General features: G+C 43.6%; 8 protein-coding genes, 1 long non-coding RNA gene and 4 other non-coding genes across 27 annotated transcripts; 7 read left to right on the top strand and 6 right to left on the bottom strand.

Annotated features, from left to right (window-relative positions):
• Window positions 1–5,537: 5,537 nt before the first annotated feature.
• NARF (nuclear prelamin A recognition factor) lies at window positions 5,538–23,321 on the top strand. Of its 2 annotated transcripts, XM_053994386.1 has the most exons (12): window positions 5,538–5,554; window positions 5,730–5,818; window positions 6,295–6,375; window positions 7,233–7,376; window positions 8,995–9,127; window positions 10,633–10,767; window positions 15,024–15,142; window positions 15,976–16,105; window positions 16,818–16,890; window positions 19,774–19,911; window positions 20,495–20,652; window positions 21,217–23,321. In XM_053994386.1, exons 2-12 carry the CDS (start codon window positions 5,792–5,794, stop codon window positions 21,456–21,458), a joined length of 1,380 nt encoding a protein of 459 aa, XP_053850361.1. In that variant the 5' UTR covers window positions 5,538–5,554; window positions 5,730–5,791; the 3' UTR covers window positions 21,459–23,321. The 2 variants fall into 2 exon arrangements, with proteins under 2 accessions (XP_053850361.1, XP_053850360.1); XM_053994385.1 differs by lacking the exons at window positions 5,538–5,554; window positions 19,774–19,911.
• Window positions 23,322–25,503: 2,182 nt separating this feature from the next.
• On the bottom strand, window positions 25,504–25,575 carry TRNAQ-UUG (transfer RNA glutamine (anticodon UUG)). Its single transcript has one exon. It is a non-coding gene; the product is annotated as a tRNA-Gln (tRNA).
• An 882-nt stretch (window positions 25,576–26,457) lies between these two features.
• Window positions 26,458–26,529, bottom strand: TRNAQ-CUG (transfer RNA glutamine (anticodon CUG)). The gene has a single exon. It is a non-coding gene; the product is annotated as a tRNA-Gln (tRNA).
• A 1,015-nt stretch (window positions 26,530–27,544) lies between these two features.
• TRNAM-CAU (transfer RNA methionine (anticodon CAU)) lies at window positions 27,545–27,616 on the bottom strand. The gene has a single exon. It is a non-coding gene; the product is annotated as a tRNA-Met (tRNA).
• An 829-nt stretch (window positions 27,617–28,445) lies between these two features.
• LOC128817053 (U6 spliceosomal RNA) lies at window positions 28,446–28,552 on the top strand. Its single transcript, XR_008440089.1, has one exon. It is a non-coding gene; the product is annotated as a U6 spliceosomal RNA (small nuclear RNA).
• A 5,527-nt stretch (window positions 28,553–34,079) lies between these two features.
• On the top strand, window positions 34,080–39,845 carry LOC128816654 (uncharacterized). Of its 2 annotated transcripts, XR_008439981.1 has the most exons (5): window positions 34,080–34,749; window positions 35,104–35,308; window positions 35,397–35,520; window positions 35,810–36,918; window positions 39,683–39,845. It is a non-coding gene; the product is annotated as an uncharacterized LOC128816654 (long non-coding RNA). The 2 variants fall into 2 exon arrangements; XR_008439982.1 differs by lacking the exons at window positions 34,080–34,749; window positions 35,104–35,308 and adding an exon at window positions 34,764–35,043.
• Window positions 39,846–54,917: 15,072 nt separating this feature from the next.
• Window positions 54,918–99,546, top strand: FOXK2 (forkhead box K2). Its single transcript, XM_053994441.1, has 9 exons — window positions 54,918–55,411; window positions 86,593–86,787; window positions 89,448–89,595; window positions 90,046–90,192; window positions 92,946–93,139; window positions 93,923–94,098; window positions 95,012–95,308; window positions 95,705–95,914; window positions 97,833–99,546. The coding sequence occupies exons 1-9, from the start codon at window positions 54,918–54,920 to the stop codon at window positions 98,027–98,029; spliced, it is 2,058 nt and encodes a 685-aa protein (XP_053850416.1). The 3' UTR covers window positions 98,030–99,546.
• A 2,522-nt stretch (window positions 99,547–102,068) lies between these two features.
• WDR45B (WD repeat domain 45B) lies at window positions 102,069–116,456 on the bottom strand. Of its 2 annotated transcripts, none has more exons than XM_053994484.1 (10): window positions 116,256–116,456; window positions 111,819–111,893; window positions 110,002–110,103; window positions 109,308–109,395; window positions 108,692–108,786; window positions 107,171–107,361; window positions 105,263–105,348; window positions 104,450–104,551; window positions 103,827–103,948; window positions 102,069–103,543 (listed from the first exon to the last, which is right to left on the bottom strand). In XM_053994484.1, exons 1-10 carry the CDS (start codon window positions 116,320–116,322, stop codon window positions 103,437–103,439), a joined length of 1,035 nt encoding a protein of 344 aa, XP_053850459.1. In that variant the 5' UTR covers window positions 116,323–116,456; the 3' UTR covers window positions 102,069–103,436. The 2 variants fall into 2 exon arrangements, with proteins under 2 accessions (XP_053850459.1, XP_053850460.1); XM_053994485.1 differs by lacking the exon at window positions 116,256–116,456 and adding an exon at window positions 115,654–115,826.
• Window positions 116,457–116,614: 158 nt separating this feature from the next.
• FN3K (fructosamine 3 kinase) lies at window positions 116,615–129,245 on the top strand. 4 transcript variants are annotated; one of them, XM_053994488.1, is made up of 8 exons: window positions 116,615–116,882; window positions 117,450–118,266; window positions 121,503–121,682; window positions 122,638–122,789; window positions 124,100–124,191; window positions 125,046–125,128; window positions 126,360–126,482; window positions 127,236–129,245. In XM_053994488.1, the coding sequence occupies exons 3-8, from the start codon at window positions 121,536–121,538 to the stop codon at window positions 127,572–127,574; spliced, it is 936 nt and encodes a 311-aa protein (XP_053850463.1). In that variant the 5' UTR covers window positions 116,615–116,882; window positions 117,450–118,266; window positions 121,503–121,535; the 3' UTR covers window positions 127,575–129,245. The 4 variants fall into 4 exon arrangements, with proteins under 4 accessions (XP_053850463.1, XP_053850461.1, XP_053850462.1 ...); XM_053994486.1 differs by having other exon boundaries at window positions 116,615–118,266; XM_053994487.1 differs by lacking the exons at window positions 116,615–116,882; window positions 117,450–118,266 and adding an exon at window positions 120,839–120,909.
• A 1,345-nt stretch (window positions 129,246–130,590) lies between these two features.
• On the top strand, window positions 130,591–249,727 carry TBCD (tubulin folding cofactor D). Of its 2 annotated transcripts, XM_053994388.1 has the most exons (40): window positions 130,616–130,689; window positions 130,827–131,020; window positions 133,717–133,767; window positions 133,958–134,055; window positions 134,747–134,848; window positions 135,784–135,930; window positions 136,766–136,821; window positions 138,929–139,061; window positions 146,285–146,330; window positions 149,010–149,142; window positions 150,270–150,421; window positions 151,333–151,393; window positions 151,918–151,992; window positions 155,018–155,112; window positions 177,819–177,975; window positions 187,783–187,840; window positions 192,113–192,142; window positions 195,433–195,518; window positions 199,383–199,463; window positions 200,186–200,259; window positions 201,094–201,211; window positions 202,028–202,088; window positions 203,464–203,486; window positions 211,269–211,300; window positions 213,349–213,411; window positions 213,839–213,915; window positions 216,111–216,192; window positions 219,872–219,990; window positions 220,758–220,849; window positions 221,738–221,878; window positions 226,544–226,627; window positions 228,242–228,400; window positions 229,589–229,727; window positions 236,341–236,462; window positions 237,324–237,401; window positions 242,985–243,074; window positions 243,452–243,539; window positions 245,466–245,575; window positions 247,939–248,023; window positions 249,376–249,727. In XM_053994388.1, exons 2-40 carry the CDS (start codon window positions 130,843–130,845, stop codon window positions 249,385–249,387), a joined length of 3,588 nt encoding a protein of 1,195 aa, XP_053850363.1. In that variant the 5' UTR covers window positions 130,616–130,689; window positions 130,827–130,842; the 3' UTR covers window positions 249,388–249,727. The 2 variants fall into 2 exon arrangements, with proteins under 2 accessions (XP_053850364.1, XP_053850363.1); XM_053994389.1 differs by lacking the exons at window positions 245,466–245,575; window positions 247,939–248,023; window positions 249,376–249,727 and adding an exon at window positions 244,763–244,891 and having other exon boundaries at window positions 130,591–130,689.
• On the bottom strand, window positions 157,386–165,606 carry ZNF750 (zinc finger protein 750). Its single transcript, XM_053994390.1, has 3 exons — window positions 165,558–165,606; window positions 159,476–161,105; window positions 157,386–159,058 (listed from the first exon to the last, which is right to left on the bottom strand). Exons 2-3 carry the CDS (start codon window positions 160,894–160,896, stop codon window positions 158,353–158,355), a joined length of 2,127 nt encoding a protein of 708 aa, XP_053850365.1. The 5' UTR covers window positions 160,897–161,105; window positions 165,558–165,606; the 3' UTR covers window positions 157,386–158,352.
• On the bottom strand, window positions 246,446–352,243 carry B3GNTL1 (UDP-GlcNAc:betaGal beta-1,3-N-acetylglucosaminyltransferase like 1). 8 transcript variants are annotated; one of them, XM_053994391.1, is made up of 14 exons: window positions 352,061–352,243; window positions 349,412–349,485; window positions 348,780–348,896; window positions 348,568–348,667; window positions 343,540–343,604; window positions 335,171–335,236; window positions 322,460–322,555; window positions 278,403–278,498; window positions 269,827–269,951; window positions 261,885–262,020; window positions 254,400–254,468; window positions 253,147–253,221; window positions 250,680–250,766; window positions 246,446–248,309 (listed from the first exon to the last, which is right to left on the bottom strand). In XM_053994391.1, the coding sequence occupies exons 2-13, from the start codon at window positions 349,481–349,483 to the stop codon at window positions 250,686–250,688; spliced, it is 1,098 nt and encodes a 365-aa protein (XP_053850366.1). In that variant the 5' UTR covers window positions 349,484–349,485; window positions 352,061–352,243; the 3' UTR covers window positions 246,446–248,309; window positions 250,680–250,685. The 8 variants fall into 8 exon arrangements, with proteins under 8 accessions (XP_053850366.1, XP_053850367.1, XP_053850368.1 ...); XM_053994392.1 differs by having other exon boundaries at window positions 246,446–248,217; XM_053994393.1 differs by having other exon boundaries at window positions 246,446–246,850.
• A 17,411-nt stretch (window positions 352,244–369,654) lies between these two features.
• METRNL (meteorin like, glial cell differentiation regulator) lies at window positions 369,655–394,205 on the top strand. The gene is made up of 4 exons (XM_053994676.1): window positions 369,655–369,947; window positions 375,586–375,974; window positions 392,535–392,594; window positions 393,259–394,205. Exons 1-4 carry the CDS (start codon window positions 369,835–369,837, stop codon window positions 393,573–393,575), a joined length of 879 nt encoding a protein of 292 aa, XP_053850651.1. The 5' UTR covers window positions 369,655–369,834; the 3' UTR covers window positions 393,576–394,205.
• Window positions 394,206–517,525: the final 123,320 nt, after the last annotated feature.

The raw sequence follows: 517,525 nt of genomic DNA, 5'->3' as shown, positions 1-517,525 counted from the left end.
GAGAGACACAGTGGACCCAGTCGGAGCGACCCGCGATGGGTGAGGTGGACATGGCCCCTTGCATGAGGGGGCCGGGGAGGGCAGGGGAGCCCCTCGCTGGAACAGGGCTCCCCTGGGGGCTGTCCCCAGGCTCGGGCAGCTCCTGCGGAGGCCAGGAAACCTCTGGGTTCTCGATGGCAGCACTTGGGGCACCTCTGCCACAAAAGCGCTGGTGCTGTGCCTCGGCTCTGGCAGATACAGAAGGGTTGGGGTTGGAAAGGACCCTCAGTCCGACCCCTGCTGACACACCTCGAGCAGCTGACACAGAAACGCGTCCAGGTGGGTTTGGGATGTCTGCAGGGAGGTGTTACCGATTTTTGGAGCTCTCTAAACACAGCCACTGAGTTTAGTTTAGGAAGGAGATATTGGTTATTCTGCACAGGATGCAAGGTGGAGGTTTCCACAGATCAAGCACACCAAAGCTTTTAACTACTTACACATTTTAGCAAACAAAGACATTAATGTCTACTGGCTACAAGTTACATAGTTCTCTTAATAATTAGTATTCTGCCTTCTATTGGTTAATGATTCACTTGTCATGCTAATAAGTCTGCATGCGCAGTCTTTCCTTCTTGTAGGCGTGTTTCTTGTGTCAGTGGTTGCAGATTCCACCTGCCAGAATTACCTTTTACCCAGCTGGAGCTGATTGCAGCACAGTTGCTGAGTTGGCCTCATTTGTTTCTTCCTTATATTGGGAGTTCTTGCCAGATGGCCCTCAAATTCTGAATTCTTTGTGGCCGCTGCCAGCGGGCATCCTTTTTTCTCAGACTTTGTTAACCTCTGCTAGGTCTGAGATCATTAAAGCATTATCAAGCCCTAGACTTTAACAAGGCGATTTCACCAACAAATAACTTGTTTTTTCTAAAACCTAGACATCACTTGCATTTGCAAAGCAGAAATATCAGCGATAATCTTACAGGTCCAACACTGATGTCATGAGTTTTCTGAATAGTACATCAGCTGAAGGCTTGGGTTTGAAAATCTGTTATTTGGGGAGGAGAAGTTTCTAATTCACTTGAAATACGGAGTAATTTTCCTGTTGTGGACAAATAGGCTGCATTTGGAAAATCTTTCATGTTTCAGACAAACATCATTCACATGAGAAAGCTGTTCCTGTTCAATCCATTAGAGCAACTGCTTATGTCAGGCAGGATGAGTCAAGTGCAGACATCTGTAGTTTAGCTTAACTTCTTAAATTATTCTAAGTCAGTGTGTAACTTCATCTACAAATAATATTTGGTCCTCTCTCAGTTGCACAGGAATGTCCTTCCTGGATAAAATCCTCAATTTTTGGCTTTTTTCCGAACATGAATGTATTCTGGAGTGTTTGCTCAGGCCGTGACATGATAGAAGTTTGTTTAGCTGTTCTCAACACTTCTCTAGCAAACTGAGATTTTAATCAGTGGTTTTCATAACATTCCAGAGTGAAGATAGGGAAAAAACACCCCAGAGTCCGTGGTACAGACATTTAAGTGTAAGTATTGGAAAATACCAGCTGATGTGCAGTTTCTGTGTGTGTTAATGGGAAAAGGCAGTGAGGAACTGCAAGAATGATTTGGCCTGCTTGTGAGTCACAAGGTACCAGCTGCTGGATTTGGATGAAAAATAGGAAGTAATAAGTATCACGTGTGCTCAACCCAAACAAGCAGCTGACTGAGTCTTCTGGGAAGAAATTTATGTCTAATTAGCTGTCAATCAGTTTTTATAAGCAACTGGTTTCTCTGGGAACCAAATGTTAAACCGTTTTGATTGATACAAGACAAAAGGTTTCTTGAGTCTAGAGCAGAGTGAAATAAGCAAGAAATTCATCTGTCCCCTCCACTCAGCATAAACCACACAGCATATGTTTTATTATTATGTTTGTAACTGCAAAAATACCAGCAACTCTCTACTTCTGCAGTTCTTCAAAGGTCACACTAGGATAACCTGATATGACTTAATTTAATTATGAAGTTATAGAGATGTTTTTGCAGCCATGGGAAATATCACATACATACACAATCAAAATAAATATGGCAAGGATCCTTGTAAGCTTCTGCATCCATTAATGATTCTTACAGCATTTTTTCTAAAATCTGGGAATTTTACACGAGTTCTTTGAAGTAGGTGAGTGTTGTTCTGCCTACCAATGGAAAAAGGAAGAAGGAACATTTAGAAAGCCTGTTCCTGGACTTAAAGAACAGCATGAATTCCAAACCACTGCTGCAGAAACAAAAACTATTTTCCAAAATAAACAATTCAGGAATATGTGATAGACTGTTTGTAGACTTCTTCCTCAACAATATAAAAATAGATTCTGTGGAAGTGTTTATGTTCTATTTGTGTAGCAAACACACTTGTAACTTTTCAGTCATTGACCTAAACCCAAGAACATGCAGATAGAACCAAACTGGCCTTTATTTTGAATTAGCTTGACATGTCTGTAATTTTGGTGCTTTTTCCTATTTCAGGCCATTTCCCTAAATATTCTTTTCTAACTCCTTATATTTTTTTTTCCACCCTAAGGTCTTAAACTTAGGAATTCAGCTATGCAATAAGCATGTGATGTTACTGACATGCCAGAATAAATTCCCAGAGTGCTTGCTTGGAAGCAGCCACCAAATGCTTTGGCTGGACAGAATTGGCTGCGAGTCCCGTTAGAAATGAGCTCATCCCACAGAAGGAGCTCTCTGTGCTGCCCCTGACCTCGTTGGGAACAGTGTGTGTGCAGCCTGCAGAGCACAGATTTCATGTTCACCAGCTGTAGCCAAGAGTTATTGCCCAATTCTGACAGCTGGGGATTGGCATGTGCTGCTGTCACTGTGGCAAGGAGGCATTTACAGCTGGCACTGCCCTGCAGGACTGATGCAAAACCTCAAACACTTTGCAGTTGTTTGCAGCACACTGTTTTCACAGGGAAATTCTTATTTCTCCATTTCATTCAGGGTGTAAATGCTTCAGGTGCAGGGGTAAATGTCACATGGAGCCACAGAGGCCAAAGACATCAACAGTGGCCATAAAAGAAGCGATGCCTTTAAGTGCTACCTACTGCTGGCATAGGAAAGCTTTTAAAGAGTGAGGCTTTTGGGAAGCAGCCCTACAAAGGTGGTGTTACCATCCCCAGATTAAAGCAGGGTGGTGCTTTCTTGTCTCAGGTTGTCAAAGATCCACTGTTCTGGGGGAAAATGGCATCCATAGTTAATGGAAAGCAGAGAGTGCTCATGGCAATAAAATAAATGAGACATCTAATTATCTTATGATTTCACAAATATAACCTTATACTGTGCACTGAAACAGTATATGCTTCCATTTCTATGCAGTTCTCTGTTTTTTATTGCAAATAAAAAAAAAATATGGGGGTAAATTCAGTCTTCTGCCCTTTGATGATGTGCAGAAGAATGTGTTTAATGCAGTCCTGTAACAGATGACTAACTTAGTTCACCAGAGATTCCCATCCCTGGAAACATTCAAGGCCAGGCTGGACAGGGCTTGGAGCAACCTGGTCTAGTGGAAGGGGGGTTTGGACTAGATGACCTTCAAAGGTCCATTCCAACCTAAACTACTCTGTGATTATGTGAAATAAAAAAATATTTTAAATATGATCTGTGCAATTGCAGAAATATCTAAAACTGACATGTCTTTTGAAGAATCACCATATCAGTTTTGGATAATAAATGTAAGTATAATCAGAGTGCGAAACAGGAAGATTTTAGCTGTGCCTTTAAGTGCAAATCTCAACGCATTTCTAATTTAGAACTTTTCATCTATCCTATCACCTTATTGGTCAGTGCAACTATAGCTGTTGTATCCTGGTGGAATAAGGTAGGAGGTTGGCACAGCTTTTTTTGTATGAAAATACTCATCCACAGGAACAAGAAAGATGTCAGATAATGCTACATTCCAGCAAGTCTGTAGGAAATGCAAATTCTTAGGTCACATAGGAATTGCTCAGGAGTGCTTGTGGTGCTCGTAAAAGCTTGGGCTGATATGAAATGTGAGAGCATTTTGAATGAAGAGAGCAGAGGCACAGAAAATTATTACCAAAGCTATTACAATTTTTACCTCAAGCCAGGATTAGTGATATTTTTCCAGGGTATATGTAAAGCAGCATCAGTTTATTTTCCTTTAAGTGGTAAGTATTGTTATGAATAAGAAACTGCTCACGTCTTTGATCGGGCTTGAATCACAAGCCCGCATCAAGTATGAAAACGTTTCTGGTTTTTTTTCATCACGGTTGAGCTAAGGTATTCTTGATTTCTCTGACCTCAGTGATAACTCATCTGTAGTCTGCAAATAAAAAAAAAAAAAGCACTGTATTCTTCTCTGGGGTTATCTTTAGTGTCCTTAAAATGGAAAAAGTGTTTAAAGTTGTGGTTTTGGGTAACAAACTTCTCCGTGCCTGTTTCCAGCCCTTGTGCTCAAAACCCATCTGTGGCTTAGAGGTCACTGTAACAGGAGGGGATTCACCCAGTCTTATAGAAAAGTTGCAGTTTAGGCAGGAAATTGCATGGGTTTTGGAAGTTCTGTGGTTTAATTTATGAAATGTCATTTTACACTTGAAAAACTTCTCTATGTAGCTGTAGGCGTTTTCTTGTATGTGTGTTCCTGTGGCCGGGGGTTAAAAAAGGAGCAAAATGTTTATTGAACCTTTCTGTCTAAATCCTACAACCTGAGGTTCAGAAAAACAAGAAATCATAAACATCTTGATTAATACTCCGGGGCCTTTGAGACTGTGGAAGGCTGATGTCTGTTTAATAATCCTGTTCATGAGGATTTGTGATTCCTGCCTGGGAACAGCATTGCTGGTACTTGTGTTTTGTTACAGGAATGGGAAATCGCAGCATATTGCTTAAATAAAATGGTGATGATGCTGTATTTAGTAACTCGCAGAGTGCCATTTCACTTTAAAGCCATTGGGAAAAAACAAAAATCGTGGGGGGGGGGGGGGGGAACCCTTTGTACGATATAACAGAGGAGCGCGTTGTAAAAAATAGGCAGGGACGCTCCAGAGAAGAGGCGAAGCCGGGCGCGGAGGGCAGGCGTGGCGGATCACTGGGGTCCCGGTCGGAATGGGGATGGGAATCGGGATCGGGATGGGGATGGGGGCGTCCCTCCGCGTACGTGCGGCGGCGCAGGTCCGCAATGAGCCCGGCGGGCGCGGCCGGGGGAGGCGGCGGAGGAGGCGGTGCCGCCCCGCCCGCTCTGCGGCCACAGGCACAGCCCCGGCGGCAGGTACGGGACCGGCGCTGCGCCCCGCTACCCCCGACAGGCTGCGCTGGGGCTTTCGGTTGTCGTTTTTTTTTCCCTGCGGAGCCGATGAGCTGCGGCTCGTGCCCGCCCGTTCTCCCGTCACCTCGGTGCGGGGGGCTCTGAAGAGCCGGGGGTGCGGCGGCGGGGGCTCCGCTCCCCGTGCGGGGCCGGGGCCGTGCTGCGGGGGCACCTTCCCCGCGGGGCTCGGCCAGCGCCGTCCGCCCCGCGTCTCCTCCGAGGCCGCTCGGTGCCGCCCGCAGCGCCGGGGGCCGGCGGCGTTTGCGGGGTAATTCCGGGCCAGGGAATTGCGGGACACGTGAGCGCGGCGGGGCCGCCCCCGCCCCGGGACCGCCCGGCGGGGCGGGCGCGGAACAAAGGGCGGCGGGGACGGGAGGGAGGGCACCGGGCTGGCGCTGCTCGTGCGGCTCTCACCTCCCGCCCCGCTCTCTCCTGTCCCGCAGCCCCGGCGGCCAGGACCGCGCGGCAGCCGCGCCAGGGCCGGGCTGCGCCGGCCGCGCCGCAAATGAAGTGCGAGAACTGCACCAAAAAGGTGAGTGCGGCGGCCGCGTCCTGCGCGCCCCTCGGCTTGCGGGGCACACCGCCTCGGCGGTGGGGGGATGCCGCCGGCGGGGACGGCCTCCTCCGGCGGCCCGGGAGCCCCGGCAGGGCGAGCGGCGCTGGCCGCCGGCCCCAAGGTCACCGAGCTCCGCGTCCTCACCGCGGCCCGGCCGTGGCAGCTCCCGGCGGAGCCCCGAGCGCGTTGTCGCCGGCGGGTGGCCGTGCCCCTGCGCGGGGCAGCCCCTCGCGTTTACAAACCGCCCAGAACTCTCAAACCGATGAGGCAGGGGAATTCCGGGGAAATGATTTCCATCGTCGCAATTGCACTTTGAACACGGGGTCTTGCATGTTTTCCAAAACCCTGTAAATAACTGTCACTGGTTAATGATACGATCAGTTCTGCAGAAGTGTTCTTACAGAATGGTGAACAGGCTTTGCATAATCTACGCATTTTATGTTTTGTTTCAGGAATGCAGTAAAAAACAGAAAAATGACGATACGCAAAGTACATCTGTTGATGCATTGAGTTCAAATAATGGCTCTGAAGAGGTAATGTTCCTTTTAAAATTTGTATTAGACTCAATATTATTTTGTTTTGTGGACCCCAAAAGAGGGTATTAGGAGACAACTTTCCACTACTAAGTATAACAATAAATAACAAGCAGTTGAAAACAATTGTAGACATCCCTTAATATGCGAATCAAAAATCTTGTAAAAAGGTGCAATAAAAGCCCTTACTATGCAAACACAAAACAGAAATTCTAAGTTCTAAAAATTTGGAGTGCCTAAACTCTTATATCAAGTCTTCAGAACAGAGACAGAGCTTATAAGAAGAAGAGTTTTGATACTACAAGTGGACAAAATATCTACTTGTTCTTTATATCCAAGTATTCATTCTTCTCAAGTGAGCTGCAGATAGTGTGAAACTTCTTGATGTCACAGAATATGTTCAGAGCAATTGTAGGACTGTTCTCTTTGTTTTACCTCGTGCGACAAAGCCTAAGCCACCTTGCTGTTAGAGGAACATCTCGTTAAAGAGCTTTAATAGTTCAAGGGAAAGTTTTTTCAGTTGCTCGGTGAGTTGATGGGGACTGTCAGCTCTGAAGCACAGTGCAAATTAAGTTACTAGCATATGGACTAGGGACTAAATTTAGATTTTTGTTTGCACTTAAACATTTTGCAGTTTCACAGTAATAGGAGGAGCAGAGCTATGATTGGAACATATTATTGGAACATATTATTTTGTTTACCTGCAAATAATCTTGGGCGTTATGCAAGTGTCATGGATTGCCCTGCTTTAAACCAAATAGGAATACTGTATTTGCTTTTCATCTGGCTCATTGCAGAAATCTTGAAAACCACTTGATCATTATTCAATACTTGTTTACTTCTTTTTTTGCCACCAGAAAAATGAGTTTGATACATTGGCTAATGCTAAAATACTCCTTAGCGACTGCCTAGCTTGTGACAGTTGCATGACAGTGGAAGAAGGAGCCAGAGTTTTCCAACAGAATCAGAAGGAGTTCTTTCGTATTCTCAACCTTAATAAGGTAAAGTGACCCAAACAATACCCCACTGTTTTCTGTGAGGAGGAGGCAGTTACAGAATGACTAAGCAGCTTGGTTTCCCAAGGCAGATAATGTGAGGATTTGTCAGGTTATGCTTTTTCCAAAGAGGAATTCAGGCAACTCAAATGTTAAAAGTAATTTTGTACTGGAGGTGCAAGGTCACAGCACTTAACATAAACACCAGAGGAAAGTTACTGCACCTGCAGAAGGAAAATTTATTAGCAATGTATTGATTTCATTACTGCACTAACAAATTATTCTGTAATTCAGTGTTTATAAATATTCATACCTTCACTGCTAGGACTGTTCTGGGTGGTTTTGGTGCCAATATACCCTCATTATACAAACCTATAAAGATGTGTTTTTGAAATTAACATTCTTTTTAATATACATTCAACCTGATTACATTTTGCCCATATTCTTAGCAAACCTTGTAAGTGTTCTATTGCTGTTATATTTTCTGCTGAGTTCTGTTTTTTTCTAGAAGTTAGTTGCTGTGTGTAGTGCTCAGATCATTAGAACCTGATATTAAATTAATTATTTTAGTTCTGCTCCAGACTTCTGTGCAAGAGCTACTAGAACTGAAACTTCTTCTTGATCTGTACACGTGTGTCCTAAATATGGATTAATTACACAGTACTTACATTTTCTTAGAAGGAGTTGAACTGTCCATACAGAATGATGTTGTCATACATGAGAAAATTAGAAGATAAGGGAGGGGGAAATAATCTTTTGGGTCACATGGGTCCTGTTAAAAGGGCCTGGATCCTACAACAGCAAGGCAGTCAGGTACCTTCATCACAGCTCCAGGGGTCTAAACACAAGCAAAGGGCAGTGAGGAGCTCTCCTTGCAGGGTCGTTGTCCAGCATGGGGATCAGTAGAGATTGTGAGCTCTGACCTTTGCAGGGTGACACTTGTCTGGAGCACAGTCCTGCTTTGTCTTCCAAGGGTCCCACTGGTGTGGAAAATGTCCCAGCTAAAACACAAGATTAATCTTCAGCTAAATGCCACAGTCATTAGAGCTGCACAGTTCCACACCATACACTGGGTACTTTCACAGGGTTCCTCAGTGCCTACAAATGCTGATTTGTTGAGAGTTCCATCTTGCCACTTTCCCTCAACAACTGCAATGATAAATACACAGGAGCCTTAACAAAAAATCGTATGTGTAATTTGCTGGGTTGTATTTATAGCTTAAAACGTCCCTGCTTCTGTAAACATTCATTATAAATGTTTAAACATACAGCTCTTTTCATATTTGCTAGAATATTTCATCCTATTAGAACATCAGAGGTGCTGAATGTCCCTTAACTTCACTTACACCACATGGAAACAAACCACAGAATTGTCCTAGGAGAGGTGGATTTCCCCTGAGTTCTATAAAGGAAACATCTACAGATGATTGGAGATGAACACTCTGAGGATCAGAGAACATCCTGTTCTGCTGCAGCTTGAGGGTTGTTTCACAGGGTTTTTAATGATGTGGCCCACTGAAGCATGAGACTCCAAGGAATAACTCCAGGAATGGGAGAGGAAGGGAAAGCAAGGAGTCTTACCCTGTTGTAATGACATTTTTTTTTCCTTTGTTTCATATACCAGAAATGTGATACCTCAAAACACAAAATATTGGCAGTGTCTCTATGCCCTCAGTCATTGCCTTATTTTGCTGCTAAATTCAATCTCTCTGTGAATGAAGCAGCCAAGAGACTCTGTGGTTTCCTCAAAAGTCTTGGTAAGTTTGCATTTGTTGTGGTGGTGAAGCAGAAAGGGAGGGATCATTTTGGTTGGTTTTGCTTTCTCAGCAGCCTTCCAGTACCTGAAGGGACTGCAGGGGAGCTGGAGAGGGTTTTTGACAAGGGCATGGAGTGAAACAGGGCAGGGTTAGATTAGATAATAGGAAGAAATGAGGGTGGGCAGGCCCTGGCACAGGTCCCAGAGAAGCTGTGGCTGCTCCTGGATCCCTGGCAGTGTCCAAGGCAAGGTTGGACAGGGCTTGGAGCAGCCTGGGGCAGTGGAAGGTGGCCCTGCTCAGGGCAGGGGGTGGCACTGGATGGGCTTTAAGGTTCCTCCCAAGCAAAACCAATGGTGGGATTCCATTCCAAGCATCCTAAAGTGCCCTTGCAGAAGCTCATTCAGGGTTTGAACTCCACGCTCTGTGAAGTTGCAGCCAGGCACCAGTGCCACATGCAGCACTGGGGACATTCCCTGCTCACAGGAAAGGTCACAGAACAGAAGGACATTGTAGAGCTGCCTCCAAAACCTTGGCTACTAAGAAACCAGGGAGAGCTTAGTCACAAGCTTCCCATTATTTTATAACTTGAGGGAGAAGGTAATTCTAATTCTAAGTTCCTTTCAGTCCTTTTGACACATTGTATCTCTAGAAGATTCTTAGTTCTGTTTTTTTCTGTAATTTGAAATTAAAAGAACTGTTGTATCTGCCTTATATTAAAACTGTATTTCCTTTGGTCATTATATACGAAGTTTTTATTTAAAAAGCAATAGCCACTTTCCTTGTAAGTTTGGGATTTTTTTAAATTTACTTGAAGAAAGAAAAAGAACTGTAATAAACCTATAAACTGTTTCCTCCCACCTGTATCTCTATATATTATTTTTTTATGTTTTTTCTGATGCATCTCTGTGCCCAGTGTATATTCATCTCAAAGCATTCCTGAGTTCTGGTGGGCCCCAGTTTTCCTAGAATGCATTCATTATCTGCCCTCACTTCTGTGGGGATGTGCTCAGTGTTACATAGGTCTATAGGGAGTGTGTTGCCAAATGAGCAGCCAGAAGGTCTCTGCTGTGTTGGTGATATGCTCCTGTAGCTCTGCAAACAACCTGAGCAATGGCAGATATGCCTCTTAGTTGGATATGATTTTTTGTGACTTCAGCATGTCTTGAAAAGAACATTGCTTTGTAAGAGTCACTGCATGTCACCCAGGAGTCATGACATCCTGTTCAACTGAGCTAAAAGTGATAGATGCTCAGAAAAAAGCAGAAAATGTCTGCAGTGCTGCTTGCAGCATTAGCCTCTTGGTGGTCCTTTTAAACTCAGGGTGTAAAAGATGTTTTTCCAGTGTATGGCTTTTATTTATGGCTCTGCTGTTGGTGAAAATGTGCAGAGGGGAAGGAATATGGAAGGACCTGTTGATCCTTCGAGATTTGTCATAGGCCTGGAACTTTGAAAAGAGGTTTGTGAGGTTGAAAGCATTCTAGTGATGTTTCTGCTTGCTTCCCTAGGGGTGCATTATGTATTTGACACCACTATAGCTGCAGATTTCAGTATCCTGGAGAGCCAGAGGGAATTTGTGCAGCGGTACCAACGGAGGAACCAGGAGGAACATGCCTTACCAATGTTTGCCTCTGCTTGCCCTGGTGAGAACTGATTTATCCATCCTTCCTGCCCTTCATACTGGTCTCATTGGAACCACCAATGAGAGGAAAGGGTGGCTTCCTTTGGGAGCCTTACATAACTTAGAACATTTTTAATTTGCTTTTGAGGGACACTAGGCACACACAGTATTTGTTCCCAGTATCACTGGTCATCCTGAGTGCATGTCAGTGCTTGGAATTGAGAATCAGAACTGGAATGGAGGAGTTTAGTGGGTGCTTCTTGTGTGTTCAGACCTCAAAGTTTAAAAGGGAATTTCCTCATTGAAAAGAATCTTAAAGGAACTTGGATGGAAATAAACCACAACCTCTGTTAACTTAAGCAAAGTTTAGAACTTGGCACTTAAGCCTAGGGGAAAGTAGCAAGTGACGTTCCTTGTGATGACTGAGATGGATTATGTCTGACACTTGGAAAGTAATTCTCACATGAAATGTCACAGACTTGACTCACTGAGTGTCTCACTTCTGAGAATGTGTTCTGTTATGAGCAGAACCTGCACTTGTACCAGCTGAAAAGATGCAGAACATGCAGTCACTGCTTACTTTTTCCATTGTTAGCACAGCACCATTTCAATTCAAATAAAAAGTCACATTCCTAAAAAAGAAGTGTCAAAAAGGAGGTAGAAGTAACTCCTTTGCCTAACACCCTCATCAACTCCACCCTAAAGTTCATAGTGTTGCTTTTCAAAAGGCTGATAAAAATACCAAAAATACTTCTTGTTAGCTTTGAAATAACTCAAGTGGATTGCATTTATTAAAGAAATTTTAGAGTGATAATGAGTTGAGTGAGTGATCCCCAGAATCTGCTTTTGTCATTGATTTGAAGTTCAAATACTGCTGTTTGAATTATACTTGTATTTTTGTTTGTTCTGTGTATTTTGTAGTGGAAATACCCGGGTTATGCTTTAACTACTACATATATGTATTAAAAACATGTCTCTTTTTTTCTGTTACTGTTATGTTAGTGTAACCTCTTCTCCTCAGGAGCAGACATATCATATATTGCTTTTTTTCATGTAAAACCTGTGCAGCTGAAACACCCCTGTTACTTAGTTTTGTTGTCTTGTATGTGTTTTAGGTAAAATTCAAGACCTGAGGATTTCTTTTAGAATTTCTGAGATAATTTTCATTTGCTTCAACTGGAAACAGAGCTCAGACTATCTGCTGCTCTCAGTGGAAATACTTTAAAATAGTTAATGGAGCACTTTCCTTGTCCTTGTGTGGTCTGCACAAGATTTTTGGTTTCAGTGCTGGTTTTGTTTTCAGCTCTCTATTGTAATAGAGATGGTTACAGAAGCATGGGTGCTTTCCATTTCTGGGAAACTAACCCAGAATATCACTGTAAATCCGTTTTGAAAACATGGTATGTTTCTTTGTCAGCAATTAGAGAAAGCAAAAATCCTGATTAGTCATCTTACAAGTGAGGTTGTTCACTGTGTTTCCTGTCCTTATTTGTCTGTGTGCATTTTCTGTTCATTTTTCTCCTTCCTCTTTCTACCCCCAGATTACAGAAATTTGTCCCAGAGATGTTGTTTGTGGGGTGTTTAGCACAAAATGGTTTTTATATAGCTCTGTAGATGCAAGGTCAATGTGAACTCAAGTATAAATGCTTTCCTCTTTTTTATCTGGGTGTGTGGCTTTGCAGAGACCTATCACCCTCTGCAGCAGGCTGGGTGTGACATCTGCCATGAGCAAAGAGCAGAGCCTGCATAGTCCAGAACCTGAGAAAAGCTCTTCTCTTGTCCATGTCTTAATTGTTCACCTCCTGCTGCTCTCTGGGGAGAAAATGAACTCGTTTTTGGGTTTTCCTGTTGAAAGAACAGTGGTGTTACTACTGATAGTATGTGTAATATCTCAAAAGAATCAATTCCCTTCCTTAATGTACTAAGCTGGTGAGCAACATGAAGCACTTGCTCTGGAAAATCTGATGTTTTTAAGGCACTGCCAACCTCTGTGTCCTCCCAGAAAAGCCAATGGGGCAGACTTGCAGCAGGAAGATCATAAGTACTGAGGATTCTAATGCTTTTGTCCCAGTCCATCAATTTCCTTTTCCAGGAATGGGGTTTTATAAAAGCTTGCTTAGTTTTTTTGCACTTCCTACAGATGCGTACATGCATCTTCACGATCTCACAAGAAACCACCAAAAATGACATGTTCTGAGCTACAACTGCAGGGATTTATATGGTCATTTGTAATGCTTTCTTGCTCTCTGATGACAACACAAGCCAGCAAATGGCCAAGAATCCAAATGAATTTATGAAGGGTGTAGGTGTGGATGAGTGCTGGTGTTCCCTGACATAAGAAAGGGTATCTGAGGTTTTCCCTAACTGTGGCTCTGCAGTCCAGCCCTGTGCTGAGAGGGCACAAACAGCAGTGTGTGTGTGGAGTGCAGCTAAATGCTCACTCACTCACCCAGGCTGCCTGTACAATTAACCAGTGACTAATGAGCCTAATGATCTTTGGGAGCTGCAGCTATGAGACACTCATTCCATCCACTGCAAGGACAGAAACAATCTAAGGAATTGCTTCAGACAATACCTGTCAGAAATCTCCTGGGATTTAGTGAAATTCCCTTATAGGTCATGACTACAATATCAAAAACATTCCAATTATAAGAACCAGCCTCATAGCAGGAGTGCTGGGGTGATTAATGGTGAGTACAAGTATTTTTAAAACTCTCCTTGTTTTGTTTGAAGCAGGTTTTGTTGTATTTGGACAGCTCTTGAGACTAAAGCCATTTAAGCAATAGGATGTACCTATCATGCAGAATATGCTAATACAGCTTTTTACCAAGCATCAATAAATTCACTGCTTTGTTGTAGGTAATGTCTTGGACTTAAAGTCCCAGTTGAAAGTGGACATTAGGCAAACTTCCAGTTCAGTCTTGCAGTTCAGTACAGTCCTAATAGAGAAATCCATGGTCCTCAGCTATTCCTACAGAATATGAATGAATTGTTCATTCAGGAATGAATGCTTGTTGAAGGTGATGTGTGCCTTTGAGGTTTTTTATGGAAACCAGCTTGAAGTCTGTGCATAACAAGAATTGGGAATATTTAAACAGTTGTTGGGTTTTCCTAATACTTAGCACCTTCTCATTTTCATCTGTAAAATTGTATTACACTGGGAAAACTATTTCTCTGCTACAGAGAGACATCATCTGAACACACTTGCATCCCAGTTTTGTGCTGCTGTTGGCATTTGTGGTATTTTTCTGACTTAAACAGTACCAGGTGTTTTTACATAAGTGGTAATTGCAAGCTTAAAAGTTAATCTCCAGGTTTTCCCCTTCCTGGGCAGTGTGTACTGCACAGCAGTTTCTCTCTTTTATGTAATCACTAATTTGCATGAAGACAAAATGTAATTTTTTTTTTCATCATTTCTTAGCACCAAAAGCAACACACCTGCCTTGAAGGCTGGGCCTAACTCTGCTGCACAATGTAGGTGTCATGTAGATGAAAAAAGCTCCAAACCCTTGCTGTGAAGGATTCTGGGCTTTTCAGTAAGAGCTACAGAGCCCAAGAAAGAATAGCACACCCTAAATACCTTTATTTGTTCATTTACTGGGGGAATAATACAACAGCTCTGGATGTTGGGGTGCTGTGGGTATCCACAGCTGGAATGCTGAATGGATCTGGTGAGAGAGAGGATTCCTGAGAAACTAAGGACAGAGTGTTGTATACAGAGAGATTTCAGGTGGTTCCTGTGAGTGTGGGAGTGTTTCTGAAGGTGTGGCTACTCTAACAATAGTAAAAGAAACCATTTCTTCCTAGGCTTAATCCATGTGCATTTGTAATAATGCTTTCATGTGACTCTTCTGTTCTAGGGGAGGCAGGCTGGGTGCAGGGATATTAAACCTCAGGAAACACCAGGTTCCAGTTAAGCAGCCAAACAGTGCATTTGTTGCACTATGTGGTGATCCAAGGGCTGAGGCCTAGAAGGTCAAATTTGTTAGCTGGGCTCTTGTTCCTTCTGCTTTGTCTGTACATGAGGAAGGGGTAGCAGGTCAGGAAGTTCATAGTGGACCTTGGTCTAGAATTCATGGCACAGTGAATCATTGACTAAAGCATTATTAACAGAGCCCTGAGGTTTCCTGTGGTTCCCAAGGTGGGGCTTCCAGCCTACACAGAAATGTTCTCCCTGTTGGGAAGGTGCCATCATTTTCAGGATGTGTTGTGTGACTGCTGCCACTTGCTGTGCTAATGGGTCACTTCTCTGTGCCTGTCATTTTCGTGTGGTGCCAGGTTGGATCCGATATGCTGAAAGGGTACTCACCAACCTGGTGACCTCCCACATTTGCACTGCAAAGTCTCCACAGCAGATCATGGGCTCCCTAGTGAAGGGCTACTTTGCCAAGCAGCAGGTAAGTAATTCTGATTTATTTTTACCATTATAGTCTATTAAATGGGCTTTAATACTGAGATACAGATCTTGGTGTATTACATTTGTCCTTGACTTGAAGAAGAAATGGTGCTCTGTGCTGTAAAGTGCCCATGATGAGAAGAATCTACAAAGAACCTCATTTCATACAGTGCACTGTGAGCTGGCAGCAGTCCTTGCACCCCCAGTGCAACGTGGATTTAAATATTTACGGGTCAAGTTAAATCCATAGCAGTTAAAGGGGTTTTGTTTTGTGAAATGCTGCCTGTGTAGTTCTACGGCACAGCCAAAACAGGAGTGGAGGAGAGTAATGTGGAAATTGCCCTGTTATAGGAGTTTAATAAAAGCATTGCATCCTTGGAGCTAACCTTTTTATATCCTCAATTTTTATATGTTGAAAAAAATTGCTGTTCTTTACATATCATACCTAAAAGGAACTTACAGGTATGTTCTGTAGGGAAGGATTGCTGTCTGCACATGGACAGACAAATTCTGAAGGGCTTGCTCTGGGTGAAAGTGAGTGAGTGACAGCCAGAAGCCAGAACTCTGAACTCCTGACTTGAAATCACTTTCTAAGGCAGTCAAAAAGCTGCAGAAAACATGGTCTGAGGGAATTTGGTCCATCCAGAGACTGACTTTGGAAGTCTGCTGATGCTTTCTGACTTCTGGCAAATCATTATCAGTGTGAACATTCTTTAAATTTAGTGGGTAGGGACTTATTCCTGAGGTTTATGTCACTATTTTTGTCCCTGTCATCCTTCAAGCTGTCTTTTGCTCTTCATGGACTTCACATGTGCTCCCTTCTCTATTCCACAGAACTTGTCTCCTGATAAAATTTTCCATATAGTTGTGGCACCTTGTTATGACAAAAAGCTGGAAGCATTGAGGGAAGATTTCTACACTGCCTTGTATAATTCAGCAGAAGTTGATTGTGTCCTGACATCAGGTTAACTTTTTTAAACTTAACATCTATGAATATATAAGTGAATCACCATTTTTAGAATAGCCTTTATGCCAGAGTTTGCTTTTTTCAAGTCTGCTTTAGTCATAAGGTTAGCTTTTTTCTGCCAAATGTACTATGGCAGAAAGTACATTTTCTGCCAAAAAAAATTAAAAGTTTTTAAATTTTTTAATTAAAATTAGTACATATTTTTGTGCTCCTGGTAGTGCACAGGGAAGGCAGAGTGACAAGTCCTTTCCTTCTAAGTTGCTATACATCTAAAAATGAGGTATTTTGACAGCCTGTTAAAGAAGGTAAAAGTTATGCAAATCCATATTTAAAATTATTGTCTGGCTTGTCTATGGTCATTATTTTATTAGGAATTTTTCCTAATTCATGGCACCAGTTGCCTTTTGGTGAGGATCTTGTCTTTAGCCTTAGTGTCCAAGCATCCTGCAGTGTAGTTTGGATATTTCCAAACTTGGCCTAACAGAAAGGCTGAGGATCTAAGCAGAGTTTGGGCAAGCTGAAGGCCCCTTTTCTTTGGGGCAGGAGTTGTCAGGCTTCTCAGTCACTGGAGGGAGGTGACTGTGGGAAGAGCTGGAGAATGTGACACAAAGCACATGCAGGTGTTGGGATGTTGATCTCTGAAACAGAGGCACAGTGTGTGTGTGTTGTGCTTTGTGTTGAAAGTAAAATGTCACATGTTTTCCTACAGGTGAAATTGTCCAAATAATGGAACAGAAAGATGTGTCGATGAAAGATGTGACTGAAGTAGCTGTAGATAGTTTGTAAGTAGTTTTGTTGTGGATTGCTTCCTTATTTTAATGACACATGACATGTTGGAGCATATTCAGCATTGTTGGATAAAGCTATTTTTTGACTTAGAGATGGGGTAAGATGTTTTAAAAACTTTTATTCCATTTTCAGTCTCATTTGAAGGGTGAGACAATACAAGTGTTATAATTCATGCTATCAGAATCAGAAGCCAACTATTTCCTAATTACAATACACTATAAGGGTTTCTTGGTTTATCAATTTTAGCTACACTATGTTGTAAATGTCTTAAAGTCAATCATCTAAAATTACTCCTTATGGGTCCTACTACAATGCATTTTTTATAGTTTTATTTCTCTAAAGTATCTAGTCTTATTTGTAAGGTCATCTTTTGAAACTTGTTTTTAGTTCAGTTTCTCTCTTAACAATGTCTGGTTTATTCTGTGGTATTAAGTCAGTATTTCTTATTTTAAGGTTTGCATACAGATGTGCACTATGTGAGTTTTCCGTCAACCTTTGAGAATTTTCTGTAAATCCATTTCCCACACAACATAAATGTAAAACTGCTCAGAAGAATGTTTTTTCTTTTTAGAGAAAAAAAAACCTGCATCAAAGCCTGAGTATACCACAGCTTCACCCTTATATAGTGGCCAAACCCACAAAAATACTCTCTTAGATTCTTGCTACATATAACAGTAACATGAAACAGAAAATATAAACCTGCATGTACTGTCTAAATACAAAGCAGATAACTTGAGGTAATGACCCTTATAATGTAACTTTTCTAAAATTTCTGACTTGTTGTGTAGCTCCTGACTGATATTTAAGGATTTTTTTTTTTTTTAATTGGTAAATATTGATTATTTGCAGTAATAATAGATGTGACTGTATGAAGTTCAAGCCTTGCTAGTAAGTGTGGCTGTCTGGGGGTGCTGGCCCTGTTCAGAGCTCTCCTGTGCTCCTTGTGCAGAGCCCAACAGCCTGATCTGCCCTGTCCAGCTGCCTCCCACAAAGCTGCTGGCACACATCCTGGGGCTGACCATCTGCTCTGGGCTCCCCTCTCTGTCACAGCAGCATCCTGGCAGTGAATTTCCACTCCCCAATATGTTCATGTCGATTGCTAGAAGCAGCACCCTTTCAGGAAATGGTAATTAGTTGGTTTTTATACTGAGGACAGCAGTCAGTTTTTCAAGATTAGATCAAACTGAACTGTGCTTTAGATGAGAAGTGCACAAAGCATTGGAGAGGTTTTGTTTCCATGCCTTATGCTTGGCTCAGGGAGCAGTGTGTGTGTGGTGTTTAATTCTCAGACTTAGTTCCAGAGGCTGCTCTCCCTCATCTTTGTTCAGCTGTGACACATGTTCCTTGGTATCTTTCCAAGGGGCTGCTAGTGGAGCAATAAACGTGCTGTCTTGCACAAAACAGAAAGCTCTGGAAGTTTTGAAAACCCCTTTCAGTTCCAGCTAGAATCTTGCTTGGACCTAGAGGGGAGAAATTTGAGTGGGTCAGTGGGAACGTGTTCAGAGCTGTGTTTGTAGTGCAGCTCTTTGACTGCTCCTGCCTGAGATTGTCACACAGAATGAGAATGAATAAAGTTCTTGCAGGAATAGTCATGTACGTGACTTGCAGGGACAGTCATGTAATTCTGTGTCAGAATCACATTGAGACAGGCTTTTAATTCTGTATCAGCCTGACAATGAAAGGACAAGCTGTTATTCAGAATGTGCTGGTTCATTGGCTCAGTTTATAGAATCACAGAACATCCTGAGCTGGAAGGACCCACAGGGGTCACCCAGTGCAGCCCCTGGCCCTGCACAGACCCCCCAACAGCCCCACCTGGGCATCCCTGGCAGCCTCGGGGCCGTGCCCATTTTCTGGGGAGCCTGGGCAGTGCCAGCACCCTCTGGGGGAAGAACCTTTCCCTAAATCCAGCCCAAACCTCCCCTGGCCCAGCTCCAGCCGTTCCCTGGGTTCTGTCACTGCCACAGAGCAGAGATCAGAGCTGTCCCTCAGGAGCAGCTGCAGATCCTCGTGATGTCTGACCTCAGTCTCCTCCAGACTGAACAAGCCAAGTGCCCTCAATTTATGTTGGAAAATAATGTTAATTTTTAAAAGGGCTAATCTTATTATACTGGTTCAGCTGTGAGACCTAATGATGTAAATATTTGCTCTTCTGGGGTTTTAAAAGTAGATCTTGCAGAGAAATTTAAACAACTTGAAGTCATCCTCTTAAAACAAGCCCCAGCACAGCAGCAATTTGTGATAAAGTGCTGGGTATTAAAATAGTTGTATGAATGTGGGCTCTTCAGAGCTGCTTTTCACTGGGGGAGAGGTGAACTTCCAGGAGATGCCCTTGGGATACGATAGCCCATTTTCTCTCCTGAACCATAGTTAGCACTTATTTTCAGTGTATACTGTTCTAACCTGGGTGCAGCTCTACTAATTTGGTGTGAGTGTTACAGACTGTGACAAACAGTTCCTAAAGCAGGAGAACTGTCAGCAAAGACTTGTAACTTCTGAAGTAGTTTTGTATTCTCACAGGCAAAAAATGACAATTTATTTAAATAATTTTTCCCCAAAATGGCTCTTGAGCAGTAAAAGGTTGTTAACAAAATCTTCAGATTGTGGTGAAGGTGCATTCTTATAAATTACTGTTGCTTGATATTTCTCAACATGGAAGGCCCTGCATCTTTTTTATTAATTGCTTTTTTTCATCATCTCACTGCTGTCCTGAATAATTTACATTTTTTAAGCTGTAATAAATAAAAGTGTAACGTGTTCTCAATGCCACAAAACAATTTTTGGTGTGGGGAAACAGGAGAGGAGAAACACACTATTTTATGGAAGTGAAAGAATGAAATTTTTGGAGTTGATCTTCCACTTTGTTGTTCCCTAAGGTTTGATGACTTAAAGGAGGGAGATGTAGTAAGGCATGATGGGAAGAGATCTGATGGTTATCTGGAGCACATTTTTAAACATGCTGCAAAGGAGCTTTTCGGCGTGGATGTCAAGGAGATAACCTACAAAGCATTAAAGTAAGTTAGAGTTTTGTATCCTTGTTACATAGAATGGATGAGCTAGAACAGAAGAAGTATTTCCAGTTGGAAGGGACCCACAGCAGTCAAACTGCCTGAGCACTTTGGGCTGACCAAAAATTAAAGCATGTTATTGAGGGCTGTGTCCAAATGCCCCTTAGACACTGAGAGCCTTGGGGCATTGGCCACCCTCTGGGCAAGGAACTGGTTCCTGCAGCCCAGGAGCTTCCCCTGCTGTGGATGGTGCTGCAGTGAAAGCAGTTACTGCTAACCTGGTCTTTGGCTGGTAGGCAGGTACAGGCTATAAACCTGCTCTGAACCTGCAAGTCTCTCTCTGTAAAGCAGCTCCTGCTGGTACTCATTTCATTAAAACCTTACCTGCACTTAAAAATTAAGTAGAATTCTGTTACAAAGATTCCACCCCAACTTCTGCTTAACTCACTTTAGAAAGTGGAAGAGTTCACCTTGATCTCACTGTTATACTTGTTCTGTTCCCTTTGGAGCATCTGAATACAAACTGGCACAGTTGGGTTGTTCCTCTGGGAATGCAGGGGGTTAAAATGTTCTCTCTGTGTCTTGACAGGAACAAGGACTTTCAAGAAGTTACCCTTGAAAAGGATGGGGAGACAGTGCTGCGTTTTGCAGCAGCATATGGCTTCAGAAATATCCAAAACATGGTCCTGAAGTTGAAAAAAGGAAAGTTTTCCTACCATTTTGTAGAAGTCCTTGCCTGCCCAGGAGGTAAAAATAATTGTGGATCTGCAGTTGTTCTTCACATGTATCTTGAATCTCCAAGGAAAGCTGCCTTACAGGCAGGCACTTCATTTCATTCCCTCTTAATTCTCTTCTTAATAATCTAAAATCTCACTGTTTATTGAAGGGTCCAAAACACCAATTACAGGTGCAGGGTTGGCTCAAAAAATGATTGAGTTTTCTAAAATTAGTCACGATGTTATTTGTTCTCTTCTGACCTATAAATAAGTGCCAGCACTGCACTGCCAAACCTCAGAGGATGCTCTGAAATGGTGGTTGTCAAGGGCAAGAAAAGACAAGGAACATAATTAGGATCATAAAACCGTGGAGAATGCAGAGAAAGATTTGTGATATGGAAACCTCATTTCCATTAAGATGAAGTTGATATTGGAGTCACTTTAGGTAAATACAAATTGTAACAGTGTGGGAGGAAGTTTAAAAAAAAGACTTCCTTTAGAGAAGTGTGAAAAAAGAATTCTGAGTTAACAGAGACTTTCTTTTCATATCAAATCTCCATCACCTTCCATCTTTTTAATTTATTTTTTTCCTAAGGGTGCCTCAATGGAAAGGGCCAGGCCCAAACTGAGGATGGCAAACCAGACAAAGCCCTGCTTGCCCAGATGGAAGAGGTGTACACTGCAATTCCTGTCAGGCTGCCAGAAACCAACGTGCACGTGCAGAGGATGTACCAGGACTGGCTGGAGGGCATGGACTCCAAGAAGGTCCAGGACACTTTGCACACCACGTACAGTGCAGTAAATCAAAGCACGAGCAGCTTGGACATCAAATGGTAACTGCAGAGCAGCGCTGGAACCCTCTGTGCACTCGTGGATGGTTTTGGGAAGAACCATTGCTTTGCAAAACCAGACAAGTCTCCAAAAGCCCTGGTTCCTGCCTGTCATTTAACTTTTACTGTTTGTCATTTCCTGCGTACAATGGATTTCTTCATTCTAAAGCCTCATCTTGCAAGGTACATAAACCCTTCCTGCCAGGGACAGGGAGTGTAATTCCTGATCAAGTTACTCCCTGAAGGGTTCACTGCACAAAATGGGCTCCTCCAGGGGGGTGAGATGATTTTACTTCTAGGTCTGCAGTCCCTATCATCACAGGAAAACAGTCAACAGGAATTTCAGTATTGATGCAGTTGGTGTGACATAACTTGGGATTTACTTACCTTGATAAGGAAAAGGCCCTTTTAAAGGACAAGTGAGTATATGGAGAGATGTAATGAATTTCTACGAACCTTGTATCTGTAATTCAGCAAAAAATACTCAGTTCCAAACTAGCCACCATTTCTTACTGATGTAGTGTCACAGAATGCTTCACAGAAACTCAATCTAGGAAGCTAATGCTAAATGGTTCATTTAAAGTAGTTCCAAATAGGTTGGTTGGTACAAAAAGAGAACTTCCTTCCCATATAAGTTTTCTGCCAAGCTTGCAGCCAGGAGTAGTGGTGCTGCTTGCTTTGGCTTCTCTCTGAGAGTGGAACATACCCAGATTGTTCTTTCATTTATCTCCATGTTGAAAGACTTCTGCAAAAAATAACTTCCTGGGGTGCCTCTGAGAAAAAATACTGAGCAATGCTTGTGAGCTCATCAGAGTTACGATACGTTGGCATCATGATTTTTGATGCACTTATTTTTATAAATATGCTATAGAAGTTCACTTAACAGACATTGTGAAGTGGTACTGCTGTGCAGCTTGTCTGCAATTTCCCCAGCTGTCAGAGAGTTATTCAAGAATGTGATGGACAAAAGAAATTAAGACTCCTGCCAGACTTCTTCAGGTTTTCCTGATAGCATCAGATCTGTTCACAATTAATGGCTGTTTGAAGCTAGCAAAGTTCTAGCTTCCCTTATGCAGCCTGAGTGTGGATGGGCTTTTTTAACCATTTCATGCAGTTTCAATCAATCTTCTTGCAAATTTCTTCAACATTACAACTGCTTGTATGAGTAAGAAATCCTGCAAAAAACCTGTGAGTGTTTAAAATGCACATTTAACCTGGTCACAGTGGAATGGGATGAAGCATCAGGGGAGGCAGGGCAAGACCTGGCACTGGCTAGACCAGGGAGGCTGAAAAGGAGAAAGACAGTGAAGTGTCACCCTGCTGACAAGAAACAGCTCTCTTAATGTGAAGCTGTTAAAAAATTGCAGCTTCCCATTGGACCTCCACCTAAATAACAAACCATTGCACTTGGAGGGAGGTTTTCTTTCAAGTGCAAATTAATTTATTTACTGCACTGCCTGAATGCCCACAATGAGATTATGCCCATGAATTATATAAATTAGCCTTTGCAAGTTGTTCCTTGTGGTGAGACCCATACTTAACGTGGTGCAATATCAGAACACCAACAGAAATCTACCTCTGTAAAGGGAGTCCAGGAGTCGTGGGAAGAGCTGTGTGTAGCTGGAACTGTAATAGCTGTGTGCTGGAGAAAGGTGGGGGTGTTGTGTGGCATTTCAAAAGAGATTACTTTCAGAAGCAACATCCACCTCCTTCTGTCTGATTTTCTTTATCTGCCGTGATTTCCTCCAAAAGCTCCACCAGAATTGTAATGTAATAAAGTGGTCCTGTTCTGTTTGTATAGGCCTGTGTCTCTGTATATATGGTTTCTAGGTGGATGCATGTTTAAATTATATCTCTGCTGCTCCTTGTACAGTGTGCTTATTTTTTTATGTGCGTGTACTGGGTGAAATGGTACAAAACCAGTTTGCTTTTCTGAGGAAATCTTCAGTAAACTACACAAGGGCTGCCTTGCTGTTCTGAAAGCAGAGCCCTGAACTGGTGGTACGACGTGCTGGATCCTCCCAAGGCTGGGTGGCACTTTGGCCAGTGCTTGCCTGCTGCACTCCCTGTGCTGCTGGGGGAGCCCAGGAATGGGCTGGGCAGTGGGTGAAATCGATCTGCTCTGCTCCCACTGCAAGGGAAATCAGTGGTTCAGTGTTCAAAATAACCTCTTTCAGCTGGAGCCACCATTTCTTCCATCTGCTCAAGGGTTTTAACCTATCGAGGTAGTCACAGTGCAGAGCTGTTGATGATTTGTCTGCTGCAGAATTCTTTTTTAAAGACAAGGCATCTAACTGAGCTTGTAGTGGTGTTATGGTTTTGCATAACAAACCTTTCCATCACTTCCCTAAATGCAAAACCATGACAAGTGGCTACACAGAATGTATTGTCATTAGTGACCTAAGTAACTGAGACTTGTCTTTTTGTTGATTTTTTTTTTTTTTAGTCAGCTTTTGTTTTAGAAGACAATTTTCTGGAGTAAAATGTTTTAGGTTTTTAAAGGCCTTTTCTTTAAAGTGCCAGTTTTACAGGATAGAACTTTTCTTTCCTTTTAATCTTTCCCCTTCACCTGCTTTCATTGAAATTTTAACATAGATCAGAAAACCTTGTTGCAGCTTCATATATAGTGAAATACTTGCATGAGGTTTGATTCTGGCTTTTGAATCTGCAGTTGGAAAGTCCATTAATGTTGACAATACATGTTTGTAGCCACACTTTTGAAATTACAGCACTATTTAATTCCCTGATTCCCTAATAATTTCTATTGCTACTGCCTCTTCAGCAACAGGAAAAGCTCCTGACGTGGCCACAGCCATAGTGCTTTAACTCACCCTTGAATTTTGTGCTAAGAGGACATTTAGAAAATTTTGGTGCTTTGTTTTCCAGTGCAGCATGACCATGAATTGTGAATAAATCTCAGTACTCAATTCTGCACTGGTTCTGTCTCGTTCCCTGTAAAAGTTTAACTCTTTAAGTACACCTGGTTTCACCCAGGGGGTTTGTCTGGGCACATCTGTGGCACCAGTACTGTATCAGCTCTTTATGGGACTGTTGGATTACAGCTGCACCTCAAACTCTGCAAAATGGAAGGAGGAAGTTGCTAAATTGCTGTCGGAAATGGCAATTTGCTCTCTAGAATTGTCAGTTAATATATTGATTCCATGCAAGGCAGACAAGCCCTGTGGCTTTAAAGCTCCTGTGCTGGGGAAAATGATGATGGTGTGTGAAGCCAGCATGTGAGAGTGGCTGGCTGTGCTGAGGTTACTGGATAGAGAAACTTCAAACACTGGTGCACAGGAAAAGATCTTTTTTTGTGCGTGACCTGATCCAACAGTTGAGGAAAGGACGAAAATCAGCCCTGACACAGGCAAGGGATTTTTTTCATCACTAAGCTGTGTGAAAATTTAATGAATTGAGCAAACATTTACGTATGTTTTCCTGAGCAGCTGGGTCCTGGATTTCTACTAAATAATAATTGGATTTGAAGGTGTTCTGTGTTTTTTTCAAGGGCCAGCAAGGCAGGGTTACCTGGCCAGAGGAGGAGGAGCTGTTGAACAGAGCAGGCTTGCTCCTGTTGCTGTGTAAACAAGTGACTGTAGGACAGGTTTGGAGGAGGGGAGCCAAGGTGCAAAATGTCCTTAGCTGCTCTGGAAATGAAAGATAACTACAGCGGGTTTGTGTCAGCGAAGCAGAGAGAATATCTATTTAAATTATGCAGTTTATCCCAAAACACTGCATTTCTGCCTTTATTTTCCAAGTGAATAGTTGGGTGCAAAAATAATGTCCGAATTCTGCACATGTGCCTGATGAAATTTTCCACAGTATAAATGCCTCCCCCCAGAAGTACTTAATGTAGAATAGCAGCAAAATAAAACGAAACACCTAATTAAAAAGTAGCAAGAATTATATAAAGTCTTTTGTCAATTTCATTGCATTGAAGAAAGTCGGGGGGAGGGTGACAGCTGAGGTCGAGGACAGCCTGTGGCGCTGGGCTGGAGCTTCAGCGCGGTGCGGTCTGTCCCAGCACAGGCACAAAAACACAGACCTGGAGCAGGTTCTACCGAGATTTGAACTCGGATCGCTGGATTCAAAGTCCAGAGTGCTGACCATTACACCATAGAACCGGGCGGTGCCTCACCCCTCCGCCAGCCCCCACAATTAATCCACGGCAAACAAATCCCGGTGGGAAATTGTTCGTTCTGCCCTTGTACCAGGGAGAGCCGACGGGAATTTAACACGACCTAAATATTCGTGTTTGTTTCTGCGATATTCGTTGCCTTCACAGAATCGTGGAGTGGTTTGGGTTGGAAGGGACCCTAAAGATCATCCAGTCGCAGCCCCATGGGCAGGGCCACCTTCCACTGTCCCAGCTTGCTCCAAGCCCCGGCCAGCCTGGCCTTGAATGTGGAGCATCGAGTTTCTCTGGGCACCCTGTGCCAGAATTCCTTCCCAATTTCCCATCTAATCCTCCCTATGGCAGAGTGAAGCAATCCTCCTTGTCCTGTCACTCCATCCCTTGTCCCAAGTCCCTCTCCAGCTCTCCTGAAGCCCCTTTATGCACCGGAAGGGAACAATAAGGTCACCCCTGGTGTAACGAGGGCAGAAAGCAAACATGAACGCTGGAGAACATCTGCTGTCAGAGACACCCCAAAACCTCACCCCACAGAGCTCAGCACCTGCCACCAGCTTTGCTGATGCAGAATTTAGAACTGTGTTTCCACACAGGCGATTCAAAGCACAGAAAGAAAAGGAAACAATATGCTGTGACGTGTCTGAGATTCTTCAGATAATTTCAGATAAGTCAGAAAGTACTAACCTGGCTGCAATAAATAGATATTGGGGCGGGGGGAACAAGAAAACTCTGTGATTGGTTACTCTTCTGCTTTAGATATGTATCCCATGAGGCATGGGATGTTTGTGGCATTCTAACAGTCCATGAAAAACGCCTTGAAGTCACTTTCCACGGTTCTGAGCAGGAAATAAATGTGTTTATGGCAAAAGAACTCAGGTTCCACCGAGATTTGAACTCGGATCGCTGGATTCAGAGTCCAGAGTGCTAACCATTACACCATGGAACCGCACAGTGTGGGCTCCCGAGCCGCGCCTACTGAGCCAAAGGCAGGGAAAGCCGATTCCATAATGTTCACGGCTCTGTGAACAAAACCCCTGCCTCGCTTTTCTTCCCTGTACTCCGCACGTATTCATTCCATGTAAGAATTCTACTGTTTATTTTTCACATTCTACAGCCCTGAAAACAACGCCCACTGAGCAGCACTGTGCCATTAAGTTCACAGAGCCTTTTTCCTCAGATCATGTAATCCAGAGGCCAAATACAGACTTTCAATACCATGTGCATTGACTTTGATGTTTTCACACTTGTGGTTTTATTTTGCTTTCCTGCATTTTGTGCTGAAAGTCTGGTTGCTTCGTTTGGCAATGTTTGTATGTTTGGTGGCTATGTTTTATTTTATCCGGCAGGATAGGGAAAAACTACAAATGTGTGCCACGAGCTTTTGATGCCTGATTAAAGACATGGATCTCCTGGAGCGGGTCCAGATGAAGGCATGAAGATGCCTAGAGGAGCACTTCTTCTGTGAGGAAAGGCTGACAGAGCTGGGGCTGTTCAGCCTGGAGCAGAGAAGGCTCCTGGGGGGCCTTGTGACCTTTTAGTTTAAAAGGGAGCTTTCTTATAAAGAAGAAACTTTGCACCACAAGGGTGCTGAGACACTGGCACAGGGTGCCCAGAGAGGTGGCACATGCACCATCTTTGGAAACATTCAAAGCCACGCTGGACAGAGCTCTGAGCAGTTTGTGTATCCCTAATGATGGCAGGGGTTGGGACTAAATGGCCTTTTAGGGTCCCTTCCAACCCAAACCATCCTGTGACTCCACGAGACCGTCAAAGGCACTAAAAAAAGGCTGTAGGCACCGCAGCGCTCTGTCCGTCCTTCACTCGCATCAGCTATACTGCATGTCGCCAAGACTTTAGCAAAAACATCTGTCCTCGCACCAGCCGCACCCCCGTACCCAAAAATAACCAGCGGGGAGGAGAGGACGGGCGCCGTGCCGTGAGAAAAATGAAAATATTAATGCTAGCAGAGGATGGTTTCGATCCATCGACCTCTGGGTTATGGGCCCAGCACGCTTCCGCTGCGCCACTCTGCTGCTCGTACTCAGTACTATTCCTGCCACAGCTTAGAACGAGTAGTGCCACGCAATCTTTGATTTTCCCTATTCATACATGGTCCCTGCCCGTCCCTGCAGCCATGCGGTCCCGCTACAGCTGCCCGCTCCGGAGATACCCTCCAAGTATATCAGGAGTAATGGTCGTAAACTTAAACACAAGGAGTTTCGCCTCAGCAGGAGGAAGGAGCTCTTCACACTGAGGGTGGCAGAGGAGCGGAACGGCTGCCCAGGGAGCGGTGCAGTGTCCCTCTCTGCAGACTTTCACACCCACCTGGATGCCCTCCTGTGTCACCTGCTCCGGGTGACCCTGCCTTGGCAGGGGCTTTGATCTCCACACGGGCCTTCCAACTCGAACGATTCTGTGATTCTGCGAAACGACAACGGCTTCAGCCACCCGCTCTCGCCACACGTCAGCAATATTAACTAATTTAGGTCCAAAGCACCCATGTCTCACCGCAGAAAAGTGTCACATTCCCAGCTCGCACAGCCGAACGCGACGCCGACACCCTCCGGGGGGTTGTTGATACAGAACGGCCCCGTGAGGGGCCCCGGTACCGCCCCGCCCCAGCGTGCTTTGCGCGTATCTGCATACAGCAGAGCTATTTGCATAACCCCGTTTAGGCCGGATTTGGGGTCTGTTCCCCCCTCTCCGCCGTCTCCTGCCCGCCAGACCCTCGGTACAGCCGGGGTGCTGTGCACGGCCGCTGCTGCTCCCACCGGCACCGCGGTTTGTCTCAGCAGGGTCACCCTGACCTTGCGGAGCGCGAATGCTGGGAGTACAAATAGCGGCGGGTAAGTTCCCACATTCGTGCTCGCTTCGGCAGCACATATACTAAAATTGGAACGATACAGAGAAGATTAGCATGGCCCCTGCGCAAGGATGACACGCAAATTCGTGAAGCGTTCCATATTTTTTTCTCCCTCTTATCCAGCCCTCCACGCCCGGAAGAGGAAGCTTAGGGGTGACCACGCTCTCCCTGACAGGTGAGGGTCAAGGGAGAGGAGGCGGCCTGGAGCGGCACCAGGGAGGCTTAGGTTGCACATCAGGAAGATTTTCTTCATGAAAAGGAGACAATCTAAGCCTAATTAAACATCAGAATGGGCTGCCCAGGGTAGAGTCACCATCCCTGGAGATATTCAAGAAACAGGTGGACACTGCACTGGGTGCAGTGGTTGACCAAGGTGGCGCTTGGTCACAAGTTGGACGCCGTGATCTCAGAGGTTTTTCCAGTTGATTCTGTGAGCCCCCTCTGGCGCCCCAGCAGCTCCCAGGACCCCCAGAGACAGAGCCAGGGTAACAGTGGGTCCCTTACTCCTTCCTGGTGCTCCTGTGCCAAGGTCCCGCTGGCCCTGAAGGCACAAGGACGGGCACTGAGGTGCCAGTGCCTTGGGGGGGTGTCTGACCTGGCTCAGCTCCTCACTGCAGCGCACAGAACATGTTCTCCCCAAGAGATCCAGAGGCTCAGGGTGTACCCCAGCTGGGCCCAGAAGTTTTCCTTAGTCCATGCACTGACTGCAGTACAAATTCACCAAGGATGCTGCAGAGAATTGACTCACAAATGAGAGCGTTTGCCCTGTGAGGACTTGCCTCCAGACTCAGACTGTGCTGCTGCCACAGGTTAGAGCCTTTTGAATTTCATCTTCTCCTCACTATCCTTTGCTTCTCTGCACGCAGCACAGTGCAGGTTCTGGCACGGCCAGGCTCTCCTGACCACTCATGGCACACATGTCAAAGATGGGCATTCTCTAGTTCTCACTATTTCCTTCTGAGGATTGTCTCCCCAAAATGGTTTTATTTTCATGCAGGGTGTCCTAAGCAAAGCAGTGGGACTCTGCTGCACAGAACAGCAAATCCCCCAGGCATTGCTGAGGTGCTTCCGTGATGGAAGGAGAAGCTCTTGCTCAAGAACTGCACATTCTGTAATTCACCTTCTTTCTCCATGCTACAGGATCTCTCTCGTGGGATTCAGTGCTGGCTACTGTTAGGAAAATTAATCCACAAACATCAGAGCTTTATGTCCAAAAAGGAGACAGAGGAGTCCTTTTTCTTTATTCCAATAAAGGGAGAGGCCATGGGGCATTCCCCTGGGCTCTCCCCAATTTTTGGAGGACGCAGCCTCCTTTTTATCCCAATTTCCCGGCCGCATTTCCCTTCTCTCTTTCCCCATTGCCTGAGGTACTTGAGAGGTTCAGACTTCCAATACGCCTGATACCAGAGATTTCCCTCTAATGTATAACCCTCCCTTTTCATTTTGAATTCCTATAGAATTTAGGGGTTTTCCCCATTGCTTCTTTCATCTTTCAATGTCCAATTTCATTTATCAGCAAACTTAAAGCTTATTTGTAAAAGGAAATATCTTTTTCCATTCATCAATCAGTGGAATTCTTCCCATTGTTTCTTTATCTCTCAGCACTGGTTTTATCTACCAGCAGACCCACAGCTTGTTTGTAAACACAAATCCCTCATTCCTCTCACTACCAAAAGAACAGGCAAAAATTTGGCAAAAAGAGCAGCACTGAAGGTACAGGTACAAGCCAGAGTTACCAGGGGCCAAAAACCTCGAGTTCCTTTGCCTAGAGAGTGTGCAGCAAAGCACTGAATTGAGATGGACTGCTTCTCCTAAAGATCTACAGCTCCTGTAAAAAAATGGGGAGTTATTTTTGGAATAACTCTTTTATGGAATAGGTCTTTTATGAAGAGGTAATGCTTTTTTGGCTTTGGCATTGGGAATTTTGTTTTAATTCAGCCTGAATCCTGTGATGGGGTGAGTGAAGCTAAATGAGGTGGATGCTTTTTGAAAGAAAAAAGCAGAACAGAGGCAGATGGTGAGGGGGAGAAAGTAAAAATAGGAAACATGAAACAAATATATTGTTTGAGATGCCATTTTTCTGTAGTAAAAATGTTTCAGCTTCTTGGTTTGATTGGCTGTTTCTTTCTTTTTTTTTTTTACTTCATGTTTTCTGCATGTTTTATTGCATGTTAGGTACCACACAGAATAATTCAGGTTCTTTTCTCAGATAAAAATTACTAATTCTCTTCAGATATGATGATAACAGATAAAAGAAGGAAGTTAGGAAGCTCATGAGGAAGAATTTAAATGTGATGAATCATCCAACTTCAGTAATGAACAATAAATCTGAGGAATTCTACTTTGGTGTTACTTGGATTAGGCTGCTAATCCAGAGTGCAGTCAGAGTGCAGGTCAGAGTGCAGATCCTGGCTCCACTTTCCTTAAAATTTCTTAGACCAGGAGCTCAGCTTGGAAATGAATGTGCTCCCCTTTAACTGAATGTCAGTTTATCTTTTATATTCTGTTCTTAACAAATTGAGGTGTTCTGAAAGCACTAAGGACCCAACACAAGCAAAGTCTCCTGCTGGAATGAATCATGTGGTGATAAACCCTGTGGTTTTCAGTTTTCAGCTTTATTCTTATTTCCATTTATTAAATAGTTGCTTTGATTTTTTTTTTTTTTTTCTTTTGGGGGGGTGGTTAGAAACAGACTGGTTACAAGATGAGAGATAGTCTTTGGGGGGCTGATTGATGTCACTGCTGTGCTGTGCCTTTTAATGAGGTGTCACTATTGCACTGGAACATGGAAATAAATGGCTTTGTGCCTTGTGTCATAACTCCCTTTCTATCTAGAAATAACAATTATGTAACAAATGCAAAAAGCAAAGTAAAGCCTCCCTAAAGCAGGACATTATGAAGTACAAAATATTAAGAGGGGTCCAAAAAAGATTCTGTTCCTGAGGTGTAGGTCATCCCACAGCTGCTTAATGAAATGGTTTGGAATCACCCTCATCTTCCAAGTCCTTAAATCGTGGATAATTGGAATCTGGGAGAACATCCAGTGAAAAGGCTGAGCTTCCCATGCCTTCTGCAAACAGGATACTTGGCTGGATGAACTTGGTCTCTGCAGGGGTTGTATCCTGTTGCACAGATACATTAATTACTGTATGAAGAAGTTTGCATTGGCATTTCCAGGGAGCAGTTTCTCAATCCTGTCTCACAAATCCTCATAAAACACGTGATAAATGGGTACTTAGACATGTTCCTGATGGCTCTTGTGGCAACACAGGGCAGTTTGAAATTAAAATTTCACTTGAGGAGGCAGAAGGCTTCTGGGGTTCGTAAGGTGCATTATTGCCATGCTTACAGCTGGGAGCTAAGCAAGATGTTTGCTCTGGAAACTACTGAAGCACAGTGAAATATTCATCAGCAGAAAGGTGATAGTACAGCTAGGATTTTCAACTGATGCAAGAGCAGAGAGTGAGCTGATGTAGCTGTGAGACTGCCATACAAACCTCTATATATAAATATAGAGTTTTGTGTGTGTGTGTGTGTCTTTATGTAGTTATTTGTTTAATAATATAAATATATGTTATTTTAATATATAAATAGATAAAAAATCTATAAATCTATTAACCTCTGAAATTCCTTCCTGCGTGGCCGCAGTTTGGGGCTGGGAGGAGGCAGCTGCTGCACCTGCTGCCCTCGGTTGCACATCTGTGCATTGCTGCAGAGAACAAACCCCAGCCTTGGGGCCTGGCGAATTGGCTCTGCAATTTCATTCCTGAGTAGCAGCTGCTGCTTTGTAAGGCACAATTCCATGTACCAGGAATGCTGCTCCTACTGGGATCTGCTCAGGGGCAAAATATTCACCCTGCTGACAGGGATGTCCAGGTGGTAAAACCAACATTAACACAAATATTGATGGGGTTGAAAGCATTCCTGTACTGTGTTTGTCACACAGACAGGATCAGCTCAAGCAGCTGAAACAAACACTGGCCTGAAACAAACACTGGCCGGCAGATCCTAATGAGAGGAAAAGAAAAAAAAGCCTCACAAAAATGGCAAATATACATTAACGGCTTTGAAATTTTTCCTTATGTAGTAATTAATTTTTGAGGACACTGACACAGCCCTCTGTTTTTACATGCTATTTTTAACTTTATTAGCATGCATAACAGCAGTAGCTTGCTTAACTTAGTAGGCATAAAAGGTGAGTTGCTGCATAACTGCTTTTGTTTCCAAATTACTAGTTAGAACTAAATAAATGTTGTTTGTACCCTTTTGCTTCTCCCGGCAGCTTTGTGATTTCAAAATAAACAGGAACCTCAAGCACACAACAGGTTTTGGTGTAAACGCAATTCAGTTCTTTGGAATGTGGATCTTGTTATACAAACAATAATTGTATTTGTGAAGGCATTAAGAAGAACTAAATATGAAAAGCCTCTAGAACAGTCTTATGTACTTGGAAACAGTATCACCAACTAGATATGTTACAGAAATAATGGTGAATTATGAGAAATTATATCTCAATTAAATGGGTAAAGTGCAAGGGATTATCTTTATATACATGTATCACTGAGAATTTGGGCTATTTTGAGGAAAACTATAATTAAGCCACAATAATTCCTTTAAATTTCAGTTCTCTGTTAATTCACATAGTAAAATGTACTATGAAAATCTGCTCACAGGCTGAAGATGTAAATGATAAAAGACAAAGGCAGATTTCAGGAAGTGATGGCTCTTTTCTCCAGTTCTTTATTTTCAAGTTATGTAAATGCTGGACAACAAACAAAAAAAATTGTTTTGGTTATTCAGCTGATTCAGAAAATGCAAATAACTATTTTTATAAGCCTTCAGTCACCTACTAGTTCTTGAGCCAACTCGAGTTGTTACTGTGACTCTACCAAAGCTGACAGCAGAAATGATAAAAAATGAATTGGTGGGTATGATTGTCCCTCTCTTGTTTAGATAAAATTATCCAAGTATTGCTGGCTAACTTGGTCTGAGTTTTATTTATTTTAAAACACAGGCTGTGTTTTCAGTTTTCAGGAGTGTGTGGAGGTGCCAAGGACCTGGTGGAATGCAGGTTTCGTACATGTCACTCTTCGAACACACTGTGACAACAGGAATTGCAAATTCTCACTGCATGTTCTTTCCCTCGGTGTCACTGATGCAGCATTTTCACAGGTAGGTCGCATTTAAAACATTTTTTGCTCTTCAGAGCAAAATTCTATTTTTGTCTTTGAATGTGGCCTTTCAGAAGGTAAGATAACCACACAGTATTTTGGATATTCATCCTGCGAATTGCTGCTTGGGAAAACGGTAGATTTTTTTTTTTATTTTGCATATGTAATTGAAGTTTGTCATCAAACAAATATTAAAAAAAAACATGCTGGGTTATTTCTTCCTCTGGGCTTCAGTGACGGGCTCAGAACAGTTTTTACCTGAGCGCCACTGGCTGTTCCCTCAGGACAGGTTTCGAGCCATTGCCCTGGTTTAACACTTAAAATCTTTTTTTTTCACTTTTCCCTTAAAACCGGGGCGGGTCCCTCCCCGCCCTCACGTCATCCCCGCGCCATCAGCGCGCGCCGCCGCTCACGCGTGCCTTGTTTACCCCGGTCGCTGCCGATGGCGGCGGTGAGGGACCGACACACCGACCCCGACCGACGGACCGACCACCCCGCCGGGGCGGCGGGAGATTGGCGTGGGGGAGAAGGGAGGGGCGGCGGGGAAAGGGTGTACACCGCAGGGGCGCTGTGAGGGCTTGTCCCCTTTCGGGCGGTGTGAGGTGCGCTTGTCCTCCCTGCGGAGCGGAGAGAGGGGCTGGTGTCCCCTCAGGGGTAGCATGAGGCGGGAATGTCTGTGTGTAGCTGTCCCACGAGCGGTGTAAGGCGGTAATAAACCCTCCCTTTAGGAGCAGTGTGAGGCGGGAACGGCCGTCTGCTCCCGGCAGGAGCGGTGTGAGGCGGGAATGGCTCCTCCCCTCAGGGGCGGTGAGAGGCGGGAATGGCCCCTCTCCTCCCCTCCCCTCCCCTCCCCTCAGGGGCGGTGAGAGGCGGGAATGGCTCCTCCCCTCCCCTCAGGGGCGGTGAGAGGCGGGAATGGCTCCTCCCTTCAGGAGCGGTGTGAGGCGGGAATGGCTCCTCTCCTCCCCTCAGGGGCGGTGAGAGGCGGGAATGGCTCCTCCCCTCCCCTCAGGGGCGGTGAGAGGCGGGAATGGCTCCTCTCCTCCTCTCAGGGGCGGTGTGAGGCGGGAATGGCTCCTCCCTTCAGGAGCGGGGTGAGGCGGGAATGGCCCCTCTCCTCCCCTCAGGATAGGTGAGAGGCGGGAATGGCTCTTCCCCTACCTTCCGGGGCGTGTGAGGCCGGAATGGCCGTCTGCTCCCGTCCGGAGCGGTGTGAGGGACTGTCCCGCAGTCTTTTGCCGTGTTCCGACTGGAAGCGGCCCGGTTCTCAGCCGTTGTTGCCGCGGAGAGACACCGAGGGGAGAAGAACGGAGCGGGTGGGCGCGGGTCGGGAGCCGTCGGTGCGGAGCTGGAGCGGGTGCTGGACTCGCGAGGAGCCAGAGGTGTTCGGCCGTCAGTCCTCGCTGTGCTGGCTCGGGACGCTGAGGTACCACCTGATGTTCGGAGCTGCCTCTCAATAAAGCCTCTCCTTTATTTTTATGCTCAGCGTGTCCCTGCCAGCAAAGAGGTGTGGAAGGCCCCCAGTGTTGTCTTTTCTGGAAAAGAAAAAGAGAAATCAAAGTCTTGATAGAAGAAGGGGGTAAACAAGGATTTATGTTTGGGAAGGGAAATCACATTGACCGGTGGCTGACACTTAAGGAAAAGTTGGATTTCAGAAACGATGCAGAAGTTGCAGGGTTTTTACTGAATATGTGAGTAGATTGTCACGATACTCCTCTGTTTGCTAATAGCAAGTAAATAATTCTGAGTGTTGATACCAGTTGTGTCTTTTTGTTCTAGGTATGACAGCTATGATCTGCTGTCAAAAGCTCTGCTCTATCCCCTCTCTGAGGGTGTGAGAAGGATCACTGGGAAGGAAGAAAGCATTGTCAGCCAGCACTCCTTTAATAGCAGCAGATGAAACGTTAGTACTGTCCTCTCCTTGCTTGGGAAGGGTGGATAAAATATTTTTCTTGGAACGACTTGAAGGACTGTAGCTGACATTTAAAAATAATGAGATAAAAGTTATATATAAAAAGGAAGGTATGCAGCTAATTTTAGTTAAATTGAAGATTCTGAATATCTTTTGTAGAAGATTTTCTGTCTTTGTTTTCTTGTTTGTATAGTTGAGCACATGACACTACTGCAGATGAAACAGACACAGAACCTTTTTACAGAAGTGTTTCAGTTAACAGCCTGGGTTGTCTTTGCAGGTATGACGATGACCAGCTGCCTAAAGAATCTGCTCGTTCTGGATTCAGAGATGTGAGAATTGTAACTGTGAAAGAGGAGCAAGAGATGCTGGGGCCCTGCATATTGACAAGGACAGATGACACATTAGTGATACTGTGGGTTTTTTTGCATGTTTCTCATTTGAAAGTATTTTGAATTGATTTTATTATCACACTTAATTTTGTTTATTAGAAACTGATATCATTCATGCTCTGCTTCATTATCTAAAAGCATCTTGGTACATAATTGATGGGCCAGTCCTTCTGAGGCAAGAATCTGAAAGAGATATTGGAAAAGTTGTAAAATACCTGAGTGCAAGCAGCAAACCAGTGACTGCCTTCCTTAATTGTGTACAGGGTTCATGAGTGAGCAAGGGAGTACCCAGTACTTTACATGTGTCCCCATCAGCAGTTGGGCTTTTACAGCAGTGCAGTCTCCAGGCAAGTGCAACTGCAGATGCTTTAACCTTCCTCAAAAGAAAGATGTTTCATTGTTGACCAAGTGATGTTGCACACCAAAGGATGTGTTAAACAATCTAAAAATAGTGCTGTGCTCAGCGAGGCCACCCCACCATGCGCTGCTGGTGTCTGTTCCTGCAGTGTCTTCAGTAGCTGGGGCATTCCCAATTGAGATCAGAGGAGCCTCCAATAGCTTGTCCATTACTTTTTCTTTAGGTTTTGATCATCCACAACAGTCTTACTGAATAATTCTCCATGTCTTAGATTTCTGACCTTTAAAAAACTGTATCTTTTAATGTGTACAAGGAGACACAGAGGCCACAGGACATTGCTTTGGCATTGCATGATGTGTCCAAACCCATGTTTGTCTGATTCTCATCATCCACTGTGGCTTTCCTTGTGACTTCCTAATTGTTCTAACTTTTGGTTTTAGTAGGTGAACGAGTTGGGGCTCAGAAAGCAATTCTATGGCAAAGAAGAATTCTTGGAAGCTAGGTCAGGAGCAAATAAATACCAGTGCTGATGAAGCTGAAAAATTCAAGTACATTCTTCAAAATAATATTTTTCTCTGGCACTATAATTTTAGTTTGGAGTGCAGCAGTAACTGAATCCCTGGGACTGATTTGATACAGGTGAGACAGAGGGTTTGTGTTTAACTGATTGCTTACTTCAGCCTTCTGAGATGCGAGAAATATTGTGAAAAATTGTTTGGTGTGAAAACAACTTTGTTGTCCTAAAAGGTAAGGCAGTGAGGCTTTGGAACAGTCCCATGATATCAGTGTGAAGGTTCCAAATCCCATCAAGTACATAAAATGATCAGGCATGTGCACAGTGGTACTTGTACAAGGTAAGAAGCAACAGCTGCCTAAGAATGAGGAGAGTCAAAAATAAGAGGAGTTTAATGAGACAGGCATCCTAGGGCATGCTGTGTGATTCCAGGGAATATTTACCTACCAGGAGTAGTTGTATAACCTCACTATGTGGAAAATAGTTTGTGTTTCAGTGTCTGAACACCATATCAGTAGTGACACTGCTGGGTTTGGTTTTGGCTCACAGGAGAGCAGTGAGGTAGTGCTGATGTCACTGAGGTTCTTACTGGCTGTGGGATGTCCATACAGGGGTCAAATCAGCTGCCCAAAGTCCTGTTGGTAGCTGAACTTGCATATTAAAAGTAAGACCAAACTCAGTTGCTAACTCAGTGGTTTTAGAAATCTGGGCAGATAGAAAACAGTGAGTTTTCTTCAGAAGGGAGCAGTGCTTATGTTAATGTGTACTTCTTTCTCGTTTTCAGAGGTGTGGTACTGCACTTCCTATTGAAGGGAGGTGATGCAGGCGGGTATTTCCTGCTTTCCAGGCACTTGGCTGTCATGCTTTCCTGTTGTTGTTTTGGGCTTTACCAAATATGTCTCTTCATTCTGTGGTTTTGAGGATCAAGAAAAGAGCATGGTCTTATTGTAGGTGGTTTATTAGAACATTCAGAATTAATAATCATAAAGCAGCTGTTGTATTCTAGGCTTTCTACTCTTGAGTCTAATTTTAGGTTGGCTAAACACTGGCTGTTGAGGAACTGCACACATCAAAGAGGAAGAACACTTAAATTCAGCTTCATTGGTGGCTTAATGTTTGGTTTCTGGCTTGGTTTTGGAGCCTGATGACATTGGCTTTCAGCAGTTGTAGAGAATTAAGTTGATGGAGAAGCAGTGGGGGAGGCAAGTAGATTCTTGCCAGGTGAAATGGAATGGCTTTTGAGTTGTGGCTATTATGAGGAGTTGGCAGGTTGATATAACAGGAAGGAAAGAATGTACAGAAATTCTGATTTAAAGGGGCATTAGCAGGGCAAAGCCAAATGGAAGGGTTACCAACCCACATCCAGTAAAGTTTCTGAAGACAATCAGTCCTTCTCCAATGCTTCTTCCATTATTAGCTTCTAACTTTAACATTTGGAATTTAACCAAGCTAATTTAAAGTTCTTTTTCTGGTGTACACGTAACAAATACAAAGCTGTCAAAGCAGATAATAAACAATATTTTTTAAAAAATGTTATATATGTTATTTGCTCTAACATTGAAAAGTAATGCGTCAAAGTAGTTGAACAGGATTTTTTGAGGAAGCTTTGGGGAATTTGAGATTCTTTTACTGTTGTAGTAGTTGAATGATATGGATTCAAAAATTCCTTTACTGTGTTATAAGACGAATTCTCATGCTAGAACTGCCCATGCCAACGGGTTTGAACAAGATGATCTTTAAGGCCCTTCCAACTCAAACCATTCTGTGATTCTATGAACTGACTTTCTTGGGATTTGATTATGGATTGTATCTTTTTTTTCCCCCTCAATTCAGTAAAAATGAAGCAGAATACAAATACAAAATGGATACTCACAGCAGTTCAGAGAGGATGGCTGAAGTGTGCAGTGGGATGAGTTGGTGTCAGTCAGTAACAAATGTTGAGTTGGGAAGCCTCATCTTTGTGGGAGGCTTCAGCCTGTCCCTGTCTCTCCTAATTTGGCACTAGCAGCACCTTTTGTAATGAGTTTTGCTACACAGCTTTCCTCATAGCTGTGGGACTTTGCAAGACTCTGTATTGCAGAACTTCTCTTCATCTTGAGTAATGTGTTCTCTGGAAAGCCAATTACTGTCCAGACAAGGCAGTTGTAAAGTGCAATTCCCTTGGAAAGCAAATAAACAATCTCCAGGGAATGTCTAGCAAGCTGTTAATGCTATAGGCTTATCATGACAAAGGTGAACAGCTGAGGAGTTTCTTAGCAAGCAGGGAAGTATAAGTTAAATTTAAAAGAAAAAAGGAAAGGGGGGAAAAAAAAAGACTGATAAATATAACCTGCTTGGTAGGACAGCTTCCTGTTCTCTCCAAACAAATAAATTTTCAGTGCCTTATTTTGACTAGGTGCAATTTTTAATAGGCCTAAAAGATTTTGTATGCACTGCTTTTGATCTCTAATGTTCATAGTTTGTTTTTAATTAAAGAAAGAAAAAAGAAAGAAAAAAACCAAAAACAGCCACCCCCACCCCTGTCAAACCACAGTCTGTGGTTGTTTCACTAATGTGACTTCAAAGGGACTGTAACACAGCTTTTCCTTACAGACAATTGAGTGGTTAGTCTCAGACAAATAATTTATTGTAATGCTGAATGCTGGTCTGTATTTCACTATAGTGAAACCTCTGTTTATATACCATAAAACATAAGATGTTGGTCTCTTTATGTGTATTGCACATAGAAATGCACAAATGCACTTATTGATATATTTCCTCTGATTTCCAAGTTAGAAGATTGTATTAAGGGAGTGCACTGCCCTAGATATAGTGAAGCAATATAAACTTATTTCATGTTTAGGTATTTGAATGTCATATTGTAACTGTTATTACTGTGTTGCTTTTCAGGGTGAGCAGCAAGAAGAAAATCAAGCTCTTGCATAACAATACAGGGGCAGTTTTTACTCCTTTTTCATTTTGTTATGAGGTTATTGTGAACTGTAAAGAATTACTGTAAGTTGTGTGAAATTCCATGTTGTGTTGAACAGCACATTAAACTTAATTACCTAAAGTTTTATTGTGTTATGTTCATGTTTAAGTGTGTGGAGTAGACTATTTCCCTGGAAGAGTCTGTACAGAGTTTTCTGAGGGGCAACAAAAGAGCACAAACCAAAGTGCTCATGGTATTGCTAAACTTAGTCAGAATTTAATAACTTTTTGTAGGTTATCTTAATGACTGAGTTCCTTACATTTTATTTAAAACTCAGAAGGGTTAAGATAGAAACAATTTTCTAGTGTCAGTTGCAGCATCAAGTGTGTTTCCATCTGAATGTGTTCCTTGGAATACTTCTCTTTAGGGAACAAATGTAACACATCCCATATATTGGAAGGCATTTGTGCAGTTGATTGATGCCCTGGAAAATGATGGGTAAAAATGCTGGACTGTAGATTGCATTGTGTTGGTGCCTTCAAAAAAATGACTAATTGAGATCAGCTACTCTGGTGCTTATCTAAAATCTTCTGTGATTGAATCATTTGATATCTTGCTTTGGCTTTTGATAGTACAAAAGCTGATACATGAGCTGATACGTGATGCATCTTAACTATTTTCTTCTGTAACAGATGAAATAAGTGTACTTTCAGTAACTGAAGTTCTACAGAACGGTGTTGGCGGTTCTGAATGTTTTGTAGTTACCAAGTGTGAGTAATCCTGGAAAGGTTTTGAACCAAGAAGCTGAGGTTGGTACAGCATTCAGGGTATTCAGTGTATGGTTGTGAGAAGCACAAAAACTTCCAGTGTTCTGATTATAAATTTTTTTCTTTAACCACACACTTGCATAAGCTTTCAGGTCTTGATCTTACAGTATTCAAGCCAGCTGGGCTTTCCCACCAGCTTACACTAGAACAGCCTCTCTGTGGGGAGAAATTCCCCTAATTAGATCATTACACTCTGCATTCAGTTTTTTAAATTAGCTACTTCACTGGCTGTAAGATACTGCTGTTGCTCTTAAGTATTATCTTGGTGCTTTTGAAGTATCTGAATTCAATGTGGCTTTATGAACAATACATTTTACTCTAAATGTTGCACAGATTTAAAAAATAAAAAAATAGAGAAGGCAGTTTTTTGAGGCTTTCTCAAAATGAAAATGCCACTTCCTCTGTATTTGTGTTCTCTCTTTGCTCTGTACCTTTCTTTGACCAAACAATGACTCATGTAAATAACTCAGTTTGGCTCATGGAAGAAGTGTGACTGGTGACACTTAGGCTCAGTGAAGTGTCTTCCAGTGCTCTCAGATTTTTGATTGTTGGTGTTATTACAGTGAGAAGGGAAGAGGACTCAGCCTTCTGTTACATTTTCCTCCAAAGTCTTCAAGATCAGAAGAATCCACAACTCTTCCATATTCTCAGCCAATTCAGCCTCGTTCTTGTGCCTTTTTAGATGCACACTGCAAATATAAATATTATTTAACAACTTACTGTTAATGCAAGTAGAATAATACTGCCAGTACCTGATTTATTGAGTTGCACTCCATGTGTAAATTACTGATAGAATGATTATTCTTGTTCATAGCACTGGAATATAGTACAATTCATCCTTTACTAAGGCTTCCTCCAAACCTCCCATGACTCTGGCACTTTATGCTGAAGCAAAATCAAGAAAAAATAGACTTCTAAACATTTCCTTTTGTAATGTTATAGTGTGACAGATTATATATTCAGGTTGTTATATGAGCATATGCTTTTGAATATCTGTATGTTCTGTAGAGCAGAACATTATCATTGTTATTTTCCAGTAAAGTTAGTAGAATGGTGAATGGAAATGATTCTGAAACAAGATTCTTTCTTCTGATGGATATGATGAGCACTGGCTCTGCTTTAGTCAAAATGGCCAAGTAAGGCTTTCTGCTCCTGTGGGTCTATAAAAATTGAGGAATTTGACTGTGTTCACATGTCAGAACTAAACACATATGAATGACTTACCCTCTTATTCCAATAATACATTAAAAAGGTACTTCAGGAGAATTACTTAAGCACAATCATAAGTTGTGATGTTGGCAATACTGAATACTTATGGCATAAACCTATAATGTTAAATGTGAAAATTTTCTGTAGAGATTTATAGTGGAAGTAGCTATAAAACCATCAGATTTTGGTTTTGTTTTGTGTTTGTGAAGTGGACTTACTGTGCCAGTTCGTTTTCTTAGAACTGTGGATCTATCAAATCTCCTGGAATGTGAGTACTTACATGCATAAACTGGGAAACTTCATCTAAATAAGGGCTCTTCTGTGTTGAACTTAAATTGCAAACCATTAGTTAAAGATTTGGAGTTACAATGCACTGGTTTTCATTCTACTAACTTAATCTTCCATTACTTTGCCTTCACAAGAAGCCATTTTCTAAAATCACAATAACTACAATTGTGCTCTTAGCTCACATAATGTAGTATCACCTGAAAACTTTGTGTCTTGCTGGGGAAAGGTAGTCTGGCCTATATTGTGATTTACTTCTGTAGTAAAAAACCCTACAAAACTGGAGGAAAAATTGTTTCAAATAGCTCTTGCAGATTTCTTGTTAAAATCAGGAGTTTTGCAGATCATCACAGACCTGCTGGAGAGGGCACTAGAACTGAGGTGAGATACTGGAATAGAGTACTTAAAAAACCACAGTGTTTCAGTGCCCTGTTTTCTTACCAGTTCAAATTGCTGTTTGATTCTCTGGCTCTTGTCGTACTCTAAATGCTTGTAAGTCTGTAAAGCTTGATCAGACAGTCAAGAGGAATGCTGCATTGAGACACATTATTTAGGAGCATAAAAGGGAGGCAGGAACCTGTTTTTATTCTGAATTCTTCAGGCTTAGTAGATTATCATGGGTTTTATCTTGTGGTAAAATTGAAATATGAAATAGGACTTTTATAAGCCATGATCATTGGTCTGATTTAATAGTATGAAATACTATCATCTGTACTTTTGCAAGAGGCTTGCATGTCCTGTGCCCTGTTTTGGGCTTCTAAATCAAGATGCCCCAAACAAGTTTCAGCTGTGTGTTGTGTTAAGCATGTTCTCATGAGTCACTGCTGAAAATACTGATCAGTGGATAGCAGGAAGGAGAATGCATCAAAGGAGGAATTCCAGAGGTTGGAGAAGTGGAGTTTCAGTTTGAGATGTGTTTGAAATGAAATGTGGCTCAGAGAGGAATGGTGAACCTGAGCACTGTTTGTGGTTTGAGTCTCCTGTGCCAGGACAAGCCTGCTTCCTCTCTTTTCCCTGTCTCAGCAGAAGCAATTAATTTCATTTATAATTCCAGAGATTCCTCACCACTACAGCACTCAGGCAGTGAGGATTGTGGTTTCACAATTCTGTGGATTCAACAGATAAACTGGACACTTCTGAGATCAGGTAGAGCTGATAAGTGAGAAGTTACATGTTCACCACCTCACTTAGGTCATAGAGCAATACTTCTTTCTGTAGTCTTGTGCATAAATGTAAAGCTGACTTGTATTTAAAATGCCCAAATCAGTCTGCTCCACTCATTGCTGTGTGTAATCATACTCTGTATGCAGTGTTCAGTGGAGCTGTATCCAGAGACTGCCCAGGGTATCTAGAAATAAAGAGGGCAAGTGTTTTTTTGTGTGTGTACACACACAGCTCCACTCTCCAGTTTATTGTATGAAAGTTTAAACTAACATGGATTGAAAGGGACCTCTGAAGGTCATATCATCCACCCTGCTCCAAGCAGGGCTGACTTCAGGTTTGGATCAGGTTACTCAGAGCCTTGGCCTTCTGAGAACCTGGGTATTTCATAGAATTTTGAAATGTTGTTTCATAAAACAGAGGATCCAGACTGGTTTCATCTTGCATTGCTGTTTTCCATTTTTCATTTTTACTCTTACTGTAGTAGTCAAAGTCCTGATCCATGGCTTTTAAGATATGTGACCTGACGGTATGGGAACCCTTAAAATACATTCACGGGGGCAACTTAATACAGACAATTTCTGATTTGAATAGCTTTGTCTGTGCTAGGTAACAGTGTGTGCATATGGAGATGTTTTAATATGTGTCACAATGACATTTTTTCTGGCTTTAAGAGAGGATATGGTCTGAAATGAGATGACTGCAGGCACTGTGTGAAGTAATCTTTTTTATGTGTTATTATTGTGTGTTTGTAAACATCTCCTGTCTATAGTAGCAAAAATACTTTGGTAAGTGTGTATGCAGTAAGTAGAGACAGTGAAAAATCAGTCTCTTGTATGGACATGTGTTGCTATTGAACTTAGTTACACTGGTTCTTTGGCTTCAGTCAGGTTAAGTGACAAACTGCATATGCTTTCCTAAAAAAAATATTGGGCTTAGATATTTAAAATCTAACTAAAGAAGTAATTGTTTTTCAAGATAGGCTGTTCTTTTCTGAAATTAGTGTGTATTCCTGTTCTTGATCTCCACGTCCTTGGAATACCTGTTAAATCTCATCCGTGCTCTTCCTGGTTCTCTGCACAAATTTCTTTCCCCTCCTATATGCTCCTTCTTGGTTGGTCAGCCTTGGTGCAGACATCAGAAGACATTTCAGCAGAAGAATTTCATCACTGTTTGTAAGCTTTGTTTAAATAATAATTTCAAAGCAGTTTTTGGCATGACCTATTTTTCAAATGAACACATTAACACTAAGACAAGACAGTGCTATCTTCAGTGGCAAAAAATAAAATCCTGTTGTAGTAGGATTTTTTGGAATTTAAAAATTCCATCATAGGCTAAACTCGACCTGGCTTTGAGTATGGTACAATAGTGTTTAGCTTGTGATTCAGCTGTTGGTCTGGGATGACTTAAAGTGAGTCTCTACAGAGCAGCTCTGATAATTCTTGTGCTTAAATCCCAATTTGGATAAAAGTTTAAATCCCAATTTGGTTTAAATCCCAATTTGGATAAAAGTACTTGGGGATAATAGAGTGCAACATATTTAATATATTCCAGCGACTTTTCTTTCCTTTTTCAGAAGGGCAGATGAAAGTACAGGTTGTAGTAGATAATTCTCATAGGTGAAAATTATTCTTGTCTGTAACATCCTGATTCAGTGTGTTGTGTGGGCTTGCAGATATGAGTTTAAGATTTGAGCAAAAATGCCTCACCAGGTTGTGCTTTGGTTGTGAACTTTGCTATAAATTAAGACAGCTGCAGGTGTGTTTTGTGAACATGTAGAAAAAATAACTCTTCCTGTAATTCATACAGCTGTTGTCTATAGCTGTCCCTATATCTAAAATAATCATTTAATATCTAAATTAGCAATTTTTTAAAAGTCTGATCATACGATAAAGATTTCATACCTTTATTTAAAGACTGGTGAATTATAAATAAATATAGGAAATGCAGGAATAAGGTACTTTTTATTCTTTTTTTAGGATAACTTCCAAAAACCGTAGCCAGAAGAGGATCTCTGATGGAAGTCTAGAAATGCTGTAGTGAATGAGCACAGTGTTCCTGTCAGACCCCATTCCAGGGCTGTGCAGGGCTGCCAGGTGTCCAGGGTAACAGTGACTCTGGGGTGGGTTCATGTTCCAGCTCCCACAGCTGCTGCTGCTCTTCCCTTTTCCAGTCTCCCCACAGCCTCTGACACACTTTGAGTCCATGTGATAACCTGGAGACAGGAACTTACCTAAATACACCCTCAGAAGGGTGGTGTCTTTGACTGGGGTTTTAATTCCTGTCATCTCTTTCATGTGGTTTGTTCTCAGTCACACCAGGGAGGTGCTGTGAGGCTGGGAACCAGCAGCAAGCCCAGGAAATGACACTACCACTGCAAGCTTGGGATTGAACTGTGGGCTAAACATTGATCTGTGACGTGAAACACCTTTTCACCTTGTAGTCATGCAGAAAAGCACTGAGGAAAAAGCTGATCCAGCTATTCAGATTATTATGTCAAGTTATTCTGGGATCTTAGGCAAATAATACCTATTTTTGGTGACAAATTTAAAGCCTGTTGAGCATTAGAAATAGGATATTAAGGGTTTAACTTAAAATTATGAGCTTCCAGAACGCTGATTTTAAGAACTTTTTTCTTCATTTGCCTGTTCTGCCTCATGCCTTCCTAATTAAAAAAAAAAAAAAAACCAAACAACCAGGTATTAAGAGGAAAAAAAAAGAGTTTGTGATGATACTTGATACTTAGTAGATGATTTTAATTCACTTGTTTCAAATTTTGATTACTCTTTGATATCAGGTCTTTGTGGTGTAAAATAGCAAAGGTGAGTTCCAAACTGCAGGGCAGTATTGATGTATTTAATGGTGAGATGACACCAGGTGTTCTCAAAGAGGGTGAGGTTTGTGTTTAAAATTCTGTATTGAGAATTGGAAGAAAAAATATTATTAGATACAAAAATGTCTCTTTTGGATGTCCAGTGATCCTCTCTCCTGCTTCCATCCATCCTAATTTTGGTTTATTCAGTTACAGCTGTGAGTGATTTTTGTCTTCCCCTCTTGTGTACTAAAACCCTGCCTCTGCAATTACTGCAACTGTTTTATTGGGGAAAAATAGCCTTTCAGTCTTTTCTTACAAAGGAAGAAAATTAATGGAATGAGATTTTCATCTGCATTTACATGTCTGAATTTGTGTAAAGACTGAACAGAATTACACGTGTCTGATTTTCAAAAAAAGTTGATAAACTGAGGAAAAATATTATCTGTGGAAGAAATTGAAGACTGTTACTTGTTAATTATAAGAAGCATGTTTTTACCTGTATTTGCTTTTTTCTTTAATCAAAATGGAATGCATAAATCATGTGACATTACAGAAACACATTTTGGTGTACAAAGGCTATTAGAATAAGAGACTTGAAAAGCTTCTGAGGTAGTGGGCTACCAGTTGCTGTACTTGGGGTGTTGTCATACTGACACAAACTCAATTCATAATGCTGCCTTCAGAGCTTGGCCAACCTGAGAGGGGACCAAAGCCCCCTGCTCTGAAATCAAGAAAGATACCTTTTTATTGAGCAACATTTCTCTTAAAAGCTGCAGAAAGTAAAACACAAACAAAAGGGTCAGGCAGGAAGACCATCACTGGCCCCAGACTTGCAAATAAAATCATTTCTGCAGAGCTCTGTACCAGTATATGACAAAAATTGCATTGAATGATGTGTCACAGGTCAGTTTGCAGAACTGTGCTTAGATCAATAATCAATTTGATTCCTGCAAATAACTTCTAAGTGTTTTCTGGGAAGGAAAACAGCCTTATTAAGTAAAATAAAGGCAATTTGAATGAAAGGTGCCATTAGGGATGTGATGAGAGAAAATACAAATAGTCCCTTGAAACTGATTAGTAGAAAGTTAAAAATTCATTAGAATTCTGGGGCCTGCCAACACACTAATTAAGTTGTTGAGTTGCTGAGCCTCTCAAGTCATCCCCAGCACTGACCAGCCCCAGGGCAGTGACAGCAGTCTGCTTGTGTAGCTGCTCTATTTACAGACAGGTTCTAAATTTAATAGTGTTTTACAAATATATTTGGGGTTAGAAACTTTAATGGTGATCTGTGAAAGTTGACTGATTTTATGTTTGTGTCCTTGCAAGAAAGGGCAATTGTGTTTGTGAGTTGCAACCTACTAATATTTCAACTCTATTTTAAACTCTCAGTTTCTGGTTGTATTTAGATCTAAGAATCCTGTTAGAAAGTGGCTGGATTTTATCTGCAAAGCTTTTGCACTCGGCAAGTTTCAGGTGACATAAACAGCTTGTGATAAGTCAAAAAAGTCCTGCAGTCCTGTAGCTGATGCTGTGGAATGTGCTCTGCTGTGTACTTGATGCATGTTGCTGTTTTTCTCTAATGCTGCAGTCCATCCTCAGAAAAAGCTTTGAGTGCATTCTATATGTATTACACATACAGAAATGCTTCTCTTCATGTTAGCTTTCCATGATTTCTACTGAGCAAACTTTGCTCTTCTGTTGTTTTGAGTGTGTTTTTTTTTTTCCTGAACCACGTGTTCAGGGGAGGACACTGGGAAAACATTCTTCCCACAGAGGTTGGGAGTCTGTCGGGCACTGCCCAGGCTCCCCAGGGAATGGGCACGGCCCCAGGGCTGCCAGAGCACCAGGAGAGCTGGGACAACGCTCTCAGGGTGGGATTGTTGGGTGTCCTGGGCAGGACCAGAAGTTGGGCTGTGATGATCTCTGTGGGTCTCTTCCAGCTCAGGATATTCTGTGATTCCTTGTCCCAGGTCTGCACCTCATTCAGTGATTTAATAACAGGCAATGAAAACCTGCGTGTTGCTGACTGCAGTAACTGTAACAATTACAAGCCAATTGTTCCACATTCCTCATGTGTTCAGTTCTGTCACTATCCAAACAGGCAGTTCCCCTGGCAGCAGGGATGCCCCACAGAATGCACTGGAATAGAGGGCACTTGGAAACACTGGTGAGAAACTCTGGGTCCTCATCACGAGGTGGGTTGTTTATTTGGTGGCTGGAATACAGTCTGTTGCATCATTCCTTTTCTGAGATTGAAATGAAAATAGAGTATCAAATTAACCACAGGCTAATTCAATTAGCAAAATAAATTGAGGTGGAGGAGATGGGCTTTGAAGAACCCAAGTCCTCAGCAGAGAGATTTATTCCTCTGTTGAACATCTGCCAGTAATTACTGTCTCTGAGCATCAGTAGCTTCTGGTCACAGACTCTCTGCTGGCTGTTCCTAACACAACCCTGTGGTGGCCTTTGACTGATGAGACTCAGCTTCATTTTTCTGCTCCTGATTGAGGTATTGTAGTGCCTGTGTGTTGGTGTTCTGAATATCTGCTGAAGGGAACTATTTTCCTCATGTGTGGTTCTGTTTTCCCCAAGGGTCTCACCTTTACAGTGTTTATAATGCATCACCCAGGTGAACATGTAGAAGTGAGTGACATCTTTCTGCCTCAATATTCTATATTTGCAGTAGATATAAATTGGTTTTCATTGATTTTTTTTTTCTTCTCTCCCTGTGTCAAAAAGACTTCGGTATTGATATTTGGGCAATATTTTTTTTTTAAAGGTAATCTCAGACCTGTCTGTGCTGTCCATTTTGTATTGCAAAGCATGTTAACATGAGTCTGAATCTTGAAAAGATTCCTGTCCCTCCTGTCAGAAATGTTTGCATTCTCCCCTTGCCCTTCTGGATGTTCTGGAGTCACCTTGTGACTTGCACAGGACTCAAACAGAATCTGTGCACCACAACATTTGTTTGGGTTTTTTTCCTAAATCATTCTAAACAGCTATTTGTTGTTCAAGTGTTCCCCTCCCAGAAAGAAGTCAACAGTATAACTTTCTCTCTCTCTTTTATCAAAACTTTAAATGCTTTATGTTTTAAAGATTAGGTGTAAACTTAAGGAAGTTACATAGAAAAAGCAAATATGACAACCATTCTGAATATTAGGAAAATGAGAAAATCTCTGGGGCCAAACCTGAGACTGAATGAACTTCAGTATCTTGTTTTGTCTTCAGGAAGGACATTCTAAAGCAGCTCCATCTTATGTCAGTGTTACAGATGCAGTTGTGCAAGACTGGTTCTTGGTAGATTTTGGTATAAACAGAGAACAGAGGTTGGTTCTTGTGTTGGAGGATTCCTAACAGAGATGGAAAATGTCCTATTTTAAGTTGCTCAGGCTTTGGCCACGTATTAAAAATACCAATGCTAAATACTTTATATGGATGTGAAAAGCAGTGCTGCTGTCATCATATTCCTTATAGGATCTTTCTTTGTGTGCTTTGAATTCAACCAGTTTCTTTATAGGCATTTTACAATATCTGTTTATGGAACATGAGGTTGTTCTCACAGTGCTTTTGCCTTGTTACATGATTTCAATAACATTTGTCTCTAGTGAAAACAACTGCAATTTCTTAACCTTTGTGTAATAGCTTTTCATACCTCAGTATCTCAGTAACTCTCTTCTGAAGTTTGCTTTGTTCTGCAGTTATCCTGTTGGACACAGTAAGAAATGTTTCAAAGGCAGACATAAAGAAAAATATGTCTTTACTTTTCACTGTTACTTTCTTTTTGGCTTTCTGTTGGCTGAGGAAAAGGCATTGATTTTCAAACAAATAAACCCAAACCAAACTGATTCTGATAAAAAGCTTCATTTCTCTCACCCTGAAATGACAAATTTCAATTAGAAGGCTCTGTCATGAAAAGAATATTTTAAAGCCTCTTTTTCTTATTGATTCTTGTTAGTTTACACTTTGTACAGGTTTTGATTTACCTTTGGTTATGTTTCATGTAGTTAATTCACATTTTAGTTCAAACAGAGTTGCTGTACATCTCTTGATTCAGCACAGAGATAGGTTGAACATTCCATTGCAGAAAAGGCAAAAGACCTTGGAGGAAATTCTTGCAGTAGAATTGTGGCTCATAACTGATAGCAGTTACTAATGATCAACATTCAATCCAATGAGTGCTGTACTGATGAGACCTGGTCCTGATTATGCTTCAGGACTTCATTGCGTGGAACTCTTGGCTAGAAGTGGGTAACAAAACTTCAATGCTTTTGAATCATCAGGTCCAATTTTAAACATAAAATAGAAGCCTGAAGAATAATTAACTATTTCTTTGGCAAAGGTCTGGGTCATGCAAGGCTGGATTGCAAAGCAAGGGGAGTTTGCATTTCCAGTTAACAGTCACTGCTGCTGCAGCTTCCAAAAATCGTTTTGTGGTGTTCAGTGTAGAGTGCCTTTCTGAGTGATTACCTGGGAGAGTGGAACGGATGCTCTCTGTTCAAGGCATTTGAGTTTTCATTGTCTCACAACACATGGAGGATTTGGGGCTGTGGCTTTATCCTTTTGGTCACTAGGAAGTTACTCCATTCCAGCATGGCTGAGTCAACTGCTCCCCTCCTCGAACTGCTTGAGGTCAGTTATGTAATTGCTCTTTGCAGATAAGAATTAATTAGCCTGATTATTTTTCATAGCATTTGGATGGCTTCCCCACCTGGAGAGGAGCAATTCCTCTGTGTCAGTGAGTGATTGCTGAGCCAGAGTCTTTCTGCCTTGCACTTGTAAGAAGTGCTGACTGTTTCTCTGGGTTGTGTTAGGAAGCAGGCAGCCTGTGGTTAGAATGCAAAGGATAAGAAAGCAGTTCTACCAACGAGCTGGCCAGCCCAGCGAGCTGCTGGGCGGCTTTGGCTTGTGCAGTGCTCATTTCCCTTCTCTCCCAGGTCAACAGCACGTTAACAAGTGGCAGGTTAGGTAGCTGTGTTTGCCCTCCTCTCTGTTCTTCCTACAAAAAAATGTGTTCTGGATGCCTTAGGTTTTTAAAGAGTATTGCACTTTACAGCTTTATTACTTAAAGAGGTGTGAAAGTCATCCATAAAGGAAAAAATGCTAACATTTGAGGTATAGCGGTTTATTTTCTTCTGTTATTATTAGTCATTTCAGAACTGGCTGGGTGTATCTGGAAAGCTTCCCACCATCCCAGCCATTTGCTGTTTTCAATATTTTGCAGCAATTAACACAGTGCTTTTTTAACACTTTCCCCTTGACCGAAATTCATTTGTGAGAAAATGACTAAATCACAGCACGAGTCCTGCTAAGTTTTACACACGTTGTTAAATTTAAGCATGTGAAGAGCTCCAGGATAGTTATTGGGATTACTCAAAAATGTGGCTGTGGGTTTGAGGCTCTGCTGGAGGAAGCTGTTACTGCTTACAAGGGGCTTCTCACCTTGGGAAAGGAAAAAATGTGCTTGTCAGGTGCAGGGATATTAATATGGGAAATCTTTCTTCATTCAGTTGTGCAGGGTCTGGCATTTGGAGGGCTCATTTTGTTATATCACACGTGAATGTTACTGAAGTGGTTCTGACACTTAACTTTGTAGGATTTTGTTTACTAAAAATCAAATCTCACTGGAAGCCCGGGACACTTGCTGTAATAAAAAGATTATGGGTAGCTCCTAATAGCTTTTAAAAGCTGTTTAATTGCTGGTTGTGTCAAAGTAAGCAATTAAGGTCACTTGATTATTCGTCGTATTTCTCTAGTAGTACTCTGTGCTTGGGATCTGTGAAAATGTGCATCTTGAGAAGCTGCTGCACTCATTCATAGCCCTCATACAGGGCACACGTAATAAGAAAGAAAACTTCATTCTATGGCAGTGCTAGCCCCAGCACAAGCAGCTGTAAATGAATGCCCTTGTGTTGCTACAGCAGGAGCTTCAAGGAAAAATGAAAAATCTAAAAATGTGTAGTCATTTAAAAGCAGGTTGGTCACATAAAACAGTATTAATGGATTAGCTCTTAGATGGTACTTACACATTTCTATTAACCTCAGGCCAGATTGTTTTAAGATTAGATGATAATAGGTGCTTAATTTCTGTGATGCAGTCACATGCTGCTGCATAATATGATGGGGGCTGGATAACATTGGGTGATTTGGCATGAAGTCGAAAAATGGAAGAAGTGCTTTGAGAGCTTGTTTAGTGCCAGTGGCCATTGCAGGAGTTTGTTGGGATGATTAAATTTTGGTCAGTAGCTTCATTCTGTCCTGAATAGTTAAGGTGGATGTAAGGCAGACAGAGAAAAAGGCTTTTTGCTTTCAGTCAGCTGGCAGGGGAAAAAAAAAAAAGTGTGAAAGAGGATGTATCTGCAGTGCAGCTCTGACATCAGGGCCAGGTTTTGTTCCACGAGTGGATTTTTGGGGAACCCAGAACAGAGAGAATGTTCCATCAGTGTGAGCTGTTCACCACACGTACCTGCTCCGATTCCTGCTCTGTGCAGCACGGAGCAGACCTGCACACGGGCAGGTCGGGGTGACCTGTACCTGTGCTGTTGTGATCACAAAGAAAGTGACTAAATCTGCTCCAGTTTAGAAAAACATGGACAGAAGGATCTCAGCCGTCCTCTTGAAACGAACGGAGCTCCTGACAATGGGGTCTGGTGTTTGCTCTGCAGTGCTGTCATGCAAAAAGCAAACAGCCCTACTGGTGTTCAGTTCCTTTCCACAGAGCAGCTTAGTGGTGGTGGGACCTTGAAAAGATATTTCAGTGCAGACAGATTGCAAAACTTCGGCATTCCGTGTCAGTGGCTGTGTTCTCTGTGTTGTTCTGTATGAACAGGACAGGATTTATATCAGCTTAGTGAATTCAGTACTGCTTGTTATTAATGAATTAATACAAATTAAGAAAGCTGTGATTCACATAATGGAAAATGGTGAAGTAGCAGCAGTGCCTTGAAGTTCTGCAAACTGAGCAACCATCAGGGTGCTGAAAAATGCTGCTGGCCTGATGGAAATTCACCTGGCTGCTCTCCCATTCTGCTGGTTTTCTCCCTCTGCAGGCGTGGGGTGTGTTAGGAGATGGCAATCCACGGGTAATTCCAGCCAGCAGGGCCCTCAGGATCCCAAACCGATTGTTAGCAAAGCAGGCACAACATTTCTGTTGCCAGCTAGAGCCAAGGGATAAAAACAAGCTGAGAATCAGGGAGTCATAACTGCCTCTCTGATGCTCCACATTTTCTGTGCCAAACATATGTTGGTATAGAAGAAAGTCTGATTCTAAATACCAAAGTGTGGGCAAGATTTAACTAAAGTTTTCTGTAAAAGAAACCAAAGCTCTAAACTGTTGCTATATTTTACTGCATCTGCTGTGCATGAGAGATTGTGTAAATGGACTGAACTGATATGGAATTACGTTGTAGCTGCCTATAAGAAGTGCTGATACAATCCTAAGGGTAAAACTAAGGTTTGCCATCACTTTACAGGTAGCAGGTACCATATTCTGTTCCTAAGCATTCACAAAATAACTCTACAGTTGAAGATGTTGACTCAAATGTGCAAACCCAAAAGTTTCAATTTCAACTTTGCTGCTGGATGTTTGTTAGCAGGCTGACTGGTTTTTGGCTGAAGTGTAAAAATGTTTAATGTCTTCTGAATTCACAGAATGGTTTGGATTGGAAGGGACCTAAAGTGCATCCCCCAGCCATGGGCAGGAACACCTTCCACCAGACCAGGCTGCTCCAAACCTCGCCCAACCTGGCCTTGAACACAGCTGGGGATTGCGCAGCCACAGCTTCTCTGGGCAGTTATTTTTATTAATAAATAATTGTGAGCTTCAGTACTGTAAAAACCCCAAACAGCACAACCCTTTTCTCAACAAACCACGGTGAGGTTATGGAGCTGTTACGGTGACGTGTTTGTAGTGCATATGTTGGTAAATAAGCATGAATACATTTTAGCACCCTCTTCACAGTTTATAGCCAAAAGCGTTTAACTGTTTACTTTTCAGTTTTGACAGTGCCTGGTCCCTGTAACAATGAGTATTTGGATCAGGTAAAATATTTTCATTGCAGATGCTGTAATTTGATGAACTCTGTAACATGAATGCCATCTTTTTTGGTAGCCTGTACCATTTTCAAGTCAAACCCATACGGATTCTCCCCCAGTGTTGCCATGCCGTTCCCCGTGCCGTGCCCTCGGAGCAGTGACGCTCAGCGCTCGGTGTCCGGCTGTTGGTGTCAGGTCACTCCTTGTGCCCCAGTTCCTCTGAGAAAACCGGGGCTGAGCCGAGGTGTGCGCACAGACACGGCCTGGCTTACCTGGAACTTGTCCATTAGAAGCACTCTGCTGATTTTCCATGGATGTTACAAGCGGGGTTACCTTTGGGTTTAACGTGACCCTCAAAAGGCTGTCAGATCAAGCTTTTAGTTTTATTTTTACTATTTGTTAATAATACGGTAATCTGAGGCTAAATTTGAGCAGCTGCCCACCCGTCTCCTAGCGGTTCTTGCTCACCCTCTAGCACTATTTGTCTACTTGTATTTATTTCGTTCTCGATTCTTCCCCCTCACCGCCGCGCCCGGTGCCGCTCCTGAGGGCGCTGCTGGCGGACGGCAGGTGCGGGGCCCGCGTCCCCGCCGGAGGCTGCAGGTGGCCGAGAGAGAGGGAGGGAAGGGGGCGCGGGGCCCGCTGGCCGGCGGGGGCCGATGGCCGGCAGGGGCGGCCGTCCCAGAGCCGGCTCCGTCCCTCCCCTCCCGCCCGTTCTCCTCCCCTCGCAGCCGGCGGGCGGGAGGTGCTGCCCGGGCAGCTCCGCCCCGCTCCCCGCGCGCGGCTCCGCTCCGCGTTTTCCGGGCCGCGCCCCTGCGCTCGCGCGCCGGCACTGGGACGTGCGGGGCCGGCGCCGCTCGCCATTGGCCGCGCCGCCGTAGCCCCATGGGCGTGCGGGCCGCGCATTGGCCCCGCGCGCTGTCAATCAGCGCGTGGCTGCGTCAGGGCCGGGTGCGCGGCCCCGTTCCCTGCTGTGTGCGGGGCCGGCGCGGGGCCGGTGCGGGCGGGGCCGCGCCTCGCTCGTCCCTCGCTAAGATGGCGGCGGCGGCGGCGGCGGCGGCCGTGGCGCGGCTCGAGGGCCGGGAGTTCGAGTACCTCATGAAGAAGCGCTCGGTGACCATCGGCCGCAACTCGTCGCAGGGCTCGGTGGACGTGAGCATGGGCCACTCCAGCTTCATCTCCCGCCGCCACCTCGAGATCTTCACCGCCGCGCCCCCGCCGCCGCCGGCCGGCGCGGACGGGCCGCCGCCCCCGCCGCAGGGGGACCCGGCGGGCGGAGCGGGGGGCGACTTCTACCTGCGCTGCCTCGGCAAGAACGGCGTGTTCGTGGACGGCGTGTTCCAGCGGCGCGGGGCGCCGCCGCTGCAGCTGCCGCGAGTGTGAGTACGCGGGGCCGGCGCTCCGGGGCCCGCCGGAGGCCGCGGGTGCACATGGCGTGTGACAGGCGAGAGCGGCCCCGTCCTGCCCGCGCCTCCGCCGGCACCGCCCGGCACGGCCGCCGTGCCCTCCGCCGTGTCCTTCCCCCGCACGCCCGCCCCGCCGCAGCCCCGCACGGAGCGCCCGGCGCGGGCTGGAGCGGCCCCGGCGCTGGCGAACAGAACCGGGTACACCCCAGTGCTGTTCGCGGGCGTCAGAGCAAACCTGCCGGGCGGCTCTGGGCTGGCTGGGCTGAGGATCCGCGCTGGGGGACTCCTGTAGCCCCCTCGGTGCTTTGGCAGAACCGGGGGGTTGTTCTGTTTTTTGGTGATAGTTTCTGCTGCTTTGCCTAATTTTAACGTTTATTCTTATGGGTAAACTGAGTAATCCACGTGAAATGCTTCTGCTGGCCTTAGCGTTTTAAAATGTTTTCGTTACGTGACAACAAATGTATTAAGAGGTTTTAAACGGTAATACATTCCTTTGCCATTACCAAACATTAACTGTCCGTGCGAAATGATTTTCTAGGGCAATACGTGAGGCCTGCCCCCGACATTTAAGGCTGTGTTGAACTGTAAATAAGTGATCTGTGCTCTGAGGAGTCACATGTAGGAAAAGTGAAAGTGTTTTGGTTTAGTGTATTTTAGCTGCCTTGACTAAGAAATACCTCAAACGTTACGAGTGCTGTACCTTTATAAAGCACGTGCCATCAGTGACACAGCCTTAATGCCCTGTGAGCCTTTAAACTGTGTTCAGGACGCTGATGGTGTGTATTTTCTGCTGTGTCGGCCTGATGTTACTTTTCTTACCTGGTTTCTCTGTGAAAATCAAATCGTCTTACCTTGCTGCTTTCTAGGAAATGCTCATTCTGAAGGACTTTAACAGTGCCAGTGTGTAATCCTGAATATAGTTGGAGGACTTGTTTGACCTTTAACTGTCAGTTCTATTTTTGAGTTCTGCTTTTAATATTAATAATTGTTTGGCATGTGGTTAATCTGTTTTTTAATCTAACACATTTATGAAATGTAGGTCAAATACTTTTTTCTTTGTAAGCACTGCGGTATAATATACTATTTGTAAGCACAACTGTGCATGATCTGTGTTGATTTCAAACAGTCTAGAGTTAGTTGGAGTAATTAAGTCAGTAACATTCTTTTAAATGCTTAGGACCTGAGGAAAAAAGTAGTACTACTTCTTCATGCTGTCCACTGATTTGTAATTTATTCTAGTTCTTTCCATCAGTGTCACTTTCCAAGTGGAAAGAAGATTCAGAAGGATTTTTTGTCTCACTTTTTTATTGAACAATGATGAAAAGTTGTGTGTAGTTAAAATTTCTTCACCGGTCAGCGTGGGTGGTGGTGCAGGACCTGGCATTTGCTGTGTTCAGAGGTGACACCGTTCCTTAGGCTGTGCACACACGGCCCTCAGTTCCCAGAGCTGGTGGAAGTGCTAAATCCTGGTTACAAATTGGAGGTGTTGGCCAGTAAATAAAAGGTGCCCCTGGCCTGGAGCTGGAGCCATGCAGGGGGGCGAGGATCACCTTGGAGGGCAGGAGGAGTCCGCAGCCCCAGAATTACGCTGGTGATTAAGAGCAACTGCTACTTTGTTGCTTTATTAAAAATAAACCTGTTTCTAAAACACAAGTCTTACTGGGGTTGAATGGGGAAATAGGAGTTTCATTATTTGCAAAGCTTTTTTTTATTTTTTGAACAGTAGTCTTCAGGCAAATTCAAGGTACTGACTCCTTTTGGGAAGTCCTTACTGTGGCTTGCTGATGGCTAATATTGTTTGTGGTCCTGTTCTTGAGTTTTGTTGTAGATTTAACTGGTCACACTGAAGGTGGTCTCCCGGATTTTGAGTCAAACTTACTTCAGTATAATGTAAACATTAATTAATGGTTGAAGTGTGATGGGAAAGAAAGTAGTTTTGGTGTGAGCTCAAGGTAGATGAATGCCAGCCTCCAGCTCAAGTAATCACCAGATCTATTTTTGTTGTTCTTTAATCCTACTCTGTTGCCAGTAATAAATATGCTTTGCCTATGACTACACAATCATTGGAAATTGTAATGGCAGGTGAAGTTTAAAAAACTCAGGGGTGGGCCTGTTCCTTCTGTTTGTTTGTAAGTGATCCTGGAAACCAAGAATGGGGGGTCCATCTCTGTTCTGTCTGATTGATAGTGGCTTACAAAGGTGCCAAGTACAATACTCTTACAGACTTGAAATGTCTTATTTGCTTGTCACTAATAATTGTATGTAGTTCCAGTGTCCTTGGCCTTTTTTTTTTGTTTCAGCACAATGTTTAAATTTGACTGCATTAATAATGTTACTGAACTCCCTGTTTTTGGAAGGAAAAAACAGAAATACACCTTGGTAGTCTCCTGCAAAACACACATTTTAAACATCTGGGGAAATTAAATTATTAATGTTAGAGTATACACTTACCTGTAATAAAGGCATCTTTTTTTCTGCAGATAGAAATGTCATGAAACATGGAATTACTGTGCCTTAAGCTAAGTGTTCTGGTTGCTATTTTTAATGCCTCCCTGGAAGCCTCACTGGCAATTCAAATGTTGAAGTTATCAAGCAGGAGGTAATAGCAGTGGGAAGTGTGTTTTTGTTTTTGCAGTTCTTGACAGACTCCCATCCCTACTTGTGTATGTACAAACCAGCTGTCGTCTTGTGAGCTGAGTCAAGTGGGGGTGGGGAGAAAAGACCCATTTTTGAGTGTGTCCAGCAAGGAGCTCTCCTGTCAATGTCATGGCACACATGGGATGAAAGAGGTTGCAGAGACTCCTGCTCAAGACACCCAGGTGAAAGCAGTGCAGTTATTTTTCTACAGCTACCTTTGAGATGCACAGACTGTCCCTCTCTGGTTCATAAAGTTCATAGTTTTTAATTGCTTTCATTTGCTGCCTGTGGAATTTCCCCTGCCTTCAGTGAAAGCATTGATTGGATATATTGCTAGGTAAATCATAACATCAATATTTGCTTTTGAGGTACTTGGCTGGAAAAATACCTTTTGTGCTGGGCAGAGCAGCGGTTGTTGTCGGAGCTGTTGTGTACAGCTTTTGGAGAGGCAGGATTCCAGACAGATGTAACTGATACAGCTGGAAAAACAGACAGACTTCTGGGTACAACTGCTCTGAAGGAGTGCTTTTGTTTTGTTTTGATTTTTGGGTTTCTCGGATGTGATTTGTGTATTGGCCTTTGAATTCACAGAACTCTGGACATCTTGGACTTAACTGTTCTGAGGCGGTCTTACTCATTTTGATCAACCCATAGATTTTGTATTTTAGTCATTGGTTTTGGTTTTGCTTTTGTGGAAGTAATTTATGATTCATAAACAAGATACCATGAACATAGGAACAGCATTTTTAAGTCAGATCACAGATGCATTTAGTCTGTGACCTGCCTTCAGGAGTGGTCAGTAGCAGATGCCCAGGAAAGAGCATAAACATTCATTAATGGAAATGGTTGTGTTTCCCCTGGTTTTTCTTTTGGATCCAAAGTCAGAATTCAATTATTTTTGAGTTAAAATAATTTACTGTTTGCAATTCTTCTCTCTCTTTTTTTAGTAGTTGAGTTTGGGTAAACCTCTTCTATCCACAGTATCTTTGGGTATTGAATTCTGCAAAATAATTGGAGCCTGAGTTTTTGGAAGTTGATGCCTGGTAATTTCATTTGATCCAACTGAGGCTCTTTTATAGTAAGAGACAGTAAATAACTCTCCCATTCTGTCATTCATTCTGCAGACTTCTTTACGTTACTAAGTGTGGGTGCTCTTACAGTAAATGACATCAAATACATTTTACTTTAGCTTAACATTTACTGACTAATCCTAAATTACACCTATGTAGCTGAAAACTAAAATTTAATTTGTTTGTATTCTTCTGCTTTTCCTCCTGGTAATACAGAGGGCTTAATCAATAGTTCTAGCTTGGTCTTGTAGTCTGGAGCTACAAACTGGACTTATTGCTGCCTTTAAGCAGTAGAAATTCTCCTGCTGATGAAAGCTGGTCGATTCTGAGCAAGGATCAAGTATATCTATTCCCTGCATCAATTCTTTGGAGAAGTTTATTTTGCTCAGTGTTACCTGCCCAGGAAACAGATTGTAAAGAGCTTCAAATATATCAGTGCACTTTCTTCTGTCATCTAATTGCAGTTAGTTAAATTATGTGCAAAGTTGTGATGTCTGTGTGGTTGGAGCTGTGACTGTACTTGTGCTCCATGGAAATTTCTCACTGGAAACATCTGCAGTTTGGCTTAACAGTGGAGGTGAAAGGATCATAATGTGTCCTTGGGTAGTGTTCCACAGTAGCTTAGGAAGAACATGCATTGCTTGGGTTTAGGTTATGTTTTATGTTCTAAAGGTTTTCTTATGAATAGAACTGTTAGATACTTTGAGCAATCAAACAAAACACATGCTTCAAGGAATTGGTGTTCATATATTCTTGCAGTCTGTCCTGGCAGTGTGCTGTGAGTCCTTCAGGCCCTGTGGGCACCTGCTCTCTCCCTTCCTTGACACCACCTCTGACAGACACCGTGGCTCCTCAGGGCGACAGCTGCCTGAAGGCTGGGGCACCTTGTATTGGTTTGTGTTCAGAGGTGTGTTTGGAGCTCCATACCAGCTGAATTAAAACTATCAATTACAAATTTCCTCAGAGCATGAAACGAAGGAACGCTGGACTTGGCTGTGACTTGACAGACTCCAGAAACTTTTACTGACTGGTCCTGTGCCATAGTGACTAATAAGGTCAACGGGGCTGTGTTTATAGGTGGGTTTTTGGCTACTTTAAAGTAAGATTTGCAAATGTCAAGCTCAGTAGAAGCAGTGTTCTCACTTTAGCAGATCTGATTGAAAAGGAGCGTAGGTGGAAGGTAGAGCACATATGATTTGAAATGAAAATAGAGATGAGCGGGAAGTTTCTATAGTAATAATTTGTGTTACAGTTGTTTCTGTCATCTCTTTTTTTTCATATTTGCCTCTCAATTACACATATCTTCTGGGTGATTTTTTTTTTTTTTTTTTAATAAAGCAGTGTTGCAAATTGTCAGACACCAATCAGGTAATTGAGGTAAAGCTTAAACAGTTTATATTTGGATTAATTTGCACTCGATATGCTTTTTCTGTTGGTATGATTGATATGTATATGAAACATCCTTACCCAATTCTACTGATCCTACAAATGTTCTTACGTCTGTAGTTAGCTACAGGAGGAAGTAGATTCTTTGTGTAGTTCTATGAAATACTACAAACTGGAAAATCATCTTTATAGTCTGTGAATTTCCTGTAAATTTCTATGACAGAAGCAAGATTAGTGTCTTTTTGGTTTAAAGGTGCAAAGTCAGTGTTAAAACTGTCTGTTCCAAGAATCTGCAGTTGAAAGAGAGTTTTGAGATTCTTATTTCAGTTATAATAATGAGGTAGGAGATATGCAAATTAAATAATTCTTTGCATTGATTAAATCAAAATACCAAGGTGCTGTGTTTGAGTAGGATGATACACTTAATCAATAGCAAAAGTAGTAAGTTAAGTGAGCTGAGAAAGAAAATAAGCTAATCTTTTACCCTGTCTTTTCAAAATAAATGTATATTATTAATTTGCTTGTAATTAGGTAAGGACACTTACAAATATTATTCCTTCTTGAAGGGGGTGTGTTTTAGAGAATAATTCTGCCGTGGAGGAGTTTTGTTGCTGTTGGGTTTTTCTTTTTATTTTTTTCAGCATGTACAATTGTCATGGACAAAGCAAAAGGTTTTTTTACAGTCATGCCTGAGCTATTCAAAATAAGATTATGCTCCTCATTTGCTGTATTTTTCAGTAAATGCAACAACTCTTCAAGACATCTCAAGTCCTATTAACTTATATAAAATTATGTAAAATACAGGCAAAAATATAATTTCAAAGAAAACCATGTATTTGTCATGTGGTGTGAGGCCATGGCTTTTGCAGTTATAAGGAGTTTTCACAAGAGTTCACTAATAAGCTGCTGTCTGTGCTGGAACCCTGGGAAGGTGCTGGGTTTATCTGCTGCCTTGCTTGTTTTCATGATAAAAAGTTGATGTGTAGTGACATTTGTTTCCTGTGACTTCCTGCCTTTAAGGAGTTTTTTGACCTAGATAAAGCAGTCAGAGGGGAGGAACCATATTTATTCTGCAGCTATTCCATGTTGGATAGTATAGGAAATAAATGTTCCATTCTCCAGTTAAGATTCCCACACTGCTGTGTGATCACTGAAGGGAGCTGAGGCTGCAGTGAGTTACTCAGTGAGTACTTGCAGAGCTGGTGCAAATTTTTTGACACGTCATTTTTTGTAGGGCATGAGAAGGTCCGTGCATGGTTGGAGTCTGGTTCTTCACAGTTGTGTTTGTGATTCTGCTGCAGCCCCTGCACGTGCTGCTCTGTCCTCTCAGGTATTGCCAAGCAGGAGCTTGGACAAAGCATGGTCTGTGTGTGCTGGAGTACTGCTGGGAGGAACATTTTCAGTATTTGAAACTGCAGTGTCTTAATAAATATTAATATGAACACACCACCTCTGTGTTTGTCCATGTGCACCAAATGAAATGAAAACCATGAGGAGATTGGCAAACAGTTCTGTTCATGCTGATCCAAACATTTCTGTTGACCTCAGCAAGGAAGCTCCTGTGGACAAGGACGTGCATGGAATTGAGAGTTTGGAGAGCCAGAGCAGTAAAGTAAAAATGCCAGAGTCCTGTCATTATCAGGGTGTTATGAAGTGGAACAAAATTAGTATAAGGTTGTCTGGAATTAATTTTAATTCAGTGCTGGTTTAAGGCTTAACTTTAAGAATTACAGAAGGAAGCTCCAGCCAAAGCCTTGCTGAAAGCAGAAGTGACTTCAGTGTTGGATCAGACTGCTCAGCACCTTGTCCATGTGGGTTCTCTGGGGATGGGGATAGTTGTAACTATATAAAGTGCTTCATGTACCTACAATCCCATATTGAAAAAAATGTCTGTATTCCCAACAGCAGAACTTATGGAGTGCATGGGCTGGTTAGAATAATGTGCAGCTTAGTGCTAAATCATGATTAGAAATGCCTGATCACTGCTGGATTTTTTGTGGTGATCTAGAGTGAATGCAATTACTGATAAATATTTACAGTGTTGTAAACGTTGTCCTCACAAATAATGAGGACAAAAAAAGTAGAATGAATCATTTTTAAAAACCCCAAAACGATGTCATCTGGAAAAGTACGCAGGGCAGAGCTATAGGGTGGAAAACTGTTCTGGAAAGTAGCAGTAGAGTGAAAGCCATGAGAGCAGAGGGATCATGAGATGCCTGAGATGATGTGTCAAGGCACTGATGTGATGACTGTGGAAACTGGGGAGTGGCAGCTGGTGCTGGAGCTTCACATCATTCTGGAATCAAATCTGTGTTAAAGGATCTTGCAAAACGGCAAGGATTTGAGTAGAGGATTGCTAAAAAGAATTGAAGGCTGGAAGAAGTCCCAAAGAGTGGGGGACATGAGGGGTTCAGTGTTTGCTTTATTCCAAAGGAGTGTGAGGTGGCTGGGTTGGTGTAGGTGGTTTTTATGGGGCTGAATGAGAGTACTAAAGGCTCTCTAATGGATCACACACAGGTGTGAAAGCAGAGGCTGTAAACTAAATTGTCAAGCTTCTTTGAATGAAGCTGTGTTACTTTCGAGAGTGGTGGGATATCTATCTCACCATCTTCCTCTGATAAACAAAAAAATAACCCTTGCTGCAGTCAGCCCTGGTGCAGAGCAGGTATGGCCGGGTGACAGGTCATGGCTTAGGGTTAGCAGAGGTAAAGCTGAAGCTTCTTTACTTCCTCTGCAAGTCGTTTTTAATAAACTGTCATGGGGTTATAGCAAGAGACCATTTTATTATGTGTTTTAACAAAGAGTCAATATTTGTCCTGGTTTGAAATTAAAATTGCTTCTAAAGCATCAGGCATCCAGTGGATATTTGTTTATTTACAACTGCCAGTAGTGTTCTCACACTGATGTTGTTGCTTTTGTTCACTATGTCATACTCTTTATATTGGAGGAGACTGTACAGTTTCAGAGATAATTTTTGTGTAATATAAAGTGATTCTGTGAAAGTTTTTGTTCTTTAAGTAAGTCTTAGATACAACTCATGAGGTATAAACCACTTAATTCTTGTGTTGATAAGAAATCAGGCTAGTGTATAATGGAAAAGGTCTTTATGTCTTGTAGTGAACTTAAGTTCAGGTTTTTCAATTACTTAAATGAAGATTAAATGTATGGTTCTGCTTCAGAAATGGTGTGGATGATCTAATGTATTGATAGAAGTTACTTTTAAATTCTGATTTTCACTGATGTGTTCCAGTATGGGAGCAGCTGTTTTGCCTACCCTTTTCCTTCTTTCCTTCTTGGCTTCCTTTTTTCCCTGTCACAGCTGGGAAAAAGTAGATGCTTCCTTTGAAGCATCAGTTTCCTCAAAAAGCTGTAGCTGAAATGTTGTTGTCTTAGCACAGTGTAAAATACATGTTTTACTACCTATAAGGTAAAAGTCTGATTGCTTATGGAGATATAAATACAGTTAGCTAGCTTTTGTTTGTTTGTTTTGATGTTTTCTTTGTTGTTTTTTAAGACTGAGAATACAGAAAAAAATTCATTTATCACTTTGTATTGTCCTCTGGACATATTTGGGTGTTCTAGGCAGAATATATGTTGAGCAGACAAGGCCTAGACACGTAGTTTATACACTTCTGTAGTATTAGACAGATATATATTATATATTGTATATATAATTTATATACACACAATACAATTATATATATATACAGAACAGTTATATATAATGGTATATTATACATATTATTATCTATATTTCTGTTGCTTACAATCACTGCAGTAAACAAACAAGGGAACTAATTGGGAAGGATAAATGATGGAAGCTGGCTCTTACAGAAAAGAATTTCCCTCCTTGGGTGATTCTGCAATCTCCTGACCTTTCTAGGCAGGTGAAGAAGGCCTGCAGGGCAATGAGGGAGACAGAGAAATAAGATTTTAAAATGAGTAAGGCTTAGAGAAGAGAAGGGTGAATTTATTCACGTGAAATTCTCTGTGGGGATAAGTTTAAATTTGAATCAGAGCAAACTGATTCTTTAAGTAAGTAAGAATCATGGTAAAGAGGATAAATGCTCTCAGGCACACGATGGGATTGTTGGGGTTGCCACGTGCAGGGCCAGGAGCTGGACTCTGATCTGTGTGGGTCCCTTCCAACTCGGGATATTCTGTGATTGATTTTAGCATCATACTCCACAGAGACTGGAAAAATGGAAGAGGGGAATTCAGTTAATACATGGGAAAGATGAGGACACAGCCCAAGTGTTTTGCTTTAGAACATGGGCAGGATATTCTGGGGTTTGTAATTGTGTGAAGAGATGTGAAAGGGTGTGCTGGGAGGCTTGAGGAAAGATGGAAGATTGAGATCATCTCAAGTTTAAAGGCTGAGAAGCAATACAATTGTTAACCTTATAGAGTGTGAGGAATTTAATTGGGGAAATGCCATTCAGAAGGATCTGGGGTCTCACATTTTGGGAAGATGAGCTGTGCTTTGGTGAACATCTGAGCTAATGCAAGGTTTCACTGCTGCTGCAGTGGAGCACAGGAGGGAAGGTCCTGTGTTTTGCAGTGCTCCTGATGCAGGTTGGGCTGGCCTTGGAGCTCATCAGATGTTCATATGCTGCTGCTCTCTGCTTTTTTTGCTATTTTTGAGTGCTTTGCTGTTGCATTGAAGTGGCTCACAGAGAGGTCTGGCAGGCAGTGGAGTACATGGTGGGCCTGCACAGACTTTGGGCAGCAGTCAGCTGGCTGGAACTTGTGGAATTGTACATTATGGAGTTGCAGTTATAGGAGCTGTTTATGCTCTATGAAGTAAAAATGGAAAGAAAAAGAAAGATTTGAGAGTGAAAGACCAAAACTAATTTTGGTGTACTAAAAAAGCACTTGCAATGTAATGTAAAAATCTTCCAATCCTAGAGGTTCTTGTGACAGCATACCTTTTGGTAAAGGGGTATTGTTAAATTTAAAAAATTGTTTAAAAAGGTTGACCTTAAGTAGACAGGATGCTGACATAAGTTGATGGTATCATACCTTTGGTTAATCTGTGCTTTCTGGCTCTCTTTTTTTGTCTCTCTGTAAATGTGAACACACAGAGGAAAACACAAGAGAAAAAGGGGTATGGGTTCCTTGGCTGTGGATCATCTTGTAGCAGAGGACAGAGTTAATGTATGGTCTGCATTCCATATACTGAATCAGCCTGGCTCCTGCCTAAATCCAGGCTATGCTCCACGGGTCACTAGTCCAACTGGTGGTGTATTGCCAGTAGTGGAGTTACAAGCTCTAGGGAAAATTGAACATTAAGGCTATAGTGCAGATAAATGGTATTTTAAAAAATTTTATACGTGGTTTTTGTTCGTAGTGTGTGTGGGTCCCAAAAAAAGCCTTCTTATCTCAGAAAGACTTCTCTATCTGTAAGGCAGGCAGGTGAGTGATTAGAGTTTGTGCAGCATTCTGTATGGCCTGCCTGAAAGGAAAGCATTATTTTGAAGATAATTGTAAAAACTTCACTGACTTTTCTTTCATTGCAGGGGCTGCATATACGGACAGTGCTTTTTCAGGAAGCACATAAATGTGCTGAAGTTGACAATGCAGGTAGCTCACATGTGATTTGGATTTCCTGTGGTATCTTTTGAGGGCCTCAGCTTGATAGGTTGTAGAAACATCTCAAACAAAGGTGTGATTTGGAGAGAGCTTTTGCTTCTTTATGCAGGACAGCAAATCCAGAGTGCCATCAAAGGGAAACGTGCTCGTAGTAATTCAGTCAGTGGAGTTGACCCAGCCTTCCAAAAGGACTTGGGTAGCAGGCTGGGAAGTAGCTGTGCATGAGCTTCCTGCTCTGATGGAGCTGACTGCTCACCTTCACTCTGAGCCTTCTTCCAGGGGTGATGAGGTGCAGCATTTCAGGAAAACCATCCCTTGCAAGGGAGAGCAGATAATAAATACCACCCTTCATTTCTGTGCAGTGTTTGGTGGTTTTGGATGCTGACAGAGGTTAGGAGGAGTGAGTTACTTAAATGATCATCAATCAAAACCCTGTTTATCACTTCCACAGATGAAAGCAGTAAATAATGCATTAAGCAAAGAGGCGTTCAAGGAAGTGAGTTGTTTTCTTTCCTTGGGTGTGTGGATGTCCTGGGTGTGGCTGGGTTAGGCTCACATAAGGGTCTAGAGGTGTTTCTGTCTGATCTGCCTGACATGGTCATCACTCCATACACTTATTTTGGAGAAACCAGCCGAAGCACTTGTGTGGTCTGACCCCCTCAGGTAGAGGGGGTTGGTGCTTTAGTCCTCTCTGCCCTTTCATGTTACTGAGCATTTTTGCCTTTAGTAGCATTAGGGGCTGCAAGGCAAACACTGACTTTGTGTTCAAATGCTATGAAAATCCTGCTTTGAAGAGTGTGCAATATATTCTGAAGTTACTTTATTAAAATTACTAGATGGGGTGGTGAGATTCTCCTAGAATGATGAAATGCAGCCCTCCTCTCAGTCATACCATCAAGATCCTGGCAGCACTTCTGCAGCTGCATTGGGGTGGAAGAGCAAATGCAGGAGTTTGAGGTGGTTCCCCTGCTGGGAATGCAGGTTCTGAAATGAATGCAGGGCTGAAGTCTCAGCGTAGGGTGGGCTCTACAGTTTGTGGTTGGGTACAGTATTATTCAGCTTTCTAGATATTGATAATTGGCACAGACATTTGGACCTGGAAACCACAGTGTTTCAGTTAAAATGTTCACGTGACAGGCGCGTGTGGCAGCACCGGAAAGAGATGCAATAGGTAAAAACCACAGAAGTTCAGTTGTTTGTTTATCCTCTTAAATTGAAATTCAAGCCTTTGTTTTTAAAACTTTTTTTCTGGTATTGGTCTGCCCATCTAAGAAATGCAAGTAGTCTATGAATATTCACCCTTTCTGTAACAAAATGTCATTTGAACTGAGATCCTGCCAGAATTCTGTAAGAACTTTAAAAAAGATTCCTTTTTCTTTATTTCTTCCTTTGTTTTCTTTTTTGAGATTTTTTGGTGGGCTAAGATGCTGTTTTCTCATATAGTAATTTTTCCTTAACTGCATCATAGGATATAGGGAATATTACCTCAGACAGAAAAAATTCCCACCGAGTGTTAAACCTTCACAAGATTAAATTAAAAACCTCATTCACAGTTGGGAGGAGAGCTCAGATCCTTCCACCTTTTTCTGTTTAAACATACAAGGTAAATTCAAAGCAACTCCTGATGAAGATTTTAAATTTCCTTCATGAATTTTGGCCTGTTGTGAATGGCTTTTGCTGTCTCCTGCGTTGCAGGCAGCCAGAGCACTCATCTGCCAGCACACCCTCGTACACAGATGTTGACTTTCCTGTCAGTGGTGAAATAGCCCTGCTTGTTTTATGGAGTGGTTATTCTGAGGTTGGAAGATTGTTGAGCCTGGAAGAGATCACTAACCCCAGCTTGCTACTTAGCTATAAATAAGTTTGGTCTGCTGTGGACTAGTAAGTACTCAAGATTCTTACGTGAGGTTATTCACTCTTATCTAGGGCTATCAGCAAACTGGGTGGTTTGAAACTTCTAAAGAAAAGAAGCATGCAAGCCTTGCAAAAGAGTCAAAGAAGCATCTGAATGTAAATAATTCAACCCTTAGCCAGAAGGATAAAATAAGAATCTGTAAAAGTTTTAAGTTTGGGGGTAGTGTTTTAAAGTTATTTTGGTTTAATAATAGCTGAAGGAAAGATTATTTGTATTTGTCTATGTGCATTCTTTGAGTTAGCTGCAGTGTTGCTGAAAAGTGTGCCATAAAATAATTGAGCTTCAGCTGAAGAGCTGGAAAGCATGGTTACATAGAATACAAAATAACCATAGTGTGGGAGAGTGTGATTTTGACTACAGGGAGAAGAAAACTGAGTAAGGTGGTTTAATCAGAAATGTTGGTTGTAAAAATCAGGCTTTTCCACAGCTTTTGAAATGAGAAAAGAAAAATCTTGATGTTGTGGAAGTGAACCTGGGAGATGGCAGTGTAGGAATGTGTGATCCAGGTCTCTTTGTTCGGGAGGCAGGGTGTGTTTTTGGTAATTCTCATAATACTCAGACTCTGATTCCATTCTTTTACTGAAAGGTGTTGGTTGGTGTGCCTCATCCCCAGGGAAACTCTTATTTCTGCAACTTGTTCTTTTTGCAACAACATTTGATATTACAGCGTTTGGTGTTTTTTTTTTTTTTTTTGTTCTCCCAGTAAAATTCCTTATCTGGAAGGTCTAAGTAGTTTAGGGTTAATTACTCAGGTGAATGTAGGTAAGGCCCAGGAGGGTTGGGAGCCTGTTGCAGTGATGTTACACTTCAGCTGGGACATCCCTGGGCTCTGCTTAGGGAAACAAGCATTGGTTTCTGGGTGTGTTTCACCAGCACAGTTTTGTCCTTCTTGTGACTGTTTTGTTTTTATGGGAGCTGCTTGTTCCAGCTTTCCCCAGGAAATGTAAAGAAGGGAATATAGACAACTGCCCTGTGTTTTCCTAGGGATGTTTTGTGGTAAATATAAATCGCTGACTGAGAACATGCTGACAGTGTCTGACACAGAGCAGTGAGCTGGACTTAGCAAGTTCTTCACTGAATGAGGGAGACTTTTATTTTTAAATCCGAAAGGTCCTTAGATACTTGTGATGGTTCACACCATCTTTAAGTCATTAGAATAACCCTCTTAAAGATGTTCTAAAAGGAGACAGGATTTGACTTGTGCAGGTAATGATTTAATACAAAAATACAAAGGAAAGAGCAATCACTCTGGGGTATTTAAAAGGAAAATACTACATGATAGGTATTAAAAGGAAATTAATGGATCTAATATTGGGTGCAGAAGGGGCTGATTTGGGCAGCAGAGGGGGTGGGATCTGTGTGGCAGCAGCAGAAGCAGCATTCTTGTACAGCTTTGACAGGAGTGGGGAGGCAGAGCTGGCTGCTGCAGGCAGCAGGTGTTTGAAGTCACATATTTGAACTCCATCTGAATCAGGTTTTTACCCCCTCCGTGTTTTAGAGTCTTAAAACATCACCATTGCATTTCGCTGTCACCTGGGCCACGGGTGGTGTGTTGTGTATTGCTGTGTTTGAGGTGCTGAGTGCACAGAGGAGCTGTGCACAGCTTCAGAGGTGCTGAGCAGTTTAAATGTGTGCCTGGATCCAGCACAGAGTGGCCTCGAGGAGCCACAGACACCACAGTAGTCATTTTATGTAATCTTAGATAAACTGAGCCTGCTGCTTTTAAAGGTTGCTTCACGCTACCACTGGTTATATTTAATATAAGCTCTTGAAGTGAGTTAGTGCCAAGGAAAGCATTGTTTGGAGTATGGAGAAATAACCTGTGAGCCAAAATTAGCCTGTGTTCGTGTGGAGTGGTGTGTGTTTCGTCAGGGCTGCCCAGATCATGTCGTCCCTGAAGGCAGCACATTTCAGCTCTAAATGTTTCAGCTATTACAACATGGAACATGCTGGTGAGTGGTGCCAGTAACATACGCTGAACATATGACCAGCACATGCCCCACTTCAGCCTAGGCCATGAATTATTTACTTTTTGTTACAAGCTGTTTATTTTTGAGAGGTTTTCTCCCCTCTGTCAGTATCAAGCACCGAGCCTTTTGTTTCCTTTTTAGTTTGTTGTTGTTGATTTTTATTTCAATCTTCTTTTCTACTCTTGCTGTTGATTCTGTATTTCTGAAATTCTTTGCTGTGTTTACCACCACCCCACCCCTATTTTGTTTGTGCTCATTCTCTTAGGATGCCATCCCAGGTAACTCCTGTGGTAAGGCCATTGAAACTGTGGAGACCAGTCTGATTATTTTCAACTTGTAATTGAGAGATAAAATGACCTTACACTTAATCTTTTGGGACTTGGTCTATGTTCATTAGTTAGCTGTGATACCTCTTCTCTGTGTCAATTTTTCACTGTTATGTTTCACATCTGTGAAATGGCAGGGTTTTTCCCTCATCCCTTGTCATCTTTGGTTAGATAAATGATGTGAAGCAGACACTCCATAGGCCTTTTCTGATTTTAAACTGATTTTTGATGACAGCTCGAGTTCCCAGACTGCTTGTGACTCTTCATTTGTAGCAGCTCTGTGCCGTGGATTCTGGTACAAGATGAGTGAGCACCAACCCCAACTGATGGGCTGGGAGCTCTGGAGAGCAACAGTAGATAAAACTTTAATGTACATACAAATATACTGCATCTTTGCTGTGTGTTTCATAACATTTTAGGGAGTGTTACCTCTTGGATGGGATCAGGCTTGACACAAAATTAATTGGACTTGGTGAGCTTTTCAGAATGAATCATCTCGTAGTTATTTGTGTGCACTGTAGGTAACAGGCTTAGCATTGCATACTTCTTTATATAGATTATTCTTTTAAATTCAGTTTTCTCCTGGAAGTGCATTGAGTTGAAGGATACACTGTTACACAAGACTTTTGCTTCTCATTTTCAGTGTGCTGGTAAACTTGATTTTTCAAGCATTTGCAGTAATTAAAAGTATTCTTCTCATGGCTCCTGTTTTTAGAAGCCTTTTTTTAACATTCACATTAGATCAGTACAGTAGCACAGGTTCATTAAAACTGCACTTTCTCCTTGTTTTAACCATACCTTTCAATAAAATTCAGCCCCTGCAGATAGACTGTAACTAACCCTTTGGTTTCTAGGTTAGTTAAAACAAACTCCTTGGGAGATAGTGCTGAGAGAACCGTCCTGTCCTGTCCTGTCCTGCCCTGTGTGAGAGCTCTGGTGTTCACGTTGTGTGCTCAAGCCAGATTAGTTTACTGGTGGGCCTGAAAAACAATCCTTGGGAAGAGACAGGGAGAGGCTTGGGATTGGTTTTCTGTCAAGTCAGGAGTGCAACTTTTTCCATTACTAATGGGGAGATACTAATATAAGGTTGATAACGTGGTTTTATTAGCATTTCGTAGAATTTTTTAGCTGGAAATGATCTTCAAGGTCATTGAGTCCAACCACTGACCCAGCACTGCCAAGGTCACCACTAACCCATGTCCCCAAGTGCCACAACCACACGTCATTTAAATCCCTCCAGGGATGGTGACTCCACCACTGCCCTCAGCAGCCTGTGCTGGGGACTGACCACCCTTTCTGTGAAGAATTTTTTCCTCATATCCAACTTAAACGTCCCATGACACAGCTTGAGGCCATTTCTTCTTGTCCTGTCCCTCCTTCCCTGGGGGCAGAGCCTGACCCCACCTGGCTGCAGGTCCCCCTGAGCCTCCCCAGCTGCCTCAGCTGCTTTTGGTGCTCCAGCCCCTTCCACAGCTCCACTCCTGTTCTGGACATGCAGCAGCCCCACAATGTCTTTCTTGGGGCGAGGGGCCCAAAACCGGTCACAAGATTTGAGGTGTGCCCAGCACAGGGGACAGGCACTGCCCTGGTCCTGTGGCCACACCGTGGCTGGTACAGGCCACGTGCCATTGGCCTTCTTGGCTGCTTGGGCTGATGTTCTGCTGCTGTTGGCCAGTGCCCCCAGGCCTTTTGCAGCCACTCTGCCCCAGCCTGGATCGCTGCAGGGGCTGTTGTGACCCAAGGGCAGGACCTGGCACTTGGCCTGGTTAAACCTCACAATCACTGCTCTCAGCCCATGGATCCAGCCTGTGCAGATCCCTCTGGCAGAGCAGCATTCCCACCCAGCTTGGCATCATCTGCAGAATGACTGAGGGTGCCTCAGTGCCCTCGACCAGATCATGGATAAAGATGTCAAACATGGGTCAGTGTGAAAGTTGTCTCCTCTTGGAAGGTCTTGCTCTGATTCCTGATCCTGTTTGCAGGGTCTCCCACTGCCCTGAGCAGCCTGTGCCGGGGACTGACCACCCTTTCTGTGAAGATATTTTTCCTCATATCCAGCCTAAACCTCCTTGGCACAACTTGTGGCCATTTCCTCTTGTCCAGTCCCTCGTTCCCTGGGAGCAGAGCCTGACCCCACCTGGCTGCACCCTTGTGTCAGAAGGTCCCCCCTGAGCCTCCTTTTCTCCAGGGTGAGCCTGGAGCACTCCTTATGTGGCTCTGGCACCACTAGATCCCTTATGGGCAGGTTCTCACGCTAACCCCAAAGGATATTTTCTTACAAAACCTTGTTTTGCTGGGTCACTTGGTGCTGGTTTGCTTGCTATCACTGAGGGCTTTAACAAGCAGAGGTGTTCCTGGCCACCTCCTCCCCAGGCAGGAGAGATCCTTAGTGCTTCTGCTCGTGGCTTCACAGTCACAGACGTGAGCCACAAACCCTGCAGGAGGAAAAACAAAGGAGACCACTGTGGACAATGAGGCTGGACTGGAAAAACAACAAAGCTGTGCTGGTGCTATATTTAGGAGGTCCAAACTACTCGTGTGGTTGATGCTTCTCATTTTGCTCTTCACCACAGATGTATCTTCAAACACAGATATTTGATAAGCAGTTTCTGTAGTCTCTGTAAAACTTTGTGTTTTGTTTTCTGAGGAAGATGAAGAATTCAAGGTTTCTTCTTGTCTTTCAAGCTCTCTATGAGGTGAAGGTGTCGTGTCTTGTTACCTTTGCAGTTCTTGGGGGAAAGCTGCTAATTCTCCTGGCACTTTCATATAAACTGAGTGGTGTTTTCTCAGGAGAGTGAGCAAAACTGAATGAAAGACATAATTAATAAATGAACTAATTAGTGCTCATAAGGTCTTCCTGATGTGATTCCTGGTGATGATTAAAGGAGTGGTAGTTTAAAAATAACTAATCTTTTTGACTCTAAAAAAACATAACAAATGAACTTGTGCATTAAAGTTAATATTTAATGAGCTACTTGTAAAAAAAATCCTGATGATTTCTTATTTTGAGAAAGGATGTTGAAAAAATGCAGGTTTATACAGACTGGTTTTAATCATCTAAGTTGTCTGTTATTTTAGTTTTTAGCTTTTCTGACTTAAAGCCTGCATGTTGTTGTGCGCTGGGAAGGTGTACATATTATTAAAATGCTGGGTAAGGCCATGGTCATGCTCTCCAGAATTGTTAAAATGTCTCTTGGATTCATATTTTAATTATTATCTCCAATTTTGCTCTGCTTTGCCGTAGTAGGATTTAGAATATTAATCTTTTACTTTTCCAGATGGATATTTCTAAGTGTCTTGGCCACCCTAGGACACTAAGATTATAAAATAATTAGATATATGAGTTAAAAACAAGGGAAATTTACTCCACATCTGTAGTACTATTTGCTGCTATTTACCTCAGTATTTATGGTAAGTTTAATTTTGGAAGCACCTTGGTTATTACAGGAAATGCCACTTTTTTTGTGGTGCTTCTTATACTGACATAGGGATTAAAAAATACAATTATTCTCAGGATAAAAGCTTTTTTGTAATTATTGACAGAAGTGTACTATAATGCTGTACACATACAGAAAAATAGGAAACACTTTCTCTAATTAAGGATTAACATTTCATTTCACCACTGCACATCCTTCTGAAAATCGAAATCTTTCCAATATCAGTTGGTTCTTAAGTGTAAATGGAAGCATGTTAATTTAAGTGCTGTGAAAATTAGTGTTTGCAGTTCTCTTTGTGCAGCAGCATATGCATTGAACTCATTTGCATCTCTTCAGCTTTGCCTGACAAGGAGATTGTGAAGGGGAATTTTGAAGTAATCCTATGACTGCTGAAATTGTTAAATATGCAATCCTTGGTTGGGATTTCACTACAAAAAATTATTAATTTGTAGCATTGAATATTTGTGTATGACAGAAACGTCATTTTAACAGCCAATGGTATTGTGCTAGAGGGAAGAGCCAGCTTACAGGTGTGTGGGGAGTTGATAACTGATAATTTGGAGGATTTTTTAAATGTGATTATTTTGACAGTTCCATTGAGGGAAGATGCTCAGTTGATAAACTGGGGAAGCCTGATTTGGACAAATGTCACTTGCTTTTCCAGGGAGGGTGAAAGTAAGACACCTTGCTTTATCTATATCTCTGTGTAGGAAAGCTGTGCAAGTTTCTGCTCATCCAGCAAAGTTTAATTGTTTGAGCAGTTTGGCAGGATCTTCCTGTGCCTAAGAACCTTCCTGGAGCTTATTGCACCTTGCTTTTTCAGAATTTCAATCATTTTATAAACTTAACTTCAATCATTTTATAAACTTAACTACATCAGTTTGTGTGCTGCAAGGAAGAGTCAGCTCAATATTAATTTTTATTCTGGAAATCTTTAACTGATACTGTGTTAGTTACTGCCTACAAAGTTGTTTTGGCTCTGGCATGTCTGGCAGAATGACCAGAGCTTAAAGCAGAGTGAAAGAGTGTATTATGTACCTGGACCATTTTTTTCTTTTAGATACTCTGTTTTTAGAAAATTCAAAGGTCAGGAGGAGCCAAATCACAAAAAAATAACAACAAAAACGGTTGGAATTTGAAGCTAAATGAAAAGAAGCTGCTCTCAAGACATGGTTGGTTTATTCTCAGAAAAGTCAGGTTGGGTTTGGTTCACACAACCTAAGGAGATGCTTTTGTCATCACTCTCCATCATTTTCTTTGTTGTGTGGGATGGATCTGGTCATTGTGGATTCCAACCCTTCAGGAATGCAGTTAGAATCAACCCAGGATGAAGAGTGTACAGCAGTGTCCTTGATTTACACAGGACAAGAAATAAAAAATGAAAATAGTGCTTTTATCACTAAAAGAGTTTGATTATTTAAAAAAAAAAGTGTCTGTTTCTAGCCAGTGGAAGATTATTCAATTTCATTCTGTTGGTAAAAGGCAGGGTAGGAGTATGGTTAATTAAAAACAGTAGATAAAACACAAATAAACAAAATGAAAGTGAGTCCTTCAGTGTCACCGGGGTGGGATGTGCCCTTGTTGTTGAACACCTCCAGGCATGCATTGCAGGGATGTTTTTGGGTGGTTCTGCACAGGAGGAGTTACAGGAGTGAGTAACACTTGTAGTAACCTGGCAGCTGTTTGTCACCTGGAATGAGGAATTCCTTGGTACTAAAGGAAAGCAAATGAAGAATCCTTTCCCTCCACATACTGTTCAGTATTAAGATAGAAATTTTAGTTCTTTATTTTTTTTCTTTATTTTTGTTCTTTATTTTTTTAATTAGTTGAAATACTGCTTTAATTTTCTTCTGTTCAGCAAGAGGGGAAAAAAGTCTTGCTTCTCACAGACACCTAGGAAATGAAGTTTGTGTTGTTTAGCATCCTCAAACCCTTCAGTATTTAACTGTATCGATTTTAATTAGAATGTATGCATTTAATAAGCAGTTTTCATGGTGTAATAGTAAAGTACTGATGAAATGGAAGTTCCTTTAGCTCTCTTTGGGAGAATGTGATATATGGCTCTAAGATCTATGTGTGTGTGTGTCAGTTTTTGCCATGTAGGCTTCACAGCCACTACTTCTGTGCTCCTTAAAGAGCTTCTCTTGTACAACAAACTCTGATTGAGGCACTTCTGTCTTATTTAATGAACTAATCTCCCTTTTCCTGAAGACATGTCTCTCACCTGATGCTTTGCCTCTTAAAGTGGTTGTAGAAAAAGGAAGAATTGGGGGATGATCCAATGGTTTAAGCAAAGATTGGGTGTTGGGAAAAATATGTTCTGTTCCCAACTCTGTTGCACACTTTGCCAAAACGACTTGGCCAAGTCACAAATCTGTTTAATCTGTTTTTGGAAATGGGAATAATGCTTCATGGGCAGGCAGATGATGAAATTTCAGTGCTCTTTTCCAGCAGTTTTTATCAGGGAAGAGCTTTGCCTTGTCTTTTAAAACCAATCCCTTGGGTTGGAAGGGGATTACTTGTTGTGCAGGGTGAACTCTCTAACTCCCTCCCTGCTCCCTCTTTTTGAAGTCTGTTGGTGCTGATTTTCCTTGTCCTTCAGGCTTTCTTACATACACTGTTCTCATGTGAATGCTGCTGTACCTAAACTTTGGTGTGCCTCAGAGTTCAAATCCCACTGGATCTACTGAGCTGACCTGTGTGCAGTATGTCAGTGTTTCCTAATGAAAGGGGCAGCAGTGGCTTGGTTAGAGTTAAGACCTTGAAAGTAGCACAGAAATTAGTTTTGGAAGCTTATCTTTCTATATTAGTTCAAATCTCAAGCTTTCAAAGAGAATGGTTAGAACAGTTGCATATTGGGAGTGTTGTCTTGTGTAATATAATACAGCAGAGCTTTTAAATTCAGGTCTCCTGGTGTCTTTTTGTGTCAAGATTACACTTTGAGATGGCTTAAACTTACTGAAGCATCACCAGACTTCTACATTTCAGCTTGAGTGGTTTTCTGCTGAATCAGTGTATGTCACTGGAGGTACCAGTGGCTCCTGGAAGCAGGGAACTGCAGTTCTGGTGGCTGGGAGCAGAGCTGGTGCAGGAGGCCAGGGAGAGCCTGCCCTGTTTGGAGCACAGAGCTGTCACATCCCTGTGTCCCATGAAACATCCCCCAGGTCAGGCTTTTATTGCAGAGAGCCTGGGAGGAGCCTGGGCTTGAGGAATCTTAGTTTGTGCTGTTCATTACTTCAGTAGATGTTGTTTGGAGTGGGTTTCATTTTGTTTAATGTTGAAGAGGTGTGAGTAGGAGTGTATGTGTGTGTGTGCACCTAAACTTCCTTTAAACCAGTGCAACACAGCCATCCCTAGCCCTGACTCAAACCACTTCAGGCTTTTCCTTGCTGTGTCAAAGGCATCATGAAGTGTCTGCCCATTTTCACTCACCCTAGAGACAGGTGAGAAACATGGGTCCAAGTTTAGCTCATGTGGCCATGCTGGCCTTTCCTCCTCTGTGCTGCTGCTCCTTCAGTACATGACAAAGATTGGCCTGTGTTCTCATGAAACCTTTTATTGAGTCTACTTTTCTTATTCCTGGACTGATTTCTAGTTGTGTGACTCTCTGGCTGGTTAAATCATGTCTGTTGTTTTTATTTGCTTTTATCCTTCTTGCTTTTCCTGCTGCCCCTTACACAGGCCACAGTTTGAGAACTTGGCATGGTCTCAGAACAGCTCAGGAGGAGGAGTGCTTCTTGAAGGATATTTTCCAATAACAATGTGCTTGTTGTAGATTAGTTTCTTTACTTTGTGGCTTTTCAGACTTTTTGGCGTCTTGATTGGTTCTTGAGTGTCCACACAAGTGACAAAAGAACCTAGATTTATGTCACACTGTGAAACAGTCAGTGCATAGAACATTTCTAGAGGGTCTGCACATTCAGGAGAAAAGTTTTAAGAATTTGCAAATAGAAGGAAAATCGGAAAGTTGTTAGAACAAACATTCTGGAGAGCATGCTTGGTTTATTAAAAAAGTCTCAGAATATAATACAAAAATCTTGATTTCTGTTAAGATTCCCAGCCCAGCAGTATCACCACAGTGAAGCAAATATGGAATGGCTCTTGATCATGAGACATCTTTAGGTAAGCAACTGTGAAATTTAATTAATGCCCATAGCTGTGTGAGAGGAGGCTGAAAAAAGCCTGTTCTTTGACCAGATTTAGGGGAGAAATGAAACACTGCTGTCTACTCAAAGTTCAAGTTGGTAGGAAGCGGTTTTTGTCATTCTTCAATGGCCTGAGTTAGTCATGGATTTCTGTGTCAAATAAAGGGTTGAGCTGCTCTTGGAAGCAGAGTTCTGCCTTGAAGAGCCCATCTAAAATAAACTTTGCTTCCTTGAATGGGGAATAATCGTTGTGCAGCCCTGCCTCAGTGGGTAGCTGCTCTCTTGGTAACGATTAGGAAGTTTGGGCATAATTTTGCAATGGAATGCAGGTCTCTGATGAGGTAATAAATGAAGGCTTTTGTTACTAAAGTAACATATGAGTCACAAGGGCTTTTTTTATGATTATGCTTGCGTCAAAACACATCATGACAGCACTTGTTCACTGTACTCCTCCTACTGCTTTAATTGTAAGGAATGTGAGATGCCAGGAACTGTCTGTTTGGCTCCCAGCAGTTTGCTTTGCTTTGCTGATAGCTTTTATTTAACACTGATTGATATTATTAGAACCTCAGTGTTTCCATATGAACTTCTGCACCCCCACTAGTACCCTGAGACTGAGGTGCCAGGCACATCTAAGCAGCCAACTTGGTGGTAAAAGATGGGGAGAGTTTGGTTTATCAGCTTTGGTTCAGCTGTGGCTGGAAATCCTGTGCTTTATGGGAAGTTTTGGAATGGCATTTACTGTCACGGAGAAAGTTGGAGCCTGCATATTTATGGTTAAATGCAGATATCTGGAAGGAAGAAAAAATTATAATTGATTTCTGTTTTCCTAGTGCAAGTGTTTTGTTTGTGTTTTTTAAGCAGGAAGCTGTTGTGTTGTAGAGTGATGTATGTAGGCTTTGTTGGGACTGTTTGCAATTTGGCAAAGGTGGAGGCACTCCAGCTTTTGGACAAATTTTAAATTGTTTTTATAGTTTAGTAGGAAATGTAGAGATTGAGACCACACAACCCGGCTCTGCATACAGCTTTGTGTACAGAGATGCTAAACACCCGAAAATGCAGTGTTTCCATAGGCGGAGTTTCTTTTGTATTCACAGGCTGGGGAGCCTCAAATTCCAGAGGCATTACATGAGCAGTTTTAATGAATTAGTGTCTGGTTTTCCTGCAGCAGATGTGACAAGCAGCTTTATAAGCTGCTTCCCATCGATCGCTGTTTTCCAGCTCTTTTGTGTCTTTCTTTTGCTCAGAGAAAAGCAGGGAAGAGCTCGGTTTCTACAGTAACTGCTGCCTACACTCCTGCCTGCAGGCCAAGTGCTTTCTCAGTCCTGCAGCCTGTGCAGGGCTACTGCATTGAAATTCTGTACGTTTTGGTTGGGTTTCTGTTTTTTTTTCTTCTTGCTGGTTTCAATATTTTGCCCTTTAAGAAAAGAGGAGAATGCAGTGGAAATTTGTGATTTTGAGATAGGTACTTTTAATTAACCACAGCACATTGCCAGGATTGTACGATAAATATTTTTGCTGCTGATCGGTACTGGTGTTGTGTGGTTGGTATGGAAAGAAAAGAGATCCTGGCTGCTGAAAGAAGAACCTTTGAAAATCTGTGATATACTGTGAACACCCTTTCTGTGGCATAATAATGCAGGGGAGGAGTGAGATCAGCTTCAAGTTGTTAATAGAATCCTTTACGTTTGCAGCAAAATTTGCTGTACTGGAACAACTTCAGCACACTCTTTTCAGTCTAAACTCTCAAATAGCCTTAGAGAACCTGCTGTGAATACAGGGTTAAAAATGCCCAGTTTCTCATGATGTCAGCTCTGTGAGTGGGAACGAGCTGAGCACCATTTCAGAGGGTGTCATGTGTTTATTACCCGGTTTGTGTTTGCTGCTGGTGGTTCAGGAATGTTCCTGTTGTCGTCATCAATATTCTGCTGTCATAGGATCATTTTTTGACGCAGGCAGGTTTGTTCCAGACCCTTCTGAGGCAGGTCAGCACCGCTCCTGTAAGGAATATCAACCAACAGCTTTACATACTTCTTATGCACTTGCTAAAACATGAGCAGGGAAATCTGTAACTGAGGTTTCCCATGAGGGAGCCAGTAATTTATAGCTGGATTGTATTTCCAGCCTTTGCTTACAATTTGCTACAAGTGTTTTATTGGCCGACTTGAATTAACATGAGGCTACAGCAATATTTCATCACTTCTGATGCTGCATAGATCTTTGCTTTTGAATCTTAAGAGATCAGAGATAGATGGATCAGTGATCTTGCTCTTTAGAGTGTTTTCCATCCTGTTAAGGTGGCACTGTGTAGACAGCAATGGCACACCTGAAAAAAATACCCAAATCCTTGTGAAGAGAATGCCCAGTGCTCAGAATAAAAATTCTAATTGCTGGTTTAAAAATCTGCCTGTGTGTTGTTCCTTATGGCATTAGAGGTCGAGCGTGCCTCGAGCCCTCCCAGTCTCTGTGTGCAGGACGTGCTGTGCAAAGATTGATCTTTGGGCCACAGAAATCAATTGCAAAGGATACAGGGAATTAAGGGGAACACGTGGGAGGTCGGGATTCAGTCCCCAGAGGAAAAACTGCCACTCTTTAAAGGGCAGTTGCTTTTTGGGTAACCTCTAGAAGTGCCTTGACTAGTAATGGCTAAGCATAATTGAATGTAAATTTATGGTAAATTAGCCACATCAGGACTTGGTTTCAAAGCGAGGAGGAGGAGGAGGAATCCATCCCACCACAATGGATGTGGACATGGCCCTGTAGGAAGTGATGCCATGTTCTGGCTGGGGTGGTTTCTCCCAGGCTGTGGTCAGTTGCCAGCAGGAGGGCATCAAAAATGTCCCTTCTAAAAATCTGCTAGAGGAGCTGGGCTTTGTGTTCCATTAATATAGATAATTTTTTTCATCACCACTCCCCCATCAATAGAAAAAACCAGATACTCCTATTGCCAACAATGGAGAAAGGTTTAAAAATGCCACATTAAAGCTAAAATCTCTGACAGGAGCACAAGGTGGCCCCTCATGTAAGGTGAACAAGCACCTACATGAACAAATTACCCATTGAGAAAGTTATCCCTGTTTAGGATTATAAGAAAATAATTATAATCTAGTTTTATACTGGATCACTCTTTTTCAGGGTATCCGTGATAACTTTTCCTCTACTCTTAGTGATGGCAAAGTGTTACAACAACACTTTTTAAAAGTAATCCTAGAAAAGACTTTGTAAAACAGATATCTGAACAATTATTTCTGTTTAAAGAGTCAAGACAATGCCTACTGTAAAAAATTGTGTGGTATTTTCCTAATAACCTGTACTTTATTAGTAATCATTTAGTGCTGGGAATTTTCAGGTGGCTACTCAATATATGACAATTTGGATGGATTTATAGATCACCTTTGTTATTAGATTGGAAGCCCAGACTTTAAACTGTTGGGTACTTTTCGATTATCTTGAAATAAAAACAGCAATTCAGTTCAATTTGTCTTCTTAATAAGTTTTGGGTTTGCTGATTCTTTTAGCTCTAAAGGTGATGACTCTATTCCAGAAATGGAGTGTGGTATTGACTTCTAGTTCAATTACACACAGCCCAAAGTCTTAAAAATAAATTCTGGATGTGAATAATTCAGTATGCCTGCTCTTGGTGTTGAGCAGTCAGAAACCTTTTGGTAGAAAATTCAGACACTGAAATATGTAATCATACTTCAACTTGTTGAGCTTTTTTCACTTCCATGGTAATTTTGGTTGTACTTGTTAAGACTCATCTTTTAAGTCTTGTTTATTTAAAAACCAGTTAAAAACCACAGCCACATATTGTTTAATCTATAATTAATATCCTATTAATCCATTGTGATGGAATCGATAATAAATGAAGCAGCAAATGGAGAAAAGATGAAATTGGGGTCCTTGTGCTTTCAAATTGAAATTTACCCATTAGCAGGAAGTCAATCAAATTGTAATTTCCAAGCACCCACGTTCCAGTAGGCACTTGCTTGAATGGACTCACTGCTGGAATGCTCAGGGCAGAGGGAAAGGCTAAAGGACCTCAATTTAATTTAATTTTTTTCTCCAGAGGCTCACACTTTGGGCACAAGCAGCTGTAGAAGTTGCAGCGAAGAGTTTGTGTCTGTACAAATGAGAAAACTCTTCACTGCTTTAGAGTGTATTTAGGAGAAATGAGTTTCCTTACCTATGTTTGGATGGCTTCAAAATTTTGACAGACAAGGCTCTAAGCAACCTGGTCTAACTTGGAAGTTACCCTGCTTTGAGCAGGAGATTGGGCTGGACACTTTCAGAGGTCCCTTCCAAACTTGATTTCTCTTGAATTGTGTCTGAAAGATGTAAAAGCTCATTTTTTGCTTGACTTGTGAAAAAGAATTATTTCAAAAGCGGGCCTGTTAGTGTACACTGTAGGTGATTAAGTGTCAGTGTGCACATCTTCTGCCAGAAGTATAAATAAATGAATTGGCTGTGAGAGTCATTTTTACTGGAATCAGGGGAAAGTTTGGGAAGTGAATCACAAGTAGGTAGGTAAGAGGAATTAGAAAATGGATCAGTTTCAAATCTCCCTTCCATGGAAAGGAGACCATAGCTAGAAGTATAGTGATTTCCATGTTTTTTGGTTACTTCACTGATCAAAATAGCAGAAGGAAGTACAGATAGTATCATCTTAGGCTGCTGTACTGTCAGAGAAAACTGGAAAAGCTGTGTTTGGTGGTGCAGATGTTGATAATGACCCCTGCTTCTCTCTGTGGGGAGTTAACACTGCCCGTGTTCACCTTGAAAGTATTTGAAGTCAAAAATCGACACAAGCAATCTCCCAGATGCTGACTGGGTTCTTTTTTGAGTCTTGGCTTTTTAATGTGAAAAGCTGAAGCTGTCCTTGGCTCTCAGTAAATCAACAAGAGTTCAAAACCAGGCATCTTGTTATTCTTTCAGATCTGTTTAAATCTCAGGGGATCTTTAAGTTAACAGGGGTTCAGTATCACAGTCAGTGTGAAGGAATTGAGCTGTGCACTTGTAACTACCCTGACTTCAGGGGTTATCACTGCTCAACCCTTATAATCTATTTGAATGTAAAATCTGGAGGTGCTGATAAAAGAACCTGCTGATCAAAGTGGCATGGCAGCTTCTGTCTGATTTTGGTCCTGGTTCTTAGAAGGCAATTAAACTGGAATAATTCAAAGGATGCTGAAGCACTTGGTGTCACAGCAGGGTTTATGTACAGGGAAGAAATTGAATTCTTCTGCTGTGTTTTGGTTTCCCAGGTAAAGACAGGATGAAATTCCTCCTTCCCAGCCAGATGGTATTTTCACACAGGCAGAACTACAAGTGTATCATCAGCTTTTCCCTGCAGTATGGACAGAACTGCTGAGGGGAAATGAGAAAATACTGGAAATACAGATGTGACAAAACTAGACTTTGTACATTTTACCCTGAGACACTTCTCTGGCACCCTGCAAAGTTCCTAAACTCTGTAGAGGTCCTGCCTGGATCAGCATCGCTGTGTTTGGCTGGGAACTGCAGATATAAAGGAGTTATCTGTGGAATAGTTTGAAATGATGTGATGCTTGCTGTCTGTTTTCCAGTAATCAACCCACAATGAGCTTTTTTTTTTTTAATTTAAAGAATTAGTGATGTAATGAGCTATGTTTTAGCTGTGACATCTCCTCTGTGGTTCCTTGGGTCATGCAGTGGCTCCATTGTGATGCTCACCTGGACTTGTCACCAATAAATATACAAAACAGATTTATTTCTTTGGGATTTTTTTTTTGTAACTGGGTTGTCTAGATGAGTTTTTACTCCAGCAAGCCATCCTGTGGTAGTGTATTGTGAAACTATTGTAAGCTTTTGAACAGTGAGTAAAACCCAATTCAGCTTATGAAGGACTAAATGTTTGATGAGGTCTCTCCCTGTGGGTGTTTCTGTGGTTTTTGTTTAGTTCATTGTATAACTAAAGAATATGCCAAAACCAACTTGATTCTGATCAAATTAGAACATGTTCTGTACTTTGATTTTGGATGTAAACATCAGACATTTGCATAACTGCAATTTATTCAGGAATTCTCTTGGTTAGTATACACTCTTTATTCTGCTTTTTGGCTGAATTCCAGCTATAAAAATATCCTTCCATTAAAAAAAAAAAACTGTTTGCAAATATGAATCAATTGACAGATGTGGTCTTTTGATAATATTCAGGTGTTCATTGCTCTAACCAGACAGGGATTTGTAAGTACATTGTATCTTCCTTACTTACACTGGCCTTTCAGGCATGGGAAATGTAAACTGCACTGGGGATGCCTCTGGGTTTTCATGTCTGTCAGTTAAAGGTTTTTTGGCATGTGTAGAACCTCTGGAGTCTCCTGGCTGGTCAAAGCTCCTGTGTTTGGGGCTGCTTTTTGTGGGTGGATTTTTCCAACCTTGAACATTTGAGAGCCCCATGTCTGTGCTGCTGCCTTGTTTGCCAGAGGTGCCCACAGGGAGATGATGCATTCAGGGCTGCAGTAGGGTAAAAGGGAGATCTTTTAATATGTGTGTGCCTACATGGAATACCAAAGGAGCTGCTGAGTATTCCTTTTCTGCCTCTCCATGTTCCTGAAGTTGTGGAGATCCACCTCTTCCCCATCCTCACCTGGTGTGGCACGGGAGGACTCCAGTTCCTCAGTGCTGTGCACTGGGGTGGTTTTTTACCAGGCAATAAGGACTCTAATCAGAGAATTAGCACCTAAAGCCATGTCCAATTCTTCCCATGTTTTTCTTGAGTTGAAATAAATGTGGTCTTACAAGCATTTAAGGTAAATTTGCAGGTATGGAATAGCCTCATGAAATGCATAGGGAAGGTGACTAAATCTGTGTTTGTGTCAAGCAGATGTTGTTCACTTTCTCACAGGGATTTTTACTTAATCTTTGGCTGTCTTTGCATACACTTGAGTGTTGTTTTTTGTTGCTGCTTAAAAGAAATGCTTGGAAAATATTTTTATTAGCAAAACAACCAAGACCCCTTTCCATTGTCACTAAAACGATACAAGCACAAAATACTTTCTACTGGAAAAATCGGAGAAATGAGTTGTTACTGAATGTATTAAAAAAACCCAACCCAGAAATTGGTCCACTTAACTTCCTTGCTGAACTGCTTGTGCAGTTTTTTGGCATAGATTCTGTTCCTAATTTAGTACATTGAGCATGTTTCAGAAATAGGTCGTCTGTTAAATGCGGACACGGTCCGTACTCAGAAGTAAGACAGAGAGAAAAGGAAGGTCACTGTCAATTCTTTTTCTTTTTCCTGATCCTTGAATGTGGATTGTAGGGAAAAAGAACCACTGTGGTGCATGTGGCAAGGGACATAGTGAAAATCAAATGCTGCCTTTGTTCTATAAACATCCTTAGATTCATTTTAAGATATGAAAGCCAAAACACATGAGAGTTCATTTCTAAGGCTACTCCGCAGCTGAGTGTTCCTGCCAATTCTTACATCACTTTTATGTTTAATATATTTTTCCAGAGGAATGATCACTTTTATTTACAGTCTGTATTTTGCATTCATAGCTCATTTCTTACCCCTTGTTCCAGCATGTGCTTGTTTCCTTTTTGTATAAAACTAGATCTGCCTAGAAGCTCTTAAAAGCAAAACAAACCCAAACCCCAACATTTTGTAAGGTTTCTTTCTGGGTATAGTGTCGCTGGAAAGTCCTTTTCATCATGTGGGAGGTGTGTAAATGTCATCGTGGGTTTAGTGCTCAGTGTAGTCTAACAACTTAAGGATGAGGAGGTAGTAAAGTTATTTGAACTGTATTTTTATAGATGCTTTTGTTGAGACAAAATTAAGTTTCTTCTTTGCTCAAGATTGAGCAAATTTATTTACTGAGAAGTCAGAAACAAGCCTGTCCTGTTTAATTGGGTTCAATTCTAAATGCTGTGCACAGGGATGTAGAAGGAGGATTATCCTAAGGTACATTCATTGCATTTTATTTTTCAAATTTGTAAACAGTTGCACATTGTTAATTTATTGCTTGTCATTAAATTTAGGTGTGTAATCCTTGGTAATACATGAAAATAGGCAGTTTCCTGAAATTGGGTCTTAAATTCAGCTCTGAAAAAAGGTATTTGAATGTAGTACTAAAGCAGCAGTATACCCTGTAAATGAGCAGAATTGGAATTGATATATATTTAATTTAATAGGTATTTTAAGAGAAAAGAACCCAAATCTCTTAGACCAGTCTATGAAACTGGTTAGACCTCAAATTGGCCAACGTTCATGCTTCTGATTAATTCTGCTATCATGGACCAACTTGTTCATTTGCTGAAGCCTTTCCTTGGCATCATAAAATAATGAGGTTTTGTTTTTAAAATAGCTCTGCTTTGGGGCTACTGCAAGCTCAGGATGAACCTCATGAAATTTAGACACAATGCACAAACTGCCCTTGTTAGAAAAAATAGGATTTCCTTTTTATTCCCTAGCAAATGTCAGTTGCTTACCTGGGGATCTTTTCTGGTCATATTGATCTCCCTGTATGATCTTAAAATGAAGATGGTCATGGGTAATTATAAATATATATATAAAATTATAAATTCTAAATGAGCTTAGGTGATAACGTGCAAGTTATTCAGAAAGTCTTACATTCTGTAAACAAGTGGCTCATATATTTGGTTTTTTTTTTTTTTTTTATTTTTATTTTTCAGCTGTACTTTCAGGTTTCCCAGCACAAACATCAAGATAACATTCACAGCTCTGTCCAATGAAAAGAGAGAAAAACAGGAGGCCCCGGAGTCCCCAGTGAAGCCTGTGCAACCCCAGATCTCTCCCTTAACAATAAACATTCCAGACAACATGGCTCACCTGATCAGCCCCCTCCCTTCTCCCACAGGAACTATCAGGTATTTAAACCCTGCAGGTGGGATCAGGGCCACGTGCAGTCAGCCTCAGCACAACTTTCTCATTCAAGATTCTGCTTTTGATGTCAAAATTCAGCTGAAGCTCAGCCTTACCTGCCTCCAGAAACCCCCTTTCTGCTGACATAGCTGCATGAACATTAACATGTTCAATGTATAACATTCTGCTCAAGAACCTGGGATTTTTCTTGCATTTCAACAATTTAAATTGCTTTTTGCTCTTGCATGCTTATTGCAGTGCTTCAAATTAGACAATTTTAAATGACACCATTTTAAAACGTCCTGATTTGTCACTGTCCTGAAGTTCATCATCAGCAAAAATGGTGGTTTGGGTTATTATTGGTGTGGAAAATGGACTGATCTGTTACTTCAGAAGATTTGTTATGGGTTAGTCACTGCTGGAAGGGAGCAGACCTTTTACTGAAAGCACAGGCTGAGGTGCAGAGCTCAGTGTCAGGGTGGCTGATCCAGGATTTTCCCTGCTCTGCTGCTGCTTTGGTAATTGCAGCCCTTGTCCCACCTGTTACTTGGGACCAAACTCAATTAAACACAAGCAACCTGTCCTCACAAATTACTTCAGATGGGATTTTTCAAAGTCTTGGAAAGATCAGGAGCAAAACTTCAGTATCAAGGCCCTGAAAGTTGTTTCAGTCATTTACATGGTTTTGGAAGCTTTTTTTGTCCCCTCTCCCTTCCTGTGTCTTCACTTGAGTGAAGAACGGTCCATGCTCACTTTTTAAAAAGGTACAACTTGTTAATGAGATTTGAATGGAAGGATAATTGGCTTCTTGCATGTTTGCCAAGCTCTTGCTCTCTCTCTGGGAGTGTTTAATGACACTTGCTTAAATGATGGAAGCAGAGAGAAAAGATACCTAGACTTGGCTGTGTTACAGGTTTGCTTTCTTATAAGAATTCAGGGAAAACACATCTTGCCAACGACAGAGCAGCTCACAAATATTTCAGATAATATCCCATCTATCACCACTGGCTTTGCCTTGCTATGAATTTTGTAATTCTCTTCAGGGCTTTCATGCACCTGTTGAGTAGTTTATTACAGAAAAAAAAAAAGATGACAGTTTGGAGTCTATTTTGAGAGCAAAGCCTGACAGTTTCTCTGCAAATCATCCTGTTTTGTAGAAGGCTTGTAAACTTGCTTTGATTATACCATATGTGTCTCTTTGTCAATATATGCTGAAGTGAGCAGAGCAGAGGGATGTTGTCAGCTGATACGTGCAAACACAGAGCAGGAGTGACCTATATCTAAAAAAATAAATTAACTACACATTTGGGCTTTAACCAAGGATTCTTCTATACAACACTTAAAAATTGCCATCTCTCTCTTATAGTAAGTATATCACTAGTAACAAATCATGGGTGGATTTCTTGGGAAGTGAAGCTTTGAAACTCTCAGTGTAAGTATATATTGCCCAGTCTGTAGTGTTTGTCTCCTTCTGTACATAAGAAAGGAGGTAGCAAAAAACTTGAGGGGCCAGCCAGGCAGACAAACAAACCTTGACAGATGTAAATTGTTAAAGCTTTGGTGTACAGATGTAAAGAACGTTGTCTAGATTTATTTGTTCTTGATGTTTTGAACCACAGATTCAAAGATTAAAGATTATCTTTGGAGATAAGGCTGGTTCTGGGGGCGCAGCCAGGTGCAGCTATTGAGATTTCTAGTTTTTTGGAATTTCTGAGGGCTGCCTGGAAATCAGCTGCAGTATGAATTGCAGAGAGTGTGTCCTTGCAAGAGAGCTGCCAGAATTATTCTGGGGAAGGGGATGGACCTCACCTGCTGACTTTCTCTTTCCTCTTGGATGAAAGGAAATCATAGGAGAAAATTGGCATCGTGCAGCTGCAGTTCCTGTGGATTCTGCAAGGCAGGGGACCACTGCTAGAAAGATGTTCCAGTGGAATTATATCCAGTTTTACCTGGTTTTCTGTGATGGATGGCAAAATGTGAAGTGTTAGGAGATACTTTTGTAGCGTTTGGCACCATCTCTTGCTTTCTAACAGTGTATCTGCTCTGTTGGCCCAATACTGCATTAAATCAGCTGAGTCAGTGCTGATGCATCCCATTTATAGATAAATTTATGATTTTTATACACATATGTATGTGTAAGTATGTGCACACACCTGTAAACACTTAAAATAATGCTGGTTTCAATTTAAAAGAGAATCAAACCTTTTTTTACCTCACTGCTTGCTATATTTTCTCAAATGTGCAAAAACACTACACAGGAGAGATGATTTTTTTGGGGGCAGACTGAACACAAGCATATGGCAGAAATTCCATGCAAGATGTGTGTCTTGTTTCCAACGATTGTCTGAAAATTTGTGGTTGCTGATGCAGTTAAGGTGGACTTAAGGTGGCAAATCTTACACAAATACAGTACAGCCTGCTCAATCAGCTGATCCTTGTCTGGAGGAGGAAAGCCTGAGTGAGGTTTCTTCCTGCAGTGGTTCTGATTCCATGGCTGGCTTAGCAAGGCATGGAAGGTGGTTTGGAATGGAAGCCCTGCCAGCCCTTTAGCTGCAGCCTCACATCTCTGGTAGTGGCTTTGCTGCAGTAAGAGCTTTTTGATGAGACATAATGTGGTGATATACTGTATAACAAAATAGTAGGATCTTCTTTTTATGCTCTACAGTGCTGCGAATTCCTGCCCATCGAGCCCCCGCGGCGCAGGCTCTTCAGGGTACAAAATGAGTCGTGGAATAGCATCTGACCTACATTTGATGGCTGACAATTCACAGTCAGAAAACGACAAGGAAGCTTCAGGGGGAGACAGCCCAAAGGTAAACACAGCTTGAAACCAATGCCAGAAATTACACCTGAACTGAATGGAAGACTTGGGATGTTTTGTTTGCTAAGGTGTATGCACTGAGTGGTAATTTAACATGCCAGGCTTTAAAAACTGTGTGTAGGGTTTTGTGATCAGATGTGAGATTGATTGATTGATTGATTGATTAACCCCTGTCCCCTTTGGGGGAGGGTTCGTGTGCAGTTATAGATCTGTTTGGAGGCTATAGAAAATTCTTTGCTGTTATACATATCTGCAAAATGTATGTAATCCTAAAATTGCTAATCAGAAGAATGAAGCTTTCTTAGTTTCTTTTCTGCCTCAAGATTTTGGTTGTCCAAAAGTGCCCTAAGTCAAGTTAATGATGTTTTATGACTTTTGATCTGGTGAGAAGTGTGTATCTCTTCAAAGTTTGTTGATGCAGACTTTTCTTGTTTCTGTCCAGGATGACTCTAAGCCACCCTACTCCTATGCACAGTTAATAGTCCAAGCAATTACAATGGCCCCGGATAAGCAGCTTACACTAAATGGAATTTATACGCACATAACTAAAAATTATCCCTACTACAGGACAGCAGACAAGGGCTGGCAGGTAATTTTGATTTCTGGAATATTTTTGTTTTACATGTGAGCAATACTGGCAGCTGTAAATGGTCATGAGCAGGCAGTTGGTAAGCCTCATAACCCTTCAGATACAGAATTTTTCAAATGAGCACGTTGTCTTTCCTCTGATTGTAAGTTTTCCAGCAAAGTGGGCAATTTACATTAGTCTGTATTTTAAATGCTGCTTTATTGATGGAATGGTGTTCTCTAAACCTCTAGTAGGGATGCAGACAGACTTTGGGGAAAACAAAGTGCCTTTGGCACTGGATTTGAATCCTCTATGCTATCTAGGAAAGGTGTCATGTTCTGTAACTTACAGTTGTGTAAACATCCATGTTGCTATCTCGAGATAAAATGGAGATATCAAATGCTCCAAGTTTAGCTCTGTTTGAAAACAGTGATCTTGCCCATGCAGCAGGTGAAGGAACAAGTGTGTTATCTGTCATTATCTCACCCTGGTTCATGCACTGTTTGATTTGTGAACTTGCCCATTCCTGTACCAAACCTTTCAACTCTGCAGAATTAATTTCTGCTTTCTCTTCATTTTCACAAGACCAGCCTCAGCTTTTGCCAGGATGACTAACCAGTACAGATCAGTCTGGCAGAGCCTTCCCAGGCACACGTGAAGGCTCCGTGCCTTTGGTGCTGTTTTGGGTGTCTCAGATGCCAAGGAGCCCAGTTTGCAGGGCCTGGAACACCTGGAGCACATGGTCCATGCTGGGCTATCTGCTCCCTCTGTAGTTATTGCAGGGAGGTAAAATTTGGGGAGATTGGGTAAGGGGAAAAGTGAGGAAGTGTTAATGTTGGCTGCACAAGTGGAAGACTGAAGAATATAAGCCTTCCCTGCAGAGGAAGAGATTTTTCAATATTAATCACATACTTTGTCATACAGCCTAAATGAAAGCTGGGTCACTCTCCCAAGGTTAGCAGGGAATGTAGCTGTTCCTGGCTGTTTGCTAAGGGTTTGGTTAGTCAAGGACTTGGCTGTTGTGGCTGGGAGGTCTCTTTTGTTTCCCTTTCCCACATAACAGTGCAGTATCCTGGCTGCAGTCGTGTTGTTTTAGCAACAAGACTCTGTTTATAAAATGTTGATGCGTGTTTTGCTTCCTATTTTGCAGTACCTTGAGTATCTGTGTAGATGGTGTTGCTTTGTGAGCATCATGAACCCAACACACACACACAGAGTTATGCTGAGGTAAAGAGCTCTGCCACAGAGCAGGCTGTGGATTTGGGGCTGTAATGCTTCCTAAAGCCAAGGTGGTAGGCACAGCAGACAGTGTGTTCTGGAGTCATTAATCAGCAGCTATTCATAGAAACAATTGGAAAAGCTGAAAATCAGATGCTGTTCAGTCACTGCTCTGCCAGCTCCTCCACATTAGGAGTTGGATTGCAGCTCAGGTGACTTAGGATAGATGTTTTAAATCAAATTGGAGGCTATGTATGCACATATCATTGAAAACATAGAGTACAAACACATGTACAGTGGCCCAGCCCCACACCTTAAGGCACAGGTATTTATATCCTTTAGCATACAATGGTCTCATTTTGATGAGCATTTGAAGGCTCCTCTCTGTGAATTTATTTTAGCAGGTATTTTTGGATCTACTCCTTTATTCTAGCATATGGAGAAATAAATACAATTTATAAATATGTTCTTGGCATCTTTCTAGTTCTGTTTCCATTTTTGGCAGGGAAAAAAACATCTCTGGTTTCATCAGTTTGCATTCAAGAAATCATATGTGGTTATCATCACTGCTTTAAGCTTTCCAGACTTACCGCCAGGGTCATGAACTCAGATATTTGAGCAAGTTTTACACTGGCTTTGCAAATTTTTGAGAGCTTTTGTTAACATAAAGTTTTTTCCCATTTACCTCTGTTCCCCCACAAGTGTTTCAGGGTGAATCCTTAGCATCAGTCTCTTCCTGTTCAGTGATAGTATTGAGAGAGATTTTGGGGTTTATCTATGTTAAAAAAATGGAAAAATAAAATAAAATTAAATTCTATGTGCAAAGTTAGCACACATAGAACTACTTGAGGGTGTCAGCAGTTCTGTGCATTGCTCTGATGGAGGAGTGGGGGGATGTTGCAGCAAACTGAGGATGTGGGAAGGTGCAAAGGGACCGTGGTGACAAAGATCTGGAAGAGCTGGTTCAGGACCTGCTGCCACTTGGTGTTTTAATTGACACATTAAATTCTTGGCTCTGTTACTGAGACAAACTGGACTGTGGGTGAATTCACAGCAATCCAGCTGCCTGTGGAACTTGTGTAATTTATTTAGCCTTTTCTTTCTGAACTGTACAACAGCAACAGAACTACCATGTAGGATCAGAATCAGTCTATGCTGTGTTCTGCTGGCCCTCCTGGAGGGAGCTGGGACACCTGGGGAAGGGTGGTGTACAAGCACTGGTCATTTTTATTTTTGTTTTTAACACTGCATTCTGCACAAGTATTTGTAGTGTTCTAAACATTGGTTTCAATCACCATGTTTCTCATGAGAGAATGAAATAAATGGGATTCCTGTTATTTCAATTAGAATACTGGGTTTTTAATTGTTGGGAAAGATTTTACAAATGCAAGAGTCCTTTCAGGTTTATGGCACTGCTTGGTAGTGCTCTGAGTTCTGTTAAATTAAGGCATTAAAGAGCTGAACCCCGAGTCTCCTATAGTACAAACTGCTGCAGTAGGCCACATTCTGACTTGGAAAAGTTATATGAATTCTACATATTTTTTTATGTTCCATAGAATTCAATACGTCACAATCTCTCTCTGAATCGTTATTTCATCAAAGTACCACGTTCCCAGGAAGAACCAGGCAAAGGCTCATTCTGGAGGATAGACCCTGCCTCTGAAAGCAAATTAATAGAGCAGGCTTTTAGGAAAAGGCGGCCTAGGGGAGTACCTTGCTTTAGAACCCCTCTGGGACCACTCTCTTCTAGGTAAGGAAAACCAGATGAACAAAAAGACTATGGCTGTTGTTTAATCTTCAGGCTGCTACAGACTTGATAGCTTTGGATACAGTCACAAGTTTAGTAATTTAATTTCATCCAGACTCAGTGTTTGAATTCTGTGTGTTTCATTAGGAGGCTGCCCCATACATCAGGCTTGTGTTTATTGCTTGTTTTTAAAGAACACAGTTTGCATAACTATCAGATTGTTAATGTATGCAAGCCTTGCTGTACCTTTGATGGGTTTTTCAGAATTATAATTTTAATTTCTAACTGCCATCTACTGGATTTTAAAACTGTTTACAAAGAAAATTCTCAGATACCAGCTACCATTTTATTGACCTTAGAGATGACAATTGTGTATTCAGTTTGCTAATGTTCGAGCAGAATTTGTGATGGGGAAATACCTGGGTTTAAATTATTCCCTCTGTAAAGTTATGGCCTTTCTGCTGGTGCAGATCTTTTTCTACTTGCCCTGTAGCCTCAGATTTGCTCATTGTTCTTCTCCACCAGAAGAAATGTTCATGTTTCACAGATTTAGAGTCTCCCCAAGAAGGCATCCAGCCGCTTCTTCTCCGTTAACTGTACCTGGAGTTTGCTTTTAAATTCTGTCCCTGTTTAACAGAAGCTTTTTAAAAGATCCTGAGCTCTGGGTTGTAGCTGTGCCCTCCCCTGCTGCGGGCAGTGTGTCACGCTCTCATTAGAGGAAGGCCGTGGGCTTTCACAGTTCAGAAGTTAAAACACATCAGCTGCTGCTTTCATTTCTAACTGCAGAAGTGCCCCAGCTTCTCCTAATCACTCTGGAGTGTTGTCTGCACACTCCAGTGGCGTCCAGACCCCCGAGAGCCTGTCCAGGGAAGGATCTCCTGTCCCCATGGAGCCCGAGCCCAGCGCCATCCAGCCAAAACTCGCCGTCATCCAAGAAGCGCGATTTGCACAGAGTGCCCCAGGTGAGCGGCCCTGAGCTCAGCACTGGGGCTGGGGGGCAGAGGGGGACCCCAAAATACTGCCAAGACTTAATGTGTACACCAAAAATCAGTATATATGTCACCTGTTCAGAACAGATCTGTGAGAAAGTCGGGAACAGCCAGGGAGGGTCTGTTTGAACGCATGGGGCCGTTGTTACCTGGGGCTGCTCCAGAACCTTGGGTCGCTGTTGCTGAGGAGAGGCTGTGCCTCTGTCCTGTAGGACTGTGCTGTCTTGTAACAGTTCTCTTGAAAAAAAACCCAAAAGGTAAGGTTGTGTGTGTTAGAGAAATAAGGAAAGGCCTTTCACACCTCTGTGCTCATGTCATCCTTCCAGAGTAGGGGGGATAAAAGAATTGAAAGGATAAAGAGAGATAAGAAATTTCCTATTTAAAACAAAAAGAACATTAGACACGATGGGATAAGGATGTGTTTGTTTCATTACCTTCTTTGATATACATTTGCCATCCAGTTTCTTGGCAATGGAAATGTGGCACTGCAGAGGGCAGAGATGGTTCTGAGCATTCCTCAGGATTGCCAGTGCAGCACACAGAGAGCATTCCCAGTGCTGGCATGCTGCACAAACACCTGCAGCACACACGTGTTCCTCTCTGGAAAGGGCTTTACTTAAATAAGTACTGAGCACAGCTTTGTTTGGGGGCAGAGCTGGGGTGTGTGGGTCTTGCTGAGCCAGTACAGCCCTTACCTTGAGCCTGGAGCTGGGAATAACCACTTGTCCTAACCTTCGTTGTCCTGTATTACCTTTTGGCTCATTCAGGCATTAGTAGCGAAGGAGCTTGTTAATTCTCTGAGGTTTAAATGTGAAGTTTAAAAGAACGACTGGCTTAGAAGAAATAATGAAAATTGGCAGTCTAATTTTGACCTCTTTCTTGGTAGGATCACCTCTCTCTAGCCAGCCAGTTTTAATTACTGTACAACGGCAGCTACCACAAGCTATCAAACCCGTCACCTACACTGTTGCAACTCCCGTGACAACATCGACCTCCCAGCAGCCTGTAGTTCAGACAGTTCACGTTGTGCACCAGATCCCAGCTGTGTCAGTCACCAACGTGACTGGATTAGCACCAGCAAACACTTACACTGTCGCGGGACAGGCGGTGGTCACACAAGCTGCTATGGTCACCCAGCCCAAGGTAGAACCTCAAGAGAATGGAGACCACAAGGAAGTCAAAGGTAAGAAGAACCTGTGGGGTTGTTTTGGCACCTCTTTATACAGAGGGATCGGTATTTGAAATTTAGAATTGTAGAACCATAGAAGAGTTTGGTTTGGAAGGGCCTTAAAGCCCATCTTGTTCCAGCCCCTGGTGTGGGCAGAGATGCCTTCCACTGTCCCAGGTTGCTGCAGGCCTCATTCAGGGAGGGGCAGGGATGGGGCGTCAGTACTTGCAGGGCAATGCTTGAAGTGTTTGGCTAAAACTGAAGATTTCAAATTGTAATTTCTCAGATATGTTGGAGCGAGTAATAAAACAACAGCAGCCTTGTTGTTTTCCACTGAGGCCTGATTGAGTGAAACCAAGTGGTTCCTGAGCACTTTGTTAATTTTAACCAAATTTTCTCTCCTGTTTGCAGTGAAAGTGGAGCCTCTCCCTGCTATTAGCCATGCTGCAATAGGAGCTGCTGGTCGCATCATCCAGACATCGCAGCCCACCCCCCTACAGACAGTCACCATCGTGCAACAGGCGCCGCTGGGGCAGCACCAGCTGCCCATCAAAGCTGTCACACAGAACGGAACGCACATCGTGCCCCTGAGCGCCGCCGTGGCGGGGCAGGGCAGCGCGGGTATGTCCTCCTCTCCTCTCCTCTCCTCTCCTCTCCTCTCCTCTCCTCTCCTCTCCTCTCCTCTCCTCTCCTCTCCTCTCCTCTCCTCTCCTCTCCTCTCCTCTCCTCTCCTCTCCTCTCCTCTCCTCTCCTCTCCTCTCCTCTCCTCTCCTCTCCTCTCCTCTCCTCTCCTCTCCTCTCCTCTCCTCTCCTCTCCTCTCCTCTCCTCTCCTCTCCTCTCCTCTCCTCTCCTCTCCTCTCCTCTCCTCTCCTCTCCTCTCCTCTCCTCTCCTCTCCTCTCCTCTCCTCTCCTCTCCTCTCCTCTCCTCTCCTCTCCTCTCCTCTCCTCTCCTCTCCTCTCCTCTCCTCTCCTCTCCTCTCCTCTCCTCTCCTCTCCTCTCCTCTCCTCTCCTCTCCTCTCCTCTCCTCTCCTCTCCTCTCCTCTCCTCTCCTCTCCTCTCCTCTCCTCTCCTCTCCTCTCCTCTCCTCTCCTCTCCTCTCCTCTCCTCTCCTCTCCTCTCCTCTCCTCTCCTCTCCTCTCCTCTCCTCATTCTCTCCTCATTCTCTCCTCTCCTCTCCTCATTCTCTCCTCTCCTCTCTCCTCATTCTCTCCTCTCCTCTCTGTGGTTGTTATAGGGATGTACTTAGTGGTGACAACCCATCCTCTCTCCTTGTTAAACCAGCATAGAAACAAGTTTTAAAAGGAGCTCCTGTAAATCAGAGCTGCTAAAATGGTGCCTGCTCCCAGGTGGTTTGTTGGAAGCCACCAACAGGAAAACCAGAGCTTGCTTGTGGGTTGGCTCTTTGAACTGTTACTTTTTATTATGATTTTATTGAACCTGTACTGAAAAGACCAATATTCTGTAAGGTTTTGAGGTGGTTCATGTTTGAATCCATCATTCCCCTCTGGGCCTGAGTGGGCAGCAGTGCTTTGTCATCATTCCACACATTCCCTCTCACTCCCAGCACGGGCAGGCTTGCTCTGCTGCAGGTCCTCACAGCTTGTTCTAACAGTTTTGGTTTAGGTATTATCTGATACTGAAGGAGAGGTTTTTTGTCATATGTTTACAGAAATACTTTTGGGGCTGTCTTACATCAATTCATTACCTGTCTTTCTAATGGAATGAATTATCTTCTTCATTTCCTTTTTACTCCTTTGCCATCACTGACATTTATAGGTCAGTGTTCTGGCTGCTGCCACTTCACTACCAGCTTAAGAGCAGCAAAAGCATCACAGTCAGACTTGAGGTGCACTTTCTGTGTCAGAAGGGATGTGTGAATAGAGCTGAGAGCCATGTGAAATATACTGAAAAGCTATTTTTAAAAGTAAGGAATAATTATTTTTCTCTTTTTCCTGGATTCTGAAAACTCAGCTGATTTCCACACGTTCCCTGACCCGGCAGCCGAGGGCTGCAGGGTGTGCAGGGAGTGTGGCTGCACACAGGAGTAGACTTGTGATGCTTCCCACTGTTGTCTCAGTGTGTGTTGGCTGTGGAGTGAGGTGTGCTCCAGGTCCTGGTTTCTTGTTACAGTAACTCCTAAAGCAGCAAGAAACCAGGTAATTCTCAGGCAAAGCATCTAAAGTGGGAGCTGAGCCCATAGAAACAGATTTGTGTTTGTCTGTGTGACACACACGGCTGTGTTCACACACACATCTGTGTGTTTGTCTTTGGTGAAAGAAGGTTTGTGCCATCTGAGAAGAAAGAAGTGCAGAGCAAATCCTGTTCCATTTTCCATGTGCAGTAAAGCAGCTGCTTTCAGATCCTGCTCTCAGCAGAACAGCTTGGCAGCATTGCTTGGTCCCTGTGAGTCAGCTGAGAGCTCTGGGGTCCACAAGAAACTCACGTTTCTTATCGTACAGTAAAATTGCACATCTCAGTATTGTGTATGTGATTTGACAAGGGTCAGGGTGCTGAGGTTTGTGCTCTCCTTTCTGCAGCTGCTGCAAGTCCTTTGCATATGTTAGCAACCCACGCGTCCGCATCGGCATCGCTCCCCACCAAGCGCCAGAACGGAGACCAGTCGGAACAGCAGGAACTCAAACGTATCAAAACAGAGGATGGAGAGAGCATAGTCATAGCTGTGAACGTGGACACCCCACCCGTGGCAGTGAGTGACAAAGGCAGCCAGAACTAGAAACTTTAGGGGAGTTTTCCTTTTTTTTTTTTTTTTTTTTTTTTAAAAAAAAAAAAAAAACAACAAAAAGAAAAAAAAAACCACAAAAAACCAACAAAAACAAACTCCGTGGTGCCAAAAGGAGACACTTAAATCTAACACCTAAAATGTTGGAACATGTTCTCACGCAGTGGGGAAAGGGGCCCTGTGAATCAGACTTCAACTTTCAGCACTGAAACAAAACCCAACACAGGTGGCCTTAAAACTTGGTAATTTCAAGTCAAACTGCAGAACCATGTTGTTGTAGAGGCTGTGCCCCCGCCCCTCCTGCCCCACGGACTGTGTGTGCTGGGAGGGCTGCAGCTTTAACAGGATCTGTCAGATTTTTCCCAGGACTGAGGATCTCAGTGTAACGGCAGCATGATAGCGCTTAGTGTGACTGGTTTAACCGATTGTAAATTCCTAAAGGGAACAGAGGCAGGAGCCATTCCGACACCGTGGCAGCTAAGCCTTTCCGAACCACCCACCCATGCAGTTGTTGATAGATATGCAGTATTTTGTTGTTCACATGTGGAATTAGAAATTTTTGAGGTGTATTTTCATTTCTTTGCAAAACAATGGGGTCTTTGACATTTCAAATCACTCCATTTCTACTCCGGAAACTTTGGAATCACACAACTACTTTTCATGTGAAATTTTGTTTGGTAAAAAACTGAATGTAGGGTTTTTTTAACCAACGGAATGATTTACTTTTGTCTGTCCTGTTCAAGTTCAGATACAGCTACTTTATTACATCTGCAAATTTTCATATTTTAGCAGTTGCCTGATAAATTTAATCAAATTTTATTACCATGTGTAGTGATCAAACGCTTCTTTGGGCTTGCATGTAACTGATTAGAAACTCTGATGTAAATGAGCCGTTAACTGACATAAAGAACTGCTATGGATTTGACCAGAGCTGCACTTACCTGTTTCTCTCTCTGCTACCTTTTGCTGTTTGTTACTTTGTGTTGACTTTGACTGTCCCTGGCATATTTTTCCAGTCTAAAGTAAAACAAGAGTCTCGCTTAATATTGTGTATGTTTAAGATAACAGACTGTTCTTCATTTAGAAAGATAAAATTCTTTATCACGAGTCCTTTTAAAAAGAGTAAAATTATCTTGTCAGAGGTATATTCGATATTTTTAAGCTTAAGCACCCTTCAGTAGAAATTAATCTGCCCCGTTTCTCTGTAACACTTTGATGTCAGACACTGACCTCGGGGTCTCCATGACCAGTAGCTGTTGTGGTTTTCTAACAGTGGCTACCAGATTATGGTAATAATTTTTTTTTTTTTTTTTTAAGTGTGTGTTCTGCAGTTGAACATTTTAAAATGTATCGGTAATTTCTCACTTTAATGTGGTAATAGATTCCACTTTACATTTCAAAATTCAATTGAAACAAGGCTGCTGTTCAGTCTTCAACTCACACAACGTCTTAGTTCCTCCTGCAGCCAGGTGAGTGGGAGCCAGAGCGGGCTCCATCGGAATCTGGTTTTTGTCCTGCTGGTTTTTGTCCTGTTCTGTAATAAAGATGCATTATTTATATTTCCTTTCCTGCTACGAAAGGAAAAACTGTATTTTCATGACGGACTGAACAGTTTGGAGTGGTTATTTTAGGCAGCTTTTGGAAACTATTTACCTAAAGACCAAATATGAGAAATGTGTACAAGTTTTGTGTTCATCCACACAATGGAACTGTTACAATGTCTCTGCAGATAATACATTAAAAAACTATGAAAAAAAAACTCTACACAAGCTGGATTTATAACAGGCATTTAAAAAAAAAAAAGCATAACCTGAAAAGAAGCATTTCTGTACAATTGCAACGTTTTCTTTAGAGGTTTTAAAAATAAAAAAAAAGTAAAGTTTTAACATACTTTTTTTAAGAAAAAAAAATCCAGTACTAGTAATTTAATTTGGTGTTGAATGAATTGACTAGAATGTGGTTTATTTTCAGAAGTGAGAATCTGTTCACAACTAGGGCTAGGTGAATAATAGTGTATAAGATTTTTTTAAATAAAATTAAATTTTATTCAGCAAATTAACTAAGTTGAAATTACTCAACAAGTGTGTTTGGAATATCGATGTATATTTGGGGTTAATGCAGCTTCTGTGGCAGCCCCACCAGACCAAGGTGCCCCTTCCAGCCACGCCTTGTCCCAGGAGCCACGGGCATGGAGGGGCCTGGGGCTGCACCCTGCCAGGGCTTGGCACTGTTTGGGACACAGGAGGGCACAGGAATGTGTCTGCCTTAGATGGGTCATTATTTCTATAAGTGAGTTTTAGGAGATGTCACTTTGTGGAGTCACTGTCACGAATGTGGGTTTGGTGTCTCATCCCCTTTTCCTGCACTGGTTACAGTCTCTGTTTCTCAGCAGTTGGGGAAATGCTTTGAAGGAGCAGGAAAGAAGCTGGGTCAGGTTTTCATGGCAATGCTTTGAAGAGCTGGGGAGAAACCCAACTCCACAAGCCTTGGATGGCTGTGGAACTGCTGGGCAGGGCTGTGGTGTTTGGAGCTGAAGGGGCAGAGCCTGTTCCTTGAACAGAAAGCACGGTCTGAATGGTCTGAACAAACACAGTCCTTGGGGAAGAAGCAGAAAATAGCTTACCAAGGAGGCAGTGAAGTGGTGCAATTGTTACTGTGCCCCAGGGGCAGGCAGAGCGGTGTGACCCAGCCCCAGCCTGGTGGCATTCTGTGGCTGCTGTGTCTGACACGGCCCTTCTGCCCCGCGTCTGTAAGAACTGGTCATGTCTCACATCTCCAGCTGCACTGATTAACCTTCTATTTTCTCCTTTATTGTGACTACCTAAAGGTTCTGAAAGCAATCCTTGCATTCCACAGTTTCTGCGGGCAGACACCTGAATTACTGTGGAATTTAGTGCACCGACTCATTAGTTTTCCTGTCAGGATTCTGAACTGTGACACAGGTACTGTGGAGAGAGGTGGCAAAATGGGGAGAGAAGGCGTTGAGTTACTTTTTAATACAAAAGGAACTGCTAAGCCCTGTACTTTAAGAGCAGATGCTGGTGCCAATAGGTTGTGTTCCAGGAGCAGTCGTGGTTTTACACTTGCTGTGGGAGCTCTCTGCTTCCCTGGGGGCTGGGGGTGGTCCTGTGGCCATCAGTGCCAGGTACAGGGCCCACAGCCCTCAAAGCACCATTCCTTTTCCCAACGAGTGACTGACTGAGCGATGTTCCGTTTGATTGTAGAGCTGTGCAAACGCTGGCTAGATTCATCCACAGGAGTGCTGCAGCGAGCAAAGCGGTGAAGCACTGCCAGAGCAGCCTGGAGGCAGCACCAGCTGGGAAGACTCAGTCCTGTGCTGGATTTGGTTCCTGTGAAACAGCTGTACCTAATCACATCCATTTGCAGGTAGCACAAGAAATGTGAGGTGTGTTAGGGCATTCCAGGGTTACTGCAGCACTGCTGGCTGCCTGCACAGGTGTCTTATTTTCATTCCTGCTGCCACATTGGAGCAGAGGTTTAGGGAAAACTTTTACACGTTTAGAAAAGTTTAAATGTTGCCCAGAAATGTGTTTGTAGTCTTGTCAGCTCTAGGATAACGGAACAGGAGGGCAGGGGGTTGGTGCAGCAGCAGCTGAGGCCCAGCAGAGCTGTTGGAGCAGAGGCAGGGGCTGGTGGGGGAGTTCAGGCGTTTCCAGGTGCTGGGACCATGAGCAGCTCCCAGCGGCACAGCGAGAGGGGATTTCCATCGCCCTGGAGGAGCAGTGTGCAGCGCTTCCCCACCTCCAGGAGATGACAGTTCCAGGTCCTGCTGCTGGTCCAGCCCAGGACGGGGGGAATGGTGAGGTAAGTGCTGAACAAGAACTGGTTTGCACTGGAAGTTGGACTTGTTTTGGGACACACAACAAGGTGCACGTCCCAGGCAGTGGCTCACGTGCTCCTGTCCCCTCCTCATGCAGCAGATTCAGCTCCTGTCCTTCACCAGCCACCACTATTGACTCACATGTTTATTCCCCCAGTCTGGAGCAATGGAAACCATGGCTGTGACCATCAGTGAATACAGCAAAGTTAGTCACTTTTATTTAAAAGAAATAACATATTACAAATAAGTGTGCAAAACAATTCCTGTGGTTAAATACGCATAAAAGCAACATGCAACCTTGACATCAACATGGTAAGTTAGTCCTTAGTAGGTTACATGACACTAAAAGGGACTTGTCAGAGTTAGAGTTTGCAACTGAAGTCACAGAGTGTCAGGGCTGAAGCATCTGTGAAATTAGCTTCCAGAAGAGCAAGACCTCCCTGCCCCAGTGTTTAGTGCCACAGATGCCGAACTTGGGGCTATCTCAGGTTCTGGGTTAGGAGCTTGTGCCTTAGGTCAGCAGGAAATAGGGTAACAGTTTTTGGGGAAGAGTGTGCAAGTCTAACCTACCTGTCCCTGGGCCAGCAGCAATAGTATGCGACAGCTCAAAGGGAAAAAAAAAAGACAAGTTTGCAAGTTTAAAGCCATTGCAGACATGGAACTTCCTGCCACCTTGTTCAGTTCTTGTGCTGGACATGGCCATGGCCTCTCCAGCCTCCCAGCTGCAGCAGTTTGGCAGTAGTTTGGCAGCAGTTTCACAGCTGTCACACCAGTACCGACTGTTGGATTATGGAAGGAATCAGCTCTACAACTACAGGAGCCCTGGGTGCTTGCTGTGCCCACACAGGAGAGGGGACTTGGGTCAGCACTTGCCCAAAGGTGCCTCCAGATGCTTCACAGAGTTTGGGACCTTGGACAAGTAATGCTGATCCCTCACCTGAAGCAGCACTGGCAGAGGCCACACGACCACCACCACCCAGCCCTGGGCACCAGGTCAGAGGACAAGCAGGACTTCATCTACAGGTGTCCCTTGCTTCATACTTGTCACCGTCTCTGTTCCCTCAGCCGTGCCAGGGGAGGGAGGAGGCAGGACTCCTGGTGGAGAGAGCATAACCCAGAGTGTTCCCCTGCTCCCAGCCATGCAGTGGAAGTAAAGCAATGCCTAAAATCTTCTGGTTTCAGATCCCTTTTCCTAAAGCCAGCCAAAGGTGTGGACAGCCCCTGCAGAGCTTTCCCTGTGGCAGGCACTCTTGTTGGAGCTACAGTCATGTCACAGTTTAGACTAAAGAGAAACCCAATAGGCACAAGCTTGTTGAAAGCCACATCTTGAAAACTTGAGTTGGTGACAGTAACCCAAAGAGATTTTAATGATGAATACTTGCAGAAATGAGAACAAACATATATAGTCCACTACTTCAGAGCTGCTTGTGATCGTGTTGAGCCAGGCTTCTCCATGAGCTCTGCTGAACTTCTGGATCAGTGCTGGGCACTCAGATTCTGTCCCTCAAAGGCGCGGGTGGCCGAGGCAGTGCTTTGAGCCGTGCACTCCCCTCCCCTCAGTCAGAGCTTGTCGTCCGTCATTTCTAGGAACTGAGCGTACACATCCCTTGAGCATTCCCCTTTTTGGTTGAATAAGAACTTGTAGTAGCTGCCATCTGCACATATTGCTGCAACACAAACAAGCAGGGTCAGGGGGCTGTGCCAGAGGTGTTTTCCTTTGCTCCAGCATAAGCTGTCCTTCAGACTCACAGAGGTGCTCTGGAGGGACCCCTGAGCCACCAGCCCCGTCAGCCCTGTGCTGTGCCAGCCGCGTGGGCAGTGGGAGCAGCCAGAGCTCTTGGATGACAGGGACACTCAGCCCTGTCTCAGCAGAGCATTCCCTCCCTCCAAGCCAGCACAGTTCAAAGCCTGGTTCTCCAGCCAGAACCTGGGGACGCCTCCAACACTCACCTATGACAGCATTTGGCTCTGTTCCAAAGGCACAAATGCACGGAGAGCCTGAGGGAACCTGGAATTTGGAAAAACTCCATTTGGAACTGAAGTATTTGGGGAGAAAGGTGGCAGAGGCCAAACTGAAAGAGAAAACAAAAAAGATGTTAACAGGTTGGTGTTGACTAGGGTGGATTCAGAGCTGCTGGAGTGATTGAACAAAGTGCAGGTTTCACTTGATTTTTTACTGGCTTTTTATTTGAGTAAGAATCAGATAACCTGAGTAATTTCCCCTTGCAGGAAGGGGAGACACTACAACTGCCTTGCTGGCTTTAAGTGACTGCAAAAACTGCCAGAAGGATTAATATTTAGTAGAGGAAGGTGTCCACAACATATGTTCATCCAAGGTCCACTAAAACCTACACTGACCCTCTACGGAAATGCTACAGCCCCTCACAGGACAGCAGGAACTTGGCAATTACCAGAGGTTTCTAAATCTGCAGCTTCAGGCCAGCCCAACTGATAAAATTTTCCACTTTCAGCAGTGTGAAGATTTTGCTGCTGAGTGACATGGCCAGTGTTCTAAATGCAATTCAAAGCTCAAGGACCACCCCCCCAGGGCTTCAGAACGGCTCCATCCCTACCTTGACTGCTTATTTCTTTTGGGGTCTTCTGCAGCAAAAATGTGGACTGTGCCGTGGTCACTGGAGACGCAGATGAGGGAAGCATCCTGGTTGAAGTTAATACTGCAGAGAACACAGACAGCTGCAGGATTTCTCCTGGGACAGACCCACAGCCCTGGCACAGACAGTTCTGCTGCTGCAGTTGTGCCAGCCTGGCAGGCAGGGTGGTAACAGCTGCTCAGGAGGAGCTGGGGCTGCTTTGGGATGAACAGGCAGCTCTCAGAACAGGGCCTGCAGTGGCAGCAGCAGCCCTGACATGGACACCACTGGTGTGGGTCACTGTGCCACTGCTCTGCTCTGAGGAGTGGGCAGAATGTGCAACTGCTACCCCACAGCAGGGCTTGGCAGAGGAATGGGAGTTTTCACAGGGAATGGGCAGAGGGTTTCCCTGCTCCTGGGACAGTCACACCTCTGCCCTGGGTGCTCCCCTGCATAAGGATGTGGGCATAAAGCTCCCCTTGCCCCCGAGCTCGCCCCAGTCCCCCTGAGCTGTGTTCATGTGCCTCAGGGCACTGCCTGGGTGTCAGTGGGAAGTTCAGTATTCCCCAGTTCCCACCTGGGTTGAGGAGAGTCACGGCCTGGCAACAGCCACAGCTCTGTCCCTGGTCCTGTAGCCTGTGCCAGGCCTCACAGAGCTCCCAGCTCCTGCCTTCTCCTCCCAGCAGTGAGCCCAGAGGGAGATGCAGAGGCAGCCAGGGTACCACAGCCCTCCTGTGCTGGCCGAGGGGCTCAGCACAGCCACACCACAGATGGCACAGAAGCAGATGAACGTACCAGTATATATTGGCTGCTTGTGATCCTCGACGTAGCTCCTGGATTAAATGCCCTGATGAAGTATCAAATATTCTTATGAGGGTCCCCTTGGAAAGGAATCAAGCATTGTATTAGGAAAGGCAGAAGACTGTCTTTACATCTGTGAATGCATCCTAAAATTTTGTCTGACCAGCATGCCCCTGCACCCACTGCTGAGGTTTTCTTCTTGGTAGATTTGCAAACCTCTCTTAATTTTGGGGAAGAACACTAGTTTCCCCCCATAACATCACCACAATGTTATAATGCTTTAGGGTACAATCTTGTCACTTTCAGTGCAGTTCCTAGACACTGCTGCAGCCCTGGCCCTGATTTGCAGACACTGCCTGGTGTAGAGTGTGCCCAGGATCTGTGGGTCACTTCTGCCATGCTCCCCTCAGTACTACTGCATTTTTCATTGCTGCTGTGCAATTCTTTCCCATTAAGTATAATCAAGCTGTGGCTGGTCTTGTCTTAAAACTGATTCAGTTGACATAACTCAGAAGAATCAGTTACCACAAACTCCTGATCTGTATTGATCTGAATCTGAGGCACTGCCCAGTCAGGTGACAGAACACTGCAGTGGGAACTGTCCTTCAGCTGGAGCCACCCAGCCTGACAGCAGAGCTGCAGAACGAGCCAGGGTGTCTCAAATAAAGTGATCAACAAATCAGTGCTGCTTTCCTCTGATGAAGACTGGGTGTACACTGGGCTGTGCATCACCACCTGCAGCTCCTGGGACACACCTGGTTAACAGAGGCAGCTCTCCAGTCACACACCAGGAAATAACTACCCAGCAGAGAAAGACTTGGTAAACATAGTTTAGTTTTGATTTAAGAGACAGGCTTGAGATGTTTGCTGACTGTGCTCAGACTCCTAGTTCAGTTGGAAAATAAAAGCTGCTTGAACTTCTTCTCTATGCAAAACAAGGAATGTTTAATACAAACGCAGCAGATAATGGCTCTATTTAGCAATGGAGTTGGCAGCTTTTAGAACTCTGTTTAGAAGACATGAAATCATTAAGCTTAAGAGAGACTTGGGATACATTTTCTTTTTTTTAAGTGTTTGAGTGGCAGGCTGGGCAGTAGAAACTATGTGAAACAGAGACTTGTTGGATTAATTTGGCTTGTCCTTAAGAAACTGATTTCAGCTGAGTGGAAGAAGGCAGCAAGAGCTGTGCTTGCCTCAGGGAGCCGGGTCCATGTGCCTGATGTTCCCTGGGGAGACGAATGCCCTGGCAGCTCCCTCTGTGGCTCCCAGGGAGAAGGCAGCTCTGTGTCGTTTGCCTCCCTGCCTCAGCCCAGCACAGGGCATCTGCACTGCACCCTAAGGTCACGTTCTTGTCAGTGTCCTGTCTCTTCAGCCCCGTGGAAGACGTGGCCACACGCTCCCTTTCTGTGTGAGGGGGCAGCCCACCCTGTCCTGCTCTGTAACAGGAGCTAAGCCAGAGCAGAACAGAGCCTGCCAGTACAACTGAACTATTTACAAGTATTTCTTTAGCCAGTGGGTTTGGAGTGAATTTAAGCAGAAAATAATAAAGGTAAAGAATGCAAATAAGCTTCCCCCCACCCAATGCTTTTTTAAAAAAAACTAACAGTATCTCTTGAAGAACACATCAAAGACGTGAACTACTTGGGCCAAGTTGTGTTGAAATGTCACTGAAGAATCACTGCTCCAGCCAGCTAAAACAACGACCTCAGGCACAGCCCTTGGCTGTCGGCTGTTTGGGCATCCCAGAGGAGCAGGGAAGATAAAGACTGAGAGTGCACACTTCAGTGGCAGATTTTCCCACTAGGTATTTCTCTGTCTTTCCTCCAAAGGATGTGACTTGCTGTTTTATCTCACTAGACTAGAACACACAGTAAGTCAGAGGCAGGGGGACATAATTCTTACTTTTTCTGATGCTGTTGCAATTCTTGTTCCCTGCAGGTTTAAAGCGATGCAGCTCAAGACTCCTTCGTGAGCTGGGATGTCCACAGGAGGCTTCTCTGTGTTAGCCAGATCCACAATCTGCACGTGCCCAGTGTGTGTTCCAGGAAATGCAAGAAGAGAATTATTACTATTTGGACAAAGGACACAGAGACCTGAAAGACAAAAAAAAAAAAAAAAAAACAAGAACAATTGGATCATTTCCATAACCTGATCAACTTTTCAAATGTAAGTTTCTAAAATATTGATAATTTCAGGATAAACAAACACCCATGGAGTAAATCTGAATCTCATTTTAATGGTTAGTGCCATTACATTAATTGCTAGTCCCAAAACATCATATGCTCATGTGTGCAGAGCACAGTTAAGCAAAGGAGTAGCATAATTTTAACTTGCTATCCTCACTTTATTTCAATGTAATCCAATTGTGGGTATCCAGAATCTGGGTGATTTTGCAGATCAGCCCAGTCAGTCCATTACATTAAAGTTATTTTAAGTTAAAAGGTCTCCTTAGCAGCTCAAAAAGGGTAAGAGTTTATCAGAGGTGACATCTGAGCTTCTGCTCCATCAGTGAAACTATTATTAATTTGTGTTTCAACCTGGTTCTTACAGCACTGGCACTTTTTTCTTTGTAATGTTTTGTGGCCCATTTAAGGTAAATCACACCAGTCCCAGGTGTTCTGCGGATGCCAAGTGAATTCCTGAAACCTCAGCACAAGAAAAAACCTCCTCCTGCTGCATCCCCTGCCTGTCAGTCAGGCAGGCTGCTGGAGCTGCATGCAGGCTGGGATTCCATAACAGCAATTCCTGTTTGCTCCAGGCAGGCATGAAAACCCTCAGAGATGGGGATTCCAATCCTCTATGATGTGGTGGAGAAAACACCCTCCTGACATTTGAGCTGGTCCTCTCCACCAATCAAGCACTGCCTGCACCCCTTGTTCCACGTGCAGCACTATCAGGAAGTGTTTGCTCCACCCTTGCTGACACTCCTCCAAGCCACTGCCAGCCCTGCAGAGAGCCCTTCACCAGCTCCTGCTGCCATCACTGAATGAGCCCCTCCCCTTGGTTCAACAACAGCCACGGCCAGGCCTTGCTGTTTAAAAAGAACAGTATCCGTTTGCTCGCTATAACAGGAGAGTTTGCTCAACACCTCCAGCTCTATTAGGAGAGAGAAATGATGCACTTTACTGGAATTTGTGTTTATAATTAACCTTCCAGTGAAAATACAGGTTCTTTGCAGAAGAAAGTGTACAGCTCTGCAGAAATCTCATCTATGACATGAGCACAGGAAACAGCTTTTCTGGGCCAAGTATTTATAAATTCTAATAACCATTCTATAAACACAACAGCATCTCCAAAGGACATGACTGCAGTGCAGTAAGTGTTTAATGACTTCTAAAGAACTGACTAAGGCAGCTGAAGATAAATGGCATGTCAAGAACACATTAACTTGCTTCCATTCCCCAGCCCACACGTACAACTAACCTTTAGGGTTGTAGCAGGTTTCAAAGACGTGCAGCTGGTGGGGATTGTGTGTGAAGGTGAAAACTTTAATCATCGAGTCCAAGACAACCACAATTCTGAAACAGACCAGAAGTTCCTGTGACTCGGGTGGATAAAACAGGGACACAAACATTCATTCAGACCTGCAAAGTCTTTCAACTGATTTAACAGCCACATTCTTCCTGCCCTCCCCCACAAGAGACTCCCAGCCTTGCAGCAGCCACGCAATGATAAGCCTGCAAAGCACTTTTATCCAGCCCCTCCACCCACGCATACACAGACTCCAGCTGTTCACAGCTGCTCTTGCTCCAGGGATCTGCTGGAATTTTCTTCACTCCCCTCCATACCTAGAAAACCAGCAGGAGCCACAGGAGAATATTTCCCTACATTAGGGGACCAGGAAGTCTTGTAGGCTTTTCACCAAGGTTTCACATAGCAGTATACTTAAACTGTGTCCTGTTTACACCTGATACTCTGTCCCCAAAAGCCTGTTTCAATTGCTGCTGTTACAGCAGGATGTTTTTCTTTTTACAAGCAGCTGGAAGTGAGTAGGAGCACAGAGCCAAGCTGGGTGTCTGGACCCCTCTGCTGTACCCACCTGTCTCTTCGCAGCTTCACTGCTTTGACTTCTGTGGAAAACTCTATCTCAATGACAGTCTTCTTCTTCAAGTCATCCCAGATCATGACTAGAACAGTGCAGAGATTGCATTAGACCATCAAGGCATATTCAAAGATCCACAGCTCCCTTATAACAACTTGCAGCTCCCCAGCAGTCTGATCAAGAGGTCCACCCAATGGTTAAGCAGCTGCAGACAGGCATCCTGCTAACCAGAAGGCATCAAGCCACTACGTATCAACCCCCTCACTCACACTGTAACTTGTGCAGGCAGGAGCTGGTCAACTCCAACCACAAAAACTGACAATAAAGATATATTATTCTAAAGAAAAGCAGCTGTTTTTCGTTTGCTCTGAGGGTTGTGGAAGAACTAATGCAGCAGTTGAAAAGAGTAGTACATTTTCCTACAAAGCTTGCCAGGCAGGGAGCTTCCTGCTCCTTGCAGAGCTCGCTGTGAGAAGGTCAGCAGGCCTTGGAGAGCAGTCCCTGCAGGTAGCAGCCTGTCAGCACTGCACCAGCAGTGATGCAACTCACTGCACCACGGTGACTTAACCTGCAGCAGCATCCCCTTCACCTGACCTTCAGGACATCAGCTCAGGGCCTGCTGTGGGGGCTCTCTGGGCACTGTCACACAGGGCCAAGGCAGGCCTTTGCAGGATCCATCCCTCAAGCTCACCTTTGTTGGGTGGGTACTTCGGCTTTTTTCCTCCACCTACTAGTGCTAAATAGTTGCAACGAAACAACATTTCCACATGGCCGACACCACCTTCTAGAAACTCTGCAAGATAAATATTTTATTTGAAAGTGTCAGAACTGGTTAAATTGCCATCTAATTTTTACCACTGTTACAAGAAAAGCTTGTCTTATCCAGGACATTTCTCAGGCACCTGAGAAGAAGAGTATCTTCCTACCCTGGCTGCCCTTAAAAACCAGAGAATGTGGATTCCTTGAAAGTTCTTCATCCTGGAGCAGTAAAGCCTGGATTTCATACAAGCCCTTGTGGTTTCTTCAACAGCACTTCTGAGTGCTGTGTTTCCTTCCTGAACAGTTGTACTTGAACACTACCCCTTTCTGCACCAGATCCTCCTCTTGACTCCATTAAAGCAGGACAGCACATTCTGCTATCAAGAGGTGTTATCACTGTGACAAAAACATCTACAGTATTAACAAGGGATGACCTGAAACAATTTAAGAATGTGTAATGTGCTCTGAATCCGTGTTAGAGCACTGAATCGTTGCTTGAATGGGAATTTCTTGGAACTCCTGGATGTAAGACAGACAAACAGCATTTGCAACAAGATTTGGTTTCATACTGGGTTACAGAGAAAATCAGAGGGACAAGCTCCAGCTGGGAGTGTCTTGGGCAGGTTTAAACCTACATGAACAATGAACAGGATCTCGGTGTGCCTACGCAGGCAGTTCAGTGAGAGCTCCCAGAATCCACAGGGAAAAGGCAATCTGACTCATAAGAAACTTTTCACCACAGGAGTCCTGGAAGTATCTCCATCGAGAGCTGCAGGCAGGGAGAGGTTTGACAAGCAACTCTACAGGACTTCAGGCCGAATCCTGACTCTTTGAGCACAATGTCACAAGTGATAGTCCCAAGGCATGTTGCTTATGGAAGAATTTACTGTTAAGAGCAGAAAATAGTTTGTCAGCTTTGGCCATGTGAACAGTGACTAAAATCCTTACAGCAATAGCAAGTGAAAGTGTGCCTGATTTTGCAGGAATTGTTAGTTTAAGTACATTTTTCCTCTTATTAAATCCTTTTCTCACCACAGGCTGAAAGTGCTGAGAAACCTGTTTAGCAGCTCACTTCCTATATTTAGGGTTAGAATGACATGGCTCAGTTTCACTTTCCCATATTTTGACTCAGTTTTGTTTGCTTTCTGATAAAAAGCTCCACTGTTAACACAGCTCATCTACTGACTTCTGTTAAGACACAGGAGTACCTTTACCACATTAAGATCCTCCCAAATTTTTAAAGCATACACAGAAGGTAAGATTTAGAGCATTAGAGGTCTGACCTCTCAGTGCTCTTGCAGACAATACTCTTGAGTATGAGAAATGTTACACTGAGATCTCCAGGAAAAAGCCTGGAGTCTTACAGCCACACTGGATCATCCAGATCAGCACACGAGAGCAGAACAACTTCTGATGGCTGCAGGGAGCAACTCCTCCTGCTCGTAAATACCCAGGAAATGCCTCTCCTACTCAGGCTACAAACATTAGCAACAGCAAACACAACTCTGCCAGAAGCTGAGACAAATTCCTCATCAGCCAACTGTGCAAATTAACAGCACTGAGACTTTTGACTGGGCAATGGCACAAGTGAGAGTCCCTGTGGGACCAGCAGGAGCTGCCTTTCCTGAGGCTTTATTCAAAGCCTTCCAGGCATGGAAAAGTGAAAGCTGAGCAAGAATCAGTCAGGAAAAAATGAGAAGGCTGAGCTTCCAACACAGAGCAGCATGGTGTAATAAGTAAGTGTTTTACCTTGTTTCTCTTTTTCTTTGAGTGGATCTGCATTATAAACTCGGAATCCATTTTCCATTCCACATGCAAAGCATCCTGTGATAAAAAGCACATATATACACATATATATAGTAACTGCCAGATACACTCAAGAAGGAAGCAAGAGCCAGAGGGTTAGGAAAGCATTGCTCAATGACTGCATGGTTACACTCAAGCTGAAGAGCACTCACAGGCTCTGTTAGTGAAAATCTTCCAGAGAAGTTGTCCTCTATGCTGGCCTGGTGGAAATGTCTTGGTATTGGTTTTAGGCAGGTAAGAAAACAACAGAAGGGAAGGAAACCAATTCCCAACCCACCTGGATCCTGTGCCATGCACTAGAGTGCAGGAAACCAGCATTATAATGTTTATGGTCCAACAGTTAGGAAGTGAGCTCCCTCCTTTCTTAATAGATCCAAATTCACCTCATGATTACGACTTCACTGTGGATGTTTCCAGAGCACAGTGCTCATCAAACAGCTTCTCCAACTGTGCTAACAAGAGCTGACTGCTGTACCATGCCAATAATTATATGCCAATAGCTGAAGTCTAACCCAGGACATAAGCAGAAGCCAGATTAAAACTCTCTGGAAATTAATTGTAGTTACTTTTTCATATAGAAGTATGTGCTTCTTTAGTGGAATCCATTACGCTGCCAGTCCCTTGCCCTGCTCACAGGTGAACACAGGCACTGGTACAAAGAAATGCCACTGTGAAGTCAGAGCAGTGACAAGCCACCAAGAAGCTGCTGTCACTGGCAGCACCCTGAGGGCAGGTTGGCTGCTCACAATTTGTGTGTACTGTACCAAAAGTCCAGTTAAAGATCTCTGAGGTACTGGAATGTAAATTCCAGTTACTCTGGTTCTGTTCTTAGGTACTGCAATGATTTGAACCCCTCAAATAAAAGCTGAGGAGCTCTGTCTAAACACAACCCTTCCCCAAACTCGATACTCCAACAATCACAGGGCATGTGGGGGAAGAAGACAAAACACAAAAACCTATGCCCTTAACCCAAAAGACTCCCAGGTACAACTTCACCCTGTCCAAGATACTGTAATAAATTAAGTGCACAAAGTTCTTGTTTACATAGATAAACACACACACAAAGTAGATCATGTGAATGTAATAATTGTAGGAGGATTAGCAACCATATTGCCATAGGCTTTGATATGAACCCTGCTGACTTTCTCTCCTCCCCCCTCAGCATTGATTTGCTCTGTAAGTGTGAGCTGCTGTGATCTCCCAGCACTGGGACAGCCAGGGAGCAAACTGCAGTGGAAACCTTCCCCTCCACATGAAGCACTGCTGTACAGGATGAGAACTGATCTGCTCCTCACAGCTGATCCATATAATTATTTTCCAGCAATGGTTTTCTACTCCCATATTGTATTTCCAGGAAAGTCAAAGGGAAGAGATGCTGAAGGTGTTCTGCAGTAAGAAAGTGCTGTTAGGTTTGAGTTGTGCTGATCCCAGAAGGTCCTAACAACCCAAATGCAGCATTCCTGATGCAATCAAACACACACTTTACACTTCCTGCAGCACCACTACAGCTTTCTGCAGGGCCAACCTCATGAGTAAGACGTGGGCTGCTTTAATGCCTTGGGAATATCCACATTTTTAACTGAAGACAACACAGCAGAACGTGGGGATGTGAGTAACAGTGAAATTCCCCATGTGGTCGATCACTACCCACAGAGATAGGAAGCTCTCATGCACGGCAACCCCTGAGTCAAACAAGAGAAGAAAACCCTACAGGAAGATTCCTGTCCCTGCTTCATTTCCAGGTTACAGGAGCAGCTTTGAAGCTTGGTGATTCCCATCTGACTGATTTCTGTTCCACTGGAATCACAAATTTGATGGCTACAGCTTGTAAGCCCTTCCATGTGAGAGCTGGGAACACTCTGTCACTTCCATGTCAGAGGAGGGAACACTTCCTTAGGTTCACTTCCTTCCACAAGAAGTGCATGTCTCTTTTTTGAAGAAGGGATAGATGAGCTGAAAAGCCACTGACAAAAGATAACTCAGATACTTTTTTTAAAACACATAATGATTACAGAGTTATCGCCCTGACCCACAGTCATGACCCACTTGTTCCTACAGTAAAAGTGCTTCTTGCTAACAGTGCCAGGGAGACCAGAGTGAGCTTTGTTCCTCCAAGTCTGCAGAAAAAGGAAGGGTTAAATTAATGACCAGCCTAGAAGATGCCACAAGCTGAAGGGGACACGCTGGCACAGAGAAACCTGCAGGCTCTGGGGCCTGAGGCCCCACAGTGGCAGCAGTGGAGCACAGGGAAGCGACGATGTCCAGCAGTTTCTGCCATGGTGGTTTTCCTTGGCACCATAAATCCTGTGTAAAGCCAAGAGCACAGGAGCCTACCAACATTCCAGCACCCTGGAGAAGAGTAAATACATAAGTCAAGTGTTTCCACACCAAAACAAACCTACACCTCAGTTTTCAAAGCAGCTTTAGGCTGCAAGAGTGACAATCAGCAATTGACAGGTATGGCCATTTATTACGATGTTTTGTCTCTTTATTTCTGAAAAGCACTTTAGTGTCCTTCTCAAAAAATTAGGAAAGGATCTGAAATCAGGAACTCACAGTCTCCAAATTAAGAAGATAAAATCAGAATATTCTGACTTCAAACAACTGACAACTACCATTTCCTTGTGTTACATTGTTTCTTTGCTTTTTAATTTAAGGTCTAAAAGTAGCAAAGGCACCTGATATAAAACCAGCATCACTCAAGTCAGAGCGAGGGAGGCCCACGGCACAACAACCACAGCTGCTTTATCACTTGCCAGTCAGGGAGATTCAGCCCCAGAGAGACTTCTTGGATGGTTCCTCCTGTTCTCCCATCCTTGTGGGATCGGCCAGTCTTAAATTACTAAGAAATTAGGTTATTGTGGCACTACGTGCAGACACCCACACTTGTGAGCTTCAGCACTCCAGTGACTCACGTTCTGTTCCCAGCAGAAGCAAGAAGGAAGCAGGGAGCTTTCCCTCCTCTCTGCTGCCCTTCAGCACTTTACAAGAGCCCTAAACTCATAAAAGGTCACTGAGTTACCTGCAGTGCAGCGTCATCGTTCCTACCAGGAGCAGCTCCAGGAGCTGCCAAACAGAAGCCAATTGTGTTATCTTCTTAATGTTTTTTGTCACCACTCAATTGCCTGGCCAGCTGAGGTGGTTTGGGACATGAATACTGCCAGCTCACAGATTCACAAGACAAATGCCTTAAGGTGCTTTGGATGTGATATATTTTCAAAAAGGGGGATGTCTTGCATTTATTGCTACAGAATTAAGGGAGCCTTTGTAACAAACAAATTTTACACTAAAATGATGATCTAAAGGTATTTTGCAATAAAAGAGAAACTTTTCTTCTTGCACAGCTCTACAGACCAAGCACCAAATATCACTGCTCCATTACAGACCCTGCAGATCTGAAATGAAGCTCATCCTCAAAAATCTTTTTCCCTCTCCATTGGAGAGGCAAGATGAAAACAAGTGCAGAGCTGCTAAGAAACAAACAATTCCATCCTTTTCATGTCTATGGGATAGCAGGAAGAGAGCTGCCAAGATGCTCTCACCTCATTACCTGCTTCATGTGCTATTGCCAAGATGTCATCAGAGACGTTTGGCTAAAATCAACAGAATAATTCATGTTTACACACGACTTCAACAGCGTCAGCAACAGGTACATGAGCTGCAGTCTACAACGACAGAGGCTGCAAGAGCGTCTTAAGCAAGAATATTATTTGTTAAGGCAAAAGGATGTTACAAAATGATGAGCTTCTACTCCTTATTCCACAAAAATGACACTTACTCATAAGACCGGTGCTATTTTTGTCTTGCCAAAGCAGGATGAGGAACATGCACCCCGTTTCTGGAGCAGACCTTCTTCCCCTCTAACAAAGGGAAAAGATAAGCCAAGGATGCACCGGAGCTGTTGCACCAGTGCTTGCCTGCCAGTGTGATTAGTAGTGTGAACCAGTTTTTAAAACACAAACCAGGTGAAAAGAAAGAAAAAAGCAGTTACACCACTCACTTTGAACGTGGAGTACTTACACGGAGAAAGGGCTGAACTGTGAGCAGTTCGCAAAGAAGCCCCTGAGGCACAGGCTTTGAGGAGCCTGACGGAGCCACCCACGGTGAGCGGCCGAGCGCAGCAAGCCCAGCCAGCCTGGTCCTGGTGCTGCTCCCCTCACCCACGCCCCCATTCAGCTCTCGAAGCGCTGGGCGCACACAAACCGCACGAGAACCACTGAACCCTCCCGCCGCCAGCGGCCTTCCCGGCTCCTTCCAGCAGCCGCAGCCCCGGGACGCAAGCGGGACCCCGCAGCGAGGGGTCGGGAGCCGCGGCAGCCCCTGGCCCCGCACCGCCGCCCCTCCGCGGCACCACCCGGCTCCCCGGGCCCGCAGCCTCACCGTGGTCCTGGTTGAAGCCGGCGTAGAGCAGCCCGTTGCCGTGCGGGTTGGCCGGGAGCAGGTTCATGGCTCCGGCTCGGCCCCTCCGCCCCCGCCCCTCACACCATGGCGGCGCCCGCCCGCCTCAGCCCCGCCGCGGGAGCCCGAACCGAGCCGGGCCGAGGTGAGCCCGCCCGAGTCGGGTCCAGTCCAGCGAGCCCGCCGGAGCCGAGCCGGACCGAGCCCGGCCGGGCCGAGCGGAGCCGAACCCGCCCGAGCCGGGCTGAGCGGAGCCGAACCCGCCCGAGTCCCGCCGGGCCGAGGCGGACAGGCCGGCGGCTGCTTCCGGCCCTGCCAGGCACCGCTGCCGAGCGCAGAGCCCATCCAGCCGCCGGCGGGAGGAGCGCCGAGTAGTCGAGCGCCGCGGGAATGCCGGCGGGAGTGACCGGGAATGATCGGGAATGACCGCCGGGACTGACCGGGAATGATCGGGAATGACCGCCGGGACTGACCGGGAGTGACTGCGGCTGACCGCAGAGAGTGACCGAGACTGACCGCCCGGACCGACCGGGACGAACCAGGACTGACGGCCGGGCCGGAGGGGAGGATGGGTGGCCTGGGCCCCTCCCAGCTCCAAAGGACTGTTTGGTAAAAGTTGTCATATCAAACTAGTAAAAACACAGGAGTTGCTGTTGGAACGCGCTAAAATAGGGATTCCCCGACTTGACAAAACCCCAAACAAAACCACAGATACGTCTTGAAAATGTGGAAGTGATGTAGTGCTTGGGACCCAAGGCCCTGAGCACCCTGGCTGGACTTAAATATTATTTTACTTCAAGTAAGATGATGGAGCCGCCAGCCTGGTGAGGCCCCTTCCAAGCCGGATTATTCCATGAGTGATGAGCTGGAGCCCAGGCCGTGTGCTCACACCACCAGCAGCTATTTCCCGTCCCTCCTGTGTGTTCTCCTCCTTTCCGTGCTCGCTCTGTGCCTTCCGCTGATGCCGCGTCTCGCATTTGCGACCAGCTCTGTTGGGAGGTGCACAAGAGCTGAGTGCAGCCCCGGAGCTCTGCACAGACCAGCTGCTAGAGTATTGGGTACTCATATATGCATATGAAATAGAATAATCACATTGCATCTTGATGAGATTTTGTTTCCTCAGGCAGCCAAGAGACTGGATAATATGAAATAACAAACCCTTTGCTTTTTTTAAAGCTTCTCCTGCCCAACTAGAGCCCCAGGCTTTCCTTAATCCGTGTGGGATTGCTGCAGGCGTTATCAGGAGCGAGGAGTGCTGCTCCAGCCTGTCCTTACCTCGTGTTTATCCTGGCTGGCAGGAGGAACAGAGACTCTGGCCTTGGGGACTGACACACATCCGTGGAAATGCTCCCTCCAGCCAGGCATTCCTCCTGCATATCACAGAAAGGACCAGGCTGCGGATGGAGGAGGCCAAGGGTATAATCTGGAAGAAATGAACGCATGAACAGCCGCGTGCAGGGCACAGAACTGCTCATGCTGTGCCCGGACACCGGCCGGGCATGTGCTGAAGTCTGGGTGTCTCGGATCCAGGCTTAACCCCGCGGAGCTGCAGGCAGCCCTGCCCGTGTGCGCGCTGGAGATGCAATTTCAACATCCCCACAGCTCCGTCCCAGCGCTTCCCGGAGCTCCCCCGGCACTCAGCCCGGCGGGGGGAGCCCGCTCCTACCCGGGAGCAGGAATTCCACAGGAATTCCTTCCACCGCACGGGGGTTTGCGGGTTTCCCTGTGAGCAGACTCGTTCTGCTGGCACTTTTCTTTAAACTGATGCACTGATTGCTCCAGGTCCGGCACTACTCTGGCACTTTGCTGGCCGGAATTTTTACACTCACAGTGCTGATCCAGGAGGAACATCACAGACTCTTGGCGGTATCTCACAGCAGTGGGGTCGCTGATAGGAAACTGGGATGAAGCTGCACCAGTTACTGAGGAGGAGGAGTCACACAATCCCTTCACACATGAAGGACTTGGCTTGAGATATTCTTCCACCGTTCAGGTAACCTTTTTGTGGGCGGATGTTGTATCAGAAGCCTTATATGATACTTAAAGGCTGAATTCACATTCCTGGTATGTAATTCAGGTATATTGTTCTTCAAATTCTTCTAAAGGAAGATAAAGCCAACCCTCTCCAGTTAAAGAAACCATTTCTAAAGAATCTGCAGAAAGGATTTATTTTTCAGAAACATTCAATTTATTTAGTTTTGAAATAGTGTCTTCAAGTCCTGTTTATTTTACCACAGTGTCTGTGGCATTTTTCTCCTAGAACTTTCTCAGAGAGTAGTATGAAATGAAATTTATTCTTACAGGAAAGTATTTAACCTACAAATTAATTCCCCAAAGTATTAAAAATCATGCAAAACCATTTATCAAATTAATTACATACACTAAACCTTGCTGTGCATGTGCATAATAATTATAGATCCATTTTTAGCTTAGTGAAGTTTGTCCTTAAAAGTTACTGAAGGAACTTCACAAGGAATCCAAATGCACAATTGTAGCACTACAGAATTTGTCACATTATTGGTAGAATTTAACAATGATAAATACATAGTTAAGTATATTTAATACATTTTATTGTATTGAACACATTTTAATTGTGTTTAATATATATTCAGTGTGTTTAATGCATTTTAAGTTCCTCTGCCTGAATTTCAGACCCATAACTCATTTTTATATTTTTAATCATTGTAAAAAAATACAGGATTTTCTTTTATTTTTATTAGTAATTCACAGGTTTCATGGAATTAAGAATTTAATCTAATGGTATTTATCCCCTGTATAAAAACACACAACATAGTGAAACCAATGACGTTATGCATATCAGAAAGTAAAAGGCAGAAAATCCAGCAGCAGAATGTCACGTCCTTTCGGTGGCATTGGATGTGTCATTCATCCCAAAGCAGCATTTCTGTGGTGAGCAAACTCTAAAATAAGACTTCACGTTCTAATTTTTGTCGGTGTGGTACGTACATGGAGCATGCGCTGCCATTAAACAGGAATCCGTGTGTTCCGAGTCTGGAGGGCCACGGGGCGCTTGTGCGGAGAGCGGAACAGTGTCAGACTCCTGTCACACCGGGAACTGGCCCCTCACACCGGGAACAGCCCCTCATAGCACCGGGAACAGCCCCTCCTAACAGCGGGAACAGCATCCCCTCACACCGGGAACAGCCCCTCATAACACCGGGAACAGCCCCTCATAGCACCGGGAACAGCCCCTCATAACACCGGGAACAGCCCCTCCTAACACCGGGAACAGCATCCCCTCACACCGGGAACAGCATCCCCTCATAACAGCGGGAACAGCCCCTCATAACAGCGGGAACAGCATCCCCTCACACCGGGAACAGCCCCTCATAGCACCGGGAACAGCCCCTCATAGCACCGGGAAAAGCATCCCCTCATAGCACCGGGAACAGCCCCTCCTAACACCGGGAACAGCATCCCCTCACACCGGGAACAGCCCCTCATAACAGCGGGAACAGCATCCCCTCACACCGGGAACAGCCCCTCATAACACCGGGAACAGCCCCTCATAGCACCGGGAACAGCCCCTCATAACACCGGGAACAGCCCCTCCTAACACCGGGAACAGCATCCCCTCACACCGGGAACAGCATCCCCTCACACCGGGAACGGCCCCTCATAGCACCGGGAACAGCCCCTCATAGCACCGGGAACAGCATCCCCTCATAGCACCGGGAACAGCCCCTCCTAACACCGGGAACAGCATCCCCTCACACCGGGAACAGCATCCCCTCATAACAGCGGGAACAGCATCCCCTCACACCGGGAACAGCCCCTCATAGCACCGGGAACAGCCCCTCATAGCACCGGGAACAGCATCCCCTCATAGCACCGGGAACAGCCCCTCATAACAGCGGGAACAGCATCCCCTCACACCGGGAACAGCCCCTCATAACACCGGGAACAGCCCCTCATAACACCGGGAACAGCCCCTCATAGCACCGGGAACAGCTTCCCGTCCCGGCGGGAACAGCATCTCCTCACACCGGGAACAGCCCCTCATAACACCGGGAACTGGCCCCTCACACCGGGAACAGCCCCTCATTACACCGGGAACAGCCCCTCATAGCACCGGGAACAGCATCCCCTCATAGCACCGGGAACAGCATCCCCTCACACCGGGAACAGCCCCTCATAACAGCGGGAACAGCCCCTCATAACACCGGGAACAGCCCCTCATAGCACCGGGAACAGCTTCCCGTCCCGGCGGGAACAGCATCCCCTCACAACCGGAACAGCCGCCCCTCACACCGGGAGCAGCCCCTCTTCACGCCGGGAGCAGCTCCCCGTCACTGCTGTGCCAGCTCCCCCTCGCACCGGGAGCAGGCTCCGTAACACCGGGAGCTCCTGTTCCCATATGTCATGGTTGGACACCATAACAGCGGGAACAGCCCCCGTTCCACCGGGAGCGGCCGCCCCTCACTGCAGGAGCAGCCTCCCCTCACACCGGGAGCAGCTCTCCATCACTGCAGGAACAAGCTCCCCTCACACCGGGAACAGCCTCCCATCACACCGGGAACACCTCGAACACTGCAGGAACCGTTCCCTCACACCGGGACCAGCCGCCCCTCACACCGGGACCCGGGGGTGCCGCTCACCCGCGCTGTGCCCGCAGGTCCCGTCCCGCAGCCCGGCCGGGATCTCCCCGTCCCCACGGCACGGTCCCGCACGGGCAGGAATTTCCGCAGGGAATCATGGGCTCCAGCCGGGCTCCCCGCCTGGCTCATCCTCCTCCCCGCACCCCACCCGGCCGATTAACGGATTTAATCCCATCCTTTTGGGCCGAAGTTTTGGATTTCACACCAAATGCCCCCGATACAGCGTTTGTGGCCATTCCTGGGGCTGCCTTCAGCTTCCCTCTAGTGGATCGGCCTAAAACCGCTCCTCCGCAGGCGATCCCGGAGCTCTAGAGCGGCTCCAAACTACAAATACCAGCAGCTCCAGCACCGCTGAGAGGCCCCAGGACCCACCTCTCCTAGAATTAATCTCTGCAGTTTATTGTAGCAAATATTTATAAAGAATTTTATTTTTCACGTATATCTGTAAAAGCCCACGGCAAGCAAAGCATTTTGAAACACTCTCTCTGGCTGAGCTATTTTTTTTTAGCTGTGTTCTTTAAATTTTTTTCTGTGGTGGGTGGCCCTTCCTACCTCATCGCAGAGTGACAGTGGCAGAAGGACCCAGACCTTTAATCCTGTTTCGCAGCAGGTTTAGCAGAGGAGCGGCTGCAGCAGCCTGGAAATGACCATGGAGAAGATCCTGAAGGCAGAGCTGAACACCAACCTTCTGAAGGCACTGGGGAGCTCTGGGGGAGGATGCATCAGCCAAGGCCAAACGTATGAGACAGACAGAGGACGGGTGTTTGTGAAAATCAACCACAAACCTCAGGTCAATGCCAGCAGATCTTATGATTGCATAGAGATAGCTTTTTATTTTAAAAGCAGCTGCTCGTTAATAATACATAATTATTTCAGTTCTGAGTTTACTTTTTATAGCTGTGTCTATTTTATATCCAGAATTAATGTAGCAGGTTTGGTTAGTGTGAAATGCAGTGTAATGCAATGTGATAACTCTCAACAACAGGAATGAACTGTAATTCCTATAAAAAGGAGGCCAAGCACAAAGCTGTTACTGTGGTACTTGGAGTTTGGAAAAGCCCAGAGCTGACTTTGCATTCACTGCATTCCTTTTCATGTTCCTGTTGGGAGGATTGATAATGGGAGGGCACAAACAGGGGCCAGTGCTAAAACTCACGTATTATCATTAAAGCTACAGAAATTTCAAACATCCTCGTTGCTTTTGGCATTTCTAAAAGTAAAACTCTTGCAGCTTCTCAAGCCAAACTCTTGACTTTTCTATTACTAAATGAATACTCAATTGCTTTTTCTAACACCACAGTGCATCAGAAATTTGCTTTATCAATATCAAAATCATCCTAAACAGCAGCTTTGCTTCAAAAATGCAGAGCACACGCTGAGTATTATTTGTGCTGTCATCTCCATCCTGTGGCCTGTGGGGAAAGAAGAACCAATTTAAGGGCTCAGTGTTACCTCATTTAGCAGTGGCCACATTATCCTCAGAGGTGCTGTTTCATCCAGGTAGTTTGGGGTCTTCATAAGCAGCTGGAAATCATAGTGAAATGTGACATATCCTACAACCCTGGAATGAATTTAGGGAAAAAAAAAGCATTTAGGGTTAAGGCCCTTAAGTCTTCCTGTGTGGACTGAAGCTTTGCTGGAGCTCTCTCCTTTTATCAAGAGGAATTAACTCCTTGCCACTTTGTCAGAAGTACTCATTGTAGACATCCATAGTTTAGCCCAAGAATATTCTTATTCCTTGACAGGCTAGAAAAATGTTTGAAGGGGAAATGGCAAGTTTGGAAGCGATTCAGAAAACCAATATTGTGAGAGTGCCTCAGCCCATCAAAGTGATTGACCTGCCTGGAGGAGGAGCCATGTTTGCCATGGAGTACCTAAAGATGAAGCACCTCAACAAGTATGTCCATGCATCTCTTTTTACTATGTTTTGGGATACATTTTTTTTAATATCTTACAGTCAGCCAGGAAACTTCATGAGCAGAGTTGCTTTATTCTCTCAGAGACAAAGCATCTCTCTGTTGAGATCTGTGTTTCTCTGTGCACATAGTAAAATATATATATGTGTGTGTGTATGTGTATATGTGTGTACACACTCCTTGCCCATATTTTGCTTTTCCTGCACTAGAAATGGCTGTCACTGCTCATTTGTGTGCTGCTCCACGTGTGCTGAGATGCTGCTGCACTGAATTTAATCACAGCTGAGTTTGGCTCATCGTTCTCTCTTGAGATTTTTCACTGGAATTTCTTTTCCCAGCCCAACAGGTTTCTTTAACCTTACAGGCTGCTTATGTCTTCGAAACCCCTGCTTCTCTCTGTAGAATCTTCCAGTATGATTCAAACCATGATTAAGATGATATGAATCTGCATTTCATCTGTCAGCCAACCTGAACATGGCATTCAGGAGTCATGTGGTGCTGGAAACAGATTTTCAGGAGCACTGCTGTGTTCCAGGCCTCCATATGGAAACAGTGGCATTCCTATGGCTCTTCTGGCAGCTGCTTGTCCAACCCATCTATTTTATTTGGGACAATAATGGCAATTCCACAGCCTCCACAAACAGGTTATTCTAATCCATCCCACTGTTCCTAGAAAGGATTTTCCAATGCCTAACCTTAGTCCTTCTGGTTGCAATTTTAAATCCATCATTTTCCCCCCATTCTGGGAATGGAGAAGAAATTAGTTTCCATCCCTGAAACTCCTGTTAAGATACCTGTGGAATATTTAACTGGTTTTTAGTTGTCTGCCTTCAGCATTAGGCAGCCTCAACTCAATCCCTGCCTATGGCTTCTTTTCAGACTTACCCTTTCAACTGCTGCTCAGCTGATTTGGAAGGGTAAAGCCCAACCCTGTTCTGTTGATACCATGTTCTGTTCTCTGCTGATAGTGGGGCTGATAAGGAGGAGCACACCATCCTCCTGCCCTTTCTGCTCCTGTTTATACAACCTTGTGTTCTCTTTGCCTTTCTTGCAAGAGCATTTAGTATGTTTGTTGTGTTACCTGTGTCTTCAGAGCTGTTATTAAGTCATTTTCTCCCTGTTAGGTGCCTGTGAAATTGATTAAGGTGCTATGTTTGCTAAAAAATAGCCTTGATCATATTTAGTTGAGGGGTTTTTTGTTTGTTTGTTTGTTTTTTTTTGTTTTTTTTTTTTTTTGGTATAATATTTGTTGACTTGTTTCAGTTTCATTTTGTTTCATTTGATCCTACAGATACTCTTCAAAGCTGGGAGAGCAGATAGCAGAACTTCATCTTTATAACCAGAAACTTGGAGAGAAGCTGAGGACTGAAGGAAGCACAATTGGTAAAGCATTGATGTAATGTACTAACCAAAAAGGAAGCAATTCCTTTGGCTGTGGTGCAGCATTGCTTTCAACTTTCCTAAGTCAAACTGGCAATTTGGACTCTTCTTCAGTGTCAGTGAAACCTTTCAGCCTCATGCACTCTCTTAAAATGTTCTTGAGCTTACAGAAATCCCGTTTTTTGCTTGCTGTTGGTTTAGATAATTTACTGATTACAGAATGTTGTCCCTTAGTAAATGCAGAATTAAGCTCCCCTTTAAAGATGTTGGGGATGACATTTTTGAACTCAAATAAATAGCAAAATATTAAAAAATTGCTGCTCCTCAAAGTGAATTAAAGAATAAATTTAAATAAATACCACAGCTATATAAATAATTATTTTTTTGAGTTGTTACTATTAAAATCTCAAGTGCCAGCCTGTATCTGTACTGTTCCCATGACTTCAGAGTGGACTGGGTCTGACTCTTAGTGGTGGACAAATTATAATCCATTATTTTTGAGTGAAGGCCAAATTACTGGCAGGTCCCAAATAATGTATGACTCAAACCTAAGCCACATTTAATGGCAACACGTCCAGAAGTGCCAGAAGAGCAGATTGTGACTCTGTATTTGGGCTCCTTTCCTGAATGTCCAACTCCTTCATCCAAAGCAAACTCACTGACCATGGCTCACTATGCCTCCATTTCCATCCAGCATCTTCAAGTCCAAAAGATTTCTTTTCAGCTTTAAAAAGGGTTGTGACCATGTAATAAGTGTAACTTTAAGCAATAAGTTATTTTTCCTGCCTTAAGTTCTGTGTTTGCAACCTTTACCATGTAAAGATCTCAAATCCCCTAATATTTATTTTGTTCTGTAGGAAAAGGAGCTGGTCACTCCGAGGCCCAGTTTGTGGATAAATTTGGATTCCACACAGCCACTTGCTGTGGTTATATCCCACAGGTATGGTCTGTTCCACAGCTGTGAAAGCCAACAGGCACTTGTAGAGGTCTGTAAACTCCTCATACCTGAGCTTGCTCCATTTGTCTGCAGCTTTCTGACCACAGCTTTGCTTTCCCTGTTCCAGCCCTGTTCCCTGGTACTGTGCATGTGGCCAGCAGGCAGGGTGGATTGGGTGAGAATTTGGAGTGATGTGGTGGTTCTTTAGCTTGGTGATATTTAAAGAAATCAGTGTCCCTTCACATGCCATACCTTGGTTTTATTAACCCCTACTGTATGGATCTCTGCACTGCTTTTGGAGAGCTTCATCATGTGAGACATTGGGAAGTGCTCTTGGAGAGGAAAGGGCTCTTGGAGACAATTCCACCATTTTCTGGCTCTGCACGTGTCAAGATTTCATTCTACAACAACTGAATGAACCTCCAGCATCTTAAACTCCTTGCTGTACAGCTTTTCACCAAATTAGAAATGTGTTACCTGTGGCATCCGCATTCTCTAGACAGAGAGACATAATTCTGTCTCTCAGGATTTCTTAGAGAAACACAAAGAGAAGAAGAGAAAACAATCTTTATCTCTGCTTCTTTGTTTTCCTCATGTAGAATGTGGTATAGAGATTGTTTACTTGAAGTAGTTGCTTAATTAGATTCTAGTGAAAGTTGTTTAAGTTTAATGACTAATTAGATCTAGCTTTGTATTGGACTCTCAGCAGAGAGTCACGAGTTTGAGTTAGGTAAGTAAGAAGCAAGTATGCAAAATAGTAGAACATCTCTTTAAATAGTATATTAATGTAATATAGTATAGTTTTACTAAAGCTATCCTTCAGCCTCTGATCTGGAGCCAGACATCAGCATTTCTTCCCTGAGCTGGGGTTCACCACATTTTTACTATATTACCCAGTAAAAATGTGTGAATACTTCTGCATTTCCAGAAAGATTTGAAAGATAGCACTGAACAACTGAAATGATCTTACCAGAAACTCTCCCTCAAAAATACATTTCAAAAATGAGAATGAATGAAAACAGCCAGAACCTTAACTTATATTAAAGAGAGCCCCACCAAAGTGTGGTGGGGAGCAGCACTCCCAAAACAAAACATCTGATGTCGCTGTGCATTGGTCACTGACATTGTCCAGGCCATTGTGTCAGCACTGAATGTTTTAGCTGGATCTCTCTTATTAACGCTGAATGAATGTGTGTTAAAATTGTGTGTGACAAACTTGTGCTGTATTTTCCAGGTGAATGAGTGGCAGAGTGACTGGCCATCCTTCTTCATCCGTCACCGACTCCAGGCTCAGCTGGATTTGATTGAAAAAGATTATGGAGACAGAGAAGCCCGAGAACTCTGGTCACAGCTGAAAGTATGAACCATGTTTTCAATCTATTTTCTAGAATTTCAGAAAATGTGTATCAGTGGGATTGTAAAGGTGTTTTATAAGGGATTTGCCCAGCTTGGAATGAAGAGCAGGGTCTGGATATGCTTCACAGTGGGTCCAGCAACACTGTCAGCTGAACAGAATTCTTGTTACTCTTTCAATTTTTATAGATAGTGGAAAAAGCCCCGTGTAATTCAGCATCAACATCTATTTCTGAGAATACAGCTAGTAATAATAATAATATGGTTAAGCCTAAGAGCTTGGTGTTATGAAGTGTGTGAAATTCTGCTGCCTGGACACATTTGTATTTTACCTGGCCCAGGCTGAGGCTGGTTCAGGCCATGTTCCATGCAGCACTCTGGGAACACCAGGGATGTTCCCCCTCTCTTCTGTTCATTGGTCCAGATGCTTACTGCAATCCTTTTTGCCATTGAAACTTTTTAGTTTAAATGAAATTATTTTATATGTCTCATGACAGCCAACGATATCCATGCCTAGGAGCAATACATCAGTACCAGGTGTTGATACTAGACTGTGAATTAAATGCTTTGCTGAGCTTGGTCAAGAACAATCCAGAACATTTATTCTTGTTCTTGTTGCCATCAATGTCCAAAGCACTCCATGAGGGCTGAACACAGGCAGCATTTGGCCAGCTTAGGCTCTAACATGCTACAGTACTTTATTTGTTATTTTCTTCAAAACTCTTTAATTGTTACATGTCTGTTTATGCTTTTTCAGCCAAAGATTCCTGAAATGTTCTGTGATGTAGAAATTGTTCCTGCTCTCCTGCACGGGGACCTGTGGGCAGGGAATGTGGCTGAGGATGACTCCGGGCCAATTATATTTGACCCTGCCTGCTTCTATGGCCATTCAGAATTTGAGCTGGCCATTGCTGGAATGTTTGGGGGGTTCAGCAGCTCTTTTTTCTCTGCCTATCACAGTAAAATACCCAAAGCTCCAGGATTTGAGAAACGGAACAAGTTGTATCAGCTCTTTAATTACATCAACCACTGGAACCATTTTGGGACTGGGTACAGGGGCTCTACCCTAAACATGATGAAGAAACTTCTGAAGTAACCAGGTACATTTGAGAAATTCTGACACAGTCTCCTAGGAATGAGCAGCCCCTGCTCATCCCAAGTAGCACAAACTCGGAATTGATGGTAAAACACCTGATATGGGGAAGGTTTAATGCAGTTTGAGCCTCACTAACTAAAAGCAATTTTGTAATCTTTAACTTGGGCACTAGTTTCCCTGCACACATTCCTCCCTGCTGAAGGAAAGGGCTGCACTGTTTGTCAAGGCTCCACTAGCCTGGAAAGCAGCAGGACACTCAGCCTGACCCTGCTCTCTCACCTCATAGCTGCTGTGCTCCCACAGTTGTTCCACAGCAGCATCTTCCCAGTTTGCTATGGAGAGCTGCAGCTGTGGGACAGCGGTGCTGGAAGCGAGTTCTTGTGTCTGCCCTTGTTTGCTCTGGTTTAGCTTTCTGTCTGTTCCCAGCCCTTTCCCCATTAAAATTTCCATGGTCTTCTGTTTCCCTTTCCTTTCCTTTTGCCCGTCGAATATCCTAATCCAAAATTTCAGTCAGATTCTGTGAATCTGAAAACATTCTCTTTTTAATTTAATGAGTAGACAAGGCCCTTTAGCTGCATTTGGCAAACATATGTAATTAATAATATTCCTAATATTTATTTTAATTTAATGTAATTTACTCACATTCATTTTTCCTTGCTAGAAGAACTGAAATTCCAGTGGTATTTTCTGGAAGGATGTCTAGCTCCTTGGTAATTAACTGTACAGTTAGAAGTAAGTTGTTACCATTCAAAGTTGATAATAGCATTTCATTGTTTTAGTGTGATATTTCAGTGTGTTGTACAACAGTACATAAATAATTTTGTAAAAAGACAGCAAAATGTGGGAGGAAGGCTCCGTGGTTGGGTGAGAAGAAGCACCTGTGGCTGCTGGGTTGGTTGGTGCTTGACATATTTTCAATTTTAGAAAATGAGTGCAGTGGGCAAAGCTGGTCTGTTGTGCCACCACTGGGTTATGGAAGGAACAGTGTCAAATCTGATGGATTTGTAAGGGGTTTCATTGTTCCTTACTGCTTTATTTTTACAGAAAACACAGGCAGTGGGAATTTGGGGAGAAAAGTGTTCAGCAAAGCTACTGGTGCACAATCTGAGCTAGGGTACATTAGTGACTCTGGGGGTTTTAATGGAAGTGGCAAGGAGAGTAAAAGTAAGTGCAGTCCAACAATTATGAATTAAAAGGTTTTGGGTAAGAATGACCTGAGTATTGAGACTTCAGATGGTTGGCATGACTCATACTAAAATATTATATTAAAAATTGCTCAGATATATTTAGACTTTTCTCAACTTTAAATGGTTGTGCTATAAAGATTTAACTAAGTTTAATTTTTGATAATGTAATTGGTTTAAAACAATTCACTTTGCTCTCTGTAAATATGATACAAATAGTGAAAAATTTTTGCTTCCTTTGAATTAGGGGAATGTGTCACTGTTGGTTAGAAAACAGAACTAGAAGAGTGGAAATGTGGAACAGTAGGGCTAGAACACAGTTGGGATTGTAGCTGATGGCTGGAACATCTAGGTCTGAGCAAAGTGCATGTGCACTGGTGTTTATGGATGTGAACAAACCCACCTGTATCACACTGGGAAATACTTGTGAACTCAAACTTCTTCTCAAATAAAACACTTGCCTTGCAGAAACCCAGCATTCGGTGTACATGTGTTTTGTGCCTGTGGTTTGATGGAATGAATTTGAGCCTGAAGATAAAATATTTGGGTGTGGATGGAGCTGCTGGATAGCAGGAAAGAGCAACTTACCTGTTGTGACATCCTGGCTGGGCTGCAGTGCCTCCTTGAATTTCCTGTGGAATCAGTGGAGCTGTAGTTGCAGCTTTCAGGGTTCGAATGTTGTTTCCAGAGCCGTGTGAGGTTTGGATGATGTGTTGTGGTATTAACCATGCAGGGCAGTGTTTTGGTGCAGGTTGGGTAAGGAATGGAGGTCATGGATAACGGCATCATCCTTGTCTCCCCCACACCTTGTGTGGTTGTCCCCATCCTTGTCCTTTTCCCCTGGGGTCCCCGTGCCCAGGTCCTCATCCCTGTTCCCTTACCTGAGGCTCCCGATCTCCATCCTCCCCCAGTGCTTGGGTGCCCGTGCCTGTGCCCCCATCCATGTCCCATCCCCAGGGCCCCATAGTTGGCTGTCCCCAGGCTGGATGTCCCCATCTCCAGCCTAGATGTTCCCATCCCTGATGGGTGTCCCTGGGGTTGTGTCCCCATCCCCCCTGGATGTCCCTGGTGAGTGTCCCCATCCCCAGTAGGTCTTCTTATTTCCACTGGATGTCCCTGGGCTGGACATCCCCATCCCCAGTAAGTGTTCCTGTCCCCAGGGTGGGTGTCCCCAGGGTGGATGTCACTGTCCCTGGTGGATGTCCCCAGGGTGGATGTCACTGTCCCTGGTGGATGTCCCCAGGATGGGTGTCCCCAGGATGGGTGTCACTGTCCCCGGTGGGTGTCCCCAGGTTGGGTGTCCCCATCCCCAGTGGGTGTCCCCAGGATGGGTGTCCCTAGGATGGGTGTCACTGTCCCCAGTGGGTGTCCCCAGGATGGGTGTCCCTAGGATGGGTGTCACTGTCCCAGGTGGGTGTCCCCAGGTTGGGTGTCCCCATCCCTGGTGGGTGTCCCCAGGGTGGCTGTCACTGTCCCAGGGTGGGTGTCCCCAGGGTGGATGTCACCGTCCCCGGTGGGTGTCCCCAGGATGGGTGTCCCCACCCCCGGTGGGTGTCCCCAGGGTGGATGTCCCCAGGGTGGATGTCACCGTCCCCGGTGGGTGTCCCCAGGTTGGGTGTCCCCATCCCCGCTGTGGGTCCCCAGGGCGTGTCCGCCCTCATCTCCCTCCCACCCCGCGGAGGGGCCGGGCCCGCGCTCGGAGGCGGCGCCGCCTCCTTTGGTCCCTCCTGGCGGCCCGTAGCTGGGCGGCAGCGGCGGCGGCGCGGGGCGGGCCCGGGGCGGCAGCGGGCGCTTGTCCCGCGTGCTCGCTCGTCCCCGCTTATCGCTCGTCCCCGCTTATCGCTCGTCCCGGGTGGGCGCACCGCGCCGGGCCGGAGGGGCGAGGGCGGCGGCTCCGGGAGCCCCGCGGCGCGGGCCGGCGGCGGAGGCCGGTAGGGCCGGGCGGGGCCGCGGGAGGGGCCGCGGGAGGGGCGCGGTGCCGCATGGCGGGGCCGTGCGGGGCGGCGGGACCGGCCCTGCCCGCGGCCTGAGGGGCGGCGGAACTGACCCTTCCCGCTGTCACTGCCAGCGCCGGGCCCGCCGGCATGGACGGAGCGCGGCGGGAGCCCGAGGAGGGCGAGGAGCGGGAGCCGGGTGCCCTCAGCGACAGGAACATCCTGGACAGCTTCACCGAGAGCCGGGAGGTCGCGGAGCTCATCGGGAACCTGCGGGAGGTCTTCGGGGAGCTGGTGACCAGGGAAATGGCCGTGGAACGGTTCATAGGTAAGCACGGCAGCCAAAGGGAGTGGTCCTGCTGCTGCGTGACACGAACATTTCATGATGTACTGTTGGTTTTATTATTGCTGATTACCAAAAAGGGACCGAACCGCTAATTTTTGGGTCGCTGATAATGCTGGGACTTTATCAACAGGTAATTCAGATGTGGTTTTTTTGCTCATTTTGTTTTCCGTATAGATGCTCTTTTATTACCTGGTGTTTAACTGCTGTAAATGAAAAACATAGATCTTAGGTTCCAGAAATCTGAATTCTGACCCATGCTGGGCCTTCAGTTTCCTGTTCAAATTCAGGCCATAATTTAGTTAAAAGTTTGTATATCTGTCAAATGAAATAACTCTGTTACTCATCAAAACACACCCATTTTGTGCTTTGAAGCATCAATTTCCTATTTACCTTTTCATTTCATGGGAAACGGGAAGAGTGGCTGGATCCATACACATCATGTGTGTTTTTCCAAGTGGAAGTAACTTGGTTTGACTTTTGTGCCACCTAAGGAGAGCTGTCCTGCCCCTGGGCCTCAGCTGAATGTGGAAGGGCCATAGTGAGGTCATGTAGCAGTGTCCTGGGTGACCAGCCTCTTTCAAGGCACATCTGTGTGTTGGGTCAATATTCTGATGAGGAGATCTGCAGAAGTTCATTCAGTGCTTCGTGTATTTGCAAACTGAATTTAGGAGACCTGCATTTTGCAAGTATTTTTGTGAAGGATGGCGAAATTGCAAAACTCACGGTCTAAATATTGACCCAGCAGCTTTGTTTTTGACAACACTGAGGTGGGCAAACAATAAAGCAGAACCCCCCCCCAGATTTGGAGATCTGACCCTGCAGAAATTTCTCAGTAGCATTATTGTGCTTGGCTGAACTGACTGATCCATCTAAATGATGGACATGTAACTGCTCAGACAAAAATCCCAGCATCACAGTGGTAATGTCAGATTCAGTGGGACAGGAAAAGCCATTGCTGGAAAAATCACCTTGCTGTGCCTCTCTGTCACATCATATGGAGTGTTTCTTTGCACTTAAATGGTATTTATGAGCTTTCTGCCTGTGTATCATTGCCCAGTAAATACAGGCTCAATATACTTAAAAAAGGTGTTATGTTTGTGGTTCAGTATTGGGTTATATTTAGTGTGCTCATTTGATCCTTCTTGGACAAAATGTCCCAAATCTGCCAGGAGGTTCAGTGTGTGGGTTAGAACACTGACACTTAGGGAATGCCTTTAGTCTGGGAGCAGGGAATGCAGTGATCACTGGTCCAGGGGATTTTAATGAAAGTTTCCAAAGCGTTCGGAAAAACTCATGATGCTCATTTTGTGATGAACCATTAGAAACAGAAGTTCGAGAAACAGTTTGATCTGCAGCTACAATTTTGTAGGAAAATATAGGAAGATCTCTTTTGAAATAATAGTTTTAGAGCATCTGGTTTAGGTTCATTCTCCTCAGCTTTTATATTTGGGGTTTTATTTTATCTTTGCCAGGCTGTGACCTGGGAAAAGAATTTGCTCCTCAATTCCACTTGTGCTGGAAAGCTGTTGCTGTGCTGTTGGAATGAGCGTTCCCTGGTTCTGCTGTTTGTATGCAGCTTAAGGCATCGTTCATTCAGTCAGGGATGATGAGGAGCTCAGGTTTCCCTCTGGGTGGTGTTCTGGTGTCCCAGTGGAAGTGCACAGGGATGCTGTTGGATGGCCTGGTGTGTGAAAGTGGTTGTGCAGTGTCATCCACTGGTCAGCTGCAGCACTGTTGGCTTTGAGTCGTGTCTTCAGTGTAGGTGTTGATGTGTGAAGCAGGGGAAAAGGACAGAGAGCAAAGCTGTTTGTGAGAGAAACAAATACAGAAAAGGGGAGGTTAAGGAGGTTTTGGTTTTCTAATTCAAAAGCTGTTTTCTGACCAAATAGCTAAAGTGAGCCTGGCAATCTCTAGTGCCATGCTGGATCAGTTAATGAGCTTCTTGGGAATGCAGCTTTCAGTTCTGTAGCTGCTTTTTGTTGATTCTGGGCTTAAATTGAAAAGCTCTGAAAGCTCTGGAAAGCTGTTATTATTTTTTTTTCCAATACTCAATTTCAATTTCTCCCTTCTTGAGTCACTATCCAAAAGGAAGAGACTCTGTTACTGGCAGCAAAATAGAGTAAGGGATGTGAACAGTTTTGAGGAGCACAGTGGTAAGAGCTGCAGTTTGCTTGTTGAGGTTAAAATTTGTTAAAGATTCTTTGCTCTTTGCTGAATAATTCCCTGTATTCTATTTTAAAATAAGAAACTAGCTCTGAGGATTGTGAGGAACACCCTCATTGCAAAGTGTTGCTTGTGGGAGGTTTGTCCCAGGAAACTGGAGGGACTCCTGGCAGAGGGTCGATGGCTCAGTGTAGGTAAATGAGTGCAGTGTGAGGGGGACAGACTGTGCTTGTACTGTTACTTGCAGTTATAAACTGCTCTGTGTTGGAAGGGACCTTAAAGATCATCTCATGCCACCCTCCCTGCCATGAGCAGAGACACCTTCCACTATCCCAGGTTGCTCCAAGCTCCTTCCACTCTATGATTTTCTAACTTTGTGACCTTGCTTACAGGTGGTGGCGGCTCAGGGATGCAGAAATCTTAAGCTAAAACTGTTCAGAATCAGAGGGTATCTCACAGTTAAGGCTCTGGAAGAACCTTGGAGTAGTTTATTACAGATATCTTTTCATTTTCAGGTATAATGGACAAGTACCAGGAGCAGCCTCACCTTTTGGATCACCACTTAGGTAGGAATGTCAGCCTTAAATAATTTTTGTATCTATACTTAAAAATCTGTTACTCTGGAAGATCTGGGTTTGCATTGCAAGACTGCTGTGGCTGACAGTACTTCCATTTTATAATTGTTGACTCCCTCTGTTCTATCAGAAGTACTGTGACCTGCATGTAGTCTCACTGGTTTTTCTCTCCTTTCTCTAGAGGGGATGATGAATTCCTTGTTGGAGATAGTATGGGACAGTGGATCTCCTCCCTCACTAGTTCACCTGGCTTTTAAATTTCTCTACATCATTACAAAGGTAAAAAAAAAATCCTAAATTTAATATTATTTAATTGAAATTTGTAAGTTATGAATATTTTCTTTGTTCTTTTCAAAAATATTAAAATAAATGTCTCATATGATTAAATATTTTAAAGTGTACTTTGAAAGATTAGTTCTCTTGTTTCCCATTTTCATGATAGTTTATCTTATTTAATAATCCAGATTAGTAAAAATCCAGATCTGAATGCAAAAGAAATTGCAGACGTGGAGATGCTGAGTGATAAAACATGAGTTATAACGTTGAAAAGTGTGATGAACAGTTAGATGGATGTGGAATTTACATTTGAGCACAGGAAAATATTTTTGGGCTGTAAGGGCTGAGCCCTGGGATAGGTGGCTCAGAGAGGAGGGGGGGTCTCCATCCTTGGGATTCTGGACACCCCATGCACGTGGTGCTGGGCACCCTGCTGGGGTGACCCTGCTTCACCAGGAGGGTGGGACTAGACAATCTCCAGATGTCCCTTGTTTTAAAGTTCATTATCATGTCATAAATCCTTAATAACTTTGTAAAAACACAAACATCACAAGGAATTTAAGACTTTTACTGCCTACTTACTCTCCTTATGACATGAGGATCCTAATCAAGAAATTCCTCCAAGGGTCTTTCCTTTCCCCTCAGTACGTGCTGGTGCTGGGTGGGTTCTGAATTCTGAAACTTTCTGCCTTAGGTGAGAGGGTACAAACGTTTCCTGCCACGCTTCCCTCACGAAGTCCGGGACCTGCAGCCTGTTCTGGATTTGCTTGCAAAGCAGAACCCAAGAGACCCCGAGGTGAGCACTTGTTCAACTTTCATGTCTCCAGTGGAAAAAGCTGAAGGAAAAAATCTGGGGAAAAGTATATAAAGCAGTGACAGACCCTGTCTGGTGTTAACCCCTGGATTTGGTGTGAAAACCATCATCTTGTCACAGGAGAAATACCCCAAGGAGAGGTCTTGGTTTTCTTTCATGGGATTTGTTCCAAGGATTTAGAAGCAGTGGCAGTAGAGGTGCAAGTAGAATCTTTGAGCACTCGTGTAAGGAACACATTGATTGTAACAAGAGTAAGAAGGGCGGTGAAAGGCACTGAACCTCTAAAAGGAGTAACTGAAAAATACTCCAATCTGACTCCAGGAAAATGTAGTTTATATTCTTATATTTTTAAATAAGAAAAAAAAAAGAACTCCAGAGAGCTGCTTAAGATAGATGAATTTTAAGAGAGATCATTATCAGTTGTAAGTAACAAAAATCATGGATTTGAATACAATAATTGTATTGCTGCTCTAAATTAAAGCTTTTTTAAAATAAGCATCAATTCTGACACTTTGCTGCTTTAAATCTTGAAAAACTTCCTTCTTTCTTCAGAAGTTTTTTCAATAAACCCATGAAAGCAGCACATAAGAAATTAAGGAGAAAAACATACTTCTGTTATATTTGTGAGTGGAGGCACAGATAGGCTGAGGGAAGGGAAAAACAGGAAAATGGGAAGGTGCATTTTTCCTTTGGGAAGGAAACAAGGTTGCCTAGATTTCTGATTGGGGGGAGGGTCCATTAATTTTGTTACAGTTTTGCTGTTTGGGGTGCTTGTAGTTCTGGAGTTTCAGGGCACTCACATTGGGAATTTTGTTTTGCTCATCTTTGAAAGTTCCTTGGAGCCAGGGGGGTAGTTTGTGCTCTTTATATTGCAGAGAATGAAATAAAAAATCCTTTGTTTTACCATTCCATTCCAGACTTGGGAAACTCGCTACATGCTCTTGTTGTGGCTGTCCATGATCTGCCTGATCCCTTTTGATCTGGCCCGTTTTGATGGAAACCTCATTGCCCTGGAAGGGCAGGCTCGGCAGCCAACCATGGATCGCATCCTGGACATAGCAAAGGTGAGGAAAACACACCCTGTAATGCTTTCAGACCTGGGACATTTGGCTCAGTCATTCAGTATGTGATAAATAGTCATATATTCTGTATATTCCTCAATGATGTTCTTTTCTGCATATTATTTAAGCCTATATTTTTGTGTCTGATCTGTAAAGAATTTTTTCGTACTTCTGGATCTTCATACTGTTGTTTGCTCCTTTAAAGTCAGGTGAGACTGGAACTTGTTTCCCCTCATCTAATAAACTGTTTTATCTGAGGTGAACCCCTGCCTTTGAATATGTTAGAGGCTTTCAGCACATGGCAGTGCCAGAGAGCTTCTCTGAAAACCAAGTCTGAGGATTTCTAGAGAAAATCAGTGTTTGATGAGAGTGGAAGCTGTGACTGTGTGAAGATTTTTAAACAAATACATGAAGTCCCAGTGGGTGTCAGCCCAGGTGGCTGACTTGTCATGCCTTTGAGATAAAAATAAACCAACCCCCCCTTCCCCACAAGCCCAACAGCTCAGGCTTTTGACACTTGCAGCACTAAGGGGCTTGCTGCTTATAGGACAATGTGTCTGTGTGTTAAGGCTTCAGCAAATGAACCTTCAGTAATAAACCTGCTTTGAAAGGCACAGGAAGGGAGACTTTGCCTCAGATACAGTTTGTTAAATGGAAAAATGAACTTTCTACTACGTTTAAGCTCAGTTTGTAACTATAATAATGACGTGATGTGTGTAATCATCATAATATTTGTCATGTAAGTATTCAGTAGTGTGTTAAGTACAGAGTTGTTACACAGTTGGTTTTCTGTCTCCATGTATGAATTCTTTTGCAGTCAGTTTTCTTTTCCCTTTAGTGTTACCTGGTTGTCAGTGACAAGGCTCGGGATGCAGCTGCTGTGCTGGTGTCCAAGTAAGTCTCTTTTGTGCATCTTATCAAAAAGCTCCCAGTCCTCCTGCTGTTTTTTAATCCTTATTTAAGCATGACAGTGTTGGGAGGGCTGGAAGTTGCCAGCTGTGTGTGGGATATTACTGTTGCTTGAATTGGATGCAGCAGTGTTTGTTGGGAATGCTGCTTCCTTTGCACATGAAAATAAATTACAAAGACCATAAGCAGGGATAGTACACACATGTCTCTTGTTTCAGTATCTATTCCAGTCCACATTCCTGGATATTCTAGTGGAAGTCAGCTCAGGTTGTGATTGATTTGGGGTTTTTTTCCCTTTTTAAAGCAGTAGAAGCCCTGGCTCTGCTCTGCAGCCTGTGCTCAGCAGGTGGCGCTGATTAATTTTAATTAGGAATGTATGTTCAGAACAAATTTGGGGATAGAATACCTGAAGCTGGTTCTAGTGCAAGGCTGTAATGGTGCTGTATAGTGGACTTAGAGTTATTTAGTTTATTATGAAAGCACCATTTTCAAAACAGCCTGGTGATCAAAACACTTCAGCAGAAATTAGAAGGCTGGCTCCAAGGCCTTTCCCTGTTCTCACATCCCCAAAGCCAGTTCTGAGCATAATCATTCTGACATGAGGTTTCTGTGCCATCTCCCTGGAGCTGGACTGTTACTTGGGTGGGCAGGAGCACAACGGTGCTGGCACAGATGGAGAGATAAGATACAGGAGTCTGACTCTGTAGCACACTCTGGGAAAGTCCCTGGGGAGCAGGAGAAAGTCTGGGCCCTGCTTCGTGCTCCAAGGAGCTGATAAATTTCAAGTGAAGTTTAGAAACATCAGGATTTCAGACCTCCTGTTTTCCAAAATGTGCTGCTTCTCACAGGGCAAAGGAGCTGGAGTATATTTCATGAATTCTCCTTTCTGCCTGCTCAGTGAGTGGTTGCAGTAGGAGGAGACGGGGCTGATCCTTATCCTAGTCTTAGTCTGGAGGTTAGGACACTCCTTTGGGAAAGAAAGATTTAAACTCCTTGGGGCTGAGGAAGGGTCTAGGAACCAGCTCAGCCACTTCACAGGTCACTTCTCTCACGTGTGCCCTTGGGCCAAAGGCAGCTTCATCCTCCAACCCAAAACAAGCCTCCTGCAGCTCACCCCAATTCCTCATTGTTCTGCTGCTGAGCACCAGAGGGACTGGCTGGGAAACCCATCCATCCCAGCAGCTCACTGCTGAGGTGTTCTCTGTATTTAATTTTTAATATATATATATATATAATATATATATAATTTAATACCCCATCAGTCAGCTCTTGGGGCTGTTCCTCAGTTCTCTGTAGGTGTAGGATGGATCCAGGTCCTGGCTCTGGGGCACATCCTCTTTGAATTCCTTGAGTTGTGCTGGGTGAGCTTCCCCCTGTGCCTTGTTTCCACTGGGTGAGTTGAGAACAAGTGTAATCTGAATTGCTGCTGCAGCAGGACCTGGTTTGTAGGAGCCAGGACACTGAAGTGATGCCCTGACTGCAGCTTGGCTGCTCAGGGGAGGGCTGAGAGTAGGTTTATGATAGTTTAGCCATGAAAAGCATCCTTTCCCTTTTCTAAGAGGGCTGAAAATACATCTCTTAACCCATCTTATGTGTTAAATAACAGGTGCTTGACCTTTTCAAATATCTGAAACCCCAAATTGCTTGTTCTGGGCCTGACTGCTGACAGACAGTGCAAAAGGGACCCAGTGCTGATTTCCACTCATTTTCAGATTTGCAGAATGGCTGTTTTTGGTGAGAGAGGTGAAGAATCCACCTATTTGTGTCAGATTTTCACTAATTCTAATAGAAATAATTTCTTAAAAGCTTTGGAAATTTTGTTGCTTTCTAATTAAGCTAAGAAATGTCTAGAACCCAAGTTTTTAGCTGGGTTTAAAGTGAAAACAAAATTCCAGGTCAGAGCCTTGCTCAGAAACAGATGGACTAAATATAGGATGGTTTGGAGTGTTCCCACCCTCAGTGATTTGGGGAAACACACATTGAAGAATTGTTTCCAGGAGCTACAACCAGTTTGGATAGGAGGAAAAATCATTTTTCATAGTGTGTCATGAAGTCAATGGCTGCAATGTTTTCTTTTCTTTTTCTGTGACAGGTTTATTGTCCGCCCTGATGTCAGGCAAAGCAGGATGGCAGATTTCCTGGACTGGGTGCTCTCCATGTTATCCAAATCCTCCTCCCAGACCATGGAGGGCACTGTCATTATGAATGGCATGCTCCAGGCTCTGGTAAATACTGGTTTTCCCTTAAAAGATAGACAGTTGGGTTTATGGCCATCCTATACTGCTACAGGAGGCCCTTGACAGCAAATGCACAGAGGGGTTCCTGGCAATGAAAAAAAGAGAATTTCCTCCACAGCAGTTTAGACAATATAACTTCCCATGCATGTGTATTTTCTTTTTTTGTCATCCCCGAATGAAAGTGAAGTTGCCAGTATAGATATTCATAAATAGCTCTCAAAGTAGCAGTCATGTCAGTAAGTTTGGGTTTGTTTGCTAATCTGAATGAATTTTTTGTTGAGTGCCCTTTCCTTGTGAATTGATAATGGTGTGTGACTCAAAAGAGCTGAATTCTTAGTTTGGGTTTTAAAATTGACACACATGGTGAAAAAATCTGAACTGCTGTTCCAGGGCACTGCTCCTCTTGTACATCCTAAGAAGGGCTATTGATAAAAGCTCTGTTGTAGTTTTACACCCTTAAAAGTGATGGGGTCTGTTTTGAAATCCTGGGGTAACACTTCTGGTGTCTGTGCTGGTTTTGATGTCTGACTGTATTTGGGCAGAATGGGTTTGTGTGGGGGCAGGAATTGTTGTTCCTTCTTGGTTTGCTTGTTACCAAGGCAGTGCAGGTGAAGACAGATCACGAGCCCTTGTGCAGTATTTGCAGTTGCACAGGTTTGAGGATTTGCTGGTGTTTGTACAAGTTTTCATAATTTGCATTAATTTGCTACTCTTCTTAACCAGTCACTAAGAGGACTTGTGTGCAGTGTGGTACTAAACATCAAAGTAAAGATCTGGAGCAAGTGTGTGGGGTGTGGGTGTTTTTTTTCTTAGTTGTTTCTTTTTCCTCCTGAGCTCTTCCAAATCAGAAGGGAGAAGAAATGATCTATATTTAGAATAACTGAGGACCTGCTACTTAAGCAGGAGGAAGCGTTATTTGTGTGCATTGCAGCGTTTCAAAAGACAGAATGATGTTTCATCATTTTATTGTCAGATCTGGAAAGGGAGACTGACTGTTTGCCATTCCCGGGGCATGATGAGACCTGCAGGATGTATAATGCATTAGTGTTTTGTCATAATTCCTTTGAGTTTGGCTTTGGCTCCATCCACCTGTTCATTAGTGCGCACTAAGCGAAACAGGTGAATACTCAACAAGTAGAATCGAAACCAGAATGTGATACAATAGACCTGGGAGCAGAGCCTGCTGCTTTGCTTTTCTGGGATTTTTTTTTTTTTCCCCTCTCCACAGCTCATAACTCCAGTTGGTAGATATGAGCAGATTTATAAAGCCTTTTCTTGCATTTAGTCTTCAATTTCTCCTTTCAGTCACTACAATGAATTGTATCAAAGGTTTTCAGAATGATATGTGTATGCATGTAGGTGCTCAAGGAGAGCAGGAAATATTTCTTTCAAGGGTTAAATGTTATAAATATCATATTTATATATAATAATATATTAATTATATATATAATATATATATTAATATATATATTAAGAACTTTGTCTCACACTTGTAGCAGCACTATGTTGTCAAAAATACTAGCTGAAAATAAGTGTTCAAAATAAGTAAACACTTATCTTTAACATGCAAGATTGTAACTTAATATAGTATATAATTTATTCTATTTATTCTATAAATAAATACAATATATTTTGACAGAACAAGTAATCACTAAATTTGTAAAGCAGAGCACATCTCTGTGAGGGGCAACTAAAAGTTGTGGCAACAAGCTTTAGAATTCTTTGCCCTTGGACTCCTCCAGCACTTTGTTACTTTAAGAGTCAAGCTGCAGCTGCTTGGCCGTGTCTCTGAACAAGCAGAACAAAAAAGACCATTTTTCAGTTTGAGGTCAGTACAGCAAGGTGGGTTTTGGGATTGTGCAGGTTTTGGGAATGATGTAACCCACCAGAGTGGGGATAAAATGTCTCTCCACATCAGAGCAGAGTGGGGCTGCCCTGAACAGGGTGGGTTTTGGTTGGGTTAGGATTTTGTGCCACTTGCAGTCTGCATTTACTGAGCAGCATGGAAAAATCGCTCAGAAAAGAGACGAAACTCCTGCATTTCAATGAACTGAAACTGCAAGTCAGGGACGCAGTGAGTAGTTGGCCGTGGCTGACTTTGATCTGCCTCTTCGTGGCCGTGAGCCTGGCTGATCAGGTGTGTGCTGCTGTTTCATCTCACTCAGCGTTCTGTGCAGAACGAGTCCGGCTGTTCCGCGGCTCCTGTCGGAACACGCACCCCGCGTTGCATATTGTAATTGCACTGGGGCCTTTGGCTCTCTGCTCCCCTCCACCTGTCCTCAGTAATTCACCATTTCCCAACGGGGGGCACCAGCAGGCACCTCTGCTGCCACTATTTCCAATTCAGTGTTTCATGCTGCCCTCCTTTGTTGAAACCTCTGTTGCGCTACGGCGTTTAATTCGCTTCCGTGCTCCTGTTCTTTGGCGTTTGAAGGACTGAAAATGTTGGATTATTAAGCAATTGCTACTTTTTTATAACATTTGTTTACTTGAAGGAAACTTCTAGCCTGTTTCAAGAATCTGCATTTTAAATTCTCTTGGTCTGGAGGTTTGCTTTTAAACCTGCCATTATATCAGACAGCTTTTTAGTTATCGCTGCAGGGCGCAGCACTCCCAGTTCTTGCGTGACAGAGATGTCATCACGTTGAGGTAGCCTTGGGCATTGAAACTTATTAAACCTTATTTGTTTTATAAGTGATTCAGTATACAAGTGTGAGTAATAATTAAAAAAAATAAAACGCCCTACACAGTGATCTGATGAAACTCGAGAGTCTTAAGAACGAGGCATTTCCCTGAGCTGTCTCTAATGCAAAGGTTATTTAGCAATAGCTACATGCTTATGTAAATTTGGCTCCAGGGAAGAAAGAACTCTCTAACTCTATTCTTTCAGACCCAGAGGCACAAAAATAGAATATTTCCAAATAGAATGTTTCCCAAGTCTCTGTATTTTTGGCATTCTCAAAGAATTGGCTGTATTAAGATTGTCTATTGGCGTTATTTTTTTTAAAAAAAGGGGTTGTTGCTTAGTGGTTTGGTGATAGAAAAAGCAGTGTTGGTGAGAGGTACAGATGTTCTTATGTCTGCAGGTACCAAGGGCACTGACTCCTTTCTGCTCACGCCATTTCTCTCCTGTCACGGAGTATTTCTTCTAATGTGCCCTTGTCTGATACTGCTGGGTTTTTCTGCACCAGAACTTTTGTGGTTCATTCAAGGTTCAAAAGTTCTGTTATCATAAAACTGGTTCTTGTTCGAGTATAATACTATCTCAAGCTGCTATTTTTTTTTTTTCCCTTCTAAAATCTGTGGATTTTAAATCAAGATGGAAAAGGAGGTACTCTGACAGCTCTCCATGTGTTAGTATAAACATGTCAGATGTTCAGCTGATAAATAACTGGTATCACATGAAAGCTGCCATCACTGTGTTGGTGTCTGTCAGTGTTGGTGTCATGTTGATGCTCAACACCCAAACACGTGCAGCCCACAGCAGGAATGCTGCTTGTGTGGAGGCACAGTAAGAGCAAGGCCTTTAACTAACCCATTTTACCATCAGCTGCAAGTAGAATGCATTAAATATTCCCTCCTTCCAAGTGAACTTCAGTTCTGCCAGCATGTTCTCCCTCCCTGCTCCTGGCCTGGAGGCAGGGATGGCTGGTGGCATTCCCGGGGTGTTGTGTGGCTACCAGGGGGTGCTCCAGAGCAGTGCAAGGGATCATTTCCTGCTCTTCCCAGCGAGGCTGGAATTATCCTCCCAGTCCTCCTCTTGGTTACAACCAGAGGGTAGATGCAGACTTGTGTCTCCTGCTCGGCAGGAAGATCCACTCGCTCCCCACCAGCCAGGCCACCCCTCATGGTGATTTGTGTAGCTTGGGGAACAAGTCCTGGAGATGATCCCGACTGATAGATCTCCTGCAGGTCGGGCCCAAAGTGGGTTATGCAGACAATTGGCAGGTGTGGTGTCTCTGCTGGGATTATTAAGAAACTGGGCTTTGTTTGCCTTGCCCTGCGCTGTTTCTAAAGCAGAACCAGACTTGACAGTCGTCATCGCTTGCACACCGCTGATTTTCTCTAATTTGTAGGTGGCTTAATTATTTATAAGAGAGGGAGTCACATACTTCTCAACAGTTGAGCAGGTTGGGTAGGTTGGTGTGTGCTCTGTGTCCTCGTTGGGCAGGAGCCCGTGGCGTGGCTGCGACTGCGGGATGCTCCGACAGGCAGGCTCCTCGTGCTCAGCACTGCTGACACCAAAATGCCTGTGCAGGTGGCAAACCAAGCTTATTAATTGCTTTGTTTGTATCAGATTTTTGGAAATGGTGTACCTTGGATATTTTTCTTCCTTCAAGGCAGGAAGTTTAAGCCTGGGTACTGCAATGCTGATTTGCTCTTTTTGCTGCTTTTTTTTTTCCCCCTCCTGATTTTCATTTATGCATCGTGACCATTTCTTTTTTAGTATGACCCCTGTAAGCTCCAGGTTTACAGTATTTTTCTGAAGGAGTAACTTTGCTGTACTTGCCTGACTGTAGCATGTGCTGGAAGAAAATATTTTTTCTGCTTTCCCAAAAGCCAGCATTGGTTAAAGTGCTCTTTTATTTCCTTTGAGAAAAATACATCTATTACACTCAAAAGTTTTAGAGGTTTGGACTTGGGGATGCTTTTGCATGCTTTGATTCATAAATAAATAATGAACAATTCTCTTCTTGTCTTTTCTACACTCAGAAAAATAACCCAGATACTGGGTTTCCTGCTGTGTTGAATATCTGAAGAGTAGTTCTCCACAGTTGGGCTGCTACCTATTTACTTGTGTAAAATTTATTTTTGAAACAGCTGTTAAACTTCTCTGACACAGAGAAATACCTGATGTATCAGTGGTAGAAACTCCAGGGACCTGCTCCAGTTGTGTCTGACCCCCAGTGCACCTCAGTGGGTGCAGAAAGAACTTTCTTCCTATTCAGACATTTGGCATTTTCAGCTCTGTTTATTCCTAAAGCATTGGGAGCAGATTTTATTGATCAAAAGTCATTTAAATATTATGGCCCTTTAAAAAAAGTTTAGTTCTTAATTCAAATTAATAATTATTGATTAATTAGCTATTCTGTCCTTTGGGCAATTTTTACTTCTTAAAACTCGTATTGATAAAATAAAACATCTTAATGCACATCTCCATTCATTTATAGCTGTTGCCACAATGATTTTTATTACAAAATGTATAAGTCCCCATAGTAGGAGTAGATGTTCTGTGTTGAAAATAGTTGTTATTTACTTTTAGTGAAACTGCTGTAGGGAGACAGTGTGTGTTTCACTTTTTTGTTCAGAAAATAATAGAAATGATTATGAAATGGAATCTGCCAAGGTTGCTGTTTTAAACTGATTCATAGATGTGTGAGGAAAAGCATTAAAAAAATAATGTACAATATTTGAATTTTTCTTATTTCCTGCTTGTCTGTTGGTTGATTCCTTCCATCTCTCTCAGAGGTGGTACCTTCTTTGTTGTGTTCTTCCTGAGGAGTCAGGACTTAATTCAGACTTGGACTCAAGGGTGTGAAAACATGTGGAGAAGCTTGGAGAAAGGTGCCAGAATTTGGGAACTGCAGACTGAAAATGGGCTGGTTTGAGGATTCTGTTCCACCTCCCCAGCAGTGTGCTGAGAGCACACACCCAAAGGTGTTTGTCCAGGAGCATTCCCAAGGATCTGTTCAAAAGCTGTTTCTCTACACTATCACTGCTTGAGGATTTATAGTGTGCTTTGTTTGAATATGCTTGAATATTATAATAATAATAATAATAATTTGGAGGCAGCCTGTCTGTGCCTTAAAAACAATGTTTGCTTTTAATTTAGGCAGGAAGGAGAAGGAACTGTGAGGATGCAGGGAAGGAACTGTGAGGATGCAGGGAAGGAATTTTGAGGATGCAGAGAAGGAATTTTGAGGATGCAGAGAAGGAATTTTGAGGATGCAGAGAAGGAATTTTGAGGATGCAGGGATGCTGCTGTGTCTCCAGCATCCACAGCAAAGTGTGTGGAGAAGCCAGTGACAGGGTTTTAAAGCAGAACACAGAACCAAGTGATGAAATGAGTTTCTGCATGTTTCAACAAGGAAAAGTTTTAGAGGAGCTCTAGATTTGTTGTACCAAAGATCTGCAGGTCCTCTCTCATATTTTTTAGGCTTTTTAGTACAAGCAGAGTTTTCTTGTATGTCAGTGAGAAATTTTTGTATTGTTTTTAACACTTCATATATTGCTAAAAGCTTTGCCAATTTATACATTTAAAGTGATATTTATTTTTGTTGTCTGGGCCTGAAGTCATTCTATTGCATTGCTGCTTTATAAAAGTCATTTTTAAGGAAGCTCTCACACTTGCCTTCATTAACATCTCAAGTATTTTGATATATAATATCAAATTCCCATATATAGCTTGTAGTAGTGCTGATTTCTGATCCTGAAATGCAATTTAGTAACAAACCAAAAGGGGCTGGGGACACAGCCCCAAGGTGTTTTTCTTGCCTCTGTTGCTCGCAGCCACGCCTGCAGCGCCGGAGGCGTGTGTGTGTTTGGTATGTGTGAGAAAGTACCTCTTTTTAGGGGAAGCCTGTTCTTGTTTAACTTCCAGGCATATTTATTGAGGAAGATTTTGCTTCTGGTGAGTGCCAGAGCAAGGACAAACAAGTGCCTGGCCAGGGTTTTGATACATGGGGAGCTGAGGAAGCTTTTAATGAGTAGCGTGTTCTGTCAGGTGTTAATAGTCCCTTGTCTGGCTGCAGTGCTGGGGTTTAATCTCACTGGGATATTTAGCTGCAGATAAAGTTCCCTGGGCACAGGAATTGCAGCTGGCCTGCTGGAGGTGTATTTGCAGCTGTCTGTAGGTGGTTTAGTCTCTCACAAGCAGTGGTTGCACCACACTGAGCTCCTGTGACCCAGCACTGAGCCTGATGGGTCAGGGACCTGAGCTAGCCCAGAACTGGTGGCCTTTTTCTTTTCTCATTTTTTATTCTTTTTTTTTTTTTTTTTAATTTTCTCTTGAGTGTTCTTTTGCCACCTCAGTGCCCTGAGCAGTTGCCAAGAAGAACTGCACCCTGAGACTCTTCCTTTTACGCTGTTTAAATCAGCGAACACTACACATTATTGTGAGAACATTAAAAATAGTTTAGAACTAAATGCTTGATATATTGTGTTACAGAATCTCTGCATTCTCATATCTGTGTTCCCTATTTTAATTGTAGGCACAGCTGTTTAAACATGGCAAGAGAGAAGACTGTTTACCATATGGTAAGTTTGTAGTAGCCTGGGTTCAGTTTTTCAAGCCATTGCAGTAGAAAAGGGAAAGGAAGATTAACCTGGTGACAAGTGGCACTGTAAGGAGTAAAATCCACAGTGATGAAGCAGGGAAAATGAGGGCAGCAAAAGCAGAAATGACTGTGAGGGAGGAGCAGATGCCACCAGGGAATGTTGTGTTGGAACAGCACATCAGAGGATTTGGCAGGTGATCACACTGGCCATTGCTGTAATACAGGAGCTGAACACAGAACATAAAAACTGTTAGATGTGGAAAATATTTGTTTGAAATTCAGGTGAGCATAAACTGGTTTTGTACTTATTACTGCTGGAAGTTTTGCAGGGACTCTTAAAGTTTTAATACAAACACAGGATTTCAGAAAACACAGGTTTTAAGAACCAACTATGTACTGGACACAGCTGGAATTATATTGGAATAATTCCGGAATAAGAGAAGTTTTTTAGTGAAAAGAGATTATACTGGGTGCAATTAGGGACAGACAGGAAGCCAAAAAAAGGAAAAGAGAGTATGGAGGTTTCTGAACAGTGTAGCTGCATTTTGGAATTATGTTTGTCTTGGGGTGAATCTTAAAATATGATCAGAACTGACTGCAGTGTGATCTTGGGCCTTATTGATAGCAATAAGGGGAGGCAGAGAAAAATGGTGGTTAGTTCCAAAACACTGCAAAAGGTCTGGTCAGTTTTGTGGAGCTTATCCAAATACCAGAAATGGGGTTTGTGCCATTCACAGGAGCCAAGCAGGGATGTAGACTCACTTTAGAGTGTTTATGATTTCACTCATGAAATTATTTTGGCCCTGAAAAGAAGCTTTTTAGTTCTGGTGCTGGAAAGTGTCATTCTCCCAGTTCCTAAGGATGAGATTCAGACACTTCCTTAGAAAATGCCTGAGAGATGGGTAATGATGGAGATAAGATAGTGAAGACAAACAGCATGGAATGACACAGGTGCAAATACTGGGAATGCCATTGCACAGGAATAGCAGAAGTCACTTGGGAGGCTGCCAGAGAAGCAGAAAAATAAACAGGCTGGGAAAATTACAGTGCAACAGAAAACGACAGAATTTAGAAAATACCACAGTACAACACAGTATGGAAGGAGCATATTGAGCTCACAGCATTAACCCTGCTGGTAAAATCAGAAGCTTTGGCTCATGGCATAGAAAGAATAGTGAGTAGTTATGAGTCTGGTAATAATAGAAAAATCAGGGACATGTCAATGAGTGAATTTACCCTAGAAAATCTAGAATGCTCACAGCTGGGAAGCAGATATTCAGATGGGAACTGTTCAGGATAAGAAAATGAGCGAGACAAAAAATATCTAAGATTTTTAATTATAACAGATCTGAGGATGAAACAGAAAAAAAAATAGGCAAATGTCAAAGCAAGATCCTGTTTGAAGTCACTTGTGACATAGAAGTTGAATTAAAAACAAACACTAGCCCTGGAGTAATTTACATGGGTCTGTAGATATTTTAGTGATTCAAGAGCTGGCAGGACTTGGAAGAGGCCTTTATTTATATATTCTTAATTTATTTTCTGTCTGTGAATGATGATGTTTCTGCAGCCTCTTCCTCCTAAACTATCAGTCTCTTGGGCTTTTATAACTGCAAAAAGTCCAGGTTGCTGGAAGGTATTGAAGTAATAATAATTATCACTGGCTTGTTGTCTGCATGGATTGTTTCATTCGTCATTTCAGTACATCAAGATGCATCACCACTCTTTTTAAAGACTTGAGCACATTTGTAAGTCATGTCTTACAGTGTCTCAGACTTTGAAATAATTGCATTTTCTTTGATCTCTTTGTATTTGAAACCCCTGATATGAGGCTGGGGAGGGAGGCTGCAGAGGATTTGGCTGCTGTGGCTCCACCTGAGCAGTGCAGTTGGAAGCCCAGTGGCTCTTTCAGAGCCTGACTCATTAGTCTCTATTAGCTAATGGTCAACTTCTGAAGAATTATTTTCAGCCTAATGAAACTGCAAAAGGGCTTTTTTTTTATTTGTAACAGCCATGGCTTCCTTGTGAAAATTTTAAATCCTGGAACTTTATCCTCATTAACCTAAGATTCTCCTTTCTCTGTGTTTTTTTTTACTTGCTGGACAAATAACTTTGTTACCTTTGATGTGCCCAAATGAGAGGTTTTGTGGCTGATTGTTTACACATCCACAGTGTTTCTCATGTCTAAATGTTTCTGGACATCCATCATCATAAAAATTTCTGTGTCAGGACTTGGTACTGCCTGAGAATGCTAAATGAGGAAAGGGAAAGCTTCCTCAGTGTGCAAAAATTTTTCTGTGTGACAGAATTACATTTTCTAGCTTCTGCTTCTGTTAGATCACTGAAAATTCTTAGACCCTGAAAGACACTTAGATGTGTTGCTTCCAGTGAGAATCAGGGGCATAAACACTCAGGGAATGTAGATTATAATTTTCATAATCAAAACTAATCCTTAAAGCCACCTCTCCTGTTTGGGCAGTGAAGGATGTTGCAGCTATTTGACCAGTGTCATCTACCACAAAGTAGGTAACGGGGCATTTGTATTTCAGTAGTGCCTTTAAAAATAGAAATCTCCTAAAAAGCAGGCAAAACTTTCACATGTTCATACCAAGGTGTTTCTAAAAGTACTTTTTCTGGTGTGTTTGTTTTTTTTTTACAGCTGCTACTGTTCTGGAGTGTCTTGATAACTGCAAGCTGTCAGAAAGCAACCAGATGGTTCTGCGCAAGCTGGGCATGAAACTGGTCCAGCGACTTGGGCTGACATTTGTGAAACCAAAGGTAGCAAAGTGGAGGTCAGTTTAAAGCTGAAAAGTTAAAAAAAAAAGGGAAATCCAAAAGCACAAAACCCACTACAAATACATAAATCCATACATTTTCCTTCTGCTCCTCTTAACCTTCCCTTAAAGACAAAGAAATCCCTGTGGGAATGAACATTATTCTTTATTTGCATTATTTGGAAAAAGGAGGATTCTTCCACTGTATTTAGTTTCCTGTATTTTTTTCAATTTTGGTACATAAATGAGTGCTGGGACAAGCCAAATCTGACTTTGCACATTGCACAAGCAGAAGCCTGTTCCATTATAATGCATAACTCACTAAATATGGGAAGATGGAGACCTTTGTTCCTGCAGCTGATTTAGTACAATTTTGTAAGAGTGAACATAACTTTTTCCATTACCTGGTCCTACCCTGATTCAATAGAAAGTTCACAGGGGAAAAGTGGTTTGCAATCCTGCTCTGGTTTTGCATATTAGTCAGGTTTTGGTGTCTGGTTTTACCTACTGCCAGAGGGCAAACTCTTTTTTAGATTTCTCGCACTGATATTTTAAAATTGCAGGCTCCCTTGGTGACTATTTTTATTGTATTTATTTTACTGGCTTTTGAGAACATCCTTAGGCATAGAAAATTCTTTTTAGGTGGAGAATGTACCTTGCCCCATAGCAAAAGTCAGTTTAGCATGTAAAGTCTATCTTTTGTAAGAATGCATCTACACCACGGGCTAAATATTCGAGTACAGCTTGGTCAGAAAGTACTAAGCTGGCTTTGAGATTTAAAAAGCAATTTTTAATAAGCTGATTCTATTAATTTTTTTTTTTTTTTTAGTTTTTGGAGAGACTTTTGGGGCATGGGAATTTTGTCTCACTTTGTTGTTAGCAGTGGAAAATAGGTTATAGTGAAACAGGAAAGGAGGGATAATGAAAAGAAACTATTTGAATAGTCTGGCTCTTCTCACCTTGGAAAACAGACAACTGGGTCAGGAGCAAGAATGGGATATTTCTCCCTTTCCTTTAAAGCAGCCACTAAATAACTGGAGAGCTGTGTCCTGGGAGGTGTAGGACAGACAGACTTTGTGGCAGTGTGTCCCTGCTGCAGCTGGAAGTTAAACCAGAAATCACTGAGGTGTGTGTTTGCTCTGCAGGTACCAGCGTGGCTCTCGGTCTCTGGCTGCCAACCTGCAGGCTCAGGGTGCTGCTGTGCAGAACCAAAAGAGGGAAGTTGCTGCTGCTGCTGCTGAAGCTGATGATGATGATGAGGAATATGACATTCCAGGAGAGATTGAAAATGTTGTAGGTGTGTTAAAGCTGCAGAGAAATCGTTGCAGTGCTGCTGTCAGATTATGCCCTTGTCTTTTAAATTTAAAATTATATACAAATACAAAATTTATATACAAATACATACTACATAAACCTTCTGTTAAACTTCAAAAATTCTCTACAAACCCATTTCTTACATGCTGCAAATTAAACATTGGAAAACGATCTGCTTGGGGCTAAAAAAGTGATGTGGGTATCTGTGGAAAGACTCTAAAACTTCAGTCTGTGCAGCTGATTAAAATAGATGGTATTTTTGCAAATGGTTTGGATTTCAGCATCTCAGTCAGAAACTCAGTACTGGAGCATTTGTTGGGGAGTTGGCCATGGAGGTATAAAGATACGTTTTCTATGTTTTACCAATTTTATCCAGTTCTACAAAAGAGATGCCCTGAGCCTTTCACAAATGGAAGGGTGAATTAAAATTTATAATGAAATACACAACAAAAAAATATGTCACATGAAAGCTGAAGAATTATGGTTTAATTTTTAGACTGTGGTAGTATCAAAGGAACAGCATTTGTTTCTTAATATGCAGTTGTACAGCATGTCCTCTGCCAGCTGGCTGGTGGATATTCTGTAAATAAATAGGCAAAAATTCCATCAGAAGACTTTCATAACTGAATAATCTAATGAACCTCTGCTAAAAGCATCAGGACCTCCATTTTGAATCTTTTACAGCACTTAAAATTTCAATGTCTTTCTATAAACAATTTTGACATGTTCCTTGGTTTTTAATTTCAAGTCGTACTTGTGTGACAAATAGAATAAATCTAGATACAAAGATTTTTATACAAAGGAGCAAATGAAGTTTGAAAATATTTAGAAATTTTTCTGTTGTTAAATAAGAATAATCTGTTGGTTTTTTTTTTTTAATAAAATTATTTGCAGAACAATTGTTGGTTGGCCTGAAAGACAAGGACACCATCGTCAGGTGGTCTGCAGCCAAAGGGTAGGTTTGTTATGGTGTCTGCAAACAATGCATATAAACAATATATAACATGTAAACAGTATATTCCTATATTATTTATTTATTTATCTTCCATTTTTACTGCTAAGCTGTAAACAATATAGAAATGTAGTGTAATCCATGGTTAATAATTTGGGTGTATTGCCAATATTTGCTGTTACTGCAAATGGCTTCAGCACAGCCTGTGGTGGGTTGGGTGCACAGACACATTTGTCTCTTTTGCTGATGAAAACTCAGGTCAGTTTTTAGGGAATTTCAGGTGGGTTTGGAAATAGATGTTCTGGGTAGGGCAAGATTTGAAGGGTGCAAAGAAGCATTTCTTCAAAATGCTTTTTTTCTCTTTCTCTTTTAAAATGTATTTCTGTGGGAGGTTCACTGCTGTGTAGTTTTTTTAAAGTGGCATCTTGTCAGGAGGATTCCAGTAGCTAATTTTTTTCTTATAATTTACCAATTAACTGTAGTACTAATGATCCATTGTGTGCTTCTTTCTTTTTATTCTTCTGTAGAATTGGTAGAATAACTGGAAGACTTCCAAAAGAATTAGCAGATGATGTGATTGGGTCTCTGTTGGACTGTTTTAGGTAAAAATCTTATTTCACACTTTACACATGTCTAAAACATGTCTGCTTGTGGAACAGGGGGACAGCAGTTAGGAAGAAAGGTCTAAAAATCTGTAAATTTTCTTGCTGTCCTTCTCTCAGATTTCAAAATCTTTGAAGGCACAGATGGGCTAAGGGTATTCAATAAAGAGATTATTTCTGATCCATCCTTGTGACCCCATCCTAAGGTAATGTGCAGGGACTGAAGTTAATCTTAGGAAAAATTAAATAAATACTCATTAAGTTGCTACTTTAGAGATTCCTAGTGAGCTCAGGCTCATGCCTTGAGTTTACTGTCCATCCTTAGAAACCCAGTAGAACTGGAAATGATGTTCTGAGGTTCACCAGAGGTGAGAAAAAATCTCTGTATGAGGGGAGGCTGAAACATGTAGGGAGAGTGAGGAATAAATAGGGTACAATAGAGATTTATGCACTTGGAAATGGTGTGGATGTGGTTGCCCTCTAGGTTTTGTGTTACTGAAAGCAAACTCAAGCATCAGGGGGCAGATTTAGAATAAAGACAGAGTGGTGTTACTCACACAGTTAAACTGTAAAAACTTCTTGCCATGGGTCCTTGTGGATAGTGAGAATATTTACCTGAACAAAAAGTGTGCTTCTTGTCTGCAAGCTTCTCCATGATCTGCCAGAGTTTAGAAGTGTTTTGGAGAGTGGATGTGCTGGTTCTTAGGCTCTGGCTAAGGGATCTGCTGTTGGCTGTGTCAGAGAGGAATTGGGGCCAGTGGAAACTCTGGCTGGGGCACACAGAGCTGTGGGATGTTCTTTTGGTGCACTTTGGTGTTGGATGTCATGGCTTTGTGTTCCTGTAGAGCATGTAAAGTCATTAAACAAAAAATTAAACAAGTATCATGGGCTTTTGTTTAATACCAAATTGCTCATCACAGCTGCATGGAGTACCTGAAATCTAAACCAGTGGTTTAGGGCAAGCCAGTAACAAAGAGAGTTTCTTTATTGGCAAGAAATGCTGGTCATGAGCAGTTTGTCACTCAGATGTCCCCAGTTTTAAAAAGTATTTTCACTTTGGTTGTGAGCACAAATAAAGGATGCCAGCTCAAAGGATAACACATTAGAAAAAAAGAAGGTATAAAGTCTGAAAGACCTGCAAGGAAAGTATCCACTTAGATGATCCCTCACTGTGTTACTGTGATTAATTTAAGAGGTGCTGCTGATCTCAATTATCCCTGGAGCTTCAAAGACCTGTATTCACTGTGTTTTCTTTCCTTGTTTTTCCAGTCATAGGGATGAGTAATTCAACTAGTAATTGAGTGACCTGCTTTCTTCAGAAACACCTGGGAACAAATGTAGGCAAGGACAGAGAGAACCTCTGTTGGATTCTTTGCACTAAATATCTAGTGACCAAAATAGGAATAAATCAGTTGTTCATCAGAGGCACTCTGTTACACCTCTTGGGATAAGAAGAAAGGATTTGTTCTATGTAGACATATCAAAGGCAAGAGCCAGGGAAGAAATAAGTGATGATTTTTCACAGTGTAGTGAGATTGTCAGCACAGTTCCACTGGGGTATGAGCCTTGTGTTGTTTAACATACACATAAAGAAACCTGGAAAGAAGGGGAATGAGGGGCTGAGGAAACCAGCTGATATTCCAAGTTGATTTAATGTAGTGAGAGCTAAAAGTGACAGGAAGGAAAGTGTTACAGAAGCCCAGGTGAAGTACTATGACAGTAAATGTCATGTAAAATATAATGTCTAATGCATGCACACTGATGTACTTGGGGCAAAATGCTGCTCACTGTCAAACCCCTGGAAGCCACTGATCTGTCAGATGCATCAGGGGAGCGCTCAGCAGCTGCCAGGGCAAACAAGACAGATGTAATGTTGGAAATGATTAGGAAAGGAAGAGAGAAAACGAAATCACTGAGAAGTGGTTTAACTGATGGAGCTTTTTACAGGTGGGAAGGAGAAGTGGAGGGGGGTGATTTGCTGTATCTCCACTGTAAATAGGCCAGCAGGAGGGAGAGCGAGCGGCTGGTTACGATTCACTCTCTCCTTGGTGCCAGAGCAGGGAAGCAGCAGGAAGTGCATTTCCACACAATTATAATTAACCAGTGGAAGTCATTGCCACGGGATGTTATGGGAGCCAAAAGTGTAAAGGGAGTTCAAAAAGGGATTATACAAATTAATGGCAGAGAGTCCCTTCAGAGGTTATTAAATAATGAATCCGGCTCCAGCCTCTGGTTGAGCTGTCTCTGTGCTGCCAATTGCCAAAGCCAGGGGGGCAAGAAGGGGATGGGGATCCTGCTTGTTTTTGGCTGAGCACCTGCTCTCAGAGGTGGTGTTGGGAGAGATGAAGTTTGGATATGACCTAGCCTGGCTCTCCAGCGTTTTCTTCTCCGATTCCTGCTCCCAGTGTAATAGAAAATGAACTCTGTTCAGTTTTAATCCTGCAGCATGCCAGCTTTCCTCTTCTCACTCCATTATCTGCCAGCCCACTAAAAATTGTTTGCCATTTGGGTTTTTTTTTGCTGAGTTCACTGCAAGTTTCTCTGGTTTATGTTTTCTAAAGGTGGATAAAAACCACTATTTCCTTACTTCATAAACTCTTGTAATGGGTTTGCTGGGAATTGCCATTTGCACCTCTTTTGCAAGTTAAGGGCTGCATTTGGCACTAAACCCATTAGTTATTTTGGGTATGTTCTGTAAATCTTTTGCCCATGTACTAGGAAGTTGTTTTCCTTTTTTCTATGAGTTTCTGGTATTGAATCTTCTGTATTGAGTTACATTTATAGTTATAAATAAGTTTTTTGCTTATTTAATCATAATTTATAGCACTGTTTATGTTGCATTAATGGGAAGGAAAACATGTTCAACTTGTCATTCTTCTGTTTTACAAGTCCACTGGTATCAACAACACAATAAGAACATGCTGGGTTGGATTAGGGCTCTTTTGAAATGTTAGGAATTCACCATAAAAAATGAAATCCTGAGAGGGAGGGCCAGTTTTAACAAAATCTTTTGTTCTGACATCAGTTTCCAGGAAACAGACAACGCGTGGCACGGGGGGTGCCTGGCCCTGGCTGAGCTGGGCAGGAGAGGATTGCTGCTCCCATCCAGAATCTCAGATGGTGAGTTGGACTTGCTGACTGTAAGTTCATGAAATAACAATTTATATTATTAGGCACCAAATGTGTGGCAACAGACTGGGATTTGCTCCTGTGTGTGTGCTGGGTGGTGACTGAAGTACTGAGTTCTACAGTAAAACATTTGCCCATGGGGATATTTAAGTCTAAAGCATTGGCTTGGGTGTGCCTTTTTTTATACTTAATAAATATTTCTTTCCAAAATGGAATTAATTTCTTGAGGTTTTCTTCTTTCTTCTTCTCTCCCGTGTTTCTTTGTACACTTGTATAAAACAATTCTGCATGTCTCCATATTGTGTCAGTGTCATTATTTAAGCAGAGTATATTAAATAATTGATGACTAACTTGCACTTTAAAGCCAGTAGCTTCTGCTGTTTGTTTATGGTTAAATTTCAAAGGCCAGTTTCATGTAATTTATACTTGAATTGTTTATGTTTTAAATGGGTTTTTGAAATAGCAGGATGGAAAGAAAAAGAACAGGGCAGAGGAATTGTTTCTTTGTGTGTTCTATAGTTATCAACATACATTGAATTAGAGAGATATTAATCTAATTTTGGTCAATGCCATACACAGTGGGAATGACAAAAGCACAATGTAGCAGTTGACATCCACCCTTGGGTGCTTTTACAGCAGTGGCCTGTTCTAGATGGTTCTTTGGATCCCATCTGGTGCTCCTGTGTTGAACAGAGAAGTTGAACACTAAATTTAAAAAATATTTCAAAGCTGGTGTTTCATACTAGTTAGGCAGGGTGCTAAATCTTTCCTAGTTTGAAGATGTGCTGTAAAATGTGGCATTCAATGCAGTTTATTACTCTGTCTCCATGGAAGGAGTTAATGTTCATTATATGCATGTGCTGCATGTGAGAAAGTTTGTGCAGTGAGCCTTCAGTTGGTTTCTCTTTTTTCATTACTTTTGCCCTTGCATGATAAAGGTGAAGCAGTTAAAAACCTTCCAGCTTACAGCTGGGGAGTCATGAAAGGGAAATCCTCCAAAGGTAAATCTGTACTTCATTTCTCACAAAACCAAAATTGTATACTTCTGTCAGGGAATCTGGATAACCTCATGACACAGATTTTTATTTAATTTGAAGAAGGCAGATCAGATCACCACTGGAGCTGGCTTTTATAAATAATATTTGTATGGAGATGAGGGAGAATAAATCCTTGAATTCTGTGGAAGAATTCAAGTTTTTCTTCATTCACTTTAAAGAAATTCAAATTACCAAGTGAAGAGATACATAATATTTTTTTTTTTTTAATTGTGGATAATAACTGAAGCTTTCTGCTTTCAGAAGTGAGTGAGGCCCATAGTGTGAAGAGTGGCAATGGTGACACATGACTCTGTAATTTCATGTTTGGAAATTAGGGATTTAGCAGCATCTGACCCTAAGATTGAAGCTTTAATCTTGGACTGGAAAGCAGCTCCTTCACTTTGTTCTGTCACGTGCTGATGTACAGCTCAATACCTCACACTGAGGTACTGAATGCCAACTGCTATTGGCATTTCAGCTAATTTGGCTTCTTATGCTACTGCATTGCCTTTTTTCAAACTCACAATGATATTTTTGCCTTTTGATAATGTGAGAGAAGCTTCTCTCTATGAAGGATTAAATTAAAGACCAGCATATCTTTTTTTGTTCCTTACTTCAGGAACTGAAGTTCTGTCCTTTACTATTTAATTACTAAACTTGTCACAATGCTCTGTCTGAGTTGTTGGCTCAAAGCAGCACAGCACAAAACATGAGTTAAAAAAAATCTGGGAATTCTGCATTGTGCTGAATGCAGCTCCACTTCCTTGAAAAGGTTTACACCTATTAGTGATGTTCAGGCAGGTGAGGGTGCCCCTCACCTGAGTAATGATCAATGAGAAATGTATACTTGTGGGTTTATGGGAATAATTCTTGTTCTGGGTTTGTTCTCCTTACACTGTGCAAATTTACACAGGGATAGCCTTGTTTTAGTTGAACTTTTGCAGCAGTTTGGACAAGCTGGGCAGCAGCTTTAAGGCAGGGGGAATTCTGAGCTTCATTATTTGGAATTAAAATATGGATGAATTAATCTGCGTAATAAATTTCCACCACTGAGGAAAGCTCCTTTTCTTTGGAATTGTTTGGAATTTATTTTGTCCCAAAATTCTGCTTGCCAATTGAAAATTTAACTAGCAACTTCTTGCTAATTGTTCTTCAATATAGATAGTGTAGTAAATGTATTTGTGTTCATTAATGACTTTCCATATATTGTAAGTACAGATCACAAGATTTATTTGAAAAATTGCCAGTTTATATACACAGATATAGAAGTAGGAAATAGTTTTATGGCTGTATGTAGAAGGACACAGAAACTGATACTGAGTGATACACATGTACTGAACCAAGACCTTCCCCAGGAGAGTTTGCCTCAGGTGAAATAAATTATATAAATAACTTTTTAGGCCTGGAGTTTGAAGGTTGCCCAGTGTCTGTCTCACCTCAGCAAAGCAGGCACCTGGATTGCTTAGTTCTTCATATTTTCAGTGTTGTTTTCATAGCCATTTACTTAAAGTTGAACATAAACTGCATTTATTAAAGCTGTGCAGGCTTTCTTTGGTTTGACTTGAATCTTGGTCTCAGTCAGTGCGAGAAGAGGTCGCTTACACAGGGTTTGGGGCAGTTTATTTAAAGTGGCCTCTGCCTCTGAGTAACTAAATTTGGTCTGTTCTTCTCTCTTAGGGCAGAATGGCAAAGTGCATCCATAGACAGAGCAGTTTTTACAGTATATTCTAAAAAGCCAGTTTTAATCTTAAGCTTGTTTAAACTACTGCACAGTGACATTAAAAGGTTTTCCAAGGAAAAAGAAAAAGACCAAAAAAACCCCCCTATTAGACGAAGTTAAGGCTGGAAAAAGAGACTATGACAGTATGTTATTGAGCCATATTGTTTCTAGAGCTTAAACGTCTTTTAAGAAAAGAAATTGTAAAAGTTATTTTACATCATACAATTGCAAAAACCCCTTGAAGATTCATCTAATTTACTTTGGCTTTAGTAACGAATGCAAAAGTTCACTCATCAAAACCTGAGCTTGTACAAGGCAAAGTTCAATTACTTAAAAATATTAATATAAAATTATGAACATTATTTACAATGGAGAGACTGAATGTATCTTGTCACGGGCCAAGCCCAATGAGTGAGGGTTTGTAGAAATTTCACGATGATGCTGGTGACCAGAAACTCACTGGAAGGAGGAGAATTAGGACACTCTTGTTCTCTTCCTTAAAGTGAAGACTCTGCTGCAGTCATTGGGCCTGACCCTCTTAGCACCTTGCTGGGATTTCGTGGATTCTTTTTGGTTTGTCCTTTTTTGTCCTTTCCCCTTTGGGTTGCACGGAGCATCCTGAGTATGGGAAGCGGGCTCTGCGGGCGCGGCGTGCCCGTCCTGCGCGCCGTGCCCGTCGCCCTCCAGCCGGGCCGTGCCGGGGCTGTAGGCGGCCAGCTGGCACAGAGCCACGGCCGCCGTCTGCTTCTGCTCATCACAGCTCTCCATGAGCCCCAAGTCTGCAGCCTCACCACGCTGGGCTGCGAAGGGTTTGTCACAGGCACTGCTGCTGGGGTTCTTGGGGACGCACGGCTCCGCTCCGGAGCTCTCCTTCTCGGCGTTCGGAGCAGCGGCGGTGTTATCGTGGGACGGGCTGTGGAAGGACGTTTTCAGGCTGGCTGTGTTACAGGAATCCTTCACCGAGAGGTTCAGGGGCATGTCCTGCATTTCCAGGAAGCTCTGCCTGTCTGTTTTGGATGGGGTTTTGTACATGTGCTCATGAGTAGGTCCTGTGCTTGTGTCGGGCTTTTTTGAAAGATTGAGGGGACCTATCCCTGTGTCTTCTTCCGTGTTGGACAGTGAGCCCGCGTTGTTCTGACCATCAGTCTGTGTGTGTGAGTCTTCATCAGTGACATTGATGCTGAAAGAAAGGAGGAGAAAAGAGAATTTACTATCCATTGCTCTTTTCAACTGGGGCTGAGGAGGTGGGCAGGAAGAGGAAAAATTCTAGACTTCTAGGCTAGAAGTCCGACAATTCTGTTGTTTCTCCTTTAAATCCCCAAATCCCTTTCACCGTACTCATCACTGAAATTGAAGTAATTCCCTGAAGTACTCAAGCACCTTGGAAGTTCACAAACACGGTGGAAATTCCTGGTACATTTCAGGAGAATGAATGAATGCTCACTGTAGCACCTTTGTGCTTTGCACAGTTAGTACAGAACATGTTAACTCACTGCTGTAAATCTAAATATATCTAACAAGCATCGTATGAAATGTGCCCATCTGTCTTTGCGTGCCCCTGGTAAACCTGACAAGAATTTGCAAAGTGTTATTTTACCTGTTAGGCGAATCCCCTCTCTCCTGCTGTGCCTGCACGCCTTGAAGCGAAGGCGGTTGGTCCGTGCTTTTTCTCACAGGTCTGAAGGCTGTGAAGTTTTCTTCTGACTGGTCATACTTGCCCAGGGATGTGGACGATGACTTGTTGGAGAGGTCAAACAAACCCTCGCACGTGTGGCTTGTCTGGGTGAAGTTGGTGGGGCTGGGTCTGCCGGGGGAGCCTGTTGCCGCGCTTCCCGCGAGAGGGCTCATTTTGGCATTCTCTCTTTCGTTTTGGTCATCCTTAGCGTTACCTTTGGCGTGCAATAACGTCATTTCTTTTTCATAATCTGCTTGTTTTTTATGTGAACTTAGAGGGTATTGTTGGGAAGGGCTTAAAGATGCTGGGTACAGCAAGGTGGTTTCTTCCATCAGATGAGAGTTTTGATCCCTGTTAATACCAGCTACGTGTGAAAATCTGTAAAATGGAGGATCTGTTGGCCTACAAAATCCATATGGTATTGGTGGAGTGGAGTGGTACTGTTGGAACAATCGATAGTGTTCATATGCTGATGGATTTAGGGGTTTTGGAAGTGGCCCAGGGTGGGGAAGAAAGTGTCTCTGATCTTGTGTTCCATAGACAGAGAGAGCAGAGCTTTCACACTCTGCGTTACCTGGGAGCAGGTAAGGTGTGTAGATAGCAAGCCGGTGCTCATAGAAATGGGGTGAGTACTCGGGAATCATTGGTTGCATGTAAGGTGAAATGGAGCCAAAGCCTTTCGTGGGAGCAACTTTGTGTGGAAATTCTGGGAGGAAAGAACCTGCCTTCCACGGGTGAGCTGGTGCGTGAAACGCAGACTTGGTGTGAAAAGAACTTTTGTTAGAGAGGGAGAGGATTTCAGATGCCTCAGTGATTTCCGGGCCTTTGCTGTCTCGGTGTTCTCCGACGGGAACGAAGGCCGAGGGCCTGACCATGCCCTCCATCAGGGGCTGCACGCCGATGGCGCCTTCTGCTGCGGAGCTGGCAGGGCTTAATTCCTTCGGAATCGCAGGTTTCTGTCCTTGAATTGCGGCGTTTGTTGCCTGGTTTTGTAACTCAACGTTTTCCTTGGCATCTTCTTTTGTGAAAGGATATTGAGGCTTTGAATCGAGGCTTGACAGTCCGTTTGTGACAGATTTAGAAGAAGTTGGTTTGACGGTAGACTCCAGCTGGTTGACCTGTTTGGGCTCCAGGGAACTGCCCTTTGGACACTTGATGACGCGATCCTGCTCCGACACCAACGTGATGGAGTTTTTGCAGAGGCCATACTTCATGTGGTTAAAGAGATGGGATTTCTCATTGCAAGTGAAGGGGCACTGGAAGCACTTGTACTTGAACGGCTTTCCCGGTGGTCTTGGGATGTAATGAGGCTTCTTGGGTTTACGTTCTTTGAGGAGACTCATTTTTTTTTCTGCTTTAAACAATTAAGTGTAATGGCTCTTTATAAAAACTTTCTTGTGGTTGGCTTCCCTCAGTTTTAGCCTCGTGATGTTTCCGGTTTTTCAGGTTTCTAGAATCCTTCTTCCCAGGTGAGGAGAAGCAGCCAGCTCCTGTGGTGTCTCAGGGAAGAGGGTGCCGGAAAACTAGGCTTTTGCCACTGGTAGTGCAGGAACTGAAACACAAAGTTTAAAATGAGCTGCAGTGGAACATTGGAGCTAAACACAAAGAAGTGCCTTCTCTTAAGAGCATTCCCCCTCATACTGCATCTGTTCTGCTATTTGGGTATTTAAAAACGGAATAAAAAAGCTGGATGTCAGGAGTTAGATGGGCATTGACCTTTGGCATCCTCCCGCACCCAAACACAGTCACACAAGTGGCCTAATTTCCAGCAGCAGCACTTGCCACCTGCCTGTGCTGCCGGCTCAGGGGAGTTCTCTTTGAAAGCAGGAGGAACATTCATTGAGAAGATGAAAGTAGAAATCCAGGCGGAGCTGTTGAGAGAGGAGTGGAGTGGGTGGGATGGGAAGAGGCAGGTCCCAGCAGGGGCTGGATGTGGGGCGAGCCTGTCGGGCCGGTCCGGGAGAGCGAGGAGGGAATTTCCTGCTGTGGTGACACAAGGGTGGGGTGGATGGGTCGCTCTTGGGCGGCTGACAGGGCTCTTTCTGAGACTGACCAACCCCTCTCTTCACTGGTGTGGCGTTTCCCAACAGCCCGATCTCAATGGATACCTCAAAAGTGCCCAATCTCTCGAAGGATAAAACCACACCGATTTTCTTCCTCTTCCTAATTCAATTAAGAGAAATGAGCGCTGCAGTGTCTGACTAATGGAATCCTCTGCCTGATAAACACATCTCCCATCCTGCTGCGTCGCTCCTCACAGTTTGCACACAGTTAACACGGGCACCCGAGTGTATTAACTCGGGGGGAAAAGTGTCTGGCAGTAATTGATTTGTAGGGGAAGGATCTATCTCTGCCTTTCTTTGGAAAAACGAAGGTTGTGGATACTTTATCCAGCCCAGTGATTCGCTGGGTAGATAAGTCGGGAGGGCTTGTACCGGCTTGTTCCATTATGTTCACTGATTCTGAAGGCGTGAGAAACTCTCGGAGTCAAGTTCTCATGATTTTATAGGATGTGTTATGGCAGAGATCTAAAAACTGATGATTTCATCATGAACTACAAGCATCATTATCAAAATGATGACTGTTGCAAAACCACGTACTGTATCTATTGTGTTACCCGAAACTACAGGAATACTAATTGGAAGAGTGACGAGATAGCTCCATTTTTTAAAAAAAAAAAAGCTTTTTACATAGAAGTTTGAATTAGTAGTATTAAAATACTAAGTTTATGAAAAGAATTGCTGGTAATTATGTGCTGTGAGATTTTAGTTCAAGTAGAGATGTTTTGCATTTCTTAAATCAGAGATTATTTAACAGAAAATGACAGGCAACACATGATGAAAACTGAAGGGAAAGCTACAGAATTGCTGCTTGGCTCATCAGGTATAGTAATTCTAGCAAATTGTATTAAATGTTGTTTCTGATGCAATAGAAGTATTAATTTTGTTAAAATAGTCATTGTGAAGGCACCCTTAAAAATGCAAAGCTGCTCTGCAAGTAGAAAAAAATGATCAAGCTTTTTCCTAAAATTAACAATTGATTAAATGTGCTTCAGATTAATGAAAAAGGAATTTCTAGAGAAGTAGCTTTTTGTTTTTCAGGTTTTAATAAGATTGTTTGAGTTGGATACTGATACTATAAGAGCAACGAGGAAAAATACATTAGCATGTTAAAGTCTCATCATTGGAGTATGGCTGAAATGGTAGTACAATAAATTTTTAAAAATAATATATTGTATTTTAAAATATTTTAAATAACAATAGCATGAAGTCCTTTGAAATAGTAAAAAGAATATTTTTACATGAAAAAATCAGTAAATGAAATATTGAGACAGGAGGAGAGGTTGAGATAGGGAACTGGGCTTTTTCTTCTGCCTTAAGTGAGCTTGTTGCACTTATTTTTAACTAATGATGTGTAACTAGCATGGAAAGTTTGTCATGGACTTGTTCAAGTCAGTTTGTACCTGTTGCTCTTTATATTTTCTTGGAAGTGCTTGTGCTAATTATTCTTGAAAAAAGATATTGTTGTCAAAACTCCATTGCTTTCTTAGGTGAAGCATTTATGATAACGTCCGAATCTGCATTCAGGTGCAGCATTTATAATAAAGGGATGGTAATTAGATTTCCTTGTTCTTCCAGCTTTCCTTTGCTTCATAATGAAAATTCCTGTGTGTCCTGTCCTCCCCCCTCTGACTTTGTACTTGGTATTTAGCTTTGATTCAAGTTATTCCTGTTGGACAGAGTATTAACTACCATTTCTTAACAAGATAAAATGCGTTGTTGCAGTTTTAATGTTAGAAATTTCAAGCCTTGGAGCTCCTCTGCCCTGGGTCCAGCAGGAGAGCATTCCAACAGCTTTTTATTTCTTTCTATTTAATTTGTTTTGATGGCTCCAGAACTTGCTGCTCTGACTTGGGAGGTGCAGAGAGCAGCTCATTTTAAAGGGTGTTTACCTTTCCTAAACTTAGGTCAGTGCCAGCCAGGTGAATGCTTTCTTTCTCTCTTTTACTATTTAATCCCTTTTTTCTCATGGTTTAAAAATGCCAGTAATAAAATATTTCTAAAGTTAGGCAAGTAGGATAATTCTTCCTCTGGTCCCTAAGACACAGGAGTGTCTGGCAGAGAGACATATTTTATTATTAAAAAGCATTAAAACTATTTGATCACACAGTCAAAAAGGACAATGGTTTAAAATAAGTGTAACCAACTAAGACTATCCCTATATAAATAATGTTACTTACAGCTGTACAATGTATGTTTTGTGCTGCCAAAGTTAGAATTTAGTACTGGAAAGAAAGTATCAAAATAAGTAGTTGCTTTTTCCTTTAACTTCAATGCCACCACTTGTGATATCTTTTAAAAAGGGGGGAAAAATCTCCAACAGCAGGATAATTTTTACATAACTTTGTTTTTTTAGATGGAGAATTTATTTCCTGTAGACCTGCTTGTAGAAATGCAGATGGTTATGTATTATTATAATTCTCTAGTTCTGAAATGCAGTAGTGTTATTTATTTATATTTTTATTGAGAACAAGTTATTCAGATAATCTTGATTAAACTTGAGGTTATCTCAGTTGTTTGTTTTTGTCACTCGTAACCTCCTCATGGCTTTCGAACCTGTCGCCCTTTCCAGCCTGAGACTGACTGCTCCAAGTTTGCTTCCTTCTATTTTTAAAAGCAGCTTGTTGCTCCCTCCTTGTGTTTAACCTGTTGGCAGGTTCAGAAAACAGGAATGTAGTTGAACATTGTGTGTAAATATATAAACAAAAAATGTCCGTGGGGATAAGTGTGTACACACATATGCACATGTGGATTCATACACACACACAGATATGTGCATATAGATCTGTGCAGCTTGTTTTTTTAGGGTTTTAAGTAGTTTAAATTGTTTAAGATGCCCAGTTGATCAAAGAGGAAATTTCAAAATGTCTTTTATTACAAGCAGGGACAGTAATTACATTTCTTTTTAGGACACTGCTTCAGCAAAGTACGTAACAGCTGCTCATGCCCACCCCATTATTATTGCAGGCTCCTTCTGGTGATGTGGATCTCTCTGACCAGGAGGACTCACTGGGGTGGAACATTTTGAAGGACATACTATAATTAAAATATTGTGATGTGGCATTATTGCATAACCCAAGGACATGCCATTGTCACCTACCCAGGGTGTTGCAAGAACAAGATTTGTGAGTTTTATTCTAGCTGAGATTTTTCCAGAGATTAACCACCCCTCCCTTCTAAACTTCCAGGTCCTTGAAACTGAAAGATAAATTTTAACACAACTGATTGTTAATTAGGAGGAAACAGAGGTGAGAGGGGTGGGCAGGGAGGGCAATGTGTGTGTGAGGTGCAGACCCACGGGAACTGCTCTGTGTGTGTGTGTGTGTGTGTGTGTGTGTCCGTGTGCGAGAGAAGCTCCGAAACACAGATTAAACAACTCGCTAAGGCAGCATGGATAGGAAATAAAAATCTCTCTACATACCAAGCTAATAATCAGTTAATCAAATAATCAATGTCTTAATACACTCTAATTGACTAGAAAATAGAAAACAATCTGATTTTCTGCTAAATTCCCAGAAGGTGGAAAAATTAATAAATCAAAGCTGGAGCACATTATTCTCATACAAGCTTTTCAGATGAACCTGACGTGTCTCTAGGAAGCAGAGCTGGCACAGCAAACACAGCAATTTTAAGCAATACAGCTTTTTGTCATACTTCAGTATATTAACTCCCCAAATTAAAAAAAAAAAAATCAAAGGTGTTGAAAACCCTTTGCACCAACAAGAGTTAATTATTGTAAAAACTTTTAAGAGTTAGGTTTTCTCTCAGACTGAAATATTCCCCTCTCCTATTGAAACTTTCTGCTGAAATCCGAGACCGGTGCCGTGAGTGCACCTGCTGGAGTAACCCTGGCTGCTGGGACAGCTGGGAACTGAGCACCTCAGATTTCCTCCTTACTCTGAGCAGGTTTTATGGAAAGAAATGCTCTAAAGCAATGTACTCACCGGGCACTGGGGTGTCCGAGAGCCGCCGGGCGGGCGCTGCGCTGGAGCTGTCACTGCTGGGAGAGCAGTACCTGTTCTCTGCTGAGCCCTGAGTGAAACTGCAGGAGGCTGTTCCAGGGGAGGGACCTGAGCGTGTAGGAGTTGAGCCCTCGGGGTGTAGAGATGCACCTGATATTACTCCAGCCTGCAGCTACGATTCATTTGTTTGCGTCCACCGCTCTCATTGAGCATTACCTCAGCATCTCCTATCGAAGGCAGCTCCCGTCGCTCCGTGCCCTCCAACAACCAAGTTTTGCTCTCAGCTCTGGTGGCTGTTCCCTTTACAGTGTGGGGTCAGAAGTGGCTTAGTTAACGCCGAGGATATTTAAGTTTTGTACAAGTGACTCGTGGGCAGCAGAACTGACTGTACGCAGGGGGTAGCAAAGCTTAGAAAATAATTTTGGTCATTTATTAGAGACTGACTTTTTTATTGAATGCCTTTGTAGCTTTAATATTCTTGCTCTTTTTTTTTTTCCTCCCCCCTCTTCATTTTTATTTAAATTTTTGTCCTTCATGAGTCTCCTTTCTGAAGGCGGGACTGAACTAACTCCAAGCTTGCTTGCCACAGGAACCTGCCAAAGCTTGTCTATAATCGACAGCCAAATGTACAGGTCCTGGAAAGGGAAAGGAGTCACTGCAGGGAGGATTGATTGCCATGGCTCTGTGTTTGCTCAGGACCTGTGAAATCCAGCAGTGAAATGGGAAAGTCAACTGCTCTCCCACTGCTAAGTGTTGGGGCTGGCTTTTACTTGTGCTTTTTGTTAGAGTTTGTAAATGACAAATTTCTGGGTGCGTGTGCCAGTCACTGGTGGCTGAGCTGCTCAGTGAAACGATTTCCTCTCACACATGGGCTGGCACAAGATTCATATTTTGATACCTGTAGCTCTGTCTAAAAACCACTCATGTTAATGCATAAACAAAGGGGCTTTTGGCTACTAATTCCAGTGTTCCAGAGATATTAAAACCTCTGTTCAAAACTGAACATGAGAACCCTCTTGTTTCACCCACTGCTGTGTAGATAAGACAGCTGCAGATTACTGAAACTTTAAATGTACGATGGATTTTATGGTTAGCAAAAGTAAGATTTTTTGGAATGAACGTTATTAAGGAAATTGTCAGGACAAAACCTGTTTAGAAAGTGGACTAAAGTTGTTTGAAAATCAGTCTTTAAAGTCTTGAAAATCAGTCTTTTAAGACACTTTAAAGCAGTGTCTTAAAAATAATTTTAAAGGTGTTGCCTTTGGTTTGGTGGAATTATTTACAGACATCTACTTCCCTATGTGGGTATACTGGTCACCATGCTTCCTCTTGCTGGGCTGGTGTAACTTGTGGAAAAAAAAATTCAAATTATAAGCAATCACTAATTTTAAGGTAGAAGAATGGCTCTTGTGGTATGTTTTATTTTTTCCCTTAGTTATTTTTTTATTTTTATGTTTCTATAATGCAGCGTAGCAGTGTAAAAGTGATATATATATATAACACCATGCTTCCTCTTGCTGGGCTGGTGTAACTTTTTGAAAATAAAATTCAAACTACAAGCAATCAGTAATTTTAAGGTAGAATAGTGGCTCCTGTGGTATGTTTTATTTTTTCTCTTAGTTATTTTTTTATTATTATGTTTCTGTAATGCAGCATAGCAATGTAAAAGTGATATATATATCACCACACTTCCTCTGCTGGGGTGGTGTAACTTTTTGAAAAAAAATTCAAATTATAAGCAATCACTGATTTAAGGTAGAAGAGTGGCTTTTCTGGTATATTTTATTTTTTTCCTTAGTTATTTATTATTATTATGTTTCTGTAATGCATAGCAGTATAAAATGTGTAATATTACTGTCACTTTATCCTCCAGTTGTTTGTAAATCCTTTGGATTAAGATGGGATAAATTCTTCCATTTAATTGTAAAATATTTTGAATAAAAATTTGTGTATTAGAAATTTCTAAGGGAAAAAGGGAGAAAGACTGTATTCAGAAACATCTCTGGAAGAAAAATTCAATTTGTGGCATCTAGAGGAAGCTGTTGGACTCCCTCAATAGAGCTGAGTGGACTGGCATAAGAGACAGAACTGATTTTATTTTATTTTTTTTAACTTCTCCCCATTGCCTGACCTTGGATTTGGAGGGGAGATGTGATTTCTAGTTGCTGCACTGACCCACAGAAAATGTTTTAAAGCCAGCTGCTTCCTGCAGGTGCTGTTATCCATCAGGTCAGTGAAATCAGCTGCAAGCCAAGTAGACCTGGAAGAAAAAGAACAGCCATGTAAATTCTCCTTTGCTTGGGGCTTGGGTGATGTTAAAAACCCAGACCTGGGGAGGAGATTCATTGTGGAGCCCAGAACAGGACCATGAGAGCTCCTGTTTGTGCAGACCTGGAGAAATACTAAATCATTATTGCAGAGATGTTGTTTCCACACTTGTTTTTAACTCACTCAGTCACATCCTCTCCTGTCAGTGACCCCAGTCCCCTCTTGGTAACACCTTTTTCATTTACCTGAGCACAGGTCAGATTAATTAAGAGCACCAGGACTGACATAATAAAATTTGGATTTATTGATATGTTTCTGCCAAGTTGCCTTTTTTTTTAATGTGGTGATTTTTCTGTCTCTGTGGGGCTGAAGCTTTGGGTTTTTTATCTTTGGTGTAGAATATACTTCTTTATTCTAGGGTTTTTTTTTTTTTAATTCAGTATTAAGTAAGTGTTGTTTAGCTGTAGCTGAATTTCATGGGTTTAATTACTGTAGCATAATTCTGTCATTCTCTACATGTTACAAACTTCCTTGAATGTGCTTTTATATGATTTTTTTTTGCTCAACTTTAGCACTAAACAGAAAACAAACTTGTTTTCTGTTGGTGCTAAAGTTTTCTGTTTAGTGCTGTTTAGTGTAATCTGTCAGTTGCAGAAACTCTGCATCCAGATGGGGTAAATTTAACCTAATCTAGGTACACCTCTCATTTCTGCTTTCCCCTTCAGAATTCCATTCCCTGGATGTATCAGTGTGTGCCAGGTGTTGCTCCAGTCAGTTATCACCTCCAGATCAGAGAGTTCTTGCCCTTCTGCTCTGATGCCAGGACTGGCCCTGCTGGGTGCCCTCAGGACTCCAGTGCTGCTCCCAGGGGGTGGCCACTGCTTTTCCATCACCAGTAATTTTTCCAGGTCTTTGCAGAGGTGCCTTGCCAATCTGTGAGCTCATTAGTTATTCCAGGAGAGCAGATGATCCCAGGTAAATGTGGGTGCTGGTGCACATGGTGAAGCTTAGCTTCCCACATACAGGAAATGCCTTGGAACTGGAATGTTCACCTGTGTCACCTTAGTTGTGTCTGGATTTGTGGCTTTGAACTAAGAAAGTCCTTTTTTTCTCTCTGGGATCACTGGAAACAGTTATCGAAGGATTTGTAAGTCTTTTGGATTAAGATGGGATCAATTCTTCCATTTGGTTGTAAAATATTTTGAATTAAAATTTGTGCATTAGAAATTCCTAAGGGAAAAAGGGCTCTCAGCATGTTTGGGCTGGGCTGTTCCACACCATTCCCAGAAGGGGGCAAATGGATGTGAATGTAATTGCTGGAACTCACACCGTGCCCCGAAACATGACGTGATTCTCCTACAATATTCTCATAATTATTTTTTTCTATCCCATATGAATAGTTATTAGTCTTAATGCTTTTTGAATAACACCTTTGAAATGTGCCTTTGTTTTTCCTAACAATCCAGTCCCTGACTCCAGAGATAGGTCTGGGCAGATTACCGTGCTGGTGCTTGGGAGCCACTTGTTCAGGATTACTGGAGCAAATTACTTGTATGGGAAAAGAATAAAAGCTCAGCAGTTAATAGCAACTGCAGATCCCATTTTTAGATATTTATTGTGGCCTGTGCTGTTTGGTCTGGAGCTAGGATGATCTTGCTTTGGGTTCCCACCCTCGCCCTTGGGCAGTGAAACATCTTGGGGGAAGTGGGAAACAGCAGGAATTGGGAGTGTAGGCAAAGGGATGAACTGTTTATAAGGGAGGGTTTTTAATGGTGACTCTTCTCCCTGTCAGTCATTCTCACAGGGATGCAAAATGCACCTTCAGCTTCTGCTTCATGCTCTGGTTACAATTCTCTTTCCAAATGTATTCTTGTAAAAGTGATTTTCGTGCTGAATATTTTTTGCCTTTTCTGCTTTAATTTCAAAGCTTACACCAGAGATTCTGAGCCAGTTTCTTGCCTCCATGATAGTTTTTCTGATAGAATCCAGCAGCAGGATCTGAGTTGTGCCATGTGCAGTTCCAGGGTATATAAAATCACTTCTCTTTGATCCATACCTGGCATGGGGCTGCTGTGATGCTGCTCTCACCAGAGAGCAGGGAGGTATAGAACAAATACTCTCAGACTCAACATATTTTTAGCTTTCAGTTATTTTCTGAAACATGCCAAATTTTATAAATATTTATATGATTAATATCTATTGTTTTCCATTTCAATACATTTTTAAAGTGGAGAATATAAACCAGCAAATACAACCTGATGTTTTATTTTATTTCATTGAAAAATCCTGATGCTGCAGTTCATGAGCTGCAGCTTGGCTGTTATGGTTTTGCATTCAAAGTTACATGTCACTATTCAGCTGTAAAATTTCAGTTGTTATGAGAAGGGATCATACAGCTTAATTTGCATGTGGGAGAAACCTTTTTAACAAAATAGCCTGAAGTTAACTAAAATCTCATGATCTGATGATGGATTTGTGTGCCATTCTACATTTGGAATTGCAGCACCCCAAAATTAAGTAATTAAATATTCCTTACTCTATAGTGTATGCTAGAACCAAAAACTTACATTTCAGTGTGGTTTCAGTATGATTTCACAGCTTTTGTTTTGTGCTGTATTTGTGGTTTTGTAGGCTTCAGACTATTATTTATAGGTTTTTTTTTTTTTTATTTAAGTGGGTGGGAATAAATACTAAACAAACAAGAGAATCCTAGTTTACTTGAATTTCTGGTTTGCTTGTGAAAGGACGTTATTAAAATTTCTCTTGATGACAGCAGAGTATAAACTTTCTAGCTAATAAGGTGTGTCATGTAGAGGAACATGAACCTTCCTGGGCGTCCTTAACGTCTTGGTGGTGAGCTGAAGAATGTTCTGGTGTCACTCTCAAGGACTTGCTGAGCTCTGAGCTGTCTGTGCTGAAAGCCAGGGACAATCTCTCAAATGTGATCTGCATTAGTGTTTCACCAGGAAATAATGCTCACTGTGCATATTGTGATCCTGTTTCTGCTCTAAAATCACATATGTGTAAAGTGAAGGTTGAAAACATTTGCATCACTGAGGAGTAAGAAAAGGAAACCAGGGAAAGCAGATTGGAAGAGCCCTGTGGTTACACTTTCAGTGAATTTGTGCTTGTTTTGGGAGGATTCCAGCAAGGAAGACGTTACTTTTAATCTTCCTGCTTTCTTAAATACCCTTATCCATTCACGAGGAATAGACTGGGATAGTCCAACAGTCCCTTGCTCCTTTTTAAACTGTGGCAACAATAAAATCAGCATTTGAATAGAAGGAAATAATGCTGGTGGGATCCGGGGATAATGGAACATTCAGGAGTCTGGTGGGTCAGTACAATTGATCTGAATCTGGAATTTGATTTTTTTTTTTTTTAGTGCCAGAATAAATGAAAAGTAGTAATAAAGAGTGAAAAGTGTGCAGAACCATGCTAAACTTCTTCAGTTCATAAGTTACCTTCAGAATAAAAGGAGCATGAAGAAACTGTAAGAAGGAAATAGGGGCACATTTGAGAGGGACTTGGCAGGTTATGGTATCATGGGATTCCATGACAAAATCATGATGCTTTTTACATTTGCAGAGAGGTCACACACAACTCTACCAGTATCCAAAAAGAGCTGGGCTTAGGGACATATTTGTGAGCTTTTTCTGCTGAATGATAAGCTCTTGGTTTAAATAGGAAAATGTTTGCTCTCTGTTTTGAAGATATCCCATTGTCAGGTGTATTTTTTGTATTTTTGGTGAAAAGTTGTTTTTTGGTTTTGTTTTGTTTTGTTTTTGTGTTTGTTTTTTTTTTTTTAAGTGGTTTTTTTTTTTTTTTTTTTGCTCGAAATGAGGTCTCTGGTTCTGTCAGAGGGTTTCAAATGAACCCAGCCAGTCTCAGCAGCAGGTGCTACAGCTTTGAAGTACATCTGTGTACATGTGACTGCTGTATCTGTGACTTTAAAATTCCCTCAGCTTTTGGTGCCTTGTTGATTTTCTACCTTTTCAACCTTGTTGATTTTCTATTTTTAATTGTTTCTTGTTAATTTGGTTAGAATGGATATGTGCTCTGGGGCAGTACCCAGTTGTCTGTTCCTGGTACAGAGAAAGTTTGATAAGGTGCTGTTAGGGAGAAAAGATTGGATTCCTGTGTATTTTGTCTTTTTATCTGAGAGTAGAGGGAATGGTGCTTACTGATAATTATATTTAACTAGATATAGTTTAAAAAACACCCAAAGTCTCCTTTGTTTAGAAAAACTCTACACACAGTGGACAAAAGAGGCATTTTTGCTTGTCCAATCTCATGGGCCATTCATGAAAAAAAACCAAAAAACAAACCAAAAGTGAACCCAGTACTACTTTCCAGTGCATTTTAGGAGGAGGTTTAACTGAGACCAGGATTTGAATAGTCTTATGGAAATGCATTATGTAGCTTCTTAAACTTGTTTACATTCACTATTTTTAAGGATTACCTTCTGTGTTTCATATTCCAGAGTAATAAGTTGTTTGTTACGGATTTGCAGCAGCCAGGGGTTTGAGGAGAGTGAGGATGCATCAAAAAGTCAGACTTCTGCACTGGCTGTTGGTTTGTTCTGTAGTGGTGGTTAATTGTGAGGCTTTTGGCAAAATTCCAGGTGCTTTTCATCAGAGATACAGGAAGACATGGGAAAAAAAAAAAAAAAAAAGATCTACCTGTCTTAGGTGGACTCTTCAGAACACCCAAACCTGAAAGGCTGGTTGTGGAGGAATTCCTTCTCTCTAACACCCAGGTGAACTTTAAAAGTGATGCATGGTCTTGAAAAGAGCCTTTTAAAAATTTATAATGCCTATGTCACCGTAATAGTTTTCAAATTAGCAAGGAAGCATTATAAATAGTGCAGATTTATTTTTTTTTTTTTCAGTAGCCAGCAGGTATGAGCAGGAAGAAATGCTGTGTCTGGAGCTGCAGCAGGAAAGGTTCCTCCCCCAGCACCACTGGGAGATGGGGTAAACACTGAGCAGGGAATAAATGACAATGAATTGCTTCTGGCTTTTTCACCATGGGGTTTATCTCAGTATTGCACAACTTTAGCCTTAAGGCTGGGCTTTCTTGGGCGATATTTCTTTTCTGACACACAGTTTGAGTTTATGACAAACAGTTATGAGTTTACAGAATTTTTATACTCCCTTTAGAGTAAGTAATTCATTTGCTCAGTAGGAATTCTCCACAAGCCTGTTCCTTCATGTCTTTAACAGCAGCTTGCTGTTGGTTCAGTCAAGGCAGAGCTCTGTCAGCTGTACCCCTGTGAGAAGAAGGTCTCTGGTCTGGCCTTGGCTGTCAGTGGGCACTCCAAAACACGGAGTGCTCTGTGTTTCAGAGCTGTCCTGGGTCAGCTGCTGCTCTGGGTGCAAGCCAGGCAGGGGGCTTTGAGCTTTGAGGGCTGTGTTACGTAAGGATGCTGGGATGGACTGGCTGGAATCCAGATCTGTCTGCTTCCTGCTTGGCCACACTGCAGAGCCCACACTCCTGTCAGCACCAGGGCGCTGGTGCAAGGCTGCCTTTAGCCCACGGCACAGGGGCCTGGCAGCCAGAGCCAGTGTCCAGCTCCTCAGCACTGCATTTAAAAACCATGACTGGTGTCAAACAGTCTGTGAGGCAACATCCACTCCCTTCTCTCAGTCTGACAGGCAGCCTTTGCATTCCATGCTTTCCACCCTGAGCAGCCAGGCAGACAACAACCTCCTGTGCTGCCCTGCCCTGATTCATCCCTGGAGCAGGTCTGTCCTGTGGGCTGAGATAGCTCCATGGAAAAACCACCACGTGACCGTATAATTAAAGACTCCCTTAATTCATTCCATAGGGAGAGGCTGCAGGGAGGCTGCAGGCAGACAGAGCAGCCCTTCACAGTCACAGGGCACGTGGTGCTGGGTCTGTGCAGGTGCCTCTGCCCAGCCGTGGCTGGGCTCAGTGCTGGGGCCACCAGGAGCTTCAGAGACTTCAGCTGCTCGTTCCTCACATCCCTCCTGGGCCCGCAGCACCTCTGCTCTCTTCCTCCTTCCCTGGCAAACTCCTAATGAGGTCAGCCCCCGGGGGCAGGAATGGCAGAGGAGAGGTCACCTGTGGGTGGATTTTAGGCACTTGCCCTTGGGGATGGGATGTCAGAGCATCATCTCACAGGAACACAGAGAACTTTGCACAGCCAAAACAGCACACACATTTTCTGATCCCCACTGGAGGCTTCATACTCTCCACGAAAGAGGATTCTGGACATTCTGGAGTCAACAACTTCAAGAGTAAATTCTGGAGTCAGCAACTTATATAGAAAATGAGAACAATTCAGAGATGATTCACAGAATTTTTAAACAAGTATTTATTCCTGGGAATGGGCCTAACCTGAACTTTCTGGTGTTGGCATGCAGTGAATTGATCCAGTAAATATTAGTACGAGAGCCCTAACGAAGTTCCAATTAGGAGCTGCCTCTTTCCAGAGGTGCCATGTAGGAATGAATGGTCTCAAACCTGATCTTCTGTACATGGGGGAGCCAGAGTTGTGGTTTTAGAAAATGAGAACAATTCAGAGACGATTTGCAGAATTTTTAAACAAGTATTTATTCCTGGGAACGGGCCTAACCTGAACTTTCTGGTGTTTGCATCCATTAAATTGATCCAGTAGTTATTAGTACGAGAGCCCTAACGAAGTTCCAATTAGGAGCTGCCTCTTTCCACAGGTGCCATGTAGGAGTGAGTGGTCTCAAACCTGATTTTCTGTACATGGGGGAGCCAGAGTTGTGTTTTTAGGAACCAACACACTGCAGATGTCTGCACCAGTTGTTTTCACAGAATTCACAGAATCACTGGGTTGGAAGAGACCTTCAAGATCATCGAGTCCAACCCAGCCCCAGCACCTCAACTAAACCACCTCAACTTTTAAGCATGAGGCTGACAAAGAGGCTGAAGCTTCACTTCTGCACTGAGTTGGTTTTCATTGAAGGAAAAATGAAGAACAAAATTGCTATTCTTTGTGTTGAGTATGTAACTAAGTTTCAGCTTCATCATTCATTAATTGTAGTGTCTGTAGCTGCTCCTGCTGTGACATTGTGCACAATGCACCCTTCAGGAATAGCAAATGTCCACTTTGTAGTATTTTTTCTTATATAATTCTAAAATAGAAGGATTTGCAATGTATTTTTTATGGATTGAAACAGCTTCTCTGCCTTAACAGTGCCTATAAAAACAAAATGCTTGTCTAAGATAACATTGACTTAATCTGTTTTAAGTTGCATATTTTAGTTTGAAACAAAATGTAGACAATTCTTATTGAACCCCAGATCCAATGAAAATTTGTTTTAAATTAAATAAGGTCGACTTGATATTTTGCAATTTTCTTGTGGGGACAAGGCCTAGGGCTGAGGAACAGGTTCTTGTTTGTTTGACCGCTGTATTTGTATATTTTATATGATAAACATTCCACTAAATAAAAAAAATCAATTTACTGTGTGGAGTTAAACTGACAAAGAGCTGTGGATGGCACGGGTTATAGTTGAGGTTGTTGTAAAGTATGTGTTTTAAAAAGTAATGTAAAGAATCTTTCATTTAAATACATTAAACCTTTCAGTATCCAATGTCTTCCACAAGCTCCTTCACCAGACTTTGTCTCTCACTTACACTGAGCATCCCACTGTGTAAAATCCATGTTGAAAAGCAGAATATCTCTGCGACCTGTCTCCAGCATGAGGAAAAAAACCAACCCAAGCCTGTTGTTTGTAATGCCAGAAGTTGTTTCTTTATTTTCCAAGGCTTGAGCACAGGGCTGTGCTGCAACTGCAGCGACGCTCTTGGGCATGGCAGGGTGGGGTGGAGCAGGTGCTTATTGATACCTTCAGGCTACAGGTAAAGGTGCCTGTGTTTTCTTCAGCATTCACAGACCTGCACAGGTGCATTTTGTTTTAATAACCAGCTGGGGAGTGGGCACTGTTTATCCTCTGGTTTTCATGGCACACTTTAAAAAAAAAAAAAAAAAGTGAAAGGGGGACTTGTAAAATGAAAGCTAAAATTTTAAAGCTGAACCTGTAAAGTTAAAGAACAGTTCAGATCTTCTCCTTGCTGCATCTTCCAGCTTCCTGGTTTTCAATAAAAAAGGCAGGTTCAGAATTTCAAAAATCAAATCATTTTGTCTTGACCCTACCAAACTTAATTTTCTTCTGGAAGATTTTTTTTTTTCCCCCTCAAAGTTTTTTGATTTTTAAATCTGTGATTTTTTGGGTAAAGTGATTTTAGGTTAAGGTTTGACATGGTTTTTGAGGAACTCTAGAGCAAGAAATTAAGTTAAACCTGGAATTTTGGGTAGTGTTTCTTTTTGGGTTTTTATAACTCTTAAAAGCCAAAAAGAAATGTAATGCTGGACCAGCTTTTTTGAACATGCACACACTTGAGTCAGGAGCAGTTTTTATTCAGCATTTCAGCCAGCATAGCACAAAACTTGACCAGATGCCCCCTAGATCAGTATTTCTTTGATGTGTTTGTATTTCTAATTACCAGTGCTGCACACTTCACCTTGTTTCCCCTGTTAGTCCCACCTCCCCAGTGCCCACTGTTGTTTCCTTCCTTTTCTGTGTCTCCAGACTTTGCAGTCTCACAGAGCAGTGCTGTGAGTCCCAGATGGAGGAAAAGGAACCAGAGAGGTGTGAGAGCTCGAGGTGCCCTGGCCAGCAGACCCTGGAGGGTCTGTCCCTGTCCCTGACAAACCACTTGGGGCTGTGCCCAGCATTTGGGACATTAAACTGCAAAAATATATTTTTTCTTCCACAGACACAATCCAAATGTGAGGAGCTGCTGGAGGGGTCTCCTTCCCCCTTTTCCTTCCCTGCCCAGGGGTGGGAGTGTGCTTGCAGCTGTCAGAAGGAGCTGGAGTGGTCTCTTGCACTGAGGGAAACGTGCTGCAGCTTCGCAAAATTGCCTTTGGCGCCTGCTTGAGTGTTCCTGTAGAACCAGCAAATTCCATTTTTCTCATCAGTTGATGCAGCAATTTTCAAAACAAGCTAGGCAGCATTTTTAAATACTTTCATTGCAGTTTCTTTAGGAACTGGGAAATGTCCAGCAATCCATCCATCCATCTCTGCTGTATCCTTGTTCCAGAATGGGAATTGCACTGTCTCCTTTGTAGTGTTTATGCTCCTGCTAGCCAAATCTCACCCATCTCTATATCTGCTACGTAATTTTCTTTAGCAGCTTAAAGTGAATTTAAACAGCCTTTTAACACTTCACTGCTCCAGTCATGGCATCTGTCTTTTTGTTTAAAGTAGAAGTACAGAGTGATGAACAGCACATGGAAGTTTTAATTATTTTGTGATTATATCCACTCAAGGATATCCAGGCACAGATTGCTAATTAAATACAGCTCAGTGATCCCATTTCTTGTTAATGGGATCACCTTTTGTGACAAGTATTTTCTAAGGAAAAATGATGCATTTGGTAAATTTGATACAAGAAAGAAAACTGAAAGTGAAGTTGTTTCTTTTTTTTTTTAGAAGTTGTTGTTTCTGCAGACATTAGTCATTTGATAAAGTTGTGCCATCTAGAGAGAGATGTATTCAGATTTGCTATCAGGGTGTGCAGATACCAAATAAAAGCCCTCTGGGGAGCCCTGCATTCATATTTCTTGAACTGTGACAATGTGTTTCTAAAATGGTGCAAAAGAATTATCCTTACAGGTTTTGGAAGCTCTTCTATCTGCGGGAAAATGTCATTGACTCCTGCATGTAGAGACTGGACATGGGGAGATGGATTTAAACTAAAAGAGAGTAGGTTTAGGTCAGATATCAGGAAGAAATTCTTCCCTGTGAGGGTGGTGAGACCTCTGGATCCCTGGAAGTGTCCAAGGCCAGGTTGGACAGGGCTTGGAGCCACCTGGGACAGAGGAAGGTGTCCCTGCCCATGGTGGGGCCGGAACAAGATGGTCTTGAAGCTCCTAACTTGCTTTTTGTGGACTTTTTTGTGCTCTAACAGTGGTCCCTGTGATGCTGAGGGCGCTGACATACGATGAGAAGAGGGGGGCGTGCAGCGTGGGCTCCAACGTCCGGGACGCGGCGTGCTACGTGTGCTGGGCCTTCGCGCGCGCCTACGAGCCCGCCGAGCTCCTCCCCTTCATCAGCCACATCTCCAGGTGAGCTCTGGCACCAGCATGCTGGATTATGCTTTTTTCTGATTCAGAGGTGGGGTAACTGAGGGGTGTTGTAAAAACTTTCATTCCATTTTCAGTCTCATGTGAAGGGTGAGACAATGCAGGTGTTATAATTCACGCCATCACAATCAGAATCCAACTATTTCTTAATTACAACACACTATAAGTGTTTCTTAACCTATCAACTTTTACCACACTTCATGGGTCCTGATACAGTGCATCTTTCATAGTTCTATTTCTCCATATATACCTGTGTACATATCTATAATTATTTCTTAATTAAAATACACTTCAAGTGTTTCTTAACCTATCAACTTTTACCACACCATCTTATAATACCTTAATGCCAATCATCTAAAATTACTCTTCATGGGTCCTAATTCAGTGTATCTTTCATAGTTCTAGTTCTCTCTATATATCTGTGTATATATCATATTTCTTAATTACAGTACACTATAAGTGTTGCTTAACCTATCAACTTTTACCACACCATCCTATAAATACCTTAAAGCCAATCATCAAAAATTGCTCTTCATGGGTCCTAATACAGTGCATCTTTCATAGTTCTATTTCTCCATATATATCTGTGTATATATCTATATCATATTTCTTAATTACAATACACTCTAAGTGTTTCTTGGCCTGTCAGCTTTTGCCACACCATGCTGCAAATGCCTTAAAGCCAATCATCTAAAATTACCCCTTGTGGGTCCTACTACAGTGCATCTCTCATAGTTCTATTTCTCCATATATATCTATATATCTATATCATATATATCATATATATATAGTCTTTTTTGCAAGGCCATCCTTGGCAACTTGTTTCTAGCTCCATTTCTCTCTCAACAATGTCTGTCCTATTCCATGGCATTTCCAAGTCAGCATTTCTTATCTCAAGGTTTGCATACAGATGCAGACACTGTGAGCCTTCTGTCAGGTTTTGAGGATTCTCTACAAATCCATTTCCCACACTTCCCCCTCTCTCTTGAACTGAGCTAGGAAACTGATACAGGTCATTTTTAAAGTCTATTAAAACTTAAGGTGTCTGCTAACACATATGTTGAATGGCTTAAAAGTAAAGAATTGTGTATGGGTGGGATGGTGGTGATATAATTATATCTATTTCCTTGTCATGTGGTGACTTCAATTCCCTCTGTTCACCTGTTTTTCAAAGGAAAATCCAAAGAAACTCACTGTAAGGTGGATAAGAGAAATCAGTGGAGGCTTTGCCAGGGTGTCATCTTTTGTCTGCTTGATCCACCTTCTGTGTGGGGAGCTCAGTGACACCAGCTCAGGGAGTTGAAGAAGAGCAGTTTAAGAGAGAGAAGATTTGGAGCCTTAGTTCAGTAGAGGCAGAAATAACAAACCATTCTAAAATGGATGAGTTGCTTTATCGAGTCATAAAGGGCTGGAAATATTAGGAGAAAACTTAAGGAAGAGGTTATTTCTTACTTTTTCAGCTGTGTCTTGTTCCTAACAATCCAAGATTTGTGGGACTTCGTCCCATGAGTGTCGTGCAGAGAATAAAACATATTTTTATTGACCAGCTTACAGCTTGCAAGGTGAGCAGGTTAAGTCTAAAAGAATGAAGTGCACCTCAGCTCTACTTGTATACAAATTATAATTTTCCTTTTGAAGTGTTCCAATTCAAAGATTATTTTGAATAGAGGATAAAACCACTTCCAGCTTCTGAAAGGGGTAAGAACCTTATGGGGCAATACTGAATTCTTAGTAACACAGCTCTTTTGAATAGTGGGGGGTTTATTATTACTAAGAAGATGTTGGAGTTAAAGTTAACAGATACATGAGAGAATTTTTCCTCTTTTGATGCCTTGTGGTTTTATAGAGCAGAGCAGAGTCCAGGATTTCACGTAGCAGTGAATGGAAGTGCCTGGTGTAGTTCTCTTTCAATCTGTGGTTTCTGTTTCAAAAGACTTTCAAAAGTAAAATCTTTAAGAGATTTCCAAATCTGTGCTACTGGTGGACTAGAACTTGCTGCAACTTTTCATGGAATACTGTTGCTATTTTTGCAGATACAAAGTGGTTTTACCTTTTTTCTTCTGTCTCGTGTTCTCCCTCCTCCTTGTCTGTGGGATTCTCTCTTTGTTGTTTGGTCTTTTTGTTGGCCACACAACTGGCTGACATTTTGAGGTTTCTTAATGGGTGACCTGCACTGCAAACACACAGGTGGCTTCTTACAGTTTCTTGGCACACTTTTAGTACAGCCACTGACAGCAGCTTTGTCTCCATCAGAAGGGTTTTGATCAGTGATCATTTAGTATTTTCTTTTTAAAAAAAAAAAAAAAAAAAATAGAAGTTTGGACTATCTGTGGTCCTGGATATCTGATTTAATTTTCAAGGACTTCCTTGCTTCTAGATTGCTGACAAAACTATTTCAATCTCATCCAAAAAACCTACTTTGCCCACACAGGGCCTAGTGAGCTCTGCAGGTCCCCAAAGAGTATGTGACTGTTTCTTTCTTCTTTAAAAACAGTTTTTAAAGTTCTTTGAGACAGTCTGTAAATGAATCCATTTTTATTCCTGGACACAGTGTCCTGGCTGGTCTCTGCTGTTTTTCACCCCTGTAGCTTCACTTTTCAGTGCTGGTCCTTCAATGCAGGCTCACCCAGCAGGTCTCTGTCCTGTGGTACTTGCTCCTGGTGTTTTTTGAAACCTCAATAAAACCTAAGGTCTAAAAACCTCCTGTCCATCTTCTTAAGGCCAAGCACCATTTTTCTTCTATTTTCTATTCTATTTTCTTTTTTTTTTTTCCTATTTCTATTCTATTTTCTTCCATTTTCTTACATAGAGAGCAGACAAGAAATGCTGAGACCTTTTAGCCTTGTTTCTCTCATAAAGTGTTTCAGGGTGTTTTGATGATGTTTCATCTACACTGGCATAGATTGTAAAGGAGAGGAGCCTGGTAACTCTAAGCTGTGCTAGGATGTGATGCCATCCCCTGTTTTGGGATAACTTTTGGAAAGAGAAGGTGAAACTCCAGGATAGCCCTGCTTCACTTTGGCACGCTAGCAACAGTGACATTTGCCACAGTAAGTTATTAATGAGATATTTTATTTTGAAGGGTCATATTTAATTCACTTCTGGCTGAGTTCAAGGTAAACTATCTGTAGTATGAAATTCTTAACTGAGAGTACCTGAAGATTTGCACAGTGAAATAATCCCATGATATTCTATTACTGTAAATATTGTATTTTGATTGCTATTGTAAATACAATCTTGTGTTCCTATTTTTAATCCAACCAGCACTAATGGTAGCAGTGAAGGCACACTGTCACCTGTGACCAGAGTGGTAACAAAGGTTCTAGCAGGGTGGCAACAGCTCCACAGAGTCACATTTATGTTTCCACTGCCTGCAAATCTTTAGTCTTGGTATGGCCAGACTTGTCCTGAGGTCTGGTTCAAATCTGGTAATTTTTCTAGATTTGGTCAGCAGCTTGATGAAAATAAAAGCTCTGCTTCCATCCTCTGAGTTGAAAAACTAAAGGTTTCTTTTAAGGTCGGGCAACCTTGTTGCTTGTAGAAACTTAAGGAAGCCCAATTGTTAGTGTTCAAGCCTTCCCTTTATCAGAATCCTGATCTGTTCTGTTTATCAGAACTTTTCTTCTGCTCATGATGCTTTGAGCAATAGATTTCATATTTAATTTACTCATTTCTCCCTGCCTTGCTGCAGTGTTGGTCTCCATAGGCTTGATGCAGGTTTACCCTTGTGATTTTTCAGGGTTTGTGGTATTTAGCTTTATGGTCACAAAGCTGTTGGTGGGACCTCTGGAGCAGATGTTTGTACCAGGAGGTTGTGTTTCTGAAGAAGCTCGTGCCCTTCAGCTTCCAGCCTCTTCTGGAAACAAATTATTTTCTCTTCAGGAGAAAATATTTGAGATCCCTCTGCCTGTGGTAGTAAAACCAATGAGCTGTGCCACCTATGACAATTTCAGTTTTTGGGAATAAATTGGTGGGATGGAGAGAAATGCAAAGTGGAAGCTGAAAATTGCTAATGAACAGCTGTAAGGTGTTGTGGTTTGTAATATCTTAGTTTTCCAACAAAGCTGCAAGGTATTTTAGCAAGTATTAATGCTACACTGGGCTTTACTTAAAAATCTTTGTAGTTATAGTGGCCATTCCATTTCTAAATCAAGTCTTGAAGGTAGAATTGCCACTGCAAAGAGAAATGGTGAAAACAAAAATTCAAATAAAGTATGACACACAGTTTCACCTATTGTGTCAGCAAGCTGATAATTACATACGGCTTTTTTTTAAATCTAGCCTTAGGTGTGTCACTGTTTTACTTAAAGAAGAGTCATACTTCTAGCCACAAGCAAATTGTTGCTACCCTTCAAAAATGCAACACTCAGCATCTTGAAACAAAATGCATAATATCCATTGTGAGCTGAATTACACAGCAAAAACGTCTGCCTGGATAAGAATACACACTGATAGAGAAAAATAGTAAACACCTTCCAAAACTGTGATGAGGGATTGCAGTCCTGAACTGCTGGCTTTGCTTAGTGCTGGGAATTGCACAAGGTTTATCCTGCACTGTGTTCAGCTGCTGGGAGCACATGGGACCCACTTAGGTACCAAAACACATGAACTGGGTCCTGCCCTACATGCCCTTAACAGCAGTTATTGATTAAAGCAGAAGGTGATTTGCAGGGGATTCTTTCTTTCCTTTTCTTGTATAATTTTGTAATTGAAAGACACAGTTTTTTCAGCAGTAAAGGAACATAAATATTTCACTTTGGACCAGTGAAAAATCACTTTAAACTGCATGAAGTCAGATTGTTTTTTTAGTAAAATTTCAGACAGCTCTTTAAAATAAATCCTCTCCATATTCACTGTCAGCTGATTCTTCTCTGTTTCTTTGTGAATGTTCTCTTCAGTGATGAAATTGGCAGAATATTGAAGTTGTAAACTCAGATTGCTGTAGATCATAGATCAGCCCTTCTCCTTCCTGACCTTGCCACTCTTTTAAGAAAAAAACAAAAAGAAAAAAAAATATAGAGAACACTTATTGGAAATACATGCCTGAGAGTATTTCTAATAGTACTTGTGTTTTTCCATGTCATCTTTTTTTCCCAATCCATATTTCAACAATATACACTTGCTCATCTGCTTAATGGTTTGTTAAAGTCTAGTTAAACTGGTTTCTAAAACCTTGCCTCATCTATTCAAGTGACAGGACCACAGAAAGACAATTTTTGGCAGTGTAGATGAAACTTCACTTCTTTTGCAGGACCGTGTTGCTCTTTTTTTGAGATGCACACACTAAAGTTGCTGTTCAAGCATATCATTATAAAAGCACTACTTGACTGAGCTTTGTTTCTCTCCCAGTTTCTACATGCAGACTCTCTTTTTAAGCTTACCTGTGAGGAAAGTGAAACAGAATTTAATGACTTGGAAATGTTGGTAATTTGATTCCTGCCCCCTTGGGTGTGGAAGTTGCTGTCTGTAAAGTGGCAGGTGCACAGCAAGGAGCTGAACTGTTTTGTTTAAAACCTAAACAAAAAATAAAAAGGAAAACATACTTGCACTCTGTGATACAATTAGAGTGATTAAATGGTTGCTGGCTCTGTGAACTGTGTGGAGCTGTGCAGGGTGCAGGTTCCTTTGCCTGTCGTGGCTGCTGTGGGGTGGCAGGAGCTGGGATCTGTTGGGATCTGGGATCTGTTGAGAACTTGTGAGAAATGGATTTGTAAAGAATTCTCAAAACCTGATAGAAAGCTCACACAGCCTTGTACATCTGTGTGCAAAACACTGAGATAAAGTGTGCTGATTTAAGAAGGCCATGGAATAGAATAGACATTGTTGAGAGAGAGATTGAACCAGAAACAAGTTTCAACAAGTTTCAAAATATGACCTTGCAAAAAGACCAGATATTTTAGAGAATTAGGCTGGTGGAGGGGGGTCAGGAGCTGGGATCTGTTGGGGCTGGGATCTTTTGGGAGCTGGGATCTGTCTCCATGCAGCAGAGGAGGCTGTGGGTGCAGGGCACCAGGGCAGGCAGCCTTGGCTTCCCCAGGGTGCTGCTGGCTTTGGGAGGGGGGAGCAGGCAGGTGTGGCTCAGGATGGATGATGGAGCTTGCTCCAGGGCAGGATTGTCCTGCAGAGCTGGGGAAATCTGAAGCATTGCTTTGAGCTATGTCTTGTACTGTGATGAAATATGGGGAATGGCTTTCTGCTGTTACGTTCCTGCAGAGGAGAGCTGGGTGCTGAAGGCACTTGGGGAAAGGGACCTCTGTATCACAGACCCTCTCCTTTCCCCTTTCTTGTCCCCTGTCCTCTTTCTTCTTCTTTTCACAGGATTTGTAACTCCTGTTCTAAACATTTTTCTTGTTGCTCTTTTCCACATGTGTATTTCTTACACTTTGACCATTTTACTTCAAATTTTTGGCTTGGAATAACTCACTGAACAGCATAGGAGGGTGGGTGGTGAACAGGATGTGTGAGAGCTCTGTGTGAGCTGGGTTAGAGGGACTGCAAAAGTAGCAGTGTGGAAATGGGAATGGTCACAGCATTTCTCCTTCTCCTAGATAAACAGGAGGAATTAAATCTGAGTCATGTGCAGTGTGGCTGGAGCAGGCCCTTGTGCTTGCTCCTTCCCCTGTGTGGCTCCTGCAGTGGTGTAACACAGCTCCATGGGGTGAAGGGAGCAGGGGAACTGCTCTGGTCTCAAACATTAAAAAAACCCTGAGTCTAAACGTGTTTCATCACCCAGCTCCCTGTGCAGCTCTCCCAGGTGGGCACTGGCATGACTGCAGAGGTGCAAAGGGGCTGTTTGCAGCAGCAGTGCTCAACAGACCCAAGTCTCACCTCCTTTTCTTGCTTGGATTGTTCAAACCCACTTTGCTTGTGGTGGCTCTTGTGCCTTTCCCTTTCCTAGTGTACAGCAGGGAGGAGAGTTTGCTGTCCTGTTACCACTTCACCCTTTTTAAAGCTCAGGAAGGAAATTTTGGTTTTGCACCAAATAGGCAAGAGGTTTGAGAGTTTATTTTTCTCCTCCCACAGCTTCAGGGTGGCACACTGGGATTGATGGTAGCAGATTCCCAGGGGATAGCAGTAGGATCAGCTTCTTGTGGCTAGTGGAGACTGGAAGTGTCTGCTGCAGGTGGTAAAGGGAATTCAGGTTTATTGCCTGGTACACCTGGTGCTTGTGCTTGTTTCTGTGTTCTGATGTCTCTGTGTTCTGATGTCTCTCACCTGGCCCACCTCTGCTCCCTGGTTCTTCCCACCTTGTCAGGGAAGGGAACAAGGTCCACATGGGCTGGGGAGTGCCCACTGACATACTTGGAGTGCTTCTAACTTTCCCTGAAGCCAGTTAGGTGAGTCTTTGGGAGGAGGGGATAATGAGGAAAGGAGGAATTATTAGTTGACTGATAAAATTGCAACTTATTAAAGTCTGTGTTTATTGTACACTTAATTGCTGTCGTGCATGCAGGCTCCATATCCCTCAAGGAGCCAGGAAAGGTGTTCCATGGGGACTGGAGAGTTTAAAGGAGCCAGGAAAGGTGTTCCATGGGGACTGGAGGCTGTTAAGGAGTCAGGAAAGGTGTTCCATGGGGACTGGAGGGTGTACAGGAGCCAGGAAAGGTGTTCCATAGGACTGGGGGCTGTAAAGGAGTCAGGAAAGGTGTTCCATGGGGACTGGAGGGTGCAAAGCCATCCTCTGCTCCTCCTGGCAGCAGGCAGGTGTGGTGCACTTGGGGCAAGTCAAGACATGATCCTTTGAGTAGCTTAAAAAAATATCCCACTTGGTTTGACATCAACAGTTTCTTTCTGTTAGGAAATCCTGGTGCAGTATCACATAAACTCCCACGACAAAGCAGACAGGTGAAGACACCTTAGAGGGGTTCCACCCTCTGCTAAGCCTGGCTTTGTGGAGGATGTGCCTGCACTTCCAAGTGGGAATTAGCCTGAAAAGAGCATTTGTGGAGTTTGATAAGTTAGAATGCTTCATTAAAAGGATTAACATGGAACAGTGACTGCAGTATGATTTGGGAATGTAACGGGGCACTGATACAGTTCCTGGGGTTTTTATTTTGCTGCACACAGTGTTGTTTGCAGCACTGAGTGAGCACAGACAATATGTTGCTTTGCTGGCTTCACCTACACAGCTTTGTTTTAAGGTAACAGAAGAGTAAGAAAAAATGGAAAAGTACAATGTGATTGTAAGATGAACTTTTATTTGATGCAGTGAGGGCAGCACTCAGGATTCTGAGCTTCTTTGTGTGATGAGGCTGGGTTTTTTGTGGTTGGGGTTTTTTCCCCCTCTTCAGAAAAGACCAATATTGAAATACTACATAACTGACAAATTACTGTTCTAGTCTGTATAACCAGAAATGTCAGGCAGAAATTTGCTTCTTTTTGGTTTCAATGATCATTTTCCTCCAGTTCCTTTAGTCTTGAAAGTTCTCTAATCAAAACATTTATGGGAGCTAGTCATATCATTAAAACTATGTACTTAAGTGTCCTTTTAAAATAATTTTTAAGTCTCTCTGTGCCAGAGCATTAGCAAGCATGATATGAAGAGTGTGTACCTGACCCAGCAGTTTTTCAGCAGTGAGCCATGTGTGCTGCTTCCTGATGGAATGCTTCCTGAACATTTGCTCTCCCAGGCTCTGTTGTTTGGATGATCTCCTCTTTCCTCTTGTCTTTGTGGCAGAGAGGGGTATTGCTCCTGCAGGTAGCACTAAGAAAGCATTAACTGTCTTTAGAACGCTTTATTGGGGTTTGTTTTCATTTCATTCTGACTTTCTGGCTCCTGTTTTCCCTAATGGAGATAAACTGAAATTACAGAGGCCAAGCTGACTGTGCATTTCAGAGAATTGGAACAACACAGTATTCATCACTGTAGGGAACTGATAGCCACTGCCCAGGGAAGTTTGATATTATCAGTGTAATTAATATCCTTATGCTGAAGCAAAGCTATCTTGAATTTACTTTTCAGCCAGTATTTATTTCCGGTTTTGCCTGGAGTCAATAAATCATGTAATGAAGAGTTTCAGGGTTTGAAAGGAATAATTTTCTGCTTAAATGATTCTCCTGAAGTGATGTTTATTTGTTGCTGGAGTTAATTGAATGCTGGAGGTGGATTTCTAAAGCTGCAGACTGTGTGTCCTGGGATATTCTCCCTCCTGTGTTGTGTAGCACATCTTTGAACAGCAGTTCTTTTGAGGCACAAGAATTACCCTGTGCAGGGTCACTGCACTTCATGCATGAAGAAATTGTTTCGTATAATCATCCTTCTGTCTCTGCAGGTCACCCTAAAAAACTGCTTTGCAGTTCATCTTGCAGGTTACTTTTTATCAGGATTTGCATGTTGTTTGATTTTTGTGCCTTGCAGGATGTGACTGTTCTCCTGGAGATAACTGCAGCCTTCCATTGCTTCCCTTTGTGTTGTGTTTACTCCTTACACAAGACTTGCTGTACATTTGGCTGTTGAGAAACTGTAGTTCCAAGTTTTCATTTAAAATAGCACTGAGTCTCACATTTGAGGTGATTATGTCCAGGTTTTAAACCCCTGCTTATTTTTTCCATAAATTCTTTGATACAGTGGGGTGGCCGTGGTGCTGTGGGAAGTCCACAGCAAAGCAGAGAAACAAGAAAGCACAAGGTTACTTCAACTCAGATTTTAGTTCAGCCTTGTATTTCTAAATAATAAGCTCCTTAGAGGACGTGCTGCCTGTTCTGCTTAGAAGGCTAAATGTTGAAATGATGGATTGCACATTTCTTTTCATCTATTTGCTGCTAATGCTCAATGTTTTGTTTCCTCAGTGCATTGGTTATTGCTGCAGTATTTGATCGTGATGTTAATTGCAGAAGAGCTGCTTCTGTAAGTTACCACATCCAGTTTCCATCGCTCTGTTGTTTTTTATTTGTTTTCATTTAATAATTTGTAGACTTAACTACATAGAACTACAGTAGTGAAGCAAAATATGTTGGGAGCAAAAAAATTGTTTTTTTTAAATCCTTAGAAGTATCATGTGAACTTAGATGTTAAATTATATAATCCACATCTTGATTTATGGCCACAGTTAACAGTCTGCTGTATAGTTGTCATGATGATTAAGATAAAGTATCTATGAAAGGATTATTTAGTATTTTTTAGTCACAAGATAACAGACAAAAGGGTCCTACATAGTACACAGATCTTGGCTCTTTTGCACATTTCCAAGCTGGGGAGTTTTGTGAGGTTACACTTTCCTAATTGTACATCAGCTGTTGCTCTTTAATCATGGTAAATTGAAAATTTCTAGGATAATCTCTCTCCTTCAAACATACTTTTAGTTGTTATATAAAACTCTCTCTGTAGGACTGGGAATTTTTAAAAGAGTGGCAAATCCATTAGTCAGATACAGTTAGGCAGTGAATGGAACTGACACCAAAGTATAATCTGTGGAAACTTTCTGTAGAAAATATTTATGCTGTTGAGAGGAGTGTTCTTAAGAGAAGAGAAATGATGGAGAATTACAGATTTCTATAGGTACAGAATCTGAGAAGGAACAATAGACATCTTATCTATGAGAATTTAAGTCTGTGTGTTGCAGACTTGAACTTGCTTTTTTTTTTAAAAAAAGTGTGAATTGTATCTTTTAACAGAAAAAACCAAATTATCTTAGGCAAATGTAAAAAACTCCACTCTCTAAGTGTATGAACTCAAACCAGAGAGTGTCTGCCAAAGAACCAGGTGTCTGTTCCTGACTATAAATGTCACTATGAATGTGTTTAAAAAAAAAAAAAAGACAATCTTTACAATATGCACATTACCAGGTGTGTCTGACTCTTTGACTGAAATTTTGAAAAGTGATGTGTTTAGAACATCAGGAGGGTTTCTCAGGGATACCTGGCTAGCATCCTTACTTTGTGTAGCCACACCTGTGCTGGTGTTGAGGCTGCTGAATGAAGCTGCAGCGTAATTGCTGGGGAAGTGAGTCAGTGCTTGAGCAACCCCAGCTCAGCTCCTGGCTCTGCAGGTGCTCAGACCAGAGCAAGCCAAGGTGCTGCAGATTGCTGAGCACTGCTAGAGCCCTTCCCTTGCTGTACAGCTAACAAATACCAGCAATGCTACTTCCCCCAGACTTCAACTCCTACATTTTAGAAACCAGAATTTGCCATTCTTGGCGAATTTAAGTCCCTTTATTCAAATCAATTCCTTAAAAGAATTTCTTTTCCTGAGAGCTGCATGAAACATTAGGGAGCATAGGTGGTGAAAAGTGAATTATTTGTGTGATCCCTAGGAACTGTCCTTGGAATCAGGGTTTATACAGACACCAAGGAGAAATCTTTATAACACAATTGCCACTACAAATGTGCTGCTTACCTTTGGTGACTTGATTTAATTGTCCTGTGTGATCATCAGTGTGTTTGTACATTTAAACTGGTACTTTGACCATGAGCTGTGTGCTAAACCAGCCAGACTCAAGCTGAGAGCTTAGTGCAGCCTGAGTATCTCTATTTCTACTTACAAAACCCAGCACATTTTTCCTCACTTTCCTCTTCTGCAGTAGCCCAGGCTCCTGAGCTTCTGCAAGTCAGATACCTCCACTCTCATTCATTTTTTCACTAGTACTTTCTGAATCAGAGCTGGTCAAAATTTGGAATAGCTGTTTGACAGACATTTATAAAATTACTAAAGCCTTTTCTCTTATTTTAGAGAGGCAAATATTTTGTGTTTACCAGCCATTATTACAGTTTTGAAGGAAAATACCTGGGAGTGCTAAATATTTCCAATCATTACTACAGTTAAACACATATTTAAATAAACAGCAGGTTTTACTAGATTTTCCATCTCTTGCAATATGCAATATATTATAATGCAGAGCACCAATAAAATAAAATGGTGAATAGAGACATTTTGAACCCTGAGGTTAGAGAGAATAGAACTAGACTCTGCTTTTGAAGCTCCACAAGCATTCTGGGCTGGCTTGTGCAACTCTTTCATGAATAATCAGTATGAGGAATAATCAGATGAATAAGTGATGTTGAATTGGACTCTATTCAGCTCTGACATCTCAAAGAGAGGTTTTTTTTCTCTCTCCTGTTTGACTGATAGTATTTAAAATACCTAGTTTTAAACTAAATATTTTTAGAGAACATTGTGATATTTTTTTTTCAGTTTTTTGTGGGAAAGAAGAGTGTTCAGGTTGGTCACCTTGGTTCTGATCTCATGGAATCTTGAAATTAGTATCTTTATATCCAGTTTTTCCATCTCCAGAAGGGGATTGTATAAAAACCAAAAATTACTCTTACAAAACACTTGAAGAATCTGGCATCTCTTAGGAATTTGGAATCTTTTAGGAATTTCAGGGCTTTACAGATTTTGTATCGTTTAGGCACTTGTCTGAGCAGCACATTTTTTAAATGACACTGTAATGCAGTGGTTGAACTGTGAAATCCCTTGGATATGATAGAGGATGTCATCCTCACTGAAACATGCCTGTGCTGAGTAAAAAAGAGTTTCAGTAGCATAAAATATAGAATCATCTCAGTGGGAAAAGAGCTTTTAGATCATCAAGTCCAGCTGTTAACCCAGCACTGCCCAGTCTACCCCTAACCTGGATACACCAGAGTTACCAGAAAACACGTTCTGCATCCCAAATACACCTTTTTTTTATGGAATGGGCTAAATGATCACCTAACTGCTTTCTTTCCACCAAGGGGGAGCTCAGAGCTGCACAAATAACTGGCTACAGCTTAATGAGATCTGCTTGATCTCCAGAGGGTGCACAGCACAAAACACAGCCTATGCCCACAGTAATACATGGAGGGTAGCATAAACCAGGACCTAAAGCTGGAAGCAGAAGGAAATGAATGCTGCAGAGTGACAGGCACCCTGTCCTGGAGTGAGGAGAGGAGGGGAAAAGGCCTGTGGCAGCAGCTGGGCTGCAGCATCAGCAGGGAGCAGCCCTGGGGCACCGCTGCAGCCCCAGCTCCTGCCCCATCCCGGCTGGATGTGCTGCCCAGGGGCACTGCTGGCAGCAGTGCTGTGCTCCATGCCCTGAGCTGCCAGCAGCACCTGGAGCTGCCCGGGCAGGTGTGCAGGGGCTGCAGGCAGCAGCTGAACCTGAGCAGGCAGCAGCACCTCGGGAGGCTCCGGCTCCGTCCCGGCTGGCGTCAGCCCTTGCTCCACCGGCAGAGTGTGATCCTCCTGGGGAGCCAGCTGAGCCTGTTGTTGTCACAGGTGGATTACCACAGGGCTGCTGGAGCTGTGGAGGAAATACAGAAGCTCTGGTTGTCCAAATTCTTGTGGTGTTTCAGCAAACATTGGAACTTCTCCCCTGTCCATTAAATACCAGTTAACGAGCGTTATCCATCACTGGAAAGCTGTGTGTGCAGAGAGAGGCAGTTCATGGAGAAGTGTCCAGATAACAATGATCTCCCCTCTCTTAAGAGTTAAAATTTACAGCAGCTTTTATTAGTGCTTAGGATTTTATGGCCTTTGAAGGGATAAAAATAATGGGCTTTTTTGTGAGAGAGAGAAAATTCAAGTAGGAATTAAGCAGCTTTTCTTCTGTATGCCATACAAGTAGGCATTAACTTCCTGGTTGTTTTCATTGCATTTTTGCAAGATTTGGAGTTTATTTAGTGCAAAATACAAGAGATACACATGAATTTTGTCTTCAAATTTTACAAGCCCATTGTTTCAGTGTGCTTTCAGACACAAACCGTGCAGATCAATATTGCAGTCTCGATGGTTTTTGCCCAAAGTTTTCATTGACAAAGAATTAAACTTTGCCCACTCGTAGCAATGATGTTGAAGTTGGACAAGAGTGAGTTGCCTCTGTTGCTGTTGTCTACAGGCACTGACTTTCCATCCTAGGGCCAAGCCTGGTGTCACTACTCCCAAGCACTTGTGTGGGTGTGACAAGTTTAATAAACCTGAATTCTCAAACTGCTGCTGGGCAACGTAGGGCTCCAGGAGCAGAGAACATGGAGATGCAGAAACAGAAAAGCCCCACGGGCTTGTTCTACTGACAGAGTTTAGTTTATTTAAAACAGAAAAGCCATGGGTCATTTATATTGTTGTGTGTTTTGAATTCATGATCTGGTGTTTATCAAAAAGCAAACCTGACTCGTTTTGGTGTGTTTGTTCTCTGTTCCTCAGGCTGCCTTCCAGGAGAATGTTGGGAGACAGGTATGGTGACTTCCCTGCATCTTCATTCATTTGTGCCTCTGAGGTTACTGTAAGCATGGAGTACCTAAAATCAAAATTAGACACCGTGGCTTTGGAAAAATGGAGTGAAAGAATGTCACAAAATAATTGTTTTCATTATGAGCAGCAAGTTCTTGTGGAATGTTTTTCTGAGGTGTGATTTTTATTTTAGTATTCCAGTTTGGGAAGAAAATGAGCTTAGTGGTAATTTTCAGTTTTGCTTCAGAAAAGCAAAACCAGCATTTGAGCTGCTCATTGTACACCCTGGAAACTACAGTGCTTTTAAAGCAGGAAAAGTGCAGGTTTTTTGGGGTTTTTTTTGGGTTTTTGTTTTGTTTTGTTTTTTTTTTTTTCATTGATTTTCTAGTTTTCAGTAGAATCAGACCAGCTGAAGTGGGCTGTGCAATCATTGCTGTAGTTGGTGGTTGCACATTAAACAAAGCTTCAGAGTCTTCAACTCAGTTTTTGGGCTTGTCTCTTGTACCATCTAGATATTTTGAGAAATCTGGTACTTTTGGAGGTATCCAAGTCCTATTGTGGTAGGTTCCTATGTAACTTAGCAACATTTAAGTAGTTAAAATCCTCAAGACAACTTTAATTTTCAGACTTGGAGGAGAAGCAAATAGGGTAAAGCCTTGGATTTACTGGTTCCTCAGCAGGAATTAATAAAGCTGAATATACAACTAAGAGAGAGAGAAAGTGTGGGGAGGAGTGGTTCAGTCAGTGTGTTCCTGTGAACAGAGCAGGGTATGTGAGCATGGTTAAAGCAATTTTGTTATCAATAAGCTGCTCATTCAGGGATCATAGTTAAAAAGCTGACAGCATTCCTGAAAATCTCTGTGTTCTGAGCCAGAATTGTATTCCTTTAGAACTCTGGCTGTTAAACCATCTGTTCATGTTCAGTGTGTATTTGTGGACAGAAGTAAGTTAATAGCAGAGAAAGGGTGCAAGAAGACTGGGAAGAAGAGAGGAGGGATTTTTGGTGACCTGACCCAGCTGGGTCTGTGATAAATAGAAGCCAGGGTGACTCCTCCTGGGTCTGCAGTTCCTGCCCTGGAGAGGTTGGGCATCACACAGCAGCCCAGCCTGACTGCACTGTGTGAGCTGCTGAACAAAGTAAATAACACCTTAGCTCCAGGGGAGAGAGGGCTTCTGCCTGCTGCAGGTTTAGAAGTGCTTCCATGTAGCAAAAATTCCGTGTTTTTTTTAATTTCTGAATCAGAGGAGTACACTCCATGTTAGTTTACAGGCAGAAAGGTTCCTTACAGACTCTGCTTTGGCCCACAACTCAAATGTGTCATCACATGATGATGATTTCAGCCTCTGTGTTGGCACATCAGCAGTGAAGCAGTGAGTTTTCATGGCATGGAGGACCTGTCAGGCTCCAGCTGGTTCCTGCAGAAGGTCAGAAGTTTTACTTGCTGAGCCATTCCTTGGTGCCTAGGAAAATGGTTACTTAATGAGTAGATCCACCCTCTGGAGTCCACAGGGTGTTGAAAGAGACACCCTTTCTCTGAATTGGAAGGAACTGAAACATATTCTCCACCTGAGGTAATAATGCTGATACTAAATAGGTGCAGAAAAAGGTTGCCCTCACTTGTTCCCTGGTTCCTGCCTCCTTCAGCTTTCTAATTCCACGTGTCCCAAATCCAGAGCTTGCTGATGGCCACAGAAGAAGCCACTGTAAGAATGCCACTTACACTGTGTGTCAATGGAAACTTTGAAAAACCTGAAGAATTTTTTTGAGCATAAGTCATGAGAAATGCACATACCTCTAATAACACCAACTTCTATATTGGAGAAGTTTGAAGTGTTCTGAGAGAACAGAAGCTGTTGGGTGTTCCTGTGAAGCCTGACTGGCTGTGACCTCTGTGTTCCTGAAGTCAGGGATGATGCTGTCTCACTGACAGGCTTGGTGGCACCGTGCCCTGTGTGAGATGGCATCCAGCTGGCACACTCACAGCTGGGGAACAAACAGCAAGGTCCAGCTGGCAGCTAGAGCTCAAATTGTTGGCTGAGATTTTCCTTATGGAGTGTGCCTCTTTATCATTATGTGTCTTGCTCTTTGGCCTTATATCAGACTGAGGTGTTTCTCATGTACATTTTTGCCCCTAATCAGGGTTTCATGAGGCTTTTGGACAGAGCATTCATTTTACCTTTGAGTTACCAAGACTTGCAGGCTTGGACAAGCCATAAATACTCTGTCCTTGGTCCAGTCAGATTTCAGGCCTTGTTTTTTGGGAGCACTGGAATTCTGCTTCCCAGAGCAAGACCTTGGCAGCAGCTGGCAGCTCCCACTGCTTCCAGGATTAACTGCTTCAGTGATTCTCTCTGATGGAGAGATACTTCCCACTAGTTTTGCATGGCTGGATCCTAATGTGGAAGGGATGAGTGAGCTGTAAACAAACCTGCATCACATCCCAAACCTGTACTTCCAGGGAGCCTCATTGTTTTAATACCCTCTGAGTGTCCCTTTTGGAAGTGAGTGGAGCCAGTGTCAGCTGGCTCTTTTCCATTTGTTTTTCATCGTGGCTCATGGGTGCTGTGCTGCCTCTGCTGATGCTCTGTTAAACCAGCCAGAGCCAATCAAATTCTGAATATCAGAATTGGATTGCTTGCATACAGAAATGCAGATTTCTAAGTGGAAATCTCAGAAAGATAATTTATCTTCTAGAAACAGACTGGTTTGAGAAGCGATGGGAGAAGTGGGATCCTTCAGTAGGATTCAGTGTTTCAGGCTTTGCTGGGAACCAGTGTTCATTTTAAAAACAAACCATCCCCATTTTTTCAATCATTAATGAGTCATAAAATAGAAGTGTAAGTAGAAACTCCCACGTACTCTACACGTGATGCACCCCTTGGTGCCTAAATCTCTAATTCTATATTTCATTAAACTCACCTTGTGCCTTCACATAAACTGGAAACATGTTTATGTTTATCTAAATCCTTCTAGAGGAATCATCTTTTGGGTATATACATAGTCATGCATTAGCCAAATATATATTTTGGTATGACTGGGAGGTGTGAAGGGAGCTGTTGCATAGGTTACTGCCTGCTGCCATTTGCTTGGGCTGTTTATCATTGACTCACAAGCAGAGTGAGGTATTTTGCTGTTTATATATTCAATATCCTTTATGTCTCTAGTACAAGTGATTTTACTATAAATTAAATCGTATTTTTTCAGTGCTTGGGAGAGTAGCAGGAGATTTGTTTTCAATCACGTTGCCTATTTAGAATGTATTATACATTTTAAAGCAATATTTTGTTTGTAGGGCACTTTCCCCCATGGCATTGACATTCTGACTGCAGCTGATTATTTTGCTGTTGGTAACAGAGTTAACTGTTACTTGACTATAAGGTAAGTTCCCAATTATTAATTTTCCTAAATATGAGGGACCTCTTGTACCTAATGAAATTCTTATCTGATTACCTCACCTTACTGAATATTGTTTAATACTGATGGTTTTAAGTAAATCAAAATTGTGGTTTTGTTTTTTTTTGATGCCTGATTATCATGTGTGAGGCAGAGTGAAAACGTGGCCATGATTTCCTCGGCTACGAGGAGGAAGCAGCCAAGAGATGTCACAAAATTGTCTAAGCTGCTCAAGGCTGGACAAGATGAGGAGGTTTGGGGAGTTGTAATCGAAGGCGAGGCTGTTATGATGGCAGACAGACTCTGATGTGGGGGGAAAAATCAGGTTATACACACTTTAAAAAAACAATTTGCCCAAGTTGTTGAATTTGTGGTCTGTGCACAGACCTTTAGCTCGAGTGCTTTTTTTGTATTAGTACAAAAACCCAGAGTTTCAGAAATCCCATGGATGCCATCCACAGTGGAAAAGCTGCCAAGCTGGCCACAGTGTGGAAAGCTGGCCACAGCGTGCAGTAATGTTTGAAAAACCCAACTGATCTCTGCAGTACAGTCTGCAAGGAGCAGGTGGGAAGTACCCAAACTGGGGTGGTGTGGTTATAAACCTGGAATACAGAGTCAGCTCTGGAAACACACATGCTGACATCAGGGGAGCTGGGAGCCAAACTGGATGGCCAGAAGGAGCAGAATATTGCATTTCCTCACGAGGAAATGACAAAGAGCAAGGGCTGGTTCTGGCTTGAGCTGTCTGAGACAGAGGCTGTGTCCAGAGCCAGGGTGGGTGCCCAGCAGCACCCACGGAGGGTGAGTCAGCCCTGTTGGAGACAGGGCAGGACATTGCCCTTGGGGCTGCCCAGGAGCCCAGCAGGGCAGGAAGGTTTGGCCAGATGATGTCCTTGGGGAGCAGAAACAGCAGACAGGAACAGGATGGTTCATGCTCCACTGCCAACTTTGTGACTTCCACTTGTCGTAGTTGAGATGGAGACAATCCAAAGCAGCACACTCCATTTTCAGAAGGCTTCAAACTGTTTTTATTCTAGCTTGCATGCTTTTTATACATTCTTACAAAACTCATAAATTTACACTTTACTCATTGGTCAGGAAAGCAAAACAAAGTGCTCATTGCAATAGACAGTTGCAGGTTTCCCTTATTTATCCTTCTTTCTTTCTTGGTTTCTACGTCAATGACTTTGGTAGAAATTCTTTCAGGGGTAAACATGGATCCTATTCTCAAACTTCTTTCTGGCTCACAGAAGTCGCTGTAAAACCTCTCCCACGTCCACTGAGAGATTTTTAAAATAATTCATACTGGAACCCTCTGTCTTCACCTTGACTGTTTTTTTATTGATCTGTCCACATCTGTGTTGTCCCTTTTGTGCAGAATCATTTCAGTCTGTTCATACCTTCACCTTTAGCCCACTGTCAGCCCTTCTGGGGTCCCCACCCTCCTCCCACAGCCTTCCCCAGAGCGGCCGCCTACGGGGGATGGGGAAATGCAGGAGCTTGGTGTTTCCATGCTGCTCGAGATGCCTGTGGATGGCATCCATGGCACTGCTGAAACTCTGGGTTTTTGCACTAATACAAATTTGAAACCATTCAGAAGGGACAAAGCAGGTTTTATTTTCTCTCTTCTGTAATTCTGGCTTGCAGACTGATTATGTTCTTCTGACTTTTCAAGAGCTGAATTGGTAATTTTTTTTTTTTTTACTTCTTTCACTGTGATTTCCAGAGTTTTTGTACGAGTGCCACTTACCTAAGTGAAAATATTTTTACTGTTGATTTCTTTCTTTAAACTGTTCAGCAAGAGGAATACATTTGTAAATCTTTTTATAAATAGCCTTATGCACTTAGAAACTTGATTCTCTGAAGCCATCTTCAGTGCCATTAACCAAACTATTCTTTTGTAAAATATTTGCCATCTCATTCACTCTATTATTTCCAAAAAAACTACGCTGCTCTTCAAGCAGGCTGTCATTATTCAGGTCAAGACTTAAGTTACTTGGCAATTTCCTTATTTTTTCCTGACTAACATTAAAGGAAAAGGCACCCAAGTATATATTTGGCTACTCAGAAAACATGTACCACGATAATGTTGAGCAATAAAAGGTTATTAAAAAAAGTGTCAATTTCTACTGAATTTGGTTCATAAATGATGATGATGTTCCAGTAAAGGGGCAGCATCATGTATGTTTACAATATTTATGTGTGTGTATAAATAGTTGTTCAGAGCCTTTCAAATCTGATTATTTTAATGCAGGTTTTTCACACTGGCTGCCTTTTTGCTGATGGTATTTGGAGGATTCAGCTCAAATATCATAATACATTTCTGAGGATGGAAGGTCGAGGAAATTTATTTTATATGAACTGGCAGTAAAGAGATGATTCCAGGAGTTCTGAGCCTGGTACAAGCAGAATTAATGAAAAAGCTGCTTAACCTGAGTGAGGTACAAAAATCTAAGCAGCACCATCATCAGGAAATGCAGATTTGTATGCAAGGCTTCTTGCATTAAATTCTCAGTAGGGCACAGAAGATGAGGACTGTAGTTAAAGATATAAACTAAAACTAAAAGTGGAATTTAGCTACACCTGTGACCCTAGATGGATTGATTTTTAGCTGGGCAAGGAACTTAAAATGGTCAGCAAGAGTGGTGGGTGCTAAAACTGGGACTCAAAAAAGCAACTGCAAACGAGAGAGGAGAGCTCAGACATGTCAGGGGAAATGTGTCTGTTATTGTGGGTTCCTGCAGAGCAGAGAAAGGACCTAGAGATATGAATTTTATATTTCTTTATATTATTTTTTATATTTTATACATCTTTATATATCTCTGCTGGCATCAACAACAATTTGAACCAAGTGTCAGATCCTTCTCTAGGGCTCAGTAGAGGCTGCTTCTGTGTCCAGTGTTGGTTCAAGTAACTGAGGTCTGGCTGTGGATTTAAGGATTCCCTCTCTGATGAATTCCATAGATAACAGGATGGGAACATGTGGCAGTATTTGGTTTTTCTCTTTGTTTGCTTCTGATTGCACAGAGGTGTATCAGTGGAACACCATTATAGCTGCAAAGTTAATCACTCAAAAGATCTGAAAAGGTGAAATTAAGGTAATCCATGAGTGCCTTGGTGCCCTTCTGACACAAACAGGCCTGCTGATTGTTGGGCTTCCCAAGGTGATTTAACACTCATCAGATGTACTGAAAAAACATTTCACTTCACTCGTGTTGACCTTGGCTTTCCATAGCTGATGCTGCTGAAGATTGGAAGTGTGGCTGTGAGTTAGGTAATGCAGGCTCCCTGATCAGTGCTGCTGTTCCTTCCACCTCACACCTGAACTCTGCAGCTTCCACAGCTTTTGTCACAATTCACTTTCTGCATAGGTTTGATTTTTAGAAAGGACAAATGGAAAACCCCTTTTCCATTTTGGACCAATTTATTTATGAAGATGTAACACGTTTCTGTAACTTATTTCTCCTCTGTCATGTAGTTGATATCAGTGATGTGTTTCTCCAATCTGAAATAATTATTCAAGTTGATCTACACATCTGGATTTTCTGGAATGCAACAATGAGATTGAATGTCAAGCTTGTTATATGTAGAGCAAGTTTTAGAAACAATCTGAAAGTTTTACAGAAGTGATGTTAAGTTTGTTCAATAATTCAGATTATTTCCTATCCTGTCATTCAGCTGCATCTCATTTAGGAGAAGGCACATTTAAGTAAATTTTTGGTTGGCTTAAAACCAGAGGATTTAAACCTTTGGAACAGACTGTGCTAAAATGCACACAGATATTGGTTCTGTACTTTCTGTCTCTGGACTATATTTCTAATCTATATCTGGATTTTTTTTCTTTTTCAGTGTATATATTGCTGGCTTTCCTGAGTATACAGAGCCAATGATTGATCATTTAGTTAATATGAAGATTAACCACTGGGATAGGTAAGTTTATAAAATCTAATTATTAATATCCAGGAATTGACTGTTCTGCATAGATTTTCCTGCTTTTGTAGATTATTTGTGTACATTTTACTCACACCTGGCTTTGCAGCAGCATTTGACTGAAGGGAACTGGGCAAGTAGTAGGTGATATCATCTGTACCTCCCAAGCAGAATGTCACTTAAGCAGGTTTATGAATTTTGTCTTTTGGCCATGACCTCAATCTGTTAATAGATTAATAAAACCCATTAATATGGTATATAGTGTATGTGAGGGGTAAACACTGTCACCATACAATTATCCTAATTAAAGCAGATTTCATGCATAGAGATGGTGCTTACTCACATTCAGTGTTCATGGAGATTGGGATGTGTGCATATCACACAAGTGAGATTCTATCAGTGCTGATCATCGTTTGCATCATGAGAAATAATCACAGTTTACTGCACTGTCCCTGCCAGTGCCCAGAACAAGCCCTGAGGTTCCACCAGCCCCACTGGTGTTTTTCCTTGTCCCTTTGGGCTCTTTCCACTTCACTGAAAGCTGGCTGCATGGCTGCTCGCTGGTTTTATTGGCTTTTTTTACAGGGGGAAGCATAGGATGGACAGAGAGTACTGTAATTTTGAATATTTGTTTTGGTTGGGGGCAGAAGTCCCTTCCTCACATTATTTTTTAGCACATTGCTTCTGCTGACTTGCTGACCCTCAGAAATGCTTTCTTACAGTGTTATTCGAGAACTTTCCACCAAAGCTCTGCATAACATCACCCCCCGGGCCCCTGAGTACATGGCAAACGTGGGTAGGTACCAGCTGAGCTCTGCCCAGCCAGGCTGAGCTTAGGCAGGACAAACCTACAAAGAACTAATAAGTCTACTTAATAAAAATTAAGATTTCCCCTGCCACTTAATACAGTGACCCTAATGGCTTTACTGGTTTTTAGGTTTTATACAAAAATTATAAATTACTGTCAGGTTGGTTTTTTTCTGGGGCTTTTGATAGCTGGCTGCACTGGACTCTGCTGGTTCTGAGGTGAATAAAGGGGTGCAGTTGTGTGGGAACAGCTCCAGCAGCTACCCCTCAAATTCCCAGCTCTTGCTTTGATGTTGTAAAGGGTGGGGGATCTGTTTTGTCTTGTCCAACCTGACACCTGCAGAAGAATTCCTTTCTGACCAGATATTTCTTAGCATGAGCCCAGGGTCCTTTGCTGAGCCCATTGCAGATCCTGAGGTCTGGGAAATCCTGGCAGATTTTTCACGTGGCTGAAGGAGTGCCCGAGCCCAGAGAACCTGCAGTGCAGACCTTGCCTGGGCTCCTGTCGTGGTCCAGGAAGGTGCCACTTAACATGGAAATAAAATCCCATGGCAGTCCAAGCCCCACTTCCCTGACAGCTCAGCCAGCTATGTTGTTTTATTTGCTCCAGCCAGGGAGGTGGTTGGGAGTATAAAACAGCTCAGTGTGGTTTGTCAGAATTTAATTCATTAAAACTCGTTTTTCACAAATTCGCCAGGATACTTGCCTTTACAGAACTGCTTTTCCAGTGTTCTTTCTAGGCAGGCAAAATTACATTTAGAGCTGTGATCTGTCACTGTGCTTTGTTTAAGAAAGAATAAATTAATTATTTAATCTCTTTCAGTTTTGCCAAGACTCCTGCCTTTATCAGTGGGCTCAGATCTGCACACACGCCATGGGGCAATCCTTGCCTGTGCTGAGATCACCCATGCTCTGTGTAAACTGGCACAAGAGAATAATAGGTATTAATGCAACATTATCTAGACTATAAATTTTCCTTTCATGTCTGGTCTATTAAAAGCTTCCTGAGTATAATTATGGAAGTCTTCATCTCACTGAACTGGGTTTCCACTGAGTTTTTGTCTGGTTTTATGAGTGATGCTGACCTTTCACGTTTTATTCAGTGATTTAAGACTTCAGTCTTAAATTCATCATGAGGAAAGAGAGATCATTTGCTGCCTTACTTGGAGAATTGAACGTGATCAGTTAAATGCAGATTAATTCCTCTTCCCCTGTAAATGTTCTCTCTTCCTGGGTAGGGAGAGTCTTTGTCTTCAGGGTTGGAGAAAAACCTCCTCAAGCAGCTCATTGAGTTACACTGATTATGAATGCTGGTCCAGGTATATATAAAAGTATATCTATATATTTGCACACACATTTGCCAGCAGTGTCCATCAAAAGAATTTGTGTTCAAGTTCAAGAAAAACAGACAGATCATTTTTAGTAGTTGGAAGTACTTGAAATAGATGGAAATATCACAGAAGTGTTGGAGTCTAAAAATACAGCTGAGCTGAGAAGGGTTATCAGTGTATTGGCCATGATAATGTTATTAGGAAGTGACTCTGATTTTTTATAAGCCCTTTGGAATAGTTTTCTGTATGATAAGGAAAGAATTTCTGTTGTTATGTTTGCTGAACTATTTAAAAATAAATATTGCATATTTCTGTGGAGCATAATTTGAAAATCAAATTACTGGTTTTTAGTTTGAAAGTGATGTTATGGAAAAAAATACAGCATGATGAGGAAATCTGTATTAAAATTTTTGTATACTTTTACAGATCTGTCACATACTATTTCACTGAAAAATCATTGGAGGGGCTCAAGCAAATTCACCAAGAGGTTTGTAGCCAGCATAAATCTATTTTTAACCTGGAATGCTGCATTATTTTTAACATAGATTTACAATTAATGCAGCTGGTCCTCCACCTTCCTCAACCCTGTGCCAAGAGTGAACCTTGTCCTGGTTTGGACACCCCCAGACTCTGGGACAGCTGTTTGTCCTGGACCCTGTGTCTCACACACTGACACTGGGGGCTCTTCTGCCTCTTGCTGAGCCCCCAGCTCTGATGCTGGAAATTACATTTCTGAAATGCCTCAGGGGGTTGTTTGGTTCCTTTTCCTTCTGTCTTTGCTCCCCCTTTATCCTCCTGACTGGCCCTGGGGTAATGTGCTCAAGGGACATCTAGTGAACCCATTCCTTGTCCCTGCATCCATAATTAATCCATCATAACATCCATAATGTTTATAGCCCTCAAAAGTCACATTCTGCATTTCAATTGCTGCATTGTCTCTATCTCTGCCTATGCTAAATGAAACCTTGTCCTGCTCAGAGCACTTCCAAATACTTCTGTGGAGATAATTTTGATTAATTTGTCCCTTTCATTTTCAGTCATCCCATGTTGTTGGGTTTTTCATCCCAGCATGGAACAGACAATACTCCAGACAATAATATTCAGGCTCCTGCTGTTCCTGCAGGATCTGTAGGACCTTTAGTGCCAGCTCTGATGTGCTGGGAGACTTCACCCTTCACCCACCAAAGTCCTGTTTAATTCTGGGCCCAGCTCAGAGCTGCTGCCACAGGTTGAAAAATCACCTTTGTCCTCCTTTAACTTTCTCATGTTGAAATGCCTGAAAGCTTGGTCAGCACATCTCTGCACTTACAGTGGCCTTAAGTTGTTATGATGCAGATAAACTCTCAGTTATAAATAATCTGTGTTTTTTTGGCTTTTACTACATAGAAATGTGATAATCTCTGATTTTTTACAGTGGCTTGCTGTAACATTAAGAATGAAGTAAGATTTTCCAGTCACATTTAAGCCTTTGGTGAAGTTTTTTTTATTCAATCTGTAACTTCCAAAGTTATTTTCAGTGGTCAGACAATGCAGTCTGTCCTCATTCTAAAAGGACCAGTGGTGGAAAGCAAATCTATTTTAAAAAGCCAAACTGGCTTCCAGGGTATTTGCAGGAGCAGCTTGAGTTTGGAATTCAGGAAATGAGTGCTTTACAAACGTGTTATGTTGTTTTTGTTTTGAAAACAAAGTTCAAATGGATGTAGAGAAGTTGTTTTAAAGAGGTTTTCCCTTCGAATATTATTTTTTAAATTCACTGAAGTTTTGCACAGCTCACAGAATATGGCATTGCATGTGAGGGAAAAATGAAAACACTTGGATCAAACAAACTCAATTAAAATATGTGTTACTTTTTTTTCCCCCAGCTTTGCAGTCGTCAGTTGTACAGGTAAGAAAAAGATGCAAACCCATCATTTTTCATCTTGGAAAATGTCAGTTAAAAGGAATGAAGCCAGGCTCTGGGAAGGGGGGGGTTGTTTTGTACAATTAGTGACACCCACCCCAGTCCCTCAGGTGCTTTGTCTGCAGAGGCAGAGAGTTCACAGGGGGCTGCAGAACTGGCCTTGAGCTAATGAGCCCCAAATCCCATCTTTTCCTTTTTCCTTTTTCCTTTTTCCTTTTTCCTTTTTCCTTTTTCCTTTTTCCTTTTTCCTTTTTCCTTTTTCCTTTTTCCTTTTTCCTTTTTCCTTTTTCCTTTTTCCTCCTTTTCCCTTTTCCCTTTTCCCCTTTCCCCTTTCCCCTTTCCCCTTTCACTTTTCCCCTTTCCCTTTTCCTTTCCTCCCTTTTTTCCTTATTTTCCCCCTTTTTTTCTCCATTTTCCCCCTTTTTTTCCCCCCTTCCCTTCCTGCCAGCTTCTCTCTGAGTTCCAGAATTCCTTTCTCCATCCTGTGTGACAAGCAGGACAGGAGCGTTGCAAAAGGTTCAGGGCAATTTTTCAACTCTTGCGACAAAGAAAATGTAAATGAGTTTTCACTAAGGTGTTTTTCATTTCCTATTTGTTGAAGCTTCCAGGAAATTAAGGGATATTGCTTAAGGAACTGTTAAGTAAATGTGAATTAAAACTTGTGTGTGACTTCAGAGTTTGCTAATGAATTTAAGGAAATCAAATCATAATTGTATTCCCTAATAACTGTATATGCAAGTGAGGGTTTTTCCTCTTTTAACTGACATTTTTTGGTCATTTTTAGTTCACTTCTTCACAAGTGCCTTACCTGAAACCAGTAAACCCGAGCTAGTTTTTTATGTAATTATTAATTACAGGTTAAAGATTTTTATGCAAGCTTTTTTAATTATGAAGCTTTCTGAAAAAATGATAAAATTTACTTCTTGAGGGGTCATTTAGAGCAATGTGACACTTCCAGCCCCGAGTGAGCTTGGGCTGGAATAGGCTTAGTGCTGATACTGTATATTCATGTCTTTGTGGGTGGCTCTCTTGGCTTCCATAAATTCTTTAATGTCAGGGTGGAGCTTGGGTGTAATTTGTTTTTGTCATAATGTGCACTTCTTGCACTTAATGGTATTTATAAGATGCCTACAGAAATGTTTTTGTTCTAGATAAGAGTTCCAATTCAACTCCAAGCAGCATTGATTCACTGCTGTTTGCTCTCATACTTAGCTGAGACAGAGATGTCTGCCCTTATCCATATTGTAAAATAGCAGTGTGCATAAAATATTTTCAAATGGGACAAGAAAAAATAAACTAGGTTATAAAAACAAACCAACAATTTGAGTGTTGCTGGGCAAGCATTTAGTGGAACAAGCCAAACTTGTTTCATGATGAGTAATTATTGCACATAGTATTCCAAAGATTTCCATTTGAGAAATTGCTACTGGGAATTTTCAGTGTTAACAACATCTTGGAGGAATGTTGAAAACCTGTGTTTTTTATTTGTATTTCAAGTTTTTAAAGTGTATTAACAAATAGCATCTGGCCACATGTCTCAGCTGTTTATTAGACATTTTGCTTTTACTTCTGGCCACTAAACAGCCTTGTCAGGGACTGCAGGGATTTTAATGCTGTGATCAAGCTGTTCTAGGGAATTTTTTGCCCTCTGAGAAAGGGAAAAGGAAGTAAAGTGTAGAAATGCTGGATTTTGGGGGTTTTAAAATATTTTTTTACAAAGTTGCAATTCATAAATTTTTAGCTGGAAAATGGGTCATGAGTTTCTTGGTTGTCTGATTCTGTTGAATCCATAAGGAACTCAAGTCAAACAAGAGAAAACCAAAGTTCTGTAATGGAGACATTCACAGAGCTGCTCTACATCTTCCTTTGTTTAGCAATTCTTGCACCATCTTTACCCTGATTTTGAAAAATGACCATGAATTATCCTTTACACAGTCCTGTTTTGAGTTCTGCTGCAGCCAGTCTCAGTTTTGAATATACTCGAAGCATTCAGATTTATTTATGCTAATTGTAGAAAACCCCATCTTCTCCCACATTGCCAGTTTTTTTTTGGTTTTTTTTTTTTTTAATCCAAGTATTTTTCTGTCCTCCTGCAGAAGTCCTTGCTGGGTTTACCATAGTACAAAGGAGCCTGCAAGTCCAGGCACATCAGAGTGTACTTCCTGCCATTAGCCTTGATCCTGACACATCTGATGCACTGGTTTGTCTGGAGGAGCTGGTTGCTTTGAGCATTTGCATGTGCACTTCCAGCTGTGGGTTGTGCAGGAGTTTCTGGGTTTCTGTGTGGGGGTTACACCAAGGCATATGCAAACCATGCCTTGTAGAGCATCTGCCTCCTGTGCCTGTTTAGGGCTCTGCAGGTTATAAAGTTACAAAAATTGTGCTGTGTTTTATTTGTTTTAAATAGTGTTTTTATGTATAAAAACCTGAGAGGAAGACTTGTGGCAGCTGTTGCCTTCAGCTTTTACCTGGGTTAGGAAATCACTCCGCTGGTTTAAACACAGTCAGTAGTCAGCCTGATTTCCATTCTGCTTCCACTGAACCAGCATGGTTAGTAGCTGGTTTTTTTTTGGTTTTTTTTTTTTTTTTTTTTGTAGCAGATCTATTGCTGTTGTGCATCTGAGACGTTGGACTCATTTTCAAAACTCCTTCTCTCAAGTAACAAATGATAGGAAAGAGGAAATGGCCTTAAGCTGCACCAGGGAAGGTTCAAATTGATGTTGGAAAAAAAATACTTCACTCAGAGGTTTGTGCAACCCTTGCACAGGTAACCAGGGCAGTGGTGCAGTCACCATCCCTGGTTTTTACCATCTGTGAAAACCTAGATTTAAAAGACATGTTACAAAAGGGTTTACTTTAAAAGGTTTTAACACATTTAAAAGATGTGGAAAAAGGATTTGGTTTAAAAGGTTTTAACATAAATAAAAGAGGTCTTAAAAGGGTTTAAGTTTAAAAGGTTTTAAAAGGTTTAAAAGACATGTTGAAAGGGTTAGGTTGGTCTTGGCAGTGGTTGGAGTCAATGATCTTATAAAGGTCTTTTCCAACCTAAATAATTCTGTGATTCAATAATACGAAAAGTCTTCAAGAAAACAGTATTTTAATAGTAGATAAGATTCTCTGAAACTGCCTCATCTGGTCTGAGGTTCTTGAGTGACTCTTCAGCTGAACAGATGTTCAGTATTATTGGTGCCACTAGAGATGAAGGGATGGGACTATTTTCAGGCTAAGAACAATTTATTGCTCAGATAAACATCAATCACAGAGGCTGTGAGATTTTAGAGGAGCGAGCATTTGTCCATAGCTCATGAATAATCACAAATTCTTTGTTACAAGGCAATACAGAACTTCCTAAACCAATAGACAGTTGCCACAGAATTTATTTGCTTTTCTAACCTATCACCTTTACTTAATTTTACTGCACTGTGGATACTTTTGCCCAATGGGCTTCTGTCTCACATGCACACATATGCTTCTGTTATAACTTCTAAACTCTTAGTTTATTCCATACAACCATATCTCTACATTATAAACCCTTCACCATCTTACCCATACAATTTCTGACTTATTTAAGGCATATTCTTACTTACAACTACAGAAATGTAAGTTTATGATTTTTCTGCTTAATGCCTATGTATTGTATTTTTACATCAATCTAAGCTTCTCCTAAGGCTCCAGACCAAACTCTTCAGTGCCTGTAGAAGTTTCTTCTTTCCCCATTCCCACAGTTTGGAATATTTTTTAGCTTCCTTGTGGCCAGTTCTGAGTGTGATACCAGAGGCCCGAGTGGCCAGAAGATGAGGAGTGGCTGTGGCAGTGCAGGGCTGCCTGCAGGTGGTTGCAGTGCTCTTTGTGTCTCAGCAGATGCTGCGTTCCTTGGCCCCCAGGCTCCCATCCCAGCTGGACGTGTCGGGGTGTTGGATGTTCGTCAGCGCCTCCCACGCCGGGCAGCGCGGTGCCTGCGACGTGCTGCACACCCAGCCTTGCTCTGAGCTCATCCCTGCAGCCTCTGCAGAGGCTGCCTGGGTGTGGAGCACGTCAGCTGTGGCAGCCCAGCAGATTTAGGAGCCTGGAGTGGCAGGCAGTGGCAGTTGAAGCGGCACCTTCCGAGTTTCGGCGTTTCCAGCAGAGTAAGGGAGCCCGCAGGTGTTGACAGGTGCTGGGCAAAAGAGAAACTCATCTCATTTCAAAGACCTTGAAGGTTGTAACTGATCTTGATGGTTTCAGGGCAAATGTGTTTCTTGGCATGCATCTGCCTAAAAGAGGGTTTTTTTAGGCATATGAGCTTAATCAGCAAAGAATTCCAGCTTTGCAACAAAGCTCGTCTTAACAGTTCCTCCAAGTTCAGAGGGTTTTGTGCATCCAGGGCCTGGATGGCTCTGTGAGATTGTGCTGCACTGTCCTCTGAAGACTTACAAGGTGAAGTTCCTCTGCTACAAACTGAAGTCACTGGGAAAGCTTTTGCTTCCATAGAGCCAGGATTTTACCTGTAGCATTCTGATGTTAGAATACAACGTGGGATACCAATTTACACTCACCTAAAACTTGGTGTTTCTCGTGTCAGTGTGGTTTATTCTGTGCATCTTGAAGGGCTGGCCATGAAAGCTTTGTTAACCTATTCAGCTGTGCTCAGGGGTTTCCCTTTCCCCCTGGTGTACCCTCTGATGAAGCCATTCTGTACCTCCAAAACCCAGGGAATGTGCAACCTGGATCTTTAAAGATACCTCGGTTCTATTTGGGACAAAGAGTTCCCAAAGAAAATGCTTGGTTGCTGTTCATGTGGAGGTGAAATACATCTCCTCAGCTTTCCCAAAACACAGTATTTACAACTGAATCTCTTCAGCTATTCCAGTACTTCTAACTTCAGATTTGAATATCTGGGAAAACATAGATACTTTTCAATTTCAAACAGCTTCAGTTACTGCTATTTTTATTATCTTAAAGAGGAATTCTGGCTTTCACAAAAAAAAAAAGCAGCAGGCTTAAATTAATTAAAAAAAATAAATCCACAAAAGTACTTTGAACTTCTTTATGCCCTGAGAACAGCACTGTCACTGGTTGTGATTCAAGGCAATGTAATTATAAAATAGATCCTGTCATTCTTAGGTTAGTAATGTTAATTTGTCAGTTCTGCAAGGGATTATATATTTTATTTTCCACACTTACATTGTGACTCATCCCAGGATGTTTCTAGGTGAGAAGCATTGCTGTGGAGCTGCACACAGGAAGGAATGCTCAGGAGCCTGTGGAGCCTGGGCACTGCATCACTCAATTTGCAAATTGAATTAATAATTAAAGCTTGAAACGGGTACATCTAATAATGTGATGCAACTTGTGGATGTGTCTTTGGAATAAAAAAGAAGGAATCCTGACTGTACAGCAAAATTCAGAATCTCTGAATTAGGTAGATCCGTATCTTTTTAATTTAGTGAAATACTGTGCAGTGAGATAAAGTTAATAGAAAGATGTGCATCATGTTTGACAAACTAAGCACTGGCTGAGGAAAGATCTTGGATTGTGATAGAATTCTTGGTTCTTAAAAGTGAAATATGCATGAGCTGTGGAAAGGGAGAACAAAGCCAGCTCTATTGGTGGGCATACAGAGTGTCTGGGAGCTTTGCAGAGGAGCACACACAGGTCATGGTGCCACCAAGAGGGACTGCACTGGAGTCTGTGCCACGTGGAAGAGTTGCTATGCAAATCCCTGTCACCTTTCTGCATTCTTGCATGGGGACAGCAATCCTCAGGGAGGCTCTGAACTGAAATGGAGTTGGTGAAACGCCAGAGGAAGGGATAGCACTCAAATTATTGCCATCAGCACAGCTTGAAGTGGCCTGACTTCCTTCTTGGCAGTACAAGGAAATGGAGAGGAGCAGCCTTTGTGAGTCAGTTCTTGCTTTGTAGTTGGAACAGAGCAGTCCATATCTGAATCCCTGCATCAGCAGACTCTGCTGCACACCAAACACATTTGCAAGGTGATTATTTTCTACTCATTTGCAGTAAGCAACAGACAAAAGGCAAGGAATGGGTGAAGGCAAAATAAAGGGGAGAAGAAGTGTGGAAGAGGAAGCGAGGCTTGCCACATCAGTCACCTGGTTTTGCTGCTGTCTCGCCTCCTTGCATCACTTTTTTTGTTTTCTAATTTAAATTTTTTAGAAGCTGGAGAGCAGACAGCATGGCAGGAAGGTGGGGTAGACAAGACACAGACCTTATCAGCATGAGGATGTAGAATCTGGGCTTGCTTCCTACAATGATAAACTGAGCTGGGGATTATTAAATTAAGCCTAATATATATTGAACATGGAAAGCAAAAGTTTCTCAATTAAAGGAAATGCTGACTTATGGCAAATAAGAATATTGTGGAGTTGGCTTCTCTGGTGCTTCAATGTGTGTTACCTGAACATCAATGGTGTTACCTGAAACACCAATGAAATTGTTGAGCAGTCAGAAACCCAGAGCATATTACAGAAGGGACCTCCTCGTGTGGAATGGAAAAACCTGTTTCAAATGTTCAGGCTTTTGAAGCTCATACCAAGGGATATATTGGAGAACAAAGTTGTAAGAGCTGTTAGGATTGCTAACCTGGCTTTCTGAGCACAGCTACTAATTTTATTGTGGGCAGGGATGAGGAGAGGAGGGAAGAAAATGTTTAAAATAAACAAAAAACAACAAGCAAATAAACAAGTCTTTGTTGTTGCTCCCCTTGCTGGGAGTTTCTGCCAGAGCACGGACATGCAAACAGGTGATTAAGGGTTTGGCACACCTCAGGGAGGAAATATTCCAGCAGAAGTGAAGGGAGACAATAAGGAGTCAAGGGAGGAAATATCCAAAGGAAGGGGAGGTCAAAGGTTCACAAAATGGAGCAGTGAAGCCACAGAGGGTGACACTGAGTGAAACACCTGAGGCATTGCCGTGGGGGTGGGTATCCAGACAAGCAGCACACCCTGCTCAGTGGGGTCAGGAGGAGCCAAAGAATGCAAACAGGCCCTGCCATTTCCAGGGTGCTTTTCCCTCTCCCCGCTTTCTGCCCAGTTCAGATTTTCTCCTCCCAGTGCTGTTACTGGCCAGGCTCATGTTCAGACAGAGGACCTGGGCTGAGGTCTGAGCTGCTGAAACCATCCTTGAGGAACACACCTTTACCTCAGGAGGATCTGAAGTAGCTTGAGCCATTTGTTTGTCTCCCTTTTCTGATGTGTTTCTTGTGGTGATAAACACAAAATCACCTGGGAGGGGGCTTGAGCAGGAAAGGAGAAGGGTGATAAATCTCACCAGGAGAGGAAACCAGTTAACATATGTGAAAATGGGAACTGGGAAGGGAATTTTCTACTTCGTTTTACAGAGATGATGATTTTATTAAAAAATTGCATCTAGCTCCTTTTCATTTGTGGAAATCAGAAGCTGGTAGAGACTGTATGACTGGAAAGTCCTTTGGCCAGTCTCATGGGTTTGGAATGTTCCTGAAGCAAGTGAAAAGAAAAGCAAAATGAGCTTGACAGTCTTTTTATTATTCACATTAAAAATTAGGAAGACTGGGAGTGCATTTTTGCAAGAAGAAATCTTAATATTCAGGAGAGGTTTGTATTAATCACACTGAAGTCAAGAAAAGTTGTTTTAGAAGGAAGCAGAGTTGATCAAACACAAAACTGTGGGTATTTTGTGCTCTGCTTTCATTCTGAAATGGTTTTGAGGTGCTTTTTGCCTGACTGTGGGCAGTGTACACTCAGTTTGCCTGTGGTGGGCTGTTCTCTGAAGGCTGTTTCTGCTTTGCAGGGGTTTAGGTGGAGAACTGATGAGACCAGCTGGTAAGTACCACAGCTGGGGTGGGACAGCACGAGAGCTGCCCTGAGGAATTTGGCTGTTGATGTGTTTCCAGTTCATTTTGCATATGTTGTGTTGAATGTATAAGTAAAGTCAGCACAGTAATTAAAAAAAGATGAACTTGGGAGGCCAATCAGCAGATGGGTGCAGCAGGACATGGGGTGACAATACACTGAGAATAACCAATACACCTGGAGTAACTCTGTAAGAGCTGGAGATGGTTCTGGGCTCTGTGTCACGCTGTGCCCTCCTGTTGTTGCACACAGTGAAGTTTTTTCAGGGTTGAACTCTTCCTTCAGTGATTTACTCAAATTCCTCTCCACAAGAGATATAATCTGCACTTTTAGACAGAAGCCATGGTGGAAATAATGATTTTATCGTAACACGTGTGTGCACAGAAGTGAAGCACAAAGACCATACAAACAACAGTCTGTGGGGAGTGTGGCACCACAGAAAAGATGGATTTGGAAGATTGTTGTATGCTGTAAAAAGGAAGGGTGTTGCAGGAAGAGCTGGGCTGGGTGGATGAGGAAATGATGCCAACTTGGTTTCCTGCTGGTGAGCTGAATGAAGGAAATGCTGCAGAGCAGATTCCAGCTTGGAAGATCTGAAGCCATCCAGACCTTGTGGGTAAAAGAGCTTCTGCACTGAGGTGGAAGAGAAGGGGGATTTGAGTGACATTGCATCTGTATGACACGAAAATGCAAGCTGAAGGAAGAGGTTTTTTGTGATATGTTTTAGCTTTTAAGCCGGTGAACATTTTGTGGTTTTGGAGAAATACAAATGGCAGTATTTTGGCATGATACAACTGTGTAGGTGGAATAAGAGAAGAATTGAAAATCTTCCACAAATTGCCTGCATGTCTAATGAAGATGATGGTCTCAACCACAATAGAGCACAAAGAAGTGCAGAGAACTAAGGAGGAACCCCAAGAGACTTGGCTTTAGTCACATTGCACTCAGCCTTGTCTGTGAATAAATATTAGCACAGAGAAGCTGACACACAGTATTGAGAGGATTTTGTGTGACACTGCCATAGTAAGGAGTGAGTTCAAGAGTAGATTTGGAGCCCAGAAAGTTGATTATAAATGGAGGTGATGAGTTGTGTACAGAGCCCAGAGGAAGAGTCAAAAATCAATTTGTGGGAGGAGAGAAAAACAAAACAATGGAATTACTTTATATTGCACTTTCTTCTGTCCTTTCCCTGCTCTCCACCAACTCTAAAGCAGCCAGGCAGTGAGATCTGTACCAATCTCATTTATTTGAACTGAATCCCCAGAGGTGAAAGACATTGGTATTCCCCAAGTGCTGAGTTTTCATTTGAGCAATACAGTCAATCTGTTGCACAGAAAATTTGAAGTGTTTACTGTGTTAATCTCCATTCCCCAAAAAAGCCTCAAAACATTTTTTAAAAAATACAGTTCTCAAAGTGGGTTTGTAAGCATTAGAACTCTAATAAATTCATAGATTAAAAATAATAAGGATGTTGTTATGAAAAGGATGTGCTCATGTATTCCAAGTATCAAAGGAAATAAAGTTGCATCCAGTTTCATAGCTCCCAGCTCTGTGCAGTGAACAAATGCCACTCCTTGGAGGTTCAAAAACAATATGAATAAGAAGTAGGAAAACCTGTCATAAATTTGAATAGTGGCTGTAGTATCATCCTTGTCTCAGTTGGTTTGCCATCACTGATGCTACACTGCCATTTCCAGGCTGTATAGCAAAGAAAAGTGGCTGATATGTATGTGCACACCTTGAATGGCAGAGGGGGAAAACATCCCACCAAACAAGGGATTTGTGTGAATGATGGCACTAACTCGTGCCAGAGGACAGTTACTGCATCCTAGTGATTTTTGTACAAATGTAATTTCCTTCCAGTTTTTAATTTCCCGTATTTTGAATATCTGTTTGCAAATATTCTTCAATTTAAAATTAATGCTAATGTAACTTCCTGTGGTTGTCTTTTCAAAATTGCTACAATTTCTGTTTTCTGGGGGGGTATTTATCTTGTTATCAAACTTACTTTCTTACAGTCTGCACTTTAATTGAGAAGTTGTCACTATCAAAAATGCCATTTAGAGGAGATCCAATAATCAGTAAGTCCTGTTTTAAATAACCTTCCATGACTGTAGCAACTATTAATTAAACTAAAATATTAACAAATTCTGCTTTTCAAAGAAGCAAAATTAATGGGGTTGGGTGGCCTAACACATTAAAAAAATACCAAAAAGACAAACACTTCAGCAGATGCTGATGCAATTTGAAGATTTGGTTTTTAGCTATTAATTTTACAATAAATAGAATGTGCAGTATTCAGCATCACCAGGCATGGGGTGTTCACTGTGGACATGGTAAACCAGTCTGCAGTAGCTCTGCTGGGAGTCACAGCCTTGTTTAGTTTAGAAAAAACCAAGGACACAGGTTGATCTGTGTAATTGCTGGTCTGTGGAAAAATTAAATGGAGAGTCTTGAAGTGCAGAAAGTAAGAAAAGTTAAAGCTGTTTATGTTCTTTGCTGTTCCAGGTGGTTGGCAGTGGTTAATAAATGACAGTCTAAGACATCTCACTCTTGTTTCCAGTGCTGCACGACAGCATATAAAGGTACAATAATTTCTCCTCCTTCACGTGGTCACATTAAATACAAAATTAGAAATACTTTTGCTTTCCTTTGGTGGATTATCCATGGGATCTTACTGGTTCTTGAATGCATGTTTCATAGAAGTGTGAGAAGGGCTATTTAAAAAAGTATCATTTGAATTCCTCAGGATTGCAGTGGACCTTTCTGATTAATACTTGAGCAGTTATCCCAAAGGTTGCTCCTCTCTGTACCTCTGGTCAGGGTGAGGAGTTGCTGATGGTGCTGGAAGCTGCTCCCTGGTTACATTTTTGCTTCTGTTTTGGTGTACATGTAATATGTGTGGTTTCAGAGAACTCTTGTGACCATTAAAAATGCTCTGGATGATGCCCACGGGTACTGAGGGTGTTTGGTAGCTCTGTGAGCTTTGCTGTGAGTTACCAGAGTTATTCAGGACAAGGAGCTTAAATTTCCCATTAAACTCTGCTGCAAATCCTTTTTCTGTGTTCTCAGACTGCTCTGCTTCTGAATATTAAATCCATTGATGGATATGTCTCATGCTGTTTTATTTACATCATCTTAACACCTCCAGTTACTCACCTTAATTTTCCCCAGAATTCCCATGGCAGTTTGATCTCATGCTCTTAAAGGCATTGCTGAATTATAAAGGCAATTTCTGTCTGCCCTGCAAGAGCTTACAGACAATCTGAATTTAACACACTGTTTTCATTGTGCTAGGTTTTAGTAATAAGATAAAAAGACATTTCAGGTATCTCACACCTCATCTTTTAAAGCTGTCCTTGGGAGACAGAGGAGACTGGAGTGTATCCAAATCACTGAAGGAAATTAAAAAAAGAAATTTGAATTCTTAGGATATTCTTTTGGCATTAACAATTTATTCAAAGTGCTGGTATGTCTTATAACTGGAACTTCTAAAACAAAAGCTTAGAAGAATTAATTATAGGCTGTAGAGAATTTTAACTTGCTTGGTGAACATCAGTTAAAGCCAAGCAAAGTGTATTTAGTAAATGACAATTTTCACTTATTTCTGCTTCTGTTTTAGAGAGAAATAATTGTAAGGACAACACTTAAGATTTTGAAAAGTAATCTTTTTTTTCAGACATGCAGTATTCTCTTCCAGTTGAACTTCATACATTTAAGGTGAAAAACATTTCATTTAGAAAGTGAAATGTCTGAGCAATCTGGTCTGGACCCAGGCATCCCTGGCCATGGCAGAGGTTGGATAATTTGGCCTTTAAAGGCCCCTGATCTACAGCAGTTAGATAATTCTGCATATTTTTGCTACTATAATGCCTGTGGTAGTTAGAATATTGTTTAGGTGAGTGCTGGTTTTCTTTCAAGTCCTTGATTTTGCATAGGGAACTTGTCTGAGGTGTCTTTGAGGGCAGAATGAAATCAGCTGGGCAGGATTTCTGTGTTACAGCTGAGATTTCTTGTACCTGGAGAACATGAGTGTTAATAAGTATTGTTGCTGTCAACATGAAGTGAACAATGCAAAGCTCTTGTGTGCTTTCAAATGTATTATAATTTTGGGTAACATTATATTATCAGCTGAAAAGTATAATTCAGCCATAAATTCTATTCTGTTATGTATTCTTTTAAATTCTGTTCTGTTACATATTCTATCATGTGCTTTCTGAAATAGCAGCTGAGTTATTTTGTGTTCTGTATCAGTAACTGAAACCACTCTAAAAATGAGGAGGCTCAGGTATAACACACAACCATTGATCCTTTTCTAAACCAGTTAAGATTAGGACACAAGGCCTGTGATGTTTGGGCTTTTTTGTTTATTACCTTCAGTCCATGTTCTTTTCTGTGTTTCCTTTCTGTAGCTCCCTGGGGAAATAGGGTTTGTTTCTTGTCAATCTGGCAACAGTATATGGATATATATGAAAGATGAAATAATGACTGGTGTGTTTTGTATTGCTGTGGCATCCTAGAGGTCTTTCATCTGAACTGAAAATATATTTCATACATTACTGTTACTGTCTTAAATGTTAATTTAGCTTGCTGTTCATATTGAAGGAATAGGATTAAAATCTGGTTTTTCCTTACTAAACCACTATTGAGAAGAAATAATAAGAAAGTATCTGAAAGGAGTTTTTTTTGCTTGCCTTTTTTTTTTTTAAATCCACTTTCTTTTTCCTTAAAATTTTTAAGATATGAGGTGAGTAAATGCATTTCTGTGCCTTTGTTGCAGGAGTCTGCAGTGTCTGCACTGGCTGCTCTGTGCAATGAATTTTACATCGATGAGAGGGGAGAAGCTGATCCAGCTCTGCAGGGTAATGATTCATGTTTAACACAGAGGCACAGAATGCTGGGCTGGACCAAACTTGCACTTTGGAGGGATTGCACAGAGTGGGGAGGGGCAGCGCTGGTTTTAACACAACTTAAAATTCTTCAGGAAAAAAGAACTGACAGCTGAAAGTTGTCTGAAAAATGACAAGTGGAAGTGTAGGAAATGTCTCATTTCCTACAGAAATGCTGGCTTTAGACTGGAGGTGAGTAGAAGGTACCACTATAATGAATACAAAGCAAATTTATGTTGCTTTTCTGTTCCATACTGTAAAACAAAGAACCAAAGATTGTGCGTTTCTAAAGTGCTGACTTTTAACAAAGTGAATCTTTTTCACATCCTGTTTCAATAAACTCTGCCAGAGATCATGGCTGGTTTATAGAAGAATTGCTAAGGGATAAGAAAAGGATAGGAAAGGACACCCAGAGTTCTGGTAAATGTGCGTGTGAGAGCTCATGTGTTTGTGTTTGGATCAGCAGTACAGGAAGAAGCTTAGACTTCTCTCGGGGGTGTATGAATCAGCATCTTTTTTTATACTGCTTTTCTTGTACCTGTCTTCCTTTCAAGGATCAGATTGTATCATGTCCATCAGAGACAAATTGCTGGATTGTACAGATAAATACTTTAAGAATAACAACATTTATATTCTTATTTTTCTAAATATGACAGTGAGACATATACTTAACATAATATTGTTTTCTTTTTCTATTTTTTGCCATTATTAAATCAGGTGACAAAATGCCTTATTATTTATTTGTCGTAGAGTTGTTCCCAAAATGATGTTGATATTTATCACATTTGTATTTACATGCAGTCTGTGCCCCAAAGACATTAAGGTTGAACTATAAAAGCAGCCTATCCTGATTTTAAAATACTTTATATAGTGCTGAATCTTTACCTTTTTTTTTTTTGTTTAAAAAAAAAAAAAAAAGCCAAAAACAAAAAACAAACAAACCCAAACCACCAAATAGCCCTTTCCCTGCTGGAGTTTGGCCCTGCCTGCCAGATTCTTTGTGGGCAGCACGGGAAGATGTGATATGGTCCCAAGGCAGATAAAATCCCCACAGCCTCAGGAAAGGGTCATGTGTAAAACCAGAACGTGCAGGGCAGGAGGAGGCAATGCTGAGTCAAAGCAAACAAGCTAAAAATGAGCTGAGAAGTTGATAGGTCAAGTTTAATGTAAGGATGAAGTTTCAAGTTTCTGGAAAAGTGGACTGGAAAAGGTGCCCAGGTCAGGAGGGAGAAGGGATCTGCTGGAAGTACAGGCTGCACAGGTTGTTGCTTTACTCATTTAGACCCCTCTGAAAGTCTGCATGACCTTTAGATGACCTAGGTTCTTGGTTTTTTCCTGGATTTGAGGTTGACTTTTCATCTGCCTTGTGCTTGAAGGGACCAAGGCAATGTGGCTGTGATGGTCTAGGGGCACAATTAGGTCAAATTTGTAGATACAGAAAAAATTTCTCATGGGACTTTCTGAAGTAGAATTGTGAAATGACAATTTTTCTGTTCTAGAAAACTCTTTTTTTTTGGCCTTGATTGCAGAGGACCCTGCTCCACACATGATAACAGAAGTGCCATTACACACGCAAGCATCTTTTAAAAAAACAAACAAAAAAGAGGTGTATTTTACCTCTGTGCTGATAAAAATGTCATGTCTGTTTGTTGTGGGATTGAAATCCAGTATTAAAAGTCCTCCCAGAGCGTGTGATGGCTGTGGGTATGTGAGACATTCAGCACAGTGCAGGTGCCTTAGATAAGTCAGTTAAAGCAGGTCTGGACATGATTAAGGAGGAAAAAAAAAAAGCTTTTGGTAAAATTTAACCAGTGTTTCACTGTTGCTTGATGATTAAAATGAAAACACCAATCAAGGGTGCTTTAGCAGTTTGACATTCTGAATTTGTCCTTATTAGGCTGCATTTTTATTGAATCACTACTTTTGCCTTTGTTTGTTTTGACCTTCTCTTAGTGTTTTCTTTGTCTGTCTTACTGTGTTCTGGTTTGGTTTTGCTGACTTTCTCTTTTAATATTCTTTCAGGATGGGTTGTGTGGAATTAATACTGTAGACACTTCATAGGCCCTGTTGGTTTATGAAGCTGAAGGCTCTTAGAAGAATATTAACATTTGCATTACACTTTCCACCATAATTACTGAGTGGTTATAAGTAAAGAGCTTTTGTTTGTTTGTTTGTTGCTGAAATGTCAATCTTAAATTTACATCACTCAAAGTGGAGACTGCCACAGCTCACTGTTCAAGATCTTGCTGTCACAGCAAACACTGCATCTTCCTGTGACCTCAGGACTCTTGACAGCCTGGTGGTTTGGAAAGTTTGAAATAAATGTGCTTATCTGAAGGTGTTGCTCACCTCTGGCCAGGGAGCTGGGCTGCTGATGGGAGGGACGAGCTGGGGCCTGTCCATTGCATTGGGGTTTAAAAGAAGCAGTCATGAATTGTGATGAATGGGGAGTTTCTTATGGCAACTCTTCTTTCTTCCTCTAGCAAATATTGCTCAACCATGTAAACCTTAGATTACAGTAGGCAGTGGCACAATTATGTAATCTTCACAGGATCTCTGCTTCTTTTTCTTTGAGGATTAAAAAGTGTCTCTGCAGTAACGGGGTTGATAAGACCACCTTGCTCCTGTCTGAATCAGAGCTGTGTTTATTGCAGCTGGCTGGGAGAAGCTTTTCTGGAGTACTTTGTTTTTCTCTGCATTTTACAGAAGAGTTTAATGTGAAAAGTTGGGTAAAGGAAGTATTGGCTGTAAGTCTGAGATAAAGACTGCAGCAGAAATGTGAACCTGTTCCGGACTTTTCCTCCTTTTATGCTCCATTTTCTGCTTGATATCACTTTACATGTTTGCTGAGGCTCCTTTTTCCATGCCCAGTCGGGTTTATTCTGTGTTTATTCTGTGTTTTTTGACTCAGCTGCTGTTTGTAGGGTCACTGTCCCCGCTGTGTCCTGTGCCAGCACACAGAACCAAAGGGGGCATTTCTTCCTGAGCTTTCTCCTCCAAAGCACCCAGCTTCATTTATGTCTATGAAAAATGATCTGAAATTATCTCACTGTTTAGGTGTGATCTGTGTGTGTGCTTAAACAGGACTCCAGTCAGGAGTTTTCTGAGGGAAAACTGTTAAAATAACTGATATTCACAAACCTGGGCATCTCCTGCCTAACACAGAACATTTATCCAATGATAGAAAATGGTGATCTATAAATATAAAAAGAACTTGCTCCCCTGTGCTTAGACAGACATTTGTGCTTATACTTATTATTTGGATGTCTAAAACGTAATAACCCTCTAAAATTGCGAATTTTGTCTTTTCTCTCTCTCAAGTAACAGGCTTAGTATAAATACAAAGTCAATTTTTTAGACAGAAAATACAAATTCATTCATGTAAAAGCAAACATCTTAAATTTTTTATCCTTTTCCTGTAGAAAATTAAGGTATTTCAGTTTAGTTTGAACTAAACTAAATTTTTAGTTAGGGTTTGTTTTTTTTTTTTTAGTTCTAAATGTCAGAACATTTTAGTTCAACAAATTACAAAATTTTCCAGCTGCTTTGTTTAGGGGATCTTTTCCTTTTTTTTTTTTTTTTTTCCTTAGCCAAATATGAAATTCTAATGATGTGGTGGTTGCTTTTCACTCTGCAATTGTATTTTTTCCAGATGAGCTGGTGACACAGTACGTTTCAGAACTACAAAACGCAGAGGAAATGATTCGTTGTGGCTTTTCACGAGCTCTTGGGGCCCTTCCAAGATTTCTGCTGAAGGGCAGGCTCCAGCAGGTGAGAAAACAGGATCATTGTAATGAGAATTTTGAGTGAAACCTGTGACAGTAATCAAATAAATAGTAATGATCATAATTAAAGGTCTTTGTCAAAGGGGTTTGAATGCTAATGGACAGAAATTAATCATGAGTTGAGCTTGCCATAGTTTCTGATAATTAAGGTTTAGTCCAGCTTTAGTAGTGTTAATGGAAAGCCAGAGGTTGGATTAACCCTTTGGACATTGGTCCAAGGGAACAGAGGAGAGAGGGGGGAAGGGTCCAGGGGAAGAGAGATTTGCTACAGGGATTGAACTGAAACCCCTGGAGAAACCGAGATATAGGAAGCCACAAAGTGAAATAGAAATACAGATTTAGAATATGGATTTTAGCTTTTAGTAGAAACTTATTCCTAAGTGCCTTGAGTATCTAAAAAGCTGCAGCAGAGAGCAGAGGCCTTTTTACCCTTAGGCACAATTCTGCCATAGAAGTGGTATTTCTATAACGTTACCCTGCCCCAGACAAAATGTAAACTTAGCCTGTTGTTCACATTTTTTAGCTGTATTATTCCCATAAACAAGAAGAACTGCTAGAAATACATGTATAGTTCTGAATAATACTCTGGTGATGTTGTGTAAAATCTTACAGGCCTCTCCTGGTGAGAATCCAAACTCTGCTGCCTGCTTGGTTCCTTCATACAGGATTGAACTCACTTTACTATGATACCTAAATTTAACATAGTAAAAAAGGGTTAGGATTTATATATCTCAATCTTTGTATTTTTTTCAGGTTTTGGAAGGTCTAAAAAAAGTTACAATAATTTCCCCTGAGGACGTGAGCTTTGCTGAAGCCAGGAGAGATGCCTTAATAGCAATTGCAAAGTATGTTTCTCACCCCTGCTTGTGTCTAATTTTAAATCTTTCTGTAGAAGCTTTCTCCTGTTAATTCTGCTGGGAGCTGGGAGCATGAGTCCTGAAATCAGTTACAGTCACACACACACATCTTGACTGCATATCCATTACTCAGTTTATTGTTGATTCAGAGAATTACCACACATGTGACAGTGGACTTCAGCTCTGATAGTGCTGGCAGGTTTTTATCAGTTACCTGACTACCTAGAGTGCATTTTAATGTTTGCCTTTCTCATGGGCTGCAATTTAATGAGCTTTACTGAGAAGGAAGAATATATGTTTTTTTCACAATCTTAAAAAATATTCAATTGATTTAAAGGAATTGTGCCTTTTATTTAAAGGAATATTTTCTGTGTTGAATGTCACAGTGCAGTTAATAGTATACATTAATACTTTATGCTCTTAAACTGCTACACTGCTAAAAACCCCCTGTCTTCAAGGTAAAGAAGTTTAATATCAGGTTCAATGCACATTGTGTTGGCCCTTTGCTCTTCTTCCTGACTTCACTTTAAGGAGACTTCAGAGTCTGACAGATACAGAAGCATGTTCCTTTTTGGAGTGTTATAGGTGTGAAAGCTTTTCTGGAGTGCTTTGATTTTCTCTGCATTTTACAGGAGAGTTTAATGTGAAAAATCAGGTAAAGGAAGTAAAGCAACCTACTTCCCTGCTGAGATCTTAGCTTTGCCAGTGCTCCTTTGAACCCAAACACTGCTCAGAAATCCTCAGGTCAAATTCAGCACAGAAATGTTCCTCATCCCATCTGTAGTGGACATTACGGATGTTGTGAATTTTATTAAGCAATATAACAAAGCTTGATCTTCATTGCCTCCCATCCCTTCTTTTCCTCTTTTTTTGAAGGGTTTGCCAGACAGTGGGTGTGAAGGGAGATGGATCCCAGCAGGAATATGTGTGCAGGGATAACGTTGATCAGATTTATGCCACGCTGCTCACCGGTGTCACCGACTACACCACCGACAGCCGGGGTGATGTTGGAGGATGGTAAGGTGGGGTGAAATCCAGGGCCAGCTTTGGTGTCCACTGAAAAGCTGATGTGTTTTCAAAACCTCTTAGAAACAAGAGCTCCAAGCCTTTGGAGATTTGAGCCTAGGTGGGAATTAGGAATGCACAGCAGGAAGAGAAGTAGAAAGTGAAAGGCGAGGCTGACAAGTTTTGGTCGTCCTTGCTCACAAGTTGGGAATATGAGGACTGAGATGTTCAAAACCAAAGTTAAGCCTTTTTCTGGTTCTGTGGGTGACATTAGTTCCTTTTAGTGAATACCAGGAATGTATTCAATTGCAAAACAGGGATTTAAAGCATTATTTCTCTTTATTTGAAACAACACATTGGGTCCTGCCTGATCTCTCCTGCTGCACATTGCTGTTGTGGGGATTTTTTGCCAGGAGAGGGAGCAGCTGCATAACCTGTTGAGAGGGATAAAACTCTCAATTGTGCTGCAGCATCACCAAATCTTTTGTAAGTTTAAGATTTCAATGATTTCAGATATGATGCTGCAAGAATAAATCATAAGTCTATAGGAATACGTCTGCTGATGGGAAATCTGTAGCATAGGTAGATTAATACATTTAGTAACTTAATAAGATTAATAAGATCTTGGTAATGTTAAGTCTATAGCAGGCTTGTTTTCATGGCATTCCTCAATGTCTTCAAGGTCCCCCTAATATACAAAGAAGATTCAGTGTCTAGCACTCTGAATGCTCTGTATTCCTTCAGTAACAGTGATCTGCAAAGGCAGTTTCCAAATTCCTGACTGTAAAGGCTCGTGTCCTTCTTTGGGTTTGTGTTTTATTTCCAAAGCAGCTCTAACTGGGGGTGTGTCAGCACTTACTGATTGGAAGTTCCTGCCAGCTTTGAATGGGAGAGATCATGAAGAGCTCATGGTATTCATGGCATCCTGTAGAATTACACAGCATGGGGATATGGATCTTACAAACCAAACACACTCCTGTCAGGGTGATTTTCTGCACGTATTTGTGAGCTAAATATGCCCAGCCTGAAGTAGTACTTGTTAATAAAAAGCATTAAATTATCCTAATTCAGGAACAAGTCCAGTATCTGCAGATTTAAAATACTTTTGGTGCTTTGTGGAAGCCTCAGAGCAGTAACACTCAGTATAGAAAAGCCATGAACTCTGTAAATGAATGTGATAGAGTAATTTTAGCTGTCTTTTATTTATTAGCAGTTGATTTTGAGTAAAATGCAGGTTTTGAAAAGGCCTCTTAATTTTATTGCCTGAATCCATAATTTGAATTTGAAATGTGCAGATATATGTTGCTTTTAGAGATGAAGGATCAGCCTTGTTTAACCTGTGGGTGATACTGTTTGTGTGGTATGGTAATGAAGTGGTAAAATACATGTATTTGACCTGTCTGGCAGCTGCATGAAGTAGCTCAGGGTACAGAGATGTGTGTTCTGGATTTTAATTAACAACCTGTTGATAATTCAGATCTAGTACTTGGCTCTGCTTTTGCTACATGCCAGGCAGGAAGGGGTAAGTGCCTGAAAAGTTCTGGTAAGAAATAATTCTGCTGGTTGAAAACATTTTGTTATTTTCCCAGTTTGTTGAAGAAGTTCTTGTCCAGCAGTGCTGAGTCACGTGGAGTGTTTGAGTGGATTGTGTCAGTCATATCTGTGCAGAGTGTTTGTGTGAAAGAAATGCTTTAAACAGTCACTACCTCCTTCCTTGTAGGGTGTTTTCAGCAGTGCTGGATGAACAGGAGAGTGGCTGTGCCCATCCCTGGCCAAGCCCAGCCTGGTGACACATGCTGCCCAACTGGCAACTTCTGGCTCAGATTTGTTCTGTCCTGTTCAGAGCTCTGTCCTACTCAGTCTTAACTTCAGTGTCATTATTTCATTTGGTAGCCCTAGGTTTGTTTTAAAACAGGAAAAAATAAGTAAATTACAGTGCCATTCTCCTTTCCAGGATTCCTCATTAGGCTTGAACAGGGCAGGTGCTGTGAGGTACATTTGTAATAACCATGTGGGATGGGAGCTGTGTACACAGCCTGGAACCACCTCTTGTCTTGTGGAGGAAAAAAAACTTGTGATTGTGCTGTTTTTTTCAATATGCCCCATGCTGGATTGTTCCTTGCCAGTGATCATGGGCAAGGAACAGTCAAAGAGCACAGTCAGAACTTGCAGGTTGTGCTCTGCAAGGCACTGGCAGTGTTAGATCTCACCAGTATCAGTAATGCAATAATTATAGGCTGTAATATTTATAAATAGGCTGCAATAATTACAAACAATAGTAAATATTAAATAATATTATATATTATGTATACTATATAATATGGTATATAATATTTTTATATAATAGATATATTAAATAATTATAAATAGCTATTCTGTTTTGCACAGGAAGGGAAGTGTCAGTTCTGCAGCAGAAGAAAGGTACTTTGTGCCACGTTATCATTGGGCACTTGTGTAACTGGCCAGCCTTGTCCCTTTAGCACTTCACTGCAATATTTACAAACATGTTGGAAAAGTTCATGGCACAAATAACCCAGACTGCTCTCAGCTTTAGTTGAGGTTTGTGTGTTTGGATTTTCCCTGTTTTCTGTCGTGTTTCCCTGTTTTCTGTAGTGCAATATTTACAAACATGTTGGAAAAGTTCATGGCACAAATAACCCAGACTGCTCTCAGCTTTAGTTGAGGTTTGTGTGTTTGGATTTTCCCTGTTTTCTGTCGTGTTTCCCTGTTTTCTGTAGTGGTATCCAGCTTCTCAGCTGGGTGAATTGTCATACCACAGGGAAATAATAACACAGGGCACGAAATCAGAGATCAGGAGGTGTCTGACATCTCCTTAGAAGAGGAAACAAGGGTGCAAACCAGTGAGGATCAGGTGCAGGTCATTCCAGCTTGCACAAGGAAGGAGCTTGGCTTTCCCTGCTGTCAGAGGAGCAGGAGGGAGGTGAATGTGTCTCTAACACAAGGCAGGGCTGGGTGCAGCTGACAGAAAATGCAAGAGCAATAATACAGGGTGGGGAGGCAGAGAAAAGGAAGAGTCATTGAGCTTTGTGTTTTCAAAGCCAGGTGAGGTACTGGAGAAGTGTAAGTAGGTATTCAACTGAGCTTCCACATCTGAGAGCACCCAATGCAGTTCTCCACAACTATTGTTTATCCTTCTCTGTGTCTTCATTTCAAAACAGAACAAAACAGAGTGGAACTTTCAAAGAAATCCTGAGGAAATTAAATTCCCAACAGCCATTAAAATTCAAAAGTGCTTTGAGCACCAGATGCTTTTTTTTTCTTTTTTGAGCTTCTTTGGGCAATTCCAGCCACAATCAAGTCAAGAAACATGTAAATCAGAAGGGGAAGGGGGATCCTTTCTCATGGCAAACTCTTGGCTGCTGCAGGCTTTTGTGGCCTCTCAAATATCAGTGCTTTCTCATTCTGTTTCTTCCAAACCAGTGAATAAGATGGAAAGATATGGAGAGACTTTGTCCTTTTTGTGTAATTTTTGTCTTTCTTTAATAGAGTCGTGGGAAAGTTTCACCAACTTTTCTCTGCATATGCAAACTTCACCTTTCTTTTGACAGATTGTTTGCTGGGACATGCCTGGTCTGTCTACAGGTGGTAGACATGAATATCTAAGTCAGATATGATACAAAAAACTAGTAAAACATAACCTTGATGAAAGACTGCCAGACTTGTTTTCAACTGCTTTGGAAAAAATGATGTAACTTACCTTTTTTACCATTATAACAAATGTCCCACCCAGTTTCAGATTGCATCTGCAACTCTTTTCAAGTTGTTTTGGAAATCAGCAAGAGGGGTATTTATTCTCATAGAAGGCTGCTGGGCCTTTTCAAATATTTTTTCCCCTTTTTTAAAAAATTATTACTGAGAAAGGATGACATTATTCTGAGTTGCTGATGTAGTGAACATGCTGGGCCTGCTCTTGTGCAGGGTCACGTAACCCACTGAGGTATTGCTCTTGTCTTAAGAAAAGAACCACTTTTAAAAACTCATGGATTGACAAGACATGGTTTAAAACAAGCATACTGATGATTTTTTAATTGAAATTACACTTTTTTTAAAAATTGTATTTAAACATTTTGAAGGGAGCAGATCATTATCTAGATAGGACTCGCTTCAAGCACAACTTAGTGTTACTTTGGTCAAACTTTTTGTGAAATTAATTATTGTTTAGCATAGAGATTTAAGCCACTCTGAGTCACAACTTGTTTTTAATGTTGGAAATATTAAGCTTGAACATTTACAGGAATGTGACAGTCTTAACAGTGTTCAACATCTGACTGTCAAAATGTGGGTTGACCTTATCAGAAAATAATTTGAAGCAGACAGAGCATTTAAGTTTAAATACGTCTACTTGCACATGAAATATTACTAATCATTATCAGTTTTAACCTTCTTAAAATAAAGAATAAGCCTGCTGACATCTGGCTGGAATGAAAACCAGGCTGGTGAGGCAGGGGTGACTGTTGGACCCTCAGTGCAATGTGAGCTTTGTTTCACAGAATGGGACTGGAAGGGGGACACTCCTTGTCCTCCCAAAATGTGGGAGCTGCTCTCAGAGGTCCTTGCTTTGGTTATTGTGAATTTGTGCTGGTGTTTTCACCCAGCTGATGTGTTTATTGAAATAAGTGCTGCTGTAGCTCCTCTGCTCTGTCTGTGTCTCCACAGGGTGCGTGAAGCTGCCATGACCAGCCTGATGGAGGTGACCCTGCTGCTGGTGCAGAACGAGGCAGAGCTGATTCATGCCAGCATGTATGCAATGTTCTGTCCTGTGTCAGCTCCTGGAGCTCCATCCTCCATTCCCTGCACGAGTGCAGTGCTTGCACACTCTGTGCTCCTCCTTTATTGAGTGTGACAGAACTTTGACCAAGTGTGTCAAGCCCACACAGATGGGGAGGGTGTTTCATCTGATTTTTAGAGGGAAAACCTTGTTGGGGGCACGTGGGTGGCAATCCCACCTTGGAAATGCAGCACAGTGTGGGATTTGGGCTAAACCTGCCACCTCTGTGGTGCTTCCCAGTAGTGCTCACTGAAGCAGAAAGCAAACCTGCCTGCTTATCCAGAGTGTCACATCATTAATTCATAATGTGATCAAATGTGAGCATGAGTTTGGATTCATTTCTTTGCAGAATTATTAGTAAGGAAATAAAGAAAACTAGTTTACACTGAGCTCCTGATTTTTAATTTCATTATATGGTACTCTTAATAATAAAAGAACTAGTACCAAGTATATTTTTAAACAGAAAGCAAACCTGCCTGCTTATCCAGAGTGTCACGTCATTAATTCATAATGTGAGCATGAGTTTGGATTAATTTCTTTTCAGAATTATTAGTAAGGAAATAAAGAAAAATAATTTACACTGAGCTCCTGATTTTTAATTTCATTATATGGTACTCCTAATAGTAAAAGAACTAGTAATAAGTATATTTTTAAAACATAGTTTGAGCTGCAGTAAAACTTTCCTAAGAATAAAAGAATGAATAAAAAGTACCATTTTTAAAACATAGTTTGAGCTGCAATAAAACTTTCTTAATCGTGGTATTGGTTTGTAGACAGAGTGTGCCAGTGGTTAGGTGAACATATGATGGTTTGGGATTTAATTAAAAAAAACCCCAAATGTTGAAGGACACCTAGAAGGAAAGTACTGGATTCTCTAAGAACACAGTGCTCACTAGTGCCCATTTTCAGGGGCTTCCTCCTGTTCATCTGTTTATACCCAGACTGTCCACGTGGAACTGAGAAAAGCATTCCTGCCAGCTGGATCCCATTTTGTAAATATTTTGGGCCTTGGTGTAACTAAAGGAATTTTAGCTGGTTTTACTATCATTAGTGGCCCTTTCTGAAGGGTTAAGAGCCTTGTGGGACACAGTATTGTAGCTGTGAGTTTAGTTGTGAGCATTAATAAAATAGGATATTGTTAAAAACTAGCCAGAATTGAAGTGATTTACTTGGGATATATGAGATGTAGGAGAGACCTTGTCCTCTGCAACGTGTGCAGTTTTCTACTTCAAAATGTGCTTTTCTCCAAGTTCTGCTCTATTTCCATCTGAAATGTTGCAGTTCAGCCAAGCCATAAATCACTTTGTTATCTTTTTGGATGAAGGGTGGGGCAATATGTGTAAAAGGTGGATAAAATACTCTGTAACATTAATGTCATTCTGGTTTTTGATTGATTGATCTGTTGGAAGATAAAGCCTCAAGATTCTATCACCATGTGGGTGCTTTAAATCACTTGTGTGTTCATTCTGAAGGGTTAAATCAGAATACTTTCCTAGCAGGATCATTCTTATTCATTTAATTGAAACAATTTAAATCTGAATACACATTCTACAGCTTCAATTTTCTGATTGTTTTCTTCTTTATAGCTGCAAGCAGATTATGTGCTGGCTGGCTCAACAGTCAGCTGAAAAAATAGATAAATTCCGAGCTCATGCAGGATCTGTGTTCCTTAGTCTTTTGCACTTTGACCATCCTCCAGTTCCACACATCCCTCATCGAGAAGAGCTAGAGAGGATATTTCCAAGGTAAGGTAGTGAAAAATGTCCTAAAACAATGAAAGTAAAAGATAAATGCACACAGTTTCACCTAAACCAAGCAACCTGGTGTAATTTTTATGCCCAAAATGTGTATAGAGGAATATTTGGTGTTGTCAGGGTTTTATTGAATTGTCCTATGAATGTGCATGAACATATTTTTTTTTTCTCAGCTGGAAAACACTGATTATAAGGATAGTTTTTAATGAATTCTGTTGTTTTAACCAAGCTCTAGTTGCAGTAGTTTTCCAAGATGGACTTTCTAGTTAAAGCAAGAGTGAGAGCAACTCATTCCTGAGTGGTGATTATGACACCTGATGGGAGTGAGGAGCATCCAGCTCTGTGCTTGGGGGATCCTCAGCCTGCTGTGATCCTCTGCTCTGTCTGTGAGGCTGCTGATCATCAGCATCATCAGTGCTGGGAGGGTGTGTTGGCCTTTCCTGGGATAGATCTGTCCTTGGGTCAGCTGCTGGTGGGAGAGAACACAGAATGAAACTGCAGAAAGGAACTTGTTTTCTGAATGTAGGCAAAAGTGCCTGGGCAAAGGAAAGTGCAGTTCACATCTTCCCTGGGTCAGAACAAGGATTTGGAGATTCCTCCACTTTACTGGCAGTGGCTGAAGCTTTGGTTTGTATTTACCCCATATGCTCAAAGACCAGTGTTTGATTTGATGCTTAGGTAATTCAGAGACCTTCTTCACTGGTGTGGAGGAGCAATGTGGGGAGGAGAAAAGCAGTGCACCCACACAAGATGATTCTTTCCCTTCTGTGGCAGGCACATTCTTCTCTCTCTCAAGATTTTTTCATAGAGGAGCACAGAGAGAAGAAAGAGAAAACAATTTCTATTTCTGCTCCTTGTTTTTTCCCGTGTGGAATTTTTTTGGAGAATTGTTTACCTGGGGTGATTGCTTGGTTGGATTCTGGTGAGGATTGTTTGGGCCTGATGGCCAATCCAATCCACCTGTGGCTGGACTCTCAGAGAGGGTCACGAGTTGTGAGTGAGTTAGATATGGGAGTTAGAAAAGTAGGTTTGTAGTTTTAGTATCTCCTTTAAATAGTATATTAATGTATTATAGTATAGCTATAATAAAGAAACCATTCAGCCTTCTGAACTGGAGTCAGACATCAGCATTTCTTCCCACGGGGTTCACCTGCATTTACAATACCCTTCCCCTTTCAGGTGGGAGAAGGAGGTGCTGAACTGGAACGCGGCGTCGGAAGCTTTCCCGCGGATCACGCGGCTCCTGGGCCTGCCAGCCTACCAGTACCACGTGCTGCTGGGGCTCTCCGTGTCCGTGGGGGGACTGACAGAGACCACGGTGAGAGCAGCACTGCTTTCAAACCTGATGGCCTTCTTGGCTTTCCTTTCAAGGGTGCCATTGTCTTGACTTGCTGAGTGCTGGTTTTCGGCTTCTTTTTTCTGCATCTGTCAAGGTCAGGACTGAAGATGATAGTTAACATTCAGGCTTAGATGTTTTTTACAGTCTCACAGCAGTGAGTTCTGCAGTCTTTCACTAACAAGGCACAAAACTGGCTATCTCTTGTTGCAAGGTCTTTTAAGGCTAAACTATCCAATTAAGAAATGACACCTCAATTATTTTCACTTTTAAGTCAATAACTAATCACTCAAAGTCCGCAATGCAGACTTTTCTGTCCAGTTACAAAATACACCCAAACCCATGGAGAAGAAGGTGAAGAAGAACAAGAAAGCCTTCTCCAAGGCCTCAGGTCAGACGCAGTGCTCTCCTGGGAGTCAGACTGTCAGCACAGAAGCTCTGAAGTTCTCAGTATCCAGAGCACCAACAGCTGAGCGTGCAGGGAACAAGGAGTGAGGGTGCTTTGTTTCTCCTCTCCTGACCTGAGAGTTCCAGCCCCACAAATCCCAGCCCTGTGCTGACTCTCCCAGCTGGGATCAGAAGCAGAGCCCCTGAGCCTGGTGCAAGGTGATTGCTCCTCTCCAATGAGGTGAAAGCCAGTTCATTTGTCACCTGATGCAAGGTGTTAACTGGTAGTTGTCAGTAGGTGTTAGCAGTGTGCACAGGTTTCTTTTATTAATTATTTTTGATACATTTGCTACTAAAACACCAGTGAGATGTCAGAAGTTCCATTACAAAGAAATAGCATTCAGATGTCTGTCTAAATCCTCTGAGCTTTGCAATCCTTATTTCATTCTTCTGGCATGAAGAATCTATCACTGGCTTTGGCAGTCTGCTATGCTGCCAAATTTTTCCCTGCTTTATTGTAATTTTAGTGTATCCTTCTGTATACACTGGTAATGTATTATGCATTGGTAATTTCAGAAGTCTTTTTTTCACATATTTGGCTTGTAATGTTTTCTGATTTGTTGTAGCCAAAGATGTAAAATATAAGAAGATGATTTCGGGGGTAAGGACATGGTTCAGTATGACACCACAGAGGAATATCAGAGCAGTAACAATATTTTGGACTGTCAGTTAAGTCTTTAAATCCCAGTGGTCCTGTAACAGGAGGAGGCTGTGACTCAGCACCCCAACAGTGGTTAAGAGTGTTTCTAATTAAGATTTCCATCTCAAATTAAGAAAACCAGTAGAAAAGTGCTGGGAAACAAGAGTTTTTGTGGAGGGGGAACAGCTCCTGCTGGATCACAGCAAGAAGGAGTTAAAATCACCTGCAGCTTGTCTCCCATGCCTTGTCCTTGTCAGTCACAACTTGCCCAAGTGATTTTTTTTTGCCTGGTGCTGTGGGTTCTGCCCTTGGGATCAAGAGATGTCTGTGAGCCTTTGGGCTGGTGGAGCAGAGAATTCGGAGTCTGTGCAGTCTCTCGTATTTAAGCCAATTTTGAGCATTTAAATGTTTCTAAAATGGCAACTAATTATATGGCAAGGGCTATTTTAAAACTTTGAAAACATGTGCGTGTTGGTTTGTGACAGTAATTATCAGATAGACAATGTAACTCTTAACAGATTTCTTTAATAGCAAACATGCACATGAAATTCAGCTTTCAGTCAAGCACAGTTAATTATAGGAGGCTCCACCAAAACCAAAGTTATTTGTCTAAGTAAAAAAAGGAGGAAAGTATTGGAGAAACAGACATTTTGGCTGCTAGCTGGGGTCAGAGGAAAATTCCTGTTCAATATTTTAATTTTTTTTTTTTTTTTTTACTCCTGGTTGCATTTAGTTATGAAAAGTTGGAACAGTTCAGTTCCATGCAGCTCCCTTCCCTTGTTAGCATCTGACAGCGTGTTAAGGGAAACCTTCTGCAGTGTTCTCAAAATGTGATTGTGAAATGTTAACTTCTCTGTGACCCTCCAGTTTTCTTTAACACTAAAGTCTTGTTCTGGCTGGAATATTCTCGAGGGCTTTAGAAAGAAGATGAGCTAATTCTCTCTTGAGTCAGCTAGAAAGGCAAGGGAGGGCACTTACACTTGGGAGTGTATGTGTGTGGTGAATTACTTTAATATCTAAAATGTGATATAGAAATTAGAATTGATGTGTTTTACAATGACTGGTATTCAAACTACTCTGTCAAAGCCAGTAGCATCTTTGCTCAATATCCAGAGATTGATTTAAAGCATTTATAGAAAATTTTAAGAACAATCATATTAAATCCATATGAGAGAAGCAGCTTTTTAAAATTGTGGATGGGGGAAAAAGATTATTGGAATATGTGTTCTTGCAGTAATGTGTACGTTCTTGTGACTCTCTTCCCTCTCTCACTTCAAAAATATCTGTGCACATACACACATGGACATGGAAGTTAGAAAGAAGATTCTTGTATATACTGCAAGATAATCTGAGTTCAAATGTCAGTTTGTCTTTTAGTCATCTCAGGGAATTCACAGGAGAAAGGCTCTGTTGCAATTGCGTGGTCAGTGGCAGTTTGGCTGCAGCTAAAATTGCTCTGCAGTATATTTAGCAAGAGCAGTTCTTTGTTTGGCTTTTTAAAGAGATTTTCTGGAATGAGCCGTGTGGGGTCTCTGAAGTGTTTTGGTGGCAGTGGGGCTGCTGGCAGAATCGTAGCTCAAGCATTGGAAGTAATCTGGAAAAACAGAAGATGTCATTCCCTGTGGGATTTGGCACTCTGCTCCATCACCATGGTTCAAAGGGCACTTTCTCTGTGTAAAAGAATCTTCTAATTATACATCTGGCCCACAGTGATGCATATTTCTTATGGCTGCATAAAACCCCTCAGTCTGTGGAGATCAGATGTACAATGCTGGTCTTTCTCCAGTGCACAAACCCTGCAGTTGCAGGGGTCAGGGTATAATTTTGATATAATTTCATTATTGTTGAACTACATTACATTCAAAATTCTGGTGAAGCACAGAATGTCCCGTGATTCCCCTTCCCCCTAAAGAGTGAAAATTGCATTTTAAAATGGTGTAGATAGTGTAAGTAAAACCTTTAAAAAAAAAAAAAAAGGAACAACATATTCTGAACTCCCAGGCAGTACCAGAGCTGTGTTACTGTGCTAGATCTCACAAACAAAAATATTGGAATGTTAGTAGATGATACTCTGAAACATCTGGTTACTGGGACAAATTGTATGCAAATCAATGCATATTTGGTGGAAGAAAGAGGCCCAAAGTCCTCTTTCCTTGGTTGAGAGTTCTTGAGCAAAATACACTTGAGAATAATTCCAGGCATTCTTTTCCTAGAGAGAAAAATAGTGTGAATTACGATATTCCTACTTCATGTAAGGTATCACTGCTGCAAAGTACAAACCAGAGCCCGTGGATGTGGATCAGGTGTCTCAATCACTGATGGGTAGCTGAGATTTTGGGTGTAACAGATGCTCTCTTACAAACTGGACGCTTCAGCTAATTATTTTTGAACATATCAGTCCTCAAAACTGGTTTTAGAAGTGCTGTAGCTCTCTTTTGCAAAGCTGACTGGGAGCAGTTCTGTGAGGGTTTGTGTAGAAACCACTCCAGGCACCTGCCCAGAGCTGCACTTGCTCCTCCTCGTGCCCTGGTTCTGGAGGTGAAACCTTCAGGACTTGAGTTCTCTTGATGCCTTGTGCAGGCTGACCCAGAGCAGAGGCTGGACAGAGCTAAAGAATAAAGCAGGGATTTGTGAAAAGGATCTCCTCCATGGATCCACCTTGGGCAACACCAGAGCCCAGCCAGGGCTGCACCCAAGATGAACCAAAATGGTCCCAAAATGGACACGAGGTCTCTCACTGTGATCAGCTCTGCTCCATTTGCACCTTGCAGTTCATTGTCCAATTCCAGCTTCAGCCCATGCAGTCCCATCCTGCTTGTTTTTCTCTCTTCAGCCCACATTGTGCTCTTGGGCCTGAGATTTGGATCATTTGTCCTTGGTCCCCAGCTGGAGAAGGAATTGTTTTGTCTCCCTGCTCTGTGCAGAGAGCTCACCATCCCCTCATATGAGGCTCAGACACTCACCTAAAGCAGCACAGAATGTGAAAAATACAAAAGCTAAACTCTGAGGCATCACTGCCATCAGGTGCAGGGTGCCTTTGAGCTCTGTTCTCTGCACTGTGCACCTCCTGTCCCTGCAGGATCTGCTCTTGCCTTCAGTGTTGGGGCAGTCACGCCTTGGCAAACCCTGGTTTTGCTGTTTCATAGGAACAAGGTCATTCTCAGGCCTCCTCTTAAATCTGTATCCAAAGCTGTCCCAGTTCCAGCCCATTAACCTCCTAATTTCCTTTCCCAGTCCTTGTGGAACCCCAGGGAAATGTAAATGTCACACGTTTGATGTAGTGTGAATTTGTGTTCTGCATAGATGAGGAAGACATTTGGAAATATTCTTCTCTGCAAATACTCAGGAGCAGTTAAGATTACAGCTCAGACACTGAGGCTGGAACAAAGGAGCTCACCTGAGGAGGAAATAAGGGTTTAACCTGTTCATGTCATGTTGTTATGCTGCAGTTTCTGCCAGTATTGGGAAAATGCCCCATTTTTCAATCTCCCAAGCAGTTACAGGATGGTTTATCCACACCTGTACTTTTGTATTGTTTAATTACTCGTGCTGTCCTCATTCTCCTGTGTTTCTGATGTCCTGCTGCTCTGCCTTGGTTTGGCACAGCTCTGGAGCATCCCACCTAGAGCTGTGCTTCTTGCCCTTTACTTTCATGCACTTTCTTGCCTTTTCAAGTCATTTGGATCTGCAGGGAAAGCACTGAGTCATTCAACTTCCTTAAAAAAAAATGCTGCGAGATCTCTGAGGTAGTTTAAGAGACAAAAGAAATAGGAGAGAAAATGACACCACCTAAATTTTTTTTTTCTGAGATGGGATTTCCTCTGCCTGTTGTTGATCTCTGCTCTTGGAAGGTGTAATGACAAAATATTTCTTATTTATTTATAATAGTCTTAATTGCACAGATTGTTTTAAAGGATATTATATAATAATTAAGCAGGTTTTGAATTTTCAGGAAATCTCTCTTACAATTGTATATCCTGTGAAGATCTTTCAGTCAGGATCCAGTTTATACTGGGCACACTGGGACACACACCAGTGCTGCTTTTGGAGTGTGAAAGAACCACACTGGGTTCAGTTCAGTGTAGCTGCCTTGTACAGATTTTACTGAATAACTGAATAATTTCTCCAAATTCCTTGACCTTTTTAAAGAAAGATTTCTGCTCCTGCATTGCCCAGGATGTTTCAGTACAGAACAAAGTGTTAAGGTTGCAGACTCTGCTGCTTCCAGGATTGCTGGGCTGTGCTGTTTGCAGGCTAAAGCTTTGGGAAAAGAGCTCAGAGTTTTGAGCCAAGGCTAAATTGTTTCTTGTTTGGGTACTGATGCACCCATAAATGTTACTGATAGGAGCTTTGTTAGGTAAAATGTTTAAATAGAGATTCCTCTCATTTGCTTTTGGGAAGACACTTGTGATGTTTCTCATCCTCATCCGATATTTTATTTTCTTTCCTTGATGAAATGGTCAGGCCTCTGAGGAAAAGGGGATTCCCACAGAGGCTGTGCCTGCTGCCCTCCCACAGCAGGTCTGGCAGGGAGCAGCTGGCCTGGAAAGCACCGTGGCTCCTGGAGATCACGGAATCAGGGAGTGGTTTGGGCTGGAAGGGACCTCAAAACTCATCCTGTTCCACCCCCTTCCACTGTCCCAGGCTGCTCCAAGCCCTGTCCAACCTGGCCTTGGACACTCCAGGGATCCAGGGGCAGCCACAACTTCTACCTACCTGTGCCAGGGCCTCCCTACCCTCACAGGGAAGAATTTCTTCCCAGTATCCCATCCAGACTGTGGGGAGCTGGTGAGTGATGCTGCAGCCTGTGATGGTTCGTGGCCAGTGTGAGCCCAGGGGCTGTGTCCAGCTGAGCCTTGAGCAGCAGCACTGACCCCTCCTCTGCCATCTTGCTAAGCTGGCTGAGGAGCTTAATGCAGTTAAACCAGCAGTCAGTATTTCTTTCTGAGCTCTGTGTGATTTTTAACCTGATTTTGCTGGTGGTTTGGTGGTTTGTCTGCATGGTCCAGTTCCATCAGCTGTTTAATAAATACTGCTTGGTGAAGTCCTGGTGTGCTCCTTCACCTTCAGAGTCATAACAGTTATTATCTAAGTGAGGCAGGATAGTCATAGTGGTTGAAGGATGTTTTATTTTGAGAGAAAGAAAACAATGAGCCTTTAATGTGGTCTTTTGTGAAAGAGTGGCCAACTTAAGTTTGTCAAGGAAAAGTTCGCCAGCTTAAAAAGGAAAAAAACCCTAAAAGTTTGCCAGCTTAAAAAGGAAAAAAACCCCAAAGTTTGCCAGATTAAAAAGGAAAAAAAACCCCAGCTTTCCTTGAAAATGGGTTAGTGCAGGTAAAGCAGCCGTGGTCCTGTTGGGTGCTGGTGCTGATGTGTGCCCGTGGCTGCTGCTGGAGGGGTGTTCCCAGTGCAGCTGTGCTCAGCTGGGAGGGCAGGGCAGTCCTGTAGCCCCTGTTTGTGTGCCAGTGGCTTTTCCCTGTCCTTCACTGGAGCTTCCTTCTGTTGCAGCTCAGATACTCTGCCCAGAGCCTGTTTGACTACATGAAGAAGATCCAGAGTGACCCCAGTGCTTTGGGGAGTTTTTGTGAGACGCTGCTGAAGGTCTTTGAGGACAACCTGCGGAATGACCGGTAATTGGCTTTTTTCCCTTTAACCCTTTTTCCCTTTCCTTCCCTTTTTTCCCTTCCCTTTTGGAAGTCAGATGTGTGGCACATCCAGTGAATGCCCAAAGCTCATGCATTTGCTTTAATAGAGCTGTTTGGTGCAGCAGGACCTGTGGTAAAATATGTAACCAAGGAGTGATGGCAAAATATTTTGCATGTTCAAGGTTTTAAATTATAGAATGGTTTGTGTTGCAGGAGACTCAAAACTCATCCCCTTCCAGTCCCCTGTCAAGGGCAGGGACGCCTTCCACTATCCCAGGTTGCTCCAAGCCCCATCCAATGTGGCCTTGGCCACATCCAGGGGCAGCCACAGCTTCTCTGGGCACCCTGTGCCAGGGCCTCCCCATCCTCACAGGGAAGAATTTCTTCCCAATATCCCATCCAAACCTGCTCTTTTTCAGCTTTTCCCCCTTGTTCTGTCACTGTTGTATTTTTATTTTGTTTCTTGTCTCACGTGTTGAAAACATGGCCAAGGTTATTCCAGCTGACACGTGTTGGTTCATTTGGTGCTGTAACTTCTGATACAGTCTGTGGAATGCATTGTTCATATTCTAGAAAACAGATTAATGCTTTCTAATACTGTCAATTGTGTTTTCAGGACCCTGCAAATGTAAAGAAGGGGTGTTGTTAATTAGGTTTTTTTCCTTTTGGCTGGGAGGGAATGTCCCCATTCAGCCAACACACACAAGGTACTGAGCAGCCCTCCTCTGTGTAATTTACCTGTGTGTAGGTATGTAGGAAGTGTCCTTCTTTGCTTCTGATTAAAAATAGTATATATCTGTATGCCAGGAAGTGTATTTACCTTGTTGAATCATTTTCTTTCCTCAGGGTGTCTGTGCCTCTGCTGACAATGCTGGACCAGATGCTGGCAAATGGCTGTTTTGATATGTTCACTGAGCAGGAGAAGTGAGTTGCTGGAAGTCTCTTTGGTTTATTTCCCACTGTGCAAACAGGGCTCTTCAATCTTGCCCTGGCTGCTGCTCTGGGGGGTGCACAGGGCTCCAAGTGTGAGTCTATATTGCAATGCTTTAACTTTCCTCAAGTGGGACAAACAGCCTTGAAAGGCTGAATTGACAGAATTTCAAAAATTTGAAAAAAAATCTGGCTGAATTGACAAAATTCTTGACTCTCTTGTCTGTGTAGAAGTTTGTTACTTATTCCTTGTTTGACAGCCAGGACATTAATCAAATGCAATTTGCATGTTTCACCTGGCATTCTTGGACCAGTATCAGACCCATTCTTTCCTTTTCCAGCTTCCTAAATCCCTTCTGCTTGGAGCACATTCCTTGCTGTGCTGGGAGCCTTGAGCACTGGCAGTGTCCCTGTGTGGTGCTGCAGAACCCTCTGTGCCTTTGAGCTATGGCTCCCCCAGTCCCACTGCTTTGATTAATGTGAATATTTCCAAAGGTGTTAATTAACATTCTAATAATAATAAAAAAGGCACGTCCCAGCTCTTGCACCCTGAGCTCAGTCTTGTGGAAAGTGTTCAGTTTAAGAACAGATGAACGTGAGTGAAATATTGCAATGTGAAATCATGGGGTTTTGTAGATGTTTCAGGAAAGAATGATTTGAATTTCAGTAATATTAAAATGTGTTCCACAAGCTCTCCCAGGCAGCATCTTGGCACATCTGCAGGTATTTACAGAATTGTGCAACGTAGATCCTGCAAGCACAGATACTGGATTGGGAACTTGTTGATTCAAGAACAGCTCACAGCAGATAAATCTGAAAAGCCTTCATCATTCTGAAAGTTTTGATTGAGCCCACTTTTGTCTTGAAGTGTGGTTTTAGATAATATTTCTGAAATTGCACTTGGCAGTCCCTGTTTGAATGAGAATTTAAAGTGAGTCAAAGACAGATGGAGTGAATATTACTTGTTCAGTTTGATAATCGTGCCAGTGATCTGAGGCTTCCACACAGGCTCCAGTCATCCCTGCTGGGGAAGGTGAGAGATTATGGGTGGAAATTCCAGTCAAAGTCTTGTCTCCCAGGTCACTGAACAGAAACCAAGTGGTAGCAGCAATGCCTTTGCTGTGTGAGTGACTCAGACTCAACCCTGTGGTGCCATTGTGGTGCTTTCTGTAAAAGACCTGAAATAAAATCCAGGGCTATTATGGGGGGAAAGATTTTGAAGCTGATCCAGATGTATTTGCCTCCAGTTTGATGATGAAACCAAAAAAGAAAATGAATAATGAAGCAGCCAAGTGAATCATGCTGATGTCAAGGGAGTGAAATGCTGGCCTGGAGTGCAGAACTTGTTACCATACAGAGCCCAGGAAGGGCAGAGCAGTGGGGAGGTGGAAGGCAGGTAAAAGATGGAGAGTTTAGTTCCTGCTTGTGTCAGATTTGGGAATGTAGGTGCCTCCTGGTGCAGAGCTGGCCATGGGTGAGTTACTGTGGTACTTCACAGGGAGCCAAGTGAATCCCAGGGCTCTGCCATGCTCTGTGTGTGGATCAACACATGATGGATGAGCCCAAAATTCCCTCTCATGCCATGTTTGCATTTTGTTACTCTGCTAAGTCCTTTGGGTGGATTAGGGATGGATCCACTGATCCTGCTCCAAGGCCTGCCTGCCCCTGCTGTTGGATGTCACCTGCTCCTTTTTGAACAGAACAGTCTGACTTTGGGTCTGGTCTCTGGAATGAAACCATTTCCATTTCCAGAGCAGCCCCCATAAAAATGTGTAAGAACATCACAGGGTGGGTGGGAAAATGGAGACACTGTTTGGTGGCATGGAAAGGCCACATGTGCCTGCAGTGTCAGGTGGTTTTATGTAGAGTGTTCCTGAAATACAAGTTGAGATACATGAGATACATGCTTGTATTTTCCTTGGGATGTTCAGCTCCCATTTCATTTCCTTCCCTCGTTATTTTTTTTACCACGTTGGGCTGAATGGAGTTTTAGCAAGGGAATTGGCATGCAGGATGTCTGGCATCACAGTTATACCCAAACAGGCAACTGTTGCATTGTAAAAAAGTGTTTGCAAATGCATTTTGAAGTTTGAAATGGAAACTGTGTGCTCTCCCACACATTTGTTTTCTAATAAAACATCCACAGTCCAGAATGAGTAATATCCAACAGTGCTTCATTTTACCAGGATTAGGAGCAGGATCAGTTGGACCCTCGTGAGTGCTCCAGTTAAAACCAGTTGCCACAGGGTGTCACTCCTGCCTTGCACAGGTGGAACCCACCAGGCATTTTCCTGCCTTTTCACACCCTGCAGCTTGTACAGCTTAGAATATAAAGCTCAACAATTCTGCTGTGGTTCTGCAGCTGAATCTCAGTGTTGGGGAAGCTCTGTGTGGTTGGTGTGTGATCCCTGTGCAAAAGGACAAGTGAGCCCTGGTGTTCCTGCTCCTCTCTCGTGGTTTGGGTGCTCGTGCTCAAGGGAGGTGGATTTACCTTGTGTGGAAGTGGCCAGCAGGGATGGGGAGTGTGGGGTCAATGCCTGTCCTGTGGGGCTGGAAATGAATCAGCTTCAGTGTCACCAGGGTCATCAAAAGGCTTCCAGAACTGCCTCCTCTCTTGTGCTTGGCTTAGGGGAAAGAGCAGCTGTTAGGCATATTCCAGGCTGTTATTTCCTACCTGTCCTGAGGTGACATAAACCTGCTTGTCCAGCAGCAGAGGCTCCCCTCCCTCGTGCTGACAGGAGTGGTTTGTGTCAGTACACGATGAGTGGCACTGGAGAGCTGCTCTGGGTGAAAAGGGCCCTTCTCCCACTCAGCTTGAGGGGTTCCCTCAGCCCCACAGGTTGTGCCAAAATAGGGAGGGAAGGGAGGGAAGTGGCTTTCTCCTGGCAGCAGGGCAGGTGGGTGCTGGGCTGAAGTGTTGGGGATGCTGCAGCATCACTGACTGCTGCTCCCACCAAGCAGGGCAGCAGAGCCCTCAGCTCGTGCTCACCCAGCCCAAACCCTGCTGATTCCAGCCCAGAGCAGTTTGTGGAGCTGCTCCTGTGGCAGTGCAGGGAGTCTGTGGGCTGGGGGCTGCTGGAGGCAGCGGGCACACCTCGGAGCAGAGCTCTCAGACATGCACACTGGGCTGCTGGGACCTCACCAGGGGCTGCCCTGAAAGCACAGGGCAGCCTGGCTGGTGGGGGTACCCTGGAGGACAGGGAGGACACAGGAGAGTGACCCGAGGCCACTGGCACAGCTGGCATTGGAGTGTCCTGGTCACAGCTCCTGTGGCTGCAGTGGCTGAGGGATCCCCAGTGCTGCTGGGCTGCCCAGAGCCCTGGGGATTGCTGGCTCCTCAGAAGTGTGGTAAGATGGGAATAATACTCAGGGCCACGAAAACAGAACAGCCTTGGGATGTTGTGCTCTCTGGGGTAGTCAGTGGCATTTCTCTCTCTTACATGTATGTAGTTTACACATTCAACAGAAGCACCCTTGTGTTCTCTCTGGTTTTTTCTGGTGATCTTGCAGTGCTTTAAGGCAGTCTGTGTCCCCATTGATCTCCAGCTGATAATTTCCATGTATCCATGCTCCCGTGGATTGTTTTTTAAGCAGTTTTACTGCTCTTGCATGAACAGCTGTGCAGCAGAGCTGGCAGGGGCTGGTGGCAGTTCCACCCTGGCAGTGGCACTGCTGAGACCCAGCTCACCTGGAGGAGGGACACCAGCACCTCTGGCAGTGCCACGTGTCCCCAGGTCACAGAATGCAGGGAGAGTTTTCTTTCCCCAGTGCTGATGCTGTTCCTGCTGGCACAGTGCCCACACAGGAGAAGGAATTTTCTCAATTTCCTTTACAGAGGCCAAGCTATTTGAGTCACTTGAGATCACACACAGGTTAAGTTTGGTTATTGCAAATGTAGAATTGGCAACCAACAGAAAGGAAAGTGCATCTGTTTTAAACACAAAATGCTGCTCGTGAGGTTCCATGTTTTAAATTTGTTCCAGATGCTCTTGTTCCAATTGGTCTCTTTGTTGCTCCCCTTCTCAGGGATGTCCCTGTTGTTCAACCAGTTTAAATCTCACCTAATTCACTGTATTCTGTGCTGAGAGCCAGGCCTGCACTGCAGGCATTGTAATTAGCTGTCTACACAGGGTCTTTGTGTAATTGGGGTGGGAGGAGGAGAAATTCCACCAAGGTAAGACAAAATACACCTCAGCATTCAGAGAGCTTTTCCCTCACCAACCCAGACAAATCCATGCCTGTAGACACACACAGACTCATTCATGCAGATGTCTGTTGTTCCCACCATGTGTAGAATTCTTTACCTCAGTTTACCATGGTTGGTTGTTCAGGTTTTTTTAAACAGGTCACTATTTGCCAGTACGTGCCAGGATTTTGTGACAAATTTTTTAAAAGTCATTAAAAACCACTAACTCTTGTCTGGAAAACTCTGCAGAACAAGGCACATTACCTTAACAAAACATCTTGGCATTGCTATAAACATCTTTATTTTAAATGTTCCACCCTTCAACAGATGACAGTACCCAGCTTTCTTCAGCAGTTTTTATCCACAGCTCTGAATTGTGGTAGCAGAAAATGAATGTTACTATTTTTGCTTTCTGCTTTCCATACACGTTGAAGTGAGGTTTCCAAAATACACAGCCTAGAAGTTACTGTGCTCACTAGGCAAATATGAAATAGTTTCTTTTGCATCTATGGCACTTCAGCCTTGAGTGTGGCAAGTAAAAGATTAAATAATTTGAACTGAAATAAAAGCATTAGTCCCTCTTTCCTTCTCTTTAATAGATCCTTGGAATAACTAACAGTACTTGTGTTTGTACGAGGGTCTGGGAAAGAGCTGTGAGAATCACGTTTCCCAGACTGTGTGGAAAAAGAAAAGAATTTGCTAAATATATTTAAAGATGGCTTCATGGCCTGTACACGTAATAGAACTGTGAGCCCTGTGTTTAATTACGTTGTCTGGAATCTCTGAAGGAGTTTGGGCTGTGAAATGGTGGAGTAGTTAAGAACAACACTCATCCCCTTGTATGTAAGGTTTGGTTGGAGACCTTAGGGAATGACCATGATGATACACAGACTGTTATTTGGTTATATATAATAATGTTATTTGGTTATATATTTGGATAATATAATTTAATAGGATACATTATATTATAGGATATATAAATTATAGGATAATATAATTTATAATATAATAGCCAACTGTTATTTGGCTATAGGATGATGTAATTCCTGACATAGTATTTCTGATCATTCCACACTGCTTAAACACAAGCCATGGCAAGCCAGTTATCCTGCATGGACTGAACCTGTTTGGCTAATAGGAGTTCACTCCTCAGCACACAGATCATAGCAATGTAAATAATTAACAATAATTTCTTCCCTCTCTTGTTAAAAAGCAAAAGGCCCAGGAACGTGGTGGCCAAACTCCTCTGAGCTGCTGGGGGGGAGCACAAACCACCCTGCAGTGTGTCTTGCCTTGCTTGGGGATGTTAGTTTGGCATCCTGACAATAATGAAATGCCTTTGAAACTCTGCTGAAACCTACTGCTCATCTCTTTTTCTTGCCCATTTTCAGCCATCCCTTCCCAGTGAAGCTGTTCACCCTCTGTAAAGAAGAGATCAAAAGGTCCAAGGACATCCGGAAGCTTCGCTCCAGCATAGGAGTGTGAGTTAATGAAATCAGTCTTTTCTCCCAGAAAGTGAAGAGTGTTTAACCTGCCACATGTAACAGTTAGGTCTGCTTCTTGTGGAATTTAAATGGAAAGGTGATTGAAGGTTGTGAGAGTCTCATAGGTCTGAATGGTTGAGGTGAAACATATGATGTGATAAAGATGAAAACAAGGTTTAAAATTTTTATAGTCCTAAAAATGCTTGCAGGGAATAATTTGCTTTTTCTTTGTAGAGAAAGAAAAAAAAAAGGGAATTATTTGCTTTTTCTTTTTCCCCTCCCTGCCTTTTTCCCAATATCCATCTTCATCCTAGTTCCCAAAACTTACTTGTGCAGTTATAACACAAGATCTGTTTTTTTCTGATATTTTCTAGATTTTGTGGCCTGATTCAATTTCAAGGAGACATGAGAGAGAAAGTTTTCTTCCAGTTGTTTCTCCTCCTTTGCCATCCCTTCCCTATAGTAAGTACTGAAGACTTTGCACATTATCGGCCCTATTCTTTACAATCCTTTACAAATGAAAACTAATTTGAAGTGTATGAAGGCAGCATTGTCTTTAGCAGGTATTCATGTGTAGAGCAGGCTTTATTTCTCAGGGATCTGCTCTCTGCAGTGCTGCCTCTGACACAGCTGCTGGCTGTGCCATGTACCTGGCTGTGCCACACGTGCTGCCCTTCCACCTCCTGGCCTTACTGGTTAAACTGGGAGCAATGCAGGTGCCTCAGCCATTTGTTTCTGGGAATTTAGGGCTGAAAGCTCCAACCAGAGAAATTCCTCTCAGTTCTGTGACATTTCTGAGAGTAGCAACACCGGAGTAGGGCTGCTCAAGTAAAATAAACATTTTTTGTCAGGCATGGCAAAAGCTGGTGCAGTGCAGGAAGGTTTAGCAGACTTTTTACCTTTTTCCTGTAACTAACAGGACACAAAAATCTGAGTATGTACACGACATAATATGTGATACTATTTTAGTCCTTTAAAATTTGTGTTGACTTGGAAGGCTTGGGGTTAGGATTTTTTCCTTGCCCAAACCTGGGAGCCCTGACTCTGCAAAGTTTGGTACTTCAGGTTTCTATTCCATTTCCATGTTGTATGTACTTGCTCCATGAGGAATCTTTGCAGGAGGGACACAGGGTAAGAGATGGAGAGAGATCATTTCAGTTCTGTGGTTTATTGGTTTTTTACATCACAAATGTAATTCGTTTTTCCAGATGGATCAATTTGATTTGGGTCCAGAAATAACCTTGTAATTCCTTTGCCTTCCTTTGGCAGAGTTGGGCCAGTCTGACATGTTTGAATTCCTTCCCTGTGAGGGACAGAGGTGTGACCTTCCAAATGGGAAATACTGCACTGAGGGTGGGAGCAGGAATTCCATGTGCTGCTGAAATTCCCTGAGGTGCAGACATGAGGTCCCTTCCTGCAGAAAATCCCTGTCAGAGGCAGGAGTGGACTCGTGCCCACCGTGACATGAACAGCAGCCAGTGTGAGGGACCAGCACCAGCACCAGCACTGGGCTCTTCCCTGTGGATCAGAGCATCCAGAGGAGGCCATGAGGATGGGAAGGGCCTTGAGGGGACCTGTGTGAGGAGCAGCTGAGGGCACTTGGTGTGTTCAGCTGGAGGAGACTGAGTGGGGTTGTTCAGCCTGGAGAAAAGGAGACTCAGGGGTGACCTCATCACTCTCTACAGCTCCTGAAAGGTGGCTGTGCTCAGCTGGGGTTGGGCTCTTTCTCCAGGAACTGACAGAACCAGAGGTCACAGTCTCAAGCTGCACCAAGGGAAATATAGGTTGGATATCAGGAGAAAGTTTTTCACAGAAAGGTGATAAAGTTCTGGAATGGCTGCCTGGGGAGGTGGTGCAGTCACCATCCCTGGGTGTGTTTAACACAGACTGGATGTGGCACTGGGTGCCAGGGTTTAGTTGAGGTGCTGGGGCTGGGCTGGACTCGATGATCTTGAAGGTCTCTTCCAACCCAGAGACTCTGTGAAAGTCTGTGAGACCTCACTGCAGCTGCAACTTCCTCATGAGAGGAAGAGGAGCAGCAGAGGAGGGGCAGACACTGATCTCTGCTCTGTGCTGACCAGTGACAGGACTTGGGGAATGGCCTGAAGTTGAGTCAGGGAAAGTTTAGGTTGGATTCAGGAAAAGGTTCCTCCCCTAGAGGGTGGTGGGGCTCACCAGGGAATGGGCAAGCTTTGGACAGCGCTGTCAGGGATGCACAGGGATGGTGTGACTCCTGGTCCTGTGCAGGGCCAGGGGCTGGCCTGGGTGGTCCCAGGGGCTGGCCTGGGTGGTCCCAGGAGCTGGCCTGGGTGGTCCCCGTGGGTCCCTTGCCCCTCAGCAGCCCGTGTGTTTCTGGCCTGGCTGCTCGCTGCCGCTGCCCTCCCGCAGATCCGGAAGACAACGGCCAGCCAGGTGTACGAGATGCTGCTCACCTACAGCGACGTGCTGGACCCTGCCATCATGGACCAGGCCATGGCCATCCTCAGTGACACCAACTGGTGCGTGCAGTGCTGCCCCAAAACAACCCTGGAGTGACCAAAATTCAGTGTCTCTGGAAGCTGGGAGGGGGGAAGCCGTAAGAAGTGATAGCTTAGGTTCAGCTCTTTATTGCTTCCACTGCTGCAAGGAATTCCTCTGGTCTAAAGAGCTCTCCAGGATACTGGCCCACTGGAAGGGGGTGTATAAAATCACCATTAGATAAAGTAAAATAGCCATATTTTTCTAACAACATAAAAAGGGAGGAAATCTTGGAAGTTTTCCATGAAGCAGAGACTGGGCTGTGCAAACAGTCAAACTTCAACTGCACAGACAGTTTCTTGGCATTTATGAGCACTGGCAGGATTTGGGGAAAGGAAGGATCTCTGCAAGCTGGAAAACAACAGAATTAGCAGAACAGCTCAAATCTCCCATGAAATGTAATTACTCAACATGTTACAAGCCTTGTATTCAAGCAAAGATTTGGAATTGGAGCAGTTTAGATGTTTCCCAGGCACAGGATGGCATGAATTAAACCACCACTTCATACAATATAATTTTTTTTTTTTTTAACCTACTTTTACCTTCTGGCAGGGGCAAGGGAAGAGGGTCCTGCTCTTCATGAGCATGATCCAGTGACTTTTAGAGCAAAGGAATCATTCCATGAGCACCTTTGCAGTGGCAGGAGCAGGGAACCAGCATTTTGGCACTGGATTTTCCCCTTTCTACAAATTCTAGCATTGGGCATTATTACCTGGGCAGGTTTGAGAAAATACAGAATTTTAAGATAATAATTAGTTTCTTAGTTTTGCTGCCTTGTTAACATTTTTCCTTGTCACAGACCTGGGCCACAGGGCTGCTGCCCCAAACAGCAGTCACAGAGAACAGACAAATATAGAAAAATATATAATTTATTTAGTTATTATATTAAATGGCTTTTTGTCTTCATTGACATTTCACAGAAATAAATTTATCCCAGACAAACTCAAAGAACTAATACACCTTAAGGCTGACAGAGTTGCAGATTGCATGTTACATTGTTTGACTTTTATGTAGTTTCCAGTTTATTCTGTGCTTGAGCTTAAAGAACTTTATATTTGTGAAAAGAAAGCTGAGTTTATCATTAGGAGGGCTGGCTGCTGCTCTTTTTCTGAATTTTTCAGTGCAAAACTGGAAGAAGAGTCTCAGGTTTGAAGGAGTGGTTGCCAGCAGTTCTGCCTGTGGTTCCAATTCCTTGTTGAACTGCACGTGGAAGTTCAGGATTGTGTTGGGTGTGACTCAGAGCTCCATTAGGAAACCTGCAGTTAAGAGCAGGCTCGCTCAGGAATTGCACAAGGGGTTTGATAGCTGACACTGCAGGATGAGCTGAGTGCTGTCACCAAGGCATGGTGACAGGGCCAACACTCACAGTGGTACAGGAAAAGCAGTGGCAGTTCAGCTCTGCTCATAAACAACTGGGTTCCTAAATCAAAGCAAAACACTTCCCCAGGAAAACACTCCAGAAAAATGAATATTCTGTTTTCACCCTGTCATTTTTAGGGTGTGCCTGGCTTATTCTGGCTTGGAGCAAGCCCTGAGTGCCCTGCTGCACTCTGGCCATTGCTCTGAGATGAAAGACTAAGAGCTCATTTACTCAAAACTTAATTGTTTTACCTTGGTAGAGTTGAGCTGTTTACAGAAAAAGAGATTTGAATTTGTTGCTGAGTGTCACAGTGAGCTGCTTGTTTTCCTCAAGCTCTCCCAGTGCTAAAATAATCAGTGTAAATTCTGAATTACCCTAAGTATTAGCAGCAGGAAGCCAAATGAGAATTTGAAGGAATATGGTAATGACTGGGTTGCACATATTTTCCTTGTTGGGACTCCAGACAGTTTATCAAATAATTGTGTCATGCAGAGTTTAAACAAATTACTCTATAAATAATACACTTTGTTTAGGCACAGGAAAGTTTCCAGTAGTAAATAAGACAAATTGTCCAAGGTGTGAAAAAAAAAAAGGTTCGAGTCATTTCTGACTCACCCTTTCTTGCTTTTTCTTTATAGAGGGGATGGGAGAGTCTTCTCCAAATCTGCTGACTTTAGAGAATAAATTAAATGGACTTCTAATCAAAAGAGTTGTACAAATAAGTGGGTTTTTTAATATAAAACTCTATAAAAGACTAGTCTTGGACATTTTATTAGCCACTGGTTGCCTGTGGCAGATCTGACGTGTATTTGTGGTTTATCTGACTTAGGGTCCATTAATCTTCAAATGTGACACAGCAAAAAAACTCCTGCCATTTGAAACGTGCATGGAAGGACACATCCATTGATGCAGGGGTGATGGGGATCACTGAGGGAGTTTTATGGGTGTGTGTGAATTAACTGGAAACAACCTCTGCTCTCCCAGGGAAGCAGAGCTGCCCGTGGTGAGGGAGAGACGAAACTGCCTCTGCGACCTGATGAAAGTGCCCAGACCCCAGCTGGTGCCCAAGGTGAGGTGGGAATGTGCTCCAGGGGCTGCTTTGTTCATGGAGGTGTCCCTGAGGATGTTCCCAGCCAGCTGCAGAACACGTGGGATGGCTGGAGCTGCTGCCTGAGGCCCTTCCAGCCCCATTCCAGAGAGCATTCCAGGCTGGCAGCGCCACATTCCAGACACAGATGTGCAGCCACTGCTCCTCTGCCCTTCCTGGGGAAGGGGAAAAGACAGGAACTTCTCAATTTCAACAGCAAGATGATGACATGGGGTGGTGTGCAGCCCACAGCATTGCAGCACTGCCTCTGTGGATGAACAGCATACAAAACCATGTATATGTATAAATATATATAATGTATATTTTTAGATAGTTAGGACATGGCCACCCAACTCAGTATTTCAGAAGCAGAGAACTTTCTGCTTTGGTAGGGGTTCTAGAAGAGGTTTTTAGTGTTTTAAAGAATATGTGTCACTGTGTATGTATAAATATTTATCTTTCTTTAAAGGCTCATACTTAAGACACTATGAATACCCTTCAAAGACCTCCTGCTGCCTCATAGCAGTGTCTTCACTTATTTTCCAGTTTTTACCATCTGCTTTTAGTACAATTTTAAGAAACCTCAGCTCACATTTTTATAATTCTGAAAGACAAGAGTCTGAACCTCCTGCCCAGACAAGGAATTGTTCTTAGAACAAAAACTGAGTGTTGCTTTTAAAAGTTTTCTAATCAAGTAATAGAAAGGTTATGCTCAAAATAAGAGATCTTACAAGAAAAACTCTCTGTTCTCAAAAAACTCTTTTCTTTTAATCCTTAATTATTGAAGGCTGAGAGAAGGCTGATACTTTAGGAGAGAACTGTCTCGAGGAAAAACAAAATAATAAGAAATATCCAAATACACATCCAGGTGTCTCCGATGGAGCTGGTACAGGTGGGATCTGGATGTTTTGTGCTCAGTTTGGAACTTTACCCCTTGCTCCCCTGAACATAAGCAAACAGTCAGTGTAACTCTCAGCACAGAGCTGAGCCTGCAGCTCAGGGTGCCACTGAGGAGGAGGGGCTGTCCCAGCTGTCCCCAGTGCTGCTCCCAGCAGTGGGAGAAGCCAGAGAGGAGGCCAAGCATGGCAGGATAAAAAGGAGAATGAAGTTGGCTTCAGCTGAAATCAATACTTCTTTAAATTTTGTACAAATAAAACTTTGCTGGAGGGTGGTTCAAAAGTTCGTGGTGTTAAAAGGACTAAATATTACAGCTTTGTATTTTCTTTTCCGTTCAGGTTAGTTAATTACAGGGCTGGGACAGTGCCAGGACAGCAGTGCCACAGGACAGTGCTGCCTGCTGCATGTGACCTGTCCTTTTCCTTTCTCCCTGGCAGAGTTCAGCATGAGGAGGAGCAGGCCCTGGCTGCTGGGCTGTCCTGGAGCTCGTGGTGCCTGAGCTGCCAGGATGGGAGGAGGCTGAGCTGTGGCATCCTGACACGCTGGATCTCAGCAGAGCTGAGCACTGCACTGCTGGACAGGAGAGGCAGAGCCTGTCTGAAAGCACACGTGTGCCACAGGAAGACAAGCAAAATTCCTTGTTTTCAGTTTTTAATGTTGCTGTCTGGCAGGTTCTTGTCATGCTCTGTCACACTGACCTGTCTGGTTTGGTGTCAGTGGTTTGTATTTCCCTGACTGAACGGAGCCTGTGCTTGTACACACACCAAGAATTAAACCTGACCTGCTGCACTGGTCTCTTCAGGATTTATTTTTCAGAGGTGAGAAAGGCAACAGTCACTGATATTGAAATCATCCCCAAGCATCAAGTGTCAGTCCTAAAAATGACACTTGAAAAATCTGTCATTCCTGTGTCATAGTCAAACAAAAACATCCAGGTTTCACTTCAGCTGATGGCAAAGCCTCTCCTAACAGCTCTTTATGTAACTAATTCAGACAAATTGTTTTAGTGGCAAACTCAGTTTTGACAAAGGTGAGTCAGTTCTTCAAGCAGCTGCCAGGAATCCAGCTCATTTCTTACCCCCTACAAAATGAAATACTCTGAAATTGATCTTTAGTGAGATCAATGTGATGGGGAGGTCAAATGCACAGGCCACATCACATTGTAATTACACTGTTATTTTATGGCTGTAATTAAATCCCACTGTCCCAACACTTGAACAGTGGCTGTGTGTGTATATAGACACATCTCTAGGAAGGAAAGGAAGGAAAAATTCAGGCAGAGAAGCTAAAACCAAACCAGCTTCTCTGTGAAGTAAATGCTGCAAACTGCAGGTGTTCACTTCCACCCTGGCTGGCTCAGACTCTGTTTGGTTTTGAAGAAAGTAACTATAAATGAGATTATTCAATACTTCTTAAGGATTCCTGCAAGCTGGACTGGCAGCTGGAAGTAGTGGAGCTCAGGTTCTTCACAATTTACCAGTTGATCACAATTTACCAGTCAAACTGAGCGATGTGCAGCAGTAAAACTAATAAACAGTAAAAAAACTAGTAATAACTAGTGAAATGTAATGCACACAGCATTACCCTGGTGTAACTATGACCTCCTTTACAAAGGGGTTACTCAGCCCAAAGATTAAGTTAACAATGCACAGATGACTAAAAAGTTCTAAACCCCTGAAGGGTTTGGTTTTCCTGCTCCCAGACACTCAGAGAGCAGCACCCTTCAGGAGCACTGCCTCACCTTGGTTTAGTTAAAGTGGTAATAATCCATCCCTTCCTTCAGGTTCAGCATGCCCAGGTTTGTTTCAAAGGCTCCACCTGTCAAGTCCTGCGAGGGAAGAAGAAGAAAATGAGATCAAACTCATTTCAGGTTTGGGTTACTGATTCTTTAGGCCACAGAAGTCAGTCCCATTTGCAGAACTAAACAAATAAACCAAGGCTCAGGAAAGTTTCTATTCAAAAATTCAGGGTCTGTTGAAAAGTTAAAGTTCAAATCAGTGTTTGGGGGGGGATATCAGACAACTCCTCACTCTGCTGTGCTGCTCTGGAGCACACAAGGGCTGCTCTGGTGTTTGCCAACTCAGACATTGGCAGAAAATGGACCAAGGCAGGGAGTTGGACAAAACAAGTGGTTTGGGTGGATTCTGAGCACTGATTAGGTTGTCTGATAATGAAGTACTCTGCAGAGTTAAAGGTGTTTCCTTTTGAGCCCCAGTGAAGTTATCAGGACAGGAACTGGCCACATTTGGTCCTTGAGCAGCCTCAGTGATGTCATTAAAAAACAGGGCAACTTCAGCATTCCCGAGCCCTTCCTGGAATCCTTAATTACTGATCTTAAGAAATGTCACCAAAAAAAAAAAAACACCCAAAAATTAATGTTTGTATGATTGGCCCAGAACAGCCATGTTTTAACTGTGAATGTTTAGGATAGAAAGTTACAGAAATGGAATCCCACTGAAACTGGAATTGAAGGAGTTGGAAAAAAATTACCTGCTTTATAGAGGGGTTAAAAAATACATAAGAGACCAGATGCTAATTTAAGTGGGAGAGTTAAAGACAAATCTTTCATTCCCAGAGCACAGGAAAAACCAAGCAGGGCTGTACAATAAGAGATTTAACCACCAATTTTCTGAAAACTTTATACAATCAAACTACTTTAATTGCTGTGACAGAAAAATAAAAATCCCTTTCATTTCCAGCCGTTGGAATCCAAGCCAAGCCAGGGCACAAAGCAGCATTTCTAAGCATTTTGCTTTTACCTCCAAGCAAGAGCAAACACAGAGCACAAACCCTTGGGTGAAGTGGCCCTGACCAGCTAAAGCCACACTTTCATTCTCTTCAGCAAAAACTCACACACACAGAGCAGAATTCCACCTCCAGCTGTCTCTGAGGCCACTACAAAATGCAAACTGAGCAAAGATCAGAGGATGCCTGCTTCTTCCAGAAGGATTTGCTCTGCTACCAAAGCCATGCCAGTGCTCACAAGGGAGGAACTGCCTGAAAAAACAAATGAGCCAACGCTGCTCCAAGTACATGGCCAAGAGAGTCACTTCTTGTAAACAACCCACTTAATAAACACATCTAATCTCCAAAATCGCCCTCTTAGAGCTGCAAAGGAACATGCAGGTTTTGTCTGTATCGAAAGGAAAAATAGTCCCCTACCATGAACAGCAAAATAAAAGCCAATAAAGCCCCCTTAAAGCACACTTCCTTCTTCAGAAAATGGTGATGAACTTAGGTTGGTAAAGAATAAGAAAGCAGAAAATGCTCAGTGGCCATGAAGGGAAAAACAGACTGAAATCCCAACTGAAGTCAGAGACCAGAGTTTGCAGACAAGATGTTGTATAATAGTCTCATTGTAAGGGCTTCACAGATTAAATGTGCTTCAGAACAGGTTGCACAGATGTTTTGTCTGGGGACTTCCACCCACTGTTATATGCAGTATGAAAAATTAAATTAGTTGTAATAGTACTTGCTGATCCAAGAGTTTATCAACCAACAGTACATGATAATGCCCCAAGGCACTCTCAGTCTGGCTTTACAACCCAGGGTCATGAGCCCAGAGTTGATCATGAGGCTGGGAGTGCCAAGTTAAAAGCAGCTGATCCATCCCTGAAGAGATCCAGCACAGCCTCAGAATGTCAGTGTTGTGTGGAGCTGCAGGTTTTAGTTGCTGCCTGAGGGTTTTTATTGTTTTTTACCACTGCAATGTATTTGCTATTTTAAAGCTTCTGTGTTTTAACAGCAGAAGAACTGCTGGTTATCATCTTCTAATTGTATTATCAGGGCAATTAAACCAGTTGAAATAAGTTACCACAGTCAGATAGAGAAGATGCTTCAGACCTGGCAGGGCCAAACAAAATGGCTTTTAAGGTCTGATTTAAAAACAAAGCCTTTGCCATACATGGGGCTGCAAAATACCTGGCCCAAAGGAGGCTGAGTGCACGTGCTCATTGGGGTATATTTGGTAATGGGCAAAGAAGTACAACAGATCCAGCTCCTTCACAGAAGCTGTCCCTTTTCTTATTCCTAATTTTATCCAATGTTGCTGATTTAAATCCCAAAACACCCTGCACAATCAATTTGATAAAAAAGCCATTCAACTGTAGAGCAAAAGCTTCTGGGAAAAGCCACTTAGAGTAAATAGAAACTCATTTTCCTGAGGAGCAAATGCTGCTCCTGCAGGGGAAGCCAAAGGTGGAACTCACCAGCTTCACGCAGATCACGAAGGGCGGAGTCGCGTCCCTGAAGTGACACACAGGAATTTTTGGTTTTGGTCTCTCCTGCAGGAGGAAGGGGTACAGAAACACTCAGGTTACTTGCTAACTTGGTTTTAGGAGCACTAAACTCTAAAAGGGGAAAAAAATATGTTGAGCTGTGATGCTGAAAAGACCTTGCTCATTCTCTGTGTTTCAGTGCCCATCACATTTCAGTGCAGTGAAATTACACCAAATCTGAATTTGGAGCTTTCTGCTGCTGAGAGGAGCAGGTCTCACTGCTCCACTGCTTCCTCCTCACCTCCAAGTTCTACTTCCAGCCCTTTCCCAAACAATTCCCTCTTTGATCTGATGGCAAGGTATGCAGCTTCAATAGCCTGTCCCATAACAAACTATGTTCTTCTTTTTTTTTGGTTAATTTTTTGCCATTTTAGTGAACTGTGCCCTCAGACAGCATCAGAACAGGCACCAGAGCAGAGACAGAGGAGGATCTTTCCCTCAGGGCTAAAGCTCAACTGGGACTTCAGCACAGATCCAAGCAGCAGGATTTTCTAAGGATTCACATTTGCAGTACGATCTGCTTTACAGCTGATCTGAGAAAATGGGTTTGTTTTAGGAAGACCCATGCCCAGGATCTGTGTCAGTCATACTGACAGTATTACTGAACTGCTGGGCAGTGAGTCCTCAGTATTCCAGGCTGCAGTGCTGATCCCAATTGCTTTCATGCAGCTCAAAGCACTCGGTGCTTTCCCAGTATGGAATTGCACAGCTGCTCCAGGCTAAGCTCAAGCTGTACCTGAGGAGGGGCCCTCCTGTCCCTCCTTCCCTCAGTCCCACTCCCACCAGGTACAAGGATCTGGCAAACTCAGGGTAATTTGATTCATAAGATAACTTATTGGAAAACTTACAATTTGGAGGGTTCCTTCCCATTATCCACCATAAACCAAATTCTACTCCCATTTAGAAAACACACCTGTCAGTGAAGACTGTTTTACCCCATCATCAGGATCCTTTCAGAATAAGTATTTTTGTCTTTCTAAACTGACTTCACTGAGTGTGAAGCTGACAGTCCTGGCTCCAGTTTGCATTCCAGTGTCCATCCCCAGCCCTCCAATCTTCTGTCACGGCCTCTTTACCAAAATGAGCTGCTGCACAACATACAAGATCAGTGACAAATTCCTTCATCACATTCCCCAGGACACTTCTAGATCTCAATAAAGAATGCAAGACTGCTTATAACTCACCTCAGATTCCTCATAAGTGTAGAATCCTTTTGTTATTTTCTTTTCATCGACATCACAAAATGCAGTTACCTGGAAAACAGAAGCAGAATGTTTCAATAACAGCATTTCACCTGTAATGTATCTGTGAGCAGAGCTGGAGGTGTGGGGATGGACACAGGAGTAGGGCAAAGCACCCTGGGCCTCCTTTGGAGCTTAAACCCTGATTAAGTCCTTTCTGGGTTTATCTCAAGGAGTGGAGAAAATTCTGCAGTTGTCTATGAGCTCATTTTGATCTAAGTCACTGACTGCATAAGGGAACACCTCCAACCCCTTCCTCAGGGAGTAAACTCAACCCAGAGACCAGTTTCCTCATTTTGGCACTTCCACTAAACCCCAAGATGAGATGTAATAAAAACCTCTCTCTTCCTGTCCACCCCAAGCATGGGATGTACCCCCAGACACCTCGGGACCGTGGTGCTGCTTTGGGTGCTCTGCAATACCAGCCTCAATTCCAGGGCACAGCACAGCACATTTGGGAATTCCTATGGTTATGGGCTCGAATTTCAACTGAAAAGTTCAGCAGATCTGATGTTTAAACACAAATAATTACTGCTTCATTTTGCTTATTCTTACTGGAGTTATGAAAGCATTATTTGCAGCCCTAGGTGCCAGATATTTCAGATGGGTTTTTATTTGCATTCCTCATAAATATGCAGGCAGAATAAATGCCTGCCATCTAAAATACACAGTGGCCTTATTTTTGAGACACTAGGTTGCCAGGAAGATTTTGGAAGACTTTTTAAAATAAACATGGCTATGTTTTCCTCTGACTTCCGTTGGATCTATTCATATTATCTACATGGAGCTCTTATGCTGAAGCAGAACAGTTGAGATAGTTAAGGTCATACAGAAATCAATTATTCTGGTGAAAGCTGGATAGCAGCTTTCATATCTTTTTAATTGCTGCATTAAAAATTGATTAACAACACTTACTGCTGAGAAAATCTGAAAAGCCAAACAGCTGTTTATTAATTTATTAAGTTAGAGAAGGCTGAAAGGGCTGGCTGGCTTTCCGTGTCTAAAATCTCTCTCACACATTTTCTTCCTGTGATTAAGATGGTTTTCTTTTACCTAAAGTGACCTCATTCTGTTTGTGTAGAGGGTTTTTCTAATACCATAATATCACTTCCTTCATTAAACATCAATGGCAAGAGAATGCAAACAAAAGTCTCAAGGGACTGCAAATAAGGCTGCAAAGCAGCAGTGTCCAAAGCAATGAGGGAAATGAGGGGATAAACTGGAGGGGGTGAGCAGGGACAGTCCTTGGAACCCCTTAGAGGGACACAGTGAGACCTGGAGAAGAGGTTGCTTCCAAAACAGGCACCAAAGGAAGAACAGGACGTTAAGGAAACACAGAATTTCCACTGTGGGGCTGTGTGAGTGAGGAATCACATCAGGGGCACACACAGAATTTGCTCCGATGCAGGGATTGCACGAAGGACATGAACCCTGTGTCAGCATTGGAAGGGAAACAGAAAGGAAGGAGGGAATTCAGGAGGGTCCTGGAGATTGCACAAGGTGTGTGTGGCTGGTGCAGCTGGGTTAGAGCCACACACACAAGCAGCTCCTTCACAGATTAATCCACTTTACATCCCTGGCCCTATTTCCATGCCCACTGCAATGCTTTGGGGTAGCTGGAAAATCAGATGGTGTGGATGTGTACATACACACAGATATATAAATATGTGTGTACATGAAGGGAACCAGTAGAAGTCACTGTGGGAAGAGAAGTTCCCTGGCTGTATTCTCTTCATTCTGTGCTAACCACCTTTAAAATTCTCCAATATTTAGCAAATCTCAGTTCTACTTGTGTTTCACTGTGCTGGAAGCTGTGATCATAATAAAAAATATTTAGCAAGATATGCCTTCAATGTCAACCCTTTGTTCTAGGAACAAAGTCCAATATATTTACTTACTGTCCAATAAATGAAGCTATTTTTGGAGCTGATTATGCTCTTATAGATAATAAAAACCAAAATAAACCACCAAAACTTATGACACAAAGTGAAGTGAAATTCTATTTACACTTCTCTGTCAGTACCTGAGACTTGAGCTGCAAGATCTGTGCTGGAAAGTCTCACTGTTCACCCTCAGTGTGTTATAACCCAGTTATCAGAAACCCCTGACTGGTGCCAGGACTTCTCAGCATGAATTTCTTCCTAATATCCAGTCTCAATCTCAATTCCTCCTTGTCCTGTCACTACATCCCCTTGTAAACAGCCTTTCTCTAAAGACACTTTTGTATCACTAAATTGCCATTAATTCCAACCTTCCCTCTCACCCTGGGCCATCACTCCATTTTCTGGGTGCAGAAAACTCTGCCCTTTTCCACAGTGATTCCCCAGCCCCCAGAACACCCCCACACAAACCCCTCTGTGAGAAAAAAAAACACAGGTGAGTCTGTGACAAATTTCCCCTGGAAGATGGAAAAAGCTCAAACCCTTTTTGTTATCACTGAGGTATTTCCCTGTACAATTCTCAATGGGCTCAGGCAGCTCAGACCTGGTATTTACAGTAGTACAAAACAGGTCAGACTTGAATGGGTGATTTTGCTGCAGCCTGCACACCATGTGGGTGGCCAAAATGTAAGGCAACTATTTTTCTGACACACACTATTTATTTTCCAATTAAAGCAAAGCTATGTTTGGAGTCTAAATACAGGACTTAGGCAGAGTTGTTTATCCTATAAGGAGAAGTCAGGGCATCAGGCTTATGGGAGTTATTTACTTTATACACTATCAGGACAAACCCAGAGACACCTATTTATTTTCCTGCATTAATGGGCCTCTTTCTTGTAGCTTTTATGAAGAACATCTATCCACACATGAACTCCTGTCTCCCTGTGAGAAACCTTGAATTATAAAGCCATAAAGGAGTCTCAATTTGCCTTTTTCCCCCTCTCCTTTTAGCAAAATTACTCTTTGGCATTAGCTCTGACAGCATGATGCCACTGAGTCCTCAGATCACATTTCAGTATTACTAAAATATATGAATTATTACATGTTTGTGTTCTGAACATGTATAAAAAACTGCCCAATTACAAAAATTCCAAAGGAAAGAACACTGCTAGTTCTCTGAGCACAAAACTGGAGGAGACAGCTGGGTACCTGCTAGAGGCAAGCTAAGGAACTGCTGTAAGTCATTTTTAGAAATATGGATTGCAACTTCCATTAACAGTGGTGTAAGGGGAAAAGGAGAAATCGCCTTCTCCCTTCTAAAAGAAAGTTTACATAGCTCGAAAGATAAGATATTAACTCAGAAACAACCTCTGCTAGGGGAAGACACGTTTGAGGAAGATAAAAGCCTTTCTCTGGCTGGCTCTTCCTAACAAACACCGGGGCTCTGCAGGGCCAGGCTGGGGCCATCAGACCTCCCTGGGGAAAAGGAGATTAATGGGCAGCAGATCCTCCTCCAGTGCACAACAGGGAAGTCACTGAAGGACCAGCAATGACAGAAGGGTGCCTTGGGGGGCAGCTGGGACTACCTGCCTGTTTGAGCTCTGCTGTGATTGCACAACTATTTCATTGCTTGTTTCCTGTGTGACTGGTTGGCTACTGCAGAGAGTGTTTCCTCACACTTCCCATTCCACTCAGATTTCATAATGGAAAAACTGAAAGATTTCATCAGCTTAATGGTGTCCTTTTATGGTGAATGATCTCCACAGGATTTCATTCCCCCATCCTGTTTTCACCTGTGGTTTGTATCAGCCATTTACAGAAAACAACAACCTGAAATCAGCATATTCTCAGGTCATGAAGGACATGAGAGGCAAGTTCCACATGGGAGAGTGAATAACTGAGTAGCACCTGACAGAAAACTGGAAAACCCTTTCAAAAAATGGTCACCTGCACACTGTGACTTCTCCTAACATCAGCTGGTCTCCTCAGAGTCACCTCCAAAGAGACAACCTGCAAACCCTGCAAAGTCCTACTGAGCAGATCTCCCCTGCTGCATTCCCTCCCCATCTCATGCAATCCCCCATCTGTTTTAAACTTCTAGTGACCCCTGTTAATTCTTCTATTTATAATTCTTTCACTGAAGCTTGTAGAAAGCCTCGGGAGCATGTTAATATACATCTCTGCAAAAGCAAAATCAATTTTGGCCATTCATGTCAAAACAAAGTAACTGAAAGCATCACAGTGCAAGTTCAAATAGATGCAGCTAATGAAAAAACAGGACAAGAGACACACAGAGGCATGAACAGCTTCTGTTGTGCCATGAAACCAGCAAGCTCCTGTCACAATCTGAGTGATTTTCTGTGCCAGGAGCTGCCTTTATTTCACCTCTTTAGCACTACAGCCAGCACAGAAGCTGTGGATATCCTTAAATCCCAAGAATCATGATTCCATTTAGACACCATTCCACTGAAGACAGCAGCAGCTTCCCCCTTTTGCACACATCCACAACAGAGTCACTGGAGGATTTTAACACCAGAATCCAACATGCAAAATCACTGGACATAAAACATTTCCCTTGTTATGTACAACATACACCTGCCTTCATAGGTGTGGGACCTCACTGCCAGGGACTCATCCCTGCAGAGGAAATCTGGGTGATGCCAGGCACGTTTTGGGCGTGCACAGCTCTGTGCTGACAAAACAGAGCTTGGAAAAAGCACTTCCTCCCACATGGAGGGAGCAGGGAGTTTTCCTGGCCAAGAAGCATTCACTACAGTCCAAACTGAAGCCTCGATTTACCCCATGTCATTTTAGAGTGTTTTATACCTGGATTTAACTAAAACTTTCAAAATTCATCTCTCTCCTTGTTCTGGAGCTTTTAACTCACTTTCACATTGCCCTTCTGCTGTCGAGGTGGGTGTAGCATTCTCCCCTTTATTCATATTTCTTTGCTTTCCAGGCTCTGATAGTGCCACTCACACACTTCCAGAATGGTTAAAATGCTACAAAACTTGAACATTTCTTGTGTGTGGGATGAGCTGAAGGACCAGAGCTGCAACACGAGGTTTGGTGATGCTGCTCTTGGAAAAAAAGGCGAAGGGAAACCAATGGATGATTTTAAATGGTCGATGAGCCAGGGAGAAGGGCCTTCAAAAGACTTTTTCTGTTTGCCACCAGCAGACAGGGTTGTCACAGAGGAATGGCCTGGCTGTGTACAAGCACTGTTTCCAGCCCACTAATGAGCTGATGCTTATTTGGTCCTTTCCCCTGCTTTTCCATGAGCCACTGGAACGCTATTTTCAGCCATCGGAAATTACACAAAACGTTAATGCTTAAGTTCTCCTTTTAGCTGAAGTTCGATGGAGAATAAAAGAGCAGACAAGACAGCTCAGAAACCCTCCAGGCACATGGAGCATCCCAAAAAACATTTGGTTTCCATCTTCGGCTGCAAATTATAGACACAACGGATGTGTTTTAAACAAAAAAAGGTCTGTTTGACTTCATTCTTGCAGAAACGCTAATACTGAACCACTGTCAGCAGTGTGAATCAAGAAGGGGACAGCCAGGAAGCAGAATTTCCCTAAGAATACTGAGATTGTGGTAATTAATTCATTAAAAAAAAAATACTAGTGGGATAATTTTTTTTCGTGTGTTGCTGTTTAGCAAAAATACTGAGCCTTGGATTTTTGCCTGACTCCTTTGGAGACAAAACATCATTTTAATATTCAGCATACAGATGGCTGAGGGAAAAAGGAGAATTGCTGAGGTGTCCTTTTCTCTTTTAACATAACCACAGCTCACATTCACACTGTTTTCCAAACAAACTAAAGTAATAATTTGTTAGTGAGTATGAACATAGACAGACTGCTGCTTCCTGGAATTGCCTGAATTTTGTTTTCTAAGAAACAATGCTCTTTGGCACAGGGCAGAGCTGGGCTTTTCAACATCCCACAAAGACCCTGTCAGCAGAAGAAATGCAATTGCTTTGTTTACCAGGTTCTAAAAATACTAGAAACATTTTTTCTTTTCTAAAAAAAGATGTTTTCTTACACACCCTGACAGTTCAAATTATTTCATTCTCTTCCTAAGGATTTAGTAGAGTCCAGGTTTGTCTCAAAATTACAAAATAATACAAGCTGTATGTAGTAGGGTTTTTTGAGGGGGGGTTATTATTTATCCTAGGAATATGTGTCCCAAATTTTCTGCAGGTACCTGGTGCCAATTGAGAAAACAACCCTGCAGTGACTCCACAGTCCAGCCAAAGTCAGTCAGGACATCTGATGAAATTCTGCATCTCAATAAAAGTATGCAGACAAACAAAGCATAGGTGAAATCTCAGGAGCCTAAACTGACTTAAAGTATAAAACCAACTAAAATTAAGTTCAGTTGGCTTTATACTTTTATAGATTTTTATATATGCAAATAAAATATAATTGTCATTATGATTATTATTTATAATAATGAAATAATATCTAGAATATAACTGTCATAATAAATCAATAAACAAAAAAATCATATTTCATGCACAGGCCTGTCCTCTCCAAATGAAGCAACTGATTCATTTAATATCTTTTCATCCAGCTCACCCACTGCCACGTGATGGCAATGACTGAGGGATGGCACTGCAATGGCACTGGAATATCAAGCAGGAAATTCAGTTCAGTTTTTGCTTTGTACATTTACTATCTGAGTCTCCCATGCCTATTCAGTAATTCTAACTGTGTGTATACAAATGTCTTCTATTTTTTATATGTGTGTGGTCTGAGGGCCACAACATTAATCAGGTTTTTATATGTATTTGTCATTTTGTCTTCCCATCCATATTCTTAAGAAAAGAAAAACACATGCAGCAATAAAATGAATGTTCTGTGGGTCTTTATAAGAAACAGCCATTTGACATTAGCCCTAAAGCCTTTATCTAACACAAAGTTATTATGTTATAAAAATAAGGTATTTAGACTCTTGGACAAATATATCCTGAGAACTATCTGCCACTGCCAAATATAAGCATTTTCAGAGGACTGTGAATGGGACAGTCACGTCCAGCAGTTTCTGCTCACCCTTTCAGCCCACCCCAAACCCTTTTTTTTGGCAATCAAATCCTTTTTGGCAATCAGTCCCTTTCCAAAGGGAGCCACAATGACCAGGGATGTGTCCAGTATCCACTTTGGAACTGGGCAAATACTACACAGGTATGGGTGACTCTGGATAAAGCAGTTCAGCACCATCCAACCCAAATACAGAGTTGCTCTACTCACCCTGAGTACCTGCCTACTACAGCTGTGTCTCACCTACTACTGTGCTTAGCAGGAACATGGTGCATTTCTTGCTCTCCATGCCCACCATAAGCTCTAAATAAAATATCATGGCATTTTAAAAGAGGAAACACATCACACAGAATATTGAGAATTACCCCAATTTATATTAATTATCAGCTAGTACTTTGGGGACAAAATATCTTATGAGAATTTTGCTGTGTGAGATTAGGAGCATCACGGGGGCATATGAAGAAGAAGTGGATTTGTACAAATGTCACTTTCCAGCTCACCTTTTTCTGATTAGCTGGTGACAAGCTTCTGTAGAGCTTCTTGCCTTGCTTGCCAGCATTCCAAATAGTGAACGATGTCCAGGAGCTCAGGACCCTGTCCTCAAGGAACCTGACTCGGTGATTCCAGATGGTTCCCCTGGAGAGTTGGGAAAAGGGCAGATTTTGACCCCTAAAACTTTTAGCATTATTATAGAGCTATGTGCACATGTACACACTCACCTACAGGTAAACCTGACCAAAGGGATTTATATAATAATAAAAAAAAAATAAAAAACAACACCAAAAACATTAAAACATTAGACTGGAAATTTCTGACGGAAAGGTAGAAAAGAAATTCTGTGGAAGTTCTCACACAAAAAAACATTTGTATAGATAGGAAGCAGTAGCTAAACCATTTGTATTTTCAAGAAGCCTCCCAGATCACAAGAATATGAAAAGCTGCATCTGTGGTAGTGAAATTCAACCCTTCCCACACCTGTGCTCACCTATGAGCTGCCCTAGAACCCCCCAGTGACACAGGCAAAGCATCTCCTAAACCCGAGCTGAGCTCCTCCTGCTCCATCTGCCCACGGGATCATTCTCCTTGGCTGATGTGAAGCTGGAATCTCAGAGATTCAGAAGCCCAGCTTAGCCCCAGCACCACAGCATAAATACATGTACAGTGTGTATTTGGCTCAAGGCTCCAGCACGTGGCTGTCAAAGCTCTGAATCGGTGACATCCCCAGCAACAATCACTGTCCCACCCAAACCACCTCGCTACACCCCTCACACCAACCAACCTGCACACACACACACTTCAGACCAAATCAGATTTAACTGTAAAACTTCCCAAGTATTATTTGGCAATGACACAAATGTGGTTATCCTTTTATTTGAAGGCAACTTTCATATGAACCTGCATTTCTAGGAACAAAAAGCACTGTTTTTTTGTTGTTTTTTTTTTTTTTTTTCTTTTAAAAAGGTGTATGCCTCATAGAACTTTCTAAAACACACTTTAGGAAAAAAAAGCAAGCTGGCAGATGTCTGCCTGCAATCACACCTTGAAGTCTTCATCTTTGGGATAACTTCCACAACATGATTCAGCCGAGTGGTTGAGGTAAACAAGGGTGACACTAATACCAAATGACAAATCCCACGGCTCTGGAACCATCCCCAGCAAGGGACCATCCAACAGCCTTAGATACTGAAGACCTGCTGACATCTTCAACAAGTTCAAGACAAGTTCTCAGAAAGAGAAAACAATGTCAAGGAAAGCAGTTTGTTCATGGTCCATTTCTCCCAACTGGCAAATCCACGTGAATAATTACAGCTTTTTTTCATGTTTGAGTGTGTGTGTTGTACCCTAAAATGTAATATTTAAGAATACAACATTTATAATGGATTAAAGAAAACTGCCTGCTGTTAAAAACATCTGCTTTATTTCCAGCATTCATTTAATATTCATTAAGTTCTCCTTTTAGCTGAATCTGCCTCAGACTTATTAAACAGTTTTCTAGAGAGAATAAATTGATTTCCTCAATTTGACAAATGAAACTTCCTAACATACACCTCTTGAGCAAGGCACCTTGAGCTGTAAGTTTCTTTCCCAGGAAATTCTGATGAACTCCTGGTGCTGTCTCCTTATTTAAGGCAAATTTCAAATGCGGTTTTCCATTTTCTTATTGGCATCATGCCTTCACAGCCCCAGTTATGTTCTGAAGACCACAGAACCCTCATAGGACCCAGCGACCCCACTTCACTTCAGCACAGCCAGATCCTGCTCAGCACTTCATCACTGATCCTGCTCTGATAACTTGGAAAAGACCTCGTGCACAAATAAAATTTCCTCTCAGTTTCAAGGATGATGGCTCTGCACCAGCATTTTGACTAATGGAGGAAAAGAAATTCTTGGATTTGATCAAAAATCTCTTCTAATGCAACCACAAGATGCATTCCTGCTGCAAAGCTTTAACTGCTGCTGGCATCCTTTGACACTTGCCTTTTTCCATGTTCATGAGAGCATACTCCGTTCCCAGAAGGAAAGTTTAAGGAACAAAATTTGAAGGTCAAGTATTTTTCCAGGATCACTTTACTAGACATTTTAGAGCTTCTGCGTGCTTCTAAAAAGGAAGATTATTGCTTTGCACATAAATGGAAAGCTTTTAAAAGTGATTTTCCTTTGAAATGTGACTTCAGAAGGTAACACCGTATTACATTCCAAAGGAACTTCAGAATCTGTTCTGTTGGCTTGAGTGGCACTGGCAAGTTTCTTTTCCACTTGAGCTTGCAACATTAAGAAAGCTAAAGTAAAAAACCAGGCAGCCTTACAAGGTGCGAAAAGAACTTCTAACTAATTTCTAGGTGCAGTGCAAGCATTGCAATCTACCTCCAGGCTTATAAAAGATGTTTTTATTTTCATGGAGATGGAGGTCCCAGCACAACAGTGCTGGTTCTTCCAGACAGTTCATGGTTGCTGTCTAGGCCATGAGAGCCTCAGTGCCCTACTGAGGTAAAATTCAATCAATCAGACCAAATCTCAGTGGTGTCAATCACCTGTGAAGATTTCAGACTGAAGCAGATTTACTGACTTATCTCATCTATCAGTATTATCCTGGAAAAGCAAGTGGGGAAAGCTTGTAAGAGATCTGCACTCTGAAATCTAAGGCTATGAAAGGTATTAAACTCCAAATTAATTGGGTTGTTGTTCAACCACAAGAATACTGTCAGACAGCTTCATTTAACACCAATAAAAAACTTTCTTAAATATGCACTGTGGGTTGTAAAAACAAAGCCAATATACCCAGCAGTTGGGATTTTTTTGCTTGCATCACTACGAGGCATTCTTATGACAATGCCCACGGAAAAGCATTTGAAGCTCACACCTCCACATTGTGTGTTTTCAATGAAAAAATTAAGCTCTATCAAACACTCTGAAGTCTTGAGTTAACCCTGAAATACTTTTAACAGCACAAGCTGAGCTATCAGATAAATGCAGAACCGAGGGGAGAATTTGGGACTGAGCTTTAGAGTGACACTCACAGGCTTCATCTTTGTGAGAACTCGCTCTGCACAAACAATCCCACACGCTGAGGCAAAAGGGAGCTTACAGGTGTCAAAGGAGAGAGTTTCGGTTATTCCCTTCAGGTTTCTGGTTCACCTAAGTTGCCACATTTTTTTGATGTTTCCAGAATAGATAACTGGGATTCCTGCCTCGAGGGATAAGGGAATGCCATTTTCCCATCCTTCACCAGCCAGTGCAGGTGCAGCAGACAGGAGCTGCAGCAACGTGCAAAGGGTAATTAAAGAAAATGCCTGAAACGATCTACAAGTTGTACAAACCACTGCTCAGAGATGATTCTCACAGCTATTTTCAGATTATGCATTATTACATATTCACAGCTACCAGCAAAACCTAGGAGGTATTATTGCTCCGCATCACTCCAAATCAGGACAGCTTTTCATACCCGTCTCAGAAAAGATTAGAGTAAGCAATTTGCAGCAGCCTTTAGTACCATGTCCAAGCCTGTGTTCAGTTCACAAGACTTTCCTCAGCCAGAAGGTGGGACAAAATTCTTCTCACTGTACAGATTCGTTCCCATATCCTAACGCTCTTTCTTGACCCCAAATCTTGAAATACATTATTTCCCCCATTCTTTTCATTTTGTTGTCACAACTTTGTAAAAGAAATGTTAGAGTATATTCCGCTCGAAATGTCATTCTTGAGGCTTACATAATTTTCCTAAGATCTCACTTGCCATGGCTGGCCCCTCAATGCTCATCAGTTATGGAGCCTGGGAGGAAGAAGAGGAGCCAAAATTCTGAGGGAGTGAAATGAGGGTATTCATGCAGAGGGTGAGAATGACTACACCGTGTGTTCCTCAGCCCCAAGTAGTTATTACCAGACCATCCACCCAAGTAATGCAACAATGGAGCTCTGTTAAAATGTGTACTGACCTACTGACTGAATACAGGAGTCAAGAAACATCTGCTCTACTCCTATTTTGAAATGAAAGATAATGTGACAATAAAAGCAACATGATTTAATGTCTGAGCTCAGTCAAACCTCGCCATATTGTTGCACTGCCTTTCCCCTCCTTCCCCCAGTGAGGCCACATAAGTGAATCCACAGAGCAAAGACAGATGTACAAGTACTTGAGCAATGCAGAAATACAAGCCCAATATCCTGAACAGTACTGGAATTTTAGGCATGGATTGCCATCCACAGAAATACTATAGATCCATAAATCTGACCTTTTCTCCCCGTGCTGGCCCTGCACGGTGCTCAGGTAACGCCAGGCAGGAAGAGGAGCTGCCCAAGTGGACAGCTTCTTCCAGGCCTTTTTATTGATGGCAGGGTAAGAGAGTTCTGGATGATAGGTGAACCACACCTGATCGATAAACCAGAGATGCAGGAACAGAGAACTCCATAATCACAGTGAGAGCTGAAAAAACAGATCCCTTACAGCCAGTGTTGCATGCAGAATTCAAGGCCCTTACCATCCACAGGAAATTCAGAAATAAATCCTGTTTGAACCTTGGCCATACTGGTGAATAAACTGATTTTTTTTTTTTTTTTTTTGCTGTTGTTGTTCTGTTGAACTTCATGTGAACTTATTAATTGCTGGACTGTATCGTCCCACTGAGTTATTACATTTACACTGTTAATAGGTTCTATTAATGTCTGAGTTCATCTTCAGGTCACGGGTCATTAGCTGAGGCATGGTTTGCATTGTGGCCTATTTTTCATGAAAGGCTTATTAAGAGAGACAGAGACTATCAATGTTAATGGCATTTACTTTTCAAGAATCTAATGAGGTCATTAGTTACCATGTTTAATTGAAGTGCCAAATGCAAGCATAGAAGATAAAAATGCAGTTGACCTCATCTGAATTTCAGCTCTACAGGAGTATGTTAGGCTATTCCTCTCTCCTTCCTATTTTTGGCCATGTATGGGAAATGAAGGAAATGAAGGAGGCATTCCTGTGCTCACCACAGATCCAAGACCTGGCCTCAGAGCACCTCTGAAACAGCCAAATGTGTTTTTCACACTAATGCCTGTTCCTCTTCACTCAGATGACACTGGAAGCTTCCAATGCCTGAAACCAGATGTTTTCAATAGATTATGTAATTCTGCTTATTTCTCCAGAGCAGTATCAAACTCATTCTGAGCGCAGGGGATCTGAAATTACTGAAGGTGCACTTCACCTTTTCTGTGTAAAAGGGAATTGCCCAGATCTTAGACAAAAGATACAAACCTTATTTTCCACATGTATTAAATTTGTCTTGACTAAAAGCTTGTAAACTGCTCCAAGGATTAGCATGCCCTAACCACCTGTCTTCATGAGCAGCACCACCTAAAGACAAGTGCAATTTTTTATTGCTCACCTCACTCCAAACTCACTTTCATCTCACAGTGAGGTATTGTTGTATATACAGTTCCTTTCTCTCCCCTTTGGCAAGATAAAAATCTATGAATTTTAACATGTTTTTATTATACATTAGACTTTCTTACTCCAGTATTCCTCACTCTAAAGCCAGCTCTGCTATAGTCTCACATCAATTTAATGTGGCCATGCAGCACTGAGTACACTCAGCCCTAGGGTACAACACCAAATAAAGTGATTTAGATCCAAGAGATATGAAAAGTGGGATTTTGTGTTGTGAATTCCTAGCTGAAGTTTCTCAAAATCCAGCAGGTATCCATCACAGACTTTGGATGAAATGACAATGAGAACATTCATATTTCTCCATGCACCAATTGAAATCTAAATACAGACACTGAACTTCATGCAGATTCTGTCACACACCCAAAACATTTAATAATGCAGACTGATGCCTCCAGGGTAAGGGAGAATGCAAATAAGATTTCCTGCTTCATAGATATTCTCAACTCCAGATATGTGTTCCAGAAGGATACTAATCATAGGAAATGACCTAAAGCACATGAATGTTTACAATTATACTTACTAACTAAAAAATAAAAGAACCAAATGTCACTTGCCAAGCAGTTTTATATATATATTAGGAAGTCTGAAAATGCAGTGAGGCTTCTTTCCCCCTGAAAGGTTTTGAAAGACACCCACATAAAATGAAACCATCACAGGCTACGAGTGACTGTTGTCTGTGCTGGAAAGAATGAATGATACACCTTTGTATAAAAATGGCCTGCTATGGTTTTTAAGACTGAAACCAGGCATAAAGTGTTTAAAAAAAAAAAAAAATCAACTTTCCTACAAACATCATTTTGATCTCAGACAAGGTATTAATTTGGCTGGTGAGTTACTACTTCCAAATCCAGGTCTAGGCTAACTCAAAATTTAAAGACGACCTGGGCCAATGGCAAAAAGCAAAACACCACAGAAAACTGCTCAGCAAAACACACCATATAAAGGAAAAGGCTTCTAGAAAAGCCAGAAGATGCATTAAATAAGGTGGGATGACCAAGAGGCAAATTAGGCAAGACCCAACTGAAATGATAAATTATAAACTTAAACCTTTGTGATGAGTCCATTAATCTCTTCTTGCTCAACGTGCACTTTGTCTCCAGACACAAACACCGGGCAACCCTTCAGAACTCAGGCAACAAACAAGGGACTGAGCCAGGACAAAGAGCTGTTGCACAACCTCGTGTTGGAAAGTCACACCAAATATCATCCCCAGTAGTACCAGCAGGAAGCCAAGGGGAAGAGCAGCTCCCCTGATTTCTTAGAATGAGACAAGAAAGGCGCCAATTTGGACACGCACCCTGCACATCTGAAAGAGCTCACAGCATTTCCACATTCCCCCAGGATGCTGTAATTCAGGGTGCTTGTGCCACACAGCCTTGGAGATCTGAATAAGCAACAGCTTGCAGTAAATTCAAAACAAATTAATTTCCAAGAATTAGATGCTTTCCCACAGATAGAAGCAAAAGGCTTCCAAGAGCTTTTAGCGCCCCATAATGCGTGGCTGAAAAGTTGGTCAATAACTGCCAAAAGGATCACACAGTAAAAGAGGAAAAAAACCCAAAAAACTTTACATTTCAACATGAATAAAAAGGAAAATAATTTATCTCATGCTTGTTTGCAAAATCAAAATCATATGTACTGTTTGCTTGAATGACCTTTTTGTAGTTAAATGATTTTATATTGATATTCACATTTATAAAGATCTGTAGTGACATTAACCATGAGTGTGCTGTTTATGGGACTTATTTGTTTTGCACTATGTGCAGCAATACAACAATACAGGGATGGACAACAAAAATGTAAACAGAAATGTTCATTTTTACTGCTCAGTTCTACAAAGCCATAAAACCAGGACTGGCTGAAAGGTGTACTTAATCATTAATCAGCAAGAAAACAGCTTACTTAATTACCACTGTGATTCTGGCATGGGATTCCTAAAGGACAGTACAACCCATGTAATTTTTTATTAATGTCAGTGCACAAGAGAAGGGAACAGCTTTGGCTCAGCTTGCAGCATGTAGAGGAATCAACAATTTAACACCTCCTTTAGGGGCTGAGCAACCCAGGAAAGGCAGCAGGCAACAAAAGCAGCTTACAAGGAAGCACCTGAGATAATTACTCCTAAACATCCTCAGGGGTTTTTCAAATCTCATTATCTGATTTAGGTGGTTTAGACCCTTTAAAATAAGAAAATAATATATGTAAAGGCAGCACATTATCAGATTAAAGGTTTGGTTTTGGTCTGGTTATTTTTTTTCTTTTCCCAGAAGTCTGTTTTTGTTGGTATTACAAGTTTCTGTTTACTTTTTAAATATTGAGGCAGCTGATTTTGAAATTAAATGGTAACATTTCAAAAATATTCTTTACAGTATGGTTCCTACGTCAAAAAACATGAGAGCGAAATTTTTACATATTAAAAATCCTAATTAAAAACCCCAATGCAGTTTCACCATCTTTTCTGCAGATGATCCAAGATAAAAATCAACTTTTAAATTCTCCTAGAAACCACAGCTTACTCTAGGACAGAGTGAGTGGCAGCCTGGGGGTGGTACCGGTAGAGCAGGAGGCAATGGTTCACTCGAAAGACTCCACCACCCTTCTGGAGATGTTCATAAAAAAACAGCAAATCCTCTGGGACACCCTGCAAGAGAAAACAGTTATTAGATCAGTATTCAGCTACATCTGAAGAGGTTTCATTTTTCTGCCAAATGCATATGGTTCAACAGAACTGTCACTCATAAATACAACTTTTCTGTTGCCCAGGGAAGGTGTGGAGTCCCCATCCCTGGAAGTGTCCAAGGCCAGGTTGGATGGGGTTTGGAGCAACCTGAAAGTGTCCTGGAGGTGAAAGAAGAAGATCTTTAAGTTCCAACCCAAGCCCACCTCTGATTGCATACCATTATTTGTGTATGTCCCAATGAACTTTTCAAATGGGTCATGAAATAAATGCAGCTGGTGCTTGATCAGTTCTATTTATAAATGACGTGCAGCTGACTGAAAGAACAGAGGTGGAAAAATCAACATCATCTCATTTAGACAGGGATCTCAAGCTTGGTGCAGGTGAATCCAAAAGAAAGAGAAACCCAGCTGCTAAAAGGTTTGTGCAGCCTAAAGTTCCATGTAACCAAATAGTTTGTACTGCAAAGGATCAGCGACTTGAGAAGGGTTTTTTTCTCATTTTACTGGAATTCTCCTCCTTTCTCTGGCTCTCACACAAATACTGGTCTCTACTTAGGAAAAGTGACTCAGGCCCCATAATGACAGACTTCAATAAAAACTGCAATAAAGGCAACCTCAGAATGAGGCAACATCTGAAAATAATTTTTTTATTTTCTTGAAACTTCCTTCCATGGTACATTCATCCTTATGGGAGTGCACCCACTGCTGCTGAAAACACCACAGGATAAAAGCTCCTGCAATTGTGGATCTAGCAGGCTCTAGGAAAAAAATGAGGGATTTCACAATCATTTCAACATTTTCCACTTAAAAATCAGAGCATCTTCATGCAAGTGATGCAGTGTCAGAAGGGCAATTATATGGCTCATAGCACTCATTTCCATTTTGTGGCATATGAAAGTATAAACCCACCTTTAAAGTCCTCCACAGAAGGTAAAAAAAGGTAGTGTTTATTTATATTTTGCAAAGCTACAATTTCTTGAAATACTAGAACATTTCATTCTTTCATGTTTAAATACAGATATTTCTCCCCTGCAATACAGTGTTTAAAAGGTCACATGGTTTTCACCAGACTAAAAAGCTCCCTTTTATAAAACCAGGTGGGCCAAAGAAAACATTTAAGTGTAGCAACAACAAAAAGCTGAAAGATAAGATGACAAAATTTTAAAGGAAAAGAAGGTGAAGAGATTAAAACACATTTGTTTCTGTAGACAGTATCATACACACGAATAACCAGGTCATAAACCTCAACCTCAATTTTAATAATTCCATTTCAACACAGAAAAATAATAAGAGTACAAGTTAAAAAAAAATTGAAATTTTTCCCTATTACTACAGTTTCTGAGTTTCTTCCATGATTAAGAAAATGAGATTCTCTAATTAAAGTGCTGGACTGGCCCTCCAGTTATGAGAGCAATACAGTTCAGTGACTATTTCTCATCCCCACCAGGCTGAGTAGCCAGAGGGGTGTGGGAGTGGAATAGAAATGAGACAAAAACCCTGAAAAACAACTCCAAACCACTCAGCTGAACATGTGTATCTTGGGAGAAACGAGAATCCAATCAAGCTCTGGACTCTGCAGCTCCTGCCCTCACTCTGGTTATTTGTGACACTGATTTGGGCCACGCTCCCACATTCTGAATTAAATGGATTCTGCTCTGGCTGCTCACTAAGGGCAGCTCATCTGCAGCTCTTGGTTGTCTTTGTAGACATTTGTCTGACTTCTGGTTTAAGAGCTGCAATGCAGAAGAAAACTTTTAGATAAGCTCATACAATTTATGCTTTAAGTGAACCTACTTTGAAAGTCACAAAAGAAATCTGGGAGAAGCTGGAGTGACAGCCAGCAACCACAGTCACCAAGAATACAAGAAAAACACAAAATCAATTTCAATTTCCATTTATCTTGTAGCCCTTTCTATATTTTCCTAATTGTGGACTTCAAGGGAAATACTGAGCCAGCAGAAAAGTTCAAACCTTTTTCTCTTTCCTGGTCACACAGGGTACAAGTGCAGCAGATACCAGCTTGCTGCAGGAGCCAGATTTTGATTCAGATCTATGATTATGTCACATACATCTCAGCAATTCCTTCTCTTTTGGATAAGCATTTACATTATTCAAGACAAATGTTAATATGTATATTTAAGATGAGTTACTGCAGAAGTAAAAGGATCTTTCAGAAATGCTGTTTGGTTCCAAGGGCTCTTTTGCTTTCCTTTAACTGGCAGAAATTCTCTGGAATGAAGTGCACTCAGACCTAGGAAGGAGCAGGTGCCTTGCACTGCTCAGCAGTGGCCTCTCACATTACAAAGGAGCAGCACTGCCACGCATTTTTCAGAGGAAAGATGTTGACTGTGTTATGGATCCTGCAGGGATGGGACTTCCTAGGGCTCCTGAGCGTGTAAGTTTGCTGCAATACAAGAGTTCCTTCCCAGCTGAGATCTATTATTGGATCCAGATGGCACTTTAAACACCAGGAATCTTTGTGAAACAGCACAGCTCTGAAAGAAAAAGCTGTTTAACCACTAAAGGGATATTTTAATGTATTTTTTGAAAATTAATATCCATGGCTAAAAGTATCAATTACTAACCCAGCATTTCAGCAATAGGCTACCACATCAATAGCTTTCAGCAATAATAAATACAATTAAATTGCACAGTTTACATGTTACTGGACTAAATGCAGAATTTTCCATATTACAGGCAAAACCCAACCCCACATCCTCTGCTGCAAAGAGGCATAAACTAATTACAGCTCTCAGAAAATAGCACAGCCTGCCCCTGCTCTGCTCTAACCAGCCAAATGCAAAATCATAGCTCACTTTTTCACATTCCTACTGAACAGGAGAAGGGTTTCTGCTGACCCAGTATTTTGAGCAGGTACTGCTTGCTGTGCTGATGGTTGCACAGATGAGGGGATTGATTTTTTATACACCATGGCATGTCAAGCAGAACTTGAGTTAAAGTAACTCCTTGTTCAGAGACCAAACTGAATTATCTATGATCTTTCTTTTGCCATCTTCTCATCACTCGCTGTTCTCACTCCTAGCAGCAAACTGTGCTCCAACTGCAGCCACCTCAACATTTTCCAAAGAGGTTCAAGCATCCCCCAACAAGCAATTCTGGCTACAACTCTTGCACCTCCACCATCAGTAATGATGGGGAGCATCAGCAGGTGTGCTATTCACATGCCCTCTGAACAGAGAGAGATTTCTCCTGAGAGAAGCTGTGAGAGAAGCAAAGAGAATGAAAACAATTCTTATCTCATTCACTGTTTGTGCCCATGTGGAATGTGGTATAGAGATGGTTTACCCAAGGTGAATGCTTAATTAGATTCTGGTAATAGTGTTTCAGATTCATTGACCAACTGGATCCACAACTGTGTCAAAACTCTCAGCACAGAGTCATGAGCTTTTCTTATTAGTGAGTTAGTGACAGTTCTTATTAGTGTAATATAGGTACAGTATAATATAGTATAATAAAGTAATTAATTATCCTTCTGAATCATTGGAGTTCAGGCATCATTCTTCCCAGGTGTTGGGAATAAGCAGGGATCTTTCCAGGGCAAAGCCTGGAGGTTTCCCTGAGGGGTTTATTACGTTCCCACAGGGACCATCAGCAATTTTTGGAGGAGTTTTAATGCAGGTGATGCCCTGTGCAATGCTGTAACCATGAACACCTGGTGAGGTCATGCTGGGATGACCAACAGCAGCACTTCAGGCTGACAGCAGCCCTTTCATCTGCTCACTTGGACAGAAACCACCACGGGGCTGTGGAGGCATACACACAATATAAAAACTGCCTTTTACTGCTAAAGCAAATAGATGAGAGTGATTCTGCCACAGAATCAATCTGTCCCAGCTTCCTCATCCATCTCTATTCAGCCTTGTCTCAGTCCCATCTGACTCCCTGCCCTGTCCCAGCTCACAGGCACTCTGGCAGAGGTGGCAGATCCTTGTGAGCACAACCAGTGGAGATTTAGCCTGTGCAGAGAAGTCTGACAGGTGAAAATGGGAGATCTACCATTATTTCATTAATACATGCACTTATAATAAGCAGCAATGACAAACAAGACAGGAGAAGTAAATCAATCCACAGGGGGAAAAAGCCTTCAGGTTTGGAAAAGCTTGGTCCTCCCTTTTGGTCGGGAGCATCAAGGAAAACTGGGCTGCAACTTGGTACACATTTTGTAAACCAGTCAGCACCATCAGGGTAACTGCTGGACAGAAAAATAGCTTTCATTCCTCAGAGGAGCCTAAAATTGGTGAATGGGAAGAATTAAATAGCTATTAATAGCTTTTCTACAGGATTAGCCAAGATATCCTTAAGTCTCCCTTTCTGCAGATCTGTCACTTCATTTCTTGGCTCTCTTCCAAATCATGCCTTTCCATCATTTTGCCTTGATTATAGGACCAGGAGCCCATTAGGATTTATTTTATTGTTTAGGAAATAACAGGTTAAAGGAAACTCCAAAAGGAGGTGGCAAATTGTAAATGATATTTAATAACAGACCAGCAGAAAATATAATTAGACATGGGGTATGGGGTGAATTTTCAAATGGCTTATAAAGTGTAATTAATCACTGGCTCCACCACTTTTTCTCTGCTTCTTAGATCAAATATTGATCTCTGTTCAGCCTTAATTATATCAAGCCATAAACAAACAAAAAACCCCAGTAGTGCTTGTATTTTATCCCTATTTTCCCCACAGCATCTTGATAGGTTATTTGACAGACTGACACTATTTTAATTCACGTTCCAAAAAACCAAATTGCTACTTGGCCTTTTACCTCTCAGGCACTATTATATTCACTTGCCTTTCTGAGTGGAATGACATTTGTGTGCTCTGGCAGGGAAACATGGAAAATTGCATCAGTGAGTGCCCAACAGCTACATTTACCTCGGAGCTTTACACATGGCCTACAGTCTCCTGTGCTCAAAAGGATATTTTGACACCTCCTCAGTTCGTGTTTTTTGTGACCTTTTATCACAAAAATAGAACGAAACTGAGCTCCAGACACTTTGTTCAGAGTTTGTATTCAGAAAGGCTGGTGCTTTACAATGCACGATTCCATCTGGGGCTCATTAAGAATAATTTCCCCCTGTTTACACTTTGAGATTAGCTCAGAACTTTAAGGCTGTCACTCCATTTTCAGTTTTCATACACTTAAAAAGGAAGGATAAACACAGGGGTGACAGGAAATTTGGAACCAAGTTGTGGTAAAATTCTAGAGAAAGACAAGTTTGGCACGTAACAGTTGTGATGTGGAGAGTAATTCTGCCTGGAGAGAGCCAAGACTGCAATTTTCCACCCCTGCATGGAGTGGAGCCTGCAGGGCAGCAATGCTCATTTATACAGCTCTCCTTGTACTCAGCATTTCTGTCAGACACATGAAAAAATAACTTTTCTTCACTAATAACAGGCACCTCATCTCCCACTGCACACGACTGGGGAGTTCCCCACTCTAACAGATGATACAGCTTCAAAATCTGCTTTTCACATTAGGCCAGAACACGGGCATTTTTCTCCTCAGCACAATTTTTTGTGATGCTTTTGGACACGGTTATTACTTTTTAACAATGGTGCTACTTTTTAGGAGACACCAAAAACTCCAGCAGCAAAGCCACCCGTGGTAATGTCACACACCAAGTGTCAAATGGGAGCTCTGAAGGGTTTAGGAAGTGCTGCTACTTTTTGCAATAAGGAAGTGCTGCACTCTTTATCCAAAATTGCTTAAAAGATTCTTTTCTTTTAGTTTCCTAAAAAATGTAAGCCAAAAATATGGTTCACCATGTGACTCTTCTTCCAGCAGGGGATACTGTTTGAAATGTTACTTTATAGGCTTGTGACCACTTCCATTGTATTATCTCAGTCTCAGACCACCATCAGAGCTGGCTAAAATCTTTTCACTACTCCTGCTTTAATTAGCATTTATCAGAGATTGCATAAATAAAACCTCTACCATTTCAGTTAATTAATATATAAAACAAACCTGTCATGTTCTTAGAGACCATTTATGAAGGTATTATTTTGTTTGGACCTAAAAGGAATACAATTCCAACAACTGCAGATCTTGATCAGAAAGAATTTAAAAAAGAGGAAAAAACCTGTTTCACCTAAAAACTGAATGACTGGAGAGAGACACACACATCTACCTGGAATAAAAAAAGGATTACACCATAGCACATCTATTTGTATTTGATAATCCTCCCACTCTGTTACCATAAACATTTCTCCCGTGGAAGAATTACCCTCCATTATTTCCTAAGCACTGAAATACGAAGAACAGGTGTTTGGATTTAATTTCAAATGAGAAATGCAGCTTTTTGGCAAGAAACAGTTTAGCAAACAGAGAAGGCCACAACATGGAGATTTGTTGGCCTGTTCCTGTGTTTACTTCCAGCAATGTGACACTGGCAAGTCTCATTAATAAACACTAACTCAAAAATGGAGATGGAAGTGATCAGATTAATGCAGATCCTGGCACAGGTCAGAACTTACAGGGATGAGACCCTTCAGAGTATTCTCAGTTCTGCTGATACACAGAAAAACTTCCTTTGCCTTAAAGGGAATCTTTTCAAATGAAAATGAACGAGTTAGAGCAATGCTAAATACTTTGTAACACTAGGTGCTCAAGATTTAAGGCTCGATTTTGTGTCCTCTAAACCCTGAGAAGACAAAGGTTTGACTTCACTGCTTTGTTCAGATCTGTCCTGCTCACAGGGTATTTTTCTGAAGGTCCCCTGCATCAGCCAGAGTCTGAGCTTGGACATGTTGGACACCTCACAATAGGGACAAACAATAAGTTCAACTTATCACTGGTAATTCTTCAAACTAGAAGGACATATCATGCATTGTGGCTGGAAAATCATCAGGATTAAGATTGTCAGTGTACTACAGCTGAATAACCAGTGGCATAGCTCCTACACAATTACACACGGAGAGCAAAACAGAGAAAACCCAACTCATAAAAACAAAACAAGGAGAAAAAAAATCAACATGAAAAGCAAAAAGCACAGAACAATAGTCTATTTAACTTAACCTCTTGAACTTTATCATTAGGCTTGCTGTTCTATTGTTGCTGCTGCTTTAACTTGCTTGCTTTCTGTCTGGAGCTCACTAACAACGCTCAAGAAGTCAAACATCCTTCAGAGAGTGAAAATACAACGATAAGAAATAATAATAAAAAAGAAATAAAGAGCATGGCTCAGCAAATGTAGATTGTATTGGGAGCAAGGCACCATTCCCAGCTCTTCCACTCACCCACCATGTAATTAAGGGCAAATCTTTGCACTGCTCTAAACAATTCAGTTCTCTGTCTGTTGTCTCCTTATAATTATAATTTTTTTTGGCAGCCCAAAGAATAATATTTGTATATCCTCATACATACACACACATGTGTATATATACACACACTGCATGGCACTGAAGGGCTTCATTTAAAAGCTATAAAAATAATAATCATCATCATCTGTTGCAGTTTAAATAATTAAATAGGAAATAGCCTTAGCAGATTTTTTTTAGAGTGCTAATAAATGAAAGCTTTAAAAAAAAAATCAGAACCACCCATTTTAGCCCTAAAATCTCACCAAAACCACTGGAAGCAAAACCTCTCAGAACCAAAGCACACAAAATGGATCCAAATGTGTTTAAATTAGATCTATTTGCCAACATATTTCAACTACCACAATAAACACTGCTAACAGACACCCACGGATTTTATTCCACAAACATGCTGATGAGCTTAAAGCAGTCAAATTGAACTCATGCAGGAAATTCATAAAGACAAAGAACACCTAACTGTCAGGGAAAGAACACTTCTGAGACCAGAAGTGTATTGAATTTGTAACCTCTCAGCCCTGATCCTTGAGGAGAAGCTACTTAAAATCTTCCAAGGACAAGCATAAGAACTAAGATTGACAAGAGGACAGGTGGATAAATGAGTTTTTGTGGTAATAGTTTTATAGCCCTTCTTTTTTCCTCTCAGGGATAAAAATCTTCCCCCTCAGGTGAAGGTACTTTTATCCCTCTGCCATTCTGCACCTTTCTTCCCTCCCAACTTCTTTCAGCAACCTACCTCACCTTGCTCATAACAAAACTAAGGGCTCACTGTTTTTAGCATCTATTCCAGGGACCAAAGAGGAGCTTGGATGTCTGAAACATTTGATTTTTCCAGGTTTGTTGACACATCCAATAGATGTACTACAATATCAATCTCAGGTAGGTCCTTCCATCATCAGGGTTATTCCCAAACAACTTTAGCTGGTTGGAGACTTTTTTTTTTTTTTAATGGTATGACCCAGGTTTTTTTAGAGCTTTTTTCATGTACACCCCTTCACTATTATTCCTTAATAACAGCTTTCAGAGCCTGTTAAATGAAGGGATGGCTCCTGGACTACAGATCACCTGCACCACTCACCTTTCCACCCTCATCAAATCTTCCCACATGAAAAAACCATTCTCGAGAGCAGAACCAGGTTGGCATGATCACAGTAGGCCCATGGGAAGTGAACACCTAGGAAAAAAAGAGGGGAAAAATCCAGTCAGTTAACAAAATGTAAAACCCAGCAGCTGCTGAGGAACAAAGCAGACCTCACACATTCACCTGAAATCATGCCTAACCTTCAGCAATTTCAAGCACTGAGAAGAGCAAGCGCTGGAAATTCAGCGGGTGCTTAGTGCTGGAAGTGCAGTGTGTACCAGAATCTCCCAGGTGCCACAGCCCAAAAGGTGAGTGTGGGTCCTGCTTCATATTCCATGACCTTCTCTTCTCCCCCAAGCTGCAACACGTGCAGAGTACTTAAAACATTTTTCCAGATTTAGAGTATTATACTGGAGCTGGCACTTTATCAATAATGGTGATGTTAATATGGAAATGAAGTAATTGAGAAGAATCACGGAAAGTTCAAGTTCTTAAACTGAACCCTACAATTCCTGAGCATTGATTCTTGTTCCACTTCATATTCCTTATACATATATTAAGTATGAACTTTCACTGATCTTTTATTTCTGCCAAAGCCACTTAAATCCTAATCAAGCTTGGACAAGTAAAATGCAATTTGTTTTAAACATTACCTGAGTACTGTGGATTTGCTACCCAGGGGTACCTACAATAAAAGGTTTTTGGAAAGGAAGAGCTCTAAGTAGAGAGAAGGAAGTAACTATTAAGTTCATTTCTTCATTTGTGTCAGCCAAGAACCACACAAATGGCTCTTTGAAGCTTTAAACAAACTTGTTGTAAATACAGCTGTGAAATAAGCTAGAATGTGGATTACAGGAGGTAAACTGGTTCTTTCTTTTTGCACAAGATGAAGTATCCAGGCAAAGAGGAGACTGAACTTGTCAAACACAAGGTGCAAAGTGAAGGCAGGAGTTTGTGCCTGCTTCCAGCAGAGACACAGGAACTGCAGAACACACCCTGGGGCATGAAGAAAAAACCAACTTGACAACTGCTGTCAGTCAAATGACAATGATGATCCTGTAAGCTGACAATTTCATAGCATGTTACAGTGGTAATATTAATATTCCTGTACATCTAAAGTTCTTAAACTAAGAGTGTACATTTGTCACTTGCATCTCTGCATCTACATTTTAAAGGTACTCCTCTTGATGCCAGCCTGAGGGAGCTCCACAAATTCTTATATCTGGCAACTTCCATTTCCACAGATAAACATGGATGTAAAACCAAATAAAGACACTTATATCAACTGTCCAAATTAATTAAATCAGAAATCTAATCAAAACTTGACAGATGATCTATTCCCACTTTTCTTTCAGGCATCTGCCCAAACTTGTGGGTGAAGCACACAGCATGCCAGCTCCAGGAGCACAATGACAGAACTTCACTGTCCCTAAGGGGATCCTGAGGTGACTCCTTTTCATCCAGACACTTCATTCTAAACACTCATATTTAGTCAGAACAATCCTGTCACCTAATGCCTTAACTCATCAGCAGGTTGCCCAGAGCTGAAATACTCCAGTTCAGAGGTGTTAAATGTAAAAATCTCCCCCCAAGAGCCAGTGGGAGCTGAAAGAGTCAAAACAACCCCAGAAAAGCAGAGCAGCAGTGATTCCTCAGTACATGGTTATTAGCTCCACATTAATTACAGGGGCAATTGAGTATGGCCTCAACCAAACAATGACCAAACAGTAATCCCAAAAGAAAACAGCAGCAGGGAGAAAAGCCAGGCCAGAGGGCATTGCATTGAATCTCATTTCTGAAAGAAACAAGAACTTCAAAAGAAAGTCTTGAGCCCATCGGTACTTGTGAGATGTGTCTGGAGAGGCCAGAAAGGCATTTCCCCAGAGCTGCCAGGTCCCTCAGGGATCAGAAATGCACTTCACCTCAGAGATGGAGCTCCATGCAGTCAGCTGTGCACACGTGCCAAGAGCATCCCTCCCAAACATCCCAGAAAAGGAGTGTTCCACTGGCACAGACCCTTCAGTGAAACCAGACAGAACAGATCTGAAACATTTAAGAGAAAACATCCAAAAGGCACTGATGTTAACACAGATGATGATTTTACAGCAGACCATCACACACTGCATGTACCCATGTCTCTCCTAAATCCAGCAGTGTTCTATGGCTCACTGTCCACCTCAGCAGAAACACCAGAGGAGAATCACATGGGCAAAACAGAGACTTTTGTGATGATGCCACACATGATTTCAGAATCTTATCCTTCAAGAAGGTCTTTAAATCTGAACAGCACAGCAGCTGACAGTCAATGAAATGGCAAATAAACGTTTCCTACATGAATACTTACAGTGCAACATCAAAACTGACTTCAGGAAATTTACTTGTGCTGCTGTCACAAAGGACAAATCCACACTACCTTGTCCCTTGCTATGTAAGAATAACTTTTGTGAAGCTGAAATTCTTTGTTGTTGTTGTTAGCTTAGTCTTCAGCTGAATCTCCTGATCCAACAAACCCATAAATCAGCAGTGCCACCATAAAGGAGGATTTTGGAAAACAGGACACTAAGCAGAGAGAACAAAACCCTTCTTATCAGCACCAGTAGACAAAATCCAGAAATAATCTTTAACCTGATGAAACTGCTAGAAATTTACATTTATACCAGATTTACATTAATTGAAGAGCTCTCCCACTCAGCCTGCCTCTGGCTGCACACCCCAGTCACAGCACTGGCACTCTCCTGACCCCAGGATGGATCAGAGCACTACATCAGTAAAAAGCCATTATTTTCCTTGTTTTCAATGTTAGTTTTCTACAGCCTTAGTTCTCTGAATCAGTTCACTGTGGGGTCAGAGTAGCAATACCACTGACACACTGGAGAGGGAAGGAAAAGCTTTGGAGAGGAAAACAAGCCCTCCCTTTTTGGTCACTGCCCACAGTTCATGAGTCCAGCTGTAACATAAAACTGCATCCTCTGAATACCCACTCTGATGGGAGGAGAACTGGCCAGGAAAAACACTAACAACTGTTCTGAAACACTGAGGCATCTGCCAAACTTCTGAAAACCACCTTCCAGAGCTTTTGAAATTTTATCTTCAAGAGGAAAAAAAAAATAACCTCAACCTTCTGCACTTTGGAAATTCTATATTTCACCTTGGTTTAGTCTGATGGGAAAGTTTCCTCTGTATTTCTTTTTTGTCTATTCTTGTCATAAACTTTTGCCAAGGTGTTAAAAAGTGGTCAAATTGCCTTATTCTGTGATAAAACCTGCAACTTCTCACTTTGTGAGACTGACACTCCAGATTTTATCCATAAATCTTTTAGATTGCGTGGACTGGAACGAGAGAAACAAAGAGGACATGCTTGTCTTAACTTGACAATCAATCAAAAGCAGAATTTAAATGACGGTGCCATGAACTATGTTTGGTTTTCTTGGAAATATCCTCCAACTGTGCTTAACAAATGTCTTGTGTCACCCTGGAACACCAGTGGGTTTCCAGATCTCCTTGAGGAGTTAATTCAGCGTTCTGAGAGCAGGTTGGACCTGTGAACCTTTCACACACAGCTGGATTGAAAGATTAATGCTTATTAATAATACTTGTTATCAATTACAGTACACTGTATGCTTAAATAATATCTAAAGATATGAATATTTCATGTTAAAAACCAGATGATGAACGCATAAATCTGTTCAGGTTTTGAATTCCTGAAGAACACTGTTGTCATAACCTAACTGGAATCCATTTACAGATGATGGGCACAAATTCCTATTTCAGCATCTTATTTACTAAATTCTTTAGAACTTTTATAACTAGCTGGGTTTATTCCAAGGATCAAGTAGCAAGTAATTGAAACTGGTTTGTTCTTGTTCACTGTTTGGCTATCGAATTACATCCAACTGTTACACAGATTCTCTGAAAATAAATCTAAAGAATACAAAGAGCTGATAAAGTGACTCTCATTGTTGTGTTTCAAAGCTGTCAGCGGCACATGGAACTCTGGTTCCCACTGATGCTCAGTGCAGGTCATGCCAGCATTCAGTGCAAAATTTCAGTTCCAGTACAGGGAAAGGCATTTGTGTGTTTACAGTAACTTCTCAAGAAAAGTTCTATTTCCTGAAGCAGCAAATCGAAGTCTAGCAGCAGTGTGATAAAAGCAGCTATGGAGATGGTGAAACAACCTTATCACATCAGTACCATCGTGCCATGCAGGACACACAGGGCAAACCAGGCAGTTCTCAAAAGCAGCAGATTTAATCACAGGCCCAGACTGCTTTCCAAGGCATGGAGCTAATTCCCCAAAACACACCACACATTTAATTCTATGCTACAGCATTTTTCAAAAATTATATCCACACAAATTAAGGATTAGACACAATCTCCTCTGTTGAGACCAATAAAGCTTTCTAATATCCAGGGGCATACATTGACACGTTAGAAGGTGAAAAAGAAAAGAAAACAAATCCCATGGGGAGGGCCACAGTGATTCTGTAAGCAGCCCACAGACTGAAGGACATCACTCCTGACCTTGAGTGAAGCAATGATGTGTTGAGATACCTGTGCATTAATTCAGGACCTTGTTACTGAGGTGCACCAGGTTTACATCCAGAATCAGGTCTGTGTGTGTTAGTGTGAGAGAAGAGGTACAGAGGGCAGGGAAGAGAAAAAAAGACTCTTCCTACTTCAAAAACGTATGGGCAAAGAAGATTTTTCAAAAGAAAATAACTACAGTGAGCTTTTTGAAGCTTTTAGGAACCCAAGCAGCCAGTGTGGAATGGATTCCATGCAGTTGGTTTACATTGTACTGAACTGCTGTGCCCTTTCCTGGGCCTGTACAAATAACTGCCTGTGTCACCTCATCACTGCAAGCTTCCAGAGCAGCTGAAAATCCCTCTCTAAAGAAGCTGGAATCCAGCACAGCAAAAAGCAGATTATTGAAATAAATACCTTGCCTCCCTGTGCAGAAAAGCTGGTGTATACACAGTAATTCTGGTGCAGGCTGACTGAAAATCAGTGTAGTATTTAGCTTTCACAATCCCAAACTCTACTAAGTTACAAAACTAATCAAAAAGAGCAAGAGAGTCCTGAGAGCTGCTAATGCCAGTGAAAGCAGAGAGCATTCAGCACCTCCAAGAAGGTATTCCTGCTCCTGGAAAATTTATGACCTACAGCTCCCCATGATTTCCTCTGGATTTGAAGCCTGGATGAAGGCTGGAATGTCTCAGAGTTTGCAGGAAACACAGACCAGAGCCAGTGAGAGGAGCTGTGAGATGATGCTTTCTCTGAAGGCAAAGGGCACAGTAATGGGAGGAAAGCTGGGGAGAAAAGCTGAATTTGGCTGAACTGCTGTAAAAACCTCCCTGGTTCCTCACAGTTTATTGCATTTCCAGTGCTTTTCACCATGCCATTCACTTTCAGAAAAGTACAACAGTCCTCTTTACAGCTACCTGACCACTATATCAAAATAGCAAATTTTTACAAGTAGCATTCCCTACGTGAAATAAAATGTTCATACCAAGTCTCTGCAGTGAAACCGTGGAATGAAACCCAGGGTGTGCATCAGCAGGGCATCACCTCCTCCTGACATCTCTGGCTGCAGCAGAGCCCCACAAAGAATGAAATGCTGGGCAAAGACTGCATATAGCAGGCTGCTCTTTACCTGTGTTATTCGATTTCCTTAAAATTTGCTGCTGAAAGCAAAACTGTTTACAAACTTGCTACAAGCAAATATATTAACTTTGGGTTTCTAGTCCAATTCCTATGGATTGAATTGGCTGTGGCTTTGCTTTTTGTGAGCCAGCTCCTGCCAGCCCCATTGTGTGCGATAATTGAGGGCCGACCATAGTGCTGAATATCTCTGTTTTGTAGCTGAATGGCCAAGAGCAAGCACCATTCTTCTGGACGTTTTTAGAGCTTTTCCCTGCTAATGACGATGAATTAACCTACTGCTGAAGCCAAAACAATGGCTGCAAGCAAAGGAAACAGCCTGTATGATTTTAGCATGTCTTACAGCTTCTTTGGGGGGGTCTGTAGGCTACTAAAAGTGGTCTTTACAAAAGGTTTCTCTAATTCTTGGAGATTTTCCAGTATTTAAAGAGTCAAGTATTTACAATGAAAGAATGACTCCATGCAGTAAAATAAAGCGTTCTGCACCAAGAGGTTGTCTTCTTGGCTTGCCGTTTGTGCTGAGGTTTTACTACAAAAGAAAGAAAATCTTCTTAAAGTCATATTGGCAGGTTCTAAATTGTGATTAGAACAAACAAGGAATCTGCTAAGAAACAACACTGATCAATGCTGATGCAAAATAAGTCCAAAAAAATTACCTTTCCATTTGACTTGTGGACATGCCATTTCGAATTCTCACAAGATGAAAACCGAATTTGTCTTTCATATTTGTGACTGATTAGATAGAATTTAACAGATGATAATATAGACAACAGAAGTATCTCTGTGCATGGTGTGCAGCTAAAAACTAAAACTGTTCTGCTGTTAAAGTGCATGATGCTTGCCCACAATTAACAAACTTCCCTAAAAAGTGCTAGCAAAGAGGAAAACAAATTCCCATAAAACTCAACACATGAAACTTTTCTACAGACCAGCTCCCAGAATTAATGTTCAGCTGAAATGTGAGTAAACCTCCTGGCAAAACTCAGCTTCAGCAAATTTTAAAATGCAGGTATTTGGAGAGAGAAACATGAAAAACTTCTGAGTGTTCAGGATTATCTGAGAGTGTAACAAATCCTTCATACTAATGCTCACTGATTCTCTTTTTCAAATAAAAGCTCGAGCTATAAAAGTTTTATGCAACTTGGAAGTGGGGGACACATGACCTTCAGTTAAATGAAAGAAATACAAGCACCTTATAAACGAGCATCAAGCTGTAGGGAAGGAGATCACTTTTGAATTTGAGAAGGTCAGCTGTGTGCTAATGTACATGCAAAAGACCCACAGGAGAAATATTAAATATTCATGCAAACTTGCTGTATTTATTCCAATATAAATTATATTTATTTTGTGGTTTTTTTCTCCCCTATAGACTTTTACCCTTTAGAAAAGGCAAAATAGAAAATTTAGATCAGATCTTAAACTACAGATTCTGATTATCTGATTAACAGCTGCGATAGTAGAATGTTTTCTTTAGGAAGTCAAAGCAAACTTTACCCTAAATCTCTCCCTCATGTCTTCCATCATATTGCAAGTCTTTGGGGAGTATCAAAGCACCAAATGCATTCCAGTGCCTTGAGAGTGTTTGATTTGAGTTCTGCAACCCTTCAGAACTGTGAATGGGAGAACAAGGAAAAGACAGAAAATAAAAATGTATTTTAGAAAAATAAATGTCACTGCTGGTGCAGAAACTGTAACAGCAGATTTTACAGGGAAAATTTAAGATCTCAGGGTCTTGGCCTTCTGCACACTGTCTCTAATCTTCTCACAATAAAATAGATACATACTGAGAATAAAAAACCCCATCACCTCAGCAACAGCTTTTACACACACATAGATTTTTGATAATGAAAGGGACCCAATGCATTCATCCAGAACCCAGTGGTCTCTTACAGGAGTTTGTTTTTCAACAGTGCAAGAGACACAGCTGGAAAGACCTCAACCAACCCTGAGCATTTGCAGAGATAGAAATTAAGTGCCCATCAATCTGGAAAAGTCTGAGAGAAACCAGAGCTGGGAGCACTACAAAGCTTTCCCTCCTCTCTGCAGTCTCCTCTTTCAGCCTCCCTAATAATTTGTTGATGGTTTTAGATGTGGGATTTGATTTTGTAGGTTCTTCCCTTGCTCCCCAGCCAGAAACACGATGAACATTTCATTAATTTGTGCCTGAGTGACCTCCAAACTCTCACAGCACGGGCAGCCTGAAGTCACACTGCACTCTGGGTGTGCATCACTGCTGACATTCCTTCCTAAAATTCTGCCTGAACTTGGCATTTCCAGTCCCTGCTTTGGAGCAGCTGCTGCTCAGACATTCAGTCTAGTCAGCATGTTAAAATATTTTTAAAGAATTCAGGGATAAGAAAGAAGGTAATTAACAGCTTCAGAACTTCCAAGTGGAGGCTGGTGTGAGTTATCAAGGCACACTGATAACTGTTGCAGTGCCACTGCACTGGGACAACACAAAATCAACAATAACGAGGATTTGGGTCCAGGTTCAGCCCAAATGGAGATAAAAAGCAAGCAGCCCTCTCCACAAGGGAGAGTTTCTGCCATGGGGCAGCTGAACCCTGCAAGGTCTCTGGCAGCATCTCTAATGAACACAGAGGAGCTCCAGAGGGCTTCTAAATTCACCTCTGAAGGGCCTGCCTGAGCCTCATGGAGCTGTACATTCCTACAATCAGACTGCTATAATTATCCTCAAACTGATGGAATTATTTTCTCCACTAAGATTAAATTAAATTTTTATGAAATCATCTTTTAAAAAAGTGGTTTTAGCACAAAATATGAATCTAGTAATAAGCAAAGTGCAGCTAAAATGATCAAAGAATTAAGAGGAATCCAATTGTGCTACACAGATGAAAAAGATTTTTTACATTCTTTTTTACTATCATCTTCTTATCCTGTTCTGCAGAAATATTCACACCAAAAAGACAGTAGATATTTACTATATGGCCCTCAGCATCTACCATCAATAAACAGTAGGGCCATCTGCATTAAAGGATCTTGCTATAATATCAGAGAAAAACTTTTAATAGCTATCTAAAGGAAACCAACCGAATCAGAAAAGAAAATGTTGATTTTTTATTTGCCAAGAAGCTGAAAATCAGTGGAGGAATTGTATTTAATGCAATTTAAAATTGAAAAACAGAACAGCAGCTTTGGCTATACTGAAACATGGTTGTAGCACCAGCTGGGAAGGATCTGCTAAGCAGCTCTTGTGATTTATACCTTTGAGAGCTCCATGGGTCACTCAACATAAACACCCTTGTTTGTCTCACACATCCTGCTAAAAATGATTAAGATTCAAATGAGGTTTCAGGTCTGTGAACTACAGATTCTGAGAAAAGGTAATGTAACACAAAAAAAAAAAAAAAAAAAAAAAAAAAGCACAATTACAATGTATCTTAGAAATACTGCAGTTTAAAAAGTTTACTAATAATTATTTCCCTGTCATTCCTTCACAGAATTTATATAAAAGCTTAGATAATTTCCCCCAAATTTCCCAAAATTAGAAACAAGAACTTTGTGTGTGCTACTTACTTATCACAGTGACAAACAACTACAGCTTTGAAGCTCAAGTACAACGTCAGCATAAAAAAAGATCAAAAGGAGTGAAATCAGATTTCCCCATAGGGCTTTATCCAACTTGGCTTTGTATTAAGTAAAATCAGTGTATCAACAATGAATTCCTATTTCTGATAACATATATACTATAACCTTTTTTTGGTTATGGAAATGGGGATCTCTGCCCTTTTCAAAACTGCACTTCACAAGCTGATCCTACATAAAAACAAATCATAGAAGCAGAGGGATCTGTGCACAGCAGTAATGAAATCCAAGTTCTAAAATCAGCAAAATCTCAGAAATAATCTTTTAATCTGATTCAGGAAACCATTTCATCAGCAGCATGTATGGCAGGCAAGCTGCATATCTTGAAATATTTGGCCAGGTTGAGACATTTATGAACAGCAATTTTGCACATATGCATATGTTATTTTGTCCCAGAAAAATTGTTTTGAGATTGGAAGGGGGAAAAAGCAGCTTTTTCAAAGGAAAAAATGGATGGAAAATGATGAGCCTCTTGAAAAACAGGCTAATTCATCTATAAAAGACAGATATTTATGTTGTGATGGTTACTCACATCATACCCACTAGCATCAAGTCACCTCTTCTAATTTGAATTCAGGAGAAGAGCAGCAAACTGTGATCTCCCAAAACCGGCTGAAGAATTTTAGCCACAACCAAAAAAAAAACCCACCAAAAACCCCAAAAATCCAACAAGAACAAACTCCCCAAACAAACAAACCCCACAAACAAACAAACCCCACAAAAACACCCCCAAACAAACAAAACAACAACAAAAAAAAACCACCAATAATCCCACCAAACTAAAAACAACTTCAAATACTGCCAAAAGCTGATAAAACTAAAGAGGTTTAATACCTCCAGGACTTGTAAATTCAACTAACACTGTGGAAAATGACACTGTGTCAGTGTAGGGATGGTCACTGAGGAATCAGCCACAGAGGAGGAATTCCAGCAGCATCTCTCTGCTCTCAAACCTCCAAACTCAGCAACACCATTCCTAAACAGAAAAAAATACAAAATACTGCCTGGCAAGTCCTACTTGAAAATGCAAATGAACAGGAGACATCACCACTTGAAAGCTCATGGAACACGAAAAGTTGTCCTGCTCAGCCAAAATTTCAATTTGTTTTCCTACTCCAGTGAAACATGAGAAAATTTAATTTTAGGAGGATGTAGAGAATATGGTGCTCTGATTTTTGCTGCTGTTTGTACTGTACAACTGCCATGGGGTTGAGAAATAAAATACCCTCCAGGCTGAGAAGAACCTCCCTTGGATATCTGACATCCCAGCAGCAGAGGAACAGAGGGAAGAACTTCCATGGTCCATCACACATTTCGGGTGCTTCCCTGCACCAGGAGTGCCAAGATTGCAGCACTGCAGCAAGTGTGACACTTGAAGCACTTTAATGTGAATTGGGCTGTTTATAATAACCTCTTCCCTTCACTTCCAAGGGGAACTTCTCACATGTTTCATACTGTACCACGATGCTGTGTTTATACCAGCTGCCATTTAGGCAAGACATAAACCAGGTTTATATACAGTGTCTGCAAAATGTAAAGTTAATAAGTGTTACCAAGCAGCTGGACAGTGTTTTAATTCAATGGGAGATGTTTCTGTTTCCACTTCTATCAGTGAAAATCTGGACTACCTTCGCTGACTTCAGTGGAATTGCTGCATCCAGTGCACAGCTGATGGGATATTTGTATTTCTGATCCATGCTAAACCCCTGCTGCACCTACAAGATCCCCTGCAGGCAGGCAGAGGGGCTCTGGGAGGAGAGGATGGGCATTAGCAAAGGTCTGGTGTCCCCCCAAGCCACATCAGGGAGTCAGGAACATTAACTCATCACTAAAATAAAACTCATTGTCATCATACCCAGAACAGAACCATTTCTGCTGCAATGGCCTGCCCAAACCCCAAGTCATTTGGACATCAAGACCATACCTGGAAGTATAAATATTTTAAAGCACAGCTGCAATTAAAAAAAAAAATCCTATTTTTATACACACTGAGCAAAATAGAATATATACACTGCTTCAGCTGGAACAGACCTACAGTGATCATCCACTGCCTGAGCACTTCAGGGCTGACCAAGTTAAAACATGGTCAAATCTCTCTTCAACACTGACAGACTCAGAGGACTGACCACCACTTTGGGAAGGCTGGTCAAAAAACAACAGACATTGGACAAGTTTTACTCAGCCTCATCATATTACTTTGGATATTTCAGTGACAGGCTGGGCTTATTCTCAGTTTCTAAGTTGTAAAGTTTCCAACTTGCAAGCTTTCAGCCTGGCTACATTTCTGCACATCCTCTCCCTTGGCTCTTGCCCTGCTAATTCCACTGGGCCCCACTGGACATCCCAGCCCAGCCCCTGATCTTCCCTGAGTGCCTGCTCCCACAGCAGTGGGACCATGGATGAGATGGCACTGGGAGCAGTTTGCCTCTCATGTCACTCACAGTCAAATTCCTGAGACTTTCCTTCAGGTAACACAAAACAATCCAGACGACCTTTGAAGAAAAAGGAAAGGGATCTAACAAGATCTTCAAGAAAACAAAAAAGAATAAAAGAAAAAAACTGGAGAAGACTCGAAACTTCCTCTGCTGTCACAGCAGAATTGAATTCTGTTTAAATATTGTTCAGTCTAACAGTCAAACATTCAGAAGAACACACAGCATTTGCTGAGCAACAACCACCAGCCCTGGACCCTCTCATTTCTGCTGCACCCCGAGACCTCTCACCTCTTCACACAAATGGAAGTAAATAAATGAAAGGAAACTTTTAAGATCAATGTCATGATCTAAGTATTTCTGTCAGAAGTATACTAATACAAGCTGTAATGCTATGGAATTAGTTAACAAAATTCTACTCAAAATAAAAACATTTGTACCTTAAGGTGTTAGTTTATCTTTGGAGCTACACAGAGTATTATCAGGAGAGCTATCAGTGATTCAAACCAGCTCATTCAAGTTAAAACCACCATGCTTTCCCCCCAAACCCATGCTTTTGCTAATCATGGCACTTCACAGAAACTGCAAATTACTCCAGCTTTGGTAGTAGTTTACAAAAAACTAATCTCAGTATTTACTGCATTAAACTGTGTATAAAGCAGAAGTGCTATGAAAGCAGAATGGGCACATAGAGACAAGTTTCTTTTACACTGCAGTGTTTTAGCAGAGGGAACCAACTTTTCATTCTCAAATGGAGTCTTTCAGTGATGAACATCGATACAAAAATTTGCTTTTCAAGCATATTTAATTCCTTTCATTTTTGGTAAATATCTGGGTCTATGTTCTTTTTGATTGACTCAAACAATGCATATTTTTGACAAGCTTACTGTTTCACTCATTTTTTCAGTCTTATCACCTGTTGTCACAAAAGCCTTGTAATTCTATATTGTTCTAGACATAATTTCTTTTCTTTCTAAGACAGATTTACTATTGCTAAGACTAATAAGGTCAGTAATTGGTATTGTCCAATTCAACATCATTTCTCATTAGCCAGCTGCAAACTCAGGATACCCTCAGCACTGCAGCTGCTTCACAAATCCAACCACGATTCTAAACATCAACATTTCAAACAGCAAAAGAATTTAAAATCCAAATCCATTTCATATTAAAAAACATAATCTTGTCAGGAATGTCCTTCGTGTTCTAAATATTTCCATTTAGCCAGAATAAACCATTCCCTGGACAAAACCAGGAAAGCAAGGCTTTCTAAAGCAGGAGAGAATGAAAACCTTTATGCAGTATTTTTGAAGCTATTCCTGAGCATGCAGTTTCAAAACCAGTCTCAACCAATGCAGTTAATGCTTCCCAGCTCCTGGATGAGCCCTCAGACAGCAAAAGGACCCCACAGCTTTACAGTAATTGTGGAAATGCAGAAATGCATCCTCTGCTACTGTGTGGGGCTGTGCTGTAATTCATTTTCAACAGCTGGAGCAAAGCATTCCTTTGCCAATTTTGCTGCTTTTCATAAACAGGAGGAATTGTCCTGAAAGCCACTGGCCCGTGTCCCACAGCTCCAAGGCTGTGCAGCCCTCGTGCAAAACTGACCCTGGTGGCCAGCAAGCCACTCTCACCTCCCTCCTCAGCAGGATGGGGGGGAAAACAAGATGAAAAGCTCATGGGTCAAGATAAAGGCAGTTTAATAAAAACAAAAAGCCAAGGCTGAGCATGGAAGCAAATTAAAAAATAGAAAAAAGATGATTTATTCTCCATTTCCCAGTAGCAGGGAATGTTTAGCTGCTTCCTGGGGCCTCAGTACACAGAGAGGCTGCTGTGGAGAACAAATGCCTTAATAACCATTGTCCCCCTTTCCTTCCTCTGGTTTTTCTCAAAGAATCACAGAATCACTGGGTTGGAAGAGACCTCCAAGATCATCGAGTCCAGCCCAGCCCCAACACCTCAACTAAACCCTGGCACCCAGTGCCACATCCAGTCTGTGTTAAACACACCCAGGGATGGTGACTGCACCACCTCCCCGGGCAGCCATTCCAGAACTTTATCACCTTTCTGTAAAAAACTTTTTCCTAATATCCAGCCTGTATTTCCCTTAGTGCAGCTTGAGACTGTGACCTTTGGTTCTGTCAGTGCTGCCTGGAGAAAGAGCCCAACCCCAGCTGAGCACAGCCACCTTTCAGGGAGCTCTCACTGAAGGTGACACTGTAGGAACATCCCTGGGCTCAGCCAAGGTCGGGTGTCCTGGCCACATCCTCTCCCAGCCCTGCAGGAGTTTGGGATCCCTGCTCAGCCCTGGCCAAACCACTGCTGTGGTAGCCAAACCAGCCCAGGTATCAGAGCATTCTGTGAGGAAAGGGAACTGCAGCCCAGCCAGATCCAGCACACCTTGATTTGTACTCGAAAAAACTTCTTAACCAAAGGGCAATACTCTGAGGCTGCTCTGGTTCTGAGTGTTTGCAAATATTTGAATCTATTTTGTTAGCAGGTAATGGCAGTGAAGAAGAGCATGACTGCACATTCTGTCCTCAGTGAAGAGGAGTAAATAGCTTCCCCCTAAATTCAGCAAAAGATACAACATTGTGCTAAAAAACTCCATTAAATAATTCCCATTCTGATGACAGATCACAAGTTTCAGTACTGTAGGGAGAAAATGCTTTACTTAAAAGAAAGGCTCTTGAAACTCATGGATGATTTATGTCACCCTTGGGCATTTCTCTCCTGGTCTCAAAATTAAGAGAAATTGTTAACACAATCTTCTGATCAAAGAGCATCACTGGGTAACAGAACATAAATTTTGCTTTTTGTGTTTGAAAAGGTAAAACATCAGCGTCCTGTGGGAAGAAAAGAAAAATAATCAGAAGTAGGATTACAAAAGAAAAAGTCAAAGATAAAAGAAGACTAAAATTCAGCTCTGCTGGATCTGCCCTCAGCCTCTTCTGCTATGAGATGCCCCATACCAAAAATGCCCAAACACTGCTCAGGTGCAGGTGGCCAAAATCTGCTCTGGATGACAATCCTAGTTGTTGACCTGTATCCAGTAAAACCAAATCAAATTCCAGTTTCAGTATGGAACAGGTAACTGAAGCAAAATGAAGAGACCTAAGGAGGGAAATGGAGCAGGGGGGAAGGTGATGGAAATTAAAGCACCCTGTGAAAGGCCTTTGGGCAGGACCCAAAACTGTAGATAAGACTGAAAAATCTACAAGGCTGGGCACAGCAAGAAAAGCAATTGCTTGGCTTTGCTTCCTTTCATGCTTTAAGTACAAAAAAACCCAGATTTTGCATGGGTAAAGAAACTAGAGGACGACAAGAAATATCTGTTGCTTTCATCAGCTTGTCCCATCACAGCAACAGTTCAGAACCCCAAATTTTGCCTATCTACACAACCCAAAGAGGTGATGTTGTGTGTATGGCTAATACCTTTCAACATGTTCTAACACATAACTCCACACTCAAGTCTAATTCACATGAAGTCATTTTAAAGAAAACAAAAGTAACATGATACACCAATTTATTTTATAAATGTCTGCACTTACAGACTAAAACATATGGATTTGTTTTAAATTTAATCTACACTGTTTTACTGATGAATTTCCTAAATCCATCCTAAATTAGGCTACATCAAATAGAAACCTGTAACTACATTTTCTCACTCTTTGCTCAGCTGAAGAGGCTATTAGAAAATACCAAAAGTCTCCTTTAGAGATTTCATACAATACATGGAAGATGAAGAGAATAATTTCAACCATTACTCAAAAATTACTTCTTGCCATTAACATTTACTTTTTTCCTCTGAAAGTTTACTTGTCACAGAAAGCAGAAGGTACAGAGGAGTAAGGTTTCTATTTGTCTTTCCATAAACATGGAAATCTCAATGGAATCTGCTCCAAGGTTAAGGTTCAGCCTGAATCCCCCACTCCCCTGGCTGGAGGAACTGGGATACTGGTCTGAAATAAGGGTCACAGTAGCAGCTTAGGAAGAGGTCCCAGGGGATGCACTTGCACAGAATATAGATTTGGCATATACCAAAATAAATCCAACCAAACAGAAAGCTTGTTCACAGTTCCGCCTCATTTCGTATTTGAATATGGACCACATGTTTGGGGATTAAGCTGGTGAACCCAATCTGTCTCTTCCAGGAAACAGCAATGAAACAACTGGGCTATAGAGCTGTCAATTATTTCATAGAGACCAGCTGTGCACCAAGCTGAGCCCCAGACACAGGCCTTACTGCTGGAAGAACATCTTCTGTAACAAGAGCCTTAAACACAGAGCACATTCAGTGTAACTGAACCACTTATCTTTCCACAGGAAGAAAAATCCTACACATACTGCAGAGAGGATACCCACAACAATACCCCTTCAAGTATTCCTTTTTCCATTTAATACTTTATTTACTGGGAGTGTCCCTTTTATCACTTCATATAGGAAAGAATATAAGACGGGGAAATTACACTTGTCCTTGCCATATTGATTTTATTTCTGCTCAAATGATGTTTCACCAGACAGCATGCAGACCTCTATGGAGAAAACAGCCTGCCAAATTCTAGAGTTACAGGTTAAAAACCAGACACGAGCAGCACAGGATCCATAAATCTCAGGCAGCACTACATTGAACTGAAGTTTATTTCTCCTTTTGATCTCACTCAGCAGATTAACCAGGCTTTCCCAGTGATCAGTACCTAATACTTTAAAGAAAGACACACAGAAAGGCTGACAGTTTTTATAATTCATTTCCAATACTGATGCCTTTTTTCCAAGTCTTTTCAAGAGCTGATACTTGCACATGACTGCAGAGGTACACAGAAAAGATGGATAGCAAATCCTGATGGGGAAAAAGGCCCCCATCACTTCTTGTCTTGCATTTCTAAGAAAGTAAATGTTTTGAGTTATGTTAATGACTTATGTTAGTTGTGTTTAATCATATATGTTTTGTAAAAAGCTTCCAGTAACGGCTGGAGTAGGAGCCACAATCTTGTTTATGAGGGACAAACTTGTTAAATGAACTATATAAAGAAGCCAATGAAGTCTCAGCTAGGAATCAGAACAGAGTGGGGGAAATAACCACCTGTACAAGTCAGACAGTTCCAACAGCCTGAAAGCAAAGTACACTCACAAAGCTACTGAAAATGTGTCTTTTATACCATCAAAAGCTGATTTCTGGATGTGCATTCACTTCATTGTTGGAAGTTTCCATGTAAAACTTGCCCTGTGACAGTACCACAGGAGCAAGGCTCAGTTTCTCCAATCTCCTTAAAACTTGGACAATAAAACTGCACTTTCTTGCAGTGGAGAAACCATTTGGTCCTTCAGATCACTTGAATGTCCACTGAAATAAACATGTATGAGGTCACATCACCTTGTGCTTAACTTACTGTGCACATATACCCTAATTGTGATTATCTAACAGACATCCACAGCCAAATGGACACATTTCAGAAATGTCAGGCTGGCCATGAGACCTCTGTGCTTCTGCATAGGAAAATACCTGCAGCAATGAGACTCAATTGTTGCAGTTCTGTTCCAAGCTGACACTGTAAGACTTTGAATCTAAAGATCCAGTGGCCATGAGTGTTTTCATTTACAAGCAGTATTGCTACCAGACAGGTTTTTTTTTTTTTAATCATAAAAAATGCTTCAGAAATATGCTGATGACAGAAAAAGTCAACAATAAAAGTGCACACCTCACGTTCCAAAATCCCACTTTTTGTTTGCACCCTTTGCATCCATCACGTATTTCCTAACCTATGATAAAAGTTTGTGATACAAGAATAGGCCCTAAAAAGAGAATAATTTAAACAGAGTATCACTTCAAGAGATGAGGTAAATATTTTATTTCTCTTAGGAGCCACTGCCACGAGTGGTTCCAGTGCAATTCCAGCAGGTCAGAAGTCTGCCTGCTCTCAGTAATCAATACAGAGTTCTCCCTATGGGTTTGGCAGCTTCCCTGTGCCCCACTGTGACAAGCATGATCTGAAAACTCTGAACATAATTCAGTATTGAGACAGGAAAAGAGATTAGAAATGAAAATCTTGTTCAAAGTTGATACTTATGCCAGACCCACCAAGTTGCTTAGAGAAAGCTTTATACAGAGAGTTAAAGCTGCTTTGTCAGGCAGCTTTAGAAATATTTTGAGCTGTGGGAATTCCTCCCCAGTTTGCCCTTCTTCCCTCCCTTTTTTAAGTAAGAACTTGTATTCAAGGCCAAGCTTCAAAAATCATACAGGGCCACTAGGTCATCTGCATTACAATGCCTGATTCAGCATGTATTTATATCATAAATTACGTTTCATTATAAGAAAACTATTTCCTGTCAAAATGGAAATGCCCGGTTTTGACAGTTAATTTATATGCCTGACCAAAAAATAGACCACAGTAAAAAACGAATTAACCTAATTTTATCTAATGCATACTCATGTGGAGGCAGAGAGTTCAATTTGAGATTCATAATTTCATTATCTGGATCAGAAGCTCATTTTTGAATAGACAAAGAATGGTCCTACATAGCTATAAACATATAAATGGTAAAGATCCTGGACTAGTAACCACATCTGGATTGGTCACATTTTTATTTTAGTAATAGTTTGTTTTTTCCTTATGAAATCTACAATATTTGCCTTAATAGTTATAAGCTGAAAGTGATCACAATTTTTCTCTTAGAAAACTTTTGTTTGGAAAAGAAATATTGTATATTACAAGTTATATTTTGTCTTGTTCCCTTCCAAAGTAACAGATGATTTCTAGGGCCCTGCACTGCTCTTGCCAAAGCAAAGAAATGCAATGTGTGAATAAAACAATAACATACCTGTGACTATAAATACATCCGTGCTGTCCAGTTTCATTTATGAAAATAACTATAATAGTTCATAACGATGGAAATTACAAAATGCCCTCTTCAAAATGTGAATTATTTCTCAGAAAAAGAGTTTCCGTAATTCTACAGTCTAATCATACTACAAAGTATCTAAATTTGAGATATTAAAATTAAGTTTTTCTTTTTTTTTTTTAGGAATATTTCCTGATTTCTACAGGTCTTAACTTTGGTCTTAGATGCAAACAATAATGCTTCAGAATACCAGCACTTCCAAATAGCTTGAAAATATAAGCAACACTGATAGATTTCATTCAATGAAAACGACATTAACTGTCAACAAACCAAGTAGTATGAATGAATCAGAATTCCTCTTCTTAATTAAACTCTCCTAATCACACAATTACTGCTTGTTAGGACAAGTTCCACACACAGTCCTTCTGTCAACAACAAATAATCAGCTTCACCCACCTGAAAATTCAGATAAACTATTAGAACTGATAATGGGAAACCTGCATAAGTCCACTCTTTGTCTCCATTCAAAGCATTTTGAAGCAGATGAAAAGCCCCAAGTGGACTCGACAAGACTGAACTGTGTTCTCATCTGCTCACTTATCTCTGTAAGACACACACATGTTGGCTAGGCAGCCACACACACAATTCCCAGCTGAAAACATGATCCATTTTCATCTGACAACCTTTTAAACTTGTCACAGGAACATCAGTGCCCTTACACCCACTTCACCAGCAGGCAGAGGCAGCACTCCCAGTCACGAGGCTGTGACTGTGTCTGGAGACACAGAAATCTCCAGCACCAACACCACATCAGAGCCAGAGGTGACTGCCCCATCCCTGGAGGTGCCCAAGGCCAGGCTGGATGGGGCTCTGAGCAGTCTGGTCTAGTGGAAGGTGTCCATGCCCACGGCAGGGTGTGGAACTGGATGAGCTTTAAGGCCCCTTACAACCAAAACCATCCCAGGATTCAATGATTCTTCAGTTTTCTCTACCCTTGACAGGCCATGGCAGTTTCCCACATTTTCTCCAGTTTCCCACATTTTCTCACAGCTGATTGACCTGGGACTCACATACATTTCCTCACCTGGAGCTTTGCATCTTGCCTGAATCCACCTTTAATTTTTGCTGCAATTGTGAACCCTGCACACCGAGGCGTTCTGCTCATCAATCTCCCTGCCACAGTTTAGTAAATCAGATCAGGCTCCATCGTGTTCCCCAACACAAAACTGAAGAAGTCAGCTCAAATTAAAAATGTCATGCACAGAAATGCATTTCCAAGAGGCCAGGAGTGCTTTTTATAGAGGATTATGAAACAAAGCACCACAAGCTGTGATGATATTAAAATAACAGCACAAACTGTAGGAGAAGAGCTTTGCTGAAAATCCAACGTAAGGGCAAATTCCCAAGATTAAAGGATTTAAACAACGAGCTGCCAAATAAGGCTTCTATGGGTACTTACAAGATGAATTACTATTTTAAAATCCATACAGAACTTTCCTGTGCTGCCCAGTGAAAGCCAATATGGCCATTTGTCCCATCACTCACTCTAACAGCCCAGTCAAACCATGTCCCACGAAAAACTACCATATTTAATAGACCCCAAAAGCAGAGGTGGCTCCTTCTTGTGGGAATGAGACATGAGAATGAATGCCAGATCCTCAAGGCCTGGCTTTGGATTCTACATAGCTACAATCACTGAAACAACAGTTGGAAAATGTAAAACTGAGGAGAAAATAAATTTACTGGAAAAACCCAAAGTTTCTGCAGCAGAATAAACATATCCAGTAATTCTGATGTTCTGCTGCCTGCACAAGATAATCAGAAGAATTTAATTAGAGAGATGTTACAAAGTAAACAAGAGCCACATACCCACATAAGTGCTTTTGTCTTCTGTTCTACACACACAGCATTTAAGAGGAAAGGCATTATTTTGCATATTGCCAAAAATATGATAAGAGTTAATACCAGTAATCACTGAGGTGACACACAGTGTCAATGTCTAAAGTTTCTATAACAGTAGTTCCTAACTGAAATGATTCTCTCCTGTCAGACTTAATACCCCCAAATCATCAGTACATTGCATAACTTCCTGCTATTTCTTTTTTACCTTTCATCCTATTCTATCCAAATGAGAACATTGTAAATACTTATTTCCCCAGTATTTAGTGGGAAATTTTCCCAGTTTCCCAGTAAATATATTCCATAGCTTTGCTATGCACCTGAAATGAAATGACACAGATATATATGTGTCTGTATGTACACACAAACATCTGGAGAACACCCAGTGCCTGCAGGTGCAGAACTGCATCTGCTGCCACCTTGTTTGGATTTTTTATCTTGACACTGGGCTCAGTACTACCCTGGATACAAGTAGAAATATAATTTGCTTTTGGTTTTGAAGAGCTCTAAGAAAGTTAGAAAAGCTCTAAGAAATTCCAGTGTGCACCTCTAACTCTTGTTAGAGCCTTTGAAGCTCTCAGCAATGTTTAATTGATACATTTCCATCCAGTTCAGTAACTCAGAGGTTAAAGGGGAGAGACCAGAGGGAGGAGAGAGACTTCAGCAACTTCTTGTCAGTATTGAATTGTAAATAAAGGTTTAAGCCACTCAAAATTCTATCTTTTGTGCAGATTTCATAAAGTCTTCACAGATATCAATTAGTATTATTCGAGGACTACAGGTGTCTCAAATTCCTTAGATGCCCTGGTGATTTTAAAGTGCTTTTAAATGCATGCTTCTATAACCACTGTTCTGCTTTCTAAACAAGCAAATTAAAATTCCATAGGTTAGGAAGGCAGGGATTGGTTCACTTCATTAGAGTTTGATCCCTTCCATTTTCTGAAAATCCATTTTGTTAGGTAAGACTAAGCTTCTATTGCATTAAATACTTTACTACTTCTTTCCCCCCCCCCCCCAATACTTACTTCAAATTAGCTCTACAATTTCCCCAAGAAGCTTCTCAAAAGTGTGTACTTTCGATTTAATCCAGGGGTATTGGTCTAATGGAGAGCACTCTGAGCACACACATCTTCTACACCCCCTAACAAAACTAAAGCCAAATTGCAATTTATTTTCTAAAGGGAGAGATCACAGTAATCACTCAAATTTCCAGATGTAAATACTGATTTCCTAACAAGGAGCAGTTAAATTCTCCTATGCCAAATAAACATGAAGTAGGAATTGGTAGGAAGTAAACAGAATAGATTAAAACTAATGTAAAGAGAATGTATTTGGATTATCTGTGAATAAATCAATTAAATGCCTAGTGGTATTTCGGTAACATGGAGGTGATAAACTGATAGTATGTATTTTATTCCTCTGCATCAGCAGCAATCTCTGCTAGCAATTAATAAAGATATCTGCCCTTTTAGAGGTGTTTTCTTCATATTTGCTTGTTCAAGAACAGAACCAGAAGCAAAACTCATGGGAAAATGCCTGAGTTACAGCTAACATCAAGCTAGGATCAGCTCAAACTGAAGGAGGAAAAGAAAAGGAAAAACTCTTGTGTGGGTGATGCCTTTGAGGTTTTTCAATAGACAAATGTCAGGTAGGTTTCACTCACAGTGCAAGAATACTGTAAATTCAGACACATCCACTGCCAGCTCCAAGTGTGTCCCACATACCAGAGCAAAAGGTAGGAAAAGGTACAAAAAAAGGTATCAAAAGGTATGAAAAAAGGTATCAGGGCAAAAGGGCTGAAAATGATCTGTTAAATCACTGCCTACCTCACCTCACTTGTGAAAACCCCTCACATCCTCCTGTGGCTAAAACCCAAGGTGGGCATTTGCCCCCAGCCCTGGATTCTGCCTTGTGCTGTTTCTTTCTCTGTGAAAGGGATGCTTGTGTCTTGCTGGAAGCCTTTAGAGAAACGTGGTTGTGAAAGTGAAGCCAGACAAACAGTTGGCATTGCAGAGAAATCTGTCCCCTAAGCAGCAGCAAAGAAACACAACATGCTCTGTCCACCTACAAAGCATGTATTAGATGTTTTATATATTTTATGATATTTAGAAAAGACATTAAAAACCCTTATCAGTTACTGTGAAAGACTTGCTGTACAGGAACCACTCCCCTAAGTTCTCCTGAAATATATACACAATTCCCAGGCATTTTTTGTCTGGCACTTTACTGTATAAACAGCCTGTTAGAAAAGTCACCATCACCAGCTAAACCTCTCTGCTGGCTTTGCCAGACTGTCCTTTTAAACAGGAAGTGGAAACATACAGGTTATCTTTTTTTTTTTTTTAATATAAATACTGGCTTGGTTTAAACTTTTTTTTTTAATATGTCTTTTAAGTCTTCCTCTGAACATACTGCAAACATTAAGATTACCCTTCAGCTAACTGCTCCACCTCACATCATTAATACAATGCCAAAACAAAAGCAGAACTTTATATTCATACATCTGTGAATCAAGATTTAATTTTCTTCCTTTTTGGTTGAAAATAATGTGCATATACAATACCTTAGATAAGTGCAATGGTCAAGTGTAATTTTAAGAACAAATTTGCTTTATTCTGATATATGATGTATATCTAGGGCGAGTATAAGAACTGAAAATTATTTTGTTAGAGGGTGAGAGTGACAGGACCTGGTGACATTAGACAGAGAGACAACATACCAAGGCAAGGAAGAGGTGCTGATCACTGACTACACACCAAGGCAAAGCAGAGTGAAATTGGGATCAATAACTAATTTCTGTCAGGCTGATTTTATTGAAAGTGCTATTCACCAAGGCAAAGCAGAGTGAAATCTTGATAAATAACTAATTTCTGTCAGGCTGATTTGATTGAAAGTGCTGCACCATGAGTTGGGCAGCACTGACCCACAGAGAAAAGGGAAGAGGCAGCCCCATGTTCCCCATACCCACCACCCCTTCCTGGCCTCGGATGTCCAGCCCCTCCCTGGCACTGGTTCTGGCTCTCCTTCAGCTCCAAGTTGGACTGACTCAGCTTGCTAAGCTGGCAAAAAAGGGAGAGAGAAAAAAAGGAAGTGAGAGGACGAGGATCTTGGCTGGATTGTTTGGTAGCAGCAGACCATGAGATCAGCTCTGCTGTGTTCTCTGGCTGCTCCACAACGTGAAGCTCTGCAGGGCTGCCTGAGCTGGTGGAGCTGCACCTGAGGCTCTGAGAAGGATTTGCTGCTCTTCCCCTCCTGGCTATGCATTCACCTTGACTTCCCTTCTTACAGCCCCGCTGTTTGAATCCTCAGCAGTTCAGTTCAGCTTGTTAGCAAAGCAAAAAAACCATTTATTTTTCTCTCTTTATCTCCTACCAGCCCAGGAAGATCAACCAGCTCCTTCAGGAGAAGATAAGCAAGAGGGAGGGTGCTGGGCTCCTGCTGGAAGCCAAGTTTTGGATGGGAGGGAGTTCTTACACAAGCTCAGCAGCTCTTCAGGAACCTTTGGCTGCAACCCTACAACAATTTCATTAACACCTGCCTGGTTTCTGCCTCCTCCCACCTCTGTGCTGCACAGGTGCTCCTCCACACCTTGCCATTAAACAAACAGGAAAACCTTTGTCTCTTTTCTTTGTGAAGAGCTGAACTGGCTCATCAAGAAGTCAGCTAAACCCTTGCACCAGCAAGGAAATGGGTGGGATCCTGAAGAAGGGAGAGAGAGGAGGTAGAACCTTTGTAAACTAAAATATCAAAAGAATTACAGCTTAAAAATGCAGTTCAGTGCATTTAAATACAGGAGCAAAACACCTTATAAATTCAATCTGAAATAGGTGTTTACTCTAAGACAAACTTTATGATGAATGATGCTTCATTACAAAATAAAGACATCACTGCTGCCTTGTTTAGACCAACCAAGAGCAGAAATGAACACACACAAGTTTGCTTTACAATTGTATGAAAATAAAAGGTATTTTGCAATGTTTCCTATCTACTACTCCCAGTATCACTATTAACCAGAAATCTCCTATGCAATCACCTTCCTTATTTTCACAGTTTTTCTAGATGTATTGTGTAGGTAATGCAAAGTATCTGCAACACAGCCTTAAAGGTTGTAATGAAAAACAACCTGTGGCCATGGTGTGCCCCTTTCTCTGCAGCACACACAGAGGTAACAGCTCCTAAATGCTCTGATAACGTCAGGTATCACCTGCTGTCAGCATGAATCCTCACAAGGTGCCTTCCACAGCAAGGACAGCTCTCAGTAGCTCTCTACAAACACAGCTCTACACAATAACATGAAAAAATACTGGATATCAAAGCTGCACTTGGCTCATCTGTAAACAGCAAATGACTTATGATCACATGGTTGTTACTGCAGATTTCCAAGTACAGCTGGATACTGGTGCCCTAAATCAAGTCAGGCTAATCTGGAAATTATGTATTACTTCAGCCCAGATCAGACTGCTCACATTTTACTTTTAATCCCACATACAAAACGCTCCAAGTGAGTAAAGTGGAGGTTATCATTCTAACCCAATTTTGCTTTTGCTGCAGATCTCATCATAGCTTTCATTTCCCCTGAAATCAAGGAGACAGGACTACTCTGCTTTGAAAGAACTAGAAATTTGGAAATGCTGCAATCCTGAATCCTGGTGGGATGCCAGAAACAAATTCTTAATCTGCTTCATAATTCTTACCATGGCCAAAAGGTGGCCAACATTTACCACTACTAATCTCCTTCATATCTTGGGGTTTCTTCTTCTTTTTTTTTTTTTTTTTTTTTTTTTGAGACACAAAACAGTAAGGCTGACCACTTGCTTTACCAGAAAAAGAAACCCTAAAAAACCCCCACTTCCTTCTGGTGTTCAAATTCACCATATCTATAGATTTGTTTTAAGTTTATGCAGCTGACCAAATTCAGGACAAGCATTACTACTCAAAAAATGCTGACACATGGACTGAACCTTAGAGCAGCTGATCTTATGTGCATAATAATGAACTCCCTGATGGAGTTTTCAACTTGGAAGACCTGATGTGTCTTCTATTTTAGATTCCTTTCAACAACTAAGGACCTCATTCATGAGGGAAATTTATCTTGGGAAATGCCCTGGAAGCACAGACTGTACTTTTCCTATGTACAGTGGCTTACTATTTTCTGAAGATTTATCACATAGATTTCTCAGGACAAGATTACATTTCATTCTTTCCAAAACTGGTTGTACTATACATAGAATGAAGCACCTTTATTAAAAAATAGAGGATTTTTTTTCACAATCCTTCTCTTCTGAATAGTCTTACCTATTATATAAATCATGTAATTAAGGGATTTATGCTCCATCATTTTATCCTTGTTTTTTATTGTCCTGTGTTTATTTATTGTTATAGCAGCAGCTGAGGGAAACATTTGGAAAGATCTCACAAGGAAAAGTTCTTTTTGGCTTTTTGGCTTTTCACACTTTAAGTGTCCAGCCAGCTCCTGTATAATCACACAATAGTGAGTGAATTAGGAGTGTGGATTTTAATTTATTGCAAGATTTCTTTGTTAATTGGTTTGTTGGGGTGGGTTTGTTTTTGTTTTTTGGCGACACAGATCTACAATCCAAAAACCACATCCAAAGTGTAGATGGCACTGGATTCTGCTTTCAGTTCATTCTTTATTTTGGCCACGATGTGAAAAATAAATCAACTCCCCACTGGAATGTAGCTGAGATTTGCTAACACTTCTGTGGCACTGCCATGCAGGGATCTCCATGAAAAAGACAAAGAACAAGGATATAGACACAGGGTGAATTTTTATATAACTATTAAACTTGTTGACATATTGATCACACATTACTCCCTCCTCTTTATGTCATATACAAAATCTCATATGCCATATACAAATATTTATATATATATATATTATATGTATATATATTTATATATTTGTATATTTATGCCATATACAAAAATTGAAGAAAAATAAAACCAAAAGCTAAGAACAGAGGAAAGAATTTGCAGGGCATCACAGGGGGAAAGAACAGAGGGGGAACACTACAGACTTCTCAGGGTACTGTGACAATGCACTCACCAAAATATCTGCCTCAATAAAACACCTAGAAATGGCACATTTTAACCCAATCCTCAAAGAGCAGACACAATACACACAGAACAAGCTGGAATTCATCCATAATTCCCCACCATGAAGAGAGAGAAATACATAAATCTCATCTCATTATGGCTCAAAGATAGCAGACATGACAGAAACGCCCAGTGACAAAAAGAGAAGCCCATCTCCCCGTGGCTACCTCATCTTGCACTCAGCCTCTCACTCAGTTCTTCTGGAAATACACATACAATGTCATTTTCATTTCCTTTTCAGGGAGTTTTCTATCATCAGTCCTTACTAGTGTGCCTAACTATGTCAACTCCACAGAAAAGTTCCAGCCTTCTCTCCAAACATCCCTCAGCTTCTTTCTCAAAGGCCTGTGAGGAAACAGAAGCAAACACAATATAAAAGCACTGGAGCATATGTCTATACACTTTCCACCATCAAAATAGAAAAATCACTGACCCAGAAATACCCTGAACTGTGTAAGGTTCTCTAAAGACCCCAGAAACGATCAACGAATCAACAGAAACGATCTTGGCTCTCTACAAATCAGAATAATATTTTTCTTTATCTTTTTTTCTTCCTCAGACAAGTGCCATGGTAAGCTCTCACTGCACATGATGAGGTCTGTGGTGAGAAGGCTGGAAGGAAGATCAGAGTGCTCAGAGACTGAAAAAACAGACACTGGCTTACACGAAACTAGGACTCCAAGCTGTAAGCAAAAAGGATTGGCTTTAGTATGTGCCTTGATGAAAAACCTTCTAAAACCTCTGCTGAGTGTGGTACCCAACTGAGCAAAGTGGAACAGGACTTTTTCTCCAAAGCACGGGCTGGAGTGTTTTCACAGCAGGTGGAAAGGAACAGCAGAGGGGCATTCTGCCACAGCAGGAGGTGATGGGGCTACTTTGCTTTTCTAGTAAGAAAAAGTGATTTTTAATGTTCCCTGCTCTATGCTGCATTTGTTGGACTCCTACTTATGAAGCACACAGCTCTCTGCAGCACAACCTCAACGAGTCTGTTTTTCTCCATCTACTTCGACAACACTGATCTGTTTTTTGTAGGGTTTTCATCTCATTAAATAACACAAAAAATGATACTTTACTTCATAACACAACACCAGGAAAATAAGCACTTCCAGCTGCTGTCATGTAATGACCACCTTAAAGTGTAGCATGGCTTCTCTCAAATTCTCTCAAATAACTGTTTACAATTGTTGCATCTGAGTAGCATTATGCATTTCCTTTGATTCTGATGCACAAAAAGAACTGCTTGAGACCCAATCCTATAAGTGGATCAAGGAAATGCAAACAAAGCGAGTCCATCTCTCTTTAAATGAATCAGAGAATATCCTGAGTTGGAAGGGACACACGAGAATCATCAAGTCCAAATCCTTACCTTACAGTACAGTCTGTTCAAATTAAGAATAAATCAGCATCCACTAAGACAGCACTCTTTAGCATACAGAATACTTGTTAATATTGCTACAACTGTCTTGACAGCAAAAAAAAAAAATCAAATAAACCCTGAATCTACTGGCTTCTAATCATCTTACGTATCCTGTATAAATATACTAAAATGCATGCCTTAAAATACAAAAATCTCCAGCTCTTCCATGATATCAGTCAGACTGATTCTGCAATAAGAACAGACAACATTAATTTGGATCTGAAGATGAAAAAGTAGGCAAAACACTGAATAATCTTATTTCGATACATTTGCATTCATGAAAAATACCACTGAAACTCAGAAAACTTTGATTCATATTTTTTACCAAATGGAAAAAAATATTTCTTTGTTTAGTGCCAGTAATAATTTCGTAACAACATTGCATACACAGAATTCCAAGCTGCCTTTGGACACAAAGTGCCCCAGTGCCAGTGAGTGAGTGAGGCTTTCAGAGCCAGCCCCTTTGATCCACACACGTGGGGAGCTCCCACCCAAACACACTCCTCCAGTTTTCATGCCTCAGCTCCCAAGGGACACAACAGCAGTTTGAGTGTCAGAGCAGGAAAATAACCCAGAAACAGTTACACAGTTTGTTAGTTCCAACCTTAACCTGCATTTTTCACCAAAGGTGTTTTATCATTACAACCAATGTCTGAGTGCTAATATTGCTCTTTTAATGGCTCACCAAGTTCACAAATAAGCCATGAAAAGCAAGATGTTGGTTTTCCTAGTTTTTACAGAGATGGGGTAACTGAGAGGTGTTTTTAAAAGATTTTATTATATTATTAGTCTTGATGACTAGTAAGACATAAGAGATGTAAAACTTAATGCTATTCCATCAGAATATTCATGTTTTTCTTGGTTATAATACTTTATAAATGTTTTTATCCTATTAGCTTTTGCCACACAGTGCTGTTATTACTTCTAACATTAATCACCTATATTCTTTCCTCACATAGTCTTGTTATAATACATCTTTCATAGTTCAAATTCTTTAAAATATCTGGTCTTTTTGCAAGGCCGTCATTTGAAACTTGTTGAAACTCATTTCTAGTTCAATATCTCTAACAATGTCATCTCTGTTCCATGGCCTTCCTAAGTCAGCACACCTTATCTCAGTGTTTGCACACAGATGTACAAAACCATGTGAACTTTCTGTTAAGTTTTAAGAATTCTTTACAAATCTATTTCTCACATCAAGAGACTGGAGAAGATTTGGCAATTTCCATTTCCAAGGTAGACAAACCAGTATTGTTAATTTTGGCTTCTCCCCTCAGCCTCAGGCATATCAATCACCTTTTTTGAACTCCACTTGTTTCAGTCTCTTCCCTCCCATATCTTTCAGGACAACTTTCATAACTCCAGTGAGCTTCCCAATCCTTTTCTTTTTTTTCTATGGATTCTCTGAAAACCAACCCACATGCACCACATTTCTTAAACCATTCCTAGCCTCTGGCAGCCTCATTCTCTGTTGGACAGAGCAAACCATTCCATTAAATTTGGGATATGCTCCAAAGGTTCACAGCAAGCACCCAGGAATGCTCTGTGTGTGTGTCTGGAGAGCACTTGTGCATTAGGGCTCAGAAATTCCATGCTGAGTTCAGCAAAAAGACTGCTGGACCTTGCAACAGCATAAAGAAGCTGTCAGGATGAGAGAGGGGAAGCCATTCACGCTTGGGGAAGTATTTAGGTTTAAAACTATTCATTTCTGATGGAAAACAATCAAAGGGCAAGGAAAAAGAGGCATTCTGTTGTCTAACTGTATTCCAAAATACGCCTTTATTGATGGAGCAGAGATTTCTGGCAGGGAGTGTGGCTGATGGAGAGAAGTGGATGAACGCAGGGGATACAAAAAATCATCTGCCAAATCATGGACCAAATGGACTGAGAATGGTACAGAGGCAGCAGCAGAGGCCAGCAAAACACAAAAATGATGGCACTGAAGAGCAGCAAGACCAAAAGCCCATGGCACTGGACAGGCACAAGCAGGGTATCCTGGAGTTGTTTATGTTGCTGGGTGTGAAGGTCAGCTACTTACAGGCACTTAATGTCAAGGGACATTAACAAAGCCAAAACAGGATCTGACTTCTAAACTGACACTTTGTTTTTACTGACTTCTAATGAGATGTATTTTGCAGGCCTTTAAGAGGGACAGGCAGCCAGAAGAATTCGTTATTAATCTAAGGGCAACATAACCTTCTTTATTAATCCAAGGGTAGATAACTGCAATTAGCAGGGGAGAGAAAGGGTTAAACCAGTCAGTTTTGTGCTAAGACAAACAAACAAACAAACAAACAAATCTTTCTTCAATTCAGGCTCAAAGGTTCTCATTTCAGATTCCAGAACAGAGCACTGATGATTCACAGCTGTTTGGCATCTGCTGCACTTTACCTAAAGAAATGTGTTCTCTTTGTCATCAGATATCTCCCAACACATGGATGGAGAACTCTCACCCCCTCCACTGCAGCCTGGATGTTATTAAATGTTCCTTACACATTTCTGATGGTGGAAATCAAGAACTAGGCACCTACAGGCACGGAAATATGAAAGCAGGATCTGCTTATCCACACCCAAAAAATGACATTTTCGCTTAGTACAGGTATTTAATTTGTGAAAGAATCTAAAAGCATCACCCTTCAATTTAAAGCAAGATTTTTATTATGCTCACTGTTAGTGAAAATATTTAAAACCACCAGTTAGAAAGGACAAAATATATCTGTTCCTCCTACTTATGATCAGGAAAGTCTCGTGTTTACTGCATTCAGAAAACGTAGCTGTTACTGAGCTGCAGCATTTCACCAGTGCAGGATGAGCTAAACTTTTGGTCATTTTGTTCCAAAATGCAGATGTTTTTGACCACATATATGCCACCGATTCAAAACAAATTAAAAAAATTTTATGTGTTACTTTTGGCCTCAAATTGTTCTATAGAATCACACGGATGAAATGACTCTGTTAAAACAGCTGTGCAAAGTACTCAAATTGACTTGCTTTCTTCCTCTCCCATAAACCTCTAGCCTGCTTGGAAAGTCCTGTTTTTCCAGACTTCAGTTTGGGAAGTTTATTTGGTAATCAGTCATTTTTTCACAGGCACATGCTCTCTTATTTTCTAGCAGCTGTGTACATACAAATTTCCATAAAAACCTACACTTATAAGATCAAATTTGGAGGTTTGAAACCTGGTAAAGGAGGAAAGAATAACAGCAGAGCACAAGTAGTAGTTGTCAAGATAAATTACAAATAGAAAATATGAAAGCAACATTTACCTATTTTCTCTTCATAAACAAACAAACAAAAGAAGCATTAAATTTTCATGCTAATACAAGCACATCTACCAGGAGTGTGTTTGAAATGAATCACTGCCAGCCCTGTAAAATTGCCCAAAAACATTAAGAAGAAGCACTTTTCCTAAATGCAGTATTTAAAAATTCATTAACAGCAACAAATGTAAAGTTGTGGTCAAAAGATGGCCACAGTTAAAGCAGCTGGTGTGTAAATCACTATAAATGGCACAAGATTTGCAAACACAGCCTACAGGGGACATGTATAAAATCCAGAGCCCTCATTATTAGTAAATTCCTGACAATGAGAAGCCCTGAAATAACAGCAAATATTTAACAGCACTTAATGCCAGTACAAACACACATCTGCCCAACAGGGCATAAAAAGACAATTCCTTGGCAAAGCAGGTCAAATTCAAACAGGCAGAGTTAAAATACATTTTAAGAGGTAATTCTGAAAACCATGCCTGAATAAGGCTCTGGTTTTTGTAAAAGGTAGAAAAGTTACTTCTCTTTGCCAGTTGCACACACGTAGTTATGGATAGTCACAGATTTGAGTCCAAATAACACATTTTTGCTTTAAAAAAAGGTTTGACAGAAGTCAAAAAAGCCAAAACCTGTTATTTATATTATCATTAAAACCAGTAAAAATTTTTGTTTGCTGATGGTGGTTTCTACATTCTACATTCTACATTTCTACATTCTACAATCACCAAAGTTGCCAGGAAAAAAAATTAACCAAATATATCAAATCCCAAATGGAAATTCAAACAACTTACAGAATATGTGAAGCAGTAGCTTCCCAGCTTGGTTTTAGAAATAAGTTTATTTCCCTGTAAAATGTATTAGTTGTGTTTATGGAGCTCTCTGGTAAGAGGTCAGAACTGAGAAAAGATTCCACTTCAGGCTATTCACGCAAAATTGCACAGACAGCAACAATAAATCCAGTGTCACGGGGGGGAACATAACATCAGGCTGCCTTCCTGCAAAACAACTCTTCAGCTTGGGATTCCGTGTAATTTTGGAAATATTCTGATTTGGCTATTGATACACATCAGAATGAAACAATGGACAGTTTTCAGGTAATTTGCAGGTAAATTCCTTGGCATGACCCATTCTGAGTTGACACAGGTAGCTTTAGGTTTTTACAGCAACTGTTAATTACCAATCCTTAATTGTCCTGCCTTTAGGGGGCTCAGGGTGTCAGTGCCCGGGCTGGGGCTGCTCCAAGGGTTCTCCTTCACCAGGACTTCCAGTCCTGCATGCATTGACATCTTTCAGACTAAAAATTTCTATCTATGAGCACTGTTTATGCATTATTCCTACCAAATCAGCACAAACAGCAGGGGCAGTTTGCCATCAAGGCTGAAGCTGTGTTATAATTTTCACTGAAGAGAAAGCTGAATTGAGTTCTATGTCTGGCTGCTTGCACCTGGTATCCTGCTATAAAAGGAGATTTTGGACTTCACCTCTCCTCAATACAGAACTTGAAACTAAAGTATCAGAGAACACATGCTTGCTACTGAGGCATGTAATTTCTTCCTTCCTCTTTATTCTAAAATTATTCACGTTACCTACTTGATGAAAAAAAAAAAAAGAAGCCCAAGCAACCCAAGCTTTGAGTCAGATTCTTATCACAGGGACCCAGTTCTCAGGCAGCAGTGAACTGCAGGCTGTCCTGTCAGACAGAAAATAATTTCTTGTTCCTGAATAACAAAACATGTATTTACTACAGATACTGTTTCGGCCATTTAAGAAATATTTTTATGCTTTGCTTTTGTCATTTTATCAATGCTCTATTTGTGTTCAATAGCATCCTGCATTGTACAGAGCAGCAGGATGACAGACCCAATCACTGGAACTTGACATTAACGTGCTCACATTCCATAATCAGCTTGGCTAGAAAAGCCATGCAAGAGTGAATCTAACATATGGCAGAACACCAGAAATTTTTCTGTTTGTTTGTTTGTTTCAGATTCTGAATAGCAACCAGGTCTACAAAGTTTCCTCTTGCACTAAGCTGATTTTGTTCATTCTCCTCTGACCATGGCCTCCCAAAGGACCAGCGATGATTTCTCCATCACTGCCTGCACCTGCCAAACTAGAAGATCAGAAGTACTTCTTTGCAGTCAAAAATGTTTCTAATTTTCCATCACTAATATATGATTATTTATACAGCTCTAGCAGCAAAGAGGCAAATGGGAATCCATTGAAAACAGCATCAACACCATCATTACTTCAACAAGCCCATTCAGTTAAGAGACAAAATGAGCTACATTCCTTTAACTACTGGGAAATTCCTATTTCCACGAGTATGCCAAGCAGTGCTGACAACAGCAGAGGTGCCCCAGGTCACCTGCAACCATCAGAATTTTACAGAAAATGGCTCTGAAGGCAAAAGGATAACACTTCATCATTTTTAATTTGCAGGAAATTGCTTCCATGTAAGTTACTGTGTAAAAATACATTCAAATTTGGGAGGGACTGTGATTTAAATATGGTTCAAGCTAAAAGGATTAAAATGTGACATGACACAGTGGTAATTACTGCAGTAAATGAAAGGGTCAGCTGTTCTGTGCTTTCTAAAAAGAGGAGGCAAACATCTAGCGAAGAAACAAAATCCATAAAAAGTTTTCAACCCATAATTTTGTATCAATGGACACAGATCTCTCAGACCAGAACACTGAGCCTTCCAGCACCATTATTCTTTCAGCCCAGGGACAGAACCAAGGCCAACAAAAGTGACTTTGTACACTTGGACTGGGCTGCAGCCCCCAGGACCTGCTCGCGCTGACAGGAAATCGCCGCAGCCTCGAGCCTTCATCTACCCACGTGAACCACAGACCACAGACCAGCCTCTGTTCTCTCCTAATTGTCAACATCTGCTCTGCACAGCTATGAATGATTGTACAACACACAAAAAAAAATCTCTCCTACTGACTCCAAAGGCTGTTGGGTTTGTGTTTTTCTTTTTTTTTCTTTTTGAAGGCGAAATCTGACGCTGAAGTTTGGCTTCTAGGTTAAGATTTGCATTCTTCTGAAAGATGCCATTAAAATGAAATTCAGGGTAGGTAGGAAAAGCTGATGGTGCTGGTTATTCCCTTCTAAAGTCAGGTGGCCAAATAAGTGGCAGTTGAGATAACGCATTAATTTCAAATTTTGGAGAGAAAAGGAGCACCAGCCCACTGGTGGAGGTAGCAAGCTCCATGAGAGGTAGCTGTGATCCCTCTGACTGCTTGATTCATGCCAAGTACAACAAACCTCAACCCAAGAATCTCAGCCCTAAAAAAGTGAGGATGCAGATGTACCAATGGACACATTCAGCCTGACCTGAGTTTCAGTTCAGAGAAGAAAACACATTTGAGGACAGCTTAGCAGCACTGCCACTTGAAACCTCCACTTTCCTGCTCTTTCCAGTGAGCCATCAGGGCTTCTAAGACTGTCAAACATTTGAATGTAGCAGTTTCTCATTTATTTTCATTTCACAATCACATATTTATTTATTTATAGTAGAAGAGTGCCAGTATGAAAAGTATGGCTAGAACTCTGGGGACATGGCCACACTACAATTTTAGATGGTCACTAGGCCTGTTTTAAAAGGCAGAGGAGGAAGGAAAAAAGGGAGATGCACATCAGCCTGTCTGCAGCCCTCATTAGCAGTGGGGCTCATCATGAGAGGGAGAAGCAGAAGAACGGAAGGAGAAATAATTAAAGAACAAATCACAAGGGCAGTCACTCCTTACCAGTGTAATTCTCAGACACTTTTCCAGGGCTGGAACACAACGTGATAAGGTTTTCTTAACTGACTCCTGCACAAAGCAGAGGTTGATTGCTGGCTGCATTTAGGACAGCAGGGGGGGAAAAAAAATCTTTTCTCCTGTTGGGGAATGGCTGCAGGAACAGGGCCAAGGATCGATGGAACAATTGTTCCTGCAGCCATTCCCCAACATTGTCCTTCAGCTGAAATACTCAGGAAATGCACAGAAGGAACAGAACACTGAGAACATAAAGCTAAACACGCCTCTTTTAGTGTCTACACTAAAATGACTCCTTTATCTCTCCTTCTGGCTTCTGTGATAACAGAGCTGAGATTTCCCTGCATTTTCCCAGCTGTAAATGCTGTGACAGTTCATTTGCTTCTTGCTAGCCTGGGCTCACTATCACCTTGCTGGCCTGGCAGTGCACCAAGAGAAGTGTGTAAAAGTGTGTGAGCACATGGACAGTCTGGTTTCTCTCAGAAACATTAAAACCCTTTTAAATGCAATTGCCAACCTGGTGACCAATTTACCTCCTTCCTCTGAGGCTTGACTGAGAGAGAGGATTTCATGAACACAGAACTGCTTTCTCCAGGATTTTATAGTAAGAATATTCAGATGACTATTCCTCTGCTACTTTCTTATGAGTGGTTACATTTCAATTTCTTCATTAAAAACTACTAAGCAATCTGCTCCTTGCTAAATGAATGGACAATTAATTAAGGATGTGGTCAACTTGTGGCTCTTTGGTGAAGCATCAGGGGAAGACAAAATTATATGGGGGAAGAGATGAAACCAAGAATGAAGTGAGAAAGTGAAAGCTGTTGAGTGCTGTCACAGCCAGAACAACCAATTCCAAAAGATGTAGTGGAAGAACATGGCAAAAATGAAACAAAGCAAAACACACTAAAGAAAATACAGAGTATAAGATCTGTCCATACAGTCCCAAAGTCCCCAAAATTACAGTGTCAAACCAATGGGTTTCAGAAAAATAAAGGTCTGGAATGCATGCTCAAAATAAATTTCAACTGTCACTGAAACTATTAGGTGATATTAAGCACAAATTTGGACCCTGTTTTATTAGCTTTTAAAAAAGAACATGGCAAAGGGGTTTAAAAGAATGTACACTAGATAAGACACAAATCAAACCAGAAGCATTTGTGTAATATGTGCAGTCTGATCAAAATCAAAAAATGCCCAAAAACCAACCTCCTCCCTGAAAAAAAAAAAGGAAAGAAAGCAAGTTTAAGCTCCATTATTGACAGCATACTTATTTTGTCTTTTGTGGCTAGATAAATGCTCCAAAGTGATAAAGATTAAAACATTCTTTTAAGTACAGTTTGAACTATTCACTAGACAGCAAGCAGTATCTGCAATTTATCTTTTCTATTTCATGAAATAATATAACCCTGAGATTCATACATTCATGATTATATTTATTTCCTTCTGACATTATTACAGTATAGGTATGCAAAGAATTATCCAAAATAAATACAGACCTCTTGGCATTCTCTGGAATTATACACCTGAAAATAATAATTCCTTTTACTATACAAACTTTCTGAACACCTCTCTTTTATGTTGACAGTCATGATTCAGATCCACTCCAGTAAACTCAACACCATAAATGAATGGTACCAAATTAGTCTAATAAAAAGAAGTCCAGTAACATCTGCTTTTTCTGTTTCAGTAGCTCTGAAGAAATCAAAGAAGTAGTTTCCAGCATCTCCTAAATCCTCCTTCTCTGCTTACCTGCAGCATTTGCTTTTGTATAGTCTCTATATTCTTTGCATATGTATTTGTAGCTCTGTAGACTATTATTGTAGCTAGCCCCAATACTGTTCCCTACCCTGATAGGCAGAAAGATAAAATACATTCCAGAGGCTCCAAACTGGGGGTCCAAGGCCCCTTTCCTATCTTGGCTCTCTGGAAGCCAAGGTTGAAGCCAGCTCTTGGAGACACATTTTCCTAAACAGAGTTTAGTTCCTGTCTAAAGGGGGGAGAATTCAGAAAAGGGTTGACTTACCACTTATGTCTCTAAGTGGGCATTTCTGTCAGTTATGCTGATTTGCTGAACTTATCAAACTGCATTTGCCCCATGCAGGGGTGGGCATTTCCAAATCTGCCCCTTGGAGGCCTCCAATAAAGACCAGCCTTTATTCTACCTCCTATACTGATATTGCCTCCAAAGTGGTGTTTCATTTCGAGGTTCTTTAAGGCATCAGTGGAACTGGATATGCTATTCACTTTTAGGATGATGAAATTGCCATAAGTGCACAGACAAATATCCATTTTTTATGAAAAAGGACACAGCTACACTGATCCAAGCTAATGCACTGAAAAGCTCACTGTAATTTATTTGCACAATTTCAGCTCAAGAAATTCTAATCACAATCCATTTGGCCCAGACTGTAAAAACAGAATAAAAATCCCATGTTCCAGTTTGTCACACTTGTATTAAGGGGAACAAAAAAATACATAAAAACTGAATTACTCATTAAATCTGGATTCTTAAACTCCAAAGCTGTCAGATTAGACAATGAATCTGGCTTTTTTACAACACAGAAAAGAAAAATATAAATTCAAACACAACAGTGTAACATATATTGTTAATACTTATGAGAGGATAAGGTGGATGTAAATATTTTAAAACTCAGCTTCCTTAAGCAGTTAAAAAATCAGAAAAGCAACAACTACTGTGGAGACAAATGTCAAACATGACAGGGTGAAGTCAGTATAAAAAAGTATTAAGGAACAAAATCTTGAGTGTGACAGATCAAATAGAATGTGCTTAACTCGTGCTCATACACAATTTTTAAAACAGTGAAAAGCTGTTCAGTGTGCAGTTACAAGAGACAAAGAAATGTTTTTTCCTATGTATTAGGCTACAAGAGGGAGTTGCATTGCAGATAAAATGTTTGAAATCCATAAATTTTTATTACAGTACATGCCACAGTAAAAATATTTCCCTTCTTTCTTGGAATCAGCACTTTGATTTTCAAATTCAAAGAAAGCAAATTACAGAAGTGAAAGGTATGTCAGCTCTGTGCTCCCACATTCGGACAACGAGCTGAAAAATAAACATCACTGAGCTGGAAATGCCTATTTGGAGTGGGCTTTTTGTTTAGAAAGGAAAAAAAGTTAGGGCCACTTCAATATCTTATCTATTACTTTAAAATAAAGACTGGATTTTGTGCCTCAAAAAGAGGAAAAAGTGTAATTCTTTAAACTATAAAAGCTGAAAGTGAAGCTTAAGGGCTGTTTATTTGGAAGTCAGCACAAGCACATCAACAGGATAAATATGGCAGATCAAACAAGAGTTAAGTGGAGTACTCAGAAACTGGAAGTTATTAGCTAGTTCCATCCATGTCCTTAACTGCAGCTCTAAATTAACAAATTGTCTTCAATTTATTTTAACATCTTGCCCTATTTTTCAAAGTAATTTTCAAGAGTATTGAGGAGACATAAATGGCAATAGTAACTTGGAAGGCCAATTATGCATTTCTGAAAATTCAGTCCTGGACAGTTTTCCTTTACACTTGGCATTACCTGTCCATCTGCTACATCAAATGTCTACAAAAATGGCATTTAGGAGGCAAATCTATTGCATTCCTTATTGGTATCATTAATTACTAAAAATACAAGAAAACATCATCAGAAGTTTATAGCTCACAGAGAAATAGCTGTTTCCTACCAGTTTCATTTCTGTGTCCATCAAAGTCATATCAGGCTTTTTCTGCCATACAAGAATCCGTCATGCTGTAATGCTGCATTCATCAAGAACATTTTGGAATAAAGTCAAACTTATTGTAATCACAAGTCCCTTTTATACTATATTACAATATTTCTGTTCCATTTTAACATTACCATCTATTATGAGCCACATTCCAGCCTTGTTTAATCATGCAAATTATCAAGCAAGATATGAAGAGGAAAAATACAAGTTATTTAACACTCCTTCCCCTATGGGACACCTTTAAACTCATGCAAAACTGCACACACACAAAGCACAAGCTGTATACATTTCTGAATTCCAGCAAACCTGTTTCTAAGTTCAAAATATGTGACCCTGAGCTGCCTTTTCATAAAGCCTCACTGGGAAGTTCTAATTGTGCTTTGAGTTCACAGATGTGGCTAAGCCACTTCTCATTAAACTTTCTAGAATTCCATGAACCCTTTGACATGTATTTTCACATGTAAATATAAACACTGTCAAGCTTGTGAAACTTTGGTTCATTCTCCTCCAGAGGAGAACAAGGATCAACCAACCACAAAAGGAAGCAGCCAGTTGGTTTTTTTTTTTTTTTTAATATGGTACAGGCTCAGTCCCATACAAATACCCATTCCAGATTAGTGCTGGAATCTGCTGTAATAACCAGCACCTTTGGCTGTTTCACTCAGCAGAAAAACATCAGGGTTTCACTATTAATGCCACATTTTTAAATAATATGGGTCAAGGAAGATGAAACAGTGATCAAAAAAATGCCAAGGAAGTGTTGAGTATCTTTTTATTGAAAGACAACAAACACAAGTGAGCCATTAATAGTGGCAAAGATGCGGGGGGAGGGAGGGAGGGAGGGGAAGGGGGGAGGGGATTTCAATCAGCCTTTTCATGTTTTATTCATTCTTAAGTAAGAAAGCCTTTCCCTCTGGCCAGTTTTTGCCTTTACTAACATAACCAGACAACAGGCATTGCATACATCCACTGTCAGATTGCTGCCTTGATTATTATTTCAGTTGTGACACATGGACAGCCAACCCAAGCACTAAAAAAGTGGAATTTTCTGTCTGCAGGTAGACAAAACAGCTGCTGTAAGCCAGAGATATTCAATCCGTGGTCCACCTGGAAAATTCATCCTACTTGCAATCTACTCCTACCAGCTTCTGATCACTGAGAAGTTTCCTATTGAGCCACATGGTGATATGGAATATCGAGTGCACTGAATTTATGGAAAGAAAAGGTCCAGCCATGCTGTCAGGTCCTTCTTGTCTTTAAAATAAGCTGCACGCTCTGAGTCCACCACAATGATGGAACTATTTCCAAATTGAGCATCAGCAGTAAATGCTGGTTTGTAGCATGAATCTTCACCAAACATTAATTAAACTCTAATAAAGCAAGACTTAGTAAGTAGAAAAGCACAGCTTTTAAAGCTGTCAGTGAAATGTAACAGGCATCTTTTAGAGCAGAGAGATGTGTGCTATGAAATGTTAATTACTGTTCTTCTGTCAGGTGGTTGGCAGAGATTATTGCTAAGAACTACAAATCACCTGTGACAATTTCCAGATTTCTCCAACACCAAGAGCTCCAAGATAACCTGCAAAGTCCAGCGTGTATCAGGAAGTCATACAGCCACAGTCATCTAGAATCACTGTGGCTTTTTCAGACAGTTATTTATCTACATTAGTTATTTATCTACAATCCAGCCTTATCACCCACAGACCCTTCCTTTTGGCAGGAGGCTCCTCACGAGTCACCCTAAGTTTGCTGCCTGCTTCCTAAGTGATCAAGCACGTGAGGGGCTGGAAATGTCCTTGAGGAGGAAAAAATGGTAGGTGAGATGGGATTGTGCTTCAGGCTGAACAGAATACTTCACAGGCTGAGAGACTAAACTAACCTAAAGCACTGATTTAACAGATGTGGACATGAACTCAGCTCTTTTACTTACAGTCAGCAACAGCCCTTAAAAATGACTTGCATAAATATTTGTGCAATTAATCCAACCTTAAAACCATTCAGAACTTTTCACTTACACAGCCCAGTAAACATTTCCAGGGTAAAAGAAGGGCTGCACGATCAAACCTCAGTCACATTTACAAGCACAATTTGGACTCGGATATCCCACTGGATTAGTTTTAATCTACATTTTTTTCCACTTACTTCAACATCAAAACAGCCAGTGCTCTTAATTTGTTTGCTCATTTGCTTCCTGTACCTGTCACTGTGATCTGGACTTACTGAACAGTTACAATTATCCTTTTTTATTTGTTATTTTTACTCTTGGCCAGAAAGAGCAAGTCTTCCAGAAAACATGTATTTAGGGTTTATAGCAGTATACCCATAAAAGTGTGGTTTGCTCACCTGTCATTTATACAAAAGATAACACTGAAGAAGCAAATATTGATCTTTTAAAAAGTAGCTTTTTTCATTATCACGCTCTCTTTGTACTCTCTCACTCCCACCACACTCTCTGGGATATATATTCTGAAATTTCACGCCTACCATAAAGTATCTTTGGAATGTTACAGTATAATTGTTTAGAGAAACATTTAATGGATGAGTAAGCATCAAGAGGCCATGGCTAAGGGAAAAGTTAAAATGCTGGCAGCATTTTGTATTGAAAGATCCTCTCAGCATGAGGACCAGGGATGGACATTTGATCAAAAAATCTGGTATTGACTCAAGCAAAAAAAAACAAAAACAAAAAACAAAAAACAAAACAAAACAAAAACAAAAAAACCAAAAACAAACAAACAAACAAATAAAAAACAACCAGCATCCAGCACAGAGGTGTCTGAAGGCACTTCCCAAAATATCTGCCTCCAACCACAGCTCCCAAACCTGGCTTTGGGCATGGCCCAGCATAGCAATCCAGTGTCACAGGATATTGTTTGATCAATAACATAAACAGTACAATAAACAACATGATCTTGACAATTGGCTCTTTTTCATTTTGGAATTGGTAGCTTGGTTTCCCAATTCTCAGCACAAATAATCTCCATGTGCATGGCGTGGAAATACAGCAGAAGTGACTGGAAAGAGCTGGGCACTGACTACAGAGACAGCTAAAAAAAGCTAAAAACGTGCTTTCACTACAGGAATCTGCTGCAGACAACGTGCTGTAAATTAAAGCAAATTTTCCTCAATTCCCTGAAGGACTGCTCCTCTCAGAGTTTCTACAAATCCATTAGCACAGGTCCATCATTATAGATTTTTTGGGGTTTATGTACTGAAGAGAGTTTAAAAAAACACACGCACATGCAATAAAGCATATGATATATCATGGTAGATGAGTGGGACCTTAGATAATTGATTCATACCCTGATTATTAGAGTACAGCTGAAATTTTACTCTTACTCTCAATTCCTCCTCTGCCTCATACCGTTTTAAGTAAGAAAAAGCAAAATACTTATCCCCCTATGTTAATTTCTAATCAGAAGATTACAAAAGCAGAAGTGCCACGTGCTCACAGAAACCAAGCAGCAATTTTAGCTCCAAAGCTGGAAAAGCCAAGCTGGCCCAGGCTCGTGTCACAGCTGAAGCTTGTCTGATAACTGGGCACCTAAAATCTCCCTCCAAGGGAGTCTGTGGTGCTTAACAACATGTGAGTTGCAGCTGGTGTAGCACAATTTCTCCAAAACTTCAGACACTCATGGAATTCTCAGAAATCTACTGTCTTTGAGGAACTTCTGTTTCTGCATTCAGCTTAGTGGAGAACAGGTAGCACGTTAAAAAATAATGAGGAACACACAAATGGTGTCAATCTCTAAAGCTCATCTTGTTAATCTCATTAAGTACCACAAGTTCTGCTGGTTCCAAACCCAATGTATGATCCAAAATTGCTAATCTACCTGTAAGTTGTGTGATTCTAAATTATATGTAAAAATAATGCTTTTATTAAGGTTTTAAGAGGTCTTTGTAGAATGTAAAACTGCAAGGGAATTCCCAGGTCGTCATATTTGCATCCCACTGTTGGAAGCACAATACTAAATAATCTCTTCCAGAACACATTGATTCCCATCTTATTTAAAATGTGAGGTTTTTTTTGGGTTTTTTTTGGGTGTTTTTTTTTGTTTTTTTGGTGGTTTTTTTTGGTTTTTTTGGGGGGGGGTTGGGTTTTGTTTGTTTGTTTTTTTTTTTCATAATCTCAAAATCAGAATATTTGTTTTAATTTTCCACTTAACTCATTAAAGATCAAGTGGCCATTTAGCTGAAGCACTTCAGATTGTGTAGGACAAGCTTTTACATCCTCAAGCTTTTCTTCCTCTTCTCCAGCACAGTGGTCCAGATAAATACATTGGTTTAAAACTGTATTTTTTTCTAATGCCACACTCACAGGCAAATCCAAATATTCCTTGGGTAACTTTTTCTGTAATTACTCTGCCTTGGTGAATTACAGGGAGCTGTAATACCACTGGTGATTTTAAAACAAGGTCTGTAGATTACTCCTTGTGTTACAATGACCATAGCGGGGCCTGTTAGTGGTTGGTGGGTTTTTTTTGGAGTTAGAAGAACACAACAGAGTTTATAATGAAGTCTAACAAATAAGGATATGTTAATCTTTTCAACCACTTAAATCCAAGGAAATCAAAACCAAATGTCCTTCTAACACAGCATCCCAAAACCCAAGCCCAAATACTTGGATTTTAAAGCCTGCTGGGATGTTTTCTGCAAACCATCCATTAGATTTCTTCTATTCTGTACAACATTCCTCCACAAGCTGGATTGATTTCTTCCACAGCTTAACTTGTTTTTGCCAAAGTCTCTTTTAGTCTCTATTTTAGTTCAGCATTGGCCTCCTGCCTAATGAAACAACTGTTCTTTATGCCAAAAACTGTCATCTTCAGTTGCACAAGATGCATCTCACTTACAAACAATGTATAATGAGCCCAATGTTTAATGCCTGAAGAACTGCTGTTTTAAATGATCCCAAGCAAAACTTAAACAGATACAGGAGTGGTCAGTACCTTGGGTGAGAGAAGAACCATTCTCATGAAAGATTTTTTTTCTCTTCTGTATTCAAATCCACTTTTTGAAAAGAAAAACATAATTTTTGAACATGAAAGCATATGTTAACACAGGCAGCAGTAAGACATGTAGGGGTCACTCCAAACCTGAAAGCTTCATTCTCACTCAGGGTGAGGTCATTGTTCTGTAATGATCACGTGCACCATAACCTTGGCTTCTCTTGAACAAACCATGTTTCAATATGAGAATCTGATAACCTTCATAAACTATCAAGTACTGCTTATGACTGAAAAAAATCCATCCAAATAAACCTGTTATGCAATTTTCCTGCTGTAGTTTCTGACCCAGCTGAAGCAGAGATACCTGTGTTAGCAGCTGTTCCTGGGTGAGGTTATTGATCCAGCGAGTGTATCGTTCAGTGGAGTCCAGTGGCTCTCTTCTGACTTGGCAACCAATAATCTAAAGCAAAATGACACACATCCCCTAGGTTAACCTCTGTACACCCACGTGGCAACAAAACAGTATCACAAAATAAACATTCAAAACATGGCAACTCCAAGAATTAAGATAATCTATAGAGACCTTACTAGCCCCCTTCTATGTTCTTAGGGTAATATGGTACAGTTGTTCTGTTCAAATGTTAAATAGTTACAGACTTTAAAGGTCTCTAGGAAACACTGAGGAGTATCTTTCCAATAACCTCATTCTTGGGAATATTGGAACCATTTTGGTTGAAATTTGCAAAGGAAATTTTCCATAGGCAAACATCTAGAATGCAAAATTTCAACCAAAAGTTATTTCAGCAAATGAAAGTTGGAATTTGTGTCACACCAGATTATCCTGCCAGCAGTCCCATACCCTATAATAACCCCCATTACTTTTAATTATTATAAAATAAGCTAAATCCCCTTCATATTCTGATTTGTTTTGTTCGTGGCAGAACATTGGAGACCTCATTTTGACTTGGTCACTGAAGCACTGTACACCCATGTAAGCAATATCTCCTAATCTAATACTGCTCTGTAGCTGTACAGGTTAAATATGAATTTTAATATTATTATGCCAATAATAAGGTGTTCAGAAAGCTTCCAGTATGCATCAGAGAATATCAGCAGGATCACATATTACATGTGTCTGCACAGACACATATTAATGCAATTTCATAGAAACACTAACTGTTCACAAATCTCTGATTAGACAAGGAAAAAGCTGAGGAGAACCCCAGGAGTGTGACTGGACAGAACTCTGCTCTTTGCTCTTCCTGAAATCTGCAGTCTATACAAAACCTTCAGGGTACCACAGGACATAATTATTTATGCAAATATATACTGTATATATTTGCCATCATACTGCAACTCTCCATTTCTCTTCCTGATTTTTAAGGAGCTTCTCACTGAGGATGTGTCTGTCCACTGAGAACTAACAGCACAGGGTTTTAGTGCTTCTGAACACCAATTTCTGATAATCAAGTTCTGTTCAAGAGGTGGGAAACTCCCTTGGTTCATTTTCCATCCGGAGCATTCATAAATCTTCCAGGTATCTTTGTTTGCAGAGCTTTAAACTGCAGAGAGATGTGAGCAGTCAGGCCAGAGCTCTGCATGTGCAGTTGTGAATACTTTTGATGTGGGAACAAAAACACCATGAGAAGATCTTGCTGGGGGACTGCTGGCAATGAAACATCACAATTTAGAATATGATTAAGTACAATCAAAATAACAAGCATGGAGAAAAAGAAAATGTTATTTGCTTATCCCATAAGAATAAACCAGAATCTCTCTGAACTAGGAAATGTTTCCTCAATGACAACAACAAATTACTGTGGAAAACTTCCGTTCTCATCCTAACTTAACCCTCACATTACAGCTAAGTTATACTAAGGTATTTTCAGACGGTTAACCTAAAATTCTTTTAAACTGAATATCAATTAGAAGAGTTCATAGAGATGTTTTTACAGCACATCACAGAGATAAAAACCTGCAAAAGTCATGGCTGATGTACATGCATCCTGTGCTGCAAGGATGGTTTTTATTTAAAAATGTAACTTTTTTCAGTATTCATTCATCAAGCCCTCATTAGCTTTCTCTTGCATATCCTAGGTTTTTCTAACTTATAAAGACACTTTACAAAATTCTGCATAAAAGGTAAAAGGGGAAAATTACCTTCATTTTACATCTCAAGCTATTCTATAACAGCACAAGATGGAAACTTAGTTTCTTTATTTAAAGAGTCACAGTGAAGCTGAACAGAAATAGAATACAAAGAACTTTCAAAAGGTGAGAGATTAAAAAGGAGAATTTCAAATTAGATTTTCTGAAAACCTGGTTTTCAATCACAGTCAAGTAGGAACTGCAGTCATCTCTTTCCTGGCAGCATGAAATTTAAATTAGAAGCAGAGGACAGAGTTTCACATTTTTATATTAATTTCTGAGCAGACTAATAATTTCATAAATGCTGCTGGCAATTTCAGCAAACTAAAGTGAATGTTGAATCCAAGTGCCCAGCTAAAGGACTGTAATTCCCTGAAGTCCAAAGACCAACTGGTTCAAATCCCAACTCCTCACACTTGAAGAAAAAACTGAACAGGTTTGAGCAATTATCTGTACACACACAAGGAGAGGTGGAGAGGTGAAGGCAGACAGCAGAAGTGCTATTAAATTAGATTCTGACAGCTCTTTTCTGGATTATACATCACTGTTTGTGATTTCTAGAGTTTGACTTCAAGTCTCAGCCAAAATTCCCTCCTTCTTCCATCTAGCCACACAGATAATTCCATTGCATGCTCCAGTTTACTTCTCTGAATTTTGGCTCACAACACTGGTTCTGTACTTACTGTATTGCAGGTCTTAAAATGCTTTTAGCCTTTTGGAACTGAAAAAAAAAATTAGGTAAAAATCCTCATCAAATAAAGTCGTTATTTAGGAATTACTGGCATTGCAATGAGGAAAATCAATGGGTTCCATTGAGTTTAGCCATACTTTGGAGCACAATCTTTGGAAATGTAACTTTGGAACACAACAGGAAAATAGCTGCAAGCTCATTAGCAAAGTTCACGTGCTGAAGGAAGTTCTATGTTTGCACTCTCCTCTGCCCTAAGAGCTGCTTTCTTTTCATTTGCAGAACCAGCACCACTCAAAGCCACTTTTATCATCATTAAAGAAGTTTGTTTTACAGACAAATGTGAAAATTGCCACGATGCAATCAAGTTTATTTCTAGATGCTCAGCCAAGCAAATCCCACACCCTTCTGCACTTCAGCTGTGCCATTCCCTCCCAATGGGACTCTGACACGTGACTGGGATTTTTGACTTGTGGTTGCAAGATAAACACCACCGAGCTGAGCCTTTGATTCAGCATCTGTAAAGCCCAGCTCATGTAACCAGCTTCTTTCACACAATGAAAATCAGATTATTTAGAGCACAAACAGCTTCCTCCAGCTCCCCTGTGTAAGGTGTGGCAGCACAAGCAACTGCACACTGGTTCCATTTCCTTCATGTCTCACACAGGTTTTATATTCACTGAGCATTTCCTTAGAGCTTTCAAACTGAAGTGAGAAGTTTTTCACTGTTGCTTCTCTCATACCATTTAAAATACTTTGTTAAAAATCTTTCTGGCCTCTATTACACCCATTCAGTCCTTCCAAGAAACTCTGCATTAGAAATATTCTTTTCAGTATTTTGATGTTTCATTTTGTTTCTATGCAAAAATAGAGTTCATCCAAGTTTCGACATTTTGATCTAATTAGACAAGTTTGTTTTTATTATTACAAATGCTGGAGAATGGCATATACCTGTACCTAGATTAAACTATGTAATGTATACAATAAATGCAATAGGCTTCTTATTCCAACTGGAAACTTGCTGAAATGCAATATCAATATAAATATCAGTATTATTTGTGTAATTAATTATATATATTATATTTTCATATTAATATTAATATTACTTGTATAGGAAGCAGTACCATGAACAATGAATAAAAGAAATTTCTGGCTCATAGCAAAGGACTATGGCAGCTCAGGAAAAAGTAAAACTCTCATCAGGACAGAAAATCATGACAATCCTTTCTTCTACCACAGCAATGAGGTAATTTGCTTTCCAGAGAATTACTTTTTTTAATGTATTAAAGGTAACTTAGAGCTCTTTTAGCTTTTTATTTAATTGCAATCAGCATTGGTGTCTCTGGAAAAAAAATATAAAGAATTTATCCTTTATGGCAGCAAGAAACAGTAGTAGAAAGAACAGTAAAAGCACAACATAGGGGGTTTATCTTAAGTACCAACAAATATCTACACTGAAAGGCAACACAAGTAAATTTTAAAAACAAAAATGGCTTAAAATGTGCTCTGGGGAAGAAGTGGCCAAATATAGGATCAGTTTGTGGCCCTACAGTCCTGCTTCATCTGCTGCTTCACCAAAAGCCTCCAGCATCTGCCAGTCCTGCCTTGATGGTCTCAGACAGGAGCCAAAATAGCATTACAGGTCTGTATTTAGGCACCTGAATCTCTCTTCTCTAATAACTCTACCACTTCACACAATTAGCAGTGGAGATAATGAACTGTACCTAAATAACCTTATCAGAATGAATGTCACAGACATGTTCTTTATGCCACTGCATTGAAAACATCCTCAGGAGTTAGGGAACTATAAAGCCAGAACAACAGGATTATGATACAACTAAAACAGTACAAATAACAATAGTAAAAATAACTCTGAGGTTCTCCAGGTCAGAGCACCCTGGAAATAAAAATCCAACAAGCACATTCAGGAAATTCAGAGTTATGCTCATGTTCAGAGGAACTGGGCAGGATTAAAACACACATTACCAAATCCTGCTTAGAGCCACCTCTAGTCACTGTCCTGTGAGGTACAAAACTGTCCTGTGAGGTGAAAAAAGAGAATTTCAGTCCCATATCTGACATGTGCAAAGCCCAGCACTCTGTACCCAGTCAGACATGTCACAACTTGCTCCAACTTTCACCAGTGGATTTGAAATACAATATTCAGGTGGAGATCATTTAGATCATTTTAGAGTTTTATGCTTTGCCTTGCACACTGAAGTGGAAAAGGAAGTGGGTGAGAGGAAACAAAGTTTAAATGAGTTGGCAATAATTAAAACCAAGGCGTTTTCTGCAGATGTGGTGTTTTTGAGTTTTTAATCACTACAACTTCCTTTACCACAAACAATCTTCCTTACTGAGGAGGCAGCCTATGGGTCAGAATCCACCCGTTGTACTAAAGAGGAAATGAGGATGAAAAAATAATTGGTCTTCAATTTTATCCCAATATTTTCCACCCTTGTTTTTAAAAAAGAGGAAATGAACAAAGACAACCAAAAGCATAAACTCTCCATGAGGCAGTAGGCACTGGATGTACAAACACACCCAGGAGCTCTTCATATAATGTATCTTCTCTTAAAGAACTTTATTATTGAAACAGGTATTGAAAAAATATGCATTTTAGCATGAAAAATCCATGGCTTTTCTGTACAAAATGCAACTTTCAAAGGTTATACAAAGTACAAAACTTTGTTCTATGTTCTGTGGAAGAATGTGCAGTGTTCTGTTTCATTTTAGAAATATGACAGAATGATGTAAACCTCCTTGAAGAGAATGTAATTAAGTACTTAGTGATGCTGTAATTAGACAAATCATAACATCTGATCCTAGATAAAGTTCAGTGAAAAGGAAGATTATCCAAATAACAAGTAAAATAGGGAGGATTATCTCAAGGGCACAATATGTTTTTCCCCTATATGCCTCTTTATGAGAACCCACAGATGGAAAAATCCTAAAGTAAAAAGCTAATAAGAGTTATTTTTTTATTACAAACAAATTGTATTAAATAACTCTTATAAGAGTTACTTAATAAGAGTTACCTTATCCTGAATGTTTAAGAGCAGCTATAGTTAATGAAGCCAACATCTTTTGTGTTAAGGAAAGGCAGATGTCACCTCTGCTGTCTCCAAACCCTACTTCAATTATTATTATTGTAGTAATTTTATGCAGTAATTTCCTTTAAGAAAGATTTTGTGATCACCATTTAATGCAATTAAAAAGGAAAAATAAACTAAAGAAATATTTTTATGTGGTTCAAATCTTTCCAAAATTATATAGTGCAGGAAGAAGGTAGTAAAATGTGTTTCCTCTCCCAATCATTTCCAAGGGAGGAAATTGTTCTTCAAAACATGACACCTGTGAGGTAATTTGCATTAGGTGTAAATATACAAAATACACCCTGGTGTATTTAAAATATGTCTTAAAAATTATAAAATATGTTGATATTGCTGACTCCCCAAAGAAGCCTTTAGGTCAGATGAATATCCATTTCCACAGATGCTCCTATCTTGGAGCAATCCATTTTTAAGAACACCTGTTAAACATTCTCCTTGACCCTAGTTCAAGTCCAAAGTCCACAAAAGGATGTTACATATTTATTTTCAGCACATAATAAGAGAGTAATCAAAAACCAAGGAAGTCTAAACTTTCTTTAGTGAATTTATATGAAAAATAAGAAGTCATGGTGTAATCAGAATGAGCCCAGCTGAGCATCACAACACAGGAAGATTTAAAGAGATGTTGTCCCATGTGTGAATTAATGAAGTTTGAACATGACATTTTGGGGAAAACTTTAAATATCATTGAAGAGAAACCAATTTCTTTTGTCTGTAGCTTCACAAAGTCTGATTGGATTGCAATAGTTATCACCTCAGCAAAATGTCTGAACACCAGGAGCAGGGAGTCTCGATTTTCAAACATTTTATGCTTCAGACATAATTTTAAAAAAGAAATATGTTTACATGAATGAAATACATTACAGTCAGACTTTCATGAATATCAAACTCCAGCAATCACAATCATTTGATGGTGTTATTGGCATGTGGAGGCCATTTTAAACACAAATTTAAATTCAAAGTCGTGTCAGTTGGCTGTTTCCCATTTGGGCTATTTGATTAAATGTAGAACAGACCTAGACTGACATCACAACTTTGAAAATGCTCTGTGGTTTTTTTCAGAAATACCAAATTTTAAAAAATCTTTAAGGAAGCTGTCTAATAAAAAGCAAAGACACAGCTGAATTCCAGCAGCTCTGGACGATACACATGGAAAGGCCCAATTACTAAAAATGTAAGAATAATACTCGCACATTGTCAAAGAAAGAATTTTCACATTCTCCAGTGCAAAAAAAGGAATAATATTTTTTCCTCTAAACATACTCCAATGTCACCAATTCTGACAAAACCTTCAGACAACTGCTGCTTTAGTTTCTACTCTCCAAACCAAGAGAAGATTCTTGAAAATAATAAATTATTTATATAGTCTATATAATTAATAAAAATTAATAAATAATAAATTAATAAACAATAAAATACTTATCTATTATATTTCTTTTTATATACTTATAAATTACTTTTAAAAGCCTCTAATGACAATTTCCTGAAGTGAAATCTAGAAATGTTTTTATAAGTATCTATATTGGATAGCTTTAATTCAGAGTTACATTTTCTACATGCTGGAGAAGAATGTACAAGAGTTGGTAGTTTGATAATAGTTTGCAGCAAAACGGAACTGAATATAAAAAAAATTCTGCTGACTAGAATAATTAAGACTAGTTCATGAAAATATTCCTCTGGACATAAAAAAATCAACTGATGTTGGACAATCAACAACTGCATGTAATCACCTCAGGAATATAATCTCATTTTCCCTTCTGTCTGTACCAAAGAGAGCAGAGCCTCTTCAAATCTACTCAGCCCCTTTAGTGGAGCAAATTCCTGCTAAGAGTTTTATGCAAACAAATTGGATTTGTCATCCAAGACATGACAGTACTCAATTAATGTCTCTTCAATAGCCGTTGTATGAATTAATTTTTATATTAAAATTAACCTCTACAGGCAGTGCTTGCTGGGACAGGCCCAGGCAGCTCACACTGAGCAGTCTCAAACGTGCAGAATAAGGCAGGCACAAGGAGAGCTGTGCAAATTAACTAAGGAGAAAAAAAGATTATTCAAGTTCTACGCAAAGAAGATTTTAATCGACTTCACATCCAAAATAAAGCATTTCTCAAAGGAAAATCTGCTAAGCTATATGCCACAACTGGAGGACAAAGCACTTAAGGGGAGATGGTAAAACCTGGACTTCAGAATTAAAGACACAGAATGAGAGAAGATCACCAACAACCTCGCTGAACACAGGAAGGATGAAAATTAAATAGAGGTACAGAATTGAATTTAAGTGGAGGGCAGAGAGGTAACATTCAGCATTATGTAGTTGTGCTTTATGGCAGTTTAATAAAACCTCACAATCACTCATTGTCTTTTCAGACTGCAAAATTACAGAATCAAGTGGATCTGATCATTTTAGCCACAAGAGAAGAATATGACTCAAACTAGTGCTCTCTGTAAGCAGAGCACTCACTAAGGGAAGGAGGAAAAAAGTCTTGCTACTTTCTAACACATGGCAGCAAGGTGTGACAGGTCCTAACAAGCAGAACAGCACAGGGTACAGTGACATGAAAAAAAAATCTATTAAATTATGACTTTCAGAATTAAAAAACATGTGTTTCCAGACCAAAAGGAAAAAAAAATCCTCTTAACTTCTAAATGTAGTTAATTTGTGAAGTTCAGGGGTGGGAGGAAAACAGCCAATGCCTTTGGCCTAGAGCTGTGCCTTAAAGAAAGGAGCAGCTCAGCTCTCATTCATCTGCTGATTTCTCCAATTCCTCGGCCGATTGTGCAATATTTGTTTCAGCTCTCCCGGGGCAGGTGAACAGGTCTGTGAGCCACCAGCCAGGAATTGTTCAAGTTCACTCAATCCCATCAACTATCTTAGAGTCACATTAACCATCAAAGATATGCAGAATTCAGGCAGTTGGTTAACACAGGCAGATAATCAACAGATAAAAATGGCTTTAGGCACTGCTGCTCTTGATCTAAAGCCAAGCTACAGAATATGCCAAAAATCTGCTTTAGAGATGCAAAATAGTGAGAATTGCTCATTGAAGACATGCAAATGGTATATTCATGCTCTCTCACACGCCCAGGTATCCTACCTGTTGGAGACAGAGGATTGCAATTTCACAGCAAATAGAAAGGTGCTCATTGTGACACTGCTACTGATTCACCTCCTACTGAGCCAGAGAAAACAAAAGGAAAAATGTTCTGTATTTCTGTTGCCCACATTCTCACTCCAGCTGTTTTCTCACTCAGGTAGGAGATGGTGAGGAAAAGTTTAGTTATTTTATAAGCTCTTAAATGTTACTCAGTGTCTCCAAGATCATTCCCAGATCCAGTGATTCTCCTTCAGCATGCCCAGAGCAGGGCCTGCTGGAAGCACCCAGCAACAAGACAAGCAGATCCAACTGACATCCCCCTCTCTCCTTGAAACAAAAAGCTTTGGGAGTTCTCAGAGGGTAACACTGTTGAAATTAAAGAACAGAATCAATGAGAGGCAGAGTGAAAGACTGCACAGTGTGTGTGGTTTGGGAAATAATTTCCTGGGCTACTCCAAACTTACAAAGCTGTTCTGTAGAACACTAGTATGTACACTAGGTTGGAGCTCCTCCAGAAGAACACAGAACAAGATATGAAGGCATGATTTTTTCAGAATTAAGGGAAATAGAACCTTGAATCTTCCTATTAATTAGCTGCCAACAAAGCATACATGTTTTGTGGTTGGTAAATAAGCAACACCTGGCTTATCCTGGATAAATGGGACACATGCAGCTTCTAGGGATAAACAAAACCAGTATGATGTCCCTGAGCTTCACAACTGCTAAAAGTGGGGATTTGCACTGAGCCTGATATTTCTTAAGCAGAACCTAAGAATTTGTAGTATAAATACACAGAGTCTCAAAAACTTGTCTATTTACAGAATCATGTGAGGGGGACTTAGAGATGATGTAAAATAGTCACCAGAGGACAAGGTGACAGCAGTTGTGCTTCAAAAAGCACAACGTATCAGTGATTTGTATTTTGAGATCTAAAATCCTCCACTCTGAACATTTCCAAAGACAGAACAGTTCCACCCTACAAGCCTTATTTTTAAAAAGGGTCCCAGATAAGAGCAGCTGAAGAGAATAGAAATTAACTTGCTCTTTAAAGCACCGTTAAGGAGTCTATGATCCAGGAAATGAGACACAAAGGCTGCTGCTGTTACCTCAGTGTTTCAGTACCTGAACCTGGGGCAAGCTTCTTGCTTTTTCAGAGATGGAGACACAGGTGTCTTTAAAGAATAATTTGTTGGGAAAATTCCAGAGGCATCTGATATCTTTGGTGCTACTGTTTAGTAACCAGGCTTCAAATCAGAGTAAGACAATTTGCATTTAAGAATAACACAAAAGAGGAAGAACCTCAGGGATTAACTAACCTGATATTTCTCTTGGTGGGCAAAGTTGGAGACTTTTCCTACCTGTAGATCAGTAATAACAACAACAGCAGACTGAAGCCTGCAATATCAGTGTTCCACTGGGAGCACTGGTCTTCAAATCTGACTCCCAGTAACAATCAGCAGGACTAGGATTAGGAATGAAATTTCTGAAAGTATATTGAAACTGCATAAAGTCAAAAATCCAGGTCAGGAGAAGTTGCAAAACAGTGGAAAGTGCAAGTCTGCAAATCAGAATTTCAGGAACAAACCAAAAAAGCTCACTGCTTCACAGGCATTTCTCAACCTTCTGCTTTTTGTTTTAATTTTTTTTTTTTTTTTTTTTTTTTTTTTTTGCCCCTCCACCTACTCTGGTTTATCAGACTGACTGAAGCCAAGCCAGACCTTTAAATACAGAACAAAACTTCATTCAAACATCCCCAAACATCCTCCATGGCCAGAAAATTGAATGGCATTATTATTCTGGAGACAGCAGAGAGATCATTCTTTTAAGAACAGAAGTCCACCCTGTCCCTGGTCAGTAGATTTGTGACCAGGCCAACTTTTCTCAAAGTTGTGTCAGAATTGTTGAGGGGCTCTGGACCAAACTGATCTATTTGCTCACCAGAAACAGCTGGACATGTTCCCCTTTCTCCTTCAAACCTTTGAATTAGAGTTCTGTAAGAGCCAGCATTAACCCAGAAGGTTACACCTCACACAGGCATCCCACACATTTTCTGTACCTGTAACATGGAAAATGTGCTGGCTCTGGTGGAAATAGAGCTCATTTTGCCCACGCCAGCCCTCCCAGTGCAGTCTGCTGGTAACACACCAGTGGTGTGAGCCCTGCTCCCACAGCACCAAGGCTCTCTCCAACACTCCCCCTCTCCACAAAGCTGGGGGTGGGCAAGATCTGGCAGTGGCAGTCAGATCCAAACTGACCAAAGGACTGTTCCTTTTTCTTTTAATAAATTACCTTGGTCTTGACCCACAGGTTTTTTCCACCTTCTCTTTCTCCCACCACCCATCCTTCTGAGGAGTGACAGAATCCAGCCAAGGCCAGACCACCACAAGTACCAGACTGAAACAGGACCATAATTCACATGAATTTGGAACATGGCAGTAACAGGTTTGTATTGCTTAGAACAGATCATAAAGGCCCTTCAGTCTACTCAGGTCCTCTTTATTACTTGTTTGATTGTCATTTAATAGCTCATACTGAGGGCTGTTGGGCACTAAAGTATAACAGAACATAAACAAAACAATTGAAGTACTTTCTAAAAAGACTACAAACTGTTTTGTTGAATTTATTTTAATTTAAAAAGTCTTCATTTACATCTGTAGAAGCCATATAAGCAAGAAATATGATAGCTCTTAGCACTAATTTCCATAAAACAGGCATACTGGATCAACTTGCTTTTCTGGTTTTTTGGCAGAATTACATTAACTGATTGATATCAGAACAAAAACAACTTTGGATTTATCATTTTATTGTGTTTGTAATGTGAGTTAGGTTAACTGCTACTCAGGTACTATTAAAGCTACAATTTAATAAATCCCATTGTAAGGATGATCAGATTTCAGAAGAGCCCTAATACAGGTGGTGTGATGAGCAGGTACACATCCCACCACCAAGCAGCAGGTTGTTTGGCAGACATTCCTCAGCCAAAAAAACTGCAATTATCTCTACTTTGAAGCAAGTGTCTCTTGGAGTTCAAAAAGTTCAAAAGGTGTTTAGTTGACAAAGAGCAATAATCCTAAACCTGTGTGCTTTGTTCAGATACCTGCAGGAAACACCTTCATGACACACCAAGTCAATTGACCTTTCCTTTCCAGAAATCTCTGGCAGATTGAAAGAAGTATCACAAGAGAAAATGTCAGAGATGTGGAAACAATAAGGCTGATTTCGCTGAATATTGCTGATAGGAATACAAACTCAGTTTTCAAGTTTATAAAGGAATATATTTGTCAATAGTATTGACAAATTAGTTAAATGCCATAGTTATTTATATAATTAACTGCCAAGTTATTTATATAATAAATAAATAAATAAATAAATAAATAAATAAATAAATAAATAAAATATCTTTGGATAAGTAGAACAAATGCACAAACTCTTTCTAATGAACACTGACCCTAATCACAGAAAATCACATAAAATCAAAATCATATAGATCAGAGAAAAACTCTCTCACAGAATATTCCTCACAGTTTATTTCACAGGAATAAAGAATGGAATTCTAATAATGTTTCATTTTACAGGCAGACATAGAGAGAAACATCAGCTGAACTGTAGACCAGTTCATCAGTGGTAACAACCCATACATTCCCTATGGTTTACAGTTCCTTAATTATTAAAAGCAGATAAACCATAGCTGTAGCCAATCCTTTGCAGCTTTTCACATGACTTAGAAAGGCTACATAAAAAAGGCATTCTCCTTTAGATTACAGACATTAGCCAAACCTATATACTTATTTGCAGAAGTGTATCACTGTTGTAATGAGATTTGGTTTTCTGAAGAGAGAAAATAAAAGGAAGAAAAGTTCAATCAAAGCTCCCATTCAGTGCAAGGATTAAAAATAAAGGAAAAGAATACACTGGTTATGGCTTTGCCTCCCCCAGCCCCACTGTGAAATTTTCATATCCTTTTAAAGATATATCCGGAACTCTGGCAAAGAAAAACCCAGAAATACACACAAGAAAAAAGTACTCACACTGTTTGGGTGTTGAATGGCAACTTCGTGCTGCAGCCTAACCCGCTGTGGCATCATCACATCATCCTGGAATAAATAGCACACTGTTACTGCACATAAAAAGGGTCACAGTACACTACTGACACACATTAGAATATGTTGCTAAATGAACATCATTTTACTGGCTTGCAGTCAGAAATGCAAATGGAACAGATATTAAGAGACTTCACACTTTTTGTGGATTAAACTGGATGCTGTTGGAGCTGGAAGTGATCGAAACTGCTACGTGACAGTGGTGCTGTGATCTCAGCACACATCCACAGGCACCCTCACATTTCACATTTATTTCTCAAGAAACTCTGCTACTCTTTCACAACTGCCTATGCAGCACTGGCAGTGTGAGGACAAGGAACCACCCCCAGTGAAAGCCATGAGATGTCAGACACAGCAATGTGAGGAAATGTTCTCTGTAATCTGGCTGTACCTTGTTCTACTGAAAAGGAAAAGCCTTTGGTCTCTAGATCTAAAAATATGTCATATTTCATGGGCACAAAAACTAGTACGTGTGAAATGAGAAAATTCTAAGGAAAAGGAAAAAAGGGAAGTACCCACACTCATAAAATGCATTAGCATTGACACTGGCTTTAAAACACACCACGCAGATTTAAATTTTGTGTTAATACTTCTTCCACTTGTAGCATAAAGATCTGTTCTATTTACATACAAAAAGATAGGTTGTTTTGTGAAAAGTCAGTAGCTTGCTATTCTGCCTTGAACCGTTAGGAGAGATTCCTTTCAAAATTATATTATTTCCTGTTCAAAATTAATTCCTTTCTAGACAGTGATTCTACAGTTTATAGCACAATTTTTCTTCCCTAAATTTAGGCCCCTGAGGTTTCTACCCATATTCATTTCCATGTTGGTGCCATATTTCCCCCCTTTTAAAGAATCAATCTTTTTTAGATTCTGGTTAAAGCTAACACAGCCTATTTCTTCCCAGAGCACTACCAAATAAACTTAATCAGGCAAAAAGAATTCAAAGGAGCCCTGAATTCCTGTTCTATAGACACCCTTTTAACAGTTCCTCACACTGAAATAATTTTGATTTTCCTATTAAAGCACAAACCCTCAATATTGAATTTCCAACCACTGTCCCATTAAAACTTCCTATCAAGTCAACAGCAACAACAACAACAAAAAATATTAGTGCTTAAATATCTACAGCTTGAAGAACTGAATGACCTTGCTATAAAGGTGCCCCTATAGTTTTATCAAAACCTACATGATAAAAAAAGTTTCAGAAGTAGGTCCAACTATTTAATACAATTCAAGGTTAAAGATAAAACAAAATAATAATAAAACTGACTCTTACCAAGCTAAGTTTATAAAAGATGGGAGGACTACGTTGTCAAAAGCATTTTTCTGTATTTGGCATTTAGGATCTGTTTAGTAATAAACATGACAGCTGTTCCTGATTTTCAAAGGCAATAGAGCAAAAAAAACCCTTCTGATTTCTCATGACTTCAAAACTGCAAAGATATTATTTACCACCTAATCCATTTTATCAATAGAGCACCAGAATTCCAGTATCAAGCAAATGTTCCCATAAAACCTTTACCCTATTTCCCACAAGGAAAACCATAATCCTATTTCTTTACGCCAAATACAGGGCTGATTTTTGTAAATTAAAACCTGGTTTTCATACAAGCAATAGCAGATATATTTTAACTGAACTTTGTTCACTCCTTTACAAGTTGCTAAGGATCCTTAGATGTTTTCTTGTTAAATCCAAAGGAAAAAAAAAATTTAAAAGGAATAAAAAGAAAAAAAAAGGAAAATAATTTAAAAAAAAAAAAAAAGAAAAAAGAAAAAAGGGGGGAAAAGGGGAGAAAGGAAAAAAAAAGGGAAAAAGGAAAAAATAAAAAAAAAAAAAGAAAAAAATCCACCAAAAAGCCAGGAATTTCAATGCTCAGAACAATGTTACCCTCATCTTTTACAAGATACAACATATGCTCTTGTGCTAAAAGATCTCACTGTTCACGATCCCACACAACAGAGAAGAGAACTCTCACATTCCCAAAGATGAAAAATAATATACTTGATTGAAAAAGGTTAAATCAGCATGGAAAGTATTCAAACCAAATCAAAATAACCTATGCACCAAAGGGGTCGGTGTCATGTTTTCATAACCACCCAGTTTGACAGGAATGGCCCCGCTCCCCTAAGAAAACACTGCGGCAGTTTGATGCTATTGGCAAAACTCACACACCGACAGATCTGGGGCTTAGGCTATCAGAGAGCATCAGGATTCTGTAAACTCCAGCTAAAGAGGGGGCACTAGAACCACAAAAACTTCTAAATGCCTCTTTTTATTAATACAGCTTTGTTCTCTAATGCTGGAAAACTCTATGAACTCTTACCCTGGATGACCTTTATTTCTTTTAATAATTCTGTCTCATTTGTTTATTAGCAGCTTTACATACACACTGCACTGCTGGATGGTTCTGTGATACCTTCTAAGTTCATGGAAGGAGAAAGAAAGATGGGGGAAAAAAGAATATAATAGTTTAGGACATAATCCCAAATACTATAGTAATGAGGAGGAAGAACAGCACAAAATATAAAGCACACCCCAGACAGAAATGGGATATAATCATCATTCAGCTTTTTTGGATTCAGGTTGGTACCAGAAAGTAACTGCAAAATCCAACTTTGATAGATTCCTCACTATGGATGACTGCAAAGGTAACCATGGAGTGAAAAACAGTATTTAGAGTGAAATAACCTTAGGGAACTCAGATGGATTTAAGACTGGTATTTAAAAACCCAAATAAATTCGAATGAGTAAAACCAAGTGATTGTACCACAAATTAAGAGCACCTTAAAAGAAATTATGGAATTTTAGCAACTATAGTATTAAACAACTAAGGTGGTAAAATATTTTACCCAATAGTAGATGATGCAATCACAAATTTTCTATCAAAGCTGTTGCACTCATGACATTGATTTCAACAAATGTGTGGCCAGATTTCAGTTTCTACAGGCAGAATTTGGTCATCTTTTTTTTTTTTTTTTTTTTTTTTAACACTGAGAACAAAACCTCAGTAATCAGGCAAACAATTTCCAAATTATTATTCACTCATTTGGACAGGGGAAAAAAAAAAGGCCTATACAAAAAAGGGAAGTATATTTAGTTTGTTTCTGTTTCCTAGGTGAGAGTAGGGAAGATAACAAAGTAGAAGTGACTTACACTGAAAAATAATTTTAACAAAAGAGAAGTTTACAATAAAATTCAGTTTTCTCTGTTCACATGGAAGTCTCTAATGGTTGTCCCCTAGCAGATATACAGCCGACAGGATGAAGAGAAATTTCTCCCATGGAAAGAATGGACAAAAAAAAAAAAGAAATATTAAATAAATATTAAATAAATGCATGCCTTCCCCAGTCATATACTTGGAATACAAAAGCTGGCCTCTTCAGCCAGGCTGTGTGGATCACATTGGGCTCCACAGTGGTAACTTCATCATTTTCCCTTAAAAATTGGTGCTTCTGCACTTCAGAAAGTAAAACAAAATATACAATTCAATGCACAATACACATCTACTCTTTGCAACCAAGGGCAAGTTCACAGAAAACAAAACACTAATTATAGCTCAGTATTGAGGTGCTTTCTTAAGCTCACATTACAGACTCAGCATCTCATTCTGGACTTTTCCAAAGTCCATATTTGGCTGCTCAAAATGAAAAAAAAAAACGGATTGAGAGCTGATATTCTCCACTCCCATAACAACAGTACCTTCTTCCCATTACAGCCTTTAAATTCAAAATACAACCAGCAGCAGCAGCGGGAGGAATGTTTCACTCACTGAGCAACAATATGGCATCTCCAAAATCTTTCAATTCATCAAATGGTCCATTCATTTATCCTGCACCTGCTCAGACTAGAGGGAAAAATCTTTCTTTGCTATTGTTCAGTTCAACTCCTTGAACCAGGGAAGTGAAATGCCCGGGACCTCCAAAAACTGGCCTGTCAACAGCTCTGCTGAAGGAAATACCCTGATCCCAGGCAATTCTCCAGGGGCTGGTGTTTGAACAGCCCCACACTATCAAACTCATTGGAGCCAGGCACTCAAATGGCACCCACAAATCACCTGAGACTAATCATCTGTCAGTACTTGCAAGATTGTAAGAAAAAATGCTACTTTGCTGTTTCTACCCCCAAATTAAACTGAGAAAGAAGGGGGCAACAAAGAAAACATTTCAAATTTAAGAAGCTGACTGCATAGAGAACCTTTTTTTCTTTTTTTTTTTTTTTGAGCATAGCAAAAAACAGGTCTACATGGAAAGATCTATGTGGTGCTCTTATGAGCTCGACAATCTTATGAAATCTTTTAATTAAGCATCACTATTAGCTGGTCAGGAAACTTTTGCTGTAGAAGCAGCTCCCACCTCAGTGCATTTATTCAACAAATGCAGACATATGCCTTTCCATATCTTGCTTTTCTCTGATCACTGGAGATCACCTTTGATTTTTTTCTCATAGTTACATCACTGAAAAAATGATGTGTTTGCAGTCAAGTGAAGCAGGTAACTCACAAGGTGTTCAGTTGCAGAGCCAGTAAATCCAGACAAGAGTAAAAGCTTCCCCAGCAATTCCAAATGCCCTCTATACCTACTGAATAGATGAAGACACATGTAGGGAGAGGTTATGGCAACCAGATTCTGAAGGTTTGCTTCTTCATTTAACATTTCATACCAGACGGAGGCATTTAATCTGGTTTTAATACAAGAACATCTTTACAAAACAATTAGGAAAGATGCCTTCAAGCACTTGTATTTTGACTTTTTGGGGCTCACTAGTGATCAGGAAAGATGGACAACTCTTCTGGTAATGGAGTTCACCACTACATCCACACCTGCTATTTGTGTAACAGCTTATTTCAGGTTTTAAATCAGAGGATAAGTTCCCAAGGAACAACAACAGAACAAGGAAATACATGAGCTCTGATCACATTTTCATTTCCTAAGAAATACAGACTAATTTGAAAGAAAGGAGAAATATTTCAGAAGTTTATTAGTGCTTGTAAGGTATAATGGCAACTAAGAGGAAATCCATGCTTCCAAACCCAGGAAGTTACAGAGGCTGGAAAAAACAACCTGTTTCTAATTGAATGTGCCTGACACATCTGGATAGAGAAGTTCCAACCACCTTCCTCCAAAGCCTTTAGCAACACCCCCTCAACGAGGTGGTTTTGAACTTGAACCTCAAGGAACACATGAAATTTGAAATTAAGCAATTATGCACACAGCAATTAAGAATTACCGTTCCCAACTTAAATCATGCAAACCATTCTCCCAAACCAAAAGGCACAGGTCAGCAGCTGCCAGTTCCATCACAGGAATGACAAATCTGGTGTGGTTCACCCTCATTTTTGGTGAATAAAGCTTACCTGTGTCCCCATGGCATTTTTGACTGTTAGCAAGTAGTGACACTGTGGCAACATGGTTTAAAGTCATATCTTTGAACTGCCTGAGAATCTCTGGAATTGTGATACATTGCCAACAGAGACTTTCAAAAGATTAAAACAAGCACATTAAGTTCTGAAGTGATTGTAACTGGGTTTGAAACACTGCAGGTCAAAAAAGGACACATTTTTATGTTCTTTAACAGTCAGGAACTCTCCAACAACACACTGAATAAACCTGAAATACTTGGAAACTACACAGATTATTAGGATGAAATGAAAGCATGATCCTGTTTAAAGAAATACAGTTTCAGACAAGTAGAGGCATGTTTATGTGCATGTCAGTGAAAACAGCAGTTCAAAGTAAAATTTTTAGTGTAAGAGTTCTGCTGTGCTGCCAGTGGGTAAATGCTTTTAACAAACATGGCACCACCCCAGAGAAGTGACAAATTACAGCTACAGTACAATGAATCTGGCAGATAAAATCATAACTGCAGACAATCTGAAGAAGAAAAGCTAACAGTGAAATATATTTGCAAAATTAGCTCTTATTTTCCCATGTTATAAATTTTATATATGAAAAAAATTCTTAAGTAGCTTCAATTTTTCTACTTGTTTTCCCAGAGGGGAAAAATTGCCTCAGTAGCTTGGAGGTGAAATCTGTAACAACAACCACAGTAAAAAAAGTCCACAATAGCTGTTAGTCCAACAGCTGCCACTTCATACTAGAAAAGGCTGATCAAATTCTGACAGTTCTGAGACCTGTAACCCTTTTTTTCCCAGTTTGTTGTCCTCAGAAATCTGTGTTGAGAGACGTAACATGAGCAGCTTGACTCCAGCTGGAATGGCAAGCAAACACAGCCTTGCTGGAGCCAGCACTTCCAAAGATGCTCCCATATATGCTCATCCACTCATTGCACTTCAGGGAGAAAACAAAGAATGCACAAAAAGCCAGGGATGCATTTCTCCACCTATTTGTAATCTGCACAAACAGCTCCATTCCTCTCCACATCCACCTGTAGCAAACCTGAACTTGTGGCTGCACTTCTGAAGGTCAGTTCCTTGGCATTACTGCAGCACATTCCAACAGGCTGATATCAACATTCCTTCCTAGAGAGCTGGATCCTGGACTGGTGACTGAAATGAAGAAGGTAGGTGGTGTGTGGAAGCAGAGTTGTTAAACAGCTGGCAACATCTGTGTCCCAGCTACAATCACACAACATTTACTAACTACAGGCAAAACACTGAGCAATCTTTGGACTTGTAGCAGTTTCAACATCCATTTTATTTGTTTTTTTCAGCAAAAAAATGGTAGTCACAAGGGGAAACAATAGAAGATAAATTTGATTAATTTCTTTTGTAACAAGATTAGGCTTCTGGTAGTTAGAATGCCTCTGATTTGAAGAAGCAATAGAAACACATAGAACAGAAAATCTTGGAAACTTCTCCTAAGCTTATCCACACTGTAAACCATAAAATCCTCAACTCACTTCAAGTAATGCTTCATAATATTAAATATAAACTTCTGCTAATGATAATATTGCAGAAATACAGTAGCATTACCAGTTACATTCCTTAATAATTGTAATTTGCTTCCCTGGTGTTTTGTTTTCCTGCAATAGTCAGCTAACAGAAACAACACAGCAGCAGGAATATTATAATATATGGTAAATAACAAATTGAGAATTCTGAAAATCACTATGAAAATATGAATTAACTTCATTTAGAGAATTTGATTTTCTAGTTCACTGCTAGTGATTTTCAAACAACTAGATCTGTGTGAATTGAAAAGAAATACTAATCCATAATTTACTTCAGTACATCAAGCTATACATATTTGAGACAGAAGATACGAAGCTTCATGGGGCAAAAGTAGATTAATTTCTCATTCATGTACTCATGGACTCAGATAACTTCAGCCAGCTCAAGTACACACATTCCTCATCCTGCAGAATGCCCTGTGCAATGTAATGCAAGCCTAGAATACCCAAACCTTGCAAATCATAAGTTCTCTTGTTTTTTTTTGGTTTTTTTTTTTTTTTTTTATTTTAGATGCATAAACATCCTCACTGACTAACAATATATCACAAAAATCACAACATTTTAACATATGAACAAAAAAATACTTCTTCCATCAAGTTGATAACGCAAGTGGAGTTTGCAAACTGAAGGATTTCCCTAATTAAAACCTGAGAATGGCTGTGGAGTTCACATACCTGCTCTCACAACACTTTTTAACAAGCACAGACCATCATAATATTCAGTTGAATTGTATGTGAAAACCAACCCTGTCAGCAGCCAGTTCATCCTGTACCACTCTAACTGGGTTTGAAGTTCCAATTCAGTTCAGTTCAAATTCAGAGGAAAAAAAAATCAATCTTCAGGTGAAATTACAGGAGATCAGTGAGCCTTGAAGGGCCTGCTCTTCTTGCCTGCTCCCAGCACACGGTGCTCAGCTGGGCACCTTTGTGAAACCATTCCTGCATATTCAGCTGCACGAAGTGAGATCCTTATCTGGGGGTTACTGAGCTGAATGGCTTCACAGAAGATATCCAACAAAGGACAGGAAAAAAAAAATTCAACTTGGAAGGTGAGATCTCTCCTATTTTACATCAAAAAGCCAGTAGATTAGCTCTTAGTTTCTCATCAATACAATTTTCTGAAGAATGTGGGAAAGAAAAATCCTCAAAACACCTAAATACCAACCTTGCCCAGCCCTGTTCACAACAGCTTGTGAAATCTGATATAATCAAAGAATGATGTAAGGCTTTCTACAGGTTGGAATCAAACTTTACAGCCATAAATAGTAACCTGCACACTAAACAAACTCCTTTAAGCAGCTTGTCTTTCAGCAAATGAACAACTCCATTAAAAAGGAAAGGATTATATTGACAAAACCAAGTTAGACAAAGAGCATTAACTTACTGAATCCAGAAAGCAGAGATAGGTTCCTGAGCTCTGAATTACTGCTTGATTTTTAGCAAATCCAACTGAAAGAGAGAAAGCAAAGATAAAAATATGGAGAAGTTTTTATTGCTGTATCTTTTAAAAACTTAATAAAGTGAGGAACAAATGAAAGAAAATACAAAAATCAGTATCATATAAAGTACCAGATTTTTCCATATTTAAAGCAAGGTAATTTGTGAATATTGGAACAGGATGCCTATGTCAGCCACCTTCTCTGAGTGAGTACCAGAATTCTACAATCAAGTAGAATAAGAGTACTTTTTCCAGTCCTCCCCTAAGACATAATATGTAATGTGTATCTTGAAGAGGGCAGGTTTTACATTCAGAACCTCAGCCTGTAGAATCACAGAAAGCTTTGGGCTGGAAGGGACCTTTAAAGATCATCTAGGCCAACCCCTTGCAAAGAGCAGATGCTGGAAACCCTTGGCTGTACATACATCCATCTTTTAAGCCCTAAAAAACACCAGCAAAACATAAGAGGCAGAGAAGGACCAGAAACTGCTGTTCTTCCCATCAGGGTTCTCAAGAGGACTCAAAAAGTTCTGTTCCTTGGTTCTTGTTAAGTATGAAGTTTGCAAATACAAAAACTTCATGTGCCATTTATGTGAAGGGGATGCAGAGAGGAGCCAAAGCAGGCTGATTTATTAGATACATACACAGAGCACAAAGGTGATTTATTTATACCATAACATGTTGTATCCTCAATGGAGACCACACTGAAATGTCACTTCAGACAAATGACAGGATTGGCACCTAAGGTCTCTTAGTTTCTGACCCCCTGACACTTGGTGAATCTTTTTACCAACTCATTAATTTCAGGAAGAAATGAATGAACCAAAGAAGAATTTTTTTTGTCAGCTTAATTTCTGAAGCAGATGACTGTTCTGGAGGATCAAACAAATGGCAGAAGCAGATAAATAGGAAGGAGCAGGAATCCACAGCTGAAGGTAAGAATGGGACTGGAACCACTGGAATACACCCACAAGGTGGGAATGCTTACCTGGGATCATTTTTGCAGGTAGACAAGGTGTACTTAAGAACATTCTGATCTCTGAATTCTTGCCCTAGGCAGCATTCTAAGAAAAGCCCACACTACATCCAGTGTTAGTCTGAAAAATGCTGCATGGATTCCACTTGGTCACATATGTAACACTTGAACTCCCTTTGCAGTATTTGTGGAACCAAGCCAGGGAATCCACCAAGATCACCCTGACCTGCAAAATAAACATTGTGAAGACATGCAATACTGTGGGTTTTCACTCTTTGGGGGAAAAACTGGAAACATAAAGCCAAAAAATCTCACCATGAAGTGGAGCAGAATAATTTTAAATAATATTATCCACAAAGTTTCTGATTTTGCATTTGGAAAAAAAGCAGAGTTCTGTAATTCTCTTATGTTTTTATGCATTACAAATTTAAGTTTGCTCAGGAAACAGATTTAACTGGGCTCAAAGGTTCCCTTAGCTGTAATGCACGTGCTCCTTGGCTATTTTGCTGAGCTGTCCAAGTACAGAAAAAGACTTATGACTGCATTTCTTGTTGCCTCAAGGAACATTATGTCAACCACCACCAGAACATAACTAATAAAGGCTCTTCCTTATAACTGTGTTCTTTTTTTTCTCATGTACTTTAATCCTCACTTCAACTTCTCTTCATCATGAGTTTTTGGATTTATTATTTTACAGGATGTTTACATTCTACCTTTTACAGACCTATGAATATGGAATCTCATCTACACAGCAACTCTCAGTCTCCTTCCTACTGGCAGTAAAAAAGCAGCTGGCAGAGACTGGAGCTGCCACAGCAGCAGAGCTGGGTCCTGGCACGAGCAGTTTTAGTGGGAAACAACTGATGCAAGTCAGCGGGTCTGGACATGCCAAAGCAGCAACCCCCAGTCCTGTGGAGGTCCCTAGTAAAGCAAGAGATAAAAGAACAGCACAAAAATGATGACAGAATTAAATCTGCCCAACTTTAAACATATCAGTACTATCAGAAGCCACAGCAGCTGTAAAGTGGCCTGGACTTACATTTCAGTGCTGTCATTAACAAATATTTAACAACCTTCAGTGGATAATAATGAATTAGAAAGAATCAAAAAGGTAAGAAAAGAGTAATGGAGGCTTCAAGGCAACTAGAAGATGGCAATTATATTACTCTATGAACTTTCTGAAGTGTTTCAAATTTCATTTTCAAATAAACTACTTTAAATAAAATCGTGAAATAGCTAGTATTTGTTATGAGAAAGAACTGGAAAATATTTCTTGCTGTGTTTAAGACAGAAACATCCTAAAGTTTTTCATATACCAGATATCTTTTAGGGGAAAGAGAGAGAAGAAAATACACATATTTTTTAAATTATTAAGAAGATAAATATAACTCCCCACAGAAGAAACTAGGTATTAAAAATTCTTTCACCACAACAAATTCTGTGTTTGGCATGAGAAAAAAAAATTCTTTAATATTACTCTACTGAACAAAATGAAATGTTTGTGCCAGGTCTCTGAGTTTTGTAAGGCCTGCTTACTCGGTGAAAAGAGCCTGTTACCATGGTTACAGCCGTAAAAACTTAAGCCTCAGTGAGATATTAACATTCCTTACTCTTGGAAAGAAAAAGGTTTCCTTTTTTTAGGCAAGTGACCCTTTCTTTTTTCCAAGGTTCCCCCCCTTTCTTTTACATGTTAGAAAAGAATCAGAAATAAATCCTAATCTTGTGTAAATAGTTGAAGATGTGAAGCCTGACTAGTACATTGTTTCTGTACCAAAGCATCTTCTTTTAAAGGCAAGACTCCTTCCAGTTGTACCTAGTCCTTAACAAAATGAAAGTAAATCACCAAAAGCAAACAAATACTATGGATTTCAAGTAACCTGCTTCGAAAATTTAACAACCATGAAGTAAAGATGTCCTTGTTTTAATGGTGACCTGAGAGTGTCTCCCACATGGATAAGCCTGGGTTTGTTTTTTAGCAGAATTATGCATTTCACACTATTTAAATTATATATTTAAATAGTGCACAGCCCCTCCCACTCCCAATTTATTAAAGATCTGTTCAGTCTCCAGCTGCCCCAACATTGACAAATGCATGCTAAACCATAAAATAATCTGTAATAACCCTACTAGCACAATGGAATTCACAAGTGGAACTCAGTTTCAGCTTCAGTTTTCTGAAGTGCAAAGGTGAACAGACGTCAGAATTCTAAAATTTTAAAAAAACCCATCCTGCTCGTGTGTTCTGGGAAACTAAAACCTAGTTTATACACAATTGATACAACACTCTAGTAGGAACAAGACTTTAGACATAGCAAATGTTTATAAAAATGGAAAATATGTTACACAACACCACGGTATTAGCAGAAACGTTACTGACTATCTTAAGTATCAGAATTAACAACCTCTGAGATTTTTCTTTGACTTTAGAAATTGAAACCTACTTAGTTTCTTGATCATCAACTACTAAAAGAAGTCAGTTTTAAAAAGAGACTGATCGCCCAATAGCAGAGGTGGGAGAAAAACAAGAAAAAGTTACAGAATTATGAGCAATTCTTGACATTGCTCAACTCCAGCTGTATCAGTTGCACAAAAGAGAAAAAATTCCCTCTAAAAAGCTTGTCTGCCTTTTGTCATTACCAGCCCAATAGTTCTAATATTACAAGCTGCACTGTCAAAACAACACCAGTTCATGCTAAAGGTATTAAAATACTAAAAATATTTATAGTAAGGGTTATGCTGTGTTACTTCAGTATTGCTATGTCTGACAACTATTTAAAAACAGATGTAAAGCCTACAGTCAGGAGAAATGACAGTAAATAAAGCCAGGGGCCTCTACCAGGTTGCAGATGAATTCAGTGCACAAACTCCCAATTTATTTGCATGTTTCAACAGGGGATGAAAAGCAAACTTTCTGAAACAGAAGTGGGCTTTTGCATAAGAAGATCATCTTGAGGAGACTGGAATAAGTCTGAGTTTCTTTACACTTCAAACAGGATGTGTAGTGAAAAAACAGAAACTGTCCAAATTTTGTGTTACAGTGTTTCCAAAGATAACTTCAAAGACACAAACTTAGAACCAATGATTTAGCAATTCCTACCTGTCTACTCATTAAAACGAAGTTCAGAATGACAGAAACATCGGTTACACAGCTCCAGTACAAAATGTGAGCACACTGTTCTTCCTTTGTCCTGCTGCTCTTCCTCAGAACACAGACGTGATCTTCCAACTTTACTGTCACTCAACAACAGCTTCTCCAAAAACCAACTGACTTTTATTTCTATTTCACACTTTACAAAGATTTTGTGCGAAAGCCCCCTAAACATAAACCAACCAAAGCAAGCAAAAGAAAATCTGTTTAAAGAGATCTGTTTGTAATCTCCTGCTGTGGGAGATAATTCATCTTAGCATGCAAATGAATGGGGGATCACGTCATACACCTGTCTGACAGCTCACTAAACATATTGGTTTAGCCCTTTGACTGAATACTTGGGACTTTAGTGAGAGTTCACATCAAAACTTCTGGTTTGATTTGATCATTGAAGCAATACCAAAAAGGTATTTGTTTTCTATTTCAGTGTCTATTTTACTGGACTGAAAGATATGCATTTACTTTTAAAATCTTTACGCAAGGACTTTTTAATGTATTTTTTCTTAGAACCCATCTCCTGAAGTTAAATCAGATATCAGAAAGCCACAGGAAAATTGTAAGCATTAACAACATTGTGTATACTACAATTAAACAAAATTCTTTTGCTTTTGCAGAGTAGAGCACACAAGTGCTAAGCCAAGTTCTTCCTTCCTTGAACGTATAAACAAATTCTACAGAGCTCAAAGCAACAGGGCCAAATTCAAATTGGAATGAGTTTTCAAACAGAGCTCTAGAAAACAATGTGGGATTTTTCCATTGCAGTGGAAATGGCTACAAAGACACTTTTCAAACTAAAAATCAGAAGGTGCTTGCAATAACAACCAAACTCTCACAAAATTAAGCTACATACCACCTCGAGGCTGAGAGGAATTGTTGGTTCCAATGATTACTGAAACACCAACTTCTTCCAACTTGATCTTCCATTTTTCAATTATTTCAGCTGAACCATCCTAGAAAAAATAATGACATAGATGCAGCTATTTTAATTTGTGTGTTGAAGTGAACCAAAAATTCTTGTTAGAGACAGTATTTACAGTACTTTAATGAAGGTCTGGAACGTACCTTACTGGCATCATTAAAAATTGACAGCTCCATGGTTCCTTTAAAATCTTGTTCCCAAACTGACTTTAGGCACTCATCTAACCAGCATTCACTGTTGTGAACAGGCACAATGACAGACTACAAAAAAAAAAACAAACAGAGAGCCACATGCATGTCAGGAAGCATATTTTTGTTTACTTAGTGTATATTTAGTAAAAAGGAGAAGTAGCAGATCCTTCTGAAACTAACTTTCACCAAGAAATGCATCTTAAAAATATAAAAGTAGGTGAAGAACCTTTATTTTCATTACAAATATATGACTTGCTTTCTTCTCTATCAAGCTTCTTTTTAAATCAAGCTCCACAAGGTGGTTTTTGGTGGAAGTCCAAGGAAACAAGAGAGACCACTGAAGCAAACAAATGAAATATCTGTAACACCACCCTAACCTGTTTCTTGTATTCCTGGATTTCTTAAGACACTCCTCACTTTTGTCCTCCATTAATACACCTTACTCATCAATTTCTCTTCAAGCCTAATTGGAGATGCTCATATATGCAGCTGGACCCTCGGGCTGCAGCCAAGTTTTTAAAAATTATTCCACCTACAAGTGCTCTAAAGCACATTGGAAGTTGACCAGTGATGTAGTTTCATACTCTGCCATCCCTGCTGCAGCCTTTCCTCCTACAGCCCCTTGCTTCAGACGTGCACGCACAGCAGGAAAACATACCTGAAAGATTTGAAAATTGGTTAGAAACCAGAGAGGAGGGCTTCATCTGTTCAAGTTTAGTTACTCATCACTGAGCTAATTATCCCTAAAAAATTACCCCCAAAATTCTTTCAGTGTCTCAAAAGAGAACACATTTCCTTCACAACATGCAAAGGCCGGAGAAATCAGCCTGGTGGTACACTGGCTGTGTTTGAAAAGGGAGAGCCAAGTCTGTACCTGCTGGAATTACATGTAGATAGGGAACTTAAGGGCCTAAGTAACTCCTAAAAAGTCCCATGGGACATTTCAAGAAGTCCCTAGAAACACAATTTAATCTCCTCATGATGTGGGGTAACCACAAACACATGGCTGGAAGAAAGAGAGGATTTGTTCCTATTGTGAGCAGGAGAGAATCCTAAGGAAAAAAAGCACTGGGCCACTGAAATGGAATTATTCACTATTTAGTGCCATGTGAACACATGTGCATTGTGCAAATACAGGTGCACACATCAGAAGGTAGATTTTTGGACACTGAAGGATGTACACACAGGTACAACACAGATTATTTCAAAACAGATTATTTCAAAACTGTCTCAGATTAGTACTTTTGAGACTAAAAAAAAGCAAAAATCTGAGATTCTGAAGTACTATATTCAATTTACTCAAGATTTTAATATTCTTTATGTGGACATGGCAATTAAAATATGACCTTACACATTCATACCAATCTAACATATTCATTCAGGAAAAAAGGGTTCCACAATTCTTCCAATGACAATATAAACTGATGCTGTTTTGCACATCCAGAAAAATCAGTTATTTTTCAATTTGTTTTCTGATTCACTTAGTAAAAATTTGACTAAGCCATCATCAACTAGCTTGCCATTGGTTTGAAAACTGGAACTTCTTTGCTTTTTTTCCGTGGTGTACTCCTGTTTTAAGTCAGGGCAGCAGTGCAAAATAGCAAGATGATGTTTGACCTCCCTGTTTAGTTTGAACTGAAAGCAGAAAAAAGTACTTTAAGGGCAGCACATATAAAACAACTCATAAATACCTGATGGCACTGAGGTGCTCTGAACTGAACTGCTCATAATATATTAACATGCTCCTTAACACATTACTGTGAGCAAATTCTACTTTCACAGAACCATGACCACCATAGAGAACTGGACACCTGCCAAACTAAGGCCCAGAGCTGAAGTGCTGCTGATACTTCTGTGTAAAACCAGAAAAATTAACAAATCCACACAAATAACTGTACTTAGCAATAGGATTAACACTTCAGAGTATTGCTGATGTTATGTACTAGAGTTTTCTTAGGTTCCACCATTCTTGCTCAGCTCACTGGTTTTCTGTGTTCAGTTTTAGTTTGAGGATAAATCAACAATCTAGACTTTCATTTCTCCCTCGTTCATTACCAGATTTGTACCCTGGCTTAAGAGTTGCAATTAGACAGTCACAAATTGGCTTTTAATGTTGTGTGACCGTATCAGAAGAATTCAATTTCCTTGGACCATTTAAAGAGGGGAAAAACATGATCCAGGGCACTATTTCACTTACAGGTGCAGTCTCATAGCAAAAATACCAGTAACCTCCAGAGACTGTGTCTGCTTCTTCTGTCCCAAAACAAGATCGACCACAGCTCTGGCATTGCTGACAAACCCTCTCTCCAGGGTCAAACACCAACCTTGCCAAGGTACTCACTAAAAGCAGGCATAAGGAAACCTAGAATGGTTCTCCCAGTGTCCTTTTGCTACAGTTTATGCCAACTCCTACTTCCCAATCCCAGCACAGATGATTATTCTAGTTCTTGCAGCAGCCCTTCCTGTATTTGAAAACTGCTACCAAAACAGTGAACTATAGAGTAAAGCTCCCTCAAAGTAATTTTGAGTATCTGGGACATAAATTGCAACCAACTAATGTGCTTTTGGCATTACAAATCATCTGAGTGACAATCTGTGTGATCTGAGTCAGAATTACCGTTTCATTATGTGAGGCTGATTTACAGCAGCATCCAACAGAGAGGAGTTTCATGGCCTAGGAGCCAAATATGACTCTTAAAACAGAGCTGTGAATCGAACCTGGACTTGAGCATTGTGACACTACCTGGTTTTCCCTGAACTCCACACATTCTAGACAAGTATTATATATACTTCTGTATTTTTATATTTCTATTTATATAGCTATATAGGCGCAGATAGAGATAGACGTTGTATATTTATCTACGTGTTTAATTTATACATAAGTGCGCATATATTTTAAAAAAATTATATTTATATCATATATATACACACTACATGAAACATATGTGTGTGTACATAAATATATACATACATATGTATATATACACATATATATGTATGCATATATATGTATATAAGTACGGGAAGTAACAAAAGCAGGAAGTGTTGTAGGAAGATTTTACGACCATCATTGCCAACCCCGTGTACCCGAACGCGCCGGGGCTGCCGTGCTGCAGAACCCGCCGGCACCGAACCCTCCGGGAGAGCCCTCCCGGGCCAGCCCCGGCCCCGCCCGAGCTGCCGTGTCCGCCCCGGGCCCGGGGCACCCCGGCCCGGCCCCGCCTGCCACGTACCACCTGCACGGGGGGCTCGGGGCTCCCGCCGGCTCTGCCCGGCTCCGCCATCGCCGCCGCCCCGCAGGGAGGAGCGGGAGGAACAACCACAGAGACGGAGGCGGGAGCGGCCGGAAGAGGCTCTGCTGGCGGCGGCTGCCGAGCCCCGGCCCGGCCCGTGAGGGCACCCCGGCCCCGGCCCGTGAGGGGACTCCGGCCCGTGAGGGCACCCCGGCCCCGGCCCGTGAGGGGACTCCGGCCCATGAGGGCACCCCGGCCCCGGCTCATGAGGGGACCCCTGGCCCGTGAGGGCACCCCCGGCCCGTGAGGGGACCCCGGCCCGTGAGGGCACCCCCGGCCCCGTCCTATGAGGGCACCCCGGCCCCGGCCCGTGAGGGGACCCGTGGCCCGTGAGGGGACCCCGGCCCGTGAGGGGACCCCGGCCCGTGAGGGGACCCCCGGCCCGTGAGGGCACCTCCGGCCCCGGCTCATGAGGGGACCCCCGGCCCCGGCCCCGGCCTCGGCTGTGGAGACACTCGTACGGAAAATCACACTGTGAAAAACCAGTGTCCGCAAAGGACACAGAGGAATCCTGCAACTTTATTCGAATAAAGGGAGAGGTCACACGCCCGCGGGGTTTTCTCTCCCGAGGACCTCCCTTTTATCCCAAACTCCCGGCCGCTCGTTGCCCTCTTCCTTTCGCAGTGCTGAGGTACTAGGAAGGTACAGCCTTCCCGAATCGCCTGCCACGTGTTCCCCCCTTTAAACACGTCATTTTCCCCAAAGTTTAGAAGTCCAGGCTCGTGCCGACCCTTGTCAGTTTCAGCAGTCAAGTTGTGTGAGCTCTGCACAAACCTGCTGCTTGTTAATAGAGACATTAAGACCCATTTTTCAAAGACCATAACACCCACACTCTCACTTATCGAATTGTTTGTTAAAACATTAGCACGCATCTTCCCTCTCACACTCAATTGATGCTGACTGCACTTCCCCACCTGGTCTCTAAGCTCAAACGTGTAAATTTTCAACAGTGTTACAATGCTTTTTCAAAGTTATTTCCCACATTGAGGTGTGGTGACAGCTAGTAGCCTGCTTGAACTGAAATTTGTGGAAATTGAAACAAATTTTTCACTTTGGAGTTGATCATCATACATATTGGAGAATGATAATGGTAATGCCAATGTTCTCTAATCTCTCCAGTCTGTACTTTTCTTGGTCCAAACTACTGCGTTCAGTGCTTTTTTTTAATAAAAAAGTTTCTAATTACCTCTAAAAAGGAAAAGTTGCTGGTGGTAATGGTGCCATTATCACAGAATCATGGAATGTTAAGGGGTTGGAATAGAAGGGACCTTAAAGCCCATCCAGTGCCACCCCCTGCCATGGCAGGGACACTTCCACTGTCCCAGGCTGCTCCAAGACCGGTCCAGCCTGGCCTTGGACACTTCTATGGATGCTCTGGGCAACCTGTGCCAGGGCCTCACCATCCTCACAGTAAAATATTTCTTCCTGATATCTAACCTGAATTTCCCCTCTTTCAACTTGTACCCGTTACTCCTTGTCCTGGCACTGCAGTTCCTGACAAAGAGTTCCTCTCCAACTTCCTTGTAGGCCCTTTCAGATACTGGAAGGCATTTCAAAATATACTGGAAAGTATATTATTGATCATTTATTAACTGAAATTACGGTTGTGCAACCACTTACTCCCTTGAAATTATTCACAGCTAAAAGGGATTGCAGCACCAGGCCCTGTACAACAACCTATTCAGAATTTTTAAAATTTGCACAAAGCAATCTTTGTTAAGCAAAATCCTGAGATTATCCCTTGTTTATTTGAAGAGCCTGTTAAACAGCCAGACAATTCAAGGAGCAAACAGAGCCGAGTTATCTTAAAATGTTGGTTGGCACACGAATCTGAGAACTGAGGTGAGGAGAACAGCCAAGCAGTAATTCGCCCTCGGAATCTATTTCAAATTATCTGCACAGCTTCTCACCATCCAGCCTGAGTTTAATCTCTCCATGAACAGCACTGTTAAATATGATCATTCCTGTTTCTGGCGACAAAGGCTGCTGGCACTGTTATGTTGCCTGCGTGCCTTGCTTTATCTAGGAAAGTGTAGCAGAGTATTGCTTTACTCACCCTAAACCAAACAAAAGTCCTAGTCAGGGACAGCGCCTCATTAAGCCAAGCAAAATGCAGACAAAGCCCTTGCTGCCTTCCCCGAGGAAAATACAGAACCAGTCAAACCCACCAGAAATGTTTTCTAAGTTTTATTATGTAGCTGACCACAGAGAGTAATTAAACACAAACTTATGCTTAGAATGTGATTTTTGTTTGGGGTGGGTTTGGAAAGACATTTAAAGGCCCACAAGCATGTGGAACCTATTGAGTGGGATTGTCAGGGCAACCTAGGCAGCTAACACCCATTATGAGAGTTCTTACCTACTGGCTTTTGAAATTCCAGCAGGCATTTCTGTGTCCTTGGGCAACTTGGGACACGAAATAGTTTCCAAAATACAGTCAACTGTTTCACTGCCCATTCCATTTTCATGTGGGGCAGAATGGAAAGAGATCTCCCAACGCTGTCACAACAAACTCATTAAGAAGCAAGCAAAGATGAGCTGTCCTAGTCCTACTTCCAATTGCTCTATGTTAAAGATGTTTCACAGTGGTGAGGGGCAGCTCACAAAGCAGTCCTCACAGCTAAAAGTATTGCAAACTCAGACATTTCTCATCAAATTAATGTTTAGCTTTTATTTCTGACAAAATAATATTTTGAGGAGTATTACTGTGAACCTAAGACTTGCAATTTCTGGAGGTTTTAACTATCAAATAGAAATTTTCCTCATTTTAATGGAAAAACATAATATCTAGAAAGTTGGTTCTCAGGTTGGTTTTTTTTTTTTTTTTTTACATATAACTGTCATTTCTAAAATGACACAGACTCACAGTATGAACAACATGGACATGTTGACTTGTGAGGGCAGATCTCAGCTGATTTCACTGGAGTTTAAAAGAAGATAAAGCAAGCCTGCTTGTGTAGGCTATCAGTGGGTTAATTTCTTTTTGAAAAGCTGAAATAATAAATGGGGTGGTAAAAATGCATCTGTACAAACAAATCTCTTGTGTTGTGGAGCACGTGAGCAACTTAATTTGGTTGTATCTTTATTGGAAAGACAGAATGAGTGAGTATAGAGTGTTCTTTTAACACATTTGTTGCTGAAGTTCCAAGCTCCAGTACTGAAGTATTTCCAGAACACACTATGTTGAAAGGATCATTCAATGGAGTAGGTAAAAAATTCAGCTCAGAGCAAGTTTTGAAACCACTTCTATTCAAAGAATGCTTTGAGCTTCCAAAAATGTTGTTATTTTCATAAAATGTCACAGTTGAGTGGCAAGAGAGGGGCAATATTTCTCATTACAGTACAAAACAGCAAAAGGGGACTTAAGAAGCTCATCTGGTCCTGGCATCCTGAGACAGGATCAACTCACAAACACCTACTGATCTATGGGGCTTCATAACATCCTCAGCCACTTTACTGCAGTCCTTGCTGTCTGCCCATTGAAAGAATTTCTTAATAGCCAGCTTAGATATTGCAGCATTTTCTAAGCCTGCTCAAATTTGGCTGGCTAAGATCTTTTCCCTCCGGCTAAAAGATGGAGACTTCTGTGATCTCCTCAGTTTTGGAGCTGTTGAGTCTGAGCCTGTAGCATAACTTATCCCTTTTATACAGATGCCTTTTGCTCTCTCTCTCCCTCCAAAGTGTTCAGCTCCCAAGGTACAGCTCCTCACTTCGAATCCTCTTAGTAACAGCATCTTCATATTTTACCTTAGGCAGGAATAATCCCACTTTGCTCCTACCTTAGTAGATTTGGCACTTTATCTGCATTTTAGACCGGATGTGAAAAGTTTTGCTGGGCTATTAAAAAGAAAAAACAGAAACAACAAGACCCTTACCACCCTACCCTGCTTTCTTGCAGGCCTAAAAAAAGATTTTATAATCAAACACCCTGACTAAATACTAACAAGGAGGCCAGTAACCTGCCCAAAGATAAGACTAGAGTCTCTTAGAAAGGACACAGGCCCCCATCCCTTCAGCCTGTATCTCCACCCTAAGAGGCTGCTCAGCCCCCTCCTCCAGGAGTCCCCTGATAGCCCTCTCCCAGTGGCTTTATCCCCTGCAGCTGTGTGCCTTCTCAGCTGCTTTCTTGCTAATGCCTGTGTTAACCCTTTCTTTGCCCAAGGAGATTGCAAATTCCATCACAGATCCTTTAGTCCTTCCCAGCTTGCGTGCCCTTTATGAATTTATGATTTTATGAATTTGCAAATTGCTGTTGAATTTCCCTCCCATCCCATGCTTTTGTTGAGGTTATGGACACCTGATTCGTTCAGTGATGTTTTAGACCTTTGTTTATTCTCCTGGCTCTGTTCTGGATGCTCTCTGGGCACTTTGCATCTCTGCTGGAGAATAAGCCCCAGCACCAGTCCTGGTGCTCCTGCTGGGGCTGGACCAGAGCAGGATTACTTCTCATGTCTTGCAAGCCATACTCCTGTTTGCACAGCTTAGTGCAGTGTTTGCCTTTTTCACAATGGCTTGACACTGTTAACTCCTAATCAGCTTGTGATCTATTATATCCCCTAGATCTTTTTCTGCATGAGGGAAACAGTATTTTAGCAGTTTTATTCCAGTCAGCCACATGAGAAGAAAATGACTGAAGTAGCGTGAGTGAGATTATCTGCTTTGTGCTTCAATGCCAGGATTGTTTACTGGTTTCCAATTAGCTACATGTGTACACCCTGTGAAGGGAGTTGCACAAGGGCTGCTAATGCCTTCCTTTGGCCTTCAGAGCATTTATTACTAGCAGGGACTAGTACCTAATAGTTATTTGGGCCAATTTCCCTGTGTACTCAAGACTTCAAATGCTCAGCTGAAATTACAGGCCTAATTGCTCTTACAATTTAGACATATTGAGTTTGGGTAACCTCACCGAAAAATGCTGCTGCTCCTTAGAGAAGAAATGTTGCGTGATGTTTCTTTCTCTGAAACATTAGCTGTCCTTAGAAAGGATGTTGCTTGTTTCTTCTTTCTTCTTTTCAAATGAGTCAACCTGAAGAAGCCGGTGGTTGTTTTGATGAGGCGCTAAATACCACAAATATTCTGTTAGCTGGAGTACTGGACTTGGGTAGCTTTGTGGGTGAAATAGAAAGCTCCCATTCATTTCAGTACCAGCCCACACCTTCAAGCATACACTCTCCTTGACCACCAGACATCCCACCCCTGTGTGCTTCCACGTCCTGCCCTCAGACTGCTGGGCCACAGCAGTGTGATATTGTGCATGTTCCCTGTTCTGCAGGTTCCCTGTTCTGCTCAAGCCATTCTCCTCGCTGCTCCAGCTCAGGCTTTTGAGGGTACCTTTTTATTTAGTATGATTTTGTGGCGTTAAGACTGCAGGAGATGAGGCAGTGACAAGAGAGCGGCACAGTTCTTCCAAAGAACTGAAGCTGATTAGTGCAGGTTTTTCTTTGCCAAGGGCTTGAATATTTGAGCAACATTATGCAAAGTTAGACTTTAATTTGGTAATCTTTTCCTAACTGAATGGTTCCAAATAACGCAGTTTTTAAAAAATAGAGTAAAAGAAGCAAATTTACTTTTTAGCTTGTGAAATCTCCTGGAGGATGCAGTGATAGGCATGTGATTATGGTCTTACCACCTCAGTTAGTACAGTTTGGGTTTGCTGTTAGCAAACCAATCTGAAACTCAGTAAAGTAATAGAGGCATTTTCCTTACATACCCAAAAAAGCTTTATAAGTAAGTTATTTGGAGGGAAAAGGTTCTTATTTACAAAAGATAGCAAGATTCAGATAATGGAAAGAGATAAAGGGTGGCCTTGAATCCCCGTTTTCCTGTGTGCCGCCACTGATAACCCTGGAGAATCAATGCTTCTACTTGAAGAAGAGCAAACCTTTCACCTTTCCAGCGTTCAGTTTAGATCCTTTGTTTTTCAAAACCATGCCTCTGATTTTCTTGATGACTGAACTGTTAAACACTTGCAAAATCAAGTTATTCTGAAGAGCTGAGGAAAGTAGGTGGAAATGTGTATTTCCCAAAGATTCCCTGATAAGTTCATCCTATCCACAGACAGAATTTTGTTGAACTTCAGTACCTTTGGGAGCTTAAACTTCTTTGTGTATAAGTACAGGAAGCATCTGACATTTTAAGATGGGAAAGTGCTTAAAGAAATAAATCATATCCCTCCAAAGGAATGTTTACATAACAGGAACTGGGATTTGTATAATATAAGAGATCCACAGACAATGTATTGGATCTACATCCTTATATGACACACAGGAAGAGAAATGAGTAACATTTTGAATTATGAATTGGCCAAAGGCATCTAAAGAAAAGATACAAGAATTGTATAGCTCTAGAGAATACAGCAACATTTACTTAATATGTCTTCATTGAAAACAGAATTCAGTAGGTTATTTAAATCTTTATACTGCCCCATAAAAGACATTTTATTATGTCTTATTATATTTTATATATGATATATTTCAATATCATCCTTTAAATGCTACCCTACTCAGAAAAGTGGGTCTTAAATTACAGTTTATTGTGACTAATTCAGTTTCGGTTTTGTTTAATTTTCAAGCCAAGATTGTTCTGCATTTTCCTGTAAATGCCAGTTCATCACACTCACCCTGGGTTATGAAATTAAAAGTTTTCAGGTTCATGCATCTTCAGTAATACAGATTTAAAAGCTTCTTTCAAGCTAGTAATAGTGCTGATAAAACAAAGGGCAGTTGGGAGAGCAGCTCGCTCCCTTACAGCTGCACTGGCTGTGTGTTGTAAAAGAGTAGCAAAGATGTAATTCTTGTCAGAAAATTGACCAGATGTGAGCAGAGCAGAGACAGGAAACTCTTCCCTTCAGTGAAAATCTGTTGCTCTGTCTTTGCAGAATGTAACCCTTCTCAAGGCCAGGAGGGCCTTTGAACAGCCTGAGAAATGCGGTGCTAACCTGGGGACGTGCAGCTCTCTGAGGAAAGGAGCCAATGAGCTGTGCAAATGGTATCTGTGATGGTTTGTTATTATCTTACCCAGCAGTGCCCGCAGCTCCGGGCCGGTGGGAGGGGCAGGGACACAGCCCCGGGGTGGCATCATCTGTCCCACGGGGACTCACGTAGGGGACATGCTGGTGTTGGACCACTGAGCCCAGCTGGGGGAAGGGTGGGAGGCAGTGACTCCACCAGGGTGGGAAGCAGTGACTCCACCAGGCCCTTGGGACTCTATTGTTGGCCAGGGGTCTATGTACAAATCACAAGCAGGACAGGACAGCTGAGGAACGCCTCTCGAGCTGTTTCTTTTCCAGCATCAGCCTCATCCCATGGTTATGACAATGGGAAGATGCCAGCAGCTCATGTCCCCGGCAGCAGATGAACAACTCAGTATTATAACTCACTTAAAAGTTTTTTGACCAATTACACAAAGCAAAAGCATATTGACAGTAGTTCTATCCAACCCTGTAAGCACACGAACCTTTGGTTAAAATAATGCTTGCTTATTTTGAATACAACACCTGCTTGTGAGCCTTAAAACACAATGCACAGAGCTCCATTATTGAGCTTAGAACTTCCTATTATCTTGCTAGATATACTTTTCTGTAGCTTAGGGGGTTATTCTAGCCAAGCTTTAACACAGACCATTGTTCTATTTGTCCTTACTTTTCTACTTCTTATATAACTTTTCTGCTGACAAATCTTATGGCTACCGCTTTGCTCTAATCACAGTTCTGCTGTTTCTGAGGCCTGCCTTTTGCAGCTTTCCCAAAAACTCTCTAATTTTAAGGATTCCCACAGGACTGCTCATCTCTGCTCCTTCTCCCTGGGTTCAGGGGAGCTGAGGAGGAGCTGTAGTTCTGTGCAGCATTAGGGACTAATGGGGGCTGCCAGCACTGGACCTGGGAGTGAAAGTAAAGGACTTAAGCAAATCTGTCTGTATAGTGATCTTTTCAAAAGATCACAATCATTTGGTGTGAATAAACTGACAATTGTGTCAAGTTTAGAGTATTTTTTAGGTAAGGTTATGACATCTGTGACATTACAGATAGAATTTGGCTATCAAAAATGTTTTAGGAGCAGGTCTGTGGAGACTACATTGCCGTGCTAGCAGGATATAAGAGGTGACAGTAAATTATTTCATTGTGTAGAGGCTCCCTGGTAACATCATCCTGATGCCATTAGAGCCTGCAATAAACCACCATGCACAAAAGACTCTGCATCTCCCTCCCTGTGACAAAATCCTTACTCATCTACTTCTTATTCTTTCCATAATGAACCCAGATACTTAACTTCCATCTAAACTTTCCCTTCCCAAATAAGGTACTATTTTTAACTTTTTTTTTTTTTTTTTTTTTTTTTTTTTACTGTAAGAGAAAAAAAATTAATTTCACCAGCTGGAAAGTCAAGATCCTCATTTTGACTTCAAGTGAAAACAACTAAAAATACCTTTTTGCTAACATTGCTGCTTTTGCTCTGCCCAGTATTGTGCCTGTTAAGACAGAGTTCAAGGATGAGAGTGCACTGAGAGCACTGGCCTAGAAGCAAACCCTGCAGGTATTTAAATACTGGGATATCTCTATACACAAATGGGAAGTTCCATTTGGTTTTAGAACCTCCAACTGTAGAAAGTTGTGTTTGTCAATGTTCTCATCTTGGGTTCTCAGATTATTTATGCAGCTGACAACCCATGTGACCGTTGTGGTTATTATGCACGTAAACTTGAACTTTGACATTTCATCCTGTTGCAGAGCCTTGGTATGTGCATTCCTTTATCTTCCCACCATCCCTGCAGTTGCTGTTCATTATTGTCAGTGCTTATTAGTTTGAAAAGTCCATTCCATTTTGTTTGGGCCAATTAACTGGTGGAGAGAGCAGCTCTTCGAGGGTCCCCGCTAACTGTGTATCACCAGCTATCATCCACTGATTGATTAAATAAACCTGAGCTCTGCTGCACTTTTCAAAGAAGGAAATTCTTGTTTCTCAGTTGACCAACTTAAAAACTCTTCAGACTTTTGAATATTCCACTTCTTTATGTCAAAGGGAAAAACAGACATTGTGTAGCAAATTAAATGGGAGCTGTTGTAGTATTTATTGTCATAACTACTTTATATTCTTTTTCATGTGTTTAGGATAGTGTCTTCCTAAAAAACAGAGAAGAAGAATACCAGGAGAGGAAACAGTCCTTGTGCTGCTTCAATATTGTGACCTGCAGCCTGTCTGAAAACATAACAAAGCCTTGATTGTGCAAGTGCCCAGCTGATCCAACAAGCAATGAATGAGTGAGCAATGGTCAACAAGGAGGAGTGGATATCACACAGGGCGATTCAAAAAGGTTGTAGTGCTGTGAAGTGAGGGAGGCATGGAATGAAATAGAACCAGAGATAAATAGATCATCGACCATTTGGGTTAGTTCTACTTTTTTTAAAATTTTTTTTTCCTTGAAATGGTCCAGCATAGAAAAAAATGTGACTATAAATAGGAAAGAGATATGTCTTCCAGTATGGAAGAAAATAATCTCATTCTTTCAGTCTAAATGACTATCAATTTAAAACCAGAATCTGATCTAAATATGAATGAGATCTCCAGGAATGTGCTTGGGTCACATGTCAGGTAGTGCAAGACAGTTTTGTCAGGGAAGGACAGACTGTCAGATTTTCATGTTCATTCAAGCATTTGGGTCCACATAAGGCCCCACCAGACATGTCAGCATGAGAGAGGATGGGAAAATCTGACATCTTACAAGAGCTCTACTCCAGTTCTTCTTGGGAGCACAAGATTCAACAGTAGGGAGGATTCCCTTTCCTTCAAAGACTTACACTGGTCATTTTACTCTTGAATAGATTCAATTGGATTTTCAGTCAGAATTCTGCATGAGAAAGCAGAAGGTACATAGACAAATATATGACCAAGATAACAAAATCCAGATTTGATACTTAGGTACTGCTTCAAGGATTTATTTTAAAAGCACTAAAAAAAAGAGTTTGGGTGACCATGGCATCTTCTAAAAATATTAGAATCTATTCTGGCTTGATGGTGTTTCTGAGTAAAAGCACCTCCTGATTTACTAATCATTACTGTTAGTTTTGTTAGATCATTTTAGATTTCAACAAGACCTCTAACCACACCTTCAGGCTTTCATGTTGTTTTGTTTTTGTCACTGATCTCACAACAATAAATTGGCAGAGTACCATGAATTTGTGTCAATTCAGAGCTCCTCATCAACTAAATTCAGCATCATAATATAGACAAATTATTTTCAGAAGGTCATGCAAGGAACTGAGAGAGGACTTTGACAGAGAACCTAGTTTTCCTTTTCCTCAGTCCACTACTTTAATCAGGGGAGCATCTCTGGTCAGATTTGTTGGCACCTAAATGAGAGTGTAATCTGACCTAATAAAGCCATGATAGTCAACACATGCTTTGAACCAAAGGAAAAGGAAATAAATTAGAGTCTCTTTCAGCAGACTTTGCAAAATTGACAGTCTCATTTGAGCTTTGGGTTTCTTTTGAGGAGTTTTCTTGCTTCTGGTGCTAAAAGGCAGGAGGTGAAGCAGGGTCCTTTATCCCCTGCAGATACATCTGCCCTGCAAATACTGCCTCAAAGCAGCACAAAGGACCCTGCTTTGTGGAGCAGCACAGATCTCATTTCATTGTCAGATCCATTGTTTTTCCTTAAGCAAATATGTAATAATGTCAGAATTTATGGATTAGTTATACAATCCCTGATCTGCTTTAACCAGAGTTAGTGCTGTTCCTCCCAGAATGCTGCTGACAGGATCACTGTGCAGACAGACAGACAGACAGACAGACGGACTGGGTACCTACACAGAGCTCTTTGAATTTTTTTTTCTCTGTTAATGCTGCAATATTTGGTAAGACATTGCTCATTTAGTGGGTGATTGAATTTAAGAAGGAATGAAAATGCTTGTGCTGTTAATAACAGCTGGACAAACCTCTCTGCCCTTTTCCTACAAAAACTGTCATCAAATTTAGGGTAAAATTTAGCTTGCAAAACTACTCCATGGACCAAATCTGCCTCATGGGAGCTTGTCAGCTCTAAAAAAATCCCTGTCATCAGATCTGAGGTAGATCTGGTCTCTGAAAAGACCTGCTGTTGAAAATTAAGTGTGAAATTTGAAAATTATTAAGTTGAATTATTTACCTTGCTACTTCATCATGTCTGCAAAAATATTCTCTCTCCTTCTGGTAACCTAGCAATGAATACCCAGTGCACAGCTATTTTTTCACAATTTGTAGGAGAGTTGCATTAAAATGCATGTCAGTGTCTATTTCTTGACAGGCATGTAGCAAGCAACACTGCAGAAATGTTTGTTTATCCTGGCAAGGGCTGGATTTGTTTAGTGTAACTTGCACCAGTTTTGTCCAAATTCTGAAGCAGAAAGGAAAATATATTCTTGTTTTCTGATCAGTGTTACAAATATTCTCTTTAGCTTTGTTTTTATTAAGAGAAGTGACTGCTAGTGGATTTGGACCTGTGTCCTCTGCTGTCATATTCTCCCTCAATGTACTGGAAATTGTTGAATACTTTTGAAAAACTGATTGCACAGGCTGAGCCTACAGGTTGCAGAGTGGAGACAGGCTGGAGGAGCTGAAGAAAATGAAAAGTTAAGCCAGCCAAGAGATATGCATCATGATTAATATCAGCTTTACCAGTGGCATAAATTATGTTTTTTACAACAGGAAATTAATGTTTATTAAGTGGTAGAAATAAACAACTGCTCCTCTTGAAGAGTCCTCAGACTAAATGCTGTTTTCTGAGTACTTCTTGGCAGACATTTTAAATACCTTGGTTATTGTGAAATGAAAAGAAAACATTAATTCTTGTGGATGAAATGCACAGGACTATCCCCAAAACAACAATATGCTGAGGCCTCTTCAGAGGTTTTTGGTTTTGGCTTCAGCTTTATCCAGACTCAGGCATGCAAGCAGGAGTTACTGCCTGCACCCCAGAGGGGTCTCTGGGCTTAGGCACTAAATCCTCTGCCTGGGTCCCCAGTCCCGAGACAGCCTTGCTGTATGGGATGGGAATGAGCTGTTTCTGAGCCATCTTTTGTTCCTTGTGTTACCTTTTTGATCCTCTCAATAGACATCATTCCCTTCATTGCTTTTGAGTTTGATGTGCAAAGAGTAAAATGCAAATTCCTGTCTGCACAGCCTGGGTTGCTTAACAGTTCAAGGTGTTGGGAGTGGGGAAATGCTGAGAGAAAAACACCAAAATCATTGGTACCATGCTGCTGTGGCTCGTGGCTTGATCCAAACCAAGCTGTGTGGTTTGGGAGACTGCTCCTTAATATGGCAAAGCCTGGGTTTAGCACTATCACAAAAATCTTTACTCCACCTTAGAGCTCTTGGCCAAAAAAATGCCTCGCTCAGCCTCCCCAGTCGATGTCTTTTACCTGGCTGAGGTATTTAAATCAGGAGAAGTGTAGCCAGGAGTGCAGTCTTGCTCTGCAGCAGGGATGCCTGGCCTGGGCTGAGTTACCCCATCCTGCAGAGGGGCTTTGCCCTGGGAGCAGGGCAGGGCAGCACACCTGACCTCCCTGCTCAAAGGCTGGTGTTAGTCCTGTGTCTTACCCTGCTTCTTACCTGGGACATCAAAATAAAGGCCTTGAGGAGAAAGGGAAATGTATTATTTAGTCTAAAAGTAGAAATTACACATTGGCCACACTACTGATTTGCCTCAAATGTTGAAGTGTTCTTGGGAAGTGAACCTCCCTGCCTGCAGTGTTCATCCCTGTTTGCACAGTGCTGTGCAGAGAGGGCCTATAGGTGTAACTCTAGGTACACCTACTGGTTTGGCCACATCACAGGTCTGGGCACCTCTGCCTTGTGGTTTTTTTTTTTTCTTTTCTTTTTTCTGTTTTTGTTGTTTTGGGTTTTTTTTTTTTGGGTTTTTTTTTGGGTTTTTTTTTTTTTTTTTTTTTTTTTTTTTTTTTGCTGTTGCATCTTATAATGATTTTTTTTATTCCCAAAGTTTTTTTGTTTATCTGACAATTAAATACCTGACAATAATTAAGTAGGTATCTGACAATAAAGTATCTCTCTTATAAAGATTTTTTTTATTCCAAAGTTTTTTGGTTTATCTGACAATTAAATACCTGACAATAATTAAGTAGGTATCTGACAATAAAGTATCTCTCTTTCATGCCTACAGCAAAATCCATGGATTTGGGTGGGAGCCGTTTGGGATCCCAATGCAAACATCCAGAGGCGGAAGCTGGATGTGCATGCAGCAGGAGCTGCCAGTTCAGTGGGAGCTGTTTGTGTCAGAGCTGCCTGTGTGTGTCCAAGGCAGAGGGGCAGCTCTGCTCCCCGCCCCCTCTCCCAACTCTTCTTTAGTGCTGCCTCACTCTTAAAACTGCAATCTTTAAATTAACACGGTTTCATCAGAAATACTGCTGTCCTGCAGCTGGATTTCAGGCATGCCCTAACACCAGCTTCTTTTAGGAAAGATTTACTTATTTTTCTCTAAATGTCTGTTGTTTTCGGTTGCATTCCAAAGGCCAAAACTTTTCCCTTCAAAACAAAACAAGAAAAGCAAGATGTGATGTAGTGGTTTAGGCTCAGTAGGAATTGTGCTGGGATATTAATGCTAAAGAAGTACGCAGGAATGAGCAGGAGGCTGCAATTATGGATGCGTGTATTTTCTTCACTGATTTTAATTTCATGAGAGCAAGTAACACGGTCCCCCCTCACCACACACAAAGGTTTCCCACTGTCCATTCAGCTGCTGAACCTCTCCCTGTTTTGTTACTCTGCTCACTCCTGTCTGTCCACTGGATTTACCTTACAAATTCTATTTATTTCCTATTGCTCCTGTATTCATTGTCTATTGTCCTCTCTGTGGCTTGTTTGAATTCTTAGACCACTCTCTTTCCCTCCTGCTTTGCCATGCATGCTATTTAGCTATGGCTTTGCCTTTCCAGAAAATACCCTGCTTCTCCTCCTTCCCCCTCCTCCTTCAAAGTTTCAGATTTCCCTTGCTGGCAGGCAGCGAGGGGCTGCACACCAGGCACCAGCCCTTGGGTCTGCTCTGTAACCACAGGACCTGATTCCCCTCCTGCAAACTGAGTAGCGTGACAATAAATCAGCTGAGAGGGGGCTGCTTGGAAATTGCAGATCAGGGACACGTAGTGAAACCAACACATGGCTGGGCAGTGACCAGTGCAGCTCACAGGAGTTCACAGCTCTCCCATATATATTCCCTTGGGGACAGCAAGGCTGAGTGAGACCTTTCAACAGATTAGCTCTGCCACACTGTTTAAAGCAGCTTTGAATGTTCAGCTGAGATGTGCTTAACCCTAAATCCAGCATCTGAAAGCGCCCTTCCTGTGCCTTCCGGCTGGGTCCCAACTTGGCAGGGGGGGTTGTCCCTAATAATGTAAACACAGCCATGCTTTGAAGAAAATTTGAATCCAGACCTGAGCTTGAGCCCATCTGTAATCACTACTCGATTTTGCTTTCCTCAAATCTGTACTTTTGAGTACTGAGGAAAATGAGTCATCTCTCCTTTAATAGGTTCTCCTCCTGCAGCCGCCTGCTCTTTAAAATCCTTAAAAGTCCTTTAAAATCGCTGTTGTTTGTGCCTGGGTTGGTAGCCGTGACAAGTAAATATTTAAAGTGAATTTAGAAGGAAGTGTCTGAAGTGACTGTGTAGAGTCTCATCTTTGAGTTGCTCCTTGAGGAAGGCAGCGGAGCTTTATAGGGGTTCAAGTGTTTGAGTGTAGGGAGCTGCTTCCAGAACCTGTATCTCCAGTCCTGCCACATTAGGTCAGAGTAGTTACTCAGTGACTCCTCTTTTCAGAGGAGTGTGAAGCCTTTGCTGCAGAAGATTTATGTTTCTATTCGACATTATACAATATTTTCCTCACAAGATTTCAGTGAAGTTCTGCTCTTTCTGAATCGTAAATGAAAAAAAAAAAAAAAAATTACTGTTCAGAATGTTCTCTCTTGAAAAGATGTTTGCTTTTCACAGCTCAAACAGAAAACAGCTCAGTGCATCCAAAAGCTGCCTCACCCTTTGAGCGTGTTCCCAGATCTCAGCCAAGAGCACTACTATGGAATAGCTGTGAGTAGCCGGAAGAGCATTGTAGGGATTGAGATGCAAATGAGCAAACCAAGCAGCCCCCTTCGCTGCAGAGGTTCCCTATCTCCTGCTGCCCCTCACTTTTGAACTGGGGGAGGCTTAACCTGGGCTTTGCTCCGCAGCCACGATCCCTGGCTCTGCACCCACAGCCCTTGGCTCTGCAGCCACCAGCCCGGGCTTTGCTCACTTGTAAGGCTCAGCAGCTTGGGTAGGATGAAAACTGTGTCAGCATCAGGAAGGCGTGGAGGACAGGAGGGGCTTTCAAAGTCCCCATGTTGCCATTGCTTTTCTGGGTCCCGAGAACTAAATGCCACCGCTTTTTCTGAGTTAAAAGGAGGGGGGAATAAAAGCCAGAGGTAGTAGCCACTGCAAAATAGCACACTCTGTTCCCTTTCTTAAAAGTTCACAGTTTTCAGGCAGCTTCAAAAGTTCCAGAGAGTAATGGGACCTGCCTGGGCACTTGTTTGTTTTATCAAATGCGGGGAGTTCGAATATTGCAAAGGAAATCAGATACAGTAGGTTGGGGGGCGTGCAGAGGGTTGCACATATAAACACTCTGAGGAATAAAGCAATATGGTGTTTTCTCTGTATGCTTTTCTTTCCAGTGTGAGGGAAGGAAGCAAAACATTCTAACAAAACCTCCTTCTAAAGAAATAATCAAGGCACTGAGCTCTAAAGCCTGTATCACTGCACATGACTGGGAGAAAAAGGCATTTTGCATTATTGCATGTTGTCATCACTTTGCTCAGTGCTGTCCCTCCGTGCTAATTACATGTTTACATGCATTGCATCATTGGGCAGAATTACTGTAATTATGTTAATACTTCATAATCAGCAGAACACAGTACCTGTAATTTACCAAACAAAAAGGACATGAAAAGCTAAACCCACAAATGGAAAGGGATACACTGCAAAGGATTTAATCCTCGGTGCAGCAGCAGGCAGGAAGCTTTCAGAGCTGGAATATCCTGCTTCAGCCACTGGATGCTCTCAGACGACACCAGGGCACTTTGCAAGGTGTTTTAACAGGTACTAAGGAGGCTAACACACCAAGCTGTGAACAGGGTGTAAATGTTTAATGCGCATTCATGAACTCTCACCTAGCAAAATCAGTGCCCTTCATAGAGCTGCATGGCAGACTCTTGAAAGAGCAACAGGAGACTAAGAAACTCGCTGATCTGGAAATATTTTAACCCCTCTCCTATTTGTGGATGTACAATATCAATCTCAACCCCCTTGTTGCTTCTTTGAAAGAAATTATGTGGCACCTGGCATATCAGAGCACAGTATGTGTGCAGCTGGATCATTTTCCTCCTACACCCATCCGTGTTTTTTTCCCCCCCATTTATCTTGGGTAGTTTGGGCTTTAGGCTGATTCACCCCCTGCACTTCCCTCACGTCCTGGAAGGCTTCTAAGGGTCTCTGTCACTAAGGGTTACGTATCTGAAGTCAACGGCGGAATAACTCGGGACATTAAACAACACAAGGAGTTATCCCGAGTGGTCATTAAGTGGTGAAGAGTAATACAAATAAAATCGAGTCCCAAGTGCTTCCTGGTAAGTGGAGACACAAGAAAGTTGCAGCAAAATCGTCAGCCTTCATCTACCAGGAACCGCGCCTTGGTGGAGATCCTACTGCAAGCTGAGTCAACCTGCTGGCAGGGCGGGCACGGGGGCTGCACGCCCGGGGACGGGCTGCGGGTCACTGCGGGCATCCCCAGGGACAGGCTGCGGGACACTGCGGGCATCCCCAGGGACAGGCTGCGGGTCACTGCGGGCATCCCCAGGGACAGGCTGCGGGACACTGCGGGCATCCCCGGGGACAGGCTGCGGGTCACTGCGGGCATCCCCAGGGACAGGCTGCGGGTCACTGCGGGCATCCCCGGGGACAGGCTGCGGGACACTGCGGGCATCCCCAGGGACAGGCTGCGGGACACTGCGGGCATCCCCGGGGACAGGCTGCGGGACACTGCGGACACCCCCAGGGACAGGCTGCGGGACACTGCGGGCATCCCCAGGGACAGGCTGCGGGACACTGCGGGCATCCAGGGCTGCACCCCTGGGGACAAGACTGCGAGTCACTGCAGGCATCCCCAGGGACAGGCTGCGGATCACTGCGGGCCGCCCCAGCGCAGAGAGCGCGTCTAAGTTTCCCGGCCAAACGAAACCCGCCCGTCATCACCCCTTTCCTACACAGGGTAGCTCGGGCGCAAGCAGGGCGGGGCAGGAGCGGAGCGGGCTCTCACCCGGGGCCGGGACATCTGCCAAGGGGGCTCGGGGCAGCGGCGGAGCCCGGGACGGGCCGTAGCCGCGGGCGGCCGCTGTTCCCGATCCGGCGCCGCGTTTTGCCGGCGCAGCAAGTGCCGGCCTTGCCGGAGGAGGAGCGGCGGGAGGGGGAAGGGGGAGGAGGAGCCGGCCCTCGGCCGAGCCGCTCCCGCCCCTCAGCTGGGAGCCCGCAGCCAGCGGGTGCGAGCTGCAGAGCCGAGCGGCGCCGCGCCGAGCCGGGATGCGGGAGCCGGGGATGGGGTAGCCGCGCCGCCCTGCCGCGCTCCCCACCATGTAGGCGAGCCCCGGGCGCCGCGCACATCGCTCCCCGCCGCCTGCACCGCGTTCGCACCGGGCCGGGGGACCATGCGGAGCGCCCCGGTCTCCGGGCTCCTGCCGCTGCTCTTGGGGCTGCGGCTGCTGCTGGGCGGCGGCGCCGCGGCTCAGTACTCCAGCGACCTGTGCAACTGGAAGGGGAGGTGAGGCGGCATGCTGCCCGGGCAGGGGGGAGCGGGGACCGCCGCGTCCATCGCCGTCCCGCCGGGGGAAGATGCTGATGCCGAGCACAAAAGGGAGACCTTCCCGCCGCGGTGCCCGGAACGGGGCGGCGGACGGCGGAGAGCCGGGGCCGGGGGCGGATCTGCCTCCCTCCTTCCCGGCGGGCTCACCGCGAAGAGACGAAGGGCAGCGGTCCCCGGGCAAGGAGGGATGGGCGGCCGGGGCGAGCTGGGCTCCCCTCGGCGGGGTTGAGGGGCCGGGGCGGGCTGGGCTCCCCTCGGCGCTATTCGGGGGGCTGGGAGAGGGAGGGCGGTGCCAAGTCCGCCGCGGAGAAGTTTCTCCCCGCGACCATCTTCGCCGCGGCCCCAGCGCTCCGCGGGGGCGGCGGCCGCGCCCGGGGGAGCAGCGAGGCAGCCCCGGCTCGGAGCGGCGCTGGGATGCGCTGCACCTGCGGAGCGCTCCCGCCGCAGCCTGCGCCTCCCTCCCCGGGGCTCTTGCTGGCTCCCGTCCGCGCTCTTCCCTTCCCTCGCCTGCGCTCCCCCTCCGAGCGCGTCCCGCACTTGGCGCTCAGCCCCGGGGTCACTCCCTGCTCCCTCGTCCCGCGGAGATGATGATGATGGTGATGAGCTGCGGGGGCTGGCACAGCGGCCGCGCTGCTGATTTATTCTAATTGCACCGGTTGAGAAACCTCTCCAGTTCTCAAGTGTTTATCTCCCAAATTATCTTTCCTTTAATTGCTTGTAATATGTTTAACGCGTGTGGTTGGGTCTGTGACCTTCTCCTCTCTTTATAGGTTTGAAAAAGCAGCTCTGCTCAACTAGCAAGTGTTGCTGGGTCAGACTTGGAGAGTAAAATAACTCCTAACTCTTAATACACTCTTCAGATCTGACTTTCTCTAACATAAAAGTTTGGCCAGTCTGTATCAGTGGAGTGTTTTGGAGTAGAGAGAATTCAAAGTGGGGAAACAATTGGACTGACTTTCAGCATCATGATTTCATATCTCTTACTGTCTGAAACGTGGTGCTTTGTATTTACTTTTTTTTTTTTTTTTTTTTTTTTTGCGTTTTTTTGATAATTGATGCATAGTTAATAGCAGTGAATCCACTTGAAGATGAGTCTGCTTGATAGGGATCAAACCTCTGGCAAACTCCTAATTTGTCATTTTTCTTTACACAAACCAAACCAAAACACAAAAACCCAAACAACCCCCACCCCCCAAAACAAACATACAAAAAAAAACCCCTGAAAATGCTGTACCAAAGCATTCCAAAGCATTCCAGCTGCTGTACTTGTACTTACCTGGACCTTACCACCTGGTACTGCTGCAAGTGTTTCAAAAGAATGGTGACAGTCCCCTGCAATTTTGCTGTTATTTTTGGTTGTTTTCTTAGAGCAAGCAGTGATCCCTCATTCACCTGAGCAGGGTTAGAATAAGCAATGCCTCGAATATCAGCTAAGGGTGATGCTTGGGGTGGGGGAAGTGAAATCTTGTAACTGAGTTTGGGATGAACCTGGCGATGCCAGCTTGGATTTACTCACCTGCTGTTGTTCTGGTGAGCTGAAGTGGTGACAGCTTTGTGATGAAGCTGTTGGATGAGCAGGGAAGGAAGAGCAAAGTTTATTCTGGGTGGTTTCACTTGTGGGAGAGTTTTGGAGTTCAGGTGGGCTGGAATTTTGGGAGGGGATAAAGTAACCCAGGCTGACTTAGGCCCTACTGATGACAAACAGGTGTTGTCAGAAATGCTGGCAGTCTTAAGGCCATTCAATATAATCTGACTTGTCCTAAAAGCACAGCAGTTAAGAAGGAAAGAAAGTAATTTGATGTATCAGTAAATATCATTAATTAACTATTTCAGCGTGGATACTAAGAGTTATATGGGTTAGAAAGAACTTTTTTAAAATGCAAAATATAATATTTTGAAGTCATGTGATGGTTTTTACCTTGACTGTTAGGAAAAGTTATGAACTTTAATGTCAGACATAGTCTTTCTTCCCCACAGTGAAGTCATAGGTTGGCTTGTGCTGGTGGATTTGAGAGTCATGTCATCTTCTGTAGTGAACCTGAAGGTGTTTTCTCACCTTTTATATACATGTCTATATTAAAAGCAACAGTCTTAAAACCAAAACATCCTGGATATGGGTTTTTTTTCCCTTATTAGCTTGTGGAGAAGTGATGAGCTTATACCCCTGAGTAGGATGAAGAACTTCACTAGGATTCCTCTGGATATCCCTGATGCTTCCAGGGAAATCTGATGCAATGCACAGCTTGACACCTGCAATTTAAGTACAAGCCATAATAGCATCTTAATAAATAGCTTGTCAGAGAGCTTCCAGGAAAGCTTTGTCCAGGAGAAAGCAGAAACTTCACTATGATGTGTCCAGTTATTACTTTTGCTGTAACTTCAGGTTTTTTGTGCTGCAATGACCTCTTGATGCTTTGGGCAAAAGTGCTTCAGTGACAGGCTGAGAGAATATGCTGGCCTGGCATGTTTGACTGTAGGATAGAGAATTCAGCTCTTATGTGTCTGCTTTTGTCCATCAGTCTTGCTCTTGGTATGGTGGATGCTCTGAGGAATTCTTAATTTTCTCTAGATTGTCATCTCTTATTAAATTCTCCAATTTAGGAGCAAAAGTTCCCTGTGTTCATTGCAGGGTGCAGGGAGGACATGGGTACTTGTAGGGCTCTTCAGCACATCTTTAATGGAATAAATAAATAACTGAAGTAGATAGTGTGAATATTCTTCTTGCTCCCTTTTTCTTTAAATAACACCTGTTCCACATTGCAGCATAACAGCTCACTGCACTGATACTGTAACAGGTTTTTCAGGGCAAGCATAAGGGGATGGCTGAAGCCAGAAAGGGAGAAGAGCAAGGAGACAGATGCAGTGCTTCAGGATGTCCTCATGGATTGGTATGAGGAAGTAGCTGTAGAAGTAGCTTCTTGTAGAAGTAAGTCCCAATAAACAGCACACATTTAAAATGGGTGGATGGCTCATCCATCACTGTAACCATGAAACACCTGCCCTATGTCCTTGCCATATAATCAAAAAACCAGAACTCCAATGAGTTTGGAGAATGAAAAGGCTCCTGGGTCTCCATTACTGTGTGGACCTGGTGTGTCTGATGGGTGGCTAGTGAGAGCTAAACCTGGTGTTAAACAGTCTCAGTGTGAGGACAAGTCATTCTGACTGAAAGCAAAGCGACAGGTTTTACTGGATGATGATGGTTGCTGTTAAATAATGTGAACATGTATTTTGAAATCTGCTTAACTTTTGAGTCATCCTTTATTATAAGGCTTAATGTGTGCAGGTACTCGTGCTTGATGTATCTGTCTAATGGCATCACTCTTGCCTGTGGGATTAATTGGCTTTCAGAAGATAATTTCAGAGTCCACCCTGTTTTCGTTTGAACATTGTGAATGTTTGAACAAAATTAACATAACTTTTTTTTTTTTTCCTCTGGCAGAAATTCACTGCCTCACTGTTGTTGGGATCACTTGCAACAGAAGTTTCACTGCACGAGTTCAGAGTTTTGCCCCTGGTGTCTTCCTTCTGTTTAAGCACTCAGGCTGGAATGTGCCAGTATAAGTCCTGCAAAACCTCTGCAGCTTGTTTTGATGTCTTGAGTAGGGACAAGTGATGTGTGAGGATAACTTTCTGCCCCTTTGCTGAAGGATAACTTTTACACTGTTTAATTTTGTTTATTTGCACATAAACAGGCTTCTCTGTTTTCTGTTGAGTGGCATCATGTGTGTGCTGTGGTGAAAACTGATTTTTGTGGACCAGATGTGGATTTACAGTCAACTTGAAATATCCCTTTGCAAGTAAAGTTTCCTGAATGTGTTAAATACTACTGAATTTGAGGGCAAGAGTCTAAAGGTTAAAAGCTTGTCCCTCTTTCCTCCTCATCTGTGTTCTTGATGTGGCTTTCAAGATTCTTCAAAAGCACATGTTTGGAGGCTCTATTGTTATTAAATATGACTTTTTTCTTTCTGAGCTTCCTCGTGTAACCTCTATCAAGTAGGTCACACCGACACTCACAATAATGAGTCACGTCAACAGTAAATGCAAACCATATGGTTTGGGTTTTTTCCCTTTTACACATTGCTTGTAGTTACTTTCTAAGTGCTGACTTGAATTTAGACCCCGTTCAGTACCCAAATATGTCTTTGGGATGGGGAACTGTGTGTTTGGAGGTTTCTGCTGAGGAACCAGGACTTGATGTCATCACTTGCACTACACTAAAATATGTTTTTGCCCCAGATTTCCTGTGTAACCTCAGACTTAATCCTTTTAAATTATTTTTTTCCCCTGTCTTGATTTATCTGCCTACAAGTGGGAATGTTGTGAAGCTTCCCTAAAATCCTGCAAAGCAGACCCATGAGGTGACAAAGAGTCTGTTTTTGGGTTGTCTTCTACAGGCACAGGATAAAAGGTGCTTCTGTTTGGGAACAAGGTGCTCAGAGCACAGGAGGAGGAGAAACAAGTTTGGTGGTGAAGTGATTTTATCATACTCACTTAAGAGGTTTGTGACAGGACAGAGACTGGGACCAAGGGATTTTTCCCTAATAGCCCAAATACTGCAGCCAGTAAATCAAGCTTCCCACAGCTTGTTCTTCCAGCTGCAGTGCCTGCCCTGTGCAGTGTTTTGTTAGGGCTTTCAGCCACTCTGGGTAGAGAGCTGGTGGGCTTGATCCACCATCAGTGATAGGCAGCAGGGGTTGTTCAGAGCTGCCCTCAGCTTAGGTTGTGGGCAAACAAGCCATGGGGATTTACTACTCATCCTGCTTAGCAGCTGGCCCTGGGACCCTGTTGTGCCCTCCTATCCCATCTCTGTGGTCCCTGTGAAATGGTTGTTGGGGTGTTCATTTTTGGCCATAGTAAATGGCCACATGTTCTCTGTCTTGCTAAACACAGCTCTGTGTCTGCTTGTAGCCCATCAGTGAAAATGATAAACTGAGCTTAAGCCTCATACTGGGTAGCAGTGGAGGAGCAGGTTCCTACCAAAAAAAGCAGCACAGTTCAGTGCTTCCCCAGCTATGACAAGGGACAGAGGAGTCTCCTCTCCTCTTTCTACCTCCCAGTGTGGAGACTGGGGCTGCCCAGCTGGGCTCGAGGGTATTGGTAGCACGTAGAGCATTGCTTTTGCTGCAGTTTACAGGGTGAGCTTGGCATCCCTCCCACTTTCAGAACTATTGGGAATATAGACTTGGAAGGGGAACAAAGTACTTGGAAAAAGGTGGAGTCTGATCTGTGAAGCTGGATTGAGCCACCAGGAAGGGAGTTTGAGCCTACGTGTTTTACTCAGTATGCCCGGCTCAGCTGATGGGCAGTAACTGAGCCTGTAGTAATTTAATTACTTTTGATCATGTGCTTATATCCTATTTAATTTTGAAGCCTATTACTAGTGGTTTGACGTTTTCTTCTGGGGGATGATTTAAAATTGTCCCGTAATATTAAGGCTGAAGTGTTGCAAGAGACCTGCGCTGCAGAGCTGGATGGGCCAACACCCAGTGATGTCCTGGGCTTCCTGCGTTTCTTGCTGTGTGTTTTGAAAGGTTTGACATTCCCATTGTTAGCTCTGTCATTTCTCTAACCTTCTCTTTCTTTCCTCCTCCAGTGGCTTAACCCACGAGTCTCACAGGAAGGATGTTGAACAGGTCTACCTCCGCTGTTCTGAAGGGTCCATAGAGTGGATGTACCCCACGGGAGCACTCATAGTCAACCTGCGACCCAATATTTCACCTGCCTCTTACAAACACTTGACTGTTTGCATAAAGCCCTTCAAAGACTCTGCAGGAGCAAATATTTATTTGGAAAAAACTGGAGAACTGAAACTCTTGGTCCGAGATGGAGACCGCAGCCCCAGCAGAGTGTATTGCTTTGGCTACGACCAGGGGGGCCTGTTTGTGGAGGCCACTCCTCAGCAGGACATTAGCAGGAAGATTACAGGCTTCCAGTACGAATTGATGAGCAAGGGGATAGCAGCTGATTTGCACACAGCTTCTGGTGAGTTCTGGGGTATTGTCAGACTCCCACCTCCTGTATTGGGTGTATAACAGATGGCAGAGAGTGAGTGAATGACTGGGAAAGTGGCTGGCTGTGAGTTTCGTGTGCTTTTAAGGACATGTTTTATAAACAGAACTATTGCAGAAGAATTGATTTGGTTTTTGGTTTGTTGTTGTATTTTGGAAGCTGGTGGCATGGGCTGAACTCCAGTGATTTGTTGAGGGCCACAGTGTGCAGGGTTCTCCCCTTGCAGGGGTGGGTGTATTTCAGGAGCTAGCTTTACCCTACACTGAACTCCAGCATGAACTGGGCTTCCCAGCCTTGCTGTAACACTTTCCTAACTACTTTTTTACTCAGTTTTTAAGACCCCGCTGCATGTTTTGAATAATAAACATTTGAACAAGGAGGCACTCCTTTTCCTCAGTGTTTTTTTTTTCCCTTTGCAAGTAGCGCTACTTGCTGACCTAATTATTGCTTTTTCTGTTGTGGGTTTTTTAAAAATTCAAACAAGGAAAATGGTGTGTTCCTTCCTCAGCTCTCCTTATTACACTCTCCTGGGCATTATTGTGTCATGGCAGAGCTCTTCAATACTTTTACAGGACAGTGTTGTCTTCTCTCTCAACCATTATGAAAAGCAAGTTTTGTAGGGAGGAGTTTTACTCCAAGGAAAAACTTATAGGGAAGAGGAGTGGACAAACTGAAAGATCTTACAAGCCTGTAAAATCTGGTACTTTTAAAATAGCATTTGGAAAAATGGCTGTAGGTGTGACCTAAGTGTGCTGAGCAATTAGACAGTTTGAGAAGAAAAACTGGCATTTGTGGAGGATGACAAGAGTGAAAGGGGTGATACCTGGTTCATGCATCTTACCCATTCAGGATTGCCTCTAGCTTTTATCCCCAAAACCAAGGAGGGGAGATTTCCAGAATAGCCCAAGGAATTGCAGATTTTGGGTAGTTTATCTCAAATGACTGCAAGGATTTCAAGGTTTAGGTATTTTAAGTGGGGAACTGGATTTGTTTCAACCAGATTTCTCTTTTGAAATGTGGGCTGCCTTTGCTCTTTTGGGTGAAGGCAGTGAGAAGAGTCCTCAGAGCACACTTGGGATGACTCAGCCCGGGGTAAACCCGATGTTTAGTGAGGCTGTGTGGCCCAAGAGCTGTATGGATGCTGGCCAGACTCTGCCGTGCTGATGCCACATGCTCTGCCTGAGATGCTGCTTGATAAGTGATGCTGTGACTAATTAAACTGCAGCTGGATCTTCCAGGGATATCTTCTCTGGGATAAGTGATTGCAGAACTTGTTCCATCCTCTCCCCTCCCCTGGCTCCTTTCCACATCAGGCTCTGGATTGTTTATTTGTGTATTTGTGCAGCCCTGCCAGTGGTAAATGTTGTCACGCCAGCTCGGATGGGGCTTTATTTTTGTGCAGCTCTGAGCTGGACTCGGCTCAGCTGAGCAGAGCTGGGCTCAGGGCTGATGCAGTAACCTCGGGAACTGACAGGTGGCAGCTTTGCCATTAAAACAAAAAATATAAACACAAATATTTTATATTTGTAGTCACTGCCTTTACTTTTGCCATGCTCACAAGTGGTAGCTTATTATTGGGCATTCTGCATTTCAAGCAGACTGCTCTGCTACATCCAAAATTGCTGTAAATGAAGTGGGATATCTCTGCTGAGCTGCTTTCCCAGTAAGATCATTTGTGCAAAGATGAATACGCTGTGCAGAATGTCAGCTATGTAGTAAAATTCCATTGCAGAAGACATTAAATACATTGTTTAATCAGTTATTTGGAGAATGTTCCCAGCTTCAGTGCTGCTTTCTCTGTCAGGCTGTGAGGATGGAGACGCTTATGAGAAGTCACTTAAACTTACTAAGAGAAGTCCTGTGCTCTTTAATTTTCCAAAAAAGTTGAAATTGCTTTTGCATGTAGTAAAATAATATGACAGAAACACTGCTTATCACTGCTGGGTTTAGTCTGCACTTAGGGTTTCTCCTGAGCTTTGCTCACTGAGGACTTGCTGCTGACATCCTTTACCAGCACAAGCCAGCACAAACTGCTGTGTTTTCAGAACTAAATGCTCTTCTTTGCACATTAAATCTTGGAGGTTTTTAAAGCTGATGGGAGCATTTTTTTCAGCGACGTTCAGAAGTCAAACTGAGGACTGCATCCAATTACAGCCTTCCTCTTTAATAGGCACATTAAATCCCTTTTTCAGTGACTGCTGTATTTTCAGCTGTAACAGACGCTGGTTAAGTTTCAGTGCTGTCTTATGAAACAATGTGGTGGGGAATCTGCTCCGTTCTCCAAGTGTCTTGTTTGGCTAGAAGAAGCTTTTTAATAGTTCATCAGCAGAGCCTTCAGGGCAAACTGGGGATCTCTATTGTATTTTAAATTATTTCTCTTGCCTTTTTTTTGGATCCCCAGACTCTGGGGAGGGGCTGTGCAGGGTGAAAACACGATGAAAATGCCATACATGACTCTTTCCACTACTTGGTTAGATGAGCACTTTTATTTTCCTATAAATATCTGTACGTCTGGGGGAACTGCCAAATAGCTGCCTTGTGAGGCTTCCACAGAGCAATATATTTGAGGCTCTTTGCAGTTTGTGGACCTCCTTTCTTCTGTTTCTAGTTTTTGTCTGAAACCTCAGATGAAATGCCCTTTACTGAACTGTTCATTTGGAGGGCGAGTTTACAATCACTGAAATCACTGAAGATTTCTTTTCCCTGGGGAGGAGGCTCAAGTCAGAGGCAAGTGCTGACCTTAAAGGAGCTGAAAACTGGGTTTAAAGTTTTGCATTTCCCACCACCCTTATTTCAGTCCCTTGTTCACAAGCGTGGCTGATGTTTTTGGCTGCTGCACTCTGGAAAAACGAGGCTGCTGTGTCTCAGTTGCAGTTTGACAGAGTTTAGCAGAGCTAAACTTAGGTGTGAAGAGGTGACAAAGACGTGAGATGCTGTTGTAGATGGGGTCAGAGATGTGCCGGGCAGAGGAAGCTGCAGTGCTTCTTCTGACAGCAAAGAGCTGAAAATTGCAAATATTGCATGATTTCCTTGCTACTTCAGAGTGGGGAGATGGCTATCATAAAAGGCCCAGGTGTGGGGCTCAGCAATCCAGCCTTTCCTTGTGCAATAACTACTTGCTAACAACTTCTCCCCGCTTTCCCTAAATGCTGTGTTTGTTTCCTGGTGATAATTGTTGTACTCTGCCCTTGAATTTACTCTCTCTTCCTAACCTGGCATCCCAGCGCTGATTAAAGGGTGTAAGTCATCTGTTTAATACTTTAATGACCTGTTGTGTCCTTAGAGCCCTGACATTGCAGGGTGCATCAACAAATCAACAATGCTTGGCATGGTGCCTGTGGTTTAATTAGAAATCCTCAAGTTTTATTAGTTTGCAGCCATTCTTTCCCACTTAATCAGAGTCTAGCAAATAATTCAGTAGAAAACATATGCAGGTTCTGCATTGGCCTTTCTCTTTGTTTGAAAAGTCGAACGACACAGGGCAGTCTTAACAATTTTCTAGATTTTGGGGACTTAACCCTTTTCTTGGCTCTGACTCTGCCTTACCACAGTCTCTCAACATTTTCTTAACTGTAGGAAGAATTTGCTATACTGGAGATTTTAATTCAGGTTGCTGACATCTGGTATGGGAAGTTTTTTACCGTGATAGTAACAGTAAAAAAAAAAGTGCATTTCTGTAGGGTTGTAATTTCTGAAGAAGGGAAGAGGAGTGAAGGCAAAACATGCCACAGTGCTTGACATCACTTAATGGGAGTAGTCCCTAAGAAGGGTCACCTTGACAATTCAGGCATCTTGATGGGTGTGTTCTCTCTTCATATCCAAAGTGATGGTTGACTGAAAGTGCTTTTGATTTCAGATTAGGCTTTGGGTTGCACCCCTCGATCATTCCCATCCACACTGATGGTCCATTAACTCCAGCTCATGCTCTGCAGCCCTGCTCTGAAGCCTCAGTGTTTGCCCGAATGAAGAACTGAGGCATTGTGACATTTTGGCCTGAGGCCATTGGAGAATCAGCAGAACTTGTTTGAGTTGTTGAATTCTGTTGATTCTAATCTTTTCTGCTTGTGCAGGAAGAAAATACTCTGAGTATCAGCCGTGCTGCCTATACTGGCAAGTAGATGGAGGTTTTGGCAAAAGTGCTCTGGCCACGTAGTCCCTGCAAGTTTTCTGGAGGTGCTGACCCACATGAGCTCCTCAGCTGTGCCTGGGTTGGGTCTGCCTTGCACCACAGCAGACTGCTTGCTTTAAATTTCTATGAGAACTGTGAAGGTCCCTTGAGTGTAATTTACTTTTTGAGTACCTCACCTTCTGCTCAGCTAAGCTGAAACAAGAATCTGTAGGTTTGACCAAAAGTTTTGGGGAGGAAGGTGAACCCCCTGTCCCACCAAAGGAGCTTTATTTTGTTACTTAAAGTCTGTGTTTCAAGAGTGTCTCATTGAGCTCTGGGTCCAGCTTTGTTCAAGCTGGGTAGTTTGCTCTTCCCATTGCACACTCACGGGAGTGTGTGTAATTTAGTTGTCAGAGCTCAGAGGGTGCATTGAAAGCCCTTTCATTACCCACCTGCTTCTGTGTAGTAAAAAAGTCAAACTTTAACAAAAATGCTCCTTTATCTTGATGGCATCTACAGATTTAGTGCAGATTCTATTAGCTGTTTTAAATGTTGTCTTTATTAATGCTGGGTACCTGGCTGAGAATATTAATATGTAGGAGGTGCAACACTTGTGTGGGTTTCTGAAAAACAAGGCAAAGCCGGATAAATCCAGCTAAGTAATTAACAGTATTCAGCTATTTCCTGTATGCTGTTAATTCACTGTCCTGAGAAAACAGATCAGAAATCCAGAAAGCTCAGAAGTCTTTGGGCTATACCAGTGTTTCTGCTAACAAATGGCTTTTTAAAGCACTCTTAACTTCTGATCTTGAATGCGGTGTGTGTTTGGCAGAGGTGGGGCACCGTGCTGCCCTATCTCTGCAGGTATCCTCCCAGGGCTCTGTTGTCATTCCACCTTTTAGGCTCCTAGTCTCATGCTTTCCTCTGGTTCCTCACAAATATCCAGTCTTTAGGGTTTTTTTCTTTCTTGGAGGCTGGATGTGCTGCTTAGCTTTGTAACCTGAGGCAGCAGATGGTGGAATCACAGAAAGGTTTATTTTGGAAGAGACCTTTACAGTCCAGCCAGTCCAGCCCCCTGCAGTGTGCAGGGACACCTTCCCCAGACCCCACTGCTCAGAGCCCCACCCAAGCTGGCTTTGAATGTTTCCAAGTTTAGGGCATCTACCACTACTCTGCATCCTGTTCCAGTAGTTCACCATCCTCACACTGGTGTATTTTTCACTTCTTGTCAGAGTGGAAACTTTCAGGTGTTTTGTGCCAAGGCTGGCGAGTGGGAGGCCGTGCCTGCTGTGCCCACTCTTTGCCAGGGTAACCATGACTGAGCTGTGGGCAGAAGAGGTGATGGAAAGAAGCACTTGGAACACTTAAACTGAAAGTTCCCATGACCTTTATGCCTAGCACAGGTTCTGCCTGAGTAATTGTGACCATCTGAGATGTTGGCACTGTGCTGTGTGGCAGAGTGGGAGCACATGGGGTCTGTTCCTATACACCCCATCAGATGAGAAAAATGCCTTGCTTTGTATTTCTCTCCTCCCTGTTTTCTGTGCAGGTTAAAACTCTAGTACCTCTTGGGGTTGAGGGATTTGAGCTAGATGGTTTTTAAAGTCCCTTCCAACCCAAACCATCCTGTGACTCTATGAAGTGCACGGAATAGGTTGATACTGCAGTCCTCTCATTTGGGGTTTGCTGGAGAAATGATTCATAAACAGCAGCAAAGTTGAGGGATCTACCCTATAAGCCTGAGCACATCTTGCTGGGTGTCTCACCCGTGCACCTAAAGCTTTGATGATTTGACTTTTCTCTAAAAGGTCATAAACAAGTTTTAAGAGAATAACATCAGAAAGCAGCCTTTATTGCAGTTTCTCAAAATACACTGCAGTTAATGGCTATGCAAGGGATTATTCTGGCACTCCTGCTCTAGGACACAATATTTCAAATGTGTGGGTTGGTTTTTTCTTTTTTTTTTTTTTTTTTTTTTTTTTTTTTTTTTTTTTTTTTTTTGTGTGTGTTCTCCCTCATTGCAGGAGCCCGTCCACACTAATTTTGTCTTTCCCATAGTATCCAAAACTTGGTACAGAGTAACCATGAAAATATAACCAGCATTCCCTAACCCTACTGTGCAAAGAACACATTTAAAGCTAGTTTTTGAGGGCGTGTCACTGAACCGTGTGTCATGGAGCAGCACCTAGCTGGATCAGGCTGGCTGCTCTATAACACTGCCTGGAGTGGGAATAATTTTGAGTAGCTGGAAACCTGCTCCAATTATTCATGTGCCTGAATTGGTCAGGTCTGTGGTGAATGATTGACTGGGTGGGAGAGTTTGAGAACAAAGTTTTTGATTTTTTTTTTCCTGTGTGGAACGGTTTCAAAGTGCTGCTCTGATGCTCAGGGAACGCACACACCCAAACATCACCTTCAGCTGAGCAAGGGTGATGTTTTGGGGTCTGAAAAATGTTGGACTAAGAAGCTTTCACTTAAAAGAAAACACCCACCAAAATTGGATGGATTCCCTAATTTAATCTCTCCTTCTCCCAAGAAAAGGTTTTGCCAGCATCTTCTCTGGCCCTGCTTGTCCCTTGATGTTGTCTGGCAGGAGCTGGTTTTGCAGTGGGCAGAGGAGGTGACAATGGGGCTGCAGTGATAAATACACAGCTGCAGGGGACAGGGGGATAGAAAATAGCTTATTTTTGCTAGACTGGCCACGAATGCCGTTAGCTTATTTCTCAACTCAGTGGGCAGTCAAAACCAATAAGCAGTCAGGTGTATTGTCCGGGCAGCTGGGGCTCTGCTCTGCCCTGACCTTTGTGTACCACCAAAGATGGTCCCACAAACAGAGCTGCAATCCAGCCCAGTTGCTTGGCAGTCTTTAATAATGCTCTGTGCTTGCTCTGCAGAACTGTTTAGTTTGCTAATTCCTGAGGCTGTAGTTGAAGAAGGGATGAGAGGGCGGGGAAGCTGCATTCCTCTTCCCACTGACTGAAACATGGGCCAAATCTCTCCTGTGTTGAAGTCTTGATTTGCAGGGCAGAAAATCTCTTTCGCCTCGATCTGTGCTAGAAACCAGCAAATATTCACTGAAATATTGCACAGATTCTTGGAGGATATTCTGGACCTAAAGCTGTGGTGTGTTATGTCTGACCTTGGTTTAATACTGGCTCAGAAAAGCTGCTGCCCTATGACAGCCTTGGTCCAGCTAACCTTTTTCTGGTTCAGATTTGTGGAAGGATTTTTTGGTGTGGGTTGTACGGGCACCTCCTGACTCCTTCATGGGATTTGAGCATTAACTCCTGCAGTGGGCATCACCTCTGGTGTTTGCCCATATCCTTTCTGTATTGAAGCCCTGGGAGAGCTGTAGTGATCAGAGGTGCTGGGAATGCACACGGAGCTTGCGTGGAATTGGCCCTGTCTGCCTCCCAGGATCATTCCTGTCTGTACAGGATGCACCTCTGCCCCACCACAACTGCTGCTAGCTTTACATCAATTTCTTCTATCTGCAAGTGGATGTCAGAAATGTGAGAGAAAAAAATGTTCCTATGTAGAACTGGAGAATGGGCTTGATATGACCAAGCAGGGTGTGCTTTTAAGGAAGAAAAGGTGAAGTATCTCAAAGCTTTTACTGTTACAAATGAAAAGTTTTAAGTAGCTTTTTTTCTTAAGGTTAACTGGACAACGTTACAGCATTGAAGATCTCTCGCTGTGTAGATGTAGCCCCTTCACAACCCTTCTCAAGGACAGACTGATCAAATAAACATGGTTTTATAATGACAACTAGCCTTGTTCCTTCAGAGCTCTCCCACATACCAAAAAGAATTTGATTTCTAGAAACAGGAAGGAGAAGGACCTGTGTGGAGCTGAGTGCACATATGCTTCTTTTTTTTTTTTTTTTTTTTTAAAGACTCACTTAATCTTTGATCTGTCACTATTCCACTCTCAGGGTTTAACTTTAACCAGCTATTTGTTTCTTAATTCTATTCCTCTGCTCCATTAATGGACCGAAGGGGAGGAGGGAGGGAAGGCTTTGGTGTTCCTGGCAGGTTTCCAGCCTGGTAGTAGGTGCTGGCTCTGGCCTCTCCTGTAGCCCTGGCAGGGGCAGGGAGAAGTGCTTGGCTGCACAATTTCCCCAGGGCATGGGAGTGAAAAACACCTTACTTGTTCATTTTCTGCATGACAGCTGAGCTCTGTGTTAGCTGTCGGAGACAAAGCCCAACAGGACATCAAAAACTTTATAACTTCACATTTCCCTAGATCTGACCCGTGCGAGCTTTTACAAGGCTTTGGCATGACGTTTTCTTTAGAAGAAAGAGGAAACCTTTCCAGAGTGGATTTCGGGAGGGGATGAGCCAAGCCATGTGTCTTTGTGGGTTTTGAGTCAGGGCACGCATTCCCTTTGGTCCTGTGTGGCGGGGGTGCAGTGCTGGCACGTTCTCCTGGGTGACAGCAAGGGACACACTGCTCCAGCCCTTCTGCTGCAGCTCAGAGGGGATCAGAGGAGCCCCTCAACCATCCAGAGGCACCTCTGACTTCCAGCAGCTCATTTCTCCTCATGATTCCCACTCCTAATCCCCCTTGGGCAGTAGAGGTAGGTTTGAGGAAGGACAGAGGGATTTTCTGTGAGATAGTCAAATAGAGCTGCTTTTTTATGGCTTTATAGTGGTGTCTTGTGCACGTAGAGCAGGAGGAATTCCCAGCAGTTATCAGGCTGCCATCTTTTCCCTTTAATTGCAGTTAGGGAGGGAGAAGAGAAAAGCAAAAAACAAAAAAAGCAGATGTGTACAGGTGCTGCTTGCACAGGACACGGGCTGGTGTGGTTGCAGAGACACTTCTGCTTTGCTGAGCTCTGCTGCTGCAGTGCAGAGAGAAGAATTTAACTGGACATCTGATCTGCTGAGTGGGGCTTTTTGGACACAATATCTTGCAGACTTGACTGTAACTGAGGGTTTTTCTAGAGCTGTGATGCAATGGGTAAGGGTAGGAGCTGGGCTGGGATTTGGCACTGATCCTGTCACCATTCTGTCTCTGCCCACCCCACTGCTGGGGTTGCCACAGACTGGAAAGAGGAGGGACAGGAAGAAATGTCTTGAAGCTGTGACACTTCCCATCATTTCTCCTGGGTTGATGCAACTCATACATGGAGGTAGAGTTTATTGATGTTTAATGCTGCTTAAATAAGAACTGCTCTGTGGGTTTTTCATTCCTTTTGTTTTGTTTTGTTTTAAATTTTACACGAATGGCTGTGTTTCTAGCTGACCTTTCAGCTCATTTGTTAGAATGGCTGCTGCATCTTGGAACAGCAAAAAGGCATCAATCCCAAAGGACCCTTACATGCTCTGTATCTGCTGAGCCAAGTTTCAATTTGAAAGCTGTTGCAAATGGAGCTTGCCTAGTACCAAATCTCTTCCTCACATTGTTTACATAAATAGTTAATCTTTGGTACTTAGGGACTTTAATACCCTCTTGGAAGACAGTTCTGTGAAAAGATAAATTTCTGGTTTATGATCTCTTGTCCTAACGTTTTCTCAGAACACAAAGGTCATCACATCTCTAATAGTGAGGTTTTACAATATGCTTTTTTTATTCTTTCTTTGCAGGAAGGAAGTGGTACTGACTCAATTCTCTTGTCACAGTCCATGCCACAGCCTGCAAAGGCCTGCATTTCATTAAATTTATTTACAGGTTTAAACTGTTCTTGGCCAGTGTCTATATTTTCCAAGTTATTTCTGGAAACTTGTACATATGTGCAACTTCAACTGAGTGTTAGAAGGCAAGGAATGGGATTTGACACTTCCTTTTCTGCAGGGGTAAAATCACTTTTTATACATAGAGGTAAAGTCAGTTTTTATGCACTTTTTATACAGAGAGGTCAGGGAAGGATGTCCATTGCAGCATCATGATGTTGTTTCAGCTGCTCCAGCACCACCTTGTCCTGTACCAGATCTTGGCTGTAAGAAGAAGGGAATCTTTGAGTTTTGTATCTGTGCTCATGATCCTTATCCCAAGTTGCCTCTTCTGCTTTGCACGGGGGCTCAGATTGACTTTGTGGCAAACAGGGGGATGAACACTTCTGCCTCCAGAAGAGCACTGAACTCTCCCATTATGTTACTCACAGCCTTAACCTTGTATTCATCAAAACACAGCCTCATTGTGGCCTTCCAGTGCTTAAAGGGGGCTCACAAAAAATAGGGAAGTGTCTTTTTACATGGGCAGATAATGATAGGATAAGGGGTAACAGTTCTAAACTAAAGGAGGAGAGATTTAGATTAATATTAAAGAGAAATTCTTTGCTCTGAGGATAGCGAGGTGAAGCTGTGGCTCCCCCATCCCTGGAAGTGTCCCAGGCCACGCTGGATGGGGCTGGGAGCATCCTGGGATAGTGGAAGGTGTCCCTGCCATGGCAGGGGGTGGGAATGAGATGATCTTTCAGGTCCCTTCTGTCCCAAGCTGTTCTGTGATTCTGTGGTCCCACGTCTGAGGCTTATTGATCCAGAGGGCTGGGAGCAGGGCAAGTCCAAGTCTCCTGGTTGTTCCCTGACTTGCTCTTTTCCTACTGACATGCTGGAAAAAGTGCAGTGCTTGCAGAAAGCCCTGTAATCCTACCCCATCCAAAGACAGGAAAACCTTGTAAAACAAAGGGGTGATGAGAGAGCTCCTCTGTGTGTTGTGACAGGGTGTCAGTAATTTCCAGCCCAGCTGTGGACAGGCTCTGTGTCTTCTGGCCCTGTTTTCCCTCACTGTGTGGCTGCAGGTATTATGTTAAATGCAGGTGTGCTGGATGCAGCTCTGCTGGCCTCAGCTCTGGTTCCTTCTAAATACGAGATGCACTGACAGTGCAGCTGCATTGATGTAGTTTTAGGTGGTGTTTCAGTGTGGGGGTTGTGAGGGTTTTGAGGTTGAGTGTTGTTTTGGCTTGCTCAGGAAGAGTTTTCTGAGGTGGTGAGGAAAGCTGAGGTGTATCAAGAAAGGAAAGGACTAGTCACAGCCTGGTAAACCAGAGTGGTTATCAAATTCTTGTCCACCTCCACTGCAAAGCAGGTTTTTTTTTTTTTGTCTGGATATGAGCTGTGAGAGGTTTGCTTCATGGAAGAAATGCTCCTCCAGAGAGGAAGCACAGGCATACTAAAGAAGAAATAATTAGCAGGATTTATTTCATTTTGTAATTAGTTAAAGCAGGATCAGAGCAAGATTTATTATTTTTTTGTCTTGCTCATATGATGTTTGTCCCTAAACTCTTGTCTCCTAGAGTTGAGACAAGTTGAGATGTGATAATTTTTGCTTAGGACTCAGAAAAATAACAGAGAAATGCACCATTATTGGAGAAACCACATCTCTATTTTTATAATCTGCTCTGGGAAGTCTGCACTCTGTGTTTCCAGGAAGGAGACTCATCCTGTGATGCCCTTTCCAGTCTGGGTGCTGCCAGTTACAGAGCTGGCAGCAAGAGCTGCAAAGGTGTGGGTGGGTTTCTTTGTTCCATGTGAACTAATGCTGATGTCAGGCTGAGGGAAATGGGTCTGTGGTCCCACACGGGTGTGGCTGGAGGTGCTGCAGTACAGGGACTGCAACAAGACCCATCTGAATGTCTTGAAGAGTAAAGACTACTTGTTTCAAGCAGAAAAATGAACAGAAAAGAACGCTTCAACCCTGCCTGGACCTCCTTGGTAGCTCTTGATGCTTAAAAAGGTCTGATTGCTCATCAAAGGGTTGTTCAGGAGTACCGAGGTGTGGGTGGAAGAGCAGATAAAGAGCTCTGTGTTTTCCTCCCCCAGCATCCACACCTTCACCACACGGCACGCGTGCACCCGCTTCTTCACGAAACCAAAGGGTATTCCTTGGTGAAGTGGTTTTCTGCAATTACTTTGTGTTCAACATTTTCACTTCTGCTTAAAACGAGTCTCTTCCTGTGCATGCTGCCGGCACAGGGGTGGGTGTTCAGCACAGCCTCTCTGGGGACACAGGATGGAGAAGGTCTTTTGGGCTCACTGGGTGGAGTGCTGGGCTGGTGGGCAGGGACCTGCGGCAGGGCTCATGGGGTGTTCTGATAGCTGTGACGTCGTGGAGTGTGCTCAGAAAAATCTGGACAGGCAGAAGAAACTTCTTTCTTGTGGGTTGGAGGCTGGTTTTGGGGTAAGGTCGGGTCAGTCAGACCCATGGGTGGCTGTCGAAACACAAAAGTTTCAAAAGAAGACCAGGTCCCTTCATGTGGTTTTTGTGACGCCTGCAGCCAGAGCCAGCACGTCTCGGTTGCGTGTGTCCTGCAGGGAGCTGCCATCCTCCACCATGGCCCCTCCATAACCCCAGCTCCTCTTTTCCAAGGAAAGAAGGGTTCTGTGCACACAAACCAAAGGAGGAAGGACTGGAGCTGTGTGTGTGAGCTGAGACAGGCCAGCGACACCTCCCACCACTCTTTGGGCAGTTTGCTAAACTGCAGCACTGCAGGGGTGCTCAAATATCCCCAATATTGGGGAAAATCCTTCCTAGACAGCCCAGCTTCCTGGTGCTGGCAGAGCTGGGAACCGCCTGAGGCTCGTGGCATCTCCTCAGGGCACATCCCTCTCTTAGCAAGCGTTTCTGCCTCCCTGTGGAGAGGTCCAGGAGAGGACCAGCAACGTGTTGGACAAAACTGTTGGCCAACAAGTGCGGTCTATTGTTAGCATCGCCTCGTCCTCCTCACTAACACCAGGTTCAGAGGGCAAATCGCTCAAAGCAGCTGGGACATGACTGCTGGCTTGTGAGGAATGATGTAATTACATCTCCCTCTGCGGGGAGGTGAATAGAGAGGCCTTTGGAGGCACTGGGCGTTGGAGGGAGAGGGCTGCCTCAGGTTACTCCAGGTCAGGATACTGTCAAAATCCATCAAAGGCACTCCCAGGAGAGTCGGCAGCCGACGTGCACAATGCAGGCTTTATGCCACTGCTGGTGGAGCTGAGTTATAGGCATCTGGGCTTTAGAGGGCTTCAATAAAATGTTGCTTTTCTATGTTTTTGGGTTTTTTTTTTCCCACCTTTCTTCTGCTGCTGTATGAATTAAGGCTCATCGAGTTTAAAGGAATTAGAGCAGCTGACATTGATATTGTTGTTGCAAGTTCATAGGATTGCTTTTGATTGTGAGAATCAAAAATATTGCTTTTCTATGTTTTTTTTTTTTTCCCCACCTTTCTCCTGCTGCTGTATGAATTAAGGCTCTTCGGCTCATCGAGTTTAAAGGAATTAGAGCAGCTGATGTTGATATTGCTGTTGCAAGTTCATAGGCTTGCTTTTGGATGTGAGAACCTGGGCAGCCCTCGAGACATCCCCAGGGAGTCAGGATCTGGCAAACACAGCTGCCTTGTTTAGTAACCAGGCCCAGTTCCCCAGAAAATGAACATCTTCACTTGCTGTGCATGAGTGAAGTGCTTTTCTTGGGGTTGGTTTTTTTTTAAATTTATTTTTTTATAGTTATAAGGATGCTTCCTGTTTTAGCCTGAGGTGTGTGTGTTATTTTGACCTATGGGAGGAGCAGAGCACCTGCTGCCCAATCCAAAGGGAATGAGTGCTGAACTGCAGCTAAAGCCACGAACTTTTGTGTTAAACACACAGATTCCTTCATGGCTGTGATTCAAAAGAAAGTGTAGGCATTGACACCTCCTAAGGATTTATTTTCTTTTATGAGCCTTTATAGAAATCAGGCTTTGGTTGTAGCCAGTGGATGTTATTTGCTTTTTAATGGTTCATTTACCTCAGCAGTAATCCTTCACAACTTGCTTTCCATCTGTGCTTCCATACCTTGTTTTTGCCACTTGCAAGATCTATTTGATACTCTGTGAATGCAGATTTGGGAGTTGTCCCACAGAAGAGGATTTTTGGTCTTCATCTGTCTGGAGCTGCAGAGATGGGTGGTGGAGAATGGTTGTTAAAGCAGCTCACATGCCACCACACTGCTGTGAGTCAGCTGGACCTGAAGCAGATTTTAAGTAATGGTCTAGTGTGAGCAATGCTGAGCATTTTTAATTTCCTTTTGAATTTAAAAAGGCTGCAGGATTTTGCCTAGGGTCCACAATTAAAATGATTTGATTCTGTGTACACATGGAGGTTTGTTCATTTGATTTATTACTGTGTCAGTCTATTTAAATGGAAGGAACCACTTTTAAAGCATTTTGTTTTTCATCTTTAATGCTGTTGCTTGTGTTGCACCTCTTTGGAGAACAGAAATGCCTTAGTCATTTTGGTGTTTTTAATTTTCTGATGGGGCTGGATGAACTACAGAGGTGTCTGGTCTAAACCAAGACTTAAAAATGCTCAGATGCCTCTTTATTAGAAGGTCTTTCCAGAATGAAATATCTGAAATCCAGCTGTGGGTTTAGAGGATGTCCATCAGCTGTGCTTTGTTTTGGAGCTTGTGTCCATGTGAAAATGCCATGGGATTTGTGCAAGGTCCCTCTGTGTGGCTGATCTAAGTCAGGTCCTCATTTGGGCAGAGGGAGCCTGGGGAAGAGGGACTTCTGCCCTGGATGGATTTGGGAGGTGCCATGAGTGAAACAGCTCCACAGCAGATGTTTAGTGACTAAAACACTGAGACGTGCCCAGGGAAGTGGTGGAATCACCATTCCTGGAAGTGTTCAAAACGTGTGTGGATGTGGCACCTGGGGACAGGGGTTAGTGTGGGCATGGCAGTGCTGGGGTAATGGTTGGACTCGATGATCTGAGAGATCTTTTCCAACTGGAATGATTCTGTGATTCTGTTACAATTTTCTTTGTCAGATGAAGCTTCTTTATTTGTTCTAGCCACTGATCAAAATCTCTTGAGTTTAAAACTTGAAGTATCTTTAGCCTGAATTTATTCTAGTTCTCCAGTTACGTCTAGGCTTCATCTGGTTTTGCATTGCTCATTATATTAAAAATTTTCCAAACTTTTCTGAAGGGAGCTGAAATACGATGTGGGGAAAGAAGGGCAGGGAAAGCTGGCTTGTTTCTGAAAGCTTTGGAGGTATTCAAGCTAAACAGAAATGTGATTGATCCAAATGCTATTTTGCCTATTCCTTGTCTCTTCTTTTGGAGCTTTTTAAGCTCCTTGAATTATTCCTTCAAACATCCCTGCCCAGAAATGTGCATTTTACGTTTCCTTTAATCCTATTAAACAGCGTGTTACACTGTGTATGAATCATCTGACTGGAGCAAATCTGGTGGATTTGGTTCAATAATCTTTCTTTCTGGATCACTGCCTTTCTGGGTCCCAGGAAAAAAGAAGAGATTTGCCATGTCTTGTGTCAGAGGGTGGCTTGTGCTGTCTGACAGGAGGGTGGCAGATCATCGGAGGCACCAGCTGCATCTTCTGTGGACAAGCTTGAATCTACTTTTAAGTGCAATGGATCAACTTTGGGAAGCAGGTGGGGGGGGGGGGGTGGGGGAAGAAGGTTGTGACTGTTTGGGAATCTAAACTAAGTGTTTTCAGATGTTGAGGTTCAAAACCCAAATTTTTTGGGGATGGGAGTGGGTTCAGTTTGCAGTTTGGTGGTGGATGGTGTGATGGAATCTGTCCAGTCACCTCCAGTGGAGCCCTGCTCTGCTGGAGTCTGTGCCTGTGCTGATCCAGGGTTTCCATTTTCCTGGGTGATGTGTTGAGGTGACACCAGGTGACAGACAAGGTTCTGATCCTCGTTCCACTGTGGACAGACTCACTGAGCATGGCCAAGCAGGGCAGATCCTGATAATAAGCAAATTCCTGAACTCAACAGGGTGTTATAGAAACATCTGTACTGCAACTACAGCACCTTCTCCTCAGAAATATCTGGCTGAGTACAAAGAGGAGCCACATTCTTGCATTGATTAGATTAGTGCAGATATCCAAATGTTTCCAGCAGTACAGGAAATGGTCTTTGTGCTGCTTGAGCTCAAACAGATATGGGCTCGAGTTTCCGCTTTGCCTCATCGCCCTCCAACACGTGCATTGGGGTTTTTCCCTCCCCTCTTTGCCTCCTCCACTCTGTAACCTCCTGGATCTTTGATGTGGTGATGACTAAATGGCCCAAAAACACTTGATAGAAATTGTAAGAGAGAAGCTTTGCCATCAGAGTAGCAAAGACACATGATGTGAAAGCTTTTGAGTGAATTTACAGCAGAGCGCCCTTCAAATGCACCCAGTACCAAATATATATTTTCCATAAGTGCAGTGAGTGTGTGCAATGTTTGCTAGACAATATATCCCAGCAGGATTGGTAAAGAGATCCCTATTCCTGCTTGGGTACAAAAATCTCATGGAGGCTTTAGGGTTAACTAGGGGTAGCCCCCACTTCTTGTAGTGGCAGAGATGCCAGACAGATCTTTGGAGTGATTGTGCTCATGTTTGTGTGTGTTTGTCAGTCACATTTTTGTTCAGTTCAAATGGTTTGTTTATTTAAATTTATTTATTTGCTGCTGTCTAGCCCTTTGCTAACTGTGACCCTTCCTGTGCAGCTCCCTGCCGACCCTGCAGTGACACTGAGGTCCTCCTGGCTGTCTGCACTAGTGATTTTGGTGAGTTGCTGTCTCCCCAGTCCCCCCTCCTCCCATAAACACCAACAGACCCCTCCTCACACCTGGCAGCCTCCAGCAGCAGTAAATGTGGTCTGAGGGCGCTGGGCACATGGAGAGCTCTGAGGAGCTCAGAACTCTCTGCCCAGCTGGCACCTCCCCAAGGTGGACAGAGTGACACAGCAACCATGGTAGAAGGTCAAGGATTTGGGTGCATCAAGGAGAGGCTGTTACTTCTTGTTGGTTGACTTGACAAAAGACCAAAAGTTTCACTAATTGTCCACGCTTCCCTTTTTAAAAGGGGAATTAGCATTAGCTGTGTCTGTAATGGCTGAAGAACAGAAAGTACGTTGTCAGGGAGCATTTAGTACATATCTTCTTGTTAGAATTCTTCATGATTAATGCTATATTTCTGATGTGATTATTTTTCTGTTTAAATTTAATATGTGGGTGCCCTTTGCTGGACAGAATACAAATATAAACTATAAACAAATGCAAATATATACTGGCGGTTTCTGGATAATCTTCACTCTCAGAATAACAAAGGACCAAAACTTGGGCTGCTGTAGTGAAGTCAGTTCCCCTGGTTGCACAGGCCTGAGTTTGGACCAGGGTCTTCCAAAGCATTTTTGTGTAATTAATCCTCAAAACCTTTTTCTGTTTCCAGTGATCAGAGGCTCCATTCAAAACGTAACGAACGAGGCAGAAGAGCAAGAATCCATCATTCACGTCGGTGTCAACAAACTGTACAGGCAGAAGAGCAAAGTCTTTCAGCTGACAGGGGAGAGTGGGAACTGGAGAGGACAAATAAAGACCTTGCTGGAGTGTGGGGTGAAGCCAGGAGATGGAGACTTCCTTTTCACGGGACGTATGCACTTTGGGGAGGCCAGGTTAGGCTGTGCCCCTCGTTTCAAAGACTTCCAAAGGATGTACAAAGAGGCAAAAGACAAAGGGCTAAACCCATGTGAGATTGGCCCAGATTGAAACCCCCTGTTTGGCCGAAGATGGCTTTTAGCATTTGGCCAGGGATATTTCCTGGCTGCAGTGGAAACTCTGAACAAACGTGGTAACTGAGGCTGGACAGAGCTGGAGGCTGAGACCCCACAGCCTGCGGTGCTCACAGGCTCATGGAAGCAACAGAGGTACGAGCTCAGAGGGCTGCCAAGCAAGAAAGGCTGGATTTTTAACCAATCTTGTCCTTATGAATTAAGTTATTATATTTTTTTAGTGACTTCCTTAGGAAAAGAAACAAAGAAAACTCCCATGTCTTAATAAAAGAAAAACCCAAATGAAAGCCAAGATGCCTTTGTATCTTTTTAATACTAATTTTTAAAAATGTCTTAAGCTGATGTAGCATTTGGTATGGCGTATTCTGTATAAATGGCCAAGAATGTGATAGAGCATGGTAAAACATCTTAACATTGATGCTTTGTAAAAAGCTTGGTGTACAATTCAAAGTTGTTTCTTATGACAGAAATTTATGGAGCCAAACTCTTATGCGTGTGTGTTGGTTTTTTTTTTTATTTGAAAGAATGTACAATAGCCACCTGCAATTTTTTTGTCCAGGCTGGCAAATTCTTTCCATTCCAGAGAAATAAAGGTCCCTGGATTTGACACATGCTGTTTAAAATCTTTATTTTTTTTCTGTCTTCTTAAGGCTGATTTCAGCTAGTCCAGATGTGCTCATAGATCACTTCTGGGCTGCTCACTTATTTTGTGGCTTCACTGAGCAGAACCAGAGTTCCTGTGAGGCATTGGGAACCACAGTTTTTTTCAAAGGGGAAGCAAGAGCTATTTTTGGAGATTTTTAGACATGTGTGCAGGCGAGGCTTTGAGTGTTCTTCTCTCTGATGCCAGCAGAGTTATTTTGGGACCAGCTCCAAAGGCAGGCTGACCCTTCACGTTTAGCTTGAAGCTTTTAAGTGTGGTAGCTTGGCATGAGGTGACTGTTGATGCCTGTGAGTCCTGAGGGACATGACCAGGCCACCTTGTGAGAAATCAACCCTTGAATCAGGCTGTGCAACCTCTGCAGGCACTGTCCCGAGGAACTCTCCCCCTCTTCAGTCCTGCTGTTCCCCAGAGCCTGCAATGCATCACTGATGGTGCCTTCACACCATCAGTTTGTGGCACTGATATCTTTAATATCTTGTCCATGTTCATTCTTCAGCATTCTCCACCGCTCCAACTTTTTTTTTTTAGGCTGTCAGGTACTTTAAATAGAAAGTTTCTGCTCAGTGTCGCTTTCTACCTGATCCCTCACCTCTCCTTTGTGTAACTTGGTTCTGAGGCTTGGGGAGGGCAGCTCAGGGTGGGTCCTGGGTGGTGCAGGAAGTTCTGAGATGGATGGTAAGGAGATGTTCCCATGACCCTTACCAGGGGTAAAAGCCCCAGGGTTGTTAAAATACTGGCCTGAAGTGAAACCAAAATCCCTCTGCGAGTGTTTCTGTGAGCTCCTCTCAGCAGGGTTCATTCTGTGGGCCAGTGGGAAAAGAAGAGGTTTTTTTAGTTGTGATAAGGTGATCCTCAGAGACTCCAGGGCACTGTGACTTCTTCTGCAAAGACCTCTAACCCCATCTAGCACCCACCTATTTGCTGCTTTGACCCCAGCTGCTTTCCAGCCTCCTGTAAGCCAAAGCCCCAAACCCAGCGTCCCGTTCTGGGCAGTCCACAGTTCCCTCCAGCCTACTTGGAATTTGAAGAGAAATGGGCCAGGACCAGTAGAGGGGTAAAATGGTTCACTCCAACCCCTCCCTGTGGCCTTGCTTCCTTTGAGGATCCCAACCCAGCCTTTTTCAGGCTTTTAAAAAAGTGATTTAGCACTGAGATAGTTCCTAAGCAGAGCTGAGTGGGTGTTTCAGAAGCCCTATACCTCACCTCTCCTCTCCTGTTGTGTTTCATGAGCTTTTTCCAGCACAGACTGACTGCTGGCAGGATGAGAAGAGAAGAGCAATATGTTCCTGGAATTGTCTCCAACCTGCCCACTCTCATCTTCCCCTGCAAGGCTGCAGGAGCAAGGGGAAGAGGATGAATTAAGTGTTCAGCCAGTATTTTATGAGGACAGTGCAAGCAAAATACAAACAGTTGGGGAGGCTTAGGCCCTGGAGCTCCACCTTTGGCTGCAGTTCAGTTTTTATGGCAGTTTAAGTTGTTTGCAGCCTTTTTTTTTTTTTTTTTTTTTAATACCCTTTGCACCCTGTGCTTTGTACAGGGAGAGGTTAACAGGGATTTCACTGACTGCCCTAAAATCCAGTTCCTAAATGCTCACCCTTAAGTCTTTGAAACATGATTATAGCTTGACTTGTCTGGCAGAGGAGTCAGGGATGGAAAGGATGGATTAAAAATGACTGTCTTTGCTCACATGTGCTGACTGCACTCTGTAATGAGAAGCAAATGACACACTGATGCAGTGCCATGTGGGGACAGGCTTGTTGCCACCTAATGAAAGACCCTGGCTGAAGGTGACTCAGGACAGAGGTGGAGCAGGTGCTTGCAAGGCATTGCTCTTCTTACCACTGCAGCTCTCTGAAGATGAAGGGCTTCCTCTTGATACCTAATTACCATAATTGAGTTCCTCTTAAAAGCAACAGGCTGACTTATCTGTTCCTTAGGAAGCAGAACTAATGACCTTGAATTGCCTCTGTAAGAGCCCCCTCCAGTTGGGCAACACTACCCGTAAATAGGCACGAGGCATGTGCTGTGTTCTTGTGTCTGGACTCTGGCAAGTGTGTGGTTTGCATTGTTGGTGAAAACAATTGCCATGGTAACCCTCAATTTCTCTGACTTTCCATGAGCCCACTGGTGAGCTAAAACACCTCCCAGGTATGAGCCATGCAGGGCTTGCTGTGGTGACACATAGATGGGTTGGGAAACTCATGTGGGTGTCTACAGGGTCTGTTTGAGGTTTATCAGATGATGCTTGACTGGGGAAAGCTTGTCCTTCTTCATCCTGTGGGGACACAGGGTCATCTCTTCAAACACCACGGCTTCAGTGCCTGCATGGAGGGTCACTGTGGTGGGTTTGCTGACAGCCAGGCCAGAGGAACATGATTATTTCTCCTCTTTGCTTCCCATTCTGGAAGAACAGGCCTTTTTCCCCTGCTATGCTGATACACTTTGCTTCTTGCATGGCCAGGCTGCAGGGAGGTGTGATGGTCACAGTTTGTCCCCAGTGAGGTCCCAGCCCACCTTCAGGCCAGCTGGCTGTAAGATCAGAGCTGCCTGTAGATATCTTTTCATCAACACAACTTTTTTTTTTTTTTTTAGTTCTGCTGTCTCACTCCCATGGGTGATCCCAGTTTTCCTTCTGGGAAGCATCTGCTTTAGCTCCCGCCTGCTGCTTGTCTCTTCTCCTGATAGAAGTACTTGCCATCAGCGTGGCTCAGCCTTTTCAGGAGGAGGGTTCTGCCCTGATTTACCCCTGTGCTGGGCCATGCTGTGGCCTGGTCCTGTGTGGAGCTGAGGACCTCATCCAAGGACACGGATGGGCTCTGGGGGAGGACGCTCTGCCCACATTCAAGCTAAACAACAGCCAAGCTGTTTGCACCTTGAACACCAGCACGGGTGATTTCTTCTTGCTGCTGTGCTGCCTGAGAGGGGAAAGGCTGTGATTTGAAGTGAGTCACCCTGGCAGGAGGCAGGAGACGTGATCTGGCTCTTGCATCAAGCTCTGCTGAGCGTCCAGGGGTGTTCACGCCCGGGGAGGAGGCTGGGACGTGCCGTGGTGCAATGCAGCAGGTGTTTCCTGCAAGCCTGGCCTTTGAAGTGTGATAGGGCTTGTCTGAGCTCCAAGCCTGACCAGCTGATGTGGTGCAACACCTCCGAGGCAGATAGGAGCTCTCCTGCTCGTCGTAAACTTAATTAGACAATACTTATTTCTGGAACTGGAAAAGTCTTTGGGTGATGTGTGTCAGAGATGCTGGTTCAGTGGTAAGTAAGGTTAGCAATATTGGGACCAGCTGTTCTAGGAGACAGCAAATTGAAAACCAAATTGGTTGAGAAGTAAACCAGAAAAGTATCAGGAGGGAGCTGTGTGTACATCTCTGAGAGTGGTTAGAAGAAGAATACAGAGCCAAAGCAAAGAAATGCCTTGACAGAGGCAAGATTCAGGCCTGGAGGAGTGGGGCTGCTGGGGAGGGAGAAGAATCAAGTTTCTCCTCTCCAGCTTAACAGAATGATTCCCCTTCCTGCCGCAGGGGCTGCCCCCTCCAGATGACTTTGAACCTCCTTTTGGTGAGGACCAGCTGGCCTTACTCTGGGATGGTCGATCAAGAAGGAGCCTTTTCCAGATAATCCTTTCTCCTTTGCCACAGTCTTGACCTCAGAGCCTCACTGAGAAACATTGAGGAGATCCAATGAATAACTGTGAGAACTCACTACTTCTCCTCCTCCTCTCCCCTTCTTCCTCCCTTACCAAAACCAAGGTGCCTGATGACAGTGAAAAAACCCCAGCCCTGTGACGTTCATTTTGGAGTGTCACACCCACCTATCTCAAAACCACCCAAATGCCTTGATTTTGCCCCAGTCAGCATTTGGAAATCTCTAGCCAAGGCTGAACAGGAAACATGGGTTTCTGCCTTGTGTCCTTCCTCTCCTGGGCTTTGTGCTGGAGCTGAGCAAAGGTGTGGGCTGCCCATGGCAGCCTGGAGACACACCAGCCATCAGCACCCACTGGCACCAGTATGTGGTGGTTGCTGCAGCCCCCAGCTGGGTAACAATTAGCATTGACTCCATGATTGCAGAAGGCTGATCAATTGCTTTGTTATATTATTTTATGCTATATTATACTATACTTCTTAAGAAACTCAGTAATCCTTCCAGCCAGTCCAATCCAGCTTTGACCTAATTGGTCAATCAATCCAAACACCATCCAGTGTCTAATTAAGAAATCACCCTTTGGTAAACAAATCTCCATGACACGTTCCACATGTGCACAACAGCAGGTGCAACAAGTGGAGAGAAGAATTGTTTCTCCTTCTTTTCTCTGATCTTCTCAGCTTTCCCCAGGAAAATGCCTGGGACAGTGTGTGACTGCTCTCTGTGGCCAGGGAGCTGCTGCCACAGTTCCTGTGGCCAGCACCTGGCTGCTCACTCACATTGGGGCAGCAGCACCCAGAGAGAACCTCAGCTAGAGCTCTGAGAGTGTTGGGGAGGGGCAAGACAACAGAAAGGGCAGTTTTCAGGAGTTATTTCAATCTCACCTTGTTTAAAGGAATTTGTCTCATCAGTTATTCCTTTCCCTCTGCCCAGCAGAGGAGGAGCAGAACTTCCAAACACAAATGAGGAAGCTGTGGCACGCGGTGTTTGGAGATCTGCAGAGCCTCAGGTGGGCCTGGTTCAGAGGGTTCTGAAGAGGCAGACAGCCCATTCCTGAGATGCTGAGTGCTTGTCCATGGCCCTGACCACAGTGATAAGAGCACCAACAGTGACTGCAGCTGCTGGGGCTTCAGCTGGGCCCTCACCTGCCTCCTTTCCCCTGCTGAAGGGTGTTGAGCTGGACTGCTGCAGGACACGGGTGCTCTGCTGATGCCTTGAGAAGGCTGACCTAGAGCAGAGGCTGGACAGAGCTAAAGAATAAAGCAGGGATTTATTAAAAGGCCTCAATGGATCCACCTTGGGCAGCACAAGAGCCCAGCCAGGGCTGCACCCAAGATGAACCAAAATGGTCCCAAAGTGGATGAACAGTCACAGGATCTCTCACTTTGATAAGTTCTGCTCCATTTGCATATTGGAGTTAATTGTCCAGTTACAACTTTAGGTTATGAAGTCCCATCCTGCTTGTTTTTCTCTCCTCAGCCCATGTTGTTTGTGCTCTTGGGCCTGAGATTTGGGTCATTTGTCCTCGGTCCCCAGCTAGAGAAGGAATTGTTTACTTACTCTGTGCAGAGAGCTCACCATCCCCTCATATGAAGCTCAGACCCACACACTAAAGCAGCACAGAATCTGAAAATTACAGAAGCCAAAACCTGAGGCATCACTATAACACATCCCACAGCTCTCCTCATAGCCTTGCTGTGTGCTGTGAGGTTTTCCAGAAGGTTTTGGGTGACCCCTTGCTCCTTGCAGGGAGTTAACTGGCCCTGAGCAGGAGCTGCTCCTGTGTTTGAGGTCTCCAGCCTGCAAAGCCTCACTCGTGTGCTTTGTGTGTGCAGCTGACGTGGGGCTGCCAGGGCATGGATGGGGCTGCCAGCAGTGCTGCGAGGGGAGAGGAGAGGACAGGAGGAGTGTCCACTTGTGCTGGAAGCAGAGCTGACTCAGGGCTTTCTCCCCAGGGCTGGGTGCTGACTCAGCTGCTTTGCCTTTTCCTGGCTTCTCTGAAAACCAGAGGCATCTCCCGGGGCTCAGAGGCTGTAGCAGTGCAGCAGGAGTCAGCATTACTTGGTTTTGGGAGAGTCACGCCTTGCCTGTTTTGGGGCAAGAGCCAAGAAGCTCAGCAAGAGCTTCAGGATTGCTTCTGGGTGTGCTTTGTGCTCCTGCTGGGGAGCACGTGCTGCTCAGCCTGGGCTAATTCCTGGCGTGGATGTGTGCTGCTGCTGCTGCTGCTGTGTCCCCCCACTGGACTGGGGCAGGGAGGATCTTCCTCTGGCCTTACTGGAGTGTTCTGTCACGATATTGCTCAGCCTTGTGTCAGAACTCCCTGCTCTGGTGAAGGCTGGGTGAGGCTGAGCTTCTGGGGTGGAAAACACTCCATGGAGGTTGTCCCAGCACCTGGGACACCAGAGCCTTGGCTCTGCCCTCTGCAGCCAGTTTTAGGTGCTGAGCTGGGATGTGAGGAACATCTTGTGCAAGTAATAATGGGGATTGACCTCCTAGCCTGGGGCCTGGGGTGGTGGGACCCTCCTGCAGCCAAAGGGATGCTGAGCCCAGCAGCTTTGCTGCCAGCTCCAGGTTGTCCTGAAAGGGGGTGGCTCTTCCCTGATGCTTCCAGCAGCCTGGTGGGCTCCTCTCTGAGGCTGAATCCTGCTTGGTCCTGGCTGCTCCTGTGATAAACATGTTTATCCCACTTGAAATGAGCTGAGGGAGAAGGGCTTTGGGCCAAGCTGGAGGGAGAGCCCTGCTGCCACATCCAGAGGTAAGGGCATTGCTGACTGCATGGAAACCTGGTGAAATTCCCTATAAAATGGCAGAGATGATGAAGGTGGATGAGGCAGTGTGGATGTCACTGCCATCTCTGTGGGTGTGGGGGCTGGGACAGGTGCCCACCGTGGTGGCTGTGGAGGGGTTGCCCCATCACCAGCCGGTTCCTCTGGTTCCTTTGGCAAGCACCAGATTGAGTTGGAGTCAGACTGGTTTGTGCAGAGCCTATATTTGCCTGGAGAGGAAAAAATAATAATTAAAAACAAAAAAATCAGTTCAGCCACCTCAGCGCAGAGTTGTTTTTAAAGGGAGTGGCATGGGGAAGGTCTTGGGCACCCCCACTCTGCTCTGGCTGTCGCCAGGCTGGAGCCTGCCCTGGGGCTGAATTACTCCGTGGTTTTTGGAGAGGACATATGGGGACTCGAGCGAGACACAAACAAACACATCTCTCATTGTGATGTGGATGGCGGCTGCTCTTGGGGAGGTGTCAGCTCCTCGGAGGGGCTGGGCAGAGTGCTGGTCACACAGCTTGCCTCGTCGGCTGAAGGGAGGAGGAAATTCAGGCATGGACCCATCTCAGGGGCAGATTTCAGCACGGACACAAAGCCATTACGCTGCTGATAAGCAGCACTGGTGCAGCTCAAACCCTGTGTTAGTTGTCTGGGGCAGCTGAGCCAAGCTTGCCTTGCCCTTGGGCTTTTTCCTTCTGACTCTGCAGTGTTACCACCAACCTTCCTTGTGTTGTTCTTAATCTGCTTATTCCAGAGAAATCCTATCTGCCTATTACTGTGCCCCAAATGCAGAAAGACTGTCTGTTTTTCCCAGGGTAGGGAAAAAAAAAATGTTTTCAAAATCCCCCCCAAATGTTGCTGCCCTGCAACAGTTTTCTTCAATCCCAGAGAGGATGTTTTAAACTGAATTTTGGTCAGTGCTGCAGGGTGTCACAGGAACATCCCAGCCTGAATGCTGGTGGATACTGGTGGGTTGGGATGAATGGTGGATTTTGGACAAGGAAGACTGGAGCTGATTTCAGCCAGTGGGTGCCAGGGTCTGTGGAAATATCCCCTGCCTGGCCTTGTCTATTCAAGTGCCTGTTATTGACCCATGGCTGCAAATGCCTCCTCATGCCATGGGTGTAAACACTGCAGGACTGGCTCCTGGGGCTCAGAGGATCTAGTAAATCTATTGATCATGCTTAAAAAAAAAATCTTTAGAAGTGGCCAAACCTTAGCTAAAGCTTGCCTTTATTTCACTTAGCTTTCCCCTGTTTCTGAAGCCCTTCAGAAGGCATGGGCTGTGTCTGCCCACCTTTGCAGGGCTGTTTTGTCTCGCTGCCTTATCTCCCTTGTGACACTCATGCCCTTTCTTCCCCCTTCACGCTGCAGGGCCCTCTTAGAGCAGGAATGGGTGATGATATTAAACCCTGTGCAAGCAGCCTGGCTACAGGGAACTGCTGCAGAGGCAGCAGAAGTGAAGCTGGGTGGAAAAACCCCTCTGTGCTGTTCAACTTCCAAACCCCACGTAGCCTTGGCTTAGCACCCAAAATGAAATTATCATTTCCTTCACAGCCAAAGGTATCACAATGTCTGACACTTGGGAGTATCAGGGGGCAAATTTTATCTGCTGTGACCCTGTTCAGTGGCTGCAGAGATGGTCAGTGACTGCCACAGCGTGCAGGGTGCCTCTGGCTGGGGCAGCGCTCACTGTTGTTGGCTCTTTTGCCTCAGTGTTCCCTTCTTTCCACATCTCCAGGCTGGGGTCGCTCTGCTGTGGGTGTGAACAGACACACCTGGGCTGATGTGCCCTGCCTGGGCTGCCCAAGGCTCACCCAAGGCTTTTTGGGACTCCCTTTGGCAATGTGTCCCTCCTTGGCAGGCCAGGCTGGGCTGTGGGTGAGCAAAACTCAGGCATTTCATGCTTGCTTCTCAGACTCCTTTGGGTCAGGTAAGTGATTACAGAGCTCTGCCAGGCTGGTTCAGAGGGTCTGTGCTGTGCATCCCATGGCTTTCACACTGTGGACACTCTTCATGGGGTGAGTACCTCCCTGTGGAAGCTGAGGCTGCTCCTGCTATGCCCTGGCTGGATCCTTCTGGGTGTGCTGGAGAGCTCTCCTGGTTTCCACGTGCTATGGAAAGGAAAAAAGCCAGAAAACTCCAGGCTGTTTGATTCTCATTCAGAAAGAAGCGATAGCACAAGTGGAGCACGGACAGACGAGGGCACAGCACTGAGCCCAGGGCTTTGCTCTCTGCACCCAGTCCAACTTCTTGCTTCTCCTGGGGACACCAAGGACAGGCACAGGGGTGCTGATGGCCCCTGCTCTGGGGATTTAAGCAGACGGTCTTTCCATACAATGTGCTGATGCTTTTGGCTGTGAATGATGCCTTAAGATTTCAGCTTTTATGTTTTTCAGATCCTGCACTGCATTAGTGCATAACTCTGAACTCGACAAGAAGTGTCAGCTGCTGCCTTCACATTGTGGTCAGACAAAACAATTCCTCTGGGCCTGAAACTCAAGGACACCCTACAGCCTCAGGCCCCAAAAAGTACAAACAAAAGTGAATCTGGGGGGCAAAAACTGGAGGAATATGACCTCATTACCTGAAGCTGTAATTGGAGGATTAACCCCTGATATGTAAATGGACCAAACTTAAAATTGTCTGAAAAACTTGTGACCATTGTCTATCTTGGGTGTAGCCCCTCTGGGAGGCTTTTGAGTGCCTGAGGTGTATCTGTTGAAGGCCTTTAATAAATACTATAATAAATTGAAGGCCTTTAAAAATTATTAATAAATTTATAATTAATAAAGGTATATAATAGAGAAATTATAATGTATATATAATATATGATAGAAATAATATATAATATATGATAGAAATAATATATAATATATGATAGAAATAATATAACATAACATAACATAATATAATATAATAATATAACATAACATAATAGAACATAATATAACATAATATAATATAACATAATATATGTAGCTATAATTTAATAAATTTATAATTAATTGAAGACCTATCAAACTATGACACCACTTTATTCTTAACCTTGTCCAGCCTCTGTTCTAGGCATCACGAGGAACTGCAGAGCTCTGGGCTGGTGGGGAGCAGAACCTGCAGCTCCTTAATGTGGGATGACTGAAAAATCTCTTCCTGGGGGTGTTTGATGGCAAAACCTTGCTGAAATGACCACGTACCAAAGTGCTGCTTATCCACCAGCCAGAGCCTGGGCTGCCCCCAGTTGGGCCCTGGAAGGGGGGGATTTGTGCTGCTCACATCCAGTGGAAAATCTTCTGGAGAAAATCCTGCAGGTTGCAAACGCGCTGTTGTTTAGATGGATGTGAGAGAGTTCAGCCTGGAGCCAAGTTCAGCCCTGGGTTCTGCAAGTCTGGGGCACACAAATGCTGCTCAAGAGTTAATGGGAAACAGAGTGTGGAGCAAAACAAAGAAAGACCTTTTGAGGTCTCAGCTGCTCAGGGTAATATTTAGGTTTGGTGACTCTCTGTATCTTAGAGATGGGAATGCAGCAAAGCTCTTTCAGTCCAGAGTATACATGGAGCCCAACAAGACTGTGGGCTAATATCAACAAACCTTTGCATAAGCAGATCCTGTCTGCTTCAGCAAAACCACAGTGTTATTTTTCTTTCAACAAATGTATTGAGACAATAATAATGCTGTGCAGATTGGTTGTCCCTGGCCTACATGATTTATTAGGAAGCAGAAACAATTGGAGTTGCTGAGAAAAAAACAAGCTTTGGGCATGGATATTTTTCTCCTCTTTTCTATTTTCATTTTTTCCCCTTGATTTCCTCATGAACTAAAAAAGGGCCACCTAGTCTGGTCCCAGGAGAGAGGTTGCCTCCTTCCTTGCATTTCTGACTGGACCACCAACCCTGGGCTTGCTGCTTAGACACTTCAGTGCTGGGGAGAAGGGGGGGTGAATCTGTGCTGGGGGGAGGCTGGGAGAAGGTGACACAGCCACAGAGCAACATTCCCAGGCAGGAAAGCAGAGCAGGTCTGGAGGAGGAGACCTGCAATCTGTGTCTAGCTGTCGGTGACCCAGGGACAAGTTGTTTCCTCTCTCTGATCATCCTTTCCCCCTGTTTATTGTGTTTATTTGCTGCTAAAGCCACTGAGAGTGGTGGTGCTGGCTGTGCCCCGGGAGCTCAGCCCAGCTCAGACCTCCAGGTGCAGTGGGAGCACGGGAGCTGGCTGTGGTGGCAGGTCCCTCACTGGTGGCAGGTCCCTCACTGGTGGCAGGTCCCTCACTGGTGGCCTCAGCTCCTGCTCCATGGCTTGAGCAGAGAACATCTTCACTTTAGAGTGGTTTTTTTATCTGCTGCTTCCTCAGTCAGTAACACCCTGGGGAAGGTGGGCAGGCCAGGCATCCCCCTCTGCCAGCTCTTGTCCCCTTGCTGGTTCCAGAGTGGACAATCACACTGGCTCTGGCTTTGTCCCCTTGTCCCCTCTGTGCTGTTCCACACCTTCCCCCCCTGCCTTTGCGTGTGCTGGGGTAGAAGAGGGTTCTGCTGAAGGCTGGCTCTCCACAGGACCCTGGGGTACTGGGATGCAATCTTTGTGAGCTTTCCTGACCTCCCTGAGCTGCTGGCTGCCATCCAAAGCTCCTGGGGGGCTCCTGGGGGCCCTGTCCTCCCTCCCCACCCCACTGCTGTGCATGGTCATGGCTCCAACTGCCCTGAGAAGGAGTGGCCAGCTGTGGTCAGGGAGCTGGGGGCAGCTCCCAGCCTTGATGAGAGGCAGCTGGAGGACAAGGCTGCCCCTCCACCACAAAAACCCCTGATGAGTGGGGGATTCTGCTTGGGATGGGTGGGAGCATCTCCCTGAACACCCCATGAGGATGAAAGAGGGCTGAGCCTCACCGTGCTGGGGCTGAGCTGGGCCAGGTGGTCCCACTTGCACCCACGGCCCTGCACACCATCTTCACTGGGTTTTCTAGGAAAAAAAAACCCTGTGAATTTGGTTAATAAAGTGCAAGGGGCTCCCTCAGAGCGTTTTGAGGCAGCAGGACCAGGTGCTCTGGCAGCAAACTGCCGACTGAGTGTCTGCACGAGTAAGTGATATCATCAGGGTTTGCTTTGCCTTCAGAAATGACTAAACAGATTTTCTCTGGTTTCCAGTTGACCCCGTGGCTCCCTGTGGGTGATGGGAGCAGGCTGTTTAGGTTTGAGTTAATGGTGCCATGGCCAGCCCCACATCAGCCTCAAAAGCTGGAGATGGATTCAGCAGGTAGAGGGAGGGGGAAAAGCTGCATCCACTGCACCCAGCCCTTCTGTTATTAACTCAGGGATTGCTGAGAATCATCTCTGATTCATGCCCCAGTTGAAACACAAGTATTTCACATTTGTCTGAAGGGATTAAGTTTTTAAGGCTCCTGCCCTTCTGGCTGTGTGTTTTCCTCCTATGGTTTAGTTAGCCTCAGCTCCCAGTTTTTGAGAAAGACTGGAGGATTGGGGGTGATTTTCCTTTGTGATCTTTTTCTTCCATGCCTGGAGTCAGCACAAAAAGGAGTCAGTGAAAATTAGCTATATTTGATTATTGCAGGGGGCTAGAGGAGCCCTGGGTAATTGCTACATTTGGTTCCTTTTCTCTTGGGTTTCACTGACATTTCAGACAGCAAATGAGCGGCTCCTTCCCCCTACAGATGTTTTCTGTTGGTTATAGTTGGGAAGAGACCGTAGATGATGAATCCATGTGCTTCTTTTGCGGTTTTTCTGGGCTTGTTGAAATCAGAGTGGGGCACAGGGCTCAGCTCTGGATGCTCCTGCCATCGGGGTGAGCAACAGCAGGACTTCCCTCCCTTTCTTCCAGCCCTGTTTGCATAAGAGAGGAAGGGAAAAGGTGAATCATGACATCCTGATCCTCCCAGTATTTTTCTGCTTCACCCCTGGATCAATGTTAAACACCAGCTCAACCTGTGTTCCATACTTAGGGAAGGGAAATTTATCTCTTTTTATTGCCCCTGGGCAATTCCTCTCTTAATTCAGGCACATGCCCATGTTGTGGGTACATCACTGGGTATTTCTGGGCTCCTGGGTTTTTTTTCCTGAGCTTCTGCCAGCTGCCTCCATGAAGCATCCATGCTTAAGGACATGGACAAATTTGGAGCAACACTTGCATTTTGGGGAAAGGTTGTGTAAAAATTGCCTATGGGTTTGTCTTGGCCACATGGAGAAGGGAGCTAAGACACATTGCCACCTTTACTGACACAGAGAACCAACCAAAAGCACTGAAGCACAAATGCTCTCTAAGTAAGGTCTGGCTTCCTCTGCACCAGAATACAAAGGAAGAGGAGAATCCATAAGATCTTAAAAATCTTTAAACACTGACATTTTATAGTCAATAAAGCCTAGATTTTACTGAACAATCTCAAAGTGATAAAGCCTTACTTTGACAATATGATTGGAAGGGAGAGTAGCTGTCAGGCCATTGCTAATTTGATGGTTTGCCCAAAGCCAGGAGCCTCCCCAGGCTGCAGCCACGCTCTCACACACATTTTTCATGAGAAGGCAGCAGCCTGCAGAGGCTCCATGACCTAGGGCTGGGGGTGCTGTACAGCTTTGAGACCCTCAGCCAGACTGGAGGGGCCTTAAACCCCAAAACAAGCCAGTGGGGAGAGAAGGAGTCTTTGAAGCTCCTCCAATCTGCCCAAGCTGCAGGGTGGGGTTGTGAACCTCGCCTGTCCTTCTCTATGAGAATGTTGCTTTTACAATTAGAACCCACGCAAACCCCCAGCCCTTGCTACTGCTTGTTACCCCAGTGAAATATCTGACATTTGAGACATAATGGGAAGTCAAAGAATGCGAGGAATTTGGTGACTCAACATAGAGTTTATTATAGCAGCCCCACCGTTTAAGCCCATGTAATGTAAAATTGTTTTACGGCATGTGGCACAGTTCTGTGGGTTAATTTATAAGCAAACAATTACTATTCAAATTGGGATTTTTTTTCCCCTGTGCCTACATAAACTTGTTATCTGTTTGGCAGTGGGGGATGCTGCGAAGAAATGCACATTTACATTTTTTGCTTTGATGAGATTTGCTTTTCCTGGAGCAGCTCAATGGTGCATTGAGGACCAGGGCTCACTGCTGAACTTGACCTGGGAGTGGCGTGGAGATAAGCCAAATGTTAAGAGAAAAGGAGCCCTTTGTGTGAAGATGCCAGGATATTAGGTCTCACTTTTAGGTCACACACTTGTTAGGGGTTCCTTCAAAGTGATGGATTCTTCTGCTAAAATTTAATGATGTCCGTTAAATCACAGGGTCATGAACTAATGCATGTGCTGAAAATGGTTTGCCAAGGGACCATGAAGACAAGGCCTTGTGTCAGGAGACTTCCAAAGCAAATTGGATTTTCCACACAGCAATGGCTGCGTTTGAAGGTCTGTCAGTGGCCTGTAAAATTCTCCACCAGTGATAACAAGACAGAATTGCCAAGCACTGAAGCAGGGCCATGAGCATTATAGAACAAATCACTGCCCTCTCAGGACATAATGGCTTCTTGATCATCAGTCAAAGAAAGAATTATCCCAAGCAGCAAATGGGCTGGAGGAAGCTGCTCCTGCTCTTCCAGGAGATTATCCCAGAGCTCCTGGGTTAAATCTGCTGCAAAGAGCCTGGGGGTTCATGAGAGCACCAGTCTGGAGCTGAGCAGTTGGGTGGGTGGATTTTAGGCTGGGTGCACAGAAAAGGATGGAACAACTCCATGCTGACTCCTGTGGGGCCACCAGCTGGCCCTGCTGGTGTCCAGCCCCAGGACAAGCCCTGCCCAGATGTGTCTGTGCTGAAGGAAAGGTGAACCAGCTGCGAGTTGCTGTGTTTCTCTCCCTGCCTGCACATCGTGGGGAAGCTCATTTTGGTCCCATTTCACATTCCACTGGTTTGAATTGATTTTACAGGTAATCAAGCTCAGGCAAGCTGTTGGGAAAAGCAGCCTGGATCATTCCTTCTGAATCCAGAGTTCAGTAGGTGCATTATTGCTGCTGGTCTCAAGGCTGGTTTCTATCCAGTCTCACACTGGCTTGGCTGAACTGGTTTAAAAAGCAGTTTGGAGCTAAACTGCCCATGCTGACAGTGTTCTGCACGTGCCCCCCCTGAGCTGCAGCTTGGCTTGGCACCTCTGAAAACAGACAGAAGTTAAACCCCAGGGCTCATCTGGCCCTGGCCTTTCAGCTGAGATCACCGTGAAGAGGGGCAGCTCCTGATTTCTCACCGAGGGAAGCTGCAGGCAGACAAATATCAGGGAATTTAGACAAATGAATGGCAGCTCTCTCATTCCAATGTTAGGTTCAGGAAAGCCAAGAGCTCCCTGCTGGGCTGTCCACGTGGGCAGTGCTGCTCTTGGAGCAGGCAATGCGTTGGTCAGGACATGCTGACCACTGGCTTCTCTAGCCCGAGCCTGGAGTGAGTGGTGGAGGAGGCACTTCTGCTTCCACCCAGTCTCTGAAGGATTTGATATATTGTACTGCCAAAAGAAAACAGCATGGATCATCTTGGAGTGCAGAGCTAGCCAGCACCCTTGGAAGGAAAGTGCAGTGAGGGTGGAGCAAGAGCACAGAGGGTGAATGCTGCCTGAGACTGGAGCAGCACAAAAATCCCCCAAGATGCCCTCAGAGCCTGAAAGGTGGGTGGCTCTGTCACGGCCACACCAAGTGATGTTTTGGAAGAGAGAGTGCCTGGGGAGTGCTGCTGGGGTGATGCTGCACAGAGCCCAGGATGGCCCAGGGGTTCATCCTGTTTCCAGTGAGATGTGTTTGCGTGTTTGTGAAATCTAACTCCCTGGGTGATGTCATGACGTGATGAGAAACTGGGTTATAAATTAAAGGAAGAAAAAAAAGTAGACCCCACTGTGGGTCAGATGATGGCAATAAATTCAGATAACAGCTCATCAGTGCCTCTTCCCTTGTTCTTGTATGTGTTTGCAATTTTTTTCCCCCAGTTGGGAGAAGATCTGGTGAGAAGCAGCTGTTTTTTATTTGTTCTCCATCCACATCTGATTAGATTGTCCTCCTTCTGCCCACTGAGACGTGCTCAGGAACTCTCCCAGCCCCTCTGCTCACTCAGCTTCTGGGGCACCAAGGAGTTTGGGACTGTTGGAACTTTGTTTCACAAGCTCACAGCATTTCAGAGGTACAAAGGGCTCCTCCATGATCACGGGGCTCAGGTCCCACTGGGCCAAAGGGCTTGGCCAGATCCTGCAGTGGGGCTGTTTATGAGGTGCTGTGGGTTTGGGCTTGGGAAGGCAGCAGTGGGGATGTGTTTCTTTCCCTGGCATTAAGCTATTCATTTGGTTTCAGGCAGTTCTGGGGCTCTGCAGCCCAAGAGGAGAAACATATCTGTGCAGGCTCTGTGAATGCTCACCACGGGCTGATGGGGAGGGAGCTGTGCTGCAAGGAAGAGAGGAAGTGGGCTGTGGTTTTGGACCAGTGGGAGAGGACAACCTAATGCTGAGCTGGGTGGTGTGGGAGCAGGGAGGGACCTGGGTGAAGGCAAGGGCATGCACCCCCCTGAATGCATGGCTTCCTAAAGGCTCAACAAGAACATGGTGAGCTTCTGGCTTGTTGAAGCTAGTATGGAAATCCCACCAGCTCCAAGCTCTCCAGGCCAAGCCTGTAATGTTTCTTCAGACCCTGCTACAGGAGGGGCTCCCCTCAAAGCATTTTGCAGGCAGCTCGTTCAGGAGACAGGTGTAAGTGTTTCACTCAGGGCAAGGGATTGCTCTGGTCCTGTCCTGCCTTTGCCTTTCCTTCCCCTTGTTATGAATAGTTTCCAGGTATTCCCCAGAAACGTGGTCAGGGCTTTCCTAGTTCCCATGGCAACACTAAAAGACCGATATTGAAATGCTAATTAGCTAATTGCTCTGTTTGTTTTCTTTAAACTACCTGGGAACAACCGGCCCCCCACCCCTCCACGCTGCCACTCTGAGACTAACATGCAAATAGAAACCCCTTAGGATCATGGGAGTATTTTTAGGAGATAAAAATGAATATAAATCAAAAACTGAACACAATAGAGGAGTCTAGATAAATGCCCTAGCTGAGGAAGAGGGAAACACATCCCCTGACTGGCTTTTAACCATCGCCATCACCTAAGAGAGAACAGACTATATTAGGCTCTGAGAAGCAGGGAGATAGAGACAGAGAGCCCTGGTGCTGCCACCATGGAAGGAGCGGGGACAGCTGTTGTTCTGGACTTCAGCAACAGACTCTGCACACCACGCCTCCTCATCCTCGGGCCACCGGTGTGCCACAAGGAAAGGAGAAAGGACAGCTGCTGCTCGGGACTCCAGTGACCGACTCTGCACGCCGCCTTCCTTTCGGCTGCCTGGGAAAGCTACGACCGCGGGGGCGAGCTCTGCGTCGAGCCCCCTGCCCAGCTGATCTTTTTAATAAAGAGCTGAACATTAATAAAGGCATTAGCTCTGTTCATTTCAATTTGGGGGCTCGTCCGGGATAGCCACGCCCGAAGAGGACCCCCGGACAGCTGGACAGCTCAACCATCTGCTTCGAGGGACCCTCGGGAGTTGCTGGCTACCTTCGGACCCTAGGATCTGCGTGAGACGAGCAACGCAGAGGAGCATCGGATGGGTAAGAAAAACCGGGAGACGAGCGAATGAGTGAGTGAGTGAGACGGGGGCCGGCAGCTCGGACCCCCGAAGTGAGAGGGACCCGCTAGTACCCGCGTTTCCGGACTCCTGCGAAGGGGCCGGCCGGGAACGGGGGGAAGCGAGTGGAATAGAGGAGCGACTGAGGCGTCTCCTTAGAAGTAAAGCAGGCCCTCCTCCGAGCGTGTGGAGGTGCCCTATGGGCAAAGTAAGTCCCTGGCAATCAGGGCAAGGGGAATATCCCCAGCAGGGCAGATGGGATGTGGAGGTCCTAGAGGACATGTCCCCGGCGCCGGCAGGATGGGATAGGGCGGCAGGTGGGATGTCCCTGGCAGGTAGGGCAGGGTGTCCTAGCAGGCAGGAGTGACATGTACCTGGCAGGTAGAGGGCATGTACCTGGCAGACAGAAAGCATGTCCCCGACAGGCAAAAGGCATGTCCCTGCCAGGCAGGACAGGAAAACAGGGCAGGTGGGATGTCCAAGCAGAAAGGAGCGTCATGTCCCCACCGGGCAGAGGGCATGTCCCCGCCAGGCAGGAGAGGATAACAGGGCATGTAGGGCGGGATGTCCTAGCAAGCAGGAGCAGCAAGTCCCGCCAGGCAGAGGGCATGTCCCCAGCAGGCAGGACAGGATAACAGGGCAGGTAGGATGTCCATGGCAGGCAAGGATGGAGGTACCCGTCAGAGCAGATAGGGGAATGGCCCTGGAAGGCAGGGCAGGATGTCCCCGTCAGAGCAGGCAATAACCCAAGTAAGGAGAAAGGCAGGAAGGCAAGGAAGCTAAGTCTAGTAGGAGAGTAAGGCAAGGGGGCTTGGCCGGAGTTCGAGTGTAAGGCTCGGCAGGATGTTCGACCTTACCTCGGCAGGGAGACCAAGCTTCCCAAGCCTAGTAGGAGAGTCAGGCAAGGGAGCTTGGCCGGAGTTCGAGTGTAAGGCTCGGCAGGACGTTCGACCTTACCTCGGCAGGGAGACCAAGCTTCCCAAGCCTAGTAGGAGAGTCAGGCAAGGGAGCTTGGCCGGAGTTCGAGTGTAAGGCTCGGCAGGACGTTCGACCTTACCTCGGCAGGGAGACCAAGCTTCCCAAGCCTAGTAGGAGAGTCAGGCAAGGGGGCTTGGCCGGAGTTCGAGTGTAAGGCTCGGCAGGACGTTCGACCTTACCTCGGCAGGGAGACCAAGCTTCCCAAGCCTAGTAGGGTCAGGCAAGGGGGCTTGGCCGGAGTTCGAGTGTAAGGCTCGGCAGGACGTTCGACCTTACCTCGGCAGGGAGACCAAGCTTCCCAAGCCTAGTAGGGTCAGGCAAGGGGGCTTGGCCGGAGTTCGAGTGTAAGGCTCGGCAGGACGTTCGACCTTACCTCGGCAGGGAGACCAAGCTTCCCAAGCCTAGTAGGGTCAGGCAAGGGGGCTTGGCCGGAGTTCGAGTGTAAGGCTCGGCAGGACGTTCGACCTTACCTCGGCAGGGAGACCAAGCTTCCCAAGCCTAGTAGGGTCAGGCAAGGGGGCTTGGCCGGAGTTCGAGTGTAAGGCTCGGCAGGACGTTCGACCTTACCTCGGCAGGGAGACCAAGCTTCCCAAGCCTAGTAGGAGAGTCAGGCAAGGGGGCTTGGCCGGAGTTCGAGTGTAAGGCTCGGCAGGACGTTCGACCTTACCTCGGCAGGGAGACCAAGCTTCCCAAGCCTAGTAGGAGAGTCAGGCAAGGGGGCTTGGCCGGAGTTCGAGTGTAAGGCTCGGCAGGACGTTCGACCTTACCTCGGCAGGGAGACCAAGCTTCCCAAGCCTAGTAGGGTCAGGCAAGGGGGCTTGGCCGGAGTTCGAGTGTAAGGTTCGGCAGGACGTTCGACCTTACCTCGGCAGGGAGACCAAGCTTCCCAAGCCTAGTAGGGTCAGGCAAGGGGGCTTGGCCGGAGTTCGAGTGTAAGGCTCGGCAGGATGTTCGACCTTACCTCGGCAGGGAGACCAAGCTTCCCAAGCCTAGTAGGGTCAGGCAAGGGAGCTTGGCCGGAGTTCGAGTGTAAGGCTCGGCAGGACGTTCGACCTTACCTCGGCAGGGAGACCAAGCTTCCCAAGCCTAGTAGGAGAGTCAGGCAAGGGGGCTTGGCCGGAGTTCGAGTGTAAGGCTCGGCAGGACGTTCGACCTTACCTCGGCAGGGAGACCAAGCTTCCCAAGCCTAGTAGGGTCAGGCAAGGGAGCTTGGCCGGAGTTCGAGTGTAAGGCTCGGCAGGACGTTCGACCTTACCTCGGCAGGGAGACCAAGCTTCCCAAGCCTAGTAGGAGAGTCAGGCAAGGGAGCTTGGCCGGAGTTCGAGTGTAAGGCTCGGCAGGACGTTCGACCTTACCTCGGCAGGGAGACCAAGCTTCCCAAGCCTAGTAGGAGAGTCAGGCAAGGGGGCTTGGCCGGAGTTCGAGTGTAAGGCTCGGCAGGACGTTCGACCTTACCTCGGCAGGGAGACCAAGCTTCCCAAGCCTAGTAGGGTCAGGCAAGGGGGCTTGGCCGGAGTTCGAGTGTAAGGCTCGGCAGGACGTTCGACCTTACCTCGGCAGGGAGACCAAGCTTCCCAAGCCTAGTAGGGTCAGGCAAGGGGGCTTGGCCGGAGTTCGAGTGTAAGGCTCGGCAGGACGTTCGACCTTACCTCGGCAGGGAGACCAAGCTTCCCAAGCCTAGTAAGAAGGTTAGGCAAAAGGCCAAGTAAGAGTTTGGGCAGGACTTAGCAGGGGTACAAGGCTAGAAAGTCCATCAAGGAGTTCAAAACTTAGGCCAAAGAGAAAAAGAACAGAAGACAATAGATAAGAGTATGACTAGTGATTGTCCTGGCCAAGAGACAATGTAAAGTGCCACGAGGGGAATTTAGTTAAAAGTGATTAAGTTTAGTCAAGTGATTCAAAATACGAAGTTGGGAGGGGTCAGATGCGCTTTAGCTGCCTGTCAGTATATTCCATTTTAGATAGAAGCACCATTTAAGGTATATATTTTTTTTGTTTTTGAGGCCTGAAAATGGGAAGAGGTTATAGTAAAGGAGCAAATCCTTCCAAAGCAAAGAGAATTCCACCTAACAGCCCCTTGGGGCAACTGTTAGACTAATGGGATTCTCAGGAGACTATGAAGGGTTTAGACAAGAGTAAGATGATACATTACAGTATAGGAAGTATGGCCGAAGTTAGAATTACAGGGACAGTGGCCGTGATATGGAACCCAAGATCAGTGGATGTGTAATCAGTTAAACCAACACAAAAAAAAAACAAAAAAAAAAAAAAAAAAAAACAAAAAACAAAAAAAAAAAAAAACAAAAACAAACCACAACTGAGAGGGCCTTGATATAGAACAACTATCTCATGCAGCTTGCTGGCTGGAGAATTCTATAAATAATGAGACTGTGAGAATATGCAAGTTACAAAGAAATAGAGAGGAAGACAAAAGGGAATAGAGAGGGGGAGACTAGAAAAATAAAGGAATGAGACCCCCTCGATTGCCTGTCCCCGTCTGCTCCTGTTACTTCCCCAACAGTTTCCCCAGTTGGTCCTTCAGCCCCTCCTATTGAGTCCCTGATTCCTTTCCCCCGTTTTCCCACCTCTGTTTCATCGTCCCTTCCCTTAGTTTCCTCAACCATCTCCCCAACTCCCTCTTCCTCTTCTCCAGATGGAGTTTCCTTGCCTCCTCCCACTTGGGAGCTGAGGCCACCTTTGCCCAGGGTTGGTTCACCACCTGGCATGCCCCCTGGCCTCCAGTGTCTCTCTCCACTACTATTTCCCTGCTTGGTGCCTTAGAAAAAGGGCCGTATTGTAGCACCCGATCCAAAGCACCAAGGGTGGAGGGGCTCTTTCCCCTTAGAGGGGTTCCTGTGGGTAGAGCAGCTGGGGGAGTTAGGTTTGTGGATGCACCTTTGGCAGTTTCCAAAGTCCGGGGATTTGGGAAAGAGCTAAGAAATTTAGTGGAAGATCCCGTTGGAATATCTAGCCAGTTGGACCAATTTCTAGGGCTGAGTATTTGTACCTGGGGAGACCTGAGCTATTCTAAGCATTCTGTTCTTTCTGAGAAAGGTCCAGATGATCTGAGCGGCAGGGGTGAAGATATGGGAAAGAGAGGGTGGATTGGGGCCCCCAGGGAACCAGGGGATGCCCTTGGTGGACCCCAACTGGAGTCCCAGCCAACAAGAAGGTAGGCAAAACATAAGAGACTATAGGTCCCTCATGATAAGAGGGATCAAAGAGTATCCCTAGAGGAAGCAACACGAAATTGGCCTTTGATGGTACTGAGGAGAAGGATGAGACCCCGGCAATTTGGCTTAACCAACTAAAACGAAAATTCCAGTTATATTCAAATATAGACCCAGATAGCCCAGAGGGCCAAGTCCTCTTAAAGGTCTAGTTTGTCACCAAATCCTGACCCGATATTAGACAAAAACTAGAAAAGATAGAGGACTGGCAAGAAAAGAACATGAATGAGTTGCTCAAAGAAGCCCTAAGAATGTATTTAAGTGGGAAAGATAAAAAAAAAAAAGCCAATAGCCTACCTCTCAAAACTACTAGACCCAGTAGCCAGAGGATGGCCAAATTGCCTGCAAGTAATCGCAGCAGCAGCAGCTATCCTGATAAAAGAAGCCCAAAAGTTGATCCTGCATGGGAAAATTAAAGTACAAACATTTACTAGTGATCGTGGATCACCTCACTCACTGGGTGGAGGCTTTCCCAACCAAAAAGGAAACTGCGCAGGAAGTTGCATGAATAATCTTAGAAAACATCATACTATGATATGGGCTAGTCAATAACATTGACTTAGCCCAAGGTACACATTTTGTCACTCAAACTTTACATCAAGTAACAAAAGTCCTGGGGGTAAGGTGGAGATTGCACACCCCATGGCATCCTTAAAGCTCTAGAAGAGTGGAAAGGATGAATAGAACTCTTAAAAATGTGTTAACTAAATTAATTGAAGAAACAAAGATGAATTGGCTCAGGTGTTTACTTCTCGCTCTCTTGTGCAGCAGAACCAGACCTCGGTCTGACATAGGGGTCTCTCCCTATGAAATAATGTTTGGACTCCCTTTTTTTAATCACCCCTTTCAGTACAGCAGATTATCTGGAAGGGGAGGCAGCAACTCAGAAATATTTAGAGGTCATAGGAAAATCCCTAGAAGGCCTCCGAAAGAAGGGGTATCTCTCCCAAACTTCCCCTCTGGACGCCAATGCCCACATCAGTCCTGGGAATTGGGTGTTGATAAAGTCCTGGTACACTACCACTCCATTAACCCCCAAATTCGAAGGACCTTTCCAGGTACTACTCACCACACACACTGCGGTACGGACCCAAGAAAAAGGCTGGACCCACGTCACCAGAGTTAAAGGACCAGTGCCACCCCCAGACGCCAGACCAGACCCAACAGTGTCACCCGCCTCCTCTTGTGCATGGACAATAATTAAGAAACCAGAGGACCTAAAATTAAGGAAGACTTGCTAGAGACTGATATACAGTGAGGTGTTAAGAACTGTTTCTGAGTTAAAGTACCATAGAAAAGGTTTAAGTACTTGGTAATTGTTTAATAAGACTAAGTGTCCTTTAGCCAAAGGAGTTACAACTTGGTTCCTAAAGAACAATAGAATTACCCTCAGTCCTGAGTGAAAGTATACAAATGCCAAAAGAAGGTAGCCCTCAAAAGCCAAGGACTGTAAGTTGATGCGGGCTTAAGCCCGATCAAAGAAATAGAGGAGGGATTTGTTATGAATAGTTTCCAGGTATTCCCCAGAAACGTGGTCAGGGCTTTCCTAGTTCCCATGGCAACACTAAAAGACCGATATTGAAATGCTAATTAGCTAATTGCTCTGTTTGTTTTCTTTAAACTACCTGGGAACAACCGGCCCCCCACCCCTCCACGCTGCCACTCTGAGACTAACATGCAAATAGAAACCCCTTAGGATCATGGGAGTATTTTTAGGAGATAAAAATGAATATAAATCAAAAACTGAACACAATAGAGGAGTCTAGATAAATGCCCTAGCTGAGGAAGAGGGAAACACATCCCCTGACTGGCTTTTAACCATCGCCATCACCTAAGAGAGAACAGACTATATTAGGCTCTGAGAAGCAGGGAGATAGAGACAGAGAGCCCTGGTGCTGCCACCATGGAAGGAGCGGGGACAGCTGTTGTTCTGGACTTCAGCAACAGACTCTGCACACCACGCCTCCTCATCCTCGGGCCACCGGTGTGCCACAAGGAAAGGAGAAAGGACAGCTGCTGCTCGGGACTCCAGTGACCGACTCTGCACGCCGCCTTCCTTTCGGCTGCCTGGGAAAGCTACGACCGCGGGGGCGAGCTCTGCGTCGAGCCCCCTGCCCAGCTGATCTTTTTAATAAAGAGCTGAACATTAATAAAGGCATTAGCTCTGTTCATTTCACCCTCACTACACAACTGGCAAGGTTTAGGTGTCTGATGCTTCTCTCTTCCCTCTCTTGGTGTCCAGACCCTTAGTGCAGACACAAACCATTAGCAGGGGTGGTTGGTCATGGGATGGGTGAGCTCTTCACCAAAACAGAGCAGAACCAGAGCTTCTCTGGTCAGCAGCCCCCCTCCCGAGCTCAAGGGAGCCTGAGAACTTTTCCTCCTCTTTGCTAGGTGGGAAGGGGATCCCCTGTGGCAAGTCTGGATGTGGTGTTGAGCTCCCAGAGCTGTGCCCGGGCAAGTCCCAGCCAGGCTCCTGCCATGTGCTGAGAGTGAACTGCAGCTCACAGAACCCTCACCTGCTCACCCACGGGGGTGATGGGCTCTGTGGTTCTGCCTCAGGTCCCCAAGTGAATTTCTGGGAGCCCCAGATGAGCTGAGTGGGGTTAACAGAGCCCCCAAAGCCGAGGTTCCTGGAGAAGAAGGGGATCTGACCCTCCTGGATGTCGAAGGCAAACATGGAAATAATAGGGTGGGAAATGTTCTTGAACTCATCTCAGAAATTAGTTTTCTGTGGCTCAGCTTAAATTTCTGGCAAAAAAAAATTCACAGCTGATTTAATTCCAAACTTATTTCCCCATTCCCTTTAATCCATGCAGCTCACATGCTATGAGCCACGGAGACAACTCAAAGGATCAGCCAGTGTCCCTGTGCCCCTGGGCCGTGTGCTGAGCCCTGGGGGCTCCCATGCCATGGGAGGGTCACATCCCCCCAGGGAGGGGGATATCCCCGTGCCCAGGTGCTGGGGATGACACAAAACTTGGCTGTGTTGCTGCTGCTCTGGCCTGCAGTGGCCACGTTGATGCAAAACCTCCATCTGACTCGGTATCAACAAGTTCAGTTTCAAAAGGAAGGATAACTTCTTTTATTTTACCAAAGCTTTGTGACATAGGGAGGTTTCCGAATAGGATCTGCAATGCTCAGGCTCAGGTATCAGTTGCATAATTTCCTGTGTTATTTCAACACTCTTGTCTTTTTCCTTTTCTTTCTTTTCTTTTTTTTTTTTTTTTTTTTTTTTTTTCTTTTTTTTCTTTTTTTTTCTTTTTTTTAATGATCTTCTTTGCATACTGGAGAAGTCTTATATAAGCATATGTTGAGATGGAAATTTTTTTTTTCTGAGTATTTTTTTTGGCAGGGAGCTCCTGGCACATGATACAGAACTCAGAGCCATCAACTGTAGCTGTGATACAGATGTTCATTGCTTGTATAATCTTTCTCATATCAAGCAATTACTCTGAGCCAATTTCTTTATTTTAAGCACCTTGTTGTGGGAACAGAGCTGTAAATGCACGAATTGCTGAGTTCCCTTATACCTTTTTACAGTAGACAAACAAAAAAATCAGCACAGGGCCTCAGTGAAAATCAAACATGAGGGCTGTTTTAGATAAGAAAAGACAGACACTAACAGAGAGTTAAAAAAAAAAAAAAACTCTCAAAAGATACCCTGGAGAAGTGCCAATAGCACATAGCTGCATGGAGACTAAATAAAACCAGGTGAGTTTCCTGCCATTGTGGCGTATCAAATGTGATTTCCATTTGTGATGGACGTGCTGTTTCTGCCAAGATCATCTGGAGGCTTTCATTTTTTAGGACTTATTATTTTTGTTGGCCTAATATAGAGCTACAGCCCAGAGTGCTAAAAGGGAACGTTGCAGCAATGACATTCACAGCAGATGAGGAAAAAATGCCATTATCAGACTGAAAGGATCTTCCTGGGAGAAGATTTTTCTATCTCAAGTGTAGATTTTGGGATTGCTTTGAATGCAGAACAAATGGGAGAATAAGAGAGGAAGCATTAGCACTGATCCTCACTGCAGAGGCACCAGGTAACATCCTTTCCAATTAAGAATCTGGCTCACTCCAAAAGTATAATTGAAAAACTAGGTGTGAACCAGAGATGTAGATCAGGCTGTTCTGCACTTCTGAAATGATTACAGGGAGGCTGCCAAGCTGCCCTACAATGACAACAACCCAGCCAGAGAGGGTTTCTCTCTCCCAGAGCGCTGTGCAGGGTGGAGCAGGGCTGGATGGGGGTGTCAGGACGTGGGGGTCTGCCCTGGGTCCAGAGGAGGCAACAAGGCTGCTGAAAGGCCTGGAACACAAACACTGAAAAACAGCTGAGGGAGCTGGGGGTGTTCAGCCTGGAAAAAAGGAGGCTCAGGGGAGACCTCACCACTCCCTACAGCTCCCTGGAAGGTGGCTGCAGTCAGGTGGGGGTCGGACTCTTTTCCCAAAATGAGAGGACACAGCCTTAAGCTGCACCAGGGGAAGTTTAGGTTGGACATCAGGAAAAGATTCTTCACTGGAATGATTTGCCCAGGGAGGTGCTGGAGTCACCATCCCTGGAGGAGTGCAAGAAAAGCCTGGATGGGGCACTCAGTGCCATGGTTTGGTTGAGGAGGAGGTGTGAGGTCACAGGTTGAACTTGATGATCTCGAAGGTCTTTTTCAACCTCGCTCATTGTGTGACTCTGTGATTCTGTGGGTCGGCAGAGTTTGGGCCCAGGAAATGGGCTGGAAAAGCTGAAAAGGGGACCAGTAGTGCCAGCTTGTTAATCTGAGGTGAGCTTAAATACAGGGTCTGGCAAAGGAGCTGGGGGCTGGGGTAGGGAGCTGCACTCCAGAGCAGGGCAGAGCATGTTCTAGTAGGGTATGGTGGGAAAGAGCCCTTTCCAATGTGGCTGATCTTGACCAGTGAGAAAAAGCACTGGGATTACATCAAAGATTTGTTCCTGATGGACCAGGAAAGCCTTGTGATATGTTTTTTTCCAGGGAAGGCCAGTTTGTTCCCATTATAACCCCCAGTACTTCTCCTAGGTGTAGGGCTTGCTGGTAATGTGCAGGTACATAGTTCCTTTAATAAAGGCAAATGAACACAAGGAATGCATCTGTTCAATCTTCAGCTTGTGCAACCTGCAAAGAGTGAAATGGAAAAACGCTCAGCTGATGTTCCAGACATCAGACAACAGATTTTCTCCACGTGGATCTGCTGCACACACCCAGCCCTGTCATGGTTCCAAGAATCCCTGTCTGAGTCCTGGAATAAAACCCCAACCACTCTGTGCTGGGAGAGGCCAATTGAAGACCCAGGCATGCAGCCTGTGCTGCTCACAGTTCCAGGTTCTGAACAATTTCCTCCATCCACGAGGCCATCTCTCCCCATCCAGACACATCTGGACACAAACCTGTGCCAAGTGCTCCCCAGAGCTTGAGCAGGGAGGTTGGACCAGATGACCCATGGTGGTCCCTTCCAGCCTGACCCATTCTGTGACCTGGGTTTGGGCCTGTCCAGCTCTCTGATCCCTTCCTGAGCCACGCAGGCTTCCAGTGCTGCTGTGACATTCCCATTCTCTGGACAGAGAGACACAATTCTGTCTCGCAGGATTGCACAGAGAGAAGAAGAGAAAACAATCTTTATCTCTGCTCCTTTGTTTTCCCCATGTGGAATGTGGTGTGGAGATTGTTCACCTGCAGTGATTGCTGGGCTGGATTCTGGTGAAGGTTGTCTGGGGTCAGTGACCAATGGGATCCAGCTGTGGCTCGGGCTCTCAGCAGAGTCACAGTTTGAGTTAGAGAGGTGAGTAAGAAGTGAGTATGTAGAATAGGATAGCATCTCTTTAAATAGTATATTAATGTAATATAGTATAGTTTTAATAAAGCTATCCTTCAGCCTTCTGATCTGGAGCAGACATCATCATTTCTTCCCTGAGCCGGGGTTCGCCGCCTGATTTCCGATATGCTGCCCTGGCTGTGCTGCTGTGGCCGAGGTGAGTCCTTGGTTTGGGAGAACTTGGCTGCCCTGGCTGGATCCCTTGGGGCAGGGCTGGTGCAGGGCCATTGTGCAGGGCAGGGCAGAGGGCAGAGGGCCATTGTGCACAGCCCCATTTGGGAGAACAGAGAAACCTCTTCCCTCAGTGCTGGGTTTATCCCAAAGTGACCCCTCCCATTGTGTGTAGCATCCCCCTGACCCTGAGATACCTCTGCCTGCAGCTCCTGGACCCAGGAGATGGACCCCAAGGAGATCCCCCAAGGAGAGCTGAGTGCTGGCCTGGCCCTGGAAACGGGGCTGTCCCCAGCCCTTGCATAGCTGTAAATGTTCTTGCTGTTGGAATAGAGACTGCAAGTGACTCGGGCTGGGATTTATCTGCTTCCTTCCAAATCCTTTCCTCTGCTCACACCCTGGAGAGCTGTGAGGGCAGTACATGGACACATCTTGCAGACCCAAAAATACTCTGGCTGATGCCTGGAGGAAGAACTATTTTTTACAATTGATCAGCTGCCAGAAATCCTCTTCAGCTTCTCTGGCCTCTCCCTCTGTTGTCCAACATACTAGATGTATTTTGGAGCATCTGGGTCTTTATTAGACATAAACAATCAGACCTTTGAGAGCTGAGGTATCTCAGGAGCCAACCTGTCCTTGGCTGAGAAGAAAATGTTTGCACAAGGGAAAGTGAAAAGAACATGTAAAAAGGTGAAATCACAGCCCTTGGGGAAATTTGTCATGAATATCTTTGAGCTGCTCGACAGTAATTAACGAAGTGGCACAAGCAGAAGGGTGATAGGTCTGCTGTGTTAGAGGTGAAAAATGGGCTGGTTGGGGAAAACTGAGATGCACTCATTTCTTCAAACTGTTGGCTGACCTGTGGAGCAGGAGATGCCCTGGCCCACCTGGCAGGACCTGCCCTGCCAGGCTTTATCTCCATGAGCAGCCACAGCACCAGCAGTCCCCGGGCCAAGGGCGATTTTGGCTTGGCCAAAACAAATGGCAGTTTCCCCTCTCTTTGTGAGTTTTAAAACACAGGTTGTCATGCAAAGGAAATCGTGCACGGCGATGATGAATGGTTGTGAAATACCATTTGCCGGAAATATTTCTGGATTCTGCAATTTAGTTGCAAATTATAGAACATCGAGCACAGCCTGATGGGGAGGATAAAACCAACCTTCCCTTGCTGTGTTGGGAGAATATTTATGACTACACCCCTCTTTTCCTTCTCCCACCTCACTCCACAAAGACATTTTTAGCTCTGAGGCATTTTCAGGAGACAACATTCAGCCTCCAGCAGCATGGCTGGATCCTTGCTGGGATGAGCTGTGGCAGAGGAGCTCTGACAGCTCACATCTGCCGCCAGTCTGGCCCCACACCCCTCCTGAGCTATTTCAAGATGAGCAGAATGGAGTGGTTGGAAATTGTGGGTTTGTTCAGCAGTCTTGGCTATCATGCTGGATGGTGCTGAAGTAGGCATAGCAACAGGAAAGGAATGTTCCCTGTAAAAAGATAACCGTGCTTTGCCGAGGACGTGGAACAGTAAAGTTTGTTAAAGCAATCAGTACGTGTCATAATGTTTATTTAACTGAGAGCAGGGCCGATGGAAAAGCGTTGCAGCTGTGGAGAAGCCCAAGAGTGCTGAGAGGGATGGGGAGCATAGATTTAGTAGCTGTCTTCCCTTGGAAAAAAGGAAAACAAGCTGTGCTATCAGGCATTTGATGGGGCAGATAGGGGGAGAGAACGCAAGGTAGCTCCTGACTGCTGGCTCCTCTGTAGGGGTGAGGTTAGAGTTTTATTATCTGAAGTTCACTTTCAGGTTAACAGCTTTGAGGATGTGGTTGTAACTCTAAAGGGAACAAATTTTAATTCTTTTCTAAACATAAGCTATTTCTGTTTGAGGCAGATAACCTTCTTGGCTGTGTTATTTGCCAGTGGTAGATAGAAAGATTGGAGCAGCAGAGTGATGCTTGAATTCCTCCAGCAAATAAAAGGGGAGAACTTGACACCACAGAGTCAATGTGGGGCCAAATTCTGTTTTAGCCCACTTCCTCGGGAGCTCTTGTAAAGAGCAGCTCTGGTGTGAGTCCTTCTGCAGAAGGCCAGAGCAAGGAGAAACAGGACACTTGGTAATTGGTACAGCAATAGATGAAATCAAATACTGGGCCACTGCTCTGGCAGTGGGATCTGTTAAGCTGCAGAGCAGTGCCAGGGGATCTGGCAAACTCACTGGACTTGATGAAAAAGATAAACTTCCCTTGCTCCACCCCACTCCAAAAAAGAAACAAACAAAAAAATTTGCTCCTTTTTTTTTCCTAACAAAAGTTAGAATTGCTTTTGGTCAAAATTGGAAATTACCTGAGTGTGGGGGTTTTGTTTTTCTTACAAAAATTCATACCTGCTTTGGGAAACACAAACCTTTCCTTCACTCTGAAAACTGAATTTTAATTGAAGGCAACATTTTCTATCAATGAGTGGAGAAGATTGCCTCAGTTGTTCTCAGGCCAACTGAGCCTTAGTGAGGTGAATGCCTGCAATATGCTGAGCAGAAATAAATCTGTATTGGCTGCCCAGGCACGAGCCACCCTCTTCCCACCCAGCTCTGCTCACTGGTGTATGAATGGAGCCTTGCAGAGACCCCCGTTCCAGAGGCAGGACAGTGGCTCCTTCTAAACCTTCTCCTTCCTCAAAACACACAGCCCCTGTGAGAGCCACCACTGAAGCTCTGCCTTTGTGGAGGAGCTGGCAGGGATGTGTTTCCTCCAGGGATGTGCTGGAGCAGCTCTGTAACGTTCATTGCTTTCCTCCTGCTCCTCTCTGCTGGCTGAACGACTATCTCTGTAACAAACCCCAGGCTTCCCGGGTCACCCAGCAGAAAAAAAAAAACCCATAAAATCCATTTCAGAGACCAAATTGCCCATAATTTACATGCCTCTCCTCACTTTGAAACGCAAGACGGCTGATGATAACATCGGGAGTGACAGAAGTGGTATCTGTTGCTAATTACAAGCTGACATTATGGTCAAGCAGAGCCATGGGCCCCATCAAAAGCTTATTCAAAGTTGCTTTTTCCCCACTTCAAACACAGGCTGGACACAATGCCCAGCATTTTCCACCTTTGGAAAGAGCAATCCCTCTGAATTGGCCTGGCAGCTGGTTCTTCAGGAGAAAAATTGCTCAAAGAAGGAGAAAAGGTTACAACAACCATCGACGAAGCTGATCCTCTAGTGGTGAAATTTGTTCATCTTTCATGGAGAAAAACAGTGACCACTTTGACTTCTGAAACGCCTCACAGGTCCTTTCAAGCTGTCCTAAGGGCTCACCTGGAAATGGTCACCACGTCCAGGTGGTCACCTGAGGCATGAAAGAGCAGTGGGGACCTGAGGCTGCTCCATGTTGGAGCTGGACACTGAGTCCTGCAGTGATAACCCAGAGAGATGGGCAGGGAGCTCCAGTTTGTCGATTTCCTTGGGTAAAAAGTGACAGAACGACTGGAAGTGGCCTTAAGCTGCACCAGAGGAGGTTTAGATTTGATGTTAGGAAAAAAATTCTTCATGGAAAGAGCTGTCAAGCACTGGAAAATGCTGCCCAGGGAAGTGGTGGAGTCATTATCCCTGGAGGGATTTAAAAGCGGAGCAGATGTGGCACTTGGGGACATGGTTTAGTTGTGGGCTGGGCAGTGCTGGGTCAATGGTTGGACTTGATGATGTTAAGGGTCCTTCCCAACCTTAATGATTCTGTGGTTCCTCTGCCCTGCAGGACCTGCAGCAAATCCCATTAAAAGTGGTGATTAAACTCTCATTAAATCTCCCCACTGTGCTTTCCGGGCTTTGACACAGTCTAAACTGATTTCCTTCTTTCATCCTAAAGACAAACCCACAATTGTCCCACCAGGCTCAGTGGCACTAGTGTAACCTTCTGTTTTTTCTTGCAGCCACTGGCCATGGCTGGATGCTGCTGTGTAGGAAGCAAAAATTCATCTTGAAAATTCATATTTTCACAGTGCCATTACATGGAGCTCCCCTTTGGGACTTCTCTGTTACCTACCACAGTAAAAGTGTCTTCACCCCCAGCCTATGAAAAGTGGGTCCAAAAATAAGGTTTAGGAGACACAGCAGTCAATGAGCAAACAGATCCTGCACTGCAAATCTGGTTCTTGTAAAAACTAAAGGAAGTTTCCAACCAAAATGTCCCACTGCCCCAACTACACCGTGGGGAGCGGGGCAGCGCAGAGAGCTTTCTGCACCTCGCCTGGTCGGGGTAAATAAAACTCCTCTTGGAAAGAATGATGAATTTTAATGCATTCATCTGTTTCTTAGATTCCTTGAAAACAGAAGCTGATACAATTTGCAGAGAACAACTACAGCAGAGTTTTAACTGGAGCAATCTAGTTCACTTGGCTTGAGAGCAGCCAGGCCTGGGCAGGAGCCCTGGGGCTGCCTCTTAGAGGGTGCTGGTTTTCAAAGATGCAATTTAATCCATGTGGAAGCTTGTAGGCACACAGTCTGTGGTGACTGGCGTTGGGGCTGAGCCTCATCCCCAGTGGTTCCAGCTGTGAAAAGCAGGTGAGCAGCACTGACAGCAATGAGCCATGGAGTGCCCAGGTGTGCTGAGCCACCACCCCAGGGCACAGAGGGCACACAGGTGCAGTGCATGGACAGCAGGGGTGTAAAAGGTTGGGTAAAGAACAAGAAGGGTGATGCTTGAAGCCTTCTGAAGTGACCTGGTATTACTCAGTATGGGCAGATGCCAGGAGCATTCTGGTGAGGCATGGTGTTACTCTGTTTGGGGATGCTTAGAGCCTTCTGAAATTGTGTGGTGTCACTCTGTGTGTCGTGGCTGTCCCAGCTGTGACAAAAGCTGTCTCGTGGGGAGGGCCAGAGTGGTGCTGGTGGTGGAACAGGCACTGTGGAATAACTTTCCTTTGCCTGTAGGCTTGTTTCCCCTGAAGCTGTGGGATAAAAGGGAGAATTCAGGCAGATAAGCACAAAGTAGCTAAGTGCTTTGGTTTGGTTTTCATGTTTTGTTTACTTGCTGCTTGAACTTGTGACTTGCCAAGTACTGAAAATGCTGAGATTTTCCTAGAATGTGGCCAGTGTGAAGCAATTCTTGCTGTCCTGACTTTCCCTAACCCAGAGCTCTGCTGTGGGTAATGGGAAGAGGCAGGAGCAGCAAATAAAGGTTCATGGTTATCTCTAAGCTGGTTTAGGGTTGAAGGCAGGCAGCTTTTGAGGGAGCAGCTGCCCTTTGCAGGCTTTGTCCTTGTCCCTAAGTGCTACAGCCCCTCGCAGGGTACAAAGCAAACCTCAGAGACCTACAGCCACCCCTGGGGGAGAGAGAGCAAAAGTGATGAGTGTTTGCTCCCTTCTGGGTGATTTCTGGAAGCAAATCCCCTCTTTTTCTGCCTCTAAAGTATTTTTAGCAAGTACAAAACTTGTGTTCCCTCTGTTCCTTTTGGGACACCAATGATGAACTGAGGCACCTTCAGCAGAGATTCTGGAGTGTCTAAAGAAGGGCAATGAAAATGGCGAGGGCTCTGGAGAGCAAATTGTGTGAGGAGATTCTGAGGCAGCTGGGATTGTTTATCTTGGAGAATGGGAGGCTATCTGAAAGGCTATGATGAGGTGGGACTGATGACTTTTCCCAGGCAGCAAGCAATAGGACAAGAAGAAACAGTCTCAAGTTGCTCCAGGGAAGGTTGAGGTTGGTTATTAGGGAAAAAGGTCTTCGTAGAAAGGGCTGTCAGTGTCAGAACAGGCTGCCCAGCAAGTGATGGAGCCACCATCCATGGAGGAAAAGACAGGTAGATGTGGCATTTAGGGACATGGCTTAGTGGTAGGTTGGCAGTGCTGGGTTAATGGTTGGACTCCATGATCTTAAGGGTCTTTTCCAACTGTCTGAGATTGCAAGGCAAGATGTATTCCATTTCCCATCTGTGTGGCAGTTGTCTTCTGTTAATTGGGCAGTTTTCCTTATCTCTTCCACAACCAATTCTCCCTCTGGGGAGACATCTGCTGATAATGAGTTATTGAATGTCACTGCATGACTGATAAAAGTTACAGCATCCCATTGTGAGCTGTTCCGCCCAGAGGGAGGAGACAAGAATTCCTACCTGGATATAATCTGGGTTTTTGTGACACCAGACTCAGACTTTCCTGCTGGATTTCCAGGAGGGCTGCAGCCACTACAATGTGGACTGCTACCAACAACACCCTAACCAAAATGGACATCAGGTTGTATTCTGACTCTGTCCGTGGTTTTTCTTTCGTATTATTGCATGTATTTTGTTTCCTTTCTCCTTTTTCCTAATAAATTGTATTTCTGACTTGGAGTCTTTCACTGGTTTTGCTTTCAAACCAGAACACCAACCTAACTGACTGTGGGATTCTGAAGAGAAATACTAATGGTGTTTGCTGTCCTGGGCTTTGGGAGCTCCCACCACAAAGCACCCCACTGTCTGTGGAAGAACTGGGGGATGTTTTATGTTTTATGTGCAGCACCTAACGGGTGATCAGTGCTCAGCCCCGCAGTGGAAGTGGTCTGTACAGGACTGCTGGGTGCTCAGAACAAACCATGGGCAGAGGGATGTGCTTGGCTGCAGCACTGGCTGCTCCCTGTGGCCACAGGGTTGGTCCTTCCTGGTGTGGGCAGAGCTGCCAGGGAGCCCCTGCTGCACCAGGTCCCTTTGGGCTGGCTTGGCTTGTAGGTGGCTTCAGGGACTGCTCTGGTGCAGGTCTCTGCACGTTATTCCCTCTCCATGACCACAAAAGCAGTTCTCAGCCAGCCCTGGCCCCTGAGGCAGCAAACCCTGGTGCACACGTGTGTGAGCACATGCTGTAGCCCAGAGCAGGGCTGGAAGCTCAGCAGGGGCTGTGGAGTCCTGTGATGGCCACTGCTCCTCAGGAAGGGCTGGCCCAGGCTTGAGCTGCTTCTACAGCAGTGCAGGGGAGGGGAGAGGTGCAGGCTGTAAAACCCAGTGACCCCCTGAGTGAGGGGACAGGAGATGCTGCAGCCAGCTCAGGCAAATGGGAGCTGAGAAAAGCTCTTCTGAGCTCTGGTTTTGACTCAGTGGCTGAGCCAGAGAGGCAGGCTGGGCCTTGGTAAGCCTGGTTTTAGAATGGGAGGGATGCCACACAGCAAAAGGAAGTGTCAGTCCCTTTCTCTGCCTGGGGATGCTGTGAGAAGTGTGGTTCACTTCACAGGCTGCCGTGCAGGGTGGGTCCCTTCCCATCCAGGTGACTTGAAGGGCTCTGCTTTATGTCCTGAAAGGTATCTCTGGCTGTGGTTTAGCCTTTCCCTGCCCTAACCCCATCCAGCTTGTCAGGCTGGGACTTTGCTCTGTGAACATCTCTCTGCTGGATGTTTGAGAAAGCTGAAATGTCAGATTGACCTTTTGAAGTTTTCCTTTTCTCAAGGAAGAGGGTTTCTATACAACTCGTGTCATGAATCAATCCAAAGGGCTGCATTTTTTCTGCACCAGTTAAATAAAAGATCATTAAACCTAACAAATGCTTCCCAGCCTGGCTGCACTTTCACGGAGTGTTCAGCTATAAATATGATCTGTGCTTATAACAACATAAACAACATGCTCCTCAAAAGCAGGACAGACTATATACCTCTTCTTTTTATTTTTTAAGCTGCCTAAGAAATATATACACACATTCCTAATATGCTTACTTAAGCAGGAAGCAGACAAATAGTTTAAGATAATGTTTCAGTCTATTGTGAATTATATGTGCCCCAAAGATTGTTTCCTTTATGTGGTAATTTTTCAAACACAGAGAGAAAAAACTGAAAAATCTTGTCAATTCCTTAACTGTAGGCAAGATTTGCAGGAATTTCCACTGTGTTTCCCTCTCAAAGGGATATTTGAGACCACTGATAAGGGGAAAAGGAGATTAAATAGTCCTAATTCTTTTCATGTACTATGGAGACTAATTCCTTTTGCTCTCACCACTATGTCCAGCAGGCTGGCCTAGCTGCTGATTTCCCCTGCTTGTGGGAGATCTGAGGGGTGATAGGAGTTTGAGGGCCTGGAGAAGGGGGGATCACTTTAAAGAATGAAGATGCTTAATTTGTATGCAAAGTTTATTCTGGATTTGATCACACCAGAGGCTTCTGCTGGGCTATTTCCCCCTCCTCTGCTGAAATATCTTTTGGCTGACATCACCAGCAGAACAGGACATCAGAGTGGGCTTAAAACGCTGCAGAACTTGAGTGCTGGCAGCTGATGCAGCCTCATCTCCGGCAGGGTGGTCAGTGGTCTGCAGGCACAGCCCAGGGAGACCCAGGGAACCTTCCTGTGGGCATGTGGAGATGGGCTGGATGAAGCTCCTGTGCCTTTGGAAACCACCCCAGACTGGGAAAATGACCTGTTCAAGTCAGCCTGCAGAGGAGAGGGTGACAGGAGTTGTCCCTGGCCACGGGGATGAGTCTCCACTGCCACGTCCTTCCCATGGTCTAGAGAAATCCTCCTGCCTTGCCTCCTGAGTGCTCTTTTGTGTTTTGTGCCTCCCAGGGCTGGAGAAATTCCCCCATGGGTTTTTTGGGGTCCTGCTGCACCCCAGCCCTGGGCACAAGTCCTTGCCCTACCCCTGAATGCAGCAAGGGCCAAGAGACTTCATGCCAAAAACTGAAACATGAAAACCAGCCAACAGGCAGCTCACTGGAGCCAAATTTTGCCCTTGGCCACGCTTGAGCACCCGTGCTGAATTTTATTTTTGTCTCCAGGTCAGTCAGGACAATTATTTTGCCTTTTGTGCACTGTGAGTGCTGTCCTGGAAGGTGGGGGAGCCCCCTGAGCCGGATGGGTGCTGGGAGCAGGGGGAAGAAAGACAAACTGTTTAACTTGTGAGATGCTTAGATGGGCTACAAATAGCTTGGCTGGTGTGTATTCTTCCCTCTCATCACCACTGCATGTCTGGCCTGGTGCCATGGGAACCCAGAGGGACAAATTGTCTGCGCCCATGGCAACGCTCCTCGGGTGTCATTTGCCCCAGCCCCTGGTGCTGGGCTGTGTTGGTGGCTGGAGACCACAATGAAGGAGAGAGGAGAAGCTTGGGACTCCTGGTGTCAGGAGTAAATTAAAGCTGAGTGAAGAATGAGGATCTGATGGTGGTTTCCACAGCCTGGGATCCTGTCCCGAGTCAATGGGGACACTCAAAGCATGAGGAGCAGCTTTGTGGGGTGTCCTAAATCTGACAGACAGCTCTCTGATAGGCAGATAAAAGGCAAGGATATATAAGGATATAATTGTGATGGAGCTGGAGGCTAATTAAAATGGTGGTGGTTGGTCAAAAGTGAAAAGAAAAACGCAGCCTGAGAAAAGGCACATGTGAGCAAACAGACAGGAGGAGCTCTGATCCTCCAGCTGACAGGGAAAAGGGGGTGATGGCCATCTCTGCCCCCTTCCAGGACCCTGGTGTTGGGGGGTCCTGGAGGCAGGACCATGCAACCTACAGCTCACCCCTTGGGAGAGGGGTCTGCCCTCAGCAGCCTGTGCAGATGCCTGCTCAGGCCTGTCTCTGGTAAGCAGGGAAAGAGATGCTTTGGGAAAGTGCTCCGGAGCCCAGCGTGGTCCATGGGATGCAGATGCCATGGCTGAGGTCAGTGGTGCTCCAAATGACTGCAGAGCTTGCTTGCCCAGCGCTGTGGATGGAGATTTTTAGGCTGCCACTCCTACACCTTCCTTAGGACAGGCTGATCCCTCAGTGTAGGGACATCTGAACCCAGCCTGAGTTGGAATACCCCAGGTTTCTCCTCCTGTCCAAACACCATCTAAAGTTTGAGAACAGCTTTCTCTGTGTCCCTGGCGCTCCACCACTCTGGATGCAAAGTCGGGCAGCATCACTTCCCCACCCTTTGATGTGGTGCAAACACAGCAGAGGGTGCAGTGAGCCCAGCTCGACTGCAGTCCCAGCAGCTTTGGCACAGGCTCTGTCCCCCAGCGAGGAGGTTAGGGGGACAAGGGATGTGGGACATGTCCTGCTCCCCATTTCCTTGGCACTGACCCTGCTGAGGAGCTGACACAGGGAGCAGCAACTGCACAGCCACTCTCATTAGGGCTGTTTGCTTTCACAGTGAACTGTGTGTCACACTGAAAACTGATACTGCAGAGGGAAAACAGTGCCTTCTCTCCCCCCACCCCCTCACGAAGGGACAGCTTATATTTACTTGTAAAGAGATAGGGGCGATTTGGTGAAATAATAAAGGAGTGGTTAAAGAAGCAATAATTCCCAAGTAAGGAGAAAAAGTAGAGGTTTTACTCTTTCCATGGCATCTTGTTTTCACTGAGCACAAATATAAGCCCAGCAGTAAGGGACTTGTCCCTGAGGTGCCTGGAGGGAATTGTGACTGAGAGAGGAGGTGGCACAGGCAGCACGGAGCTGAGCCTGACCACGCCGGTGTGGGGAAAAGTACCCACACTGAGGAACAGCTCTGGAATCCCCCTGGAACTGCCAGTGAGTGGGCAGAGAAACCTTGAGATGATCATCCAAGCTTCCTGATGCTTACAGAGGCATTAGAGCTGGTAAAAAGAAGTTTAGCAAGGAATGGGCCCTCTCTCAAGGTTTCTGATGCCTCTTGTGATGCCTTCTGATGCTACTCCTCTGACTGCTGCTAGGAAAGGGGTTGTGAGACTGGAAACCACTGGCAGCTCTGTTTGCCTCTCATTCTTCACTCGTAAGTGCACTCCACAGAGCTTTGTTTGGAATGCTCCTATATTCAAGCCAAATTTTGTACAACAAAGGTACGAGAACAAATTGACATAAAGTCAAACACAGGAGTGACCGACTGGAAGCTGAAATGAGTTTGCTGAGCTGCACTGTCCCTAAGGGATAGGTGTGTCCAGCAGCCTGGCACGGTTAGATGGGGCAGTGTGTGTGTGTCTTTATGCATCTGAGTCTTTTTTTTTGCACTCGTGTTATTCCAGCGCTTGTCTTGTGCCAACATCCTTTGGGTTAAGTGTCTGCAGTCAGCAACAAAGCTCAATGGGACCTCTGAGCCCTCTGTCCTTGTTTTGGTTTAGTCTAATTCACTCTAATTTTGGTTGAATTTCCCTCTCCGTGCCCTGCCTACCCTCCCTTCTGCTGCTTCTGTCTGCTGTGCTCAGAGGAGCCGCCAGTGCTATCTCGGGAAGGAGCTGGAGTCAGTGCTCTGCAGAATTATCTCGTGTTTGTTCAGTGTGAAGCACTGCACTGCTTCCAGCTGTATCGTTGCTCTTGGCTTGAAAGTTTCCTGCTCTTTTCTGATTTGAAGCCCAGCCCTGGTTCCCTGATGGCTGGAGTGGTCTGCTGGCACAGCCCAGGGGGACCCATGGGTTGGGTCAGAGGGCTGGCAAGGGGCTGATGGATGAGGTTTTGTCCCGTGGTCTGGGCTCTGCAATGCACATCCTGCATGTGCGTGCTGTGCTGCAAGGCAGGATGAGGATAAGCTGATCTCTGTGCAAGAACCATGCAGTGCTGAGGGATTATTTCTCAGCAGTGCTGGAAATTTAAAAAAAATTTAATTTTAAAAAATTTTAAAATGTTTAGTTTTTAAAATGAAATTTAAAATTTAAATTTAAAATTAAAAATCTTAACTCCAAATTTTAAATTTTAATTGAATTAAATTTTAAAATTACTTTAAAAATTTAAATCAAATTAATATTTAAAATTTAAAATAAAAAAATTTAAATTTTAATTTTAATTTTTTAAAATTTTTAATTTTAATTTTTAAAATTTTTGATTTTAATTTTTAAAATTTTTAATTTTACATTGACTTTTCTTTTCGTTTTCCCCCAAATCTTCTACCCAGCTGTAAAAGCACAGAGAACACATTTAAACATCGAGCTCCACAGCTCTCTAAAGAAACCATAAAACCACACTTTGACGTGGAATCATAAGTTAGTCATGTCAGATGGATTTTAAACATATTTTGAAACTTATTAAAGGAAAAATGGGTAGGAAAATGGTGCTGCCTTCAGTGGTGACAGCTGCCAGCCCGTGGCATGGACACAGCAGTGTCCAGCAGAGCTCTGCACATGAGGGGCTCAGGGAAGGAAAACGACTTGGTTTCTCACACCCAGCATCTCAGTATAATGCACTTGGCATGATTCTCCTGCTGGGCTTTACAGATACAGGAGGGAGAGCCCAAAGGAGAAAAATATCAGGCTGGGGAGGTGGTGGGGAATGCTTGGCTTGGAGGGAGAGCTCTGGAATAGGAAAGGACTGTGCCACTGCAGCAGCTGATTCAGCCTAGGAGAGGACTGCAGGTTGATTCCAGAATCTGGTTGTTAAAATTACGGATTTTTCCATGGAAACCATTGCTCCTGACTGTCCCATTCACAATTGATTTTACCCATTAATCAGTTCCAGGTGAAGCCAGTTTTTCCACAGTATCTGGCTGGAATGGATTTTCTGAAGACTGGTCGAGATGATTTGGTGTGAAAATAAACTGGATTTGACCCCAGCTGAAAGCAAGTGGTATTCTTTGTTGATGGAGAAAACCAGCAAAAATTACAGGTATCTGCAGTCACAGACAGATTTGTTAAATCTTCTCAACTTGGATGAACACACCAAACCACTGGGATTTCAGAGGTTCTTGAATTAATGTTGGATGCAAAGCAATGCTCTGGAAAATAAATTTAGCTTTGACTGTGGAGTAGAGTAATCATGGGATGCAGGTTAGGCATGAGTGCTAATATTTTAAAAAATATTTCATTTTTTAGGAGCTCTTTTTTTCTGTTCTGGCTACAGGACATCCCTGGGGTGAAGCTGCACCCCCTGACACCTGTTTATCCTGGGTGATCTGTGTGTTAGAACCAACCCCAGGCCTTCATACAGGTTCCCAAAGTTCACTGTGGATTTATGCCAGAGAGATCCTTTGATTTCATTGGGGTTTCTAGTCAAGGCAGTGTTGAATTCAGGCACGTAGAATTAATCTTTGTGCACTGGGGTGTCACCCCTGAATAAAAATGATGAAACTGCAACGAAGGTATATCTGGTTTTATATGAAATAAAAAGGTATTTTAAACCTTAGTGTTAAATGGCACGGGGGTGGGGGTGAATTTTATACAGTATTTTATATAAATCACCATTTGGCTTTCTCAGGCCTCTGCTTGTGAGCAGCCACTGCCCCCACAGCCAGGCTGCTGTCACTGGGGACACAAGCAAAAGCCAGTTCATGCTGAATTCCACCCGAGGACACGGCGAGAGCAGCGCCTGCCAGCCAGAGGATGAGGTCATGGCAGGAATTCTTTACATTCTGCCTTCTGCCCGAGCAACGAGAGTAAAACTGTAACAACAACCAACACATGGGAAGCTCTAAATGCTGCTGGGGCGGCTTTTACCCCCCCTGCTCTGCTCCCCAGAAGAAAATGGAGAGAATAAACTGTTCAATTAGGTCCTGTCTTGATGGAGGCTACGTAAACCCTGCAGAAAGCTCTGCTGCTCGTTAGGAGTGCGTGCACAGGGGGCTGCAGGGGCTCTGGCCCCAGCCCATCCACACTCCCTGTGGTATCCACACTGCAGGCTGTGTGATGGGGGGCCCTGTGAGCTGCTTTGAAGCTCTGCCATGCGTGCTGTGGCTTATTAACCATAAATAAAAGTAATTCTGCGAGTTCTGAAACTCCTAGAGCTCAGTTTACCGTTGATTGGTGTCTAGTGGCTCGTTCAAGTTTTATTAATTGTATTAAAGCTGCAGCACGAGCTCTGTTGTCCTTAGAAGTCAGAAAACCCAGACCAATAAAAAATGTTGCTGGAGTAGGTTCCTCAGGGTAGGACAATCCTGACCAAAGGCTTTTTTTAGGTGGGGGGCCTAACCCTTTCCCCTGCTCCAAGAGGTTTTTCCTGGTGTGCAAAGGATTGATTTTTATGCTACTGCCTTTCTTTCACTGGGGATATCAGTCGAGCTCTCTTTCCTTCTACCCACTAACTTTCTTTTGCCAGAAGTGAAGTAAGTTAACATCCCAGACCTGCACGCCTTGTTGGACGTGGCTGATCCAAACCCTGGATAGGACAGTGAGTGTGCAGTGTGACTCCATAAATCCTGTTTCATTTGGAAAGTGGGATAAAAGACCTGAGAAATGAATTTGAACCCTTGTGATTAATGAACAGAACCAAAGAGGCTTCATTTTGCTCATGGCTGTTCTGTGGGTGAGGGCTGTCTGTATTTGATAATTTTATTATTTGCTGCTGTTATTCTTTTATTTCTAGTGCAGGAGGCTTCATAGCTCTTTCCATACATTTTGGAACCAAAAGAGACTTTAAATCATCCAGACTGTGACCTCCTGTATGGCACAGGCCAGAGCACTTCAACCCTTATTGAACCCAATAACTTGCATTTGACAAAAGCACATCTTCCAAAACCCATCCAGCCTTGATTTAAAGGGGAGACATGGTAGCAGCCTTGGGGGTTGCCTAGAAAAACATGGCTTCTGCAGCTGCCTTGGTGTTTAATGTTATTCTCAGGAGAGGAGGGGAGTGGGGGGAATAACAACCCTTGTTGTTTTGATGCCTTGGCAGCTCTAGTTTATGACCTCGTGCTGCTGGTATTATTCTCCAGCTTTTAGCAGTGTTTCCCTGACCAGCCTGTGCTCTGGGTGTTTGTTATTCTGGGCACTGACGTGTTTTGGGAGATGCCAGGAAGGTAAGAGGCTGGTGGGTCTGGATAGGTGAAGGTCTGACTTTTCTTTTAGTCCAGAAGAGCTGTGTGAACACCTTCTCACCGGGACACTCAAACCTACAGAAAATCCACAGTTTCTCTTGTTCTCCAGGAAAAATTAAGTCATTGTCCTGCTCCCTGCCCTTCCAGGACTCTTATCTGCTTGGATCTGAGCTGAGGCCATGACTTCTTTTAGGGAGGTTCCTCCAACAACTGCCAGATAAAAATGACTTCAGTTCCTCCAATCAGGCTGGTTTTGAAGCACTGACTACAGGGTAGTAACTGCATATTCCTATTCTTCCACCCAGCCAAATCCTGAGCTGGGCTTTCTTCCTTCCTTGTCCAAATGTTTGAGTAAGTGAAGCCAAGTTTTCTTTTTTTTTTCCTTTTTTTTAAAAAATGAAATAATATTGCCTTGATTCATGTAGATGTTAAATAAACATGTAAAATAAACGGACTGAAGCGGGACTGGATGCAAAGCTGAATTCCCATGGTCCTTGGCTTCAAGGATCTGCTCTCCTGACCTTTATGGCAGGACAGGATGCCTTTGGTGCTCTGTGTATTTCAAATGGTCAGGCTGCTCTCTCTCTTTCTTTCTTCCAGGATTTTACTGGAAAGGGGTTCAGGACAAGCAAGACCAAAAAAGAATTCCAGTGACCGGATAGGTCCTGAAGCCAAACTGTCCCATGTCATTCATGTTTTTGGACCTTTGCTTTTCAACACTGTGGAGGTAGAAATGCCTTTTTCAACATCCCTCTTCTGTCACCCTTGCAGTCACCCCTGCAGCCTTTGTCCCTGTTTGTCCCTTTTGGAATAAGCCCTTTGTTGCTTGTCACAGCTCTCTTATGACCAAGCACTTCCATATTTCCCCTTGCTCTCTTCTCTCTTAAAACCAGGGAACCCAGGGGACAGTAATTTTTGGGGAAGTGCTGCTGATAAATAGACAGAAGCTTGGAAAAACCTCTCTCACCTCTACCCCAGACCTGCCATGGTGGCCCTGGGCAGGTTCTTCCATCTTGGTTTGGCTCTTTCATTTTTGTCCACTGATCTGTGGTCGTGGTCTCTGCGATTCCTTCTCCCTGTGCTGGACTTTGCTTTCCAAGTGGGACATTTGTTATTCAAATATGTAATTTTATTTTCTTTTCACATTTTTTGGCTCCACTCCCTTCTTCTCTCTGAACTCATAAACAAACCCTGCAAAGATTAAAGAGCCTGAGCTGACAGTGAAATAAGGAGCTGCATCACTTTTCCATGCAGGCCTGCTGCTCACTCCTCCTCCCTGCACCTCTGCCCTCAGTCGGGGTTTCACGGAGTGCTCTGCTCTCTTTCCTCTTTGGAGAAACCTTTGTGTCTCCACGTGCTTCCCAAAGCCCCAGGCTGTGAGGGTGCTTTAAAATAAATCATTCTATCACCCAATTGCTGTAGTGTTTAATTACCCCCTACTTGACAGAGATGTCTGGAAACATAAGGAGAAGGGATTCCAGCAGCTCTCCCGGTGTCTGGATGTTGGAACCACATTGTGTGCTTCACTCTCAGTGCTTTGCCACCCCTCCAACATCTGCTTGTCTCACTTCCAGCACAGGATTGTTCTCTGCACGCTCAGTTCTGCTGGAGCCTGTGTCTGTCGAGGATCCCAGGAAGGTGGCAAAGCACAAGGGGACTGTGTGATCCCTGCACTGCTGGGGAGGGATGGGATTAGAAAGCACCATGTCACCTCCAGGGCTAAGGGAGTTTCAAACTCTCGGATATTTAGCTCTTCACACACTTAAATGAATTCATATATTCTATCCTTGATTAATGGTTGCGTGACACCTGAGTCTTTTCACCCTCACCTGTGCTGTGCAAGTATTGTGCTCTCCTGCAGCTGACTGTGCTTCAGGGGATGGGCAGGAACAGGCATGCTTCATTTCATGACCTCACACAAACCAATTACCCCATTTACAAGCAGCATTATGCTGTGCTGAGTCAAAAGCCAGTTTTACAGCATTTTAACACCAGGAGTTAATGTTTCTTTTCTTTCCCTTTTAAGAAAGGAGCTGTCATTCATCCTTTCCCTTCTTTAAACCTGATAGATAAATCTGTTTTGACTTTTCTGGTGTGCCTTGGTGAACTCCCCTGCAGGTTTAGGCTGGTATATAATGAGAGAATTGGGGATGCCTTTCTTTCCCATAAGTTTAGTAACAATGTGTGTGGGGTTTTTTTTTCTTTCTCCATATTTTTTTTTTTTCAAATTTCAATAAAAGTCGTGGGCGTGCAATGGTTATTGTATCTCTAATACTTGTGCTGATCCAGGAGCACTGAACTCTGAAGCACATTTCCAAGTCCCAAATAGTAGATTTGATTCTGTTTTCCTGAGATATTTGAGAGTTCAGAGGATTATCCAGAGTTTATCCAAACTCATTAGAAACTCTTGGTCCAGACTGAGATCTGGAAGCTTCACAAAATTAGAAGCAAACTCGTATGAGGTTTCCACTGCTCCTTGGTTTTGCTGGAATGGAGCATGAAGAGATCAGCTGCTCTTGCAGCATTACGGCTTCGGGTACCTGCCAAAGCCAACAAAGTGCAGAGATGCGCAAAAATGCTGAAGTAAAGCACGACAAAAAAAAAAAAAGGATGTTAGCTTGATGTTTTCTAACCTCAGCAGAGGGTTGGCTTGAGTCTGGCTGGTTCATCTTTGGGCTGGTTGCTTCCTGTGCTGAATCCAGAACCTAACCCTGATCACTGTGTGTCTGCTGGCTGTGTTGAGGATCTTCTGCTCTTCCTGTGAGGCAGGAACAGCAGACAACTTTGTCCAACTCATAATGTCAGACCCAGACTTGGAGGTTGTTTCCATCAGAAGAAGGGAAGTGGGGCTGGGCTCCTCTTGCAGCACACGGGCAGGGGCTGTGTTGGCTCTCTGGGGTACTTCAGCCCACCAGATCACCTTTGGGGCAGCACTGACCCCTCACACCAGCCTTGGCCAAATGGGAGGACTCCCAGAGTGGCCTCGGAAAGCCCCAGCTGTTTCTGCAGCCTGAGGAATGTGTGCTGAGGAACACTTGATGAAGTTATTGTCCTTTGGCCAGGGGCTGTCGTTGCAGTGTTTCTGCTCGCTCCATTCACCGCGCTCTTGGCGCGATGGCAGCGGAGGCTGGGGGAGGAAGGAAAAGCAGCAGTGAATCTCCTGGGATGTGTGGCAGGCCAAGGAAAACTTTGCTTTTTTTCCATGTGTAATATTAAAGGTGGATCATTAACCCATTAGCCCTTAGCTGGCAGCTGTGGAGCTCTTTTTTTTCCTTTTATTTTCCTTCTCTCCTCTTCCAGATGAGAAGTCCATGTGGAATGAGCATGTGTGGCTGAGAGGGGTCCTCTGCTGGAGCTGAGGACTGGGCTGTCCTCTTGCCCAAGTGGGAAGTTATTTTTGACTCTGTCCTGCAATTTGATATTTCTTTTTCATTTGATGGTGGCAGGGTTTGGGTTTATGTAGCTATTCTCATTTCATTGCATTTTGGGTGATGGCCAATTGTTCCCAGTTGGGAACAAACCAAGAATTTTTCTAAGCAAACAGGAGAAGGACCATAAACTTGGCCCTGCCACCTTCTACAGTGCACTCTGTTTCCCTCTTGCTCTCCATCTGGAGATTCCAAAAGTCTTCTCCCACCTACACAAGCAGTGCCTGAGGGAAGCTCAAAAAGGAGAACTGATGTGCATAAAACGTTGAAGCTGCTCCAGATGCAAGGCCAAGTGTCCACACAGTGGAGAAGACAACCACACTCCACAGTGTGGAATGGCATGGTGATAAGGGGGTTCTACCAAAAGGAAGGCAAAGCACCTATTAAAGCCAGTGGAAAATTTCATGGGGTATGGGATTGCTGAGTTTGGCCCTATAAATATTCATACTGCTGGCTTTGTGGTTTAATCCATGGTCCTCTTTAAAAATTAGAACTTTCTTAAACAAGAACTCCCTCTGTCCCTGCTCTCTTTGGTCTCTTCAGCTCCAGGGAATAACTCTTGGCTTGCCTGAGCCTTCCTCCCCACTGTGGCACAGCACAACTCCCCTGTCAGCAGCACACTGTTCTCATTGACTTTTATTATTCCATGGGCTAAATGCCTGTGTGCTTTGATCTCCTGTTGGACTTGCTGCTTGGGAAGGGGGGGAAAGATGGACTTTTAAATTTTTATTTTTCACTCATGCAGAAAGGTCAGGCTACTGAAAGGGATATAATGCACACAGGGAGAGACTGTGTGGTTTTGGCAATCTTTTGGTAGAGAAAATGCTGTAGACATGTAAGCCTCAAGGAGGGACTAACTACTAAATTTCATCTGACCCCATGTCACAGTACCACACGTGGTGTGGATGTGGATGCCATGATGCTGACATGGGTGCTGTCAGTGCTGAGCAGAGGAGACAAATAAGATTTGGAAAGAGTCAAGGCTGTTCGTGGGTGGTAGGGGATGGACACCATTGTCACAGAATCCCAGAAGGGTTTGGGTTGGAAGGGACCTTAAAGATGACCTTGTTCCACCTTCTGCCATGGGCAGAGACATCTTCTACTGTCCCAGGTTGCTCCAAGCCCTGTCCAACCTGGCCTTGGACACTTCCAGGGATCCAGGGGCAGCAACAGCTTCTCTGGGCACCCTGTGCTAGGACCTCCCCACTCTCACATTAAATATTTTTTTCCTGATAGCCTACCTAAACCTACTCTCTGTCAGTTTGAAGCCATTCTCCTTGTCCTGTCCCTCCAGGCCCTTGTAAAGTCTCTCTCCATCTTTCCTGCAGGCTCCCTTCAGGTATTGGAAAGTTGCAATTTGGTCACCCCAAAGCCTTCCCTTCTCCAGGTGAACATTCCCAGCTCTCCCAGCCTTTCCTCCCAGCAGAGCTGCTCCATCCCTCTGCTCATCCTGGTGCCTCTCTGGGCTCTCTCCAGCAGCTCCAGGTCCTGCCTGTGCTGGGCCCCAGGGCTGGGGCAGCTCTGCAGGTGGGCTCTCACCTGAGTGGGGCACAGGGGCAGAATTCACCCTGCCCTTAGACTGAAACTTGTCCTCTGGGATGTGCTGAGTTGCTTGTGGGGATATTCTGGCAGAAAGTCTGGCTTTGCTTTGGCAGAAGGTCTGGCTTTGCTCTGGCAGGCCCTTTTGAGCTCTGTCTTGTTTTTTTCCCACCCCTACACCTGTATGGAGTGGCTGCTCACGGCTTTTGCTTCCTGGGGCTCTCAAGAGGCAGGTGCCACCCCTTCCCTCTGCCATGCCTGGTGGCTCGGGTGGTGGCATAGCTGCCACGGCTGTTGTGCCAGTGCAAGAGTGTAGCTGGGCAAGACTTCCCCGAGGTGACCCTTGGCAAAAGCAGTGCTGGGGATGGGTGCTGCTGTCTCCAGCACAGGGCCCATCTCTAAGCCTGGGAGCCATCCCCTTGGCCAGCTGAGATTGTCTTTCACTGGAGGGGCTGGCCAGGGGAGAACTGAGGCAGGAGGAGGGTTGGGAAAACCACCTGACTTTGACACTTCCCTAAGGTTCAAGGTGTAACTTCCATACTGCCCTGGGGTGTTAACTTTGGTGAAAGAACTGAGCTGCTGAGGTTGCGTAAAGCCGACAGTGCTTTTGGGGGAAGTTGTCTGAGCACGTGGAAGGACGTGGTGTGTGCATGAATAACGAGCTCTGCTCCTGGGACTGGTAAAATTCACATGTGGTACCACTGCCAGGGGCTCTGCCAGGAGAGCTCCCCAAATGCAGCCCTTGCACTGCTGCTGCACTTCCAAAGCACTCGTGATGGTGGGCAGTGCTGCTCAGGAGGTTGGAAAAATGGCTTTGGGGTTGGCCAAGAGAAAGGAGACAAAGGATAAACCCCAAAGGCTTTGTTTCAATGACCACAGCAACTTCCTCTGACCCCTGCCTGCTCATCAGCAGGCTGGGATGGTTTGAGCCAGTGAAAACCACTCCAGTGCTGCACGTGAAGTTAATGACCCCTCCAGAGGCTCTGCACCACTCAACACCCTTTTAATCTCCTGGCGTCAGTACAGGAACAGAAAAGCTTGAAGAAAGCTTGTACATTGTCACATTGTAGAGCAGCTCCTCAAAAGCTGAGGTCCTAAAAACAGCTAAGCCTTCCCAGGCTGCTCCAGAGGAGACATTTTTAAGCCTCAAGTAAACTAAAGGGTCAGCGTGGTAAGGTGTCCCTCAGTGAACCTGTGGTGTCCTGATGCTGCTCTTTGGGAAGAGTGCACATGCTGTTCTTATTTCAGAGATCCCACCAGACTCATCAGTCATGCCAAGCCTAGCCTGACAGAGAAGTGGTAGTAACAGAAAAGGAGGTGGCACCTCTTACCTGATGTGGATTCCTTTATTTTAGGTCAAATTCAGAGACTACAACCAAACCCCATGACAGAACTCCATGAAGTGTTTTGAAAACAAACCAGTTCAAGAGTAGAAGCTAAAAAAAATCTCTGGACACTGCAGGTGCTGTTTGCAGATCTGATCCCTGGAAGAACGAAATTTTCTTTATAAAAGCTGGATTTGTGCACCACGCAAATGCATCGTCCTGTTCATTCTGCAGCCCTCCAAGCAGAACCTGGGGCCATATTCTCCAGAGTTGTCTCCACGCAAAGTTCCACCTCACCAGCAAGGAGAGATCCTGCATGTAGAGACATGAGTTGCTGTATGAGATCACTCCTGAGTAAGGCCAATTAGAGAACTGACTGAGGTTGCTCTTTTCATCAATCTCTGAGGGAATGGACAAGTGTTGGAGATGGAAGAGGGGTTCTTGCACCTGGAGAACCAAGGAAGCAATGAATTCCCATTGTGTGGAAAAACCCCTTTTCAGAGAATCCCTTAGTCTCGTGACATCTCATCCACCGGCTGACATCTTGGATTTCTTTCCACATTGTTTGTTGTCTTTGTGCAGTTACTCAGCAGATTTTACTTCTTCAAACTCCCCTGAGCAGTTTTCTACATGTTCAAGCACCTTTTTAATGTAAGAGAACTGATCACAGCCTCAAGCATGGGATTTACCCTACCATGGTACCTTCCCACGCTCGAGCCCTTGAAGAGGGTTTAGTGGAAAACCGTTCCTCTTCACTCTTGACTTTTTATGCTCTTATTCTCTTCTTGTGTTAGTGTCTGGTTGCTGTTCTCAGTGCTGCATTGCTGAAGTGTCAGACAGAGGAAATGACACTGATGTTCATGTTAACACTCTGACAGTGTAAAAATAGATGGGTTGAAATGATGCCCCTGAGAGCAACTCCTGGCCCAGTTTAGTGCACCCTTATTCTGGGGAGAAGAAACAGGTAATCATCACAAAGAGGAAAAAAAAATGTTGTTTTCCTGGACGTTGAAAGCTTTTGACCTTTGAGAAGAATGTTCTATTTATAACAGCAGGACTGTGTATTTTTAAAAGCCTTGAGACTCACGTGTGCTAAGGAGTCAGAGATGTTCTTTGGCTCCAACTTGTTTTTTGACCTCTGCTAGATTAGTGAAGATATAATTTGCAACATGACCCCAAGAATCAAAAGTCTCTTTTTATTAAAAACTTCAGAAATAACCTCACTAGGGAGTTTGAACTGATGAATGCATAGATAAGAAATCCTCTACTGAAGCTCCCTTTGAGAATTAATGCACAGAACAGATGAGGATGTGGATGTATTTGGGACAAGACTCATTCATTAGGCTGTACAGCTAGAGAACTAAAAATAAATTATTTATAACTCATTTCCAAAATATGTTTAAATAGTGTTAGCCCTGTATCTGTCTGTTAGAACTACTGAGCAAAGCGTTTCAGCACATGTTTAAGTGAAAACCTGAGCATTTCCATGGTTTTGTGCAATTTAGGTCCAAAAGTGCCTATTCCAGGCACCCAATTATATTTGCTCCCAACGCTGGTCAAGGAAATTTACCTCCTGGTTTTGGCATCTCCTACTGCAGCTTCAGCACAGATATTGGAGAGACCCAGCCTCCCTCCCTGCTGGAGATGGTGCTGCTGATCTCTCTCCTGTTTTGGGCAGTTGGGGTCCTACCACCTAAAAAAATAATTTCTAAAAATAATTGTTTTGTTTTTTTTTTCCTCTTGCCTCCCACACTTGCTGCTCTGTGCTGGGAAATTGTTTGGTGGCAAAGGGGAGTTGCTGATTCATTGCTTTTACTCCTGCAGCTGTACCTGACTTAATTAAGGTTCTAGTGCAGACAACTAAGTGCACAAACCTCACGGTGGAGGAGGGACAATATTTTTCTTGCTCCCACGGTTGCCACGGGTCTGTTACCACTGATGGGTTCAGCTGGTCCCTCCTGAGCACGTGGCGCCGTGGTTTGCTGCAAGAAACCTTCAAGTGCCAAAGCAAAAGGGCAGAGTGATGCTTGCAAGAATCCAGAGAGCATCTGCAAAACACAACATGTTTGTGACCATTTGAATGATGAAAGTAGTGAGTCACTGTGGCAAGTCAGCAAATGCTTATTTTAGAGTCAAGTGCTGTTCCTTTGGAGCTTCTGAAGTTTCACAGGAGCCAGGACTGAGACTTGCTGTACAAAGAACTCTACAATGCCATATCTGTGGAAGTGTTCCAGGCCAGGTTGGGCAGGGCTTGGAGCAACCCAGTCTAGTGGAAGGTGTCCCTGTCCATGGCTGGGGGATGGAACTCTATGATCTTTAAGGTTCCTTCCATCTCAAACCCTTCTGTGAAAGAAATGAAACGCAACATTTGGAGCTCACCTGAGTAATTGATGAAGCTTTGGCCACCTTGTCTTCATGTGAACAGGGAAATATTAAACAAAAATTGATTGGCTCATACTTTTACTTTTCTCTTAAGCAACATGGTCAAATTAAGAATTTCTTAGTGCCAGCCACTTTGAACTGGAAGCAGCCTTCACTGGACCTCCAGGCCCTTTAAACAAGGGTGTGGGGTGGCCAAGACCCCGGCCTAGATGAATATTTTGCACTGTTAGAAGCAGCACAGCTACCTGATGGTGATGGCTCCCACTGAGCCCTTTTGCATGTCTGCCATGCAGCTGTTTGCCTTAAAAAAAAAAGAGAAAAAACCCTGGTGCTGGAATGATGCTATTCAAGATGAGAACTTGGCAGCTGGGCTTGCCACCCACTTGGAGTGCTGGATGTGCAGCACTTGGAGCCCTCGGAAGTTGTGAAGGGCAGGGACTGAAGTGTTTGACTGGCTGATGCTCTCCTGAAGACAGAGTTTCACCGAAACTGAAAGGGGGGAGAGAGCACGAGGAGCCTTGGCCACAGCAGCTTTTCCTGGCGGGATTGCTTTTAGACTAAACTACCCGAGGCACTACGGAGCAGTAATCCTGGCGGGGGAACCTGAGCTTTCCAAAGCCAGGGCACAGCACAGAGCTGTTGCCAGCCCTGTAATCTCTCCTTATTATCTCCCTAATATGCATCATCTGATTCACTGCCAGCTCTTGCTTCCGCCCCTCCGTCTCGCTGTGCCCCCCCTTCCTGCTTGTGCAGAGATAAAATGTGTTGTTATAACTGTGAACTAACCCCTGGGACTGCTCCTGAAACCTTGGCAGTAAATCACCCTTCATCTCTGCAGATTGCCTTTGACATCCTTGGAGTTTAAAATGTAAAATAAATAAATTATATTTATCTTATGTGCATATATACATGCACATAAAATGTATAAAAATAATATAAATGCCACATTGTGAATCCAAACAAAAGTATTGAATGTTTTATGTTGACCATATGGCTTAGCGACACCGCGTCAGGGTTTCCTGTGTGTGCTTTTTACTATTTCCTCTCCACACTTTCTGTAATCTCTCCAAGACCTCTGGAAGCTCACATAAATGGAGATTTATCTCCTGGGACAATGGCAGTTGGTCCCAATTTTTGTTTCTGTTGTGGGTCGTAGTGGCAGAAATACTGAGTGGGTTTTTTGGGTGCTTTTTAAAAAATTTATTTATTTTTCTGCAGACAGGTCTACAAGGATGGGGCTGCGTGTGCACAGTCCTTCCCTACTTCCACAATCCTGGGGAAGTGCTTGAAGCTGTGACTTTTGGATCCAGGAGGGAGGTACCCCAAAGCAGCAGTGCTCATGGAATGCTGCAGGAATCCTGCCTGGTCCCTGGACATTGGGGGTGTCCTGGGTGGAGCTGGAAAGGAGCCTTATTGCTGAGTCTAAAACTGCTGTCATCCTTCTGAACGAGAGAGGGGAAAGCACTGCTGTGGTCGTGGACAAAGCTGAAATGCTCTGAGCAGGGGAGAAATTCTGTAACTCACACCCTGGTGAGAGGAGCAGCTTCACCTCCCTGGGTGGCTCCTGCAGCATTCAGCACCACCACAGAAAGAGGCCAAGCCACGAGAGAGCCAAGGCCATGACGAGGTGTCCCTACCTGTCCTTCACCCCACAGTGTCTGTAGGAGCCCCTAGAAAGCACAGAAAGCTGCAGAAACACAAAATACAGAAGTATTGCTGAAAGCTGCACCCCTGGTCCTCGTAGGTGGTGGCTGCTCTGCATTTCTACGTGGGGCAGAGCAGCTCTAAGTGGTCCCTTTTGGCTTTGGCTTGCAGCTCTGAGAACGCCTCACAGCAGGCACTGCAGGGCCTGTCTCTACTCGATAACAGGGGCCTGTGAAAGGGTCATAAATCAAACCTGAAATCTGGCAGGTTTAATAATAAATCCCAAACTTGTGCCAGGTCTGTGAACTTTTCAGTGTTACCGAGGTGCTCTGAGAGTGAACCTGAGAAGTCTGATGGTTGCGAGAGGAAAACAGGCAGAACTTGTCAGTTTTGACCCCAAATCAAGGAAAATGTTGTGGTTTTGGCTAAGTGGGGCTTTGTGGTTTTTATTAACCTGAGGCTCAAAGCGAATGTGTGTTTGGGAGAGGGAGAGGGGGGAAAAAGAGCATGAATTTAAATGGGAATGGTTTTTTGTCATGTTTCTCACTGCTCTCCCTTGGAAGAGGGTAATGCAAGGAAGTGGTGGTTTATCTCTGCATCAGGAGTGTAAATAATGCTATGGAAAGCCTATTTTGTTATTGTGAAGTTCACCTACAGATTCCAAATCCCACACAGCCCAGCAGCTGATCCTTTCTGATCACTGCTTGCCTCCCCCTGGAGTCCCTTTGCACCACATCTCTGCTAAAGAGCAACAACTGATTCCATGGTGTGAGTTCAGAGAGGGGCTAGTGAGGAGCAGGAGGGCACCTTGATGGTTCTGGACTGATTTTGGGAGAAAGGCCACGTTTCCTGCTTGGACAACACAAGTGCTTTTGGGTGCAAAGTTCCCAAATGCTGCCCCTGTGCTTTTTCCCTACCTCTAGCAGCACTGCTGAACAAGCAAGACCCCACTGACACCCCCAGACTCATCCTGTGGGCTTAGCAGAACACCCACAGGCTAAAAGTCAAGGGAAAAATTGTTCCTGTGTTGTCTAATTTTTGATGTCTCAAAGCACAGCAACTGAGCCATAAAGTGGGACGTGGATTTTGCTGCCATCTCCATGGCAAGAAAGAGGTTTAAGATAAAAAGACTTTCCTTTGGAGATCCCAGTATTAACTATTGATTTTTAGCAAAGAACTAGAGTTGTTGTTGTCATGTTTAGCTGTTCTGGTCCCTGAGCTTCCCAGTTCTTACCCACAGGCTCCAGCTGGGAAATCACATGGACAGTGTATCTGACTGGGGTCTTGCTCCAGTGCTGCCTTAGAGACAGATTCAGCATCTGATCCTGCATAAATCTTACTGGGAGTCAGCTTTTTTTTTGAAGACGTGGGTTCCTGAGTGAGATTTCCATTCAGGCAGGTGCTTAGTGGTAGTTTCAAAATGCCAAAATGCTTTGTTCAACACCCTACTTGGAGGAAACCTCAGCAAGTTCTAAGTTGCTTCTAATGAAAATCTAACAAAAATCTCACCAGGTATCTCTGTCTGTATCTATTAGATCTTGCATGACTTTATTACTAACTTTATTGCTTATTAGCTTTTTTTTATTGCTCTTGCTCACGGGACATGACTGCTTGTGGAGGTAAATGCAAAATACAGACGTGAGCAAAATGTGCAGGGAAGTCCTTGGAATATGGGTCAGGGCAGAGGTGGCTAAAGGCTAAGGAGGAAACTTCCTGCTCCAGGGACAATGGTGTGATTGATGCACCCAAAGAGCTGATTTAATCCACTTGAATTATTTCATCATGAGGCATAGAGCTGCGATAAAGAGGCTTCCTCCTCTCTGGGTTGATGCAGGGAGGCAGCAGATAACAGGATTAATGATCTGAGCCCGCGGTTCAGGTTTCATTCCCAGTCTCGCTATGAATCAGATGTGACCCTGCTGCCTTGGTTGCAGTTATTCCAGAAGGGCAGGGGTTTAATGAAATGTGGAATTGAGCCTCCTGATCTCAAGGAGACTGGCTTTCTGGGCATGATTAATTTTTCCAAGTCAAACAGATCTTTTGGGCCAGTGAACAAGCCTTTGTTCCACACTGGCAGGGACGTGTTAGGAGGAGGAGACTTCCCTGTTCCCAGCTAGACCCCTTGGGGCCTGCTGGTCTCAAATTAGGATGTTGTTGTAGGTGACGAGAGGTTCATTTTGTCTGGGAGTTACATCCAATCTGCTGATGTCGGGCTGGGAGTGTATGTTGGGTTGGGGCTGCACAATCTGGACTGCATCCTTCATATCTGGGATGAAGCTCCGCTCATTTTTTTTTCCAAACTTGCAAGAAACACATGAAGCAGAGGCGAGAAAGAAGGGGAAAAAAATATCTTCTATTTCAGCCTAATTATCTTTCTGACCCAGTGGGCTGCATGAAGAGAGGTGTGGAGCAGGGGTCTGCAGCAGGGACACGGGGTGATGCAGGAACTGCTCCCTTTTGGCAGTGGATGTGTCAATGCAGAACTGAAATGTCTGCAAGTATCCACTGAAGTCCTGCTGCACAGAGATGCTCCAGAGGGCTCCTGCAAGCACACCTGGGTTCCCTTTGTTCCCTCAGAGGCTTCTCCATCAGGAGGGACCCAAGGGGTGCAAATGAGCTGCTCCCAGGGCCTGGAAGGGAGCCATGGCTGGCAGGCTCAAGCCCTGAGGTATTTATGTGAATGTAAGTACTGAACACCTCTGACATGCTGGGCTGTTTGCATCCATGGCTCTGGCCTTGGCCTCCTTTCACGATCATCAGAAAGTGGTGGAAAATATTTATACTAACAGATTGTGAGCAGCTGTTTTAATGGAGCATTTATGGACTAGGCAAACTTTAAATTGCCCCAAAATGGGACACATGTGTTCTATAAATACACTATTATGAAGAAGTGGGGAGTAAGACATTTTGGATCCAGAAGGCTAATCCTCCTACATTTATTTATTTTGATAAACAGTTTATATGCTGGAAAGAAATTGTGTAGAAATTAAGCGTGGGGCTTTCCAGAATGCAACCATGCTTCAAAACTGCAGCAGAGGAGAGTTAACATCTCCAGATCCAGCACATTGCCTCTAGACTCTGCACATCAGCCTATTTAAAGGGGATTCCACCCCCCCTGAGCAAGAACACACCAATCACGTATGGACCCCTTTCTGTAGGAAGATGTAATTTAGAAGATGGATTTGGTTTTGCTTTAGATCCAAACCCAAGCTTTGAAATACATTCAGTCCTCTGCTTTCCTAGCAGATGATTAAAGATGAGGAGCCTGACCCCTGAAGTCCAGCCATGTATCAAATCCCAAAGTGCATTTCTTAGGAAAAATGGTCGATTGTTTGATGCTGGTGCAAGTCTGCTAGAAAACAAACTGAAAAAAGGTTTTGGGGCTAATATCCTCTTTATTTGCACATCAGCTCTGCAGCAGGTAGGAATGCAAAATGCCACTTTGGAAAGATTTCCTTTTACCACCATCTTCTCCACATCTCAGGAGTGTTTAGTTCATAAAAATGCTGGGGGGAACACATGTGTGTGCAGAAGTGACATGTGCTCACTCTGCCAATTAAAACTGGAGGTCCTGCCTAGAAAGTTGTGGAGAGTGAAACTTTCTTATTCAAACAGCATGTGGCCCTGCTGGTCTGGGGAGGTTGTCATGGTTATCCCACATCAGCTGATGTCATCTCCTTTTCTGTAGAAATAAGTGCTTTTCAGCTGACCAGTTCAGGGTAAAGCTGTTTAAAATGCTAAGGCAGCCAGAGGAGCCCACTGGGGTCTCTGCTATCAGGGGAACATAAAAAAAGCTGTGAATCAGATGGCACTGCTAAACTGTGGGGGAATTGATGGGGAAACTGGTATGGACATGCTTGGATGGGGCAGCCCCAAAGGTATTGAGGGTGCACAATGGTGGCACTGAGGAGAACGGCCGAGATTGGGATCGCTGGGGGGGCTCATTGAAGCAGCTGAATAGGAAGGAGAAAGGCAGTCAGAAACCTACAAAAGCACAGAAAAATGTTGTTTGCCTTGTGACTTGGGGATTTAAAACCAGGATGCTGAGTGATAAATGGCTTTGGGATGTGAAATGTCAGCTCTGAGGGGCTGGCATGTGTATGTGCAGTGTTTGAGCCTTGCATGAGTGACACTGTTCTGCTGGGGAGGAAGAGAACCTGACACACACTTTCTGTCTAGCAGCTCCCAGTGCAGCAAGTGGTGCTCACTGATGTGGAGCCCAAAGTTCATGGCAAGATTCAGGAAAAGACACAAGCAAGGAGTGTAGATATCTTGCCTTTGAGGAGAAGGTGAAAGTGGTAAGCAGGGGCTGCTAACGGGGTGTTCTGGTGTAACTTCATGTGATAAGGGCTTTTTCCAGCCCTGGATGTGGCTCCTCATGAGTTGAGAGCTCATCTTCCACCTGGGAATGGCAGGTCTGTTCTTCATGGAAGGAGAAGGTCTCATTATTTCAGATTTAAGGTTGGACTTGATGCCTTAAGGGTCTTTTCCAACCTGTGTCTCTGTTAATTAGCTGAACATGCTACACCAGAAGAACACGTGCTCTGGCATCTCTGTGCACCTGCTTCAGAGGCAGGAGAAGCATTTATGTGAACAAACCATGGCAGAAAGCAGAGCTGATGGTTTCTAGGTTTTCTCTGGTACTCATACATAGGCATGGAAATGTGCTGAGAGCTGGAGCAGTGCAGCTGGGAGCTCTCTGAGATGCAGGGAGGGTTGAGGAGACTGAAATGCTGTTTGAGGTGTCTGGAAACTACAGAGCTGGTGGAGTCTGAATATCCTCTTGTTGCCTATTCCTTTATCAAACATGACTGAAAAGTGCTGTAAGGTTCAAAAGTTCCAGGGTAGGAGTAATGAGAGGAAGGGACAAAGAAACAGGCAGTGCTGCTGCAGATGACTCATTTTCTTTGGAATCTTGGCTGTAGAAATAACAATCCCAGTCATCGTTTTACAAATGCTTTTACAAACACTTAAACATGGGATGTTACTGCTAAGTGTTGACCAAAATGCTCTGAGCTTGAAAGCTTCATTAATCTGGATGAAAACATGTAAAATGATAAGATAATCTGTGCTTCCAGTCACAGCACTGTAAACCAATCTCTTGGTTTCACACCAGTGTAAATGGGAGAAGAATATGCTTTTATCTTTTTTATTTTCTTTTCCTTTTTAATTTTTTTTCTTCCTTTATTTTTTTTTTGTTTTTTTTTTAATTCTGTTATGGCTGAAGATCTATGTTCAAACTCACTCTTCAGGGCTGGAAGGGATTTTTTCTGTTAAGTCAAAAAAAAAAAAAAAAGGAGATCCAGTCCCTGGAGGAAACCTGATCAGAGACATGCTGGCTTCCACACACACTCCAGGCCTATTGATCTCCCTGTCCCCTCTGCCCTCTCTGTCTACAGGTTATGGAAACAATGTCTGTCAGCAGCAGCTCTGCTTTCTGTGCTGGTTATTAACTTTTTGGCAGAAGGGAGTCTGCTCTCCCTTTATGGGGTCCCAAGACCCACAACGAACTTAGCAACTCAAAGGGAATATCTCCAGGAACTACCCATTTTACACAAATCCCAGTGTTTTCTTAAAAAAGAATAAACTCTCAGGACTCTTTAGTTGTGCAAGGGTTGAACAAATGCAATGAGAGATGCACAAAATGTCTATTTAAGCCCCATGTTTGGGCAGATATCTAATGTGTTTTCTTGCTCAGAGTGCAACCTGTTGTCACCCTTTGTTTCATGACTTTGCACAAGAGAAAAGAAGCATAACTTCATCTGCTGGGCAGACAAATATTGAGAAAACTTTAACCTACTGGGACAAATTCTGTGAGAAACAAACAAATTTTGAGAAATGAATTCTGGTTACTTTCTTTGCCCCCAAAGTTAAAGTTTGCTTCAGTGCCCCCTCAAGGCACTTTCACCAAAATCTGAACCCTGTGCCAATGGAGTGAGTAGGAAATCACAGCAGCTCACTCTGTAGTTCTTCAAATTTCTCTAGGGGAGACGGGGACATTGCCTGGGGGATTTTAGACCAAACTTTCAGTCTCTGTGCCCCAAATAGAAACTGTTGGTTGTCTGTGCTCTGACTTCTGGCACTGAACTGGGCTGTGTCCAAAGCTCTGACAGGGCCCCTCCAGCACTTCAGTCCACTCACACTCGTGCCCCAAAATAGAACATTATAGTTTTATTTATTTGTGGGCAGCTCATCCTGCCCCTTCGATTCACACACTTCTGCTATGTATTAATAACTTGCTCTTGATCTTAGAATAGTCACAGTGCTGGTGTGTCTTCAGAGATCTTATTTTGGGAAGGCAGTTGTGAGTCCTATAAAGCAATATATCATAAAACTGAGCTGAATCTAGGGCAGCCCTTGGAGAAATTCAGCAGAGCTTTTGAGTAGTGTAACACACTGTTAAATTCCACTCTCTGCATCACCAAGAAGTTTCACAAAAATGTTCACTCATTGTTTCCAGAGTCTCTGCTTCATCTGAATCCCTTGCCTTGTGGACACAGCATGTTTGCAGAGCTGATGTCCCATGGCATTTATTTGCCTTGTGAGTCCAGCAGTTGCTGGGGTCGAGCTGGTCCCTGCTGCCATCCTGGCTCTCGAGTTCCTTCCCCACTTGTTTTCATCTAAGGCATGCCAAGGAGAAATCCTAAGGTGCTTAAAGGGAGCTTGTGAAAAAGGGGAGAAAGATTTATTACATGGACATGGGGAAATGGTTTTAAATGAAAAAGGAGAGATTTGGCTTAGATGTTAGGAGGAAATCCTTCCCTGTGAGGGTGCTGAGGCCATGGCACAGGTGCCCAGAGCAGCTGTGGCTGCCCCTGGATCCCTGGCAGTGCCCAAGGCCAGGCTGGACAGGGCTGGGAGCAGCCTGGGACAGTGGGAGGTGTCCCTGCCATGGCAGGGGGTGGAACAAGGAGATTTTCAGGGTACCTTCCAACCCAAACCATTTCATGGTTCGATGAAGTCAGCAGAAAGAACCCCACATTATGTGGGTCTGTGGTACCATTTGAGCTTCCTGGCAGCAAAAGCACCGGGATGGGAATGGAGTGAGGGTGAAGAAGGCTGATGATGCTTTGCTGAAAGCTGTGAGCCACGATTCCATTGCCATACTTGGGTTCAAGTTTGAGTTTCCTACAGATTCCCTGGCTGATGCCTCAAAGGCTGCAAGCCCTCAGAGCAAATCTGGGAGCAGTCTGGTGCAGGCCATTTGCTTCAAGTAGAAACCAGGTGTAACTGTAATCTCTTGACCAAACCTTTCTGGTTTTTCATCCCACCCAAACAAGTAGAAACTGAGAGAATATCAATGTGAAATTCTGTGAGCCTAAACTTGAGCACATCCTGTGTCTTCCTTACTTTTGACTTCTGACAACAACGCTGGCTTCCCTCCTTGGTAAATCATGTGGTGTCTCTGTGCTGTAACTGGGGATTCAGCTGGATCACCACATTTTAGACAGCATAAATGGAGATTGCACTGGGGGCTTTGGAAAGGTGAAAGATTCCCTGTGCCTGCCTCGAGACCCTTACAGTCTGGCTGCTCCTGCCAAAAAATGGGCCTAATATATTATTTTATCTGGCTCTTCATTTGGAAAACTGCTCTTGGCTATCTTTGCCGTGCTACCCCTTCAGATGGAATATACGATATTCTCCCCAGTCACTATACATGTAGAAATTCCTGCTAGCATTCCTGCTTTCACTTGTCTGAAATATTCCAATTCTACAGCACCAGTGACTTGGCAAAGCATGGCTTTTGGAAACTGTATTCCCTCTGCCTAGGCTCCTCTTCACAGTGTTTCCTAACAGGTGTGAAATCTCCCTCCTTGCCCTGCAGCCTGTGTCAAAGTTGTTTTTCTGTAAATTGCTGGACCTCCTTAGGCCACAAAGGCTGGGCTGTGCTCAGCCCTTGGGAGCTCCCATGGGCTTGCAAAGCATCTCCTGCTCCATCCAGCACCTGCCCTTCCTGCAGGGGCTCACGTGGATGTTCTCCTGCCCTGCAGCCTGATTTAGCTGAGGATTCATTAGCCTGTAGTCAGTGGTTTTGGTGCCTGTTGCTCTTTCTTGGTTTTTGTACCTGCTGAAGAAATGAAGGCTGCTCTATCTGTTAATCTGTCCCATCCCTCCTGACTGCAAGTAAGTTCAGGTACTGAAGGTAGTTCTGCCCTTTGCTGTGTTCTTGAACTCTTTTCCTGAGTTTCTTTCTGGGTTTTTTTTTTATTTCCTATTTACACTTTGCTAGACCTGTAGAGCAAATGATTTATTAATAGTGAAACTGACTTTTTCTTTTAATGGATATGAGCCAAGATCCCATGCATGGTTTAGCAGCCTAATTTCACTGATTTCACCACGATGACATGGCCATTCATGCCTCTGCAGCTGGAATCAGAAAGGGGGTGCAGACAGGTCACCCCAGGACTGCCCCTTGCAGAGGTGTGCTGTCCCTGCTCTTCCACTGCCCCCTGTGTGACCCTGGAAAAGTCACAGGGCTGGATGGGGAATACTGGAAGTCGTTCTTTTCCTCCAGAAAATTTTGCCCACAAAGTTTCAGACAACAAAGATGAGGCCTTGAGGCATGACTATAATCTCAGTAAATAAACAACCACAAATAATTGGTTGAAATAATTTGGGTGCAGTGTGCTGTTGTGGAGCAGTTGCAGTGTGTTTATGCTGTCAGTGAAGGCAAAAATAAATGAAAGTGGGATATTTTTTCGTTTGGTTTTTTTTTTTTTTTTTTTTTTTTCTTTTTGCTTTCTCTTCTGTTGTTATTTAAATGGTTAGCTCCCCCAAGCCTCTGAGTAAGGCAGTGCACAGTCCCACAGCCACCCTGCTCCTACAGTGCCTGCCTGGACATTGGTGAGGAAGAGGAAAGGAATATCTTGTCAGCAAGTGAGGAGTAACCTATACTCAGGGGAAAGTTTTTCCTTAATCCCTAAAAGGTTGGTTTATGGCTTGAAGGCTGCAGGCTTTGTAACCCTGACAAACCTCAGCCTGCCTGGTGTAACATTAGGTGCTGTCGTCTTGACAAATATAAAAAAAATCCTTCTTTGGTTTCTGACAAGCAGAGAAACTCGAGCAAAGCGTGTGCCAGTGAGTAATCCAGACTGTCTGGTGGTTGTGCAAGGGCCGTGTGAGGAGATGCTGTGGCAGCCAGCAGGGCTGTGGGGACGCTGAGCGGTGTTTAGGGCTTGTTTGCTGACAGAAAATAAGGTCTGATGAGATAGGCAGGGATTGCAACAGCGAGTGGCATAAGAGCTGTTGGTTCCACACAACCAACACTCCTGCAATGGGTGTTTTGGAGAGATGTGGGGATTTTCAGAGCTGCTGCATGTATTTGGTGAAAATGGCTTTAGAGAAGCAGCGTCGTTTTCCTCCTGGAGGCTGAATGTCAGGCCAGGGCAGGCTGGGCAAGGAAAGCAGTAATTTAATCCTGATGGAGTTGGGGCAGAGGTTGGTGCTGCAAGTTAAGCATGACTCATCAGCACAAAGTACACTGGAGATGAGACAAAGCTCACAGGATAGGTGCTCTGTAATTAAGTCTCTCCTCTTATCAAGGCAGATGGTGCTTTGGAAGTGCCTTTGCCAGACTGCCACCTCAGGCAGCTGCTCTGCCCTGTGCCACCCCTGATGAGCATCCCTGGCATCTGATTTTTGGGCCCTTTGTGCCTGGCACCTGCAGCTGACCTGCTCTTTGTGCAAAGAGAGGAGCAAGGGACAGCCAGGGACTCCTCCCTTCCTACACAAACAAGTCCAGCACCACTTCCTGCCAGCACCTTCCAAGTGAGCTGGTGCCAGCCCTGTCTCACCAGCCTTCAGGGAACGTGGTCACAAAGGAACTCCTTGGAGGAGCAAATGCAGTGGTGAGCAGGAGGTGCTTGCTTGACAGCACCCTACATAAAACCCAGACAAGAATTCTGCCCTTGTCTTCTGCTGTGGGGATTTATCAGCTGTTTTTTCAGTCTCAAATATTTAAGGGAGAATCCTTGCTGTTCTTCCCTGTTTTGGCCAAGACTGAGCTCGACTGCAAGTAGAAAAAGGCCCATTAAACAAAAAATGCAGTTTTGGGCTGAATCTGGAGTTGGACATATATGCTTGACATATTAATTCTTTTATTTATAATGTGCATCCTTTGAGCAGCAGGAGAATTGAACAGGATCACTGTAGGTATGAGGCTCCAGTGCAGAGGAAGAAGATCATTTTTGGCTTGGAGGAGTTGGTTGCATGGCTGGTTTAACAGCCTTCTGTAACCTGCAGAGCAAATGTATTTGCTTTGGCTCCTGAACAACCTAAACACTTGGAGAGCTTCGGCTGTGCTGCTCACAGTGGGTTTTTATCTGCATTTGTGTCAGAGCTGTGTCAGATTCAAAGCCAGTGGCTCCTCCAGCATCATCTCATCCCCATCTGGATGAGAGGGGAACAAGGGATCATGTTGCAGCAGGCAGGCAAATCCACCTGGGTGCAGAGGGCCCCGAGGATGCTGCACATCCCTGCAGCTCCACAGGCACGATTCAGCCTGACTCACACACCCCTCACCCACTGCCTCTGCTGTATTTGCTCCTGGCTACACCTGCAAAGGGATGGCAGGACTGGGATGCTCTGGTCCAAAACTCCTAAAGCCCTTGGAGAACACTGCTGGTGTGTTGGTACTCAATAAGCAGCTCTGGAGCCCCTCTGAAGCTGAGGTTTGGCAGCTGGTGTGCCCAGCAGCTCCTGCTCTGGACACTGCTGACCTGGACGGGGTGAATAAGGAGCTCCATCCTGCCAGCACTGGGAGGCTGGGGCTGGCCAGTGCTCCCCTGCCATGCCCACTGGGAACACCTCCAACCCATGGCATGCTGGTAAAGCTACCCTGCCCTTTGGTGGGCGTTGTTTCTCTGCTCTTTTCTTTCCTCTTCAACAAATCCATGTGCCACCACTTCCTCTCCACTTTGTTTTTCTGAGCATGCTGGAATATGGGTACCAAAGGCATGAGGCTTTTGGAGCGGCCATCAGCACACTGGGCTCCCTGCCTGCAGCCAGGGATGAAAGCAGAATGAAGAGTGGAGTGTGTCAAGTGATGCTTCACGTTGGGTTTGTGTGCAGCTTTCCAAGACAAACACCAGCCTGCCTCCCTGCTAGCCCTTCTCTGCGAGCATGACTCGCAGAGGGGCAGTGGATACCAAAGGGAAGTGCCAAAATTCATTATTTGACTTTGTCAGCTCGGTAAAACGGTCTGATGTTGGTAGGAGGTTATGTTTTCATAGAGAAAGCCTTGAAGAAAATAAAACAAAACCAACTCCCCCTCCCATCCCGGGGCCTCCTGTCCTGGGTTTCAGGTTGGAGCCAGGGCTGCTGACTCATCGAATGTGCAGGTGCTGGGGCCTTCCCATGGGGAGCACCACCTCAGCACCTGCCCTCTGGGACAATTTGAAAGCTTTTTTTAAAGCTTTTGCCCTGATTTTCACAGCAGACCAGATCCTGGATCACCTTATCCTTCTGGGTGCAGGTCCACCAGTTTGCAGAGCGTTGCTTTGCATCAGCTGCGTGTGTCTGCTCCAGCACATAATTTGGCCCCATGCCTCTCTCCTTTCCTTTTTCTCTACCACAGGAAGCAGCATTTATAAAATCCCTAATGATCCTGTCAGCTTTTATACATTTCCTGTCTTGCTTTATAAATGAAAGAGGAAAATACAGCACTTTTGACCTGAATTACTTTGGATTGCGTTTGCTGTATGTGGTATTAGTCACTCGTCTGCTTTGCCTCTGTCATCTGTGATGCCAGGGTGGCTGTGTCTGCTTCCAGGTCCTTATCAAAATCCTTCAACATCTCCATAACAGCCCTTCTCCCCCCTTCTGATTCAGGGGGAATCTGAGGGAGGAAATTGCTTTACCTTTTGGAATCATAGAGAAAAACTGGAAAATGTGCATCTTTTTCACTCTACAGACTAAGTACCAGTAGGCAAATAAATAGAATTTATGTTCTGTTACTAAAGATGAAAGACTCTTCATTTTCAAGCTAAGCTAGACTGGGGTTTTTGTAAATGTCTTATTTGAGACCACAGGGGTGACCTACCCAACACACACGCTGAATTTCCTCTTTGCAGGAGACTGTCTGGTTTGACACATTCATTCTTGAGGTCATAAATGGATTTATTGGGGGATGCAAGGAGTCCTGAGAGCCTAACCACACACCTGACAGTAGTTTTGAACCCCACATTAGTGCTGTCTCTATTTTCTGTGATGCAGCTTACAAAGAGCAACCCTACCTCAGTTTCCCTCTGTGAATAGCCAAGGATTTCAGGGGTTTTCACAGGCAGCTCTCATCCACAAGGTAAATGGAGCTGCAGCTGTGCAAAACTCCTCAAAGCCAAGGCTTGCAGAGGTTTGCCATTCCTGATGGCTGCAGTTGTGTTCCAGCAGTCCACGTCCCATGTCCAGGATGCTCAGGAGGCTGATTCCTGCAGCACCGTGCAGGGCATGGGGCAGGACAGGGCTTTGCTCCTTGCTGTGTTTAAGAGCAGCAAATTTTGGGTCACTTTATGGCTAAAGATGGGGAAGATTGGCTCTTGTATCCTCGTTACCTTGAACCTTCCTGATGTTATTTCCTGAACTGGTGGAAAACTTAAGACCCCAGACCAGACGTTAACTGCTGAGTTGAAAGACATTTTATTCCATTCCCTCTCTTTGCTGCCTTGTTTTTTTTCCCTTCAGAAGCTCTCTTGGAATACCATTCCTACCCATAACTTTGTGAAATATGGGGGCCAAGTGCCTGCAAACTGAATCAGGCCAGCTTCTAAGCTGACTTGCATGCAGCACTGGAAATAAAAATAATTCCTGTAGTCATTGGAGCTTAACCAGACTGAAAACCAGACTAAGTAAGCAGAAAAATCCTGTCCTGACTGCTATAAAGAGAATCTACTCAACAGCAGTTATGAAATGGCAATGCTATAACCAGGTGTCTCCAGCCAGGAACAAAGTGGTTGAAGTGATACAGAAAAAATTTCACATTTGCTTTCTTCTTCTAAAATAGGGAGCAAACAGCCAAGGACATCAGCAGTTAAACAGGCTGTTAAACCAGCTTTGGGGGGAGCTGGATGCAGTTTTGCAAGGGGAAGAAATCAGGAGGACCAGCTGTGAGCTGGACAGTTTGCAGCTGAGATGAGGTAATATGGTCAAATATGTGCCTCTGCGAGTGAGGTTAGTTATTTATTCCCTTCAAAGACTTTCCTGTGTCTACACAGTCTGAAAATGATTTTTACAGTTAATATCAGCCTGGCCCAGAGTTGTTGTGCTCTGTTGGTACTGCTGAAGCAGCAGAGGAGCAGCCAGATCTGCAGCCCAGCTCGGGGACCCTTTGATGGGGCTCTGTAGGATCCCCAGTGACCCAGAGGAAGCCCAGAGTGCAGATAATCCTTATCAGGCACTTGAGCTGAGCTCACATGAAGTCACTCAGAAAGCAGCTGAAGTGACCCTGCTGTGTTTGACTCCATCAGTGCCAGGGATGGGAAGATGTGGGGAGCTGTGCTGGGGTTACCAGGGAAGGGAGTCCCCAATCTGCCTTGGGGTGGGGTGTCAGCGTCCAGCACATCCCTCTGGCTGCCCTGGCTGTCTCGAGACCCTGGCAGGGGGCTCAGAGACCTTGTCAATAAGTCAAAAACACCCGTGGCTTCGATTTTAGCCCATGGAAAAAACTACCAAGTCTGTATGAGGAATTACAAACCACAAGGGTTTGAGTAGTGTGATATTTAAATTAACTCAAAGTAAAAAAGTAGAAATTTGGAGTTTTTAGAATGTAGATCGGAAAGTCAAGATGGAAATATTTGAGCATATCTTAACCTTCTTCTCCTTCTTCTTGTCCTCCATGTCTTGGTGTGAGAGTGACACTTTTCTATTGGTTTAAAGTAGAGACACACTGGCATAGGTGATAGGTATTAGCACAACATTATAAACATACTACATGTAACTTCCAATATGAAATGTAAACACCACCCAAAGCAACAAGCAGAATATCATGGCCTCCTTACTAAACAAAGCTCAGCAAGTCAGAAAAAGAATGTTATAGATAAAGAAGAAGAAACACCCTTAAAAAGCTAATCCTACTCCAACTTTGACTACACGAGCTAAGAAACAAAGACTTTTACAATCTTAGGATCACCCCAACACCACAGACCCTAAGAGTGGGGTACCCCGCAGCCTGGGGCAGTCTCCTGGGGAATCATGCCATGCATGCACACACTGCTCTCTCTATTGGTGTCCTCAGGTGCAGATTTTTGTCTTCAGGACCAAGTGGAAGTGATGCCTTAAGTTTTAGCTTTTGTATTTCTCAGATCAATACTGCTTTAGTGTATAACTCTAGAACTCCACAGCCTGTCAGCTGCTGTTCTGTTTTATTCAGAGAAAACCATTTCCCTCTAGGCCTGAAACTCAAGGACACTTTACTGTGAAAAATGTCAACAACAGTGAATTTGGGGGTGCAAGCTTGGGTAAATGACTTCATTACCTGAAGCTATAATTGGACAATTAACCTCTGATATGCAAATAGACCAAACTTATATCTGTATAAAAAACTGGTGACCATTGTCCATCTTGGGTGTAGCCTCTGGGAGGTTCTTGCACTGCCCAAGGTGTAACTGCTGAAGGCCTTTAATAAATACCCACTTTATTCTTGTAACTCTGTCTAGCCTCTGTTCTAGGCAGCCTCTGCAGGCATCAGAAGAACACCCTGATGCTTGTCCAGCCTGCTCAGCTCCACTGACCTGGCACAGGGAGCCGAGGAGCTCCAGGGGTTGCTGTGGTGTGAGCTGGAACAGGGGATGGCCCTGTCCCAGACCATAGAGAGCAGAGCCACCTGACTCCTTTAAATCCAGTCTGTGGCCCAGCACAGAGCCCTGAGACCCCAAACCCTGCATGGTGACCCCAAGCCCTGCTGAGCTGTCCCCAGTGTGGGTGGGAGGCAGGTTGAGGTGAGCTGAGGCAGTTAAGTACCTGATCTCTGCTGCCAACACAAGCTGTAGTAACCACTGCTGTGGACCAGGAATGAAATCACTTTAAATGCTGCCCAGAAAGGGGTTTGGCACCCATGGGAGGTGGGAAAAGCACCAGTGCTGTGTTTTTTGGTGGTTAGCAGCTCTGGTGCCACGGTCTGTGCTGTTCCCCATGTCCTGGTCTGGCTGTGTCACCCCTTTCAGGGAGTTTCAGTGCTCTTGTTGGAGCTGGGCACCTGCCATCATCGTGTCTGCTCCAGAAATAAGGAAATAAGGTGTAACAGTGCAGGAGATGGGCCTGCCTGCATCCCCAGTGAAGGGCTAGAGCAAAGATAATGTCTGTGGTTATCACGCCCATCCTCTGCACCCAGTGGAGATCAGCTAATCTGAGTCTAAGCTTGAGTTTACACTATGGAAAGTGAGAGATGGAAAAGATTGCTCTCCTGCTGCTGTGTGTGCTCTCTGGTGTTGGGAAATGTGCTCAGTACCCTGTAAGGAGCCTCTCAGCAAATTTCAGACTTAGGTGAGATGAAAGGAGACTTCCGAGAGGCCTGGCCAAAAAGGGGGGGAGAAAAAAAAAAAGACAAAAAAATATTTACTTTGAGGTTTTGCTTTCAGAGATTTGGGGTAATCTGGGTTTGCAATGTTTAAATTAAGGGAGGGGTCAAAGAAATAAAAGACATCACCAGGAAATTTTGATGCAAGGCAATTTCTTAACACACACAGATCACTGCTGACTTTGGGAGGTTTGCCCAAAGAGGGCAAACCTTTAGAGGCTGGAATTGGAAAAAAATCTGAGTGCTTAGGTCTCTTACCAGTGGGTTGGGTTTGCAACCCCAGTCTTACACAACCCAATCTCTCCAGTGCCTCTGCTGAGCTTTCCATCACATGCTCCCCTCCTCCTGCTGTGCCTGATGCTTGTGTTTCTCAATTTTGAGAACCCAGGGATCTATAATTCAATCCCACTTCCAGTTCTTACTGGGTTCTTCAGGACCTTTTCCTTCCAGGGCTCCTTGCATGGGAGTCCCAGCCAGGCTGCTGCCTGTTTCTGGCACTGCTGGCTCTGTGTCCCCTGCCAGCCCTGCCCTTGTCACCATTCAGTTTTGGGCTGCCTGGAACAACACATCAATGCCCTGGAAAGCAGTGGGAAAACAGCAAAGAACATGCTGGAGCTTTATTTTTCTTTCTTGTTTTGACAACCTCTGGCAAGAATCTAGATGAAAACAGAGGGGCTGCAGGAATGATTGAGGAGGGATTTTTCTGCGTGGTGTTTTTTCTAAGATAGGATTTGCCAGGAAAGCCACCCACCTGTTCAGACAAGGCCTCAATTGTGGTTGGTGGTGGTGAACAACTGAGTGCCTGTGTTCCCCTCCAAGAGCCACAATTCCTGGGTTATTTTTAGCAGATTTGCACACCTCTGTTTATTTGCTCTCCCTGGTGCACATTCCTCAGTCCCTGTAACTTCCTCCATAATGTGGCCAAAGCTGGAGGCAGAGGAGCTTTCTGTGAGCAAATGCTGTTCTAATGGGAAAGGATGGGCACACTGAATTTTATCCCAGCACTCATTCAATAGAAATCACAGTTGTGGCTTTACCTCTGGGGGTCCCTGAGTGCTGTCCTTTCACTGTGCAGTTCCCTGCCACTTCTCCTGTGCCTCTCTGGATGTTTTTGGAGCTTACAGAAACTGGATCTTCATCTGCTTTTCATTTCCTTGGATGCTGCTGGGCTATCAGCTTGTTTTGTCCTTAATGACAAGTTGCTGTTCCACAAAATCTTTCAAGACAAGGGAGGTGTTTAGTCTGCTGTGGGTTTTTTTTCTGTGCTCATAAAATAAGGGAGACAGTAACTGATGTCTTGGGGGTGGAGGGAAGGGATTTATCAGTGGAGAAAATTGGACTGACCTGGAGGAATGTCATTAGATGTGGAAGAGTTCTTAAGTGGTAAAAGCAATCAGTCAGCCTCCTAAAACAAAATGCTCGTGGCCTTGAGTGATGCTGTGAGAGCACTCGGTGTGGTCTCCTCACCACAATCCCTTAGAGCCTCGCTGGTGCTGCTGTGCATCTTCTCAAAGTGCCAGTGAAACTGGAGAGGAATGTCTTGTCCTTGTCACTGGAAGGAGCTGAGCAGGGAGGGATTGCTCTCTGTCTGCCCTGTGGGACATGTCAGGCTGCCAGGGCCACCCTGATCCAGCAGTTCTGGCCTCTGTGAGCTGCCCAAGGTCGTGCAGGAAAGTCCATCAAAGTGCAGACTTTCAGTGCAGGAATATTCAATTCCTTCTCTTTCCTTCCCTTTGCTGCTGTTATTGGTGCCTTGCTCTTTGGTTGGGTTACTACTTTTTTTTCCTTGGTGCTTGGCACACCATTACTCATTTGCACAGCTAGGAAGACTGCTGGACGGCTCCATTTCATTCTGTATTTTCTCTCAGAGTTTGTGTTAACCCTTGATCTGATACACTTTCAGTGTGAGCCTGAACTCCTTACATCAAGACCTTTGGCTGCTGCAGTGTGGTATTTGGGAAGGTTTAGCAGTTTGAGGGTCAGGTTTGAAATGTTTGAAATATTCAGACTCATAACGACAGCAGAAGTGGCTCAGCTCTTCCCTGTTTGCCTCAGAGCCAGCTCCACTTGGTTACAGGGACACAGCACCTGGGCTGGCTCAGGTATGACCAAAGCCAATGTGATTTTTGTTAGGAATTTCCTTGCTGGCCTTAGGAGACCTGTAACAACCCTGCTGTTACCAGAGCCTCTCCTCAGGACGTGTCCATGGGCCTCCCTGCAGCTGATGTTGGCTGATGCAAAGGAGGATCTTGGAAGCCAATGGTCTGGGCACCTATTCTGTAATATTCACCTCTGTCACTCTGCACACTTCTGCCTCAACACCCTGAGCTGAAATTTCCCATCCTATTTGCTGCTGTGCCCTCCAGCTGCCCCCACACCTGGCAGCTGGGTTAGAGTTGCATAAAAAGGGAATTTTTTACACATTAACTTTTGTGGTGGACAAGCCCCAGGATCCTTTGGGAAGTAGTCAGGATGTAGACTGGCTGCCTAGGCCCAGCTTGGTTTGCAGGAAGGTTACAGGATCACAGGGATGTTTTTTTGGAAAGGTAGTACAGTTACACTGGCTGTAACATACATCTTGTGTATGGGAATACGTGGGGAAGAGAAACAAGTGCTGGTAGAGCACCTTACTTGTTTCTTGTCCTCCTCTCAAGGCAAAAACACCTTTTTCTGGGTTGGCTGAGTCCTCAGTGGACACTTTGCATGTGGATGGGGACATCTGCTTGTGCTGAAATAGGAGACTATTTTGTTTTCATAAAGAAGTGATGACCTCTCACATCCATCCCAGCTGTTGGGGGGGGATTACTTGGTCACTCAAGGCACAGGGTGGGTCTCTAAACATGAAATGATGACAGTGATCCTGATGCTGCTGGGATTAGCTGTGTCTCTCCCCTCCTGCCATCTACCACCCCCTTCCAGCAGTGGAGCTGGAAACAACAGGAGCAAATTCCCCATCCTGCTTTAATGTGGCTTGGCCATGAAACTATGTGCACTCCAACCAGCTCACTGCACGTTAAACAAACAGGGAGACTCCTCATTGTAGTGAAAGTATAACCATTAATAACATTGTTTATAATGTGCTTATTTGGAGGTCAAGCATGTTTGACATTCCCACTGCTGGAAGGGGGCTGGCTTAGCAAGGACCTCTGCTTTACATCGGACTCTTCTTCTTTTTTGCAAACCACATCTACAAGTCTCTGAGAAATGTTTATGGTTTGGAGGTCGCTGACATAGTTTTAAACATCTGCTCAGCTCAGAAAGGGAGAAATTGTCATTGTTTTTGCTATGGCCCTCCTAAGTGTCAGCTTCTTTTAGGTGCAGTGATTCATGTGTGGATCTCCTGCTTACACCAAACATGCAAACAGTGAGTGCTCCGGAGCAGTGAAAGCAAACAGCTCAGCACCTGCCACTTCCACGCTGTCCTGTGGCCTCAGAGAAGGCTCTTGAAATTACATTTTTCACCTGTGTGGGATGCCAGGTCTTGATGGTGCAGGGCAAGAACTGCAGTGCTGGTCAAGCAAGGAAGATCTGGACATGCACTGCTGAGCTCCATACCTGCTGGTTCCCAGCTTCTGTTTTCTACCTCTGCCAAGGTCAGGATTGACTTCTGCAGTATTTCACTAACAAGGCACAAAATGGCTAACAAACTTTCTTTACAAGGCTTTTTAAGGCTAAAATACCCAATTAAGAAATGACACCTCAATTATTTTCGCTTTTAAGCCAATAACTAATCACTCAAAGTCCGCAATGAGGACTTTTCTGTCCAATTACAAAATATCACCCAAACCCATGAAGAAGAAGGTGAAGAAGAAGGAGTAGCCTCCACACTAAAACCTCCATCTTGGTTTATATATATTACTATATTCTAAAACCTTCAACTCTAAGTTTCCCACCCTGTGATACTAAGCACTTCTAATCAAACTCCACACCCACAATCCCAGTGCTGTCATTTAATTTTGGAAGCCTTCTCCACGGCCTCAGGTGAAATGCAGTGTTCTTTTGGGGGTCAGTGCCTGTCAGCACAGAAAGTCTGAAATTCTCAGCATCCAGTCTCCAACATATCCATGCTCTAGAAGAACCAGCTGGGAGGCTGGGGAGGTCACCTGGCACGTGCTGTTTATGCTGGCTCTGGGGACTGTGGTGGTCTTTTACTGCTTGAACAGTACCAGAGAGACCTTTTGATAGCTGAGTGTGGTTATTGGAACAGCCTTGGTCTGCGCCCGTGGTTTGGCTGCCAGCTCATTTCTGTGTGATTCTCTTGAGGGTGTCTGCACTGGTTGTTCACAGCTTCAATTTCTTCTGTTGCTGCAGAAGCTGACAGCAGGAATATCTCCTGAAAACTGTGCCTGACCTGAAAATGTTGGGAAGTGTAGGCACAGAGTTTGTGCTCATTGGCACTGGGGCTGTGTGTGGCACACAGTTGGTGGCACTGGCACTGGGGCTGTGTGTGACACACAGTTGGTGGCACTGGGGCTGTGTGTGGCACACAGTTGGTGGCACTGGCACTGGGGCTGTGTGTGGCACAGTTGGTGGCACTGGCACTGGGGCTGTGTGTGGCACACAGTTTGTGGCACTGGGGCTGTGTGTGGCACACAGTTGCTGGCACTGGGGCTGTGTGTGGCACAGTTTGTGGCACTGGGGCTGTGTGTGGCACACAGTTGGTGGCACTGGCACTGGGGCTGTGGCCCAGCCTCATCCCCAGTGGTTCCAGCTGTGAAAAGCAGGTGAGCAGCACTGACAGCAATGAGCCATGGAGTGCCCAGGTGTGCTGAGCCACCACCCCAGGGCACAGAGGGCACACAGGTGCAGTGCATGGACAGCAGGGGTGTAAAAGGTTGGTGAAGAACAAGAAGGGTGATGCTTGCAGCCTTCTGAAGTGGTTTGGTATCACTTTGTATGGGTTGAAGCCTTCTGGAATTGTATGGTGACACTCTGTGTATCGTGGCTGTCTCAGCTGTGCCATGTGCTGTGACAGGAAAGGCACTCTGATTTTTGTGTGCTGTGCCCTATGTCCTTCTCAGTCAGCTAAATGGAACTGGTGTTCTCATTCAAAGTCTGAAATGGATGTGGAGTTTGATGTGATGATGTCGCTGGAAAATGGCTGGTGACAATGGCACGATGAGTGATTTACAGAAGTAAATCAGAAGTAATACAGAAGTAGTTTCTGTTTTTTGAAAACACCCTGTTTCTCTGCACACCATCAGACAAACAAGGCAAGGGATGTGGATACATTATCAAATTTGTGAAACAAACTGGGCTTTACAAATGTGAAAAAGATACCTAAGGGCTGCCAAAATACATTTTGGTGAGGAAAACAAAATGACAAACTGCTTTTGCCGTAGAGAGAACAGGCTAAGATTCAGAGTTGTGCATCTACCACCTCTAGAGAGGAACACACAGAAATCTGTGTCTCAACATTTCTATAATGAGCAAGAATAGACCCAAATGTGAGTATGGGATGCTCTGTCCTTTGGAAATCTGTCCCTCTTGTGAGTCCTACACGCAGAAATTCCAGCTATGAAGTTTGCCATTTGAAAAACCTTTGTAGAGGTGGGTGTGGAGCTGTGTGTCAGCCCATACCTGTGTTGTGGCCGGGCAAGAAAAGCTTTTTCTGCCTTTCCTGCATTGTCAGGATTCTTCCTTTTACCCAGGTGCTGATTTTCCAAAAACATGTGGTGACTCTGCCTGGAAGACTTGCACCCATGTCTTGCTGATCTCAGCCAGCTGAACAAACCTTTCTGTGGCTGCAGAGAGGCTTGCAGGGTGTGATCACAAAACAGTTTGTTTCTCCACAAAAGTTAACTAAAAATAGGAAATTATGTAGATTGTCATGGCAGATTTTCAAATTCTAAAGAGTGTTTTAATTTTATTTAAATCCTAGTTCCCTGAGGAGGAAAGGATGCTGTGCTCATATGGGGCTGTGTGTTTGCATGTGTTTGTTTATCCATCCACATTCACTCCCACATGCTGCTTTTTGAGCCCCAAATTTCAGCAAAAAACCAACATTTTCATAGAGTTGTTGTCGTTTATGAAACTCTAAAATTGTGTGAAATATGCAGCTCAAAAGATAAAAAGCACTTCTAATAATAGTCACAGTGAGAAGATTGACATCTAAGCTCAACCCTTAGCAGACTGCAGAGAATGCACATGGGGGATGCTATAAATGCTCCAACCACAGAAGGAGTTTCAATCACAGCACATCCTTTATCAGGCACCAGAGAATCCAACCACAATGCAGAAATCCCCAGGAAACTACCCTGCATTATTTCTGGGGCTAATAGAAAAACTCATCTGCTCTGTTTGTTTATTTGTGTGTTGGGTGTTTTTAAAATTTTATGGAGAAGCCGCAGGGCATGACATTTTAAATTAAGATGAGATTGCTATAGGAAATGGTGAGAAAGGTCACAGAAATATCCCTCTCTTGGCAAAGAAAGGCCTTTAAAACCACGTCCAGGCTTTGCTGTGCTGAGCAGGGTGTTGAAGATGTGCTCAGTGGAGGCGTGGGAACGGGAGCAGTGTTCTGGGCAGCTTCTCAGGAGGGAATGGGAATCTTTGGGAGGTTCATGTGGCCTGGCAGCACGGTGCTGTGCTCAGTTGCTGTGCTCCTTAGCATGCTCCTTCTCCTGAGGAGAGGGAATAGTGCTTTAGGCTGGAATAATACAGGATGCAAGGAGGCACCGGCCTTTCGTATGATATTGATAGTGGGAGTCATTGCACCAAACCTACAAGACAGCCAAGGCTAAGTTATTTTCTTTGTAATCAGAAAAAAATAGGCAAAAATAGAGTGACTTCTTCCTGGGAGGTGCTTCATCCTGAAACAGGTGGGGGCTCATCCTCTGGGGTGACTGCTTGTCATCAAGGACTTCACCAGTGCTCAGGGTGACTGGTTTAGATTTCTCATTTGTAGACACCCTGTTGAAGGCAGATGAACCCCATTTAAGCTGTCCTAGTCCACAGTGATGGCTTCCAAAAAGGTGTTTTAGTGCAGGGCTTTAGTCCAGCTCTAGCAACAAGCTCAGCCTGAGACCAAGATCAACGTGATGAGCAGATACTGCCACCAGCAATGAGATCCCCACACTGCCCTGAAGCTTCTGACAGGGCAAGATGCTGCTAGATGGACCTAAAATCTGAGCTGAAAATAAAGTGCAAACAACTTCTTGCATGGAAATTGTGATTAGGGCAAGCAGCTGGCTATGGGGGTGTGCTCTGAGGATTTTTGTGTCCCTCTCTCACTGAGGGAGGCTTCCAGGTGTGCTTGATGCTGCTGACTATGAGCAGTCTAGTACTCTTCATAGTGACAGCAAGGACAGACATTGGAGACAACGAAATTCTACCTGGTAAGGGCTTTTCTGGTTCTGTTGTCAATTAACAATGATAATTTTCTCTTTTTTTTTTTCCTTCTTTGCTCTCTGCTGATATTCTCAGCATGATGGGGAAGCAGTTCCACTGCTGCTACTAATTGAGCCCAGCTGATTCTTTCAAAGATTTTCTGCTTGGAATTAGAGCATTTTTTTTGTGATTATATTACAAGAACATGGCAGCCTCTGGTTCTCCTTTTGCCATTTCAATCTGTAGCTGTATATCTAAGTGTGGAGCTGTGTAACCATAAGTACACTCACTCTTTTATGCATACTCTGTCCCAGTCTGTTTTCACTGCTTCTATTAGTTCTGCACACTATAAAAGTTATGAAACTTGAAGGAAGAAACCAGCAACGAGGCCAGTTCTAGGCAGAGATGCATTTTCTACGTGGGGACTGGGGTGTTGGAAAGATTGACACTTGTTTTTGTCATAAAAATGCTTTTGCTAACTCCAGTCTGGCTCAGTAATACCTCCACAAGATCCTTGGTGGTTCCAAATACCCTTTTGCTATGCTCTCTTTATGCAATTGTTTATTTTATGGTGTCAGCTACTTTGTATTGTTAGGACACTGTTGCAGGCCAATATTTTACTTGGCAAAACTCTTTGAGTCACAAGCTCAGTCCCTCAAAATTTCCTAGTGTGAGTGCTCAGTGAAACCAAAGCATGCTCTGACATCTGTGAGGGGCTTGTGGGTGAAAGAGGGGGATTAGCAAAGAGGTGATCTCAGCTGCTTGTGTTTTGCATGCAGCACATGGGGTAATTGAACCACTATAAAGTGCTGCAAGATGATGCTTGTGACTCCTCCCCAGTGTCTACAGCTGGGAAGTGCTAAAGCACTCCACTCTCTGCTTCATGGGAGGCTGGGGACCAAAACCAGTTGGGAATTCAGAATGAAGAATTCTCCCTCGTTGAATTGGTCATCCCTGAGGGGTGACTGCACCCCACACGCCCAGGGGCTCACAGAGAGCCATCAGTGACACAGAGGGGTGAGAGGGATCTGGTGATGACAGGGTTGGGTCTGGTGGAGTTTCTTTTATTAAAAAATACTGAAACTCTCACCTGAAACGTGATGTGTCAGGTCTCCTGACAGGTAGAGCTATGTGTGCTACAAATCTGGAGAGGATATTTGCTGAATGCTGAGATGGCTCAGTCTGCATGTCTTATCACCACGCCCTTGTCAGAGTTTGATATTGGAGGAATGATCACTCTACTCTTACTGAAGCCTTGGCATGTATCTTGTTTTGTGCTGTCAGTCCTGCTTCTGTTTGCTCTGGATGAGCCCTGTACCTACTGCTTTTCAGAGAAATCACCACGTCCTGGTGAGCTGGAGCAGAACCCTGTTGCAGTGAGTTGCAAGGTGGAGTACACAGCAATCCTGGCAGTCTAAACCCTCCTCTTCCCCAGCAGGCTACACTCCTCATGGTGCTCCTGCTTGTGGCAAACACAACTGGGCAAATCTCCTCCAGCTTCTCTGTTCCACAAGAGCTTCTTACCCAGTAAAGGGTTTTATTCTGCCTTGCCAAACTGGTTCACAACCAGCACTGATACCTGTGGTGGGACCAGGTGCTGCTTCATCCTGGTTCAGGAGGTTCCCTGGCCGTAGGAGATCTCACAGATGTAAAGGAACTTTCCCTGTGCTTAGAGGTTTGAGGGCTGGAGACACCAATCACCAGCAGATGGTTCCTGATGGTAGGAACCAAGCACCAGAGCTCACAGTTTTGTTAGTCAGAAGCAGGATCTAAGCCTGGATTGCTCGAGCAGCAGAGAGTGGGTTGTTTCATCCCAGGAGAATTTTATGGGTTATTTTGGCAGAGAACAATGGAAAAAGCATGGTCTGTGGCTGCCTTTCTTGGCTGTGTGGATGACAAAGTTTGCCTTCTGGCCTGCCAGGCGTTTTTGCCTTCATTAGCACAAACTTATTTTGGAGACTTTATTTTTTCTTTTCAGTTAATTTTTTTTTATTTTTACTTTCTTTCAGTCTCCTCTGGCTGGTCTTTGTCCCTGAAGCCCACACTGATGGGAGCATCCAGGAGATAAGAAAATGGTGAATTATGTTTCGCATCATCTATGGTTGGAATTTCAGTGCTGCAGGGTCAGTTTTAAATTATCCCTGGAGGGTTGGTTGTGTTTTATAAGCTGGATGGCTTGGCTTGCAGCCTTTTGATTTTTCCAAATAGTATAAATCTATAGACATTTGCCTTTGGCACAAAAAAGCTCCCCACTTCGAAGTCAAGAATAATTATTTTCCCAGAGACAAGGTCAGCAGCTGGATTGAAATAATGGGATGGAAAAAGTCACTCTTGTTGCTTTTCACATGATTTTTAATAAGTCATTTTCAAAAGCAACCTCAGTGCATCAGCATCTGCCCCTTGCTCCCATGGCAGCCACGAGAGGTTCCTTAACCCAGGTACAGCTCCCAGTGTCCCTCAACAGGGCAGGAATTTCCTCAGAAGCTCCACCTGCAGCAACAAGCACACAGAAAGCCACAAGAAATGGTACACAGCTACTCCTCCCCTTGCCTAATAGTGGCTGCTTCCCTAAGATTTTCCAAATTTCTCTAAAAACTCACCATTTCCTTTTTTTAAAATTTTATGGTTAACTGGAACCAGTGTAGTTCACATCAACTGAAATCTTTCATTTACATTTCTACTTTTCCAGAAAGAAATACTCTTTGCAAGTAACTTGCACTGAAAATGCCAATTTAGGGACGAGTCCCTAGACAGCACTTTCCACCTGGCTCTGCAGGGAGGATTTGGGATGCAGGAGGGAAGTGCCCCACCACTGGCCTGATGAGTGGTTTGGAGGAGAAAAACACACACTGCATCTGTACTGGACATGAGCTGTGTCTAGCCTGATTTTCCTTCTTGAAGCTATTGAGTTTATTAAGGATTATTATTTCAGGCATCCTTTCCCCTGCTACTGAAAGTCCATTAAGATGGAAAACAAACCTTTCTCTCTTTGAGCACGTGGATAGTTTTGGTCTGGACCAACTTGTTTCAGAGTGACATAACCCAAAAAAACAGCAGGAACCATTTGACTGAGGTTCTGCTGCCAGAAATATTGAAGGTTAAAATAATTCTTGGCAGGGCCTCCATCCTCTGTGGATCCCAGGTGTTGGACACGCAGATTCCAGCTCTGCTTTGGCCTCTGGTGTGTCTGTGAAGCAATTCATGGCAGAGAAAGGGAAGGGTGAGGAGCTGTGGCTGAGGGGACAGGCTGGGCTGGGGCTCTGTGGCTCCCTGTATGGATTTAGCTGTGTCCTTGTGGTGTTTTTCCTGGGCTGGAGTGGGAGGCACCTTGGGCTCCTCCATGAGCCAGGCCAGGGTGCAGCTCCTTGCTGTGCAAAATGAGGAAAAGGGGCAAAAACCAGACCAGACACCAGTGGTGAGGTACAAAAGGGTTGTGCACTGAAAAGCACGGGTGACGGCTGAGGGGAGGTGGTGGGTATTGTCAGTCATAGGGATATCTTTATTCCATGCAGGTGTGCTCTTTCTTTCCCTTTCTATTATTTATGGTGATACTGAAGGTGTTTGTTATCTTTTCTACACAGTTGGTGTTTTTCCCCCTTCAGCTTCCTCTGCACCAGTTCTGTTTCCTGGGTAAACATTGCTCACAATCTGTTCTTCCCCTGCTAAAAACTGACCCCTGAGGCTGATGGGGGTAACAGCCAACACAACAGGCTCGAGGTGGCTGATGGCTCTGGAGACCTCAGTAAAATAACCCCAGTGTTTATCATGACCTTGAGTAACTCACTACTTCTTTCCTTGTCTCCGTTCCAAATCTGTTAAATAATAGAAAAAAATACTCCTCCCTTCTACGCCACGCCAAAGGCTGGATGATCAGCCTAACCATGGGTTTTCAAAGGACAGGCCCATTTCTATGAAGCAGGCAGATTCCTGTCTGGTGTGAATCAGGACAGGGCTGTCACCATCACTCAGGGCTCAGCTGGGGATGAGCCCTCAGACATTCACTTTGCAGCTTTACATGTGAGCAGATCACTTTGTGAAGTATGAATGCACTTTTCAAGTGAATTAAATCTCTTTGTGTAAAGAGCTTTCATATCAATGGATATATCATCCTCCATTCTAACACTTAATAAAACTTTCCATCTTTAAAGGAATCCTTGAAGATTGCCTGATGAATCTTGATTTCCCCCCTGGGCAGCAAGCAAGTTTTTAAAGTCCCATTTCACATAGAGGCAAACCAGCACCGGGGTGAAGGCTGACATTTTGGAAAGGTGCCTCTAATTCTGGGAGCACTCAGGTTTTATCCCACCCTCCAATGTGCCAAAGGTGCTGTTACTCTGTCACAACACAGTGTCTGATCTTCAGCTCATGCTGAGAAGTGGGAGAATGCTGGCAAAGCTGAGGGAGGAAACACAATCTGGGTGATGGCCACCCACGAGCCATGCAGCTGCCATTGGGATTATCATCCACCCCAAATTCCAAGCTCACCCCAGAGCCACCATCTCCAGTGGGGCAGGAGGACCAGATTTGGGTTTCTCCTAATCTGTTTCTACACTGGCCATTGCCCTTTGGGCTGTTCAGTGTAATTCCTGGTATCAGGTGAGGAACCTTTGCCACGGAAGCGAGGCTGACTCTTTCCCTGTCCATTTCTCCATCTCTCTGCACCTGGTGTTGTCATTCCTGCCTGTCCTGAGTGGGTGTTTAATAGCTCCCACTCACATTTCACAGGCGCCCTGGGTGGATAAACAAGGTGAGGGCTGGTTTGGTCTGGCTCAGAGATCCGAGATGAACAAATCTTCCTCACAGCTGACACCAATCCCACAGTCTCTGTGGCACCCATGGGTCATTCCCTACCCAGACACCCACAGAGTTTCACTATTTGTTTGAGTGCTGCAACAGAAAAGGCTCCAGTAAATACTCAGCAAAGGGGCAGCTCTCCCTCACCAGTCCTAAGCCCAGTCCAACACCCAGTGATGGGTTTATTTAAGAGGCTGAGCAGGATATGTATTTTCCACAGAGTAACAAGGGTGTTGGCCAGGTTTGTTCACTTCAGGCTGCCCAAGGTGTGCTTGTTTGTGGATATGAACCCCCCAAACCAGGCTTTTTTTGCCTTACACAGTGTATGTACACTTGGTGTGATCTGTCCCTTGCTTTAAGCCTCATGCATTGGCAACATTTCTTGGGAAACCAGAAGTTAGCACCAAGTTTCTCTCTTGTGGATGATCACTTCTGATTTCCCCAGGCTTTTTACCTGTGTTGGACTGACAGAAGTGGAAACAGGAGCAGGTACAGCTCCAGGGTGGGCCACAGCTTCAGAGGAGTTTTGAGGAGAGAGAACTGCAAAACTTCAGCCCTGATGAAGCTACCTTGGCTTCAGGTGGTGCCTGTGGATTCTGGTGTGTGGGTACAGAGCATCCCTTCCAGCAGGCAGAGTGCAGCATGTGGGGGAACCGTGGTGGGAGGAGAGGAGGTAGGGCTGGGGAGACCTGGCCTGCAGCAGCAAACCATGGCAGGGCTCCAAGCTCTTCAATAAAGTCCAAACTCTTCAATAAAATGAATAAAAACAAAGCTAATTGTGGGAAGAAGGTGCAGATTAATAGAAAGATACTTTGGCAGACAGAGACTGGCCCAAGAATGGGGTAAATCAGATGGCTCTCACATCACTAAAGCCTGGATTAAATACAGGATGTGAGATCTGGTGTACAGGGGAGGCTTCTGGTCAGGTCTGAGGCATCTTGGGGTTACCAGACAGAAGAAACCCGTTTCAAGTTATGGATGTCAGTCTGTCATATTCACAGAGATGTCAGGACCCCTTGCATTGAGTTATCAGGAACAAACAGTTCTCCGAGCAGTAGTTCAATGTAATGTCAGATATGATATCAGTACCTCTTTGAAATAGAATTTGATTTTCTTTTTAGTGTTTTTTCTCCTCTGTGCTGTCAGTGCTGAATCTTATAGGACCAATTTCTCTGTCCACTGGTGCAAACTTAAGTTTAGATCCTGGTAAATCTTCTCTTCTGCTCATAGGACCACCTTTTCCACCCTCATAATCATTGAAATACATTTTTCCTATGACAGAAAAGACCAAAGAGCTGTGGATGAGGCAAACACTGGACTGGAACAACAGGAAGAAATGGTGCCACTCAGAATTAAGCCCAACTTTGTTTGGCATTTTGGCCCCATGCAAATGAGTGGTAAAATTTGCATCAGCTTGGGCTGAGCTGAGATAAGCCTAAATCCATTCTAGATTGTAACTCTTTGCTGCTCGAATTGTGAGTAGTGTGGGTATGGGTTTCTAGGCCCCAGGCAAGTCTGGCTGTGGCTTGGATCACAGCTGCCTCACTGAAGCCAGTTGCAAAAGTCGTGCTGACTTCAATGTGACCAGGTTTGGGCCCTGCGGCAAGCCTGGCCTTTTAGTCAGCCGAGATCAAGTGTGATATTAATTTAATACCTGATGAATCACCTTGTAGGATCTAATTTTTCCCATTGCAGGGAAAGGGGTGTATTTGACAACCCAATATGATCCCTCCCTCTTTAATTGCTAATCCAACTAAATCTTCTGGCAGCAGACATCTGAAAAACACTGGAAACTGCCATCCCACAAACGTGGCGATGTGCTGTAAAAATAGCTTTATGCTGAAATGCTATTTTATTACAGCAGTTGCTATAGTTTCTGGATCTGGCAGAGCTTCCTTCCCCATAAACCCTGACTTTAAAGAGGGGGGGGGTGTTGTAAGTCAGCTGTTGTGATTCCCAAGTTTAGGCTGAAACTTGGCACCGAGTCCATCTGTAGGTTAAACTCATCCTCTGCAGGTCTTCTGAGCCTTCTCAAAGTGTTTGTGTGTGACTTGTGCGCAGGAGAGGTACCAGCCCAAATTCACTGGCTGCTCTGAAAGGCTCATTTCTGGGTTCCTGAGAGGCAGGAACAGCCCTAAGAGCAGCCAAGGACAGGAGGGGCTCGGTGTAGGCGCAGCCATGTCAGATGAAATACCACGGTGAAGGTCAGCTTCATTCTTACTGTCTCTCTGCTTTATGTATTACAGCTCACTCTTTCCAAGGTGACAAAGGAGAAAATGAGAAAACCCACATGTGTTCCTGGCTCTCTGTTTCTCTGCACAGCTTCCATCTGTCCTGAGCTGTGAGATGTGCAAGCTGCAGGGGAAAGGCAAAGGAGGCCTTTGCCAGCCAGGTCTCAGCTTGGTTTGAGCCCCACGGCAGCAGGAGAGCAGGTGGGTGCAGAGAAATTCCCCACAGACATCCCAGCAATGCCAGGGAGAAGCTCTATGAAGCACTGGTGTATCTTCCACCTCCCATGAGCTTGCACGGGACCAGTGCTGGCCTCTCTGAAGAAGGCAGATGTCCTCGTGGGGCTTATTCAGGAGGAGCAGAGGCCAAGGTGTGGACAAGACAGCCAAATTGTTCATCTCCTGTCAGCAGTTTTGCACTTTTAGTTAGCAAGAGCCAAGTAAGGGTTTGTGGAGTTTTCAGTTAGGAAGTTTTTAGTTAGGAGTTTTTAGTTAGGAAGCAAGTCACCACCAGAAATCTTCCACCTGAGGCCAGTGCTTCTCCTGAAGGTGAAGATATGCCAGTGCACAATGTCAGTGAACTAAAGCCTGGCCGGGAATGATTTGTTTGGACTCACTGTAGAATGGAGCCAAGCAGGAAATGCAGTAATTTGGGTTATGACCTGGTGCTGTTTGTTTGGGTCCTGAACACAGCCTTGCTCATTGTCATACCAAGGATCAGGGGCTGCAGAAAGCTGCTGGTGATGGAGGGGGCTGGGCACCATCCCTTAGGGATGTGCATCCACACACAGCTTTGGGAATCTCCAGCTTGGAGAGGCTCTGCCATGTCAGAGCTGCAGGGAAGGCAAGGGACAGGAATATCTTCAAAAACATCAAATAAATAAATAATCCTTTCCATCCCCTGGTGCCTCTGATCCCACGCTGTGTCAATGCTCAGAGCCACCCACGTGGCACGGGCAGTGCTGTGGGCTCCTGTGGCCCCACTGCGGGCAGGTCACTCCACAGGCTTCTCTTTGATGTTTAGGCAAGGTCTGGATATTTCTTTTCTTTACTTCTCCCCTTGGAGGGACGAAGGCAGTGGTGTTGTGTCAGAGCCAGCTGTGCTCTATGCAAACCAGATGCCCATCACAGGCAGCTGTCAGGTGTTGCTGCCCCTGGCTGGCTTGTACCATGATGGATCTGTGCTTGAGAGGTCAGTTTGGGAAAGCTGAAGCTCTGCTCCAGTCCACTGCTCATGCCATGGCAGCACCATGTCCTTGCCAAGGCACAGAGGCTCCACAGGAACCACGTTTCTGCAGCATCTCCCAAAGCTCCTCAGGTGAGACCCACCTGGGCCTGCCGTGGCTGCGTTCTGCTGCCTGGGGGAACAGATGCTTTCAGGAAAAGGGAATACAAGGATAAGTTAGCGAGGGAAATGTGAAATGGCCTATGGAAATCCCTTGCTCCTGCAGAGCCCTGAGCAGGCGGGGGACAGGAGGTGCCTTCCTCTCCCTCCTAAGCCAAAGTTTGCTTATGAAAAATGAACCACATGCCCCGGTCCTTGCCACCAACGCCTTTCCTTGTGGCTTTCTGTGTGCTGCAGTTGCATTTTGCAGACATCTGGATTCAATAACCCTGCTGATACAGCCCATAAAATTAGAAACCGAACACTGTGGAAGGCAGAGGTCAGTGAGTGATTCATCCTGATATAATGTGCTGGGGCTGGAGCGCTCCATGACTCAGGATGGAGCTCTGCAGGGCCCTGGGGTGCAGCGGGGCAGCCCCCTGCCCACGGCTCCCTGTGCTCTGTGAGGAGAGGTGGGAAAGCAGGGGGAGGCATTGGTTGCCTCCAGCATTTCCCTGACCTCAGAGGGAGAGACCTGGCACCTCCCGCCTCCAGAATCTCTGTGGCTTCCAGAGGAAGTGCTGTGCACCCCCTTATTGGGGGGATAATCAAGGACTTGGAAAAATTGGGCTTGTTTCCTCTCCACAAACTTCTTGTGCAACTACAGACAAACCCCTGCTTTCCTTTCTGGCTATAAACCAGCCTCGAGCCTGCTGAAAGTCCCGTTTGGTATGGAGAAGCTCCGTGTGTGCCTTGGCTTATCCCTGCAGAATGCTGGGCAGCGAGGCTGAGCTGCAGCCTGTGGCTGCTCTTCCCTGCCCTTGCAATGCTCTCCAAGCATCTGAGCCCCGTCTCTGAGGAGGAGGTGGCTGCAGTGTCCCCAGGCTGGACAAGGCCCTGGCTGGAGCCAGGTTCTGCCTGACAGGTCTCCTGCCAGCAGCTGGCACTGGTGCTCAGTGCCCTGAGCCTTGGGTGGATAGTTCCACCACCCCAAACTCCTTCCTGCCCCAGTGGCTCTGGATCTCCACAGTCTCTGGCCGTGTGTGGAGAGGTGAGAAGTCTGATTCCCTCTTTGCAGCACCCTGTGACTCCTGTCTCTGTGGTGAGCAGAGCTGGAGCTGATGTTTGGTTCTGCAATGCGCCAGCCCCAGGCTTGAGCAGGGACCAAGAGGTGAGTGTGGCTTAGAATGCACATGGAGAGGGGTTAAAGTTCGTGCTTTAATAGATTTAAATAGATAATATATTAAAATGGAGAATGGAAGCAGAGAGAAGGGGATGGGAAAGATCAGAGTGCAGATTTGACGCTGCCCTGCTGTGCAGAAATTCAGAAAGCCCATGGATACCCTCCTGCTGCAAGCACAGCTGTGCCTGCTGGATGGTGTGCGCTCATCACCTGGGATCTACCTCCTGATTTCTCAGCCTCAGTGGTGTTTGTCCACTTTGGTTCTCTCTGCAGCCAGGAGAGAGAGAAACTGCCATACTTTCATGGTGACAGCATGCAACCCGCTGTCTCCAGAGAGCAAAGGCACAGCCAGAGGCATGAAGGATTGTTTTCATCATCCTGCATGCAGGCAGTGACTCACACAGGGACGCTGGATGATGAGGGAGGGATTTCAAAGTCAGGAGGAGAGCCAAAGGCTGAATCCTGCTCGCAGCCTTTACCTGCAGGGCTGCACAGACTTTGGGATGGTGTTTGCTACAGCAAGATGTCCCTTGTGACCTAGGATGGAAGTGGGTTGTGAGCCACACGTGTGACTGGGCTCCTGTAGGATGTGCAGGTCAGAGCAAGGACTGGAGTCTGGGCTGGATGTCACACCAGCTCAGACCTGGCCAAACTGGGAAGCAGGGCCTGGCTTTGTTGCACTGCTTTGGTTCTCACAGAACTCTGCAGGACCCAGTCTAGGCGAGAGGTTTTTTTATAACATTGGTTTTATCATAATGATTCTCAGAATTTTCACTCCCATCTCTCGACCTCAACACATTGAGACCACTGGTCCTGTTGGGCTGAAACCATATTTTCCTGCTACTCTGTAGCAAAGATGATAATCTCTGGAGCCACTTCCTGGGTAATTTTAGGGTGAAAAATATCTGTGGTTTCCCTTGTGTTTGCACAAGTATTTATATCTGCAATCATATAGAGAAACTCTGAGCCCCTGGTACTGCAGAGAAGCATCTTATACTTCCAAGAGCTGACATGTCAAAGTCTTCTCCTTCCCCCACACCTTCATCTGGGGTGAAGCTGTTAATCTCCTATCCTGAGACACACCCTGGTGCTAAATCCCTCGCCTTGCTAGGAGGGAGCTTGCCTACAGCCTGCAGGGTTTAGAGCTACCCAGGGGCTCTGGAACGGGGGTTCTGCACCTTGTGTCCCTCCTCAGGGCTCTCAGGGCAGGAGGCAGAAGGCACTTTGCCTGAGGGCTGCTTTCCCCAGTGTGTTTTTTGTGGAAATGGAGTCTTGTGGCACTGCATGGCTGGAGCAGCAGCAGAGGATAACGTGATGCAGGAGGTGGTCACCTCCAGCCTGCAGGATCCATCTGGTGTGAAGTCCTGGGCATGCTCCTCACCATCATTTTCACTGTTGGTGTTGGGAGGGGGATTCACAGAATCCCAGAATCACTGGGTTGGAAGAGACCTTCAAGATCATCGAGTCCAGCCCAGCCCCAACACCTCAACTCAACCCTGGCACCCAGTGCCACATCCAGTCTGTGTTAAACACACCCAGGGATGGTGACTGCACCACCTCCCCAGGCAGCCATTCCAGAACTTTATCACCTTTCTGTAATAAACTTTTTCCTAATATCCAACCTATATTTCCCTTGGTGCAGCTTGAGGCTGTGTCCTCTGGTTCTGTCAGTGCTGCCTGGAGAAAGAGCCCAACCCCAGCTGAGCAGAGCCACCTTTCAGGAGCTGTAGAGAGTGATAAGGTCACCCCTGAGTCTCCTTTTCTCCAGGCTGAGCACCCCCAGCTCCCTCTTTAAGGTTAAGGTTGTCTGCAGAAGTGTCATTATCCAGTGCTGGATAAATGAGTGGCCAAGAGAATGTTTTGCCACGAGGCTCCAGGCTGGACTCAGTAGATTGAGCTGGGCCCTGGGGGCAGAGGGACTCTTTCTGCTTCAGCTGATGATGGAATTTAATGCTGGATTGGCAGGTGCTGCACTAGCCCAGACCTCAGCCAGGAGAGTGTGAAGTTTGGCTGCCTGCAGTGCTGCTAATGTGTGCCCAGAGTGTGCCCAGGAGCTTCCCTGTGGTGCCAGCTCAACACCTCTCAGCTTCAAGGGACAGCTCTCCATCACCTCCCCACCCTGTGCAGATCTTGCTCCTTTTGAGGTGACTCTTAATCCCATCTAACTTTGGTGAAGGAAAACTGATATTCCCTGAGGAGGCACAGGCAGGATCAAAGACGAGCAAGATCTTTATTCTGGAAAGTTTGGCTGGATTAGGCTCAGCTTTTATAAATATGCAGATCAAGTACCATGACCTACATTTCACTTCAAGGATATTTTATTAACTTTATTTTTTTTACTTGTCATGGCTTGAATGTGGCTTGGCTGAATGGCTTCAGACTGTTAACAGCCTTGGCCCTGACATCAGCTTGTGCTGTTAAGTAATTTGCAATGGGTTTCTTTAATTACAAATGCTCTTATTTTTCATATTGTCACAGTCTGCATAGCAGATACAGACTTTTAAAAACCATGTGCCTCAGCCATGAGGGAATTGTAGAAGCTGTGGCTCAGCTGGGAGGGCAGGCATGGGCCACACAGCCATCAGGACATGTGCAGGCAAAGGACCAGGTACTCACTGGGAACACCAAAGAGAAAAGTGGGGTGCAGAGCTCTCAGCAAGAGGATGGAAGCCCAGTACTCCTGAAAAATCACACTCAAGGAGTCCCAAATGATGCAGCCACAGTTGTGAGCTGCAGATGAACAAACCCCGTGTTTATCTCTCCTCAGCAGAGTTTCTGCTCTGCAATGACAGCTGTGAATGTTTTGGAACCTGCAAAACCATGTGGAGGCTGAGGCACCTTTGCAGGGTGATGTCTGGGGAGGAAACGCCCAGCCAAGGAGGAAAAACAAATTAAATAAAAGCTCTTGCTGTTTTCCTAATTGTTGCTGTTTCAAGGGAAAACACAAACAAAGAAACCTCAGAGGAGTTCACGGCGGGACAGGAGCTCAGTTTGCTGTGCTGTAGCCCTGGCTGGTTCCAGTAATGCTGCTCGCAGCACTGGGGCTGCTGCTGGTGCTCTTGGGGAGAACAGGAGCAAACGGGGCAGTTGGGAGAGGCAAGCACTGAAACAAAAGACTGTGCTGGCAGCTCAGTGGGCTGGAGAGGCCGTGGAGGCCTGGCCGTGAAGAACTCAGCCTCAGAGGGAAGGAGAAGTTAATGAGATGGAATAAATCATGTCACGGCATGTGCTGGAATTGGGGCCCAGGAAAGCTGTGGTGGGTGAGGGGCAGCTGTGCATGGGGGCAACACGGCAGGCAGGGCATCCTCGTCTGGCCACACTGTCCCAGAAGTGGGACTGAGGGTGGTCTGACTCACTGGCACCAGGGACATGTTCATCAGAGCCACTGGGAGGCTTTAGGCAGGGCAGGTTTAGCCTCAAGGTAAGAGGAAAATGTTGGGATGTTTGGCATTTGGCAGGTCCAGCTGTCCTTCTCCTGCTGCACTTTTTTTGCCTCAGCACCAACCCCCAGCAGGGGCTGTGTGTCAGGGTGGTGGCCCAGGCATGACACAGGGGACTGGAGCACCTCTGCTCTGGAGACAGGCTGGGAGAGCTGGGCTTATTCAGCCTGGAGAAGAGAAGGCTCCAGGGAGACCTAAGGTACTAAAGGAGCTCCAGGAGGGCTGGAGAAGGACTTTGGCCAAGGGATGGAGTGACAGGACAAAGGGGAATGATGTCAAACTGACAGAGGGCAGGGTTAGATGGGATATTGGGAAGAAATTCTTCCCCTTGAGGGTGGGGAGGCTCTGGCACAACTTGCCCAGAGAAGCTGTGACTGCCCCATCCTTGGAAGTGTTCAAGACCAGGTTGGGTGGGGCTTGGAGCAACCTGGGCTAGTGGAAGGTGACCCTGCCCTTGGCAGGGGTTTGGAAGAAGATGATCTTTAAAGTTCCTTCCAACCCAAACCATTCCATGATCCTGTGCCATGAGGGCACTGTGTGGCTGAGCCCAAGGAGCCTGAAGGCTGGCTCCTCCATGGGCACTGGGAATTCTGCTTTTGAGCCCTGGTCCAGTCCCATGGAGCAGCCTGAATGTGGAGCACAGCCGGAGCTCCTTTATCCTGCTCTGGCTCTGCCTGGCCAAACCACACATGCTCCAAAGCAGTGCAGCTCCGATCTGAATAAATAAAAAGCTCTTCCAGTTCCCCCCGTCCCTCCCTTGCCTTACCCCCAGCTCTGAAAGAAAAGGAGAGTTCAGGAGTTTCACACAGCATCCAGTTTCAGGCAAATGTTTTCTGTAAAGCTAATTGAAAATGTTCCTCTGTGCTGTTCCCACTCACACGAGGCTGTCGGGGAGGTCAGGCTGTGGTGATGTTCCTGTGCACCCCTGGTCTGGGACTCAGTGGCCACAGTCCAGCACACGGTGCTGAGGAAGGTCCTGAGTGATCACAGCAGGAGCTGGCAGGTTGTCAGACCCTCATAAACTCCTGGGGCTTTACAGCGACTGCCCAGCCCCAGAGAACCGCCATCCCAAAGAACTTACGATGCAAATCTATGTCCCAGCCTTGTCAGAGGCCAGCACTAAAAGGCTCAAATCATCGGGATTTGCATTGCATGAGCCGATAGGGATGTGTGGCTCCCTGTGAAAGCATTTTCAGCAAAGCCTCTCTCCCTTATCTCTCTCATCTTTGATTCTCCCCTGGTGTAGCAAGGCCCTGAGAGTGCCCAGGCTGGGAGCCACCCCAGGGACCCGCACTGGAGACAGTGCAGAAGGCAGTGGCTGATGTCTGCATGTCCCCAAGGATCCCTGGGCTGCTTGGATGGGCTGGATGTGTCTGCAGGCAGCTGATGGGCCCCCCTGCCTGGGTGCAGCCCCATGCCCTGCCTCCCTTGGTGCCAGGTTTGGGCACACACAGGGGCTGTGGCAGGAGCCAGGCTCCGTGTAAAGGGCTCAGGTTTAGGAGCTGGGCATTGACTTTTGGTGAATTACCTTCATATTCTTAGTTCTCCACTTGCTCATGAGTGTCACAACAAGAGAGCCTGGAAAGATGCCCAAACACACCAGAAAGGAATCTAATTTCTTTTCGAGGGAGTTGCTGCAGAAAAACATTTGAGTTATTTGCTAAGCTCTAATAATGATACTTTACATTTGCATTGCAGCTTCCACCTAAGGGCATCTTGGCACAGCCGGTAATTAAACCTCCGAGTTCTTGTGAGGGAGACAAAGCTCTTTTCTAACATTTAACAGACAGCTAAACTTTGGGCCAGGGTCAGATTAAGTGGCTTGCTGGGAGATGTACATTGAGTGTGCAGCAAATCCAAAATCAAACAAGAGCCTTGCTCAGCCCAAGGAGACGTTTGGGATTCTGCTCCCTCTGCTCTGCTCCAGTTGGCTTTTGTAAGCCTCTGTGGTTTGATGGCAGTTCAGAGACATCCCTTCTTGGTATTAAATGCAGGAAGGTCTTTTGTTGGATTTAGGCAACAAGGCGAGCTAATTGCAAATTCAATTTTGGTTTAGAAGTTGAAGCTCAGTCTCCATCACCTTAGCAGCCACAGAGTTATCTCTCAGGGCTTTGCTCCAGCACTAGATTCATTTCAGGTCTGTTTTCTTTAGAGCTTTATGGTCAGTAATTAATGGTATAATTACACATCGACATAATGATTGCTCCTGACACGGCAAAGCTCAGGGCACTGAGTGTGGCTCATTGTTTGCTCCTGTTTTTTTTTATTCTGGAGGGTGAAAGCAGGCAGCTCTGGGCTCTGACTGCCCAGCTCCAGTGGGGGAAACTCTTCTGCACCAGTGCTGTGTCCAGAGGCACCAGAAACCCACACTTTCCTTTGCTGTGCTGGCGAGTGTCCTGTCAATGGACACTCACTGGCCATCATCATCCACTGGGAAAATCCTGAATGGGGCAAACCAGGGGGAATCCAGCACACCTGGACTGGGGGGGCAGAGCTGAACATGGCAGAGCTGCTTGAGCTGAAGGAGTTTTCTCTGTGCCTCTGGGTTCTTCCTGGGGTTTCCAAGTTTTCCCTCCATGCAGTGTCTTGGCTGAACACAGATCTGGGTGCTGGGTGTTGAGTGCTCTCAGGAGGTTGCATTGTGCAGGTACAGACAAGCAGGGGCATGTGATGGACTCTCAGGGCTCTCTTTCCTGCCAGGAGCTGCTCTTGGTCATAGTTTCACTGCAGTGGTGCTGCAGGCACCTGGACCTAGATCTGCTCTCTGGTGCTCTTCAATTTCCCCATCAGGCCATGGGGACATCCATGGTGAGGACAGATCTCTCCATCCTGGATTATTGGGATCCAACAGACCCCAGGGACATCTGGTGGAGTTATTTTAGGGTTTATCCCTACTCTGGCTGCCCTAGGGGTAACACGTAAACTCTGGGATGTTTCCTCTGCTTCCAAGTCATGCCATCCCTGTCTAGCCCTGCTCTTGCCACTACAGCCACCCTGACAACCATCAGGACACAGCCAGGCTGGAGGAACAAGGTTGCCCATGGATCAGACCTTGGCTGCTCTTCCATCCCCATCTACTGGCCAGCCTGGAAAAGAGCTTCCTGGGGAAATTCCACGTGGCTGCTCAGCTTGTGTCTGGGCATGTTGGGCACGGCAACTGGCTCGGTGATCCTGGTGCCATCCCTGCTTGGCCCCGGTCAGGATGGTGGGACCAGGGGTGGATTTGTCAATGAGGAGAAGGCAGTTCACTCTGATTTTTGGTGGGATCTTGCAAGACCCTGTGAAGTCTGTGCATAGAGAGGGAAACTGCTTTGTGCTCAGCTCTCAGCTCCGATCAATGTTGGGTCTCCAGTTCTCTCTGGGATTTTCCTGTCCTCTTTCCTGTGCTGAGTTTTAGAGGAGAAAGTAATGCTAGAGGGCCAGGAGTGGGACAGCATCTCCACTGCCCTGGCTCATTGTGAGCTCTACACACCCTTGGTCAAGTTCTCTGCTTTCTCTGTAATTTTTCTTTTTTTTTTTTTTTAACAGAGTAGCAAAACCTTCCTGCCTCACTGAGACCCTGCTGGGAACATGTGAGTGAGGCTGGTTCAGTTTTGTTTTCTGGTCTCCTGGTTTGTCCCAGCTGGAATCAGAGTTATGCAAGCTGGTGGCAGCAGTTGTGAGGGTGTTTTTCCAGTGGAGTTTGTTTCCAGAGGTGGGGATGGGACAGGGATGCTGTGGGCACTGGGCAGGCAGCTGCAGATTGGCAGTGTGGTGCTGGATGGTCTCTCCTTTGCAGGCAGAGAAGTTGAGTCAGGGTGATGAAAGAGGGACAGCAGCTGCATAGGTGCTTCCTGAGGAGAAATCATCTTGGAGATGTCCTGGGGAAATGCCACCATCAGGCTCTGCAGGTTCCTGCCTTCAGAGGCTGAACCCCAGCCTTCCCTTGAAGGACTTGGTTCCCCAGAGCACAGCACTGACCTGTGGTTTTAACTGCTTTTCCAATTTGGTTGATCTTTCCATCTCAGAACTTAGGGAGAGAAAACTTCTGGTTTTTGCAGACATAGATATGAAAGGCAGAGAAGAAAGAAAATTGATAGGTTGCTCCAGCTAGTGCCAACCAGCAGATGCTCTGAGTAATTTTGAGATCCAGATGCCACTGACTGCATTTGCAGTGAGGTCAGCTTATCCCCATGCTGATTACCAGCAAACAAGAGCTGTGGTGAGAGGAGCCATCCCAAACCCCAAACCAGCCACAACCTCCCCTATGCTCTAAGAGAGAGCCACAGCCCAGGCTGGTTTGTTCAGAGACACATCTGTGCTGTCAGGGCCTGTTGGCCTCAGTCAATTCCAATGATTGCACAGCTAAAGCACAACCACTCTGATCTCAGATCCAAGTTCAGCTTTTCATGTTTCAGAGAAAAAAGGAAAGTCCTCTGGAAGACCCAGCCAAGGCAGCAGTGGTGCAGGACCCAGGGGTGGGTTGTGTGGTTGTGGATGCTGGCTGCAAAGCTTGCATGGATTATCCTAAAAGGATGATGTGCAGTTGCAGATGGGTTACCAAGCATCTACTTCATATACCTACTCTTAGAAAAAGTGATCAGAGATGGTTTCTGCTCCTTTGAGGGCCAATTCTCATATTCTGCTCCTGTTCATTATGCAAATGCTGCATCACCTGCAGTCTGCCCCATTTCAAGGACAGTTTCTTCCATTTCTCTGTTGCTCTCAACAGGTGGTCAAACAGCCCAAGTCTTCAGTGTCCACCTTCAGAGCACCTACCTGGCATCAACTTGGAAAGCTGGAAGCCTTGCTGTGCTATCACAGCCCTTGGATTTTTTTCCAAGCTCCCTCAGATTGGCTTGAAGCAGGTGCTGAAGGCTTAACGAAAGGTGTTAACCAAAACAGCTTCGAGGTATTTTCAGGACTATTTAAGTGCTGGGAGAAATCATCTTAATCAGAGCCATCTGTAGAGACCTGTGATGTGGGACTTGGATGGCAGAGAAAGTTGTGGCTGCTGATTTGCTCCCAAAGAAAGTTGGCTGCAGCAGTGCAGGGCTGTGGCTGCATTTTTATAGACTATGTATGAAGTTATGGAGGTGCCTGGATTCATCTGTGGAAAGAACAAGTGATGCTCCCAGAGGCCAGAGGAAGGTGCTTCCATCTGCTGAGTGAGGAGACCCTCGGGGTCTCTGCAAGAGGGACTGGACCAGGGGGGACCATTGCTGTAGGAGGTCAGTACCTGAATAACTCTGTCTCCCTCTGGTCATTCACCTTGCTGGGACCAGGCATGGGCCAGAGCTAAAAGCTTTCAGAAATGCCTTTCCCCTCCCCAGGAGTGTGCCCATGTCCCCACAGTCCCCCATGGTAGCTGTGCTGGGCCTGTCTGCCACCCCAGAAGGATGGGGAGCCCTGCATACCAAACCTGGGGCGAAGGTGTGTTTGTGTGAGCTCCAGCAGCGGTGGGGAATCAGCTCTGAGGCTGTGGTGAGTCCCAAGGTACAGGCTGGCTGTCTATCCCTGATCTCTAAATGCACACCGAGACTGTCTGCCAGTTCTGTAACACAGCCTATCTTCACAATTATCTGTGATCCCCCGCGATATGAGACATTTAATCTGTGTCTCCTGACTTCTTGTCAGATTAATTACCATCAGCAGGAGTGTTTTCTGCTGTTTTCAGGGGAATCCAGTCATGGGAAAGTGAAGAAACAAGCTCTGCTTATTTCAGCAGGGCTGGAAGGAGGAGGGAGGGCACTGAGGGTCCTGTGCTGCTGCACTGGGGCTTCTGCAGGCCCTGGGCTGAAGACCTTAGAGGTCTTTTCCAGCCTCATTATTCTATGGTCCTGTGGCTTTGCAAACTTTTATGTAGTTTGGAGAGGTTTGGATGTTACAAAATTAGGTTTTCCTGCAGCATTTAGGTTTTTATAACACTGCCTTTTAACACAGTGCCTTAATGCCTTGTAGGCTTTGATATTTTCACCTGCTCTCCCCACTACAGGAGGGTGGAACAGAGCTGTGGGCTGTGGTCCCAGGGTGAGGTGGCAGAGCCATACCTGCTGCTTCAATAACCTCAGAAAAACAGGCGTGAGGGCACGTCTGCCTTGCAGACACATCTCCTGCTCTGCAGGGCTCCCCCGTGCCCGTGCGAGCGGCCGGAGCGGCGCCGCGAGCCCTCCTGCTCCGGGGCTGGGCCGCGGGCAGGCCCCAGCCCGGGCCAGCGGGGATGCCGTGTGGGAAGAGAGGGGAAAGGGAATGGGGAAAAGTGTTTGGGCTCCTGGAGAACGGCACGAGGCTCTTCGCTCTGCGGGCAGCGATAAATCTGGCAGCTGCTGCAGTGACTGCGTGGGCTGTTCTCGTGTGTGCGCGACTCTTGCTGGTTTCTCAGGCCGCGGCCCCCTCTGAACGTGAGCTGAGGGGTGGAAACCCAAACCTAATCCTGTGTGTGGGTGGAGAGCCCATCCTGAGTGCTTTTGGGATGGCCGCTGGCTGGTTTTATCCTCACTAAATCCAAACGGATGCTCAGCAGTGGGGGATGCTCGTGGTACCCACCAGGAATTCGAGCTGTGCAGGAAAGCAGAAAAAGCAGGGAGATGCTGAGGCTGTGGAGAGCAAACCACCCCAGACACGTCTGTGTTGAAGAGCACAGCCTGTCTGGGGGCATGACTGGAGCTCCAGCACTGCCCTGTCCCTCTGGCATTTCGGTTCAGCACTTTATGACATCTTTCTCTCTCCTGTGTAGTTTGGAGGGGTTTGAATGTTACAAAATTAGGCTTTCCTGCAGCATTTTGTTTTTTTTTAAAGCTGCCTTTTAATGCCCTGCTTCTCCCAGCTCTCCTGATCAGGAGCCCGACGTGCTCTGGCCAAAGAGCAGCAGGGGCTCATTTGCACAGGTGTCACCCCATGCCTGGCAAATGACACTTTCTCTGCTGTGGGTTGGGAGGGTGGTGTGATGATGTGCTGGCGTTCATCACCTCCTCCTCCCCACTGGCTGCAGCCAAGGGATAGCCTGGAGAAAAGGAGACTCAGGGGTGACCTTATCACTCTCTACAGCTCCTGAAAGGTGGCTGTGCTCAGCTGGGGTTGGGCTCTTTCACCATACAGCACTGACAGAACCAGAGGACACAGCCTCAAGCTGCACCGAGGGAAATATAGGTTGGATATTAGGTAAAAGTTTATTACAGAAAGGTGATAAAGTTCTGGAATGGCTGCCCAGGGAGGTGGTGGAGTCACCATCCCTGGGTGTGTTTAACACAGACTGGATGTGGCACTGGGTGCCAGGGTTGAGTTGAAGTGTTGGGGCTGGGTTGGAATCAATGAGGTCTCTTCCAACCCAGTAATTCTGTGAGTTCTGTAAATTCTGTGAATTCTGGATGCGATGCCTCCAGCCAGCAGCATCACTTGGGATAGAAAACCCCCTTGTGGGCTCATCCCTGTGGTGTGTGTGGCAGACCATGGCTGCAGGCAGGTCTGGGTGGATGAGTTCGAGAGGATAAACTGCAGCTCACAAAAGATACCCCTAAATCCACTCTTTTCTTAAGGCAGAGTCTCCCTTGAACAAATCCATGAAGATGCTGAGGGGGGAACAGCTAGCTCTGCATGGAGTGCAGGAAATGCCTGGCTGGGAAGTTCTTGAATTCAGTGGTGTAGTTGGAGCCACTTTGTTCTTTTCCAAAAATTAGATAAAATCTAAGGAATTTTCCCAGAAAACTCTCGGTGTCTTCACCCTCTCCCTGACTGCTGCAGAGCAGAAGTGCATTTGGAGCCCCTTGGGCTTTTCCCATGGAGCACTTGGCTTGTTAAAATATTTGACATCAGAGTTCTTTATTACCTGCAATAAAAAGCCTCTGCTAATCTTTAACATGCAGTGTGTCAGAGAAAATAGATTGGTTTAAAAACCTGTTTATGGGAGTGTTACTAAAACTTGTAAAAAGGAGTAAAAGTGAATGATGACTGAAAACCTTCACTTTGTAACAGCAAAGTGCTGCCCAGCCAGGCAGTGCCCAGTGTAGTCCAGACCTGAAGCCAAGGCTCAGTGCAAGGAGGAACCAGCACCTCTACCCCTCTCCACCTTTGGTTTGCAGAGATCCCCAAGCCTGCTGCTTTGCTCCCCAGCAGTCTTAATTCAAAACTTCTCCAGCAAACCACCCCAGACACATGTCTGTGTTGAAGAGCACAGCCTGTCTGGAGGCATAACTGGAGCTCCAGCACTGTCCTGTCCCTCTGGCACTTGGGTTTAGCACTTTATGACATCTTTCCCTCTTTTATGTAGTTTGGAGAAGTTTGAATATTACAAAATTAGGTTTTCCTGCAACATTTAGGTTTTTATAACACTGCCTTTTAACACAATGCCTTAATGCCTTGTAGGTTTTGATATTTTCACCTGCTCTCCCCACTACAGGAGGGTGGAACAGAGCCGTGGGCTGTGGTCCCAGGGTGAGGTGGCAGAGCCATACCTGCTGCTTCAATAACCTCAGAAAAACATTTCAGTCCTCTAGAAGGATAATTTCATCCCAGTTTCTGTTCAAGACAAGGTCTGGGAGTGTCTGAGCTGTAATTGCATGGACATGCCTGTTCCCAGAGCTCAGCTATTAGATTTCAGACAAGGGAGAACAGCATCAGGTGTCATTTTTTTTTTTCCTGCTCTTTCTACTCCACAGACTATTTTTAATATTATTTTTATTGCATTGTAGATAAACAGCAAGTGGATGGGTTCCCATGAGAATCAGGGTCTATCCACCATTCACATCAATTTAGCCAAAGGGAAAATACAGTTGCATGAGAGACTTCAGTTCTTTTGTGCTGAAATTTCCCCTCTTTTTATGATTTCATTATATTTACCAAAGCTGGTTCACATTAAGCCATGAAGCCAGTGCTGCATCACCCCATGGCTGGGGGGAGGAATGGCCAAGGGTCGTTTCAACAACATTGTCACCCCAACTGCTGCTGAGAGCAGCTCTCAGCAGGGCAGGGGTTTGGAGGGGCTGCAGGACCCTCTTCTGACTTCCCCTGCGTGATTGTGTAGCGGGATCAACGTGTCCTTGCTTTCCCCAGTGCTGTGATCTGCAAGAGGCTGTTTGAAGGGGTCCAAAGCAGCATATTTATGGCAGCATTGCTCTGACTGAGGCTTGGGAGATGCACCATGGCTCTGTGTGCCATCAGCCCTGGAGAAAAAGCTGCAGTGCCTGTGTTGTGCTGCCTCATCCCCCCCGGGAGGGAAATGCCAGCTGTCTCAGGTGCTGGTACAGGACAGGGATGTTGTTTACCTTGTTGGCCTGGGTGTGACTTGGGCATTCTTAGTCTGGTCATGAATTCAACAGATCAGCTGACCTATGGATGTGCTGGCCTCCTCAGTGTGTGGTGAATTCCAGGAGGTCCCAAGTGGATCCACTCTGGGAAAGTGGTTTTTGAAGGACAGATGCTGTTGAGTGCTGGGACTGGGTGTGCTGGGGCAGGGAGACTGAGCATGAGGTCAACAATAGGATGTGTGTGACCCACAGGAAATCTCCATCCCTGTGTGCTGCTGCATGAATTTGGTGACAGACCCAGCAAACAGCAGTGTGAGGAGTGGGAAGAAGATGTGGGAAAGAGCTGATGGATGCAAAAGGCATCGGAGAGCTGGAGCATCTTCTGCAACTGCAGTCAGGGTAATGTCTGGAGGTGGGACTGGTGCCATGTGGGGAGATGAGTGATGTCAGACAGACCCAGAGGGGGACCCTACTCTGTGCTACATCTAACCCTGGCAGTTACAGCATTAGATCTGGAAGAATTTCTTGCTTTTATGCTGGAAGCTGAGACCTCAGAGCAAGGACCCTGCCAGATGAGGCCTGGAGAGAAAAATTCTTTTCTGTGGTTGCATTTTTGAGAAGCCAGAAGTCAGAGGGTGGCTCTTCAAAGGCAGGCCCTGCTCTGCAGATGGGCTGCCTCCCAGTCCCAAACATCTCCCTCTGGTGAGCACAGACCGGGCTGGAGCTGCTCAGATCTGAGCTGCTTCCTGAAGTCATGTGTGGAACAGCTGTAGGAAATCTGTAGGTGAAGGGTTGGAAGTGGAGCTGGGATCTCCGTGAGGGTGTTCATATGGCATTGGAGGATGAGGCTTTGGGGTGGGGAGCCCCAGCAGGGTTCTGGGGGGTGTTGCTCATCCCCTGTGTCCCTGGTGGGGTTGGCACAGCCCCTGATCTCCAAGGGATCAGTGGTTTATCACTGGGGCACCTTTTTATTGGGATGGCAGCACTGGAGTCATAGTGTTGTGTGAGCCCAGGCTCACAGGGGTGCTCAGACCTGTGTCTGCTTCCAGCTCCTGACTTGGCCAGTGTGCCACCCTTCCACGTGACCCAGGGGTGACACACAGGCTGTGTCCCTTCCCCGGGCACTGCCCTGCTCCGAGCTGTGTGCAGGAGCTAAAACCCCATGGATGAGCAGAGCCAGGAACCTGCTCAGCAGGAAATGCAGCCTCCTTATGTCACTGAAATCTGCTCCCCACCTCTCGGCCTGAGGCTAGGGCTGGGCAGGGGGGGATAAACAGAGGTAAGTGCTGTCAGTGGGGAAGTCAGGAGGTGAGATGGGAGCAGTCTTGGTGCTCTGGAGGGTGACAAACCTCTCACAGGAGGAGTTTCTGAATGTCTCCTTAACTGCAGCATGGTACCTTGCATGCTGCATGGAACAGAGGGAAGGATCCTGCATTTGAGCTCCTCCTTATCCCTCACCAGAGCCAGGAGCTGGTGGCACTGGGACCGTGCTCTCCATGTGTGTGCCCAAGCTCCTGTGCTCTCCTTTCTGTGTGACCCCATCACACAGCAGGGCTGGAGGCCAGCCTGCCACAGGAGACTCGGAGTGTTTCCCAGTTATCCGTGCCCTGCGTGGGCTGAGTCGCCATCTCCTGGCTGTAAACCCAGCAGAAGTTTTCCTCTCACACCCTGCAGCCTCTCCCGTGCTTTCTTGCTGCTCCCTCCAGCTGGGAGATGCTTAAAGGCTCCAGTGCCTCGCTGATCCATCACAGAAGGGAGCAGAGATTTCCCCCTTCGTGCCTCAATTAAACATGGAATTTGCCTCCTGGAGCAGGGCAGAGGGTTGGTGCCCCCAAACCTTCTCGGGCAGGAATTTATGGCACCTGTTGGGAGCTCCCCACCATGGTGTCCTCCCTCGGGGGAGGGACCAAGCAGCACACGGGGCCCTCGGGCCGAGGTGGAGCTGAATGCCTCCTTTGACACCAAGAACCAGACCGAAACTGTGTCAACGGAGAGAGCCAGGGAGGATTTTCCTGTTTTTCCTGTTGGAAGCTTTGAACTGTGTCCTGCAGGGTCAGCGCACGGGGAGACACCTTGGGCTGGGATGGGGAGGGTCTGAAATCCTAGACCCTGGGAAAGGGGAGACCAGTTTGCCTGGGAGAGCCCTGAGAGCCCATCCATCTCCAGGGCATAACCAGGAAGAAGAATCTGGGGGCAAGTAGTGACCCATGATGTATTCCAAAAGCTGCACCTACCCTATGTGCAATGCCATTTTGGCTGGTTCAGCTGCTAAAGGCAAGAGTGTGGTTTGGAAGGAAAACTTTGAATGCTCCAAAGCCTTGGGCATCTCCACACAACTGGTGTAACTTGAAGTGTTGGGGGGAGAACCCCTGGGCTGCATCCCAGCTCTGGGTTTGGGAATCCCACATGGATGTTCTGGGATGTGCTCTAAGGTGCTCTCTGACCTCTCTGCTCTCCCAGACCAGGCAGATGGCCCCAAGTCAAGAGTGCACTGAAGGTACAGCTGAGTCTGTAGGGGCAAATTTTTGGGTTGGGGGGGGGTTTCCCAAGGCTCAGTGATCTATTCTCCTGCTCTTGTACAGAGGCCAGCACAGGACCTCAAATCTCCCAGCTCTCAGTCCTGTCCAAACGTGGGTAAAAGCTGCTGGGAGAGGGTGACGGCCCAGCTCAGGACAAGCAGGTACAGCTGTGGGGTGGCTTGTCACACTGATTCAGTCCCCTCTGCTGCAAGGGTTGCACTCTGAATTTATTGCTGCATAAACCATAAAGATACCAGAGCTGATAGCACAGGGCTGTTTCTCCTGGTGCAGAAAGGTGTTTTATATTGTGGCTTGTTGTTTTGCCAGTGGAGCAAGGGCCAGGTCATACCTGCAGGGCTCCTTCATAATCCCCATCTTCAAAGGTGTCTGCAGGAGAAGCTGGGGAGCAGTGCTGGGTGGTTAAATCAGCTCTGCCAGAAATGCTGGGCCCTGGGCCAGCAGCAGATCCCCCACCACTGAAAATGTGTGTGCAAAAGAAATGCTCTTTTGGTGTCCCTGAGTGTCTCAGGATTCTGCTGAGGCAGACAAGTCAGTCCAGGGTTGTGGCTTTCTCCATCCAGGATTTACAGAGACACCAAATCTCCCCTGGGTGGGTTTTCCCTGCCACCCTTTGCCCAGTCTGGTTATTGCTGCAGCAAATGGATTTATTGGTGTCAGGTTGTGAGTTTTAGTGGGCCAATGGAAATCCCTGCCGAGTTTAAGCTGGAGCACCACAGTGATTTTTATTCTTCTGCTGACATCTAGTGTGTGAAAACCTGTAGCACAGTGTACTCAGTGTGTTGGGAAATCTGGATATGGGAAAAAAGGGGGTGTTTCTTGCCATATTCAGATACCAGCCTCTTCCTCCAGTTCCTCTGAGGGAGCTTCACTGACCCAGGTGACCACCAGCAAGGGGGGATCCTGCAGGTTGCTGCTGGCTGGTATTTCCAGGTAGAGCTGCTGAAAATTAATCCTAGCCAGAGCAGGAGGGTGAGTTAGAAGTGGATTGTCATCCAAGCCTCTTGCTTGAGGCACTGTGTTTGTTGGGTGTGAAGGTGACAGTGCAAAGAAGGAGCTGCTGTGTTATCACAGAGATAATGTGTCCTCTGCTCAGGGCTGGGATGGCAGCTTATCCCATCCCTGCTGCATGGGGAGAACAGGGGAAGGAAAGTGGAGCAGTGACTCCTTGGGTTTGGCTTTCTCCTCCTTATTCTGCTTCTGGCCTGGTTTCCAAAAGTTATCTCAGGTCAGCGAGTTCTCCTGTTAAAATAAGGAGCTTTTAATGGCTTGGTATTCCTGCCCTCTGTCTCAATACTCAGAATTTTGGGATCTGCAGTTGCCAGTGGTGCCCTGGAGATGGGGTTGGGAACTGTGGCTCCATCTCCTGATGCTGCACATGAGGGGCACAGTGCAGCCTGTGGAGGTGACAGGACACTGCCTGCCCTTAGCACTGCCCCAGCACATTTCCCTCCCTGCTGCTTTATTTTTTTTCATTTCCTTGTGTTTCTCTGTTGTGACAGGAGCCCAGCTTTCAGCCTGCAAGGCTGTTACCATTTTATCACTCTTATCACCCCTCCAGCATTCAACTTGCTGCTCTGGAGCACCAGGAGTGACCCAAACTCAGGCTTGAGGTGGGAAGCTTTGCACATGCCAAAGAACCATCAGGGATGGAGTGGACCTGCCCCGTGTCCCTATGGCAGTGGTCACCCAGTGGGGCTCCTGCCCCATGTGAGAGTGCTGGTCCCTTGTTCCAGCCTGGTAAATCCTCCTGACACCGTTCTGGGACTTCTGGTGGCTTCAGGGCTCTGTCATGTCCCATCACAGGATGGAGCCCAGCAAATGCTGTCCTCACATGTAAAATGTGCTTTAAGGTACAAAGTGCTGTGGGAAATCTCATGCTGAAGCATTTACACTGCTGTTCACACGACTTTGTTTTGTACAAAACCTCTCAAATCTTGCCAGAAGTCAAGGTTTATTTCCCCATCCTGAGGGTATTTAATCCTCACCTCATTAACTTTGATTTTCATGTACAATTGCTGAGGAGAGAAAACAACCAAAACATTTTGTATTAGGGAACAGATCAGACATAAATTTATCCTGCAGCCATCCAAGATGCTTATCAGCATGTTCTTCTCCCTTCCCTAGCTGCATGAGCTTGCAGAAAAACTGGTTTTGCTTGGCTTTGGCTTTCTGAAAGAAGAAATGATTGCTGGAGAAATTCCTTGGGTAGCACACCCCTGCTTAGGATGGGTTGGTGGTTTGAGATGGGATCAAATTGAGGTACCCTGGGCAATGGAAGGACGTGGATCTTGAAAAGGAGAGAGATTTTTTCCCCAACAGTTTATTCAGAAAATAAACGGAGGTCACTGAAAAGTGACCTCTGAATGGGGTGTAACTTACTTCTGCAGTTAAATCCATCTGCTTCTTGCTTTCAGCCACAACCAGCACAGCTTTATAAAAGCAAAAAGAAGTGTTAAGTGTGATTATGAAGCCAAATCTCACACTCTCCCTCAGATTCTGTGGGGCTGTAGCCAGGCACAGGCTGTCTGGAGGCAGAGCACATCAGGGCATTCCACCAGCCCAATGCTCAACTTTGCTCTGAGCAATGGGTGAAAACCAGCTCTGGTAAAATCACTGTTCTGCAAAGTTGGAATGAACTCTGCTTTAAAACTGCTTGAAAACCAAACTTCTGCCAAAAGGAACTTTTGCCAAACATCATGCCAGCAAAAAATAATAGGAAAGGGCAGTTATTTCTTCCCATTTTGGTATTTTCCATCCACCATTCCCTGGTGATTCCTACCACACGTATGAGGTTAGAAAGGAGAAAAATGCCCCCACTGTACACACTCCTCTTCCAGCAGTTTTTAGTCTTGCATGACAGGATTTGCATTTGTACGAGGTGCATTGCCTGAGTTTGCTTATTAAAAAAAGTTTTTTCCCTGCTGCTGCAGCTGCAGTGTGCCATACCCACCTGAAGATGCCCCTGACACAAGCTGGGGGATCTTTCTGTTTATTTTGTGGCTAGGAGTGCTGTGAACTCAGGAATTCCTCCAGGTGGATGCTGTTTTCAGTGTTTGCATTGGGCTGAAGGACAAACTGTCTCTAACCAGCTGAGCTGTGGAATCTGATATCTGTTTTTACTTATTTTTTGCAAAGCTGCATCTGAGGGCTTATCTTGCTTATAAACAGCTCAGTGCTGTCACCAAGTGGAAGAAGCAAATCCCAGAAAATTGCACATAAGCCAGGCTGGAACCCACCACAGCCCACCAGAACAGCTTTTCCTTTCTGCATGGCAAGGTTTGGATTTGCAACATCACATGGCTGCTGTGACAGCAAGCACAACAGGCCAGCAAATTCACGGAATTTTTTTTTTCTTTAACTTGCTAAAAGTGGAACTTTCCAGAAGTCCTGATAAAACTTCCCTGGAGAACATGTTTCAAATCCAGGAGGGGCTTTCTTGTCAGGCCCAGAGAGAATGAGAAACAGCCAGATAAAAAGGGCATGAACTCGCAGTGTGAGCAACAAAGACCAAACTCCCAGCCCATCTCACTCAAGACAAGATGCATGAACTCAGCATCCTGGTGAGTCCCCCAAGACCAGGGTCAGGCTGGGAGCTAACTCTGCTTTATCTCCTGCTGAATAATTCCAGGTCTCATCTTGACAGGGAATGGGAAAACCGTGGTGATTGCAAGACGTTTGCAGAGCTGCCAGCGCTGTTCCTTGCCCCGCTTTAGTGACAGGTTGTGATGAGGCGTTAGCAGGTTGTGGGATGATCAAAGGCAGAGGGGAGGAATTCCCTGTACCAAGAGGGATGCTGGGTCTCACTCCAATGCCACCTTAGAGCAGAGGGCAAGAAAGACCGAGGTTTTATGCTTCCCCACTTTGACTTTGTCCTGGTCTTTCTTCACAATGATAAACAGCAGCAGTCAGCCGATAGTGATTTAGTATGTGGAAAGCCTGAGCTTTATCCGTGTCCCTATCCCGGCTCCTTTTAAGTCTCCAGTAGAAATCTCAGCAAGATAAAAACTGTCTGAGTTTGTATCCACGCAGGGTAATGTGGCTGAGCCTCATAAATCCCAGCAGGGTATAAATATCACCCCATTTTCCTCAGCAAAAGCAAAACTACTGGGTACCAGTAATGAAGAGAAGGGCTTGTGCTGCCTGGGATTAGTGCTAGAAAGTGCTTTGCACCCCAAATGTCAGCAGAGATGGGACTCAAGCACTAATCTTGTGGTGTGTTTAGGATGCTGAAGTGGCCTCTCCCAGTTTCAGGCAGGAATAATTTCTCATTTAAATGAGAGTTGAGGCAGCCGTGCAAAGCAGCCCTAATGCCTGTAGGCGGCACGAGAGTGTGTCTGATCCGAGCTGGACACAGCGCTGTGCTGTGTGCTGCTCTGCAGGATGAAACAGATGCCACCTGCACATCCTGGCATCAGGAAGACCCTTCTGCTCTCAGACCCCCATCCCTGTGTGTGGCTGTGGGTTGGAGTGATGCCTTGTGAAGGGTGACCTAGAGCAGAGGCTGGACAGAGCTAAAGAATAAAGCAGGGATTTATTCAAAGGATCTCCTCCATGGATCCACCTTGGGCAGCACCAGAGCCCAGCCAGGGCTGCACCCAAGATGAACCAAAATGGTCCCAAAATGGACACGAGATCTCTTACTTTGATCCGTTCTGCTCCATTTGCACATTGGAGTTAATTGTCTAATTCCAGCTTTAGCCCATGCAGTCCCATCCTTCTTGTTTTTCTCTCTTCAGTCCACATCGTTTATGCTTTTGGGTCTGAAATTTGGATTATTTGTCCTTGGTCCCCAGCTGGAGAAGGAATTGTTTTGTCTCCCTACACTGTGAGGAGCTCACCATCCCCTCATATGAAGCTCAGACCCAATCACTACGGCAGCACAGAATCTGAAAAATATAAAAGCTAAAACCTGAGGCATCAGGAGGATGCAGGGGTGCAGGGCAGAGCACCCTGAGCCCCAGGCTGTTCCCCAAAGTGCTGTGAGGCTGATGTGGGGTTGCCCAGAGTGAAGCTGGAATCAGGCCCTACATCTCATCAAATCCTCCCTTTGGCTGGAACCTCTGCAGTGCTGGCCAGCAATTTCTCACCCTCTGGACAACACAAGGAGCTGTTCCTGCACAGCCAGGGTCCACTGTCCCAGTCCCCACACTGGGGAGTGCCAGCTACCACAGCCCTGCTGCTGGGGCAGCAATCATTGCTCCCTTTCCTTTTACTCCTGAAGAGATCTGTGGGATCAAAATGATGGTGTTTGCAACTGGACCCCTCACCCATCACACCCCTGCCCCCAGGCAAAGACAAGGAGTGATTTCCTCAAGTGTAAGTCCTGTGTTGGGTGTTTTTTTACTGCCCTGCATTTTAGGGGGAGGTTGGTGAAGATCCCCTGCAGATGCTGAGTGAAATACCTCCCAAGTCTCTTGGGCACACACCTCTGTCAGCACCTTCCAGAGGTATCTGTCTCCTGCCACTGACTGCAGAGACAGCCTCAGGTATTGGCTCAGGCTCATCAGAACACTCAGGAAAGAAAATCAAAATTAAATAAATGTTTATGGATTAAACTCCTTGGTAGGAGGCTCTTACAAGGGATTCTGTTTACTTTCATTCATTTAAGGAGAACTAAACTGAGCTGTGGTCATTTTAATTCTGCTAAAAACAGTACAAAGAAGCATAATGTGACTTATCTTAATCCACTTGAAAAATCAATTCAGTTTAATTTTCTTGAGTGTCTAGCATAGTTTGTCTTTGATTTTTCACGTTAATTACTTTTATTGTGGCTGATTGAAACCTAGCATGACCATAGCTTCCCCCAGTCACGGAAAATGCTCCTGTGCTGTGAGCAGAGTGGAAATGCAAAGCTCCTGTGCTGTGTGCCCAGGGTGGAGGATGATCCTGTGCAGGCCCCATGACAATTGCACAGGGTCACAGTGGTTAGAAGGTACCTCTGGAAGGTTCAGGTCCAGCCCCTCTGCTTAGGGAAGGGTCAGCTGGAACAAACTGCTCAGTGCCACGTCCAGTTGGGATTGGGTATCTGCAAGGATGGAGAGTCCAAAACCCCTTTGGGCAAATTTTTCCCTAAAAAAAAAAAAAAAAAAAAAAAAAAAAAAAAAAAAAAAAAAAAAAAAAAATCCCATTTGACCACTCTAACAGTAGAAAAAAGGTTCCTCTGATGTTTCAAACTTGCTCTTTTTTATTTTTCGGTCTCCCAGCATGTGACAAATAGCTGGAGACAACCAAAAAGTGACCACACTGCAGGGGAATTGATACAACAGAGGGATTGCTGTGACAGGTGTGCTCCCAAAGTCACCTTTGCAGCCCCTTACACCCAGGGCCAGGACAGAAGTGGGTGGGAAGATGAGAAAAATCCCTGCACACACCATGGCTTTTCAGCAGGGTGCATCAAGCTGAGAACAGAAATTGGTGGAGCTGCCACAGACTGCTGAGAAATTCAAAATGTCCACACCCCAGAAGTCAGCAGAGCCATAAGAAAAAGAGGCTTTCACAAAGCACTTTGCAGAGGAGGTGAGTTCATCATCTCTTCATCCTGCAGGTGGGGAAGATGAGGCAGGAGGAAAAGAAATTATTTTCCAGTGGTTACCTGGCACAGAAATGCATCCAGGTGCCAGCTCAGCCCTGGGCCAAGTGCAGTGTGAGTGCCAAGCCACTGCCTTTATCCCAGGTACTGTCCCACAGCCTTGGGCTGTGATGGCTAAATGCTTATTGTGCTCTCTGTACAAAACAAAACAGAACTGCCAAGGTGGGGTAGAGGGAAAGAAAAAGCACCAAGGCATGGGAATCTGCTCATGGTTTTAAAAAGACTTGGACAAGAGCCAGATTTTAATTTTTGATGGTTTTCCTGGCGAGAAAAACACCAATAAAAATGCTAAAAAAAGGCCCAAACAAAGCCATTGGCTGTTGAAATCCAAAATGTTTGAAGTTTATTCTCATTAAACCCCTATAGGAGCATGTGAAATGGAAAAAGAAATCTGCTTTCTTATGATCCAATAAGTCATGAATCATTAAGGTTGGAAAAGACCTCCAAATTCATCAAGTCATAAAATGGTCCATCAGAATCCAGTGTCTTGGAGATGAAACTGGACAGTGGCACCTGGAAAGGAGATGTAATGGCAGTAACAACCAGATCCCCTTGGCAGCTCTGGGGTGGCTTCTCCACTGCCAAAGGCCAGGGAATGAGGGGAGCAGCCAGAGGAGAAGCTGCAGTGGAGCTGGGTGTGTAACAGCTGCTGCTTGGAGAGGCTGGTTGGTCTGCTCTCTGAGAAATGCCAAATTACACAATTAAATCAGTCCCTGTTGGTTTTAAGCCTTATGGATCTGCATTCCCGAGGGTGAACTGATGGATTTACTGCTATTTCACCAGTGCTCATTACAAGAGTGTTTTTGTTCCAAGATGAGAGGAGGGGATGAAAATTGCACCCCCATCATCCCCAGCAGAAGAGGATCTGATACTGAGGGGTGTCCAAAGGGATCAGTGTGGACAAAGCAGAGGTTTCCCACTGGCTCTGCAGCCCTGAAGGGGCTTTGAAATGAGGATTTGAGAAGCCTCCAGCAATCCCAGGCACAGGGCAGAGACTCTTCTCCTCTCCTCTCCTCTCCTCTCCTCTCCTCTCCTCTCCTCTCCTCTCCTCTCCTCTCCTCTCCTCTCCTCTCCTCTCCTCTCCTCTCCTCTCCTCTCCTCTCCTCTCCTCTCCTCTCCTCTCCTCTCCTCTCCTCTCCTCTCCTCTCCTCTCCTCTCCTCTCCTCTCCTCTCCTCTCCTCTCCTCTCCTCTCCTCTCCTCTCCTCTCCTCTCCTCTCCTCTCCTCTCCTCTCCTCTCCTCTCCTCTCCCACAGTGTTTTGTGCTCCCGTGGGTGTCCCACAGCTGGAACATCCCCAGCTGTGTCCAGGTTTGTTCTTGTCCTGCAGGAAATAAGATTTCACGTAAGTGAGAAGTGCTCCAGTTCACCCTGACATGGACAAAAGGAGGAACAGACACAAAACTCGTGCATTTGAGCTGTTGCATACACGGGACCATCCACGGACTCAAATCCCACTTCTGTGTCCAGGCTCAGGCTCTTCATCTCCAGCCAGGCCACACCAAATTCCATTTCCCAGCACCTGTGTGTGGGTGTTCCAAGCTGCAGAAGGGATCATGGTGGTGACACTGAGTGTAGCTGAAAGCTCCACCCAAGGCTGGCCCTGCTGCTCTGCTCAGCTCTCCCTTGAGCTTGGCAGCCCAAGCCTGCAAGTTACACATTTTATCCCCTGCATGCCAGGCTGCTCCATCCCCAGGCTCTGTTCAGGGATTGCCATGCAAATAAGCCCACTGCTGCCTCAGACTGTGATAATTAAAAGTGAAGTTATAAAACAAGCAGCATCAATTTTTGGTGCATGTCCCCAGCAACACATGGTGATTGCACTGAGTGAGGAGACATTTCCAGCTACACAGCAAACTCTAAATAGCCTGGAGAGAATACATGGGAATTCAGCTTGTGCAGCAATTTCAGATGTCAAAACAAGTTTCCTTGTTAAAATGAAACTATTTGGACTTTGCATTTTTAATTAAAGCTTTTAATTATCCAACGGTATTTTATTAGCTTTTATGAAGACAGCTGCTTTAAACGCTATGAGCCAAATCTGTGCTATTGGTCTGAGGCAGGGTTTCAGATGCAAACAGCCTTCATCGTGACTAAATGGGGCAGTTTAATTTAAGCTCGACTTTACTGGCCCAGCTTGATTGAAACCCTTTTATGGCAGAGACAATAAACAGCCTCGAAGGGAGAGTTTGTTACCCGCAGCTGGGAGGGGATGCTGTGCCTCTCAGCCCGTCCCAGGTGAGCATCTGTGACATTCCCATTCTCTGGACAGAGAGACACCATTCTGTCTCTCAGGAGAAGCACAGAGAGAAGAAAACAATCTTTATCTCTGCCCTTTTGTTTTCTCCATGTGGAATGTGGTGTGGAGATTGTTCACCTGCAGTGATTGCTGGGCTGGATTCTGGTGAAGGTTGTTTGGGGTCAGTGCCCAGTGGGATCCAGCTGTGGCTCGGGCTCTCAGCAGAGTCACAGTTTGAGTTAGAGAGGTGAGTAAGAAGTGAGTATGTAGAATAGGATAGTATCTCTTTAAATAGTATATTAATGTAATATAATATAGTTTTAATAAAGCTGTCCTTCAGCCTTCTGATCTGGAGCAGACATCAGCATTTCTTCCCTGAGCCGGGGTTCGCCGCATTTTTACTATAAGTATCAGCTGGCTCTGGAAGGGATTTCTCTGCCCAGCCCACCTCCCTTGTCATGGTGTTTTGTCTTTGAGACTGGAAGGTCCTGGCTGGAAGCCTTTTGCACCCCTGTGATGGGTTTTGAGGTGCTGGTGCTGCTGGTGGCTGCCCAGCACAGGAACTCAGGGGAGCTGAAGTCACCAGGCGCTGGTCTGCAGGAGGTCAGGCTCCAGAGATGTTCTGTGCTCTCTCTGCAGCACTGTGAGCACAATCCTCCTCAGGAAACAGGTGGCACTTGTGGCCCTGAGCTCTTTATTCATTGGGATCTTGTTGTTTACAGCTGCTGTGTGGCCTCCCTTGGTTTACATCATGACTACAGCTGAACAAGGTGTGGAAGCCTTTATCCTGCCTGTGCAGGAGACCAGGCAAAGAACAGAATTCCTGAATCCATTGCAAGGGAAGAGCTGACAATCAGAGCAGGTTTCTGGCTGGAGCACAGCCCCGTGCTGAGCGCAGTGCTCCAGTTTGAGACCTTACTCTTCATCACTGTCAAAAATCATCAAAATGTTCTAAATTGTCTGTGTTTTGCCAATAAGAAAGGCAAAGCAGGCAGCTTTTGAGCAGTGAGCTGGCAGGATCAGGGGCTGAAGAGATGATGGCTGTGCCTGAAGATGAAAGGGCAGCTCAAGACCCTCTGTCTTTTGAAAAAAACCCAATCTTGCATGAAAAAAGTGTATTGTAATCGCTCAGAAGAGTTGGAAGTGATGAATAAATGTGTCCAGTTCCACTTCCAAGTGTTACAGATGAGTCAGAAAAAGCCTGAATTCAGGAAAGTGTGAATTCTGAGCACTCAGAAATGAGCCTGTTTCTGTGCAGAAGTCTCTGTCAGGAGGAAGAAATGAGGACCAAGAAGTGGCGTGTTGGGTGTTTGGTATAAAGCAGAGCATGCCAGGTTGAGGAGCACAGCTGTGGTCACCCCCTGGATGTCCTTGTGGGAGCATAGATCCTTTTCCCGTGGTTCTCTCTGCTCCCAAGGATTAAAACCTTGCACATGGCCAGGGTGTCCTGCAGCACCAGCCATGCTGGCTCCACCCTGCCTGCTTCCCAGGGCTGTTGGCAGGGAAACTCCTGCATCAGAGATGTTCTGAGGCAGGGCAGATCTTGCCCTAACAGCACCAAGGCTGGCAAGGAGACCCCAGGACTTATAATTCCCATTTCAGCAAGTAGATGTGTCCCAATACTGTGAGTTTGCAGGCCCCAAGTTGGGCAACTCCCTGGGGGCTCCCCTGGCAGGGGAGACCCTCCTGGAGCAGCTCTGTGTCAGGAACCAGAGATGCATTGGACTTTTTCAGTCTTCAGCTGCTGTTTATTGTTATCAAAACTTCAGCACTGTCTGCACCAGACTCTGCGTGCAGGAAAAACAGCACAAAAATGGCCAATGACCTCGTGTTACAAGGCCTTTTAAGTCTAATCAAAAACTAAGCTACCAAATTAAGAAGTGACTCCTAAATTATTTTCCTTTCTAGGCCAATAACTGACCCCTAAAGACCCGCAATGTGGATTTTTCTACTCAATTACAAGATACCACCCAAACCCCAGAAGAAAGAGGAAGAAGAAGAAAGAAGAAGAAAGAAGAAGGGAACTCAACACCCTGTACTCTCCATCTTGAACCCATCTATAACATACTAAAAATCCTAAAACCTAAATTTCTCACCCATGTGACACACTACACTACTCTCTACAATCTCTACAATCTATTTCACACTTTTGTGGTTTCTGGTTTACCTTGAGGCTTTGGAAGTTTTCTCCATGAATGAGGGGCAAAGTCAGTGCTCCCCTGGGGGTCAGGACACCCCAGAGCAGAGAGAGAAATATTCCCAGTGCCCTGGGTTTCCACACCAATACCAAACCACGGGGTTTTATTCACCGTTTTTTTGTTTTTTTTCCCCCTTGGGATCCCTAAGGGAAGGTTTCCAGAAAAAGATGCAGTATTCTGTGTCAGTATCCAGCCTTGCTGCAGTCTCTCAAGAGCTGGTAATGATGAAGATTTAATGCAAATCGAATGGACTTTTCATCTTAGCAGAAAAGTATTTACAGCCCATTAAGTAGATGGGAAAACTGGTCTTTTTTTTTTTTTTTTTTGAGGGGAGCAGAGGAAAAAAAAAAGTGCTGTGTAAAAATGTGGCCACAAAAGGCTTTTAGCTCGAGAAATTTAGCTGTGAGAAATTTATCAGCTTTGAGGATGGAAAACTCATCATTTATATATAAAAATACATCACTTTTAATTGCACAGCCAACTTCAGCTTTACTCATTAGCTACTCACACTACTCTGCCAAGTTACACAGTGGTGAGCTGGCTGGAATATTTTATTTCATATTTCATCCTGGACCAGAAAAGTCAGCATATAGCTCCAACAGCCTTTGTTTTCTTCTGTCACGGGACAGGGAAATGAAAGCAGAAAAGTGGAGAAAGGCAGGATGGGAAGAGGAAGGTGAGTGCCTGGGGGTGCTCTAATGCCTCAGTCAGGGATGAGCAGCTCTGGCACCCTCAGGTGTCTTTGGGCTGCAGGGCTCTGTGTCTGCTCCGAGGGCTCATGGTGAGCTGTCAGACACAGGAGCAGCTTGGTGAGGGGGCTTTGAACTACCTTTAGGTCTGACCCCTCTCCTTCCCCAGGTCACACCTGCATGCCCTCCCAGCGTGTGTTTACACCACCTTAAATACCTCTGATAAGGCCCTGACTCTGCTGGGATGGCCAATTTCTGCACCTAATCACTCTCACTTCTCCGACAGTTTTTCTTAATGCCTTGCCTGAAATATTTCCATTTGTAGCTCCTGGCCCCAGCTCTCCTTGTTTTACTGTTTCCAGATCATTTGAATAATCCCCCTTTCTCCTTTGATTGTATTTCCCTGGAGGTATTTATAGCATCATCACACTCCCCATTTAATCTCCTTTCTTACAAGCCTTATAAAATTAAATTTCCCATCTTCTCTCCTTTGCCTGCTGTGCTCCTTCAGCTTTGTGTGTTTGTGGCAGCTTGCTTTGATCTGTGTCCACTTTGGGGTGACTCCTCTGGTACCCCCTCAGCCCACCCTGGTGAAAGCAGAGCCTCGGGGTCCCTTGGAGGGTTTGCAAAACCCTGTGGAGCTCAGGGCACGTGCCAGCATTTCCCCAGGTCAGGCAATCTTTGCTGGGAAGCCCAGGGTGGTGTCAGCAGGGTCTGTGTTCTTTGGAGTGTGTTTTGGTGGCCCTAAAACGTGCCCAGTGTGCCAAGGGCAGCAGCAGGTGGCAGGAGATTGAGGGGTGTGAGGGTCCTGCAGACATTGGGGGTGTTGGGGACCTGCAGAGAGATGGGGGGACATGGAGAGGGTCTTCTTTTGAGATTTGGGGTATTTTCTGAGCACAGAAACCCCATCAATGTGAGCTGCTCTGAGCATGAGAGACACTGGCAGGGCACCACAGCACCTCTACTGCTGTGGAACCACAGAAACCCAGCCCAGACAAACACCTGCCCTTCCTACCCCTGGGAAGGATCAGAGCACAGAGAATTTCAAAGAAGATTTTGGTTTCCTGCTCCATCCCTTCCACGTGGCTGCTGCACCTGTTCCTGGAGGTGGGAGACTGAATCCATTCACACCGAGTCAGCTGCATCCCCCACCCCCTGGGGGAAATTTGCCCTGTGGAAAATTTTAAATTGAAGTGCTTTTTTTAGGGGCAAACCACATCTCTGGAAAGAAACGTCCCATAGGAAATGTCCGCTCTGTATTTTGCATTTTGGAAGAAAAGTAAAAAAATAAAAATCCAGTGAAAGTGGAAAATAGTTGGAAATTTCAGAGCTTGTCCCAAAGAAGGGAGATCTGCTCTGCTTTTCTTTACCTAGTCTCCCAGGCCAAGCTGAACAAAGCTGGTTCTGCAGAAGTGCTGGAAGTCTGCAGAACCTGGCTTAGAGGGATGTGGCTTTACCTCTGCAAGATCCCAGCTGCAGAGGTCTTGTTTCTTCCAGGCCCTGCCATGATTGACATAATATTACTTATTTCATAGTAACTATACTAAAAACAGTTCCTTTGCAGCCTGGGGAAGCCTGAAGATGTGGGCAGCAGTGGGGAATGAGGGCTGCTCAGGGGAAAACGCCTGCATTGAGATGGATGTGATCCCCTTCAATGGGCAAAACCAGCTTAGTGGGGAGAGGGAAAAATAAACCTTTGAAATCCTTGTATCTAATCAGTAACTTTGGAAAGATGAGACAGCAGCAGCCTGCTGCTGACAGACAGGAGATTTTGGGTAATATGGGTAGATGAATACAGATTTTGCATTGAATATGAAATATTGCCTTTGATTAAAAAAAAAAAATCATTTTCCTTCCCTACTTTCTGGCAAAGAAATTGGAAATGGGAGCCTGTGGACCAGGTCCAGTGTCAATGTGCAAACTGAAGGTTCTTGCTGAAACAAAGAGAGAGTTTGTGGCTGCCATGGCCGAGCCCTGGGTGGGAGCTGCTGGTTTTGTAGCTCACATCCCTCTTGCTGTGGCTGTGATTTTCCCCTGTGGCAGCAGTGGTGTCTGTCTGCAGGACAGGAGGCTGAGAGCTCTGCCTTATGTTCCCTTCTGGCTCATAGCACCCAACACTTTGTGCCACCCAGCAAACTGGGATTAATGGGAAAAGTTCACAGTAGCATCATTGTTTTGTGGGTGTGGGATGCTGAAGGCAGCCCTCCCTTTCACTGTTAAATAACTGGCAAGAAATCAAGGGACGCTCAGAGCAAAAAGAAAAAAAAGGAACCAAAACACAACGAACCTCTAAAAACCTCACGTCTCATGTCAAACCTTAAGTCATAGGACAGAACAGTAAATAATGGACCTGGTGACCTAGACTTGCAAATATTTACATTCCCTCGGCTTGGCTGATAGCAGGGGTCCTCTTACCATGTCTCACCTAATTAGCAGCGGGCTGCAAGAATCCAGGGGTGGGTTCTGGTTTCTTGTTCACCTCGGCTGTGCCTCTCTCTGCTGGGCCATGCAGTTTGCATGTCAGGAATAACATGAGAAAGGTCTCTAGTGTAACCACACTAGAGACTGGCAGGACTTGGGAGCCAAGGACAATTTTCCACAGCCACCCAAGGAGTGCAGGCCTTGATCCCCTTCTGTCCTGATGGTAAAACCTGTCTGAGGGCTGCCACGGATACAAAGCTCACAAAGGGCTGTGAGCTCCTTGATTTTAGGTTTTTCTCACCCCAGGGGCTCAGCTGGTTGTGTCTGTTCTCCCAATTAAATATTGGCTGTGCCACTGCTTCGAAGCAGGCGTGGTTTGGGAGGGTACTGGTTGGCACGTGACAAAATTTGTGGTCAAGAATGTCATAAACAATCAAACTCTGCAGATTGCAAGTTCATGTTCAGGCAAAGATGAAAAAAAACCCCAAAATTAGTAAAAAATTTTTAGAAGTTGTATAATTTCCAACAGTCTGGGTTGGAAGCCCCAAATTGTGAGTCTGTACAATTGCTAAGCAGCATGAGTGGCGCTCCAAATGGGCACTAAGGGAAGACAGCACTGTGTTGTGGCAAGCACATTTCTCTCTCTCTCTCTCGGGATTTTTATAAAGGTTCACAGAGATAAATGAAAGAGAAAACAATTTCTGTTTCTGCTCCTTGTTTTTCTCTTGTGGAATGTGTTTGGAGAATTGTTTAACTAGAGCAAATGCTTGGTTGGATTGGCCCTGATGGCCAATCAAATCCACCTGTGTCTGGACTCTCGCGAGAAGGTCACGAGTTGTGGGTTAGTTAGATATGATAGTTAGAGAAAACAGCATGTAGTTTTTAGCATCCTCTTTTATATAGTATATTAATGTATTATAGCATAATTATAATAAAGAAATCATTCAGCCTTCTGAGCTGGAGTCAGACCTCATCATCCTTCCCATTGGGTTCGCCGACATCTACAACACTGTGTGAATTGCTGTTGGTCTTTTTATTTGACAAAAGGGTCACATCCAAAATAGGTCCTGAAATGCTACAGAAGAGAGGGAAAAGCTGCTGCTCTTTACTCTTTACAGTGTACAAACAACTGGCTCTTGGACAAAAGCTGGAATAAACCCATCCTTCCATCTACCTTCAGTGGCCTTTTCTCACTGGGGTGCTTTGTGCCAAGGAAAGAGGTGATGAGGAGTGACCTGGAGCAGCTGAGGACCTGGAGATCCAGCCAGAAGGCTGTGGAGATGGACCCACACCCAGTGGTGCAGCAGTGGCCAGGCTCTGAGTGGGGCTGTGGAGATGCACAGTGAGGAGGTGGACACGAGGGGACGTGGCAAGGACATCGAAGCACAGGACATGTCTGTGGCTAGCTGGGGTTTCCAAGAATGTTCACCTGTTTTCCCTGAGTATCCATGTTTTCCATGTGGCTCACATAACTTCCTTTTGCTTTTCCTCTCCCTAAATCCCACATTGTCTCTCCAGGGCTGATGGGGGGTTTTCCTCTGGCTTTCAAGGTGAGTTTGATAATGACATTTTATGCAGTCAGAAAAGAGCTGATGCCTCAGGTTTTAGCTTTTATATTTTTCACATTCTGTGCTGCTTTAGTGTGTGGGTCTGGGCTTCATATGAGGGGATGCTGAGCTCTGTGCACAGAGCAGGGAGACAAAACAATTCCTGCTCCAGCTGGGGACCAAGGACAAATGATCCAAATCTCAGGCCCAAGAGCACAAACAGCATGGGCTGGAGAGAGAAAAACAAGCAGGATGGGACTGCATGGGCTGGAGCTGGAATGGGACAATGAACTGCAAGGTGCAAATGGAGCAGAGCTGATCCCAGTGAGAGCCCCCGGGAGCGCTCGTGCATTTTGGGACCATTTTGGTTCATCTTGGGTGCAGCCCTGGCTGGGCTCTGGTGCTGCCCAAGGTGGATCCATGGAGGAGATCCTTTTAATAGATCCCTGCTTTATCCTTTAGCTCTGTCCAGCCTCTGCTCTAGGGCAGCCTGCACAAGGCATCAGAGCCACATTTCCCCAGGGGTAGCCCAAGGACATGCATTGAAATCGTGACCTATTGGGCCTTCAGCTACTGTGTGCTGGACCCCACACAGGCCTGTGAATGGCTCTTTATCTTCCTTTGCTCCATGCTCTCAAGGCTGGGGGCCTTGCATCATTCTTACAACACTCCTCAGCCTGACCCGCAGTGCCCTGAGCTGTACAAACAGTCACATGAGGGAATGTTATTCATGTCTCACACAGTGCTTGCACTATGTCCTGGGCAGTGTATTACAAACTCCTTAAAAGAAAAAGCCACTGAACAAAATCCAGTCAGCTTTACCCAAGGGCCAGCCAGCATCCCCTCTTCTTGTGCTGCAGCCAAGGAGGCTCCGCTGGGGCTGTGGCTTGCTGCTCACAAGAGCTCTCTGTGTCAGACAGGGGGTGGAGAGAGCTGTCCTTTAGCAGGGGTACAGCCTGAGCCTGGGCAACAGCATCCTGGGGGCTGCAGCAGCTGGGGGCTGCCCAGGGTGTTGGATGCAGAGCGAGTCTGATCGCTCCATCCCAGCTCCCAGGTGGGACATGCTTAGGTCTGCACAGCTCCTCGCCTTTTGCAACCAGATGTTTAGTGCCAGGGAGCTGAAATCCTGGAGTGACCCATCCCAGCTGGCCAAAGACCCCCTGCACACCCCCAAAAACACAGAGCTCCAAGCATAGCTATCAGGCACGTTCAAATCCGAATTGTCATTGCAGCTGCTTTTCCTAAATTTGCAAGGCCAGGTTTATGTCTTTCAGTATTGAGTAAATGAAGGCTGATGTTGAGACATGCAGGCTTGGTGATAAATGGTGTGTTGAGAGATGCTTTATGGGGCCATCATGGGTCTCTTTATCTGCTGCCTCTTGCAAGTTGCTGATTCTTTCCTTTTTTATTTTCAGAGTTAATTTTTATTGATTTCTTCCCCTTGCTTTCCCCCAGCCACAGAGAAGGAGGGAAGAACAAACAAAAGCAGGAGCAGGAGGATGGGACATCAGTCAGAATCCTCTTGCCAGCCTGGGTCACTGGGTGAGCTGTGCTGGAGGGGTGCTGGGGCTGGAGGGGTGCTGAGCCAGCCTGCCCCTGGCTCCCTGTGACCTGGGTGACATCAGCTGCTGGCCCTGGCTGTGGCTCCAAGTGCAGCTTCTGCTGTAGAACCCATTCCCAGGCAAGGATGGCCATCGGTCAGGATGAGGGTTGGATAAATAAGGGAGAGGGGTAGGATAAATAGGAAGGAGTTTGGATGTGGGTGATCTACAGCCCCACAGCTGCCAGCCAGTCCAGCCCCCATTTTAACACAAACTTTAGAGTGGGGTGTGAAATGCCAGATTAGAAGGAAAACGTGGTTTTTAAAGAAGGGAAAAAAAAAGCCCTGGCTGGAGCAGGCATGGGGGCAGTGCTGGTGAGCAGCTTTTCCATGCTGACACTGGCAGCCCTGTGTGGGTGCAGGGACCCCTAGCATGGCGTGGGCTGGGGGGACAGGGCTGGGCACCAGGAGGTCAGGGTCCTCACGAGGGGTCACCCCCTGAAGGGGTTTGGGGCTGTGCAGGGGGAAAAGGTGCAGGGAGCCTTGGTACCCCCATGGGAAACAGAGGGGGACCCCACCCTGGGGACCCCAGTGGCACGGGGTGGGGGTGGAAGGCAGGAGCTGTGGGGCAGTGGGTTCCTGCAAGGAGTCTCCCCGTGGTGGGACCTGAGCAGGCAGGCTGGGCATGACCATGCCTGTCACTGGCTCTGGAGCCTCACACTTGCCCAGAAACCCCGCAGTGGCAGCTGCTGTCTTGCCTGAGGATGATCCCATTCCTATGGATTGTGTGGGTGGGTGCTCCTGACCACGGTGCCACCTCCTCCCTGTGCAGCACCACCTGCTCTGCAAAACGATGGGAGGGCACGGCAGGAATGGCTCCAATTAACCTCTGGTGCCCTGACTAATCCACTGGCACAGCATCCAAACACAGCTCCAGTGAGCCTGGGGAGCGAAAGTGGGGGGAGAGCGGCCACTTGAGAGCACTGAGTGGCCTCTTCTGTCCCTTCCCCCTGGACATGCACTTGCATTAGAGGGCTGAGTGCTTTTATTTTGCTAAACCACTTTGAAGTGGAAACTAAATTGCATCGTCTCCCTCCCGGCTCCCCTGGGCCCTCCTGGTTTTAATTAGTTCCATCTGATGTTCATAGGCTTCCAAGAAATAAATGTGCTTTCAAACTACTTAAAGAACCCGGTGGTGGCAGAGCGCGGGGAGCTGTCTCAGCGACACACAGGCTGACAGGGGACACGTGGGCAGCACAGCAGCACCTGCAGCCAGGCTTCATCCCCCCTCTGGCCACCGAGGCGGCTCTGCTGTGCATGGTTTCCATGTCCACGGGCTGAAGTTTCTGTGCTGAGGTCAAGGATGGTGGAGAAATATCAGAATAAATCACACAGGACTCCATTATCTTCATGGTGGAAAAAGCCCATTCTTTATTCACATAACTCATTTTTATACAGGTTTACAGACCTCGTGTGGGACTCCAATTGGTCAGGCGCTTTCTTGCCAATTATTTTACTGGTTAATATCAAGTTGTTATTCTGTATTGATTGGTCACTCAAACTCCTGGTGTGTACCTGCAGGAAAAGTTGTTTGTGAGAGATAGTTTTCGTTTTTCTATCTAATGGTGTAAAAACAGCTTATATGGGTGCAAGTTGTTTTTTACCCAGGAATAGATTGTAGTGTTAACAAACTTCTCACAGCAGGATTGCTTTCACACGGGAACTTGCAAAGTGCCATCTACACTTAGAAGAAATGACAGTACAGCCAGAGCAGGTCTGATTTTATAAGCCTTTTCTTTATAATTTTTCTACCTTACTCCAACAGAGAAAGATGCTTTAACCTTTTTGCTGCACAGGCAAAAGTGTTCTTCTGCTCCTCCATCCACTCCTGCTTTGCTCTAAGCTTTCTGTCTGGAGTTCAGCTTCTCAGCCCAGGCTGAAAGAAGAATTAATGGGAGAGCAGCTGTCTTGTCTCACTGCCTGCAGACACTTTCTGTACACAAATCTTTGCTGAGAAAGACAACATCATCCCTGTCGGGGTGTGGAGTAACTTGAAAATGAAGTCCTAACTCACTGAGTTAGCAGAAAAAGGCTACAGTCTCACAGGAAGTGTGCTAGCCAGAGTCCTCTGAAACAACAGGGACAAAACCTCCTTTGGGGCTTGCACTCCATTTCTATGCTCCATGAAGTCCTCAGGACAAGCTGCCCAAGGAGGGTTTTATTCCCACATGTTATGAATTTTACCTTGGTTTCCCTCGTTCTGCTGAGAAGCAAAGCCAGTAAATCCTAGCGGTGTTTGCTCTTTGGATTTGGGGAACAGTGAGTTGGAGTATGTCCCTCTTATCTTGTCCTAATTGATCTGCTGGTTTCTGTTCTGGCTGTCAGGAACTGGGCTGCAGTGTGGCTGTGACTGTGGATTAGGTGAATGAGCTGATTGCACCCACACCTCCAGCTCCTGCAAGTGTCCCAGGAAAATTCCAGGTGGAATTTCTCTTACTGCCACCTGGGCTCATCCAGGAGGGAGCAGCAGCCTTCTTCAGACAGCCCATCCCGCGAGCATCCCAACCAGGCGCCTCAAAACTGCTGAAAGGAGCCAGACACGGAGGGGTAAGTCATGCCCTGCCACCACAAAATGTGTGCATTTCCTGTCTGCCTTCCCTCCCTAGGGCATTCCTGGTTTCCCTTCTCCAAAGGGCCCTGCAGCTGCAGAGAGCTCCCCTGCTCTGGGGTGGGGGTTCCCTGGAGCTGTTCCCTGTCTCAGTGCCAGAGGCTGCCAGTTTAATGCTGCTTTGTGTCCTGGTCACGTGCTCTGCTCTGTCCACCTCGTGTTCGGGGACACTGTGACCCCCTGGCTGTGTGTGACTGAAACACGGACGAAAAATCCAAACCCCACAATTCCTATAAAGATTTGTAGGGACGGTATGTTTATTACAGCGCTGGGCACTTGTGCTGAAGGATCGTTCCCCTTCAAAGGACATGTGTGCCCCTGAGGTCTCCAGATCCTTTTTTTATTACCCTTAACTAATTTACATATGCATAGAATTTCACAGTAGGTTCGTGCATATTCATTCTGCTGATTTCGCGTTACACTTAGAGATAGTTACACTTGTAGCCAGTTTTTCATCAGAAAGTACAGAAAGAACTCCTGGGTCACTCTGCCCTGTTTCAAGGTCCGAGGAGTTTCTCTTATCTCTTATCTCTTCAGCTGGGGCAGTTTTATTAGTGTTGCAAAGTTACCAGACTAAACAGCATATTTTACTTATGCTAGCAAGCTCAAAGCGGCACATTTCACCTAAATCCAAATGGATTTTTACCCTGGGAAATTTTCACTCTGTCTCATGACACCCCCACAGGTACCCCTTTGTGGGGTTCCTACCCTGACTGACACCCAGCTGCTCCAGAAATTACTCTCCATGTCTATGGGATGCCATAAACTCCACGGGACTGCCTGGGCCCCCACCGTGCCATTGGGTCCACGTTTTGCAGTTTCCTACACTTTTGTAGATGCTGTTAGGCTGGGAGGGGTCCTCAGGCATCCTCTTCTTCAAATGCTCCCTCTCCTGCATCAAGGCAGGATCACAGGTAACCACAGGCAGCCTCTGCTTTGGGGAGGATGCAGCTCAGCCCCTGCTGTCTCCTTCTCCCTTCCTTGCAGATTTAACACCCCAGAATTTGGGTTATTCCAGCCAGGACCATGTCTCAAAGAATGCAGACAAGCAGCAATTTTTTTTTTTTCTGGACTTGCTGTTTGCCTTTCAGGTTTATATCTGTAGGTGTTATGTATTTGGTATTTTTTTTTAATTTTTTCTCAGTTCAGTGTACTTCAGTGTCAGGGTATAAGATCTTCTATTTTGTTAACAAAAGCTCAACAAGCACAGAAATTTTGGTGAAGTCCTGCTCAATTACAGCCCATCTCCTGGAGTGATTTCCTCCTCCAGAGAACTCTTCTGCTATCAAGTGTGATTGTGTGGTGTCACATTAGAGAGAGCTTTGCAGCTGTGATTCCAGCTGCTCTTTCCTGGACAGTATCCTGTTTATGATTAAAAAAATATATGGAGGAACAAGCAGATTTAATCACTTGGTGTCCGTGTCGTTTCTACAGACAACAGACTGGGAGGAGGAGAGGAGGCTTTAAGGGAAGTGTTTTAGAGCATGGTTCAGTGCTCTAAAATATTGTGTATCACTTAATTATGCAAAAAAAAAAAAAAAAAAAACCAAAAAAAAAAAAACCAAAAAACACCAAACCAAAAAAACCCAAACCCTTAGAAACATTCAGTTTTTACAACCAGACATTCAAGACCTGCAATTTGCTCTCTGAAGCCCTGGAAGATCTGGGAATCAGTGCAAGCTTGGGAAAGAATTGAGAGGACAATGTTGGTTTTCTCTGAGTTTATGTTGGACCTGACAACTTGCAAATTATGGCTCAGTGAAATCAGAGTTAATTAGAGGCAGCCTGAGCTGGTGTTGGAAATGCAGTCACCTAAAAAGGAAATAGGAAACACCATTCTCTGCCAGCCTGTTGATTACTGGGCTTGTTTCTGGTTTACACTTCATCAGCTCTTCCTCCACACAGCTCCAAGTTTGATTTGAAGAAGGAGCTGTATTTCTTGCTGTTTGGTCTTGGAATCTTTTCTGGACTTGGAAGCCAGCATCCACAGTCTGGATGATAGCTGATTAATGGATTCTCTGCTTCTTTTCAGCCAAGGCTGGAATTAAATGCACAAGATGGAGTTTCTTGTTGGGACTCAGATGTTTATTAGTTCTTATCTATTTTACAGTCTCACAAACCCTGAGTTCTACAGCACTTCACTCTAACAAACTAAAAATGGAGCCCCATCTCTCTCTCTCTAAAGGCCTTTGAAGGATAAACTGTCCAATTGAGAAATGACACCTCAATTATTTTTACTTTTAACCCGATAACCAACCACCCGTGCCTGCAATGGGGACTTTTTTATCCAATTACACAAAACCACCCAAACCCATGGAGAAGAAGGTGAAGAAGAAAGACCAGGCTCTGCCCTAAAACCTCCATCATGCTTTATATATATTACTGTATTCTAAACCCTTAAACTCTAAGTTTCCCCCCCCCTGTGATATCACACACTTCTATTCCAACTCCACACCCACAATCCCAGTTCTACCATTCCATTTTGGAAGCTTCTCCACGGCCTCAGGTCAGTGCAGTGTTCTCCTGGGGGTCAGTGCCTGTCAGCACAGAAAGCCTGGAATTCTCAGTGACCAGGGTTCCAACATCTGGTCATGTTGGTTTGCTTGTCTTTGGGCTGTCTCAGGAGGCAGGTTCTCAGCCCCATCCTCTTGGCACGTGGCTGAAGAGGATGAGACAGAGGAGCACCCAGTGGAAAACAGAATTTACAATCCCCCAGTTTGGTTGCTCTTCATGGAGATACCTTTGGGTGTTTCAGGGCTCCCAAAAGGCCTCTTGCAGCTCTGTAGGTCCCAGCACCCACAGGTGATGGATATTGCAGCACTCAGACCACCAAATTAGGGCCCAGTGTCTAAAGCTTCCTCTTTGTAGTAGTTATTCAACCAGGATGGCCAGAAACTGTGATATGCCATTGAGGTAATTCTCCTTTAAAATAAATATATAAATGCTCTCATTAACCTGTTAAAAGGAAAGGTTGGAAACTCTGAAATGGTGGTGTAAATTTGGTATTGCTTAGGACTTAATCAGTCACACCAATACTTTGAAACAGCTGCACTGGGGATCTGAAGGTGCAAGAGAATAAATACCAAGGCACTGCAGTGCTTAGTTGAAGGTTACTGGCTGAAAACTCATGCTGTGGCAGTGAGATCTGCTGAGAACTAACACTGGTGAAGTGTGAGGAGAGCTGAGACATTGAGGGCTTTGGAATATTACTCCTTCTGCAGAAGAACAGATGAATGAGCTGTGTTTTCACAGGCCACGTGTTTTGTGCAGTGTCAGCTCCTGAAGTTCCTTCAGGCTGCAGCTCAGTGCTCATCATTTGCTGTGTCTGCCTCTCTGAGCTTAGTGCTTTTGCCCCAGCAATGCATCAGACAGTGTAAATATCTCTGTAAATATATTAATGATGTTCCTGTTCTGGGGTTTGACTTCAGTTATTGGCACAGAGCTCTTGTGTGGGTCCCATCCTGCTCAATGCACAGGGAGATTCTGCATTCCTTGTCTCTCATCGGGTTTGGTACATCACTGGGGTCAAGCCCAGCATGGTTTGTACCAACCCCTGAGAGTGAAATGTTGCTGATGTTGTGCAGCTCTCAGCACTTTGTGCATGTGCTGTGCTCTGGGCAGCCC

Source organism: Vidua macroura, chromosome 19 (genome assembly GCF_024509145.1).
Source record: "Vidua macroura isolate BioBank_ID:100142 chromosome 19, ASM2450914v1, whole genome shotgun sequence".
NCBI classification, from domain to species: Eukaryota; Metazoa; Chordata; class Aves; order Passeriformes; family Viduidae; genus Vidua; species Vidua macroura.
The sequence above is the reverse complement of the archived record's forward strand: the minus strand, read 5'-3'. Positions and strand labels throughout refer to the sequence as shown.

Bases quoted from the DNA above. Each gene is read 5' to 3' on its own strand.
- NARF (XM_053994386.1), top strand. From the start codon at position 5,792: ATGAAGTGCGAGAACTGCACCAAAAAG. The intron at 15,143-15,975 runs GTAAGTAATTCT...TCTATTCCACAG, and splicing joins GCTACTTTGCCAAGCAGCAG to AACTTGTCTCCTGATAAAAT. The intron at 16,106-16,817 runs GTTAACTTTTTT...GTTTTCCTACAG, and splicing joins TGATTGTGTCCTGACATCAG to GTGAAATTGTCCAAATAATG.
- FOXK2 (XM_053994441.1), top strand. From the start codon at position 54,918: ATGGGCGTGCGGGCCGCGCATTGGCCCCGCGCGCTGTCAATCAGCGCG. The intron at 55,412-86,592 runs GTGAGTACGCGG...TTTATTTTTCAG, and splicing joins CCGCTGCAGCTGCCGCGAGT to CTGTACTTTCAGGTTTCCCA. The intron at 95,915-97,832 runs GTATGTCCTCCT...TCCTTTCTGCAG, and splicing joins GGCGGGGCAGGGCAGCGCGG to CTGCTGCAAGTCCTTTGCAT.
- WDR45B (XM_053994484.1), bottom strand. From the start codon at position 116,322: ATGAACCTGCTCCCGGCCAACCCGCACGGCAACGGGCTGCTCTACGCC. The intron at 111,894-116,255 runs GTGAGGCTGCGG...TTTTTATCACAG, and splicing joins CGGCTTCAACCAGGACCACG to GATGCTTTGCATGTGGAATG. The intron at 107,362-108,691 runs GTTAGTTGTACG...TTTGTCTTTCAG, and splicing joins AACCTGCTACAACCCTAAAG to GTCTCTGTGTCCTTTGTCCA.
- FN3K (XM_053994488.1), top strand. From the start codon at position 121,536: ATGACCATGGAGAAGATCCTGAAGGCAGAGCTGAACACCAACCTTCTG. The intron at 121,683-122,637 runs GTCAATGCCAGC...ATTCCTTGACAG, and splicing joins AAATCAACCACAAACCTCAG to GCTAGAAAAATGTTTGAAGG. The intron at 122,790-124,099 runs GTATGTCCATGC...TTGATCCTACAG, and splicing joins AAGATGAAGCACCTCAACAA to ATACTCTTCAAAGCTGGGAG.
- TBCD (XM_053994388.1), top strand. From the start codon at position 130,843: ATGGACGGAGCGCGGCGGGAGCCCGAGGAGGGCGAGGAGCGGGAGCCG. The intron at 195,519-199,382 runs GTAAGTTCCCAA...TTTCTTTTTCAG, and splicing joins AACTGTTACTTGACTATAAG to TGTATATATTGCTGGCTTTC. The intron at 243,075-243,451 runs GTGAGTTAATGA...GATATTTTCTAG, and splicing joins CTTCGCTCCAGCATAGGAGT to ATTTTGTGGCCTGATTCAAT.
- ZNF750 (XM_053994390.1), bottom strand. From the start codon at position 160,896: ATGAGTCTCCTCAAAGAACGTAAACCCAAGAAGCCTCATTACATCCCA. The intron at 159,059-159,475 runs GTAAAATAACAC...CCTTTCTTTCAG, and splicing joins AGAGGGGATTCGCCTAACAG to CATCAATGTCACTGATGAAG.
- B3GNTL1 (XM_053994391.1), bottom strand. From the start codon at position 349,483: ATGTTTTCCTGCTGTGCGTGCACGTCTGAAGCAAGGGGCTGTAGGAGG. The intron at 335,237-343,539 runs GTAAGTTAATGC...TATTTATTCCAG, and splicing joins ATCTCTGCTTTCTGGATTCA to GATGATGTGATGATGCCACA. The intron at 262,021-269,826 runs GTAAGCTGTGGT...CCAACTCTCCAG, and splicing joins GCCACTCACTCTGTCCTAGA to GGGAACCATCTGGAATCACC.
- METRNL (XM_053994676.1), top strand. From the start codon at position 369,835: ATGCGGAGCGCCCCGGTCTCCGGGCTCCTGCCGCTGCTCTTGGGGCTG. The intron at 369,948-375,585 runs GTGAGGCGGCAT...TTCCTCCTCCAG, and splicing joins CTGTGCAACTGGAAGGGGAG to TGGCTTAACCCACGAGTCTC. The intron at 392,595-393,258 runs GTGAGTTGCTGT...TTCTGTTTCCAG, and splicing joins TGTCTGCACTAGTGATTTTG to TGATCAGAGGCTCCATTCAA.